Genomic DNA, 576,716 nt, shown 5'->3' on the forward strand with positions numbered 1-576,716 from the left:
CATTTCCACAGCATCCCCTTTGGTACCACCCCCTTCTCCACCTCCTTGCCATTCTCCATGCTCTACTCCTGACACTTTCCTCCTCCAGCCCTGCTCTGCCCATTGAGCTCCTTCAAGATACTCTCCCATGGCTTTTTCCCTAGTAAATCCATTCATTAACTGATCACTAATTGTCATAAAAGGAGCATTTCTTAGTGATTCTATACTCAGCCATATATAATTGAGATTATCAACTAGTGTTCTTCAAAAATAATTTATTAAACAAGTGTTCTATGTCATATGCCATGTTGTGCTTGCATTCAGATATAAGTAACAGTAATAACAACCCCAAAAACCAAACAATGATTTTTTAAAAATAAAGATTAAGTCTTTCCCACACATAGGAATCCCAATGCAGAAATGATATGATGGTTCAACATTATAAAGAATTTAGGCTCTAGGACGCCTGGGTGGCTCAGTTGGATAAATGTCTGCCTTTGGCTCAGGTTAGCATCCCAGGATCCTGGGATCAAGCCCTGCATCAGGGTCCCTGCTCAGCAGGGGTCTGCTTCTCCCTCTCCCTCTGTGCTCTCTCTCTCTTTCTCAAGTAAATAAATAAAATCTTTAGAAAAAAGAGTTTCAGCTCTATTTATAGTCCTGTTCCACTGTCCTTACTGTGGGACTGTCATGTTCATGGTAACGAGATTCTGCTCCAACTCCACATATGTCTTCGGCTTTCCTGTTAAGAAGAACGGAGAGAAGGGGAGGCAACACTCAAAATAGTGAAGTAAGAAAAACCTATGTTAATAAGAACCAATTATATTAAAATATGCTCCCCATAAAAGCAACCACAACACCAGCAAAAATGGCAGATCAACATTTTTAGAACTCTGGAAATTAAACAAAGGCTTGCAACAGTCCAAGGAGAATTTATTCCAAAGAAACAACATAGCTTCAGTAAAGGCAGGGGGGTTTTGGTGTTTAAATTGCCCTGTTGCTGTGTTCCTCACCGTACCTTTGTAGGAGCCTTGAAAACCAGCAACCTCAAGACTGCAGATCTGGAAACCAGCAGCCTGGGAAGGGAAGGAAATGGATTGGAGCCCCCCAGCCTCCATTCTCGGTGAATTGTCAGTATTCAACGGTATTCTACAAACTCTCTGGAAACCCCACTTTCGGAGCCTTTCTTTATTTGACCTTACTCAGAAGTAACATGCTCAGAGCTGCTTTCCTCCAGAGAGTTATTGAAAATAATCAGTGGTGATTATTTAACATTACAGCTGCCTGAAGAGGGGATAACAGTTATAAAACAAGAGGCTCACAATAAAAATGTTAAAAAGAAAATCTGAGGAATGAGACATCCATAGAAATCTTGGAAAATTCCAACATACTCCGGGATATCTAGAAACCCACATGTACGTGCAAAGCTACGTGCATTCCCAGCAAACAACTTGAAGGTCCGAAACACTCTCATCTTGTAAACCTTGAGGCCTCATGCAAGCATGAGCTGAAGACAAGGCAGAGCTGGAAACGATGGAAGCACAGAAAGTGGGCCCCCAGCTCACACCCAGAGCCGTTCGCAGGCACTGGAGACTTTGCAGTTTGAAGTATTTAGAGAAATTTCTGTCTAGCCATAGCTGACCACCAAGGTAAATGAGGCAGAAGCTCCAGTGGTTTTACATAATAAACTTTACAAAATCAGTTCAGGCAAGTCATTAAAGGGAAAAAAAAAAAAAAACAGCAACAACAACAACAAAAAGCACCAATAACAAATTCTGAAGAGGGACAGGTGAAGAATCAGATTTCCAGAGCTGTCACATGGTATTCTGGCATGTTGGACTTACCGAGGATGTTTAATCAGCTATTATAAATACATTCAAAAATAAAATAAGCCATGTCTAAAGAACTAGAGGACAATATGAGAAAAATGTCTCACCAAATAGAAAATATCAAAAAGAGAAAATTTTGAAAGGTACGAATAGAAATTCTGGAGTCAAAAATACTTGACTGAAAAGTTCACTGGAGCAGTTTAACATAGATTTGAGCTGGCAGAAGAAAAAGTCAGTAAACTTTAAAATCAGTCAATTGATACTATCCAGCCTGAAGCACAGAAATAAAAAATAATGAAAAAAAATAACAGAGCCTCAGAGACCTATGGGACCATCAACTGGGCCAACATATACATAATGGGAGTCCCAGAAAGAGAAGGGAGAAAGAAATGGGCAAACAGAATATTTAAATAATGTCCGAAAACTTCCCAAATTTGACTTGTTAAAAATGTTAATCTACACATTCAAGAAGCTTAATCAACTCCAAGTTGGAAAAATTCAAAGAGGTCTAGACCAAAATACATCATAAAACTTCAAAGACAAAGAGACTTCAATCAGCAAGAAAGAAACAAGTTGTCACTTATCCTCAAAAATATTAACATCTGAGTTCTCCTAGGTGGCTCAGTCGGTTAAGTGTCTGCCTTTGGCTCAGGTCATGATCCCAGGGTCCTGGGATTGAGTCCCACATCAGGTTCCCTGCTCAGCAGGGAGTCTGCCTCTCCCTCTCCCTCTGCCCCTCCCATGCTTGTATTCCCTCTCTCTCTCTCAAATAAGTAAATAAAAATCTTTAAAATACCTATATATTAACATCTAATTTCTCATGGTGACCAGAAAGCAGTGGAATAACATATTCAAATGCTGAAAGGAAAAGAATGTCAAACAAGAATTCTATATCCAACAGAACTACCCTTCAAAAATGAAGGAGAAACGAAGATCCCCCCAGAAGGATAAAAACAAAACAAAACTGAGAACATTTGTCAGTAGCAGGCATCCCCAAGAAGAAGTACTAAAGAGTCCTTAAGGCTGAAATGCAAGGACAACGGACAGTAACTCAATCCACGTGGTGAAAGAGAGAGTGCTGGTACAGGTGACTATGTAGGTAAATGTAAAAACAGCATAAACAGTCCTTGTTTGTAATTATTTCATCCTCCTAGCTGAACAAAAACTGCATAAAGCAATACTAGGAGAATCGTGCTGATGGATTATGCGTGTGTAAAGCTGTGATTTGTACAATAATAACACAGTGGAAGGGAGAAAGTAAAGCTGAAAAGGAGCAGAACTTTTGTGTACTACTGAGATTAAACTGATACTAATACAAACCAGATGGTTATAAATTAAAGTATTAATTGTGATTCCAGGGAAACTGATAAAGTTAGTTCATGAAATATAGTAGAAGAAATAAGGGAAATAAAATGGTACACCAGAAAATAATGAACGCAAAAAAGACCTTAAAAGATTCTCTTCCCCTGTTATATAGCTATTCATATTTTTTCTTCCTTCAAGACCCCTTTTGATAGTCCATATCTTTCTGGAAATGACACTGTCATCTAGGTTTTATAATTCCTTGGCACACAATTGTTCATAGTATTTCCTACAGTCCTTTTTACTTCTGTAAAGTTGGTAGTGATGTCCCCTTTTTCATTCCTTTTTTTTTTTTTTTTAAGATTTTATTTATTCGACAGAGATAGAGACAGCCAGCGAGAGAGGGAGCACAAGCAGGGGGAGCGGGAGAGGAAGAAGCAGGCTCATAGTGGAGGAGCCTGATGTAGGGCTCGATCCCATAACACCGGGATCACTCCCTGAGCCGAAGGCAGACGCTTAACCGCTGTGCCACCCAGGCGCCCCCCCTTTTTCATTCCTGATTTTAGTAATTTGAGTACTGTCTCTCTTTTCCCCTTGGTCAGTCTAGCTAAAGGTTTGTCAAAGAACAAAATTTTGTTTAGTTGATTTTTCTCTATTGCTTTCTATTCCTTATTTCACTATTTCCACACTAATCTTTGCTATATTCTTCCTACTGCTTGCTTTTTTTTTTTTTTTTTACTTTTCTCATATTTTTCTAGTTTCTTCAGGTGGAAGGCTAGGTTAGTGATATGAGATCTTTCTTCCTTTTATTTATTTTTTATTTTTAAAAAATATTTATTTATTTGAGAGAAAGAAAAAAGTTAGAGCAAGGGGAGAGGCAGAGAGAGAGAGAGAGAGAATCCCCAAGCAGACTTCCTGCTGAGCACAGAGGCTGACATGGGGCTCAATCCCAGGACCCTGAGATCATGATCTGAGCCCAAGGCAGACACTTAAGCAACTGAGCCACCCAGGTGCCCCTAGATGTTAATATTTTTGAGAATAGGCGACAACTTGCTTTTTTCTTGCTGCTTTAAGTTTCTCTTTGTCTTTGATGGTTTATGATGTGTCTTGGTCTAGATATCTTTGATTCAAAGATGGGGGTCATGTTTGCTTTTACCATCATTTTATCCGCAGTGCCCAGACCAAGAACTTGTCACAAAACAATCAGTAAATAAATACATGTTGAAAGAATCCTAAATTAATGAACCTTGAGAATATTTTGATTGTCAGTAAAGGAGAGATTTTAAATAACCCCAGGGATGAAATTAAGAAAATGGAGAATCTATGATAGAAATAGCATTATACACTTCGAAATAGATTCTGTTGTTGACTTTTTAATTCTCTATTCTCAGAGTCCAAACAAGGGAACTATTGTACCAAAATTAAGTTTGAATAGAGAAAAATAGCAACCGTATTAAGTGCCCGTGAAGCTAAGCAGAGATTGTTTCTGTGGGGGGTGTGGCTGGGATAGGGGTCTCCTTGTGAGAAGAGCAGTCAGGTGTGTGCCCATTAAGGGAAGCGTGGGTCCACCTGCAGTGCCTGCCAGCACACACAGCCCCACTAGATGCCAGGATCTGCAGTAAAAACCAGTAAGGGAAGCCTTGCCAGCCCTTTTAATCCATGAATATTTTGCTCTTAAAGTCATAACTTCAATACATCTTGGTATGTTTTCAAAGTATTCTTTTTATGCCTAAGAAGAGCAAATTTACAGTATATTTTTACAGTTCTTATATATCTAAACATGATTTAAATGCCTTTTTGCATAAAAGACAACTTCTCTGGGCACACATTTTTTGGGTAACAGGCATTTAGCTCAAAACTGGTTGACTATGGCACAACTGTCTTCGAAACTGGGTACAGAGAGGATGATGGAGGGCAAGTTAAGTTTTTTCACCTTTGAATGTCAACTATTCATACTTCAATACTTCCAGAATCTTTTCAAGCTCTTGTAACTGAAAAGAAAAATAGCATAGTGGGAAAGCTGGGCACGTGTGGGGGCAGGGAACATGCAGGACCTCTTGGCACTTTCTGCACAATTTTGCTATGAACCTAAAACTGCTCTAAGAAATAAAGTCTATTTTTTAAAGGAAAGAAAAACACCTGTGTGGATTGAGGAATGAATCTCTTCTCACTTCTAACTCCAAAATACAGTCATCATTTTATAGACGAATCTTTCACATTGACTTAAGTATACTATTCTGCTTTTTAAATTTCACTACAGTCCTTTCTTCCCTCATGCATCTCTATATTTATTCTACCCTGTTGAGTTTTTATCCTCTCTCTTCTCTTCTTATGTGTTTCTTAGAGTTCATTCTGCCTTACAACCTATTAAGGATGTCAGGCAGTTTTCTACATTTTTCTTTTTTTTCCTGTAATAAAGAAATTGAAAGTTATGTTAAATTCTCTCTATGACTCAAGATGTTATTCACATTCCCTTTTGGTATTCCACAGAATACTTTGTTTATTTGTTGTTAAAATAAGTCAAGCTCTAAGCAGAAACTTTTGTTTTTTTTTAACCAATAGGCAGGGTATGTATGTGCCTTGCTTTGGACCCATTCCCCATCCACTTGGATGACAATCAAAATTCCTCCTTGGATGTTCTGTTGCGGGACAACTTGATGGACCTAATTTCTATCCCACTGTCCTAGTGTTCAGTAGACATTCATCCAGTTGGGCTCTGTTGGGTCTTCTACAGTGGGTTCTCCTAATAGTCCCAACCAATGAAGCACAAGACCGACCACAAATCCCAGCATGCACTGCCACAGAGTCTTCCCGATTCTCTCCCTCCCTGTGGCCCTTGACTTGTGAAGTCCGTGTGTTGCTATCAATTCTCCTCCTCCACCCCACCTACCTTCTGCCTTGTTCTTTTCTACCAGTGTAAAGAAATACAAATGTCTGATAAAAATACAGACAGCAACCTCTTCGACCTCGGCCACAGCAACTTCTTACCAGACACATCGCCAAAGGTGAGGGAAACAAAGGCAAAAATGAACTATTGGGACTTCATCTAGATAAAAAGCTTTAACACGGCAGAGGAAACAGTCAACAAAACCAAAAGACAACCGACAGAATGGGAGAAGATATTTGCAAATGACATCAGATAAAGGGCTAGTATCAAAGATCTATAAAGAATTTATCAAACTCAATAGCCAGAAAATAAATAATCCAGTCAAGAAATGGGCAGAAGACATGAACAGACATTTCTCCAAAGAAGACATACAAATGGCCAACAGACACATGAAAAAGTGCTCAACATCACTCAGCATCAGGGAGATACAAATCAAAACCACAATGAAATATCTCATCACACCTGTCAGAATGGCTAAAATTAACAAGTCAGAAAATGACAGATGTTGGCGAGGATGCAGAGAAAGGGGAACCCTCCTACATGGTTGGTGGGAATGAAAGCTGGTGAGGCCACTCTGGAAAACTGTATGGAGGTTCCACAAAAAGTTGAAAATAGAGCTACCCTACAGTGAACCAGGGGCTAAAACTCAAATATCTTGTCTTGGTACTGCCACTGACTATGCTGTGCCCTTGAAAAATTACTTATTTTTCTAAGGCTTAAATTTTCTAATCTTTTTTTTTTTTTTTTTAATGATGACCTATGGTCCCACAGCAGTAGGTTGCAAACATTTTTTACTGTGATCTACAGTAAGAAATTTATTTTAAGTCAGCACTCAATATTCACACATATACATACTCAGAAAAAATTTCAAAAAGCAATGCTTATCCTATGTGATATTTTCTATTCGGTTCCAATTCCCCCCCCACACACACAGTGCTGCCTGAGACCTACACCAAATTGGTTTCATGACCCACTAGCAGTCACAATTGCACTACTGGGTATTTACGCCAAAAATACAAATGTAGTGATCCGAAGGGGCACCTGCACCCCAAAGTTTATAGCAGCAGTGTCCACAACAGCAAAACTATGGAAAGAGCCCAGATGTCCATCAACAGATGAATGGATAAAGAGGGTGTGATTTATATTTACAATGGAATATTTTTGAGCCATCAAAACAAATGAAAGCTTGCCATTTGCAATGACATGGATGGAACCAAAAGGTATTATGCTAACCGAAATAAGTCAATCAGAGAAAGACAATAATCATTTGATCTCACTGATATGTGGAATTTAAGAAACAAGGCAGAGGATTACAGAGGAAGAGAGGAAAAAATGAAACAAGACAAAACCAGACAGGGAGACAAATCATAAGAGACTCTTAATCTCAGGAAACAAACTGAGAGTTGCTGGAGTGGAGGGGGTTGGAGGGATGGGGTGGCTGGGTGATGGACATTGGGGAGGGTATGTGTCATGGTGAGCACCGTGTATTGTGTAAGACTGATGAATCACAGACCTGAAACAAATAATACATCATATGTTAATAATTTTAAAAAGGAAATCTATTACTATAGATAGGACCCAAATATACTCGTATGCTTGTAAATGCATAAAACATCTCAAAGATAATACATAAAAACTAATAAGAGTAGTTACTTCTGGAAAGAAGAACTGAATGGCTGAGGGACAAGTGTGAAAGGAAAACTAACTTTCCACTATTATTTTCTTTTAAATTATGTAGTGTGTACATTTATTTCCTCTTCACAAACAAAATAAAAAGTAGTATAATTTTTAAAAATATAGGAAAATTCCATCTTATCAGAAATTATAGAACTACAACTTGAAACAATGATACATTACAGTATATTTATCTCTAATCTTAGTAAAGATTTTAAGGCAGCTGCTTTGGGAATATGCATTATTGGTGAGAATGTAAATCAGTGCAGGTTTTTTAAAAAGATTGTACTCTTTAAATCAGTAATTCTACTTCCAGAAATGTGTTACAAAGAAACTATAATAATATGTATCATTCACAGCATTATTTCTAACAGAAAACCAAAGCCCCAGTAATGGGAGAATGGTGAAAATACAAATCTACGCTGAGATTTTAGGCAGTTCTTTTAGGTTATTTTTAAAAATATATTTACTAACAGGGGTGCCTGGCTGGCTCAGTGGGTTAAGCATCTGCCTTCGGCTCAGGTCATGATGCCAGGGTCCTGGGATCAAGCCCCGCATCAGACTCCCTGCTTGGCGGGGAGCCTGCTTCTCCCCCTGCCCCTGCCTCTCTCTCTCTCTCTCTCTCTCTCATGAATAAATAAATAAAATCTTTAAATATATATATATAATATAAATCTTTAAATATATATATTTACTAAGATCTAAAAATGCTCATTGTATCATGTTAAGTCAAAAATATTTCATAACTCTGTCACACAATGTATCACATAGAGGGGTACCCCAATTTTGCTCTCTACATCCATATTTATATAAGCAAATCCTTTCAGCATATAAACAGTTTATATATGTGTATTTGCATAGAAGAAAACTGTTAGAAACAAATATAAATATATATCAGTAATTATTTTTAGGTAACAATTTATAAAGTTTTCCTCAATTTTTCCTATTTCTAATAGATTCTACTATGAGACTAAATTCCTTTTAAAATTATTATAGAAACAAGTAATATCATAAAAATATTTGTATTACTGTGAAAGAAAGTGATGAGTTAATGTCCTGATACAAAATTAGTATTTCTGGCTTGCATTTAATTGCTACTCAGACCTCAAAACATTATTGGGTGCATGGCACAGAATTAGACATAACCATGTTACCACAATAACAGAATGGCCGCCCAAATAATGATAAGAAAAGAGGTTCAACAATTGATTTTCTCCAACAGTGAGACATATTTAGACACTGCTCAAAGCAAACTGTACTCAATGTGCTGTGAACAAACTTACAGAAGACTTTCTGGAACCATCTATAGTGCCAAAAGCAGCACTTTATGAAGCAGTACCCATTCGCACGTTAGAAATGATGAGTGCTTCCCAACATTTACTAAAACAAAAGATGATAGATGATTGATTGAGAGAGAGAGAGAAAGAGAAAGAGAGAGAGACATAAAAACAATACAAACTAGAAAGGGAACAAAATACAGTTCCAGGTGGAAGTCTTACTTACTTGATTTGTCCTTTTGTCACTATTATGCTCTCTCTTCTGGGAAGAGAACCAAGAATCAGAGTTTCTGAAAATGCATTCTCTGCTGGTCGATGGGCACATATCATGAAAGGCATCCAGAAAAAACAGCACATTGTTGAGTACTAGATTCTCAGCCTCAAACCTCCATAAACACTCCTAATGTGCTACCAGCAGGAAGTTCGGTTTCTCCTCCAGTGAAGCTCAGACAAAATGAGAGCTCCCATAGCCTATTCCAGGCTTACTCCCTCCTGGGTCCCCTGGGTTGACACCAGCTGGCTTTGTAACTCAGAGCTGGTAGAAGGTGGGTTGGAAGAAGTACTGTCTCCCATTTTGGAGGAAATCTTGGCCCACACCTCATCATCATCTCAACAGAAGAGGGATGCCGTAAAAGATGATTCTAAGTGGTAAAGAAATCGAGAAGGAACGTGGAAAAAATCTCTTCTAACCACTCAGGGTTTCCATCCAGAAGCTCTACTTACTGTATTTATGAAACGGTAAAAGTCTTCCTTGCTGGAAGACCACTTTCCCCATATTCACTGGCCTGACTCATCCCTGTGGGTGAAGGGGTTTGGGAAACTTCACGCCCCATAGACGTTATGCCGTAGCCACAACCACCCACTCCTTGGACCTTTCTTTAAAAATGAATAAAGTAGCGATTACTGTGTATTATGTTATATCCTAGGCACTCTGCTTATGCTGTCCATATATTATTGTACCTATTCCTATCAAACCTGTACAAAATCAGTCGTGTGATTGCTGCATTTTAAAGATGGGGAACTAGACACTCCAAGAGGGTCTCCCAGCTGGAGAGGCAGATCTGGGATTCTCACCCAAATGTGCCTGAAGCCAGAGCCTCCATTCTTCCCATCTCACCAGAACGCCTGGAGAACTGATCAACCTAACTAAATCAGCTTACTTTATATGGCGTAGAGATAGTTTTAATGGGCTCATGCTCTACTTCATCCCACATGTTCACTGTAGACGTTAAGATCAGAGATATTCTAGGTAATTAGATGTCACCTGCTCTCTGCTTTTCTTTGTGAGACCAATGGAACTTGGGCATTTGTTTCTTATAGCAATCGGCCTACAGTAACCAATACAGAAATTGTCATCTTGAAGTGGGGTGCTGCCCTAATTAAACCCTAAGATACATGGCACTGTTTTAGCGGCAGGCAGCAGGCAGCCAGGAGTAGTGGAGAGTCTGTTCGTGCCACGGCAAAACATTTGGTGAAACTGTGTCCTGAGCTAACGTGGTCGGCAGAGCACCGTGGGTCAGGAGGGAGTCACTGAGTTTGGGGTGTTTTGGTCTGCCCTCAGCAAGGTAGGATATTAGCTTGGGCAACACATTGATGGTTTTCAAGAAGAAATTAAAGGAAACACAGAACATTTGAACCAAAGGAAGTTTGGTTAGAAAAGCCAAGTGCTTCCGGACTGAAACGGAAGAGAATAAAACCAACTAGAGCTTTGGGCAACAAAGGCTAATAAGACTCGTTGGTTGACCAGTGACCTGGACGATCATTCAACACCAGACTTCACCCCTGAGCCTCTTGTTTAAGGCAGCTTTGAAATGGCCACCAGGAAGCACGGCCAGAGGAAGCAAGGATAAAAGGCATGTCCCAGAATGAACTGGGGTATGGTCATTCCCCCACACAGCCGACCAAAAATAAACAGGTCAGAAGCCTAGTTTCCGAGGGAAGAGTGCTGCCCAAGAAACCATGATCCTGGCCTAAAAAATCCATGATTATTAGGTAGGGCTTGAAAAAGTTTTCAGGAGCCAAACTTTGCATAAGCAGGAAGTAAAATGCATGTTATTCGGTCATAGTCCACACACCCTACTTCAACTGTAGCCAGGAAAAGGAAAGCAAGCTCCCAAACAGGAATCCATTTGGTATTAGTGTATAACAAGTTACCCCCAAAACTTAGCAGCTCAAAGAAATAAACTTAGTATTGCACACAATGTCTGTGGGGCAGGAATCCGGGGTCAGGAGTTTGCAGCCAAGATGCCGCAGGGGCTGCAATCATCTGGTCTCGACTGGGGCTGGGAGGTCTGCTTCAGGGGGGTCTGTCCTCAGATCCAGCAAGTCTGTGCTGGTGGTCACTGAGGCTGCACGAACCTCTCCACCGGGCTGTGTATGTGTCCTCAGACACAGCGGACAGCTTTCCCCAGAGAGCAGCATGCATGAGATAGCAAGATGGGAGCCATGTGTGGTCATTCCAGCAGTGTCCCCTTGGTCAGGCAGGCCAGCCCTGTCCAGCATGAGAGAAGACTGCACAGCACAAGTCAGGTGGCTTAAAACAACATTTTATCTCTGCTCTGGAGGCAAGAAGTCCAAAATCAAGATGTCAGTAGGGTTGCTTCCTCTTGGAAGGGAGAATCTCTTCCTCGCCTCTCTCCTAGCTTCTGGTGGTTGTTGTCAATTCTTGGCCATCACTGGTCTGTAGACACATTGTCCAATCTCTGAACCCATCTTCACATGGCCTTCTATGCTCTGCGTCTACAAACCTCCCTCTCCTAACATGGAGACCCACCCAATCCAGTATGACCTCATCTCAACTCAATTACATCTGCCAAACCCTATCTCCAAAAAACTCACATTCTGTGATACTGATGGACATGATTGGAGGGGGTGGGGAGACACTATTCAACCCAGCATAGACATGAACGCCAGGGGCTAAGAATCGTTTGGGGCCATGCTAGAAGCTCGCTACCATAGCCATCGATAGTGGGATTGTATTGGTGTTGCTGTTGACGTTGTTATAGCTGTTACTCACCTTACTACTCACCCTCTTCCCTTTCCACCCCACAAATCCTCCCTCGGCGATGTGTCGTACCCTCGTGGCTTCAGGCGCCACCACACTGGTGACGTGCAGACCCCGCCTGCTGCTCTGGCCTATCTGATGTGCTGCAAAACCACATTTGGATTTGTCTGATTAACATCTTGACGTGAGATTTTCCAAACCTTCAAAAACAGCCATAGCTAAGGAGGATTACCACATAGTCCCCACAGACCTATAAAACATGACTCCTATGCAGATATGTCACTAAAGCCCCTCAGACACCGCTCTAAACAATAATGAAGTCCCTTTCCTCACATCCATTCCTATGGGACTGCTGCCCACATTTGCAGCTGAACCAAGAGCCCCTCTCCTACCATCTTGCCTTTTCCAAATCCACGCTATTCACGGTCACGACCATCATGTTTTCATACATACGGAGCAAAGAACAGCACTCCTTTGTTATAAAATCTTCGGTAATTTTCTATTCAAACTTTTCACCCTGGCTTTAAAAGCCCCACAAGTTGATGAAGTTCTATTCCCCTTAACATAATTAGTCCTTTGTCTTTCTTGATGTAAGTTGTTTCTTCTGCATGAAGTATCCTTCTTTTTTTTATAATAATATTTTTATTATATTATGTTATTCACCATACAGTACATCCCTGGTTTTTGATGTCAAGTTTGATGATTCATTAGTTGTGTATGAAGTATCCTTCTTAATTTCATACATCTTCCGAGTGATCTCTTCAATTCCTCTTTCTTCAAGAAGCTATTCCACCAAATAATACACACACACACACACACACACACACACACACACGATAGAGAGAGAGAGATCTCCACAGATAAAACTGGCCTCTCCCTTTCTTGACCTTCCTTCGGATATCTGCATTGGAATAAATGCATTTACAGATGTGCCTGGCTCCCTGATTGGATGTTGAGACTGTAGAGAAGAGGGACAGACACTTGGTCATCTTGTTAATCTGAGGGCCTGACCGGGGGCACCTCCCCAGTTATAGGAGTTTGGTAAGTGCTGGCTGACTGCACGTTCAATAAAGTACTACTGAATTATTTTAGATCCTGAAGTTATATGCACTGAAAACAAGTATTCAATTAAACACAGTTTTGCCACCAAAATCCAATTCAGCCATATTTATCTATCCCTTTCATTGTAAAGAATTTAAATGATCGTCACCTAAGTTGAAAATGTCAACACCCAACTCCATGCTGTGAGAGAGAAAAATAGAAAGAGAGAAGGAGGAGGGGCCGGGGGGAAGAGAAGCCCAGCTGACTTACTGTCCTGTAATCAGAGGAAGACATTGATTCCAAATATTGGTGTTTAAAAAGTGCTATCCCTCAAGAGCAGCTCAGAACACCTGCACAGGTTGGGTCTTCACCAGACTGATCTCTTTTCTTCCAGAACAACAGTTGGGAGGTGCTGTTGTGGCGGTGATGCAAGCGTTTTCATTAGGTCCCTCTCGCAGATTTCGCCCCTTTCAGTCCTCCCTGTCTTTCTTTTCTTTTTTTTTTTTTAAGATTTTATTTATTTATTCAACAGAGATAGAGACAGCCAGCGAGAGAGGGAACACAGGCAGGGGGAGTGGGAGAGGAAGAAGCAGGCTCCCAGAGGAGGAGCCTGATGTGGGGCTCGATCCCATAACGCCGGGATCACGCCCTGAGCCGAAGGCAGACGCTTAACCGCTGTGCCACCCAGGTGCCCCCTCCCTGTCTTTCCCACAGTGCGAGGTGCTCTTCCCTTCAGCCAACGATGGCATCCCAGAAAACACAGCTTCAATGTGTGTCAGACACTTGTCTTGAGCAGATCAGAGAGACTTTATCCAGTTTCCTGCTACATGTCTCCAGAAAAATCTATTTTTGTCCGAGTTAAAAATCACCAGCCTAGATCTGAATGAGCGATTAGAAAGGTGCTGTTTGTAATCCACATAAATGCCTGATGCACTGACGTATTATATGTGCAAACTCTATTTTCTGAAACCAGGAGAAACATTATCAATTCATTAATTCACCCTCTTCCTTGAAGGACAGAACTCATAAAGCACAAGCTCACCGTTAGGAACAAGCAAAAAGAAAGCCCCAGGCATTGGAAGAAGGATTTCCTACAGAAAATGAGAGGGCTCGGCACACAGCTCTAGCGAGAGGCTCGCGGCTGCCTCATCCACGCTTGACTTACGGCCTCAGCTTCCTGTGTGTGATGCTGGTTCTTACTCCTCGTTCTCCCAACACCAGAGCGGCTCTGGGCAAAACAGTGAAGAGGCAGGACGGTGACTATGGTCTTCCGTCCTGCCACGGAACTGACCACGCTGCCCACTTCCCCGGGCTTCCAGGACCCTCACTGTCCCTTGTCTTGGCTTCCCAGCCTGTCCACCACTCCGCACTGTGCTCCACACACTGGGTGCTTAGTCCCAGTACTACAGAAGGCTGTCAGGGTGGGGGTCATGGTCTACACCCTCACTGGTGCATCCCAAGCCCCCGAGGAGTGCCCCAGCCACGACAGGTGCACGAGCACATGCCTCCTTTTGAATGGACGGCACATCAGGAGCCCCAGACATCAGAGTGAGACACAAGAGTGAGGGAAGAGGTTCCCTTCTGGGTTTGCTGAGGAGCAAGAGGCAGCAGCAGCGGCCATAGAAGGGGGCGGAGGCCACAGTGATGGTGGAGGCCCCCGGCCTTCGAGGGCCCGCGCACTTCAGCAGGTCCTGGACACGGCGGCAGAGGGGGCCTGGGCCGCAGCAGACAGCATGCGACTGGGATCCTCTGTGTGGCTTCTTGGCTCCCCGTAGCCTTGGAACCCTGAAGGCTTCCAAGCCCAGAGAAACGCGGTAACCACGTGCCTTCGTAAAACAGAAAGAAGCAAAGATCCTCTTCTGTATAAAAACTACCTAGACAGTCTTCAAAGGAAGGCCCATTAATTTTTATCAACAATGAGTCCAGAAGATTCACCATCAGTGAATGAAAACAGTCCACAGTCTCTGCCAACGTAGAGCATTCGCTCTTTTACTTCTAAAACCTGCCATATGATCGTGGCGTTTTAAAGGCAGTGAGCCATCCGTAAAAAAAAGCTTACACCACTTTCTAAACACGACCTCCCTCCCCTGAACATTTCGAGAGAGGGCTGTCTTTGCTCTGGGAAGTTTTCTTTCTTCCTTCCTCTTTAAAGAAATATGGGTACTATTTTTCTTCTTAAAAAAGAAGGGGTTTGGCGCTTGGAGACCAAAATTGTGGGGAGAGAAAACACACTGTCGAGTGCTATGTTAGAGCTCAAACGCCATCAGAAGGCGCTGAGTGAAACACAGTCCGCCACCTGACATCCCCATTCGAGCAGCTGCTACGTAAAATCACAATGTAGCAGAGAGAACGGCTGACCCCTCCAGCGAGCACAGTTAGACCGGAGCCCCTGTAAGGAACAGCACAGGGAGAAATTCTGAAGCACTGGCCCTAATACTTAAAATCCAGAATATGACGGGCTCCTGGAGGGCACAGTTCTTAAGAAAGTCAATGAATTTCTCAGCACTTCTGAAAAATCTACTGAGGATCACCCAATAGAAATCTATATGCTCTGAATAAGCCCAGCAATAATCCTATTTAATGTGCATGGAAACCCTGTTCTCTCTGAAGAGCTGTATAGTTTCTCGTCTGCAGCTACACCAGCATTCAAATCAGTGGTGCAGTCGATTTTCAGAGAAATTGCTGGACCATGTGCTCCTTACTGTAGGCACAACCCACCCCCATGTCCACAGTGATCGTCACATCCCAGGACAGCAGGTGGTATGTTTATTGAATTAATAAATTGATTTGAAGTTTAATTGGAAATTTGAAATCTTACACCATGGGGTTATGAATTAAGTAGATGATTTTATTAAATATTTTATTCTTTTTTTAATTAATTAGTTTACTTTTTGGACTCTAACTGCCATCTGATCCCACTTCCCAATTGATGGAAAAGTACCCAGTATAAACCAGGGCCAGCCACTTTCAGCAGACACTCCAAGAACACAATAATTTGGTCTCCAACTGTCAGTATGACCACTGGTCGAACAAAGAGACCACCTCCTAAGTCAAAAAGCAGCATTTCAGAATAGGTCGGATATTCCAACAGAGAGGGAGACCAGGGCTGGGATTTCCTGTTTATTTCTCCTTTTCCTTTTCTCTGTGCTGTATAATTTTGTAATTGCTTTTTTGACCTGAAAAAAAATAAAATGTAAAAGTTTCATTTAAAATTCTTTTCTTGGGGCACCTGGGTGGCTCAGTCGGTTGAGCATCTGCCTTCAGCTTGCGTCGTGATCCCTGGGTCCTGGGATCAAGCCCTACATCGGGCTCCCACCTCAGCAGGGAGCCTGCTTCTCCGTCTCCCTCTGCCTGCCACTCCCCCTGCTTGTTCTCTCTCTCTCTCTCTGTCAAATAAATAAATAAATAAAATCTTTTTTAAAAAATAAAATTTTTTTCTTTATAATTCTAAATGTGATCCTTACACAGTGAACTTGAGATGTCAACCCAAGAAAACACGAACATAATGCCTCTCTGCCTATCTATGGAAGAGCGAGCATAAATGAGAGCTGAGCGCATTAGTCGACCGTGCTAGACTGGACCACACCAGGCTTTATGTTCTTTACTCTTTCATGTAATCTGCTTTGCTCAAATACAAGGGGAGATATCAAGTGGCAATAAGAGTAAACTCACTGAGCAGCAAAGCAATCAATCAGTTAATCCATTGTTCCTGAGCTTAAGTCCCTTGGAAGGCAATGTGCTAAAGGTGGGAATGAACAGGCGGAATTGCTCCTCCTCAAGGAGAAACCATCGCTAACAGGGATGGAAGAAAACATACAGAAAAATGCAGAGAAGGAAACAAAGCCATGAAGAGGTGCACGGCCCCTGAGCTGCCTCACCCCACTGGGAGGTCCAGCCAGGCATCCAGGGTACTGCCCACAGCGGCCTCCAAATCCACCCCAACTTCAGCTGTGCTTTCAGCTCCTCTGAAGCCGCCGTCCACCTTCCTTACCAACGGAGAGAATTTTGAGTCTTCTGGTTGGCTAGGACTTAAAGGCAGTGGGGAGACCCCAGAAATTTTCCTAGGGTTTGGCGCCTCCTTCCTTAGCCAATCTGGGGAACTTGGAGCAAGAGGATACAGAGACTATGAGCTCCCCATGCTCCCTGCACTCTTGGAGGGGGTCCTGCTGGGTGTCTCAGGGTCTTCAGGAAGGAGCTGGGCTGCGGGTGGGAGCTGGATGTGAACAGGCAACCAACCACAGTTGTGCTTCGCAGTGACAGGTGTGGTTCAACCTCTCTGAACAGTGCCTGGCACCTCACAAGGACTCGGTAAATGCATACATTATCACGCTGCAAATGTTCGAAGGAGCCTTATGGTCATAACTACGTGGACTTTATAAAAGTGTTTTGATACAAACTTTTCTTTTAGAGAGATCGTACCAATTAAAATTCCAACCAGCAGTGGGTGAGCATAAACTCATACCTGGTCAATGCTGAGTAGGACAGCTTTTCAAAATAGCTTCCAACCTAGTATTTGAAAACATGGTTTTCATTGTCCACGTCCTTGAACACGACTGGGGTGACCTTTATTTTTATCAAATGTTTACTGGTTGATTGCTGTTCTTGTCGTGAATTATTTGTGCTTGTCCTTTGGCAATTTTTCTCTCAAGGAGTCCTTTTCAACCCCGGGGGTAGACGAATCAGAGCGATTTGCAAGAAATGAACAGGAGAGCGAAGAAACAGTCCCATCTTAGGGCTTCTTCAGGAGGAAAAGCTGTTAGAGCTGCCGAGACTGCTGACAGTTATCATTTACTGAGACCACCGTGCTCCAAGCACTGGGCATTGTTTTACCGAACAGCGCGGGTTTGAACTGCACGAGTTCATTGCAACACGGAATATATATTGTACTGTATATATATGTACTGAATATATATATGTACTGTAAATGTGTGTTTTCTTCTGATTTTTGATGAGGGAAACAAAGGCAAGAAAAATGTAGCTTCAATTAAATCTCCTTGCAGCTTGCAGCCCCCTTCATGCTGCCGGAAACACGCCGAGCAGGACCTTCCTCAAGAACTCACGGCCGCCTTCACGCTGGTGTTTTGCTAGAGACTAAAAGTAACCTCAGCTTCACAGTACCGAGCCCCTGAAGGTCCTGAAAGCCTTGCTTCCAAATTCCTTCAAGACTTGAGACTTCCGCTGATTCTAACCACCACTAATGACAAAGTGCATAATGAGTCACTCCTCCAATCCCAGGGCAGCTCTTTCTGCCCACAGGTCCTGTCCCCATGCTATAATAAAATCACCTTTTTGCACCAAAAATGTCTCAAGAATTCTTGGCTGTTTGCTCTCAAACCCAAATTTCAAATCACATCAATGTTAATAACAGTTCCTCTCTAGTTTACTTTATTGTAAGACGACAGTATATGATATAGAAACTCCAGAAAGGTGTTCTCGACTGTTCATGTCATCAGTAAGGCTCCCACTCACAGTACGTTACTAGTAGTTAAGTTTGGGGGATCAAAAATTATATGTGAATATTCAGTTACGTGGGGGCAGGGGGGTTATCACCCCAACCCCGCATTTTTCAAGGGTCAGCTGTATTTTACAAATGGTAAGCTAAGAACCCAAGTCATGCAAGTAAGCTATTTTAAGGTAAGTTAAGGTCACAGCTAATCCACTAGGTCTTTCCTTCCACCTACAGAGCTAAAGCACACAGGTTCTGGGGCCAGATTGCCAAGTGTTGATTTCTGGGTCCACCACTTATTAGCTGTGTGTCCTTGGGCAAGTTACTTAACTACTCTGTGCCCCCAGTTTCCTCCACGGGAGATAAATTCCTATCCACCTCATAGGATTATCATGGGAACTAAAGGATTCAATTTATGCAATGGGCCAATTATCTATCCATTTCTTCTATAAGTTTATTAAAATACCTGCTATGTAGATAGATTTGTCGTGAGTTTAATAATCCACACTTTTCTGTTGCTTAAAATATTTTGAGGCCACAGGGTTAGGTGGGAAAGGACAGGATTTTCATATCTTCTTGACTAATTATTGCATTTATCATTAAGACTTTTTCTTCTTTATCCTTCTTCATGCGTTTCCCCTACCTTTTTTCTGAGGTAGCTAATATAGCTCTCTTTAAAATAATACCTTTGAGAGGCGCCTGGGTGGTGCTGTCGTTAAGCGTCTGCCTTCAGCTCAGGGCGTGATCCCGGCATTCTGGGATCGAGCCCCACATCGGGCTCCTCCGCTAGGAGCCTGCTTCTTCCTCTCCCATTCCCCCTGCTTGTGTTCCCTCTCTCGCTGGCTGTCTCTGTTAAATAAATAAATAAATAAATAAATAAATAAATAAATAAATAAATAAATAAACAAATAAATAAATCTTTAAAAAAAATAAAATAAAATAAAATAATGCCTTTGTGGTTTCTCTTTTGCCCTTTCCGTGTTTTTGACCCTTCTACATCCTCATGTTTTAGGTACATAGCTCTTGTAAATGGCATGTAGCTAGATTTTCTTTATTCTGAGAAAATTTATCTTTTAATAGGTGCATTTAACCCACTTAAATTAGTAAGTTGATTCCTAAACATATTATCTGCTTTGCTCCTGTTATGAATGGTGTTTTCGCCTTCATTATTCTGTAATTAGTTACTTTTCCTATATAGGAGTGTAATTGATTTTTGTGTGTAAAGTTCAGATCCTACCACCCCAATGGATTCTTTTCTGGTTTGAGTCAGTTCTATTATTGCTTCTCCAGGGCATGCCAGGCGTGCTATCATAGCAGCTGTTAGGAATGGTTTCCCTTTTGTTCCATGTTTATGCCCTAATTGTGGTCCCTTGCTTACTCGCATCAGATTTCGTAACCAGCTTAATATCCTTGCCTTGCTCCTGACGGTGAAGACAATGCCTCTCATCTCCCCAGCAAGAGTCCAGCCTTAATGCTGAGGTATTTATATGTCACAGTGTTAAAAATGTATCCATCCATACGTATTTTCTTGGAAGTTGTTAGTAGGACAGATGTTGAAATTTGCCAAAGTGTTTTTAAATTCATTTAGAAACAATCATAAGATTTTTTTTTCTTAGACCCAGTAGCATGGAGAATTATATTTATAGATTTCCTAATGCTAATCAGATTTGATTCATGGTATAAATTCCACTTAGTCATGGTGTCCTTCTTTTCTTAATGTGTTTTTTCAATATTTACTAATACTAGTGTTTTGCATTGGTATTAATAAGCAACAATGATCTATATTTCCTTTTGGTGTATTTGTTTGTATCTAATCTTGATTCATAAAATGAATTAAATTTCTTGATTCATTTTCTATGGTCTGAAACAATGTTTTTAACTTTGAGATTATCTGGTCTTCTAATATTTGGTAGAACTCTTCTGTGACAGCGTTTGAATTTTGTGGGCTGGTGCCTTGATAACTTTCTACTTCTGAAACTCGTGAAAGTTTTTTATTTGTAATGGGATCAACTTGGGTCAGTTTTATTTTTCTAAGAGACTATTAATTTCCCTGAGGTTCTCAAATGCATTTGCACAGTCCTGTAAAAATGGGGTTATTTCAAATTTTCCCCGAATCAGTAGATATTTTGTATATTTGTGTTTTCTCCTTTATCTTGGTGAAACTGGCTAGTGGATTTTCTTTTTTCTTTCTTTTTTAAAAATACTTTCAAAAAATATCTTCAAAGAACCAAGATTTTGAATTATTAATTTGATCTAATATTTTTTCTGTTCTGTACCTCATTAGGGTTTTTTTTTAATTTTTATTATTTTCTTGTGCTTTGCTCTATTCACTTGGTGCTTTGAATAACATTTCAAATTCCTAATTCAATCCATTTATTTTCACTCTTGTGCTTTTATTGCTACAGCTACTTTTTTAAGACTATGAATTTTCCTCTAGTCACTGCTTTAAATGTATTTCATTGATTCTGAGATGTAAATTCTTTTTTCCCAGAAATTCCTAAATTTCAATCCGTATTTCCCTTTTCTTCCTAAAGTTGCTTAATAGAAGGCTTTAATTTTCCAAATGAAAATAATTTGGGGAGTTTTCATTTTTATAATTTTTTTAAGTTTTCGGTTTTTTCATATTTTGATCAGAGTTTGTATTTATTACATGAGATTTACTAATGCTCTTTTGATGATCTAATATATGATCAAGATATAATTTTTGAATGGTTTATATGCAACTGTGAAGGAGGTGTCTTCTTGATTTTCAGGATGTAGTTACATATATACATTATATACTTTATTTCAGATACTTTCTAGATTCTTTATATTCTTACCTATTAATGCACTTGACCTATCTCATACTGAATGTTACAGTTTTCTACTATTTCAACATTAATAGTGGCCATTTGGTGAACAGATATTTGTATCTTCATTATGAGTTTTGACTCGTAGGATTATAAAATAGCCTCCTTTAATGCTCTTTCGCCTGAATTCTCCTTTATCTAAAATCAGAATTATATTGCCGATCTTCTCATTGTTTCCATCTGCCTGGTATACTTTTCTTATCCCTTTACTTTTAGCCTTTTGAATCAATGAATTTTATGTATGTCTTTCTTTACCGCGTAGAGTTGGGTTTTATTTTGTGTGCCATTGTGGAAATAGTTCTGTTTTAATAGGTGAGTTAAGCCCGTTCATCTTGTATTGATATGACTGATTTGTTGGTTTCCAACCTGCCATAAAATTTTCTGTTATAATAATTCTACATATTAGGTCATATTAATTGTGTTTCTTTCTTTACATGGTGAATCTTCTCGGTTAGTATTTTTCAAATTCTTTTAGTACTTTTGGAATTGCTAACCTTTTCCTCTAGTTGTTAAATGTGTATTTATAGCTCTTACAGCAGTTCTAAGTTACTATCTTAGTGAGGTTTAACTAGCAGTGTCGTCTGTCTCACACCTATTTTGTATAGATTAGTTGATGATCTCATTCTACTTTCCCTTCTGTCTCTTTCTTTACTTGCACTTTCTATATGACAACATAGAACGTTCTTGGTTTAATCTTGGGTTAGCAGTTCAAGTATTGAATTACCAACACTCATTGGTCCTTTGATCCTGTCACTGGCTGGAAGTCGGTCACCCTCTAGCCAGCGTCTCCTGTGCTCACACGCACTGTGCTTTCTGAGCTCAACACGTGCACGCTCTGTTCCCAAAGCCTTGCACTTCGAGGACAGCTTGGTCTCGAGCTCCTTCAACCATTTAAGTAAGTTTGTTTTGGAAAGTCTCAGAGTATACTTTGTATAGGCTAGGTCTCAGATTTAACAATTTTGGTTCAGTTTTCCCGGAAAAACAACAGCCCCTCTCACTACATACATTTATGCCTTTTCTCTTTTTTTCCAGAAGATTGCCTTAGAGTAGTATTTTAAATATTCATCCTTTCCTTTTATTTTATTTCTTCAAGAATTCCGATTATATCTATTTCTAGTCTTCCATTTCAACCGCTTTCCCTCTAATCATTTTTACTTTGGTTTATGTAATGTTCATCTTCTTTGTTGTTTTTCTGTCTTCCTTTAATGGTTCTTATTAAATTTTCATTCTAGTTGATTCACCCTAGGACATCCAATACTTTTTTCTTCACTTCTGTGATGGATTTTTGTCTTTTTCTTCCTCTATTTTCCTGATTTCTAGTAACTCTGGTTACACACACACACAGATTATATATGTTCAAATTATACCTATCCAGATTATATGTATACATATGTATATCAAGATTGTATACACACACACACACATATTCAGATTACATACATATATATAATTAGATTATATATTCAGAATTTTGTATATATATTTGTTATCTATATATGTAAAATCTCAAAGGCTTGTTTGGAGGGGTTTTTTTTAGAGATGGGGGAGGTGCAGACGAAGAGGGAGAGCCCTAAGCAGGAACCACACCCAGCACAGAGCTGGAGGCAGGGCTCCTTCTCACCACCTTGAGATCATAACCTGAACCAAAATCAAGAGTCAGACGCTTAACTGACCGTCACCCAGGCGCCCCAGGAGCGTTTGTTTCTGTTTAGAGTGTTCTATCAGTTTTCTTTTGCCTCATGGTTGTTTTGAAGGGGAGACTTTTTACCAGTAGGAAGGTTATGATTTGCATTTTCTCTGTTTTAGAGAAGCTCTCTATGAAGCTGCTCTGAATTTGTTTTTTCCATTTCCAGACATTTATGGCGAGGGTTCATCACCGGAAACTTCCTCCTCCATCAGGTTAGTAAAGCCAAGTTTATTACATGGAGACTTGGGTCTTGGTAGGACAGGGGGTGGTGCATCTTGTTTCTTTGTTTCTGCAAATTCTTTATTTTCCTTCTTTCTCTCTGACACATCTCTGAGAGGCACCCTTCTTACAGATCTCCTTCTCCCCAAGAGGCAGTGTTTCCCTGAAGCTACAAAACCCAGGGCTGCACATTTTCAAATCCCTATCCCTGGAGCAAGTCTCTGGCCAAGGCTGAGCAGTTCAGACTCAGTGTCAGACTTTCTCTGAGAGTGATTGCACCTATATGTCATTTTGGTTCCCACTCTCCTCTCCAATTGTTCACGGGTCTCTGGAGCCTCCCTTCCCCGTGTTCTGCACCTAATGCTTTGTAATTGTGATGGAAACTCTTTTGGAATTTGACATTTACTTCTTTAGGTAATTGGAATTTTTGGCATTCTCTACCTCGCTGCAATTAGGGTGCTGGGGCTTGTGAGTGACTTTACTTACGCTCCCTTATGTTCCTGTTTCTGGGAAGATGCGTGAAGTGCTTCTGATTCAAGTCATTCCCATTATTCACCTAACACGATAGCTCACCCATTTCGTTATTTTATGACATGTATTTCCCCTCAAGAGGAGACATTTCCATTGTCACTCCTTTGTAGACATTCTGTCTTTTCTCTTTGGTAGCTGTCTAGATACTTGTCTCTATATTTGATGGTCCACAGTTTTCCAAATAATGTACCTATGACTGAGTTTGGTTTTATGTGTTACAATTGAGACTTATTGTGTTTTTTCATACTCAAGATTCATCTCTGCTTTCAATTCCAGGAAATTATTTTCGGTGTTACTTTATAATCTCGTTCTAGAGCCCTTCCTTATTTGATACATGTTCAAACTCGATTTCTACCCAGTGTCCATTTTCCTGTCTTGTTATTAACAAAATCTCAAGTTTTTTTGTTTTTTTGTTTTTTTTTTTTTGTATACTGGGACCATAGCCATGTCAGTAAATTCTGGCCAATAAGCAGGGAACTTGAAAAACTTTCATTTCTGTTGCCAGTTTTACTGATTTATTGTGAGGAGTTAATAATGCAGGCTGATTAGATCGTACTTACTTCCGAAATAGTCATTCTGTATATAATTTCAAGTATCAGTAGCAAACATTCTATCAGCATCTCTTCAGATTGTAGCACATATTACCTTCTGTTTTACATGTAGAACAATTAATTGGGATAACATGAATTAGTATGACTGTAATCTAGAGGACAATACCACGCAAAGTCACGGAGCTGGGGAAACAGCTTTGCATCTGGAAAGACAGCAGATCCTAGTTCCATCCCAGCTCTGCCGTTCACTGCTTGCGTGACCTTGGCAAATTCAGTCAAAGTCTCTCTTAGTTTCTTCAGTTGTTAATTGGGGCTGTTTTAAAAGAATCAATAATGAAAATGCTTAGCATAGTTCCTGAAACAATTTTTTTCATCTGAAGAACTGCATCAGGCAAATTAAACATTGGTTCTGTGTGATTCTTCTCGTCCTATAGGTCATCAAGCTTCTAAATTCCCTCCCCACGACAAGATACGCAAACATCTCAGAGCAACGCCAAAGCTCTGAGAGCTTGACGGCATCCAGCGCGACACACTTGGTTTCCCAAGGAACAAATGAGCCGGTTCGTAGCCGAAAAAATAGGCAACACGCCTCGCTCTCCCAACTTCCTTCCCCGTGCTTTCCTTTGCCCTGCACTGGCACAGCTCCCACAGGCTCGGAACATGTACTCACCTATTTCATTTTTTTAAAGATTTATTTATTTATTTATTTATTTGAGAGAGAGGGGAGGGGCAAGGTACAGGGAGAGGAAGAGAGAGATTCCTCAGGCAGACTCCCTGCTGAGTGCAGAGCCCGAAGCAGGGCTCGATCTCACAACCCTGAGATCATGACCTGAACCGAAACCAAGAGTTGGATGCTTAACCGCCTGAGCCACCCAGGCGCCCCTAAAGACCTGGTATTTTAAACATGATTTTCCCACATCTGTTGTATTTTAAATAGCACACGGGTTTCATTCTTCAGTTATCCTGTTGTGCTTTATGAAATCAACATAGGAAACATCTTTAAATGCCTGATGTATATAATTATATATACATCATGATATTTAACATATATACATACGTATACATTAAAGAGTCTCATTCACATCAGCAATGGGTGTTTACATAACTCGCTCCAAGAAAAGAAGGAAGCCAAGGTCTCCATTAACATTAAGGATTGAATATGTTCACATGTTCATTTTATTACATCAAACTCAATGTTGCTGCCCAACTTAGATGTTACTTTGAAACCCCAGCATCCTCCTGTAAACAGCCCAGCTGCCGCGGGGTCTTCAAGAGACACCGCGATACAGACAAGGAGATACAGACAAGGAGACGGGGTGGAAACAGTGAGCGTGGCTGTGCTCTTGTTGGCCAGAGCATCGCAAGTTTTTATCGTTACTCCCCTTCCTGTTTTAGAATCTCTTGGGCAGCTCCCCTCTCATTCCAAAACGGACACATCACAAATGGGAAATTAGGGGGCACCAGATAAGGACTTGCTAATGATGTGACTACTAGGTGGTAAGATGAGGAGCCTGTAATTTAAAGCAATCACTGACGAAGCTTTCCAATTCATAAAGGGCGGAAAAAAGAGTGCATTTGTGCTGATGAAATCGGTTTCTGTCCTCATCTGCAGTTATCCATAGACAACGCAGTTTCCTTTGCACATGTGTCTTGACTATTAAAATGTGCAAATGTATTTGGCTGAGAATTAGTCATTAGTATAAAACTAGAACACAGAGAGAGAGCGTGCACGCAAAACACCACAATTTGATAACATAATTATCTTATTATAAACAGTGTTGCTGTGGAACGTTAGATTTTTCTGACCAGGAATGACCCTGAAAACACCTTAGCTCAACCTTCATCTGCCCCAGCCATAAGTCATTTTGTAGCACCATCTTGCTTCTGACCTATGCTATGAAATGTTCCTTTTATTCTCAATTCTGGAGGATGAAGAGCGTAGAACAAAAGCTCCAGGGAACTGATTTAAACTAACCCAGCCTTCCGGAGGCCAGGCCAGCAGATTACAACACAGAATGCCAATGTATTGGTTTATAAAGATGAGAAAATAGACAACTTTCTGACGACGAGCATACGTGTGCTCCGGTCCAAGAAACGTCCTGTCCCACAAGCAGGCTTAGAAGACAGAATTGAACGCATTCCTCAACAAGCACCAGTGAGAGATGAAGATGATAAATACATTGAAATCTGCATTTTAAGGCATTTTTAATGGCATTCAAAGGGCATTTTTCAGCATGTTATGAAAACAGTCCTGTATAAAAAGAGACACTGTAAAAAACACTGGTGTTAAAGCCCATGATTAGACATGCATTTGGTTTGCATTAAAAAATAAAATATCTAAAAATCAAGTAAAAAGAGATTCCTTAGTAAATTTCATGGACTTCCCACAAAAATTAAAACCAAACAAAAAACATGATATTTTTTCTCTTTGATCTTTGTGTCCTACTTCCCCGACATCTGTGCCACCAGAGTCATGCACGATGGTATAGTTCTGAAAATTTGACAGAAACCTGCAATAATATATTTTTCCTGAAATCTCTGTATTCTTGGCATCTTATTGCAATATTACCATCAGAAGAGTCCCTAAGCTACCAAGAGGTAAAATTAAAGGTCAGTCCTATCATACAATAGAAATGATTGCTCCAAGAAAACAATAAATGCATAGAACATACTGAGATAGAAGTTATTGAACGGTTCATCCCTTCCTCACTGATATGCAGCAGCAATTTTAATATGTATTTCACTCTCGTATTGGTCTAGATCCTCACCAGCCCACGGGGTGTTAAATACTGTAGCTTTAGAGTACGTCTTGGAACCGTGTGAGAGCAGGGCTATCTCAGGGCCGGGCTGGGACATTCCATGCTCACCTCTGGGGACGCTCAGAGTGTTGTCCTGGCCGTTGGCCAAAGGAAGGCTAGGTGGGTTGGCTAACGGTTTGTCATGTGCTGTTTAAGGTTTGAAACTTCCCTGGAGACACCCTGTGTTCGTGTGTTTGTCTTGTTTAGGGGTGTGCAGATTGATGCCGTGCACCTGCCTTACCCGGCTACACATTCTAGCTTTAGCTACGTGCCCCTGGATATGAAAGATGCCTTTAGAGGGGACCCTGGGTGGTTCTGTCAGTTGAGTGTCCAACTCTTGATTTCAGCTCCGGTCATGAGATCGGGCCCCACATCAGGCTCCACGCTCAGCCGGAATCTGCTTGAGGATTCTCTCTCTCTCCGTCTCCCCTCCCTCCACTCATGCATGCACTCGCATGTGTCCACTCTCTCTCTCTCACCCTAAAATAAATAAATAAATCTTAAAAAAAAAAAAAAGACGCCTTCAGTGCACTTCTACCTGGTCTCCTCTGACGTCGGGCGATATTTCTCAGTGGTTCACAAAGCACATCCTGTGAAAGCGGGAACAGGGTGGGGGAAGGAGCGTAGCTGCCCCTGGACAGTCTTCACTGCTCTATGGTTATGCGCACCAGCACTTTCTCTGGTTTGTGGCGTCCTTTATCTTCCCATGTGTGAGTGTACCCCACAGAGTCTGTAGTCCTTCCAGTTATCCTACCCAGGGTAATCAGTGCACAGTCTCATATGGCAAGGGATCCCGTTATTAATTTACGGATACATCTTTATTTGCATGTGTTTCCATATTATGAACTTCAGACAAAGTCTTGTCCAGTTCCAAAAGAAAATACGTTAAAATTTTGGTTGGAGTTTTGTTAAATATACAGGTCTACTTAATGAGTTGGAACCAACAATTTTACAATTTTTCCAACTGTCTTTCCTGCCTTTCAGTACAAGAGGGAGGAACACACACACAACAGTTAAAGATAAAAGAAACACAGCAGGGCATATAAGCAAGCGAGAAAAATGGAGAGGGAAAATATTGGTTTCTATAATGGGCAATTTTAAGGGCACCATAGACAATTTTAAAAGCTAACATCTATTATTTACTAGGCACTATTCTAAGCACTTTGCATGTAATAACTTGTTTAATTCTCACAACAACCTGTGAGGTACAGACGGATGATTGATGACGATAGATAGGTAGATAGACAGATAGGTAATAGATGATAGATAGATGGCAGATATCCACTTTTCAGAGAAGGAAACAGCCATAAAGCAGTTAAGTAAGTCGCTCAAGGTCAAACACGGAGGAGAGACAGTCTTCAGACACAGGGAGTGTGACCCCAGCGCTGGAGTTCTTAACCACTACACTAGACTTGCAGGCAAACAAGCGAAGAGTAGTCTAGGACAGACAGAGTCAGCATGAAGTAGTTACCCCTGCCTCTACAGTGTGTGTGTCTGTGTGCGCACACTTTCTTGCACTAGGAGGAAGCACAAGATTTCCGGAGAGAAGTATTTCACGTGGTTGCAAAGGCCCAGTTTTGCTCGCAGAGTCCCCATCAGGACAGGGCTCCTCTCCACACCCCCTGTGAGGCCCCATGTGGGGGAGAATCCAGAGCATAAACCGGCAGCATTCAGAGAGGGGAACCCGAGGACACTGCCCTAGATGAGTATTCCTGGGGGATATAGAGCCAGGCCGCTCAGCACATACTGGAATATTCAAACCTCGACAGGAACCAGTCCCTAAACCTGCAGAGCCAAGGAAGCTTGAACACGCACCTAAGCAGAGGCTAAGGATTGTCTGCAAGGCTGTAAGGGCCTGAGACACGCAGCCTCCAGCACATCCACATCGGGCAAAACCCCGGGAGGGTGGAGGAAAGTTCGGGAGAACTTGGAATAACTGATCTTAAGAGAGGGGATGATTCCCTGACGATTGTTAAGCATCGGCCTTACGTCAGGTGGGACCTGAAGACCATCAAGACCTCCGCGTGTCACCGTCAGGAGCAGTGGCACTTGAGCGCTCTGCACGTCTGCAAAGAAACACCTGTGCCTTTCTCACCCAGAAAGGGGTTGAACTGTATTCATACACGCTTGCCGCCTTCAGTGTTCTGATGGAAAGTGGCCACATTTGATCTGGACGGTGTGGACCCCGTCTGAACAATTACAGTCCAACCATCGAAATCCTAATGATCTCAGTGGATAAGTCCCAGTGTTTGTAGACGGTTGCTCTGTTCACACTGGATTGAGTATCCTCAGCTAAAACCTTGACCACTTAAGGATTTAAACAAGCACCAGCCACAGGCACACGTAAGCTGCATTGTAATTCAGCAAACTGGTCCAAGTGTTCTCATCTCTGCTTCTGGAATTCAGATCTCTCAGGTTTGGAGGGGTCCTAATTAGCTGAAGTTAATACCATTTACTCAGATCTCCACCGCTGCGTAAGCCTCTTACAGCCTGAGGACAGACATGATCTCACGGAGTCACTAATCCTACCCTGCAAGGCTCTCCGTCTCATCCAATGCATTCGCGTTGGATCGGTCACCTGGCAGAGGCCTGCGGTGCGCCTGGACAGTGGCCAGAGCGGGAAGTATTTAGCCGGTGAAACGGTGTTTTGGGAAAACAACAAAAAGAACAACTCTCACAATATTTTACCCAGACTCACCCACTCAAGTCGATGTCAATTTACTGAAGAGCATGTTTCGGACCCATTTTCTCCTTGGTTTCCTTGTAAATCTTCTAGACAACTCCACGCAAGGGTCTTTCTGTCCACACCCGCCTGGACCCCCTACTTGCTTTGCTTCACCATCTGCACTGTCAGGACTCAGAGTTCAACGCTCCATGACGAGGGTAGTCTCGGCATTACTAGGATTCTGATCTCCTGCTTTGTCTCCGCAAAGGTGTTCCGGTCCTAGCCTCCAGCTTCGAGGGAGACATTCATAGTCCCACCAAGCTCTAGCAGTCCTCATATTCGGGGGGCTATGAGGGCCATAGACAAAGAGGTCCAAGTTTAAAAAATATATTCCATTTCATTATGAGGATTAAAAGGCATTTTGGGCATTGATCATTTATTTACTTCTCCATAAAAAAGAAGTATATTACTGCCTTTCTTACTTCCATTTCATGGAGCCAAAGAGGAAAAGAAGATGGGTCTCATTTTCCAAATACATTCTTTCATCAAATAGTCAGAGGACTAGAAGGATGTTGGTAGCTCTAAGAAGGTCCTGGTAGCTCGAAGGTGGCCCCAGTGAGCTCACCTCCGGTTGTACTGGGCTGGGCCCCTGTGACTAACAGAATACGGCACACGTGATGGTGTGTCACTTCTGAGATGATGGGATGAAAGACACTGCTTCCATCCTGCACATTCATTCTCTCTCTCTATCTGTGCCCTCCCAACACCCCCATCACTCACTCTGTGGGAAGCCAGCTGTCAGTCTGGAGCAGCCCACGTGGAGAGGAGATGAGGCCTCCCACCAGCAGCCATGTGAGGAACATCAGAAGCCGATCTCCCACCCCAGGCTGGCCTTCGGGTGACTGAAGCCCCGGCCAGGAGCTTCGCTGTGACCGCACAAGAACCCTGAGCCAGAAGCATCCCGCTAAGCCGCTCCTGGAACCCTGACCCTCACAAACCGTGAGAGGTAATGTATGCTTGCTGTCTTCATCCGTAGGTTTTAGAGTTATTCGTTATGTGGGAGCACACGTCGGCTACACAAGGTTGCTGGAGACGGTGAGAAGTCACCACAGCTTCCCACTCCACCTTTACCCCTCACTCGTTCCTGGCTGCCCAGGTCCAGAGCTTCTGGGGCTGCCGCATTAACAACCATTACAAATGTGCGTTCTCCAGATGGCTACGATTACTTCAAAAACGTACCGAATTGCTAAGTTAAAATGTTCTTTATAACTTATATGCTTCTCTGAATAGGATACCTTGCATTTCAAAATAACCCTCATTGAGAAGGTTTAGTTAAACACTGAACAAAATCAACAAGAATGGCGTTTGTCATCTAAATAAAATTCCTGATAATAGGAATTCTTGGGTTCACCATGACATGGGCCTCAATCACAGTGAGGACTGCTGCCTCCATCCTGGCCTATCCCGCCTCTGCAGGTCGTACTAGGAAGGGCTTCCCCCAGGGACCTGCCTCGCACCCAAATTACCATGTTTACACTTAACCCTACCTGATATTCTCCTCCCTGAGAACCAAACTGATACGCCAAGATATCCGACAATTTGGGATGAACGATAACCACATTGAGTCTTCGCTCAAGAAATAACGCTCCATCCCTCATTTAAAAACATAAAATCAAACTAAATCCTGCCAAAATGCTTCCAGGCAACCCTGGAACAGAAAATGAGGTCACGTGGGAGGGTGGCGAGGACGACAGTGTAGTACTAGGTGTGGAGCCCCCTCTCTTCGTGTCCATCTGCTTTTCCTCCATTGCTGCTGTCACGCTGTGCCCTAGGAGCGCTCTCATTACCAAGCCTGTCTAGGTCCACATGCACGAAAACCCTCACCCCCCTGGTTCCCCGGGATCTTCATTCTGCCACAGAAGAGAGAGCAGGTTAATGTGATAAAGTTTCCTCTTCACAAAGCCCGTAAGAGTTAAGATTGCTCAGAGCCTCATCAGTGCAATACTCGTGTTTACAGACACAGGAGTTCACCAACTTCGTGACGAATATACAAACTCTAAGACATAGCAAAGATGTTCCTTTCATGCGGCTAATACAGGGACCACGTGATCTCTAAACATTTTCCAGTTTGATGTCTAGGCTAAGAATGAGAGATAATAGATTATTCTAAGGTAAGGTTTTCTTCTCAAAGTATGATGACCTGCATCAGAATCCTATTCTTGAGCCCCATTTCAGCATCTGGGGGGTGTATGTGTTGGGGGGCATCATTTTCCTGGTTCTGGAGCTGTCACGTTTGAAAACATGATACCCAAAGAGGTGACCCACATGGGGCATTGAAGGAAAAACACGTTTTCTACATATTCTGACATGATCTCAAGTTTAAATACGGTGAGTGGAGAAAGTAGCAGGAGATCTACATTGCATATTTTCAGAGCCTCTTAAAAAGAATTAGGATCTCCCCAGCCTTGGGCGTAAGGCTCATCTGTATCCTACTCACCTTGGCGGTCCCCATAGCTCCTAACAGAGCTCCTTGCACATGGCAGGTGTTCAAGATACAGGTGACGTATCAGCCCTTGCAGGAGGGATGCTGGGACCTTCTCCTTGTTCACTTGCCCCAAGTTACACCCAAGAATACCGTAATACCGACAGTATAACTGCAAGACGCAACAGACCAACACAAAAGTCTACAAAGGAAGAAATGCTTTCCCTCAGAAAATGCCACAAAGACCTCACCATCCCCGCCTGCCACCTGGAGAGGGAACTCCCACCCCGACCTCATCTCCAACCTGACCTGCTCTGACACTGGGATAGCACAGCACCCCCTTTCCCACCAATTCGTAATCAAGAGCTAACACTGACTGTTTCATGATCACAAGGTTTATTCAAATTCTGTCCCAAAGCCAGAATCCTCTTTCTCTTTCCAGGAATGAAAAACATATGAAATGGGGAATGGAAAATCGTAATTTCATCTGTCTCACTGTAGCCAGTCTGACACATTTAACCTGCTTAATGAGAAAAGAAAAAAAAAAAAAGAACAACAAGAGCATGTATTTCTGGGCCCCTCTATTTTCCACAGTGACCACTAATTTGGTCCCCAGAGCCTCCACCATGAATTAGCAAGATCTGCATCACATGATGGAAACTCGGCACATATTAACTGGCTTACAGCAACTAAACATTTTGCTGTTTACTGTACAAAACTAGGGTTCCAGACTCAATCTCAGTCCACGTCTCAGGGTTTTTCTCCCAATGCTCTCGATTTAAAATTGGATAATCCCTGTATCCTTCCAGAAATGCATATTTGAATGAATTATGGGATGCTCCTTCATATTAGGACTTTCCTTGTCTCTGAGTCCCTTGTGGTTCCATGTCAACCATACTTTGCAAAGCTCACGTCACCAATCTTTGCTCTGTTTCAGAAATCCACAGAGTCACTGGCATGCATGTCACTTTTGATAAGCAGGTAGGGAAATGGTTTACAAGAAGATAATGCATTTAATGCATAAATTAGAAAATCATCAGATATTACATAAACTTATGACATGACAGCTAGGAAATGAAAAAGTAGTACTTTCACAGAGTTGGGAATTGACAGGATGTATCACGTTACTATTTTCACAATGTAAATGATTTCATATTTTTGGATCCATTGTCAACTAGCTGTGTTATCTTAGAAAAATCACTTCACATCTCTGAAATGCATCTTTCTCATTTTTGCAGTAAGGGGATTTGACTAGATAAACTGCCCCTAAATCATCCCCTACCTAAATCCTGTATGGGGCGAACAGTAGCTGGAGGGCGGCTCTGAGAGCGGACAACGAACAGTTGATAATCTATCTCTTGTCCTTTCATGAACAATAAAAAAAGCAGTGAATTCCCTTTCTTCTCACTTTTAGGGCTCCCCACCCCATGACTGCCGCCTCCGTAAGGTCTGCCTCACTGGCCCTGAAACGAGCTTGGACGGTCACGACACTGTTAACAGCACAGCAGTTCTCTGCGGGTGAGCACAGCCCACTGACAAAGCACACGTGGGGTTGCTCCAAGGCATCACATCAAAAATCCTATTTATGCAAATTGGCAAGCTGCGGATTGACAAGACACTTTGTCTGAAAGAGTCTTTATTCCCGTCTGGGAGCAGCCGGCTGACAGGTTGCATTGTCGGAGCTCCACTGTGAGGCCCCAGGCTCCTAGGCGTGGGCAACTTTTGTTCCTTCAGGAAGCACCACGCACAGATGAGTAATGAGTGATCTTAAGGAAACTAAATGGGGCCGTGTTCACAGCAACCCAGATCGGGCAACTGCTGCTGAACCCACGGACTGCATGTCACCTCCAACCCCAAGCGAAATGGACCGGTCTCTCATTATCGCCCCACCTGGAGTCTTCCAATTAACAGTGAGGGTAGAAGCAGGATGCCACGCTCTGCGTGCAACAGGCTGCAGGTGCAGTATCTCTGAACAGTTTGGAAAATCTTCTACATAAAAACGTAGAAGAGGGGCACCTGGGTGGCACAGCGGCTGAGCGTCTGCCTTCCGCTCAGGGTGTGATCCCGGCGATCTGGGATCAAGCCCCACATCAGGCTCTTCTGCTATGAGCCTGCTTCTTCCTCTCCCGCTCCCCCTGCTTGTGTTCCCTCTCTCGCTGGCTGTCTCTATCTCTGTCGAATAAATAAATAAAATCTTTAAAAAACATAAATAAAAAATAAAAACGTAGAAAATGATATTGGGTATGGTGTGATTAGTGGCATACAAAGGAGGAGACAGAAAATGTGATCCCTCAGTTGGCGATGTCAGGGAACCGTGGATTCGCAAAGTGGAAGAGACCGTCGCTTCCTGAGCTGCTGATTCAATCCAGAGGGAAGCATTGCACACAAGTGACTTCTGGCTCAGAATCTTTGGGACACAACGCAGGGCCAGCTCTTGAGTAAGTGTGGTCTACAGGTTTAGGGAGCAAAGCCTTAGAGGAGCAGAAGCTCGCCAGATGTCCACTGACTTGTCCCAAATCCTTTATCAAGCAATACAGGTTAAACTACAATACAGGTTTCCTAATTCCCAAACGAGTGGCTCTTCTGACGGCTTGCTAGCCAACAAAAGGAACTCAAGGCCATTCAGATCATCCTCTCTTTTCTAGACATTCAAAATAAATTCCTAGATCTAGAAAATCCCACAAAATATGGTACCCAAATTAAGTTTGTACACTGTAGAATTATTTCTACTAAATTTCATTTTCTTTGTATGGCATCAGCTTACATTGATTATCTTTAAAATAAACAACTCTGTCAAAATTATTGCATTTCTAGGGGTCCGTAAGTAGACAACCCTTGGCCATGAAAGCACAGAGCCAATTGAGAAATATGCAAACAAGCAAATAAGTGGAAATCCGATATATCATCCTTTGGCTGATGTACTAATATTAAAGGATCTTCAGGCAATAGGATTACTAGGATTAATTCTCAGAGCCAGGAGATGAGCCCACTGGTCATAAGCAATAATGAACTGGCATCTCTTTCCATCATACTTGGTGACAGTAAGAGTTCCTGCACAAGAGGTAATAGCTTAGAGGAGCAAAGGAAAGCCCATATCCCAGCAGGCACCTCACCCCCGAGGACAGGGAGAAGCAGCTTGCTATGCATGCCAAGTTTTTCTTTCCACCACGTCACAAAGAAAATAAAAGGGTGGAGAGAAGCCAGGAGTGTTTCTTTAATACAGCATCCTCCACATGGAGGGAAATTTCAGGTGTGGGGAAAAGCATCCCCTTGTAACAAAATTACTGCCATAAAGATACAATTAAAGATTTTGTTATATTACATAGAATGTAATTCTTTATTCTGAAGTCTGAATTCTTACCGTATATTAGCCCCAGATTAGTTCCAATTCGAAATATAGAAAATGTACATGTACATATTGTAAATATATAAATAAGTAAGAAATACAAGTAAATATGTTAAAATGTATGAGAGATATACATATAGATTTTTGTCACATGAGCTAGCACAATGTCTTAGGACTCACTCCTAGAGCACAAGCAGGCTTTAACAGGACACGTGGTTACCATTATCCTTGTCTTCAATTTGTTCCCATCTTTCTTCCCTCCCTCTCCTCTCCTCTCATCTTCTTCTTTTTCCTCCTCCTCCTCCTTCTTCACCTCATTGTCATCCAATCACTTAATATTCTCATACATTATCCATCCTTGAAAGCTACCTGAAGTACGTTTAGTAACCAGGTGAGGTACAAAATAAACGGATACTGGGTTTACCCCATAAAGCAGCTCTAGCCTGACAAATGATACATCAAAGTGGCATTTTCTACAACGACAGTGCATTCCATCTTGAGAGTTCTGATTTCCTGTCAAAATCAAAACAAAACACTGTGGTTTTCTTTCCATATTGGAACAACAATTCCACAAAAGCAATCACTCTTCTCTCTCCACTCTCAAGGTACATGAGTCTTAAATATATTTCTCCAGCTCAGATATATTTGGGTGCCAAATATCTATAATATATTTACAGCTGGGTGTCCACAGGCATTTCAAAGACAACATATCCTCAAATGAACTGACTGCCTCCCTTCCAAATCTCTCCCCATAAAATTACCTTTTCAATGATCATGGACACTCCAAAGACACTTGAGCACCATCCCAGAATCTTCCAGATCCTTTACCCTTAAATGCTGTAAGTCAGCATAAGTAAACATGCTTACATCAACATTACCTGAGACTATAGAAGGCTCCCCTTCCTCACACCTCAGCATCACATGACTGAGGTCTTATTTACAGCAGTTCCTTTAGCTAGGCACATCATGTCCAGCTCTGAAGGAAAAGTTACAAAACACAGCAAAAGTCAATTGGAAGAGACAAGCAAGTATCAGAACTAGACATGGCAGGGATATTGGAATTATCAGACCAAAAATTTAAAACAGCCATAATTAATATGGTAAAGGCTCTAGGGGAATATAAGCAGAGGGACAGAAATCCTAAGATAGAACCCAAAAAGATATGCCAGAACAAAAATGAAAAATGCCTCTGATGGGCTCATTAATAGACTTGACACAGTAGAGGAAAGAATCTCTGAGCTAGATGATACATCAACAGAATCTTTAAAAGCTGAAAAGCAAAGAGAATGAAGACTGAAAATAAGACAAACTATTTCTAAGGATTGTGGGACAACAACAAAAGATGGAGCATATGCATAATGGGAAAAACATGAGAAGGAAGAGAGAAACAGGAAAAAATATTTGAAACAAAAATGACTGAGAATTTTCCCCCAAATTCATGTCAGACACTAATCCACAGATCCAGGAAGCTAGAGAATACCAAGCAGTATAAATGCCAAAAACAAAAACACACTACACCCAGGCATATAATTTTCAAGATACAAAAAAACAAAGATAAAGAAAAAGTCCTGAAAGAAGCCAGAGGAAAAACCACTTTCCCTGGAGAGGAGCAAAGGTAAGAATTATATCAACTTTCCCACAGAGACCATGCAAGCAAGAGGAGAAAGGGGTGAAATATTTGGTGTTCAGAGAATAAAATCACCCACCTAGAATTCTGTACCCTGAGAAATTGTACTTTAAAAGTGAAAGGAAGCTGCACCTGCATGGCTCAGTCGGTTAAGCAGCTGCCTTCGGCTCAAGTCATGATCTCAGGGTCCTGAGGTCAAGCTCTGCATCCGGCTCCCTGCTCAGCAGGGAGTCTGCTTCTCTCTTTCCCTCTTCCTGCCACTCCCTCAGCTTGTGCTCTCTCTCTGTCTCTCAAATAAGTAAATACAATCTTTAAAAATAATAATAATAGGGGCGCCTGGGTGGCACAGCGGTTAAGCGTCTGCCTTCGGCTCAGGGCGTGATCCTGGCGTTCTGGGATCGAGCCCCACATCAGGCTCCTCCGCTGGGAGCCTGCTTCTTCCTCTCCCACTCCCCCTGCTTGTGTTCCCTCTCTCGCTGGCTGTCTCTATCTCTGTCGAATAAATAAATAAAATCTTAAAAAAAATAATAATAAATAAATAAATAAATAAATAAGAGAAGTAAAGACTTTCTCAGACAAACAAAAATTGAAGGAATTTGTTGTCAGTAGACCCTTCTTGCAAGAAACATTAAAAGAAGTTCCTTAGAGAGGAGGATAACGCTACAGGTCAGAAAGCCGGATCTACATAGAGTATAAAAGAAGGAGTAAGGGAAGTTAAGATAAAAACTTTTTTTTAACTTTCATTTTTCTTATTCTTAATTGATCTAATCAAACAGCTTGTTCAAAACAATAGTAGCAGTATATTCAATGATGTATGCCCATACATGTGTGTACATATGTACATACGTGTACTTATGTCCCCGTATTCTTATGTATGTTGACATATAAGTGAAATAAATGACAAGAATGATACAAGGGATAGGGGTGGAATGAGGATCATTTTGTTACCATAAGGTACTCACATAACACAGGAAGTGGGATAGTGTTATTTGAAAGTGGACTTGGAATAGTTGTAAATGTATATTGTAACTCTAGGGTAAGCACTTTAAAAAAGTAAAAAAAAAAAAAAGTGATATAACTGATATGCTAAGATAGGAGAGAAAATGAAATCACATAAGAGACTCAGTGGAAACCATAAAAGGCAGAAAAAGAGTGAAAGAGACAAAAATAAGAACAAAGACAATAAAGAGAAAACAGTAACAATATGATAGATATTATTTCAAGTATATCAATAATCACTTTGCATGTCAATGGTCTCAATGCACCAATTAAAAGATTGTCAAAGTGGATGAAAAAATTATATGTTGTCTACCCCAAAAAACCCACTTTCAATATAAAGATACATACAGATTAAAAGTAAATAAAGAAAAGCGTGGCATGCTGACATGCATCAAGAGAAAGCAGAAGTAGCTGTATTGATTTCGGACACGGCGCGGAAGTTATCAGACGAAAGGGGGCATTACATAATGATCGAGGGGTCAATTCTCCAACAAGACATTATAAACGACTTCTAAGAAAAAGAAAAGCAAGCTGAAGGAAAAAGAAAATATTTCCAAAATGTATATCTGAAGAAGGCCTTATCACCAAAATATAAAAAGAAGCCTTAGGATTCCATAATAAAAAAATAAAATACCGGATAAAGAAATAAGCTAAAGATTTGAACAGACCTGTCCCCGAAGAAGAGCTATATGGGGACAGCAAACACGCTGACGTCATCAGTTATGAGGTCGATCTAACCTAACTGCAACCTGGTACCACTACAGAGCTGCAGGAGTGACCCACGCCTTTGAAACGGATGCCACCGAGTGCGGGCGTGGATGTGGGGCGGTCACCGCTGCGGACGGGAGTGCGCAGTGCGGCAGCCGCTTCGGAAAACACACCCCTCTTGGGTATTTACCCGGGAGAAACGAAAACACACGTCTGCACAGAGACCTGTCCGAAATGTTTCTAGTAGCTTGATTCAAATTCACCAAAAATCAAAACAACTCAAATGTCCATCAGCTGGCGAACAGATACACAAATTGTGGCCTATGATACAATGAAATACAATTCGGAGGGAAAAAAAGGAACAGCGCTCAGTACAAGCTACATCACAAATCTCAAATTGATCACGATGAGCGAAATAAGCTCAATGATTAAGAGACAAATAAACCAATTAAGACTTTGAGGAAAGGATTTGAATAGACCTTTCCCCAAAGAAGGTGTATGTGGCCAACAGCCCATGACAAGATGCTCAATATTGTCAGTCGTCAGGGAAATGCAAATCAAAACAGAGATGTCGGTCCAGAGAGCTGTAGGCACATAATGGTATATATTTCTATGCAGATGAAAAAATAAAATTTAAATAATTTTGTTTCCTCTTCACTGTCCTCAGGTTGACATCCATTCTTCACGTTGCGGCATTTGTGCCCCAAAAACTACGTCACCGCTCCACCCATTCAGACGTAGAACTTGGCTCATCTTCAGATTTGCCCTTAAAATGCATCCGTACGAAAGCACTGGTGAACGAGAAAATGTTGCCACAAACTTAGTCAGGAAGCAAGAGGGCAGCATGAATGACAAAAGGAGAAAACAGTAGAAACAAACCCAAAAAAGCCTTAAATATTTCTTTTGATCCACCAATGTCGCTTTCTCCAGAATGTCATGTAAGGGAAAGGGACAAAAATGATGAAGGAACTTCCTGCCTAATCATTCTTCTGCAGAGCTTCCCTAATGTTTTCCCCATTTTTAGACTTTTTCCCTTGAAAAGTTACAGTTTATTATTACTTTGTTTGAAATTCAACTTTCCCGTTCCTTTGGAATCCAGATGACAGGTGACATCTTGACAGTAGGTTCTTTTTTTTTTTTTTAAGATTTTATTTATTTATTTGACAGAGAGAGAGAGACAACCAGCGAGAGAGGGAACACAAGCAGGGGGAGGGGGAGAGGAAGAAGCAGGCTCCCAGCGGAGCAGGGAGCCCGATGCAGGGCTCGATTCCAGAACCCTGGGACCACTCCCTGAGCGGAAGGCAGACTCTTAATGACTGAGCCACCCAGGTGTCCTTGACAGTGGGTTCTTGATTTCATTCTTATTTATCATCACTGTTCTTTAGATGCCAATATATACCAGGAACACTCATTACTTACCATTTATTAACATGGTCCAATAGATCATTAAATGTTCACTGAATGAATAAGTGAATGAGTGGGTGGGTGGGTGGAAGGAAGGACTGTCTAATCTTAAAATCTGTATGAAGTAATCACTCTAGACCGGAGAGGTGAGTAGTAACTAATGCTATATTGCCATTTCTCCTGGGTCAACTGCACTGGACAAGCGGTATCATCACCGGCAGTGAACACGTATGCAGCATGTCTTGGACGTAGGGACCCATTATCACTCCGTTTCTTCAGCACCCACTACAGGGTCTGGCCTACAGCAAGCGCTCCATAAATGCTCTTGAGGACAAGCCAGTGAAACAGTCATCATTTCAGCTTCATTAAAATCACAAAAATATGAGCATTCATATTTTTCATTCATTCGAATGGCTGAGTTATCAATACTTGTTGAGGAAGCTCCAAATGTTGTTGATAAAATGCCCTTTGCTAAGATTTGAATTCTTTCTTGAGAATGACGCAGACGATCTTAGGTCTGAAAGGGGGTAGATAGTTATTTGTTGTCCTATAATAATGTTTACTTGTATTTTTAAAGCATCATACTCCCAACTGATGAAGGTGATTTAGCTAAACATAAGATGGACATTAAACATTTTTTAAAATACAATTTGTAGATTCTGACAGTACTCTCTGTGTAGTGGTTTTCAAGATTGGTGGATCGTATATCAAGAAACTAAAAATGCGTCATTATAGAAAGACAATCCAATGAAAAATGAGCAAAGGATCCGAGTAGATGCTTTCCCAGAAAAGATTCACAAATGCTCAGTAAGCACACGGGAAGATGCTCAGTAATGAGGGAAATGCAAATCCGATGCGCAGTGAAATACTGCTCCCTACCCACTAGGAGAGCTAAAATAAAGGGAGCAGGATGTGGCGGAAGGGGAGCCCTCACGCGTGGCTCGTGCGCCAGTGCACCCACGTGGGGGCGCCACTAAGCCAGCTCTCCTCCCTCTGGCCTCCAAACAGCAGGCGATCGTTCCCACTTCCTGTTGTTTTCCAACTTGCTCATCCTCTGTCACGCTGCTGCGGGATCTTCCAGGACCACTCTGCTTTCCAAAGTGATAGCTAACTTATTGTGTGTGTTAAGAGGTCTTTTGAGGGGGCACCTCAAAAGAGGTCATCAAGGTGATCAGGTCATGATCTCATGGGTCATGGTATAGAGCCCTGCACTGGGCTCCGCAGTCAGCGAGGAGTCTGCTGGACAGTCTCTCCCTTTGCCCCTCCCTTGGCTCTCTCTCAAATAAATGGGGTGGGGGGGGGGGGGAAGAGGTCTTTGGAGAAGGGTAGCCCGTCTGCCATTACGAGATCTAGGTAAACACATTAAGTAGGGGTGATACTTTTAACCAAAGAAACAGTGTGAGCAATAGCGTGAACCACCAGTGATGCCTCGCACTCTCTTAAATCACGTTCCTCCTCCTTCCTTCTGAGCTGGTCCAGTGGCAAAAGGAAAAAAACTAGAGACAGAGAAATACTCTTAAAAGGATTGTCTGATACACTCTTCTTAAATGTTCTCTGGCCCATGCCGTGGTCAATTTCTAATGTTTTGGTTTTTTTTTTTTAAGATTTTATTTATTTATGACAGAGAGACAGCCAGCGAGAGAGGGAACACAGCAGGGGGAGTGGGAGAGGAAGAAGCAGGCTCCCAGCAGAGGAGCCTGATGTGGGACTCGATCCCAGAACGCCGGGATCACGTCCTGAGCCGAAGGCAGACACTTAACGACTGCGCTACCCAGGCGCCCCAATTTCTAATGTTTTACATGGGCCTCAGAGCAGTGGTCACTCTAAGAAACTTTTTAATATATGTCTCGGGCAATAGATATAAAGAAGTTGAATCAAAATTATTATCTGCACTAAAAACCGCCCAGGGTGAGGAGGGTTTTGTAAGCTGGTGCACATGGCAGCTGCTCGAGTGAGCATGTAGGATGGAAAATTCTTTAGAGGCCTCCTGACACACTCTTGTAAGATATGGAGCATTTGTTCTTGTGACCGGGTCGGTTTTCAGTTCACGTCATTATATTTTGTGGACCTCATGATGCCATTTCAATTTTAGAATTTACTCTCGGCATCTTCACCTTGAGCAAAAATCGTAACAGACAGCGGCGTTGTACCGCTGACCCGGCGGGCTTTCTGCTCCGCACCGGCCGTGGCTGACCGCCGTCACTGCAGCCTGCAGACAAGGACACGCGAGCCGCTTTTTTGGTCAGTCGCACACGTGGAAAGTATTAATAATTGTCCCACAATTTGTCTTATTCCTGCGCCTACAATTTTTCTGCGCCTTTATCTTTCAGTGTTAGCGCATCTGTGGGCATTTAATGTTTACTGTACTAAAGCAGACCGGCCCATAGCACGGGGGAAATGAACTAATTGATAGAGATTTCAGCGTGGCTTCCACCATCCTAAAATCTTAACTCATACAGACATTTCATTTTTCTAAACTGGACATTCTGCAGAGATAAATGAAGACAGATGGCATCACCCGGGAGCTGGTTATCCTGATGAAAGATCTCAGGGACTCACAGCTGTAAGCAACTGTGACCTCTGACTTCACGCATGCAGACAGGTTCGGGGAGAGAGACAGCAGCATGTTCGCACAGCTGCTCCTGTGATGGGATCACGGACGGGGCTGCTGGGATTATTTTCTGTTTAAGTTCTGCAAACCATTAGTTCAGATGTGAAAGGCGGATCGTGTGACTCTAATGTATTCACATCTCTCCGAGGCGTCAGCAGAAGCCAGACTCTGGTGCAGCAATGCTAGAATCCAGCACGGTGCAGTCCGAATTGTCTGAGACCTAAGCCCTTATCATGCCATGCCATGTATTTTAAGAACCCAGTCAAGTTTGTTGTGTCAAGAAGTTTATGATCAACAGACAGTAAAGGTAATGAAAATGGGGAGATCTTAAAAAATACAAACCACTTGGCCCCTCTGTCTGTCAGGCTATTCAAGTAGAAAATCAATGTCTGGGGCCATTTTCCTGACACAGGAAAAACATTCCAATGGGCAATGAAAAATTGGAAGGTGAGAACAAAGTCCCTTATCTCTACATAGACTAAGAAGTACTTGACAAGGATGCTTACATTCTCTGTGTGTGTTCAGATAAGGAGAGCGTGACTGGTGTCCCTTGGAACGCTCCGCTGAGTGTTTTTGCTCACTCTGAATGAATATTTGCTCAGAATCCAGATACCACAGATTAACCTCATAGAAACAGATGTACAGAAAGTGCTAGAGTTGACGAGAGTGAGGTCGTGTTAGAAGGGTCTGAGAGAGGAGTGGGAGAAACAGAGCACATTGAGATGTCTGTATGAATTTTTATTTTTTAATGGCCCAGACTGGTAAAAACGTTAAATGCATCAGGATGGGAATTAACTAGAGTGGTCAGTTCCCTTTGATACTGAAAGAATGTATCCATCACCTGGCAGATGAGAATTCAGTGTGAAATGAAACATGAAAGTTAAAACAATTAACACGTGGGACATTAGAGTTAATTGCCATTCTACTCATTTAGAGTGCAGATAATGAACAAAGCAGTGTAGCTAAAATTATTTATCAAATTGAACACAGACAATAAAATACATATTTACTGGGTGATAATATTTTCATCAATGTTACCAACTAAAATATTTGTCCTCTTTTACCTAGAAAACAGTAAAAATAATATAACTGGTGAAGCTTCTGCTTCCTCATCTGTAAAATGAGAATAACAGTATCACAGACCATTGTTGTGAAAATTAGACTAATTATATGTGTTCTGGGCACATACTTGGTGCCCTGTTGTGGGCTTTCTTTGCCTAGCCCCCACCAGCGGACAGCACCCCTCCCACATTCTGAGACATTCTTGTTAGCATGCTGCCTAGCCGTGACATGTTCAGGCCACCCCCTCAACCTCTCCCACCCCTGATTTGCTCGGCAATCAGATCTGAGCTACCCTTCAAGGAACTAAGTTGTTAAATGTTGAATTGGGCCTTTCCAGTCTGAATTTCTGCAAAGTAGTGTAGGTTTTAAGGATCCCCGTGTCCTAAAGAGATATGTTAGCCAAGACAAACAAGTCATGTGCAAGGTGAGAAAGCCCTTTGGAGAGCCTTCCCATCCAGGCAAAGGGTGTATTTCCTCTCACTCGAGCCAGGTAAAGGGGAGCATGACATTTACCCTGTAACCTTTAAGACACACAGAGACTGGGTGCTCAACCTTTATCCAGAAATGTTCTGCAAGCAAGAGGTTGGCTGAAGTTATGCATGATAGATGAGCTTCCTGGAGAGTGGCCTGCCGGGAGCTTTCCATGGGCCAGACTGGTCACCGTGGGTGACCACGGAAGAGCTTGGTGGAGGGGACATCAAAGGAAAGAGTATATGAGGTACACCCCAGGACAAAATTGCTTCATTTTCACAGTAGAAGCATCAACACGGGATTGCAAAGCCACCAGTCAAGCAGACCCTTAACTCTCCCGCCCCTCTCCTCTCTCCACTCACCGCAGAAAAACCAGAGGAAACAGCTAAGAGAAGAAAAAGGGCAAAGAGGAAAAAAGCAAACTATATTTTCTTCCTCACTATAGGCACATGGGTCAGGCCAGAAGATATGTGAAAAAGAGACAAAGTTTCAGTTGCATGAGAAGCTGAAGCTTTGATTTAGTTGGAGTGCATGAAATGCCATCAATGTGTGAAATCGACTAGAAATTTGCCGGAGCTTTTGTTTCCTGGGGGGAAGGGCCATGTGGCAGGAGCCAGGAAGAGCTGCTTCCTTCTTCACTATTCAGAGCCCAGAACATTCAATAAGCCTGTTGTGAGCATTCGTTTTTCATGTTTCCTTAATATATTTCCTCCCCCACTAGGTTCTCAACGCTAAAAACGAATGCTTGGAAGGGTTCTTCAGAAATGCTTTGCCCCTGCCCGGCAGCCCCAAAAGAAGGCTGTTTCTTCTGTATTTCTGCCACGTGTTTGCTTTATACATTCATTTATGCACAATTTCATTTAACACATATTTATTAATATCTTACGATGCATACATAAAGGGAGGGAAATGGCACAGCAGTTAAAAGCATGGGCTCTTGAAATCATCATTTTCCTCGTTTGAGCCCCAGTCCCCACCCCACCCCCCACCTGTGAAAACTCCACAGGGTACTTAACCTTTTGGTACTTGCGTCTATCTATCTGGAAAATGTGAATAATAATGCTGTTAGCATCAAATGAGATAACCCATGCAAAAAATATGTATATATATGGTAAATGTTCTCTCTGATCACGGGAACTCAGAAGCAGTTAAAACCAAAGAGAGCTGAAAGAAAAGTTTTCTAGACAGAGAGAACAGCAAGTTCAACCATCCGGATGAGGGAGCTGATTTGCCTATTAGAGGAACAGGAAGAGGGCTGGTGTTGAGGTCTATCAACCCACCCCAAAATTTGTTAATGTTTTTAAACAGCAACTATTAACGTGGTTTGCCTTTGCTGTGAGTCAACAACTTGAACAATTCGAGATGGACGGTACCTTTCCAGTCTCAGCCAGGCTCACTCTCGCGTCAGGGGTCAACTACCGGGTCTGCCTGGGGCTCCTTGCTCTCGGGCTGGCTCGGTAACCACAGCGTGTCTCTGCTCCACGTGGTGTCCCACCTCCAGCCGGCAGCCCTCGACATCTCTCCCACCACGTTCCTTTATTCAAGCTGGTCACAAGGCCAACCCAGTTTCATGGAGTAGAGAAACAGCCTTCGTCTCTTGATGAAAGAAGCTTCCAAGTCACATTGCAAAGAGTCACAGATCTGGGAAGGTCATATTCGGGGCTCTGGTTGCCATCTGGACCACAGTGGCCAATGCAGTGGGTGCAGAGAGAGAGATGGGCAGCCGCTGGGTGGGTCGGAGCATGCGGGCCATAGTAAAGGAATGGGGTCTTCTACTGAGCGCAGTGTAAGTCACTGGAAGCTCATGTGATGTGTGTTTCTGACGTATTACTTAGGAATCTTGTATAGGTAATAGGCTGCACAGGGTAAGAACACAGCAGAGTGATCATTGACAAGTAATTGCAGTAATACAGACAATATTTGGTGGTATCTTGGATGTGCGGCTGGAGAGCTGGAGAAATTTCAACTAATCTGAAATGCCTTATAAATAGGGCTGCTAGGGCTTGCTGATACGTGGACTGTAGGCATATGGAAGCAGACGGATCAAGCAGGACACCTAGAGCTTTAGGTGCTGGGAGGTCACAGTACTCTTTACAGAGAAGGGGGAAAGTGGAGAAGGGACGAATTCAGTGAAGCAATTCAAATGTCTCTTTGCACTCAGGGAGTTTTACACGGTGACATCAAGGAAGCAATTAGATAGGAGTCTGGAGGTCATCAGGTGTTCGGAGCTGGGGTCATCAGCACACTATGGTATTCTAAACCATGGAAACATATTTGATCATTCTTGGAAGGAATATAGGTAGAGAATGGGGTCCAGGACCAAATCTCATAAAAATCAAATATTTAGAAGTTATCTGGAACGTGAGAAGACAGCAAGTGAGACAGGAGTATCCCAGGCAATCATCAGGTATTTAGAAACAAAAGGTCATCTCAGCACCTTGGCACTTGGTGTTGACATGTTGGGCTGGGTAACTCGTTGTTATGGGGGGTTTGCTGGTCTCTACCTCCTGGACGCCAACAGTACCTCCCCCCATTTGTGACCAAAAAAAATGTCTCTAGACATTACCCAGGAACACCCTGAGGGCAAAAATCACCCCTGCTGAGAACCACTGCTCCAGAAAAACAGACAAAGAAAAGCTGTGAGCCGCATCAGGTCAGACTCAACAGCCCAGGGCACTGCGGAGAGGAGTGAACAGCGGGTTTGTCAAAGGGAGGTCATGGTGACCCTGCTGGCGTGGGTCTGGTCCTGAGGCTGGCAGGCTCGAGACAGGAAGAGCGAATATTTCAGTCTGTGAGATAAACGTAAACTTTGTGTGGTGACAGACAGCAACTGACTACCGTGGTGAGCACTGCGCGATGTAGAGAATGTTCGAATCACTGTGTTGTGCCCCTGAAACTAATATAACATTGTGTGTCAAAAGTACACCGATTTAAAATTTTTATAATTGAATATATATTTAAATATATAATTAATAATTATATATGAATATACTTAATAATTAATTATAATTAATTATTATATATAATATAATAATTAAATATATATATATATGTATACAGGTCTGTGCCTCCAGTTTGTGGCCCAGACCTCCTGAAACCCTTCTAACTTCCTCAGGGATAAGAGCACTGGGAGCATCTTTTGCTCTACTGAGGCGACGCTAGGTGGCCACCTGGACAAGCACTGGGCACCACAAAGAGCAGCCCTGACGTGAAGGCTGGACCGTTTGGCTGCACACACACACACACACACCACACTCCTCCCGAGAGGACGGGGCTGGAAATGGCGTGAATAACTGACCGTGTCTACATGAGGAGGCCTCCGTGAAAGCCCGAGTATGGGGTTGGGTGACGTTCCAGGCCGGCAGCACCCATGCACACGGGGGGGTGCCGCCCCCGCCTCCATGGGGACAGAGCCTCGCGCTCGGCCCCTCCCAGACCTCATCCTGTGTGTCTCTCCGTCCGGCTGTTCCTCTCTACCAACCGGTAAGCACAAGGAGGCATCTCCCTGAGCTCTGTGAGCGGCTCTAGCAAATTAAGCAAACCCGAGGAAGGGCTCCCTGGAACCTCCGTCCTCGAGCCAGTTGGTCAGAAGCTTATGGCTGGAGTCTCAAGTGGGGAGGGGAGCAGTGCTGGGGGGCCGAGCCCTCGCCTGCGGGATCCGATGCTACCTCCGGGTAGACGGAGTCAGAACCGAGCTGAGCTGCGGACGCCAGCTGGGGTCCCAAAGACTTGCTCACTGGGGTGACCAGACTGTCAGTAGGGAAGTGTTTCCTGTGACAAAATCCTGTGAGGACAAAATCCCCTGGTTTTTTTCCATTAGACAGTTCAAGCCTAAAAGCAAGAGAAAAACAATTTCTTACCTGAAGACAGTCAGGCAGGAGGAATTCCCTCTTCTCGGCAGGCCAGTCCATTCTTCTACTGCACTCAGCTCTTCGGCTGATTGGAGGGAGCCCACCCACAGGGTTGGAGGCCACCTGCATTGCTCAGCCTCCAGCGTCAAATACTAATCTCATCCAGAAACCCGCTTGCAGACACACCAGAAGGATGTAGGACCAAAGACCCACATTATGGGGACCGCATTGCCCAGTCATGTTGACACATAAAATTAACCACCACAGGCATCATGGGAGAAAAAAAAAAAAAAGCCCAAGAGCCTCGTCTTTAGTCTCTCCTATTTAGCCATTGGTTCAGCTGGCTGAGAGCTTCACGATATGGGATCCAGGGACAGGACAGTGTGAGGACAGTCACCACTCATCCGACCTTCATTCTTGACTAATTGCTCCAACCCAAATATTCAAGTGACTGGCTATTAGTAATATTATTACAATTACATGAGCTTCTCAGCTGCTGTAATGTCAGACTTACCCAGCAGACACATGCTTCTACTCCGGGACATGTGCCAGTTGGTAACTCTGATATGGACAATTCCCCAAAGTTACAGGCATCTAAAACTATGCCATCCAGAATAAATCAAAGGAGGTGAGAGAGTCTCTCCAGGATCTACTCCACTTGAAGCTTTTACCATTATGCAGTCATCATCTGAGCGTGCATGTGCCCCGCCATTGCTCCCTATCTCTGGGGTTGACCAGATTTCCTTTCTGTCCACTTGCTTCCCTTGCTCTCACTGCCCCTGTGAGAGTTCTTGCCTCTCCCCACTCTGGTTTCACTTAGCAAGCTCAGACTCAGCTTTCCATTGGAAATAGTGCCCCAAGTAATTAATGTCAGCCCACAATAAGCTTATCTCAAATTAAGTATCCCTCCAGGTCATAAATATAAGCCTGAGAGCCAAAAATGTTCCTCCTACCCATCCAGGTCCACTGGGACTTACAACCACCAGGTCAACCTTGCCAGGCTTCCCACCAGGGAGGGAGACTCAGAAAATCAATAATATACTTGTTTCCAGCTGAAGATAGTTTCTCCCACCTTGTCCATACTTTTTGCCCACTTGGTTTTGTAATCAGCTTATAGTTTCAGTAGGTGGATTCAGGCTGCAAACCTTTCTCTGTAAGAAACAAGCTGGCCCATATTAGATGTGGACTGATGGTCATGGCATTGTTAGCCCATGTCTTACCCCCAGAGAGTTCACACCCTAAAAACAGTGCGAAAAATGTGTTTGTTTCACACTGACCTTGCACTGAGTTGTTCATAACCAAACCTACTCACCCTGACTCCTCTTTCTCATTCCCTACATTCTGTCCACCCTACCCTCCTGTTCATGTGTTTCTTCTCATAAGACTTATCGTCTTCTGACAAAGTACAACTTAAATATAGCATGTTCTGTTACTTTCTGTCTTCAAATCCCCACCACCTCCATTAGAATACGAACTCCAGTGGGCGAGAATCTTTGTTGTGTTTCCTGATGAATCCCATGTGCCAAGAACCGTGCCTGGAACACAGCTGGTATTCAGTTTAGGTCACATAAATGAATCAGAATTCTCCCCACAGGCAGTTTGGGGGAAGAGAGGAAAGAAACAGGCCAACCCAGGTTCCTGGATTCTCTTTCCTCTTAGAGAAAAGCAGGAAAGCCAAGGAACTTCTCCTACGCCTTTCCTTCCATCTGACTTCACCTTCACTTCCAATTCTAATTTGATTAACTGGCTTTAATCCAACTTTCTCCCCAAAATCTGTTTGCTGTTTGTTCATACTCGAGTGACAATCAACCATGTTGCATTTTTTAGATTACAGTTTCTATCTTTATACTTTCATTTCTAACTTGTCTCAAATCTCCTTAGCTATGTTACCTTTTTAATTCTCAATTTATGACACTGGGCTCTGATACCCTGTTCACATATGTCTTGATTAGAAGAAATCACACAGGCTGCTCAGGGTAACAGTGGGTTACGTCACTCTACCAGTCAAACCAGAGCCAAACCACAAAGCTGTTTGGATCAATTTCAGAACTTTTTTCTCCAACAGTGGGGGACACCACACTGGTTTTGAGCGTGTCTTTGCCACGCCCACATCACCACCTGATTGCAGTGCCACGAACTCGGTTTGCAGTGACCTTACCACAGGCACACACAAGCACCCCCACCTCTGCGTGTAGACTGTGCTGTACTTTGCAGTCAGAATACTCATTTGAGGGACACCTGGGTGGCTTAGTCGGTTAAGCATCTGCCTTCAGCTCAGGTCATGATCTCAGGGTCCTGGGATCGAGTCCCACCTCAAGCTCCCTGCTCAGTGGAGAGCCTGCTTCTCCCTCTGCCTGCTGCTCCCCAGGCTTGTGCGCGCTCTCTCTCTCTCACAAATAAATAAAATCCTTAAAAAAAAGAGAAAATGAATACTCATTTGAGAACCTCTTTTGATCCAAAACTGGCAACAGTCTGGTTCCCTGACTTCCATTCATTGATTTTCTTGGGTAAGTAGTTTCTCACACTACCTGAGAGATTGTTTTTTTTAAAAAAGTAAGAATTCTTCTCAAAGATGGAGCAGTGAGGATAGATGACACCACTTTCTTGTCTACCATGTTATCCCATATTTGTCCCACCCGCTGAAGTAGAATGCATATCATTTGTTGTTTCAAAATATTCTATTTTTTTTTTTCAACACAGTTCCGGGAAATGTTGGAGCAAAGTAGATACAGATGGGAGAGTCACCGGTACTCACTCACTTGATTCATCTCAATGAAAGTTTGAACACTAAGTAGGTCGGCTTAAGTCTTCCTTTTCAAATCTACCAGTGAATCACTACAGTGCTAAGGAGCTCCAGGAAATGGAAAAGATAGTATACACGGTTTTTGTTGTCAAGACGCCTCATCCAGTGAAAAGCATAAAGCATGTCTTCACGAAAAATTACCTTTTTATTTTTATTTTTATTTTTAAAGATTTTATTTATTTGACACAGAGAGAGACAGCCAGCGAGAGAGGGAACACAAGCAGGGGGAGTGGGAGAGGAAGAAGCAGGCTCATAGCGGAGGAGCCTGACGTGGGGCTCGATCCCATAACGCCGGGATCTCGCCCTGAGCCGAAGGCAGACGCCCAACTGCTGTGCCACCCAGGCGCCCCCGAAAAGTTACCTTTTTCAAAAAGTTAACAGCCAAGGTTAACTATAACTCAGAGAGAAGGGAACAACTGTCGTCTACACAGGTTAGGACTGGGGTCATCTGAATGGAAGGGATGGGGGTCTGTGTCTCAAAAATTAGCTCTGCTTGATCGATGCCACGGAGGAGAGTGAGTGCTCACAGAGTAAGAGCAGAAGAACAGAGGCAGCGGGACTCCACGGACAAAGGTCTGCACAGACGGCTGCCCGGGGTCCTGGGGCTCATTAGCTCAGCCGTTCATTTATGAAGCCGCTAGTTCAGTGAGCGTTTCACTGAATGGTTTAACATGCAAGACCCTGCGTGGAGGGGGTCCACAGAATAAAAGGCCGAGCCAAACAGAGAGAATTGCTGCCCTCAGGGAGCCTGGGTGGCTCAGTTGGTGAAGCGTCCGACTTTGGCTTAAGTCATGATCTCAGGGTGGTGGGATCGAGTCCCACGTTGCGCCCCCGCTCATCGGGAAGTCTTTTTGTCTCTCTCCCTCCTCTCTTCCCCCTGCTTGTGCCGTCTCTGTTTCTCGTTCAAATAAATAAATAAAATCCTTAAAGAAAAAATAAGAAAGAAAGAATTCGTGGCCTCCCGGAGCTTACACTTTAGTGCAGGAGACAGGGCTAAACCAGTCTGCTAGTACGTGCTGTGTGAGTGCGGGAGAGGAGAGAAGCGGGCGATGGGGCAGGGCGCCTCGGGGAGAGCCGGGAGAGCCTTCCAGGGCCAGCGAAGGTGCACGAAGCCTCTGCGGCACGAGGAGCGCACTGTGTTCTGACGACAACGTCGACGGAGTGGCCGCAGGCGGGCGAGCAAGGGTGAAGCAGCACAGAGCCAGGCACGGTGCCCGCAGGGCTTCGCCTTCTGCGGTTGGGGCTTGCCCAACACTGCAAGGAGCGCCAGGAGCGGGACTTTACCCGAGAGTCCTCGGAACCCTGCGGACCGTTCTAAGCCGGAAATGGACGTAATGAACCTATTAGTGCTCATGTGTGGGGAAAGAACGGAGGGGGCCTAAACGGAGGCCAAGAAACCCAGAGGAGAGATGCTGACTCTCCGAAGTGGTTTCCAGGGAAAGGGCCATGATTTTGGTGCTAAGAGGGATCCTTGATGATATTCCAGGAGAATGTTTAGCCATTTTTAGTCTTATGGGAAATATCTATATCTTATGGGAAATATCTTCTCTGTGTTTAAGTCACAGAGAAGGAGCAGAGGGAGGGAGAAAGTTGAGATAAAAGACAAAAGGAAAAATTAAAAGACTAAAATCCAAAAGGACATGTTGATGCCAAGTGGAAGGGTTTGCCTGGAAAGGAGGATTCTTCTTACTCTGAGATGGATGGAAGGGAAGACAGCCAACTGGCTGAGGACAGAAAGCATGAGCTGTGGTGCATGCAGGAAGCAGAACGCAGCGAGTGTCGTGTTCCAGGAAGACCCTCCATCTCTAGCCGGCACTGTGGGCCCTGTGACATGGCAGACAGGCTGGCCACGGTCCCCAAAGACGTGTCCAAATATGCTGAAGGTCAGGGGACCGGAACCATCGGGAATTTGAAGAGGGCAACATAATCAGATGGTGAGGATCTGAAGGGAAGGGACTGTTACGGAATCGTGGTGGGATAACCTTCTAGAAGCACAGAGGAGAGCCGAGAGCCTGACAGCTCGTCTCCTTTCTCAGAGCACCCAGATATGTGGAAAGGAGACACTCGATGAGAGGGATGCTCTAAAGAGTGAGGTCAGCACGGCCTGGCCAGTGTGGGATTGGACTGGAGCCAAGAACTAGCAAGTTCCAGACCTGAGACAAAGTCAGGGCTTCTAAGGCCAAGCCCAGTCTCCTTCCACAAGGAGAAAGCTGAGGCCAGAGTTGATGCCAGTAGCGGGAATTGTATGCGTTGGGACTGAGTGGGTTAGAACATTTGTAAATAAAGTAGTGTTAGCTTGAGGGGGTCACAGGAGGAATAACAACGAATTTACCCTCTGGAGCTCACGGAGTTGACCAATCCTAAATTCCCTTTGCAAAATGGCCATAATGGGCTCCATAGGACTCCAACTTAGACTGTAGTCGGTCTCCCTGGCAAGAAAAAAACGAGCCAAACAAAATAGGGGTTTCCAAATTGTACTCCCCTGTTCATCTTTACCACACCTGGCTTCTTCTGAACCCTCTCTCCCCTGTCTCTCTCTCACCAAATTTTCAAGCCCTGTTTCTTCCATATCTGTCCCCAAATGTGCTACTCCCTAACAATCTGGAACTAGCACATCTCTCTGGAGAGAAGCCAGACGCCCCCCCCCCCCCAAGTGCTCCTTGCTGGACCACTGTCTTAGAAAAAGAGCACCATCTATACTCGACTGAATTTCCTTGCCCCAAAACTACAGTGATGTGGGGAGGAAAGGGGTTTTACTACAGCCTTAGCTGATGATCGCTCTCAATAAGGGGAAATCAGTTGGCTCCATAAAGATTTTTGAGTTAAAATCTTGCTAGGCTGGTTCAGGCTCGACATTAGGACGTAACCCCTCAAGCCACTGTCAGGACACCCTCTTACCCTCCAGCTGGGTTTTACAGGGTCAGAGAACCATTTCAGCCTGGTTTAGACTACGTGTAATTCTTCTGCCACCCTGGGGAGCCTGGGTGGTGGCTCAGTCCATCGGGCGTCTGCCTTCCGCTCGGGTTGTGGTCCCCGAGTCCTGGGGTGGAGCCCTGAGTCCGGCTCTCTGCTCTGTGGCACGTCTGCTTCCTCTCCCTCTGTATTCTCTCTCACTTTCGCTCTCCTTCAAATGAATAAATAAAAATCTTTTAAAAGATAATAAAATCTCTTTAAAAAAATTATTCTGCCATCTCTTTGAAACTCAGTCATTCTTACAACATTGCTATCTCACCTTGGTTCAATCTAAAACTGGGGCTTTCTGGAAACGGTACACGACAGGTACCAATCCGAATGCCACACGGGCGCTGTGGTGGGTCTGGCGGCATGCGCTCTGTGAAGTAGAGTCCACTTAGTGCTGGAACAAGGAAAGGACTAAATTAGAATCGCGGTTGGCAGAAATAGTCCCCCATCTGGCACTGTAATTCCATACTACCTTGACCTGCCACAGTCCTTGCTGTTCCGAGCGCTGATTTAACAGATGTATTATTCAGAATATCTTCTTTACCTTTTTGAGAAACCAACTGTACAAAAATGTGTGTAATATGGCTTTCTCTGTCACGGTGAAGAGAAACTTTCAGTCGCCGATAAACATGATCACTTTACGGCTGGGATCAGCCAACAGGCTCCTTATGCCTATTTTCACCCATGACATCAGACATGATTTCAAGTAGGACACTATTTCAGTACCATCTTCTGTGACCTCGTTCCTGAGCCTTTTTTTTTTTAAGGGTCAGTCTTAGTTGCTGCTGACATGCGGCATTTTCAAAGACTCGAAGTGGTCTTTATTACAACCCTTGACTTCACCTTCTCTGCCAACAGGAAATTTTATACAACTCTCATCTCCCCATTACAGCAGTGCCGGGAAGCCGCGTCCAGGCACGGTTTCATACTGCCACCTACCGGCAAAGAAGGATTCTGTTCCCCTTCTCCTTTCATTTATTTGTTTCTGTTCTAACTGTTCTGTTTCCTTTAAAGCCAAAAAGATTTAGCCTTTAACTTTCTACTTAAAACTACGAATTGGGTTTATAATTCAATTAAAATCACCGTTTCAATCTCAGCTAGTCAAAATCTATAAGATCTTGCCACTGAGGGGCACAAATCAGTGAGGCAAGCCTGGAGCTCTTTTTATTTCAAATGCAACATTGTAGCCATTTTTCAGTGTTTTCTCAGGGCCTGCCCTCCCGTTCATCCAAACCAGCTCCCCCCAGCCTTCCCTCTGTCCTCCTGTCCCAGACCCCACATTGTCCCAGCTGTAACCTAGACCCTGAACCAACCTTTAATTCACCTCAAAGGGCTACTGCACTCACCCGCAACCAAATAATCGGATTGCTCTGAAACAGACATTGACACTGATTGTCACTAAATATAACAAGTGCCTTATGTACATTTCATTGGAACCACAAGCTCAAATTAGCCTGTCAGAATTTCACTATTCCTCATGCCAGTGTGTCAAGTGACACAATTAGCTCAAGAGAATAAAGAAAAGGCTTGTCAGAGCCCTCAGCACATTTCTCTTCTCCGAGATCCTTCCCTTTCCGAGGTGCCTGATTTAATTCAAATTCTTTTCATGCCTGAAGCGTGTGTGTGTGTGTGTGTGTGTGTGTGTGTGTGTGTGTGTCTGTGTTACCCTTCAAACTTCAAAACGATCACACAGTAAAGAGTTGGGGTAAAATGGGTGTGTTTCACAAGGGCCCAAATGCAAGTTCCCCCTCTTACTTACCTTTTGCAAATGAGAATTGATCAAAGGCTGAATCCTAGCCCTTTGTCAGAAAAACAAAGGATGCTGAAAAGAAGGATGTGAACCTGGAAAGATCACAGCTTGAGGAATACCGGCCAACCCTACGTGATTAATACCCAGCAAACCCAAAGGCTTTGGGACCATCAAGAAGCAGCAAGAAAACAGAAATAAGTTTGTATTTAATGCTGACTCAGAAGGGTCCCTTTGGACCGGCCAAGGCAAGCAGAGAGGCAGGTGGTGCGGCTCACTGTGGCTTACACCCAAGAGGTCCCCCCCATCCTCATCCTCAAGGCTTCTCAGAGGACACCTACGGTGGGCTGCAGGGGACTGCCACTAAGACAGAACCCTGTTCCCTGGCCCCCAGCTGGGACGGAGTGTGGTGCCATCGCTCCCGTGTCCATAACCCGTTCACTCGGCAAGTGCTCTTTAAAGGATCAATGGCGTGTGGCTCCAGGACACCAAAATCTAAGAGGTCTTGTGAATGGTCTTCTAGAAGCGGGCCGCCGGAGACAGCAGCAGGTAGGATGTGGTCCCTTCAGCCTAGCGACCGCCGTCCACAGGCCTGTCCAGACACGGCGCGGCGAGGCGGAATACTGCCCCGGGTGACAGGTGTTGCTCAAAGCACTCACAAAACCCCTGAAGTTCGGGATGCAAACGAGTGTGCACACTGGCTGAGGAGAAAGGACGACCGTGCGAGTCACACGTGCCGAAGGAACAGAGAATTCAGAACTTCTGACTTGGCTCAGAGAGCAAAGTAAGACCGGCCGTCGACCCTGACATGAGAATCAGTGTCCACGAACAGTCGGTCAGGAGAGCCAGGCGTCACACCCGGGCAGGACAGCTGGGGGAGCTAAGCCCGGGCAGCCGTGGGCCTAACTTCTAGGAAACAGATCGCTCCAGGTGAGCAAAATAGGGCATCGTGCCATTAAAATTTCTAAAATAGTAATTAGTCTTTGTCAGGTAGCTAGACCATGTTCTCTAGAGTATTTCTGTTTTTACTACTTTTATTTTTGGCCTGTATTTCTAACAGCCTTGTTGAGATATGCTTCATATTAACGTGCAGAGTTGGAGGATTTTCACAAGTGTCTATACCACAGTCAAGCTTATATAAAGCTTGTTTCTGCACCTTTGAAACCCCTTCTTCCTACCCCTCCCGCTTCACCTTCATCCGAAGAACCACTGGTCCACTTTCAATCATTACAGATAAATTTGGATTTTATAGAATTTTACAAAAGTGAAACCATGCAATTTATACCGTTTTCTGTTCTGCTTCTTTTGTCCGGCATCGTTGTTTTGGAATGTAACCATTTGTGGCCTGTATCAATAGTGTATTCCTTTTTTACTATTGGCTAATATCCTCTTTATACAGATAGGCCACATTTTGTTTATTCATTCATCAACTGATGGACATTTGGGTTTTCGTTGTTGTTATTGTTTTCCAGTTTGCAGCTATCGTAACTAAAACAGCCAGGAACATTTGTGTAGAAATCTTTGCACAGACGTGTGTTCTCATTTATCTACAGTGAATGCCAAGAGCAAGATGCTTGAGTCCTGTAAAGGTGTTTGTTTAAGTTGTTGAGAAACTGCCCAACTCTGTCCCTGGTGATGCACCATTCTGCCGTCACGCCCGCGGAAAATGAGAGTTCCAAGCCCTCCACAGCCCGCTCGTTCCTTTCAAAGTAGTAGGTGTGGCCAATGGTGGTTTTAGACTGCATTTCCCTGAAGTCTAGCCAGGTTAAGCATCTTTTCATGTACTTATTTGCCATGGGTTTATTGATTTTTTTCATTGATCGATGTCATCATCAACTATTAATAACATTTCTGGCTTTACTATCACAATTTGTAATTCAATTCGCATAGATGCCCAAGGTGCAATTTCCTTCCGATCTCTATTATTTACTTGTGGACCACACAGCATGACATTAATAGTCCATCAATTGTAAGACAGGTCTTCTAGGTAAAAATGAACCAAAACAGATGCTTAGAGCTTTATACCCAAATCCATCTGAGAGATAAACTTTCCATACATCAATTTATCAAAGAAAAAGATGTACTTTCCTTCAAGAAATGGGTTTATTTTCTTAATTTATATTTAATAAGTATTAGTTTCCAATCATTTGGAGAAGATGGGGAACTCTTATAGCTAACTTGACAACTTATTTTCTTAAGTATACTTTCAAAGTTCAAGGGCTTTTTATACAGATTTTTAGAAATAGTTTTCTGCCAATGTCTATGCTTTATCTCACCACAGTTACTACTTTTACAACATTTAAATACTCCATACTTACTCTTCTTTTTAATCTCGAAGTTTTCCAAAGGAAACAGAGCGTAAACAGAATAAATAAGCAAACTCTGTTGGCTAAATATTTAAATACATGTATCCCTTATATATGTGTTTGAACATGTGAGAGGAAAAAATAAAGAACTTATGCTTCCTTTTAAAAATATCATTAAACAGTATACACATCCAGGGGATGCCTCAGTGGCTGAGTTGGGTAAGCGTCTGCCTTCAGCTCAGGTCATGATCTCAGGGTCCTGGGATCCAGCCCCAAGTCCAGCTCCCTGCTCAGTGGGGAGCCTGCTTCTCCCTCTGCCTGCCGCTCCCCCTGCTTGTGCTCAAGCTCTCTCCCTTTGTGTCAAATAAATAAATAAAATCTTAAAAAACAAAACAAGTTTACACACCCAGTAAATGAGACGTTACCCATGCTGAATTCTCTACTAGTACACTATCCCCCCCCCCCAAAAAAATTCCCAGATATATAAAAGCTCAAGTAAACTTTCATAATTGCAAAACATCTCAGCTACACCAATGATCTATCCAGCAGTGAACGGTCACATTTCTGCAATATGCCTTCCCCTGCTCAGCGATGGGCTGTCCTGTCTCTCATTGCATCACGTGGCTTAAAACAGAGGCGTGCGCTGAGAAGCGCCTGGGATGTCGGCTTGCTGTTGCTTACTGCTTTCACTAGAATAGTGCAAACTTGTCTGGCAAAGAAGAGAAATGAATTGTTCACCAGGGAAATGAAGTCTTGAAGCGGCGAGACATGGTGTGGAGGAAGAGGGAAAATCAGAGAAAACCATCAACAGCGAATAAGGCGTCAGAACGTGAGAAAAGGGTTTAGTTAGTTGAAAATAAGTCTGTGGGAGAGAAACATAAGAAGAAAAGTGTTCAAGTATATTTTGAAAATGAGGCCAACACGGACTATTGAAGAGAATTTCCATCACCCAGCCGTGTGCTGGGGGTCCCCGCCCAGAGCCCGCCCAGCAGCCCCCTACGCAGGGTCCTCTAGAAGCCACCTACGTCCTCACAGACCCCAATCCTTTGGGGACAGCCCAGGAACCCATTTTTTCACTTGAATTACCAAAGGCAAGACAGTTCCCCAAAACAAAAGAAAATGCACTGAGAATACGTCAACCACTAAATGTCTATGATGTGTGAGTGAACCGTGGGAATACAAGAGGAAATGCTACGGGTGACGTCAGCGTGCGTCATTGCACGTGATGAAGTGCGTCATCGACAGGTAGGCCTGGTCTAGTTGAGAAAATAAAGTATTTTATTGCCATGAGCTGAAATAATTAAAAGACATAATTAATATCTTGGTAGAACATACAGAGAATCCTTTCATACACTAATATGCTCTGAAGATCATCCAGGAAGAAAAGCTGGGACTGTCTTTAAGCAGTAAGTGTTAAGCAGCTGGAACCCGTTTTCTTAGCCATATTTAATCTGACCGTGTTTTTGTCTTTTGGAGTCAACTCAGAATTACAGAAAGCTTAAGTCTTGATTTCTTGGCCTTGTACACTAAAGATCAAATTTTGTCTAACAGCACTTGAGATTTTTGCTAAAATCTTATTTTAAAATTGCAGCGAATTTGCAAAATAGAGAAAAGTGGGAAGAAAGAAAAACTCACCTCTTCAGATGCGAGTCTTACTTTTCCAGTTATTACATAGTCTCCAAAAACATGATTTTTAATTGTTTCCCAATAGTGTATTATGTGAAAAATAGGATTTCTTGATACATACCTTTTTATTTATTTTTAAAGATTTTGTTTATTTAGAGAATGAGCAGGGGGAGGGGCGGAGGAAGAGAGAAAATCTCAAGCAGGCTCCCCGTTGACTGCGGAGCCAGACACAGGGCTTGATCTCAAGACGGTGAAATCATGACTTGAGCCAAAATCAGGAGTCGGACCCTTAACTGACTAAGCCACCCAGGTTGCCCCAATACATCTCTTTTAAAAAAAAAAGACTTTTTTTACTTTAACATCATCCTTGCAAGGTAAGTGTGCCCCCTGCAGTCATTTCATCAGAGATACTCCTAGAAGTGAATTTACCAAGTCAAAACCGCACACGCCTTCAAGCTGCGAATCTACACTACAAATTGCTCTCCGGAATATTCGCGCTAATTTACATGGTTACCAGCAATATTTGGGCATGCCCTTTCTCAGCCCCTTACTAGTTTGCTTAATACAGATCATATACACTTATATCTGCTGTAGCTCCGAGCTAAGTGTATTTATAGCATGCTTGCAGTGGCAAAGGCATACCACACGGGCCACTCACCGTCCCACTCCCGCGCTAAGGGAGTCATTTCTAAGAAGCACAAACAAAATTCTTTTGTCCAAGTGGGATTTGCCTTGTAAGCCCCTCCGAGGATAATTCTCCAGGCAGCCCCTGCCAGTGGATGAGAACTGGGGCTCCGGGCACCCTGGGACCTGGTTCTTCTCCAGGACTCCCTGCAATGTGCACTCTCACCACTTCTACCAAAGACAGAGCTGGGAAGTTTCTGAAGCATGAATTGAGCTGTTCTTGTCCCGGAACACACTTTCCAGTGTGTCACCTTTCCTTCCCCTGAAACCTAGACCACCTGTGATTTCAGGTTTTTCATGACGCTGCCCATTTAGACCTGGCCCCCTTGGTCAGCACCCCATGCCTCAGCTCTGTTCCATTAGATGACACATGTCCCCTGACTTGTGACTCTCCCTACAGGTCCTTGTACTTTGATGTGGCCGTCACCTCTGCCACTTCACGCTCGGTATATGAACGACCAATGGCCTCAAGTGTTTATATTTTGGCGGAGGACTCCAAGAGCATATAGAAATAATAATGAATGACCAGTTCTCTAATTTCTGGCCCCTTCGTGTGTGTGGACGCCACATTAGGCCAACGCAGGAGATAGGAATGTGGAACCCAAGGCGTTCTTTGTCTGACTTCAGACCCACCACTGAAATGCCTCCTGCCCACCTGGTCTGTGCGCTCTGGAACTTTCCTGTGATAGTCGGATGTGTTTTCCTGTTTCAGGTGCATCTCCTGGCTCAGGTAGACAGACAGACAGACAAACTGCACTATTTGCATATAAATACACACACATATACACTTAACTTACTGTATGTATTATACAATTATATGTTTCTAATATATTTTCATAATTATATCGATAACTGATGAGGGAGCAGAGGGCTGGCTGAAGACAAAGCATGAGCTACACCTGCAACCCCACCCCCGGGTGGGACATGTGTGACATTCTTCCGGGAAGCCCTCAACCATCTCAATGCTAATGCCTTGTTGGAGGGAAAAACAACCTTCCCTTGACAATGGCAGGGCCTCAGGTATCCTGTGAGTCTTCTTTAACATATGAAAGTACTTTCTCAACCTCCCTGTTTCCTTACCTCCCCCAACCCCATAGCATATAATCAGCCAACCCGCACAACCCCGGGCAGCAGCTCTTTCTGCCCATGGATCCTGTCCCTGTGCTTTCATAAACCACCATTTTGCACCACAGATGCCTCAAGAGTTCTTTCTTGGTCGTCGGCTCCGGACTCCACCCCAATGAACCTCACCTATATTCCAAAACCACATCAACAACCATGGAAGCATAATCACTCCATCATGGAATATTCTGGCATTGCTACTGATGTTTTCCTACACGAATCAAAAGTAAAAGCTAGGGGCGCCTGGGTGGCACAGCGGTTAAGCGTCTGCCTTCGGCTCAGGGAGTGATCCCGGCGTTCTGGGATCGAGCCCCACATCAGGCTCCTCCGCTATAAGCCTGCTTCTTCCTCTCCCACTCCCCCTGCTTGTGTTCCCTCTCTTGCTGGCTGTCTCTATCCTGTCGAATAAATAAATAAAATCTTTAAAAAAAAAAAAAGTAAAAGCTAGAACTCAGAGGCCTGAAGGGTTATGGTTCAGGTTCTCTTTCTGGGTGATGCTTCTGGTTCTAAACCATCCTTTGGTTTTCCATTAGCTCTGACTCCTTTTGGGCTCCTGCCGCCAAACACCGCCCTCTGCTGATCCACACCAGTGCCGGGCAAGTCACTGTCTCATGCTGGTAGGAATAAAACTCTAGAAAGCGTTCAAGCATCCTGTAATTGGCATGCCCGCTCTGTAACCTTGGGGTATATATACACTAACGTTTCTCTCCACTTTTTCACTTCATTTCTCAGGACCATGTTTCTTAACTGCAGGAAGTTTGGAAGCTGCAAGTGCTGGTCCACCTCCAAAGGACAGGGGCGGGAGAGGGGAGATACGGGTTCTTTCTGCACGAGGCTTAGACAAAGTGCTGCTAATACTGTTGCTCCTTGAGTCTTGCCGGTGACGCTGGATTTGGCATAATCCACAACACTCCTCAGTCTGGGATAATCCTGCTTGGCCATGGGATTTCTCAGGGGATGAAGCCCCCATTCCTTAAGACTCTTAACCTCAGATCTCACTAGTTGAGCCCAAGATCACGGCTCTGGAAGTTGCTCTTCCTGGTTGCACGCAGAGAAAGAATTTCTCAAGGTGAAAGCCAGCCCCGGAAGGACTGGCTCAGGGGTTTCCAACACCTCAAAGAGCCCAAGCTGGCTTCCCTTTTCTCTCTGGAAACACCCTCCAAGGGGTACATCATCTTTCCTTTAAGTCCTCAAAAACCAAAGTATTTGGCTGTCCACCTTTCCGCAGACATTAGTTCGCTTACCCTTCCCTTCTAAGAAAATTGTCCTCGTAATTCATGGGCGATTTCATCCAGCCTGCATATCAAAGACCTGGCATTCTCTATGCAGTTAACTCGTGGAAAGGCACCCCTTGTGTCAGCGAGGCCACGACATTAGCATCATGAAAACTGTCTTTCAGATACAAATGTAATTATTTTTACTCCCTATTGCTTTTGCTAATTCACTTCTTCTCTGTTACCCCCACATTTGGAAACTATGGCCCTTCAGGAGGTCTGGGAAAATCTCCAGAGGAAAGGAACGCTGGAGAATTTTTTCTACAAATCACCGTGGCTCTATTTGGAGATGTGTTGCTGTTGTTTAAATGTCTCTGACTCAAAGTGACATCAAGAACAACTTCTTCGCGGAATATTGCAGTTTCTCTTACTGTATGTTATCAATACCTATTTCCCCGGCTGCAAAAGCTAGGGGTATTTTTTGCTTGTTGTTGTGCGTTATTGACGAGGGAACAGAAGGCAAGCTGAGGACAAAGGAGAAACTGACACCCCGCACCCCTCCCCACTCCGGGATGTAGGTGACATTCCTCAGGCACTCCCAGCTGCTCTAAAGGAAAAAGAAATAGTTAACCTATAGAGACCACAATCCTGCAAGACTTGAGTCTCCCTTGGTTTACAAATGTCTTAGCCATCTACAAGAACAAAGCATTTCTATCAATAACCTAGCCTCTAGAAGGAAATGTGGATATAATTCAATGTCCTTATAACCTGCAGCCTCCAGGAAGTTCCCAACTATCTTAATGTTAATGCCTTACTAGAGGGGAAAACAACCTTCACTTGACAAAGGCAAGGCCTCCATACCTGTGAATCTTCTTTAACATATGAAAGTACTTTCTCAACCTCCCTGTTTCCTTACCTCCCCCAACCCCATAGCATACAATCAGCCACCCCTCACAACCCGGGGCAGCCGCTCTTTCTGCCCACGGGTCCTGTCCCCTGCTTTCATAAACCACCAGTTTTGCACCAAAGACATCTCATGAATTCTTTCCTGGTCGTGGGCTCCGGACTCCACCCCACCGAACCTCACCGATATCCCACAGCCTCCTCATTATTGTTGTCGCTGTTTTCTCTTTAAAGATTTCATTCCCTCTTACATATGGGCTGGGGATGACTGACCGACCACCATGCAAAATAACTTCTGGTGCGGCGACAGCAAGGCTCTGTTCCGGTGCCAGAGGAGGAATAAGGCGCTACTATAGTCCCCCCCGGCCCTCCCTTCCGCTGCCCGCCCCCGCCTCCTCCTGGAGGCAGCAGGTGTGAAGGAAGGAGGTTTGGGAACAGCAAGCCAGGGATCGAAGCATTCCAAGATAGAGTTTCGATTGTACCTCAGCCTCTTGACCCGGCTGCGGAAGACCTTGTGGTAACAGCAGCTCAGTGTGTATTGAATCAAGTTATTATTACATGCCTCCCCCAAATTCTGACTTTCTGAACAAGTGAAAGCCTCTGCTAAGCGCGCCCGGCCATGGTAAGGTCTGCGCGTCTCCCCTGTCCATGCCTTCCGAGGCATTTGCTCAGCATTTGCAGGGAATAAAAATACGAGCACGACAGAAAGTCTCTGCGCACAGCTCTTCAAGTGGACGAGGCATGGCCGGAGACCCTGGCTGAATGCAGAGCTCTCTCCCTCAGCCTGCAGCCTGCTAGAGAAGTTTGCCATCCAAAACGTCAAGTAAACAGAATCCTTACCAGTTGTCTAAACACAGCTTTGCTTGGACGGTGGCGCGGTTTAAAATGGCATAAAGCAGGCTACCCTGCCATCTTGTGGCCAATACTAAGAAAAACACTCAATTATATCTGAAACTAATAATATGCTATGTTCATTGAATTGAATTTATATTTAAAAAATTTTTTAAAAAGAAAAGAAAACAGGCTATTTAAAATTGACACTCAAAACTTGATCCTTATCATTTGAAATGATAATGCCCATATTTCATATGGAATGTTCCAGAGAACTGAAATAAGAAAAGGGGCCCAACTTGGCCCAACTTCAATCACCCCTCTGGAGCTCACCGAACACTTATTTGGAACTTTGAATGAAAATTCATGAGTTAACAGTTGCTAATCAAATTTATTGATTCACATATTTTGAATGTATAGTTGAATACATTTTGACAAACATAAACAAAAGTGTTACCACCACTACATATAAAAATTTCAATCCCCCCCAAAATTTTCCTCTAGCCATCTTGCCAAACCACACTCCATACCAGCCTAACCACTGATCTTTTTTCTTCCATGTTATGCCAGTTCTAGAATTCTCAACCGAATAATACAATGTCTTCTCTTGACTTCCTGACTTCTTTTCACTCAACATGATTTCGAAATTTATCCATGTTTGCATGCAGGTAAAAGGAATTCAATCTTTTTTTTTTTTTTTCTGAGTGGCATTTCAGTGGACAGATATATCACAATTTGTTTATTCATTCATTAGCTGGTACATATCAAGGCTGTTCCAGGTTGGGGCAATTACAGATAAATCAGTCTGAACATTTGTACACAAGCCTTGTGTGGACGTACGGTTTTCATTTGTCTTGGTAAACATCTAGGAGTAAATTCTAGTGTTTATGATATGCATCTTTATTTAATCACCATCTACCTTCAAATGATGTCATAGCTCTTCACGCACCTGTAAAATATGTAAAGCAATGTACTTTCATTTCCTCTCCATTCTTTGTAATTGTGTGCTTTTGAACTTCAGCACGCTATAACCTCCACAGTGCATTGTCATTAAGCTTTCAACAATCAAATATCTTTGAAATAGATGAAAAAATGTAAAAAAACAAAGTGTTTTCTATTTGCACAACATTTACCATTTCCAGTGTTCCTCATTCTTTTGCATAAATCCAAGTTTCTGTCTAGTGTCATTTTCTTTGGCCTAAAGAATTCTGTTCAACGTTCCCAGCAGCCAGTGAGTATTCCCAGCTTTTGTTTTTATGCACAAGGCTTCACTTGAAAATATTTTGACTTTATATAGATACTAGAGTGACAGGGGTCTCCTGCTTCCCCCCAACTGTCAACATTTTTAAGAAGCTCCACTATTTTCAGGCTTGCATAGTTTCTATCAAGAAGTCTGTAAAAATTCTTACATTTGGTCTACCATACATAATGTCTTTTTTTTCCTCCAGCTACTTATATTTTCTTAACATTACTTATGTTAAGCAATTAGATTATGAAGTGCCTTTTTAAAAATACTTCTTAGGATATTTTTAGCTTCTTAAATAATGTGTATTTGTATCTTATCATTTTGAACAACTTTTGACCATTATTTCTTCAATAACTACCCTTTCTTCTCCCATTTCTTCTGGTCCTACAATTTCATGTATGTTAGACTACTTGAATTTTCCCACATCAGTGAGATTCTATTAAGTTTTTTCAACCCCTTTTTTTTGTCCCTGTGCTTCAGTTTGAATCTTTCCATTCCAGTGTTTTCAAGTTTACTAGTTTTTATCTGCTATGCTGTCATTCCATCCAGCAAGATGGTATTTTGCACTTTTAGAAGTGACATTCAGTTCATTCCATGTTTCGCTTCTTTCCTCAATGTATTCCTGTTTTCCCTCAATTATATGAACATATTTGTAATATTTACAGTAGCTGTTTTAAGATCCTTGTCATTTCTGGATCTGTTTGTATTGACTGATTTTCTTCCTGATAATAGGTCAAAATTTCCTGTCCCTTTACATGTTGATAATTTTTTTTATAAGAACCTGGATATTTTGGATGTTACATTCTTAAGGGTTTGGATTGTCTTTTGTCCCTTTAAAGAAGTATTGAATTTTTTTTTTCAGACAAACAGTGGTAATCCAGCTGATCCTTTTAAACTTTACGTTCAGGCAAGACCAACTCTAAAGTAGTCTTTCCTCTAAGGCTAATTTAGCCCTACTAGTAAGAAGTGGCCCTTCCATTATCTCTTCTGGTTGCTGCAAGAGCTCAAAATGTCTCTCACTCTGGCTGAGTGAAATTCAAATGTTTCCTGGCCCTATTTGGGGTGAACTCTCTTATAACCCCCAGCTGTTGTTGTTTTCGTAGCTTCATGGAGTTTCACACTACACATGTGCAGATGGGTACCTAGCAAAGGTTCAAAGAATCCATTAAGCAGGTTTCTGGAGTTTGTTCTCTGCGAGGCTCCCAGCTCTTCTGTACTTTGTGAATTTCAGCACCTTTGTCTCTCCACCTACTGTGTCTGCTTCTCCACTCAGTCAGTTCACTCACTGTAACTTCCCTCCTGCTCCAAGGGGCACCTCATCTGTTCTCTTCTCTCGGGGAACACAGTACAGCACTGTTGGTTGTCCAGTATCTGAAAGCAATTGTTTCATTATTTTGTCCAGTTTTCTAATTTTTTATAAGAGGAAGGTCTTTCTAATCCTACACAATCCACCAATTGATAGAATAAGAATTCCCGGGAAGTTTCTTTTGACACCCAGTGAAAACCATGGTGTATTAGCTCCCTGTGGTCACCATAACAAACTGCCACAAACTTAACAGTTTAAAATGACCAAAAGCTATTCTCTCACAGCTCTGGAAGCCAGAATCTGAAACTGGGGTGTTGTCAGGGCTGTATTCCCTACAGAGATGTTAGGAGAAAGTCTGTTCTTTGTTTCTTTCAGCTTCTGATGACTGTTAGCCTTCCCTGACTTGTGTCTACATCACATGGGGAAAGTTGAGAACCAGATTGCAGTCTAATCCCCTGGTTTAAAAATATGGAAACTAGGGGCACCTGGGTGGCACAGTTGAGCGTCTGCCTTCGGCTCAGGGCGTGATCCTGGCGTTCTGGGATCGAGCCCCACATCAGGCTCCTCCGCTGGGAGCCTGCTTCTTCCTCTCCCACTCGCCCTGCTTGTGTTCCCTCTCTCGCTGGCTGTCTCTCTCTCTCTGTCAAATAAATAAATAAATAAAATCTTAAAAAAATTAAAAAAAAATATATGGAAACTGAGGCCCCAAACCATGACATAGATGAAATGCAAGACCCCCAGGCCTCACCCTCAGAGATCCGGAGTTAGTGGATTTGGACTAGGAACAGGGGGCCTAAATTTTCAAAAAAAAAAAAAAAAAAAAAAAATCCTGATGCAGGTGGACAGTGGACCACACTGCGAAACACCATTCAAAGGGCTCTCACCTGACCAGAAATGAAGTAAATAAGAAAGCCCACAAGCCAAAGGAACAGAGTACAACACCAGAGCAGACAGCTGATTAAAGTTGCAACCTCAGAACCAATTCTAGATTGTGCTACTTTTCTTAGGCTCAAAGAGCTAGAGCTGATATTGTATTTTCCATAATAAAAATGATCTCTAGTTTCCCTTGAAACATTATCACTAGACATTTTAACTTGAATTTATGCTGAAACAGATTCCCTTCTTCTCTAAATCTGGACCTCTAACAAGCTGATCATAACAGAAAGGCGTTGCCATATTTGAGGGTGTTTTGCACCTATGAATTCACCAGGGAATGAGAAAACCCTGGAACACAAGTTCCCGATGAGTCCTCTAGAGCAAATTCCCATCTTTAGGCTAAAAAGTTATCCCCCAAAATGAACATGTTCCTACATTCCCTATGAATGACAGCTATAAAGTTGACCCCAGAACATATCCTAACCAGGGACTCCACAGCAAATATTTTCAGCTATTCTAATAGCTTTAAAGAAAAGGCACAAATGAAATTCACAATGGGCTTAATTTAGAAATTTGCCCTTGAAACCATTTCAGTATCCTTAGATCAACAGGAAACAGGGTAAAGATTTTTAAAGTGGTCTGCAATGATGTTTTCAAAGGTTAGAGAATAACGTCTACATGAAAGTTTACATGACTGGCGTGTTTAGCTAAGGATCAGCTTGAAAGTGATTTTTGTCTATGTGTTCTCACCGCCAAACCACCAGTCCATTCAATCCACCCAAATAAATTCAGAAGTCGCACTGGTTAGGAAAACAAAACAAAACAAAACAACCCTAGTGACGACTGAAGTTTCCACTTAAACAAGTTAAATATTATTTTTTTAAAAAGACACTAATGTTATAAGAGTTAGTACACAATGGCATAAGAACTTTTCTTTATATCCATTGAAAGAAATGAATAATTCAGCTTGAACCCTTGGCATTTACATTAGAAGGTAAACCAATAGATGATTTGGGCTGAGCCTCCTTCATCACAGCCTGCAGCATAGAGAAGGGACTTAATAAATACTTGAGCCACTCTATAGGTATTCCTATGGAATAGACATGTTCTTCTGGAATAAAAAGATCTTAAGTTTTAATCAAAGGATTTTATTATTATCATTACAAAATTAAGAATGTAAAAAAATACATGAATTTCAAAATGAGATGCTGAGTGAAATGTAATATTTCTTTCTGCTAAATTCTCGTACTCCTGACCTGACAAATTAAACAGCAATAAATATCCTTTCTCCCTCATACGTCATGTGCACGTGAGACTTAAGCCAATTTAAATAAAATAACATGGCTTTTCAAAGGTAAGCAATTACTTAAGAAAAAACACCTGTAAAATACTTTGAATGTAGTTTACAAACCTTCCAATAACAGCTATAGATATTTGACCTTTTAAAAATCCCCTATTCCATTCCATTCAAACAGTTACCACATAGTTACTGCTATTACCCATTCCCTCCATGGGGGACACTCGAGCAGGTGACCGCAAAGGGATCACACGCCATATTGAATAGAGAAAGTGAGATCTGGGCTGAATATTTCACCCTTTCACTATAAAGATTTCTGTATGTTTTTCAACTGAAGTGTCTCCATTGAAAGTCTTGAGTGAAAAAGGACGTGCAAATGGAATGCAAAACAGAAAATATTTTCAGCCATTTTAAATGACTTACTATGAGACTAAGACCACGCAGCCGGGGGCAAGGGGCAGGCAGCAGGAGGCATGGGGATGGGGATGATCCGTAGTCAAACGGCAGGAGAGTAAGCCCCAGAGTACACGCCAACGTTCTCAACAGCAATGATTTTCAGGAGCACATCGGCCCAGACTATTAGTGGAGATCCCTTGGCTCACTGTTTCCAGGGATAGGGTCTCCCCTCAAGTTCTAGAGGATGTTCCGCCAGCCCAAGGAGGGGGTCTGGAGGCTCGCTGTTCACGGAGGCTTCGCCCTGCAAGTACAACCAAGTTCCAACGAATCAGACATCTGTAAGTGACATAACTCCAAAGCGATGCTTGATAATGTTTAGGCTCTCACATGATTCGAAGGGCCTGTCAAGATTTCTAGATGCTTTAGGATTCGTTTTGCAAAAATGAATTACTCTATTCACAAAGGATATCAGAAGCCATTAGTGCAGGTTCATGGTGGGAGGGGAGTTTCACCTCCACCTAGCACGCGGAACACTGGAAAGAGGATTCCTCCTACCCTAGCCAGAAGAAAAGCCTACAGAACTGCAAAAGCCATGGCTTTTTTTTTAACCCATCAGAGAGCTGAGGTCACAGAGCAAATAAGTGGCCTGAAATCGAGAAAGAGAAGGCACGGTGGGGAAAGGCAGGGGGGCGGTGGCTCACCTGCAGCCGAGCACGGGAGGGAGAGGCGCTGGAAAGCCAGAAGCAGACAGAGGACCTGAGCAAATGAACAGCCTCAAGGCCAGTGTTGGTGAGCCTGTGTCAGCTCTGGGAGCCAGAGACACAGGGGCCTCTCTACACACCTGCCTTAGGTGCTCACGGGAAAGCAGGACGTTGAAAGCCCTGTGCCCGATGCAGCCTGGAGCGGGGTGGCTCGCTCCTGCAGACAAGGCACGAGGTGTCTCCTGGACTCTCCTCTCCCGGGAAAATAAAGCTCTAAGCCACTCGGAGAGGTGCAAACTCCGCCTTTCCCAGTGTGCGTTAGATGTCCCACAGCAGCTGGGGACAGGGTAAACCAGAGAAAGCTCTCTCTCTGCCTTTGGAAAGGCGAAGGAAACTCCTGGAGCCAGGATCCTAAACCACGAGAGTGGGACACTCCATCGCTGGGGGAGGAAAAGACCATCTACTCCACGCAAGACCTCTGAGAATCACCGAGAAAAAAACCCATGAGCCAGATACGTAGGGGCTGCCTAAGACGGAGGCTAATCGGGCACCACAGAGAAATATCCCCTCCCCAGGTCCCACCACAGGCCAGTTGCTTAAGAAACAAATGACAGCAGCTCCCACTGGAAACGCCCTGCTGCGGGCTGAATTGTGCCCCCTCCACAGACACATGTCAGTCTTAACCGCTGGTACCTGTGAATTGTGACCTCATTGGGAAATAGGATCTTTGGAGGTGGAATCAAGTTAATGGAATAATTGCAATCAAATAATTGAAATTGCTCTTGTCTTATATTAGTTGCCCTATATTCCATCTCAAACTTTCCCTTCCTTATTCGATCTTTTCATGAGTATCTAAGCACGTCCTATTTGTGTTCATTTCATTTCCAAACTGAAGTAATCTAAGTTCTCCAGTAAGTTCGTTTTTTAATTAGAAAAGAGTACACAATTTTTTTTAAGTAGTCAAAACTTCAGAAAGATTGACAGCTTTACAAGGAAAATCAGGTCTCACATTTCAATGTATATCATTCAATTCTGGCCTTTTGCATAAGGGGCTTATAATTCAGTTATACTAACCAGCCCCCTCAGAAAATCTTAGCTGAAACTCCTACAATTGGCACAGTCTGGAATCCACATGTCAGAGAAATAGTTGTTGGTAAGTCTGAAAATACTTTTAAAAAATTCGATTTGGTCAAGGTTAGGACTTTTTTTTTTTTTAAGATTTTATTTATTTATTTCAGAGAGAGCGCGCAAGCATGGGGAGGCGAGGGGGGTGCAGAGGGAAAGGGAGACTTCCCACTGAGCGGGGAGCTTGATGCAGGGCTCAATCCCAGGACCCTGGGATCAGGACCTGAGCTGAAAGCAGACATTTCACTGACTGAGCCACCCAGCCGCCCCTAGAAAAGGCCTTTAAATGAAATGTTACTGGAAATAAAGATCAAGCACATTTGACAACTAATTCATTCATTCATTAAATAGTATTAAATGCCCACTATATGCCAGGTATTTTCCAAGGCATTTGAGATACAGCAATGAACAAACAAAACAAAACAAAAATACCCATGCTTTCAAGGAGCTTACATTTTGGCCGAAAGAGACTAAGAGAGAGGTAAGTCAATGATGCAGCATGTTGGAAGGTGGTAAACATTCTGGGGGAAAAAAGCACACAAAAGGGAAAGTAGAAGGAGCAGGTCACATTGCAGGATGAAAACAGAAAAACAGAGCAGAGCAAAGTATGGAATTTGAGGAGGAAACACAATCAACAGATCAAATTAAATAATCCGCATTAACAAATCTGTTAAAATATGGCTATTTCATCTATTTGATTTTTTTAAGTATTATTGACTGTGCTCACACTCGATGCTTATTGAGGCTTCAGCTATCACACTCAATAACCATCTACAATCAAATACTTGCCCTTACACAAAGTTCTACTGTGCATAAAAGTACGGACGAAGATCTTGCCAAGGTGGCAAGAATTTCAACTGCTAGGATATATGGAATCCGGCCGTCTCTTCCTGGAGATCATTAGAGAAAGAGCAAACTGGGGGCTGGGCACAGAAATGTAACAGGGAGCAAATGAAAGCCAGAGTGAAGGCTTTTTACAATGAAGTCCTAGAAATAAAGGATGTTTAGAGGCTATGAGTCCAGGACTTAGAGTTGGGGGTGACCTCTTAGATCCGTCAAGAAGAAGGATGGTAAGAAATGCGTCAGAGGGACACGCACGCGTCTTATTTTAAATGTCTCTACATACATGTGTTTCTGGAGCAAACTCACCCCTGGTGCATGTCCAGCGATGGAGACAGAACCAGACCTGAGCGGCGGACCGAGGCCAGGCCAGACTCCGAGGCTACAAGCCCAGCAGAAGCAGCATGGACTGGACGGCGGGAACTAAGTGGGGAGCCCCACGTCTTGAGGAGGAGTAGGGGGGTTGCGGACGTGCACTCTGCAGCCAGCTGCCTGCCCTGAGTACCAACGCCACGACCTCGGCTCAGCGTGAGGCCCCGCGGGGCTGCTTCAACTCTCTCCTGATAAACGGAGGGTAAGAACCGCACCCGCTGTCACTGCGGCACGAGGAGTGAACGAATGAATGCACGACAGGCGCACAGAGCGTCGAGGTACGTGCTTACAAGTTCGTCCGGCCCATCAGTGGTTTAGGCTGGCGGGGGGGGGGGGGGGGGGGGGGCGGGGGGCGGGGAGTAGACAAAACCAGCTTACACCCTGCGACTCTTGGAGCCGACATTCAGGCTGAGGGCAACAGGCAATAAAACAAATAAGTGAATTAATTCGGATATCACGTAGCATACACGTTTTGGAGAAGAATTCAGCAGAGAAGGGGCAGTTGTAACTTTGAGTAAGGGAGTCATGGAAGGCTGCACCAAGGCACCCTTGAGCAAAGGCTCAGTCCCCGGAGAGGGGCCTGACGATGCCAGGCCGACGGGAGGGTGAACGCCTGCAGGCCTGAGCGTCCCAGGGTGTTCTGGGTGGAATGACCCAGGAGAGGAGCCTGTAGGAGGAGGGGTCATAGAACAAGGGCTGGGAGGAGCCCAGGGGAGGCTGATGGCACCAGCACTAGGAACACTGGCATCCACTCTGAGGGACTGCGGTGTCAGGGAGGTCCCTGTGAGCAGGAGCGCTTGCCTCGGGTTTTAGAAGGACCCCTCTGGCTGTGGAGCTGGGGGCCGGAGTGAGGGAGGGGGGAGACCAAGGGGAGAAGCAAGGGGACCAGTAGGAAGTGCCCACTGTAATGCAGGCAGAATACGCCCTCGGCTGAGCGTAACGTGGTACCCAGGTGGCTTCAGCAGGTGAGAGTCCTGTGACTCCGGGTCTCCTCTGAGGATAAAGCGAGCAGAGTTATTTTTAACAGGGGACGTGACACTCAGTCCCTGTCATCGCTGTCCTGGTGAGTCCTTGTCACAGCAAACGAGCAAAGGTGGTGGGGGCAGAGAGCTAGAAACTGAAACGCTTTTCATCGTGCCTTTAAAATATTTTGCCAACTCAGATGTTCAGTCTCTGATTCTGCAGGTGTAGACGGTCTGCATGTCAAAAGCCCATGATGCTGCGTACACGTGGCAAAAGTAAGTTCAAAGTTTAATTGACATTTTTTATAGAGATCGCAAAGTATTCATATTTGCTACTATTAGGCTGAGGAAAGTGCGGTGAGTCAATAAGATAAAATCTTTGAATGCGAAGGATGGAAACACAGCGGGTGCTGGGTGTCAGTCAATACTGGGCATGTCCCCATCCCAGCCAGCCAGACACTGGGGCAGAGACGAAATCTGCCCGGAAACCGCAACACGTGATTTGGGTGATCGCATCATTAGTCACAGTAGGGAAGGAAAATCACTTCCTCTACCCTTCAAGGTCTTCCAGCTGGACTAAGAATTAAATTTACATGAGACCGATTCACAGGAAAAAAACCCAAAGTCCTATTACCTGCGCACAGAGTCCCAATAATGAAAAGGACCAGGAGAAGCAGTTTTTATACATTTTAGACAAAAACACAATATGTTTCTGAGGAATTGACAGGATAAAGAGAACAGTTGATGGGAAGCTTTAATTAGTAGGGAATACTAAGGGGATTTGGGGCTGAGGTAATAGACTAGGAAAAAAAGGAACAAAGCTTGTTTTTAGGGCTTTTTCAGCTTTGAAGTCCAGATCTCTGATAATAACGATGTCTTTTAACTTCTTAGTAAAAAGAAAATACTTTTCATGAGTTATTTGTTTCCTGTTTTCCTGCTCAGGGGACGGAGGAGGCTCTGAGTGTCCTTGTAACAGCTGCTGCCCAAGTAACTTTTATTTAAAACGATCGCTATGCCAAAGTGGCACCTTTTGGGGCAGCCTGTTCTTGGCCCCTACACAGGGGTGTAGCATTTGTCTCCCATTCTAGGCTCATCCTTTCACTGAAATATACAGAAATGGGAGCGGCTCCAAAGTTAGCAATACTATCAGAATTGCTAGACAGCTTTCTGCTGTCAACATCCACAGAGACTATTAAAAACAGAAATTCACATCAACTGCAGTATATGTGCTTTAGGTTAGATACTCAAAACAAGGTTTCTTTGGAGAGAGAATTATATCTACAAAAAGAAAGTCATCTTTCTCTGTGAAATTTAAGGATTTCTGGGCGCATGGTGCGGGGAGAGACGAAAGTACCAAAAGCAGAACAGTTTTTGGAGAGTTTCAGGGCGGACCCACCAGGATACAGAAGAGGCACCAAGAACCCCCCCCCCCCATGGAGTGCCGGAGACAGCGCCCAAGCCCAGCCCGTAGCAAGCATGTGACAAGGCCAAGCCGAACCACACCAAGGAGCTCCCCTCAATCTCAGTTACCGGTGTTGTGCTTTGTTGAGCAATAGATACATTTTTCTCCAGATGTGCTCCTTTTCAAGGAGCTGAATATATAAATCTGAATTCCAAGCATATATTAAAACTCTTCTTTGTATATTAGCATCTCCTAGTCCTTTTTTCAGGAATAATAACCAGTTTCAGTTTAAACAGCTCTGCAAGGTGTAAGTGACTCCGGACAATGTTATTAAGCTGTGTTTCCGCAGCGCTGGCCAGCACAGACTCAGGACTCAGTCAAGGGTTAGGAATAAATGCTTGGATGCATGAAATCATAAGGACTCCCTGACCCGAGCTCTGTAGGGAAGAGAAATGTAGTCGAGCTGGCAAAGGAGAGGTTTTATGAGGCTGCCGCAGCCCAGAACTCAGACGCACAAGGCCAGCATTCCTGGAGGAAGCAGGGAGCAGCTCTCAGCCCCCCGGGGCCACATCTGATCTCAGCCTCTGTGTGCATGTTACAGGATTTTCATTCCCCTAGTGCCCGAGGTTCTTGGTCACGCGGCTCCGAAGAATGAAGACGTAGACCAGATGAAGAGTGGTGGGCAGCAAAGCGAAGTTTACTGAGCGACAGTATAAAGCTCCCGGAGAGGCAGGGCACCAGAGAGGGAGGCCGCGCTGGCATTCAAATCTACGGGTTTTTATAGCTCTTTCGCGGAACTCTCATGAGCATCCTGAGTGTGGGCCCCCGTGGACTGGCCGCTAAGATGTGCAGTCAGGGCTCTGATCGTGCCCCCGTCTACCTAGCCGGTTACTGTTCACGTCTTGCTGGTCTTTTGGGCTGACATCTGGACACTAACTGCCTCGGCCTGTGCTAGTGACCGATGTTTTGGGGTTCACTGTTGTGTGAGGGATGTTCTGCAAAAGTCACTTCTGCAGAGCCTGCCAGACAGGATGCTCTGCGGTCTTGTCTAAGCTGTCAAACAGGATGCTAGTGCGGTTTCATCTTAGCTGTCCCAGCTCCCGTTTCCTTGCTGGGGACCCTGGCCCTGATGACCTAAGTGTCCAGTTAACTCCTAACGTGTCTCATGGGACTTGATTATCTCAATAGTTATCATGGATTGTGATCACCTCTCATTTTGAAAGAGGGAAACCAGAGGAAGTCAAGGCACTAAACAACTTCCACGACCCTCCGATCCCTGCCTGGTGCCGCCAGGACGCACAGCAGGGACCGAAAGATCACCTGTCTCAACTTCCCCTTCAGCGACTGGACACTCCCAGTGGCAAATACTTGGGGTTCTTTGAAATATTGTGGATAATGCGCCAATGAGAGCTCCCAAAGTCATGGTTCTGTACACACTAAGGGGACTGAAAGTGCACGATTTAGACGAGGGGGAGCTGAAAAGCCATGCTCTACACTTTCCACACGAAAAGGAAGCACAGTAGCCCCTAGACTTCCCACAGTGTGGACAGGGGTGCCCTCAGACAGAATAAGCTAATAGTTCCGTTGCTGAAACAATTAGATTAATAAATGTTCAGCCATTTTACAAGAGCATAAACCAATTTTATTTGTGTGCAAAGTCCTTGAGATTAGAAAAATCAATAGAGGCTGTTTCACTTTACTACGTCAAGAGAATTTTAGCACATTTTGTCATTTCTGCCAAGAATTGTGAGTTCCGTATGTATTGAACGTATAGGAAAATGTGTAGCAAAGCATTGTCCGGAGAGAGGGAAAATCTGAATTACTTTCAATGAACCAAGAGGATTTGAAATGGAAAATACAGTGAAGCAAATAATTACTTTGAAACAGGTCTTAAATATGCAATCACTTATGAGAGTAATCACTTAAAAGAGCAGACAATAAGAAATCCAGGTGATGTGGTTCAAAGATAATTTTCTTAACTAAAAATGAAGGGTCTGAATTCACATATAAAAAAACCAGAGCCAGGGCGCCTGGGTGGCAAAGTCGGCTGAGCGTCCAACTCTTGGTTTTGACCCAAGTTGTGATCTCAGCGTCGTGGGATCAAGCCCCGAGTCAGGCTATGCACTCGGTATGGACTCTGCTTGAGTTTCTCCCTCTCCCTCTGCCCCCCTCCCAGCCCTGATCACTCTGTCTCGCAAATAAATTAGAAAAAAAAATGTTACCCAATATTTATGCTATTTTGAGCAAGAGGGGCCTAGATTTGAACCCCCCACATAGTCCTCCCTGAAGCATGCTGCCCCTGCCCTTCGAGTGTCCCTGGCACTGGGGCTGGAGCTCACTGCCGTGGTTAAGGTAACTGCAGCAGACACACAGGGAGTCCTCGCTGCATTTCCCTAGGACGGCTGCCATAGCAACACAGACCGGCTTACACAGCAGAACCTTACCGCCTCGGGTCCTGGAGGCTGTAGGTCCGGGATGTGGGCATCACTGGGCCGGTGCATCCTCTGACGGAGCTGGGAAGATCCCAGCCTCCCTCCCAGCTCCCGGCGGTTCCCTGGCTTGTAGCAGCAGAACTCGCGTCTCCCACGGTGCTCTCCCTGTGCCCATCTGTGTCCACAGTCTCCTTCTCTAAGGACACCAGCTGCAGCGGGTTGGGGCCCACAACTCCAGTATGATCTCAGCTTCATCAGCTACAAAGACCTGATGTCCAAGGAAGGTCACTTCTGAGATCCTGGCCCTTAGAATGCCAACATCTTTTGGGAGGACACAGTTCTACCCATAACAGTCATTAAAACACATCAAGCATTATGAAGATTTTGAAGGTGCTGCAATGGTACTTGCCCTCAAGAATCAAACCCCTCTTCTGGGGGACACTGACCCATAAACAGCACATTACCGTATCTGTGATGCTATATGCCCAGGAGGGGCTACAAGCCCACTCTGTGACGGCAAAGGACAGCTTCCTGGACACCGTGAACATCTGAGCTGGTTCTTAAAAATGAATCCTACTTAATGCAGCAAGAAGGAAGGGCAGGTGCTCTAGGCTGGGAAACCCTTCCCTGTCGTCCCTGGAGACGGCATGATGCTGGGGAGGGCCAGGGCCGTGGGTGCTCGCGAAGGCGGCAGTCACGTAGGATGGACGGGGGTTAATCGGAAAGGATCGCCCACTCTAGCAACGACAGCGCCTGCCGAGTGCCAGGGCAGAGGCCCAAGAGCAGCCCCTCTGGCTGGAAGTAGGAAGGCGGAAGGAAGGCAATGACAGTAAACTCCTTTTTCACGGAAGTTTGGAAGCGAGGAGAAAAGCAGCAAATGAAGGAGGCTCCAGCACAAGACAACCTGGCGCCGTGGCTCTGATGTGGCCTCTTCCAGGTGGAGGAGAGCCTTGGGGCAGGACCGGGGCGGCAGCACGGGGCGCATCCCCCGGGACGGCTCCTCCCTGGGCCACGGGTGGGTCCGCCTTGTCTCTCAGCGCCCCTTCTCAGCGCTGTCCCCGTGGGCCTCCAGAAGCTGCAGGAGCCTGCTCCCAACTGCCCAGGAACATCCGTCCCTGTCATCTGGGCGGCGGTACGTTTCAGTCCTGATCCCACCCCAGGCCAGTAAGAGCCCCTGAGTTCCTAACCAAGCAGCACCAGCTCCCAGAGTCGAACAACTCCGGGAACTCATTAAAATGTCAATTGCGCAGGTGCCACTAATCTCTGACTTAATTGGTCTCAGCTGAAGCTCAGGCACCCAGTTTTTTAAAAATTTCTCCCAGTGGCACCTGAGAAGCATCTGCCTTCGACTCAGGTCACGATCCCAGGGTCCTGGGATTTAGTCCCACATGGGGCTCCCTGCTCAGTGGGGAGTCTGCTTCTGCCTGCCACTCCCCCCTGCTTCTGCGCCCTCTCCCTCTCTCTCTCAAATAAATAAAATCTTAAAAAAAAAAAAGAATTTCCCCCATATGAGTTAATCTGCAGACAACATTGATTTAGACAAATTTGGGATCCACTCTTGGAGCTTGAAGGAAGGTCGGGGCTGTGGCGTTACAAAAGCTACCATGCAGGAGAGGTGGGTGTTATGAAAAAAATAAAGAATGGAACACAATTTTAAAAACCCATTCTTCTGGAAGGCAGAAGTGGGTAATGGTTGCTGTGTCGGCAGCCAACACAGTAGAAGAATAAAACCAAGGGAGGTCTTCTGTTTTGTCTCCCCCATGTTTGGAATGTGGCTCCCTTGGCATGTTCACAAGTTAAGGGAAAAGACCCATGGGGCACCTGGGGGGCTCAGTCCGTTAAGTGTCTTGCTCTTGGTTTCCATTCAGGTCATGATTTCGGGGTCATGATATCAAGCCCCGAGTTGGGCTCCCAGTGGGTCTCTATGCTGGGCATGAAGTCTGCTTGAGATCTTCTCCCTCTCCCTCCACCCCTCCTCTAATCCCCCTTCCGTCACTCTGTCTCTCTCTCTCTCAAAAAAAAGACCAGGAAAAAGGTGGGATTGAAGATAAAGGATAGAGGGCATACTCATAATGAAGTGAGGTCAGGGAAGGCTATGTCTGCAGACTCAGGGTTCGCAACAAGTTAAATGGGCATAGAAGTTAGTGACGTACCTTGGGGCCCCCGCTCCTAAGAGTAGAGTCTGAGATGCAGAACAAGCTTCTCCTTAGCAACAGGAAGTCATGAGACAAGGTGGACAGGAGGTAGTGAGTCTCAGAGAGCAGTTCTGTGAGGCCCTGCAAACCAGTGGTTACCTCCATGGCCTTGGAGAGGGCAGCGCCCTTAACCCGATGACCTCTGCCCACTCGGGAACACGCTCAACTATTCAGAGTGCCCCGACTCCCTCACTGTTCCCAGCAGGAAGGAGACAAGAGCGAATCTACAACACATCTGACGGCAGAGTCTGCAAACTCCTCCTGGAATTTAAAATTCTCCTCCTAAACTTTGCCAGCAGAAAACATGGGAGAAACGACACGTCCATGGAGCAGATCCAATAGTTCTTGAGGTAATTCACATTTTAAATGAATTAGATCCTAGGGATTTATACACACTTGAACATAAAACCTAATACTCATTTAAATATAATAACTGAAGCTGAGCAAACTCGGTTGATAAAGTAGTAATTTTAGAGCCGGTCTCTACAATAACAATAAATGGAGACTATGAAAAATTATAGCTTAGTCTTGCAAAAATATTCCTCTTCAGAATTTATTTTTACATTTATGAATGAATCTAAAGCCAATTAGAATATGGGACCAAATCCAAGTTAAGATATTCAGCATTCTGAAGATAAAGACATTTTCTAAATAAGTTTAAATGTGCTCACTAACTACCCAAAAAAATGTGCTCATTAACTACAAGTTCAAGTTAATTAAGATTATAAAAATAGTTCACAAAAAAAGCCAGTGGTGTTTGATTAAAGTTATTGCTGTTTCACTCCTTCTGTTGATTTCGTCAGTGTCCTTTATTAGTGTTATGAATAGGGATATATGTGTGTGTGTGTATATATATATATATATATATATATATATATATATATAAATCAATGATTATCTTTCACAATTCTTTAATAGAAATACATAGTAACTGGGTACATTTGATTTAGTGGCAAATTATCCTTTGTGATAAAACATTATTGTAATCTTCTGAGATTCCATGCAACTTTAAATGTCATCTAGAATTATTTTGGTGTTAAGACATTTCTATTCTGCTACTATTGATGCCTTATCCTTGAACATTTTCCCAGTTTCTTCCACTGCTGATTTCTCCTGTTCTTTTCATGTTTCCCACATCACAGAGACAGGAGAGAAACCCTCAGGCCAGGGCTTCACTATGTCTATATACACACCACAAGACCCACTAGATGCTCAAAAAAAGAAAATGAGTTATTTTTGGAAACTGCTGCTCGGTACACTCCTTCCTAGAGACGGACAGTCTGCTGAAAGAATGGTCTAGAAGATGAGGTGATCTCAGACTTAGTTCTAATCTTGGACAAATCCCTTCATCTAATTGCTTTTTCATTCTTAATCTGTAAATTAGGGCCTGGATTTAGAACTCACAGATGTGTAGAATTGGAAGGGAAGTTGAAAGTCATCTGGTCTGATCAAACACGTATTTCTATTTTATATGTGTGCATGTAATGTTATGAAAAGCTATATTTTTATTCTTATAAAAGGATTATCTAATAAATGGTGCTAAAAAGTTGCCCACTATGGGAAAGCGGTAGCATGAGAAGACATTAAGCAATAATGTCAGTGAAAAAGGCTGCATAATTTATTTTTGTAAAAGAATGTGTAAAAAAACTAGGAAAAATAAACAGTGGCAGGAACAAGTAAATATGCCCAAAGTATGAACATGGATAGCCTCTGGGTATACAGAATTATAGACAGTTTCCTACTTTTTTCCATTGTTGAGTATTGTCCAAAATTCCTAAGAGGTCAACATTACATTTAGAAGAGCAATACACCATTCTCAGAAAATACTATATACTGAAGTTTTACCCTTCTGCCCCCAGAGAAGCTCAACTTCCTAATTTCCAAACTAGGGGAATGTGGAGTAAGTGAAAATTATGTTAGTTGTTGAATCCATTTTTCGAACATTTTCAAGATAGTTTAATTTTATATGAAAAGCGAATGAGTGTCAAGAGAAGGAGAAGGATGGGGCGCCTGGGTGGCACAGCGGTTAAGCGCCTGCCTTCGGCTCAGGGCGTGATCCCGGCGTTCTGGGATCAAGCCCCACATCAGGCTTCTCCACTATGAGCCTGCTTCTTCCTCTCCCACTCCCCCTGCTTGTGTTCCCTCTCTCGCTGGCTGTCTCTGTCTCTGTCGAATAAATAAAATCTTTAAAAAAAAGAGAGAGAGAGAGAGAGAAGGAGAAGGCAAGCCGCTGAGACAGAATTTTTGCAAAAGACGTAACTGATGAAGGACTGTTATCCAAAATATACAAAGAGCTCTTAAAACACAACAATGACGACATGAACAATCCAATTTAGAAAATGGGCCAAAGATCTAAACAGACGCCTCCCCAGAGAAGTCATACAGATGGCAATAGCAGGTGAAAAGACGCTCCACGTCACGCGCCGTGAGGGACATGCGGTGAAACAGTGAGGTAGCCGCAGCGCTGTCAGCACGAGCAAACGCCAGAGCTCGGAGCACAGCAAAGGCGAGGGTGTGGAGCAACAGGAACGCCCGCTGACTGTTGGTGCGAACGCACGTGGAGACATGGTGTGACCACGTTGGAAGATAGTCTGGCAGTTCCCTACAAAAAGAAATACACTCTTACCAAATGATCCAGCCACTGCGCTCTTTAGTATTTGCCGATGAGCTGAATACTTGCGCCCACACGAACCCCTGCATAGCAATGTTGATACAGCAGCTTTGCTCACGATTGCCAGAACTGTGGTACCCCCAACAATGCAATGTTATTCAGCACTGAAAAGAAACGAGCTATCAGTTCAAGAAAAGACATCCAGGAAACTTAAATGTGTATGACTGAGTGAAAGAAGTCAGTCTGTAAAAGCTACAGACAGTATGATCCCAACTATATGACATTTTGGAAAAGATGAAACATGGAGACGGTGAGAAGACCCGTGGTTGCTGGAGGTGGCTGGGGCAGGGATGGCTATGCGGAGCACAGAAGATTTTTAGGGCAGTGAATCTATTCTGTTTGATATTAAAATGGTGACATGTCCTTATACTCTTGTGGGGGCAGGGGTTACATGGGGAATCTCTGTACTTTCCGCTCAATTTTGGTGTAACCTAAAGCTGCTCTCAAAAACAAAGTCTATTAAAAAACTGAAAAGTCTATTTATAAATATAAATAAACTGCCTCTGCCCTTGGGATTTTAAATCATTGCTTTTAATGCAAAGAATAATGTGGAGATAGAGGAGAAGCTTGGGGAATAATCTTGAGGATCTATAAAGAGAACATTGCTGAAGCCATTGGATCCCCAACCCCCCCAACCATCCCCACCCCCCACCCCCCACCCCCCACCGGATGCCTCACCCACCACTCCTGCCAGCATCCCGGGGGCCAAATACCTGCCTGGATTTATCTCTAAAACAGGCCAATAAGAGATCCTTTTTTTTTTTTTTTAACGATACTAATTTAAGTTGCTTGCTGTCCCTGGAAAAGAGGTCTGTACTTTAAAGAGTCCTAATGGGTTATTCTCACAAACACAAATTATCATAAAAGCCAAGTAACCTAGCAACTGAAACTAAGCTCATTGGTAGATGGGCTTTCAGCCCTTATATAAACTTAGTGCTCGCTCCAGGTCCACCATGTGGACACGGGGGAGACGGGGCTGCACCTGTGTTTGGGACAGACGAAACATTTCTTTTATGAGCTTGAAATGCCTAGAAAACAGGCCCTTGCAATACTTACGATATTTTTATTTATAATTAGAGTTTGCATTTTATGTAAGTTGATCCGTAAACTTTGTTCTAATGTAAATCAAAAATTCACTGACTTCCTTAGAAAATCCATTCTCCCCTTTTCCTCGGGCAGGGCGCAGGCGGTGCTCTTGCACAGACGGCTGGGGGGGGGGGGGAGCAGGTTTAGTTCCCAACCTCGGCACCCCTCCTTCACTTCCAGAACAAAAAACCAAGAGAGGTCAAGTCGGATGATGTCTTAACGGAATACACTGCAACGTGGACTAGGAACATCGTTCTCCAGGGGCACTCCCGGCTTTGAGCCACCGCTTCCGCGACGCCTCCACGCACCGGGTGAGGGTGCCGGCATCCCGGTGACACCTGCCCTCCTGTGTGGACACGTCCCGCCTCCTCACACTTTCTCCCAGGGACTCTGGGACTTTGGGGGAGTTCCTCTCCCCCAGTAGGTTTGGGGCTCCCCAAGGATTTTTGGCTGTGTCCCCGAGTCTGATTTCATCCCAGCACCCCTGTCACCACATACAGGGAACATGCCTTCTACAGTTGAGCTACGTTCGGAACATCGAAGCCCCCCCCCCCGCCCCCCAGTGTCACCTCTGCCTGAGGCCGGCCACCTCTTGCTGTGCCTGGGGAGCACGCCTGGAGAGTCAGACACAGGCTTCTTCAGGGCTTATGAACGCACACCATGGGGCCCCATCCCCGATTCCATAGGTTGGAACCCAGAATGTGAATTCCCAACAAGTTCCCAGTGATGCCCATGCGGCTGGTCCAGAACCCCCGGTACAGGTTGCTGGCACATCCCAAGGCAATGAGGATGCCAAGCTGAGGGCACAGAAATGGGGAATGGGTTAGCAAGGAGACATAAAAAATAGTAATGCTGACACTAGCTGACACTGTTTAGTCCAGGCAGTATGTTAAGGGTTTAACCTTTATTTTCCCATTTAATCCCCAATGATTAGATGAAGGGGGGATTAGCATCGTTGCCGGTTCACAGATGGAGACACACAGGGAGATGGAGAGCCCCTCGTGCAGGCTGTGGCTGGGACCCTGCTTGCCTGTGGGGCACCTGCTGCCCGCTGGCGCTCCCCAGCTCCCGTGTCTGGGCTAGAAATGCCAGATTCTCAGTTTCCCAGTTGTGCCCCATACCCTCCTGTGGGCCCTTTCCGACCCACTCACCTTCCTTCTCTGCCTTGCCCTGGAAAGACGGAGAAGCCCTGCCTGTGTTCTTCCTGCGGGCATCTGCTGCCGACCGCCGGCCGTGCTGGCGAGCCCAGCATGAGCGCAGGGCCGCAGCGTCCGCTGACCCTTCTCCTCAGAGATCAGCCTGGGCTGCCTGTACCTCTGCTCCTCGCTAGGTCGTCTCTACTACATGACCCCTCCTCGGGGTCCAGTAACTGCTCTTTCCCCTCATCCCTTTGGCCTGGGTGTGCTGGCTCTCCAGAAGTACCAGCTGTGGGTACTGCCCTATGTGGGTCCCCACCCCAGCACCTCGGGAAACAGTTCTCTGTAAATACACTGCTCTGAGATGACCCTAATTTGAGAGTGCCTCCCTCCTGTAAGGACCCTGACTGTTGCACGAGGCTGTCTTGCTGTTTGGCCATCTACCACTCTGTTCTATGAGATCTGCTAGGAAGTCTGAGGATGGCTCCTGGGAAAGTTCTCTCCCTGATAAGAGCAAGGAATTACACAAAATGCCTCTCTTCTCTGGCCATGTACCATGAGAGAATAAATCTAAATATCAAGCCAAAATACGAGGAGGATAGCAGAACCAGGGAAGGAGCCTGGATACCTGACGCCGCTGGTCAACTCTGGAACTGCCTACCTCCGGGCTTCTTGACCTCTGTGGCTAAGGACACAGAGAAGGTCTTCCTTTTGAGTCACTGGCCCACGTCGAGGTCTTTTGTCTGTGAAAGGCACAGCGCTGAACTTCACGGTGATGCCTGTTGCTTGATTTCCAGTAGTAGGTTAAGGACATGGATTCCTCTAGTGCACCACTTTTTTCCCCCTAAGTTTTTTACTTTAATTCCAGTGTACTGAACATGCAGTGCTGTCTTACTTTCAGGAGTACAATACAGCGAGTCAACAATCCTATACACCACTCGGTGCTCGTGGTAAGTGTGCTCTTTATAGTGCATCACTCTTGACACCTGGGCCCTTAGCTCAGGCTGAGCCTCAGTAGTCTTACCAGTAAAATGGGGACAAATCATGATTTTCTTGAAAGAGGGGCTCACCAGATGCTTTCATGAAGATCTAATCAGGGGCACCTGGGTGGTTCAGTCAGTTGAGTGTCCAACTCTTGATTTCAGCTCAGGTCACGATCTCTGGGTCGTGAGATCGAGCCCCCCGTTGGGCTTTATGCTGAGCGTGGAGCCTGCTTGAGATTTTCTCTCTCTCTCTCCCTCTGACCCTCCCTAGCCCCACTCGCACATGCTCTCTCTCTCTCTCTAAACAAATAGATTAATCTTTAAAAAACAAAGACGTTCTAATCAGCTCTGAGAATAATGACAGGTTGACACGCTCATTCCTCCTTCAGAGTCGGGCACCTATTTACAAGTTGGCGGTCCCCAAATTAAAGATTCAATCAATCGTCATTCAACAACTAATTTGGACAAAAGGACTGATTTCTTGTGGTAAAAACCAGCACATCCAGACATACCTCATAACCCTACTCAAGCAGGCACGTGCCTTAGAAAAAACTAGGACCTTCTTTTTATTACAAATAACACAACTTCGACTTTCTTGTTGTTTTAATTAAAGAAACAAAGTAGCACGAATAGTATACAACTTGTATATTATTGACAGGTGAATAGATTCGTGATTACTTAGAACCTTGAATCCAATTGTCTCAATTGCTCTAATCCAAACAGAAATCAATGCTTTGTTTTGACGAATGCAACACAAGGTAGCAACTGCACAGAATTAAGATGAAAAACCCATAAAACAAACAGGTGTGATACAAATGGATAGTCAATATGCTATTAAAAATAGTTACTGAATATTTACTACATGCCAGAAAACACACAGAAGGGGGGAAAGAAAAGAGCTAATAAGTATATTTTAAGATGCTCGATCTTGTTAATAAGCAAAGAAATTAAAATGTTTTTAAAAGCATGAGTAAGAATCTTAACAAACAGAAGCTCATTATTCTCTCCCGCCCCCACTTTCATTTTTTTATTTGTTGTATTGAAGCCCAAGTTAGGGCAGCTGCCAGGATACACGATCTTCACAAAGAAGAGAGTGCTCCAGGGAAGGAACATTTGGGGCAGGATTATACACATTTTTTTACATTAAAAAGTTACAAATCAAAACAAAGGACGTTTCAGAAAGTGGCAGACCTTATCTTAAGCCTCCTAGTATATGCAGGGCTGTATGACTTTAATCTTATGGGAACCAGGGAGGTTTCTTCCTTTTTCTTATCTTGTATGTTCAGAATGCTCCTTTTTGTTGTTTTCTTTAACAAAGCAGACATGTAATGTATGCCCTGGGGCAGAAATAGAGCCCGGCTTTGAGGTTTTGCCAAGTCATTCTGACCTTGGTAAACATTGAAGAACAGCTTCCCTGGGAGCCCAGGAGCAGGATCCACAGACATGAAAAGCTGAAAAGTTCCTTTATCAGCTACAAAACTATAATCAAACAGTATGATACTGGCATCAAAATAGACACAGAGACCAATGGAAAGAATCAAGATCCCAGAAATAAATCCCCGCATACTCAGTAGTCAACTAATACTTGACAAGGCAGCCACGAAGACTCAATAGAGAAAGGATAGTCTCCTCAATAAACGGTGTCAGGAAAATGGATAACCACATGCAGAAGAATGAGATTGGATCCTATCTTACATAACTCAAAAGAATTAGCTCAACATGGTCTAAAGACTTAAAGAACTGATACCATAAAACTCCTGGAAGAAAACAGGGGAAAAGCAACTTGACTTCGGTGTTGGCAGTGATTTTTTTTGGATAAGACATCAAAAGCATAAGCCACAGAAGTAAAAATTAATAAGTGGGATTACATCAAACTAAGAAACTTCTGCACAGTAAAAGAAACCATCAACACAAAGAAAAGGCAACCTGAATGAGAAAAAATACCCTCAAATCATATATCAGATAAGGGTTGATATCAAAAATACATAAAGAACTCAATAGCAAAATAACGAACAATCCAATTAAAAAATGGGCAGAGTTCTGAATGCTGCAGGAGGCATAGAAGTGCATCCATATTTTCAAATTACTGTTTCTGTTTTGAACACCATATGATTTTACTCACATGTGAAATCTAAGAAACAAAAGAAAAAAGCAGATGGAAAACCAGAAACACACTCATAAATACAGATAACAAACTGGTGGCTGCGAGAAGGAAAGGGGGTGCGTATGGGCAAAATAAGTGAAGGGCTTCAAAATGTACAAACTTTTCATTATAAAATAAATGAGTCACAGAAATGAAAAGTACAGCATAGGGCATAGAGTCAATAATATTGTCATAACATTGTCTGGTGACTACACTTAACCTGGTGAGCGTTGAGTAATATATAGAATTGTCCAATCACTGTGTTGCACACCTGAAACTAATATAACATTGAATGTCAATTACACTCCAAAGGCGGGGGGAGACATAAGTGTTGGCAAGAAAGTGGAAAAACTGTTGGTAGGAATGTAAATTGGTACAGAAATGGAATGTAGGGGCACCTGGGTGGCTCGGTCGGTTAAGCGTCTGCCTTCCGCTCAGGTCATAGCCTCAGGGTCCTGGGATCGAGCCCCACATTGGGCTCTCTGCTCGGTGAGGAGCCTGCTTCTCCCCCTGCTTGTGCTTTCTCTCTCGCTCTCTCTCTCAAATAAATAAAATAAGATAGAATAAAATAAAATAAAATAAAATAAAATAAAATAAAATAAAATAAAATAAAATAAAATAATAGTGCAGAAATGGAATGTAAATTGGTATACAAAACAGTATGGACGTTCCTCAAAAAAATTAAACACTGGGGGCGCCCGGCTGGCTCAGTCAGTGGACTGTGTGACTCTTGATCTTGGGGTTGTGAGTTTGAGCCCCACATTAGGCATAGAGATTACTTAAAAATAAAATCTTAAAAAAACAAACATTGAACTACCATATGATCCAGAAATTCCACTTCTGGGTATAAATCCAAAAAATTTGAAATTAGTATGTCTAAGAGATATCTGTACTCCCATGTCATTGAAGCATTATTCAAAATAGCTAAGAAAGGGAAACAAACTGTCAGTCAACAAATGAGTGGAATGAATGGAGATCTATATATATATGTATATATATGTATATATCACATCTTCTTATGTATATGTATATGTATAATACATACAAAATAAAAATATATATAAAATACACATTTTCTTTATATATTCCATTATATATAATATACACATGTTTACATAATATATATCATATATAAATATATATACATACATAATATATATATTTTATGTTCCATATGTGTGTGTGTGTGTATGTGTATATATACATATATATATCCCACAGTGGAATATTGTTAACCACGAGAAAGAAGGAAATCCTGCCATTTGCAACAACATGGATGGACCTTAAGGGCATATGCTAAGTAAAACAAGTCAGGTAGAGAAAGACAAATACTTCACGATCTCTCTTATATGTGGAATCTAGAAAAGCTGAACTCATACAGAGAACAGAATGATGGCTACCATCGTGGGGGTGGGGTGACGGAAGAGGGGAGATGTTGGTCTAAGGGTACAAACTTCTAGTTATAAAATGAGTAAGCTCCGGGTATAACGCACAACACGATGCTTACAGTTAATAATACTGTATTATATACTTGAAAGCAGCGGCAAGTGAACCTCACATGGGCTCGCCCCACAAGGATGGCAGTCACGTGGTGTGTGAGTCACAGCCGACTCCGTGGTGGGGATCATTTCCCAGGACCACATGTTGGACACTTTAAAGTTACACAATGTTATATGTCAAATGCAGGCATAAAATCTCAGCTCCCAAGTGTGTTGCCTGTGGCTCACTTAAACTCGTGCCCACCTCCACCTGCCCTCCTGCATGCACGGGCATGGGAGTCTGTCCTCTTCTCACTCGTCCCCCCTCCCTTGGTCCTGACTCTCAGGGCTCAAGGCTCTGGGCTCTAGCCCTGTTCGCCTGCTCTTCCCTCTAGAGACCCTCCACAGTGATTTCCCTCCTCCCCCGGTTTTCGCTCCCACCCGGTGCTGCTGACTCCCAAATGTCTCTTTCCAGCACCAGTCCACAGACTCAGCTCCACCAGACACCTCCCTATGGATGTAACTCCCTAGAGACATTAAGCTTCAGAATGTCCCCAAATGAACTAATCTTTGCCCTCAAAATCTACTCCTCTTCTGTGTTCCCTATTTTAGTGAATAACTACACGATCTGAGCTGTCATCCAAGCCAGAAACTGGGGAGTCAACCTAGACTCCCGCACCCCTTATATCTTCATCCAGCCCCTCACGCTGACTTAGACTCCCTTGCATTTGGTCCTTCTTGCTTCCTTACTGAGTTCCCCATAGCTCAAACATCACCTCCAGCCCGGTCACCCACAGCAGTCTCTTACTTGGCATTCCTCTCTCCAGTCTCACAATACTTTTTTTTTTTTTTAACAATGATGTTAGAGTGAGTTTTCTAAATATTAAATTCGATCCCTTTACTGCTTAAAAACCTTCAACCTTATCTGACTCCATCCTTTCATTTTCCAGCACCACCAGCATCTGAAGACACACACACACACACACACACACCAACACCACCATCATCACCATTATCACCACCATCACTATCATCACCATTACCACCACCACCAGCACCATCACCACCGCCATCATCATTACCATCACCACTACCACCATCACCACCATCACTATCATAACCATCACTGCCACCACCGTCACCACTGCCATTACCACCATCATCACCATCACTACCACCATCACCACCATCACCACCATCACTATCATAACCATCACCACCACCACCATCACCATTGCCATTACCACCATCATCATCACTACCACCATCACCGCCATCACCAACACCAGCACCACCACCATCATGACCACCATCATCACCATCACTATCACCACCACCACCACCATCACCAATGTCTGAACCAATGCCAGTCTACTTGTTCTTTCACTCACATGGTTCCCTCTACTTCGAATCACCACTCCCCTCATGGGAATGTAATGGTAAAGAATAACTCACAAATTTATTTGGCTTTTCTGTCCTTTCTCCCCCACAGATAGTATTGAGTTCTGTGAGCTCATCTTTGTACTTTCCTTATACCATTTACAAATACTTACACCACATCTCCATGGTAAATTATTGCATTCATTACTTCTTAAAATATATTTACATTGAAATTAAATTTTTTTATTAAATGTTTAATTTTATGTTTATATTAATAATACTACCATGTATGTACTCTCCTGAAACTTACTTTTTTCACCCAACATACGTTTTTGATATTTACTCATGTGGACATATTTTGGTCTATTTCTTTTATCTGCTTTATAGTGTTCCATTTAAAGACTTGATTCCCAGGACCGTTACTACCCTACTCAGAAACAGTTATGCTGCTTCTATTTTCTAGTATCAGAGTTATTCAGTGAACATCAATAGATTAAATTGAAAGAAAGAAAGAAAGAAAGAAAGAAAGAAAGAAAGAAAGAAGAAAGAACAAAAGAAAGAAAGAAAGAAAGAAAGAAAGAAAGGAAGAAAGAGAAGAAAGAAAGAAAGAAAGAGAGAGAGAGAGAGAGAGAAAGAAAGAAAGAAAGAAAGAAAGAAAGAAAGAAAGAAAGAAAGAAAGAAAGAAAAATGGATGATGGATGATAGATGATAGATAGATGATAGATGATAGATGATAGATGATAGATAGATAGATAATAGACACACAGACAGGACAAGATAGAGAACAAAAGAAAATGAGAAAGAGGAATCTCCTTAGGTTCCTGAACATGAGTTTCTTTATGGTAAACAGAGTAAATCAACATAGAATAGTTTATGCTGCAATAGCAAGTTAACCCTAACATCCACTGGCCTGATCCGACAGTTTGTCTTACACATGTCCTGTGTCCAAAATGGTGGGCTCTGCTTAAGAACTAGGTACACAGAAGATCCAGGGTCCCCATAGCCTGGAAGGAATACAAGCCTTCACAACTTCTACAACAAAGAAATATCTCTTTCACAGTCCACACTCTAACAATTCTCTTTGCTCACTTATTTCTTTGCATAAAACACAGTGCCATCCTCTCTAAGGGTGACAAATCCCACACAGTCACCAAGATCCCTAAAGGATACACAGCGCTTTCTCCATCTGTTGAGAACCAGGATAATTGCAATAAATTTATGAATGGATATCGTACAAAGGGTGAGGACACACACAGAGCTGTCCATGGTCTACAGCATTTCTGAAGCCTACAGAGAAGAGCAAGGAGCAGGGTGAAGTCTGCATTGGGACAGAGCTCTCATTATTGTCCTTGTCACTGGTTTGGCCCTCCTTTGTCCTCCTCGGGCACATCAGAAGTGGGCTTTGGGGAATATGTTCTCTTAGGGGGTAGACGGTTTCCTCAGCTTCCTTCTTGCTCCCCTCCATGGTTGTTCAGGGGACCCAGGGCTGCTAATGCTTTTGAGCAGCAATGGACTTACTGACCTTGGGTTCCTGATTGCCTGTAATAGCCAAACTCTCTCAAAAACTCAGTGCACATCCAATCCATTTGCTTCCAGTCAGTTCCATGTGCCCATGGTTTGCTCAGAGTTTCTCTCAGATCTCTTTCCTTCCTCCTCCACATGGCTCATCCCTAATTGTCCACTCAGACAGGAGGCTGTGGGCCACACCCATAATATAGTCTTTACTTTCAGACGTATAATCTGGTTGTAGATTTTTAAAAATCTCGAATCTGTAAACTGAAATCAGTCAGCATTTCCCACACTGAAAAATCACATTTCTGATTCTCTATATTCCCCTTTACTTTTTACAAATAAGCTGATCTTTCCAGAGCGCACCCTTCTTGACATATGTTATCACAACCATCTCACATCGGCTCAAACAAGTTACATGGCCCTCATGCCAGTAGGCATGATTCTGCAGGATTCTGGGAACACATGGGTATTTGGTGAGCTTGTTGCCAAGTTACAGCCCAAACTGTTCACGTTGCATTACCCTTGCTCCAGCAGCGGGTAAGAGTGTGCCTCCCCACATCCTTGTAAGCCTTTAGTTTTATCAGGCTCTCTTTTTTGCTGTTGGTATTCTTTCCACAGGTCTGTACAAACTCTCAACTCCTTGAGGATTGGGGCCATGTCTTCGTTTCCATACTTCCGGCAACTAACAACTGTCTGAAATGTACCTGAAGGTTGATCTAATGAATGTTGCTTGAATACACGAATGAGTGGTAGGATTACTTAAATTGCTTTTTAAATGAAAAATGTACCCGTCCAAAGAATACCCATAACAAAGTGCCTGCTACAAGAATTTGATCTTGACGACGGTTGATTACAAGCGATGTCATATCTCTTCAAAAACAGTGCTTTTGTGACACCAGAATAAAGACCAAACAACCAAAGGACCTTCCAGCCCCCATCCCGCTCCCCAGAAAATCCACTCAGTCCTTAATGTCTGAAGTCCTCTTAAACAGAACAGGACACCCTTTTGCCTCTATATCAGGCCACCTCTGCTTTCTAATTGGGTCATCCCTGCATCTTGCCTCTTGAGTGAGTGGCTGTCCCTTGCTTGGCAAGCAAGTAAATTCAGCTTTGATTGTTGGTCTGTTTCTCCTTACTTCTAATGGTCTTTATGTCACGGACAATGTATAAAAGTGTTTCCCTCTATCTTGACCAGTGATATATATACAAATGCCACAGCATAATGCAGTGGTAAGAGTTTAGGAATTGAGCAAACCAAATCTGGAATTGGATCCCGGCTCTATTTTTCACAGTGTAGTTTAAACAAATCAATTCATCGCTTCACATTTTCATTCTCTCCCCTGTATAATGGGAAATAATGGTGCCTACTTAATAAGATTCTAGTGAACACAAATAACCAACAGAAGGCAACTTGAATGTAGAGAATTCAACAAACATTAATAAAGCCCAATTTATTTCTATATATGGTGAACATTTGCAGTTTCAGCTGCCACTATTTTATCTCTAAAAGCAGAATGAATCACGCCCCAGGAAGAGCTACTGAATTTAAACAGAGCTGTCACGAACACACCGCCCTGACATTGACCTCCTGGTCCATTGGGAGCAAACCCTGCTCATCTCTCTCTCCCTCTCTCTCTCTTTCCCCGACCTCAAACTCTACTCTTTCAGGTTAGGATCAAATCCCTCATGTCTTCACCCTTACATTTGATCCTCACCACAGCCGCACACACAGCTGTCCAAAGAAGCTGGACTCGTATTACTCTAAGTGCTCAGACCAGATTACAGGCAAAGCGGGCATTAAAAAAATCCAAGTCACAATGCTGTCATGAAGCTCACAGTCAAGACACAAGTGTTGCCCAGCACCGTGGCAGTGCTGTAACATTTCAGAGCACTGCATCAGTACAATCGGTAAAGTTTACTTAATTAGGTGAATGTTAATTATATGATTACTACATTTTAGTAAATGTTTATAAACTTGCACTGGCAAATAAGAAACATATTTGATCTGTGTTGTAGCAGTGCTGAATTTCTCATTTCTATCAAATAATTGAAAGTATTTCTCCTTGGAGAAAATTACTGAAGGAAAGCAGAAGATACTCTAAGAGCGGCTACTGTTACGGATATGTATACAAAAGTACAACTAATCACACGCATACATGTATTTATTCCAATATTTTGAGTAGAACACATATACTGCATTAACTTTATTAGCGACTAAAACCGACAAAAAGAGATGTATCTTCATGAATTTATACATCTGTAAACGTTCGTGCTATGCACATGGCGGCTGTGAATTTTCATGGGTCATTTTCCAGTCACTTGAGTTACTGTCTGTTTCCTTCCAGTTTACAAATTCTTTAATAAAATCCCAAAGGTTCCTTAAACGCAACAAATGAACACAATGGATTAGAAAAAAGTGCCTTAAGCACACGAGAAAATTTTAAAACAAGCATTTATTTTAGGACAGATTTACTCAAAAACATAAAATGAGACTTTGTAATCTTCCACTTCCATTTTAAAGGATTTCTAGTAGCATTTTGGCCTTGAATGCAGCAAAGACTCTCCCCGTATGTGGACACAGTCCAGACTAAGTAGAGTGTGGCCGCAGACACAGATTCACCCCGGAGATAATGATGTTTACCCTTTAGGTCCATTCGCTCTCTTGCCGAAACTATGGAAGGAACCTTCCCAATCTTGTATTGCTAATTCTATAAGCTTTTCTTTGAGGACACCCAACATAATGTCATCTACCTGTGGTTCACTCAGCCATTCTAACACCTTTCTCCGGAGACTTTCTCCACCATGTGAGCTGGAAAGTAGAAGGTGCTATTTCCTAGACTCCTTCATGGCTAAGGATGGTCTTGGGACACGGTGCTGGGCAATGAGATATGAGTGTAAGTCCCTGGAAGCACTTCCTCTTCTAAATAAAGCAGAAAAGCCTCCTGAGAAGCTCTTCGTCTTTTGTCCTTTCCTTCCCCCTTTATTCCCCTATGGGATGTGGACCCATGCCTGGAGATAGCCACATTTCGGCCTCCAGGAGGAAAACCATACTCAAGGAAAAGAGAGAAGAAAGATAAAAGAACATTGGTTCCTTGATATTATCATTGAACTGAGACCACCTACAACTAAATGTCTTTTTACTGTTGTTACAAATTAGCACTATCCATACTTAAATCAGCAATGGTTTTCTGCTGCTCCTAGTCTTAACAAATCCTGAAATTTGAACTGTAGTACCAATTCTAAGAAAATTAACTACATAAAGCTAAATTTATGTAATCGATAATATAAATCAGCCATTTCATTTTTAAATTAAAATTGTCAGAGTAATACACGCACAGCATTCTTCAAAAATTTAAAATCACTAAAAGCCATATAATTTGAGAAAAGAAAGCCACCACAGTCACCTGTCTCCCCACCTTCCTGATCCCTGCCATGAGAATTTACCCTCAATCCTTCAGTTCTTTCCAAAGAATTTATTTCTACATTGCTAAGTAATATACATGGACTGAGATGTAAATCTTGGTCTAAGTATTCTTGAGCACAGGAAGGGATGTAACATATATTTAAAGTTAACACTCATGAATATAAACATTCCAGAAGCACCGTCTCATCGAATGTAGATTTGAGTGGATGGTTTTGAGAAGAGCATGAGATTATCCCACTGTTTTATCACATCATCAATACTCACTGCTGCTCTTCCTCACTCCTCTTGCTCTTCTCCACGATCTGCTTCACCTGGTTTTCAATAACCTACAAGAATAAAAAATCCTTTGGTCATGTATAATGGCATGAGACTGATCTTATAGGATAAGAAGACTGAATCAAAATGGAATGCCATTTCTAGAATCAGGCGTAACATACTAATGTATACTGTATATAATACAGAGGGATATATATCTAGATAGATAGATATAGATATAGATATAGATATAGATATAGATATAGATATAGATAGATATCTAATTGAAGCAGAATTACAATCTGTTAAGCAGCAAATTGTTAGTATGTATTCTGGAAGGATATCCTGAAAGTCATGAGAGGAACCAGTTCATTATAGTCCTTGTCACCAAATAAACTCATTACAATGCATTGTTACATATGCAAGGGTTAGAGAAATCAATTCTGATTGGCCACTCAACTATTAAAAAAGGATGTTTATTTTTTTTACTAATACATTAGCTTACACCTGTCCAGTTTTAAGCTAATGTCTGCATACTGAGATATTCTCAGCATTACAGAAAGTTATCGTTTAGAAAGATAATGCATATATTCTTATTTTGTTTAGGACACGGTACGAGAAGCACACCTTTCTCTAAAGGAAATATTTCTATTGAAAAACACGGAATCACAGAAACTTACATGCATTTTCTTCTTTAAAATTCTATTTGCTGTTTCCAACTTTATAGCTTCAGTCTGAAGAAGAAATGGTTTTAAAAGTCAGATGCTTGGTTAAGAATATTTGTTGAATACTTTTCCCCATTTATGGAACAAAAAGTATTATGTAAATGACGTTATCTAATTTCAAAACTACCCAATAGCACGCCATTTAAAAACAGATGAGTAAACAAAGCATGATTTGAAGGACATGGGGTAAAGACAGAAAGATCAATAGTCTCCTAGGTCAAAAACTAGAGGCAATAAGGGTCGATATTAGAAAAACCCAGAGAATTTTAGGGAAATTCTAGAGCAGTTCCTCAATTTTCATAATTAATAACAATTTGTTAAGGTGGCTGGATACAATATAAAATACCAATAATGGGGGAACCTGGGCTCAGTCAGTGAAGCGTCCAACTCTTGATTTCAGCTCAGGTCGTGATCTCAGGGTCATGGGATCGAGCCTCAGGTCGGGCTCCGGGCTCAGCGGGGAGTCAGCCTGAGATTTTCTCTCCCTCTGCCCCTCCCACCATGCTGGCTCGCATGCTCTCTCTCTAATAAATAAATCTAAAACCCCCCACATATCAGTGTTACATATATACCAGCAATAACTGATTATAAACTATAATATAAAATGTTTTAAAAGTTTCTATTAACAATAGTAACAGATGCCATAAAGTCACAATAACAAACATAAAAAATTAAGACCAGTGCATACAAATAAATTAAATAAACATAAAATGATCCTTGATGGGAGTGTTAATATTGTAAAGCTGTAACTTCTTCCCAAATTTATCTATAAATTCATTGTAAACACAATCAAAATATTAAGAATATTATTACTGAAACTTGAAAAGTTATTTAATGTGAACGAGAATATCCAAGATAATTGTGAGCAAAATAATGATGGGCAGGGGGTATAAAGATTTCCTCTTCCAGATATTCAACATATTGAAAATTATTAGCAATTATATCAGTGAAGCTGGATAATGCATAATTAAGAACCAAATGGAATTTTAATCTCACTTCTACTGCCTTCTCACTGTGACCTTAATCAAATTATTTAGCATAACTGTGCTGTGGTTTCCTTATCAGAAAAAGAGGGTTAATTATATATAATAATAGCTATTATATATATCATATATATTATAAATATATAACATTATAATAACCATTTCTTAGGGTTGTTGGGAATTATATGTGCTGGGGTTAACGTAGAGCATGAAATCAGCCATAATACCCGGCTTGCTACAATGTAACACGTCCAAATTAGCATAACGTATCTTTCCCGTAAACAGATCCTCCCAGGGTCAGTAAGACCCCTTGTCACACATCATGTGCTTGGGGAACAGTGACAAGGATTTGTGGTTATCTTGAAGGACTAATAAAAGCGGCAGCAAAGAAGAGCAAAGGGTCTTCCTCTCTGAGCGCGTTGACCCCCTTGCCCTTTTCCTCTCTCATGGCAAAGTTTGGAGTAATCCTTCATCCATCGGTACAGGGATTGCTGGCCATGCCCGGCAATATGGAATAGTATTTTTTAACTGTTCACAGTAGTATCTGGCATATTATAAATCCTTGATACATTTAGTTATTTTTTATTCTGGTTAGAAGTCACATACTTCAAATCCAAAACCAGAAATCAATTACTTAATAGGATAATAAATGCAATTCAGTTGTACCTTCTAGTATTTGATTCCAGGAGCAAATAACAAATAATAAAGTAATATAAATTAGTGATACCGAACCCTTACAGGGATCTTCTATTTCCTAGATTCAGTCCACTTAAAGAAGTTTTAATTATGAAAGAAGTTTACATGGTTTTACATTAATATCATGCTCACAAGATTTAAAGCTACAACATGTTATTTTCAATGTTTAAAAATTCGACTGCAAATTAGTGTTCATTCTCGGGTCATTATCTCATTTAAAAAGGAACAGACTGGGGGTGCCTGGGTGGCTCAGTCAGGTTAAGCATCTGCCTTCAGCTCAGGTCATGATTGCAGGGTCCTGGGATCGAGTCCCACTGTGTCGTCAGGCTCCCCGCTCAGTGGGGAGTCTGCTTCTCCTTCTCCCTCCGCCCCTCCCCGCTGCTTGTGCACCCGCACACTCTCTCTCAAATAAAATCTTAAAATAAATACGAACAGACTGTAAACAAAAACACAGAAGGAAATCTGACATATTATTTTAAAAAGAGAAGTCAAAACAAGTTTAAACCACCACCACCATCCTATACGCTGTATAATTCTGCTTTAAAAAAAAAAAGATTTTAGGGGCGCGTGGGTAGCGCAGTCATTAAGCGTCTGCCTTCGGCTCAGGGCGTGATCCTGGCGGCGTTCCGGGATCAAGTCCCACATCGGGCTCCTCTGCCGGGAGCCTGCTTCTTCCTCTCCCACTCCCCCTGCTTGTGTTCCCTCTCTCGCTGGCTGTCTGTCACATAAATAAATAAAATCTTTAAAAAAAAAAAGATTTTAAAAAGGTAGTGCTGGGAAAGTATACGTAACTAACCATGAGAAAAAGAACAATTGCACATCACTTATAAACTCTAACTAAGTGGTAACATTGAGTCAGATTCTGCACAAATAAAAATCAGTTTATAACATATAAAAAGTAGGGCAGCATAACATTTCAAAACACAGATTACAATCTACATTATATTGGTCATCAAAAAATGGGGTAGTAATAATTGTTAAAGACAATATAGCGGACTCTCCTTTCAATGGCAGTAACTAATTTCTATCTTCTAACATAATTGTACAACTCCCTGAAAATCTAACTGGAGTTCCAATGTGACACAATGAAAATAATGAGGGCTTTGGAGCCCAAAAGAATTAAGCTTGAATCCCAGCTTTGCTACCTGCAAACTGTGTCAAATTGGGCGGGTTACTCAAACCGTCTGAGCTTCAGCTCAAGCTAATTAGTACATATTGGATACTAAACATTGGCTGTCACTACTTTTATGACAAGCATTTTCTGTACAAAATTGTTAAACTGAGACATCAACTGACCTGAAAGAGATCCAATTTGAACCTTTACAGAGCTCGACAGAATTTTTATCACCTTTATTTTTGTTGTTTTAACTAGATCTCTTAATTATTCTACCATTTGCTACAAATGCTTTGTAATGAAAATATATTTGGACCAATTTTTCCATTATTGTTTACCCAGCTGCAAAATGAAATTGCTTCTTGTGTTTGCCAACATCTTCAAGCAAAAGAACAATGTAAACACTCATACAAATAAATTATATACCTCTATGCTTTTAATCCTATTTTCAGTGATTTGTGAAATTCCAGTATGAATCAAAGTTGTCTTAATTTCTCTTTCGAGAGCTTGAATTTCATCCCATTTATTAAGTATTTCACACCTCTTCTTTTCAACTTTCTCAATAAGAGTAAGGTGATCCTCGTCCATTACATCTTTCTTAGATAATTCTGGAAATATTTTTAAAAGCAAAGTATTACTGTTTAATATGCCATCTCTTATTAACGGTATCATGCATGACTAACAGTATTACGTATGACATATATAGCTACAAGATATAATGTAACTCAAGCTCCAAGCACATCAATAAAAAATTATCCGATCCAAGAATGGGGATATTCCTCCCCTATTTTATTTCTATAATCAAGTATTTATTGAGTTCCCAATCTGAGCACCTAACACAGTGTGGGGAAGGTACAAGGAGGACTTTGCAGAAGTGTGGTGAAGTTGACACCCGAAGGATGAAAAGGAGTTAGACAAGCGGGAGGGAGTAATGAAGGGGCAGAAGAGCAGAACTTGGCACATTTGGGTAAAAAAGTTATACTGTAGGGTGAGAACATTGAGGGCCGGGGAGTGACATCACTGAATACTAGAGAGGAAGCAGGGGGAAGGTCTGGAAAGGTCTTATAACCTACGTTAGGAAATCAAAGCTGTTGAAGGCTTTTATTTTTTTTATTTTTTTATAATAATTTTTTATTATGTTAGTCATTGAAGAAGACACAAAAAGATGGAAAAACATTCCATCCTCATGGATCAGAAGAATAAACATAGTTAAAATGTCTATGCTACCCAGAGCAGTCTACACTTTCAATGCCATCCCGATCAAAACACCAATGACATTTTTCAAAGAACTGGAACAAACAGCCCTTAAATTTGTGTGGAACCAGAAAAGGCCACAAATCGCCAAGGAATTGTTGAAAAGGAAAAACAAAGCTGGGGGCATCACAATGCCGGATTTCGAGCTGTACTACAAAGCTGTGATCACAAAGACAGCATGGTACTGGCACAAAAACAGACACATAGACCAATGGAACAGAATGGAGAACCCAGAAATGGACCCTCGGCTCTGTGGGCAACTAATACTTGACAAAGCAGGAAAAAACATCCAGTGTTGAAGGCTTGTAGGCTGGGATCAGCACACACAATGGGCACTCTGTCTACAGTACCAAAAGTGGATGAGAAAGTGTGACGCTGGAACAGGATGACCAGTCAGAAAGCTACTACAATCATTCAAACAAGATCAGATCAGGATAGTACTGTGGCATAAAGAGAAGTGGGGAAATACAAAAACGATTTCGGGAACAGAAACAAGGAGGGCTTGGTAACTGACTGGATTTGGATGTAGAAGACAGGCAGGTATCAAAATAACCCCTAGGCTTCAGCTTTGCTACACCCGGGAACAGGTGCAGCAGGAAGGAAGGGAGTTCACGGCAGCAGAGAGGTAAGAGAGCTGGGGTCGAATCCCACCTGGGCCACTACCTACAAGCTGTGTTGAAGTGACTGATAGGGCGGGGAGGGAAAGATTTCTGCCACAGGCTTTCTGACTCGACTTCGATGTGTTTGGTGATGCCGTTCATTGAAACCGTTTAATCTTGGATGTGTTGAGTTGGGGCACCTATGGGATACTCAAGTGCCCTTATCCAGGAGACAGTTGGGCATAGGGATCTCAAGCCTAAAAAAGAGATGTGGGCAGGAAAGAGATTTGGAATCAAAGATGAGTGCATTGAACCAAAGACATGCTGGTCTCCAACGAACGTCAATATTTAAGGATTCGGAAAGGAGATGGAGACACCGAGAGTAACTCGCTGCTGAAGGAACTTGATCATCAAACAGCACAGTTAGAGTCTGACTACAGTAGTAGGACAATTTTTTGAGAAAGAATGACTAATCCTTTTTGATAGGAAAGCAATTCAAAAGAGTCTCATACTACCCGTACCTGGTGAACGACACAGAAACCATTGCCAGCATTCGAACTTCCAAATTTGGAAGAAGGGAAAACTTCTGAAGATGACTTTTGAAATTTGGGGGAATTAGCTAAGCAGATACACAATGAATTAACCGAGGAGGCAGAAACAGCCAGATTAAGCTTCTACACAAACAGAAACTATGAAGTCTGATCCCCACCTGAACCGAAGCTGAAGGTTTCAACCTACGACAATTAACTGGGGATGCAGAAGCCAAAAGGAGTGTAAGGACACTCCAATGAGCCAACTGTTGTTGCCTCTTTTCTACCTGAAGAGGAAGACTGAAGGGGCACCTGGGTGGCTCAGTCAATTAAGCATCTGCCTTTGGCTCAGGCCATGATCCCAGGGTCCTGGGATCAAGCCCCGCATCAGGTTCCCTGCTCAGCAGGGAGTCTGCTTCTCCTCCTCCCTTTCCTACCACTTGTGCTAACTGTCAAATAAATGAAATCTTAAAGAGAGTGTGAAAAAGACTGAGATACCAGACAGGAGAAATTCCCCAGAAAATACATATGTTTGGCGGAGAGGCTCCTGAATGGGAAAGTTTTAGGAAAAGAACAGAGGAGGATAAACACAAGCCCCCAGATTTCTTCGATAGCACTGGAAAAGTGTCAGAAACAGCTAGAATCAACTATTAAGAAACGTTTACTACAGTTCTAGAAATTGGTAATATCCCCTTGTTTAGTTTTTCATCCCTGGTGTTTTATTCTATTAGCATTTAGCAACGAAGCCCTTAAAGAAAAGTGGGATAAACACCATATGATTCCACTCATAAACGGAACCTTAAGAACAAAAAGAATCACCTATGACTACAGAGAACAAATTGATGGTTGCCAGCGGAAGGGGGGGTCGAGAGAGGGGGAAAATGAGTGAATAGGAGACGAAGACTCAGGCCTCCAGTTACAGAACGAGTAAGTCCCAGGAGTAAAGAGCAGAGCATAAGGAACACAGTCAATGATACTGTAACAGCGATTTACGGGGACAGGTGGTAGCTACACTTGTGACGAGCGTCCCATAATGCGCAAATGTGTCAAATCACCGCGTCATACACCTGAAATTAATGTAACGTTGTGTGTCCATTATACTCAAATTTAAAAAAAGAAAAAGAAAAAATGGTGGGCCTGCCTTCGGAAACAGCAAGGGAACAGGAAACAGTGAACCGGAGTCCCATCCATGACTTTCCTATAAGAGGAACCCAAGAATACACAAAGTGGATGCAGGAGAAGGATGGACCCAACCTCCCTGTAAGTCCTGACATGGGGTCAGAAGACAAGCACTGGGCCAGCCTGGGACAAAAGAGAGGCCAGGACTCAGGCCACAAGAACCCCTTGGAAGATACCCAGCAGGTAAATCACACAGGGGTTGCTCGCAAGGAGGAAAGAAGGAGCAGAAGGAAGCAAAAGACCCTAGTAAGAACTTTTGAAGCCAAGTTCCGCTAAGGAGTTAAAATAGGTTAGATCTGTGAGTATACCCTAAAGGCTGCTGGGAGGGGAGGGGTGATTCCAGTATGAGTTAGTATTTTAACAAACTTGGAGGAAAAATGGCATTTGGTTGAATCATTGCATTAACAGTATAGAACTTATTTTGATTACTTAATCATATTCTAAATTGTGTATCTAATTATAAAATAATTTGAATATTTAATGCATAAGTATTCATAAATGTATTAGATTCCCATAAACTGTATATTCTTCCTCACAAGCAGCCATGAGGAGGAGGAGGAATGGGCCGGGCCACTCCCCTGAGCCAGGCTCCCTGCTCCTACTTCCGTGGATTCTCACATTTAATCTCTCAGTGCACCTGAGAGGGAAGTACCATCATTATCCCCACTTAACAGGCAGGCAGCTGAGACTAATGGAGTCTGGGTGAACCACCAGCCCCGTGGCCTGCCAGGGAGAAGCGTCCAGCCCTGGCAGCCCTCCACCACCCGCACACCATGGGAGTGGGGCTGAACCCAACAGAGAATGCGTCTGTAAGACAGAGGACATCACAAACTCGGACACCCTGGGAAATGCTGACTTCTTTGAGCTGGGAAAGGAGATGCAGGGGTTCTAGAATCCAGAATGGACTGTCTTCATCGCTGTTACCCTGGAAACCACAAGAGGCCACAGCCCTGCGTCCTCTGGTTCAGGCCCATGTGGGGCGCAGCCCTCTCTAAAGCCTGTAAGGTACTATTAGTCCTTCAGCACCCAGCACTACAGAACTGTTCCATATTTATATCACTTGCTCAATTTCTTAGGATCTATTCCAAATGTCTTGGTCAAAACTTGACATAATTCTTTCTACATGAGGTCTTGACTTAATTCACTATTCCGCTAAAAACCACAAAGATCTTAGAGAGGAATAACGTGGTGTACATGTATCGGGTTCCAGAGAAACTGAAAAACCAAAGGTGCCCGAAGCAACAGACACTGGAGTAGTAATCTCCACCCCGACAGGATCTATTAAGGAGATGAACTGTTTCCTGCACATTTAAGGTATTTCATTTAAACCACTTCAGAGCAAATGAAAACCTGCTGTATTTCTAAAGAACTTGATGGAAAAAATGTAAATGAATAAAACTGAATAAGCTCCCTGAAAAAAAACAAAACCCTTTCAAACAAATAATAACAGGAGGCCATAAATCATAATCATAGACGAGGACATGGAGATTCTTCACCCAAAGGTCAGAAGAACAACATGATGCAATCACTCGCCTGACTTCTCCTTGGCGGACTGCAGCAGCACGTGCTCCATGTCTAGCTCACTTCTGAGTCTACGGGTTTGGTGATAAAAAACAGTAAAGTGTCAGAACTCCATGCATACCTTTCTTCTTTTGTCTATTTTATGCCTTAAGTCTTTCTTAAAAATTGAGAAATAGTGATCTCAGTTCTATCAAGAAAGGTAATTTGAAACTCTATATAAAATGAAAGCCTAAGTCAGTCAAATTAAATAAACTCTAGAATACTTTCTTCCCGAGATTGCATAAACCACTACTTGAAAAAGCTGGTTCACATAAAATAAATGATTTCCTATAGAGTTTATGGATATTATTTTGTTACTTGAAATTCTACAAGGGAGGCAAAGAAACTAGCATTTACACTCAGAGATAAACAACAGATGAGGGGCAGTGGAGGCCCATTACTGCAGCTAGAATGGCACTGTGTGTTCCCTGGGCCTCGTGATTTCCTCCCACAGATGCAATTCACAAATCCCACTAGGTTTACACTAAAAATAAAATACGAGACGTTTTAAAAGAAGGAAATGAAAACATCTATCTCTTTGTATCCTCTCCCTGGTTAAAAAACAACAACTAAATCAACTGTCTTATTTCTAATACATTGGGGGGGGGAAGGGAGTCTAATGCGTATCGCTTGTACAGAGAAATCCTGTGATTTGGTTAAAAACATGAGCACCACAAATGCGTCTATGTTGCTTGTCCACAGGGGCGTAATGGTTAAATAGCTTCACATACATTAGCTTATTTTATCAGAGATGAAAAGAAACAAAAGTATTCTGACTACCAATTTTAAGAAATTGAGATTAAATGAATTAATAATAACAATAACAGCCTTGTCAGTGTGCAGATTCAGGGCATTTAGTTTCCAGAAATGTTAAATGTGTTTAGTTTCAAATATTATGTTCTGTTCCATTGCTTTTTCTTCTTCTTCTGAGATTTTAATTATATGTAAATTGGATCTTCTTTGCCTGTCTTCCACTTCAACCAGTTTTTTTCTGTCTTTTATTTCTTTTGTTATATCATTTTCATTCTCTGGCTTGTTGTTTTTCTCCAGTGCTCCTTATTGTGCCATCACTCAAGACTATCCCTCCTTGGGTGTGTCATAATTTTGTCTGGAACTATGACATAATTTTGACTTTTTCAACTATCTTTCCTTAGTGGTCAAATCTTGCTTCACATCTTCCTTTTTATCCCTGTTGATTGCTGGGCTTAGTGTTTACATTTCTAACTCAAGGTCATTTCCATAGCTAGAAATGCTCTTTTTAGAATATTTAATTAAGTTTGGAGTGCTGTGGTATAGTTTTCTTCTCCAACTTTTTGTCGTTGTTAGATGGCAGGGATTTTCATCAGCTAAATTGTTTGGGTCCTCATTTTATGAAGAGAGACAGTCGTTTGTGCAGAGATCATTTGCACCTCTGCATTTTTGTGGGTAGGGATAGCAGCTAGGGTAATGTGAGGTTCCTAATTCAAGAGGACACGTTTTTGTCAGAATAGCAAAGTATGCTTTTGTTGTTGTTTTAGGGTATTTTTTTTTTTTTTTTTTTTTTTTACTGGATAACTTTTTTTTTTTTTTTTTTTTGGAGGAAAGAAAGATCAGTAGTGAAAAGGTCATGTGCCCTTCAATTTTCTCTTTTATGGGATTCTAAACTCCCCTCCCTTGCTTCTTTTTCTCTTCAATGCACAGTTCTAAAGGATGCTGATAACTTCCTTTCAAAGCTCTTCCCACCATATCATTATCATTTCAGCACTGGTTCCTTGCTTCCATGCTCACTTCAAGTCCTTTTCCTTCTAAGTCAGTGCTCTGATAGACCAGTAAACTCTGTGGTATTATTTGGGGAAGCTGCTCTTTCTCCCTCCCTCCCTTCCCCCACCTTCCACCCTCCCTTCCTTTCTCTCTCTCCTTCTCCCCTCCCTTCCCACGTCTCCCTCCCTCCCTCTCACTACTTCCTCCTCTCTCCCTCCCTCATCTCTCTCTTTCCATCCCCCCTCTTCCTCTCTCTCTCTCTCTCTCTGTGGCACTGGTTTTAGAACATGATAGGCCTTCTACCAGCTCCATTCTTCTCTCTCCCCCCACTGCCTTTGCTCTCACCAAGATTTGCAGAAGGAGAGTAGATAATGATTCACTGGCATTTGGTGTGTATTCTTCTATTTTCAAGTATTTTGAAGTTTTGATGTTTTTGCCTTGTACTTATACTGAAGGCATGGTTTTGTTTTTTGTTTTGTTTTCTTGGTCTTCTTTAAATTCTCTACAAAACATATGCCCTATCCAACTGTGATTTCATCTGAAAGACTACACAGAAAAGTTAAGAGATTTTTTTAAGTTAAAAACACAACAAGACCATTCACAAAAGGTGTCTTGACTTTGCAGCAGTGTCACCTATCCGTAGGTCCCCAGGGGACCACTAAAGAAGATGAGATGCCTTCAGAAACCATCCCAAGCCACCCCCAGATTTGGTTGAATTTCCCAGTCACAGACGTGATGGCTTGTGAGAGGCCACACAGAAGGGTATTAGTAAAGGCAGCGTGCCTCACCCAACAGTGCAGAATAAATATAAATATATATGCTTGTCACATGGTTTTAAAATATTATCCCAACATATCAAATCAGACTGTTAACTCTCACTTGTCATTATGCTCCAGGGCTGCTTTGGTGGCCGTCACCATCTCCCTGAGCTCCTCCCTGGCCTGCTTGACATCTGCAGTCTTCACAGACCTCTTCTCCAGCCCCTTGGCATTAGCCAGCAAAGTCTAGGAAGGACAAGGCAGGCTATAATGGGTAAGACACACACAGGAAGGGTGAACATTTTCTTTTTTTGTTATTACAGTGTATTCAAGATATCCTGAGTCAAAACAGAAATTCTAGGTAAAATAGGTAAATAAAGAGGATAAAAGGGAGGAGAAAATATTGGAGAAGGGATAACTAGTCATGTAAAGACCTGGGTAAATATCATTTTTAAAATTTTAAGGTTTTATTTTCTTAAGAAAGTTAAAAAGTGGTAGGGGTTTCACTGTGGGTTTGTGTGGGAAAAAGAAATGCTGAATTAAATGCCCCAAGTACATTATCATGAGCACCAGAATTACTTCCAAAGTGGTGAGAAACCATTTGACCATTCTACATGGATATAAAGCAATGCTGAACTCAAACGTGGAGACAAAGATCTCTGCCTCATTAGGTGACAGGCTGCCACATTTCCAGAAACAGAAAGAAGGAAATGATGCCCTGTTGGCTCGGGAAACTTTCATGCCAATATTTGTTTGGGATAAAGGTACATATGTTCCTTTTGGACTCAACCTCAAAAACTAAGGAACAGGGTAGACCCCCAACTAGAGCCTTTGTTTATTCCTGTCCAAAAAAAAGCTTATTTTTCTGCAGCATGAAAAGCTCAAAACAAGGAAAACTTTGCACACATCCAAGTTTGAATTAAGCAGTAAGTCAGAGATAGGGAAGATGGCAATGGAGTAGGACAACACCAGGCTCACCTCATCCCTCAAATACAACTACCTAACTATCAAATCCCTAAACACCCCCCAGAAATCGACCTGAACACTGGCAGAACAAACTCCACAACTAAAGGGAGACAAAAGCCCACATCAAAGAAGGTAGGAAGTGTGGAGACATGGTTTGGGAGAGAAACAGTTGGTGGCCAATGTGGTGGGGAGAGAGCTGTAGTCACAAAGAAGGGTGAGAGACAGACTAGCACATAGGGGAGCCCACACGGGGAACACGAATCCCCGTAACAACTGGCTTAGAAAACAAGAGGGGCTGAATTCCGTGAGTTCTGGCAACTAGTGGGGCTTAAAGCCTAGAGTTTTAAAGGTCAGCGTGCCAGGTTCAGAGAGAGCCCTGAGGGCTTTGGGGCTACAGCAGGAGAGAAGGTGGGGCAGGCAGACTGCAGACATACAGCACGGAAACAGCAATCTGAAGAGCACCTGGTGCACACAGTGGGGAGGTTATCTGCTCATCGTGGAGTGTGTCCTAGAGAGGAAGTGTTCACAAAGACCCCCCCCCTGGGAATGAAGGAACAGGCAGGCACCATTTCCTTTGCCAACCCTCAACACAAGCACGGGCCACATGTAGGAACCAGTGCCACTTGTCCAAATGGAACCCACTCTCTCGGCCACGTTTGCCTCGGTCCCAACACAGTGGGTCCTCTCCCCCAGAAGAATGGCCCAAACTGCACCAACACCACATCTCCCAACCTGGGAGTTTTCCAGGGCCTCAGTTCCAGTGGTGGTGGTGACTGGTCTCATTTCAAAAGCAGAGCACACCTAGTTAAAGTGCCCCACATTCAGGCGAGGGACCAAACACTGCCTGCAACGGCAAAGAAAGCCTCTGCAGACAACTGTCCTGAAGGATATAGTGGCCAGGATAAAACAGCAGAGTGCATGCAGCACACATTGGAGACACTCCCTGAAGTGCCAGGCCCTGCGGAACAGGGGGCACTACACTGCAGGGCACTACAGGACCTCTTCTTCATAAGGCCATTACCCTCAAGAACAGGAGACATAGCTGACTTTCTAAACACACAGAGAAACAGGCACTCTTAGATAAAATGAGAAGACAGATGAATTTGTCCCAAATGACAGAACAGGACAAGACCACAGCCAGAGATCTAAGTGAAACAGATATAAGTAACATTCCTGATGGATGATTTAAAGTAATGATCATAAAGAGACTCACTGGACTTAAGAGTAGAAGACACCAGTGAGACCTTTAACTCAGAGATAAGGAATAAAACATAGCAGAGATAAAGGGTTCAATGAATGAAATGAGAAACATGCTTGATGGAATGAACAGCAGGCTGGAGAAGCAGAGGAATGAATTACTGATCTAGAAACCAGAGTGATGGGAAGTAATCAAGCTGGACAGAAGAGAGTAAAAGGAATTATGCAAAATGAGAACAGACCTAGGGAACTCAGTGACTCCATCAAACGTAATAACATTCATATTATAGGGATCCCAGAAGAGAGAGAGAAAAGGGGGCAGAAAATTTATTTGAAGAAATCATAGCTGAAAAGTTCCCTAATCTGGGGAAGGAAACAGATACCCAAATCCAGTAGGCACAGAGAACTTCCAACAAAATTTTTTTAAAAAAGCAGATCCACACCAAGACATATTGTAACAAAAATGGGCAAAATGTAGTGATAAAGAAAAAAAGTTTAAAGCACCAAGACAAAAGTAAACAGTTACAGGGGAAACCCCATAATGCTATCAGCAGATTTTTCAGTAGAGACTGTGTAAGCCAAAAAGGGGTGGCATAGGGGCGCCTGGGTGGCACAGCGGTTAAGCGTCTGCCTTCGGCTCAGGGCGTGATCCCGGCGTTATGGGATCGAGCCCCACGTCAGGCTCCTCCACTATGAGCCTGCTTCTTCCTCTCCCACTCCTCCTGCTTGTGTTCCCTCTCTCTCTGGCTGTCTCTATCTCTGTCTAAAAAAAAAAAAAAAAAAAAATCTTAAAAAAAAAAAAGGGGGTGGCATAAAATATTCAAAGTGCTGAATGGGGAACATCTGTAACCAAGAATACTCTATCCAGCAAGGCTATTATTCAGAATAGAAGGAGAGATAAAGAGTTTCCCAGAAAAAAACTAAAGGAGTTCATGACCACTAAACCAGCCCTACAAGAAATATTAAAGGGGAAACTCTGAGTGGAAAGAAAAGACCAAAAGTGACAATATGAAGGTAGAAAACAGAAAAGCAGTAAAAATGAATATTTCCATAAAAAATCAATCAAGGAATTCACAAAATAAAAGGATGTAAATTATGATACCATATACCTAAAATGTGGGGAGGAGAGGACTAAAAAAAGGGTTCAAACTTAAAGGGCCATCAACTTAATATAGACTGCTATACGTAGATGTTATATACAAACCCAATCGTAACCACAAATTGAAAACCAGTAATAGATACACAAAGAATAATAAAATCCAAATATATCACCAAGAAAACCAACAAACCATGAAAGAAGAATCAGAAAAAAACTTCAGAAACAAAGACAAAATAAGAAACAAAATGGCAATAAATACATATCTATCAATAATTACTTTGAATATAAGTGGACTAAATACTCCAATCAAAGACATAGGATAACAGCATGGATAAAAAATAAGACCCATCTATATGCTGCTTACAGGAGAATCATTTCAGACCAAGAGACACCTGCAGATTGAAAGTGAGGGGATGGAGGAACTTTATCATGCAAATGAATGTCAGAATAAAGCTGGAGTAGCAATACTTGCATCAGACAAAATAGATTTTAAAACAAAGACAGGAACAAGAGACAAAGGACAATATATAGTAATGAAGGGGACAATCCAATAAGAAGATATAACAACTGTAAATATTTATGCACCCAACATGGGAGCATGCAAATACATAAAACAGTTAATAACAAACATAAAGGAACTAATTAATAGTAATACAATAATAATAGGGAACTTTAACACCCCACTTACATCAATGGACAGATCATCCAAACAGACGATCAACAAGGAAACAATGGCAGTGAATGACACATTGGTCCAGGTGGATTTAACGGATATATTTAGAACATTCTATCCTAAAACATCAGAATACACATTCTTCTTGGGTATGCATGGAACATTCTCCAGAATAGATCACATATTGGGCCACAAAACGAGTATCAAGAATTCAAAAAGATCAAAGTCATACTATTTGACTTTTCCGACCACATTGGTATGAAACCAGAAATCAACCACAAGAAAAAATCTGGAAAGACCACAAATACATGGAGGTTAAATAACATGTTACTAAACAATGAATGGGTTAATTAAGAAATCAAAGAAGTCCAAAAGTACATGGAAACAAGTGAAAATGAAAACACACAGTCCAAAACCTCTGGGATGCAGCAAAAGCTGTTCTAAGAGGCCAGTTTATAGCAATGCAGGCCCACCTCAAGAGGCAAAAATAATAATAATAAAAATAAAAACCCTCAAATAAACAACCTAACCTTATACCTAAAGGAGCTAGAAAAAGAACAACAAACAAAACCAAAAACCAGCAGAAGGAAGGAAATAATAAAGATTAGAGCAGAAATAAATGATACAGAAACTAAAAAAAAAAAAAAAAAAAAAAAAAAAAAGAACAGATCAATGAAATCAGCCTCCAGCTCTTTTTTTTTTTTTTTAACAAAATACCCATTTATTTGAGAAAGAGTGAGAGACCGAGAGAGTGATTAAGAGAACAAATTGGGGGGAGGGGCAGAGGGAGAAGCAGACTCCCCACACAGTAGGGAGCCCAACATGGGATTCCATCCCAGGACCATGGGATCATGACCTGAGCCAATGGCAGATGCTTAACTGACTGAGCCACCCAGGCGCCCCCTTTTCCTTTTTCTCTTTCTTTTTCTTTCTTTTTTTTTTTTTTTAGACTCCAACTCTTGATTTTGGCTTGGGTCATGATCTCAGGATCTTGAGATTGAGCCCCACGTCAGGCTCTGTGCTCAGTGGGGAGTCTGCTCTAGATTCTCTCTTTCCCTCTCTCTCTCAAAACAAATAAATAAATCTTAAATAAATAAATAACAAATGAAAGAGGAGGAAGAACCACCAACATCACAGAAATACAAACAATTATAAACAACAAGAATATTATGAAAAACTATATGCCAAAAATTGGACAACCTAAAAGAAATGGTTAAATTCCTAGAAACATATAACCTACCAAAACCGAAGCAGGAAGACATAGAAAATTTGAACAGACTAAGTACCAGAAAGGAACTCTCCACAAACAAAAGAACAGGATTGGTTGGCTTCACGGCTGAATTCTACCAAACTTTTAAAGAAGAGTTAATACTATTTTCTCAAACTATTCCAAAAAATAGAAGAGGAGGGAAATTTTCCAAATTTATTCTATGAGGCCAGCATTACACTGATACCCAAAGCAGGTAAAGACACCATCAAAAAAAACCAACCAAACAAACAAAAAACAAACAAACAAACAAAAACGCAAAACAAAAAAAACTACAGGTCAGTATCTTTGATGAACATAGGTGTAAAAATCCTCAACAGGGACGCCTACGTGGCTCAGTTTGTTAGGCGTCTGCCTTCAGCTCAGGTCATGATCCCAGGGTCCTGGGATCAAGTCCCACATGGGGCTCCCACTGAGGGAGACTGCTTCTCCCTCTGCTCCTCCCCCACCCCTGCTCGTTCTCTCCCTCTCTGACAAATAAATAAATAAATTCTTAAAAAAGAAATCCTCAACAAAATGCTAGCAAACCAAATCCAACAGTACATTTAAAAAAACCATTCACCACAATCAAGAGGGATTTATTCCCAGGATGCAAGAGTAGGGGCGCCTGGGTGGCGCAGTCGTTAAGCGTCTGCCTTCGGCTCAGGGCGTGATCCCAGCGTTCTGGGATCGAGCCCCACATCAGGCTCCTCCGCTAGGAGCCTGCTTCTTCCTCTCCCACTTCCCCTGCTTGTGTTCCCTCTCTCGCTGGCTGTCTCTCTGTGTCAAATTAATAAATAAAAAAATCTTTAAAAAAAAAAAAAAAGAGTGGTTCCATATTTGCAAATCAATCAATCTGGCACATTACATTGATAAAAGAAAGGATAAAAACCGTAAGATTATTTCAATAGATGCAGAGAAAGCATTTGACAAAGTATAACATCCATTCATGATAAAAGGCCCTCAAGTAGGTTTATAGGGAACATATCTCAACATAATAAAGGCCATATACAAAAATATATATAGTGAACATCATACTCAATGGGAAAAAACTAGAGCTTCCCCTCTAACATCAGGAGCAAGACAAAAATGTCCACTCTCACCACTTCTATTCAAAATAGTACTAGAATCCCTAGCCACAGCAATGAGACAACAAAAAAATAAAGGCATCCAAACTGGAGAAGTAAAACTCCCACTATTTGTAGACGCCATGATACTCTATGTAGAAAACCCTAAAGACCACCAAAGAACTGCTAGAACAGATAAAGGAATTCAATAAAGTTGCAGGATACAAAATCAATGTGCAGAAATCTATTGCATTTCTATATACTAATAATGAAGCAGCAGAAAAAGAAATTAAGAAGACAATCCCATTTACAATTGCACCAAAAACAATAAGACACCTAGAACAAACCTAACCAAAGAGGTAAAAGACCTGTACTTTGAAAACGACAATACTGATGAAAGAAATTGAAGATGACATAAAGAAATGGAAAGACACTTCAGGCTCATAGATTGGAAGAACAAATATTGTTAAAATGTCTATACTACCCAAAGCAATCTACAGATTTAATGCAATCCTTATCAAAATACCAATAACATTTTCCACAGACCTAGAATTTTTTAAATCCTAAAATTTATACGGAACCACAAAGAAAACCAAATTGCCAAATCAATCTTAAAAAAGAAAAGCAAAGCTGGAGGCATCATAATTCCAGACTTCAAGTTACATTACAAAGCTGTAGTGATCAGAACAGTCTGGTACTGGCACAAAAATAGACACATAGATTAATGGAACAAATTAGAAAGCCCAGAAATCAACCCACAATTACATGGTCAATTAATCTTTCACAAAGCAGGAAAAAATATCCAATGGGAAAAGGACAGTCTCTTCAACAAATGATGTTGGGAAAACTGGACAGCTACATTGAAAAGAAGGAAACTGGACCACATTCTTACACCATATACAAAAATAAACTCAAAATATATTAAAGACCTAAATATGAGACCTGAAGTCATAAAAGTCCTAGAAGAGAGCACAGGCAGTAAGGTCTCTGACATCAGCCCTAGCAATATTTTTCTAAATACGTTTCCTGAGGCAAGGGAAATAAAAGCAAAAATAAACTATTGGCACTATATCAAAGTAAAGCTTCTGTATAGTGAAGGAAACAATCAACAAAAATAAAGACAATCTACAGAATGGGAGAAGATACTTGCAAATGACATATCCAACAAGGGGTTAGTATCCAAAATATATAAAGAACTTATACAACACAACACTAAAAAAAAATTGAATAGTCCAATTAAAAATGGGCAGAAGGGGAGTGCCTGGGTGGGGCAGTCAGTTAGGCATCAGACTCTTGGTTTCACCTTAGGTCGTGATGTCAGGGTCGTGGGATCGAGGCTTCGCACGCGGCGTGGAGAATGCTTGAGATTCTCTCTCTCTCTCCCTCTGCCCCTCCCGCTCATGCTCTCTCTCTCTACAATAAATAAATAAATCTTTTTTAAAAATGGGCAGAAGAAATGAATGACATTTCTCCAAAGAAGCCATCCAGACGGCCAACAGACACGAAAAGATACTCAACATCATTCAGCATCAGGGAAATGCAAAGTCAGAAGTACAATGAGATGTCACCTCACACCTGTCACAACAGCTAAAATCAACAACACAAGAAACAACAGATTTTGGGGGGGTTGTGGAGAAAGGGGAACCCTGCTACACTGTTGGTAGGAAGGCCAACTGGTGCAGCCACTCTGGAGAACAGTACGGCCGTTCCTTCAAAAAGTTAAAAATAGAACTACCCTACAATTCAGTAATCGAGATACTGGGTATTTACGCAAAGAACACAACACATTAATTTAAAGAGATACATGTACCCTGATGTTTATAGCAGCATTATTTACGATAGCCAAATTCTGGAAGTAGCCCAAGTGTCCGTAGACTTATTAAGGGATAAAGAAGATACGCGCACACACACACACACACACACACACACACACACACACACACACACAATGGAGTATTATTCAGCCACAAAAAAGAATGAAATCTTGCCATTTGCAACAACATGGGTGGAGCTAGAGTGTTATGCTAAGTGAAATAAGTCAGAGAAAGACAAATACCATATGATTTCACTCATATGTGGAACTTAACAAACAAAACAAACAAGCAAAGGGGGCAAAAGAGAGAGATAAGCCAAGAAACAGACTCTTACTACAGAGAACAAACCGACAGTTACCAGAGGGGACGGGGGTGGGGGGCTGGGAGAAATAGGGGATGATGGGGATGAAGGAGCACACTTGTCCTGAGGACCACCGCGTGTTGTATGGAAGTGACATAATCACTCTATTGTACGCCTGACACTAGTATTACACTGTATTTTAACTAACTGGAATTAAAATAAAAAATAAAATAATTCAAGATAAAAAGAAAAGAATTAAGGAGTAAATCAGAACTGACCTTGTAATGCTGTAAGTTTTTTCAAATACAAAGAAACTATACTTTCCAATTTATAAGATAGGATTTTTAAACTTCATCGAATTCAGAAAGTCAGAAGTAGTTTTAGCAGTGTTACATTCACTTAGTTTTCGGGACTACTACAGTTAATCCCGCAGGCTATTTTCCTTACTAGAACCTAGTGACCTACGCCCGGAGGGACTGCTGGGGGCTGTCAGTCAGGTGAGGATACGCTTCATGCTCTCCCTGAGGGTAACGACGCTCCTGCTCTCTGGCAGTCCCTGACCAAGCACCATTTACGTTCCCAAACTGTTTCTACGCGGTTACGTCAGTGCTTTGGGAATACAGTCAGCATGTCAGTCTGTGCCCCACTCCCATCTCTGCCTCCCACTTCTGTGTCTGGGACCAAATTCCCCTTTTCTTATAAGGACACCAGACACTGGATCAGGAAATCCCCCCAACGACCTCATCCTCATTTGATCATATTTGCACTGACTCTATTTCCCAGGAAGGTCACACTCACAGCTTCCAAGTGGACATAATGTTCTGGGGGACACTATTCCGCCCAGCACAGCTGCCTCATGGGGCAAATGCAGGCAAGGTGGTGATCCAGGCCACCGTGGGGCACCGGTGAGACGAGGACCTCACACACACACTAAGTAGCCAAAGTTCAATGAAGGACAGACTAAAAACAGCGTTGGAAACTCTATTTTGAGATATTAACAGGGCATTTTCTGAGTTTTATATTGTCATCATAACAAATTAACAACGACTTTGTGGCTTAACACAAACTTATCATCTCTGTTCTTTGGGACACCAGTCTGGGTTCACTCTGCGGGGCCCTGCCAGGGTCTCACTGGGCTGAAATCAGGGTGCCAGCTGGCTACCTTCTTTTCCCAAGGCTCTGGGGCAGAATCTCCTCCAGGATCACTCAGGTCGTTGGCAGGACCCGTTTCTTTGCAGCTGTAGGATGACTGAGGTCCCGTCCTTGCTGGCCGTCAGCTTCTGGACGCCTCTCTCTAGTCCCTGTACGTGGGTCCTCCAACCCAGAGCCCCCAACGGCCATGGAATCCTCCTCTCACTCAGAATCTCTCTGACTCCCCTTCCACCACTTCTCCCTTCTGACCCCAGCCAGAGAAGTTTCTCTTCTGTGAGGGACCCATGCGATCACATTGGGCCCACCCAGGTAATTCAGGATAATCTCCCTATTTGTAGGTCTGTAACCTGCCTGCCCTGGACACCGAAGTGTCCATGTCCAGCAGGAAGCCGGAAACAGGTACAATCTGGAACTCCCAGGAAATATCTGGGTGACATATACAGAGCTGGGGGTCATCGATGGAGGAGTCTGCAAGTGTATCTCACAACCAAGGGAGAGAGGGAGAAAAGAGACGGCCAAGGCTGAGGAAAACAGGAGAGGACTGGATTACACAGGGATGAGCCAGAGAGATCACTGACAGTGGGCGGCCAGAGACAAATGGGGCTTCTTGGATTCAGGATGCTTTCTCCTGCTCATGAAATAAGAAAATGAAGAAATAGGCTTTATTTACACATCTGGAGGATCAGCTGTTACCTTATACTGTGACGGGGACTGGGGGTGCAGAAGTATTGCCACGTAGAGTTCATATGCATCCTGCACAAAAAAAATCCATTGAAAATGTGTTGTATCACTACAATGTAAGTTTCTTTGCAGGGATAAATAATATGGAAGCTGAGGATGTCAGTTTAGATCATTTCTAAATGATATAGCTATAACATGTTCCTTCAGTATATAAACCAGTAATACAATGAAGTGTATAAAATCTCACCAACTTTAAAGCACATTTGAGTGTTAACTGTTGGTCACCTCAGAACAGCATCCTAAAATACCCTGACACACATACAACGTATGATCTCCTGCCATACAGATGCTCTGCGGGGCCCGCTGACCTGCCAGGGATGAGCTCCCTCGGGATGGGGACATCCTCTGGAGAACAGGCCACTCTGCGGCTGCTCTTAAGTACTCCTTGTCTTTAGGACTTAGGCAAGAGCAAGATCTGGAAGCAACCTCATTTCAACTCAGCTTTGATATGAAGGTCACTCTCATCACAAAACCACAGCAAACTTATAATTCCATAAGAATGTAAATAAAATAATTATGCATAATTATAAACATTTATATGTTACATATGTACAATTTAGAAAAGCCTATAAATAACTGGGAAGCTTAAGTGGGGGAAATGGCCTTCAGGAGTGAGCTAGCTGGCTGTTTATTCCCACGGCCCATGTGTGATTTATGCGGCTCTGTGCACGTTACTTTGCGTCTGCGAGTGATTTTCGTCATCTCTAGGAGGGAGGCCATGATACTGGCAGAATTTCTGCGAGAACTGCGATCCTGTGTGCAGAACATCATGTGTGGCTTTCAGTGGTTGTGTGGGAAATAAACATTTTTTATTACCTTAACTTCCTTCAAGATATCACCAAATATCAGAGAACTATTGCAAATATCGTCAAAGACTTCTCTCAAGACGTGGAGCCTATTGAACTGCTGAGGGTCACATACGCACACTTTCTGGAGCTCCTGGTGGAAAAAAAGAACGAGCTATTTCAGGGTGTCTTCATTTTCCTTTCCAAACAGCTTCTCGGGTAGAGGAATGAGAATTGCCACGGGGCTTTCTATCAGAGGGTCCAGCTCCCCCCGAGTTGGGTCTAGGCAGAGCCAGGCAGCAAACCAAGGTGCACCTGATTCCCTCCAAGCAGTGTGAGGAGGTCAGATTGCACGGTTGTCAAAGGTGTTGGTCTATGTTCTCTTTATTCACTCCCTTCCACCCTGTCCTCGAGGATTCACTGCGTCCACAGTGTCCCCCAGGGTCTTCCTCTTTCCATTAGTCCTCTCAGCCAAAACCCTCATCAGGTTTGGTTCTTTCTCAGGTACGCTGCTATTTCTTCCCTTCCTGCATTCTCACCCTTGCATCACATCCAAGTCCCTATGCACGGCTCACAGCTCCTCCCATCACGCTAACCACCTTCCACAGACAGGGATGACTCCAGGCAGATTGTACCTACGTTACCTAACTGTCTACTCCCGCCTCACTCTCCCCGCACATGCTTCCATGGTGAGTTAGGCAAACCTTTTCTCAGATGTGTCTGCTATCCATGAACATAGTATGTACCACAGCCGCCAGGCAGCATCTGACGCTCTGCCTATGAAGTCACCTCCAACTGACCTGGTTCCAGACTTAGCCTTCCTTTACTTCTCCCTGTTATCATCTACATCATGTCAGATGTTCTCAGCAACTGGTAGGTACACTACTCTCTACCTGGAAATGTAAAGGAGGTGCCTGAATGTGGGTCTCCACCCAGCATTTAGACACCTGGAACTACAGCAGTGGGCCCACAGCACTGCAAAATTACCCTCCTTACCTGCTCCAACTTCTTTTCATGGTTTATCGCTGCCTTGCTCCCCGTGAAATCGTGCTTCATGAGATCTTGCTTTGCAAGAACTTCTTTTTGGAAACACAGGAACTTCTTATACTTGTCTGCCTTCGTTATGCCAGCTAAGTAGGAGCTGACGTACCGGTACTCATCCTTGGGTCGGGGAGACATCACACACCGACGGCTCGACTCCACTGTTCTGTACTTGAGAACCTTCATCTCTGGCAATCTCAGCTCTTCTCTCCTCCGTAGTTCTGGAGACGCCTCTTTTCCCGGAGCCTTCCTTGGAATGAAGTCCTCTTCTGAAGTCCGGGAAATATGCTCCAGAGGGTTCAAATACCTGAATAGTGGTGTGGTCTGGGCATCTTTTGGACTCAGAGCTGTATTGATGGTAAAATAAGCCAAAGCATCTTTCATCTTTGCAATCTTCTTATCAGGTGGTTTTTCTACTTTGAAGATTTTTTCCCCTTTTGGTCTGTTGGCATTGGGCCAGTGATAGAGGACTGTCTCAGGAGGCCTGTAGAGCTTATTGGAATTCAAGTGCCCAGAGGTGTAGAGACAGATGTCATCTCTGTGATCTTTCTGAAGTTTGTTCAGAAGTTTTGTTAGATTGCATAAATTCCTATCACCTTGCACCTCGCAGTGCTTCCACCTCACGTAAACTGGTCAGAAAAGATAACCAGATTATTGAATATTAGTTCCATAATAAGACAATAAGACAGCTATGTGCATTTGCTGAGCTGACATAGCCCATTCCCAGAGGAGGAGCCGACAGACACAGACGGAAAACAGCGCACAGCCCATGCCTGGCTGCAAACGGGGGGCTGCTAGATATGCATGGTGTGCAGCTCTGGTCGGGAAGCCCAGGGCCCTGCAGGCATGCCTGGCCTGCTCGGGCCACAGAGCATGCAACTCTTGATCTTGGGGTTATAGGTTCAAACCCCATGTTGGGTGTGGAGATTACTTAAAAATAAAATCTGGAAGGGAGGAAAAGAGGGAGGGAGGGAGGGAGGGAGGGAGGGAGGGAGGGAGGGAGGGAGTGAGTCCAGGGCCCTTCAAAGCCAGGAAGGAGGAGGAAGAGATTTTTGATTTAACACAGGTTTCTTACCATAGTAGCAAAGGTTCTGAAAGGAAAGCTTAACTGTGTAATTACGATTCGTAACGATGGCGCTTACAGCCATTCACCCCTAGGAAGTAAAGACAGGTGTTTTTCTTTCTCTCTTAGTACTGACATGTCCCAGAGTCCCTGACCAAAGTCCTCAGTGACTGCTGAGCCAGTCACCCCTTCTCCTCCCATGCCCACTTGTAGGAAGATAAGGAGCCACAGAGTAAAACTTGTGGGTACGCTGATGGGGAACCCAGCTCCTTCCACAAAGAGCCCTGCTTCTCATATGTCCTGGTGGTAGGGCTCCACTTGGGCACATGGTCCAGGACATAAAACTGTAAAAACCTGGCTTTTTGAGTCTGTGTCCTAACCATGTGCTCTCAAAGAGCTTACATAATCTCTCCGAATCATCGTTTCTTCCTCTGCAAGATCAGGATAACCACCCTACTCAAAAGGATTGATTGACAGCTAAATGGAATCACATTTGGCAAAGGAGCCCTTGGCCTGGAACAGAGACTCCATAAATGGCATCTATTTTCAGGAAAGGACTCTAGGACAGGTAACTCCTTATGAAATGCTTCTGGTAGAACGTGAGTTGTCCCTGACTTCAACATGAGGAGGCCACAGAGTAGCTAGCCCACAGCATCACCGTCCCAGAGAACCCTGGAGGAATGAATAAGCAGATCTTCTGTCCCCATGTGTCACGTGAGCTGGGAAGGGCACTGGCAGAAGAGTGGTAAAGCAGGCCCATTGGAGCCCTCGAGGGCCCATTCTTTTTTTTTTTTTTTTTAATGATTTTTTATTATATTATGTTAGTCACCTTACAGTACATCCCCGGTTTCCAATGTAAAGTTCGATGATTCATTAGTTGCGTATAACACCCAGTGCACCATGCAATACGTGCCCTCCTTACTACCCATCACCAGTCTATCCCATTCCCCCACCCCCTCGAGGGCCATTCTGAACTCCCACAGACCGGGCATTACCCAGGCCCATAGCCCTGTCACACCTGCTGGTCCTCACAATGATTCCACCTATAACCAGTTTTGTCCCCATTTTGTAAAAGGGAAGCCGAGAAGGAGTTATGGGGACCCGCTCAAGTCCAGACACCTCACAAGTGGCAGAATTGGTTCCTAAATACAACATTTTTACCCAAACTGCTGGATCATCTCTCTCATTTCATTAGCAGGGAAGCACTTTCTGGGACCCATGCCACATCCAAACCCATTTCCCTGACCAATCCATGTCTGAAGTAATGACAATAAATCAGGACACGTGATTTCCTCTGTTTTCACCTAAGAAAAGAAAGAAAGGCCCAGAGAATATGAAGACGTAAAACAGCTTCTATTTCTGTGTAACAAATTATCACAAACTAAGTAGCTTCAAACCCATGTATTAGCTCACTGTTCTATGGGTCCAAACCCCAGCATGAAGGGGTTGGGTTCTCCACTCAGGATATTATAGCATGGATACCAAAAGGTGGGCCTGGTGAGGTCTTGGAAGCTGTGGGAGAAAACCTGCTTCCAGGCTTATTTCTGTGGTTGACATACTCCAACTCCCTGTGGTTGTAGGACTGAGGTCCCCACTTCCTGGTTGGCTGTTGGTAGGGGTCACTCTAAGCTCCCAGTGGCTGTCCTCATCCCTGAACACACGCACCCCATTATCCCTGAGTCCCCTTCACATACTTCTCGTGCCCCCAACCTCTGACCCTCCTCTATGACCAGCTTCATGTGATTAGGTCAGGCCCACCCAACATGCTACCTGTCTTGAAGTCACTGGTGCCGTGGGACACAGCACAATCACAGAGCACTCTCTTCATGTTCAAAGTCTCGGGGACTATGCCAAGTATACACCAGAGGTCAGGGGAACTTGGGCCATCCCAGAGTTCTCTCCATCTCAGGGAGGTTGCCAAGCCCAGAGCACAGTCTCTCCTTGCATGGTCCCATGAAGAGACAAATCATCCTTTCCCATCTGTGTGGTCAGATATTAGAGAAAATACTTCCAGCAGTGGGATTCTTGAGAATTTGTCCCTATTGATCAGCTTACTGCTTCAAAGAAACCACTTATAAAATGTTAATATATTAATGGAACCATTTTTCAAGACAGTTAATCATTATAATTCATCAAAGGCACAAACACTTAACAAAGGGACTAAATACACTCTGTATTTGTTGGGCTTCTCCAAAGGAAAGAACCAATAGGGTATATATAGAGAGAATATATAAAGAAATTTGTTATAAGGAATTGGCTCACATGGTTATGACCTCTGGCAAGTCCAAAATAGGCACGGTAGGCCAGCATGCTGGATACCCACTTTCTGCCCAAGGCTTTCTGCTACAGAATGCCCTCTTGCTCTGGGGAGGCCAGTTTTAGTCTACCAAGGCCTTCAACTGATTAGATGAGGTCCACCCACCTTGCAGAGAGCAATCTGCTTTACTCAAAAAGTCTATTGACATAAATGTTAATTTCGCCCAACAAACATCCTCAACAGAAATATCCAGAATGAAATGTGACCAAATATCTGGGCACTGTGGCCTGGCTAAGGTGACACCTAAAATTCACTATCACATGCATTATTCCAACTCTCTTTGAAACGTGGGAGGAGACAGCTCATTTATTGTGTTATCTTTTGTTTATTTTATTTATAAAAAAGATTTGAAACCATCAGAAAATTAGCAAAATAATTTTCCTACTTAGAATACTTTTCCTTAAATTGCAACAAGACTTGTTTCACTAGATTTAGAGAATCTGGATTCCATTTCTCTCTGCCAAGTTCTTACAATATGTATCAGGGATCCCATACTGGCAATAAGTAATTTAATTTTTTTTCTACCTGAAAACATTGTTTGTTATCTGCATATCCCACCATCTCAAGCAGAAAAAGAACAGAAAAGTTCAAAATAATTCATTGGAAAATGTGATTCTTTATCAAATAATTGGGAAACAAATTTGTTTTAAGTTGAATTAAACCAATGTTGAATAGATATTGATAAGACATAGTAACAAGTTTTTTGGACTAGGTTTAAATTAACAAAAATTTCAAACATCAGCATTTGACATTTTTAAACACAGGGTATTGTTTTTAGTGGCTCATCTTTTCCGGGACAGAAGCAGTAGGTCTTTAATGAATTATTACAAGTCACTCTCCCATGTTATGTGATCTCAGGGAACCTTGGAATCCCACGGACATTTTCTTGGGCTGTCTCCCTCACCTCCGGACTTCCGTCAGCAAACAACCCTGTGGCATGTGTTAGAGGCAAGAAAAGAGCAGGATAATCCCCGGCCCCACAGACTCCTTGCCCTGTGGGGCAGGTGTGGCCACAGGAGAGCCCCAGAGCCTTGGGGAGCAGGGCAGCCAGGCTGGGTGCTTGAATTCCTAATAGAATCCACACGGGGTGCCTTCTGTCTGTGCAGATCCTCTGGCTGCTTGGCCCTCCCCCATGTTAATCACCTGTAGGATGCTGAAAACTCTTCTCAAGATTGTAAGCTCTCTTTCCTGAACTCTGCAGATGGCCTTGTACTGGCTACCAACTGTAATACTCTTCCCCTGTGATTTCTACTTTTTCTCAAGGGAAGAAACAGTGTTTTATTAACATCAGCATCTTCAAAAAAAGACCAAGAGTAACTGTTTTGTTTCATGAATAAATGTGGAAAAGAAGTCATATTTTTAGAATTTTAAATAATAAGGGAAATTTTTACTCTGTACCACACTGCTGTCTCCCTCAGAGGATTCCCCAGTAGCAATGTGAAAGTCCAGTAGGGAATGAGCTACGTGATAGAGAGAACGTAGGAGCCGTGGGAGAAGCACACATCTATGATGCTCTTTGAGAAGGGAAAACACACCTTACCTTAATTATCTTAAAGTGGCTGGACATGGAAAGCAGATTAATGGGTCCACCTAATTCTATGTTCCTGGCAAAGGGACTTTGCAGATTTCATTAAAGTTATGACCTTAGAATAAAGAGATTTTGCAGAATTACCTGGGTGGGCCCAATCTAATCACATGGATCCCCCACAGCAGAGAAACTTCTCTGGCTGGGGTCAGAAGGGAGAAGTGGCAGAAGGGGAGTCAGAGAGATTCTGAGTGAGAGGAGGATTCCATGGCCATTAGGGGCTCTGGGATAGAGGACCCACGTACAGGGACTAGAGAGAGGCATCCAGAAGCTGACAGCCACAAGGACAGGACCTCAGTCCTATAGCTGCAAGGAAATGGGTCCTGCCAACGACCTGAGTGATCCTGGAGGAGATTTTGTCCCAGAGGCTTGGGAAAGGAAGGTTGCCAGCTGGCACCCTGATTTCAGCCCAGTGAGACCCTGGCAGGGCCCCGCAGAGTGAACCCAGACTCTTGCCCTACAGAACGGCAATGATAAGTTTGGTTTGCTTTGAGTCACTAAATCCGTGGTCATCTGCGATAGCAGCAGAAGAAAACAAATACAGCGTGTGGAACTAGGCGCGGTGCTTCCCAGGACTGGAAGGGCGGGCGATGATGACAGTGAGGGGAGGGCTCGCGGTCCGCAGAAGAGGCAGGAAACCGGCTAAGTAGACTTAACTCAGGGAGAGCCAGCCCTGCAGCGAGGGCGGGGTGGGGGGACACAGCACACTACGACCCCCTCCCCCAGGGATCCCACATGGAAGAATGCAGTGATACCTCCCAACATCACAGACCAGAGGCTCATTTCTTTACTTGCATATTAAAGAAAGAGCAACCTCCCAAGGCTGGAAGACTGTAAAAGTATTCCGCCGACCGCTGCATAGCTGGGGTGCGGGTGCGTGGGCCCCGCGGCTGCGCGGTGCTTACCTTCGCACTGCACCCGATGTACTTGTTAGGGATTTATTCGGCAACTGAGGTTTCCTCCTGCTTTTTAATTTACAGAATATGTACTTATTACGAAATAGCAAAAGAAGACGAGACCCTTTTCTGTTTTCCAACCACCCTGTTGCACTCTGGGCCTAGGGCGCGCAGTCACCTCAGTTCTGGAGAGCTGAGTACCACGAACACAGACGTCGCAAGGCAGAAATGGGCCGAGCTGTTCTGTGCACACAGGACCAGGTCTGTGAGCGCCCCCCGCTCACCTCCCGCTACCCAAACGCCACTCGGCACAGAGAGAAACAAGTGTTCTGCGCAACACTGAGGAATGGATGACATGCACGGCCCGAGAAAGACCTCACCGCGCAGGGGAAGCCACCGGGAGCCGAGAGGAACTTCGAAAGCGCTAGAACAGCATGATTGGAAAATCAATTAGACCACATGCCCGGAGACCAGACAGACGTGAGCATTCAGAGCCTTTGCAGAAAAGGGGTTTCCATACACACCGGCAGCAAGTGGAGTCACTGCAGGAGGAACAGGAGCCATGGTTGAGAAGTCACGGGAGAGGAGTGCCCTCAGCACCCTCACTTCACCGAGGGGGGACTGAGTCAGGGCTCCGGGGTCAGTCTAGGCCGGGCTCTCACCTGCCCAGTAAGCAAGGCGCGCAGGACAGTGCGCGATGCACTCGCAGGTAATGGAATTTCTTTCAAAATATGTTATAATTCAGACTATATTGCTTAATCCAATAAGCCTCTCAACTCAAAATTCCTCTGCACCAACAATCCCGTTTGCAGGCCACGGAGTGGTGGGAAAGTGACGGCTTCGGGGTCAAAAGAGCCGGGTGAAGTCCCCCTGCCTCGGGTTCGCCTTCGCGGGCCGGAAGCTAAATAAAGGCGACAGCTCTCCTGTGGCTGGCGGCTCCGGGAGGACTGCGGGGTGGCGGCGTGCCAGCGAGCGAGCCCCCCAGTAGGCGGCGTTTTAGAAAGAACACTCGCAACAGCGTCTGGAAAGCTCCCCTTCATCCCTCCTCCTCCCAGAGGACATACACGCATGCCCGCGCTCACGCACGCGTGCACACACACACACGTGCGTACACACGTGTGAACACGCGACCTGGTTCCTTTGAGTGTGACTAGTAGGTTTTCATAGGCGGCACCGCATCCCCAGACCTAGACCCTGGTAACCCGAGGCTGAGGTGCAGCCCCCAGAAAGGTTTTCCTTATCCACACTGGGTTCGGAGCCACTGGGGTTCTGCGCAATCGCACATCCAACAGACCTCAGACGGCAAACACAGAGCGCTCAGCGCGCACTTACGCTCGGGCTCCGAGCACCCCGCCATCGCCTCCGGGCCGCGGCGCAGAGTGAGGCCGCAGTTACCGGGGAGACCGACAAACATTCGAGGCCCCTCCCCCGCTGGGGCGGGGTCCTCCGCTGCTGGGCAACCCCCACCCGGCCCCGCCCTCCGCCCCGCCCCCTCCGGCGCGCCTTCCTGAATGGGGACTACCAGGTTTCCTGGCTTATTTTATTTATTTATTTATTTATTTATTTATTTATTTATTTATTTATTTAAAATCTTCCTAGTTTTTTTTTTTAAGATTTTTTAAATTTATTTATTCGACAGAGATAGAGACAGCCAGCGAGAGAGGGAACACAAGCAGGGGGAGTGGGAGAGGAAGAAGCAGGCTCATAGTGGAGGAGCCTGATGTGGGGCTTGATCCCAGAACGCCGGGATCACGCCCTGAGCCTAAGGCAGGCGCTTAACCGCTGTGCCACCCAGGCGCCCCTATTTTACTTTTTAAATTAAAACACTTTCTGTCATTTGAGAAACATCAAAATACCCTCATACTCGAATACTTTGCCAAAGCCTGGGGAGCAAAAAAGGCAACTGGTCTTTGGCTGGGCATCTTCTAGAGACATTCAGGTTGTACTCTGAACGCCTCGCGCGTTCTAGCGCATAGTAGGTGCCAGTCACTAAATTATCGTTTAGTTATTTTCCTTGTAGGGAGATGAGATCACGTGAGGTAAAATAACTTGGCCATGATCAGTTAGCAGAGTAGAAGAATGTAAATGCATATCCGTTTGCAGTCTGTGCTCTTTCCTCAGGCTATGCCATGTGTCAAGGGAAGAAAAGCTAAAAATCTCTAAGTTTCCTATCTTTGAAAACTGTAATTCTATTTAAATTTCTTCCAGCCAGGGAGGATTTGAGTGTCCTGGCATGGTGGCTGCGATTCTCAGACGCGACTTCAGACAGCCCCTCACTGTTGCCCAGCTCAGGGATGAAGTGATAATAAGGCTAGACAGTGTGTGGGAGAAATTTGAGCACACAACCTTTCATGTCCACTGATGCTGGTCAGACACTTTGTAGGGCGAATGCTTTGGAAAGCATGAAGTTGCCCTGACTCCAGCATTGTTCAGGTGGGTCTGTAAATAGAAGCATTTGGATTTGACCTGGAAAAAAAATAACAAATGTTCCCTGGTTTTCTCTCTCCAACATTCACAGTATTTAGGCATCTGACCATAACTAGAAATATTGACATGAAAATGCCCACACTGCCTAAGGATATCAAAGCATTGACCCAGGACTGGAAAAGCATTCCCCACATTCCCTTAATTATAAATTAGAGGCAGATGTGTGGCAATCCAGGTTTTGGTATTACCAACTATTAGAGATGAAGCAACAAGCCCTTCTGCTCCAAAGTGTTTAGTGATTGGGTGGCAGGCAGACAGGTGACAGAGGTATTCTCCTCTCTCCTTCCACAGATGGGCTTAGGGGACAGGGCTCCCTGGCCCTGGGAGAGATGACCAGGGGAACTGTGGGCCCCCAGGACCAGTGGGGCACCTCCTCGGGTTCAGCCAATGCCGTCCTCACACTGCTGAATTGGCAGGAGAATGGATCTCATTCTACATGGAATTACAGATCAGAAAGAAAATAATGTATTTTTTCCCAAGACCTAAGTTTCTCCCAAGTCATCCCTTATGGTAGGACACATATACAGCTAAATTCAACCATCTCATACACTAAAGATCAGGAAGTCAAAGGTCAAATCACTTCCAAACATTAAAACCCACTGCAGCTCTCCCCAGCTGCTAAATATTTCCACAAATTGAGGCAGAAAGACATTATTATCAGTGAAATGAACTGATCTGCTAAAAACAGGAGATGCTCCTTGAGGCCAGATTTCTATGCAGGAATCCCCAAGAACTGCTCACCCTACGCGGGAGCAGATATTTGAATTCGTATTATGCTATTTTGTTTTTCAGCTCTAGGTGGCGCTGTAACACACCTTAAAACACTTGACAGAGTTCACGAAAGCTGCCCAAGGATGAGAGGCGCTCATCCCAGCGAATTCACTCGTCTGCACACATCCTTTCACCCTGCTAGCATTCAAAGAGGAAACAAGAAGTGTTGTGCTCTTTGCCACTTTGCTAAGAAGCAGAAACGCACGATTTATTCCCCGCTCTAAAGATGCTCAGTGGAGACACACCACTTTAGGGCAAGACGCGGGGGGAGGAAGCAGGGGGAGACAGGTGCAAACTAGCGCAGAGGTGGGGGTGGCTGGGGGCGGTGCTCCGGGAGGACCCCACGTTCGCGGTGCCCACGACCGGCCAGCAGCGGGAGGGGAGAGCCTCCCGTGCGCTCACAACAACCAAAGCATTGGAACCGTAACTGGACAAAAATAAACATTTAGTTACCTCCTTCCAGCCGTTAGAATGTGTGTAAAAATAGACAAAGTGAGGACAACTTTTAAAGCACCGTTGTGCTTTCTAAGCTCTAGAGTGACACCGAGTGACGCGTTTAAGGAAGTCCAGGTAGACTATAGACTGAAATCATTCGCCAGCCCGACAGGGAGACGCGGGACGTGACGGGAGTCGGCAGCTGCGAATGCGCACGGGGCCGAGTCCGGAGGGAACGTCGGGTCGGTCCTGCAGACGGCAAGGAGTTCATGAGGAACTCTAAACACACACACAGACCGCAAGTTCCCATTTTAGAAAGATAACCCTGTGGTTCACACCGTAGACGGTGAACGCGGGCGGTGATGAGAGGGAAGAATTGTATTTCGAGCTCTACACGCAGTTACACCCCAAACCCTCCTCCCTGCGTCCTGACGCGGTGGAAGCAAAGTCTCCCTCCACCGAAGGCCCGGAGTGCCGAGGTCCCCACCCCGTGTCCTCCTGCTCCCGGAGGTCCGCACCCACTGGGAAGCGTCTGCCCCAGGCTCCCCCTTCCCTCCCGCTCTTCTTTCTCCCTCCACCTGACGGCACATTTCCCTGGCAACGAACGTGCTCTTGTTTTTCCAACCTTAAAAATGCATAAAAACCCAACCTTTGCTTTGACTCTGCGTCTCTCTAAGGCAAAGGCACCCTCACATTTACGTGACACCGCAGATCCTAGTCCGAGACCCGCGGAGTGCACGCGGCGGGTCTGCGCAGGTGGGCAACTTCCCGCAGCTTTGCCGGCGCCCCCGAGGCTGGCGGAGGGTCTCCCGCCACGCCCGCGTCTGCCGCAAGGGGCGCTGCCTCCGCTGGTCTCTAACCCCGGGCGCAGCCTCGATCTTGCCCGAAAGGTGCTATTCTGCCATTAACTTTCGTTTTAAGCGGCATTTGAGGACAAAATAACTACAAGGCGCAAGAAGGTTGAAAATGGGATGAAGAAAATGGTGTAGAAAGAACACAACTTCCCCCAGAAGGGCCCTCACGGCTCTCCCCACCCGTGTCCTCCCCGAGCCCCCTCTTCCTCCTTCCGAAAGTAAAATAAACCTTCATCCCCTCACAATTGTAGGTAAAACCGCATTTCTTTACCTCCAAACTGCCATTTACTACTTGTCTAAAACATTTCAACTGTGAAAATTGCTATCAGGTCAGGGTCAGGATGTTTCATTAAAAACAATGAAAATATCTTTGATGTAATGGCTTCTGGAAAACCGGAAGAATTTAAGCCATTAAATGAGGGATAAGTGGGTAATGAAAACTCCTCTTGCTAACCCCCCTCCCCAAAGCCTCTAGCTTCACTCCCCAAAAACAAACCACATCTGGTTTCTTAGCCTCCAAGAGGCAGGCCACCCACAGACAGGGGTCCCTAACCCACCCCCCATGCCCTCATGCAGCCATGCCTTCCCTTGCACAGAGCATGGCCCACCACTCACCAGTTCCTGCACCCGGATTCTTTCTCTTAAAAAAACATCTTGGGAATCATTCCACACCAGTACCTAAAGAGCCTGGCTTTTATTTATTTTTTTTAGATTTTTATTTGTTTATTTGAGAGAGACTGTGCGTGCTAGAGAGGATGAAGGGCGGAGCGAGAAGCACCTCCCTGCGGGGCAGGGAGCCCAGCGCTGGGCTGGATCCTGGGACTCCCAGAGCCGAAGGCAGACGCTTAACCCAGGTGCCCCAGCCTGATTTTTTAAATAAATGTATTGCATTTCATTTTTATGTATAATCAACAGACAACTGACCAACATTTATTCTTTCCCAATCTTTTGTATTAAACTCCTGTGCTGACAGGTCACTTCTCAGGTGTGAGAGGAGCCAGGTGGCACCTGAGAAGCCAGATGAGCTCAAAGCGTTTGTGACCGGCGGCTGTGCTGATTCACCCAGTACCCGCCGCAGTGAGGGACACGTGGGGCTGGGAGTGGACAGTCCAGGAAGATCTCTTGAGATGTTTTGGGTGCAGAAAAGGTGTTTTTATTGAAGCACAGGGATGGGACCCACAGGCAGGTAGAGGTGCACTGGGACTGTGAGGAGAGACTGATTATATACTTGAGTTTAGGGGCGCCTGGGTGGCTCAGTCGTTAAGCGTCTGCCTTCACGCTCAGGGAGTGATCCCCGCATTCTGGGATCGAGTCCCACATAGGGCTCTTCTCCCGGTTCTTCCTCTCCCACTTCCCCTGCCTGTGTTCCCTCTCTCGCTGGCTGTCTCTCTGTCAAATAAATAAATAAAATCTTATATATATATATATATATATATATATATATATATATATATACTTGAGTTTATAAACTATATCATTTATCCTTATATAAATATATAAGTAAATAAATTTAAATACATAAACTTATGTATATGTTTGCATATACTTGCGTACATTTATAATTTAGTTAGTGGGTTAGGAGGGCGCAAGCAGCAGAGGAACTGGGAAGCAAGGCTTCCAGGGCCTTGAGGCTCGGGCTACTGTGACAATGAGGTCATTTACTACCGGCCAGGAAAACCCAGGTCTTGAGAGCCATCACGTGTAGGCACCATAGGTTTGAAAGACGATTGCTAACAGATGCCTGGGGGGCGGGCTGGTGTTTACAGTGGTCAGAGGGAAGCAACACTATCAGGAGCAAAGCTCTAGTGGTAAAACATTAAAGAAAGGCCTTTCGGGGAGCGGGGAGCGGGGAGCGGTAGGAGTGTGAAGTGCGCAGGCCTCGAGAATCCTGCCTGGAGACCTTGAGCCACAGCGAAGCCCGGCCCGTGCTCATTTCCCTCCCATCAGGGGTGCCTGTCCCCACTTCCTCAGCAGCAAACGTGTGGCACCCATCAATACGTTACCATACCCCTGATCTTGCCAAATATGAAGTTGCAAACTCTTTGGTGAGAGAGGGAAAATCCATAATTAAACAGTGGAAATAAATAGGATGTGATAATGTTTAAAGCAGTGGCAGGATTACTGTTTTAGGTGGACGGTCAGAGAGGCCTCTCCGTGTTTCCTGCGGCTGCTATAACAACCACAGATTTAGTAGCTTAAAACAATACGAATGTGTTATCCGAGAGTTCCATAGTTCAGAAGTTCCGAACAGACCTCACTGGGTAAAGTCCAGGTGTCCGCAGGACCGCATACCCTCTGAAGGCTGTGGGGAGAGTCTGCTCCTTGCCTGTCCCAGGTCTGGAGGCGCCTGCACACCGGGGCTCCGGGCCCCTTCCTCCACCTTAGGAGCGAGTGATGAGCCAAGGCTGCTCTTTCCATGTCACAGACGCTCTTGAGCCTCTCTCTCCCACGTGTGAAGACCCTGGGGACTGTGCTGGGCCCGCCCGGACAATGAAGGCCGCTCTCCTGACCCTAAAGTCAGCTGAGCCGCAGCCTCTGTCCACCTGCTGCCTCGGTTTCCCTCTCTCTCGCTTAAGCTGATATATCTACCTGCTCTGGGCATCAGGCCATGGACCTTTTTGGGGACCACTATTCTGCCAACTGCAGTCCCCCCCCCCCCAAGAGGGAGACACTTAGGCTGCAGTCTGACATGCGGCGCCCAGAGCCCAGGAGGAGACTGCTGGCTTCCAGGAGGCGCTGAGCTGGAGCTGACGTAGGGACCCACTGCCCCCAAACTTGTCGCTGACAGGATAGGAGACGTCAGGACTCTCTCCAGCAGCGGACCATGGATTATCGCAGACTTGGCTGGTTGAGTTTTGTTTGATTTGTTATGATTGGAGAGGTCTGATCATGTTGAAGGAACCAGGCCAGGGGAGTAGGGAGGGCTGAGGATCCACAAAACAGGGGCACGGGTTTCTAGACCGGGGCACCTCAAAAACATGCAGGCAACCAAATTCTCTGTCCCCGCAGGAAACAGAACTAAAATCAGACTTGTACTGGGCCTAGTTTGCCAGGCATTTCCCAGCCATTCTGATGTTCACGCAATTCTTGGGAAAAGTACAAATAAAAGTGAGCTGCACTCTCGTCGCACGTGGGATTATGTGGACGCAGTAACTTTAAGGCACAAAACCCTTTCCAGGATGACTTTTTGCAGCAACTGGAGACCCTGGCATTATGGCCTTTTAATTTCCCCAGGGTAAGGCACTGAGCCAGCCAAGGTCACAGAGATCACAGCATGAACCCTGCACCAGCCCAGCCCCCCACTGCAAATGAGGGGGGGTCGCGCCAGAGGACGTGTGATTTTCCCCCGCTTGTTTAAAACCTACTCGGCGTTGCTTTGCGTTGCTTGTATTTTCATTGGAAACAGTTGCTCACATTACTACTACTACTACTAATAATAATAGTGGCCTATTCGTCCCTGAAAGCAAGAGCAGGCAGGCGTGATCCCGCTCGCTGGAGCTGTAGGTGTCATCGTCCCACTCCGCCAGCCCCGCAACGAAGGCGGCTTTCCTCCCGTCCCCGCGAGCTGATGCTTCCTTGGGGGCAGATGTGGCGGCCGCGCAGGGAGACGCGTGAAGAGAAGGGGAGTTCTCGTGTTGTCTTTCCAGGGGGTATTTTCCTGGCAATGTGGCAGCGAAAGGATGATTTTCCTGAGGTGGGGGGAACACTGTTACTGCGATAAGAAAGCAAGCCAGAGTTTAAGTCCCTGTAAGAAGGAAAGGCGTGTAAGGGAGGCAGAGGGAAGCCAGGTCCGCGGTGCGGGGCCCTGCCGCCGAGCCTTGTAGTGGAGGCGGAGCCGCGGGGGGGGGGGGGCGGCGCTGAGAACCGTGCCCTGCTGGGCGCTCTGCACCACCCCCCTCCCCGCTAACCGCCCCCCCCCCGTGCAGGGCCCCCTCTGCCCTCACCGCTAAACACCCCCCCCCCCCGCGCTGGACACCCCCGCTGGGCGTCTGCTGCACCCCCCCCCCCCACGATGGCACGCACCTGCCCTCCGGTTGCCGCCCCGCCCCGCAGAGGCGAGAGAGAGGGACGCGTTACACCTGTTCTCCGAACACGCTAAGAAGAGTTCACACTCAGCACCGGGAAGATGTTGAGAATCTTAATAATTCTTTCTAGCGGCCCCAAACTTATTTGATGGCAGGGATTTCTTGTCTTCTTTTTCAAGGTACAACTCTGATGGGGCAACATGCTTTAAGAAGAGCTGAATTCGTTTGAGTCCCCTTCTAAGCCTCTTTGTCCTTAAAGGACACCAGCATGGTTGCTTTTGGGGGGATTCCAGGGTAAGGTAAAGCCATGTGATGTTTGCTCTGTCTTCTGGAGACTTCCCTTGCCCTCTCCCACTTCTGGGGAGAGTCGTGCTGCAGGCAGGGGACAGACGTAGTTTGCAATGACTCTCTTCTCTGGAGCTTGGCTTTTGTTTTGGAAAACAATGGCTTGGGAGGAAGTACGCTTGGGTGAAGGAAAGAGCCTCCGCAGGGGAGAAGCAGAACAGGAGAGAAAGCTGGGAAGAAACTTGAGACCAGATGGGGGTCGTGGGCTCTCCCAGACCCAGAGCCGAGCAGGAGATCCGAGCGGACACCGAATATCCAGGGGGCCCCCTCAGAATGCCCCGCATGGTTCCCTCTCCTGGCTGTCCTGGACATGGGGCACATCGTGGGGAACCCGGCTGGAGCCAAGCAGAGAGGCCTGCCCTGCCCTCACACCAGCTCGGAGTCCCTGCTGATACATGAGAGGAAGCTGCCCACCAGCCAGCGGGAAGGGACTTACAGTGTGATCTGAGCTGTGAACGTTTACCATTTTTATCTTCCTGTGTTATAGAGTAAAACTCGCACCCGGCACATGCCGCTCTTTCCAACAAGAGCAGGAGAACGAACAAGCAACCACCCAGATTCGAAACCTCACATTCTGACGTATTTGCTCTATCGCTCTGTCCATCCTTTTGCGGAAACTCTGGAGTCAGTACGGGACATCGTGAGCCTGTGTCGCTGCCTGCTCGAGCGCACATCTGAAATAAAGTCCTTCTCCAGAACCACGGGCCGTTCTTACCCCTAAAATCAAGTCCTTACCCATTGTCTGCTAATACCCAGTCCAATACTCAAAGTTCCCAAATCATCCACAAAATATTGATGACAGCTCTATTTTCAAACAAAAATCCATACATTTAGCTGTCACGTCTTTAAACAGCTCTAAAGACACACAGTTTACACACCACACAGCTCACCCATCTAATCGTACGGCTCGGCGGATCTTAGTAGCACCACAGTCGTGCTCTTTTCATCGACAACAGCCCCACTTCTTCATCTTTTTTAAGGACACTAACATCTGGAGACCAGGCCATTTGTCTTGTCAACCACCCACTTTGGGGGTTTGTCTGGCTATTTCCTTTGTGCTGTGGTTGAACTTGCCCGCTGGCCGGGGCCGTCTGTAACGGGGAGGTTGGGCGTCTGTTTAGTGGGCCGCGATGGGCCGCGATCTGTACCTCCCGTTATCAGGAATGTGAGATGGGCTCCCTTCATCACAGGAGGGGGGTTCCCACAGGTCTTATGCCACGAGGGTAGCTTCTTCCCTTTGCGACTGGGGAGTCCGCTGTGAGGTGACACTCGGTGCCCCAGGAACGTCCCCTCCGCGGGCACTGGCTGCCTGGGTCGGCTCCCGCGCCTTTCACGGCGATGAGATCATCCCGTGGAAAGAGCTTTCCCGCACCCATTTGGGACTCATCTCCCAAGGAGGGACCTACTTTATTTTTTCCCCTTTCGTTGGTGTGGGAGTCCCCTCCAAAACTACCTAATGAATTCAGTCCTTTGTACTTCGATCTCATTACGGACATGGAGTTTTATCTCTGAACGTCATCAGCGGCGCTCGCTGCGCCCTTCATGAGACAGAACCAGTTAACATCCGCGAGACGCTCTTAGAGTGTGTCTCCAGGGGTCGATGGCACATTCACAATCGAACGGCTTGGGAGACGCTCACACAGGCGCCCATCACCACTCTGCCCGGGGACGACGTCGTTCTGGAACGCAGCCCCACGCAGGAGCAGTGATCTCTGCCCCCCCCCACCCCCCCAGCCCTGGCGGCCGCTGACCTGTTCTTCTGTCTCTGGTTTTGCCGGCTCCAGACATTTCGTGTAAAGGGAATCATGGAATATGCCATCTTGTGTGACGTTTCAGGGCTTCCTTCCTTTTTATGACCGAGTGATGGTCCATGGCGGGGACAGAACGCTCTGGAGTATCCGTTCGCCACGGACGGATGCTTGGGGTGTGTCTGCTTTCTGGATATTACGAGTACTGCTGCTATGAATGTGCACAACTTTTTCGTAAATACAGGCTTTCGTGTCTCTCGGACGTGGAACCGGGGGCGGAATGCTGGTTATAGGCGGACTTCCTGGGCAACACGTTGAGGAGCTGCCGAACTTTCCCCAAGTGGCCGCACTGTCTCCCGGTCCCGCGAGAAGCTCGTGCTGGTCGCGGTCTCTCCGCACCTTCCCCCACGCCTGCTATGCTCTTTTTTGTTTTAGTCGTTCCCGCGGATGCGAACGCGGTACGGCATCGTGGTTTGGGTTTGCATTTCCCTAATAACTACTGATGTTGAAGACCTTTTCCTGTGCTTATTGGCCATTTATATGTCTTCTTTGGAGAAATGTCTTTTCAAATCCTTTGTCTATTTTTAATTGGGTTATTTGTCTTTTTATTGCCTTTTTTTAAAAAAAGATTTTATGTATTTGAAAGAGAGCACACAGGAGCAGGGGAGAGGGGCAGAGCAGGCAGAAGGGGCAGACAGAGGGGAAAAGCAGGCTCCCCAATGAGCAGGGAGCCCAACTGAGGGCAGGGAGGGTGGGCGCTGGATCCCAGGACCCCGGGATCATGTCCTGAACTGAAGGCAAATGCTTAACCTACTGAGCCACCCAGACTCCCCTGTTGTTGAGTTTTAAAAATTCTTTAGCTATGTTGGGTCATATCATATATACGATTTGCAAATATTTTCTTCCATTTTGTGCATTGAATTTTTACTCTTTTGATGGTGTCCTCTGAAGCAAAAATGTGTTTATTGTAGTGAAGTCTGATTTCTTTGTTTCTTCCGTTGTCGGTAGTTTTGGTGTCATATCTAAGACGCTGTTGCCTACCCCGAGGTCACTTTGATGCTAGGCCACCTCCTGAGCCTTGTTCACCTCTGTCCGTCACTCTCTCCTGTTTTCCGTCCCTGCAGCTGTCCCTGTCTGACACACCATGTACGTATCAACTGGCCTGCTCGTCGCTTGTCTTCCCACACAGTAGACTGTACTTTCCTTGAAAGTAGAACTTCTCGTTTTTATTTAGGGCTGGATGCCCGGTGTCTGGAGCAGAGCCAGGCTGGCGGTGGGAAGTCACACAGCCGAGGAAATGACGGCCAGGCAGAGGACCAGGCCACTGGCCCCATGCCAGGGTCAGCACCGCCGGCCAAAGGCTTCAGAGCAAAGCCCCTGGGCAGCTGGAATTCTGCAGAGCCCTATTGGAGGGAGGCAAAGGAGCCAAACCAAACCAAACCAAAAAATCACGAACACAGTTAAAGAGCAGAGAATATCTGGGAGGACCCTATGAGTTGGAGAACGTTGTACGAACAACAGTAAGTACCCTGGTGGGGAGAGCAACATCCTGGCGTGACTGTTGCTCCTACGGGTCAGCTGGCCAGGGGTCTGGCCGAGCCGTCGTCTGGGGGTGGCTGTGGGGTGCTGCCGGGTGATACCAGCATTCGAATCGCTGCGCTGGGCGAGGCCCACTGCCCTCCCATCCAGTCTGTTGGAGGCCTGACTAGAACAAAAGGTGGAGTAAGGGGACCTCACGCTTTCTCCTGTGTTGTTGTCCCTCCTAGGTCTAGGTGTGGCCACAGAAAGGTTGGGTCAGCTGGGGTGGGTGTCCTAACGTGAGCAGGGCGCTAGTCAGGTCCCTCATGGTGCTGCCCTGCCCAGTTGGGCTCACTAACTCTTGACGTTGGCCACCTGACCTCAGTGATGTTCCTGAACTGCGCTTCTGTGAGTTGGGTCTCACGGAGGCAGCGTGACCCCATTTGCCCCCAGCCACATAGCAGTGTTGCCATCCATCCATCGGCAGAGCAGAGGTGCGGGCTTAGACGACCTGGTCACCTTGGGCGGCCCATGCTCATTTTTGTCTCCTTGTCATGCCAGATGTGGCTTGAGACTTCCTGAGGGGTGCGCCACTCTCTCCAAGCTCCGGGAAGCAGAAGGCACGAGGACCCTCTTGATCAGATTCCCAAAACTGACCGGGGGCTTCCTCCCCTGCCCACCTCCTGCCCACCAAGGCTCTCCCCTCGTGGACAGCACGCGGCCCCTCCGGGGAGCGCACATTCACACCTCAACTGCTTTCTTTTCTGCATTCCTGCCTTCCCCAGCCCAGGCCACCCTTGTGCTGGGCACGGAAACCTGAAAACATCGTGTTTCACTAGACCGTCGGCTTATAAATAGCCTTAAAAGCTTCTTTTTCTCCCTCAAGATTTCATCTGCTACGAGTTTCTGAATCTCACTGTGAAACGACGTACCTGTGTTGGTCAAGATGCACCCGTTGTGAACAGATCCTGGAGAAGGTGCATTTCAGGGCAGCATGAGGCTTATGCAGGAGTCTCCGGACGCTGGCTGGCCTTTCTTATGTACCAGCTACTTCACCTGATTTTCGTGGTCCTCATCTGAAAATGGGGGTGATAACGTGCATCATTCAGAGAGTCGTTGGGAGCACTGAATTGGTAGGAGGGCCAGGCAAACCTAGATGCCCAATGCCTGCTAACGCCGGTCATCTTGATTTGGGCGTGGCTCGGCGTTGCAGCCCGGTTCCCAGAGTAGGGGATCAGAGGGAACCCATTCGGGAGGGAGCAGATTACTGACTGAGAGGAATGAGATTCTCAAACACAGGAGGTAACATCTGAGCTTCCAAGGATGAGCTGATGAAGCAGAGAACAGAGTACGAGGTTAGGGACGTGGGCGCTCAAAGGACAGATGTACGTTCATGTGACTGAGCCACAGGAGATGGGGACACTGTAGGAGACATGCCCACCCTGCCAACTGAGGAACTTAATTTAACAATTTATTCTCAACTAAGTAAGGGCCCAGCAGAAGGTCACTGGCAAATTTCTAGGGGAGAATTGTTAAGAATAACTAGGCTCCAAAGCCAGTTTACATTTTTAGAAACTCAAAAAAGACTTGGTTGGGCATAAGGACTAAGGATAGCTTTCTTCAAAAAATTGAGTTTGTCAGATAAAAGAGGGAGCGGACTTACCCATGTGCTATAAGCCAGTATCTTGGAATAGAAATTATAAACCTACAGATTTCAGGACAACTTCAGATAGAAGCTTCTGGCAACCAGAGCTGTCAAACAGTAGTCTGGTTTGCTCACTGGCATGTCCTCCACCCCGGACCATGACGGCAGAGGACCGTCTATCAGAAATGGCAAGTAAAAGATCTCATGTTGCAGCTACCAGGTTGAACCAACGCCCCAACAGTGAAACCAATGATTTTACATGGACAAAACTCAGAAACCCAGAAGGCTTAGCAAATGGGGTGTTTTGATGCATGCTTTTTTTTTTTTTTTTTAGTTAATGCAAGGGTAATCAGGTAAATATTATTTCCTTTTTTTTAAAAAAAGGATTCTATTTATTTATTTGAGACAGAGAGAGAATGTGAGGGAGAGAGTGCACAAGCTGGGGAGAGGGGCAGAAGGAGAAGCAGATGCCTTACTGACCAGGGAGCCCGACGTGGGGCTCGATCCCAGGATCCTGGGCTCATGACCTGAGCTGAAGGCAGATGTTGAACTGACGGAGCCACCCAGGTGCCCCAGCAAATGTTATTTTCTTAATGTATATTAATTGTATTCACATGTCTTAGTTTTTCCGTATGCTTAAATGTTTGAATCGTTTTTTCCCTAATGACTTAGCATTCACTGTCCACTAAGAGCATTGTTCTGAGCAAGACTTCTACCTAATTAGTGATAATGAGTGAAACAGACATCAGAAAGACTAGACATTATCTGATCATGTATAATTACCAACTAAAAATTTGGAAGCTTATGTTTCAAATATGTTCCTGATTTTCTTTTCTGGTCAGTTTCCTTTTTCTCCACAACGTCAATCAAGGAAAAGTCTAAATCTGTGTGCAATGGGTGGGAGGCTTCTTTTTTATTTCCGACGGTGGGAGAAGGGTGTGGGGAGAGGAGGAAAGCAGAGTTCACAGAACAGCCCTTCTGTGTGGTTTCTGTTGCATCAGGCTTTGGTATTCTTATGAGAACGACAGCAAGTGTGTATTACTCGGAAAATGTTTAAGAATCGTCTTGTTAAACGTGTGAGACTTTCAGGTCTGCAAGTGTGTAGTTGCATCTGTCTGGGAGCCGTGACGGGGCAGCAGCAATCGCAGAGCAGGTGCTCGACAGCAACGGCAAAGCGGCAGAGGCTTCGGGGAGATGAAGCAGACGATTCCAAGCCCACGGAAGCGCCGTGTCCTGCCTTCTGCTCCCAGTTCCCTCCTTCCGCCTTCCACGCAGGAAGTGCCCGATAGGTACACTGAATGCATGTTTGCTTGGTAAGTGTTGCTTTTCAGGGTTCCTTTTGCTTCAGGACATAGACACGATGGAGAAATACGCCTTCTCCTCAAAGCTCTCGAGTCACAGGTTGATGGAAAAATCAGATGTGTGCATAAATAAGGGTTCGAATTAAGATTAAGTCTACAGAGTACCAATCTGCAACTCGAGTTACCAGGTAAGTTTACGGATATATTAATTCATGAAATTCATTTTAACACAGTCAACATTTTATTCGGTTTCACAGGAAATGAATATTTTAACAAAAATCCTGTCTCTAATACATACAGTGCTATGCAGTTTGAGGGCGTTCCATTAGTGAGAGTTGGTGGTGCAGAATTCCATTTTAGGGGCTGACTATACTTTTGTCTAATGAACAAGGCTGTGGACTCTCATATTTAACAATGTAACAGGTCTTTATTTTAGGAAACATTTATCTTGCTTACTCCCAAATTTAGTTCTAATACTTTTTTTGGTGAAGGAAGATCTGTGGATACAAATGAACTTCTAACTTTTTGGTCTTAAATATTTATCATTTGCCTGCCCACCTAGTGGTAAATAGGGATAGAGAAATAAACACCATTTCTTTAAGCTGAGTTGTCAAGATAAAGCCATGAGTATACTTGTCACGGTACACAGATGATGTGAGGTTTAACCCAGAACGTTTTCTTTACTACAACAGAGAGAATCCCAACACTTAGACACGTAAGCATGCATACAACGGGAGTCCTTCCTGCTCTTGGCCGGGTGAATCTGGACGGTGCCGGGGCCCCTGGTGGCCACGGGAGCTATTTCAGGAGTCTTAGAGTCAGCACTTCGGGCCACCAGCTTCGGAATCTGAAGCACTCGTTCTAAAAGACCAGTTTCTCCCAAATAGTCTTCGAACCTTTAAAATTAGACAATGGAGTTAATAAATCACGTGACACAATGTAACATCTCAGGTCGTCTCATCCTTTCTGCTAGGAAGTGGCTGACGCAGACACACCGCATCGCGCCACCGTGAACGAGGGGTCTTCTACGCAGACGGGGTCTGCAGTGTCAGCAGACACACTTGGATGGAGCCGCCGACCGCCTCCTCTACAGACAGAACATCTCTCACCTTCCCCGCAAACGAGAGCAAATGATAAACGTGAAAAATGATATTTTAAAAACTCTGTATTCAATTATTCACACCAAAGGATATGCATTAAAATTATGAACATCTCTACATATATTTCATGTATCATACATATATATATACTTTGTATGTATAGTTACATATCAACAACAAATTCCTTGCTGCCCTAAGCATCTAAGTAGAACGAAGCTCGAGTTCGCAGTGTAACACCCACATATGCATATATACTGGCAGTCTGAATTATGACCTTATTTACAACTTGCCTCGGTTATAATAAATGATTGCTGTTCTATTATACAAACAACGGTAAAGGTTTCTTTTAAATACAAAGACTGCAAATGAATACATGAAAAATTACACACATGTACAATATTTATAATTTATAAATGCAGTTAAGACCTCTTTAAATTATTGCACTTGTGCATTTTACGAAGATTTTTATATGTCATACGTATAAAATAATTGTTTTAAGTTTGCTAACTCATCAACTATAAAGAAGTCGGATATTATTAACTTGGAAATTCCTTCTCCTTCCAAAAGAGAGCCCACTTAGACTTTGGATACAGATCCATCAACTTTACAAATTGGTCTATTAAGCGCATTGTATTTTGGACAGCTTATAACCCATCTTATGCCCTAGCAGTCTGGGGTCAGCAAGATCACAGCTGGCGAACTCGTGGCTACCTTATCTAGGTAGGGATACAGGATCTTTTTTGTTCCTACGGACTTGTAAAGAAAGCCACCTTTTCTTTCCAGAAAGATTCAAGATGCTGCATATCTATAAATTTCGGTAACTTTCACAGTGTTTGGGCAAGCACATTATTTCACGTGGGTCACTGGGTTGGGTCTGGCAAATAGGTCGGGGCGTTGTAGAGAAACACTTTCTCCAGATCAATCTGTTGAACTTTCAACGTGCCCACCAACAGTGTGCGTGGAACATACACCACACGACAGATGGAGTGGGAAATGACACTCCCCTGCGGCATTTACATTACATCTCTGTTGGCGAGATGGCCAGGACTGGGTATGACTCAAGTGGCTAAAGGAAAACAAAGGTTGCAACACCCATGGTCTAACAATATTCCAGGTGAGCCGGACGACCAGATGATACACTTTGCAACTTTCACTTGCAGAAGGGTTAGAAACTTTCCATTTACATGTCTGTAAATACACAGGACCTCAAGATTATCACTGACACCAGACATGCATAGACTGACTTGTCACATGGATTCAGCTCTTAACTTGCAGGCTAGGTCCTCGGATGACACCGACCCACACCCAGCAGAGGCACACCTGCGTCTGCACGCATTCAGTTACCGATCGCTCACACTTGCTGTGAAGCGAGGTCCAACTATGCACGAGGCAAACAGCACTGCTGTCCACTGTGGGGTCGGAGAGGGGAAAGCTTAGCAGGTTAGTGAAGATAGTAATGCTTCTTTGAATTTGAAATATTGTGTCTTGGGAAACATTAATGTCTTTCTCTTCATCCCACCCCTTTCACTTAGGACCAGACCACCACTGAAACTTCTTTCTTTTTCGCTATTTTTACTATCACAGAAATGCATCTAGTGCTTCAGACAACCAAAATATCCAGGACAGAAAGAGACAAAAACCAGAAAAGGTAGAGTACTGCATTGGGAATCACTAACTTGAACTTAAGATTAAGTGCTGAAAGAAATGGGCGGAATGTGTATCAGGGTAGATGCCTGTGCAAAGGTAAATTAGAACAGCCATGCACTGGCGACAAGCAGGGGATGGGGAGGGGGGGACAGGAACTGACAGCATACTCGGCTAGTTTACATTTATAGAGATTTTAAAGTCAGGCAATAAAAGGGATACATTAACGTGACTGAGTCTTTAAAGAATTAAACCCTAAATAAAATCAGCGAAGTGTAGAAAGCAAACACATGTCTGAAATAGATAAAGGTTAGAAGCGATTTTCAAAATCTAAATCATGCATATGCACCTGAAACCCAACAAGATCACACCCACCATAACTGTGTCACAGTTCTCGGAAGTTCTTGCAGAAAAGACCGCATCTGAACAGCTCGCTGGCTATAGTCATAAGGGTGTGTGCGAATGACATCAAAGAAAGGATAGAAGTGTGATGAGGAGAGAATGGTCCTATCCATTCAATTTGATCCAATTAACCATGGATATATCCCTTTAAATGTTTTTAATTCTAGTTAAGCAAGAAAGGCAAAATAATAAATATATGAACAAAGAACTAAAATTACAGTATTTAAAATAAAGGCACAGGCCAAGGCATGGTGAATAATTTAGTCCTATTAAAGCTCAAACCTTAATTTTGAGTTAAAAGACCAGAAACATAATATTCAAACCAAATCTATTAAAAAATCCGGTAGCTAAGGATTTATGCATCTATGTGTATCCTGTACGAACATATCTAGTGTGCCCGAACATACCGATAAAGCAAAGTCACTGAGATTGACTGTACAAAATTAAAAAAGTCTCAAGCTACCTAGAACGCATGCTAAGAAGAGGAAACCTACACTGAACAGACCCAGTTTCAAAGAAGTTCTGTTTGTGTCGCTGTGAGAACAAGTCACCCCCGGTGGCACCGTGTCATCTGCACAGATGCCTTCCCACGGTGGGAGGAGCTCAGCGCGAGCACGGCCTGGCCTGGCCGTGCTAGGTAACCCCGCCCGGTCTCCCTTTTGTGACCAGTTTCTGATGAGCCCCGCAGACATCAGGAGAGCCGGGAAGTGGCTCTCAACCCTGCCCCAGGGAAAGGGCCGTTTCGAGAATTACTTTCCACGTCCATTTTATTTAAGTTTTCCTAATTAATTAAATCGAAGTCAAGTATTAATAAGATGCTTGCAATTTTTAGAGTTTTATTCTGCTGCCTAAGTTCAGTATTTCATGTTATTGGCATGCATTTCCAAGAAAATTTCTAGTTAAAAAATATATTCACTACCTCTGGGAGGATAATGGAATAACTGCATTTGACAATAACACTGTGTCCATTATAAATCAGCACAACCAGTAAAAACTTCCACAAACTGAACAGCCTACATATACTCACAGCTGGCTACCAAATTTATACCAGACAGGGTAATCTTGGCTCAATGTAAAATACCGCCATAATGAGAAACTCGTCAAAACTTTCGATAATAAAAACCACCTGCCCTTTCAAGAAAAGATCTGGGAGAAAGATGAGAACAGAACTCAAAAGTCTGTCTGCTAAGTATATCTGCCCCAAGATAAAAATACTCCTAATGCATTTTTTCCCAAAGCAGATTATTGACTAAATATCACTGCATCTTGGGCCCATTTTAGGTAAATGTATGATTCCTAAGTAGATCTTAAGAATATGAACAGTTTACAGGAGAATACAGTCCTTCCTTTGTTCAAACTGTGCTTTATGACAATATTTTAAGAGAAATCGACCAACCAATAAACCCATGTACGTTTCTTTGGAAAACTGTTCAAAGTACAACGTCAATAATATAAGACATCTGGCTCTATCAAAAGAAGAGAATTTTCTGTAGTAATCTTAGAAAAGCAATCTTAAAAAGCAAAAATAGCCATAAGATTCCCTCCCCTCAGCACTGTTTTCTATATCAAAAAGCAAAATTCATGCATTCTTTTAAGATCTTTTTAATTAAGCAATCCCCAGTGGTATTTCCTCCCCACCGCCTTGCGATTCAGTGGAACTCCATCACATGACTATACTAACTCCTGGGACTGAGGTTTGATTTGATGGGTCCAGTTTCATAAATCTGGGTGCAGAAAAACATGCAACATTTTAGAATTCAATTCTATAAATGCACTAACATGAAAAAGGACATTTTCTGCTCACATTCTTCCAACACACAAAAAATCAGGTTTTGAAGAATGGAGCCGATTTTTCTTTCTATAGATGTGTTTGCATCTCGATTCCTTATATGTATGTCCTTTTGTTCCGTGTCTATCTAGCCACACTGGTGTTTCTCTCTTTAGATACTTCCTTTCACCTCATATTGTATAATTACAAGAGCAAATGGAGCGCCAGGGAGGGAAGATGGCAACTTTCAGAAGCCCATAGGGAAATTGAACACATAGTGTTAATTTTAAAAGAACAACAATGTTTATATATAGCTAACTCTGCTACAACTTAAATCATGTTGTAGGAACATCTGATTTCTTTTTGCAAAAACCATATGAATAACAATGTGTACAGTATTGAATATGTAAAAGAATATTTTAAAAAATTTATTTTATCAAAAGTAATATTCCAGCTTCCTGCCAAGTGCTTAGCAGATAAGCTGTTTGTTAGGGATCCGCCGATCACTTCTTGAGACTCTAGTTCTCTCATTCTTTCAGGTCAGGACTAACCACAGCTCTGGGGGTGACCTCGCCATCATGCTAAGAATCTCGACAGCTTTAATGTGCACCAGAAGTGACTGGCTTGTAATCCTTGTAGGAAGGGGTCCAGACTACGACTTTTGTGTATTGTTTTCAAAACACTTACATTGTAGAGTAGTACTAGTCTACCAAAAATTGTACAGACGACTGTCCAAACCACAGGTTTGGATGCAGACACGTGACATCGGAGCAGAGGAGAGAGAACAGAAGTGCGCCCCGCTGCACTCTCCTACTTCCCGTCATGGGCAGAGCGCTTAGGAAATGTGACCGGGGAACACAAAGCAGGGGGCAAACCGGGGGATGGGTGCAGCAGAGCAAAGTAAAAATTACACAAGACTTAAATTTTATGGTTTAATTTGATTTTAAAAGAAATGTATGGTATTTTAATTAAATAATTCATAGAATAAACCTCTCATTTTGAATGTGAGTCTAAAATTTTGCAATGACACCAAGTGAAAATATAAAGAAATCATTATTAAAATTCACATTTGACATCCCGTAAGACCTGTCTGTTAAGAAAAATTCATATGCCTTGCTTTTGTTTTGCTCTTTATGCAAAGGGTTTAGAAAATTTGCCTACAATGAAGAAAAAAAATAAAAACTAATCTTTGACATTTTTTGAATCGACGCTTGGAGTTCTCAGATTTATTCTGAGTATATCTGCATCTCTTCTCAAGAGGATAGAAAGTCTACCTCCTTTAGTGTTAAATCTATTCATCCAAGCCCTTTAGTATAAACTTAAAGAATACACTTTTGGTCCACCCGACTTTTAATTCATGAGGCTCTGAGACAAGAATCTAATTTTCCATCACTGATTGCAGAAAGACACTTCTTACTGTCACCTCAATGACACCTGTCCTGAGGCTGTCTGCTACAATTCACTCTAATTACGAGCAGGTCACACACGAACATTCACAATAGCAATGTGTAAAAATGCCTATTTATAACCAACAACATCAAAGCAACATCGGTGTTAAAGCCAAAGTACAATATCATCATAGTACCATTTTAACCCCTCACTAGAAAGATACAACGGAAAAGTACCCCCTTCTGAATAATTCTTGTCCATTCCCACTAAGGCCTCAGCAATGGGAGCCTGTTAGAAAGGCCAGTTCACAAGTCACACGGAGTCCCTTGGACGGCTGATTTCTGGTCACGGGGTGGTCCTGGTTGATCACTGTCTCTGACGCGTCCCAGAGGAGACTGGCGGGGAGTTATCAGCTTAACATGCTTCCTTGATGTCACCTTCTTCGAGAGGCTTGCGTCCTAGTTACCAGGTGTAGGTTTCCCCCCACGAAAATAAAAGGAAGAAAAGTCAAAGAAGCAGGACGAGCACGTTTAGGTGGGACAGCTCATCGAGTTGCCATCAGTCATCGATCTTCACAGGCAGCTTCTCGGAGGGCCCGTGGGCCCCTGGCTGGGATGAGATCCACACCGCGCTCTCCTCCCCTCGGATCACCTTCTCCCACTGGCTGAGGTTATTCCTAAGGATAAAAGATGCAGGGATAAGGGTGTTTAAAAAAGGATTTCTGGGACCTCCACACGGTTTTCCAGAGTGGCTGTACCAACTTGCATTCCCACCAACAATGTAGTTAAAAATTGAGCTACCCTATGATCCAGCCATTGCACTACTGGGTGTTTACCCCAAAGATACAGACGTAGTGAAGAGAAGGGCCATATGCACCCCAATGTTCATAGCAGCAATGTCCACAATAGCTAAATCGTGGAAGGAGCCGAGATGCCCTGCAACAGATGACTGGATTAAGAAGTTGTGGTCCATATATACAATGGAATATTACTCAGCAATCAGAAAGAATGAGTTCTCAACATTTGCTACAACATGGACAGCACTGGAGGAGATAATGCTTAGTGAAATAAGTCAAGCAGAGAAAGACAACTATCATATGATTTCTCTCATCTATGGAACATAAGAACTAGGAAGATCGGTAGGGGAAGAAAGGGATAAAGAAAGGGGGGGTAATCAGAAGGGGGAATGAAACATGAGAGACTATGGACTATGAGAAACAAACTGAGGGCTACAGAGGGGAGGGGGGTGGGGGAATGGGATAGACCGGTGATGGGTAGTAAGGAGGGCACATATTGCATGGTGCACTGGGTGTTATACACAACTAATGAATCATCGAGCCTTACATCGAAAACCGGGGATGTACTGTATGGTGACTAACATAATATAATAAAAAATCATTATTAATAAAAAAAAAAAAAAAAAAAGGATTTCTGGGCTCGGTCTCAAACATTAACCACACCCCCCTAAGGCGTAGCCGAGCACGATGGCCCTTTCTGGTACCCTTCTGATGCCGACAATGACCAGCCCATTGTGGCTGGGCAGGGTCCTGCAGCTCATTTCTGCAGCAGAGCCTGCGGCCAGCAAGTCTCCAGGGGGCACCTTGTCCCAGGAGCTCCAGGCGACAGGGGTGACAGGAGAACTCAGCTCAGGACATACCATCCTGTAATCAGTGAGAAAGGAGGACCTGGAAAGGGGCACAAGCCACATGATGTCCTCCCCAGGAGCACGGAGGTACATGGAGAGGAAGGGAGGCCTGGGCGGCAAGAACGTTCGGCCACAGCCCCGATAGCCAGGAGCTCCCGCTCTGTGGGTGGAGACAGTGTGCCACTTGGGGTCCCTGCCACTGGGGAGCAGCCTTCTACTGAACACTGTCCTATATAAACAGTCACCTAAGTTACACAAGGTACCAGTGTTGGAAACTTCTTTGTTACGGTAAAGCTGTCTTTGTGTTCTGGCAACCTGTGGTCTCAGATGCAGGCTGCTCGTCCCCGCTCCACGGGCCTCTCTCTCTCCAAATCTGCACTTCAAATGCTGCGGGCATCGGGCATCCCCATCTCCTTGACCAGTGTGACCACCACCTCGCCCCACGTGGCTGACCAGGCAGAGATCTTATCAACACTTGCCACCTTGCACCTTACTGTCTTAGCTACAAAGCCAAACTCGGAAGGGAACCTTGCACCAGCAAACACAAAATTCACACGAAGCCCACACAGTGCAGACGCCTCTGGACAAAGGAATCTCTAAGATGTTACAACCTGAAACTGACACTTTTAGCTTCTGTGCCATATGACCACATATTATTTGCCCAGAACCTAAACAGATTTTTGATATATTGGAAAAAAGACCTACGCTAATTTTGCCATGTTTCCTTGGACACCAATGATAACAAATTTTTGTTAAGTGTTCCTAAGATTAAAATGGCCTTGAGGAGATGGTGTGGTTTAGCCAAGTCCAATGAAGCAAGAGTGCGTCAAAGCCGCTGAGACCGAGGAATCCCTATCCCCGTGCTCGATAATGACGGCAAGCGCTCATTCTTCTGGGTCCAGATAGTTAACAGAAAATACAGATAATTTTTGGATAGGAAAGGACTTTTGACTGTTACCTAGGATTTTTTTTTTTTTTTTGTAATGACATGGATTTTGATTGATATTGCCATTTCTCTTCGGTGGGGCACTGACTTTTCCAACCCGATTCTGTCAGGAATGAGTCCCAGCTCATACTCCATATTGTCCACATGGCTTAGCCCTTATGTAATAAGATAATGTTTTAATGAACTAACTGCTGATTAAGGTCAGTGATGGTGCAACAAAATCAGCTGAGATGTTATGTTCACCTCCCCAAGAGCAGAGAAGAAAGAGAAACCATCACTTACGTAGGAAAAAACAGGACCTTTTCTTCCCCATCTCCCTCCTTGTTGGTTTTCTTTGTTTTCCTTACAAAAATTCATTCATGAAATGAGTTTCAACAGCAGAGGGTGGGAGTATACCAAAGGCTCTGGTTTTGTTTAAAACCCTGTGTCTGTCCTCTGTCCCCCACAGTGTGCCCGCCCAACCCCCAAGGGTGCTCCATAGCTAAATAGAAAAACCAGCGGGACACCAGTTCTCCTGCAGAAAATCAACATATATGGCTGCTCTGCTCATTGTCCTTTGACTTCCCCAGAGGGAACTTCTTTCCAAAGTAACACGAAAATCTTTAAAAAATGGCAATGTTCTTAGCTGAGGACATCCCTCAAAAGCAATGAGAAAAGGGTGCAGAGGAGTCTGAAGCTGGGACGGATGACAGAGGGACAGAGGGCTCGGATCTCTTTTGGGAAGAAACTGAAACTCACAGAGAAAGAAGATCGCAGTCAAGTCTCCCCCTCCTCATTTACACAATGAACTGTGGAGTTAAGCTGAGCCCCTAGCAGTCTCAAATATACTTTCCGGTCCTGCCTTTCTAAAAACAGTCCTGCCTTTTTAAAAAAGCACTGGGCGTGGATCCCTGGGTCCTAACAAAACCCAAACCCACGCCAGATAACTTCTTGCTCCTTTTTGGTGAATGAAGGACTTTATGAATACTCTTAACATATACTTGTTACCTAGGCAGACACATGGCCCATAAAATGACATTTGCTGTAAACTGTAATAAGACACAGCACACGCATTGACAGAGAGGAGAATCCCACCCGGAGTCTTCACCTTTTCGTGCCATCACAGCCGGCCCGGGCTGCGGTACGTACCTGCACGCTTGGAGGAGAGGCTCTGTGGGCGGGAAGATCTGGGTGAGGGTGGTGTAGCAGGGGATGGCCACGGCGTTGTAGAAGCCCAGCTGCCCCGTGCAGAGCCGCGCACAGCGAGACACAAAAGTGCACGTTAGCAACAACCTCTCGGCTGGGTGCCTACTTCTCAAGCCCAACTATAAAAGTAAATGTCCTGATTTGCTCCCTGATATGTGGGCTCAATGAATACGGCCGCAGAGTGCGTTTAAAAATGCCTTAAAATACGTCCTTGAACGAACACACATAAAAAGAAGTTCATCCCAAACCCAAGTTCAACATTCAGTGAACTCCATTTATAGATCAGTCAAGTCATAATTCAGGCACTGCTCTTGCTGCTGGTCAAAGTTCGTTTTCTACCACAGACATTTCAAAGTGGACCCTGCTATTCTACAAGCGGCCTCTTCTCCAACTTAGTATTCGGGATTCGGGGCAGGTGTTTCGTGGGCTTGCTACCCTTGGGTGTTGGTGCCTTGTTTGGTCTCCTGAGACTTTCTCCCGCTGCCTCCCTTTTTTTGACCTACAACAAATCTCACAGACCGTATTCTAGTTCTTTCACATTACAGTTCTCTTAATATGCCTCATTTCACAGTTTTTCATCTATAGCACTTAAAAAAAATTAAATGGCATTTTATTAGGAATTTCAGGCTACAGTACAAATAAATGCTGCTGGCCCAGACTGGCCTAGGGAAGGCTGGAAGGCAGATGGCCTAGCTACAGACAACTGCCCGAGTGGCTGACACCGCGGACAAGAGAGGACGGGCTCTCTGGATGAGGGGACCCCCAAACCAGGGCTTACCAACTTCTCTAAAAAACTGAACTTCAGTGAGATGCACCAAAGGATACAGAAGAATGGAATCTACTTGGTCCCTTTCTGCTTTCTCCTGATGCGCTGTCTATTGTCACAGTGGCCTTATTAGAGTAGTGCCTACGCACTCCTATCTTTGACTCTGTGAGTCAACACAGAGACTTCCCTTATCTTAATATCTTAGCGGGTGTCATGGAGCAGAAGATCTCGAGAAAGAAATCTTGGAAAGAAGAGCATTTTATTATTATGGCCAAGAATAATTTAATGGTAATCACAATTCAGAAGCAATAAAGTTGATAAAATATCAGCCGATCACAGAGATATTTTATTTAAAACTCTCTCATACTATAAACGGATCTGCAATTTTGGCAAAAACCCAAACTCTTCTCTTAATTAAATGGCGCTACAACAGAGCGCGTTCTCCGATGGCACTTTCAGCTCTCCTATGCACTGTGTTGGGATGACAGCTTAACTATCTAGAAAGAACTGTGTTAGATCCCTATCTTAAGCCATATGGCAAGATAAGTTTCAAAGGAATTAACAAATCAAATATAAAGTGATGAAAGAAAGTAACTAAGGAAAAGAGGGGTGAACGTTTATATTAAATCACACAGTGAGACAGGACCTTTACAACAGGACGTGAAAAGCAGACGCCAGACAGGGAAGCTAGATCCCTGTGAGCTCACATACGGGAAAGTTCCCTAAACTGTATCACAAGGGGATGAAACTGCAGGAACCACATGCAACAGGCCCGTGGGGCCAGGCACGTCGGCGCGTGCTCAGCAGGGAGCAGTGAGCGCCCGTCAGACACAGTGGGGGCGCACACGAACGCACCGAACCGAGGACCACAAGGACGAGAAAACCACGTGGCTCTTCTCTATGCCGACGTTTCCGAAAAACTGCGGACTCGCCTCAACTTTGGTTTGAATAGTAATAAATTAACTTTAAGTGAAATAGGAACACTTGACCAAAACCATCATCCTGAGTTTTCTGAAATGTTTTCTAAACAAAATTCTATATTATAATTATTTGTCCATAACTCACTTCCCTGTTACGGTGTTAGAAGATTGGTAGTTTAAGAAGACTACAGTCTGAGAAATAGATTGCACCACACGTGCAAAACTGACAGGCATAACAGCTGTCAGAACATCAAAACATTGACATAAATCATGTGGGAAGGCCTGAAAAAGTAATAATTAATGTCAACTGATGGTAAGACGAAACTCAAAATACACTAAAATACTATGCACTATTTGTTAGGAAAAGTGGGCCTGATCAAAATCTATAATGTTACTCTCTAAAAATTACCTTTGCACATTCGATGACAAAAGTTTTCTGCTTGCTAAAAATATTAACAACTCAAACTCATCTATCCCTCCATTTCAAGCCATTGGTTACCGTGATTCCATCCGTGGAAGCAGCTGACGGCACGGGTAGTCGTGGCTTCTTTAAACCCAACTACGATTTCCTAATCCTGGCCTTCCCGCCCCGAAGCCCACCTAGGTGCAGGAGGTTTCAAGCAGTGCTGGGTTCTACAAGATGGCATATACCTCTAATGCACGGGTGACTTCATGACTACCTTAAACTTTTCGACCTTTCAACAGAATTCATACCTGGCCTTGCGGGACCTCATCCTTCTTGTCTCTGTCCATCATGGGAATAGGCTGTATTCCCAACTTCTTCATCTCATCGCCCTAAGAGAAACAGGAAAAACCAAGCATTCTCAACTTAAAAGGTTATAAAGTCTTGTTATTAACGAGTTATTCCCTTTAGTCACTAATTTTCTTCACAATGGATAACGCCTCAGGCCACTGAGTCAAACAAGTGTCACAACAATAAAAACTTAACGTATCGTTGTTTGGCTCTTGTCCTGATGTTCTTCTCGGCTGAATGACCAGGAATGCAGCCATCTCTCCCGGTCTCACTTGCAGAATTTAGTGAAAGTTATAACAAGAGGAGACCCAGATCACAGTGAGGAGGAATGACAAAAACAGGGCATGGAATAACTTCACGGCCTTTTTCTCACTTAGTTTTCAAATGAATTTTTCCATGTGCTGAACGGATGAAGCGAGGCCTCAGAGAAAAATACTGTGTATCAGGAATGGTCTGCTAAAATGTGTTAGTAAGATACAGTACAATTGGCTACACATCACCATAAAGGTTAGCGTCACAGATATTTACTAAAGATTTTCTATTTTGTAGGCTCTGAGAAAGTAACATGTAAATATTATTTCATTTAATCTTCATGAAATACTAGGAGTTAGATATTCCTGTCCCCATTTTATAGATTTTAAAAATTATCTTCCCCTTTATAGTTATTTGTTAAAGATTGTTATAATCTTCTTTCTTAACATACCCCAACTTTTTCCTACTGCCCCACTATTCCCTCACCATCTTCTTCATTATTCCATTATTTTAATTATTCTGCAATCATGCTTATTTTCAGAAATCAGAAGTGCAGAACTAGAAACATCATAGATTTGCTAAGGTTGGTCTAAGAACAAATGACGAGAGCCCCACGAAGGGTCTACTGCAGGACACAGGCCAAGCACAAATGACAAGAGCCCCACGAAGGGTTCCATGTGCCAGACAGAGGCCAAGCACAAATGATTAGAGCCCCATGAAGGGTTCCATGTGCCAGACAGAGGCCAAGCACAAATGACGAGAGCCCCACGAAGGGTTCCATGTACAGGACAGAGGCCAAGCACAAATGATTAGAGCCCCACAAAGGGTCTACTGGAGGACAGAGGCCAAGCACAAATGACGAGAACCCCACAAAGGGTCTACAGCAGGACAGAGGCCAAGCACAAATGACGAGAGCCCCACGAAGGGTTCCATGTACAGGACAGAGGCCAAGCACAAATGACAAGAGCCCCACAAAGGGTTCCACGTGCAGGAGAGAGGCCAAGCACAAATAACGAGAGCCCCACGAAGGGTCCAAGGCAGGACAGAGGCCAAGCACAAATGATGAGAGCCCCACAAAGGGTTCCATGTGCAGGACAGAGGCCGAGCATGAATGACGAGAGCCCCACGAAGGGTCTACGGCAGGACAGAGGCCAAGCACAAATGATGAGAGCCCCGTGAAGGGTCTACGGCAGGTCAGAGCCACTTGAGCACAGCTTCTGCTCCAGTGTTACCATTTTAAATATTAATTCAGTGGTTTTCAAACTTTTTCCTTTCATGTTCTGCGTGAGTGAAACTAACCAGGCCCCTTGCTCAAGGACATTACAAGTCTAGTAAGTAAAAAGACAGTGAGTAAACAATGATTTGACTATGTACAGTACTCACAAATAAGGATCAATGCTACACAGGAAAACAACAGAGTACTGCAGAGTATGTGTCCCAGGGAGAACTGGCCCAGCGTCGGGCTTGCAGAGGAAGCTACAGAGGGCGGGTTGGGGGAAGCGAAGCTGACCTAGATGGCTGTGAGAAGGACTTGAGTCAGGGAATCCAGAGGAGCTGAGGCATGTAATCACTGGCGAGGCAGTGGCCTCTGGAGATCCAGTTTGTGATTTCTGACTTTATCACAACAGCATGGAGAGACAGACTGGGAACAGTATTAGAGTCATCCCTAGCCTGCAGATGTCACAACTAAGGCACAGAGGAGAGTCACAAAGTTGGCCTGAGGTTTGATCCCACGTGCTACGGCAGGATGCCCGTCTCCAGCACCAGGACTCAAACACCTCACTTCATGTGACTGTTACGCTGACTCTTAAGGAAAAGGCAGGACCTTGGTCAGAACGCTGCAGTGATTCAGGCACCAGGTGGCCAAGTCCTACCGCAGGGAGAGGGGGTGGGTGGTGGAAAGAGATGGGACCTAGCGAACATCTGGGAGGTGAGCCAGCAAGACACAGTGATGACCACTGCTTCCCCCCATGGACTGCGAGGCCCCTGAAGACAGCATCCATAAGCACTTTGGGAGCTTAATCAATCTTGGTGGGCTGTTTAATCAGTACAGAATAGAGAGGGGAAAAAATCTACCTACCTGTCACATTTTCATTCGTATTTTAGAATACAAATACAGTTATGAAAGTATGAATTACATCAGTTAAATAAAATTATTTGCAAAACAGTAAGCTAGCTTCAGACCAGTTTTCCTTATGTGATCTTTACAGAATGTGCTTCAGCTTACTACTTTTAGACACGTATGCAAATTAAGCTAACGGATAATAAAGTCAGGGATACAGTTCAGACATGTATATCTAAACAACCTTCTTGAGTCTGATAGAAACTAGATTCTGGGATACACACTATAATACAAAAAACCATGGAAGAGTTTGCATGCACAACGTGTAGGCACTCTGGAGAAATAACACTGCGGGTACAATCAACTCCAGGCCTGTGATTCTCACCCAACAAACATTTACGGCTTCGCCATTGTGAACAAATTCAACGTTATAAATTATTTCTACTGAAATATCAACTGAATGATGGCTGGTGTTTACTTTTTACCTCCATTGTTTAATACAGGTGAGGCTGAATGGTCTGAATCAGCCACGACCAGGCTCTCCGCCCTCCCAATGTACTTCTACTTCTTCAAACCGAATGAGGTACACAAACATCTTATTTCACTTGTTTCCCTGAAGTACTCTTCGACCACGCAGGGGGCCGGGTATTTGTGGGTTCATCGGAACAAGAGAGTGCTCTACTGCGTCACAGACAATTCGGAAATCAAACTGAGAGATAAAACACGCATTTCTGATAATTCAGATAATTCAGTCAAGAAACGTTATTAATGAAAGTAAGTTCCATGGTTGCCTCACATGTCAGGAGTATCACGAGTGAAAAGCCCACACATTCTGTGGAACTCATAATTTGCAGTTGAACTATCTGGAATAGTTACAGAATCTTGTAGGTCTGTGGTACAAGGTAATTATGTCCCCAATTTCCAGCTGCAGAAGTATACAGCCCATGACAATGAGGGACCCACAATATCACGGGCTGTATGTCTGTATAAATGTCCTTACATCTGTGTAGAAATGCTAATTCTTCTATTACAAGGGACTGACGGTAGTTTTTTGAAGTAACTAGCAACCTGAGCTACTAAGACATTGTTGCCCACACATTTACTTTCTCATCAGACTTTCTCATTTTTAATGTTCATATAAAAATCAAAAACATACCTCAGCCCAGAACTCTGCATATATATCATTTGCCGTCAATTTTGTAACAGGCCATAGTTTTGTTACAGAACAAAGATCACAGGCAGTCATCATCAAACCAATGACACGATCTCTAGAACACAACAACACAAAATGGGTCAGTGTGGCATTTGCACTCTTGCAATAAACGCTAGAAAGACTCGTGCATTTTCAGGAATAAGGTTTAAATAGTAGGCATTACGTGGCAACCGGGAGGAGAGTAGGCAGGGAAGTAAGTGGAACGAAAGAGCAGTGTTGCTTCACCTGGAAAGACAGGGGTCGCCTCTGTCACTGCCCCCTGAAGGGTTACCGGGCGCCCCTGCTGCCTGGTTTTACTGCTATCATCAAAACAGTGTGGGCACGGCTCTGCGGGCACCTAAATCCTCAGGGAGTTCTGCCAACGTACAGGGTGAAGAAACCTTGAAGAAACAATCTGCCCCATCCTTTTGTTTATGTAAGAAAAATGCGAGGGGCAGAGAAATGAATGACCTCCCCAAGGCAAAAGCAGCTGGAGACAAGGCCAGGGCAGACACAGGTTTTCCGCGCGCTCTCCCCTCCAAGCGCGGAGGACGGGTGTCGGGAGCTGCCTCCACTCCCTCTGCAAACTCTAACCCCCAAATGGAATGAGTTCTCTTTTTCAGTTGCTTTGCATTCACATTTTGACTTCTTTCTTCTAAATGTGGTTTGGTTTAATTTTTCCTCTTGAAGAAAAAGATAAAACTGCTTGAAGACTTCAAACGGACATACCCCTACAATTTTAATGGATTTGGTCTAGTGACATGTGGTTGCCCTAATGAAATCCATGCTTAATGGTGGCACGAACTGCTAATTAGTAAGGAATTATAATATACTGACTTAGACTTTTATGAAGCAAATTACATACTTTAAAAGGCAAATTATCAAGACAGATACAAAACCATGTAACGAATGAGATGTGACCATTTCCAGCTCATATGTACATTCCAACAAGTCTCAGGAATCCGCCGCTGCTAAAGGCTGCCTCACTGCTTGTAGCCCCACAGATGGTCCCCATCTGGGGGCACGGTCCTGCCCTGGGTCCTGAGCCTCTCCCCACCAAGGCAGACGGCGTATTAAGAACGCCTATCATCGCTTTGGCAGTTTCGGATATAGTGGCACTCCTGCACACCAATTCCTGTGTATCGCGGGGACCCTGCTTGGTCTGTTACCGTGTCTTGGATGCTGATCACTTGCAAGGCTCTTTGATTTCCCATGCGCCCACTTCCTTTAGGCCGTTTCCCTGATTAAGGGTCACTTCCACAACCTTGCTCTTCTTAAGAGCATGTCTCTATTGGGGCAGACTAAGCAGCTGATGAGAGCCCCGAACAGACGCCGTGTGAAGACCCAAATCACTTGACGCGAGCAGGAAATTCCGTATCTTTTTGATGAGGGAGTTTCCTAAGCACTTTGTGGTTTAAAGGAAGAATATTTCTGGATTTGGGCTTCTAAAAGAACAAGTTTGTTATCTGTTTTTCAACAGGTGAATTCATTAAACAGAAACAACATGAAATAAAACTATGACTCTGTTTCATAAGATTCATAATTATTTCATTGAAATAATTCAATCTCGTTTAATCTATATTCACATCTATATCTCAACATTTACTTCTGTTGGCTAAACATTCTAACAAGCTTTACCTCAAAAAAACTTCTTAATCTCGTAAATCCACAAAACAAGAAATGTTAACAGAACTGGGCACTGTAGGACACAAGGAACCAATTTTCTCCCTGGATGGGACTTCACAGGTAGCATGGTTACAATTAGGGTTAAAAAGATTATGACCCGGTTGTCGTTCAAACTTCAGTGTCAAAATTTCTTAGACAAAACAATTCAACAGTAATTATTTTACTGGTAACCAAAACAGTAGGAATAAATAGGTAAGAAGGTTTTTATTAAATGCCTTTAATAAGTTACTTATCTTTTACTCTTAATGACAAATCAGGTAGGTGGTCATGGTTGTCTGGAAATAGTAATGTAAATTGGAATCATTTTATTTCTTTCCATGAATGCAATGCAGGTCTAACTGGGATAGACGCTTAATTCATCTTGCGTTCTAATAACCAACAGTGAAAGGGACGGCGTGTATGCTAACTAAACTCTAGGTCCGATCTTGTATAACCTAGTCAGCAAAAACAGCACAGAGCCCAAGGCAATGCCTATGTCATAGATGATTCTCTGGTAAGTAATTTCAGGGAGTTTGACCACATCCATTTATTCCAGAGGTTTCTGAATACCTCCATGTATCAGGCACAGCTACAGTAAGGCATCAAGTAACCCTGCTCTTACAGAACTGACATTCTAATATGGACACGCAGAAAATAAAGGTAAAAAATTTCATTGAACAAGCTTGTAAAAATTATTGTAGGAGGGTCAGAACCATGATCGGTGAGAGTCCCAGGAGAGATGAGCAGGTGTGGAAGTCCTAATGTGTCAATAAGAAGCATGGGGTGCTTGAGGACAGCGGCCGGCCTGGCTCCCATGCAGGGGGGAGGCACAGCATGGGGTGCTGCCCGGTCTGGAGACGAGGCGGGAGTCTGCCATTCCAAGTCAGACGGTCAGACAGCGGAGGCTGTGAGCAGAGGAGTGACATGCTCCACGTTGTAGAGAGATCTTGGTGGAGAACGACTTGTGCAATTGTAGGGGCAAGGGAGGATGGGGAGAGGTCACTTAGGAGACCACGGTAGTGCAATGAGAGAGGACAGCAGCATGATTCAGATGGCAGCAGGGGAGACAGGGGCAGGAGGAGGGTGTCAGGTAGAGCCAAAGTGAAGCACAGTGACATCTGCAGGAGTTAAGGTGACAAAGCCCCTCCCCCCTGCTCCCCCTTCTTCTCCCTTCTCCTCAAACCCCATGCATAATCCCAGACCAGGTGGCGGAACTAAAGACTCGGGATCTATCAGGGTGTGCAGACATTCTGACTTCTCACCAGGGCCGTCCTATCTTACAACTCTCCGCCCACATCAGGGATCACAGAATCACAGAACTTTACCAAACGAGAGGAAACCACACAGCATACAGGATTTCAGGTGGGTTAACTCCCATTATGCACCCCCCCACAAAAGTTCATCAGCCACGGATACGATGTCCTATTGAAAGAAAAGCAGAAACATGCAGCTGGACCAGATGACATGTAAGTAACTTTACAAAAGATTGGAGGTAGAGATATGAAGATTATATATTATATATTTACATATGTGTATACACACACACACATAAGGAATGAATTCTCATATGATTATTATTACAAGTCCTCATTTGTGTCATCATCTGGAATTCAAAAAGACTGAATGACAGGCTAATTCCCACAGTGAGCTCAAAAAGGAAGATTTCTCTACCCTCACTGTTCACTAGGCTCTGACCTCATTCCAGCCTCCCAAATAATGTGGCCCAGTTTTAAAACACAGTAACGTTACCTACTTCAATCCAAGGTTATCAGCCAGGGTCCTAATGTGAAAGAGACAGCATACCCAGGGGGATGGGAGGATCGACTGATGGGCTGAAGGGAGGCCAAGGACGGAGAGGCACCGAGGGTCGGTGGCAGCAGGCAGGCTCCACCCTGGGCCCGAAGGGGCAAGGATACATAGGTTTCCCCAGAAGCGCTGTGAAGCCAGGGGCCCAGCGGGTGAAGCCAGGGGAGCAAACGTACCAACCCTTTCTCCTCCCACCCTCTCTTGTCAATGCCACCAGTCTCTGAATCTAGACAGAAGCTGGAGGGAGGGAAAGGAAGCTGGGTGACCCAGCCTCTACAGGTCAAAGTGGAAAAATGGTCAGTGGACCTGGAGGCCAAACAGAGGCTACTCAGATGACAGGAGTACCCCAGAGGGGAGAGCGAGAAAGCTGTCATTCACACTGAAAAATATATATGAAACTCAACTTAAATATCAAATTACACCTCTTCATTCATGTATCAATAGAAAAATGGGTTTAAAGTCAAACTTTCTACTAACCTAACAACATCTGTTCCATTAGCGTTTGGGGACCCAGGTTAAAGTGTCTGGACAGTCCAGCACAAAACTGTCACAGAAAACAGAAAAAAGAAAAAGGAAAAGGAAAATAAATCCAGGCCTGCTCATCTTAGAACGCTTGTCCACAAAGAGCTAATTGAAGACCAGGTTTCTATTACGAGGTGGTCTTCATTACAATTGTGGCGGAGATGGGTAAACTAGGGCCAGTGGTTAAGTAAAGAGCAAGCTTTTGGGGTATGTATTAGCGGATGCTTTGTTTAGAAACTACTATCTAGCCTTATTTTAAATCTTCTGTTTCACTACAAAATCCCATCATGCATAATATTTGAAAAGAGACTAGGTTAAATCATTTCCCCCCTTAAATTATCATTTCAATGATCTTGTTTTTAAACTCATCTTCAAAGAATTTTAAATCACAGTATTAAGTAACTTTAAAAAATCATGTTTATGATAACTACTTCTCTGATAATACAAACCACTGTGGCTATTTTTGAAACATTAAGCCAGACTCAGGATTCTCTGAAAATATTTGAACAGCTGCAGAGCCCAAACCATAGAAGAGATGTTAGACTCCCACTGTTGCAAATGACACAAATAATAACAAATAACTCTTTGACATAAGCATAAGCATGGTACAGTGATGAGCTCATAAAGTAAACTTGAAATTCAAGTTCTCAATTTTACAGAATCCTATGTTGTTGTTCTTCACAAAATATCAAGAGAAAAATGATTACATGTCAAAGGGGAATCACTCTTGAGCAAATGTGTGTCACAGAGGGATTTGCTAGTAAAAATCAAAATCATTGTATTAGGTTCTAGAATTGGGAGCCCTTACATAGCAACATGCGCTACCGTGTGTAACTTTAAATCAAGTGAGGACATTAGCAATTTCACGTTAGAACTTAGTTTCCCTACATTTCCAGTTCTTCAGATGAAACATAAAACCTACCTAGCAGAATGAGGCCCTCATGCATTTACTGCGGCAGGTAGACAGAAATTCTTAATTTAAATAAAGGATGCACTTCTCTAGACATTAGGTAACTTTATTCTTGCCAAAGTCTGCCACTGATCTCCTCAGATGAGTATCATCTTTTCATGATTTAGTATTAATTCTAGGTATAAAGAGAGAAGCCACTGTCTGTCGTTTATCAACTATGCAACAGAGTAATTATAATTGATAACTACAAAAATTATCACCTAATTTTATCATATATTTAAGTACAGACATTGCAGCAATATCAGATAAATTGATGTATTAGAAGTAAAAAAGAGGTTCTCTAAAAGAGAACAATTCATAATCAAAAAAAGATACTACACTGATAAGCAAAGGTAAAAAGTAAAATAACAGAAACAACAAAATTTATTTAAAAATATATTTCCAGGGGCGCCTGGGTGGCACAGCGGTTAAGCGTCTGCCTTCGGCTCAGGGCGTGATCCTGGCGTTATGGGATCGAGCCCCACATCAGGCTCCTCTGCTATGAGCCTGCCTCTTCCTCTCCCACTCCCCCTGCTTCTGTTCCCTCTCTCGCTGGCTGTCTCTATCTCTGTCGAATAAATAAAAATAAAAATCTTTAATATATATATATAGATATATATATATATAGATATATATATATAGATATATATATATATAGATATATATATATATTTCCAGCTTATAGACTACCCATTAACTAATAGAAAAAAATAGCTTTGGAGAAGCACCCTTTTGTAAGCAGTCTGCAGAGAGCCCCTGGCTGCTGTGAATACGCACCGGCTAGCAAGGGAGAAACGTGCCCCTTGCACGGCAGCAGTGCTAATGGCCAGGGGAATCAGGGAAGGAGGCAGTTGCTCATGTTTCTTTTGGACAGAGAACTACGTGAGCAAGACAACTAGGAGTGAGACACAAAAGCTAGCGACATTTGGAGTTGAGAGCTGTCCCTTCTGTACAGTGCCCAGCGGAGCTATCTTCTACCACCGAGGTGAACTGTGTCCACAAACTGCAGGCCTTCCGGAGAAACAGGTGATGCCCTCCGGGGAGTGTCAGGAGCAAACGCACGTCCAAGACAAGGATGGCGGGTGGAACATACACCTAGTCATAGGGAAATGACGTCTGAGTAAACGCGAGCGTAAGAAGGGGCTCTAGAAGATGGAGAGAAGGGTTTGCAACAACAGCCACGAGGGCAGCTCTGAACCTGCAGAAAGTCACCTGAACAACGCCTGCCATCTTGAAGGACAGCATGAAACGGCTCCAAATGTGCGATTTCTTACATACATCGATACAGAGTCCCCACAGAGACGTCTACGGAAGGCCACCAAAGACACGTCGAATGTGCGACTATTTCATGCACTAATAATTCTAAACTGGGTGAAAAGCTTACTCATCACTACGCATATTCTATGGGCTGTTCTATGAGCTCATCAACTCCTAATTCCCTCAGAAAGGAGATGTGATTTCATCTGGTGAGTTAAAGACCATTCTATTTATTTTTTTAATGATTTCATCTAAAGACTTACTGATAGAATGGACATACTCTATCTTGTTTAAGGACAAAACACATGAAAAAAAGATGGTTATCACATAATCATATTTCTGGATGGTATATTTTTGTTTCTCATACTTAAGGTGTAATTTATATAGAATAAAATGCATACATTTGAAGGATAAAGTTCAAGGAGTATGAAATGTATACAGTCTCAAACTACCACACCAGCGAAGACAAGGAGCGTCTTCATCACCCAGAAACCCCTCCTACGCATTTCCCAATCAGTGTCCCTCCGCCGATGCCCACAGCTGCCAGTTCTATCACCATCACTAGAACCATGAACTCATCTGGCCTATTCTAGGGCATCACAGACATGTTTCCATGTACTACGCTATTTTACTCAGCGAAATGTCTGTGTGACCATCCATGTTGTTGCATGAGTCAGCAGTTCCTAACTTTTTAAATAGCAGAACAGAACAGTATTCCATTGAAGAAAAGCCAGAGCCTGTCTATCCAGGCACCTGCTGTTGGACATTTGGGTTCCATCCAGTTTAGATATGCTATGAATGAGGCTGCATTAACACTGTGTCCGAGTTTTTGTATGAACAATATGCTTTTACTTCTCTTGAGTAACCTGAGAATGGAGTCACGAAGCAAGCATATCTTTAGCTAGGTAAGAAACTTCCAAAGTTCTTTCCAAAGCAGTTGTACGTTTCATCCTCCCACCAGCAGTATGTTAATATTTTAGTAGCTTCACATCCTCGCCATCACCTGGGTATTGTTGGTCTTTTAAAGTCCAGCCATTCTACTGAACATGTAGTGGTATATTATGGTTTTAATTTGGTTTTCCTTACATCTAAGTATGTTGAGCAAAACTTCATGTTCTTTTTGGCTTTAGGATCTGAAAAAAATCTTTCATTCTAGGGCAACCATTAAAAGAAAGTAAAAAAAAAAAAGAAATATAGATGATATGTTAAGAAAGGAGAGAAAATGGAATCATAAAATAATCAATTAAAGCTACAAAAGGTGGAAAAAGAGTGGAAGGCAAAAATAGGAACAAAAACAACTGCGAAGAATAGAAAAGAGTAACGAGCATGGCATATATTAATGCAACTATATCAATAATCACGTCAAATGTTAGTAGTCTAAATAGACCAATTTAAAAAGGTCATCAGAATGGACCAAAGAACAAGACCCAACCCAAATATATGTTGTCTACAAGAAACCCAGTTTAAATATAGAGACACATAGAGATCAAAAGTCAATGAATGGAGAAAGATATCAGGATAACATTATTCACAAGCAAATGGGAACAGCTATATTAATTTCAGACAGGACAGACTTCAGAGCAAAATTATCAGCAGTAAAGAAAACCATTTCATAATAATGAAGGGCTCAGTTCTCCAAGAAGATGTAACAATCCTCAACTTGTCTGTGCCTAACAGTAGAACATCAAAATACATGAGGCAAAAACTGACAGAACTGCCAAGGAGAAATAGATAAATCCACAATTATAGTTGGAGATTTCAACACCATTCTATCAGAAATGGGCAGATCCAGACAGCAGAAAATCAGTGAGGACATGTTTGAATTCAATAAGTCCATCAAACTATTGTATATAATTGACATCTGTAGATGACTTAAACTGTCAAAAACACATTCTTTTCAAGCACACGTGGAACATTCACCAAGACAGACCATGTTCCAGGCCACAAAATACACCTTAACAAATTTAAAAGAATAGAAATCATACAGTGCATGCTTTTTAGACAACAATGGAATTAACTAGATAGCAATAACAGAAAGATAGCTGGGAAATCTCCCAAATACCTGTTGATTAAACAAAGCACTTCCAAGTAACATACAGGTCATAGAAGAAATCAAGAAAAATTTAAAAATATTTATGACTAAGTGAAAATGAAAACACAACACAACTTGTGGGAGGTAAGGAAAGCAGTGTTTAGAGGGAAATTTATAACATTAAATGTATACAATAGAAAAGAATAAAGATATAAACTAAAAAATCTAAGCTTCTATTTCAGGAAACTAGAAAAAAAAAAAAAGAGCAAATTAAATCCAAATGGAGAAGAAAAAGAAATAATAAGAATTACAGCAGGGGCGCCCAGGTGGCTCAGTTGGTTAAGCACCTGCCTTCGGCTCAGGTCATGATCCAAGGGTCATGGGATTGAGTCCGTGAGAAGCCTGCTTCTCACTCTCCCTCTGCCTGCCACTCCCCCTGCTTGTGTGCTCTCTCTCTGTCAAAGAAATATGTAAAATCTTAAAAAAAAAAAAAAAAAGAATTAGAGCAGAAATCAATGAACTTGAAAACAGGAAATCGATAGAGAAAATCTAAATCAAAAGCTGGTTCTCTGAAAAGATCAATAAAAACAATAAGCCTCTCTAGCCTGTCTAACTAAGAAAAAAAGAGAATACAAACAACTAGCATCAGAAGTGAGAGAGAGAATGTCACTACAGATGCCAAGGACATTGAACGGATAATGAAGGAATACTCTTAACAATCCTATGCCCACAAATTTGATAACCTCCATGAAACAGACCAATTTCTTGAATGATACAATCTGTTGAAACAAACAAAAAGAAACAGATAATCCAAATTGGCCTATATCTGTTAATAAGTTGAATCAATAATTAATAATCTTCAGGGGGCACCTGTGTGGCTCAGTCGTTAAGCATCTGCCTTTGGCTAGTCATGATCCCAGGGCCCTGGGATCGAGCCCCGCATTGGGCTCCTTGCTCAGCGGGAAGCCTGCTTCTCCCTCTCCCACTCTCCCTGCTTGTGTTTCCTCTCTCACTGTCTCACTCTCTGTCAAATAAATAAATAAAATATTAAAAAAAATAAAAATTAAAAAGAAATAATTATCTTCCCAAACAGAAAGTACCAGGCCCAGATGTGTTCAGATGGTGAATCCTACCAAACATTTAAGGAAGAAATTATACCAATTCTCTATAATCTCTTTTAGAGGACAGAAGCAGAGGAAACACTTCCTCTCATCCCACGAGGCCAGCATTACCCTGATACCAAAACTGTGCAAAGACATTCCAAGAAAACTACAGACTCATACCTCTCATAGCATAAATGCAAAAATCTTCAATAAAATATTAGCAAATCTAATATAAAACTGTATAAAAAGAATTATACATGTCCAATTATGATTTATTCCAGGTATATAAGTCAAGTTCAGTACTAAGAAGTCAGTTAGTGTAACCCATCGTATCAAGAGACTAAAAAAAAATCACATTATCCTGTCAGTAGATGCAATAAAAGCATTTGACAAAATCCAACAGTCACTATATGATAAAAGCTTTCAGTGAACTAGGCATGGGGGAGCGTCCTCAACTTGATAAATATCTACAAAACCCTATTGCTAACACCATACTTAATGATGGGAAACTCAGAGCTTTCCCACTAAGATTAGGAAAAAGGCAAGGATGTTCTCCTTCATCACTCCTTTTCAACACTACTTACTGGAAGTCCTCGTTAATGCAATAAGACAAGAAAAAGAAATAAATGGTATACTGATTTCAAAAGAAGAAATAAAACTGTTCACACATAGCATGACTGTCAATGTAGACAGTTTGAAAGAACCAATAAAAATGCTTCTGGAACTAATAAATTTTTATAGCAAGGTCACAGATACAAAGTCAACATACTAAAGGCAGTCATTTCCTATATACCAGCAATGAACAAGTGAAATTTGAAATTAAAAACAAATTACTATTTACATGAGAATCCCCCCTCCCCAGAATGAAATATGTGTTTATAGGAAGAGGCAAAAGACCCAGCATAGCCAACAGAATACTGAAGGAGAAGAATGAAGTTGGAGGACTGACACTACCTGACTCCAAGATTTACTATAAAGTTACAGTAATCAAGATAGTGAGGTAGTGTAGAAAGAATAGACAGACATATCAATGGAACAGAACAGAGCCCAAAATAGACCCACATAAATATAGGTGAATCAACTGTGACAGAGGCAAAAGCAATACAATGGAACAAAGATGGGTCTTTTCAACAAAGGGTGCTGGAACAACTGGACATCCACATATTAAAAAAAAAAAAAAGAATCTATACACAGACCTTAAACTCTTCCCCCAAAATTGACTCAAAATGGATCACAGACCTAAATGTAAAATACCAACTTAAAATACTCCTGCATATGGATAACAAAGAATAATCTGTTACTATCCTGAAGCTCTCCTCATCTGCTGGCATTACACTTTATAAACACTCGGTACTCAGTGTTAGCATACAGATGGAAAGGCTGATGTGCCTGAAAGTACTGAATGCTTGGCCCGTAAGCACAGGGTGATGGTTGAGTTCTCCCAGCTTCTGACTCTTGGTATGATGCATAAGCCCCTGGCCAAGCCTCAACCCTCCACGAGGCATCAATTGACCTCCTGAAGTCTATGGTAGAGCCTGTTTTCCTTCTTGCCGTCCCCTCCCCTCATTGGTCTGGGACTTCCTAAATGCCACCTGTCCCTTTCTGCTGCAAAAGGTGTTTGCTCCAGCCTATAAAGAGTGGGAGTGGAAAAGTATTCAGTTCTAGGCATGTCTACAAATTCTTCACCTTCCCAATAGCCTGGCCGGTTTCTTCTTACCAGGACACAGTGAGTCTCATTCTCAGAATCTTTGAGTCTGGCTAGCTGAAGGGGCACAGGCCAGCTCTGATGATGTCCTCACTGAAAAGGCAGACAACTATGGGATTGCAAGGGTCCAAGAAATGGAAAAGAAGGATGATGGCCTTTTCTGGTGAAGCTCAAAGGCTCCCACCCTGTATACAGGCCTATATGCCTACATGTGCCCAGCTTGAGTCAGGACACAGAGCTCACCCTGTCCTGCTGGTTTGGGTATTAGTTCATGGCAGCTCTGATTACAAACAGGATCAAATCATGCAGAGTTTCTGGTTTTATGTAATGCTATTGTGAAAATAAGCTGGACTCTCTTAACTTCCCTTCTCCATGATACCTTGCATAAGTCATGGCTGGAGAATATCACTATACCCCACCATACTGAGAAGCTAAAAGGTGAGATTCCTGGGGTTTGTTTTCCCAGCAATGAACCCAAGTCCTTCCTGCAGGACTGTTATTCCTGATCCAAGGTTAGAAGATCAGGAGACCATGACCTGGTAGATGTCTCCTTACCTAATCACTCCCCATTCAAGAGGGAAGACAGGTGTCTGTGCAAATTTACCTGGATGGGGATGAGAGAGGACAAGGAGGCCAAACAGGCACAGAGTGGGGCTGCCCCCTACCCAGGAAGGCCCAGTGAAGTCTTTAGGCCTGGCCAGGATCTTCCATCCCCAAAGTCAAGTCTATCTGCCTCCAGGGGCAAAAGTCAAGTCTATCTGCCTCCAGGGGCAGTTGCGCAATTTTGATTGCAGAAGACACAAAATCACGTAGGCCTCTGTATTAGTTTGCTAGCGCTGCTGTAACAAAGTACCACAAGTTTCGTGGCTTAAACAGAAATTTATTGTCTCACGGTTCTGGAGGCCGGAAGGCTGAAATCAAGGTGTCGGCAAGGTTGGTTCCTACCGAACACCATGAGGCCTCGCTTCTTGGCTTGCAGATGGCCATCTTCTCCCTGTGTCTTCACACGGTCTTCCACCTGTCATGCTGCATCTAAATTTCTTCTTCTAAAGATATCAGTCATACAGGATTAGGACCCACCCATATAGTCTCATTTTATCTAATTACTCTTTCAAGTCTATCTCTCCAAAAACTGGGAAGTAGGATTTCAACACAGGAATTTTTTAGGGGATGCAATTCAAACCATAACAGTTCCTAGAACACAATTTTATTTTGAGGATATTCACGGCCCAGAGCTAAGCTGGGCCAATGCAGATAGCTGTTCCTTTCCCAATCTCTCTCCACAACCTTTCCACTCCGTCAGATGAAGTCAAACACCCCTTTGCGTCCTTACAGAACTTGCCACCGCTATAATTAAACTGTGCGTTGTGAAGTTATTTCACTGACGTGTCAATCTCCCCATTAGACTGGAAGCATCGGGCGGTAGCAGGGCAAGTGGCTGTCTTGTACTTTGTTGCACATCCCACACCTGGCCCAGGCTCGGCTTGTAACAATCCGTAGTCGTGGAGCTGTGGGTCTCTGTGTGCTTCTGCTCACTTCTCTGACTCCTCGCTGGCCAATCCCTCAGGAGCCTCTGGTCCAAAGTACTCACATTTCAGAGAGACATTCCATACACTGTATTTCACTTTATATCATTTGTATTAACATTTAACCTCCTTTAAGGTCATTCACATTTTAATTTAAAATGTAAAAGGTAAATCCTTCATGTAATTTTTACTGTCTTATTATTGAGTTGTTAAGAGTTATGGAAGACCTAAATACAGAGAATATTTTTCACATTGCGTGGTTTTTCACTTCCTTAAAGGTTGAAGATTATAAGTTCTTAATGTGATATGGTCCAATCTATTATTTGTTTGTTTGAAGGTTAGTGCTTACATTTTGCTTCTGCCAGCTTCACTAAGACTGATAAACGAGACTTGTACATATTTAGGTGGTACGATGTGATGATTTCATACACATATACACTGTGAAATGATTACGACAACCAAATTAACACATCCATCAGATCATATAGTTACTTTTTGTATGTGTGTATGATAAGAACACTTACGATCTAGTCCCTTAGCAAACTGCAAGGATAATATACACTATAATTAACTATAATTGTCATGCTATCCACTAGATTCCCAGACCTTATTCATCTTACAACTGAATTCATGTAGCCTTTGACCAACATCTCTGAAAGTTAGTGCTTTCTGTGTGCTACGGAATCTCTGCCTACCCAAGATCATGAAGACTGTATCCTATGTTTTACTCTAGAAATTTTTACAATTTTACCTTTTACATTTAGGTCTATCATCCAACGGAAACCTCAGTAATTCAAGGAGCCATGTGTTGAAAAGACTATCCTATCCATTCCTCCATTGAGTTTTCTTGACACCTTGGTTGAAAATCAACAGGCTACATAGTGTGTCTCCTGCAATCTGTTCACCCTCACACCAATACACACTGTCTTAATTACTGGTACTTTATAGTAAACCTTGAAATCAGGTAGTGTTAAGTCCTCCAATTGGGCTTTTGTTTGACAGAATTATTTTGACTATTTTATTTTTAAAATTTTATTTATTTAAGAGAGTGAGCGAGGGAGCACAAGCAGGGGGAGCAGAAGAAGGAGAGGGAGAAGCAGGCTCCCTGCTAAGCAGGGAGACCAATGTGGGGCTTGATCCTAGGACCCCAAGATCATGACCCTAGCTGAAGGCTGACACCCAACTGACTGAGCCACCTAGGCGCCCCTTGTTTTGACTGTTTTAGATCTCTTTTATCTCTATATAACTCTGAGGTTAGCTTGTCAATGTCTACAAAGAAGCCTGCTAAGGTTTCAATTGGGATTACACATTTGGAGGAATATTTGCGGAGAATCGATATCTTAGCAATGCTGATTTTTGCCATTCATAATCATGACATATCACTCTATTCATATGTTTCACATTTTTAGTACAGAGACTTATATATCATGTTAAATATCATGTTAAACTTATATATCATATTCAAGTATGTTTTAAAAAATGACACAGCAAGTAAAATTGCTTTATTCAATTTCAAAGTTATTCATATATGAAAATAAATGATTTTTTAAAATATTGATCACGTATCCTATAAATTTGCTAAATTCACTTTTTAAGTCTAGCAGACTTTTTGGAGATTTCTTAGGATTTTTTTTTAGTAGATGGCACGTCATTTAAAAATAAGGACAGATTTACTTTTTCAACTCTTATGCTTTTTCCTTCTTTCTCAATGTGATGCACTGGCTAGGGCTTCCAGCTCAAAGTAGATTAGAAGTGGTCATTGTGGGCATCCTTCATTTGCTTCTAGACTTGGAGGGGAAGATCTTAATATATCACCTATCATCATAATGGCTACAGAGTTTTCAAAGATGCTCTCTAAGAAATTAAAGAAGTCTTGTATTCCTAGTTTGCTCAGATATCTTCCCCCATCAAGAGACGTTTTCGTCAAAAGCTTTTTCTGTATCTTTTGAAATGATCACATAGTGTTCCTTCTTTATTCTATTCCTGTGAATTAATTAGCAAATGCTATTCCTGAGATAAAATCCACTTGTTATGCTTTATTATGTTTTTTATATGTGATTGAATTTGTTATACTTAGTTATAATTAATTTTGCATCTATGTCCATGAGGAATATTGATTGATCTTTAATTTACTACTTTTGTAAGGTATCTGTCAGATGCTGGTATCAAGATTATGCAGGCTTCATGAAATAAGGTGGTAAGTGGTTCCGATTCCCATTTTCAGAAACATTTTGTGTAAGATCGATAGTATTTCTTCTATAAATGTTTGATAGAATTCACAAGTGAAACCAAGAGAGAGCCACAGTGATGGTGGTCCCCAAATCTATATTCATATTCCCCTCACACCCTTGGTGACCCAAGGACCAAGGTCAAAACAGAAACAGAACCACCCTAAAAATGCTTAGAGGCACATATTCCCTTATGTGCAGGGTGATCCATGAGAAATTTAACAGGCCACCAGGATAAAGGTCAGTTAGTTATTTTTAGAGAAAGGTAACATAATCCAGAAAGATGACAGAGCATATTATCCACAATGTAATATATAAATAAAATAAAGAAATAGAAAAATGTATTCCATGATCCAGAGGAAAAAACACTCAACTAAACAGATTCACAGAAAACTCAGATGGTGGAAATGTGGACAAGAATTTTTAAATAACTGATGTGTCAAAGAATCTTCAGAAAAAATATATATTTGAATACAAAGAGTGAAGCGATAGAGAATTTTAAGAGAGTCATAAAAGCTATAAAAATGAACCAAAAATAAATCTCAGAACTGAAAAACACACTACATAAAATAAAATACATCACTGGATGGAGTTAACAACAGACTGGGAAGAACACTGGGATTAAAGACACAGGATAGCCACTTGCCCAAACTGAGGTACAGGGAAGAAAAAGACTGAAAAAAACAATACAGAGCTTTCACAGCCGATAGGCGGCATTAAGTAATCTATCACGTTTGTGTAGCTGGAGCTGAAGAAGAAGAGTAACAAGTGAGACAGAAAAAAATATTTGAAGAAAAATAATGGTGGCAACTGTTCTACATTTCACTGAAATCAGCAGCCCATAGTCCCAGAAACCTCAGAGGAAGGACCTCAAGCAGGATCCACAACCAGAAGACCACTCTTAGGCACATTACAGACAAAGAGCTAGAAACCAAAGAGAGAGAGAAAATATTCAGAGCAGCCAGAATAAAAAGACATGTTATATACAGAATAACAATAGGAATGACCACTGACTCCGGAACTGCTCGAATGAATGTGAAGCACTGGAATGGTATATATGTGAGAAAATACAAGAGATTATTTTTCTCTTAAAAAAATTCTTTGGTAACCAATTGACTATTTAATTTTTAAATATTCACAACCTATAGGATATAGAACAAATTTATCGGTATCATACTTAACAAGAGCATAAAAGACAAAAAGGGGTATAAATGGACTGGTTTTTAAGGTTTTTACATTGTATGGAAATAGAATGATATTAACTCAAAGCAACTGATAAACGTGAAGACTGTAAACTCAAGAGCAACCACCTAAAATAGAAAGAGGTGTAACAATGGAAGACAGTAGGAGATACAGAACAAAGTGCTGAAGGAAACACCCAATTACCTCAGATGAAGGCAGGAAAGGAGGGACAAAGAACAAGGGGTCAAGAGAACACAAGTAAGATAATGAGACAACCAATCAAATATAGTAACATTAAAAGGGAACAGACTGAACAGTCCATTAGGAAGTTAGTGATTTCAGGTTTCAACTACTGCTGGTTACAAGACCCACTCTAAATATAAAGACACAGAATGACAGTAAAGGACTGGAAACAATGTGACATGTCACTAGTGAGCATAAAGAACCTGGTGTGGCTATTAACACAGAAAACTTTAAAGACAGAAGTATTACAGACAAAAAAAGAGGATTAATTTCACATTGATAAGATGGTAAATCATGGAGAAGATATAACAAATATAAATGTGTAAGCATCTAATAAAGTTTCTAAACACATCAAGAAAATTAAAAAAATATTTATACTGGAAACTGTATTTCCATTTAAAAATGGAGAAAAATATACTCACAAGTGATAAAATCTGTAAAACGACTATATACTTTTACCAAGAAAGCGACAGGACCTGTGTAGACAAACTATAAAATCTTGTCAGGATTAAAGACTCATGCCAATGCCTTTGAAGACAATATACTTCCATTTTCAAGTGAAGAAATAAGCAGAGCTACAATCAAAGTGCCAGTGTGGCTATGTTTAACTGACAGCAGAGTATTTTTTTCTTTTTTAAGTATTCATGATGAGGGGCAGAAAAGTCATGATGTCTACAATTTACATTCAAGTGGCACACTGAAAAAAGAAAGGCAGAAATACATGGTAAGATGTTAACAATTCTTGAGAGCAGGTAGTGGTGTAAGTTGTACATCTCAATATGTAAGTTCTAAAATTGTTGTAAGTTTGAAAATTTTTTAATAAAAAATATTTTAAAATGCATTTATTAAGTAACAATTTCCATAAAATTTTTGAAAGGTAAATGAAAGATGAAGGTTATCTTACCAGGTATGTATGATAAATTTCAACACAGTTACAGTAATCAAAACAGTATGACCACAGTCGAGGATTAGTTAATTAGCATTTAAATGGCTTAAGGAACCCAAACAATTATCCAAGTTTATATGAAAACTTCAAGCAGTGGAAAAAATGGATTATTAATTAAATGGCATTGATTCAACCCACCAGGAATAAATTAAAGACGTAACTCCAGAAGAACTAAGATCTAACTATGAAAATCAAAACTATAAAAATACACAGAATGAATATGAAGTACTATTTATATTACTGTGAGGACAGGGGAGGTCATCTTAAGCAAGACAGCCAGATTTGATAAAAACAAGTAAGAGATCTGACCTCATGAAATTAAATTTCTTTATAGTCAAAAGAAAATCTGAATAAAGTTTTGCAAATCACCTGAAGAAAATATTTGTAACACATAACAGAGAAACTTTTAGTACTCTTAATAAAATATACAATACAAACTGATTTATAAAAAAAAGTAAACAATTCAACAAAAAATATGCGAAAGCTCTGAACAGGCATATACCTAGAAGTCGGAACAATGACTAGTTAACAAACATGAAGCCGTCCGTAAAGCGGGCAGCTATCAGAAAACGGCACATTTAACGAGCAACAGTTTTCACCTGCATGTCAGGAGGAGTGTGAATTTCCACAATCCTTTTAGAAAATTTACTGTGTTTATATGTTTATAAATTTCTAGCATCATGCAGTACACAGTATATATTTTTAGAGGACCAGTAGGTAAGGCTAAATAAGCAAAGTTATTGCAGCTTTATTTATACTGCAAAATTCTAGAAGTATCTTACCATCAGGGGAGAGCTTTAACAAGCTTTTATATAGTATGGGGTATATACTACTCCATACTACAAGATGTTATATAACTCTTAGAAAAAAGGAATGCATCTGGTATAATCACATTTTTATTTAAAAAAGAGGACACTATATTTGTGTATATATATTGTGTACACACACACACACACAGACACACACCCCAACACAGAGCTTTGAATAAACACAGAAAAGTGTATAGGATGATAGTATACTCAACAGATTGCTGGCATGGAGTGCAGAACAGAATATTCTTCTTCTTGTATACACTTCTGCATTCTTTGAATTAAGACAAACATGCATTATCTTTAAAATTATTAACTGTCCAAAAATTAATTAATCACCCATAATGAAGACAGTATATACCACTAATACACACACATATATGCATTAAGCACCACATACACTATTTGAAATTAGATTCTTAAATTTTCTATTTTAAAATTATTATTATTGTAATCATTTTGCTAAAAAATATATGCAAGAAACATGATACTAATTACATGACTCTTACTTAAAACCTACCATATATATATATATATATATATATATATATATAGGCACATGGGTTTCAGCAAGCCAAAGGCTACTTTCATCCAGGGTATATTTTCTCAATCTTATAACTGCCATAAGAAAGAGAACTGTAAGCAAACACCTGTTTCTACAAGAACTACACACAAAACCTGCTGCAGGCACAGACATATGACGATTGTAAGTCATGGGCATCCCATGGGCTACAGAAAGAGGAAGGTGTGCTAGGAAGAACCCTTGTGGCCCTTCACGACACTGACCCGTTCCATGATCCTGGGAGGCCCTGGCAATGTGTTCAGACCACCCTAGGTGAAAATAAGGTAGCTCTGTTTTCCTTAAACAGGGTTTCCAAAATTGTATAAGTTTCAGGCTCTGCAAAATCTGGACCTGCCCCTGTTTGAATATAAACTGAATCACACACAACAGTAGCTTAATCAAAGGAACGGATACCATTATATTATATGTATGTAATGTTCTTCAAGAGGCAAACTTTATTACATATCTGTAGTCATTTGTAATCCTAAGGTTTTGTGTTTGTGGTACCTGAGTGAATCGCTTCTAAAAACTTGAAAACAGACTCTTCTAAAAAGAAATGTTATGATCTGTACTTAATGGATCATGGAGGAAGAATGCAAAGCACCTGAACAAGAGAGTATCGCCCCAAGTTCAGCAAGACTAGAAGAGGCCAGTAAACGAATGTTCACAAATCTAAAGATAAAGATGGCATCACTTAAGACGGGCTTGGTCAGATGTGGAAACAGCAAAGGGAAAGTCCTAGTAAAAGCTGGTGGTCACACCTACAAACTGACAAAAGGAATAGGCAGGTTAGCCAATGGACTGAGCTCTAATACATAGATGGCGGACAGATTCACAGTGAACACACCTGATATATTTCTTTTTTTTTTTTTTTTAAAGATTTTATTTATTTATTTGACAGGGAGAGACAGACAGAGAGGGAACACAAGCAGGGGGAGTGGGAGAGGAGGAAGTAGGCTCCCAGCGGAAGAGCCTGATGTGGGGCTCGATCCCAGAACACCGGGATCACACCCTGAGCCGAAGGCAGATGCTCAGCGACTGAGCCACCCAGGCACCCCACACCTGATATAGACATGCCTTCCCAGAAAAGATAAAGCGATGATGCATTGGAACACCTACGTAATCTAATTCTCCTTGTTCTGACTCCATGTCCATGAAACAAACTTTTGGTTGTCACTTGTTTTCCTAAATGATCTGACCACACTGAATGTCAATACTCTGACGCTTGTAACTAGAATCTACGTTTGTAGGTGAATAAAATGGAATTCAGTTTTATCCATCTATCATGTTAGCTTGGTCAATAAGATCTGGATTCTGAAAAATGAACTGATCTTCATCTGCTTTTGATTCTGTGGAGCCAATTACCAAATCCTGGCCTGAAATGAACTCAAGGACGGGCTTCTCGGAAAATGACATCTCCTTAAAAGTACCCATTCCTGGGGCACCAGGTGGCTCAGACAGTTAAGGGTCCACCTTCGGCTCAGGTCATGATCTCCAGGTCCTAGGATCGAGTCCCATGTCGGGCTCCCAGCTCAGTGGGGAGTCTGTTTCTCCCTCTGCCCCTTCCCCTCCTTGTGCTCTGTCTCTCTCTCTCTCAAAAGGATAAATAAAATCTTAAAAAAAAAAAGTACCCATTCCTGTGTGAGCAGTTTAAATTGCAATTCATATTTTAATTAATATATACCCATAATTGACTCTCAGTAATTTTGTCAAATAAGGAAATATGCAAAGCAAATATAAATACAGTACACGTAAACCAAAAAGAAAACACAAATATTTTTACATTTTTTCTTTCAAATATAAATTTATGCTAAATTACATTTCTGTTTGTAAGTATAAGTTTATTCCAGATAATATTTCCTAAGCTTCTAGACTTTTAAAAATGATTTTTACCTATGTGATTGATTATTAAGGTTTAGCGATCCAGTCTGGTACATCTCTTCCAACTGTTTCCTGTTTCCAAAGTATAAAGCAAGGTCTGTGGCAATGATGGCTTTGCGGATGATCTCAAGCACCTGTTCGTACTCACTGGAGCTCAGGGTGGAGAAGATATTGTGCCCTTCCAACTACAGAAAAAACACAAATAAACACCACCAATAACAAGCACAAGCTCTAATCTTATGACATTTGCAGGTACCTGAAACAATACAGTCAGTCAGTGGCATTTGGCACACAAATGACAGGTTTGGGGGAAACAAAAGAATCGTTTGTAACGATTAATGGAAATTAACGTCCCAGTTTCTCTTTAAGCTACAACAGTGAAGCTACCACTTAAATGATCTATCTCCTACGGTGGCATCATTTGCTACCACAAAATCCCAGGTATTTAAATACATAGCTAATTTTTGGATATTTCCAGGAAGCAATTGAAGGACTAGAAAATGTAAAATATTTAAGACATTTCTTCTTAAACTAATTTAAAACTTTGGTAATTTTTATATTAGACTGGATATTAATGGGTTAAAAAATCATGGATATCTTTGTCCACTTCAACAAGTCTAATGAATGAAACTACTTTCTCCATGTCATAGAAGAAAATGTCCCACAACCTCAAAATAAAATTTAGTCAGGCATATTACAATTGCCCCCTACAGGTAACAACCCTTTTCCATAAAACGCAAATCGCTGAGGTGCAAACACCGTAGGGCCATACTCTCTCCTTCTGTCCTCATGGGACGGGGGACAGCAGACCATCACCCTGGACAAGACCAGAGCACTGGGCATTTGAACTCTGTTACCTCAGAATTATTCTTCTGCATATGAATCTGTTAAATCTTTTTACAATAACTGAGACTCTAAGTCTTTATTTGTAACCGAGATAAAAATGGGTCATTCTTGTTCAAACAAAAAAGACTGATATAATAAAAACGTATTCAATTTGTGGGCTCATGAATTATTGTAAAATTATTCATTATTAGTCAACACAGTCCTACTGTAATTGATTGTTTTCACTTGCTCTAATCTATATTTACTGGCTGATAAAATACATTAAAAACCTGAAATTATTAAAATATACTTTTTTTTTAAACAAAATCAGACCTCTCGCTAAGACACTGCCTCCTTCCTAGTACTCTGAAATAAGGCTGTACACACACATTTGTTTTCAATCACCAGAATCTTTATTACCGACTCTTAAACCTTTATAAATATTTAAATTATCCTATGATAAACTCAGCAAATGGAGTTAGTTCTAGTTGGTTATTTTCCTGACAATAGTAACAGGAAGGCCTTATATTTGTAGGACGCTCTAAATTCACAAAACATTTTCCAAACACCTGATTTCACTTCCGAATTATAAAATTTGAATAACTCTTTGATGTCTAATTGAAATGAAGTTACTTGCTGAAGCATCAACAAGATTTTTCTTTGAAGAGCAAGCGCAGAGCTGATAGAAACTGGTCATTTCGGTCATTTTTAGTAATGCAAGCTCATTTGAAGCAGCTTTCATGAATACAATAGGGCCAAAGGGTAGACGTGATGACAGACTTGAACTCAACACAAGGAAGAACCCCCTGAAGTTCAGCTACCATGGCGACAGAATGGGGACGACGCAGGAGCTGCTGTTCTGGGGGGGAGGTGTCAAGCACAGGCCGGTTAGTAACTGAGGGGACAAGGGGAGGGGATTCAAGCTCTGGGAAGGTGGCTGAACTCAAACTCTCCAAAATTTTAGTGCAGGAAGATAAAAGAACTCTTTTTCTCTGACTCCTGCTACGAAATCCTAACTCAAGTAAAGCAGCAGCATCCGTTTCAACACTTAATGCCTTGTCACCTACGCTCCCAAATCATAAACACGTTTCACACGGTAGGTCCGCTGGTACTCACACACATCGGCCATCGGCACATCGTCTGGAGAGCAATCGCATGTCATACACATTCATATGCTTTATCCTATTACCAAGAAACCAGCAAGTTTTAGTGTATAAAAACATTCTATCATACTGTTGAGAAAATTTTTTAATCTCTCTAAAATGGGAACTTCTTGGCCTGGGTTCTAGAAATTCCCTCTGGGACCACAGAGTTATAAACTCACTGCATCTATCTATCTATAAAATATGTGTTGAGTGTGTCATCCATAAGCACATTATTTTATCAATTCTCGGAAGTGTCCATGATCTCTGGCAATGGAGACCCGTTTTAGAGGATCTCTATATTCTGTTGGCTACTTTGGATTTATTATTTCTTTTATTACTTTTCTTTCTTTAAAATTTTTATTTAAATTCTAGTTAGTTAACATAAAGTGCAATATTGGTTTCAGGTACTTTTCGATAGTAAAGGCAACTAGGTGGAGAAGTTCAGCAGAGGACCTTCATAAGGGGAAGTTGTAACCAGAACCCTTTTACCGCCTCCTGCAATACTCTGCAAGAGCAAAGGAACAGATGAATACTGAAACAGTATCCCTTCAAGAGGACCAAGTATGTATTTTTTAGCACTTTGCTCCTACCAAAGGAAAAGAAAATAAGGGAGATACAGCAACCAAACACAGCAGATAAATAGCTTAAAATCTTTTAAAAGCTCCAATTTCGCATTAGTTAACATCAAAATCTCATAGTATAATACTTTTATATACCAACTGGTGAGTTTATTATAGTTAATGTCCCAGGTTATAGTGGTCGAAGTTTATGTCAATTCAAGACAGTTCATCCCATTTTGTATCAATCAGGCATAAAATAACCTGCATTTTATATCAGGAAATGTTCCTAAAATCCAGAGATGGCTGATCTGCATACAGCCCCAGGCCTGGGACAGCACTCTTGGGCTCTGTTGCAGGTGCTCTGAGCAGCCGAGGTCTGGGAGCTACTGCAGAACACTGCGATGCTGGGATCAGCCCTGCGCTGGATGTGCTGGAAGCCCCCCACGACCCACTCCCTGGGTAGGTGATCTCTCGGGCCCTCCAGCTCTCAAACACGGTGAGCCTGCGGACCCTCAGCTGTCTACTGCACTGCTGGGGCGCTTCCGCCTCTGTCCTTCCCATAAGATGAAGAACGTATGCCTTTGCTGACCTGGCAGATATTGTCTGTGCCATGTTTTACTTTGTGTAAGGGTGTTCGTAGGACAGTAGCTATTCTGCCCACCGCCCCCAAAAACGTGAGTTCATCTGTGAGGGGTTCACAGCTTAGTGGGAGAGAAGCGAATAAGCACACAATAAAACGGATGGAGCGGTCTCCGTGACAGTGAAGTGAAGGGCTCCAGAAGAGCACGGGCAGGGCCATGGATTCTGCAGGACAAGGAGGGGCCGCAAGAGACCACATGTGTTCAGTGGGAGCCACACAATTTCAGTATGGCTCAAGCACATCGTCTGCATGGAAAAACGGTGACACCGTGACAGAGTTCATCAAAGGCCTTGTGTCAGAACAGAAATGATCACTGGAAGGTAACAAGGAGGGTCATGAGACATGAGACCCGTTTTTAGACAATCACTCCAGCAACTATGTGGGATGCGGGGAGGTTAGAACCGAAGTGGAAGGACACACTGATCCATCCATCTTTCCTTAGCAAGCTTTTAAAATATTATTATTAACCATAAATAATTCTTTCCAAAACCCTAGCTCTATGAATGAGATTCTTGAGGAAGGCTTTGGAGCTCAGATTTCAATACCTGCCTGCCAGCTAGCCCAAGCTTCCCCAGGTGGGTGTAAGTCACCACCACAGGAAGCCACAGGCATGGGCTGAATCATTCAGGGGATCTGAGATGACAAAAGTCAGTTGCATTGAGCATTCACAACAGCAATGGCTTGGTATTTATTTAATACTTAATCGCCTTCTGCATCAAACCACAGGCTAGGACGCATGGTAGTACTGTAATTAAGAACTCAGGGCTTGGAGTCAAACAATTCTAGTTTTTAATCCTGTTCTATCACTTACTAGCTGTATGACAATGGACAAGTTACTTAACCTCTTTGATGCACATTACTCTTATTCGTAAAATGGAAATAAACTGATACCTATCTCACAGAATATTATAAAAATGAATGTGTTACTATGTGCAAAATTCTTTTTTTTTTTAAAGATTTTATTTATTTATTTGACAGAGATAGAGACAGCCAGCGAGAGAGGGAACACAAGCAGGGGGAGTGGGAGAGGAAGAAGCAGGCTCACAGCGGAGGAGCCTGATGTGGGGCTCGATCCCAGAACGCCGGGATCACGCCCTGAGCCGAAGGCAGATGCCCAACCGCTGTGCCACCCAGGCGCCCCTATGTGCAAAATTCTTAAGTTTCTGATTTATTTATAGTATTAACTCATAAGTACTACAATATTTATAATGAGTACCTAACAAATGATGAAATGATTACTATGATGATGGTGGTGACGAAGAGGCCAAAATCTACCAGTATAACTTCTGCAGCCGGAGCTAAGAGACAGAAAGGAGAATCAAACAAACAAATACCACACATATGCCCAGAAAGAAATATGGTAGCCAAAGATCACCTCTATCCATTCAGAATACATCTGCAGAAAAGGACAGGTTTAACCTAAAAGAAGTAATGAAAATGTCACAGGATCCCAAAATGTTGGGTATAAAGACAATTCTCTTAACAGCTAAACATATTTCAAAAGCACCACTCAATTCAAGATTAATGGAATATTGAGAAAATTTTCTTAATAACAAAAAAGATTATTCCTAATTGGTCTTTTTTTAAATTTTGATGTGTTAGCACTTAACATGGGATATTCACAGAAGGTAAAATACAGAAAAAGGGTGGCTTCAATAGTTAAAGTAATCACTGACACCTCATTAGGAAAGAGAATAAGTAGATTTAATATTCCAACACTAATGGTTCTACCACAATTACTAAAATATGTGGGTAAGCTGTGGGTAAGCAAACAAAGCTTCCCTGCTTCCCTGGGTGTCACTGTCCACATAAATTGTCTCCTTACTTGAAGGCATTCCACTTTTTGTTTCAGTACCAAGCCACCCTTTGTCCTAAGGAGACTCACTGACTCACTCTCCCTTAAATAAAACTCGGCGGTTTTCAGTCTCCAACTTTGCACTCACTGTTTTGCGTCCCCGGAACTCTCTTGCATCTACATTCCACACCTTCACATGACCGCTGCCAGCCATGTCAGGAGACCCAGTGATGGGTGGGCAGGGACAGGGATGAGGTGCAGTCACTGTCCTCATTGGGCTTATAAGCTGAGCTCGCCAACAGAGAATTTCAATGCAATGTGAAAAAAACTAAGATACGTGTCTGTTTGCGGGCTCAGGGGCCAAGTAAAGGGGCACATGGCTGTGCTCCAGCTGTGTGGGGAAGTCATGGGATAATTCCACTGGAGGAGGTAACACCTAAGCTGAGCCTTGAAGATAAGTAGTTGGCCAAAAAGGCAGTGGGAGAATTACAAGTAGGAAGGATGCAGGCAATGACACAGAAGTAAGAAATAATCTGCAATGAAGAAGTACAGTAGACACAACAGTCCTAGAACACCCATAGGCCATTCACGAAAGACCTGAATATCAGTTTAGAAATGGAATTTATTCGGGCGCCTGGGTGGCTCAGTCGGTTAAGCAGCTGCCTTCGACTCAGGTCATGATCCCAGGGTCCTGGGATGGAGCCCCGCATCGGGCTCCCTGCTCAGTGGGGAGTCTGCTTCTCCCTCTGCCTGCTGCTCCCCCTGCTTGTGCTTTCCCTCTCTCTCTTGAATAAATAAAATCTTAAAAAAAAAAAAAGAAATTGACACCACAGGACCCATAGATGACTTTTAAACAGGAGAATAACATGTTCAGACATGTGTTTGGAAGACGGACTTGAGAGAGGCAAGCTTGGAGAAACGGTGGTCAATGAGGGAAAAAAGGTAGCTAACAGATGATGAAGGCTGAATGCGGGCTGTCAAAGAAGCAAGGTCACTGAGGTATTCACGTGCTATAACCATATATTGCTGTCTCTTATTTTAGTGACCGGAAGTTGGAATTTTTACTATTACTCTAGACTATCACCTTAAATTGGTCAAGTCTGGAGTTGTCATCATAATGGCAGGCCCTGGCACCTGGATGTGGGGTCGGGGTGGGGCATAATGACTCTAAGGTGATCCCCATGTGGTGGTTGGGAGATGGAGGCCACTGCCAGGAGATGTACAATAACAGGCACAATTTTGGTGACACCGAATGCTGAGTTCAGGTGTCTGGAAGCGGAAGTCCCCCTGTGCCCCAGGCTGAGACACAGGTGTGAGAGCCACAGCCGATGGTGACAGGAGGACTCCAGGGAGCAGCCTGGTGGAGCACTAAGACAAGGAGCATGATGGCAGGGATTGGGCTCTGCTGTTATTACACCCCCTGAACCTAAAGTGGGTGTTGGCAGCTGGGAGGAGCTCAAGAAATGTTTGCTATTAAAATGAAATTCAAGGGGCAGTTAGAAATGGATCTGAGAAGAAATATTCCGAGAAGTATCATGAGCATAAATGTCAAATCAGCAGAGAGTACAGATATTTCCAGAAAAAGGAGGAAACCTTTCCTGAATGCTCCTGCCCACAGTGATGGGCCATCTGTTTATGATCCTGATACATTTCTCCCTGTTCCAACTCACACAGGAGGCTTTAGGTCAGCTCAGCATAGGGATTCGGTTTTTAAAATGGTGGGTTTTTCTCCTGGATATATGGCAATGCCCAGTGCTTCTTTCTGGCTTCTTGTTCTTGGGATCTTGAGGAAGACTGTAAGCACGCCGAGTAACTGATCTTCTCTAGAAATGGAGAACAGATGTGCCCTTCTATGGCCTCCTCACTGACTGAAACCCCATCTCCAATACTTGGAATCTAACAATTCTTTGACTACCTTCTTGCCAAGAGCTTGCCTGAGCTGAATTTGCTGCGCTGGGGGCTGCCTTCTATGTTCTGATCGTTCTAGGAACACTGCACTGTGTCACGTGGAGCCCCCACACTGCTGAGGGCTTGCTCAAAATGAGACAGACCATTCTGAACCCCCATTGTTGATGGCAGCAAATGGGGCAAGTCTCCCAGCACTGGGGGGGTCCAGGCCTCTCCATCCCTACACGGTTGGAATCACTGCTATGTCACAGGGTTTAATTTTTTATTCTACCCACCAGCAGTGTACTTTGTGCACTCACTATTTCAAAATGAATCCGATTATATTTAAAATAGGTTTTCCAAAGAAACCTTATAAAGGCTATTACAATTATTGGCAGATTACATTACTAAACTATCGTCATAGTCAAATGTATGAATTAGGACATGGGACGCTAACGCAGTGAATCTGAATTATCTCTAAATGAAGGCATCCTGATGTCATTTCAGGCGTTTACCCTTCTTCCTATACAAATAGCCTCGTACCGTGAGTAAGATCAGAGTACATACAAAAACTGTCATGACGTTCTATGTCTGTCATTTACAGAAAGTGCATTTCTGTGCACATGCACAGGTACGTACATACCCACACACAACTTCTATCCTGCTTAAATTACTCGGTGTGTTTGTATCTACCTACCCATACATACATATATCATTTTAAAAATAAAGAAAGGATTGGTGCCATGAGAACATCAGGAGTGTGATTTCCTACTGCTTTCAGGGACCAGCTGCAAACAAGTGGAGTAATCCGCTACCCGCCGGATATGGCTTGCAAGTGCCTGAAGGAGCCCCTCTCTGAAAGCCCTCCAAGTTACCAGCAGGTAGTCGAATGACACATCAGTGAGGTCATCACTTACCTTCGCGGTCCTGAGGAAAAAGGAGCCATTCGGGTACATTCTGCCGGGTTTGGAAAAGGCCTGGGCATGTAAAACTACCTACCGACCCCTGGGACGACGAGCACGGCCTGTTAGGAGCAGCCGAAGGGAGAGAACCGAAGCCCAGGTGCTCGGGGAGAGGCCCGGGCCGCACAAGGGCAGGAGACTGCAGCAGGCAGCAAAGAGCCCCCGCTCTGCAGCTCGCCCCGCCAGTCCGGCCGGAGTTGCCGCTGGGCTTTACCGCGCAGCCCTGCGGAGCCCACGTCCTTCCTTAGACGCAGCACCGGAAGACCGAATGGGATTTCTCTTCCTACGCTGGCGCTGACAACGAGAGGAAAACCCAGAGTCCACTCCTCTGAAGTCGAAGCACATGAAGAAATTGTCTAGGAGGGGAATCAAACCATCATGAGGTAGTAGCTACCTTGTGAAGGTGAATTTGAGGACGAACGTTTAAAGTGAAGACAGAGCCTATGTATCAGACGGTGAAGTGAGGTCTGCCCGTGTCTAGATCAAGCACCAAGAACATCTTAAAGGCAATAAAATACGAAATAGAACACACACAAGAAAACTAAAAGGACTTTAGTGCACTTAAAACCTTGATTTGCCTAACTCTCAAGATTTATTGTTCAATACGTTTGGGTTTAAGAAGATGGTAATCCATGTAAATATGCGAAAGACCTTGCGGATCACGTACTTACAAATCAAAGCAAAATATATATATATTAAAATCTTCACCAAGGAGCCATCATCCAAAACCCCACGACTATCTAATGATGACCACACACAGTGTTCTACAACGGAAGGCGGCCGCTCTTGTCAGGAAGTCACACCGACATCTCTCGTTTACGTATAAACCCTTGGAACCTCTCCGGGGCGGGGGCGGGGGCCGTGGTGCGGGGCTCACCTGGAGGATGGACACGGTCTGAGAGAAGTGATGCTGCTCCATGGTCGAAGTGGAGTAGAGAGCTGCCAGAGGGTGATCGAATTTCTGCAGGTAGCTGTTACTGAAGCCCCGGTGGTCCAGGTCGTGACACAGACACGCGATTAGCAGTCCTTTGCGCTTCAAAAAAATAACACAGTGCACAGATGTTCAAAACAAAGAAATGGGTATGAAGAGAGTCACAGCTTATCACTCCTACCATAGGGATAGGCTCCTGCCATTGCAACAGCCCACATCCTTAGGAATTGTTGAAATTCCAGATAATCTACCTTCTTTTTTATCCTCTTTCTTTGTTTTTCTGTTTATGAACATGACAATCGAATTATTCTTGAGTTTTCTGGCTCAACTCTGGGGAAAAGTGTAGGTGGTATCAGATTAATGCAAATGTTCCCAAGAATTACAGATAAAACAAATCTGCACAAGGAGAGGACAGTTTCAGTCCTTCATTCAAAAATCATTCAACGTTAAATTTCCAATGCTATTGCTACTACAGATAAATAAAGACTACAACAGGTAAATCATAGAGCTGTGACAAAATGGCAAATTGTACAGAGAAAGAGAAAAAGCAGAGCAGGCGGCAGCAGGTGAAGTGTTCAAGCAAAGAGGGCCACAGAGAGTCCACGTGAGCAGACCGGAAGGTGAAGGAGAGAAGCCGAGGAGGCTGGGGGGGGGGGAGGGGAGAGGCAGCACTAGCCCCTGCAGGTGAGCCTGGCCCAACTGGCAGGGGATCAGAGGGTGGCGGGGGCTGTGGGTCGAGGACGGGTCACAATGGCAGAAATGGGAGCTGACGATCTTCGAGGCCTTATTTTCTGTGGGAACCGGGGAAGGACTACAACAGGGTTTTAGCAGAGCAGTGATACCTTCTAACTTACATTTTTAAACAAGATTAGCACGCACCCAATTGTACTGAGAACAGACTCCAGGAGGGAAGAGAGAGTGGTGAGGAGGCTTTTGCAGTAATTCAGGCAAAAGCTTAGACCAGAGGCAGCCCTGGAGGCTCAGAAGACTTGATTAAATCTGGCTGAGTTTTACAGGCAGGGTCAACAGGATTTTCTGACAGTCTGGGTATGAGCCAAAGGGAGACCAAGGAAGGGAGGGAAGGGAAGACAGGAGTCAAGCATGGCTACAAGGTGTTTTGCCTTGGAAAGTGTAGGACCGTCATCAACTGAGATGGGGACAGTTGTAGGTGAAAGAGGTTGAAGGAAAGGGGTCAAGAGTTCAGTTTTAGATTGAGGGGTTCAGGGGAGATCCTGAGGTAATGGTTGTCTATTTTAGCCTAACCTTCTTGGGGGGGGCAGGTCTCAGCTGAAGAAAGAGAGGTGTCTGTGTATATGGCATTTTGGGCCACAAGACTGAGCCCACTAAAGTTGTTGGTTGAGGTTGGAGGAGGCCAAAGGTCTGAGCCCTGAAGTATTCCAACTTTTAGAAGTCTGAGGGAAGAGGAACAGCAACTCCCCCCCCCCCCAATAACAACCCCCAAACCTGTGTGACCAGAAGAAACCAACAGTGTTGGGTGTCCTGGAGCCACGTGGAGACAGTGACTAAAAGAGCTGAAATGCAAGCACTGACCCTCAGTGGGCAAGGTGCAGGGCACTGGCGACCTGGCCCAGGGCATTTTTGGGAGGTGGGGGAGGAGACTGATCCAAGTTGGTTGCAGAGAAAAAGAGAGGAGAGGAATTGGAGCCAGCCAGTAGGGCAGCTCTTCCTTGGGTTTGTGGCAAGGGACGGCTGAGAAGTCAGGAGAGAGCTGAGTGGAGAGGCAGATCAAGGGGGTGTGTTATGATGGGGGGAACAACAGGACCCTCCATGCAGACAAGACAGTCCAGCAGAGAACATGTTGATGGAGGAGAGGGAGGGGAGACCTGCTAGGGCAGGTCCTCTGAGGGGTGGAGGCAGTGCACAAGGTCAGCTGAGAGGTCAGCTCTTGGGGGGAGCCTGGTGAATGTTCTGGTGAGTGTGTGAGGGCAGAGCCCACAGAGGGAGATGCTGACAGGCAGGACAGGCTCTGCAGAAACCTCACAAGTTTAACTGGATGCTGTGCCCTGAACCTTTCCGATCCTCACTGAGCAGAATCCGTTTCTCCTGCAAACCTAATGGGCAGGGAGGCCTCCCAGGCCACCAGCACCCGTTGGCTGCTGGTGTTTGCACGGGAACTGTCCTGCAGGCTTGGTGGACTGAGGATAACTGAATTAGCTACGTTCTGAGTATTCTTTTGGTTTGGGTTGTTCCCATATTTTCTGCTGTTGTGTTAACCATGATGAATCTCGTAAGAAATTTCAAGGTTTTAAAATCTTGCACAATAGGTAAAAGCTATTATGTACATATCTTTCCAATCTTTTTTACCTATTTTATTTTTATTGACATGATGTTCAATTGTTTTATTAAAAGTATGCCAGAATCAAGCATGTGAAAATAATTTACGATGTGAAGAATTATCTTTGTTAATATACCCCTTTAGCAAGATCAAATCATAATTTTTTTTCAAAAAAATATTTTATTCATTTATTTGAAAGAGAGAGAGAGACAGAGAGAGACAGAGAGAGCACGAGTGGGGGGGAGCGACAGAGAGAGAGGAAGAACCAGACTCCCTGCTGAGCAGGGAGTCCAACATGGGGCTGGAGCCCAGGACCCTGGGACCATGACCTGAGCCGAAAACAGATGCTTAACCGACTGAGCCACCCAGGTGCCCCTCAAATGATAATTTCTAATAGCTCTCTCAGAGATTCAATATCCTGTTTAAAAATTTTATTTTAAATTTTTACACATATTATTTTGGGATTATTTTTAGCCAAAAGGACCTGAGTTTTTGTGAAAACACCATGATATAATTCTAAAGATGACTTAGGAACTTAAATGAGAGTTAATTTGTAGCCACAAAATTTTCTCACTTATCTTAAAAATTTCCATTTTTGAATGTATATTTCAATGTAATTTGAAAGTATGATTTCCATAGCTGTCAAAGTCACACACTATCCTATGGCAAATAAGACAATGAAATTGCTTTCTTAAAAGGAACTAAATGGAAAAAATGCTGAATGTCTCAAAAATATGGGATTCAATGGAATGGAAAATCAGAATAATTTATATGAAAAAAGAACACACTTCATCTTTTTTTGGTAATAAATAAGAAGTTGTTAGGCTAACTCAGCCCTACCAAGAGACTATTCATAAAAGAAGGAAAAATTTCGACTTTTTAAAATAGTACTTTTGTTTTTCCTACAATGCACCTTCCGAGTTTCCTGCCCAAATTGTGAATTTGGTCTGATGGGATGGAAGAGGCACAAGACTGGCCCTGAGGAGCGCTGGGTTCTAGTGCAAACACGCCCTTAAGAGAAGCACAGCTTCCTCATCTCGGTGATGAGGAAGCCCCTTCTCTGCACGGTCAACACGTCCTCTGAAGCAGTATACCAGATGTAGGGAGGAGAAGAGGGGGGATTCAGGTCGGCTTTTTGGGAGGCATCGCTGGGACCATGTGGGGAGAAGACACGCTTGGCGGTGGGCATCACTGAGTGCTGGGCTGGACATGGTGGGCCCAAATCTCTGAGTGTGTTACCAGCTCTGGGCACATCAAGGCGGAGAAGTCAGGGAAGCCTCAGAGCCCACTTGCTCATGGGACAAGAGATCAAATACACATATATGTCTTAACTGTACTTAATGATTCAATGCTGTGGTTTCTCAAATCAGCAGGATATGTCTACATTACCCAGGGCACAGAGCAAGGAGAAAAGTAGATTTTGTTTACCTAACAAAGACTTTCAGAAGGCAAAAGTTTTCACAGGGAAAAGACACTATTAAACTAGTGTTTCCTTGGGGGAATATTTTGGTGAAGTTGGGATTTCTGTATCGATGTTTCTTATACAGAATGATACGACAAATACACGGGCACAGCAACTTTAAACGTGTGCTTGTACTAAATGTCTGACCTGTCCTGGAATCACACGTCACGTATCTGCATCGGGAAGGTGCTGCAGACACAGAGCATTTCAATCCACTCAGCTTATTTGAAATGGACAAAAAAAAGTGTGTGCATACCCACCTCAAGGTCGGTGAAGAGCCCGTGGTTGTTCTGGAGAATGGCGTACATGCAGTGTGCCACAGTGACGGCGTGTTTCCAGTTGTGATAAGGAACCCGCCGATAGTTCTTCTTCACAGACATAATGAAACGACACAACTTTTCAAGATCAAAGCTGTGTGGAAAAGAACGTGTTATGACAGAAACTGGTAAAGGCTCCAAACGTTCTAGCTAGCGCTCTGGTCTAAACGCATGCGTCTGTACCCACACACACGTGTGCAGAGACAGAGTCTTGCAGCGCTGGGCCCACTCACCACTTCCCTTCTATTCCTCTAGCCCGTGCAGAGAGGAAGGCTCTCGCGGAGCTTCAGATCTGAGGTGCTAACTGGCCTCCCAGGGGGCACACACCACAATCGGCGTGCGGTTGCCCGTCACTAAACTCCATCACCGTCCGCACCTTTCAAGCATTCCCCACATCCCACCACGCTCAACAGACAACAACACTTCATCACCCTGTTCAAGGGTGTTTTGAGCTTAGGTTTTCCCAAAAGCACACTGAGATTCACGAGCTGCAGATACGTATACCACAAGAATTTCCTGGATGAGTGACTATCCTTTCAAAATGGATCCGAAGTACTGTGACACACTCAAAATATGAAGTGGCAAATGGCCACACCACGATCCTGACACGTATGTGAAACAGCAGGACACGTCCGTACTACGCAACATTGGCACTGTGTTTTATTTTTATATTATCCTGTATTTCCACTCATTTAAGGCCCCAGCAACTCTCTCAGGGAACTTAAGGCTGCTTAAAACAAAAGTACATCAGTATAAAACAGGGCTCTTTGAAATACCAAGGAGATGAGAGCTCATAGAACTTCTAAAGATAAAGAATCTTTTTTTCTCCCACTGAAAATTTTCAAATGTCCTTGAAATATAAGGTATGTCATTTTAAGAGTTCCAACTGGTCAAACTCGTAACTGGTATCTAGGAAATAAGTGGAGTTAATCATCCTGTGTACATCCTTTCGAAGGAGCAATTCATAAAAGTCGCCGATAGAAGTAAGAGAAGACACAGAACTCAACAGCAAAGAGCGACAATTTAGTTCCAGAGCAACTAAGAGCCTCTACAAGCCACTTAATGATTCAATGAGTGAAAAAGGGAAAAAGAAAATTATTCCTTGCATTTTCAGTATGTGTGCTGAAGCTGTAAAAGGTTCAGCGGAAAGTCCTGAGAGGCCCCTAGGGCAGGCCACAGAAGGGAAGGCCCCACAGGGGAAGGGAGCTTCAGTGGAGCCACTAGTAGGAGGCCGTTTCCTTCACACCTGTCCTAACAGATACACAATGTAGGCTGAAAGCTGATGCTAAATTCAACGCATGTTTTCCAAAATGCACTTTCGGATGGTATGTAATTATGTGGAGCAGTAAGCCCTGCCTCTTTCTATTACACAGCCTAAGGTAATTTCCACCTGTGTTTTTGCCATCACCTGGTAGACACATGGTTGTTCACCAAGGGACAGCCACCCTGGCAAAAAGCTCGGCAGGCTGGAAGGGAAATCCAAGAAGGCTATCAATCTGTCCAATAATCTCAGCCTTTTTTTATTTAAATATTTTGAAAAAATTATTTATATATGGCATATTTCCAGATAATTATCAAACAAGAAAGTGACAAGGCATTTAGGCAGGGGGAGGAAGAGGTCATCTCACTCAACAGCTTCAGAAGGAACTTTTTAGGTCATTCATACCAGGATGTCCCACAGGACCGATGGACCATGTACACAAAAATTCCAGGCCACATGTTTTCAAAAGGACCAATGTCAAAGTGGAATCTGAAATGAAAAGAACACAAGGTTGAATAGTAAATACAATTAGCACAAACATAAAAACAAAGTAATTAAACTTTTTGTTGATTAAGACACTAAAAAAACACTGGGAGTTCAGCCATCCCTTTCCCTGTCTTCTCAGTCACATCTTTGTTGTATTTAAATGTTTCCAGGAGGAAATTCCACACATTCCCTTAGGAACTTAGCCCTTGCTTAATTTTCTATTAAACAATCTGTAAAAAATGATGTTGCGGTTGTTATCAGAGCAATGAAAGGGTACAAAATAACTTTCTTATGAATACTACACGTTTTACACGACTCATAGATGGGGTGGGGAGACAGAATCTTTTTAGAGTTGAAAATTATTCTATCTACTATTTAAGTCCAGAGGAAAAACTTCAAAAATACAATCATCCAAAGTTATTACCTATTCTTCATTTGCTAATTTAATTACTAACACTTAACCCAAATTAACACAATGGTAAAATATTAAAAGAAACCATGTTCCAGGGCGCCTGGGTGGCTCAGTCAGTGAAGTGTCTGCCTTCAACTCGGGTCATGATCCCAGGGTCCTGGGATCGAGCCCTGCACTGGGCCCGCTGCTTGGCACAGGAGCCTGCTTCTCCCTCCTCTCCCACTCCCCCTGCTTGTGTGCTCTCACACACTCTCTCTCTCTCCTCTCTGTCAAATAAATAATAAAATCTTGAAAGAAAGAAAGAAAGAAAGAAAGAAAGAAAGAAAGAAAGAAAGAAAGAAAGAAAGAAAGAAAGAGAAACCATGTTTCTCTAGTCATACTTCAGAGACCAAATGTGTGAGCTTCCACACCAAGCAATTCTCCAACCCTCTGCAGACTCCAACAGATGCCCTACAGTTCAGTTTACTTCTGACACTACCTGCAGCCAGTGCAGACCACATAGGTTAAGGGCTCTGTCCCACGAGATGCTCCCCTGACCCTCAATTTTAGATGCCAATAGCAAGTCCTGGCCACCCATGCTTCTGACCCTCGGCTATAAGTCAGAGGTTTCCACAAAGCCCACCTCTGGGTTTATGACGCACTGGAATAGCTCAGAACTCCGGGCACACTTTACTTACTACCTGCCAGTTTATCATTAGGGCTACAACTCAAGAGGCAAATGCAGGAGATGCAGAGGGCGAGCCGTGTGGGAAGAAGGGTGAAGGAGCTTTCATGCCTCTGTAGGGCAACCACCCTCCCAGCAGTGAATGTGCTCACCAACCTAAAAGCTCTCTGAACCCCTTGTTTAGGGTTTTTGGAGGTTCCACTGCATAGGAACATTTGATTAAATCACTGGTCACTGGTGATTAACTCAACCCCCAGTCCCTGTCCCCTCCCAGGAGGTCTGAGGGTGGCTGAAAATTACAACCCCCAAACCACACAGTTGGTTCCTTGGGCAACCAGCCCCCATCCTCCTACAGTCCTTCAATAGCATAACTCAAGTGTGGTTGAAAGAGGTTTGTGATGAATGAGAAAAGACACCTCCATCGCTCCAATCACTCAGGAAATTCAAGGGTTTTAGGAGCTGTGAGCCAGAAACTAGTTACAAAGACCAAATATTTATATTTCTTATTATATGACGATATGTACTATATATAAACAATCTGAAGATAAACTGAAGCAAATAAAAAAAGTCTTAAGCGTTTATTTGAGCAAAAATCCATTCGAATAGGGCAGTAACAAAGCATTAGTGTTTAGGAGCTCTGCTGAAGGAGAGAGCCTTGCACAGAGAGGGGGCAAGGGCACGGATGGGCAATCACTGACCGACTGAGGCTTCCAGGCCGGCCGGCTGTCTGTGCCCGCCTGGCTCTAGTGCTTCCGTGACATAACCTGCGGCATTCAGCCTCAGGTTTTGGTTTGCTCACGGGGGCTGCTCCAGCATCAGAGTCGCCTCCGTCTGACTGCCTCCTTGGTTAATTAATACTTCCAATTATAAGGCAGATATCAGCTCTGGGTTATTCCTGCAGAGCTGTAGTATGGAGTTAAATAGCGTTGGCTCGAACTTATAATGAACACGCAACCATCACAGGTCCCACCACCAGGAACTCACATATACGAGCACGGGATTTGAAAACAAAGTATGAAAGCTGCACTCATTATTACTCAATTCTAAAATTCAGTCTGTAAATTTAAGATTACATGGAAATGAAAACTTTCAGATCTCGGATATTCAACGCCACTTTCAGCATTAAGTGCCATATCCATGGTGTAAAGTACGCAGACTAACGAGGAAAGCTAACATTTAACTCATTTCAAAATGGTGTTGAGATTTTTTTTCTGATGATGGAGAAATGTGGCCTTCCCGTCCATGATCTCTCAGGAGATGTGGCGTTACCCGGGAAGGGACAATGGCAACAATGGAACCACACATGTGATATGGTGCTTGCAATTCTACTTCTGTACCCATGTCACTTAGGCTCAATCAAATGAAAGATCTGTTCCTGGAGAGATAGACAGGACAAGATCCTCACAATTCGATTTCCTTGCAGAGGCGCACGGGGAGGTTGAAGTGCATGAGGCCCTGCCACTCCTCCGCCGTACAAATGCTATGGTAGGACAGCTTCTCCATCGTCACCCGGTAAATGCACTCAGAATGACGGATTCTGTGATACATCTGGAAGGCAAATCCAAAAAACAAAACGTAAAATGAAATGAGTGTTTAAAGTAGTTAGGTCACTAAGAATCAGAACTAGAACTGAAAGCACTGCTCGGATCCATTAACTACTAGTACTATGATTTCCATATACGCAGAGGATGTTCACACATGTGCCTTTGAAGACACAAAATACGTAAGTTAAAAAAAATTGTATCTCCATTAAAAAAGACTTATTGACTTCTGCACCCAGACTCTGTCTCTGGATCATGAGATTCCTTGGTATTTATCCACTAGTCCCTTCTTCTTAGACTCGCAACCTCCAGAACCGTGAGAAATCGGTGTCTGCTGTTTCTAGGCCACGCAGTCTGTGGCACCCTGTTCCCACAGCCCAAACACATGGAGAGAGACTCCATCAGTCAGGAGTTAAGTTTTTTTCTATGTCTCCTTTTAAAAATATTTATCTTAATTCTTGGTGATGTCAGAGTCCTTTAGTCCACAGAGTCTCAGCAATGCTTGACCATGAAGTCCTTTATCAGTAAAAGAACTTTTGAGGCATGCCCGATAAATGTACAGTCCTTTAGCAATTACATGCACATGCACTGTGCGGATATGCTGCTTATATTAAAATAGAAACAGAAAAAGATAAAAATACGAAGTACTTTTAATATTTTCTTACTGAGCAAGATTCTTTATTCTTATTAGACAATTACCTATTTTATAATGAAAGCGCTAATTAAATGTATGTTATCAGCTGTCAGGTTTTTTCTTTAATAATTTGTGGGATGGTGATGTTAAGGTCTGGGTTCAGTTTGATTTATTTCAAGACTTAGAGATTCTCAGTTACACTATTTGAGAAAAGATACGACAAAAACTATGTGGATCCAAACGGAATAAAGGACTGGCTATTCTTAAACATCACGCTTATAGTTTTGTTCCCTAGCCACTAATGTTTTTGGCTTAAATTCACATAACTTTCCATTTCCCCTGATGCCAGTTAATCCTGCAAATGAATTAGCTGCATCTTTATATATTATCCACCAGGTTCAAAACCAATGAAACTTAATGAAACTCTTCATGAGGAAGATTTTAGTAAGTTAAAAGCTGTTCCACAAAGTCAAGTCATAACAAAGATTCCTTTTTAAAGGAAGAAAGAGGTAAAAGGGAATAAAGAACAGATTTTAAAGCAAAGACTATTACCAGGGATAAAGAAGGATTATTTCAAATGATAAAGGGATGCATATGTCAAGGGGACATAATGTTCCTAAACATCAGTTGGTTTTCAACAGGTGTGCAGAGGCAAGATGGTGGAGAAAGGATAGCAAATGTAACAAACAGTGTTGGACCAACTGGATACTCACATGCAAATAAACAAACGCATGATGACCCTTACCTTGAACCATATGCAAAAATTTACTCACAATGGATCACAGACCTACATGTAAAACCTAAACTTCTAGAAGAAAACACAGGAGAAAATCTTCGTAACCTCAGGTTAGGCAAACATATATTTGATACAATGCTAACAGCATGATCATAAGAAGAAAAAAACTAATAAACTGGACTTCTTCAAGATTAATAACTGCTCTTAGAAAGAAACCATTAAGAAAATGACAAGACAAGACAAACACTGGGAGCAAATATTTGCAAATAACTTCTCTGATAAATGTCTCATATCTAGAATACACGAAGAACTATCAAAACTCAGTAAGAAAACAAACAATTGCAAACAAAAATGAGCAATTTGAGAAGACACTTTACCAAAGAAGACACAGAGACAGCAAATGCAGGGGAACTGGAACACACATAGGGATGCTGGGAATGTACAGGGTTCAGTCACTTTGCAAAACAGTTTGGCAGTTTTCTAAACATCCCCCTAGCACCTGACCCAGCCACTCCATGTCTAGTTATTTACTCTATGGAAATGAAAGCATACACCATACAAAGACTTGTGCACAGATGCTCACTGCAGCTTTATTTGTAATAGCCAAAACCTAAAAACAGCTCAAATGCCCAACAACAGGTGACTAAATAGTTTATAGTATATCCGTTCAAGGGAATATACAATAATAAAAGGGAATGAACTATTTACCCATGCGATGCTAGGGATGAATCTCAAAATAACTGCGCTGAGTGAAAGAACCCAGACGAAAAGGAATACAGATTTTATGATTCCATTTATATAAGATTATTCTAGAAAATGCAAAGTAATTTATTATGGTGATGCAAAGCAGATCAGTGGTTCCCTCAGACTGGGGGGTAAAGATGAGGAGGGTCAGGAGGGAGGTATCTGAGGGGCAGCCTGGAACCCGTGACACAGGGGATGCATCGTGTCTCGATGGCAGTGATGGTTTCCTGGGCTGTGTGTACATGCACTTGTCCAACTGTAGACTCTAGACACACGTCGTGTACCATGTATTTCTAAACCTCAGGAAAGCTGCTTAGACATGTTCTGCTCCCAGTCTCTTAAAGGCCTGTGATAATGTGTATATGGGATCACGTGACAACGTGACAGCGACAAGGAGAATACTTGCAGACATCTGTTTTCCACGTGCTCTCTTCACAGGACGAGTTTATTTGGAAAAGCAGCTGTTTTCTTATTCAGTGTGAATGTCACTTGTGATTCCAAAATCAGATTAAATACTGTTTATTTGAATATATCTTCCAAATAATGAAATATTGACTGTACTTTGTCATCAGAAAAGACTGGCACACTTGGAACATTTACCTTTTTTGTGAAAGATGAAATGTGTAACAATGTATGAATTCAACAACTATTCCGAGTACTTTGCCACAAGCAGCAAATGCGTGGGCAGCACAATGTAAACAGAAACCCATTTCAAAGCTACCTTCGTAACTGTGAATTGTGTGGACCAACTGGTACACAATCCCTCTTCTCATATGGTTGAAGAACACCTGGATCAGGTTAAAAATGTCAAGACGGAATTCCTGTTAACTTATTCATGACTTTTCAGGGGTGTTATTTTTCTTGTTTAAATTTGGGTTTCGTTTGGTACAAACATTTAATCTAGTTTGCATCCAGGTTCTGTGATGTGACACTCAGCAGGTTAGAAGAGTTTTGGACCCACGGAGCCAGCTCCTCTGAGCCAGACTGAGTTAACTCAAGAGTGTCTACACTGACAGTTATGCATTCTTCAAGGGACACATGGAGACCTAGATGGATTTTAAGAGGACCGATTTCTACCTCCTTAACTTTCACACATACTCGGACCTAAAAAATGACTTTTGTCCCCCTCCCATTTCAACATAAACCCTTCCTCAAATTGCTCTAGAACAAAAACCTCTTGAAACAAAGGGAAATATAAAATATGGTATCAATGAGGTTTAACAGTGGATTCTAAAGTTTTGATAAAATATTGAAGGTGATGAATCTAAATAAATCTTCAGCTGGCAGATCATTTAAAATAACTTTTGATGACAGACTTATCAATACTTTCTGGCATCTTAGCTCAGGTGGAGTTTGAATTAAGAGAAATTGTTATAATAAAATTCTTTCGGCTATTTACTCATTAATGAAAGCAATTTTTAGGGCTTCCTCAAAAATCACTCAATGAGTAGGAATAACATTGTTGCTGACAGTGGGAATCCAATTCCTCAATGTCAAAGAACAAAGTTCCAAGGATGGAAAGGAGATGGCCAGAAGGAGTTCAGTGGTGTGAGACAGGGGGTGTCAGTATATATCTCCAGGAGAGAGAGAAAAGAATGATGGCAGAGGCGTACAGACAAACTTTCTTCCAAAATAGTGAAAAAAAGAGGGAAAGCACTTCAGAGGAGAAACCTGGCAGACACCGCCTTAACCAAGTGATGAAGCTAACGTCACCAGTGAAAGGATGTGTGCCTGCTAACGGGACATGATGGGATACACCACTCTGCCATTTTCCTGTCAAAAATTATAACCTCAATATAATCATGTGGAAATACCAGACAAGTCGAAATTAAGAAGCATTCTACAAAACAACTGGTCTATACAGTTCAAAAATACTCAGGTCATGCAAGGCAAAGAGTAAGGAATGCTTCCAAATTAAAGGACACTAAAGAACTTCTCAGTTTAGCTAACAGTACCTGGTACCTGTTCGGGGCTGAATTATGTTCCCCACAATTCGTATGTTGAAACCTTAAAGCCCCAGCACCTCAGAATGTGACACATCTGCACACAGGGCCTTGAAGGAAGAGATTAAGGTAAAATGAGGTCACCAAGGTGGGCCCGCATTGAATATGACCAGTGTCCTTACAAGAAAAGGAGATTAGGATGCAGACAGGCACAGAGGGAAGACAATATGAAGACACAGGGAGCCGAAGGCCATCTACAGACCAAGGAGAGAGGCCTCAGAAGAAACCAAACCTACTGACATCTTGGACTTCGGGTTGCCAGAACTGTGGCAAAATAGCTTTCCGTTCTTCAAGCCACCCAGTCTGGGGTGCTGCTGATGGCAGTCCTCACACACTAATACAGTAGCAATGTGAATTTCTGGACTCTTAAGTTATGCAGTGGAGAATAAGATGATGTACCTGTCTTGAGAAAGTACAAGGTGAAGTATTTAGGGGTTATGAGACATCTTGTCTAAAACCTACTCTCAAACGGATCAGAGAAATATGACATCTATGAATGAGACAGGGAGAGAGAAGAAAGAAAGAATATCAAAGTAAAAAGGGTAACATATCAATACTGGGGAGCATGGGGAAAGCTATAAGGGAATCTTCATATTACTTTTGCAACTTTGCTTTCTGTCCGAAGTTATTTCAAAACGGAGAGTGTAAAAAACTTACACTAAACTTAGTTTCATTCTAAAGTAGGTAAAACATACGCACGGGTATATTAACCATTTTTATTTTAAGCCACAGACATCTCATTAGGACATAATAATTTCCAATAATTTGTATTTATTTTTGATAATTACTCATCAAAATTTCCTAACATGGTTGCTTTGACCACATGTATCCTAATAGTGACATATAATATACCACCACAAGCCAAAATTAGTTTTTAACACTTATTATACATGCTTTAGATTATCTTAATTAATAAAACACACTTAAGAATAAAATACATTAGATCAAACTTTTGTGGGGTAACAGAAATACACATTCCGAGAGAGAAAAGAGCCTGCTGCTGTGTTCTTAGATGGACTGTCCTCAAGGGCACTCAAGCTGCTTCAGTAGTTAGATTCCACTGGACACACTTAAAACTCGATGAAAATCAATATTCAGGATATATCTGAAGTTACGTTCTCTGCAACTTTTAAACTAAACAAATGTAAGCTGTCAATATTTTTATTTATGAGCGAGAAACACAGGTATGGAAAATGTTTGAAGGAGAAAGTATGTGACAGCTGCATGAAGTAACAAGAAAGGTGTGTATGTGAGGGCACGCCGTGACACGGCGGGGGGGGGGGGGTTCCTACGGAGCAGCACCAGCCCAGCTGTGCACCGTTACCCCCAGTCATCAGAGCATTATTTTTTGCCATTTTTCTTCTGATCCTCTCTCAGCTGTTTCCATTAGCTACGTGGTTGCTCCTACGTAACTGGAGGTTCTGTTTCCAAAAAGGCCGTTTTTCTACATTAGGAAGGTGTTAACTCCCATTTACGTTGGTTTAGCTTTAAAAAAAAGGTGAATAAAATTTTCCCTGAGTTCAGAATACCAGTAATATCACTACAGGATTACTAGAGTTTATAGAATACTAGATGTTTTACTCAACTCTCTGAAAGTGCGGCTTCATAAGACAGATGGAACTTCACGTATGAGGCGGTGACCAGGGCAGACGTGCCGCCAGTCCAGCGAGCGGACACCTAGAGCGCGTCCGACCCGCGTGCCGAGCGGCTGCCTGGCTCGGGCTCACCCGGGAGGCCGTCCTGGGCGGTGTTCACACAGGAGTCACTGCTCCCTTTGTACAAGGCTCTCAAACGCACTGATATGACAAACAATAAGGGTTTAGGTCACGTTTTCCTTACTCATTCCAGCAGACACCATGAGACACAAACCTTCTGTTCCAACATTTTACCTTTATATTAACCTCATTCTTCTTTTTAACAAATTCACACCTTGAAACAAATGCTAGTATATTAGAAGATATTTTTCCCCCAAGCATTTTAAGACATTTCCTAAAATACGTACCACCAGGAATCACTATTTCTGGTGTATGAGGAAAAAATGAAAACAAACAAACAAAACCCACCCTTTCAACTACTTTATTTAAAAAGTTTCAAAGCTGATACTGAGTATTAAAAAAGATATTTAAAAAAGCATCACTTACATTGGCACAGTGTAAGGCGAGAGCACAAAAGACGGCGAACATTTTGAAGTTGTTTTCGTCCGTTTTCGAGAAGGCACTGCCGCTTATTTTGTTAACCATCTGCACCACCCCGATCACGCTGCCTCGGCTCACGATGGGCATGCACAGGATATTCCGGGTGGTGTAGCCCGTGTACAAGTCCACCTCTCTGTGGCCACGTGCAGGACACACACACACACACACACACACACACAAGAAAATAAACGATACATTCTACCAGAAATCTCAACTTAGTTTTGGCATTTACATGCTTCTATTACCAATAACTGTAAGGGAACTGTTGAGCTTCTAAATTCAAGGACAATGTGACATTTGAAAGTGTTTCATCAAAATTTCTTCAAAAATATTCTAACTAATTTGTTCTTTTATTTGCAAGAGTTTTTCAGAACAGTCTCTTGGAGGCTTTCAGCTTCTCATTCGGGTTTTATGTATCCACAGCATTATTAAGTAAACACAAACTGGATGCGGAGGAAAAATATAATAAATTCGATAAAGTAACATGTTCCTTTGAACTTGGTCATATGTTATGAGAGATGTAACTTGTTAATAAACACATTTAACAGGAGTTGTCACTTTGGGAATTTAGAGCAGGGGTCAGCACAGGACAGCCTCTGGGCCAAACCAGCCCTCTCCTGTTTTGTAAACAGTTTTAACGGAATACAAGGGCACCATGCTTGAATTGACTGTCGCCACCCTACAACACAGCGAGGACTTGTGACAGAGACGTTATGGCCCCAAATACTTACTATCTGATCCTTAATAGAAAATCGTGCTGACTCCTGATTTAGAGAAAATATTTTTTGCAAATAGGACTCAGTTCCATAGCCACAGCTATGTACCTAAAGGCAGCTGGTGAGACGGTGGTCATTTCTGCCTGGTCTTGAAGTGTTTTGAGACCATCCATCCTGTAGCAGGTATCAGCGGTTCAGCCCTTTCCACTGTAGAGTGGATTCTGGGGTATGCACAGACCACATTTTATTTATCCACTCACCAGTTAATAGATATTATTGTTTTGTTAATAGCCAGTTTTTGGCAACTGTCAATAATGCTGTTTTGAAGATCTGCATACAGATTTTTGTGTGGACAGATGTTGTTTTTCTTGATACCAGGAGTGGGGCTGACTGAGTACAGTAAGGATATGCTTAGCTTTACAAGAAATTGGGCAACCCTGTTTTCCAAAGTGGTTGTACCATTACACACTTCCATCAGCGAAGTGTGTGAGTCCAAGTTTCTCCACATCCTTGCCAACACTTGTTAATGCCACTTTTTGTTTTTTTTAAATTTATTTATCTGTTTGGGGAGTGGGGAGCGGCAGAGGGAGAGGGAGTGGGAGAGAATCCCAAGCAGACTTCATACTCAATGAGAAGCCTGACGTGGGGCTCGATCCTACGACCCTGAGCCACCCAGGCGCCCTGCTAATGCCACTTTTTAAAAACTGTATCCATTCAAATTACTGTGTAGTGAGATCTCATTGTCAACTTTCTGTCTCCCCCCACATCAAACATCTGTTTGTGTGTTTAATGGCCATTCATGTATCTTCTTCTGTGAAATGTCTGCTAAAATGTTGGGTCCTATTTATTAAATTAGGTTATCTCATTATGTTAGGAGAGTTGTTTACATCTTCTGGATCCAAGTATTTTGTCAGACACATGTTTTGCAAATACTTTCTCACAATCTGTTGCTTGCCTTTTCATGTTCTTAAAAGTTGACCCATAAAATTTTTACATTAGAGTTTTAAATGATATATAATAGTTTCAATATTTAAGCACTAAAATAACAAGTTTGTTTTTTGGGAAAAGAAACCTGAGACCTTCTGCATACTCTTAATTTACTGATAAGGTGTATCACTGGGATATGTGTTTACATACAAGTTGCACATATTTGACACTAATCAAATTTCTGAAAAAACTTCTTATTGTTTATGCTATTTAACTGCGTCTTAAAGTAAACCAAATGTTTGAATTAATGGAACAGAACTGTCACAATATCTGAACTACTACTCCCTACCAGTCACAGCATCAGTCTTGAGACTTCCAATTTCTAGAGATTTATTAAGATCAGATTATATAATTCGGTTCCTAGTTCTCCAAAGAAACTCAAAACAAAATAAAAAATCTTTATAAGCCATCTAATATGCAACTTTAATAATATCCAGTAAAAGCAGCAACTTCATGTCAGATAAAGTTGCCAGATCTCTTATGAGTATTTTCTCTAATCTTATCAAAACAAAAACAAAAACAAACAAAACAAAAAGCACCCTAGGCATTATTGTACCATTTTAAAGATGAGGAGACAGCAGCTCAGTGAGACTAAGTAACTCACTCCAGGTCACTCTAGGCTAACAAATGACAGAACTGGAATTCACAAGTAGGTACTTTCATCAGGAGGTGTTACTGCTTGGTGGGGTAAGTCTGATGGAGAACGTGCCCAGGACAGAATGATTAACAATATAACCAAAACAAAAGCAGCCTTGCAAACTTAAACTCTTCCTGTATAGATGTTTTTATAACATTTAATGTCTTATAGCTGGATACCATTAATGGTTTAGAGCCTATCATTTTAGAAATAGCTCGAAACACCGAGTACTGATAATAGATTTGGTTCAAGGACAGTGTAAGCGAGCGCCCAGGAGGAAGGTGCTAACGGACCTGGCACGTGTGCAGCTGGGGCTCCAGCACAGAGCCTGCAGCCAGACGGGACATGACGTCAGTCTCTACTGATGGGGGCACAAACGATTTCTTACCTGTTAAAGCGTGGGTCTGCATAGGCATCTGGAATGTTCAGGACTTCCCCTGTTCTTGCTACCTGACCGGCGATTCCTTTCTCAATTGAAAATCTGCAGATATAAAAGACAGGGACATGCTGATTAAAATACAGATGTTGTAAAATTACTTGAAACATTTCATTACAACTTAATATTAAAGAAAAAAGCTTTGTTTTGTTTTAAATACTTGAATATTATTCGAAATCCTCTTATTACTATATAACATGTAAAGGTAAAACAGAGAAACACTGCACGGTAATCACTGGAGAAGCTTGTTTTAAGATATAATCCACAATACATTAAGTTATACTGGATCACAAACTGAAATTGAGAAATTAACTAGCACTCTCCTCTACTGACTAATGATAATCCTTTGTATTTGCAAAGTACCTTATAATTTACAATATGCTTCAACATAAATTTTTATTATTTATTTTTATATTTTTATTATTTATTTATTTCTCCACGCCCAACATGGGGCTTGAACTCATGACCCTGAGATCAAGAGTCCCATGCTCTAACGACTAAGCCAGACAGGTGCCTCTCAACATAAATTTTCTTAATTAACTCTCATTGTGGTGGGAACAGAAGCCCATACGGGTTCAGTAACCTGCCAACATTCCTAAAAAGTTAGTGGCACAATAAAAACAAGGATGCAGGTCTACACTAGTGTATTTTCCACCACACATATAACCAAACTTACAGGTTATGTCTGATCTGAGATACTAGGCAGGACTGGGACTTTAAGTCTTTGGCAACACAAGCACTATATAAAAATAACATAATTTACAACTTCTAGTATCTTTGCCTTCTCTAATTCATTAAATTTAGAAACAGTCAAAATATGAGCATTATTTGATTATACTTAATTATACTTTGATATCTGATATCAGCACTTTCTTTTATAAATATATTCTCATTTTGTAAATAGTTTTCTCATTACAGCATCATCATAGTACACGCACTCATTACAAAATTAGTTAAGAAAGAGGTCTACAGTCCACAATATCTACAGTTTTCAATAGCTTGAAAATGATTTCCAAAATATTACATTTTCAACATTATAGGAAATAACTATTATTGAAATAAAGCTCAACTTTAAAGAAAAAAAACCAAAAGATGGTTGACACAAAAAGAATTAACTTTCCTAAAACGCCAGAAAGTGAACCCAACATTGCATAAAAAGCAAGCTTGTTTCGTCCTGTTTTTCTTGTGCTTTGAACAACATGAAGAGAACAAATTAGACTGCTGTAAGCAAGGAGTAACAGAAAGCATTTCAGGGTTTATGCTTGATCTTCTTGGTCTGCTACCTCCAGTCAAGAGATAATGAAGAGGCAGGCCCTTACAGAAGCGGCTGACTTCAACTGGACAATTGTGAGAGCTGCAGTCAACTATGACCCCCTCACTGTTTCTCCCACACTTGTCAACACAAACTTCAAGTTACTGTCTCCAAACGAGATCAATACCAGCACTGGTAAGGAACACCTGAACCTTCAGCAAGAGAAATTACTTTACCTAATGACTATATCCAGACTGATTTACTGAGGTCTAAAAAACAAACGAACCAAAAATAAAACAAGTAAAAAAAAAAAGAAAAGTAAGTAGTGCCTCTAATTCAGAGATCTGTGAGTGTGAAACACAGGATCCGTCACCCTAGGGCCACAGAATGGGGAGTCCTCCGTGGCAGGCAGGGGTGAGGCTAGGCTCAGGGACTCACTCCTGTTTCTTGGACGCCTGCTTAGCTCTCTTATGTGACAGGCCAATGAACAGCAATTCGTAATTAATAAGGAATAGTGTTTTACTACAATGTTGTAACTACCAAAGGAAAAATAGTTAAACAAGATACGTAAGCAAAATGGATGCAAATGTCTAAAAACAAGGTCAATTTCTGAATGTTAAGCTTGCTTCTCAGTGAGAGTGCTCCTTGTAGATGTTCAGATTGTGATATGGTTGAACAAGCAAGCCTCTACCAGTCAAACTCCACTCTGTTCATTAAGTGACAGAAGCTGCCATTTAAAGAACAAAGATGGCTTTAGTTTCTAGATGCAACAAAAGTGTGCTGTGTGACTGACTAAACCAACTTGTCACTTATAGAATAATGTGTTTAAGTTATTAAATATACCAGGTCAATTTCCACTATGGTCTGGACTTTGAGACAGCCCCGTAGTATGGGAAGGGGTAGGGGCAATAGTTTTTAAGTATACCCTGCTCCAAGACATAAGGAAAACCTGCAGACTCCAGGTGGGATGCACCTTTACCTACCTGGGAGCACTAGTAAGTTTTTCCAACATGATTTCCAAAAGGACCGCCTCCGGAAGACGGCATTTCCAGGAGTGACGCTAAAGCTTCCTAGGCGCGGTTTCGCTGGCACTGCAATGTCATTCCCAGAAGTACTACCTTCAGGAGGCGGGTCCTGGTGGGAATGATATCACAGTATGACAAGTACTGTCAGCACACCTGTGAATAGGCACAGAAAAGTGGGTAATAGGACACCTGCACAGAGGCAGTCACAGCGTATGGATATTCTACTTCCAGCTGTACCTTATTTCTTTGGTCTTCTTGAAGATAGGTTTTCCTTCCTTTTCCTCTCCAATATCAAAAAGGTCTGAATATAACTCCTTATTCTTATGGTCTACCTGGAAAAGTGCACAACGATCGGCATTCACCAGATTTTTTGCATATATCTAAAGACAAACAATAAAACAAGAGTAATAAGCCAATGAGAAATTCAGAGTTTAAAGGCAAACTTTATCAGAAATAAATATACATTTCAGCTGCTCTATATCTAACCGCATGGAAAATTAGCACTATAACTCAATAAATATAGGTATACGAATACAAAACTCTCTATGTCCCTGTTAATGTGCTGACACTTGGCAGACCCAACACGAACACACGAACAGCTGCTCTGCACACAGGCCATGGGGCTGGGTGCTGAAATACTAGAGAACTTTCATATGGGCTGGAAAGCAGCTGCTGCCTCACTCCTTCAGAGCCCTGTATCACCCTGGCCCCTCTTCCAGAACCTCTAGGGCTTTGCCCTCATGCCCCGTGCCAGCCTCTGTCAGCTCTAAGGCCAGTGTCCATTCTGACTGGCTGGCCTTTGTGATATGGCAGTCGTGAAAAAAAAATGAAATACAACTTCTAATGAGGTTCATAGTCACATTTGTTGCGTTTTACTTGCTGCACTATTAATAATGTGTAACAATTATTAAGTGTTTACTAGGAGATGACACTCTCACACCCTTTAGGTGTCTTCCTTCACTTAATCCCCACAATCACAATATTAAGTCAGGGAATATTGTTACCTGCACTTTACATGTCAGGATAATTGAGGCAGAGAGGTAACTGGACTTGTCCACTACCATCTACTACGGCTAGTAGATGGCAGACTGGGTATTTGAACCTACGCTAGCTGTTCTCATGGCCTGTGCTCTTACGACAAACAGGCTTTTCCATTTCTAATCGGAAAACTGTGTATTCATTTTGTCATTCACTTGTTCATCAACTTCCTTCCACAATTATTTCTTTAATGCCTAAAACATCCCATTGTCCCTTGTGGGTTGAGACCACAGTTACGATGCAATTAGCATATTTACCTCAACTGAGAATTCTTGCAACCGCAACGCTCCAGATTTTAGACATGAAATTATTCGTCAGAGTAAAAGAGTTGATTCTCAGAGAAAAACACAAATCTATGTGATTTCTCAGAGGAATCACAGTCTATGCAAGAGGGACATGGGCCACCTTGTGGCCAGAGGAAAATATAAAATCTCATGAAAAACTACTTTACTACTTCCCAGCACGCGTTAGGTGCCCTGGCTCATCCTCACAGTACATACTGGTCTTTCTAAACTGTACTCGCTCACTCAAGAAATACTGGCTATGCCGGAGACTGAGTATATTGGGTATTATCAGTATAAGAACTTAGATTTTGTCTCTTTCCATTATCCTGTGAGTTCTGTGACAGCAGTAACTGCTTCTTTTTCCCCCCACAGTATTCCAAATACCCAGCACAACGCCTAGAGTACAAGTCAGCTAACTAAAGTCCATCTGCCAAATCTAGTCCATTGTCTGTTTTTATAAATAAAGTTTTATTGGGAAAGAACTATGCTCATTCCTTTACGTCTTGTTTGAGGCTGCTACAACAGCAGAGTTGAGTGATGCAATAGAGTATGGCTCATGAAACATAAAACTTTACCATCTGACCCTTAACAAAAAATGTTTGCCAACCCTTAGTTTAGAACATGTAAGATCTCCATAACCTAAGAACCCTCAATAAATATTTGAGGAAGGATGAATGACGTCAAGTTAGGGAGACAGTAATGGGACTACGCTGTTGGCCAACAGAAGAATCACCCATCTATTCTGCAAACTCATGGGATCTTGAATTATTAAATAACAATAATGATCCTACGCTATTAGAGATTATAGCATGAAAAGAGGAATTTGCATCCCTAGTGCCTAGGTCATGTTAATTGTCTAATACTTTGGCACATATTTATGTTAATATTTATAAAGATCTGAATGCAATGGACAATTTTCTAGAAAAAGGAAATGAATCGAGAAGGAGTTGGAAAATCTGAATAGAACAGAATCATAAAGACAACTGTACAACTGTCAGAGAGTTGAGTTGCCCACAGTTGAGAACTGATGTCATAAATAATGATAAAAAGCTGAAAGCTTTTCCTCTAAGATCAGGAATAAGACAAGGATACCCACTCTCACCACTTCTGTTCAACACAGTATTGGAAGTTCTAGCCAGAGCAGTGAGGCAAGAAAAAGAAATAAAAGGCATCCAAATTTGATAAAAAGAAGTAAAACTAACATGATTTTACATATAGAAAACCTTAAAAACTCCACCAAAAAAACTGTTCGAATTAATGAACAAATTCAGTACAAAGTTGCAGGGTACAAAATGAAATACAAAAACCTGTTACATTTCTTCCTTCTTAAAAAAGATTTTATTTACTTATTTTGGGGGGGGATGGGCAAAGGGAGAGGATCTTTAAGCAGACCCCCTGCTGAGTGTGGAGCCCAAGGCTTCCGGGCTTGATCTCACGACCACCCATGAGATCATGCCCTGAGCTGAAACCAAAAGTAGGATGCTCAAGCTGACTGAGCCACCCAGGCGCTCCCTGCTGCATTTCTATACACCAACAGCGAACTATCAGAAAGAGAAATTAAGAAAACAATCCCATTACAATTGTATCAAAAGAATAAAATACCTAGGAATAAATTTAATCAAGGAAGTGAAAGACCTGCACACTGAAAATTTTAAGACACTGATAAAAAAAAATGGAAGACACAAATAAATGGAAAGACTCCATGCCCATGGATCAGAAGAATTAATATTGTTAAATGTCCTTATTACCCAAAGCAATCTACAGATTTGATGCAATCTCTATCAAAATCCCAATGGAATTTTTCACAGAACTAGAATAAAGAATCCTAAAATTAGTATGTAACCACAAAATACCTCAAACAGGCAAAGCGATTTTGAGAAAGAACAAAGGTAGAAGTATCATGTCCCCTGATTTCAAACTATATTACAAAGCTATAGAAATCAAAACAGAATGTTTTGGGATAAAAACAGAAATGCGAAATGTAGATCGCCTGAACAGAACAGAGGGTCAGCACATATATGGTCAATTGCTTTATGACAAAGGAGGCAAGAATATAAACGGAGAAAGGACAGTCTCTTCAAACAATGGTGCCAGGAAAACTAGACAGCCACAATGGAAAAGAATGAAACTGGACTAGTATTTTATAACATACAAAAAATTAACTCAAGATGGATTAAAGACTTGAATGGAAGACCTGAAGCCATAAAACTCCAAGAACAAAACATAAGCAGTAAGCTCTTTGACACTGGTCTTGGCAATGTTTTTGTTGGTTTGTTTTTGTTTTTGGATCTGATTCCAAAAGCAACGGCAACAAAAGCAAAAATAAGTGGGACTACTCAAACTAGAAAAGCTTCTGCACAGCAAAGGAAACCGTCAACAAAATGAGGAGGTAACCTACCGAATGAGAGAAAATATTTACAAATCATATATCCAGTAAGGGGCTAATATCCAAAATATATTAAAAAATGCACACAACTCAGTAGCAAAAAATAAACAATCCAATTAATAAATGGGCAGAGGATCTCTGAACATTTTTCCAAAGACTTGCAGATGGCCAACAGGTACATGGAAAGATGTTCAGCATCACTCATGATCAGGGAAATGCAAATGCAAACCACAATGAGGTACCACCTAGAACCTGTTACAAGGACCAGTATCAAAAAGATAAGAAATACCAAGTGCAGGAAAGGATGTGGAAAAATGGGAATTCTTGTGCACTGTCGGTGGGAATGTAAATTAGCGTAGCTACTATGGAAAACAGTACAGAGGTACATTAAAAACAGACCTACCATATGACCCAGGAATTCCACTTTCAGGTATTTATCCTAAGAAAACGAAAACCCTAACTCGAAAAGATACCCCTGCACCGCCACGTTCTTTGCAGCATTATTCACAATAGTCAACCTAAGTGTCCACCAATGGATGAATGGATACTACTCAGCCATAGAAAAGAATGAAATCTTGCCTTTTGTGACAACACAGATGGATCTGAAGGCTATCATGCTAAGTAAAATAAGTCAGACAGAGAAAGACAAATACTATTTGGTCTCACTCACATCTGGCACCTAAAAGACAAACAAACAAAACAAAACACAGTTCACGGATAGAGAACAGAGTGGTGGTTGCCAGTGGGGAGGGGGATGGAGGTGGACAAAATGGATGATGAGTGTGGAAGAGGGTGGAAGATACAGACTTCCGGCTGTGCAAAGAACAGGTCACGCAGGTGTGGTGTGCAGCATGATGACGACACGCAGTGGTATTGCAGCACATATTTGAAGGATGCTGGCAGAGTAGATCTTGGAAGTTCTTATCACAAGACAAGAAATTTGGGGGAGTAACACTTTATGGTGACTAGACTTATTATGGTGATCATTTTGCCACATACACAAGTGTCGAATCGTTATGTTGTACACTTGAAGCTAATACAATACTGTTTGTCAATTACACCTCAATTAAAAAAAACACAATTAGGTAAGAAAAAGATGAGTATACATATTTGATAAGACAACATTTTACTGTTCAGTGAAAATGTTATTATGTCGAAAAATCAACTGAAGAACAATTACAGGTAGTAATATAGGCTTCTGTTTGAAGATCTGTGATTCTGAACATATGTTTACATTTTCATTCTCTCCAAATATTAGGCTTTCAGTTTGAAACAGTGCTCTTACATGCACAAAAAGGAGTAGAGAAATCCTAGACACATTTTGGGAGTATTTATGAACTCCAAGCATCTGAAGGTCATTCTAAAAGCCACCCACCTCTCCCATATAGGCACGCACATGCATACATACGCCCATGTGCGCACAGATGTACACACAGAGGTTAACTTGTAAGTGGAAAACAATTTTGGATAACAAGAATGGATTTAAAGTTCAGTGAAAACAAGAACACTGTTGGATGGGAGCAGTGAGAGTAACAAATTTTCCTCAGTGTGTACACTTCTTCTCTCTAATTGTTAGGTATGTCTGTTGTAGGTCCCCAGCAGATACTATTTAACTTTTCCTTCTATTCCTAATTTGCTGTGAGTTTGCATCTATTGGGTGTTGAGCATTATTAAATTTTTGTATGCCATTATTAAAATGATGTACTTTTTCTTCCTTTACTTAATTAGAATAAGGAATTGTATTACTTTATTACTTACTGTTGAACCATTCTTGCATTCCTGGGGTGAATGCTGTTTAGCTTTACTCCTGGATTTGTCGTTATTACATACTTCTGACTTTTGCATCGCTATTTTGCTCAATGGCTTTCCTTTTTTCTATCCTTTGATATACTGGCATTAGGTTGAAAAGCCAGATGGTAGCCAGCGTTGGTGAGAACGTGGGGAAACCAGAACCTATGTGCAGTGCTGATGGGAATGTAACATGGTACAACTGCACAGAAGACAGTCTGGCAGTTCCTCAAAAACAATTTCCATACGACCCAGCAATTCCACTCTTAAGTATATACCCAAAACAATTGAAAACAGGTATTCAAATTAAAAAAAATGTATATACATATTCAAAGCAGCACTTTTCACATTAGCCAAAATGTGGAAACAATCCAAATGTTTATCAGCCGACGAAAGGATAAAAAATGTAGTACGTCTGCCCACACAACGGAAGATCACTCAGCCATGAAAAGGCACGAAGTTTTCGTACTTGCTACAGCCTGGGTGGACTTTGAAAACAGTATGCTAAGTGAGAAAAGCCAGGCACAAAAGGCCACACATTACACGATCTCTTTTACGCGAGATGTCTAGAATAGGTAAATCCATAGAATAAGAAGGCAGATTAGTGGTTGCTTAGGACTGGGAGGGGGCGGAGGGAGGGAGGAGGATGGGGGCATAAGTAGGTGAAGCTAAAATGATATGGAGTGTCATTTTAAGGTAATGAAAATGTTCCTAATTGACTGATGATGGTTGCACATATCTTTGAATATACTAAAAACTACTGAATTGAACACTTTAAATGGATGAACAGTGTGGCATGATTATCAATAAAACTGTTTTTTAAAAAGATAATACTAGTAATACAAGTCAATGACTGTTTTTGATATTCCCAGTCAAGCTATGTCAATCCATATATTTATATTTTTATAGTTTTCTTTATATTTTTCACTTCTTTACAAACTCCTTAAATTTTATCATTACCCAAATTATTTTTTACTATGCAATTAAGTACTCTTTTTTCATCCAAATAAAACCATCAATATAACTAATTATGTAAGGATTGGGTTGAAAGAAATAACCCCTAATGTTACTAATTCCCTTCATAAACTTTCTGTCTCTACAAGATACTGAGCATATCACACTCCATACTCACCTGCCATGATATCAAAGAGAAACCTATCAGTGTGTATCATGAAGCCTGGAAATAAGCCTATAAGCCTAATAACTTACTACACAGGAAAAGACCAGGAAAATGGGAAGGAGAAAGAACCCCTATCAAAATACAGAACAGAGCAAGAATGGTACCAAGCAAGCCTGACTACCGGTGCTGTGCACATACGGGTCACTCTGGCCGGAAGCCACTTCTCTAAAGGAGTCTCTCCAGAGGCCTAAAGCAGCAACACAAGAAAGTACGGATAAATCTCTACTTCCTATGGCTTTCAGCTCCAAGTGTATTAGTCTTCCAAATAGAGAGGAATAATTAAGATTAAAACTAAATAGAATGGACCTTAAGATCAAGAAGAGTCAGTTGGGAATTCCTAATGTAGTTTATGCAAAAGGTATTCTGGAGAGTATAAAAAGGAACTAAATGTGTTTTCAAAGTATAGCTCCCCACTAAATAATGAAAAACTCAGATTTTTCCAAAAGTTATTCAAAATGCCTCCAAAATTAATCAAAAGTGACAAATAAATCAAAGCAATACCTCCACTAAGCACCATCTTTTCATGGTATTTAAAACAGCTTATTATACACCTAATACGTGAAAATATTCCACCACGCACTAGGACCTGAGTGTAAGGGTTAAATACAATCGTTTCCAAAATAAAAAGCAACCTACCATTATGTGTTCAAGTAGAGAGTCTATTGCAACTATGTTATCGAAATATGTCCTGAAAAAAAGGAACATAAAACTGGTAATTAATCTAAATAACAACATAGAACATATTAAACTGAATACATTTCCCATTTTTGTGAACATTTAAGCAAAAAACGTAAAGATACATGTTGATTTCTGTCCTTTTGTGAAAGCAACTAATAACATTACTTTAGAGAGATAAATGAAACCTTATCATTAACTTTGGAATGAAGTCTCTAATTTCAGAGGATGAATTAAGTAATTATTTTATAGCTAAGTACCTATTTTGAGAGAAAGTTTGTAGCATCTACCTAAAACCAAGAAGGGATAAAATTGAGCTCACCATGTTTAGTATTTTCATGAATATCTGAAATAAAAATATTTACAATTGCTAAATCTCATTAATATAGATAACATGTAAATTATCGGTGAAAAACTGGAAAGTTAAAATGTTAGTTTAACTGTACTGAGAAAGCAATGGAATTCATTTGAGAAGAACTATCAGAATACAAGAAATGATAAGAGCCTAGTGACTTTGCACAAGTAAATTATCTATTCATTATTACAAACACAAGTAAATTTTTTGGAGATGTACAGCACCTACATTAAAATGCCAACCTGATGAACAGATGAATCTGCAGGCATGTAATTCAGGGAATATGTTAATCTAGGATCTACTGGCAAGGTACTGCTTCCACTTTAGGTTCCTGTGAATTCAGCAATACACTCAGAATTAAGCTAACTTAATAGTGATGAAAAATGCCTTTTGTTGAAAAGACAAATCATTCAGCTTGGAGCCGGCAAGACTTAGCACACGCTTGATCACGCTGTGCACCGAGGAACCTACAGCAGGGAAGATGGTGAAGTCAAATGGGTTTCCCCTAGGGGAGAGACTTACAGAGACCTAACCGGACCGTGGAAGCCTCGCGAGAGATTCAAGTACACTAGCAGAGGAAGGCACACAGCTTCCCTCTCTGTGTTCTCACGTGTCCCAGAGACACTGTGTAATTCTCTCTCAGAGACATGGCGGGCCCACGGATCACATGAGAGCACTCTCACTCCCATGCTTCTCTAATGTCATATTTCAAGAAGTACATGTAACACAAAGCAGCAACTCCAGACTGACTAGCGTGGGGATTACAACACTTGTGAATGAGTGAGCTCTTCTGGGCTGCCAAAGTGATCTACGAGAGAGAGCAGGCTCAGAGCTGCTGCCGGTGGAAGAGCAGGTATGTTATTCCTCTATCAACTTGCCAGAGGACGTGAGCCCGAAGTGACCACAACCTGGGGCATTATTTTAGATTTCAGCAATTCAGTAGATAGGTCAGATCTATAGACAGTCTTCCCCGTAGCAGGAAAAACCAGTTATGAACCTCGAATGTAATAAATATCTATAACTGCTTCCACTGCCAGCCCGAGGAGGTTTTTCTAGGTCAGACTTTAGGCAAATGGGACATTTTCTCTAAAATGATATCTGAACTATGATACACGGGAAAATTAAAATAATAATGTTGGTAATATGGTTTAATTTACTGACATTTGTAGAAAATGCCAGAGAGAACTTTTTGGAAAGTAATAAACTAAAGCATTTTCTCTTCTACTGCTCTTAGTTTTCTCCTACAAAAATAGAGATACTTAGCGTCTTTAACATGTTCTAGTGAGTCTATTTGCAAATTAACATGATCACATATACATCCGCAGTCCTTCACTTGGAAAGTGAAGACGGATGAGCATGTCTCTCTACAGTCTGAACGATGAGCCCTTCTTACCAGACTACTTCCTGACTGCAGTGGACAGCAGTCTGTCACTGTGTGAGCCTGCACTTAACTTAAACCACTGATCAAGAAGACCCACCGCAACCCTAGAAACGAACACTTACTTTGATACATCAAGTAGGAAGTCATTCAATTCAGTCTGTTTAGCAAGGCCTCTGCATACCTGCCATAGAGAATAATGGCTTATTTAAAGAGAGATTTCTGCTTATTTAAAATAACAATTCCTGAATACTATTTACCTTATTTTATCTTAAAAGACATAACACAATCACTGTTTACAAGGCAGTAATACTATTAGTAACAAGTCATATTTATTGAATGCTTAAATGTGCTAAGCTTGGTTCTAGGCACTTTAGAGTTACTGTCTCATTTAATCATCACAAAACACCACAGATTTGGGATTTACTTCTACAACTGAAGCATAAAGAAGTTCAGAACCAAGTTCCTGCTCCAGAGTTACTAAGTGATGGAGTCAGCATTCAGATCTATGCAGTCTACCTCCAGAGCTGCTCTTTAAAACTACTTTACGCTTTGAAAAATGACACTTGGGCACATATTCCACTTATACTTGATATGGTCTGACCTGAGAGGTCCTTGCCGCTCATACTATTATCCTGTAACTATATACTTTATCTCCTCCCATCACACAACCTGAGTGTGCTGAAACGGATTTAAAAAACAAAACAACAACGAAAAGAAGTGGAGGATACAAAGCAGAATTATATTGCTATTGTGTCCCTGAACCTTGAAGTCTAGTTGCCAGGAAACTCAATAAAGTTTGTGATCTTTTAAATTAGACCATATTTTCAAGAGAACCAGTTATCTTAAATTTGAGATGAAAGTTTTTGTATACCATTTAGTTTAAAGGATGCTTTAATTTAGGAAATGGAGTCATAAAAATATAGTATCAATGTTACTGCCAGTAGGAGTCCATTCCTTTGCTTTCAGTGGAAAACAAAAACCATAATAGAACATATACCATTTATGGCATATATGATTTACAATTTCATATAAATATATAAAAATAACTGCAAGATATTTAAGGCAGGGAATAAGTAAATAAAGTGAACAGAGACAAAATTTTAGAAATAACAAAATACCTAATATCCAAAAATAACACATTAGGGTCACTTATTAACCCCCACCCCGTCCCCCAGTGGCTGCACTTTAAACAACTCTTCTCTCTAAGGGAGCCCCCGTAAAAACACCCCAAAGGCACACCTGCACCTGATGTATTGCTACTGAAGCCCAGGCAAGATTTGCTGTTGCAACCTGAAGAAAGAGGATGAAACACGTTTTGATTAGTCACATGCAGACGTCCGTTGTAACAAAGGACTCCAGCACACATGTAGATGAAGAATTTCCTGAGGCCCCTGAGTATTTGACTATTTTGCCAAACACAGAGAATCAAATATGTACAAGAATTTTCTTTTACATTTCCCGCTCCTTTATAACTGAGTTTAGTTTCTTGTTCTTCTTGACTTTGCGTAAAAAGCAAGATGAATAGCTTAAGAGACTTATCATCCAATGATTTTCACATAAAATAATTATTTTTCAGTTTAACAAAGATACTATTAAAATGGCCTCAACCACCACTATACAATGATGAGATATTTCTAAAATTTGCTGACAAGTTCTCCAATTACTAGCTATTCTACTTCTTTTATTAATCATTCACTTCCCAACAGTCACTGGTGCCTCGTGGGTACCAGGCAGTACTCTAGGTGCTGGAGATACGGCACCACCACCACCCACCAGCACAGCCTACACTGGCCTGGGGGAGAGAGAAGACAAGAAAGAGTAAGAGAAGTGCACGGGGTCTTAGCTGGTGACAAAGGGCTACAGAGAAACAGAGGCACAACATGGAGATCCATGCAGTGTTCAGGAAAGGCCTCCTTCCTGACACGGCAACATGTGCGGACACTCCTGAAGGAGGTGGCTGAGGTGGGGACAAGGAGGACACGCACAAGCCGGGCAGAGGGACAGCAGACACAGAGCTCTGAAGTAGGAGCCGCTCAGCCTTGCTCAAGGGCCCAGCGTGGCTGGAGGGAGAGGGCAGGAGAGGAGGACAGGCACAGGCAGAGATGGAGGCGTCTGGGTACTGGGAGTGACAGGTCACTGCAGTATCTGGTTTAGGATTAATGAGCCAATTCTGATTCAGGGAACAGTGCATGAAACTCAGTCTTTCCAAATGTGATGCTGGAATCTTTGTTCAGGATATCCTCTAGGAAGAGGACATTTTTAAGAAAATATAGACAACCAGAATGTGAAAACTCTCCAAAGTCATCCTCCTACTTCATTTGATTCACAATATGGCATACTTCTATTTTTATTGTTAGAACGGATTCTTACTAAAATAAGTTACTATATTTCTAATTTAATCAGTTTTCTCTCCAAGTAACTACAAAACAAAGGTTTTTAAAAACCATCAAAACATTGTTAAGCAAACTGCAGTTTTAAATATTCATTCATTTATTAACGGAACAATATTAATGAGTACCCTCAACGGGCCAGCCTCACCTCCTGATGACTCATACAGAAGGCTTCTTTGCCCCAGTGCCGATACAGCTCGAGGATACCAATCAAATCACCAATTGCAGTGACGATCGGTAAACAAAGAACAGACTGGATGCGAGTCCCTGACTCCAGTCCAGTACCTCTTGGAAATCGTTCATCCTGAAAAATCAAAGGAAAAAAGATATAAACTCAGTAAAAGAAATGGAATCATTACGGTAAGATTCTTATTTCGGTCAGAAATTGCCTAACACTTGTAATAAAACATAGGCAGTCCTTTTCAAAGGAAAACCAAATGATGATGGACACTAAAAACTATATTTAAGAAAATGCTTATCTTTAGCAGCACGTCACCTATTCACAGATATGGCTTTAATGTTTCTTTATCCCTGTGCAGTAGAATTTAGTTAATCAATGAATATATATTAATTTCATGCAATAATAAAAATACCTATGATGGCTGACACATATTTAAGCATGACCTTCTATGTGCCGGAACTCTTCCAAGGGCTTTATTGGCATATAAATAACACATGAAGGGAAGTACATATAAAAAATTGTTTCTCTTCTATTTTGAAGGTTAGAATAACACAGGAGTGTAGGTTAATGACAGTCATTTTGAGTGAATCGCAAAGGCTCACATTAAGTATTCAAATCACCCAATAATTACCAATTACTTGTGAAAAATGCAATTGGTTCTTTGACTTTAATAACTTTCTAGCTTAGCAAATCACTCAAAGGAATACAGGGAAATCGAATGAATTGATACCAAAGCATCAATTCCATTTATTCAATTTCTGCTGTCTGTAGGAAGCTTTTCATAAATCAAGAACAGGACAAATATGTATTTGTAATTTACAGATCTTTTGAAAGCCTGCACATACAACAGAACATTTTCAAATAACAACTTGTATAGTATCTACTTTTAACACTTTTTAAAACTGAAATATATTTGACATATGACATTATGTAAGTTTAAAGTATAAAACTGCTGATCTGATATATTTATATATTGTAATATGACTGCCATTGTAGTGGTAGTTAGCACCTCTATCATGTCACATAATTATCTTTTTTAAAAAAATTATTTACTTATTTTAGAGAGAGACAGAGAGAGAGTGCACACAAGTGGGGGGCAGAGAGAGAGGGAGAGAATCTCAAGCAGACTCCAGGCTGAGCGTAGAGCCCGACATGGGGCTCAATGTCACGACCCTGAGATCATGGCCTGAGGTGAAGCCAGGAGTCAGAGGCTTAACTGACTGAGCCACCCAAGTGCCCCACATAATTATCTTATAATGATGATCTAGTCTTTCAGCAACTTTATCTGTATCTCTATCTATACAGATAATTAGTGGCAAAAACAGAATTAAAACCCAGATCTCATGACTCCAACTTAGCATTTTTTCAGAGCAATTTCATTACACTTCTATAGTTGTTTGCATACTTGTCAATTTTAAAGTCTAAGCTCATGTAGTGCCATTTTATCACAATGTTCACATACAGTGTGGAAGACTGCACCAAGGGCTCCCTTTTGTGACATTCCCCACACCCGTATCCTTCTGTCAATATCTTCCAATACTGATCTGGTCTTGCTTATGTGATTTACTTTAGCTAACGTAACGGTAGTAAATTTGATGAAAGCAGAGGCTTGAAAACTCACTTGAATGTTTCACTTATTCTCTGGAACCTCTACACCATCATGAGAACATTCCAGGCCAGCTTTACTTAGGGGTGCAGTGGGGAGGTGGGGGAGTGACAAACACAGAGAACTGAGGCCCTCTGAAGCCAGCCAGCTGCTAAGTGACAGCCGGTTGATCTCAGATGCATAAGCAAGCCCAGCTGAATACAGCCCAATCAGCAAAATGGCCCAATCCACAGACTCCTGAGAAGTCACAGGTGGTTGTCGTAGGACGTCACTAAAACCTGCGGTAGCATGGTACACAGCATTAGCTAACTCATTCATATCCATCTTGCTAGGATATACAACACAGAACACTGATCATTTAGTTTACATAAATGTAAACATACATTTTATGCTTAACTATACCAGTATGTATTGAAATAAGAACTATTTAAATCTAGCTCTCAGTGGGTATATAAGATACGATTTTCTGAGGATAAATTTTAGTTTACATACAAATTCATTTATTGATCGTATCTTGCTCTAATGCTTTTATAAAATGGTTTGAATCATGACATCAAAATGATAAGTCATCTTTATGAAATAAACACTTCACGTTACAAATGTCACAAAGTAAAAAGCCATTTACCCCAAGGATGTCTTCCACTAGCAACGTTTTTCTGGACTTGGCCACGTAGGCAGAGATGGTGGTGCCCTGAGCAATGGGCCCAGCAGGGATGAGCCGGGGTTTTCCTTCCTTGATTCCAGGTGGAGTGAACACGCACAAACTCTAGCAAGAGGAAAGAACATGTTTTATAGACCTCCCTGTACTTCGGCACTACAGAAAGACTCCAAGATACTACTTATCGGTCATGAGGAATCTGTGAGCCAACTAAGAGAGACAGAAAATGAGGAAAAGCGCTTTGGTCAAACTGGGGTATGTGAGGTGAAATTCTCTCTCGTATTCCCGATAGGACACAAAATACAGGACTAGATATAGGACTTCAATGTATGCCTAGGCAGGAAATAACTCTTAAAATAGCTTCCTATTTTGATATATAGAAAACAATAAAATGGAAAAAAAAAAAAAAGGTGTCCTTGGGGTCAAGGTACTGTCGAGAAACAGACAGACATCAGGCCCAACCTCCAGAGAGTGGACTTACAGATCTGGAGACAGGATCAGGGACTACAAGGCAAATTGATTTGTAATCATTGATTTGGTTGTATTTTTTCATTTTCATTAAAAATCCTTTTAAGATTAGATAATCCTCTTAAGCTACACACGTTCCTACTAATACTTGCAATTACTAAGCAAATTCTAGTTGAAGATATGGAGTTGGATGTAATTATACACTGACTAGGTACGTGATTTTCAAGCTCTGTCATGTCAGAGAACACTTTCTTCCTATAACATCTTACTATCACACGAGAACAAAGCCTATAAACGAGCTCCTTCAATCAACTGGGAGGGGGGAGGGAAGCAGAGCATAGGTGCACCCCCAGCTGCTTTAAGTAAATCATCACTACCTACAGATTAGAAGCTAAGTTCAAAGTATTTTATTCACATATGTATCTATATCAGGACAGTGCTTACATAGGATTTGTAATTAAGTACAATCAACGCCTGTGAGAAATACATTTTAAATGATTCTTTTTAAGAGATTAAGTTAAAAATGTTTATTATGCTTTAAAAAAACTTTTAAAATTTACGTATAAGACAGCAAACGACAATTCCACATTATTGATTTTTAAAGAGGCTGGAATTCGTGTCACCAGTTTAAAGGTCACTGGTTGTACTACACACCAGTATGCGTACGGCACAGCTGAGGACTTCAATTAGACTCAGTAGCTACCACTGCCGTAGTGAGTCAGGTGCCACCCTCTCTGTGACTGAGAGAAGAGTAGAGGAATTATCCAAGAACAGGAAGAAGGGATGACTATAAGAAAAAATTGTAAAGGACGTGGGGTATTTAGCCTGAAGAACAATCAGAACTGATAATGATTTTTCTCAAACTGTGAGAAAGTTAATCACAAAAAGGATGCTGAGCAACGTTCTCTTTCTTTACCAAAGACAGAACGCAGGAAGTGAACCTGAACGGAACTGAGGGGTTTGCCTCACTCCTATAGAACTTCCCGGGGCTGTGACAGAAGGTAAACTCTGGAGCAAGCTCCCAACAGTAGCTTTGGATTTTTTTTTTTTTTAAAGATTTTGTTTATTTGACAGAGTGAGCACAAGCAGGGGGAGCAGCAGGCAGAGGGAGAATCAGACTCCCCGCTGAGTGGGGAGCCTGATGCGGGACTCGATCCCAGGACCCTGGGATCATGACCTGAACCGAAAGCAGACGCTTAACAGACTGAGCCACCCAGGTGCCCTGGATGTTTTTTTTATTTTTAAATAGTCTTTGGCTTTTTTTGTTGTTTGAAGATCTACAACAGACATCTTTTTTGCATGACTTTGCTATATGCTTTTTAAGGCTAGATTTAATAATGTTACAAGTTATAATTAACCTTCAAAAATCAATAATGAAAGAATAGCTTATACAATCCTATATTATTAGGAGGTCATTTATGTAATGTTACAAAATACTTATTCCCTGTATGTACAGTTTCTATGAGGCACGAAAAACGGATAAGCAAATACTGCACCAAGGGTGTATGGAAAGCTATTCTATGTATTAGGCTTGCTGACAATAAGAGGTTTGGAAATCTTTCAACTACTTGACAGAATCTGAAAAACTTGTGGATAGTAAACAGCTACCAAAATATTAAATAATTCTTTACCATGGAAACTTTATCTTTGTTTTACCAATTACCTTATAATTTTTGTTCATATTTATCAAATAGAAATGTCTCCAAATGCGAGCTGGAGGCGAGTGCTAACAGTACGAATAAATCGTCAGATGAAGGCCAAACGCTCAGGCAGGCAGGGAAAATGAGGACCAACCCAGGACTGACAGCTCTTTCTGACATGGTTTCCCCTTCTTCCCTCTGCATTAGTGCCTTCCCATTCTTTTTTGTTTCTGCGTTTTATTCCACACGATTCCCTGTGCAAAGGTTCCCCTCATAGCATCCGTTTCTGACGGAAGATCAACCACTGGTTTGAATTCTGTGTTCAGTAACAGCACGTTCTTTACGTTCTTCGTGATCTTTGCAGTTGAACACACTAAGCGGCAGCTATGATTGCAAGCAGAAGACATCAGTAACAAACCTCTAAATCAGCGGCTGACCTTTACATGTACTCAAGGGACGCGGAAGATCCATTAAGCCGACCTTTACATACTCTCCAGAAAGAATCGAACGGACAGCTGTGTACTGAACAGTCACTCCCCAGCGGTGAAGCTGCCACCTCCACCAAATACTCAGCCTCCGAGAGTCCTTGGTCTATGTGATTCCCAGTTCCTTATCGGGCGGCTGATCGGTCCACCGCACTGCCTGAATGACTATCAACCTGTCGTACATTTGGTGACCTGACAAGGCAAGTCTTGCTTCAGGTCTTAGTGTTTCAAAAGTAACCACAGTTTATTTGATAAGATAGTCTTTGCATCTTTCATTGGCAAAGGGGCTGCATTACTGAATTAACCAATAATGGGTGTAAGTAAGTTCTAGGGACACTTATAAAGGAAATAGTAACTTTATTTTTATTTTTTTTAATTTATTTAAATTCAAGTAATTAACATATAGTGTATTATGAGTTTCTGAGCTAGAGTTCAGTGATTCATCAGAGTAGCTTTATTTAAAAAATCATTATGATTTTTGACATAAGGGTTTGACTGGGATGTTCAGATTATTAAGATAAAAATATACTATTTTACAGGAGGGTGAATGGGAACTGCTCTTTATCAAACATCACCACACAGTATATAGAGTGTATTACGACATAGAGTGTACTATGCATGTACATACAATGTACCATCGATGTATAAAATCCAATGAACTGAGTCTCTAAAATTAATTCCTGCTCTAACACTGTATCTATGAAAACTTGTATTAGCATAACATATTTTAGGGGCTAGAGATAAAAACTAAAAACAAGGAAAATGTGCCAAGTTGCAAGCCTCAACCACCTCTACTCTTTCCAGAGAAGAAATGACCTGCCCTCAGAACAAGCAACTTGACAAATCCTGCTGTTGGTCTTCCTTTCCTTCGATGACTCTCACACGGGCCGACTGTTAGTCCTCCTCCCAGGACCATCAGAGACTGGCCATGTGGTGGGAGGGGACAAATTAACTTCCCCAATTTTCCAAAGAAACCCACTACGAGCTAATATTTCTGGAATAACAGCAATTTTTAATACTTATTTCTACGGTTAGGTAGTTGAAAGTAGATTAAGATTGGTAACAGTAGTCATGACCAATAGGTTGACCCAATGAAGCCATAAAAAAGCATTCAAATTATAAAAAAGCAAATTAGGAAAAACAGATTTGGTGGAAAATGAGCAATAGAAAAGACTATCACAATTTATTGAAAAAAAAGCATGGTTTTTTGACGAAATGGGAAAATTTGGTTCATTGACATCAGTTAAATAGATATGTCAGGTGGTAGACATTGTTCTCATCTTCTCTCCCATACACAATTCAAAGACCACTTTACTCATGAAATTCATTTTTTATATGTTAAAGTTTCAACTCACAATCAGTTAAATTTTAGAGATACTTTCAAAGCATATTATTCAGGCTTACCATTGAGTTATTTTTCTCACAAGACACTAGATGGCAGTGGACAGTAAATGAATTTAGATCTATGCAGATGGCCGGAGCAACTGGCCCCCACGTTCACCTGGAACTTTAAAGAGAGAACTAACTCTGCATAATTCTTAAAATTAACCTACTGAAGATCATTGTGCAGTTGAAGAAAGTCATGCAATTACTTTAAAATACTTGCTATAAACTCTTTTTAAACACTAATATATGAAAAGCTATCTATGAACTTATTTTAGGAGTCAAAAAATTTGAGTTCAAAACATTTTCAGCTTTTACAAACAACTCTTATAGGTAACACAAGAAAAACTGTAATGATAATATTATAAAGTATGCTATGTACCAGAGTAAAAGACCAGGTATGAAAGAGAAAAACTGTAAAAACAGTAGAAGTTTAATTAACAACAACAACAACAAAGTTTCCTTCCAACAAATATTTCAAGAGGACCCTATACACACCATTATGTCAGTCTCTGCTACGGGTCAGGACATACAAATACACTACTTCCTAACTCCGGATTTCTCACAGACTGCTGCGTCTGCCTAAGAAAGCCCTTTATTTCCCCTTCTTATCTACTAGATGAGAGGTCTTCCAAGCCCTGCTTCAACAGAGCTAATCATCCGAGTTGCCTGTAATGCGATCCACCCCAGCACCCCCACCGAATTTAGTACCCCAGAACACCGTGGCTTCCTCTCTGTTTGCACTGGAGACCTTATGTCACACTTAACTGTGGATTTCTCCATTTCCTCTGCTGGTTGTACATTTGTTGATGACAGGAATGGTGGTTTGTTTTGTTTTTTATTATCTTTGTATGCTCAGCAATTTAGCATAGATTGTTGGTACACAGCAGGTATTTTAAGTGGTTTGCTGAATGAATAACCTTCATGACATAACATTTAACCAATGGAAGTTAAACTAAGATTTAGAAAGTTTAAACATCTTGTCAAAGTCACAAAGTGGTGAGCTGGAACTCACATGGGCCAACTCCAGAACCATGATTTTTTTGGGAAGCTGTCCTTCTTCCAAGCTCTGAAACAATGTGTATAGCACAGGAATTCTCTCTCCTGAAGGACCATCCCAGGGGACCCGGTGTAGCGTGAACAAGAAAAGCACAGGGAAGGTATAATGATGGAAGCTATCCTGGTTCGTCACTGTTCCCAGGGGCAGCAAACGGCCTGACCAAGGTTTGTACTCATAAGACAGTCTGGAATTTATGTCCTAGTGGCTTTAGAAAAGCTGTATTTTAACACTGTTTTTAGTCTCTTCCACTTACTGGATCTATTAGGTTCTTATCATCATTTGCATTAAATGGGACAATTTCTATTTTCCTCAGAAACTGTCCATTTTGTCTAGATTTCCATATTTATTAGTGCAAGCATCTTCTCATAATTAATCATTTTCATTCTATCTATTGTTGTATCTTCTAAATTTTTAAAGAAAACAATTGTGTTTTCTTTTTATTAATTAGGTTAGCAAATAGCTTATATCTGTATAGTCTTTTTTAAAAAAAAGATTTAATTTATTTAAGAGAGAGAGGGGGTGGGGGAGAGCGGGGTGGAAGGGCAGAGGGAGAGAGAGAATCCTCAAGCAGACATGGGGCTTGATCCCATGACCTGAGCCAAAAGTCAGACACTCAACTGACTGCACCACGCAGATGCCCCTAGATCTGTATAGTCTTTAGATTCTATTGTTTGTACGGGTTTTCTTTTTCTAAGTTCATAGGTTAAGTTGGCAAATCCCAAGAGGACAGAGATTTTTTCTACTACCGTGTCTCTAGTACCTGGAACACTACCATGCAGTTGTACCCAGTAAGAATGTGTTGAATTAATGAATTTTCTTTTGTCTCTTATTTATTAATGCCTCAAAAATGTATACAAGATGTTTAATACTTCAAAGGACATGGATCTTCCACTGCGAACAACTTTGCCCAGAACTTTAGCAATACTACAATTCATTTTCGTAAATATTGTACTCTATCAATATCCCAATAACTGTATTTTCCCCCCAAAGAGTCATATTACACATTATTTATAATTTCCTTGTTTTTAGCCATTATGGGGATCTGAATTCTTAAATGGGGGCTAAGTGCATCAAAGTAGGGTCTAACCCAAAGAAGAAAGGGAAACCCACGTTGGTAAATCCTAAAATTATATATATATATATATATATTTTGATAAACCTACTTATTGATACTACAAACATTCTCTAAATTGTATTTCTGATCTATCAATCACTAAAAACACTATTGTATTCTTGTTTTTTTTGCGTGTGTGTTTTGCTTTACAAATTTTGATGCATCAAATATTTATAGCGTAACCTTCATAACAGCTCTGCCTTCCCTGCAGACTAAACCCTTCAGAAATCCCAAGTGACCTCCTGTTCCAATTTAATGCTTTTATTCCCCAAACTCAACTTCATCATTGATCCTGCGGCACTTGCTCTCCTTTTGTTTTCATTTTTCTGGAATAGGTTTGCTCCATCTAAAATTACCTTTTTATTTATTTATTTGAGAGAGAGAGAACACAGGATGGGGTGAGGAAGGGGCAGAGGGAGAGGGAGAAGCAGACTCCCCCTGAGCAGGGAGCCTGATGCGGGACTCGATCCCCGGACCCTGAGAGCATGACCTGAGCCGAAGGCAGACACTTCACCGACTGATCCACCCAGGCGCCCCTAAAATTACCTTTTTATTTGCAACCACTCCTGAGTCCTTTGTTTATACGCATCTCTATAAAACAGAAGACAGTTGTGGCATTTTTCAATCTAATCTGAGACTTTTTTCTTTTGATAGCTGGGCCCATTCTACTTACAACTTTGTTGTGACATGTTTTTGTAAGGAGTTCCATGATCTATTTTATGTTTTATTTTTTGTGTTTTAATACTACTTACTTTGTCTTCTATCTTTTCCTTAACTTCCCATGTTTTCTTTGAATGTTTTCCTCTCTGGTAATATTGATGTGAGTTTTTGATTCTACTAGTGGAACTTTTGATATATTTAAATATTATTTAAATTATATTTCTTAATGTATCAATTTTGGAAATTATTTCTGCTGATTCTTATTTATGAAAAAAGAAATTAATACTTTTATAAGAATTTTATAATTCCTCCCATCTCTATCTTAATCCTTGGTATTTTTGATATAGACTAAAAATTTTATCTCAGTCTATTTGGGTTACATTATTATAATTTTTTCACTAAATCATATACATTCTAAGTGTGAGTTATTTAAGGCTTTATAACTATGATTCAAAATCCTGAGGGAATTTTTAAAAAAAGATTTATAAATACCTATAAAATGCTACCTTGTATTAAGAAAATACACGTGTCTGCTCACCCAAGGCGGGGGGGGGGGCGGAGAAAGCTTTATTTTATTTAATATGGTTAGCTTACATTTTAGAAGTATGTCAACATCTGTTCAAGCAATAGGGCAGATTAGATAATATGATACTCCTGAGAAAACAATTTTAAAATTATTTAAGGCTGGATAAAGTACATTTTACAATCCTTTCCAATGCATTGCTGGACTGAGAAGAACGGAAGAAATCCACGGGAATCTAAAAAGAAGTCAACAAAGGAACCTTCAGGGCAAGCAAATCCTGAGCTGGATTGTTCTTGAGAGCAACAAAGCCTAGGCATACTGACCTCCCCTCAGGAAGTCACTGTGGCAAGCAGGAGAACCCCTACAAGGAGCCAGGACCCGCAAAGGGCTAACGCCTCATTTTAGCTGGAAGGGTAAATACACTTAGAGCTGCAAGGAGATTACTAGGACCCCAGATTATCTTGAATTTACTGTTAGAGGGAAAATCAAAATCTCTTCTGAGAAATCGTAACTGTGTATCACGTGGGTGTGAGGCTTGAATCCATACTAGTTTGTAGTCTGAAAAAAGTCTCATGAGAGAATTTAAAATAGTCCTGGATTAGTAGTGCCTTAGGTGACTGGCAAAAACAAATACGTTTCCTGTCTCCAGGAAAGGAACTTAAACACAGCCCTTAAGAACAGCCACTTGAAAAGGCCCAAGGAAGAATATGATTCACAGTTAAAACGTAAAAGAAAATAAAACACACAAGCAAATAAGTGACCATCCATCAGAGATGGATGGAACAAAAGCCAAGAAATGTAAATTCAGAAAGAATATAAAACAATATTAAAGAGGTATAGCTAATGTTATATATAGTTATGTCCCAAGAAATAAATAAGTTTATCTACTTAAAAAATATCCAGGGAATGAAAAACTATACTGAGGAACTGAGAAAAATAAAAAAAGAACCCAAAAGTAACTATGTTCAAGTCAATATACAGAGAGATAATTTTTATCAGTCTGAACGCTCTATCCAGCAAAGGTATATTTTTTCAAGAAAATGATGATATAAAGACATACTCAGATAGACAAAAACTGAGAGTTTCCCACCAGCACACTCTCACTAAGGGAAATTCTACAGGTCAGAAGAAAAGTGATTCCAAATGGAAGACTTGAGATGCAAGAAAAATGACAAGCAAAGAAAGCGGTAATGACGTAGATACATCTGAAGGAACACTTCGGGGGCACCTGGGAGGCTCAGTTGGTTAAGTGTCTGAGTCTTGATCAGCTTAGGTCTTGAACTCAGGGTCGTGAGTTCAAGGCCCATGTTGGGCTCCATGCTGGGTGTAGAGCCTACTTAAAAAAAAAAAAAAAAAAAGACAGAAAGAAAAAAACACTTCAGTAAATTTAAGACTTCACAGGCAGTGTCTTCTTCCTACCCACAGAAATCCCCAGGGCAGGGAAATATTAAGGGTGTAGCTGCCTGTGCCGAACACATACAAAGAAAAATGTGGTGAACAAAATGCAGTAATTATCTCCTCAAAGTATCCTCCCGGCAAAACAAAGTCTCTGCCTTCATGAAGATTACATTCTAGTGAGAAAGCCAGATAAACAATCACACAAATCACAGATAAATACATAATTACAGAATCGGCTAAATTCTCTGAAGGAGAAGCACATGACATGAACACACAAGAGAGTGAGATGGACTTCGGAAGGTCAGAAGAGGCTACAATTTTCGTGAGGTACTCTGCTGTTCCTAGGGACATGCTGTTGAGCAAGACAGGACCCAGGAAGCAGGGACCCCAGAGAGAGCCAGGCAGAGTGAAATCAAATGATGTCAGGAGCATATAGGATCAAGAGCTGACCAAAGCCTGCCAGGGATATAGTGTCATCCCCTCAATTAAGTTACAAAAGTGAAAGAATTAGAACTGATATACATAGAATACAGTTTGCACATTGTGGACACAAAAGGTTTTTCTAAATCACATATTCCAGGAACCTACTTCATGAAGGTCAACGTATAAACAAGCTTGCAAAAATAAAGCAAAAAACAACAACAGAACAAAACAAAACAGCCAAATGACTAAGAATATGGGATTTGGGATCTAAATCCAGGCCCTAAAAGTTGAGCACTTCCTGAGCCTCACACACCCTGCAGACCCCTGGCCTCTTGTTGCCTGCCCTTCCTGACCTCTGCAAACCACTTCCCCCCATTCTCTTTCACACAGAGCAGAAGAGGGTCATCCCATGGGGCCGTCTCAGTTCCAGGGTTCACTCACTTCTATTCATATAAACAGCTAGAAATGCTGAGTCCAGGATCCAGGCTTCAGCAGAGAACTGGACTGGTCTGAGTTTGGGTCACAAATAGCTGTGATTGACGGGAAAGGGTCACATGGTATATACTCAGCTGCCAAGGCCAAGCCCTGTGAGTTGTTTGCAGATCCCAGGGATGTCATAAGGAGATGTGCACTCGCAGGATCACCCTGAGCTAACATACACACCAGGACATTTTAAATATCATTGCAAATTATATACTAGTTTTTTGAAAGGCAAAATTTTAGAAATAAATATTTAGAATGAACAGGAAAGAATGAGATTTGTTATTTTAGTAGCTTAGCCATTAGCCTGAAATATCATTTAAAGTTTTTAGAAGTAGTAGTGATAGCTGAATAATTCAATTTAATAAACATTCTTGTTCTGTACATGGAAGGCACTAGGAGAGATGCTGGGTGAATGCGAAGATGAGTAAGAAAAGGTCCTTGCCCTAAAGAGCTTTTAATCCTGTAACATAAATTTTTACTGTGCAAGCAAAAAGAAGGGCTGCAGAAACGAAGATGATCAATCATGTGTTCAGTAAATCAGCCAAGAAATATTTTTGTGCAACTAACTGTTCGTCCGTTGCACTGCTGTATTATTCAAGAGTACTATCAAACACCTCAGAACACTTGCATCTCCACTCCTATTAACATTTTATATAATATAAATAGCACACATTTTGATTACTCACGAATACAAGTATTACATTGCAAAAATACTTTCCAAATATCAATTAACGATGCCTAACACATAAGAAATACATAGTAAAAATTTTCCAAATATATTTATAAGTGATTTCTATATATTTTAACTATGAATATAATTCTTACTTGCTCAGAATATTATTCTAAAATGTTATATATGTGGTTTTAATATCATAACAAAAATCAAATGCCAGTAGTTGAACATCTTGAAGTACTTTTGACAGTGCTTTCTATACACTGCATTTGATGGTGGGCTGTGCTTTGAGTAAGTTAAACCAGAAACACAGGGTCCAGCCTGTTGCACAGAAGACTGGAGCAGGTGCCCAAGAAGCCCTGTGCCGTGGATAGTCTGAGCTATGGCCACCAGAGCTCAGGGACCCCCACTTAGTAACTCTGTCCCAGCACTGCTGGAGTTGCCTTAAAGAAATCTAAAAAATCTCATAAAAATGCTAAACTTTTGTTCTCACTCTACCCTACTGCAGACTGTGTAGACTGTGTGTTGCAAGGGCATGCACCGTCCACGATGCCCCAGCCCACAGTGCTGAAAGAGCGTCTGTACAAAACAGTAAGTCTAGAAATGCCATTCCTAAGATAGGATACCATAAACCAAAACTAAAACAATAAATAAATTGTAAGATTTTATGCCCAAATGTTGCCACACTGGTAAACTTTACAGCTGGCAATAACTGTATATGGGAACGGAACACAAAAATGAGTTTCAAGTACCTAATTCCCATGCATCTGTTAAGTTGTTTGTAACACAGTGTATCTTTTTAAAAAAGCTTATGACATTTTCTTATCTAGAGCACCAAAATCTAAATTTAGATACTTACATTATTGCACTCTCCAAGGAAATACAGTGCAAATCCATCAGCTTTTGTGGCTGCCAAAGTAATAAAAAAGGGAAGAAACTAATCTCAATGGAAGAATAGACCACGAATAGACCACGTACGAACTCTTTAAGGTGAGACCTCAGATAGGAGTCTTTGTGAAAGGACTGTTAACATAATTAATGGTCATGCAGTCAACTGAGCAGATTAACTTATGGCTTTACTCAATCACATAATTAGAGCATTTTCATTCATTATTTATCAGCTATTGCAAATTTTAAGATGTGACATCCTCAAATGCATATAGCAACCAATGTACTATGTAATAATATCTCTGTGAAACTTTAAATATCATACTTATTGGAAATATTAAGAACTGCACTTAATTTTTAAAGTATGAAACATACCAGATGTGATATCCATAACAATGAATAATCAATATTAGCATCAACCAAAAAGGATGATATATATATATATCCACATATCATCACTGTAGAGAACAGAATTTAACTTTCCTAAAACTGCTTCAGGGCCATCATAGCAGATAACAGACATTATCATCAGAGGATTGCCCGACTGCAGACTACTGCTTCACTCCTTTTTACTCGGGTGGCCTTGGGTAAAATACGTGGCCTGTCTTTGCCACAGCTTCCTCATCAGTAAAATGGCGATAACAGTATATAAATCTGTGATCTCCCCAAATAAATTAAAGATGGCTTTTTTTCCTTAAAAACTAATGATTTCCTTCACAAAGATGTGATTTAATTCAATAAAAGTATATTTTCCAAAGAAAACTAGGTTTTATTTAGAAAGCATAGTACATTCCATTTATGTATCTGGCAGATAGATACTTTTTTTGGATTAGATAATTATGGAACTTTTAGGTTTGACTCATTCTGGTAGTTTCATAATAAAATATTTTCATTCCAAATTTAGCCCAAGAATAGAAGTAAATAAATGACTTGCATTTGCCTTGTAGTAAGTATATTACTTTTTCCATTTTCTGCAACCGAATAAAAGAAACTTCGGTTCAAATTTTCTACCAGGAGGAATACAAAACATTTCTTACCTATTTTAATGATGCTACTCAATTCATAGAGGAGTAGCTGGTTGTCTCCTCCTGTATCCAACCGCTGTTCTATGTAGCTGTTTAGTTCATATACAACTCCCTGCATATTTGTGTCTTGGTACTTTTTAATTACAAAAAAAAAGGAAGAAAGAAAGAAAAGACATAATTAAATATAATAAAATAAAAATCCCTTAGTTTATAAAATATACTATTAACATATAATTTTATATACTTCCTTTTATGTTTTTACATATTATGCTTGTAAAGAGCATTATTTAAATATTAAAATCTACTATAAAATAGACTGACAATTAAAATTGCTAGGACTTAGAATGATAGATTCCACATATACTTATTTATATTAAAATATTAAATTTTACAAATTACCTCTTTATTTCTTAAGTTTTATATATAACCAGTAAAAGTAGTACAAAAGTTTGCTAACAGAATGAAACACTGTAAGATGCTAGAAAAGTGAACTGATATGCATTGCACTGAGGGAAGCAGAGTTGATTACTCTCCATTCATATGCACCAATGGGGCCCCCACCCTGGTTGGATCTCAACTCTTCCCTAGACAGGAGGCAGCGGCTCTCACGGTTGCTGTCACGGCAGTCCCAGCTGCCCCACTGCAAGTCCAAAGCCCTGGGCTTCACTGTGGTAGCAGGGTCAACAGCAGGTGGACGGGGTTTGGGAAAAAGGTGGAAGCTAAATCGTAGCTACTTCGGCACAAGCTAGCACCGCGTCTTCTCTAAAAGTACTGAAAAACTGCTTCCCTTCGTAAGCCTATTCTCCAAACAATAGCCATGGTAAATTTTATAAACAAAATAAAATTCTGTCATTCCCTGGCTTAAAATACTCCTGAGCCTTCCCACTGGACTTAGAATAACAGACTCCTCACAGGACTGCCTTCCACATTCTACAAAATGCGGTCACTGTCGCCTACAACACTGTCTCAAGCCACCTTTCTCTTCCTTGACCATTTGGATATCTTTCACTCCTAAAGGTTTATTACTTGCCATTATTCTTTTTTCAAAATTCCAATATAGTTAACATACAGTGCTATATTAGTGTCAGGTGTACAAGATAGTGATTCCTCACTTCCATGCATCACCTGGTGCTCATCACAAGTGCCCTCCTTCGTCCCTGTCACCTGTTTCCCCTATCTCCCCACCCACCTCCCCTCTGTAACCAGCATGTGTTCTCTAGAGTCAAGAGTCTGCTTCTTGGTTTGTTTCTTTCCTCTCTCCCTTGTCTTTCCATTTGTTTTGTTTCTTAAGTTCCACATAGGAGTGAAAGCATACGGTATTTGTCCTTCTCTGACTTATTTTGTTTAGCGTTATACTCTCCAGCTGCATCCACATCGTTGCAAACACTTGCCATTATTCTTGACCACTGTTCTCAATGAATGTCTGGGGAATGAGTGAATGTGAATAAATACATGAAAGAATGCATGAATCAATCATTCCACACATAGGCACTGGCAATCCTGACAATCCACTACACATAGGCACTCTTCTACACAGAAGAGATGCTAAGGAATTCACAGAATAAAGTTCCAGCCTTCAAGGAACTTACATTCTAGGTCGAAGAAAATAAATAAGTGAATATTATAGTGTGATAGGTGGTGATAGGTGCTATGCAGAAAAGGGAGCAGGCAAGGCTAACAGCCAAGACCTTTGGCAGGAGAAAGTTAGCTGAGATGCCCTTCAACAGACGAATGGATAAAGAAGCTGTGGCCCATATATAGAACGGAATATTACTCAGCCATCAGAAAGAACGATTACCCAACATTTGCAGCAACATGGATGGGACTGGAGGAGATTATGCTAAGTGAAATAAGTCAAGCAGAGAAAGACAATTATCATATGATTTCACTCATTTATGGAACATAAGGAATAGCAGGAAGATCAGTAGGAGAAGGAAGGGAAGAATGAAGGGGGGGTAAACAGAAGGGGGAATGAACCATGAGAGACTGTGGACTCTGGGAAACAAACTGAAGGCTTCAGAGGGGAGGAGGGTGGGGGAACGGGATAGGCCGGTGATGGGTATTAAGGAGGGCACATATTGCATGGAGCACTGGGTGTTATACGCAAACAATGAATCATGGAACACTATATCAAAAACTAAGGATGTACTGTATGGTGACTAACATAACATAATAAAAAAAGAAAAGAAAAGAAAGTTACCCTTTTAAATAGGAGGGACAGGGAGGGAAGGCTTCACTGGCATGAGACATCTGAACAGACACCATCGGAGCCTAATACCTTTTCCCCTGGAATCAGCCTACCCTCCCCTACCTTCCATATCGGGGACTGCTGATTATCCACCACCTCTCTCTGCTTCTGACCTATAAGCAGACTCTAGTTCACACAGGCCCCAGAAAATGAAGTTTGAAGGATGACTTGTCTCAAGATGCAATACATACCAAAAAAAATAAGACACTACTTTTTAGAGATCCAAACACCATTATGGGTCCCAGTGAGAGGGCAGTGGACATCAGGTGAGCAATGGAGCTGGAGCTCAGGTCTGACTCAGAAGTGAGCCCCAGTGGGTTTTCAAACACCTGTGGTAACTACAGTTTTAGAATGCACTTTTGGAAAGGCATCCTCAGAAACTGACAGAATTCCACCCTGAAGGATCCCCACTGAACAGGAATGAAGATGTGAGACTTCCAGAAATCTAGAGCAAGAGCTTCCCCAGCGGAGAGAACAACAGAAATAAACTAACGAACATGGCCCCAAAGTGTCAAAATAGACACCTACCAAGCATTCTTATGCTCTAGCACCAAGTTTGAGAAAGACCATATCCTTAGACTCTTACCTACTGCTGCCTCTCCCTGCATCCTCTCCAAAATCAGCTTCTCTGCTGTGTGCTCTGCTCCCACATCTGCTGACCCTGAGGAGCCTGGGGTCGGCCCCTGGAACCTGTGCATCCTACCTGCTTTGCTGTACACTCCACCATGGTAAACCACTGGCCTCCTAATCAGGCTTTGTGACTCTTTTTGCTAAAAGTTTATCTGGTTAGCAGTTAGTCATAACTTCCCAGTTACTCTCTAGCTGCAGATATTCTCCAGGTCCTACTCTTATGCAGATACCACTGTGGGAGCGAAAGCCTACACAAGGAAATCCCAAACACTCTGAAATTCTAATGCCTACCAAGCACAATAGCATTGTATGGGGCCACAAAAGCTCATGCTGCTCCTTTATCATCTGTAAACAAGATCCTGTTTGATGACTGCCAGTTTTGAAGAACTCCAGAGAAAAGATTCTACTCTAACATACCCTCTCTCTCCCTCACCACTAATTAGAACCATTCGTTTTGTATTTTTTCCCCAAAGTCCTGGGAAAGTGCTTATCTGAGACTGAAGCTAACCCAAAGAAAAGCTAGGCTAAGAGAAATAAAAAGACTGTCATAATGACAGAGTTTGAACCCCTAGATCCAGACACACAGAAACCATCACGCCCAAAACCCTATCCCTAGACACAGACTGTTCACGAACCAATACATCTCTGAACACGTCCTTCTCTTCTGGGGAGGGGCACGTTAGCTAGCCTCGGGTGGGCTCCTAGTCACCCCCTGGAGGAGGCCCTATAAAAATGACACACAGGCAGACGCCTTCCTCTGACAATGCGATCCTGAGAGTCCACCCTCATGGGACCCGTGCGCAGTGCTGAGAGTGAAAAACAGCTGCTCACCGTCTCCTCTGGAAGGACTGGGTTGTCACGTAAGTGAGAATGAGAGGGCATGCCTCAATATGGGCAGTTCATTCCGGGGTTTCCTTTCTCAGTGCCTCTGAGCTTTCCTTTTCTCATTTGTAGAACAAGGAGGCTGAAGCACACTGCCTTTAAAATACCTTTCAACACTCACTGTCTATGATAATCTATGACCTAGGATTTTCATTTTGTCATTAAGCTTCAAATTCTAATAGATGGGTTAGTACACCCTGCTTCCTTTGATTGCCAATGACAACCGCAACATAAGAGCAAAATGTTTTATTATGGTTACTATTACATATTAATGTACTATTAACTCTCAAATATTAAAGCCTTATCTATACAGTGAATCATTCAAACCATAATATACTGTAAAACTTAAAATAGTAAATAAATGTGAAGTAGTGAGCATAAGGATTGTTGGATTGTTGGCCTCCGGCCATCTTGCTCCTCAGGACCAGCATCACATAAGGAAAGGCAGAGGAAACCCGTGGAGGTGAACATCAAATCACACCCTTCCAAGGCGCTCTTTGGAAACACTGTGATGAAGGAGGCTTACTAAGGGATTAGTTCAATTCAATGAAATCAACTTTCAAGATTCTAGCTTCACTGAAAGAAACTCACAAGAGTATATTAATGAAGTTGCTCAGAACTGGTATTTATACAGCCTTTTAACTTCACAAAGTCATTTCATCGCCTTTATTCTACGTAAGAACCCATCCAAAGCATATACTGAGTATCACTGAGACTTTCATAATCCAGGAAGTTAGAATTCTCAGGTAGAATGAGCTCAGCAATGTGTAACCTCTCCAACCTTAGAATCCAACTGGATCCTGTCACCCTCCTTTTCTATTCCACATTGATTTTCATGTAGAGCTTGCTTTCCATTAGAGCAACTTCTGAAAACATGGGTTTGCAAAGATGTGACTTCACTGAAAGGATTGCAGTGACCTAACACCGAAACTGTGTACTCTGTCAAGCTCTGTCTGACAGACATCGTTGTGTTTCTCACAGAACTTTAACAGGCCCTGAACCACTGCTGTGAGTCTGCTGTGATGGCTAAGAGCACTTGGAACAGTTTGGGAACTAGGGGAATAGCCACTCCAGCACCTGCAGGGAAATGACGTTTTATGAGATATGATGAGAACGAGTGGAGCAGTATTGATCCTTGGTGACAGCTGGTTTAGTCCAGAGAACAACTGCTCCCAGACTTGCTAACGTGAATTAGGTGTTTAAACACAGATGGGAAAACAACTTCACCAGGAGAGGTTAGAGGCAATTCAAGAATGAAATGAGAGCTTGAACGGTGTGAGGTCTGTGATCCCTGCTGGCCTGAGAGCCCATGAGTCTATGAGGGATCACGGGCCTGTCCTGAAGGGCTAGGACCATTCACTAGAAAACATGATGAGACAGGTGTTAGATAAACACTAAAGAAGGTGCAAAAACAGCTTTTAGTTTTTAGCATAATCCTCAATAACTGAATAATATCTTCTCATTCTCTAATTTTTTCTGATTTCTTTTTTATCTTTTTTATAACTTATTTTTGACATAATTTCAAACTTATAAAAAACTGCAAGAATACAAAAAACTCCTTGATACCACTGATATTGACATTTTGTCCTATTTGCTTTCTCATTCTCAGTTAATTCTGCTTCCTTCCTTCCTTCTTTCCTTCCTATTTACCTATTATCTATTATTCTATCTACATACACACACACCATAGTCATTTTGTTTTATTTTTTTCTATGTGAGATCGTATTGGTGTGCTCCTTTACCCCACAACTTCACTGTCTATTTCCTAAGAAATAGAATATTGTCCTACATAGTTATAACACAGTTACAATGATCAGAAATTGTAACATTGCCACAGCAATATTAGCTAATTAAACTCCACATTCAAATGCCATACGGTGTCCCAATAATACCCTTATAGTTCTCCATCCCGCTGGGCCAGGGCCAAATCCCAGATCACATGTGGCATTTGGTTTCATGCCTATTTGGTATACTTTAATGTCGAACAATTCCACATTCTTTCTCTTGTGTTTCTTGAACTTGATGCTCTGTACAATGTGGGCCAATTGTTTTCTCAAGATTAGAATCCGGTTTTGCATTTTTGGCAACCGTACAGTGAAGTGCTGGGGCCAGAACTCTATCGCCCCTCCCGTAGGTGGTATCTGGCATCCTACTGGGAAGAAGAGCTTTCCATTCTCCTCATTCATTCACTGATATGAGTCTGGACTCAAAGATTCTTCTTTCATTCCATCGGTTGCCATCTATTACTATTGTCATATATGCATTTTGATTCTCCAATTATCCCAGATTTGACCAACAGGAATCCCCTCAAGATAGCTCCTAGATCGCTCTGACATTCTTCAGGAGTCTTTCAACACTTTCTTACTTTCTCATCACATATGTTGCCAGCCCTGGTATTAGCCATTTCTGTTTCTCAAAGAAATACAAGTTTCTTTTAATGGAGAAGGTATTTACAATTTAAGCATGGCACTTATATGTGCCACTGCCATCAATTTATGTGAATAATGTATGGATGAGAGGGCCTCATAAAAATATACATACATATATACAAATGTGTAACTCTGCATTTATCTACTTACATATACATACAGGGATATTAAAAACTATGAATTCATACTAATACCTCCCGTTCCAGCAGCTAAACAATTCAGTGTGCATTCCAACACTCCCCATTTCCACATTTGTAATTCCCTCATGCAACCGTGAGAAGTCTTACTGACAATAGCCTTAATATATTTATATAGTTTCTGAGGCCTAGAATATACAGAAGCAGTTTCAGAAATGCTAAGCCGTACCAGTGAAAACAGCAAACCTAAGGTGTCAATACTTTTTTAGATTATTAGGTAAATTTAAGAAACACTGAAATGTACAATTCATTAAAATCTGACAACTAGATAAATCCTTATACCATATATACTTATTAAGACATACAAAATCAACATACATAAATCAATGCCATTTCTATGCACTAACAACAAGCTATTTACAACAGCATCAAAAAAGAATAAAATATTTATGAATAAATTTAACCAAGGAGATGTAAGATATGTAGACTGAAACTTATAAAAAATTGAAAAATGAAATAGAGGAAGACACAAAATAAATGGTAAGAAATTCCATGTTCAGGGATTGGAAGAATTAATATAGTTAAAATGTCAATAATATTCAGGGGCGCCTGGGTGGCACAGCGGTTAAGCGTCTGCCTTCGGCTCAGGGCGTGATCCCAGCGTTCTGGGATCGAGCCCCACACTGGGCTCCTCCCCTGGGAGCCTGCTTCTTCCTCTCCCACTCCCCCTGCTTGTGTTCCCTCTCTCGCTGGCTGTCTCTCTATATCAAATAAACAAATAAAATCTCTAAAAAAAATGTCAATAATATTCAAAGTGATCTACTCATTCAATGCAATCCCTATCAAAATTCCAAGTTTTTTTTTCACAGAAAGAAAAAACAACCCTTAGATTTGTATGGAACCACAAAAGACCCTGAAAAATCAAAGCAATCTTGAGAAAGAAGACCAAAGCTAGAAGCATCACTATTCTTGATTTCAAACTATATCTTTATAAGGCTTTAATAATCAAAATAATACAGTACTGGTATAAAAAGAGGCACACAGATGAATGGAATAGAACACAGAACTCAGAAATATACCCATAAGTACACAGTCCACTTATCTTTAATAAGGACACCAAGATTAAACAATGTGGAAAGGACAGTCTCTTCAACAAATGGTGCTGGAAAAACTGGATATCCACATGCGGAAGAATGAAACTGGAGGACCCTTATCTTTCAGCATACACAAAATCAACTCAAATGAATTAAAAACTTACATTTAAGACCTGAAACTGTAAAACTCCTAGAGGAAATCACAAGGAAAACATAGTTCTTTGACACTGGTTTTGGCAATAATTTTTTGGATATGATGTCAAAAGCACAGGCAACAAAGGCAGAAATAAACAAGTGCGACTACATCAAACTAAAAAGCTTCTGCACAGCAAAGGAAACCATCACCAAAATGAAAAGGCAAACCATGGAATGGGAGAAAATATTTGCAAACCATTTATCTGATAAAGAAGTAATATCTAAGATATAAAAAAAAACAATTCATACAACTAAATAGCAAAATAATCCCAAATAACTCAACTAAAAAATGGGCAGAGGAGCTGAACATTTTCTAAAGACATACAAATGGCCAAAAGGTGCAGGAAAAGGTGTTTAATATCACTAATCATCAGGGAAATGCAAATCAAAATTACAATGAGATACCACCTCACACCTGTTAGGATGGCTATCATCAAAAAGATGAGAGATAACAAGTGTCCGTGAGGGTGTGGAGAAAAGGGAGCGCTTCCGCACCAGGGGCGGGAATGCAAACTGGTGCTGTTACTATGGAAAACAGTACGGAGGTTTCTCAAAAAATTAAGACCAGAACTATCAAATGATCCAACAATCTTTTTTCTGGGTATATATTTGAGGGAAATGAAATCACCGTCTCAAAGAGATATCTATCTGCACCTATGTTCACTGCAGCATTTTTCACAATAGCCAAGATATGGAAATAACTTAAGTGTCTGTCAACAGATGAATGTATAAAGAAAATGTCACACACACACACACGCACACAGAATGTGTATGTGTGTGTGTATATATATATATATAGAGAGAGAGAGAGAGAGAGAGCATTAGAATATTATTCAGCCCTAAAAAAGGAGGAAATCCTGCTATTCGTGGTAACAAGGATGGACCTAGAGGGCATTATGCTAAGTAAAATAATCTAGACACAGAAAGACAAACACTGTATTATCTCACTTACATGTGGAATCTAAAAAGCCAGACTTACAGAAGTATACATTAGATTGGCAGGTAGCAGGGGCTGGGGTGTGGAGAAAATGGGGAGAAGTCGGTCAAAGGTTACAAACCTTTCTGGTGGGAATGCAAACTGGTGCAGCTACTGTGGAAAACAATATGGAGGTTTCTCAAAAATTTAAAAATACAATTACATATAATCCAGTAATTCCATTACTGAGTATTTACCTAAAGGTTATGAAAACACTAATTTGAAAAGCTATATGCATCCTTCTATTTACTGCAGCATTATTTACAACAGCCAAACCATGGAAGCAGCCCAAGTGTCCATGAATAGATGAATGGACAAAGAAAGTGTGTGTGTGTGTGTGTGTGTGTGTGTGTGTGTGTGTGTAATATTGCTCAACCATGAAAATGAATGAAATCTTGCCATTTGCAACAATATGGATGGATCTAGAGGGTATTAGGCTAAGTGAAATAAGTCAGAGAAAGACAAATACCCTATGATTTCACCCATATGTGGAACTTAAGAAACAAAACAAACAAGCAAAGAAAACAGGAGACTCTTACATACAGAGAACAAACTGATGGTTACCAGAGGAAAGGTGGGTGGGGGAGGATGGGTGAAATAGATGATGGAGATTAAAGAGGACACTTACTGTGATGAGTACAAGGTGATGTACAGAACTGCTGGATTACTATACTCTACACCTGAAACTAACATAACACTGTATGATAATTATACTGGAATTAAAATTTTTTAAAAAGATTACCAGTTAAAAAAAGAGAGAGGACCTTAGAAATTAAAACAGACATAGAGACATACTAATCCAAATGCCACATGTACCCTTTCAAGGATCCTAATTCGAACAAAACAATTGTAAAAAGAATCTTTTCAGAGAGTTGAGGAAAACTAGATCTGGCCCAAGTATTAAGATATTGTTAAGTGTGATTATTGTCAGGCATGAAAACGGCCCGTAATCGAGGTTTGTTTGTTTTTAATGTCATTTCCTATTAGAAATCTATACCAAAGTCTTTATGGGTAAAATTACATGAGGACTGAGATTTGCTTTGAACCATACCAGCAAGCTAAAAAAGGGTGGGGGAGGGGAGCGTAGCTGTAATAGGAACAGCAAAATGACCATCACCGAAGCTTGGTGACAGGTACATGGTAGTCAACATGCAATTCTCTCTACTTGGATGCAGAGAACATGTCTATGTACAAAAGTTAAAATGGAAAGAAAGGAAGAAAGCAATAAGAGGCTCATTTACTGAGCAGCTTTTCTGTGTCCAATAATGACTGAAACGATCTACCCTGTGTGGGTTTAAGAAAGCAAAGCACTCAAAGGCTGCAAGGACATTCAGTGGTTAAGTGACAATACCAGACAATGACAGGAGGTCACTTCATATTTGTGATTAACTTCTACACGAATAACTGTGGAATAACAAATATATATATTGGGGAAAAAAGCTTACAAACTTTCAGTTGTAAGATGAAAAAGTTCTAAGACCTGATATACAACTAAAAATACCATAGTGTATACCCGAAAACCGCTGAGCTAGATCTTCAATGTTCTGACCACACGCACACCCCCAACACACACACCCCAACCGTGTGAGGGGACGATGTGTTCATTAATGTGATTGCGGTAATCACTTCACAGTGCACACCTATATCACATGGTGTACCCTAAAATGGACACTTTACTATATACAATTATTATTTGTCAAAAAAAAATAATTTTTAAAAGAAATTTTTAATAAACATCTCAGTAATAATAATAATAAAGGACACAGAACATTTAATCTCTTTATAAAATCTCTCCCATGATCCTTCTTAATCAATCCCTGCCCCCAAGGCAACCAACCATCTGACTCGTTTCCACCACAGATTAGCCTTGCTTTTGTTTTGAGAATTCTATGGAAATGGACTCATATAATATATCCTGTTTTGAGCCCTGCTTTATTTGCCTGACAGTATCACCGATACTCATGCACGCTGCGGCGCGCTCCAGCAGTTTGCTCCGTTCTACTGCTAGCTGCATTCTGGTGCATGAATAAAGACAAATGATAGGTTTATCTATTCTACCACTGTTAATCATTTGGGATGTTTATGTTTTCCAGCTCTGGGCTATTAAGAATAAAGCTACTATGAACATCTTTCTGTTTTCTGTAAAAACACAGGTTTTCAGTTATCTCAGGCAAATACGTAAGAGTAAAATTCGTGGGTCAAAAAGTAAATGTACGCTTAACTGCCAAACTTTTTACAATGCTACATATTAAGGACAACATTACCAAAATGATTTAGATATTTTAGATTAAAATAAATTATAAATAGAGGTCATTTATGTTATACAAACACCACTGGTGGAAAAATTCTAACTACTCTAAGAATGAGCGATCACAAGGAAGAGTTATGGAAGGCTGTGAACCTCAAAGACAGACAAAGAGAATGGGGGTATGTAGCAAAAAGAGTGCCGCTGACCCTTTTACAAATGCTTATTTTAAAAAGTTTTAAAATCCTAAATATCAGCCAAGGGACTGGTACACTCATCCTGAGCTTATCCTAACACTGGGGGGTGGCAGGGGGAAGAACAAAGAAAAGCAGTAGCTGCCTTTACTTGTCCTGCTATGTAACTGAGCAGATACGAAATGCTACACATAGAGTTGTTTCAAAGTGTGGTACACGGTAGGAAGGCAGGTGCACCAGCAGCTCAGGGTGGAACCATCTCACAGAAAGCTAGAAAGGATACAGAGCCCTGGAGACCACGGGAGAGCAACACAGCAGGATACAAGTGAGCCCACGAATCCCAGTTACAAGTGGTGGAGGCGAGCAGGCTGGGATTCTGAAAGTGAGATACTCTTAAAAACAGGTTAGCTCAACACAAGGAAACAGAAATAATAAAAACTTAATATTCCTAAAGAACATTATTGTAAGTTTTCAAAGGGCTTTCTGTAATGATAACTAATATTAACTAATTTAATTTAGGATGAAAAAGGTCCATGAGACGCAAGGGCTTTTCTTGATAATAACTTAATTCAGGAAAATGGAGCCCATGAGATAAAACACTTTTAAATCACTGAAGGAAACAGCAAGCATTTCTAGTAAGTTTAAGGCTGCTAGCAGAAAAGGATTCACTTATCAGGGCAGATGAATAATAAAGATGTATCTAAGTGCTTAACCCAACAGATACATTTCTGAATGTCAGTATGTAATTAAGTCGTTTTTAAGCAAATATTTCCTCAGCAGTGTGTCAAGCGCTATTACAGGTATCAGATAAAGCTCCTACTCTCAGGGAGTTTAAATGCTAGTTGGGGAAAACAGGTAAAAAGGTACCAGCTCGTGATAACATCTATGACAAAATTAAAACATTTTTACGACTTTGTTGCCATTTTAATTTAATAAACTGTAATCCAGGAGTAACTGAATTTTATCTGCAGCAACTCTATGACTAGACCATTAGTATATTCTTTTTCATACAATAAAGAAACGTGCCTTTAACCAGCCTTTGATTCTGTGGACTAAGACCAGCTATGTGTTCGGGCTTGATACAGTCCCTCTGTAGTTAGTACTTCTCAAAGTCTATCCTCTAAAACAGAGCTGTGGTTGCCAAGAACTGTCTGACAACATAGGTACTAATTTAACATCTTGCAAAAGAGGAATGTGTTTAGTTTCCACTTAAAATTCTTTTTTTCGTAACGATTTGATAACTGCTTTTTTAGATGAAACATCACCTTGCCTACTGCCATACTGATTAATAGGCTGGGTCAGCAAAAGCTTTCACAGGCAGATGATCCATACGTTTACTCTATTGTTAAGATTATCGCTTCATCTTAAGTACAAGCAAACAAAACTCACTGTCTTTAAATGGTCAGTATGAAATATTTCCATATAGCAGAATGATGTACTTCGGTTATATACATTAGTATTTTGCAACTAAGATGCTTAGAACTGATATTCCACACAGGTTTCTGAGGTTTCTGTGGCTACTGTTAATAACCAACAGCAAAATCTCTGAAATGAAATTTAGGGTAAAACTAACCATACCACGCTTTTTAAGAAAACTTCTTTTGGGTTTCCACCAAACTCAGGTTGGCTAAATTGTTTTGGCCTGTGTAATAAGGAAAACATGGACTTTGCTTGTAGGCACCCCATATTCCTCACTAAGGTGGGATGATTTTCCAATGGAATAAGAAATACTTGGGCTCTATGATACTCAAAATTCAAAGCACCAAAATTTCATTTTACCTGATGGGAACATTACATCTATTGTCTGTTCCTCTGGTTTCTCACTCTTGCTGATTTGCTGATAATCAATAGGGACAGGTTACCTGCCTGCCCTCCAGGTCCCTGTTCATAAGTATCATTGTTCACTGTCCAAAGCCCACCTCTTTGCCAAAGTCTGATTAAAGGTAATTACACTTAGGAAGATTTTAAAGACATGCTTTCTGTCTGCTTCTCCACATGTTCTAACTTCTATCCTTGGGCCACAGCACCTTAGCCTGAGATTATCTACAAAGGGAGGATATAGGTAACATGAGAAGTTACTCCAGAAAATTGTAACATGTGTCTACCCTACTCCAGCCACCTGTATATCACTTCATTTACTTAACATTGAACCACATTTTAATATTACACCTTTGAAACTAATGATTGATGTAAAATCAGATCTATAAACAGATTGGCATTTTTATGAACTTCAATAATAATAATAATAATACAAACTTTGTCCTGAAAAAAAGTGGATTGGCACTCTTCTCCTAGAGAATAAGTGAAGTGACTTCCCTTGGGTCATGCTTCACGTGCCCGGAAGTTGAAAGCCACGTCTTCTGCTTATTCAGAGAAAAGTACTGACTACTCAAAAATGTTTTCTACTTCTTCCACTGTTTTTTTGTTGTTATACTCATTTTTCTGATAACCAATTTAAAGTCTTTTATACATGATACGGTATGAAAAGAAATGGAAAATGAGTAAATGGGGCTCAGTTCTAAAGGAAAAGACTGATCTGCCACAAGGAGGCTCCAAAGGTGGGCAAGGCACTGTCCTTCCAGTGTTCCTCCCTCCCTGTCCTGCATCAGCACATTTCCTCTCTCTTGGATCACTCCCAGAAATACATATACATGTTGTCATTCCCCCCCACCTTTTTTTTTTAAAGAAAAAAACCTTTAAAAACCAAACATCCGAGGAATTGAGGGGTGGGCAAAATGAACAAAGAAGGTCAGAAGGTACACATGTCTACTTATAAAATAAGCAAATCCTGAGATGTCACGTACAGCATGGCAACTACAGTTAACAGTACAGTTAACTTTATCATGTGTTTGAAAGCTGATAGAGAGTAGATCTTAAAGGGCCTCATCACAAGAAAAGAATGTGACTGTGTGGTGATGGACGTTCACTAGACTCACGGGGGTGGTCACTTCGCAGCATTACAGATATCAAATCGCTGTGCGTTGTGTTGTATACTTGGAACTAATAAAATGTCACATGTTGATTACAGCTCAGTAAAAAGAATCTCTATTCCCTTCCTATCTAGCTCCCCCACCTCCCTTTCTCCTCTCCCTTTTAAGGTAAGACTCCGTAAAACGACGTCTATATTTGCCGTCTTCAATTTCTCTTTTCTCTTTCTCAAACTCACTCTAATCATTCCAATGAAGCAGCTCTTATTAAGATCACCCACGACTTCCACACTGCCAAATCCACAGGGTAACTCAGCTCCCCTGAAATATGGGCAGCACTTTACGCAGTTGACTACCGTCTTTTACTTGACAGAATGTCTCCAGCACTGCTGCACACATGCCCCCGTGGTTCTCCCCTGCCTCCTGGATACTTCTTTTCAGTCTTTGTAAGCCTTCCTCCTATCTCAGACTCCTAAATGTCCTGGCCCTGGGTTGGTCTTTACATTTCCTTCTCTACTCAAACCACACTCACTTCCTAGGTGATCTCATCCAGCCTTGGATCATTACTTCCCATTATATACTGGTGGTTCTTATATCACCCATATTACTAAATATCAAACTCGTATCTTTAATTCACTTCATTCACCTAAACTCCAGACTCATATATCCAACTACCGCCTCCTTAACATCTCTATTTAGAAATCAGTTAGGTATCTCAAATAGCACATCCAAGCCTGAGCACCTGATGACCTCCCTACCCTACGCTGACTTCCTGCAAACACTCCCATCCACGTAATGGCAACCCATCTTCTCATTTGCTCAGGCAACACCGAAATGCCATCATTTCTCCTTTCTTGTTTTATACCACGTATCTGAATTAATCAGCAACTCTTGTTAGCTCTACCTTCCAAATGTATCTAGAACTGCATCACTCAATCCAAGCACTGCCCCCCACCTCCATTACCCACTATCGGGGTCCAAATCATCTTCATCTCTTACAGGATTACTATACTAACCTACTTGCCACCACCTGGCAATGAAAACTATTAAAGAGCTGCTGAATTTATTTACTTAGGATTTCCACACTTATGTTGGCACTAGTAAAAATGGTTGGTAGTTTTTTCTGTTTTGTATAATGCTCTAACTTTTGTGTCAGGAATAAACTTCCCTCCTAGAATGAGCTCTTTCCCTAACTTCTGAAATACATACTTTATGTTATGTAGGAGTTATCTCCTCTTTAATGTTTGGTAGAATTATCTAGTAAAGTTTTTGGACATCATGCCATTTCAGGTGGTTTTCACTACTTTTTCAGATTTTTCATTCGTTAATAGTATGTTTAGGTTTCTTAACTCTTCTTCAGCTTTGGTAATTTAGAATTTCCTCAAAATTGGCCATTATATTCAAATTTTCAAATGTATTAGTATACAGTATTCCCTTTTAAATTATTCATAATCTCCATGTTTATAGTTATATTCCCTTTCTCATTCCTTAACATCTGTATTTTACTTCTTCAACAGGTTGCCAGTAATAGTCTATTTTACTGATCCATTTAAGAAATGGATCTATATTTTAAAGTGTGGATCATTAATTTCTTCTCTTATTAATTCCTCCCCCCTCTGCTTTTTTAAAGTTTATTTTTGGTGTTCTAATTAATGAATATAAGAACACAGATTTTCATCCTGTTTTAGCTGCATCCTGTTAAGTTTGGTAGATTTTATCTCCATTTTACATTTGAGGCTTTGAAAAGTTATTTTATTAAAAGGTCACCCAGGTAAATAGTGGCAAAGTAGGATTTCAAATCTAAGTGCAATTTACACTGTATCAGACAAGCTCTTTTAAATGTATTATAATAAAAGGCACAAAGATGCAATTCACACAAGAGGAAATACACCTATTTACGCATGGCAAGATTCTTATTTGCTTCTTTTTTTTTTTTTTTAAGATTTTTACTGGGGCTCTTGGGTGGCTCAGATGGTTAAGTGTCTGCTTTCTGCTCAAGTCATGATCCCAGAGCCCTGGGATCCAGTACCGCATCAGCTCCCTGCTCAGGGGGGAGTCTGCTTCTCCCTCTGCCACTCCCTGCGGCTTGTGCTCTCTCTCTCTGTCAAATAAATATTATTTATTTGACAGAGAGAGAGAGTGTATGTGCGCGCGGGCGTACACAAACAGGGGGAGGTGCAGAGGGAGAGGGAGAAGGACTCCCCGCTGAGCAGGGAGCGTGGAGGGGGTGGGGAGAGTGTGTGTGGCTCACCCCCCAACCCCAGGACCCTGAGATCATGACCTGAGCCGAAGTCAGACGCTTAACCAACTGAGCCACCCAGGCGTGCTGCTTATTTGCTTTAAATAAAAATATTAAAACAACGTCACTGCTATTTATACACAGGAAGATGTATAATTGCTAATTTAGTCTGATTAAAATGAAAGTATAAACTACAACAGTAAGTTGATAAATGTGTATTAAATGCCATAAAATATTTATGTCCTTGGGCCTATTAACCTCGGATCCTAATATTTTCTTTAGGAAATATTTCACAAGAATAAAATTGCCATATTCATAAAGATAATCAGTCTATGAAAAACAAAAACAATCTAATGATCCAAAAATCCAACCAAGAGAAAGTAAAATACCACCACAGAGAAATTTAATGAAATATTTTCGTCATTGAAGATAGTATTAGATGGCATAACAACATGAACTACTTATGGCATAATGCAAACTAAAAATACCCGGAAATCAAACTTGCACATGCACTGTAATGACTACTATGCAAATATGTGCATGCGAAGAAAACACCAGAAGGAAATATCTAACAGCTATCACTGGCTGCATTACGGTGATCTTAATATTGTTTCAGATGCACAGTTCTGATTTAAAAAAATATATACAAGTATAAATAATTTTAAGTGAATGAAAGAAGGTCTGGGTAAAGTGGATGGGAACAGAATCAAAAGCACAGCTGTGGGAAGAGCCTTTGCAAAGAAAGTGAAAGCATGATATTCAACCTCAAATACGGAATAAGAGACGTACTGGAGAGACATTTTGACACACAAACTAGCAAAGAAAAGGGGCTCATATCAGACAGCCTCAGTCTTCTCATAAATACAGAGTTAGCTATAATTTAAGAATGATGGCAGGGCACCTGGGTGGCTCAGCCAGTTAAATGTCAGACTCATGGTTTCCACTCAGGTCATGATCTCAGGGTCATTGAGATTGAGCCCTAAATTTGGGCTCTGTGCTCAGCTCAGAGTCTGCTTGAGATTCTCTTTCTCTCTTCCTCTGCCCCCCACCCCAAATAAATAAATCTCAAAAAAAAAAAAAAATGATGGAGACATTCAGAGGAAAGGAAAAATCGTGAACCCCTGCCACATAAAAGAGACTGCATCAAGTTTACATTACCAAACCAAGCGAAGCGAAGGCAAACAGTACACCCAATTAGCAAAAGCAGCTCATACTTAACAGAAACAAATAACACAAATAACCAAACAGAAATGGAGACATTCAGAACTATGTATCCGCAGTGTTTTTTCTGATACTACCGCCTCTACCCCGCCACACTAACTGAAATACTGTGATGGGAGAAGCTCTGTCTAGTGTCTTCCTTGATGAGCCTAGAGGAGTGGGGATCAACCACTATGTGGGGACTGAATGATGATGTGTAATCAGAAAAATATCGCATACTGCTCAGATATGCTGCTTTGTTTTGTTTTGTTCTGTTTTGTTTTGCTTTGAGTAGATTCCACGCCCAGTGTGGAGCTCAAAGAGGGGCTTGAACTCATGACGTTGAGATCAAGACCTGAGCTGAGATCATGAGTTGGATGCTTAACCGACTGAGCCACACAGGCGTCCCAGGATATGCTGCTTTTAACAAGGCATTTCTTATATATATATACACACACACAGAATCTCACATTATGATAATAGGTGAAATTTCCACGTGTAGCACTGTTCTATTTATTTAATAAACTGAAAACGGGCATAGTCAAAGAACTTGGAAAAATCACTCAAATCTGTAGCTTCAAAAAGAAACAGAATGTTAGGTAACAGAAGTTAAGACTGAGGCTTTCCTTAAAGTGTTGGGATGGTTTGAAACAAGATAAAGTGGAGCTTCAATACATAATTTATTTTAAATTATGTTAAATTTATTTTAAAAAATCTGTTTACAAAGGAGTTTTCTTGGTTTTCCTCGCGTTACTGACTTTTCCTTCTGAATGTCCTCTGTGAACTTTTCCATGCCTTCAGGAAAGCAACTGGTGTGTCCAGAGCTCAGCGCTCAGAACTCTTCTCTCCATACACGAACGCCCTACATGATGCTGTTCCTTCCCGTGGCACTGTGTATATGCCACAGACCCCAAATATATCTACATCTCTAGCTACGGCCTTTCCTCTTGGCTCGACAGTATAAGCGCTAGCTTTCTAAATATCTCCAATTTGACGTCTGATAACTCCAATTTCACTTGTTCAAGACTAATGTACTGAGTTCCCAGCCTCACTCCCCCACGTTCATCCTGCTGTCTCCCCATAGTAGTAAAGAGAAACTTCATTCTGCCAGGTGCTCAGACCAAACAACCTGGGAGTCATGACTGATCCCTGTCCTCTCACACACCACAGACAACCCAGTGTGAGCTCTTCCTTCTTAGTACGCCCGACTTCCGATCACACTTCACCATTACAGCCCTCACTCTGGCCATCGCCATCCCCTGCCTGCACACCCCAGACTACCACTGGGTCCTGAGCCCATGCTTACCTCCCTGTGTATCCTCTCAGTCCAGCAGCTACAGTGACTTGTCTAACATTCAAGTTAGACTGTGACCTAATGGTTTCCAGTTGTTCTCAGAATTCAACGCACAGCCCGTGCAGTGAATTACTAGGCCTTGGGCTCCCCTCTTCTACTCCAGCCCCATCCCTTGCCGCTCCCCATTACTCAGTCTGCTCCAGGCACACTGGTCTACCTCAGGGCCTTTGTAGCAGCTGTCTCCTCCTTCTGGATGGTTTTCTTATTCCCTTAGGTCCTTGCTTAAATGTCAACTTATCAAATAAATTCCCCTGACCACCCTATGTGTACAATAATCCAGTAAGTCCACTCTACACCCAACACCACTCTCTAGACCCTTATCTAGCTTGACTTTTCTATACATTTATCATAGAATGTAGCATTGCCTGATATGTATAAATCAAAAGGGTCTCCACCACCCCCTTGCATACTGTGAGAACCAGCATACTATTTTGCTCACCACTATATCCCCAGCACAAAGGACAATGTCTGGCACACAAATGCTCAGTTAATATCTGTTGACTGAATGGCAGGTAAGTAAGTAGATAGGGAGAGAGAAAGGGACAGAAGAGAAGAAGAGGAAGAGAGGGGAAAGGTATAAGACTTGACAGAGTTGACTTCACGTTAAAAAAAAAAAAGAATCTTGCTTAGTAAAAGATTAGTAACCAAAAATGTTGTATAATTTCTTGAAAAAGTTAATTCTCCCTTAAAACTGTATTATGGATATATTGTTTCCAAGGAGGTATCTGTCCTCCCTCATGTTATTAGGGTCAGGCCACAATGGGTCTGTAATATCATGTCACAGCTGCCACCTGCTAAAAACATACTGATATGTACACTTGGTCCAGAGAATGTCAATATAGATGCTAAGGAGGCATTTTGGGGAAAATGTTTTAAAAGTAGGTACGCTTCACTGGGAAAAAGAGAACATACGTTATTCTTCTATTCAGAGAGTTCTCATATGGAGTATGGTGTACAGCTTTTTTTTTTTTTTTTTTGAGTTGCTACAAGAGTCAAAAACCATACTAACTGAAGGAAAAAAAAAGGAAAAACCCATACTAATAGGTGACAATTAAGGAGAGGTGGTTTGGCTTTAAATGAGAAAGTATCTCATAAAACTTGGAACTGTCCGTGCATACAACAATCACCCTCATGAGGAATAGGATTTTTGACAACGGATGTTCCCAAACAAGCCCTGTGGCCAATCACTATCTATCAAAAGGCTGCACTATGCATTTTTAAACCCTTTTTTTTTTTTTAAGATTTTATTTATTTGACAGAGAGAGAGAGAGCACAAGCAAGGGTAGAAGCAGAAAGAGAGGGAGAAGCAGACTCCCTGCCAAGCAGGGAGCCCGATGTGGGATTTGATTCCATCACGATCTGAGCCAAAGGCAGATGCTCAACTGACTGAGCCACCCAGGCACCTGCATTTCTAAACCTTAACTTTAATTTAAAACAATGGTGTACTATTATAGAAAGCAAATTCTGAGCATCAGTCATAAACCCTGACCTGATGAGATGGGTTATATTCAGGAAAAAAAAAATAAAGATCTTGGCAACTGATACTATCCCATTATCTATCTGTTCTATTATTATCTATTATCCATCTATTCTATTCTATTCTATTCTATTCTATTCTATTCTATTCTATTCTATTCTATTCTATTATCAGCTCATATATTTAGTATTTTCAACTAGAGATAAGCTTTCTCAAAATGTGGCATAAAATAAGAGAACCTTAGAAAATAACAGCAAAGAATAATCTCTGTATAGTTTTGTCATCATTTCTAATGGCCTTAAAAATAGTCCATGGTGCTGTCTGGACACACAACATCTCTTCTCTCTTCAGCCAGAAAGAAGGTGCTGGCATACTGAGCATGATGTGACAATGTCGTTACCCAAATCCAAGATGTCTTGCAGCAATATTTTGTATAACTACAATACACAGAAACGTAGTGTAAAAAAGTCCACTCTTCATCTATACAACTGTTCTACCCGAATACAACCTAGTTTATATTTAAAGCAGAGCAATGCAATCACAAAATGTTGTAACACTGTGGTACAAAATCTTTGTATATGGAGACACTGGAGGCAAAGAAAGTGCTCTGCAAACAGGTGAACAGAACGAACACACTGACATAAGCAAGGTGTCAGAGGTACAATTCTAATCTTTGTTGTCAACAGAACAGAATGTCAGGAAAACATACGGATTGTTTAAAACCAACCTCTTGGGGCATTCCTTTTCCATCTCCCTCAAAAACAACAACAAAATCTAAAATTTCTTCAGAATTGTCAGTGTTAATTTGAGGTTAGGCATTTCTTACCGTTTGGGTTACAAAACCAAAGGGACTATTGACGAGCAAATCGCAGGTTCTCCCCACCACCCGTGATTTATAAAGTGCACGGTGCTACTTCAGAGATCTGAGACGGCAGTTTTGCTGATATCAACATCCCAATATCTTGTGACTCTGCCTGTGTTTGCTTGTCAGAATACCCTCTTTACCCTCAAACATATCTTTTTAGCCTTTGCTCCTGCTCCCAGTGGCTGCAAAAATACCAGGCTGACCCCTCGAGCCCCTGATATACCCTAAAGCACCCAGCTGTGAGCTTTGTTAATAGTGAAGGTCTCCAGTAAAACCCTGAGATTTATAGAAACCTTAAGAGTCGGTAAAGGTTGCTACGGACAGAGGGAATTCTGCCCAGCCTCCAGCAATGAGAGAAATTCCTTTTCTTCAGATAGTCAAAAATAAAGGAATATACCTGTATATGTGATCCTATGAAAAACACTTCAGTTTATATTTTATAATAGTGATGTCTTACCTAACACTGTGTCCGATGCAATTCAAACTGATTATTTTCAATATTTAATCCACATTTATGATCTTTATGGTATATGGAATATATAATTAAAATATTTTTCATATGTAATTAATTATAACTTTGTAGTACTAAGCACAGTTTGCTAAATGCTTTCAGTACTCATGCCTCATAAGCTTTTCAGTTTGGTACGTCTCTTATTAACACTAAGTAATTCCTCTGGACATGAAAGCAGTGCGTTTAATATTTCCAAAAGTACTGAGGAATGCCATGTCTTGAAACGCATTCGCCCACAAATGTTCACCCACAAACGAGGTGCAGGAACTAATGGCAGAGTAAAGATGCCCACTGGGGGAGCGTGAGGCAGAGGCTTCCGATCCTCGGCTGTAGCAGCCTGCCGCCACGGTGGGAAGGCTTGTGTCGGTGTTGGCTTCTCTTATGGTTTTTCAGGAGAAGCCAGAAATCCAGTCTTTACATGCAGTCTCTCCATTTCTAATGTTGGCAACTCATTCAGAAAACCCCATAAGCATGTGCAGGCCAGACAAAACGCAGCTGTGAGCTGTACTCACTTTGGGGGCCTCCAATTTGCAACTGCTCTCCCGACTGACTTTACCCCATATTAATGAGTGATGCTCTGGTTTTGCCATTATTTTTCTAATACTTTAACATGTGGAGCACTGAGAAAATGTATGAAAGTTATTTATTTCCTATACTGTGGTGGGAGAAATTATATTCACATTACTCACCCTGCTGACTTCCTTAGGAGCCGATTCATCTGGTGGAAGGAAAAGGAAGAGAAGAACACAATTAGAAACTCTGAGTAGGTTCTGAAATACAGAATATGTCATTCACTCTCCATAAACTAGAAGGCTGTTTCGCTATGTTTTCTCTTACAAAATCTAAGAGTCTAAACATGTATCAACTAAAGGTTAAACATAACAGAGTTGGACGTACAAATAAAGTGTGGAGGGAAATGAAATACCACAATTCACAGGCCATTTTCCAGATCGCCTTGTTCGATGTTCTGAAATGGAAGCATCCGCAAATCATATCCTAAATGACACAACCACATGACTATCACAGTGGCCGTGAACATCTGTGCTGCTGGGTTAATGACAGCATTTCTTATTTGTTGGTCAGACACGACCCTGCAGAGTGCCCGGGCCAAGGCATAAGAACACCTGTCTGTCCACAGGGCAGCTTTGTCCCGTGGGTCCTGGGCGTTGGGGGTGCCCTCTGTACTGGCTTGTCAGCAGTGCTTCCCATAAAGAGAGACCGACGGAGGGATGGCACGTGTAGGTGCGACCCTCTGAGGGGATCTCCCCGTGGGGCTGGCCATAGGACAACAGCATGCCCATGTGACCAACAGGGTACAAGAAACAAATTGGCTAAGACTCCATTCTAGGTCACTGGTTCTGACCCAAAGTATGTTTGTGTGACCCTTACAGACAGCGGCTGGGCTGGGCCTCTCCAGAGCCCTCACTGGGAGGCAGCCTTTAATTTAATGCCACCACCATCTTGTGTCTTCCTCCTCAATCAAATTCTGTCTGACTACCATCCTTAGTGCACAGTTAACACACCTCAAACATCCTGGATTCTATGTTACTCCAAAGCACAGTCTCATTTATCTCGACACTGACAAAAACATGTCTGTCTCACAAGTTCAAACAGAGTTGGGATTCTCCTTCCTCCTTCAATATTTCCTAAGTAAACTGCTGAGGCCTGTTGTTTTGTTTTTCCCAATCTTTCTCCAATTTGCTGTTGGCCACCACAGATAATACCAAGTCTAGTGCCAAATCAACCAGCAGCCTCCTAACTGGTCGCCGAATCCAGTATCTGTTCTGGCAACCACGCCACACACATGTGCACACACACATGTGCACACAGGCGTGCACACACACGTGCACACGCACACATCTACCCCATCCCTCGGATGCTCCAGAATGTAAAGGAAACTAGATTTCAATGCTGGCTGCATCAGTGACTTTACCTGGAGACTTTCAGAAATTACCAAGCTTGGGACTATTGGAGAATAGACGTTCAGTCCCTATTTTGGGGCATTATTGTATTAATACACGCTCGCTTAGATATTTTCTTCTAATTGTTCCTAGTGACTCGAGGACTGCATCTGATTCCCAGGAACGTCCCTGAGCATGCTGGAGGAGAAGCACCGAACTTTGCCCTCCACACTGGAGTGCATCGGAGCAGAATTTCATCCACTCCTCAATTCCCAACCCCTAACCTCTCCCAAACTGCCCCCAGAGATGGGACTATCAACAGATTCTAAACTCGCAGAGGCTTATATGTTTTTAACTTTTATCTAGAAATGCAGTGAGCATGGTCACATGTCCCAGTGGATTAAGCAGCACGTGATGAGAAGCAGTTGTACAAAGAGGTTTACTCTCAGGACTGAATGGCGCTCAGGACTGTGGCACTTTGGGACCTCCCCCTCTCCACAGCCATCCTCAGATCCGAATGCTGGCTCAAGGGAAGAAGAATGTGAATGTCCAGGCATCTATAAACACATGTAACCTTGGCATTCTCCTTTCGTTTTGCTTGATACTTCTCAAACTTGTGCGTCCGTCCGCTACTCCACCACCACATACTTATACATACGGACGGTGTACTTACTATGTAATCCTCCGAGGGGTCTTTCCCCCATAGAGCTGTCCTTCCTAAGGCTTTTAAAAATCATTAAAATGATGTTGAGATTAAAGATGCTCTCTTTTTTTTCCTCTTCTTTTAAATAAATTTCTCTTTAACAGGCATAGATATTCTCTCTCTGAAATTAGTTTCTGTTTTCTTGTTTATTCATCCCACTGGCTTCTTGAGAACAGGGATACATGCCTGGCATATAATGATCCCGTAGTACGTATGTGTTGAATAAACAAATGTTAATTGAACCCCTAAAGCTGCATAAAAATTAGCGTCTGCTGTTGTGAACATTTTTGTTACTAATTTGATGCTCATGAATTATTCAAAATCTTGCATCCATGGCAATTTCTTACTTTGCCATGATCCCTAACACCTTTCATTTTAAAGCAAGGTTTATTGCTGAGCTGTGTGAAATGTGGTTGCAACAATTCAGTCCTGAGTGTGTGCGGGAAGCATGGAGACCTTCCAGTCATACGTTCTTAGAAGGAGACATTCTAAGCCCTGGGTGCTTAACTTGGAATTGCTAGATGATTGGAAGGAGTTATGAACTGCATGAGGAGGATGGGATGATCTTTCTGCTTTGTTATTTTGAAAATGTTTTTGTGGAAAAAACATTTTCAAAATCAAATTATATTGTCAGGATATTCTTTAAGTGAAAATTAACATACATTTGTGGAAAAAAACATTTTCAAAATCAAATTATATTGTCAGGATATTCTTTAAGTGAAAATTAACATACATTTGTGGAAAAAAACATTTTCAAAATCAAATTATATTGTCGGGATATTCTTTAAGTGAAAATTAAGTGCTTATAAATCTTTAAAACCGTGCATGCATTTGTACTTTTACTTTTGGGATCACTTTTGACAGTTCTTTGATATGAAATGGGATTTCAGGAATGAATCCAAATGTAATCAGACATAAAGGAATTTATCCTCTGACGGCTGATTTGAAGTTCCGTGGCTGCTTATCATGTTCGTCTTTACTCTGTGTTTAGCTCTGTGGCTTTATTACTCTATGTCCCCAGAATGTGTTTTGAACCATTTCTACTTTTTAAATTGATCACAATCATTTCCTTAAGTTTAATATACATTTTTACCACATCTTCCATGGACAAGTTTAATTTCAGTGCTTGTTCCGTAGGATAAGAAGAGAAGTTCAAGATTTTGAATTTGAAGATACTGATACTATGCATACAAAGAAAAAAACACAGTGATCAGAAGTGACAGGAATTGGTGGTATCTGGAAGGACTTCACTGTGCCTCTGTCTGGTAAGCCTGTCCACTCACTTCATCTTGTAGGCTTTGCAGGGATTCTAATATTCCTAAATAGAACATATCTGTCTTCTCATTATAGAAAATACTTATTTTCCATAAAAATTAACATATACAACTGATTGTTGAACAACATGGGTTTGAACTGAACGGGTCCACTTACACATGGATTTTTTGGACAAATATACTACAGTGCTATAAATGTATTTTCTCTTATGATTTTCTTAATATTCTCTGATCTCTAGTTTAGTTTATTCTAAGACATTACATACAAAATGTGTTAATCTACTGTTTATGTTATTAGTAAGGTTTCTTCTGGTCAACAGTAGGCTATTAGTAGCTAAGTTTTGGGGAGTCAAAAGTTACATGCAGATTTTCAACTGTGGTGGGGGGGTGGTCAGCACCCCGAAGCTCCACGTTGTTCAAGGGCCAACTGTGCTTCCAGCTCCTGGGAGCTGGTGCAGCTCCAGTCAGCCTCCTCCAGCCATTCCTGCATTCTGCTGGAGCTGTGGAGCTTGTCTGAGGACAGCTGTCTTCTTACAACAATGCACTCTTAATGGTTCAATCCCTAAATCTTTATCAAACATGTAATACGTGCCAGACACTGAGTAAATATCTCAGTTGGCCCAATCAGACTGAAGGGAAGGACTTCTATTTCATGGCTTTGAGAGAACCACAAGCAAAATGACTGGCCCAAGTGGGTGCAATCGTGAGGGGAGTCAACCTGAAATCAGCTGACCTTTAAGCCTGTTTTACCTAGGGGCTCCTACGTACATGACAGCTAATTCCCCTATTTACTCAAGCCAATTTTACGAGGTAAAACTCAAAACACTTCAAAAAAGCATGAAGGAAAGGTAACAATATGTTACTAGGGTATTACTTTTATATCACTGAATTAATACCGTGTTACTTAAAAGCTCCAGAAGGCTCTTCTATTTCTACAAAAAAAAATAAATTCCTTTGTTTAGGATTTAAGTCCTCACAGTTTGGTTCTGTTTCTTCCAACTGGAATATGCAACACATGGGATTCCTTTGCCACTCAGTAAAACCGGTCTTTCTAGAGCCTCCAACATGTTTTGCTAACTCTTAACTCAAAATCTTTATATCTTCAAACAATAATTATAGAGTACCTACTAAGTGCCTACAATACATCTCAAACAAAAGAAAAAGACAGTAATCCGTGTCTTCGGGAAGCTTTATTCTAAAGACAGAAGGGGGTCCATAAACATGATAAAACACTAAATTGTATAGCAAGTTCCCGGTGGTAAGTGCCTTAAAGTGGGAAACAAAGTGGCGCGGGTAGGGAGCCTCAGAGAGCGGTGGTGGAAGGGGTGGTCAGAGGGGGTCTGTTCCAGGTGCTGAGCTACCAAAGCAGCTCCCTGAGGGCAGTGCATTCCAGCAGAAGGATTAGCCTGAGCAAAGACCCTGAGACTTGAGTGTCCCTGCTGTTTCTTGCCAAAGTTGATTCCTCCTCCTTTTCAGGAATTAGCTCAACTTCCATTTTGCCCGTGAGGCCCTCTCAAAGGCACCCCCGGCACACTTAGAAGTCTCATACGCCACTCTCCCGTTGGGAAAGCAGAGCGCTATAGAAAAAAGAAGGTAAGCGTGGAGTCCAAACAGATCTATTCTCAAATCTCAGCTTCACTGACAAGCCATACCTGGGTTCCTTGACCTTTCCAGACCTGGAAACATCATACTTACAAGCAGCGGTCAGGTGGGACGAGTAAATGGGGTAATGTACATAAGGTTCTTGCACACAGTGAGCTGTCAGCAAACCGCAGTTTTGATCCTCCCCATTCAATCTGGCATGAATTACATTCTGCCTTCTGCTGATAGCTAGATACATGCGGGTGACTTAACTTCCTGACGAAGAGAAGTTCTTGAAGACAAGAGACAACATCTAATATTTCTTTTCCATTACTTAACAAAAACGCATTCCAAAAAAGATTCTTGAATGATTAAGATACAGATAAGGATGCTCTTTCACGCAGAGTATTTTCCTTCAGACATCAACAGAGCGGTAAAACACTGAAAGACTGTCACTTTTGCCAGTGGTCTAAAACTTCTTAGTGTAACTTGTAAATAGCAATCACTTTGTTTTGTTCTCTCTCTTAATTTTTTAACATTAAAACCAGGCACAAATGGGAGAACATAAGCCACGTAATCAAGACCTTAAGCACCTGGTTAGTTGGTTGGTGCCAGTAAACCCTTTACTTTGCAGAGTCGCTAATGGGGAAAAATGAAATAAACTATAAATTGCTAGGTAACTGAAAGGTATAAAGAACTATATACTTGTGATATTCGTGGTCAGAAAAAAAGGGGGAGAGGATATAGATAAGTTCACAAGCTACATCATAAAACAGGTAAAGCTATTATTTTTTCCCTGAAGGACTATCATGATTTTTAATAACCTGGAGAATCACATTTTCTAGCATATGCTATTGTAGTCTCTTCTTTTGTACTTAATTCTATGTAAACAGAACAAGACCATTCTTAGTGAGAGTTAGTTCATGAAGCTTTCCAAATCTATACATGAAAAGTGATGGCTTAAAATGGTGTAGTGAGAACTACAGGTCTTTTTCTGTACATATGAAATGTAACAATTTACCAAGTAGTTCCCTTATATTTTGTAGATATGAGGGCTAGGAATATATATGGTAGATAAGTGCTGTATATATAATATGATACAGTTTCTCTCTCGTAGTTAACAGAAAACTCTCTCTCTCTATATATATATACACACACATAATGTTGGATTTCACTTATCAAGGCCACAGAAGCAAAGCTGAAAAAAGGCATCATGACGCAATCACGTTTTTTTTCTTCCCCTTTGTACATACTGTGGAAATCACTGGTTATCTGTAAGTGGCCTAGACCTGTGTTGAGTCTATAGTTGAACTGTATGTATCCTAATCATTATCTGGATTGGCATCATGCCTGTGAGCAAAGGTGACTAACTTTAAAGCTCACCATGAGAAAAACCCGAGCAAACCCATGCCAGACAGGCTCATACAGAGAAACACTTTAAGATGATTTTGATTTCCCAATTGATACTGTATGAGCTATTAAAGTATCTTAATGATCTATCGCCCGGACAGGAGACTGGAGTTATTAAATGTAAACTCTGTTAACACTTGGGAAATTATGCAGTCTTAACATGGAAAATTCTGTATTTAATAATGCCTTCTGAAATTCATAGTTGCAAGTGGCAATTTGGAAACTGCTAAGAAATTTTAGGAATTATAAATAAAAAATTATTGAGCTTTCCTAAAACTCTTACACTGTTTATGCATTTTAGGAATGCTCTTTATTATGTTGCTTCAATACTGAGGATGTGGGAAAATGAGAAATCCAAAGCTTACCTGTCTTATTCATAAAAGTGATAAACAAGGAAGGGCTTAGTATCAAAGTCTATATGGTTTGAAAGTTTTCTGAGGATGGAAATTGTCCTGAATGTACCGTTCATCTCCCGATTCCCAAGATTCTCTGGAGTACATGAGATTCCATGAAATTTGCCTAATCACACACTACTATGTTAGCAGAGATCTTAACTGAAAACTGATCCTGGCACTAAATAGATTATAAACCTTAAGAACTCAGAAAAAGGTTTAAATCTTACTGACCCAATCATATTTTGAATTGCAGTAACAATAATATTAATAAGTAAGTTGTGAAGTGTTGCCCAAGTTTTTAGTTGTCTGCAAAACTTCACTTTTAAAATTGTGGTTATGTTACTCTTGGGTCTGCGGTAGCCCACTTACTACTAACTTCATTTTCACATATTTGGACTTCTCAAAAGCTGTTCAAAGGAAAAAATAAAGTAAGGCCTTTATTATGTTTCTACCAAGTTGCTTTGTGTTCACTCCACCTACCCAGCAAAACGTCAAGCATGCATGAGATGGAGGGAGTTTAGAATTCTGCCTTTCTTTTTAGTTTTCATATGCAAGGAAAACAGCAAGACTTTTAGTCTCACATTAAAAAAAAAAATTCTCAAGGTCTGAAGAAAGGTGAGGATTGTGACCAGCTGAATGGGCAGCACAGGAACCCCGTTCGGGGACAAAGTCTGCTCAGGCCAATGGGAGCAAAGCGGTCTCAGCGGAGAGAGGGCAGCAGGCCGCCCGGGAGTGAGGGTAGCCCTGTGTGCGGTGCTCTCTCACCAGAGAGTTGCTTATCCTCTAGGAATATGTTCACTTACACTGGACATGTTTTATTTAGTATCGATGTCCTCCAAAGGAATAAATCAAACCAGGCAGATGCTTAGTGTTCCTGAGACACTAACACAAAATACTAGAACTGAAAAAAGAATTTAGTTGTCCGCAACTTTCAGCAAATCGGCTCTTTCTTGTTACCACAATTCTGTTCCTTCCACATTTCTGATATCAGTTAAGAAATTATGACTTCTAGATAATTCTGTATTAAAAGACTTTTTAGTTTAAAAGTAACAGCAGTTTACAACAATGAATCATTGAATGCTTCTTTCTCTTTGTCTGAGGTTTGATATGGGTAACATTCCCTACGGTATGAAAATAATATGCCACTTTTGCTCAGAAAGGATTAACTGCTACAGAAACTGTCTTCCAGTCATAAACAAGTAGAAAACCAGACAAAATACATGAAACAAAAGCTTTTAGACACTGGTCACCAGGCAGTTCAACACTGTAATCCCGGAGATAAAACATTTGAAAAGAACTTCGACACTCATTCAGGATAAAAGCTCACAGAAAATTAGGAATTTAAGGGGATTTCACTACCCCGATAAAGGGCATCTATGAGAAACCTACAGGTGCCAGCACACCCGAGGGTGAAAGATGAAACGCTTCCCCCTAAGACGTGGAGCGAGATAAGAATATTTACTCTCACCGCTCCTACGGAACATTGTACTAGAGGTTCCAGCCAGCAAAGCAAGACAAAAAATTGTGTCCGGTATGTGTGTGTGTATCTATCTAGCTATACACACATTAAACTTACAAGTTAAATAAAATTATATTACATATAATATAAATATTATGTATGTGGTGTAGACTGGATTGGAAAGAAAAAAATAACACTCTTTATTCACAGATGACATGATTACTCAGGTAGGAAGTCCTAAGGAATTTACCAAAAAACCCACTAGAATGAGTAAGTGAATTCAGTAAGGTTGTAAGATGCATGATCAGAAAAATCCAAGTACCACATAGAGAAGTATACTGTTATATGATACAGCAAATGTCCCAGAAAAGTCAAGTCAATTCTGAAAACTACAGAAATTGTAGAAGTTACGCTAAATTATACCAAGAGTCTCTACAGTGACATCAATCAAAGCTGGTGGAACTTTTCTCCACACCCTCAGCAGCACTAGTCCCTTGTCTATCTGATGACAGGCATTCTGACAGGTGTGAGGTCACACCACACTGTAGTTCCTGTTCACACTTCCCTGGTGGTGAGTGACATTAATGTTCTATACTTTATACTCGATTTTATTTGTCAATTATACGTCAATAGAGCTGAAACAAAAATAAAATACCTTGATGGCACCAATACAAGGACAGATACACAGTTCCATGAGCCCAAAGAGAGAATCCAAAAATAGACATACACACACATGTGATTTTTCAACAATGGTACCAAAGTTAGTTCACGGAGGTAGGGGTTATCTTTCTAACAAACAGTGTTGGAAAAAAATGGATATTCATACAGGAAAAAAAACCCCAAAATTCAACCCTTACGTCACACCACATATAAAAGTTTACTTGAAATGAATCATAGGCTTATATAAAAGGGTGAAAACTATAAAACATAAGAGAAAATCTTGAGTTAAGCATATTTTTTGGATTAAAGTAGAAAACTATAAAGGAAAAAATGATAAAACAGAGTATCAAAATTAAGTAAACTGGCTCTTCAAAAGACACTGTTAAGGAAACAAAAAGAAACACCATAAACTGAGAACTATAGAGTATTACATATCTTATAGAAAACTTGTATCCAAAATCTATAAAGTAATTTTACAACTCACTATTAAAATAACAAATATCTCCAATTTTAAAATGGGCAAAATATTTGACTAGATGCCTCACAAAAGAAAATCTAGGAATGGCAAACAAATTCTTTAAAAAATGGTCAACCTCCTCAGATATGTGGGAAATGTAAACTGCAGCCACAATGAGCTACAACCCACACCCATTAGAATGTAAAGGGAAAAGGGGAAAAAGTGAAGCAACTGGCTCTGTATGAATTGCTGAAGTATGCTCTATCCAAATGACAAAACATTCCCGAGAAACAGAAATGAACAAAGCACAACATAGGTGAACCTGAGAAGTGTTCTGCTAAGTGAGAGAAACCAGACACACTGTATAGATTCCATTTACATGAAATTGTATAAGCAGGACGAAAGGCAGATCGGAGGTTGCCAGGGACTAGAGGCGGGTGATAGAGGGGAGATTAGCTGCGAAGAGGCATATGAGAATATTCTAGAATGGCAGAAATGTTGATGTGATAGTGGTTACTTGACAGTATGCATTCATGAAAACTCACTGACTATATACTTAAAATTGCTCAGATTTATTATACATAAATTATGCCTAATAACCTGATTAAACAAAAAGCTTTGTCTTGCTCAATGTGAAGAAAGCACCAGCACTTCTTCACTCCATTCTTGGTTTGTGTTTCCATTCAAGATACCATCTTGACTAGAGTGTGCTCTTGGCCCCACACTCCAATGCCAGCTAGGGGCACTGGCGAGAAGTGGGGTTAACATGTCCTGCACCCCCCTCCATTCTTCCTACTATCACCAACCTTGAAGTCATTCCTCCATATTTACTAAGAACCTTACAACCTGGGACACCTGGGTGGCTCTGTCAGTTAAGCATCTGCCTTTGGTTCAGGTCCTGATCCAGGGGTCCTGGGATCGAGTCCCACATCCAGCTCCTTGCTCAGCGGGGGTCCTGCTTCTCCCTCTGCCTGCCACTCTGCCTGCTCTCTCTCTCTCTCTCTCTCACTCTCTAACAAATGGAAAACAAAACAAAACAAAACAAAACCCCCAAAACCTACAACCTGACCAATTTCATTCCTTCCCCTCAGAACTGCCTCAAATCAGGGCTTTAGTGTCCACATGGAAGACCACCTGGAGCAGAAGGCAAGCAAACTAAAGGAATTTCACAGGGAAAGGTGAAGCTGCCCTAGCAACAGGCTATCTGGGATTTAAGAGAGTTTCAGGTAAGACAGTAAGGGATGGCAGCACCAGCAAGAGTCCACATGGAGACCTGGTAGACAGATGAGAGCCCCCGTCCCCCCCCATCACAAATTAAAAGGCTTTGAGTCATGTTAGCCTTAGAAGCCTGAGCAGTGGGTTCAACAGATTCCAGAGGGCAGTGTTAAAAGGCCAAAGGCTACCTACCATCACTACCAGAACATTTTCTAACTAAGTGTTCCTATGTGACCAATTATCTGATGGAAGAAAGGAACTAGGAAGAAGCTGTCCAAGACTAGAACTCTTATATAAACACTTTGGAAAACAGTTTGGCACCTTCTGGGAAGCCAGTCCTAGGTATTGATCTAAGTATGCAAAACACCAAGTGTCCAAGAAACACCAAGTTAATGCAAAAAAAAAAAAAAAAAAAGTAGGTTTTAAAGTAGAAGTAACTGAGACCTTTAATTGCCAAGATCATATGTTTTCTACTATCACTAGAAAATGCAATCCAGGAGTAAGAGGAGATCAGAGAAATAAAATCATGTTCTTTTACATATCCAAGTCAATCTTACTGCTGTATTTAGACAAAGAAGACTAAAGAATCATTATGAAATTCATTATTCTTTAGCATCTCTTCATTATAATCAATTATAAAAGTGAATTAAATGTTCATTTTCAGAAAAGTGTGTTGACTTAAAAAACACTGTGACTGTGTTTTCCTGGAAACTAGTAAAAGAACTAATAATGGAATAATTCCAGAACTGTACCAAGTAGAGAGATTGGTAGAATAAGTATAGCTCAGAATGAAACAATTTTTTAGAACGTTATTTTGGAAAATTTGAGAAAATTACCACTGAACAGAGACAAAAAGTTATATTCTTAAGTTAAAATGTATTAAAGACCAATATTATGATGTCTTTCTACTAACACTATAAAAGTTAACCAAACATAGCTATAGTATTAAGTATCTAGAATTTAAAAATAAATTACAGCATTATCTGAGATAAATGATTACATATTCTTCATCTCCACTAAGACCCTGGGCCAATAAACCTGAGGTCTCTAATCAAACTGGCAATGGTTCTGAAGCACAGGCAGAATGATGACCAGTTTGTTGGGGCTTCAAATCCAGCAGAGCTATTCCCTTGTTACCAGAAGATCTGCAATTTTTTGGGGGGGGGGGGTTTGTTTTAAGTAGGCTCCATCGAGCCACGCAGGCAGCCCAGATCTATGGTTTTTGGTACTGAGTACCATGATCTAAATTTTGGAGCTTCCAGTACTTTCCAGACTTTTTCTAACAGGGCAAGTTTTTATTTTCAAATAAAATCTCATACGGAATAAACCAATAGATTAAATAGGTTAAAAGAAATACAGTGGCAGTGGCTTAATATCAATTCCAACCACCTGTAAGATCTCCTTCCTGTCCTGGAAATTAAAAATGACATTGTCCAATCTCCTGATCAGATGCACCTGACCAGATATGCTAGTCATGTGAGACTGAGTCCAGAACCGAGTTAAGTGGGAAGACAGAGGTGTGAGGCCCCCCCCCCCCCCGCCCCGTTTCTGGGAGGATCAAAGCAGAGACAATGTGGATCTACAGGATTCCTGCCTCCCTGGGCTTCCTGGAGCCAAGGGAGCAGCTCTGCCAATCCCAGAGGAGGAGCTGAAATTCTGCAGCATGGAAGTTTCCTCCATCACTCTGCCTACAGTTGACCCTCCAGCCCTTCTAATAATTTTTAAGTGGCCCAATACATTTCTCTTTGTTTAAACTAGCTTAGATTGGTTTCTATTATCTATAACCAAATCCCAATGTGTTTTATGAGTAAAAATTTACTCTCAAAGTTAAAAATCATTACCTATCTCATTATAAAGTCAACAAATGAGAACAAAGAAGCTGTTCTGATTTACATAAAATTTTGAAACAGGTGTTACGGAAGACATCTGTAGTCTTACATCAGTCTCAGACTTGGATTCATTTCTGGGTTTTTCTTTCAGAGATCCATAATGGTTCACACAGATATCAAGATACAAAAGATAAAACATTGTTTTGCAAGGTTTGTTGCTTGTTTGTTTTATAGACTTCCTTATAAATTCAAAGCCTCTTGATTAAAATGACTCAGAAACTTAAAAGAGACATATCTCCAAATTTTTCTTTCAAAGGTAATCACTAAATATACAACAAATGCAAATACAAATTTCTTATAACAAGAAACACCCAAACACACAGTAAACCAACTCTTGCATATGTTCTTGTGATCAAATATGTTCTGAATTAACCTTTTTGAAAAAAATTAGGACAGAGCCAAAACTTTTACTAGTATGACACATTTATGAGAAGTTCAAACAAATGCACAGATAGGTTACTCTAAGTTTTAGCTGAGTTTTGCATAAAAATGAATGACACCAACAACACAAAATCAATCTCCAGGCAGTCTCTAAGATTAAAACTTGGTACACTTCAATACTCCTGTTATTTTAATATAGTTTTAAATAGTTACAACAAATTTAAATCAAACATTCCTGGAACCCCTGAAGCACGTCTGGAGAAGGATGGAATTCTAACGAACGCAGCAGCCAAAAACCACTACTACATGATACCATTTCCTGTAACTTTCCTTTTTGTTTTATGCCACAATTAAAAAGAAAAGAGAACACTGCCAATCGCAGGTCTGTGAATGACTTATAATATATTCAAATACGATGAGCACAGGTGGTTCAGGTGTGAGGCACCTGGCCTAGATAATCATGTGTTAAATCCAACTCCAAGTACATCAAGATTTACATAAGTTCAGGGTGAATAAGCTTGAACTCCCCAAATATTTCCCTTGGATAGAAATTTTAGCATTTTATTTTTTCCATTTATTACTGCATAAACACTTAAATGTGTTTCTCTTTTAGTTCTAAAATAACGTTCGTTGGGACTCCCTGCTGTACGGAGCTATCATCTGAGCAGTCCCACCTACCTAGGGAATAAGGCAAGCCCTACGCCTGTGCGCCCCTACCAGAAAGCACAGCACCCCTCCCCACACTTCCCTGTCCCTGCACTGGCTTTTTGCTTTCTCCATGATATTTAGGACCTCAGACAGAATACATAATGTGCTAATTTATTATTTTATTGCTTGTTTTCCCTCCACCCCTCCTTTGTTCAAAGAGGGCAATTCTATCTGTTCAGTGCCTAGAACTGTGTGTGACACAAAGTAGATGATTCAGTAAATCTCTGTTAAATGAATGGCCATACATATATAATAACTACTTGATCATATTTATCTGTGGGTATAAATAAGGTAAATAAATTTACTGATGATAATTATGAATATTCATTCAATGCCTACTATGTTCTTAGCTTGAAATATCAAAAGATATATCATTTTCTAGCAATGAACTGACTTGCTTTAATTTAATAATGGCATATATCCCACAGCACCAAAAGCACAGAGGAAATAACATCAATAACATATAATAGACCTGAAGCCATTATACTGGATAGAAAATTCTATACAACCGTCTGATACAGGTCAAAGAATTAATCCATATATGACATTATAAACACTTCTAATCTACTAGAAAATATTTGCAAAAAATGCTGATAAAATAATGATTTAAAATCAGCAGACAACTCAAATGAAATTTTAAAATATAAAACCATAAAACCATGCATTTCAGAGGGTTCAATGCTGCAGAAATGGGAGCAGAGATCTTAATATAAAAATAACCCAGAGGTTTAGGATAAAATGACACCTAATATTATGATAATCTTCTTATCACAACCTTAGAAAGAAAACATAATGTTCACTAATGTTATAGGAAGAAGAAAAAAGTGACAAGGGGCTTTGATGGGTGGTTTTATTTTAATACTGTGAAACAGAATACTAAGTCCTGATATTTGTAGACAAACAAATCTGATACATATAAAAGAACATCTCCCCAGGACTGTATACGGAAGTGAAAGGATTTTATTTCCTGTTAGATGATTATAGTTCTTTTATCCCATGGCTATCCTCCACAGGTGAATGAGAACAGTGAGTAGCACCACTGTTTCTCTAAAACCTTCTGGTCATCTTAAATCCTTAAACAAATAAGGAGAAATTAAATACAGATCAGTGGACCAAACTATGCTCTCAACAAAACAAAAATACTTCATATTTGTAAATTTGCTTAGAGTGGCAATGTAAACAGTTTTAGTCTAGCTTCTTTTACTTTAGTGTAATCTAGGCTTCTTACATGATAAAGCGAGGCATGACCTTCCCTGGGCCATCACCCCATCTCCCATGTCACAGAGAATCTTCAGAAACAACTATGGACTGAGTGCAGGAAAATCAGGCTATCGCCAGCACAGGTGTGGAGGACCACGGGGCACGGAGAAAACATACAGGTGAATAGACTGTGGCAGCAGGAAGTCTTGTGAACAGAGACCATCATCACGGCGTCAACAGCACTGGGGAATCCAGGAACAATGGTTGACAAGACCCTTTAAACACATGTGAGATAAGAAACCAGAAATTCTGCCAACGCAATTGTTCCTCCCATTATATACTCCCAGGTTTTGCACGTACTCTCCAGAGTAACAAATGCTCTCCGCCCCAGACATAGCCTTTCTGTAATCATTTCTAATATGTGTTGGGTAAAAATTTTCAAAAATTGTTTAAACTATTCTACCTTCTATGATCCTTGTAAAAATAAATTCTATTTCCTAATAGATCTGTCATAATAATGTTGAGATTCAGTGACCTGAATGTTCACAGCAAAAAGGTCCATGTACATAAATTATTTCTAAAAATAAGAAAAATCAAAAGAAAACAACATAAAGAAAAAGTTAATGGGGAAAATTATGTTTCTGTAGTCTAGTAAGTTAACATCTATTTGGAATGGTTCAAACAACCCTTCCTAGGCATATCTATTCTTTTTATATGTATAACATTGTGATGAGTACACTGCAAATACCTGAAGAAATCAAATAATAATAATCTAAAGATTTCAGTCATGTTCATAAATGTGAACTCTCATTATTTCGTTCTTATTATATATGTTAAAGGTAGAAAAACTAGAAAATACAAATAAATGAAGACAAAATTTATATCAGTAAATATAATATAAAAATCAGAGTTATACATCATAAAAATTTTAGGTGTCTCCTATACTTTTGCTGTGTCTCAATATGCATGTAAATACAATTTGCATTTCATAAAATAGTGTCATTCTATTTTTTTATTTTATTTAAATTCAAGTTAGTTAACATATAGTGTATTATTAGTTTCAGGGATAGAATTGAGCGATTCATCAGTTGCATATAACACCCAGTGCTCATTACTATCAAGTGCCCTCCTGAATGCCCATCACCTAGTTATTCCCTCCCTCCTAACCCCCTCTCCTCCGGCAACCCCCAGTTTGTTCCCTATAGTTTAGTGTCATTCTATATTAAGCTATATTTGCTTTTTAAAAACTAAAAATACCGACATCTTTAGATGTAAGCAAATACAGGTACAACAGTCCTTCTGTGATTATGCTACGGCTACGCTACATAGACAATGCTGCATATACACGTACAAGGGAGCATTCCATGGGCCAAATTATATTAATTGATTTGACTAATCTCTCTCTCACACATGTACACACGCGCGCACACACACACACACACACACACACACACACTTGCAGGTGCACCTGGAAAGATTCCCATTGTCATACATAATGCTAAAAGAAAGCAATCTTGCCTGCACACCTATGTGTATGTGTGTATATTTTTCATGCTAATAAATTTAAGTATTAAATCTTTGATTCCAATTGACATCATTGTTGCTTTTGTAAGTGTTTAAAAAGCATAGCTTTTTCTCAATAGGATATTTGACTTAAATTAATAATATTTTACTACCTAGCTAGAAATCTTGCATTTAAACATTTTTAATACACAAAAGGTAAAATTTAGGGCTAAACGACACCTCAGAGAGTGTGTAGTCTGATCTCATGACACCAGAGCCTTACAACCTACTGAAAGACTACCTGACCTCTGTGCCCCACCCCCTTCCACAACACTCCCAATTATTCCACCTGTCTCAAGTTAAACAATCTTTTTCCTTGCTAAAATGAACTAAGTTACACAAGACAAATGGCTATCTCTATTTTGTTCAGTGCTGTATCTCCTGTGCCTTGCTTCCTTCCTGTGACATCCTTATCTATTTGTTGAATAAAATTAATCAGTCAATACTAGAGTCTCCCCCATTATTGCTGGTCAAAATGCTCACCTGGGTCACCATTCTTCCTGGCTATGTGTTCCTACTGCTACATAAAGGCTTGCTCCTGGCAAGTGACTAGGATATTGCATACATCTGCACTTATCACTTGGTATATGGGAACAGCAACTTCCCAGGGCTGTGGGGAGACCAGGTCACGACCTGGTTAATCACAAAAAATGCTAGAGTCAGTCCATTTCACAGAGAGTACTCAGGAACCAAAGAAAGGTCATCATCAGGGAAATTCTGGAGGGGGCTCAAGTTTCAAAGGGCAAAGATGGGACTTCCAGATAAAAGGCAAAGTTATTTCAAAGATTCCACCATGCAAGGGGACAGGTAGTCACAAGCCCTGAAGACACAGAGCTCTGGCAGAACTGCCAGCCGTGGGCAGTTGAGTTGGGAAGTACAAGACTGGAAAACATCTTTGAAGGAGTCAAAGAAGCCAGCAGTTTAAGTGAGGGGACAGTAAAAGAGAACCAAGGATGGAGCCAGATGGGGGGGGAGGCTGGTCAGATTGACCCAGGCAGGGTGCAGCCAGCCCTCCTTTATTCCCTATCATATCTGAAGTGCTTATGCTTTAAACCTAAGTCTTAGCATGGAGGTTTGTGGGAGGATTTAGCTCACATTTTCTCTAAGAAATGTTTTCAACTAATTGGCAGGCCTAAACTCCTTTGAGGAAAACCACAGATCTTCTATCAGAAAATTAAATGTACATTAACAAATTCTGCATATGATGTCAGCGGAGCTATAGGAACTCCAGGTTGATTTTGTAATTGTGTAGCAAAAAATTGGTTGCATTCAAAAGTTGATCCAAAACCATTTTAAATTATGAATTCTAAAAAATTTTTTATAAAGTTGTTTAAATATTCTCTTTTTAAAAAAATATTTTATTTATTCGAGACAGAGAGAGAGAGCATGAGCGGCGCAGGGGGAGGCAGAGGAGGAGAGAAAAGCAGACTCCCTACTGAGCCCAACGTGGGGAGACCCATCCCAGGACCTGGAGATCATGACCTGAGCCAAAGGCAGATGCTTAACCATATGAGCCAGCAAACATCCCAAGTTGTTTAAATATTCTGAAGGTAGCCCACATTCACACGATATGGGTACAACAAATAAAATGATACCAAAATACAGAGTGAAAACAGGCATAATCTTACTGCTCCCAATTTCCAATTCCACACCCTCCCTCATGGGGACCAATGTGGACTCTCTGGGAGGCACCCCTTCCCACCTTTGTCCTTTCTCATATAAGCACAGCCGTGTAATAAAAGCACTTTGGGTTTTCTCACTAACATGCCATTGATGTGTACACGTTACACTGCAGCTTACTTCTGTCCCTTAGAATTTCGTGGATATTCTCTAGACAAGAGACCTTTCAATATGTGCACAACCAACGTTTCATAAAGTAACTACATCACAATATACTCACTATTCCCTAATGACGGTCAATGAGGTTGATTTCAGTCTTTTGCATCTACAGTAATGCTGTGATAAATACTCCGGTATACACATCTTCAACATCCTCCCTACTTTAGAAATACTGAATGTTCCTTCAAAGCAGAAAGTTCCTGTACTCTGGAGTCTCTGTGGTGGAAACAGCCTCTATTCTGGTTTTTTTCTAACCAGTGATCATCTGCTCAGCAGGTGTTTATCAGCAGCCTCAGTCCCATAGGCCTCAGTTGGGGTCTAGAACGTATGCTGCTGACAACACCATTTGATGACCCTGGAATGAGTTCTGGCTGAAACTGCCTTGTCTATTTCCCTATCTAGCACTTCTGTTTCACGCTGGGGCTAAAATGTCATTCTGTATCTGCAACATGTGTGGGTGAGCACCACCCAGGCAGGCTGAGCAGTTAATCCCGCAACACTCCTGATTTGGGCAGGAGCTTTGTGGAGAGGAACTGCTCCTGCAGCCCAGGAGAGCCGCAGCTCTCGGAGCAGACTGATTTCCCTGCACTCCAGCGCTCCGTGTCCTTGAACTGAGAAGGCACAGTACTACAGTGGGAAAAGGAAGTTGGAAACCAACAGATAAGGCTCGCTGACTTCCTATCCCTTACAAATATTGAAGATTAAATAACACAGTATTTGTTGACTAATGTTCACCGCTTATACGCAGGTGTCATTACACTTTTCATATTATGCTCCACCTAAAAAACAGACATACAGGCATCAACGTCCGTCTACACTGAGTCCACATTCAGCAAGTCCTCTGGGACATTCTGCATTCTGCATTTTGCAGGATTTCAGTCCATCTCCTCCCAGATTCGTCCAGATCCCTGCGCCTGGATGTGAACTGCTAAGGCCTCCGCAGGCCACCTGTCAACCCAGCCAATGTGGAACAGGAATGCTCCCGCTCAAATCTCTGTGTGGGGTCATCTCACTGCCTAAGTGGATTTCTGACTATTAGTCTTCCAATCCTATAATGAAAGCAAAACATAACAAAAATAGCAGACATTGTTCACAGAACAACATTTCTGTGGGGAACGGTCATCCTTGAGAAAGCTCTGGATTAAGATAAAACACACCATGGAAAAGAAAATGATGTTCACGAAGCATAAAATCACAGCTGAATGGTTCTCAGCCGCTTGTTTTCTTTATCCTTCCTACTTCGCTTTTCAATTAAACATTTTAACAACACACTTCTTGAGAACAAGTTCTATTAAAAGCTCCTATTATCTGGGTGTCTTCTAGGGTAATAAAAACATTTGTAAACATTTTCTGAGTACAGGTGACACACCATGCACGTGACATTAGTTTCAGGTGTACGACACTGTGATTCAGCTCCTTCATCCAGTATGCTGCACTCACTACCACTGTAGCTACCATCTGTCACCACACAGCACTACCACGGTAGCACCAACTCTACTCCCGATTCTGTGCATTTTATCCCTGTGACTTATTCATTCCATAGCTGGAAGTCTGAGTCCCCCACTCCCCTTCGCCCATTTTGCTGATCCCTCCACCTCCCTTCCCTCTGGCGACCATCACTTTGTCTCTGTATTTATAGGCCTGATTGTCCTTCTTGTTTATTCATTTTTATTAGGTTCCACATATGAATGAAACCATATAGTATTTGATTTTTCCCAGTCTAACTTACCTCACGTAGCATAATACCCTCTAGGTCCGTCCATGTTGGCAAGATGGCAAGTCTCATCTCGGCTTAATATTCCACTGCGTGTGTGTGTGTCTGTGTGTGCGCCCACACATGCTTATTTATGTAAGTATCAAATCTTCCTTATCCATTCATGTATCCATGGACACTTAGGTTGCTTCCATGTCTTGACAGTGTAAATAATGCCGTCATAAACACATGGGTGCATGTATCTTTTTAAATTAGTGTTTTCATTTTCTTTGGGTAAACATGAAGGAAACCATTAACAAAATAAAAAGGCAACCTACTGAATGGGAGAAGATATTTGCAAATGATATATTCAATAAAGAGTTAGTATCAAAAACATATAAAGAATTTATACAACTCAACATCAAAACACCCAAATAATCCAATTAAAAAATGAGCAGAAGACCTGAATTGACACTTATTCAAAAAAGACATACAGATGGCCAACAGACGTGTAAAGATGCTCAATATCCCTAATTATCAAGGAAATGCAGATCAAAACCACAATGATGTAACACTTTCTACCTGTCAGAATGTCTACAATCAAAAAGATAAGAAATAACAAGTGCCGGAGAAGACGTGGAGAAGAGGAACCCTCATACACTGTTGATGGGAATGGCAAATTGGTAACTCACTGTGGGAAAACAGTATGGCAGCTCCTCAGAAAATTAAAAATAGTAATACCATTTGATCCATATTTAAAATTTATTTGGTCCCTTAAAAGCGCTTTGAAAATCAAGGGGCCTCTGAGTGGCTCAGTCGGTTGAGTGTCCAACTCTTAGTTTTGGCTCAGGTCATGATCTCAGGGTCCTGGGATTGAGCCCTGCATTGGGCTCCCCGCTCTGCAGGGATCTTGCTTGGGATTCTCTCTCAACCTCTTCCTCTGACCCTCTGCTCCTCCCCCGACTCACGCTCGTGCTCTCTCTCTCTCATATAAATAAATCTTTAAAAATGCTTTGAAAATCTTACACAGATTTTTAAACTGTCTTATCAACAAATTCTGTGCTACTCACAAAATGTCATCTAAGATGAAACAATGTCATGTCAAAAAACCACATCAAAAACAATACACACACACACACACACACTTAAAAAAAAACAAACACTTAAGCAACTGTTTCAAAGATGACATCTAAATAGCTACCAGAAGTAAGGAAGAGACTTTTCTCAAATTGGAAAGTAGCATTTTAAAAAGTCATTACTTACATATTTTTTAAGTTTTATTAATGTATAATTGACATACAATAAACTGCCCACATTGAAAGTGAAAAAATGGGTAAGTCTGGACATATGTATACAGACACGAAGCCATCACCACCACTAAAACAATTACACATAAATCACTTCCACAGACCTTTATAGTCCCTCCCAACCCCCATCTCCAAGTGACCACTGATCTGCTGTTGGCTCCACAGACAGCTTTGCTCTCCCAGAGTTCCACGTAAGTGGAACAGTGTAGTGCGCAGTCCTGGCTTGTGTCCGGCCTCTTTCACTCAGCGTAACTGGTTTGGGATTTATCCACATTGCTGTCTGTATAAATAACGTAGTCCTTTTATTGAAGAAACATTATTACCACAATGTGTTTATGCACTCACTTACTGATCTGAGGCCATTACAGATGAAGATCTGAGTATCTGTGTGTAAGTTTTTGCATGGACAAAGGCTTTCATTTGCCTTTGGTAAACAGCCAGGAAGGGAAGGGCTGGCTCATATGGTAGGTGTACGTTTAACTTTTAAGCAACTGCCAAACCGTATCCAAGGTGGTTTTACCCTTTCACATTCCCTCAGGCAGAGTGGGGGAGATCCAGTTCCTCCACATCCTCCAAAGCAGCTCGTACGGTCAGCACGTTTAATTTTAGCCACTCTGAGAAGCGGGCAGTGATACTGTTTTCTCATTAGCACGTTTGCAATATTATATTCCGTTAACTGAAGTCTAACTTACACGCCATTAAATTCACCCATGATGAGTATACAATTCAGTGATTTCAGCAAATTTGTACAGGTGTGAAACCATTACAACAATCCAGTTTAGAATGCTTCTATCACCCCAACAAGTTCCCTTATGCCCATTTCCATTGAATCCCTGCTCCCACCCACAGTCCAGCCACATCAGGCATGCTATGTGCTCTGATTTTTACAGATGTGCCTTTTCTGGGCATTTCATATAAATGGAATCACAGGACACACTGCTGATTGCATCTGGCTTCTCTTGCTTATTAGTACAGTGTTACTGAGGTCCATCCACATTAGAAAATGTTATCACTACTTCATTCCTTTGCACGGTCAAACATGTTTTAAACATTTACCAGCTGATGGACATTTTGTTTCCAGTTTAGAGTTATTCTAAATAATGCTCCTATGAATACTTGAATACATGTCTTGTGTGGGCATATTGTCCTTTCCTAAGAGTGGATTGGAGAATATGGTAAGTTTAACCTTTTAAGGAACTGGCAAATTGTTTTCCAAAATACTTATACCATTTTATTTTCCCAAAAGCAAATCAGAAGGATTCCAGTTTATCCACATTTTCAGCAATACTTGATACTATATTTGTTTTATTATACTTCCTTTAATGTGAGCGTAGAATAGTATCTCACTGCATTTCCCTAATAATTAACAATGTTGAGTAGGCTTTACTGGTCACTTGTGTATCTTCCTTAGGATAATCATATTTGAATCTATTGCCTATTTTAAATTAAGGTATTTTCTTATAAAGTTTAAGAATTCTTTATACATTCTAGCTACAAGTCTTTAATGAAGTCCAGTTTACCTTTGTTTTTAAATTTTATGAATCATGCTTTAGGTGTTGTATGAAATAACTCTTTGCTCCACCCAAGGTCATGAATATTTTTTTCCAATTTTTTCCTAAATATTTCAGAATTTTAGCTCTTACGTTAGGTATGTGATCCATATTAAATTTAGTTTATGATGTGAGAAAAGGATATACTGTTTTTGTTTTGCTTTGGCATGTGGATATCCAATTGTTCCTTAACAACCATCCTTTCTCAAAATGAAATGCTGTCGCATCTTTGTGAACAATCAGTTGACCACGTACGGACTTACTTCTGGACTCAGAAATCTGCTGCGCTGATCTACATACTTGTATTTGTGTCGGTAATGCAGGGTCTGAAGTATTTCATTTGTATAGTAAGTTTGGAAATCAAGTAATTTGAGTCCTTAATATTTACCTTCATTTTCAGAATTATGGCTTTTCCAGGTCCTTTGCATTTTACAATCAGGTACTCAATTTCTGCAAAAAGGTCTCAAGAATCCTGACAGGGATCGCACTGAATTTATAGCTCAGTTTGGGGAGCGCTATTATTCTGACAGGACGGAATCCTCCAATCCATGAACATGGAACCTGTCTCCATTTATTCAGATGCTCTTTAATCTCTCTCAGCATGCTTCCTAGATCTCAGTGTACCAAGTTTGCCTGTCTTTTGGTAGATTTATTCCTCAGCTTATTTTTTGCTCCTACATGAATGGAATGATTTTCTTAATTTCTTTCAAATTGTTCCTTTCTAGTATATACAAATGGAATTTATTTTATATTTTATATATTATATATTTTATATATTGATTTTTATTTTTTGGTATACTGATCCTTATATTCTGAGACCTTGCTAACTCATTCATTGGTTTTAGAAGTTTTTTTGTGCCATATTTGGAATTTTCTACATATAAGACCATGTCATCTTTGAGAAAAAGAGAATTTAGTTCTTCCATTCAAATCTGGATACTTTTTGTTCCTTATTGCTCAAGTTAACAAGTTCTATTCTCCTGCTTAGAGTTTTTATTATGAATGGATATCAGATTCTGTCAAATGCTTTTTCTGTATTCATTGAGATAATCGTGTGTGTTTTCAACTTTAATAGATTAATTTAAATAACTGATTTACTGATATTAAACCAACCCGATATTACCATATGGTCCTACTGTATCATCTTTTCATATGCTACTGGATATGGCTCCCTAATTTTGTTTAAAGATTATTCATCTATACTCCTCTGCAGTTTTCTTGTGATGTCTTATGTGGCCTTCACAGGGTAACACAGGACTCAGAACAAGCTGGAAGTTTTCCTCCTCCTCTATTTTCTGAGAGAGTGTGTAAAGGATTGGTATTATTCCATTTTAAAGATCTGAAACAATTTCCCATTATAGTCATCAGGGAACAAGTTTTTTGTTGTGTTGAGGTGTTTAATTATTATAGGCCTGTTCAGATTTTCTATTTGTTGTTGAGTCAGTTTTGGTGATTTGCACCTTTCCAGGAATCTGTCTCATTCAAGTTGTCTAAATTTGGGCATAAGGTCATTCATCCTCCATCCACTGTTGATGGGTCTGTCCATCAGAAGGGGAGCACATCTAAAATTTAGATCATTTTCAGGTCTGCTCGAATTTTACGTAGCACCCAGGAGTTTCCCAAGAGTTGACCAGCAGAAGCTGGGAAGATTTCTCCACCACAGGAACAGGTTTGCCTCAATCTTGACTGAAATCTCAGGCTGGAGCAACTAGGTCACTGGCAAACCCCTCCTCACTCACCAGCCCCCAAACTGCCAGTGAGTGCGAGGAAAAGGAGGTTGTCCAACACACCAAGTTGAGTAAACCCCTTTAACTACAGCAGAGAAGCTGTCAGCACCTCTGCACCAGCCCACAAGGGGACCAGGGGTAAAGGAAGCAACTACCGGACATAACACAACAAACGCCCATAAGTTCTTACCTGAAGGTCACGGTTTTCAAATCATAAACGCCTCTCTCATTGTTGTATGCCTTTGATTGATATCTAGAGACTAAAATGACTGTTTTTGTTCATTACCATTTCGGGGGAAAAGGACTGGCTGCTTTCTTGACTTAGTCATAGCTAGAAGTCCAACTTTGCATTCAAACTCATTGTTTTTACTACTTAGCAGCAATTATCAGTGTGTGGTTCCAAGACTTCTGGGCCCCCAGAGACTATTTCAGATGGCTTGCAGGTAAAAACTATTTTTATAATAATATTAAAACATTTTTTGCCTATTTCTCATTTTCTCACAAGTGTACATTGTACTTTCAGAAGCTACATGACACACTTATAATTCATGGGCTGCATCCTTTCTTTTCTAATATTTTCTAAGATGTTTTAAGGCCATAGGTTTAGGATATAAATTTGTGAGTTTTCAGAGATTAACTCATGTTCTCAGTTCTTCCACAATGGTTTTATTTAGTATCTTCGGTTATACCTGCTATAGTCTCTGCAACTTTCATTAATATCCAACAACAGTTAATCCCAAGTTTTCTTTGCACCTACACAGAAACATAAAAAGTACTAAGAGGTAAACACTTGCCACTTTATATAAAATAAACAAGTCATGGGAATGAAAAGTACAGAATAGGGAATATGGTCAAAATTAATGTAATAACTTTGTAGGGTGACAGATGGTAACTACACTTGTCATGGTGAACATTGCATGCTGTATAGACTTGCTGAATAACCACTGTACACCTAAAACTAATACAGCATTGTATGTCAACTATAATTCAATTAGAAAGTATACTTTATCTAGAACTACTATTATTTAGAATTTAATGTTTTAATTATTTTATCCTAAAATAAAATATATTTAGGGATGCCTGATGGGCTCAGTCCATTAAGCGTCTACCTTTGGCTCAGGTCATGATCCCAGGGGTCCTGGGATCGAGTCCCGCATCAGGCTCCTTGCTCTGCAGGGAGCCTGCTTCTCCCTCTGCCTGCCTCTCCCCCCTGCTTGTGTTCTCTCTCTCTCTCTTTCTCTGTCTGACAAATAAATAAAATCTTTTAAAAATCTTAAAAATACAATACATTCATAGTATATTTTTTTGTCTTTAGTGATAGATCATGGGCTTTAAAAAGGGAATCTCAGTAAACTCATTTTCTCAACCTTCAGCTGCGCTAGTTCCGTTTAACGACACTTAAAAAGATTAAACTGAACTATCAGAAGACTGGCTCATGGAAGGGAGGGATCTACTCCAAAGAAACAGGGTGAAACTGTAAATAACAAACAAAAGTATGATAAAATGTCACTCTCTTGGGCTGTAATAATTCACCTTATCCTGTCTTATACAACAGAACATTTTCAAATTGTATTGTGCTACCAGTTAAGGTGCAAGTTTATTTTGAGACCAATCATTCAGTGTATCAAGAAAAAGGAACCGAATATTTTAAACGTAGACATCATGCACTCTTTACAAGCCCTAAAAATTGTTTGTTACAGCTTTTCAAACCAGAAATGTCAAAACCACTGTCTTCAGGGTAAGTTTATGATTTTGTATTGACTAGAGAAACACACACAACAGCTAAGAAAGTAATAAAGTGTTGTACAGCTGGCACTGCTGAATGCCTGCTGCATGAAACGTCAGCGAAGAATTCACAATGTTGTCACTTTTCCACTGATACAGTAACTCATTGAAGAGTTAGCTGCAACATAAAGATTGGATTAATGACTGCAACTCTGTAATTTTGCCTTATAATGAATGAATCTATTGATTGGTTCCACTACATTTGTCTGAAGTCAGCTCAGAACAATCATTGAAGAGCTTTGATTTGGTGATTGGACGACAAATACAAGAGGTGCTGAAATATTCAAAGTGCTGAACAACTTTTTCAAGTATTCCAGTTTATCCGGGAACAACTGTGCTGACATCTGTTTTGGTAAAACTGCTGGAGGCTAGCACAAATCATGGTAATGATGTCAGGCAGTGCCAGCAGTCACTATATTTTTCTATGCCACACACTAGCAAAAATTATAAATATCTTATATAAATATTAGGCAACAACCATACACAGTAACGAAATATTCTAAGGTTGTCTAACTTTTTTGATCTCTCACACACTTGTAGAAAAAGCAATTCCAGTTTCATTTGAGGACGTCCTTGAAGTAGGAGGCCATTACCGCTGAACTGGCCCACTTACCGGTCAATGGAAGGTGGGAGTCACCAACAGGCACCCAAGTGGCTCACGTCAGGGCCAGCATCTCCTCCCTGACCCTCTGGGTAGCACAGTTGTCTTGTCTACCACAGGTGTGTGGAGTCATACGGCACCAGGGGCAGAGTCACTTGCACTGCAGCCTGGATGTGCTGCCGGTGGCCTGCTTGTTCTGAGGCCCAGTCAAAGCCCAGCCTTTTGAGTTATTCAGTATATAGGACAGAAAATGTTTTCAAGTATGGAATATGCCTCCAGAGCCTGAACAGGCTACCAGGAGTATGCTAACTGCTTTGCAGTAAAAGGTTCAAGATGCAGTAATTTACTCTGCAGGCAATGACCCAGGACCACCAAAGACCTAAAAAAATTGCTGATTTTAAGAGGACTTCCTAATCAAGGTAGGGTTTCACAATGACTGATTTTAAGCTACCAACTGGAAGATCAACTGGATCATAAAATTCCAGAAAACTTACCAGCTGTCTGAGGTTAATACAAGCCATTCCAGCACACCACTATGTATAACTGTCATTAATTTACAGTCATCGGTTAACTGTAAAATTTTTATTTTCAACATATTATGTGAAGGTTCACTAAGTTATTACAGTAATTTGTGTGGACCTACAGCTACATCTTTGATAAACTCTTCACAGTTATTTAAAAAAAAAAAACATTTGTTTCGCAGATTCACTTTGAAGAGACTGGGAAAGTGGTGATGGAGTTTGTGAAGGTCCAAACCTCAGAACTTTAAAATGTGGAGAAGAGTTCACTTTATGGGAGAAATAAGCACTACTTTTATCTTTTTAAAATTGATATATGTAAGAATGGATTCAGATTAGGTAGCAAAATATTAAAAATCTAGTTTTGTTGTAAACAGTCTTTCAAAACAATAAAAATTATCAGTATGGATAAAATTCAGAATATACAATACAACCGATGTTCTTTTTTTTTTTTTTTATTGTGTAAAAGGATGTTTAATGAATGAGGAGTTTTGGTTCTATATCTTATAAGACAAGGAAATACAATCTAATGGGAGAAAATAGATTACAAGATTGTGTAAGGCGGAGAAAGAATTCTGAGAAGATGGCAGAGTAGGAAGCACCAGGAATTGGTCTCCCCATCTAGACAACAATTGCACTGGCAGAAACTGTATAATACAACTATTTTGGAACTCAAGTCTATTAAAGGCTTGAAACTTTCAGGGAAAACTAGGATGGTAAATTACAGTTAAGTTTGGTTAATTTCAGCTCTTAGGACAGTAGCAGCTCCCCACCGTCACCCCCATGGCAGGGAGCTGTGCACAGTATTCCTGGAGTAGCCTGCATACTGCCTATGGGAGTCAGACTGGGCAAAAAGGGCCCTGTCCTCCAAATCTCAAGCATCTCTGCTCTGATCATTGATTGCAACTTCTGATGTCAGAGGTGCAAAGAGACAAGCAACCATTATTACTGCACTTCCCCCAATTATTGCAAAGTCCTCCCTTCCGGCTAAAGAGACTTTGGGGGGATTTACGGGGCTGGTCGTCTTTTTACGCACCCTTCATTTCTTCATTTTCCCCTCTGGAAGCCAGGAATTAAAGCCACTAAGGACATTCAAAAGTAACTGCACAGACCATGCAGACCTAAGGAAAGACAGAGACTCAGAAAAGATCTGAAAACACTTGAAGCTCACATCTTAGGCTGATCCTCAGCAAGAAATAGCCCCCAGGAACTGAAAAACCAAAAGCAAAAAAAATCACAAACCCTATAGGAGGGGTGAACCTGATTTCCAGAATTATGTTACATTCAAATATCTAATTCTAAATAACAACAACAAAATCAAAGGCACACAAAGAGTATAGCTCATTCAAAGGAAAAAATAAATCAACACAAACAGTCCCTAAAGAAGAATTAATGGCAGATCTATAAACAAAGACTTTTATTTTTTTAAAGAATTATTTGAGAGCGTGAGATTTATTTTTACATATTATATATACACAATATATGCCTATTTATATATTATATATATATATTACTTAAGATTTTATTTATTTATTTGAGAGAGAATAAGTGAGAGGTATCACAGGCGGAGGGGAAGAGGGAGAAGCAGACTCACCACTGAGCAGGGAGCCTAACATGGGACTCGATCCCAGAACCTTGAGATCATGACCTGAACCAAAGGCAGACTGAGCCACTGAGGTGCCCCTATAAACAAAGACTTTTAAAAGACTGTTTTAAACATGCTCAAGGTGAAGAGAATCTAAAGGACCTATGGGACACTACCAAGTGGATCAATATACACATTGTGGGAGTTCCAGAAAAAGAGAAAATATTTAAAGAAATAATGTCTGAAAACTTCCCAAATTTGATGAAAGACATGAATGTAAACATCCGAGAAACTTAACACTTAGAGACCCACACAACACGTATTATAATCAAACTTTCAAAAGACAAAGAGAGAATCTTAAAAGCAGAAAGAGACATGATTCATCACACACAAGGGATCCTCAGTAAGATTATGAGCAGATTTCTCATCAGAAAAATTGGAGGCTAGAAGGCTTTGGGCCACCATAGTTAAAGTACTGAAAGAAAAAAAAAAACCTATCAACAAAGAATCCAATATCCAGTAAAACTATCCTTCACAAGTGAAAGAAAAATTAAGACATTCTCAGACAATCAAAAGCTCAGGGAATGAATTCATTGCCATTAACCCTGCCCTCCAAGAAATGTTAAAGGGAATCCTGCAAGTTGAAATGAAAGGATATCAGATAGCAACCCAAAGCCATATGAAGAAATAAAGATCTCAATAAAAGCAAACAGAACGGCATTTATAAAAAACTAGTATTATTTCAACAGTTTGTAATTCTAGTTTTTGTTTTTTACATCATTTAAGAGACGAATGCATTTAAAAAAATTATTAGTCTACAAGTTAGTATTACTGTAACTTTGGTTTGTAACCCCACATACTGTTCCCAACATAATTTAAGAAACTAGTGAATTTAAAATAATTATAGTTTATGTTTTGGAGCATACAATGTATAAAGATGTAATTTTGTGACACAAATGACTGAAAAGGGTTGGGAGAGAACTTAAAGGAGTAGAGTTTTTGTACGTTATTGAAGTTAAACCAACAGACCAACAAAGGAATCACTTCTCCCTTTACCTATTCACATGCTTTTTAGATTTGCTTCCAGTATGTCAAATCCAAATATGTCAGTCAAGATGGAATGTTAATGAATTTGAGCAAATAAAAATATCACTAATAGAGTAAACTGGTTTTTAATTAACAAAAAAGCCCTAGCTATTAGTAAGACAAACACACCATATTTTATATGTCCAACTATATCAGAAAACAAATGTTAGTATATTATAAATTATATTACAAAATTAAAGAAATTAAATGAATGTATATATTATGAACAAGTCTACTGATATTGTACTTAAATAGAGCATGCAGAATTCTGCATTTAATTTCTTGTGATCTGTTATTTTGGTTGAACTATATGAAGAAAATCGGACCTCACAAACATACATAGTTGGGAGAAAGGAGGAGTATTTTTAAAGGCTTCTCAAAATTGTACATATTCTTCTTGGAAATGAACCCCAAATTTAGATTGGCTGAAATGTGAATTCTGACCATGCTGACCTTTTTACTAGGTTTGTATAGTGGATGCTGTGATTTATCATCCAGATCCCTGCTTGGAACACTGTTGGCAAAAAACCTCATTCTCTGCCAGGATTGCCTCAGCTGAAGAAAGCCAGCTCACTCAAGGTCACGCCCACTGCAAGGTCAGCCTACCCAGCACCTGGGCCAAGTGGTCCATTCAGGCCACCGAGCTTCGGAACTACATGTAGGGCCGGCTGCTGTCTGTAGAGAACCTACCCACTGTCCAACTCCTCGCTCGGCCAGACCGTTTCCTTTCTTTCCTATTTTCATCTTCTTCCCAATCTCTCCTCTATAGGTGTGGATCTCACAAAAATTCTGACAAACTTCCTCCACACGGAAACTCCACTTCAGAGTCAGCTTCCCAAGAAAACCACCTGTGACAAGAGGCCCAGATGTGCCTCGGGCGTTGAGGTGATAGGGGAGCACAGTGTGAGTGCAGACGAGCCAGTTGTTCAAAAATATTTCAATTATTCAAATACTCAGGAGGAGCACAGCTGTGTCAGTGAGGTGAGTAACAGGCCTACCTAGAGTCCACAAATCCAGTCACTTTCTCACTGGCTCCTTCTGTCTGAATGCCCTCCCTTCCTAATTTATACAGCTTAAATTCCACATTATAACCCTTCCCTCACCTACACTCTACTCTACATTCACGAGGCAAAACCACAATCCTGATCACGTTCAACTCTTTGTCTACTTGGCAGCCGAACACATGCAACTGAACTTGGCTGGAGAAAGCCCCACATCAAGCTGACTGCCACCCATTTCAGTTTATGAAATTCAGTCCTCAGGGGGGTCCTTAATGCTTCCATATCATAACACAGATATGGGACATTCATGGCCCTACCTGGCCAGCTCTCCACCTTCTGCTCTGTTCTCAAACTTCCTATGCCTCTTCCCCCATCTCACCATTTTAAATTGACAACTTGGAAGGCATCTAGGAAAACTCCCATCTTCCACCACCATGTGTGTCTACCCATCACCATCTGTATCAATACCTTCAGCTTTCTCTCCTGTGATGAGGAGTGCATTGTCTGTCCTTGTTCCTTGGCCTGTGTGCTATATCCTGTCCTCTCATCTAGTAGGACATGGCTCCAGTGATCTCCTCCCCCCCTCCCCAGCATTAACAGTTTTTTCTCCCTAGTGAAACATTCTCCATCACCATAGGATCTCCTTATTTTACCCGGTTTAAAAAAAAAAGAAAGAAAGAAAAAGGAAAGGCATCACCCTCCAGATACCACTCCCCTTTCTCCTCTCCTTTACAATGAACCTTAAGACTTGCACACATGCTTCATCTCCGAACCCTCTCCTCCATTCTCTCTTAAACCCATCCCAATCAACTCCACCACTTCACCAAAACCACTTCACAAAATCACTAATACATCCACAGTTCTGAAGTTAGTGCTCAGTTCTGCGTCCTCATCTCATTCGACTGGCAAGCAGCCCGACACAACTGCTCACACTCTGCTACAGGTTTTTTGCCCTTGGCTCCCACGACACCATGTTCTCTTGGTTATCTTCCTAGCTCATTGGACACTCCCCTTCTGTTTCCACTGTTAGTTTCTTTCCCCCAAAACCCTATGTTGAAGTGTTACAAGGCCCCGTCTTTGGACTCTATCTACACTTATTCCCTTGGGGATCTCAACTAATCTCATTGCTCTAAATACCATTTATATGCTCATGATTCTCAAATTTGTATCTTCATTCTAACCACACTCAGAACTTCAGACTCAAATATTCAACTGCCTACCTGACTCTACGTGTGTGTCTAAGAAACAGCTCACACTTACTATGTCCAAAACCAAACTCCTGATACCTTCCCAGATATGCTCTTCTCATATTCCTCCTGCCTTCAAATTTATATTTTTTTTAAGACTTTATTCATTCATTTGAGAGAGAGAGAGAGAGAGAGAGAGAGTGAGTGAGCAGGGGGAGAGCAGAGGTAGAGGGACAAGAAGACTCCCCACTGTGCAGGGAGCCCAATACGGGGCTTGATCCCAGGACTCAGAGAACGCAACCTGAACTGGAGTCTGGTGCCCAACCAACTGGGCCACCCAGGTGCACCCCAAATTGCTATTTCTAAAATCAAGATCAAAGAGATGCTTTCAAGTTAAAAACTGGTATTAAAATAGGTTCAGTATATCTGTCACTATGAAGTAATTACATGTCTATTAAGTCATGAATTACTTATGGGTGTAAATTCAAACATGGAGAAATGGGAATCTTCAACATCAGTTTAAGCCACCCTTATAAATGTAAAAAATACTGTCCTGCTTTTTTAAATTTTTAAATTTTCTAAATTATCTTGCAGAAAAAACCATGTTGCTGTTAGGCAAAGCTAACTTAACCTATATTAAATAACGGATATATCCCAGGACTCAAATTTTTTAAATTTAATTTAATTTAATTCAACTCAATTTTATTTTATTTTATTTTATTTTATTTTATTTTATTTTATTTTATTTTATTTTATTTTAAGTAGGCTCCACACCCAATGTGGGCTTGAATTCATGACCCTGAGATCAAGAGTTGCCTGCTCTACCGACTGAGCCAGCCAGGCGCCCCCCAGGACTCAAATCTTATTTGATAATTAAGCATAATACAATCTCAACTGGATCAGGCAAAAGGAGAGGATAATACAAAATTTCAGCACTGGCTTTATAGGTTAGTAGGTTGAAATGAAAAAAGCATTTGCTTTCTCTACACAATTTAATTTCTTTAGCAAATACACATTTCCAAATTTGGTTGCATTAGAACATCTACTAAAATTGCAATGTGAAGAATCTGACTGCGTAGTTTTGTTTCCTAAGAAAGTAAGGAAAGAATAAACGTGTTTTAAATGACAATAAATTACAAAAGGTGACATACTTCAACTTTTCATCTAACACTGATGGACTGACAGACCAGACGGCCTGATCATACATCCCACGGCTTCATTTGGTTAGAACCGGTTTGACCAGCGTGTAGTAAATGAATGAAGAGAAGAAACACACCAACCATACGAGTGTATACACTGAGTGTCAACCTATCAGTTAAGCTACACACTCTGAAGACGGTGTGACCAATTCTAATGAAAGTCCACTGTGCTGTGGCAGGAAATAACAGCCTAGCCTCTTTGGGCCTGAAAACTGAGTCCACCTATGTGCTATTATTAAGAAATAAGACTATAATCAATTACAATAATACTGAAATTAAGTATAAATCTTTGTAACTCCATAAATTTTTCAGAAATAATTTTTAGAGTTAACAAATAATATCCCAATTGATTTCTTTAAAAATATACTTCCAGGGGCACCTGGGTGGCTCAGTTGGTTAAGCATCTGCCTTCAGCTCAGGTCACGATCCCAGGGCCTTGGGATCTAGCCCCACACTGGGCTCCCTGCTCTGTGGGGAGCCTGCTTCTCCCTCTGCCTGCCGCTCCCCGTGCTTGTGCTCACTCTGTCAAATAAAAAAAAAATATTAAAAAAAAAAAGAGATAAAGTACAAAGTTTAAAAAAATAAAATAAAATATATTTCCAATAATACCACAGACATACAAGTGCAGTCAAATTAACAATTTCCAACTAAGTTACTATCTCAAAAAGCATGAAAGCATAGTAGGAATAAAAGGTGAATATGTAATCATTCTAATGTTACAACAATCTTAAGAGCAGAATTGCAGCAAATTGCCTGAATACTGTAATTTTAATTATATTTTCTGACTGCAATTACCTATAACCATACTGCTTTCCTAGTCTAACCCTGATATTCAAAAGTATCATATAAAACTCCTGAAAAGATTCACATTAATGATTACCTAATTTTGAGTTACATTATTCTCAAAAATCTACACGCATCAAGAAGAAATTCTTTTTCTACTTTTATTGACCTAGATCAAAGAATCTTCTACGACCATCATACATAAAACCTTCCTTGATGGCAGTGTTTCTGATGACAATGTAAAATCACTTAGCAGCCTAACACCACTTCACATTTTAAGAATGCAAGGACAAATTATAAGCAACTTTTACATTTCCAAAGTAATTTCTCATCTTCCAAGAGTGAGGTTAATATGAGAGCTTCTCGGAATTTACATGCTTCTAGGCTTTCATTTATCAAAATAAATCGTTAAGGAAAAACTTTAAAAATTGAAAAAATATTTAAAATAATCATAAATATCATATTCACTTTGAATTACATAATTATTCCCTTAGCCATGTTCAAAAGCAACAGGGCCATAGGAGAATAAAATAATAGCTACCTTTAGATAGCTGTTTGTATCCAACTTCATTCATTCAATCTTTTATTCATTAAATGAGTATTTAATATACCTCCATTCTATCAAACATTGCATAAGATACTAGAAGCCTGGTCAATGCATGGAGAGCTCTGCCATGATATGATTCCTCCTTATAACTGAAAACTAGTAAAGAAAATATATCTCTATGAAATTTAAGCTAGTAGGGTAAGTATGAAGTGGATGACATCCTTCACATATTTAAACACACCTTATGATAGGTCTTAAACGGACTCAGAAGACTCACAGATCTCTCCTATCAAAGAAATGAGATTCAAATCTCATCAAAGAGACAAAAACATAAGATTAGTCAACACATAAAAACACTCCAGTAAAAGCATAATGACCCAGCATTTCCCATGAGATCTCTCATTCTAATGAATTATTTATTTTTTTAGCATTAAAATTACCCACAATTCCCCCAAACTGGAAATAATTAAATGTGCTTTAGCGGATGAATGGATAAGCAAACTGTGGTCCGTCTACACAACAGAACATTACTCAGCAATAACAAGCAACAAACAAGTGATCTGTGCAATGATGTGGATGAGCCCCAAGGCCGTAATGCTGAGTGACAGAAGACACTGTATGACTCCCTTCACAGGACATTCAGAAAAAGACACAACTACAGTGACAGTGAACAGAGAAGTTGTTGCCAGGGTTGGGTGGACAGAGGGTATGATTATGAGGGGATAACATGAGGCAGCTCTTTGGGGTGATGGAACTTCTGCATCTTGAGTGCGGCAGTGGTTACACAAATCTACACATTGTTTTATAATTCACAGAATAAGCACCAGAAAAATAAAAAGTCAATTTTTCTAAAAAAGCACTGACATATACAGCTATCATTTTGTGACTAATTAGCATGTATCAGGTGAGGATCTCTACATCTGCTCTGGGAGGTAAGCTTTACCTCATTTTATTTTTTATTTCTGTTTATTGAGGTATAATTGACATACAACATTATATTAACTTCAGATGTACAGTATAATGGTTCAATATGTGCATATTTTGCAAAATCATCACCATTAATAAGTCAGGTTAATATCTGTCACCATACATAGTTAGAATTTCTTTAATCTCATTTTAGAGATGAGGAAACAACTTGGTAAAGTTGAAGTACAGAAATTGAATGAGGTCAGTCAGCTAAATATTAAGTGACGGACCCCCAACTGAAACTCAGAGTTGTCTGATTCCAAAGCCTATATGAAATATGTTTGCTGAATGCTATGATGTTGCTGGAAAACACTGTCTTCTAAAAATCACAGCTTTATACATCCACAAATTATGAAAGGAGAGTAAATTACTGACAGTAAATACAGGACACAAATTAACAGCAGCTGGGTCAAATGAAGAAAAATCTTTTCTTATTGGAAAAAATTTAAAAATTAGAGACAGTATTTAGTAAATTTCTGCAATTTATCATGAGGCCATAATTTCACCTGATGTTATGTGAAAATTTAGAGAATATAACATTTTTACGTTGGCATCCGTGTCACTTAAGAACTAGAATAGGCAGCAAGAATTTCTTCATTCAATGGGTGAAAATGGATCCTTAGCTTCAGTGAAGGCATTCAATAGATAATAATGAAAGCTAGAACTTAAGATACAGCACTGACTACCCATAAGGAAAAAGAAGTCGATTCACGGACACTACAGTTTTGGACAAAGGAGTTCTCTAGCACTGGCTATGGCATCTGTTGGAAGTTATTACTACCTACGGCTCTTCCTCGGAAGCAGTTGCAACTACAGAAGTGACTAAAATGTTTATTCACAATGATTAAAATAACAAAAATTAATTTTTTTGAAATAAAGTAATATTTTAACACGTGCTTACTATATTTAAAGCTCTAGTAAAACTCAAGAGGCTAGCGAGAAAACTACTTTAAATGAGTAAAATAAAATTCAGACATCATTAAAGCAAGATGTAAAATAAAGTCAAGAATATGAAACTAGAAAGCAGTTATATGAATTATAATTTCTTTCATTTTTTTAAAGATGTATTTTTTTGACAGAGAGTGCACAAGCAGGGGGAGCAGCAGAAGCAGAAGGAAAGGGAGAAGCAGACTCCCCACTGAGCATGGAGCCCGACATGGGACTCCATCCCAGGACCCTGAGATCATGACCTGAGCCGATGGCAGACGCTTCACCGACTGAGCCACCCAGGCACCCCTGGAAATTATAATTTCTAACACTAAAGACATCGTTCTGTTTAAACAGACAAACAAATGCGAGAACATCTGTATCACGGAGGCTAATACCTGAGACACCCCAGGGGAGTCTGGAACCTCAGGGCAGAGGGACAGGACCAAGCTCTTATCCCCCTGTTCCAGCCTGGCACCACCAGACTTGGCTTCCTGCTGCTCAACTGAATTGCTATCCACCTGCTTCACAGAAATCATGTCTGGTTTCATGTTAAAGGTATCCCTGGATGTAAGAAGAGTTGAATGGAAAATAGGGAAAAAAGAACTCTGTCCTCAGCTTTCTTATAACCTGCAGAACTGATGGATTTCTAAGAACTCCTGAGGTGCTTATGTTACAGCTGTGACTGTTGTTAAAAATATTATTTTCCTTCAAGTTAAGGGTAGAAAATTCTGTGACACGGCTTTTCCCCCTTTTTCTTTTTAATACTCTCACCACTGGCTGGCTGGGTTAGGGACCAAGTACTATCACGGAAACCTTTTTCAAAATGTTCATTTACTTCTTATATTTTGGGCTCTGTAGCAGTATCACATGGTCCTGGAAAAGTTTTAAGTCTATTTCACAAAATCAAAAAAGGGACAGGATCTCAGTGGTCCTCACTTTGTCTCATAACTAAACCACGTGAGCGCTGTGCTGCTTTTGGAGTTATAGAAGTCTACGCAGAATGAAAATCTGAGGTTCCCCTGAGCCCAGATCAGTGATGAATGATAATTTCTGTCAAGTTCTTTCTGAAGAATAACTAAATTACCTCCTTCTTCAAATGTAATTTTTTTTCTTTCTCACAGGAGGTGAACAGATTCAGTTTGAAGCATATTCTACCAAAAAACCTCAACAGACTTACTGTGATCTGAATTTTTTATAACTTCCAAGATGTAAGTCACATGATCAACTTAATATGCCCCCTTTACTTCTCAAAAGACCCCTAATTCTATCACCTAGAATCACAGAGGGTCATTTGATAGATCCCGAGAAAACAATTCTTCAGATTAGCGGTATGCACATGAAATGAGCAGCAGGACGTGGCTCAGCTCACTACTTTATGGACAAGCACTAAGAGCCCCCTATTCTCTGGACTCAGACCCAGTCACCGGATCACAGTGCAAGGAGACACATGTACGGTCCTTTACTTAGAGCAGTCGTCAGTCAGCCACCGGATTCATTCATTTAGTAGACTTGCACTGAGTGGGCTAGGGATTAAGAAAGAACGTGACAGGACACACACGCACCCAGGAGCCTGCGGGTCACAGAGAACTGGACAAGAGGCTCGGCCAAGTCATCGTCAGCGGGAGGGCCCAGGAGGAAAATGAGCTGACTTCAAAACCTCTCAGGCTCTACAACACCATTGTTTGTGTGGTTGTTTATAAAATTTGCAAAAATCAGGCATTTTCACCACAGCTGGTGAACACTACTGTCTTTTTAATCTGACCTCTCTGTCACATTTGGGGCATGCTGCAAGGCTGTGGACAGGTACAGCCTTTTTAGGATCCTCCTAAAGGGAAACTGAGTTGGGGGCATATTTAACTTGGTTTTAGTGGGATATATTTATGAGCTTCCTGGTCACTTCCATGATGGTTAAAAATTACTTATCCTCCCAGGAATACCCCTAACATGCCCTGTGCCACCTAACTAGCGTAGGAACACTGGGTACCAGTGACAAACTGGTTAGCGTGTGCTGTCAATCCAAAGAAAACATTCCAAACAAAAACTTGAAAAGACCTAAAATATTATAGCTTACATATGAAACAAGTTTGAGGCAGATTTTCCCAAATTTGTCAACAATCCTAAAAATACTGACACAACATTATCAATAATGAGTCATAAAGCTAAAAGAAAATTTTCTAAATTAGCAAAATAATTTTTAATTCTCTCAATCATAACAGCAGAAGACTGCATTATTTTTCTATCCTATGTAAAATGAATTTACAAAACTGTCATACAGAGATCCAAGAGTATATAGCAAAAAAAAAAAAAGTACTATAGGGATGTTTGAAGGAATAAATTAATATCATGTTATATTAATTTTCTACATTTGTGTGATATTTGTGATATTTTTTAACTTTTCCAAATTCGTAACTTAGGATATTCCTTTCCTCAATCCAAAGAAATATTCAATTTTATGCCAAATTTTAGGAAGGTCTCTCTCTCCAGTTTCAAAAACATGAATCTACTCCCTATGTACAGTGTCACTGAAGATATGAAAGCAAGCCGGGGATGCTGTGGGCCGCATATGGGCACATCCAAGTCAATCTGGGAATATCCTCTATAGACTCCCAGGAAGATGTGATACTTGAATTAAAAATTTTTTAATTTAAAAAAATTTTAAATTGTATAAAATATACATAATATAAAATTACCATTTTATCCATTTCTAAGTTTATAGTTCAGTGATATTTAATATTTCACATTATTGTACCATCTCCAGAGATTTTTCATCTTGCAAAACTGAAAGTCTGTATCCATTAAACACTAACTCCCCATCCTCCCGCCCCCAGCTCCTGACGCCCATCATTTCACTTCTGTCTTTAAGAATCTGACTACTCTAGTCACCTCATGTAAGTGGAAACATACAGTATTTGTCCTTTCCTAAGTGGTTTATTTCATTCGGCGTAATTCCTCGAGGTTCACCCATGTTGCAGCGTGTGCCAGGATCCCCTCCCTTTTCAAGGCTGAGTAACATTGCACTGCACACCACATTTGGTATCCATCCATCCATCAGTGCACTCTCGGGCTGCTTACACCATCTGGCTGTTGCAAAGAATGTGACTACGCACATCGACGCATAAATACCTCTTCCAGTACCTTCTTTCAACTCTTTTGGGGATAGACCCAAGAAGTGGAACTGCTGAATCACATGGTAATGTTATCTTTAATCTTCTGAGAAACCACAGCACTGTTTGCATTGCAGCTGCTCTATGTTGCATTCCTACCAGCAGGGCGTAAGGGTTCCAACTGCTCCACGGCCTTGCCAACACTTGCTACTTTCTGGGTTTTGTTCATTTTTTTTTATGGCCATCCTAATGGGTATGAGGTAGTTTCTCACTGTGGTTTTGATTTGCATTTCCCTATTAGTGATGTTGAACATCTTTTCATGTACTAACCTGGCAATCTGTAACTTCCTTGGAGAAACATCTATTCAAGTCCTTTGTTCATTTTAAAATCCAGGGTTTTTTGTTGTTAAGTAGTATGACTTTTTTTAGATATTCTTACCAGATGCATGTTTTACAGATATTTTCTTTTCCATGGGTTGCCTTTTCACTCTGTTGACTAACTCCTGAGATGCATAAATTGAATTTTCAGGACAAATATGGATAATTAAAACAAGGGGGGAAAGGGCATCATTAGTTGTGCTAGTATGGGAGCATAAAACAAAAACCTTGCTGGTATTCTGTGGAGATTAAGTGAAGGGTTTGTGTGGAGAAACACAAATGTAGATGAAAGGTCAGCTTCTAAGCTGGACGGACTGAGCTTCAGCCCACAGTTCTGCACCAAGGCGGGATTTCAGTCATGGGATTAATATGGGAAGATAGTAAGGACGAATGCACCCGCTTTGACATCAGTACAGAAGACTGATTTCAGAAGGGTTTCTTTGCAAAGACCCCATTTACACCTTAGCCAGGCCCGCGCCTGAAACTAGGTGAACTGGTTATCCCGCCCCTCCTCTACGAAAGCTCCGAGCCAGAGCCACAACCGGAGCACATCCGCCCCGCCACTTCTTTGCTGTTAGTTATCTTTGGGAAAACCCATCTCATAAAACTAATGAAATAAAGACATCAACATCCAGGAACACTTTAACATGTAAAACCTCTAAGACGTATCGGCAGTTTGAAAACTGACTAGCTGGATAAGAAAATGTCTTAAATCAATGGTGAGCTCCTTTTCCCTCAGATAGCTAAAACAAAAATAATTTTAAACATATATAAAGTCCTAGGGCGCCTGAGTGGCTCAGTCGGTTGAGCCTCTGCCTAAGGCTCAGGTCATGATCCCAGGGTCCTGGGATTGAGCCCCATGTTGTCGGGCTCCCTGCTCAGTGGGGAGTCTGCTTCTCCTTCTCTTGCTGCATACCCCCGCCCCGACTTGAGCACATGTGCTCTCTTTCTCTGTCTCTCAAATAAATAAAATCTTCAAAAATATTTTAAATGAATAAATTAATGCTATTCTACACAAATATACTTGTGGAAATACTAGGGGAAATATTTTTACTATAAATCTTAGGGAAGAAGGATTTATCATAAATATAAACTATTAAAGTCACTTTTAAAATATTAAAAATATACATAGATCTATAAAGCCTTCATTTTATTGCAAAATGAAAAAACCTTTAATGTGATTATAGAAATACTTCTTCATGAGAACACTGGCTCTACTTTGCAGGCCTCAAAATATTAATATCTTGGCATATTTGTATAGTAGCCAGATGAAGGTATCTCTTTATATCTTTGTCTTGAGACGAGATCATGAAACAAGTGGCAGACTTTGTTGCCTTACCAATAACCATTTCTTCTTCCTCACCAAAAGGTGTCACAAGTTATCAAAATGATTTTCTTCTGGTAGCTCTGTGCTCAGGGAAGGAGTAATTTTCCCAACCTAGTCAAGGGAATTTTAATCGTTAAGCCAATCATGAGAATTCTGTTTTCCTGGTGAGTGACGTGACAGACAGACGGTGCAAATCAGGCAGGTGGCGTACATAAAGATGCCCTTCTTCCCACTTTCCGTACCTGCAACTGCCTGCATGTGATGGAATGTCAGGAGCATTCTGAGTAAATACGTCATAGGACAACATATACAGGCCAGCTCTTCACCCAGTCAAAGCAGCTATTTGCTTGATTCCAAAAGCTTTGTAAGGTCATACCATACAACCAAATGAACAGTGTGAGCTCCATTCCTGTGATGCTTAACCTACACATTTCAAATAAAGAATCTGGGCGGCATTAGGGAAAGGACATTTTCCTTTCTACGTTCAAGCAGATACTAGGCCAGACCAGGCAAGAAGGGAGTAAAACTGTTATCATACCCATTTTCCCCACAGATGACCTAACTAATCAAAGATGACATCACTCTTTCCTACTGAATACAGACATAGCCTCTGAGTCCTAATCTCTCCCCTACCTACTACTGCCAATCACTAAGCAGCTGTCAATTTATTACCTACTTGCTATCCTGCACCTTGAGAACGCTCGCCAGATACCAAGCATGGAGACTCAGGGTTACAGGACTGTCACAAAGGAATGACCTCTTTAGAGTATCACTTGCATAGCAAATGTCTCTATATCCTTGTAAAAGGCCCCTAAGGGTGACTCTGGAAATAGGGAATACACCAGACCTTTCAGAGGAAATGTCTAGAGCACACAGGTACAGAGCTGGTCTCGTTACTGTAAAGTCCAGCTCACATTCTGCCATGTGTTGACCTAAGAAAGGGAAAATAGTGTGATGGTTAAGAGTGCAGCTTCTAGAATAAAAACACTGTGTTCATATCCCAGCTCTGACGCTTAACAGCCCTATTTCAGTTTCCTCATCTGTAAAATGGGGATGATAACGATATCCTTCTCCTAACACTGTTGTAAGGATTACCTGAATTATTACAAGCACTTAGAATAGTAGTTCACATATATGCATGTATTTGCTATTATATTTTGAAAATTTAAACTTTTATACAAATTTATAACTCTTTACTGAGATCTTTGTGGGTTTTTTCCTTTAAACTATTCGAGTAGGTTAATACAGTGTTTTTTTTAATCCATAGACATAAAAGCTCCTTTACCTGCTCTTTCCTGTTAAATTCTTGTTTTTTTCCCTCTTAAAAGCATAAAAATAATTTTTTAAAACTTCTTTTTATGGGGCGCCTGGGTGGCACAGCGGTTAAGCGTCTGCCTTTGGCTCAGGGCATGATCCCAGTGTTCTGGGATCGAGCCCTGCATCGGGCTCCTCCGCTGGGACCTGCTTCTTCCTCTCCCACTCTCCCTGCTTCTGTTCCCTCTCTCGCTGGCTGTCTCTGTCAAATAAATAAATAAAATCTTCAAAAAAAAAAAACTTTTTATAAAAAAAAATTTTTTTAAACTTTTTATAAAAAGTATGGTGAGTTTCTGCAATCTTATGGGCTTTGCTACATTCACTCATTCTTTCTATAAATGCTTACTTGTCAGGAATTAATTTCATCTCATAATGCTTTAGTTTTATTAGTAATCTCCAGTTCTACTTAAACTCTGCATGCCCATATATAACTTCAGTGTATCCCTTCATTCAATAAATATTTAGAGCAAGAATTCTACCTAATGGGACACTGTTGCAGGCAATGGATTTGCAATTCTTTTTTTTTTTTTTTTAAGATTTTATTTATTTATTCAACAGAGATAGAGACAGCCAGCGAGAGAGCGAACACAAGCAGGGGGAGTGGGAGAGGAAGAAGCAGGCTCATAGTGGAAGAGCCTGATGTGGGGCTCGATCCCAGAACGCCGGGATCACGCCCTGAGCCGAAGGCAGACGCTTAACCGCTGTGCCACCCAGGCGCCCCTGGATTTGCAATTCTTAAAGCAAAAATTAAATATATGCTGCATGTTACGTTTTAAAATGTGTAAGGGAAATATAATAAGTATTTTAATGTGAAAAAATATTAAAAAATATTTTGCATCAAAAATCGCTTCCCCTTCTAACCTCCTCTTTAAAGCATCACACACACCATAAAAACTAAAGTTATATATCTTAGAAATTGCCAATAATTTAACATATTCTAAGTATCTTACATATTAGAATTTCATGTAAATAGTTTCTGAAGAAAGTTTTAATAGGACTTACTCTAGAACTTAATTTTCTCAGCCCCACTGTAAAATGACGTACAAAAAGCTGAACAGGTAATACAGTATGAGGATAATCAGAGGCCAAACTGAAATCTGAGTACCTCCACTGACAGTTAAAGAAATATTTCAAGGCTGTGAGAAATATTATTAAATTCATCTCCAATAATTCTTATACATATGTAACTATGAAATAAATTTGGTTAATTTACATGTTTTAGATAAAATCTTCAAGCAAAAAATATATAAATTCCAAAGTAAGGAGTTTTGACTATGGCTGATCTAAGGACCCTTGACTTTTTTTCTTTTTTTTTAAGATTTTATTTATTTGACAGCAAGAGACAGTGAGAGAGGGAACACAAGCAGGGGGGAGTTGGAGAGGGAGAAGCAGGCTCCTGGCCGAGCAGGGAGCCCGAGGCAGGGCTGGATCCCAGGATGCTGGGATCCTGATCTGAGCCAAAGGCAGATGCTTAATGACTGCGCCACCCAGTGCCTCAGGACCCTTGACTTTTAAAACCCTTAGCCTGAGATCAATTTTTCAAACATCCCTAGAATTAATGGTTCCTTAATGATTATAAGCTTTTGGTGTTTATAATCGGTCAAGATAAAGCATTCCTTTTGTCATTTTTATCATTTCCTTTTCAATTTGTTTTGGAAGTGTGAGAACTGTCCTGACTTTTTTGGGTCTCTGCTCAACGTTCTGTGCTTTATGAGTCATTCTTGATAATGTTTCATGTTTTACACAGATGAGATAGATGAACGCTTTCCCTGCTCCTGAAGCTGGGCGTGAAACCTACTTAATAAACAAACAAAAAACAAAACAAACAAAAACAGTAGAAAATGTAAAAGTTGTGCAAGGTTCTATAAAAAGTTTCCAGCAAACTTTATTCCTTGATGTTTCACAAACATACAGATACACTTTTTGCTTCAATTTCAAAAGACTGAGCCACTGCATTAAGGAATCTACAAGTGACTGGTACTGACATGACAAACCACAAACAAGTGCACAACTGATCAGAGACTGAAACTTCACTGCATTGGTTTTTTTCATACTGAACAAGATACTACAGACTGTGAAAACCCACTGAAAAAATACCTTATCAAGTTTTCTTCAAACCTTTACACAAGTTCACATTGCTCTTAAGATAAACTCCAAAGCCCTTACATACAGCCTCAAAGGTCCTGCACAGCTGATCTCTGCTCACATCTGCATCCACTCCCCCCAGATGCTACACAGAGCTCTTCCCCCGTTACGCACTCCCGACGCATGCTCCCTCTTTTCTAACCAGCAAACTCACACTCTACTGTCCCACAGAACCCTTTCCTGGTTCCAACAAAGTAAGGTCCTCTTGTTACATTAACCCATTAAAAAACGACCTTCTTTTTAGCAGGTTCTTCCTAATTTTGTCCAGTTTTCTTGAAATATAATTGACATACTGCACCATACAAGTTTAGGGTGTACAGCATGATTTGACAATAGGTCAGGAAATGATGACTATAATAAGTTAACATCCATCATCCACACAGATACAAAAAATATATATATTTTCTTGTGATGAAAATGTCCAGGAGCTACTCTTAACGACTCTCCTCTATATCCTACTTCAGCATTAGCTACAGTCCTCATGCTGTACATTATGTCCCTAGTACATATTTATCTTACAAACAGAAGTTTGTCCCTTTTGTCCACCTTCCTCCAATTCCCCCTCAAACCAACGTCACCTCTTGTAACCACAAATTCGATCCCTTTTGCTGAGGCTTTTTTTTTTTAATTCCACAAAAAAGTGAGATCAAACAGTATTTGCCTTTTTCTGTCTCACTTGTAGCACTTAGCGTAATGTCCATCCATGTTGCCACAAGTGGCAGGATTTCTCCCCTTTTTATGGCTGAATAGTATTCCATTGCATACACATGTATACCAATTCTTCTTTATCCGTTCATATGTTAATGGACACTTAGGTTGTATCCATATCTGGGCTGTTGTGAATAATGCTGCAGTGAAGATAAAGGAGCAGACATTTCTTCAACATAGTATTGTCTTTTCCCTCAGATATATTCTCAGCAGTGCAACTGCTGGGTCGTAGGGTGGTTCTATTTTTAAGTTTTTGAGGAGCCTCCATATTGTTTTTCACAGTGGCTGCACCAGTTTGCATTCCCACCAACAGCTCATGGGGGTTCCCTTTTCTCCACATCCTAGCCAACAAATTGTTATCTCATCTTTTTAAAAATTTTATTATTTTAATTCCAGGATAGTGAACATACAATGTTACATTAATCTAAGTTGTACAATATAGTGACTTAACACTTTCATGCATCACTGTGTGCTCATCTAGACAAGTGCTGTCCTTCATCCCCATCACTTATTTCCCCATCTCCCACCCACCTCCCCTCTGGTAACCATCAGTTTGTTCTCTATAGCTCAGAGTTTGTTTCTTTCTTTTTTTCTTCCCTTTGTTTCTTAAATTCCATATATGAGTGAGATCATACGGTATGTCTTTCTCTGACTTATTTTGCTTAGTATATAAAACTCCATTATATATACGTACACACACATACACACACACACATATATATACGCGACATCTTTATCCATTCATCTATCGATGGACACTTGGGCTGCTTCCACAATTTCGCTATTTTGATAATGCTGCGATAAACATACGGGTGCATGTATCCCTTTGAAATTTTTTTTTGTATTATTTGGGTAAATACTCAGTAATGCAATTACTGGATCGTAGTATAGTTCTACTTTTAAGTTTTTGATGAACCTCCATACTGTTTTCCACCGTGGCTGCATCAGTTTGCATTCCCCCCAACAGAACAAAAGGGTTCCTCTTTCTCCACATCTTTGCCAACATTTGTTTCTTTGTTGTTGACTTTAGCCATTCTGACAGATGTGAGGTGGTATCTCACTGTAGTTTTGATTTGTATTTCCCTGATCATCAGTGGTGTTGAACATCCTTTCAAGTGTCTGTTGGCCATCTGTATGTCTTCTTTGGGAAAATCTCTGTTCATCTCTTCTGCCCATTTTTTAAATTGGATTATTTGTTTCAAAAGCGTTGAATTCTGTAAGTTTTTAAAATATATTTTGGATACTATCCCTTTATTGGATATGTCATTTGCAAATATCTTCCCCCACTCAGGTAGGTTGCCTTTTAGTTATTTCCTTTGCTGTGCAAAAGGTTTTTATTTTGATATAGTCCCAATAGTTTATTTTTGCTTTATTTCCCTTGCCTCAGGAGGCATATCTAGAAAAATGTTGCTACAGCCGATGTTAAACCTTACTGCCTATGTTCTCTTCTAGGATTTTTATGGTTTCTGGTCTCCCATTTAGGTCTTTAATCCATTTTGAGTTTATTCTTTGTGTATGGTGTAAGAAAGTGGTTCAATTTTCCCAACGCCATTTGTTAAGAGACTTTTCCCATTGGATATTGTTTCCTACTTTGTCAAAGATTAACTGACCATACAGCTGTGGGTTCATTTCTGAGCTCTATCTTGTTCTATTGATATATTGTCTATTTTTGTGCCAGTACCATACATACTGTTTAGGTTACTACAGCTTTGCAATATGACTTGAAGTCTGGAATTGTGATACCTCTGGCTTTTTCTTTTTCAAGATTGTTTTGGCAATTTGGGGTTTTCTGTGGTTCCATATAAATTTTTAGATATTTTTATTCTAGTTATGTGGAAAACGCTATTGGTTATTTTGGGAGGGATTGCGTTGAATCTGTAGGTTGCTTTTAACATTATCTTAACAATATTTGTTCTTTGTGTCATCTTCATTTTCTTTCATCAATGCTTTCGTTTTCAGAGTATAGGTCTTTCACCTCTTTGGTCAGGTTTATTCCTAAGTGTCTTGTTATTTTTGGTGCAATTGTAAAGGGGATTCTTTTTTTAATCTCTTTTTCTGATGCTTCATTATTAATATATAGAAATGCAACAGATTTCTGCGCATAGATTTTGCATCCTGCAACTTTACTGAATTTCTTTATCAGTTCTAGTAGTTTTTTGGTGGTGTCTTTCATGTCATTGGCAAATAGTAAAAGTTTTACTTCTTCCTTACCAATCTGGATGCCTTTTATTTCTTTTTGTTGTCTCACTGCTGTGGCTAGGGCTTCCAGTATTATGTTGAATAAAAGTGGTGAGAGTGGACATACTTGTCCTGTTCCTGATTAGAGGGTAAGCTCTCAGTTTTTCACTACTGAGTATGAAGTCAAGTTGTGGGGTTTTTATATATGGCCTTTATTACATTGAGGCATATTCCCCTCTAAATCTACTTTGTTGAGGGTTTTTATCATGAATGGATGGTGTGGGGCGCCTGGGTGGCTCAGTCGTTAAGCGTCTGCCTTCGGCTCAGGGTGTGATCCCAGAGTCCTGGGATCAAGCTCCGCATCAGGCTCCCTGCTCCGCTGGGAGCCTGCTTCTTCCTCTCCCACTCCCCTGCTTGTGTTCCCTCTCTCGCTGGCTGTCTCTCTGTGTCAAATAAATAAATAAAATCTTTAAAAAAAAAAAACCCAAAAAACACGAATGGATGGTGTACTTTGTCAAATGCTTTTTCTGCGTCTACTGAAATGTTTATTTTTTTTTGTCCTTTCTCTTATTGATGTGATGTATGATGTTGTTTGATTCGCAAATATTGAACCATCCTTGCATCCTGGCAATAAAGCCCACTTGATATTTTTAATGTATTGTTGGATTCAGTTTGCTAATATTTGTTGAGGATTTTTGCATCTATGCTCATCAGAAATATTGGCCTTTAGTTCTTTTTCGTGGTGTCTTTTTCTGGCTTTGATATCAGGGTAATACAGGTCTTGTAGAATGAATTCGGAAGTTTTTCCTCCTCTTCCAGTTTTAGGAATAGTTTCGGAAGAACAGATACTACTCTTTACATGCTTGGTAGAATTTACCATTTCGTCCTGAACTTTTGTTTGCTGGCAGTTTTTTGATTACTGATTTAATTTCATTGCTGGTAATTGGTCTGCTCAAGTTTTCTGTTTCTTCCTGATTCAATTTTGGAAAGTTATAGGTTTCTAGAACTTTATCCACTTCTTCTAGGTTGTCCAAATTGTTGCATATAATTTTTCATAATATCCTCCTATAATCCTTTGTATTTCTGTGGTGTCAGTTATTTCTCCTCTTTCATTTCTGATTTTGTTTATTTGAGCCCTCATTTTTCTTTGATGAGTGGCTAAAAATTTATCAATTTTGTTGATCTTTTCAAGAACCAGCTCCTGGTTTCACTGATCTGTTTTTTTTTTTGTTTTTTGGTTTTTTTTTAGTTTCTATTTGTTTATTTCTGCTCTAATCTTTATTATTTTCTTCTTTCTACTAGGTTTGGGGCTTGGTTTGTTCTTTTTCTAGCTCCATTAGGTGTGAGGTTGTTTGAGATTTTTCTTGCTTCTTGAGGTAGGCCTATACTGTTATAAATTTCCCTCTTAGACCTGTTTTTGTTGCATACCAAAGATTTTGTTGCATCCTTATCTCTTGTCTTTTTTGATGCTAGCCATTCTAATAGGCAAGATATGATACCTTAATGTTGTTTATTTTCATTTCCCTAATTGGTGACGTTGAGTATCTTTTCATGTACCCGTTGGCCTTTCCTATATATTCATTGTAAAAATGTCTACTTAGGTTCTTTTGCCCATTTTTAATTGAATTATTGTTTAATGTTCTTGTTTTAGGTTTTGGTTTTTTGGGTTTTTGTTGCTGTTGTTATTGTTGTTGTTGTTGTTGTTTTGTTATTGGGTTATATGAATTCCTTATATATTTTGGATATTAACCCCATATCAGATAGATGGTTTTCCCATTCCATAGGTTGTCTTTTCACTGTAGAGTTTTTCTTTTGAAGTGCAAAAGCTTTCCTAGCTTAATGTAGTCCCACTTATTTATGTTTGCTTTCGTTGCTGTGGGTTAGGCGTCCCATCCAATAAACTGCTGCCAAGATCCATGTCAAGGAGCTTTTATCCTATGTTTTCTTCTAGAAGTATTATGGTTTCAGGTCTTACATTTAAATCTTTGACCCATTTTGAGTTAATTTTTGTGAATCGTAAAAGACAGAGGTCGAATTTCATTCCTTTACATGTCAATGTCCAATTTTCTCAGCACCATTTAATGAAAAGACTGTCTTTTCTCCATTGAGTATAAGTGACTCCAATGTCAAATATCAGTTGACCGTATACGCTTATTTATTTCTGGGCTCTCAATTCTGTTCCTCTGGCCTATTTGTCTGTTTTTATGCCAGTATCATACTGCTTTGTTTAATAGATCCTGAAACAGAAAGTGCGATTCCTCCTGCTCTGTTCTTTTTCAGGATTGCTTTGGCTATTCACAGCCTTTTGTGGTTCCATATAAATTTTAGGATCGTGTTTTCTACTTCTGTGAAAACATGCCATGGGAATCTTTATAGAAATTGCACTGAATCTATAGATGGCTTTTGGTAGTATTGACATTTTAACAATATTAATTCTTCCAACCTGTGAATATAGGATACCTCTCCATTTACTTGTGCTTTCTTCAATTTCTTTCATCCTTGTCCTGTACTTTTCCGACTAGCGATCTTTCACCTCCTTGAGTAAATGTATTCCTAAGTATTGTATTCCTAATGTATTCCTAATTTTATTGTTTTTGATACTACTCTAAATGAAACCACTTTATTTCTTTATAATTTATTGTTTGTGTATAGAAACAGTACTGATTTTTGTATGTTAATTTTGTATCCTGCAACTATACTGAATTCACTGATAAGACCTAACAATTTTTTGGTGGAGGTCTTTAGCATCTTTTGTATGTAAAATTATGTCATCTGCAAATAGAGACATTTTACTTCTTTGTTTCCAATTCTGATGCCTTTTATTTCTTTTTCTTCCCTGATTGCTCAGGCTAGGACTTTCAGTACCATGTCAAATAGGAGTGGTGAGAGTGGGCACCCTTGTCTTCTTCCTGATCTTAGAGGAAATGCTTTCAACCTTAGCATATTATATAATTTATTTAGGGTGGGGAGACTGGGTAAAGCCGGTCAAAAGTTATAAACTTCACATTATAAGACAAGTACGTACCGAGGATATAATGTACAACATGGTGACTATAGTTAACATTGCTATATGGTATAACTGAAAGTCAGTAAGAGAATAAATCTTAAAACTTCTTACTCTTTTTTGCCACCTTTAGAAACACTAAGTTCCATTACAACTGAATTCATGTCCAATACTTAACATATGTTAAACACATAGTAGATAGCTGGCAAATTTTAGTAAAATGAATTAACTTTAAACCTAAAATGATGACTCTGGGTCAGAAATTGAGCTGCATACTTTTCTAGACCCCATTTCAGCCACCAACTTCCTATGTTACAATATAAATGAACAACAATAAGATATTATGAGGGGAGAAGCAAAATGCAGAAAAAAGCCAATAAGGGATTAGTGAATATACATTGTTTATTACCTCTTGCAATGGAAAAGTAGCCAAACAAGCAGAGGATAATGGTTGAAACTGAATTGGAATTACGGAAACCTGGGGAAAATGTTCCATTCAAGAAAAACTCCAGAAGTTTCTTTAAATGTTTACTCTATTTTTTTTAATTAAAAAAGCAACATATATAAGAATATAAACTTCCCTATAAATCCCCCAAATCCAGAAACAACCACAATGATACACATTTTACTAGCTCTTTGTTGACACAATTATAAATGATTATTATCTTGTAAAAGATGGTAATATATCCTGTTCTGCAAATCACCATACTTTAATGAAGCTATCAATTAAAACACCTATTTTGGAAAGGGTTCCAAAATCTAGTTTCCCCCCCACTTTTCCTGTTACAGTCAATGCAGAACATGAATAACCAGTTAAAATGAGAGAAGACAGAAAAAAATTTAATACTATCTTCTCCCATTCTTAAAACAAGAAAAATATTTTCTAGATGTAAAATCCATAGCAGAACTATTCTCCAGTATATCAAAATTGCCAGCACATCAAAAGCAAACAAAAAAATCTGAAAACTTAAAAAAAGGTGGGGGGTGTGACTGCGCACATTCATCTTAACCAACTGCTGCTTGCATTGACCTGTTGTGTTCGCCCCTTGCTTTCAACCACCCTGCCCTCTATCAAATTGTTTCTATGCAGAATTTCCCGTGCCAAACTCTCCCTCCTCTCCAGGCTATCCCAGAAATAATTCACAGCAAGCCCTGCGGCTCTGCTTTTGATCCTATTGCTCTCCCAGCCAACACCAGCTTCGCATTTGCTCTTCCATAGGCCTCCAATGCCCAGGACAGTGGTTCTCAAAGGTGAGTTTGTACTAGAATTCCCTGGGAGGGCTTGTCAAAACAGACAGTAGGCCCCACTGGAGGAGTTTCTGATTCCACGGGTCTTAAGTGAGATAAGGCCTTCAGCATTTCTGACTAGTTCCCAAGTGATGTCCATGTTGGTATGGGGAATCAGACTTTGAGAATCAGTGGCCTAGATGAAGAACCAATTCCTACAAAAAGCTGTCTCAATTTTCATACCTCTTAGTGTCCTCAGTTCTCCCAGCATTGTCTTGAAAACCCACACTGCACCACCCAATATTGGATTATATAGCCTCGCATGCTGTACTCTCACTTCTCACCTTCTTTCCACAAGAAATACAGCTCCTGTGACTCACAAGGAGCCCAGGACACAGCAAATAGACAGGCATATGTGCTTAATACTGAGGCCCCAACGTGAATCTTAAAATCTCAAGCCAATTTAATTCTACTAAAATTTCAGTTTGCTACGTTATGGTAGATGTTTTCAAATATACCAGCAACAAATCCTGAAATAACCTTATTCCTTGATAATGTGTTTATTATCTGTCTTCTCCTAACAGAAAGTGGACTTCAAGGGAACAAGTTTATACTCCTTGTTCTCCAATTATATTCTCGGAGTAGGGGGACTCAAGATATATTTGTTAATCAGCATACTGAATGACTAGCTAGAGAAATGAGTAGTATCTGCTCATATTCCAGCTACAACTTGGCCACTCAACTGGATGTTCCTAGAAATTATTATTCAGTCTTTAATCAAATAATCTGGATCACTGTTAAACCTTCAGAAGCTTTTATGAAGTAGATTTAAAAAAAAAACAGAAATGGTTATACCACTCATCTTATAGGTTTTCATTTCAGTTTTAAAATCTGTGTTAAGTGAAACAAAATTTTAAATGCTGAAAAGAATTCTATTAAATAGATTCAATGATTTTAAACATCTTTTTCTACTACATGTGCAATTAGAAAATACAACTTGTATAAAAAGAAACACCAATGAAAACAAAGTATTTTTAAAAATCCATTAGCTCATAACATGTTCATTCATTAGAATCCCTTATAAACAAAAATTTTACTAGGAAATGTAGTTATGACGTTGAATGTACAAATAATAGCTACCACTGATAGGAAATTTATAGATACTACAAAAACTGCTTCAGAAATCAATCTAGCTTGTAACAAAGCTATTAAAATTCTTTGGATTAGTTTCATAATCACTAACAACATTTGTGATGATCTAAATTAATCTTTAAAGTTATCAAAATCCCAATCAACTTGATTAGATTGCTACAGAGCCCAAACACTCTCAAGAAAGAATATATTATGATACACCTTTGCAATAATATGAACAATTAACAGAATTAACAGAATACATCAAGTAACTCTTTGCAAATAAACTTTATTCCCCTTCTAGTTACCGGATTGAGAACTTAACGTTTATTTATAATTCAAACAAGGCATTCAACACATTTTGTTTCCATTCCAAAAAAACCAAAAAAAACAAAACAAAAAAACAAAACAAAAAAATGAAAGAAAAGAGAGAGATATGAACTTTCTATGTGAAAATGTAATTTCCATATTTGAGACAAAGCAATTTCAAGAAAAAGAAAGTGCCCAAAATGAAGTTCCAGTAAACCATTTCAATGATATGGGTTTTTTTTTGCTTATTCATGATAAATATTAATAGTTAACACATAATTTATTAGTGTCCTACTAACTAAAATCTTCTAACACTGCATGCATTGGCAAAATAATTCATGCCCCATTATTTAAAATCTCACCACATTATAAATACAAGCACAGAAACCATCTGTTGTATACTAAGGAGACAAATGCTATTTAATCTGCATTTCAGGCTACATACAGTAGGTTTAGGGGGCATGATTTAAATCTCACTAATTCTAGGTATGAAATATTTAGTAGTTTTATATGATGAAAATTGTTCCATCTCTATAATCATGGAGAGGTGAAAAATACGTAGTAACTACATTCTTTGAGTAAAAAAAATAATTCATGTATTTGTTGAAAATATTTAAGGCTGTAGCACCATTAGTTTCATTATTCATTATCTGGCATTTAAAAGTACACTGATAGTGATATGATCTGCTATTTAATATTTTAGACATATAAACACAATAATAATAGAAATCATTAGACATAAAAGTCTACACTGCTACTCATAATTTTTAAATGATCTGAGTTCAATCAATCACCCTTGAATACCAAACAGCTTCCCTTTAGAATATGAGTACCACAGTTACATTTTGGGCATTTTGAAAAAAAATCCATGTATTTTAAATATTCTAATACCAGAAGATGCCAAATATAGTCATACTGACTTCCAATGTTCTCACTCCTTTATGCACCCGTTCCTATATCACCAGCATTGTCAACTAATAGTTTCTTACATTAGAAGCCGAAAGGGGACATTGCTCATAGTCAAGGTGATTTGTGACTCTTCCTGAACATAACTGAAGTACTGAAATGTCATTAGGGATGCAAAACTATATTCCATCTTAGAATGTTACCACAAGATTCATCACCTCCTAATATTTATTTATTAATTTTATATTTATACCTTGATACTTGTATAGATGTTACTTTAGTAATCTAAGTCTTGACGCGTACCAGCTGGGCCTGTCAAATGTAACTTGCATAAAAATCAACATAAAATATAAAACTTAGTAGAACAATTCATGACCTAGATCATTTTTTTCTTCCTGAGGTTTTTCCCAAATGGAAGTACGGCCGTGAGTGTGTACAGACCTCAATACTTCCAGGGAATATTTATACATTCTCTAAATGAGAACATCAGATTATAAAAGAAACAAACGCTACCTCCAATTCCCAAACATCACTTGAAAATCAATTGTTTAGAATTCAGGATCAGAGGTCCACCTTCAAAAGGCAATCTGCCTCACAACTACAGCTAGAACTTTATGCATTTAAAATGCAAGTGGTATAAAGGCAATAAAATTAAACCTAAAACACTAACAGTAAAGACTTCGGAAATTTACATCTCTGAAGACATGTGGTGGTTCGCCTTTCCCAACCCCCTTTCTCTTTAACACAAAGCAGAGTGATCCACTGTGGTGTGGATCCCCACAGCCCACTCTGGCTCACACACTCCAGCCTGGACTGCGCTCGACCTCACCGTCAGACTAACCAGAAGGAGGCAGAAACTTACTACTCTCTTCTGTTTGTCTGACTGCGAGCTCCTCAGAACGTCATCACCCAGTACCTCAACCGTGCTTCGCACATAGTTTGCTGAATAAATGAAAAGACAAGGTACCTTGATGGATTTAAGAATATGTACTATATAATCCCTCCCGTCAAGAAGCTTTAAATGAGTAGTGGGGAGATTAGAAGAGCATACGAATAGTTCCGATATCAGGCACAATCGGAAAACCAAGTGTAGTGACAAACAGAGGCTCACCTGGAGGTTGATAATCTAACCTTCCTTCCATTTATTTATTCGTTCACTCAAAAACGTTACAGAACCCCTCCACCAGGCATCAGGCGTGTTGTTGGTAAGGGATGCAAACACGACCACGACCCCCACAGACTATGCCCTCAAGCAGCTCACAGAGTTACTGTCTGGAGACTACAAGAACTAGACGCTGGACCTCCAGCGATCCTTCAGCTCCCCTTGGCGCAGTTTCAAAATCTGCCAGATGAACACGACTGCCTAATCTTCACTCGGTGTAATCAGATGTAAAGGGTCAATATATGTGAAATTCCTTGGAAATTACACTGCTCTATGGTCACACACTATCGATGCATTGCAAACACTGCGACAGTTTAACTACAACAGGCCATGCATTCTCCATCTCTTCAGCATTTTGCCTCTGTGCACTAAGCGAGTAGGTGCTCAATAAAATACTAAATGAATGAAGAAAAACCAGCGTTTTTGACAGTATGAAGTCATCATTAAAAAAACACTTGCAAGCAGTATGAAAGCTGGCGATTTTAAGAGCAAACATAATTTTGTAATGTAACTAATCATCCCATTATTCATTTGCTTTAAAAATCTGAATTTTCAAACACGATCTTTCTCTAAACAGAATATACCTTTACACAATTTCCTCCACAGTGAAGGTCATTTCCACAGGAGGCTGGTTTTTCAGTGGTTAAAAAATAAAATAAACGTTTCGTGAGTATTTATAGCATATAAAGCATTGTGCAAGTTATTTACTCCAGCACAGTTTTCCTTCGTTCATTTTCTTTTACTAAACTGACGCAAAATGAAATAATCTTCATAGGCCTGTTCCACTCATTTTCAACAAACTATTCTCCCAGAACCTCTAGCTGTCACACTTTGTTCCTGGGTCCGCCATGGAAACGGAAGCACTCCTTAAAAACCCTGTCCTCAAAAATGCCCTTCCTCAAAACATTTTCAATGAAGCAATTTGGAAGGAGAATAAGGCCTAGTTGAGGAGAACATAAAATTTTTAAAAATACTGAGGAGGGAGCAAGGGAAAAGAAACAAATTACTTCGACTGATCACTATGTTAATCCATAATTACATAGATGAAATAAAGATATTTAGCTGGCTTTCTGTACTTCAAAAACTGGGTGATGCCATTCACACATGATCCGTGCTGCACTGGCTCCCACGCCATCGGCAAGGCTGCGCTACGGAATCGCACTGGACATGAAGTGGACGGCCTGAGATGCATTCTCGCGATAAACTCCCTGGGAGGAAGGGGCGCAAGGTCCCACCAGGCCGCAGTGGTAGAATGAAAGTCTCCCGTTTGCACTTCCACTGCAAGGGGTCTGCTTGCATTCCGCTGTGTCCCCACCACTAGATGGGAAGCCCCGAGTCACACCTCATTCAACCTCTTTTTGTTCCTGATCCCCGCAATAGTCTGCAGCCCCCACAGGGGCCACCAGCAAGATCCTCTCCACCCAATGACAAGTTTTTCTTCAGTTATAACTGAGCATTGCTTCAGTGACACTTGGCTGTTCTTAATCATCATTTAACTCTGGAGTATATGTACTCAACAGTTTACAGTATTATTTGATTAACTAATATAGAAAACAGATTCGAAATATAAGGAATGCCACATTCTAATACTTAGAAAAATCTAAGAGTTAACTATCATTGTAACCCTAAAAATTACGCAAAATTTTCATTTTCTAGGACCTATCCTTAGTTTCCTATCTCACGAATATCATTTATTCTTACACTACATTATTACCCACCATATACTGTATGATGTGCCTAAAGCACAACTCAGTCATACTTTTGAAAGCGTCAAACATCTCAAATTGTTTTCATATGTTTGAGGTTTATAATAGCTGAGATATGCCATGTCCAGCTTTGCTTTTAATATTAAACGTTATAGTTGTTTTGAAAAGAATACATCCGTCTGGCATATTTATATTTCTCTCTCCCTCTCCCTGAACCTTCCCTCTCAATCCACACACACACACACAGACACACACACACACACACACACACAGACACACACACACACACACTCACGCACGTGTACTCTATTTTAGTGGACGCGTAGAGCCCAACATGGGACTCAAATGCACGACTCTGAGATCAAGACCTGAGCTGAGATCAAGAGTTGGATGTTTAAACACGGCGCCCCTACATGTACTTTAAAATCTATTTTGTGCCAAAAGCTCTCTTCTGGAAAGGTTTATCTCTTTAATATAAAAATTATGTTAGAAAACCACAGACACTTTGAAAACTGGAGGAAAGTCAGCTCCAAGGAGCATATTAGTACCACAGTTCTAACAGCATAACATTTTAATAGTGATCATTTTTAAACTACTGGCATTTTTAAACTTTATAGCATTTTGTTACACTAAATAAATTTCCAGAAAAATAGCATGTATTTTTGTTTTTAACATAAAAGTTCTTCATATAGTTAAAATCATGTAACATAAATTTCTACTATAAGAAGAATATTCACAGAAATAAGAAGTCCTATTTAGCCAAATATAAATTCATTTAAAATTGAAATTATACTACAATATTCAAATCCAATCAAATCCAATACATTAATACATATTCAACTTGGGGGGAAATTTATTTCACTTCTCATCCCCTTCAAGCCCACATTTCTTTTTTTATAAATATAACAGCATCTTAAGTTCATGAGTGTGAACAAAACATCTAATGCAAAGTCAAGAGTTCTTTTCCTACTGCGTCCATAGAAAAATTGTTTAAAGAAATGTAATAATACAAATATATTTTTGCAATATAAAGAACATTTATATAATCATTAATAACAATCATTGAATAAAATCAAGTCTATTATTGATCTCTGCATTTTTCAATATGGTCGGGTCTAAATAAATTTGCCAGAGTTCTTTGCAAGCTTTTTTGAGTCAAGGATCTTATTTATTTCCCCTCATTCTAATTCATTTTATCTTTTTAAACAGAATAAAACTTACAGAATTAAAATGCTAATTTTGTCTACTTTATATGTTACTTTCCAGCAGTTTTCCTGTCACCACAAACTAGAAAATAATCCGTACTCAATCTGAATGAGATCTTACCTTCTGGTTTGTTGTTTTTCCTCTTCAGCCATTTTTCTACAGTCTCTGCACTAACACTTTCAGATACAAACTCGTCTAACACCTGGGGATGAAGAGAAAGATATGCCTTCACTTTTTCATCTGTCAAACCTGTAAAAGAATTAGAAAGAATAAAATTAACCTAGATGACACCTTCGTAAGCATCAAAAATATAGAAAAACGACACATTATGCTAAGATTGATTTAAGATACAAAATGAATGTAAAGATGTAAACACATACAATGGAATATTATTCATCCATGAAGAGGATTTAAATTTGGATACATGTTACAACATGGAGGAACCTTGAAAACAATATGGTAAGCAAAAAAAGGCAGACACAAAGGATGATTATTGTGTGATTCCACTTACATGAAATATCTAGAATAGGCAACTTCATAGAGACAGAGTAGATTAGGATTTACGAAGAGCTGAAGCGGGGGAGCATGGGAAATTATGACTTAATAAGTACAGAATTCTGTTTTGGGTGAAGGCAAGTTTTAGAAGTGGACAGAGGTAATGGTTACAGTACATGTTGTGAGTATAATTACTGCCACTGAATAATATACTTGAATCGGTTAAAATGGCAAATTTTATGTTATGTATATTTTGCCACTATGAAAAAACATAGTAAAAAAGACAAAGGTTAAAACTTTAGCAATTTTAAACTATAGACATTATATCATGTGACACAGGTATTTTCCAAGAGCAAATCCCAGTGTTGTCCCGGAGCCAATGGTGCACTCCAGTGCTGTAGAGGTAAGCCTCACAGAGTTCTTAGATCTTCCTGTAAGGAGTTAGCATAGCTTGAATTCGCAAGGTAAGTGAAACTCTAGCCAGAGAAGCAAACAGGAGAATATAGTACTGGTACATTTTAGGTACTAAAACAATGTTTACTGAATAGATTCTTATCTTTCGTTGTTTACAGCACAAATTCTCCTTTCTCTCAGGGGCACTGAATCCAATGATATAACTAGGAATCAGCTCAGAGCAATCGACATTTGTTCATTGGTATTCCATGTATGTAGTCAGCTTCACTGAAATAATTTTTCAGTCTAATAACAACTGTTGAATATACATAGGATTTTCAAACAAAGTACTTTTTTTTACATATTTTCATGTTGAACATATAAAATTATATGTTTTGAAATTGGCACTTCCTGTTGGTATGCCAGTCATTAAACAACTCCAAATCACGAAGAGGCGATCAATAATTATTACTCTGTGATGGCAATTATTTTTACTGTTACATCCTCTCTGTGAATTATTCAGTAAATTACTACCATCTTTAGGGATAGTCAGGTAAAAAAGGAAGTAGAAAATTGTCCTTTCCGAGGTAGAAAAGAAGAAAAGAAAGCATAGCTTTATGACTCCAGGGAGCAAGCTTCACGCTCCCACCACCAGACAAGCCACAGAATTAACACGTGTTAATTAATTCTGCTCGGGACTAAAGTCATAACTGCTCTGATTCTTCAACAGAATGGTACAGATGGGAAGGCAAATATTTTTTTCAATGAATTTAGTACTTCCACAGTCAATTCAAACTATAGATAGACAGATATGGATAATTATGTAGTTGTATTAGATAAAAGAAAAATAAGATCCTGTCTGTGCTCATGTGGCAAAAGAGCTCCAGTGATGTAAAATTCAATTTGAGAAATTCTACAAGGTGCTAAAGATAAAAGCCTGAACAAAGTAAGAGTTCTCCTGACAGAGTAAATTACAGTCCTTAGATACAAAAGGCACAGGATATTGAAGTAAACTAATAGCTGATTTGACCTTCAAGACAGACAATGCAAATTTCACATTCTCTCCAATCATGTCCTTCAGTCTTTCGAAACAGTTCATGGTTGACATTTGATTCCTTCCTAAAACTTCTGTGACACAACACTGCACTGTTCTTATCCTAACTTCCAATTTGCTCTTTACCTCTGCTTTCTCTTCAATAATCTATAATGATGACAGCAAAATCTGAATCAGGAATAGTAATATATTTTTGATCTCCAGTCCTTGGATATCCTTCCATCTTGACCCAAAACTAAATGAGTCATCTCTATCTCACTTACACCCAAAGTGATTTCAAGTCTCAGCTTTACTCCCTCTGTTATCAGTACTCTCCATTTTCCCAGAGACCCAGGCCAGAAACAAAAAGTCATAATTGGCTCATCCCCCTTGTCATCTCATTTCATCTTAGTGTACAATTACACAAGCCCTAGTTGCCATATTACATATCAGATTAAAGGACTTGTGTCTAAAATATACAAAGAACACTTAAAACTCAACAAGAAGATAACCCAATTAAAAGTGAGTCAAAGATCTGAACAGACATTTCATCAAAGAAGATACAGATATGATAAATAAGCATACAAAAAGATGTTCATCTGTCATCAGTGAACTGAAGTTAAAACAAAAATAAGACTCCACTACATACCTATTAGAATGGCTAAAATTCAAAAACGGTCAATTTTGGCAAGGATATGGAGCACCAAAAATTCTCATTCACTGCTAATAAGAATGCAAAATGGCAGTCACTTTGGAAGACTGTTTGGCAGTTTCTAATAAAGCTAACTATAATCTTATGATACGACCTAAAAATCACACTACTAAGCATTTACTCAACTGACTTAAAGACTTATGTCCACACAAAAACCTGCATGTCAATGTTTACAGTGGCTTTATTCCTTACCATCCAAAACTGAAAGTACCAAAAATGTCCTGCAATAGGCAAGTGGATACATAAGTTGTGGGATAACCATACAATTAAATATTAATTAGCAATAAAGAGAAATAAGCTAATGATGGGCACCTGGGCAGCTCAGTCTGTTAAACATCTGCCTTAGGCTCAGGTCATGATCCCGGGGTCCTTGGGATAGAGCCCCACATTGGGCTCCCTGCTCAGCGGAGAGCCTGTTTCTCCCTCTTCCTTTGCCCTCCCCGCCCCCGCTCGTGCACGCTCTCTCTCTGATAAATAAATAAAAATCTTTTTTAAAAAAAGAGAAATGAGCTAACAAGCCATGAAAAACATGGATTAGGCTTAAATGCATATTGCTAAGTGCAAAGAGCGAGTATGAAAAGGCTGTATATTGTGTAATTGTAATTACACAACATTCTGGAAAAGGCAAAACTATAGCAAGAGAGAGTAAAAAGATCATTGGTTGCTAGGTATTCGAGGGGAAGGGAGAAAGACTGAATGGGTGAAGCACAGCACATCTTTTAGGGTGGTCAAACTATTCCATATGATACTATAATGGTGAATAAATGACATTATATATTTTTCAAAACCCACAGATGCTGTAAAATTTTAAGAAATCATTTAGAAAGTCAGGCTATCCCAGAATGGAAGGCAGGATATGGCAAAAGAATCTGAATGCATTATAAATGTATAAAACAACCCCACTGAGGGAGGCGGGGGATAAGGTGCTGACCCGAGTAACTTTAGAAATGAGTGGAATCTATAAGACTAAAAACGAAAGAAACTCCGCGGAATCACTGTACTCTGGTTGATAAAGTTATCTCACAGCAGGGAGAGTTTAACAATTCTCACACGACTGTTCATTTATACTGAAACTGAACAATTAAATAAGTAGATGGTGGGAATGAGGCTTCTCTATGGTAGAGCGGGATGTTCTAGATAAGCAAAAGGAGTCTAGAATAGTCTTTAGGGTAACGGATTAGAGCTTGACAAGTCAGTATGAACTCGTATTTATTTTAATACAGATACAGGTGGCTACACACTGAAATACTGGTAGAGACACTCTGTACATGCTCAGGTCAGTACACACACATACACTTCCGCGCTCTGTTAGCTGAGAGAACCGATAAGCAACAATACACCAGTACCAACAAGTAAACCTAGCACCCAAATTTTGGTTTCTAATACCACCCTCCAATAAAAGGAACCATAGCTACTTGGAGAAATGGCTGAGTGTAGGACAAGTACACAAAATATGTAAGATGAGCTTGGAGCATCTTGTTTCCACAAAGTAAGGAAATGCCAAGCGTGTGTACATGTGAAACACACAAAATGATGGGGTATGTCAAAAAGATACAGAAGTTGATTGACAGAGCTCCCAATGATTTGCACATGGAATCATTTGAGTAACAAAAGAAAGCAGCACTGGATTATAATCGAAAGAATAAAACAATATCCATGCTATGGTCTGAATGTTTGTGTCCTGCCCCTCCCAATTCAGATGTTAAATCCTAATTTCCAAAAGTGATGGCATTAGTAGGAAGAACCTCTGGGAAATGCTTAAATCATGAGGGTGGAACTCTTATCAAGGGCTTTATAAAAGAGCGTCTAGATATCCCTAGACCCTTTCTGCCACGCGAGGATACGAACAGTCTGTGACCTAAAAGAAGGCGCTCACCCAATCAAGCAAGTGCCATGACCTTAGACCTCCCATCCTCAGCAATATGAGAAATAAATGTCTGTTGTTTACGAGCCCCCAGCCTGTGGTGTTTTGTTACAGCAGCCTGAGCGGACTAAAATAATCCAGGGGTCCGCACTTACATAAATAAAGGACTGAATAAAGAAACAGAGAAGACAAATATCCCACTCAGGAGAATTCCAAATAATGTATACAGATACTCTGCCCTCCGGAAGGCAGAGCATAACTCCCCACTCCTTGACACTTACATTGTATCAATTACTCAAAACTAAATTTTTAAAGATCAATTGAGTCATAAATGACTTATGATGTCTAAGTAAACTTCTAGACTAAAAAAATTTAATTAAATCCTCGATATAAGTATGTAGAAGAGAATGAAATGCCAAACACACCACTTTGGTTGTAAACTCCATTTAGAATTCCAAAGAGTATCACATAGCTTTGTATCTCAAATGTCTCAAAAGATCTAAGTATAAATTTCTTCCCAAATTACCACTTATATTTCAAGAAAGTCACTACCCTCTTCAACAAGAGAATGGTAGAGGGGCATTCTGGTCTGGTGATTAAAAGTGCAGGCAAAAGTGAGTTTCCTCATCTTACCTACTGACCTGGGCATGAACCTGGGCAAAGCACCTCATCTCTCTCAGCTGGCTTCTTATTTGTATGGGAATGAGACCTGAATAGGAATGTGAACAGTAACATTATCTACCACAGAGTCATTAGAATAATTCAATAAGGTAATCCATAGACAGCATTTTTGCCTGGTACTTTTAATAATAGTACCAAAATGCCATTTTTTACCTGTATGAAGCCAATACTTGAATTTGTCTAGAGGCTCAAATCATAGGTTTGTAACTTTCATTTCTTTAAATCTCCAAATTTTCTAACTTCCATTTTTGAAACCTTTCTTAAAAGGTTTAATTTTTAAGTAATCTCTATACCCAACATGGGGCTCAAACTCACAACCCCAAGATCAAGAGCTGCTCGCTCCACCAACTGAGCCAGACAGGCATCCCTAAAACTTCCATTTTTATTTCAGCATTTAATGTATGCGCAGTGTCCTCAGCCATCAAAAGCAATCCCTCTCACTTTTTTTCTAGCATGTCATCCACTTTTACTTCTCATTAACATCCAGTTTTGCAAAGAACCTTTGTGCCAATACAGGATCAACCCAGAATAAGATAATGAAATAACAATCATCCACACTCTTGGAAAATGGTACATGCATGGATGATGAAACATGCGTCTTTTGTTTTTGTCTGACTTTGGTTTAATGCTTCCATCGCTTCCCATGGCCTATACATCTTGTTTATGTCAAAAAAACACAAAACACAAGAAACAAAAATAAAAACTTAGCAGTTTTTTTGAGAATAAAACCAATGAAAGCAGTAAGGTCAGACCAGACTTGTCATTAGCACACACTAGCATCCAATGATGAAAAATTTGCCACTAAAAATCCATACAATGAATCATACAGATTCCAAGGTAACATGTACTTTTGAAACAATGTATTTTAAAATACTTCATTTCTACTAATAAGCTACATTCTCTCATCTATGTAACATCTATTTATCTCATTTTCCCACATCTGGCAGGGATGCTGAGGAGCAGGGGCTAGGTCAAAGTCGCAGATGACAGAAGGGACGCACAGGCTACCGACAGACTGAACGAGCAGACGGAGTTAGAGACAGTTGGATGAATTTCATTATTTTCACAATGCCCACTGAAAACGCCATGAAGGATTACAGTCTAAACAAAACCAAAGCAAAAACAGCAGAGCGGCACACGTCATGGATAGATTTAGCACTGGAGCTGAAGGCATATAACAAAGGGCAAAATAAAGACTGATGAGTATTTTTGTAAAGACAGTTGTGTGTCTAGTAACTAAGTTGACACCCTGCGGAACAGATAAGGAACAGCTCATGTTGATGCTGAGTAACTCTCTTCAAGAAACAGACAAATAGATAAAAGCCACAGCAATATCTCCTACTTCAATATCTTATTACTGGACCATAATGAAAAGGATTAGCTCCATTTGTGTTTCAATCCATGGTAATGCAAAATATCAGCGACAAAGTACTACTATCAATGATCATTCACTTTTCATCTTTTGTGTAACCTAGGAACATAAGGCTATTTTCTCCCAACTCAGCAGAAAGCTCGCAAGCTTCTGATAACGTAACACAAACATTCAGTTTTTTCCGATGGAGACTGTGTGTGTGTGTGTGTGTGTGTACACATACACATATATATGTATATAAATTTAAACTTTTTGTAAAACCACACAAACATAATGAGCTCCATGTCCTCTACACCCAGCTTCAACAATAATCAACTCATAGCCAACATTTTCCATTTGTACCCCCCACCCCATCCACTCTCCTCTAATTTTGAAACAATTTCATACATCATTTCAATACATTCATATATGTTAATGTTTATCTCTAAAAAACAAGAACTATCCTAACCACAAATGTCAGTATTACATCCACAAAGAAACTAATCATTAGTTTTAATACTATCAACATCCAAATGTTGAAATTTCTATTATTCAATGTATTTTTAATAGGTTAAATGAACCTGGACGCAGCTAAGTTCTATATGCTGCAGTTGGAGTTGTGTAGCATTTTTCCTAGGTCTCTTTTATCCTATAAGTTCCCCTCCATCTCTTTTGTTTTCCCCATTATTATTTATTATTGAAGAAAACACATCTTTTGTTCTATGCTTTTCTACAGTCTGTATTTTTCTGACTGAATCCCTGTGGTGGTGTTTACCATGTTTATCTGCTCTTTGCATTTCCTGAAGACTGAAATTAGATCTAGAGACCTGAACAAATTGAGGTTGAATCTGGAGGTGGGTAGGCAAGGTTTAAAGCGGTACTGTGTTCTTCAGTCAAAAGGTTTATACCATCTGGCTGTCTCTCTGTTTGTGACATTAGCAGCATCTGTGATCCAACAGTTACTAATTCATTAGGGCTTGAACAGAGTGGTTTCCTAATTCTGTAATGCCACCTGCATTTATTAGCTGAAATATTACAAAGAGAAACTTTGCTTCAGACTATTTAGTCACATAAACGAGACAGAATAAGTGCTTAATTTGTTTCCCTTTATTTACCAGTTTTCACAGTTAGTTGGTTCAGCAGCATTCCCCTGTAGGTGAGCAACTAAAAATAATTAGTATCATTCTGAAATCACAGATTTGGAAAAAAATTGATCTGTTTCTTTAATTGTAATTACAGGCCTAAGTTGGAGATATCGTGGGTTTGGTTCCAGACCATCACAACAAAGCAAATACCGCAATAAAGAGAATCAAATGAATTTTTTTTACTTCCCAGTACATGTAAAAGTTATGTTTACACTTTACATAACCTACAGTTATGTTACACGATACTGTAGGCTATTAGAGTGCAATTAGCATTATGTCTAAAAACATAACGTATGTGCCTTAATTAAAAAATGCTTTATTGCTAAAAAATGCTAACCATTATCTGGGCTTTCAGTGAGTCAATCTTTTTCCTGGCAGAGGGTCTTCTTGCCTCGACGTTGATGGCTACTGACTGATCGGAATGGCTGCTGAAGGCTAGGGCAGTTGTGTCATTTTTAAAAAAATAAGACAATGAAGTTTGCTGCACTGACTGACTCTTCCTTTCACAGATGATTTTCCGCAGTACACAGTTCTGTATAATAGCAACCTACCCACAGAAGGACTTCTTTCAAAACTCGAGCCAATCCTCTCGAACCCTCCTGGTGCTTTATCAACCAAGTTGATATCATATTCTAAGTAAGTTCTTTGTTGTCATTTCAACAATCTTCACAGCATCTTCACCAGAACAGATCTTGTCTTCAGAAACCCCATTCTTTGCTCATTCATAAGAAGCAATTCCTCATCCATTAAAGTTTTATTATGACATCGCAGCAATTCACCCCCATCTTCAGGCTTCTCTTCTAGTCCTCGTTTTCTTCCTGTTTTCACCACATCCGTGGTTACTTCCTCCACTGAAGTCTTGAACTTCTCAAAGTCATCCAAGAGGGTTTGAATCTACTTCTTCCAAACTCCCATTAATGTTGGTATTTTGGCCTCTTCTCGTGAATCACAAATATTCTTAATGGCACCTAGAACGGTGACCCTTTACATAAGGTTTTCAATTCACGTCGTCCACATCCATCAGAGGAATCACACATCCATGGCAGCTGTAGCCTTAGGGAATGGTTTTCTTAAATAGTGACTTGAAAGTCAAAATCACTCCTTGATCCATGGGCTGCAGAATGGATGCTGTGTTAGCCGCATGTAAGCAACAGTAATCTTGTAATACATCTCCAGCAGAGCCCTTGGGTGACCAGCTACATTATCAATGAGTAGTAGTATTTTTTTAAAAAATCTTTTTTCTCTGAGCAGGAGGTCTCACCAGTGGGCTTAAAATACTTAGTAAACCATGTTGTAAACAGATTTGCTGTCATCCGGGTTTTGCTTTTCCCTTTACAGAACACAGGCAAAGTAGATTTAGCACAATTCTGAAGGGCCACATTGATGGGGGAATAAAAAGCAGAAAAATGTCCACCTACAGCCTAGAAGGCTGACCTGTAGCCTGCACAGTTCCAAGCAACCCGCTGGTCGCTACATTCTTAAAGGGTCTCCTGACTGCCTGTAAATCTCACCAAGAGTTAATATTGAAATGAATGATAAATACCAGAGAAATCTTATGAGAGAAGTTTTATAAGTAGAAATTCAAGAAAACATTAATGAGCTACTGCTCCCTGCACATCCCCGCCCCCTTGAGCACTAAGCACATAACCACCAGCTTCCTACAGCAGAAGTGCAGCTCTTTCTGCCCACAGGTCCTGTCCTCCTGCTGCTCAAATAAACTTACTCATTTGCACTGTAAAACGTCTCAAGAATTCTTTCCTGACCGTCACGTTCAAGAATACCACAACACTATGATTTGGGAACAGCACTTCAACTTAAAATCATCAGCTTCATCAGCCCCTAACAAGAGAGCCCGCCTTCCCTTTGAAGCTTTGAAGCCAGGCACTGACTTCCCTCAGCTACGACAATCCAAGATGGCTTCTTCTTTCAGGCTGTTTCATTTACACTGAAAGTCTGTTGCTTAATGTAGCCACCTTCATTAATCACCCCAGCTAGGTCTTCTAGAGAACGTGATGCAGTTTCTACGTCAGCCCCTGCTGCTTTGATGTTAGGAAGATGGCTTCTGTCCTTAAACCTCCAGAACCCACCTCTGCCAGCTTTAGACTCTTCCCCTGCAGCTTCCTCACCTCTCTCAGCCTTCACAGAAGTGAAGAGAATTAAGGCCTTGCTCTGGACTGGCTTTGGCCCAAGGGAATGCTGTGACTAACTGGATCTGTACAGACTACTAGAACTTTTCTCCGTTTCAGCAACAAGGCTGTTTCACTTTCTTATCATTTGCATGTTTACTGGAATAGCACTTTTAATTTCATTCAAGAACTTTTCTATTGATTTCACAACTTGGCTAACTGGTGCAAAAGGCCTAGCTTTTGACCCGTGTTGGCTTTCAACATGCTTTGCTCAGGAAGCTTAATCACTTCTACCTTTTTTGATTTCAAGTGAGAGACATGTGGCTCTTTCTTTCACTTGAGCACTTAGAGGCCATTGTAGGATTATTAATTGGCCTGATTTCAGTATTGCTATGTCTCAGGGAATAGGGAGGCCCAAAGACAGGGAAAGAGAAAGGCAATGGCTGGCCGGTGAAGCAGTCAGAAAACACACATTTATCAAGTAAGTTTGCCATTTCATATGGGCACAGTTCATGATCCCCCAAAACAATTACAATAGTAACATCACAGGTCACCATAACAAATATATTAATAAACAAAAAGTCTGAAATACTCCAAGAATTACCAAAATGTGACACAGGGACACAAAGTGAGCAAATGCTGTTGGAAAAATGGTGCCAGTAAAACTTGCTTGATGCGGGGTTGCCGCAAACCTTCAATTTGTAAAACAAACAAATGCATTATCTGTGAAGAGCAATGAAGTGAAGGACAATAAAACAAGGTGTGCCTGAAAATAAATTATAATCCTCAGACTCTAAAAAGGAAAATGAGCAGAGACAAGTTATTGGCTTAGTTTTCTACTGGCCACAGAAGCAATAATTAAGGTGGGAACAAAGATACAAGCCTAAACACTCACTTCTTAAAGCCAAATTACCCTTCCTTCTGACCCTTTCTCCTGTCTGATCTTAGTATTCTTTAACGGGATCACCACCGACTAGTGTCACCTCCCAATTGGGAACTGTACTATACATTTTAACTCAAATTATAAATTGAAAAACCTGAATGCTCAATCTGAGACTATGACAAGAAGGTGGGAAGACATCTTTGGAGCAGAAATGGCCTGAGTCATGTGCTAGCCCTGAAAAGAAGTGTAATTTGAGACTCCACTCCCCCCCATGCTTCCGTCCTTCATTTCCTCAAATGTGCCAAGCCCAATCCCCATCCATGGACTTTGCTGCTGTTTTCCCTGACTCTTCCCCACTCTTCCCTTGGCTGAGTGAGACATTCAGCCAATTTAAAAACACCTGGCCCACTAAGCACGTTCTATATTCACTGCCCTGTCCCATCATGCTCTCATTATAGTCGACTCTGACTCTCCAAATCCCACGGTGACATCTTCCACTCAGTCAGTGTCACCTTATTAAACTTCAGCCTCCCCGAGGAGACTACAAGTTCCATGAGGGCAATAACTGATCTTTCACCTCTGTCCATGTAGCACAAGCCGTGGCTCCGTGCAGAAAAGACCTCCCACAGGGGCCTGAGGCTGCTCTCCTCTGAGAGGCTGCTTGCTTGCAAGGCTGGCCCTTGGCTGGCACCTGGGAACTCAGCTCTGAAGTAGTCCAGTGGGCCCCTGTGCTAGGCTGCTTGTGCAGACAGTGTGGTTTATGCCAAACACCTGCTTTCCTTCTAGAAGTCTGCAGTTTGGGACAGTGACAGGCAGAGGGTGCCTATGTAACCAGCCGCAGTAAAAGCACGGAATATGAAGTCTCTAATGAGTTTTCCTGGTAGACAGCACTTCACACGTGTTGTCACAATTGTTGCTGGAGGAATTAAGAGCTTCCTGTGTGGCTTCACTGAAAGAGGACTACCGGATGTATGCGCCAGGTTCCCCTAGTCTTTGCCTCATGTGCCTTTCCCTTTGCCGATTTTGCATTGCCTCCTCTTTTGCTGTAAGAAATCTTAACCGAGAGTATGACTATATGCTGTGTCCTGGAGTCATCCTAGCGAATCACCAAACTTTAAAATAGTGTTGCGAACCCCCAACACAGGACCATCATTAGATGAATTAATCAATGAGTCAGTCTTTGTCTTAATATGATTTCACAGATATCTAGATGTGTCTGCTGGAAACTGCACAGTCCTGCATGATTGCAGATGCATCCAAGCTGGAAAAGTGTCTAATCAAAAGACTCTTCCTCTCAGTAGCCCACTGCTCCTACTCAAATTCCCAATCTTCCTTGAGATCAGATGGGATTTATTTCTTTTTCTAACACTAAACATGGGATTTATTTCTTTCTCTGACCTTCAGGTTTCTTTTTCTATCCAAACCTTTTAATGTCTATATTGTTTCCTGAAAAATTAGAATTTCTTTACATTTTGAATATGCTTTCCTAATTCTGACATCCTTCAATCCACCCACAATATAGCACCAGTTCCAGAAATATATCCTTGTGTGTAGTATAATATGGAACACTTTTTATCAAAGTTTTTCTCCTAATGTGCTGGTAGACATGAGTTTGGGAACATAAGGCTTCATATAGCAGCTTCTTCTAATCACTTATCAAAAACAGGGAAGGGATTAATGGGCTCTAAAGGTAGTTTCTTTTTTGGATCCTTTATGTAAAAAGGCAAAATCTTTTCTATGCAATAAACGGAGGTTATCACATGACAGATATAAATGGTTTCCAACATCATTAAAATGCCTCCAAAGTTGTAACAAAAACAAAGAGATAAGATGCTTCTTTGGATTTTGTCAAGCCCACAGCCAATGACAGCACTATTTTCAATCAAGGAGGAAAAACAGAGATGAAATTAAGAACAAATACTTTATTATTTTTCACAGAAACAGAAAAACAATCCTAAAATTCATGTGAACCCACAAAAGACCCCGACAAGGATAAGGGAATCCTGAGAAAGTACAACGGTGACTGATTTCAAACTTTACTGCAAAGCTACAGTAATCAAAACAGTATGGTACTGGTATTAAAACAGATACGCAGACCAATGGAACAGAACTGAGAGCCCAGAAATAAATACTCACATATAGACCTCAGTGAAGAATTGACAAGGGAGCCTTATATTAAGACCCAATGACAAGACAGTCTCTTCAATAAACAGTGCTGGGAAAACTGAAGAACCACATACAGAAGAATAAAACTAGACCCTTACTTTACACCACTAACAAAAATTAACTCAAAATGGATTAAAGAGTTAAGACCTGAAACCATAAAACTCCTAGAAGAAAACACATGGAAAAAGCTCCTTGACGTTGGTCCTGGCAATGATTTTTTTTGGATAGTACACTAACAGCACAAGCAACAAAAGCAAAAATAAACAAGCGGGACTACGTCAAACCAAAAAGCTTCTGCATATCAAAAGAAGCAATCAGCAAAATAAAAAGACAACCTATGGAAAAAGGGAAAATATTTACCAACTAGTTGATAAGGGATTAATATCCAAAATATGTAAGGAATTCATATAACTCAAAAGCAAAAAAAATAAATAAATAAACAATCCAATTAAAAAATGAGTAAAGGACCTGAATAGATATTTTTCCAAAGAACATATAAAATTGGTAGTCAGATACATGAAAAGAGGTTCAGAGAAAGACAAATACCATAGGATTTCAGTCATATGTGGAATTTAAGTAACAAACAAAGAAAAAAAAAAGACAAACAAAAAACAGACTCCTAAATACAGAGAACAAACTGGTGGTCTGGGGGTGGGGGAGGGTGGGGAATTAAGGGGAGTAAGAGAACACTTATGGTGATGAGCACTGAGAAACATATAGAATTGTTCAATCACTGTACTGTACACCTGACACTAATACAACACCGTGTATTAATTATACTTGAATTAAAAAAAAAAAAAAGGATGCTCAGGGGCGCCTGGGTGGCTCAGTCGTTAAGGGTTTGTTTTCAGCCCAGGGTGATCCCAGAGTCCTGGGATCGAGCCCCACATCAGGCTCCTCCACTGGAAGCCTGCTTCTTCCTCTCCCACTCCCCCTGCTTGTGCTCTCTCTTGCTGGCTGTCTCTCTCTCTGTCAAATAAATAAATAAAATCTTTAGAAAAAAAAAAAAAAAGGACACTCAAACATCACTAAATCATCAGGGAAATGCAAATCAAAATCATATGAGATGTCACCTCATACATGTTAGAATGACTATCATCATAACAAGAAGTAACAAGTGTTGGCATTTTTGTAGAAAGAAAGGAAGCCGCATGCACTGTTGGGAACGTACACTGATGCAGCCACTATGAAAAACACTATGGAGTTCTTAGCATGATCCAGCAATCCTACCTCTGGGTATATATCCAAAGGAAATTAAATCACTACCTTGAAGAGATATTTGCATCCCCTATTTTCACTGCAGCATTATTCACAACAGCCAAGACATGGAAACAACCTAAGTGTCCATCGAGAAGGAGGGATGAAGGAATCGAGATGTATTGTATATGGGCATGTGCATACACACACATACACACAGGAATATTATTCAGCCATTAAAAAAAAAAGAAGGATCTTGCCTTTTGTGACAACACAGATGGACCTTGAGGACATTATGCTAACTTAAATAAGTTAGAGGAAGACAAATACTATATGATGTCATTTATATGCAGAATCTTAAAAAGCCAAGCTCAAAGAAATAGAGAACAGAATGGTGGTTGCCAGAAGTTGGGGGGAGGGGAGTAATGGGAGATGTTAGTTGGAGTACGAACTTCTAGTTATAAGATGAATAAGCTCTGGGAATCTAATGTACAGCCTGGTGAGTATAATTAACAATACTGTATTATATACCTATAAGTTGTTAAGAGTATAAGATCTTAAAAGTTATCACCACACACAAAAAAGGTGGGGGTAATCATTTCTCAATATATGCATGTATGAAATCATCAAGTTGTACACTCACAATTACACATAAGTCAATATCTCAATAAAGTTGAAAAAATTGTAATGCCTTATAATTATCCCTGCCTTCTATCTCACCTAAATAATTTCTTCCCATCCAAGTACATTCCCACTAAAAGAAGATTTGTCTATGACTTAAAAAGAGGTCATTTAATGAAACTTGATTGAATATACTGCCAGGATTCTGACCTACATAAATGATTATTCCACATGAATTAGCAGCTGAGGGGTGCTTTGGTTGCAAAGAAGACATTGTTTCTAACATCCGTAATTTGCATTTATCAGAAGGCAAATCCCGCAGTGCTATATTTCTAATCCAAAATAAAATTAAGTATGTGTTTTCCCTTGGCTGAGAACATCAGTGGAAGTTTAACTGAGAAAGCCAAATAAAAACCTAAGCTGCTCAAAGTGATAAGGATGAGAACAACGATTTTTCAAGTAGAACTGAAAGAATTAGCTTAAGTGCACCACAGTTCACCCTTTCCATGACTTAGAAAACTATACCTCCACAGTAAAGTCTAAGATGGAAAGTTATGCAGTATAAAGGATTGGACACTCTCACATCTTTAACTCAAATTCAGTTGTAAACCCAAGGTAACCTGTTGGGAGACAGTACGTCCTGGTTCTCCAGGCTCCAGGTTAGCAGACACAAGCTCAAATACTGGCTATGTTCCTTAAGAAAGTCACTTACCCCTCCAAGACTCCTTGTCCTCACAAACAAAAGATGGGGCCAATAATAGTACTACTCCGTAGGAGACAGTAGGGATATAGGGATAGTTACAGGAATACATGCAAACATACACATACTAAGTGATTGGCGAATTAATTATTTAATAACATCCATCCAAAATAGTAAGCACTTTCATATCAAGAAATGCTAGGATTTAGGGGCGCCTGGGTGGCACAGCGGTTAAGCGTCTGCCTTCGGCTCAGGGCGTGATCCCGGCGTTATGGGATCGAGTCCCACATCGGGCTCCTCAGCTATGAGCCTGCTTCTTCCTCTCCCACTCCCCCTGCTTGTGTTCCCTCTCTCGCTGGCTGTCTCTATCTCTGTCAAATAAATAAATAAAATCTTAAAAAAAAAAAAAAAAGAAATGCTAGGATTTAAAACTTTGACAGAAATCCAATCATGCTGTTTTAATGTAATCTGACTTTACAAAACCTATATTGAGCAAATATTTCATCTGGTGTTATTTCAGAAATAGTAATATTTTAGATATACCCATGAGTGTTTAAATTGAGAATAACAAGCTGCCTAGCTAACCACCATATTAACAAGAATGTGTACTTGGCCACTCACTGCACAGGAACCCAGGCAGGTCTAAATTCAGTAGCTTGCAGGCAGGACCACAAAGGGATGGGCACCAAAGGCTGGATGAAGGCAGTTACTACTGGAAAGAGCCAGAGGAATGTGGTGCTCAAAGGCACATACATAAGGCCACTCCGGAGTGCAGAGGGTGAAGTCAGCTGAAGGCAAATCTGCAAGTGAACTCGAGAGCTGTCTCGAAGAAGTAATCAGTGAATGAGAAGATGGGTAAAAACAGGAAAGGAGTAAGCAGCTTAGAGGTAAAGACGGAAGTAATCCAAGACAGTTCAAGGTTTTGGCCTTGAAGACAGTTGGGATGGATGAAACTCCCGTTTTTGGATGATGGTGACATGGCTGAAATGGTTCGAGAGTTGGGATGGTTGATTAAAGCACAAGGACTGAGTAGCCATCAACTTTGAAAAGTGGGAAGTAGATTCAGTGTTATTAACGTGATCCACAGGGTAACGTTAACCAAACGACTGAGTTCAAACTCCGTCCCCTGAAAGTGAAAGTGGTTTCTCAAATGTTGGACAACAGCCACTAAATACAGATGAGACTAATGCTAAACAAATATACTCTGCACCTCAGCCACAAAATATACAATGAATCCATGGACAGACACTTCAGCTGCCAAAGGGTAAGTACAAGCTACATATTTAAAGTAATAACAACCAGAAAAAATTTAAATCTAGTAAAGCATTTCATAAAATGCTAAAAAAAAAAAACTAATGATAAATACTGCCATAGAAATAAACCTTCTAATAGTATACAGTGTTTTAAGAAGGCTTTTTAAAAATACTTTATAAAAGGGGCGCCTGGGTGGCACAGCTGTTAAGCGTCTGCCTTCGGCTCAGGGCGTGATCCCGGCGATCTGGGATCCCAGATCGCCGGGATCACGCCCCACATCAGGCTCTTCTGCTATGAGCCTGCTTCTTCCTCTCACACTCCCCGTGCTTGTGTTCGCTCTCTCGCTGGCTGTCTCTATCTCTGTCAAATAAATAAATTAAATATTAAAAAAAAAAATCTGTTTAAAAAAAAATACTTTATAAAGGAAAGAAAATAGGTTTCATATGATGCAATTTAGTACGGTGAAATAGAACAGAAAAATGGAGAAAAGAGAAACACACAAAAAGAGACTAATGTACAAAATACACAGACAGACTTTCAATCACTAAGCTCAGTGTTCACTGTTTCACAACCAGGACTGAGATCACACAAGCAGGAAAACAGCAGTCATTTCTTATGGCCATTTAATACCCTGGTGGTATGTTCTTTTAGTATTCACATCAGCATTTTTACTTACCGAAGTTTAAAAGAATCATACCCTAAAAGTGAAAGTATACAAGTCCCATATGTTAGGCATTTCTATAAACCATTCCTTTTCACTTGTCAAAAGGAATTTAAAAAGTCATGTACTCATACACAAATTTGAAATGAAGAAAATGATAGGATAGACATTTTCTCAAAATGACTAAAAGTCATATTGTCCTTCTTTACTAGAAAATATACCTTCTTAAAAATTTTTATTATAACTTGATCCAGAAACTGTATTTTTCTAGAATTCCTCTATAAAAGTATATTGATTACTATTTTACACTTCTGCATTCAATGTAATTCGTTTAAAAATATTATCGAAGTCTTACTATATCAGGTATGAAACTGTGTTTTAGGATGAATCAGGGAACTTAAAAAACAGCAGGAAGATGAGCAGTCGGACAGATAACCACGCTCCAAGGTTGATAAAGTACATCAACTGAATACAAAATGTGTCTGACACAATCAATTCTAAACACTGAGCTTCATTTATTCACTCAGGAAATGTTTATTGAATGCCTTCTAAGAACAAAGCATATCTACGTGCTTGACATACAATAAATAATATCCTTAAGCTTATAGAGTTTTAAAGTTGTCTTTAATACTGATAAGGCTAGCCAACAAGAATGAGTGACAAATTTAAAAAGACAATGAAGGAGTAGGAAACATCAAAGGTGACTCTCCCATTTCCAGCTTAGGTAACTGACAGTGACATGAACCACAGGAGGTAATGAGCAATTCATGGAAAAGAAAGTGGTTTTGGTTTGAGATCTGTGGAACTGCAGTTGCCTACAAGATTATCTATATGGTGATTTCTTGTGAGCAGTAGGAAATACAAATCTGTAGCCCAGAAGAAAGCAGGGACTAAGAGGTATATACTGGGAAGTCATCATACTGCTAACAGGTTTACAGATGAATTAGATTTCCCAGGAATACTGCACTGCATCCTAGATGGCAAAAGAAAATGTTAATTTCCATCTTTGCCCTATGCTATTTTTTTAAATCATTTAAAAATTGTAGTATACCCTGTCTCATTAAAAAGATTATGCCATTCTACATGAACAGACATTTCTCCAAAGACACCCAGGTGGCCAAGAGACACATGAAAAGATACTCGACATCACTCATCTTTAGGAAAATGCAAATCAAAACCACAATGAGATATCACCTCACACCTGTCAGAAAGACTAACATCAAAAACACAAGAGGGGCGCCTAGGTGGCTCAGTAGGTTAAGTGTCCGACTCTTGGTTTCAGCTCAGGTCATAATCTCATAGTCCTGGGATGGAGCCCTGTGTTAGGCTCCATGCTCGGTGGGGAGTCTGCTTGAGGATTCTCTCTCCTCTGTTCCTCTGCCCCTCCTGCCCCGCTCTCTTGTCTGGCTAAAACATAAAACACACACACAAGAAACAATAAGTGTTGGCAAAAATGTGGAGAAAAAGGAATCCTCATGTACTGTTGGTGGGAATACAAACTGGTGCAGTCACTGTGGAAAACAGTACGGAGGTTCCTCAAAAAATTAAAAATAGAATTACCATATAATCCAGTAATTCCACTACTGGGTATTTACCCAAAGATGATGAAAACACTAATTTGAAGGGAGATGTGCACCCCTATGTTTATTGTAGCATTATTCACAACAGCCAAATTATGGAAGCAGCCCAAGTGTCCGACAGATGAACGGATAAAGAAGAGGTGGGGGGCACCTGAGTGGCTCGCTTGGTTAAGTGCCTGCCTTCTCAGGGTTCTGGGACTGAGTCCTACTTCGGACTCCCTGCTCAGCAGGGAGCCTGCTTCTCCCCCTCCCTCTGATGCTCCCCCGCTCATGCTCTCTCTCTCTCTCACACACACACATTGTTTCTCTCAAATAAAATAAAAAATTAAAAATAAAATTAAAAGAAGATGTGGTATACACACACACACACACACACACACACACACACAGGAATATTACTAAACCACAAAAAAGAATGAGATCTTGCCATTTGTAATGACATGAATGGATCTAGAGAGTATAATGCTAAGTGAGGTAAGTCAGAGAAAGACAAGTACCATTATGATTTCACTCATATGTGCAATTTAAGAAACAAACAAGCAAAGGGGGGAAAAGAGAGAAATAAGGCAAGAAACAGACTCCTAACTACAGAGCACAAACTGGTGGTCCCAGACGGGAGGTGGGTGAGGGGAGGGGTAAAACAGGTGGTGGGGATTAGGGCGTGCACTATCGCCACGAGCACTGAGTAATGTATAGAATTGTTGACTCACAATACTGTACACTTGAAACTAAATATAACACCGTATTGCTAACTATATTGGAATTAAAAATTTTAATAATGATAGTAAAAATTATAACATCATTCTAGAAAAATGCAAAGTACACATTTTTTCAGTTGGACTGTATAGTAAATCTTTTGCTCAATCCCCTCTTTATCCAAATCATCCAGACTCAAAACCACAGTCACTTACACAAAAGCGTTTTGTGACAAGCAGTACCCTAAGATGTCCCCAGCATTTTCTTCTGGTGTACACACCTTGCGTAAGATGCAGGACTGTGAATATGATGGGTTTTGCTCTCATCATTAGGTTATGTTACATTGTAAACTGGCCTTAAAATAAGGAGATTATCCAGTTGGGTCTGACCTAATCCCATGAGCCACTTTAAGAACAAATAATTTTCTCCTGCTGGTGGCAGAAGAGGAAGGCCAAGATTCAAAGCACAAGGAGATTCAAAGCGCCCCTACTGACTGGAACATGGAGAGCCCTGTGTCCAGGAATGCAGACAGCTGCTGGGAGCTGAGAGAGGCCCCAAGCTAACAGCTGGCAAGGAAATGGAGACCCCAGTGCCACAATCACAAGGAACTGAATTCTGTCAATGACAAGAACGAGTTTGGAGGCAGAGGTTTCCCCAGAGCCTTCCCCAGAACCTCTAGATGAGAATTTAGTATGGTAAACACCTTCATGCTAGTCTTGTGATAATGTGAACAAAAGAAGAAGTCACACAGTGCCAAACTATACTAGTCTACAGAACTGTGAGCTAATCAATGGGCATTGTTTTAAGCCACTAAATTTGTGGTTATTTGTTATGCAAAAATAGAAAACTTATATACTTTTGGAAGTTGGATTATTTTTATTTTTATTCCAGCTAAGTAAATAGAAATTTTTAATACAATTCCCAAACTATGTTACCCATAACCAATTTAACAAATCGTATCACTGCCAGCAGTTGTTAAAAATGTAGACATTTTGTTCCTTAATGTAAGTACAAACTCAGAAGAGTGTACCTCTCTACTTTCCCAATCTCATATTAGCACCAAGAGGCTGAGCGATACAAGCACAAAAGTTCTGCAGGAGTATGTGCATGGCTATGAGGGAACACACCAACTGGTAGTGAAACATTCCTGAAAGGTTATAATTTGTGGAAACAAGTATTTATTAAACCAGCTACTGTAGCACTCTCAGCAAAGCAAAGCAAGCATCCAATCCAGGATTCCCTGAAGAGCAGAGGCAAAAGACCCTTTTAGGTTCTCAGTTATGTGACAGCACGATTAGGAAAACACATTCCAAAGAGAACAGCATAAAGGAGATGTATTAGTCAGCTTGCAATGTCACAACAAAATACCACAGACTGGGAGACCTAAAGAACAGGAATTTGTTTTCTCATGGTTCTGGAGGCTGGGAAGTCCAAGATCAAGGTTCTACCAGGGTTTGATTCCTGGAGAGGCCTCTCTCCTGGCTGTCCTGACACAGTGGGGAGAGCAGTGGTTCTCTGCTATCTCTTCTTAGCAGGACACTAATCTCATGGGATTAGGAGCCCACTCATATGATATTATTTAGCCTTAATTACTTCCTTACTCCAAATACGGTCACACTGGAGGCTAAAGCTTCAACATATGAATTTGGGGGGAACACAGGTCAGTCCATAGCAGCAGAGATTTCTAATCTAAGTATCTTATATCATTTCAGTTGGTGATATAATATTCTCAAAAAAGGTATTTTAAATTTGCTTAAATTTTAAAATAGCAATGAATGCAAAGAAGTGGGCAGATGTCATAAATTTAAGGGTTAGAGTGTTAAATAAATACCTCGCTGAGTGAGAGTAAGTGGTTAAAAGATATTAACATCAAAGACTCACTTAACAGACACAGCAGGTACATAGATGAACAGCCCAAGAAGGGGATGAAGAATAAGCCTATGAAAACTTAGAGTCAGCAATATTACTGAAAATCAGCTTTTTAAAAAAAGCATATGGTTTCACTAGTGAATTATCTCAAATATTTGATTAGAAAATAACACCAATTCCACAGAGTTGAGAGGGTAGATGTCCCTACTTTCACTATGAGGCATTTTACCCTGATATCAAACACCGATACATGTGAACATGAGCAAGAATCCTTAGCAAAATATTAGCAAATTAAATCTAACAACATAGATAATAAGGAATAAGCAGCACAGTCGAGAGGGTCTTATCTTAGGAATCTGAGGTTTAAGATCCAAAAAGCAATTAACATGATACATCCAGTTAATAAAGGACAAAAGCCATATCATCATGTAAGTGGACACAAGGAAAGTTATATGACAAAATCTAATATCTATTCATGACATAAACTCCCAACAAAAACAGAGACTTTCCGAACCAAATAAAAGGCATCTATGAAAAATCTATAGCCAACATCAAAGTTCATCGTGAAAAACCGAACGCTTTTCTCAGACAGGAGATAAGGCAAAGACGCCTGCTCTCACCTGTTTCCATTACACATTGTACTAGGGGCTCTAGCCCCATAATGACACCAGAAAACAAAGAAAGGAAGCAAAAGCATACAGATTAGAAAGGAAGAAGTAAAGCAGTGTTTATTTACAAATCACATACATAATCTTGTGGGAAGAAAATCCTAAAGAATCTATAAAAAATTATTTGAATAAGCATACTTAGCGAGGTCACAGGATACAAGTAAATATTTAAAAATTTTATTTTTCTAAATACCAGTAATAGTAAAAAATGAACATAAACGATAGCATCAAAGACAATAAAATATGTAGAAATAGTAACTAACAAAATACGTTTATCCACTCCCTGAAAACTAAAAACACTGCAAATACAAACTAAAGAAGATTTACATGGGGAGATATACCATGTGCATGGATTAGAAAACTCAGCATCAATAAGATGCCTATCCTCTCCAGAATGATCTGTAGCTTTTTACAAAAAATCAATAAGCTGATCCAAAAACTCACCTGGATTCAGAAGACCTAACGTAACCAGAACAATTTTGAGAAAGAGAGAGAGAAGACTTACATATCTGACATTGACACCGACTATAAAGTAGGTTAGGACATCTTACAAACAAATAAATTAATCACATACTTTTATGGTATGACACTCTACCTAAAGTGGTTTAATCATGCATTTCCAAACTAAAACTCCAAACCTTCTCCTTAATAGTCTCTGTCATCTCTATAAATGACAAAACCTCTTGAGTCATCCTTGACCCTCTGTCTCATTCACTAGGTCCAACTGGTTCTAAATTGAGAATCCAACCAGTCAAAACCTTGACTCCTACTCACTAGGTTCTATTCACATCCTGGCTCACCTATACATTTCAGTACTTTTCCGAATCTTAAATAGTTTCTGCGCTAACACCTTTACCCTCCTTCATTCTATTCTTTACACAGCAACAGAGGGATCCTGTGAAAATTTAAGTCAGACCACGTCACCCCACAGCCCAAATGGCTTCCCATACCATCAGAGTAATAGCCCCAAATGACCCCTTTGGCCCTCACTTCTCTATTTTCCCTCTTGCTCCCTTCACTCCAGCCACCTTAGTCAAACACCCCAGAAGTACTGCCTCAGGGCATTTGCATGTGGGTGTCCTTGCCTGGGAAGCTCTTGGCCCAGTTGTCCCAAGGACCCACTCTCTCACCTCCTTCAGGTCTCGACCCACAGTCATTTTCTCATCCAGGGCTACCTGGCTGCCTTTTCCAAAACTGCCAATGATTCCACTTGAAACAAATGAATGCACAAAAAGTCTCTTCTCTGCTTTACTTCTTCCTTTGGTATATACAGCCAACATACCAGTTTTAATTTTCTTCACTACTTCATTCCCAGCCTAGAACAGTGTCTCGCATATAATAAATACCTAACACATTATCTACTGAATGAATGAACGTGTATATCTTTTGACAACTCCTAATTTTAAAAGTCAGCAAGCTAACTTCTTAAATAAATAAGTGTATGGCTCAAAAAAAGACTTGGTTAAATCATGTAATAAGACTGGAATTCGGACAGAAGAGTGTGAAAGAAAACACCAGAAAACAGAATACAGAAATTGCTACAAAAGTAGCGTTACTTATTTTCTAGTGTAACAAATTAAGGTGTTTCAGATGTTTTGGAAATAAATCTTTGAGAAGAATCATGACACCTACCTTTCACTGTAAATTGAAATAACTGAAATTACTGGCAGATTGTCAAAATTCATTTAACTCAGGCATGTTATCCATAAAAAAATTACGGAATCTAAAAAACCATAGGGGCACCTGGGTGGTGTAGTCAGTTAAGTCCAATTCTTGGTTTTGGCTCAGGTTGTGATCTTGAGGATGTGAGATCCAGCCCTACACCCGGCTCAGTGCTCAGGGTGGAGTCTGCTTGGGATTCTCTCTCCCTCTCCCTCTGCCCCTGTGTGCGTGTGCACACTCTCTTTCTCTCTCTCTCTCTAACAAAGAAATAAATCTTTAAAAAAAAAAAAAACTGAAAAACCATAGTCACAGAATTTGGGCATTATTTTTAATTGCCATCAAATTATAACCATTATTTACTAAATGCTGCTCCAGAAAAATGCTGTAGGAGAAGCATTTTTTAAGTCAGTGAATTTTTACTGCATAAATAACTAATAGTTCTGGGGATAAAAATGAAATCTAATAAAAGTTAACAAGCTGGTCTTTGACAATTAAAATAGAAATATGCATTTGGGAAAAAATATTAAAAATATACCTTACACTGCTGCACAATATGATCTTTATAATGTCTCTTAAAATAGGGAGAGAGAGAAATAGATTCCTATCCCCCACAGGGGGAGAAATTGTGAGCAACTGTTCTTGCAGAAAAGTAAAAGAAAAAAACTTCTCTAACAAATAAAAGGTCTCAGTTTTAGTCTTCTAAAAGGATCATTTAAAAAAATCTAAGAGGCATCATTCATCAAGGAGATCACCAAAGACTACCACTCTGACAAGATGATGTCTTTATCCTGCTCTCCAAATCCTGACTTTGCTGCTCATCAAGTTTGGACTCCATCAACACAGCATCAAGCCCATCTGTGCGCCCAGGACACCAGGGCCCTCTGCTCCACAGGATGCTTCCACATTTCAGAACCTTCCCCGTCTGCAGGAACAGAGCAAGCTGCCCATGAGCTGTAACACTGTGATGTCTGCAAATTCAGCAGAAAATCAATACAAAAAATCACTAGGTCCACTCAGGGTAAGTAAGGTCAAGATGCCTCTGACTTCAATGCTGAAAGAGCTTCCAATATTTACAAATAGCATGGTCCTAACTCTTCTCAGATACAGTTGACAACTGATACATAAAATTAGGCCAATAATCATGAATATGAAGTCATAGAAGACCAACCATATTAACTTCAATTCTATATTTAAGCCCAGGAAATCCCTCCCTCAACATACAAAATTCCATCAAGTATTAAAATTAGTTTCAGGGTGCCTGGGTGACTCAGTCAGTTAAGCGTCCAATTCTTCACTTCAGCTCAGGTCATGATCTCAGCATCATGAAACTGAGCCCGTCAGGCTCTGTGCTGGGCATGGAGTCTGCTTGAGATTCTCTCTCTCCCTCTGCCCCGTCCCAACTTGTGCTCTCAAAAAAAAGAAAAAAAAAAGTTCCTATGAGTCACATCTGAAGTTTTTTCATTACTTGTCATTTTATTTGTTTCAAAATTCTGTTAGAAATTTAAACAACTTAAACATTATAATGCAATTCAATTATATCAGATAAAAAGATTTACAAAAATAAAACATATTTTCTAATGTAATTGCAGTAAAAAATAAACTAACACTGATATGATCTCTTTGAGGCTCCTGTCAGAAAAAGCAACTATATTCTCTCAAATCTGTTCCTCAGCAACAGAACTAAATAACTAAAGCAGCATGGCAATCATTAATTTACTAGACACACAATAGCTGTTTATTTCAATAAAAACAATTACAATGCTTAAAATATTTCAAAAGCTAGAAATCAAATGTATATTCACATTCAAATGTGGGGTGTAGTACCATGAAGAAATACAGTGTGTTATTAAATCTATATTCATGAAGAAAAATAATGAATCTGACCTTTTCAAATCAACACATGAAAGGTCTGGATTCTCCCAACTATTTTGTATTGAAACGGATGCTAGTATTAGCTCTTCTTCAAGATAACTTTCAGATAAATATTTTTAAAACTACAATTTAAAACGAAGATGAAAGAAATCTAGAGAATATAAAAGAAAATTCCTTGTCATTCTTAACCATTAAGAATGTGACCAGTTTCAGTAACCTGAGTCACGTGACAACAAGAGTTTGCCACAGTCAAATGCTCGGATTCCCCATTACCTGGCCTGGCACAGGGTAAGTTTAAGTCAGTTGTTCTCAATCAGGGCTGATCTTGTTCCCAGGAGGACATGGGGCAGTGTCTGGAGATACTCTGTATTGTAAAGGCAGTACAGGAGCGCTGGGGGGATGGGCACCAGTATCTAGCTGGTATAAGCCAGGGACGCCGCTACGCATCCTACCATGCTCAGGATGGCCCCACAACAAAGAGCTGGCCACACAAAGTGCCAATGGTGTTGAGGTTGGTTTCAGTAACTTTTGCTGATAGAACTGATACTATAGCTTCCCCTCATGTAGAGGTTTTAGAAGAACATAAACAGATGAGAAAGAAATGGGGGGGGCAGTTGAGGGACAGGGAGGGGGAAAGTAAAGAGGAAGACAGTCAGATGTTAAAAGAGCAGCCTAGTGACTCCTGTGAAGATGTGTTACAAGAAATGTAACTGAGGGGCACCTGGATGGCTCAGTCGTTAACCCCCTGCCTTTGGCCCAGGGTGTGATCCCAGGGTCCTGGGATCGAGCCCCACATAGGGCTCCCTGCCTCGCTGGGAGCCTGCTTCTTCCTCTCCCACTCCGCCTGCTTGTGTCCCCTCTCTCGCTGGCTGTCTCTCTATCGAATAAATAAATAAAATCTTCTTTAAAAATGTAACTGAAGACATCAATATAATGCTGATTTCAATGTCTTGGCATCTGTAATTTACTACTCTTAGTAATCATCTCAAACAGAAGGGCCTATGAAATTATGGCAATTAAAAATCACTTAGGGGAGGTTATAGATTGAATTGTATCCCCCCAAATTCAAATATTCAAGTTCTAGCCCCAGGGTTAGGGGAGATGGAATTAGTTTAAATGAGGTCCTGCTGGAATCGCGTGGGCCCTAATCCAGTATGACTTGTGTCCTCATACAAATAATGCCACACACACAAGGGAACACTACGTGAAAACAGAAGCAGGGATCAGGGTGATGGTACTACAAGCCCAGGAACACCAAACGTGGCCAGCAACCCGCCAGAAGCTAGGAGAGCAGCCTGGAACAGACTCTCCCTCACATCCTCAGCAGAAACCCACCCCGCCAATAGTCTGCTCTCGGCTCCTGTCGTCCAGAACAGTGAGAATGAATTTCTGTTGTTCAGCCACACACAGTTTGCGGTACTGTGCATGTCAAAACAGAACAAAGACAGGTCTCTAGGACCTGCACAGTCCCCTATGGGCCTCACTTCAGCTTCCTGACTCCTTCAGTCGCGGCTTCGGCAGTGGGCACAGCAGTGGACACTCCCCCTTCTCACAGCAGGGAGCACCGAGGGCACGAGAAGACTAATCATGATTTCTTTGTTGCTAAACTAATTTATTTAACACTCTGGTAATAAACTCATGATTATTTGCCTAAAACAGAGATACGAAATATCCTAGTTCAAAATACCATTTGGAGTTTATTAGGCTTTCTTGAGAGTATTTTCCACTTCAAGTAGACAAAGTATTATTTATAATTAAAAAAACAAAAACAAAAACAGAAAGAAAAAAAAAAAAAAGCACCGGGAAGTGATCTACATTGAGAAGTGCTGCCAGAGTTTTCCAGAAACCTAGAGTAGTTTCTCAGCCTGGGGTCCATCAACTCTGTGTAGATGAGCTCCATGGGCCCCAGGAGGTGTCCATGGATTTTGCATTCTTGAACAAATGCACATTTTCCTGGGGAAGGGTCAACATGCTTATCTCAGACTCTCAAAGAATTCTACGGTCCCATCAACTAAACTAGAACCTACTCGTTTGGCTTAAGTAATGTCCTAAAGTTCATATACCATATATGCTTACTCTACTGAGGTGAGACTTTGGGTTGATTTTCTTTTTTTAAGATTTTATTTATTCATTTGACAGAGAGAGAGAGAGCACAAGTAGGCAGAGTGGCAGGCAGAGGGAGAAACAGGTTCCCCACTGAGCAGGGAGCCTGACGCAGGGCTTGATCCTGGGACTCTGGGATCATGACCTGAGCCGAAGGCAGAGGCTTAACTGACTGAGCCACCCAGGCGCCCCTTGGATTGATTTTTTTAACCAAGTAAACCATTTCTGTGCAAAGGTCACCAAATCTGATAAACTGTATCACATTCTCACAGAAGACTGATCTTTTTTTTTTTTTTTTTGCTTTAACATTTGAAACATTGTATTAACTGGAAGTTCCCTGAAAGGGGTCTATTTTCTTTCACTGTATGATAATGGTATACTATCTCCAACTCTCTACAGCTGTAAATTACACATTGGGAAAAGAAGTCAACTTGAAATGCAAGTTAAATTATGTTTCAGAAATTCAGGATTTTTTTTTAATTCATCCAAATATGGAGTTTCTCCTCCTGTAATATGGACTTCAAAAAGACAAGTGTGTAAAATATTACTGTCAAAATAATTTCAGTACTGACTATAAAGAATGGTATTTAGAAATTAAATATCCCAAACCAAAATACAACAAGAACTTCTTCATAAGATACATGTGTATTCAGCAATGAGGTCTAGATGTTAATTTCCTACAGCACTGTAGGTAAACAAACATAAGCGATGTGCTTCTAAATCCTAAATATATTAGGAACAATGGCACAAAGAAGTATCAATGCTCAGTACCAACAGGGCAGAGTCAGTACAGACATCCTCGTGCAGCCGGCTGAGCAGCAGGTAACCTGTTAGAAGCCCAGCCGGGATCTGCTGCTCCTCAGGGAGCCCCCACATCCCCTTGAAGCCTGAACCCAAAAGAAAAAAAAATCCTCTCACTACACCCAGATACGAAGGGGATGCCCCACCACCACAGCAGAGAGACAGAGAGAAAATGAATGAGAGGAACAGTTCATTCAGAAAGTACTGCTGTAGAGAAAAGGCTGTGTAAGGAATTACAGAGAAAGTTATTAGGGTCCCAAGTTGAGTAACACTCAATAAAGCTGATTTAATCCCGAATGGAGTTTTAACAAATAGGGAGGAGGAGAAGAAGAAACAAAATGAAAAGGGAGGTGAGGAGCAGGATAAGTATCTAAGAGAAGGAGAGTGAGCAGGACAACTCAAAGCCCACGAGCAGACAATTTGAGCGTCAGCTGTCCTGTATACTGAAGTTATAATTACAAACTTTCATTGAATGTTTCAGTGTGATGGCATGGAATTCTGCACTTCAGGCAATCGTTACAAACACAACTACTTCCATTTATGCCCATTCTAGAGATGGGAATACTAAGGCAAAGAGAAGTCATGTCACACAGTGGGTAGGCAGTTTAGCCTGATTCCAGTGTTTGGTTCTTAATCGCTGTGCTATATAATATAACAGATCTTTGTGTGTTGCCTAGGTACCTAAAAACTATATTTTCTATAGGAAAATTTGTATTTTCAGCTCCAAATATCATGATTAATTAAAGGTTCAATACCTACTGTATGCAGAGCTCTCACAAGAGGGAAAAAAGTTATTAAATAAGGCTTTTGTACCAAACAACCAATAATATATTTATGTAAAATTCTTATCATCCAGGCCGTTTTTAAATTATAATCTTTATTTATGATCACTACATTCATCAAACATTTCCTTTCAAATCTGAAGAAGCTAAAAAGTACGTAAGAAAGCATTTTTATTTTTTTTAAAAAAGGCATTTTCATTACATCTTTATTCATGCTAGAGTATTCCTACAAGCCCTCCCACACTGGCCTGCCGACCTCTCCACCTTCCTCTTCCAGTCTTGCTCTTCTGTGGCCGTGAGCACATTCCTGCCTGGGCAGTTCCCTTTGACTTCTCTGTTCTCTTTTCCTTCCTTCCTCTTCCTCTAGATTTAACAAGACTTCTTCCTTCCCATTCCTCAGCTCTTAGCTGTCAGCTCACACTTGGCCTCTACAGAGGTCTGCCCTGCCGGCCCCGCCGAGGCTGGCCCCACCACACCCCACAGCCATTCTCAACCCCACAGCTGGTGCTGACTGGAAATTGTCTGAATCACTTATAAGATTATCTGCTCTCTGTCGACCCCAACTACAACATAAGCTTCACAAAAACAGGTATTTTACGTGTTTGACTCTTTTCTATACAACACCTGGAACAGTGTATGGTGCCTAAGGGATGCTCAAATATTTGTTGAATGAATGAACTTTTCCACAGTTCAGCTAGAAGACCTTACAAACTGATTACATTTCACGTTAAGAATAAAGCGCAGCAGTAAGACTAGGTCCAACCCTATCTTCAACAAGTGAATTTCACATTTAGAAACTGGAATAGTCTGTGATTCTTAAAACAGAATACAAAAACCTCACAGGGGACACAAAGAGGTATTCTGGTGGGTATATGAAAATCAAAAGATAAAGATGAGGTATTCTTAGAATGTCAACATCTATTTGGGGTTGGGAGTTGGGCAAGAATTAAACCCTGGAAGCAGAACGCAAGCACACTTTGACCCTCCATCTGACATCAGGAGTGCTTGGGACGCTCATCACAACCACCCGGGCCACAGGAAAGACAGGGTTATAGAGGAGACTACTGTTCCTCTGCACCTTGGGTAAACAGTACCATTAATGCATAGTCCTCATTTCTCAGCTGTACCACTGGTAAGTACTAGTTAGGGCCAAGTCTCTTCCTAAATTGGGCCAGTTTATCTTCAATTCAACCCAAGATCTGGGAGATAGTCTACATGTGCAAGCCATTTAAAAAATGAATACTTTACAAATTCAGTGCAAATCCATTATTACAGGAAATACAACCCTAAATATACAGCTCGCTGCCCAGAAGTCAAACGCATCAGTTCAAATACGAAGTACAGGATATACATACTGTTTTTGACAAAAAGTAACTCTATCTTACTACGGTGGGTATAATAAATATATACATACATACATATAAAATAAGATGGGTATGTGCATGTTTTTCAGAGAGAAAAATAATTTCAGATCTCGGTTCTGCCATAAACAGAGTATTCTGGCAAGTTAGGTAGACTTTCTAACGTGTTTTCTGATCTATAAAGTAATTATATAGCCATCTCATGGCTTTGACGAGAATTTCCTTTTATGTACATGTTAACTTTTAAAAAATAAATCTTTTAAAACCTAAAAATAAGTAAATAAATAAAAATAACATATGTAAAGGATGTAAAACTTGGCTCAAAAAATGGGAGCTACAATGAAGACACACATGCATGTGGATACACAAACTTACTCCCCCCCTCACCTTCCCTCCCCCTCGACCACACAGGTTCGCAGTTGTACTCTCTTCTGGAAACTCTTGACTATTCAAATAGAAGGGAGTATTTTTTGTGATTTTGTAAAAGAAACTAAAACTTAAAACCTCTTAGCCATAAAACACTGTCTGAAATTTTTCTCCCCCAAAAATCCTTGAAAAAAAAAATCCTCAACTCAAATCCTTACCCTTCAGAATAAGTATTTACAGTCAAGACTTACACGGTCGACTTTCAAGCAAAGGTTTCCTGAGAAGCCCGACTGTTTTCCAAAGCAGGGCTGCTGAAAGAGCCAAGAGACACGAAAGCAGGTGCCTACTCCCTGCGGCACGAAGGACTGGCAGCTGAGCCACAAGGCAGCTCGGCTCTTCTCAGGTCCTGCTTCTGTTCAGCCCACATACAGTCAAGAGTGAGAACGCGACTGACGAGACTCCCTGACACTCCTGATTAGACAAGGAAAGGTTTTGACTAGAAATGTCTTTCTGATAACAGAGGTTAGACAGAAATGAATTTATTTTAACAATCTTTTCTCAACTAAGTCAGACTTGATAGTTAGAAATATCACCAGTGGCCGCCCACCTTGGACTCTTCCAGGCCTGTATGAGCTAGATGTGTGCACCGCAGTGGGATTATCACCTTGTCCAGTCAGCTCAGGAGGTGAGCCACTGCCCCAGAAAGCCTTCTATCCTGCACTCTCGTCGTACACTGAACACTTCCAGTGTGTTCAGTCATTACCTTTTTATTTAACGAACACCAAGATTAAATTCCATACAAGCTGTCCCTCATTTTCTCATGTACCCTTATAGGTTACTCTTAAGTAACTGCCTGACTAGGAGCTTCTCTGACACCTAATAGGTCTTACTTTAATCTAAACATTTTATCTTCCACTTACCAAATAGAAATGCAATAGATAAATCAGGGTTTCTTCACGGGAGAGAAAAACTAACTATTCCTCCCCAACAATCTTAACTAAAGAGCAGAAGCAAAGGACTAAACTGGGCTTATACTAAAAATTTTCTTCAAAGTATGTAAAAAATTATGACATTATCATTGTAGTACGTCACAGCAACAGGAGAGTTTATACTGTGGTATATATACACTGAGAAGTTAGGGATTTCCTTTAAGAAATAAAATGGATAACATTTCAGAAGAAATATGTAAAACTATGTATTAAAGGCATATAAGATTACAGACAAAAATATTCCTTGACAAGAATCATTTTATTGACTCAATCCTATTTCCAAGTTTTAAAAAGCAATGTATCTAAAATTTCTGAGAATATTTTATCAATGTATGACTTTACTTCTCAACAAGACATACAAAATTAGGATTGTTAAGAATCAGCATGGAATATAAAACCAAGGTCTCAGAAACAGAAGCAATCTGGAAGTCACCAAACGCCTCATTTTATGAATGAAGCAGCCAAGGCCAAGCTAAGTGGCCAAACAGGTGTGCTAGAGAAGTAAACCCCAGATGCCCCACACCATACTGAAACATCATTTCACCTAAAGAATTCTGAATGTTCGGATTTTTTCACTAAAAAAACAAAAACAAAAACAAAAACAAAAACAAAAACAAAAAAAGGCATTCCTCCTGGCCCTTTTTTAAGTCTCTGGGCGGCTTTCAGATGGCATGCTGAGCTGCAAACTGTTGCTGGTGACACAGACATTGCCTGTCTCTGACGCTGCAACATACTGCCTAGTTCTTACTAACTTCTTAGTTCAAAAGACTGCAAAGGAAATACTTTTAACAGGGCCAAGGGTATCTTTAAAAATAATGAACTGTTCACATCCCTCCAATAATATATAGGTACTGAGGGGGAAAATGATAGTGATTCTCACTGAAATACATTCAAGTCTCACAGAATAGGCGCCAAGCATTCAACTCTATTTTTTACAGAATTTTTTTTTTTTGGAGCAGTTTTAGGTTTCACTATAAAACTGAGAGGAAGTTCAAAGAATTTCCATACACCCACCCCCGTCTCACCCCATCCCACACATGCCTCCCCCACTATCAACTGTCCCCCACCAGAGCGGTACCTAAGGGACAATCAAGGAGCTTACTCTGACACAGCCTTCCCACTCAAAAGTCCATAGCGGACATCAGGGCTCACGTGTACATTCCATGGGTTTGGACAAACGTATAATGATACGCATCCAGCATTATGGGATCACACACAGTATTCTCACTGACCTAAACATCCTCCGTGCTCCATCTATTTACCCCTCTCCACAGGGCCAACCCCCCATCTTTTTGCTGACTCCATAGTTTTGTCTCTTCCAGAATGTCATATAGTTAGAATCATATGGTACGTGATCTTTACAGATTTTCTCTCTTTTAGTAATAATATGCATTTAAAGTTCTTCCGTTTCTCATCATGGCTTGATAGCTCTTTTTAGCACTGAATAGTAGTCCACTGCCTTGCCGTGCCACAGTTTATGTATCCATTCACCTACTGGAAGACAATTTGATTGCTTCCAAAGTTTGGAAATTATAAATAAACCTGCTATAAACACCCATTTTTATATGGACATAACGTCCACTCATTGGGGTAAATACCAAGGAGTGTGGCTGCTAGACTGTATGGTAAGTATATCCAGTATTGGGAGAAACTACTTAACTGTCTTCCAAAGAGGCTGTGCCATTCTGCATTCCCACAAGCAATGAACGAGCGTTCCCGCCGCTCCACATCCTCGCCGGCACGTGGTGCTCTCGGTGTTCCGGATTTGGTCATTCTCATCGGTGTGAAGTGCTATTTCACTGTTGCTTACATTTGCATTTCCCTGATGACATGTGCTGTGGAGCAGGTTTCCATCTGCTTATTTGCCATCCACATATCTTCTTCGGTGAGGTGTCTCTTAAGGTCTCAGGCCCATTTTTTAATCAGGTTGTTTGTTTTCTTACTGTTGAGCTTTACGAGCCTTTTGTATATTTTAGATAATAGTCCCGCACCAGATGTGTCTTCTGCAAATATTTTCAACCAGTCCATAGTTTGTCTTCTCACTCTCTTTGACACTGTCTTTCACAGAAGTTTTTAATTTAATTATATCTACCTTACCAATTTTTCTTCATGGATCAATTTTTCTTTCAGGCTTTGGGGTGGTAACTAAAGAGCCACTGCTCAAAAACAAAGTCACGTAGCTTTTCTGCTGTGTTATCTTCTAGGTTTCCATTCCACGTTTAGGTCTGTGATCCATTTTGAGTTAATTGGTTGGTGAAGGGTTAAGATCTGTGTCTAGATTCTTTTTGGTTGTTGTTGTTTTGTTTGCATGTGAATGTCCAGTTGTTCCAGCAAGTCAAGATGTTGGGTAGAATCAGTCCTCCAACTCTGTATTCCTTCCAAACTGTGTTGGCTACTCTGGGTCTTTGTCTCTCCATATAAACTTTAAAATCAGTTTGTTAATATCCACAGAACAACTTGTGGGATTTTGATTGGGATTGCATTTAATAAATAGATCAAGTTGGAAAGAACTGACATCTTGACGACAGTGAATCTGTTCTTCCTATGCATGAACATGGAATATCTTTCCATTTATTTAGATCTTTGGTTTCACTCATCAGAGTTTTGTGGTTCCCCTCAGATTTTACATATATTTTCTCAGGTTTTTTCCTAAGTATTTTATTCTTGGGGGTGCTAATGCAAACGCTATCAGATTTTTAATTTAAAATCCCCTTGCTCATTGCTGGTACACAGGAAAGCAACTGATTTTCACATATTAACTTTATATTCTGCAACCTTGCTACGATAGCTTATTCATTCCAGGAGTAGTTTTGTTGATTCTTTCAAGTTTTCTACATAGACATTCATGACATCTGTGACAGAAGACTTTTATTTCTTCCTTCCTAATCTGTGTACCTTTATTTCTCTTTCCTGTCTTATTGCATTAGCTAGAACTTCTAGTACTATGTTGAAAAGGAGTAGTGAGAGGGAACATCCTTATCTTGTATCTGATCTTAGCGAGAAAACAATCAACTTTCTCATCATTAAGTATGATGTTAGCTGTAGGGTTTTTGTAGATAGTGACATTAGCAAAAATGGCAGAGCAGGGAGTTCAAAGAGCCTGTCCCTCCACAGAAATTCCAAAAAATGATGAAAAACTGTCCAAATCAACTTTGTCAGAACTCTGAAAAATAGTCAAATGTTTACAGCAATGAGAGCTACTGAGAAATTCAACTTAACAAGAAGAGTTTTGCACATTTTTACTTGCTTTTGCCCTGTCACCTCCCTTGCTCAGCAATGGTCTTGAGGATGGCAGCCCATTCCCAGTGTTGGACCCTGGTCCCTGGTTCCAGAGAAAGTAAAGCAGACCTAACTGCCAAGAATTTTGGTGGTCCGTTTTGACCTGTCTGGGGGCTAGCCAGAGGACTCACTTGAGGTATGTGCCTTTGTTTCACCTAAGTCAGAATTCTCTCAGGCAGAAAGTGGCTACTCAGAACACATTCCTGAAAACCACCGAAAAGCAAAGGAATCACCCACTGCTGGGGAGAGGGGATGGCAGGGAGGATGGCAAAACACAACAGCTGAAACGAACAACAGACACACTGAAAGCCTAGGAGGAAAAGCTCGGGAGAGAGATTCTTTGGCGAAGTAGAACACTGAAAGTTTCCACTTACACCAGGGAATTAGAGAGCCACACATGTCCAGGACGGGACACATGCTGAGAAAAGAGCTGAGAAGACTCTAAAATGTCAAATTCTGACCTCTGACTGGTGTTCAGGCTCAATGCAAACAGAAAGCAAAGGCTAAGGCGAAGTTGTTAAACACAAGGCTAAGCGTCAAAAAGTGCCCCAATACAGAGCCGATATTCAAAGATAGGGAAAGGGACACCTGGGTGGCTCAGTTGGTGACTGAGAGACACTGGGCAGCTCAGCAGAAAGCATCTGCCTTGGGCTCAGGTTGTGATCCCAGGGTCCTGGGATCGAGTCTGGCTTCGGGCTCCTTGCTCAGCGGGGAGCCTGTTTCTGCCTCTGCCTGCCGGTCCCCCTGTTGTGCACTTGCTCGCTCGCTCGCTCTCTCTCTGACAAATAAATAAAATCTTAAAAAAAAAATAGGGAGAGTTTTTCTTTTTTCTTATCTTTTTGGTTCTAGACACTCACTGAGATCTCTATCGACACACCAGCTGACCACATTTAAAGGAAAGGAGACTTCAGGGACTACACATGATAAATAGTAGTTTAGAAAAATAGTTTTCCCCCATTGCATCAAGAACTGGGGATGTACTATATGGTGACTAATAAAACAAAATAAATATTATTTTAAAAAAAGGGGAAAAAAAGAAAAATAGTTTCCCCTAAAGCAATAAAAATTCTTTTATGTTCATGCAAAAAATCTGCACATTAATGTTGAGTTAGCTGTATTCAAAATTTCCAAAAACTGGAAACAACCCACATGCCCTTCAATGGGTGAGTGGTTAAACTGTGGTACAACCATGCACAGAATTCTACTTGGTGATAAAAACATTAAAACAACCCCCCCCCCCCGCAAAAAAAAAAACAAAAACAAAATGAAACAAAAAACCCAGAAAACCTACTGATTACACGCAACAACTTGGGAAGCCTCTCCAGGGCTTTATACTGAGTGAATGGTATAGAATCCCATATACGTGACATTCTGGAAAAGACAACACTATAGTGATGGAGAATAGACTGGGAGTCGCCATGGGTTAAGAATGGGAGAAAGGTTCCTCTCTAAAGAGGCAGCACAAGGGGTTTCATTGCAATGCTGGAATTGTGTATCATGACTGCAGTGGTGGTTCCATGAATCTATTTATGCTAAATTCGTGGAACACATGCACACAGAAAAACTCAAGTGTAGTCTCAGTCCTCCTCATGATCAAGAAACAAGAAAGTCTGAGTAACTCACATTTAATAAGCGGCGCTAACAGAAAGAGAAATAACTCTATGATAGATACGCTGGTCTCTTTTGAGGTATTCTTAGATGGTCAGGTATTATTCCCTGGATTTAGATAGGTCTACCTGAGCTATCTTACCCAACTCTTCATAGCTTTTAGTTCTCAACTTTTAAAAAAAAAAGATTTATTTATTTTGAGAGAGAGAGAGCATGCATGTGCAAGCAGGGGGCGGGGGGGGGGGGGCGCAGGAGCAGAGGGGAAGAGAGAATCTCAAGCAGACTCCCTGCTGAGCGTGGAGTCCAACATGGGGCTCCATCCCAGGACCCTGAGATCAGGACCTGAACCAAATCAACAGATGCTTAACCTCCTAAGCCACCCAGGTGCCCCTCGTTTGTAACTTCTCATTACCAAGCATTCTATCACCTGGTCTGTCACCAGGTAGGATTACTCGGTTTAGTAAACTTGAGCACCTGAGTAACTAGAGAGTTGTCTCTTCAAACTCAAATTAATCGATGAGCATTATCAGTAATGAACTGGGAGTCTTCTATAACTGAACAGGATCAACATGAATGAGAAACCTGGAAGCTCCATCAAGTCGTGGCCACACCTGTACGACAGCCAGATGTACACAGAAGCTTGAGCTAATCTAAATCTAACTAAATATAATGACCAATAAAGGGCCAAGACTAGTGAAATAGAAATGATAAACTAAATTTATTTCATAAAAGAAAGAATGCAGGGCGCCTGGGTGGCTCCACTGGTAAAGTGTCTGCCTTTGGCTCAGGTCATGATCCTGGGGTCCTGGGATCGAGCCCCGCATCGGGCTCCCTGTTCAGCGGGGGGTCTGCTTCTCCCTCTGCCTCTACCACTCACCACTGCTTGTGTGTGCATGCTCTCTCTCTCTCTCAAATAAATTTAAAAAGTCTTTAGAAAAAAAGAATTACAGAATATTCTAAAAAGTTACCTATGAAGTGAGTAACTGTAAATCAAGTTCATTTTCCTAACCATTTCTATGATAAAAATAGATCCATGTTTTCCTGGAAATATTCTACAAACAAAAAAAATGTAAAGCCACATATTTAAAGTGATTATGATTTTGTCATAAAATAATAACTATAATAAAGTCACACACAGTAGAAGTGCTAAGTAAACACTGACATTATTTTTAATTCTAGAGTCTACATCTTAAAAGGAAAATGCCAGTTTAACTGATCTATGAACTGAGAAAAATCACACGCGTACTCTCTAACAACTTCCCCAGCCCTCTCTAGTTGCACACATCTTCTCGATGATGTTTTGCAGATGTTTTATAAACATTACGTGTACTAATGTGAACTAAAAGGTAGGAAAAAGAAAGGTAAAAGTAGTGTTAACTCAAAACGTAGCAGCACTTCTGCCCATGAAAGGGCGCATTTACTGAAGCAGCACAGGAGGAGAAGAGCAAGCAGCGAAGACGCGAGCACTTGTGTGTGTCCAGCACTCCGCTAGGCACGGCAAACAAGATTAACGATACTGCCTCTGCTCCCAATTCAAAAATACAAGACAGAAACCATTAAATGCTAAATTCTATATTAGCAAGTAAAAGTGTAAAAGCCTTTCCGTGCTAACAAACTGGAACAGTTACTATTCATACAGCGCTTAGAAGATGCCAGGTTCTACGTGCTGTTCCATGTACTAATCTTCCCCACATCCAATCCTCTCTCCCCTCTTGCCCCTCCTGTTCTTCTTCCTCTTTCTTTCCGTTTCCTTCATTTTATAAACAAAACAACTGAGGGTCAGATAGATCAAAAGATTTGTCCAAAGTCAAACAATTAGTAAACAGCAAAGGCAGAATTAAAACCCAGTGAGTTTGGCTTAAAGTAAAACAATAATATGGTCTTGTCTTTTCCTTTCCCACTCAGGATTTCCAAATCTAGTGAGAGAGTCACAAACACCTGTGGGAAGTGTACTGACAGGGAAGTCACACAGGGCTTCCAGGGAGAGGTGGTGTCTCAACTGGGTACTGAAGGACTAAGGGGAGTGGCCAGAAGGGACAGGGAAGGCCTCAGGCGAAGGAAACAGCACCTGTCAAAGTCTGGCTGAGTGCCAGGCATACTGCAAGTTAACACAATCACACCTGTAAAAAAAAAACACCATCTTTAGCATGCAAAATACAGCAAAATGAGCAAGTCAAAATCCCATTCACATTCTCATCTACTGCTGGTGGGAGTGTAATTCAGTACAATCATGTTGGAAAAGTGAAGGTGAACATATGCACACCCGGTGATCCAACAATTCCACCCGACCACCAACACACACTACCAGAATACGCAAGGGAGCACTACTTCCGACAGCCAAAACTGAAAACAGCAAACACCCACTAACAGTAGAATCAAAAAGTAAGTTGATGTATTACACACTGGAACACCACAGACAATGAGAACAAATAAGCTTGCAATAAAATGGGCGAAGTGTACAAACACAATGTTGAACCAAAGAAACAAGAGACCAAAGCGTAAGTACTGCGCAATTCTCCTACAAAAAGTTTCTATTTTTTAAATTACTATCTGTTAAAAGTCAGAAAAGTGGTCATCCTTAGGGGTAGAAACTGGAAGGGGACACAAGAGGAGCTTTGGGGTATTATTATTGCCCCCATTTTCAGTCAAAGATCCAGAGGTTACGTTACTTACAATCAGTGAAGAGGTAGAATTGGCATTCGAATCCAGGTTTACGAATTTTTTAAAAATATACAGCCAAGGGTTAAAAGCTTTTTCCCTTCCATGCAAACATTCATTACTTCTATGAAACCACTCCCAATCCCTCCCTACACTCTCAAGACTCAGGAACTAGCTTGTCTTAAAATTACTTTTAAAATACTTCTTCTTAATCATCATTTATTGAGGGCCTACTAAGTGCCAGGCATTTCATCAGCCTTTTCTCAATAAGGCTATAGGGGGTTCAAGAGATAAATAATTCAGGATCACACAGCTAAAAAGTACTAAAACTCGGATCCAAACCCAAGACTTTCTGAATCCAAATCCAAAGCTCCACATACTATATTGTGTTCCCATCTTTCCGTTGATCTTATCGCCAGTGATCTATTTATCTGTTTTCACCCCAAGATTCTGGTTTCTTTGAAAGTCAGGATTCTCTAACTTATTCATGTTTGCATCATGTGCTCTAAATAAAGGGCCTAGCACACAACAGGCACTCAATGAAGGTTTTTAAAAGAACTAAGGAGTTAACGGGTATAATTTCCTCCGAAGATAAAAAATAAAGGTTCTATTATACTATGTAGGTGCTTATTAGATCCCTCGACAAATATTCACCAACTGCCTCCTGTGCCCTCAGAAACCTTGACATTTTCAGGGGAAAGAACTAAAACACACTATTCTCTTACAAACTTTATAGGGCTATGCTTGTCCAAAAGGGTAGCTATTAGTGACATGTGGTTCCTGAGCCCTTGGAAAGTTGCTACTCCAAAGTGAGATACGCTGTCACTGTAAAATACACACTGGCTTTCAAAAACAACAGCACAAACGAAAGAACGTAAAAGATCTTATTAAATGCTCTTTCTACTGATTACACGTTAAAATTCATATATTTTGAATATATTAAGTTACATTAAGTGTATCACTGAAATTAATTTCAGCTATTTACTTTTTTCGTAAATTTGAACTTACATATATGGTTCACAATCTATTTCCACTGGACAGCACTGCCCTGAGGACCAACTTTTTTTCCTGCTTATTCAAGATCTTTCCCTTAACTTAGACTATTAAAATATACAGTGAGACTACCTGACAGCCCACGTACCCGCCATCCTTGGTCCTGGGCTCCACATGGAGCAGTGAACTATTTTTTCTTTTCTTGCAAAAGTGTTATTAGACTATGTGAGTATTCAAAGGACATGTCCCAATTTTGCCAAACTTAAAAACTAATTTTGACTTTACTATTTTTAAGTGACTAAATATCACATGTAAAACAAATAACACTCTTGATTTATATACAGTGAGTGGTATCAATATGATATTTCTTTAATATTTTTAATATCAGTACATTATCTCATGTGACTATACTGAAAGCCTTGAGGTAGAAGGCCTGTTATTCTTATCATCTTTTCTGAGAAAAAAAACCTGAGACAAAGGTAGGTGATTTGCCCAAGAATATAAGGCTTGTCATTGGCCGAGTGCAGACATCAGCCAGATTTTTCAGACCCAACTTAGTGCTTCAGAGTAAGTGATTACTCTGTATCAGTGTCCTGGAGCCGCCATAACACACCGCCACAAACCCTGGGCCTCCAACAACAGAACTTCATTCTCTCACAGATGTGGAGGCCAGAACTCAGAACCAGGCAGGGCCGCACGCGCTCCCTCAGAGGGCCCTCCGGGGGAATGCTTCTAGCTGCCTCACTGCCGGCATCTCCTGCCCAGAGCCTCATCGCTTTCCTCTCTGCCTTTCCTGACACCCTCTCCCCATCCCACTGCCAACACCTCGTCTCTAGGCTGTGTCATCTCCCCCTGCCTCTCTCTTACAGAGACACTTGTCACTGGATTTAGTGCTCCTCCAAGTAATCCAGAAAGAACTCATCTCAAGATCCTTAACTTGATTACATCCACAAAGACTCTTTTTCTGAATAAGGTCACAGCCGCAGGTTCTGGGTTCAGGACACGGATGCATTGGGGGTGGGAGGCAGAAATACCATTCAACCCACTACACCTACCTTTAGCCACCGGGGCCTCTGGTCTGAACAGCAGCTTCGCTCTATCCTCTAGTTCAAAAATCCTGGCTTTTGTTCCCAGGAATGGTAAAAACAAAACACTCTGATGACTGACGAGGGAAAAAGTAAGAATTTAGAGTCAGGCAGACCTGGACCCAAAAAGTTGCCTCAACATTTGGTAATTGTGTGACTTTGAATAAACTATTTAATCTCCCGGGATCTCAGTTTTATCTTCTGTTTGATAAAATAACACCTGCCTGATGGGGTTTTATGATCATTAAATTAAAAAAAAAAAAAAAAAGGAAACCACCAGCATTGTACAGTATCACCTTGGCTTCCCTGCCCCAACTTCTTTCTCAGATTTATGCTTTCAGTCAATTGATATCTGGGGTTACATCACAGAGTAAATGATATTTAGAAAGCCCAACACACATCTGTTATGTACAGCCTTAAGCAAATCTCTGGTGTAAAAATCTGAATTTACTAAAAGGACCGGTTATCATATGCTTTACAAAAGGCTCCTTTGCTTTACAAAAGAATTTAACATTTAGGTTTACCTTTAATACCAAATCAAATCTGCAAACTTCTGTTAAAGATTGACTTGCTCTGCAAATAGCTTATGCCCAATAAATATTTTATTTAAAAAAGTACACCTGCAGGGCACCTGGGTGGCACAGTCGGTTAAGTGCCCCACTCTTGGTTTCAGCTCAGGTCCTGATCCATGATTGCAGGGTTGTGAGACTGAGCCCCGCCCGGCTCCATGCGGGGGTGAGGGAGGAGCCTGCTTAAGATTCTCTCTCTCCCTCTCCCATGCTCACGCACTGTCTCGCTCTCTCTTTAAAAAAAGAATACACCTGTGTAAAAGACAAATTTGTGGTTTCTTACTAATCAAACCCTTTCTCCTACTATTAGTTGGTGCCACAAGTAAGAAGGAATACAGTTTGACTTGCCAAGCTGGAATCACAAACTTACAATATGGAAGAAAGTAGTTTTCTTCAAAGAAAACTGAACCAGACATAGCTTATGTGTGGGTGAACTTTATTTGCTGATGTAAATTAATTAGTTTTTCAAGATACTATTGGTCTTAAGATATTTTTCACCCACATATTCTGAAAATATTAAAGTGAAGTAGGGTGGAGAAAGGTGCCATCAGGAGAATATTTTTAAATGCAGTTTGGCTCAAGAAATAACACTGACAGCGACTCAGGACTACATTCTACATGCTGAGACCACTGAAAAGTAATAGGAGGTAATGTTAAAGGGTGTACAGTCCAAGGTGACTGTGTCCTATGGGACACAAAGTAATAAACTCTCCTTTCTGAACACCTTATACTTAGTTATAATTTTTTTAAAAGCAGAGTCTTTTTAATTACTGCATAAATGTATTGCTTAAAAAATGAACATGGAAAAATAGGACTATTAATCTGATCTGACATCTAAAACATGTGCATGTATGACTACACTCTTCCTAATGTTTAATCGTAGTTGCACCCACTAGAGGAACAATCAAGATAAATGGGAAAGTCCCTGGTATAAATTAATGTAATACATATAATGTGTATTACCATCCTCTTTTAAAAATACCTGCATGAAATTACAACTCCCATTATTTTGTTATTTTACTACCAGGAAAATAGCATACCTTATCTAAGATGAGTGATGTTTTCAGAATCAAAATCAATGTTCTCTCAAGTACTACTTAATTTTAAAATAGGAATAACTTAATTTTCTTTAATAAAAGTCATAAGCTGCCCTCTCAACCCAAAAGAGTCTTTAGAGTTTTTGCTGAAAGACCTAAGCTATGTGGGATCTTCAGTACATCAATTTTCCAAACACCGACTTCAGTCCCTCTCCACAATTAGCATGATCTTTGAAGGCAGAAACTACATCGTATTCATCTTCTTATCCCCAGAGCCTGTAATTACTGCTGATTCTTGTTAGTATAAAGTCAACACAAACAGTAAATTAGCGAATACTGAACCATTCATCACCCCGAAGGCGAAATACAGGGTTAGGTTCCTCTGAACTTCTAGTCACAACACTTTCATCAACTGATCAACACACAACCTTGTTTCATGTGTGGGTCTACTTAAAGGCACCTTATTTAATATATGTTGTTGATTCGTTAACATTGAGCTCACTGCCAACAGCATTCTAACATTTGCATTTTCTCCGTAAGGCGCATCGCAGCCTTTCTGTGCTTAATTGAGAATACCACATAGCACTTCAGGACTAGGCTCGGGGGCCATTTTAAACAGCCAAATCACAAATAAAAAGCAGCGAGAAAAACATGGCATCACATATACTGCAAAAAGGACTTGTTTACAGTCGAACTGAAACAAGAAGGCAGAGTGCTGCATTGTTGGACCTCAGCTTGGAATGTGCACGTAGGGTGAGTCGTATTTTCTGCTACTCTGCATATCCACATGTCTACGATTGACAGCAAAAGTATGAATACTGATTCTGGGGTCACAAATAAATTTTAGTCAGTAGACATCTGCAAATACAGACCCCACAAATAATGAGGATTGACTCTCTTCACACAGTAGGCATTTGACGAAGGTTTCAGAATTGAATGAGTAAATGCTCTGTTACTTCCAGTAACTTCATTACTAATAATAGTTATTATTAAAACAATGCTCTTCTTTTGATCCCATCTAGGACATGCCTGTTTTACACTGAACCCACTGGAGCAGAAAGCTACATACATCATGACCCAGGATTGTTGGCAGTCAAGCTAACACTCTGAGTCAGTGGGAACCAAGTCCTCTACGAACAGGTTACTTTCTCTGTTGCTTCTACTAGCTCTTCGCTGATAAATATGAAAACACTGAACAGCACATGCCATAAAATTCTGTTGGGAAATGAAGGGATCATGTCCTGCCAGTAGACTGGAACAAGAAAGTACACACCACTGAGATATTAAAAACATTCACTCCTATGCTTAAGCGTCAATCTCACTGCTATGAATAAAGTTATTACTGAGGGGAAAGTAAGGTCAGAATGCTGACAGAACATAAGTCCTTTTCACACTCTGTCCTTGGAAAGACAGTTCTCTAATTGGTGACTACAGCCATTTTTTAAACACTGAGATACCCCTGAGAAGCATGATACTTCATCTCTTAGACAAATTGATCTTACTGTTGATACAAGTTCTCATACACAAGTGTTCAGTACCAGCTGATGTGCCTACTACATTTGTCTCAAAATCCAGCCATACTACACAGAGCAGCAAATGCAAGAGTTTTCAATCACGTGCTCCCAGCACAGCTTTTCCACTTCAGCTCATGTACATGCCCCTCAACTTTTTACCTCACTGTCAAAGTCCTGCCCCCTCAACAAAACAGCTGTGAGTTTTTAACAACCAGGGAGCCACCTTCTGCCTGGTGAGTAAGGAATGCCGGGATGAAGAATACGGCATCGAACTCTTCGCACTACTCACGCAAGCCCACTGTGCAGAAGCAGTAAATCACACTAGACCTGGCTGCTTCATCTTTTTATCACAGAAAGATTTAAATACAAACACAGCACATTGGATTTCTTGAAAGTCTCATGATTGTCACCTCTTAGTTCAAAAACTCTAATTCCTGCTTCATTTACAGGATAAAATGTCAACCATTAAAGACACCTGCCAGAGTTTGTCTCTGAGCTCTGCCACTTCCTGAGCTACTGAGAGAATTATTTAACCTTTCCACATCTCAATTTCTCATCTGTAAAAGGGAGATGACAATAGTATCTATACCTATATCTGCTTTAAGGATTAAATAAGAATAACAGATGAAAACTGCTTATAACAGCACTCGGTAAATGTCAGCTATCACTAACACATAAATATAAAACATTAATTTATACAACAGTTAAAAGACAAAATACTGTGTTGCTGTTAAAGTGGATTCTGTAGAATATCAAAGCTTAAGAACGGAGGTGTAGAAATTCAGTGGCATTTCTAAATTCCCAAAACACTTTTTCAACTTCCTTGGTGACAAAAATATAGATGTTAGACGGATACTCATGGTTCTGATTGGTAGTACATGCCGATTATTGTGGTCTATAATTCTCATTGCCAACTTTATTCGGTTGGTGTGTATTTAGAAATGTAAGTTTAGGTGATAACGCAAAACTTGAATTTCACTAATCTGATCTCAGAATTAGTAATGAATAATTTTTGATATAAAACGAGCTAGGCTAATTAGGTTTACATATCTTTCATTTTGATATGAGCACCTTGGGCTCCCATTTTTAATAAGGCAAGCATAAAATTACAGCTTTGAATGTTATCTTTCCTCCTTAGGATTTCATAATGAGCCATCTGCATAGTTAAGCAGACATTTCACCGTATGACACACTGCTCAGACTTTAGCACTGTAACGACAATTTGGCTCTAGAACATGTTCTGTCTGGATTTTTTTTTTTTAATCAGTAGAAAGAATATGTTTGGCATATGCACCAATAGATTATCACCAGTCTTGAACAGTTAAATCTCATGAATCTAATATTTCTCCATATTTCAGTATCAACGCCAGTATGTTGAGACAAATGGCCTGCCAGATGTTAAGCGTTGCTGAATTGATCCCTATCCATGGCCAGTCTTTCCCCCTTCCCTATAGGTTCATAAAGATAGGGTGATATTGATGGCAGTGTATATAAGAGCTTTTTTATAAAAGACCACTGAACTACCCCATTCATCAAATTTGCCACACTTATTTTTTCACAAAAAAATACCAAGTGTGAAGCCCTGTAAGGGGTAACAAACATATCACAGAATATCATGCACAATGAATTAAACATTTTCACTAACAAACATTCACTTCTGCCAAACAATTCAGAAATAATGCTAAACTGTTTAAACAGACAGGAATCTGGCCTACAGTCAAGAAAAGCAATGATATACTTAAAAAAGAAATACATCAGTAGAGCTGCTTTTTTAGACAAAGAGCCTTTTCCCGCTCTGGCACAAAATGTGGGAAAGGAGCCAAGGTGCTACTTATCAGCTGTTTGACATCAGAGGAGGATTGTGTGCGTCAGCGGGCCCAGTAGGGACCCCTGGTTTATGGCAATGGCCCATGTGCTTCTTATCTTATCAGTTTATAGTGTCTGGCACTTCAACCACTGCTGTGTGAACCTAAGAGAAAGGGAGGTGTGTAATTGTGAGGGTAGGGTGTAGACTAAAGTTGTGAGCTAAGCAGGTTTGAGCCACTTATTAACATAAACAGTCCAACATATTACATTAATTATAATAAAAGTTTTGCCCTCAAACTCAACCTTTAAGGAAATTTTTTTTAGAGATTTTATTTATTTATTTATTTGAGAGAGAGAGAGAGACAGGGCACAAGCAGGGGTGGGGGTGGGGGACCGACCAGACAGAGAAGCAGACTCCCCACTGAGCAGAGAGACGGACACAGGGCTGGATCCCAGGACCCCAAGATCCTGACCTAAGCAGAATGCAGATGCTTTACTGACTGAGCCACTCAGGCGCCCCAAGAAAGTGAGTACTTTTTTTTAAAAAAGCTGCCCCAGCTCTACATGACAACTTCCTCTACTTATGCAACTATATCTCATAGTGATAGCTCCGGAGAGTAATTCCATCATATTCCACTTAGAAGAGTTAAAGAGAGAGCAATTTTTTAGAAAATGTACACGTAACACATTAGCTCCATTAAAACGTGTTTGGGGGCCGAGAATGAGACTAAAACTGCTTTCAAGAGTTCATCAATGTTTTATCTCTAAAAACAAGATCTGAAAGGTGGGCAGAGGTCTACTCAATGTCCAGGTGGGGCTCAAACAGTCACATCACTCAAACCAGGATTGAGAAATTCCTGAAGAGAAACACTTCCTTATAAAAACTACCCACAGTTAATTTTTAAAAAGAGTTGATTTAAAAATTACCTTAAATTTTAAATATTTAAAGAAACATCATATTTGCTAATTAAAAATTTTGTCAATGTAATAAACTTGTATTTGGAATATCCAAGACAAAGCATGTTTATTTACTAGTTTCAATTCAGCTTGTATGTTAAATAGTTCTGTATTAAAAAATTATGATGCATTTATACCTGATTTACAGCTATCTCAAAATACTGTACTTCATAAACTACACCATCATCCTGGTTACACAGCTGAGAAAACAGACTTACAAAATTACATGAAACGTAATGTTTATTATTCCTTCAAGCTTGCCTGTTAAATTAAAATAAATATAATTAATTTGTACCCAGATACTCCTCTGTATGGGTTGGAAGTGACAATGTTATCAGCCATGAAGAAAACTTGCTCTCTCCTTCCAGAACAAAAATTCCTTCACTGACCACACCTTCTGCTATAGGCTGAAAGGTACCCCACAAAATTCAGGTTGAAGCCCTAAACTCTCCATATGATGCTATTTGGAGAAGGGAGGCTCTTGGGAAGTGATTAGGTCATGGGAGTGGGGCCCTCATGGTGGGATCAGTGGCCTTCTGAGAGGAGATGCCATGTGACGATGCAGCATGAAAAGGGCCATCTGCAAGCCAGGAAGAGAACTCTCACCAGGACCGGAAACAGCCAGGACTGTGAGAAATGAACATCTGTTGTTTCAGGCCCCCAGTCTAGGGCACTTTGTCACACCAGCCCAGCACACTAACACACCTTGTCCTATCCTCTCATTCCTACCGAGTCTGCTCTCTGCTCCCACTGGACACATCCATCCTGCTCACCTGCCTTCTCAGCCACCTGAACTGACGTCGGCCTCCCCACTGAGTTTGAAAACCTTTGCCAACTATTGCAACGATGCCTTAGCTACTACCACAGAATCCCTTGCTTATCCCTGCACGAGGTAAACCCAATCATCCAATTCCTTCCACAGGCCTTTCCAATTGTTTGGACTAAAATGCAGAGCTGTGCCGATTCCTTTATTTCTCCCTAGATGACTCCCGGTCCCAGACATCCACACATATCATCATCTCCCTGAGACACAGCTTGACCTTTGCTTTCCTGAGAGCCTCCTTCACTTTTCCTCTCTGACATCTCTCTGAACCTTTACCCACTTTCTACGTTCTTCCTCGTTCTCCCTCGCCTCCGCCAGCTCTGCCCACGAGGTCAGGGGATCCGCATGCCCCTCCCACTCTCCGGTCTTCAAACTCTCTTTATCCCCTTCTCACAGACCACTAAGATGCTAGGCTGCCCTCCATCCTGTAACAACAGCAACACAACCTCCTGCAAGCGTGGTAAACTCATCACACATTCTAGTTTTCCTTCTTTCACCATCAAAGTGGAGCTAGCAGTCCAGTGCTTACTGTGGTGTCCTTCACTCTGATTCAGCCTTCATCACCACGCTGTGACATCAGTCCCCCAGCACGGCGCGGAAACTGCTTTGGGAAATACAAGCCAAACTTCCCTGGACAGTTAAATATCAGGAGCTCTGCCTTCATCTCCTTGGACTCGGCAATTTCAGGTCTTACTAACCCGTCCCTTGTTTTCTGGATACTTCCTCCTACGTAACACAGCAGAGAAGGTCAGTTAGCCAACAATCAACTTGCCTAAAGCAAACAAAGCATTAAATAGACCAACCATCCTAAGATAAGTCAAATGAAAAACAGCCAACTCCAACTTCATAGAAACCTTTAAAAGCTGTTAAAACTAACCTGTCCGATATTAATCACTGTAACCCTGACAACCATGCTGTGGGGAGTTGACAGAGGGCTGATGTCCAACAATTTCAGGGTATGAATGAAACAAGTTTTAATCAACTGATAATTTTGTGATAAACTGGTAGATTAACACTTAGCGCTGCAAAGTACTAGTTTGCTATCTATCCTAAATGGCCCTTCCAAGTTTCTTTTGCTGACTTAGAAACTCTACTCACCTGTTAAAATGTTGGATTTCCTCTCTTCTATCCTCATTCTACATTCTTTTCCTTCAAAGTCTTCTCTACCCCCATGTCTTCAACTGTAACATCTCTGTGGATGACTTCTATATCTATACTCTTAGCTTCTAAACAAAAAACAAAAAAAATCAAATAACTATCAGATAATTGATACCTTCTTGAATCTCGTCCCTCTTGGGGACCCCATCTCTAAGTGAAGTCCCCCCACCCAGCTGTCTAAGCTCCACATCCAGCCATCCTGCAATCCGCTTTCTCCCTCCATGCTCGCTCGGGTCCATACAAACTGCTGACTCCTGCTCAGACGACTTCCATATCACTCCTGCATCCTTCCGGCCTCTCCCCTTCCCTCGGTCACTGCCTCTGATCAGGACCCCGGGAGATATCACCTGCCTCTCTTCACATCAGGGAAGGTCTCTGTGGCCACTTAGGGACACACCCTGCCTGGACAAATCAGTCAAGACAGTAATCTCATCCCCTGCCCGTGGTCTGGCGAGCCACTGCCGGGGGAAACGCCGCTCTCCTTCCCACGTGCTTACTGGGCGCCAGCGGAAGCATCTACCTCACCTCCCTCAGAGCAAAAGAGTGGCAAGAGCAAACAAGGGAATCCTTAAGAATGTCATGGAGCCGCTACATTCATCACACCCGGAGCTGCCCCACCTCCGAGCTTCCAGGTCTAGGACACACGTCTGCCTTACTGTTGAAGCAATTTGGGTTGCAGCCACAGGGTACCCCAAACAGACGCGGTCCTGTGAGGCAGCCCTGGTCTGGTCTTTCTGACTCCAGGTCAGTCTCTCTTCACATCACATTGCTGGGGACGGGGAAACAAACCCCACCGTCTGTGGCTGTGGGCCCCTGGGGCTGCGCACCAACCCTCGGGTAGGCAGGCCATTGCACCGCACGCTCCACGCGCCAGTGCCTCGGGGCATTCCTGCACGGCATCGAGCCACTAGGGAGCTGGGAGCCCGGCAGCACAGGTGTCCCCAGGCCAGCCAGCAACCCACGCAGGGGCTCCTCGTCCCGCTCTCTGGGGGGCTGTGACAACCGGCCCGGCCGCCCCCCAAAACGAGGCCCCCCCAGACCCTGCTGAGGTGCCCTTCACCACCCACCAGTCACCACGCTCCCGGGCCACGCAGGTGGCTGAGAGGCACTTCCGGTGACGTCACACGCACGCCAGAAGTGCAGCCATGCTGTCCGCGTGGACATGGACCTCACTGTCTGGGACTAAGATATGACACGGAGGAGTCTTCCTCCGACCGAAGTGGGCACGACGCCTCGAATCCGCCACCCTCAGCTAGAGAATGGGCTAAAGAAACAAAACCACCTATAAGACTATTTAAGGGTGCAACCCCCACAGCTCCTTGCACCTGCCAGCCTCCTCCCACCTCTTCTGGCTTCTCTCCGCTCACCCAGGCTGCGGAAAGCGTCCACAAGAACCTGCTTTGGGAAGCATGGGGGTTCCACTCCAAGGGCCGCGAATTGAGGGTGGAACGCGGGCGGTAATTCCGCTGGACCTAGTACTAACTGCTGGGTTCCCCCAAAGTGGCCGAGTCGCTGCGGGGCCGACAGCCCCAGGCCCCGCGGAAGCCCCCACCAAGGTCGTTTTTAAAGGGGGGTCTCCTGGCTCCTCCCCAAGCCCCTCTCGTCCCCGCAAGGATCCAGGAGTATCGCCAACTTTATGGAAGATTCTCTTTTGTAAATGCCACACCCCAGTTAAACAACTACCGTATTGTAGGATAGGCGCAAAGTGCGTTTTAAGCCAAAGGACAATAATCTGTTTCAGATTTGTATTTAAAAATACAGCACTTAATCAGTTTTTTCACGGTATCAAAACAAAATGAAAAACTCTTGAGGTACGGAAGCACCTCCATGACCTGTGGCAAACACACCCTTGTCTCTGCTAACCTGGCCTCTGCTCTCTCAGGACTTCATGAAAACCGCACTTAGACCCCAGCTCTCTCCGACCCAATGCGCCTGCCCTTCACAGACAATGAACTTTTTCTGCTTTTGTTCTTAGATGCGTGATATAAAGTCACTGTCTCCAACTGACTTCAATCTACTTCTGCCTTAAAGTCAACCATGTTTGCGCATCGCGCTGTGCTGGATCATGTAAGATACTAGTACCACTCTGGCCTCAAGGTGTTCGTGGCAGTGTCAGAGACCACAAAGAGCAGAGTATTAGAACTGTGGAAGAGGCAAAAAGGTAAAAGGGGAAAAAGTGGCAGACTTAATAACTGACTAAAGAGAATGAAGATGAGCCCTAGTTTTCAAGCTTGAGAAGCTATGTGTATGGCATAACCACCTAATGAGAAAGAAAATGGTAAGTTCAAATTTGGAGGTGTTAAATTTTACAAAGTTTACTAAGTTAGAAAAATAAATTATGAAAATAAATTATTAATTTCCTTTTTAGATCCATTATGGGACAGTAAGGGAAGAAAACCAGGGGGAAAAGGCCTGTCAGCTATCCAGTTCTAACCTTCCATATCTCTTAGCACTCATAAAAATAGAAACATTGAGTTGTCTATTGAAGCCTTAGGATTGAGAAGAACAGCTTAGACCATTTAATACTAATTTGAGTTATCACCACTTTGACAAAGGGGCAGTGCTTTGGGCTCTCCAAAATTCATATACTTAAGTCCTAATCTCCAGTGTTGTAGTACTTGGAGGTAAGGCCCTTGGAGGTCATGAGGTCGCAGAGGCCTCATGATGGGGTCAGTGACCCAGAAGAGATAAGGAAGACTATCCTTCTCTCTGCCAGGTGAAGATAATGGAGGAAGGTGCTTTCATTAGGAACCCAATCAGCCTCCACCTCCAGAGCAGTGAAACATAAATGTCTGTTGTTTAGGCTGCCCAGCCTGTGGTATTTGTTACAGCAGCCAAAACTGACTAAGAAAGAGAGGAATAAGCATATCACTTAAAATTTATGATGAACAGAATAAACAAAACTGAATTTCTCATAATGTGCTGCTAAGTCATTCAAGCTTTGAAAATTTTCCTTTGATTATTTTGATGAGCAAAAGTGCTAAAATCCTACTTGGGCTCGGGATTAATTTATTCAATTTGGCACAAAGGATTTGAATAGCCCCAAGCTGATCTCATTTTTAAAGCAGAAAAAAGAATCAATCAGTCATTTTGAGAGGAGAAATGACTAGAAGTCCATGGACAAGGAATTTTGTTCTGTAATTTCATTTATTTGCCACATAAGCCTAGAAAAATCACTAACGGTAATTTTAGCGATTTTTCTTATTTCTTCCCCCAACTATACATTTATTTGTACGTTCAACAACTATTTTTGATCACCAACAATATGCTAGACACTAGAAATCTAGAGATGATAAAAACACCGTCCTTGCCTCTTACTCAAGCTAAGGAGACAAGCAAACAATAACACACAAAGATAAAAGACGATAGCTATGCCTAACCCACCTACTCCCTGGGGCTACTGTAAAACCTTAATAAACTAACTGGAAATTGTGTTCAAAACAAAAAGCGCCACACAAAGTAAGGTGCCAATATTTTAAGGCATATATACGTTCACAGCAAACAGATATCTTCATGCAGGCTGTCTGAGTTGTCATTACTGATCTTAATAAGGTATCTAGAGGTACAATAAAAAGTAAGTGAACTGCAGCAAAAGTGTTCATTTAAATTTAATGCAAAGTTAAAAAAAACAAAACCAATGGAAAAATAAAAACTTTATGATGAGATCTTCGTAAGTACACAGAAGCCTATGTTTTAAATTATTATACTTCATAATTCTCTGTCAGTTTAATAAGTTAAAGATCTGTATTTCAAATTAAGTATGTTTTTCTAAGGTGAGCTTAGATCTAATTAGATCAAATAATCTAACTATCAAGTCTTAATAAATCTACCTATGTTTAAAAGCACAATAAAAATATGAAATTAAACAAAAGGTTGTTGAGAAAGTATACTGAATATAAAAACTGGACTCAAGAGTGAAAATCACCATATATACCAAAGAAAACAACATGGATTCATGAATCATAGGAACAGCCACCAAAAAAACTCTAAGTGTTATTCTTTGGGGATTTTTATTAGCTATATAATCAAGTATAGATGATCCTCTCTGAACTTTCATTTCTTGAACTTCCTTTAGTTGGTCTTTTCAAATTGTTGTACATTCAAAAATTAAAACAATATAAAAAAGGTATACACATTGAGAAGTCTCATTCCCAACAGAACCCCCCCCCCAACCAAAAGACACACAACTGTTTTCCTAGGTATCTTCCCACTGTCCCTTCATGTAGCAAATGAACTTTCATAAATACAAGCAAAGCACATCAAATGTATCCACCACCAAGTACCAGCCTTCACAGCTGCTTCGTTTATGCAAAACTTTTCTGAGCCAACTGCTTGTGATAATCGTCAGAATTTTTTATGTGCCTACCATGTACCAGGCACTATTCTAATGATTTTCCATCTATTAAATCATTTAATCTTCAAAATAATCCTATGATACATTTGCTATTATGTCTACATTTTACAGAAGAGGAAAAGAGGACTAAGAGATTAACTTGCTAGAGTTTACACAGCAAATAAGTAACTGAGCCATTTTCAAATGAGCCTTCAGATTCCATACTTTCTAATTACCACTCTCTTACTACCTCTCAAACCTTACTACTTTCAATAGTTTATAGGTAAAAACTCAAATACTGTGGTAGACCCAAAAATGACCTGCCAAAAGATAGCCATATCTAATCCCTGGAACCTGTGAATGTCACTTTATGTGGCAAAACATGAAATTAAAGATTTTGAGAGAAAGAGCTTAGCCTGGATTATTCAGGTAGGCCCCAAATCTTATCACTGTCACAGTATTGCACATGGCACTACACCTGCTCCAGTAATTCGCTTCACAGGAAAATGGGAAGAAAAAGACAAGAGTACAAATTGTTTTTAAGTATATATGGGGAGAAAGCAATTAGAACAATTCAACATAGCAAACACTTGGCTCTCAAATTTTAGTTTAATAGTTAAATTGCTCGTCCTTAGCAGCAATTTAAGGAAAACAAAAGGAGGAATTTCGTTAGGCTCTCAGGTTTTATATTGGGATAAGTTGTTTTTGCTATAAACTTTTAGCATTTATTCCCTAAGATGATGAAGAAATTTCTCATTTAACTCACTACTTCATTTTATTAACACTAGCAGGACTGATGGAAAATTTAATCATTGCATGTTTCATCAAGTAAAAACTAGAGAAAACCTTCCTTCAAAAAGCCTTTCTCGTCCCAGTTTGTCAGATTATCATGTATGACCTTGGATGAGTCGACTTTAAATCCATCAACAAGTGTTGGAGGTTTCCCCAAATTTAACATATAAATTATTTATTTATTCTCCTCTTTACCGATACATATGACAGAAGAACTAAGGCATAAGTACTTTGGAAAAGTGCTGTTTAAAAACAAAACAAGGGGTGCCTGGGTGGCACAGCGGTTAAGCACCTGCCTTCGGCTCAGGGCGTGATCCCGGCGTTATGGGATCGAGTCCCACATCAGGCTCCTCCGCTATGAGCCTGCTTCTTCCTCTCCCACTCCCCCTGCTTGTGTTCCCTCTCTCGCTGGCTGTCTCTATCTCTGTCGAATAAATAAATAAAATCTTTTTAAAAAAAATAAATAAATAATAAATAAATAAAAACAAAACAAGACATAATTTTCACATGTCTTCCGGGAAAGAGGGACGATTATTTCTGCCTCTTTAGAATTCCAGTTCGAACAACAAAGGTTACATGAAGGGAAGCACATCATAAAGGCCTCCGCACACAGAAACACCCAGAAGACATTGCTGCCAGATAACTGTCAGAGCCATGTAGGTCTCAGAGATCCAGCAACCAAAACAGAGTTTCATTACTCCAAATACAATGCTTTCTTTATATTTTGGTTTTGTTGCCACTCCTATAAAACTAAGTGACTCTATTCTATTTTAACTAATATTATTAGCCTTTATATTTTTCATATTATCAACCAGAAATGTATCTTCTGTTCTTAAGATAATTTATGAAGTTGCTAAATACTGCTGTAAAAACTAGATGGCTTCATTTGTTACATTTTTTTAAAACTATACATTTCACACTAGGAGAAAAGACCTCCCCCATCCCCTCAACCTTGGCTTAATATTAGAGAAAGATCTTGGTGGTATTAAACTACTGCGGGGTGAGGAAAATAAAGTTAGCTTTATAATTTTACTGACTCCCCTGCCATCAAGTCAAATATATTCCAAGATAAATATGAAGTAAAATGCCTTCATTTAAGCTACGTTGGGGTATTTGCACAGACACTAAAAATGACTTAAAGCATTGTTTTTTTAAGAAAGTACAGACATTTAACTCAATTACAATAACCATGATGAAATCATAGATTTTTACAGTTATTTCCCCTCAATTAACAAAGTGTTCAAATAAAAATAAATTAGAAAATGAGACAGAATTGCTTTGCACAGATACTTTCTCACTGCATCGTATTAGTCATCTGGATTATAAAAGCAGTAAAGCAAGAAAAGAGGTATTTTTATTGGGAAGAGAAGGAGGAGCAGAGGGTGGAGTGAAAGAGGGGAAAACTGAAAAACTGCATAATTCATTATAAATTAGCATGGTCAAACAGAGAATTGCACTGCAACCTTCTTGTCTATAAATCTTAATAGCCAGCACAAAGGGGGCTTTTCTTTCCAAGCCCAAGAAATAGCTGAATACATTTCAAGCATTTTGCCTGACAAGTATTTTCAGCACGCCTTTGCTATTTTTTCAAGGCAGAACTTGGAATGAGATTTAAGTTTTATACTTGACATAAAAGTGGTGCAATTGTAGTCAGTGTCAATGTAGAAATTATTTGTTTATTGTTTTTGTTTTGCTTTGCTCTACTATAGTAAACCTGTCAGTCCTGGCTGCTGTCTCTCATTCAAAGCCCAAGGTTTCCAATAACAAGAACCACAGCTGTACAGAATGGGTTGCCAGAGATCTGAACCACCACAAGCATTACTCATCTGGTCCTGCCCTGCTCTGCAATGTTGGCCAAAAGGCAACGTCAAGTTCACCTCACACTTGGGACACACAGAAAGAAGAGCTTTAAACAGCTCTTCAAAAGATATTTTAAAATGTTAAAAGCAGCTGCTGAACATAAAGTAGCCTAACATAAATGAAGAATATTACCTACCTGAGATTGCTTTCAAGGGGTTTTATGCTGTTTGCCAGAAGAAAGGACTTAATCCACAAAGCTGACCCATTCATTCATCAGTCTTTTTATGTAAAAGACTATATTATGTGTTCATAACAAAAAGATCTCAAATACCTATTTTAAAATACAAATAGACAAAAATGCTACTATCATAAAAAAACATTCATTATAGCCTAATCGGTTTTAATTGAAATCCTCACATATAAATGATAAAGTTCAAAAATGCCCTAATTAGGGAAGTTGATATGATTCAATATTCTAAAATGAGAAAAACCAGCATGAATGAGGTACCACAATAAAATAAAACATTTTAATAAGAAAACAATGCACGTATTGACTGTTGCATCAGCAAAATCTACAGCTAATATGAAGACATTACATTAGTTACATTCAGCATCTTTAAAGCCTTATTAGTAACTATTTGTTTTAATAGATTTTCATTATAACTAAAGAAATTTTAAAATGGCAAATGTACTCCTAAACTATTCATTTGTAAGGACACTAATATTATGAGTCATGCAGGTCATTCTGAGTAAGTTAAGGATGCAAAGAGTATCAAGTCAAAATTCCAGACACAATGAAAACCTTCCTCAGATTTCTTGCACTATTGTAGCTCACAAAACAAATTATTCTAAGGGAGCTAAATCTCCAGTAGTACTTGTAGTGTAAGATGAGATCCTTACCAAATTATACTAGGCTGTAATACATAAGCTTTCCATTAATTGCTTTCTACGCTGATTACTTGATACAATTTTTTTTCAATTCCTGGTATGGAAGAACCCTATGGCATTGGATTTCATTTGCAGATAGCATTGTTTAATAAATAATAAACTTATCGTGTACATATATATGTTTTTAGCTAATACACTAAAAACCCCTCAAAGAAATAACACCCGAGCTGCAGTGAGTACACCTAGTGCTCAAGTTTTGGACACCAAATACCATCATCACTAAACAGGACCAGGGCTCCTTGGAGAAACGGCTGATTCCCAGTCTGAGATAGGAAAGCACAAAGGAAATATGGAAAAATCTGCGCTAGAAGGGCAAGAAATATCTAAGGCTAATGGGAGATATGTGAAATGGACTAAGGAAAGGATTTGAAAGGATTCATACTGGCCAAATCTGGGGCAGTTTGAGGATCAGAAATAATATGTACAGCAATGGATTCTAACACATTAATAAATATAAAAAGAAAAAGGATAACTATGATAACGTGTTATTATACATTGAATATAAAAGGAATTCATGAGTCCATATTAATACCCAAAGCAAGGACTGGGATGGAGGGGGTAGCTCTTATTTATAGGATAATTGAAAACATAAATGAGGAAGGAAGAGAATTTTTCAAAAATCATTCTGTAAACCTCAAAGTAATAATTCAAGCAAAGATAATCAATGAATGCTAAAACCACTTGAATGACTGAGTGTTGAGAAATATGATATTCACACCATTACAAAGGAGAAAAGATACCTTTACAGTGGAGACATCTGGCGGACACCTACTGAACCTAATGAGCAAATTTAGCATCACTAAAAATAGAACTGACATTATGTGACACAGTGAAAATCTGTGCTAAGCTGGAGAACCATACACTAAAAGAAAAGTAGCACATGAAGGGGTGGCAGGAGATAAGGCCGGAGCAGTAAACAAAATACAGATCATGAAGTTAGGATTATCCTCAATCTACGGATGAAGAAATTGAAATTCCGAGAAGTTAGATAACTTCCTCAAAATCAATCCAGTATCTTGTGATTGGCAAAGCTGAAATTTGAACGAAGTCCATCTAATTCTAAAAACCCAGATTCTTTTGACTACAGGAGCCTGGCAACCCCAACCTGATCCTCCATTCTCCCAAACTTTGCAAAGAAACTTGGCCAAAACTTTGATGCCATCATTCACAACTTTCTCTCCAACTCCACACCCAATCTGTCAGGAAATCCTGTTGGCTGTACCTTTAAACTATACTCACAATCCCACCATTGCTCATCCAGTCTACTGCCTCCACTGCGGCCCAGGCCACCATAATTTCTTGCCTGGCTTGGTCACTGGCCTCCTATCTTGTCTCCCTGTGTCAGCTTCTCAATGCAGAAGCCAGGGTGATTTTAGTAAGTCAGCAGGTCATTTCTCTCCTTAAAACTCTTTAATGGCTTTCTATCTTACCTAGAGAACAGACAAAGCTTTTGATGGAGCTCTGAACACCCTATAAAGTCTTTGCTTTTCTCCCTATTCTCACACTGGCCTCTTTGCATTGTCTCCAAATAGTCCAGCCTTGCTCTCAGATCAGTCTTTTGCACTTGCTGTTTATTCTCCCTGAAAACCTTGTCACCAGCCATCTATCTGCATGGCTCACCTGCTTGTATCCCTGGCTCAGATTTTACCTTCTTGGTGTAGCCTTCAATTAAAAGTATAACTACACTCCATATCCCCCTTCACTGTTGCATTTTTCTCCATAGCACTCCAACCTGATACACTATTTACTTACTTATTTCTATCTATCTCCCTCCTTAATGTAGGTATCCAGGAAAAAAAAGATTTTTAAAAAAGATTTGTTCACTGCTATATTCCAAATTCCTAAAACAATAGGTATCTAATAGCTGTTTCATAAATGAATATATGACAAACCCATACATAGAGATAATGGATTAAGAAAATTATCCTTGGGGATTTTTTTTTTTTAAAGCCACTTTCTTCTAATATAGAGTACTGAATCCAAAGCAGGTTTTAGTGTTGACCTGGTAATGAAGGTATCTCAATTCTTAAAGTAAACTGTACATAGAAAAGTAAGCCAATGAATGAGTCTTTCATTGTATTTGTACCAAAGCATTTTCCTATACAGAACTCAGGTTTTAGCCACAAAAATATTTTTTCCCTTTAGGATGTCTGTGTTGATTACAAAATAGTGTTAAGGTAACTTATGTATGATATTAAGTATAACCAAATAATCATAGGAAAAAGTCCCTCAAGTAAGTGTGAAGGTAGCACAGAAACAAAGACAGGAAAATTTTGTAGGACAGAAACAAGTGCACTTTAGAAAAAGAATGCCTACATTACGTGTTCCAGTTAATTCTTTTTTTTTTTTTTTAAGATTTTATTTATTTATTTGACAGAGAGAGACAGCGAGAGAGAGAACACAAGCAGGGGAAGCGGGAGAGGGAAAAGCAGGTTCCCTCCGGAGCAGTGAGCCCGACATGGGGCTTGATCCCAGGTCCTTGGGATCATGACCGGAGCCGAAGGCAGATGCTTAATGACTGAGCCACCCAGGCGCCCCCGTGTTCCAGTTAATTCTTTTCCAGACAGCTGAATGGATGTGGGCAAGATCTTAGACTGTCAGACTGCAGAAGAGAAGGGAAAACATGGATGATATTAGGTTTACTTCTGATTATGTCCCTTGTACACCTTTAAGCCCCACCTATCTCCTTTATTCCATTATAACGGAATGTAATCAGAAGCTAACAGAAAGAAGACTGGGAGGCTAGGTTCGTGGTAAAGAAAAGGCAGCTGAGATCTGCTGTGTGGGATCCATCTGTAACAGTGATGCTGAGATCTGCTGTGTGGGGTCCATCTGTAACAGTGATGCTGAGATCTGCTGTGTGGGGTCCATCTGTAACAGTGATGCTGAGATCTGCTGTGTGGGGTCCATCTGTAACAGTGATGCTGAGATCTGCTGTGTGGGGTCCATCTGTAACAGTGATGCTGAGATCTGCTGTGTGGGATCCATCTGTAACAGTGATGCTGAGATCTGCTGTGTGGGATCCATCTGTAACAGTGATGCTGAGATCTGCTGTGTGGGGTCCATCTGTAACAGTGATGCTGAGATCTGCTGTGTGGGATCCATCTGTAACAGTGATGCTGAGATCTGCTGTGTGGGATCCATCTGTAACAGTGATGCTGAGATCTGCTGTGTGGGGTCCATCTGTAACAGTGATGCTGAGATCTGCTGTGTGGGGTCCATCTGTAACAGTGATGCTGAGATCTGCTGTGTGGGATCCATCTGTAACAGTGATGCTGATATCTGCTGTGTGGGATCCATCTGTAACAGTGATGCAGAGATCTGCTGTGTGGGATCCATCTGTAACAGTGATGCTGAGATCTGCTGTGTGGGATCCATCTGTAACAGTGATGCTGAGATCTGCTGTGTGGGGTCCATCTGTAACAGTGATGCAGAGATCTGCTGTGTGGGATCCATCTGTAACAGTGATGCTGAGATCTGCTGTGTGGGGTCCATCTGTAACAGTGATGCTGAGATCTGCTGTGTGGGGTCCATCTGTAACAGTGATGCTGAGATCTGCTGTGTGGGATCCATCTGTAACAGTGATGCAGAGATCTGCTGTGTGGGATCCATCTGTAACAGTGATGCTGAGATCTGCTGTGTGGGATCCATCTGTAACAGTGATGCTGAGATCTGCTGTGTGGGATCCATCTGTAACAGTGATGCTGAGATCTGCTGTGTGGGATCCATCTGTAACAGTGATGCTGAGATCTGCTGTGTGGGGTCCATCTGTAACAGTGATGCTGAGATCTGCTGTGTGGGGTCCATCTGTAACAGTGATGCTGAGATCTGCTGTGTGGGGTCCATCTGTAACAGTGATGCAGATGTTCCCTCCTGAACCACACACCACAACACGCTACACTCTCACAAGTAACATCTTGGTCCCTGGCCTCTTGGCCTCTTGGAGGTCATGACTCAGACCAACAAACCACTCACATGCCTAATTTAAAAAGACATTTTCCACTTACAATTTCTTGAGGAAAAACCCCCAAACCTGTCAATTCACTGGTTATATCTAAAATACCAATACATATTTTGGCAATTCTGTAATTGCATCTGAGAATGGTAAAATTTAGTTTTGCACAATTTTGGAAGCAAACTCTACTACTCATATTGAATTTCTGTTCTTACTTCCACATTTTGGAGAGAGATCGCCCCATAAGACTAGCAATATCAAAGAGACTTTAAAAATTGAACTTTTAAGAGTTACAGGCAAATGTATTGGCAACTTATTATCAAAGTATCAAACAGGAAAAACAAGTGACAAAATAATTTTTAGCAAAACTGTACTTAAAATTTTCCAAACTTAAAACATTTGTTCAGGAGTTGTTCTAGATGAGGAAGAACAAAGTTCTTCCCCTGACGTGTATGTAATCGGGGGACAGATGGTATGACCCCCTACTGTGTGACCTTGGGCAATGGACTCATCCTAAGGTTTAGATCCGTAAAAAATGGTGGTAATAAGAGTAGCAATCTCGGGCGGCTGGATGGCTCAGTGGGTTAAGGTATGCCTTTGGCTCAGATCATGATCCCAAGGTCCTGGGGCTCCCCGCTCAGTAGGGAGTCTGCCTAACCCTCTCCCTGTTTCTCTCCTCCCCCACGTTCGTGCTCTCTTTCTCTCTCAAATAAGTAAAATAAAATAAAGTCTTTTTTAAAAAAAAAGAGTAGCATCTTATAAGGATTATTATAAAGATTAATAAAGATAATGGATGTAAAATTCTTAATATGCTGTCTAGAACGTGATAATTGTTCAATAAATTGTTCCTTGGGTTCTTCTATTTTCTGTTAAGCTCATACAACGGGTAGAATCACAAATCCATTTTCAAAGGAAAAAAGTTCCATTATCTCTATACTCTTTTCAAATAAACTGGGAAAACTCTACTAATCCTGGACGAGGGGTTAGAAATTTGCTTTGCTATCAGCTAGGAGCATGGCTATGAACCTTAAAGACAAATCTATCATGACTACCTTTGCGTCCTCTCTCCTCTCTGGAAGAGATCTCCAGTTGTCTTTCTGGAATCCTTTCCTTCCATCCGCCATCCCCACCCAGGTGCGCCCCTCCAACCTTTCAGGGGTGAGATACAAGCCTTCCCCAAAGAACTTCCAGATCAGCCTGGACTCTAACCCAGTCAGCCTAACATATTCTAATGTCTTCTTCCCTCGGGTCGTTTCAGAACTGCTATATTATAAGACAATTAGGGATGAATTTAAAGGATACATAATGAATTGTATGCCGACCCTCCCCTACTGTGACCACCAAGGATTCTGACATGTAACACATGTTCTCCCGAAAGCAAAGGCAAGCGAGACCAGGTGCACACAGAGGAGCGGCCATGGCAGCACCATAGCTCCCTCCTTCAGACGGCAACCGGACCTCTGTGTGCAGCCCTGCTCAGATGACCTCCCTCCCTTGCAGCTGGGCTGGATGGTTCTCCGCTGCACAAACGCACGGTGGCCCTGCAGTCCCACCTTCTCCAGCACTACCCTTCCTGCGCGGCTGTCAGAGGGGCTGCGTTACCATCAGTCCTGGGTTTGTTCCCGTTGGTCCGTCTCATGACCTCCGGCAATAATGAAAAGTCAGAGGAAACCTTTTAAAGTGACTGCATGTATCATTTAACCCACATTAATTAGGAAGATATTAGATGCGCCTCTGTTTCATTGTGGTATCATCAAAGAGCTACTCAGAGAGCCCCAGAGTCTTTCAAGGCTTAGCAGAACACCTGGTACACAGTAAGTGCTTAAAAAGCATTCATTTGAACAGGCCCCCTCCTCACCATATAATCTCGCCATACCACAGTTAGGCACTAACCGCCAGGGCCCAAAGGCAGGAGCAGGAACGCTTCTCAGGCCACCAGCTCAGAGCCTCTAAGCAGGCCTCCCTGGCCTCTTCGGCAGCCGGACTCCTAGGGTCGGCATCAGGCATGCGACTGTCCTGGGAACAGACACTTGCACAAGCCCTTAGATTACTTCCTCTCTACCTGGAGTCAAAGCTGACACCAGTGGGGTCTTCCATGGTCACATGTCATAGGCCAACGATTGACCAACCGCCCTCCAACAGATTCCAACTGCCGGACGCTGAGTACAAGCTTGTTCCCTTTGGTGCCGCTGACATCACAATCCAACTGTGGAATCTTCGCCTCACCACACTTCACACACCCCTCCCCAGCCAGAGGCTTTCGTCTCTCTCAATAAACACTTCCCACCCAAATGAGAATTTGACACCTTACAATCAATCACCTTCACTCCTCAGGGATTCTAGGGAGGACTCCTGGGTTTTCAGCACTACGTGGGGACACGCTGCCCAGAGGGTCTGCAGCCTTTCCAACGCGCTAACCACCTCGTTGAGCGAGAGTGGCCAGCCAGTGCACAGTTCTACAGCACGACTGTCCATGAAAATGGCAGTGAATGAGTTCTCCGTAAGGTGAGGTTTTAAGATCAGGGTAAAACTTAATCCGATGAGAAAGTGTGTTGTCTTTTGAGGGTCTCTGCTTCTATTTAAAAAACCAAATTGTGTGTGTGTGTCCTAATGTATCCTTCAGTTTAGAGCATAGCAAATAGTTCTTGCTGGGCTCAATGTTACAAAAGCAGAGCTCCCTCTCTCCTCTCTTCCCCTCCAGGAGGATCCTGCCAGCCTCCCCGCTCTTCACTTGCTCACTCTGCCTTTCTCTCTGGATCCCACTGGGCTTCCCACTGGCAGACTTGCATCCATGTACTTCCTCATCACACCTTTCGCTCACACAACACATACTCGATAAAGGTCCTGAGACCACTTAATCAAGGACACGGAAGAGTACGTGCCCACAGAGGTAGCCACAGGGCCTACTACGCTGCCTCCAGCCACTCTGACAGGGTTGTATCATGCATAATCACACACTGGTATTTCAAATATTGCTCCTAGTCTCTTCCCTCCACTTTTGCCCCATAATAAGGAATTAATTTTTTAAACATACCTGATGCAGAGAGCAATAGTAGCCAAACCTAGCGTTCAAAGATTTATAGTAAGTATGATTTCCGTATTTCTTCCTCCGGCTACTCAAATGCAATAGCATTAACATTTTGTTTTGCAAACAGTTCTGTATTACACGTAATTTGTTAACTTTACTGAGTGTTTGCTATGTGCTATGCAGCGTTTAATGTCACTTAGTGGCATTATAATACGTAATGCTTACAACTGCCCTAGGTGATGGAAAGGAGGAAGCCAATGCACAGAAACTGGTAGACTCCAGGGGCGCCTGGGTGGCTCAGTCAGTTAAGCCTCTGCCTTCTGCTCAGGTCATGATCCCAGTGTCGAGCTCTCTGCTCAGCAGAGAGTCTGCTTCTCCCTCTGCCTGCCACTCCCCCTGCTAGCCCCCGCCCCCCGTCAAATAAATAAATAAAATCTTTTAAAAAAATTGGTTGACTCCAATACTTTAAGATCCCGTTGCCCTCTCCTTCAAATTCATTTAAGAAGAGTTATTACTTTTAAGATATCCTCATCTCCAGATGCCCCACTCCCTGACATTTTTACACTAAGAACTTGCTAATAGACAACTTCTTAGTCCTTCAAAGAATTTACATCAATTAGGCTGGCTCTTCTCCAGTGTTTTTATTTGCCCTCCCATGCATAAATAACTAGTACAGTCTCTCATGCCTGCCTAATATATTAATACTACTTTATGATGATACTGTTTCTTCTCAGTCTCTATAAATATAAAGAGTTCTATACTAAAGAGCCTTACCTACTTCTGCAGTATGGAATCCAACTTCATCCTGGGTGCAATAATTACTGTTATATGGTAGATGTCCAAAAATGAAGGAGAGAATTGCTTTTATAATCCATGTTTTTTGAAGTGGACACTAAGATTAGGATATACTGAGCAAAGCACATCCACGAGACCAGTCTGTACTTTTCTTGCTGCCTTTTCTCTCTGCACAACTTGTCTGGCCCAGCAGTCTCTATAGGCTTTTACAGGGACAGGAAAATAAATCAAGGAAGCAACTCTAGCTCAGGCGTCAGGCGGTGATGACACAGACATTAAACCAGTCGCGGACCCACCCATCACTCCAACCGTGTCACACTCTTTCTCAACCAAACACTCAGAGATTCAGCTGCCACCCACAGGAGTTGTCCCAGGACAATAACCCTGCTGGCCTCTGTGGCCTAATGAATGAATGTACCACTGGAGTGTCCTTCCAAACATGCAATTTGGTCACTGAGGAAAGTATCTGGGAACAATATTCTGGAGTAGGGGAAGATTTACCAAGAAGCGAAGTTTCAAGGCCTAGCACTCGGACAGGCCCCTTCCAATGTCCTGGGAAAGACCTGAGTAAGGAGTTTTGGTGATATTTGCAAAAGTGAGATATTTTTATGTTCTTTTTCATAAAGAAGACATCCTTATGATATAAAGTTCAACCCCACAAAAATCCAGTGCTCCTGAATTGTACTTTATAAAATGCAAGGCTCTCACTGAAAGACAGATGGCTAAGTCTAAGGTAGTCTGTATTATATTTATTTATGTGAAATCAGAAGTTATTTTTCCTCCAATATGAAAATGAAATTAACTTTCAGAAGGGAGATAAATAAAAAACAAATTTCATGTTAAGAAGAACAAAATAATTATGTAATATGACATGCGTCCTTTTCAGATATATCTTGAAACACCTTTGATCATTTTTTTAAAAATGTATTGTCTGACGAGTCAGCATGAGTAAGTCTGGGACAGTGATCAAAGCTCTCCCACAGGATCCTGTTGTGAAGCCATGTTGAGGAAAAAGACACGTACCAAAAGGTTTATGGGCTTACATCCCATGGCAACTCCTTAAAAACTCACTGATACTTATTATAAACTAGTACCATACTTAAGGACCAAGGAAACTGTAACCCGCACTGTTATCAAGAAACAATTAAAACCTAAAATCAGAGAAATAAAAATTAAGTAGCAGAAATGACAGTTCTAACACCCCATGTTGTAGCTGAAAGGATTTTAGCGAAAACGGTGAATACCCGAAAGTGGGAAGGCTTTTGCGTAAGAAAGGGAAATCCTGGGGCGCCTGGGTGGCACAGCAGTTAAGCATCTGCCTTCGGCTCAGGGTGTGATCCTGGCATTATGGGATCGAGCCCCACATCAGGCTCCTCCACTATGAGCCTGCTTCTTCCTCTCCCACTCCCCCTGCTTGTGTTCCCTCTCTCGCTGGCTGTCTCTATCTCTGTCGAATAAATAAATAAAATCTTAAAAAAAAAAAAAAAAGAAAGGGAAATCCTCCTGCAGGCACTCAGTGCTCAGCGTTCCCTCCTAAGGCATTAGGATTTTAAGCCCCTCCCACACTGTTCAGATGATAGGCATTTGCAGGTCAGGGAGGGACTGTACACCTGCAGAGATGGGGGGTGCTCTCCAAGGAGCGACTTGGTGGCAGCCTTTGGCTCACTGACAACTGGAAACAGAAGCAGTACTAGAATGTAGAGAAAGAGGCAAGTCCGATTTTTGTTTGTGAAGTAGTAGTTCTTACCTCAATGTTTATCCACTGGGAAATGAATAAGTACAAAGTTGTATAAGCAAACAATGGAACACACTCCCCCAACTAGATGAAGCAGGCAATAAAACCACACCAATTACCATCCAAACTGGAAATACTGCTATTTGTTGAAGCCAATTCTTACAGAGCTGGCTCCTTCTGGGATACATGCAAAGTACAACTGTCAAGACATGTACATGAAGAAAAGAGTATTTAGGATTAGCAAAGAACATGTGACAAACAGGGAGGCTTTGCCCTAACACTGAATTAAAAATTAGGTTCCCTCCTAGCACCCAGTTCTTCTCTTTTGTAGCCTTTATCACAATTTTTAACATAAATTTACCACGTAACTATTCATATAATTGCCTTCTTCCTCACTCTGCAGTAAAGCTCGGTGAGGGCAGTGGTCATTATATCCCAAAGATAACACAGTACCTGATAAATACTAGGCACCAAATAACTATTTTCAGTAAGTAAATCATTATCTGTAGCTTCCAGCGCTGTTGACACTTTGACATCTTACACATACTTGACAGCAGTTCAGCTCTCTCCTAGATATCAGCCCCTTCTGACCCAACTGATGAGTTGACATATGCACCTGAACGCCCGTTACCTGGCTACCGCAGAAGCTGCATTGCAAAACTGAACTTACCATAGAAAAAAATGGTTTCTGTACTGTCAAAAGCACGCAAAGATAGATACGCAGAGTGTCCTCTGTAGCATTACTTGCAAGTGCAAACATAAAGAAATGAATGGAAGCATCCTAATGGAATGGGAGACTACTTACCTTCTTACAGTAACGAAATGAAGGAGATCCGTGTCTGTGCACTTAAGTAGAACAAGCTGGAAAGCTGCTTGTCGTGGGTTATTAAATGACAAAAGAATGTTGGAAAGGTACCATTTCTGTTTGAGGTGATCATTACACATGTATGTGGTTGAAAACATGCAGGGAAAAAACTACCAGGTCATGCAGGGGACTGGAATTTCTCCTTTTACTTTGTACACTGTTCACATCATTGAGTTTTCTAAGTGAATCATCCCGACACACAAAAAATTCAACAGTTAAAAAGCATTCAGAAAACAACCCTTTTCTGCATTCCTCATCTTTAGTACAAATTTCTTGCTGAAGTCCACCAAATCCAAAACTCGCTAGCTCTCCCGGGCTTCTCCTTTCCCTCACTTCTGAAACTTTATGAACATACACATCTTTATCAATTTTAATCCCTTAGCATTGCTTCTATCTATCCTCTCCATCCCATCCCCTCTGCCTTAATTTGAGCCTTCATTATCTCTGTAGCAGTCTACTAACTGGCTTCCTTTCCTTCATCTGTCACTCCCCCTCCACTCCACCTTTGACAATGCTTCCACGCTTCTAGAACCCACACTAAGAGGAGGAAACAAGCAAGCAGGCCACAGCACAGACTTACCCCTCCCAGTGGTTCCTTGCGGCCTACGCAATAGAGTTCACTCAACTTAGTCTGCCCAGGACACCTGCCAAAGTATCATCTCCCACCATTTCCCCCATTGAGCTCCATATTTTTCTAATAATAAACTTCTTGCAGTTCCCTAAATCTTCCATAATTTTGTTCATGCTATTTCCCTCAGTCTGGGATGTACTTCCATTTCCTACCCCTGGTGAGAGTAAGATGACTTTTGCTTAAGAACTCAAGCCAAGCATCATCTCCTCCATTAAACTCTCTGCTCCTTCTCCCTCAAATGGAATGCTCCTTCCTTTGTGCTCTCCCTACATCTTCCACTGAATAAAATCAAGTGGGAACTACTGTGTGTTGTCCACTGCTGAGGGCCAGGAACTTTAAAGGCTTCCTGCATTCCATGCTAATGCTAATTTGAGGCAGGTAGCCTTCTGCATTTTATAGCTTATAAAATGTTGAAACTTTTCCCATTTTAGGAATGACAAAATAGAAGTCAGAAGGGTCAGGTGGGCAGGCAGGGAGGGAGAACTTGTCCAGAACCTTACAGTAAAAGAGAGAGATTTTGATTCTAAATATTTCCAGCACCCACTACGCTGCATCACTTTTATTGACATTTCATTGTACTTACTTGCTGAAATGTCTCCTTTCCTGTGGACAGGGACTATTTCTGATTCATGCTTTGATCCTCAGACCTAGTACAGAGCCGGGCACACATCAGGAGCTCATAGATATACGCTGGACAGTGCAGCCAGAGAGAGCGCGGTCATTCCAGGCACAGGATTTAGTCACACAGCACGACCTTGAACAAACTATTACATCTCCAAACCTCAGTTTCCCTAAAAGTGTAATAGTGATGAAAAGAACTTTGTATGGGGCTACTAAAAAGATTTAACAAGATGACACAAATATTTTTTTTTAACTTATTTGAGACAGAAAGAAGGAGTATGGGGAAGGGGGAGAGGGAGAAGCAGGCTCCCTGCTGAGAAGGGAGCCCTACTCAGGGCTCCATCCCAGGACCCTGAGATCATGACCTGAGCCAAAGGCAGATGCTTAGCCAATTGAGCCACCCAGGTGTCCCACAAGATGACACAAATAAAGCACCTTCCACACAGCCTGGAACACAGTAAATTCTCAAAAATGCTGTCAATAGTTACAATATCAATGAGGAAAAAGAAATTCATTATAGGGGCAGGCATCAGCCTGTAAGGGCTAAGTTTTGTTGAAGTAAGAAACTATCTCAGAATCTCAGTAACTTAAAACACTAAGGGGGCACCTGAGTGGCTCGGTTGGTTGGTGACTGCCTTCGGCTCAGGTCATGATCCCAGGTCCTGATCAAGCCCCACACTGGGCTCCCTGCTCAGCGGGGAGCCTGCTTCTCCCTCTTCCTCTGTCCCTCCCCTTGCCTGTGCTCTCCTGCTCTCTCTCTGTCAAATAAATAAATAAAATCTTAAAAAAAAAAAAAAAAAAAAAACAACAAGGATTTATTTGCACTCACTATACTCACCCACTGAAGTTCTCATGATTTACTTCTACTTTTTTCTCACTCAAGAATTCAAAATACAACTTCATCTGGAACATCACTGCCTACCCGAGCGGGGAAGGAACATGGGAAACTGTGGCTCTTAAAGACTTCCACTGTTGGGGCACCTGGGTGGCTCAGTAGGTTAAGCATCTGCCTTTGGCTCATGATCCCAGGGTCTTGGGATCAAACCCCACGTCAGGCTCTCTGCTCAGTGGGGAGCCTGCTTTTCCCTCTGCCTCCTGCTCCCCCTTCTTATGCTTTCTCTGTCAGATAAATAAATAAAATCTTAAAAAAAAAAAAAAAGACTTCCACTGTAGCAGTTAGGAAAGAAAATGAAATAAAAGGCATCCAAATTGGAAGGAAGAAATGGGGCACCTGGCTGACTCAGTCAGTGGAGTATATGGCTCTTCATCTCAGTGCTATGGGTTCAAGCCCCACATTGTAGAGATTAGTTAAAAATAAAATTGGGGCACTGGGGTGGTAGAGTATGTTGGGCATCTGTCTCTTGCTTTTGGCACAGGTCGTGATCTCGGGGTCATGAGACTGAGTCCCGCATTAGGCTCTGTGCTCTGTGTGGAGTCAGCTTGGGTTTCTCTCTCCCTTTCCCTCTGCCCCTTGCCACCACCCAACCTCCCCCCCCAACCACCACTCACGCCCTCTCTCTCTAATAAATAAACCTTTTAAAAAGTTAAATAAAATCTTTAAAATAATTAAAAAATAAAAATAAATTTTTAAAAAGGAAAGGAAGAAGTAAAACTCACTATTTGCAGATGACATACTGTTATAAATAGAAAATCCTAAAGACTCTACCAAAAAACTGTTAGAACCAAGAAATGAATTCAGTAAAGTTGCAGGATACAAAATCAATATACGAAAATCAGCTGTGTTTCTGTACACTAATAACAAACTATCAGAGAGATTAAGAAAATGATCCCATTTACCACTGCATCAAAAAGAATAAAATACCTAATAAAGTTAACCAAGGAGGCAAAAGACCTGCATATTGATACTACAAGACATCAGTGAAAGGAACTGAAGAGAACACAGACGGAAAGATACTCTGTGTTCACAGGTTAGAAAAATTAGTTTTGTTAAACTGTCCACACTACCCAAAGCAATATACAGAGTGGATGCAATCTCCTTCAATATTCCAATGGTATTTTTTCACAAAAATAAAACAATCCTGAAATGTGTATGGAACCACAAAAGACCCTGACTAGCCAAAGCAATCTTGAGGACAAAGAACAAAGCTGGAGTCGTCAAACTCCCTATATTGCAAACTATATTACAAAGCTGTAGTAATTAAAACAGTATGGTATTGGTGTAAAGACAGACACATACATCAATGGAACAGACTAGAGAGGCCATACATAAACCCATGCATACAAAGTCAACTGATTTGTGACAAAGGAGTCAAGAATATACAATGGGGAAAAGATAGTCTCTTCGATAAACGGTGCTAGGAAAATTGGACACCCACACGTATGCAAAAGAATGAAACTGGGCTATTATCTTACATCATACACAAAACGTAACTCAAGATGGAATAAAGACTTGAACATATAAGACCTGAAACCGTAAAACTCCTAGAAGAAAACAAGGCCCTAAGCTCCTTGACATCAGTCTCACTGAGGATTTTTTTAATCTGACACCAAAAGCAAGACAACAAAAGCAAAAATAAACAAGAGGGACTACATCGACTAAAATGGCTTCTGCACTGCAAGGAAACCATCAACAAAATGAAAAGGCAACCTACTGAGTGGGAGAAAATATCTGTAAATCATATATCCTATAAGGGGTTAATATCACAAATATATAAAGACCTACTACAACTGAAGAGCAGAAAACAATCTGATCAATAAATGGGCAGAAGAACAGGGTCACCCGGGTGACTCAGTCAGTTAAGTGACCAACTCTTGATTCCAGCTCAGCTCATGATATCAGGGTCATGAGATCGAGCCCTGCATCAGGCTCTGTGCTCAGCATGGGTCTGCCTGAGATTCTCTCTCCCTCCTTCTCCCCCGCCCATGTGCTCTCTTTCTCTGTCTAAATAGATAAAAGAATCTTTTAAAAATAAATAAATAGGCAGAAGATCTGAATAGACATTTTTCCAAAGAAGATGTATGGATGACCAGCAGGTATGTGAAAGATGCTCAACATCACTAGTCATCAGGGAAATGCAAATCAAACCACAATGAGATGTTACCTCACACACGTTAGAAGAGCTATTGTCAAAAAGACAAGAAATAACAACTGTTGGTGGGGACGCAGAGCGAAAGAAACCCTTGTGGGAATGTAAACTGGTGCAACCACTATGGAATACAGTATGGAAATTCCTCAACAAATTAAAAATAGAACCACCAGAGGATCCAGAAATTCTACTTGTGGGTTTTTATCCAAAGAAAATGAAAAATATAATCTGCACCCCCATGTTCACAGCAGCATTATTTACAACAGCCAAGATATGGAAACAACCTCAGTGTCCACTGATGGATGAATGGATCAAGAAATTGTGGTACATATACACAAGAGCCTTAAAAAAATGAAACCTTACCATTTGCAGTAACATGGATATTATACTGAGAGAATTAAATCAGACAGAAAAAGAGAAATACTCTATGGTCTCTCTTATACGTAGAATCTTAAAAACAAACAAACTCATAGATACAGAGAACAGATTAGAGGTTGCAAGAGGCAAGGTGTAGGGGTTAGAAATGCATGACCTGTTTTTTGTAGGTTTTTTAGCTTAAATAAATTGAATAAAAATTAAAAAAAATAAAGTGCATCTCTGATACATACAAAAATAAATAAATGATAATATGGTTTCTAAAATTCTGATCCCAAATCCCCTCTTCAGCTTCACCTCCCACCACTCAACTCCCTACTATAACTCCAAGCACATGGAGCTCCATGGACAGGTCATACGTGCGTCTCCATTCGTGCATCTCATGCCTGGCCTTGACCCTTGCAGGACACCCTCCCTCCCAACCTAACTCCATCCCAACCTGGGTAATGACTACTGATCTTCTAAGCCTCACTTGCAAGCCTCACTGCGACTGATTCTAGTAGGTTTTCCCCCAACAGACCAAGCCTGGGCCAGATGTTCTCTGAATTTCTCTCTGGAACACACACTAGTTTTATTTTGTTCTCTGTTGTGTTCCCCTCCCTGACAGGAGGCATTCAGTAAATATCTGAATGAAATGAACTGGAAATGGAGAAAAGATGTTAAAATCCCTGATTTAGTGAGTCTCCTGACCAAACAGAAATAAGAAATGCTAAGTGTGGGAACTGTTCACTGTAAAGAATGGGATAAAATAGGAATCTAAGCCAAGTGTTAAATTCATTGCACAGAATTTGCAAATACACATAAAATAAATAGTGTAATTCCATTATTTTAAGAAAAAGCAAATTTGATAAGGTAGCTAATTGTCATAACAATTATGTGAAACCTACCATTTTAAATGTCAGTTTCTAAAAACATGCTTTATTCAGATATTCTCAACAAATTCTGTTGAATATTTCTGATACCAAAGTGATGAAGGTAAGTTTAGATATTTTCCATCTGTGACAAACAGAAGCAAAAGACAGATTATCAGGCTCTGATAAAAGCAATGAGATAGTACCACTTTATTGGATTTTTAAAATTTTAAAAATGATAAAGCATTAGATCTGTGAGTCTGATATTCTTTTAAATATGATAGGTATCAAAATACTTAAAGTTTTAGCTTAAAACTCCTTTTAGCAAAGTACTATTTTACGCATAATAATGAGCTTTAATTCAGCTTAAGTTAATTTTATTAGGTGACTGCTCCGTTTATTTTACTACAATTCAAGTGTCTTTTCATCCACCACTGTGAGCTTACACCATTTCCCTGTTTGTGGTCACTTTCATTTTCTGGTTCCTGTGATCTAACCCCATGTTCTTGTCGGGTTTGCAGCATTGCAGGGGAATGTATGAATCACACCCTCAAGACCAAAACGGAGGGAAATAAAGCAAACCGATTTCCATTGATTCACATTAGATACTTTAAAATCCTGCTTTTTGCCCACAAACTTCAATTTTCTTCCTTGAGTTTTATGCCTGATTTGCAGTTTGGAAATACTGGCTTTCTAGTAAGTTGCTTGGACTGAATGTCCTGTTTTTCTTTCCAACTACACACAAGGCATTTTCCAGGTCAGCTGTGCGCTATCTATCCCTATCCACACGACACAGGATGCAAGTTAACAGAACTAAATGTAAGCAGTGGCTTACTCAAAACCCTATCAGAAACCAATTTAGAAAATTATTCTGAAAATAAGTGCTGTCTTTAGCACAAAGCCCGGTTTCGAAGGGGCAAAACTTCCCTAACAGTATTTAGCAAGGAAGCAGCCTGAGGTCCCAGGGAACAGCCTTTGACAGACACAGCGTGACCTCAGGACACAGCTGCTCCTTGGCAGCTGTGGTAAACACTTTTTAAAAAATAATTCCATTTCTTCCCCAAGTGGCTTTCACTCATTTAAAGAAGCATTTTCTTTAGGCAGACAGCCGAAAGGAGGTGGATCTTTTGTAGGGTTTTCTAAAGTTTCTTTGTGTTAACAACTATTACAATATACAGGTAATGCATGCAGAAGAGCCAATGTCATTGCTACGTGCACTTGGCTTGGGTGCCAAATTAATGCCCTACTAGCAAATTATTACACAGCCACTGAATGTCAAAGACTAGCTTCCTTCCAGCACAAATGAATTTCGTTAATAGACAACTTATTACAATGTTTCTTCTGAGTCCAACAATTCAAAATACACTACAGTTTCCTCCACAAATAAAAGAAAAACAGCTGATCTCTAAACAACAAAGAAAAAGGCACGCATGATATTGTGCACCACCAGCATGTAAAAATACACAACTCTTTATACAAATATTTCAGAACAGATCATTTTTCAGTGTATTTTATTGAAAAGGAGTCTTTTATTTTTTTAATTGTACTAGCAGACATCTCTTGAATGTATGGTAGAATGGGCCAATGCTATTTTAGTATTAGATGCCTAGAATCAAGACTAGGGGCGTGACCTCAAGAAAACGTATCAAGGAAGGAAGGAAGGAAGGAAGGAAGGAAGGAAGGAAGGAAGGAAGAAAGGAAGAAAAAGACAGACAGACAATGTATCTTAGTACTAGAAGTACTTGTAATGACAAAAGATTGACATTTTCTCAAAAGCACTGGCAATCCTTTCTCAAGTGTGGTTACACTTCCATCAAACTGAAACACTGGGGACAAGCACAGAAGCCCAAAAGGGTAAAGCTTCCTACAGAAGAAACAGTTCCTTCCCGTCATCTGACTCCGTAAGACAAGCGGACGCCCTGCAAAGGCAAAACACTCCAGGAAGCGGTTCCTTGAGATCAGGAAGGGGTCAGCTTTAGAACGACAGAATCTAATGCAGCGCCACACCTCTTCAATTCAATAGGAACAATTTAAAAGGAGCTTTTACATCTGTACTACAGTGGGGGGAGGACAGGAACAGGGAGTCCAGAGCCCTGCTTCTCGGAACTTCTGGTACCAGGAAACAGCCCTCCCGCTTGCTAGGAAGGAGGCTTTCTCAGGACACGGGATGAGCTGAGCTAAAACTGGCAAAGTCCCAGGTCAGCCAGGACCGATTGATCAGCTTTCCTAGTACAGATATGACGAGGGTATGTGATTTAGCCAAGATAAGGGTCAGCCAAACACAAAATCAATATTTTTTTATTAGTTAACAGACAGCGTTAAATATCAGGTGGACAATCTAGTAATTCAACAATTCATACATTACTCAGCTCATCAGGATAAGTGTCCTCTTAATCCCCTTCACCTACTTCACCCATCCCCCCACCCCCCTCTAACAACCACTAGTTGGTTCTCTATACTTAAAAGTCTGCTTTTTGGTTTGTCTCTCTTTACCCTTTGCTTATTTGTCTTGTTTCTTAAATTCCACATATAGTGAAATCACATGGTATTTGTCTTTCTCTGACTGACTTCACTTAGCCTTATATGCTCTAGTTCTACCCATCAGATTGCAAATGGCAAGATTTCATTCTTTTTTATGGCTGAATAAAACTCCATTGAGATGTGTATACACACACACACACACACACACACACACGCACGCACACACGCACACCACCTCTTCCTTGTCCATTCATCAGTCAACGGACACACTCTCTCGGCTGTTGTGAATAATGCTGCTGTACACATAGGGGTGCACATACCCCTTTGATTGTTTTCATATTCTTTGGGTAAATACCCAGTAATGCAGTCACTAGATTGTATGGTAATTCTACTTTGAACATTTTGAGAAGCCTCCCTACCGTTTTCCACAACATCTGCACCAGTTTGCATTCCCACCAACAGTCCAGGAGGGATCCTTTTTCTCCACATCCTCGCCAACACCTGTTGTTTCCTGTGTTTTTGAGTTTAGCCATTCTGACAGGTGCTAGGTGACATCTCATTGTGGTCTGGATTTGCATTTCTCCGATGATGAGCGGTGCTGAACATCTGTTCATGTGTCTGTTGGCCATCTGGATGTCTTCTTTGGAAAAATATCTCTGTTCATGTCTTCTGCCCATTTTTAAATTGGACACTTTGTTTTGGAGCTATTGAGTAATTCCTTATATATTTTAGATATTAACCCTTTATTGGAATTGTCATTTGCAAATATCTTCTCCCATTCAATAGTTTCCCTTTTAGTTTTGTTGATTGTTTCCTTCGCTGCGCAGAACATTTTCATTTTGATGAGTCCCAATAGTTTATTTTTGCTTTTAATTCCCTTGCCTCAAAAGACACATCTAGAAAAGTTTTGCTATAGCCAATGTCAAAGACATTACTGCCAGTGGTCTCTTCTAGGACTTTTACGGTTTCAGTTCTCACATTTAGGTCTTTAATCCATTTTGAGTTTCTTTTTTGTGTATGGTGTAAGAAAGTGGTCCAGTTTCATTCTTCTGCATGTGGCTGTCCCATTTTCCCCATACCATTTGTTGAACAGACTGTCTTTTTGCCATTGGATATTCTTCCCTGCTTTGCTGAAGATTAATTGACCATATAATTGTGCGTTTATTTCTGGGTTTTCTATTCTGTTCCATTCATCTATGTGTCTATTTAGTACCACACTGTTTAGATTACTACCTCTTTGTAATATACCTTGAAGTCTGGAATTGTGATACCTCTGGCTTGGCTTTGCTTTTTCAAAATTGCTTACGAAATCAACCTTAAAAGCAGAATAAAGCCCACTGCCCTTCTGCCTTAAGGATCCACATGTATTTGCACAAATTCTCAGTACTGAAAAAAAGTGTCAACAGTGGAATGATCACACAGAAATTAAGACTCCTTCTCCCTAAAATAAATTATACACATAAATTAAATGTTAGAAAAGTGGCCAATAAAATAATCAGAGAATAATATAGTGACCTTGATTTTCTGATAGCAAAAATAATATATAGATACATAGGTACACATTGTATGTGTGTTGTTAAATGTGTACTTGCTACATTGGTAGATCCAGTACAAAAAAAACCCCACCTGGACCAATATAACTGTGTCGTCATTTGGAGGTTTTCTTACTCTCTGATAGCGTAACAAAAATGTACCTTACAAGTTACATGGGAAAGAAATGTGCAGAATTCACACTGGTAGCAAATCTTGAGTCTAAAACCCAGATGCTGCATTGTGCCCAAAACCTGCCCTTCCCACAAAAATAGAAAAGGAGTTTGAGGATTCTCCAGAGGCGGTCCTGTGTTGCCAGTCTGTACCAACCTCTGTCTTCTCACACCAAATCACAGCTCACCTATGTCAGACATAAAAGCAGCTGTAATTCACGTGCGCAAAGCCTGCCATCTTGGAGGAGAGAACAGTCTACGTGGAGGAAGGAAGGAAGGGACACACAGGGAAGAAAGTCACTTGAGCCGGAAGATCCAAGAAGTACATGCTTGTTTTCCACATGGAGAGTCACAAAGAGAGCTCAAACATTTTTTAGGTCTCCTGCAAGGGCAGTTCTTACTGTTGTATATGCAACTAAGTTGGGCCCCCTTGACCATCCCCTCCCTGGGGCAAGATTGAGGTGATTTGTACTGGCTTCCCTCCTCTTGCAATAGCCTTGTTCATGTGAGCTTCACAGCTAGAAGTGCAAATCCTCCACTGAAACATGGAAGATGCAACGGGTTGGGTATCATTAACGAACAAGGAGTAGAAGCGCGGTGCCACGTGACTCACCATAGGAGCCCTCGGAGCCCAGCCCAGCCCAGCCATGGGCTCTTCCCCCGGTTAGCTCGAGAGAGGCATGCAGTGTACTGATCAAGTATAGAACCACCTCAAGAATCAGATGCGTGAGTTCCAGCCCCTGGAGTCCCCTGGACGAATTCCGGAAACTCTGGCATATTGTAGCATCTGTAAACCCTAGATTACAGGGAGGTTGTAGAGATGACATGAGTGGATATATTTAATAAGCACCCAATCAATCTGACCTGTACTAACTTTCAAGGCCTCAACATACAATTCTACATACAAGCTACAATTCTAAAATGAAGAATCTGTTTCAAAGAAACTAAGATCACATTTCGATTTTTCTCTATTCATATCACTCCACTCCTCTCCGTTGTGTTATCTTCCTATTAATTCCTTTTCTCTAATTTAAAAACTTGATATAAAACTCAGTATTCTGGGCCATACTTTCCTTTTTTTAATACCATGGGCCAGTCTCTGTTCCCATGCAATAAAGACACCAAAAAAAACCAGCTTTCTGTTGTCTTTTTTGTTTCCTCTCCGACCCCCGCGCCACCCCAGCAGCATCTGAATACAGGGAGGTGCTGACAGGTAGTAGAAATGGAAGAGGAGATACATCTTGTAGATTTTCAAATGAAATGTCTCATGATACTTCAACCTAGAGCACCTGCCTGCTAGCCGTGCACTTACTGACGTCAGAAAGCTTGCCCGAGAGCCCTAATCAGGTAGTGGTGAGAACTTGGCTGTCCCGTCAGGAGCAGCCCGGGAACTGGTCAAGTGCTGAGCAGAGCTATTTAAGGCCAAAGAAGAGGGAACATGTCTAAATAAAAGAATGGATACAGTTTAAGGTGGGCTGGTCGAAGGCAGAGGATGAGGAAGGCAGGACATTGCTTCATATGGTGGCGAGTTTCACAGAAGCGTCCAGACCACTCTGGACTCAATTTTTGGTTCAGAACAGATGTCCTATCAGAACAAAAAAAGATGGAGTAAGATACAATTGCTCACACTTTTATTCTTACCTCCAAATTTTATTCTACAGAGTGTACTAAATATTTGAGGGGAAAAAAAAACTTTTTAAAAGACCTTAATCAAATTTATCTGTTGCTGATGGAAATTACACTGTGAAGCAAACTACGTATTTTCAAGATACATCATAACATTGACAGAACTAAAAAATGAAAAACCAGAACTGATATTCACCAAACTTAAGCTTAAAAAATGACTAAGCTTCTTAAAGTATGAACTGCCTATAATGCTCGCAATGTAAAATTTAGAAGGTCAAAACTGATTCTTCTGGCACTGAAGAGACCTTTTCCCTTTCAGATTTGGCAGGCTGCGTATGATCGTCATCGGCAAAGGAATATGGCAGCTGATAAAGAAGGGCAAACCCCAGACACAGAGAGGCCTCTCCTTCATTTTCTGTCATACCCATTGTTGCTAACTGATGGGTTCTTCTCCTGAACTGTTTTCCTTTCTTCCTGTGCGAGCTAAGCCATGGTGCCCAGCTGTTCGGCCAAACGTTAGTCTAGACATTACTGTGAAGGTATTTTTTAGATGTGATTAGCATTGAAATCAGTCAACCTTCCATAATGTGGTAGGCCTGGTCCAATCGGTCCAAGGTCTCAAGAGCAATGACTGAGGTTTCCCCCAAGAAGGACTTCTCCTCAGGACTGCAACACAGAAACCCTGCCCCAGTTTCCGGCCTGCTGCCCTGCAAAATTTGGACTCAAGACTGCAAACACCAATTCCCGCCTGAACTTCCAGCCTGCCATACAAATTTCAGATTTGCCAGCCCCTACGATCACATGAGCCAACTCCTCAAATCAATCTCTCTCTGTTTCTCTTTCTCTCTGTACCCACACACTCATAATTGGTTCTGGTTGGGATTGATTCTGCTTCCCTGGACAACCTGAACTAACCCACTTCCTCTCCATCCCAAAATACCTGATAAAATCTGGTAAAACATGCACGCCTATGCACACACACGCACACATACACTGGAGCCATCAGAAAGCACCTGCTGCTGAGAAGTTCATGCCAGAAAGAAACCCTGTAAAGAAAGAAATTTCTTCATAATCACCTAGGATGCCAGGGGACTCAGTCCTGCTCTATGCCTTTGAGCCTTTGACAGAGGAACTGTGGAGAGAGGGAAGGGGAGGGAGAGAGGGAACCAGAGAAACCCAAACACTGGCAAAAAGCAAATGCCAGAAATGTTATCAAAAAAAGCACATTTGAAACATAAGCTTTTAAAAATGGCATCAAATTATTAAAATATTTTAGGGGCGCCTGGGTGGCTCAGTCGTTAAGCGTCTGCCTTTGGCTCAGGGCGTGATCCCAGCGTGCTGGGATCGAGCCCCACATCAGGCTTCTCCGCTGGGAGCCTGCTTCTTCCTCTCCCACTCCCCCTGCTTGTGTTCCCTCTCTCACTGTCTGTCTCTCTGTAAATAAATAAATATTTTTTAAAAATTATTAAAATATTTTAAATTTACTTAAAGAAAGGAGTGGTAGCTGGGAAAACATCACAGAAGATAAACGCTCCAGAGCCCAGTGACTGAAATTAATAAGGTTGCCTGCCTCTCAATCTTCCCCTTGTAAGTGGCTTACTCTCCTTGCTGTAGACCTAGTGCCAAACCCTGCTCATCTGGATCGTAAACCGACGCCACGGCACATCAACACAGCAAACAAACATGGCTGAAATTATAAAACTCTTCAACCACCAGAAATTAGGAGAATAGTACCACTCCGGGATCCACTCTGCCCAGGTATTTGAAACGCCCTGTGCTCACAGGCCAGGTGAGTATCTCTCTGGCACTGGTTTCCTTCCATATTCACGGAGGATAATCACCAGCACCTCCCAGGGACGCCCTGAGGCTTCAGTACGACCACCAGGGGAAACCGTTAGCACAGCGCCTGACAGAGTAAGGGCGCACGGACGTCCACTTATTCTAGCCGGGAAATGTGAAGTGATCTTTGTGTGCCCCGATTTGGAAGTCACAGTAGCGCACATCAGTTTTAAGCAAAATTTAAAAAGCTTCTATAAAAAATGAAGTGGTGAAATTCACTAACCCACGAAGCTGGTCTAAACCTGCAGAACTACAGACTACAGAGGTTTTGCGATTGCATGTTCCTCACCGTAACAAGAAGTGCCATGCTCTGAATACCCAAAGTGTTGGCCTTTAAAAAAAAAACCCAGATATTGAAAAGACCCCTTACTTAACTGAGGGCAACACACCGATGGGTTTAAAAGACCCAGACTTTTGTCTCAGTTATCAGAACCCCTGATACCACGATTTTCATGCCATATGTGTTTTTTGTAATCCAGAGATAAATGACTTTACACTATTTCAGGACTTCTGATGTGCAAGTGGGTAGACAGTGTGGGAAGACGTGATGAGTAAGCCTTGAGAGAACTCTTGCAGAGCTCCTGAGAGTGGATAAGTTAGTCTGTACAGTGTGTGAGAGACACAGGACCAAATCAGCTGGAACACAGAGAAACTTAATTACCAAGGGCCCACTGCATAGCATGTATTCTTTGCTCTCCTTAGATAACAAGGTGAAAACAGAATTAGGAGGAAAGAATTCCAGAAACCTGCATGCTACCCGAGGTGTGACCTCAACAGCTATAGTTGAGGTTTGACCTCAACCCAAAAGCGCTTCCCCTAACCCAGGTGTAAATGTCACGACCTTGCATTTGGAAAGCCAGGAAACAAGCCATCTGAATGACGCGTTCAAATTGAAACTTTTTATTTTCTTAATTAGATATAAATTAATTTATAAACTGCCCAAGTAAAGCACGAAGAAATATTAAAAACTACTCTCAATTAGCCTAGTTTGAGTTATGAGGTTTCTCTTAATTCAAGCACACTTGAGAATTTTAATCAGCTGAGAAGCAGCAATTGCTTTCAATTTAAAAACTAACAAGAATAAATTGTTATCATATTAAATCATTTTTACTGTACTAGTTTCATTTTGGTTTCAATTAAACCCCTTTGTCTATATAAAGAACTCATTCGCAATTAGGAAAAATTGTACGTGAAACACTCATTATCTGAAACCACTTCACGTTTCTTGAAACCTTCATAACTTCAGTACAAAAGCAGAGAATCCAAGCATGGCTATTTCGACATTGCTGTGAATGTACTTTAAACTGTAATTATGTAGAGAACGGATTTTAGTAATTCCATACAATTTAACGTATAATGACTAGCAGGAATCATACAGACTTGCTCTCCTCTTTCTCCCTCCCCCTGCCCTCTACGGAATAAACGATTAAGGGACGTGTGTGTGAATGGGATCGACACTTCAGGTAGCTCTCTGAAGCCACTTATGTAACTGGATGAACACTGAGCAAGAGCTTCCCACCACCTGTACTGCCCAGGAAGCAAGGCTGAGTGGGGAAGAGTACAAGTAGGGTCGGCGACATTTATGACAGACATAAGCACATGATCATAAAATCAACTAGGTTGAAGGTCATAAAATCAACTAGGTCCATTGAAATATTCATATTATTTGGGCTTTTAAAAATCGCTATATTGAAATATAATTCACTGCCATATAACTAACTCATTTAAAGTGTACAATTCAATGGTTTGTGGTCCATTTTTTCAATTGTGGTAAAAAATATGTAACATAAAATTTGCCATTTTAACCATTTTTTAAGTGTATAATTCAATGGCAGTAATTACAGGTCACAGTGTTGTGCCTTTGTTTCAAAACTTTTTCAGGATCCCCAAACAGAAACTCTAGCCATTAAATAATCCTCTCCCATTCTCCCCTCCCCATCTGCCCCAGGATGGTAACCTCTTCTACTTTCTGTCTCTGCTGGATAATCTGTCTAAGTGGAATCACACAATATTTATCCCTTTGCATCTGGCACGCTGTCTTCAAGAATGGATGACCATGCTGTAGCATGTGTCAGAATTTCTTTTCTTTTTAAGGCTGAATAATATTCAATTGCATATATATACCATATTTTGTTTACCCCTTCCTCTGCTGATGCACCCCTGGGTTGTTTCCACCCTTGGCTGCTGTGAGTAAGGCTACAGTGGTCATTAGCATACAAGTGTTCGTTCTAATCCCTGGTTATGGTTCCTCTGGGCACACGCCTATGAGTGGAATTGTTGACTCACGTAGTAACTCTATGTTCCGCTTTTTGAAGACCCCCAAACTATTTTCCCTTATGGCTGCACTGTTTTACATCCCCACCAGCAGTGGGCGAGGGTCCTAACTTTTCCACATCCTCACCAACACGCATTTTCCCTTTTTTTTTTTAACCTATAGCAAACGTAGCAGGTGGGAGATGCTGTCTATTGCCCTGATCTCCATTTTCCTGACTAATGACGAGCATCTTTTCAGGTCCTTACTGGCAATTTGTGCATCTTCTTTGAAGAAATATCTATTCAATTCGTTTGGTCATTTTTTAATTGAGTTGCCTGTCTTTTTGTTTTGGAGTTACAGAAGTTCTTTATATTTTCTGGATACTAAATCTTATCAGATATATGATTTCCAAATATGTTCTCCCACTCAGTAGGTCGTCTTTTCACTTCCTCGATAGTGTTCCCTTTGTACACAAAAGATCTGAATTTTGAAGAGGTATGATTTACCTATTTTTTTCTTTTGTTGCATGTGCTTTTGGTGTCCTATCTAGAACCGCTACCCACATGATTTATGAGGGAAGTCCCTCCTTTTCATTCTTTGTTCTCGTTCTTATTCTGCTTCACTCTGAGAACACTCCCATTCTGACCGCCATGACTAACCCCAGCAGCAGACACTTACAGAGCATATTTGGAAAAAAAAATTGTACTGTAGAAAAATTCAGAGAAATGTATACTTGACAACCCTGTTATTTTAGATACAGACAAGGAGAAGGTGAAGTAATCTCACAAAAAGCATGATGCCTACAGCCTACAAAAAGATCTAAGGTGTAGGACCTTTCTACTTACTGAGAGTGAGTCTTCTCAGTGGAAAGGGTAAAGAATAAAAGAAATCTTGGAGAAACAGAACAAAAAGGACAGCTCTTCCAGAAGCAGCTGGATGGAGTCCTCACTTGCTCCAAGTCTAAAGCTCTGTCCAGCTCTCTTGCAGATCAGTCCAGTGTAACAAATTTTATTTTAACAATAAAATAAGTATCGGTATCAAAATAACTGGATTTATTGTTTTCCTGTGCAATGTATAAGAGGCCACTATTTTCTTCTGATCAGACAGAGGAAGGTTAATCTCAGCTCAACCACTTGGCATTTCATAAATGCACGCATCCTCCTTAACACCTACCTGGGTGTAGGGGCGGAGGCGTAAAAAGTCCATCTTAGCATTGGTTAAGGGAGACGATTTGAACAGTAATAAACTGTCATCGGTCACATCCTTCCCAACACAGATGCTGCCTTATGTACATCACTCCAGATTTACTCGCTGCAGCATGTCTGAATTAAATAATCTCCTATATCTTTATTACATGATTAAGTTTACTGTTACAGAATCACAGATAAATAATATTATATACATAATTAAAATCTCTTAGTAATTACCAAAAGTAAAAAGGGGAGAAAGGAGACCACCCCCCCAAAGCAGTGTGTGTGGTCTATGAAGTATCTGACAATGTCTGTCACATATTATATCTTATCTACAACCTGAGTTTAACAAAAGTAACCTCAGCCACGCAGAACTGGGATACAGGCAACCACCACCAAGAGACAGTGCCTAATAGTCAAGGTGACACTGACACAACTAATTTTTTTTTTAAAAAGGACATGAAGAGGCTGAGCTAACGAGGCCGGGGAGGAATGCCATCCCTCAGCAAGCAGGGAGCCACAGAAGACCTGCAGCTTCCCAATAAAGGAAATGGAATTCCAGCTTGAGTAGAAAGCTCAGGTGGGAGACGAGAGGTCAAATGTCAGGTGAACAGCTAGTCTGAATGCCTTGCGACAAAAGACAGTGGGACCTCTCTCCCTAGAAAGAGCTTTCCACCGTGATTTTCACAACGTCTCCCACTTCAGAGAATTACTGTTTTGAGGATAAGAACTCAAAAGAAAATACAACTGTGCTCTCAACCTTGCCATCCCCTGTGAGGAGAGGGCTATCTCCATCACCGGATTTCCAAAATAACTTTGTGATTTCAAATTCAGAGCAAAAAAAAGAGGGATGCCTGGGTGGCTCAGTCAGTGAAGCATCTGCCTTCGGCCCAGGTCATGATGCCCGGGTCATGGGATGGAGTCTGGCATCGGTCTCCCTGCTCAGCGGGGAGCCGGCTTCTCCCTCTGCCCCTCCCCCTGCTTGTGCGTGTGCGCTCTCTAACAAATAAATAAAATCTTTAAAAAAAAAAAAAAAGAGCAAAAAAAGATGGACTCGGTCTGATGTTGATCCAAGAACCCTGGTAAATCCCACTCAGAGAACTTCCGCCCAGATGACGCAGGCCTTTGAGGGAAGCAGCGGCGGCCACAGCTGTCCTTGCCCTGGCCGGACACACGGGAGCACACACACGCGGGAGCACCGGCACGCGGTAGCACATGCACGCTGGAGCACACGCACGCCGGAGCCCCGGCACGAGGGAGCACGCGCACGCCGGAGCACACGCACGCCGGAGCACACATACACCGGCGGACTCCAATACCGTCAGTCACTTGGGTGGGAATGAGTGTCCCATCAGGCACATAAGTTCGAAATCCAAGGAGACCTCGGGGCTCGCGGAAGACCAGCTCCAGGACGTCCCAACCGATACGCTTCTGTCAAACATGCTCTGCTCCTCAGCGCTCTCCACCCAGGAGTCGCTGGGCTTTGCCCGGATGGGATCACAGTTCTGGCTGAAAGACACGGGGCGTCCTCCCATCTGAGGTCTGCAGGGGGACGGTCACAGCATCACCACCCCTTGTGTGACTGTCAGTCGGCCCATGGGCCACAAGAGACTCACAACCTCTGCCAAGAGCTGACCAGACTCATTCCTGAGAATGAAGACAGTCACCGTGTAGCAAACACAGCCTTGATCTCGGTCTAACACTCCAGAAGAAAGCAAATGCCTTTGGTTTCCACGTCTATACATTTATGAGCCACACCCTCACCACCCTAACTTCTCAAGGCCAAGCCGCTACAGAGACCGCACATGGGTGAAGCCTCCAAGCACCAGGAAGAAATTAAAGAATTAACGGTAAACTCCACAAGCTGACATTCTCCAATAGCTTCATGTTCCGGACACGTGGCTCGGAAGTGGCCTCTCCACACCGTGTGCTGCCACAGAACGGACGCCCGGAGACCTCAGCAGCCCCGTGGCTTCTGTGCAGAGGAGGGTCAGGAGGGAGGGGAGGAGGAGACAGTGGCAGGGCCCCTCGTGGGCGCGGAAGGAGCATTGCAAATGAAGAGGCTCTGCCTCGGTATCTTCCGAGGGTAGGATCTCCTTAGGAAAGATACTATAAAATCTTTACTTACAGGCCAATTCTTTCTTTGTAGTTACAGAAATTGCAGGCTGGAAAAAAAACGGAAAAGTCCCCTTGGAAGAAAGAAAGAATGCAATAATTAACGGAAGTAACCAACAAACATTTTAAAACCCAGCATTTATATCTCCAAAGGAAACAGGGAATGGTAGTTTGAAGTATTGGAGAATAGGAATAATTTAGATCATTTTTATTTTTAAATTCCTTTTCCCAGAAGAGATATTTTCCTGTAGCTATGTATAAAAACTGAATCCTTATCAATTGAATTCAAATGTAAACAGACATGGTCTGTTATTTTAAAAAATTCTATCAGTAAAACAATTTTTTTTCTTTTTTTTTTTTAAAGATTTATTTATTTGACAGAGTGAGAGCGCGAGCACAAGCAGGGGGAACAGCAGGCTTAGGCAGAGAGAAGCAGACTCCCGGCTGAGGAGGGAGCCTGATGCGGAACTCGATCCCAGGACCCTGAGATCCTGACCTGAGCCGAAGGCAGAGGCTTCGCCGGCTGAACCACCCAGGTGTCCCTTGTTTTTTTCTAAAATGAATATCCTGAGTGGTTCTCAAAGTAAAGACGGCATGAGCAGGTGCTGGGCCCCACTCTCCGAGTTCCTGATTCAGCAGCTCTGGGGGCGGGGGGGGGGGGGGGGGACCCAGTGCACTTCCACAACCTCTCAGGATCAGCTTTGCAAATCAGGATGTGTTTTTCGCTTGTGGTACGGATGGGTCTGCAGCAACCCCAGTGAGGTTCATTTGTGTTTGTGGAGTATCATGAGTTGTTACATTGCAGTTGTGGTACTCTTGATAAAGAACACGGGATGGGTGGTATAATGAGCCTGGGTTTTTTCAGAGAGAGACCTACAGCTGAACCTCAACCCTGCGTCCTTCGTGACCTTGAAACTGCTCATTCCTCTCATGTAGAGCGGGATAATACGCTCCACTGTCTTGGGGCTGTAGTGAGTAGTGAACAAATGAAGATTATTTCCCTTGCCTCGTTCCAGAGAGTATGCATTGCAAGTACACACTAAGTACAGGGAGAAAACAAGAAAACACACATTAAACTGGAATGAGAAAGAAAGCGAAAAGAATAAAGAAATAACATAGCGAAAAGAGGGAAAAGACAAAACATACAGCACAGAAAGTGACACACGCGCTACAGACAAGCCAGAAATTTGACTGTAAACTTTCAGCAGTTATGGCAAAAATGCAAACTGCTCGTTTACACGACTGTGTGTCCAGAGAAGAAAAGCAGACAGCTCATTCTGGAAAAACAGAACAACATGCCTGCTATTGGGGGAATGAGCACGTTGACAGGGTCCAGGTGAGTCCACGGGACTCCAGCCTGTCTTAACTCAAGCCTGTATGTGGCCATCACTGCTCTGTGGTACCTTCTGAAAGTGGGGGACTACAGCTCCCCCAGCTGCTAAGCAAGACCCACCTGCCTTCATCAAGAGTGCGGGGGGGGGGGGTGGCTGGGTAGCCAAGTCACTTGCCCAGTAGAGCCAGGCACCACGGCTGAGAAGCAGCCAGAGGCTTCTCCTGGGTGCGGGGGGCAGTCTTCTCCTTGGAAAGGTGTTTGGATTCACTCTAGTGGAGAGATGAACAGGCAAGTGAGATCCAAAATAGTGTCCTGGGTACACACCTAGCCTAGAGAATGGATTTATAAAAGGCATCGGAAGAAGGTAAGCTCCCCAAAGGGGTCTTCCTTGTTCCAATCTTTGCGAGAAGTGGTGCTTCTTAGTTCTCATCTCATGAGGCTGAATGCAGGCACCAATTTAGTCTTGGCATAAATACAGCATCACAGATTGGCTTTGTCTCCACAGCACAAAGTCAAGTGGCGTGTGTGTGTGTGTGTGTGTGTGTTCACTGTTGTTAGGAAGGAAGGCGAGTTCAATAATATACTGCTTCTTACTCCATGTGCACTCAGAGACAACCCATTACATCGGTGATCAGTTAAGGAAACTTGCAAAAATTCTTAGGTTCATATTTGTAGAAAATCAACTTAGGAAACGTCCTGGCCACAGAAAGCATCACACACCAGATGAGTAAGTACACCACGCAGTAAAACAAGCGGATGCTTTAGTTCTAGTATATTTACATCTATTTCAATTTACTCCAAAAGGGATTTGTGACAAATCTAAACATTTTCTTACCTGTGCATTTTGTAAACGTTTCTCAGAGATTTGGGACTACTTCTTAGAACAGTTTCGTTTGTATCCAAATAAATGAATAGATCTGATCAAATGAAAAATTCTAAAGATCATAATCTTTGGTGAGATATATAATCCGGGACATTCAAGAAAAGAAGATATCTTTAATAACCACCTGAGGAATAATTATAAACAAAAAATAAAGAGACAGAAATATCATATTCTAATTTAATAACCACAGATTCTGTTTTCTTAACTGAAAAATGTTACTGTACAATTACAGTAAGCTACCTGGATGCAATGTTCCAAAGAGTAAACATTCAGAATAACTGCAAATATCACAAGCTAAGTGTTATCATTATGTAAGCATCTCAATGTAATGCGAGCCATTCCCATGACCTCCAGGATGTCCCTTAGCATTTGTTCTTTATTTTTCTACAAATTCCAAATGCCTAATTCTATCTGTAGGCAGGCATTTACATTCGTGTGGTAAAGAAAAATCTCTTGTTCACCTAGGTCATACGATGCATCTTATGAAAAGAATCCCATCATTCTTCTCTTTGGGTTAGAATGCATCCTGGAAACCAGATCCCGTATGTTCTCCCCACACATTTTATCATACTAGCAAACATACAAGGGAGCACACTGGCTACTCGCAAAGAAAATCTTGACACACAACATACATATGCCTTCAAATACGCACCTCAAAACGAAATTATGGCAATTATTCTGAGGAGCAAAACTGAGGGTGAAAATATGGAAACATAATTTGATTAGTAATATTTATGAAATCCACAGTCCTTCCACCTACAGAGTTATGAGGATTAAACATCAATCATGAAAAAGCACTCTAATCTTATTACAATTTACAGGTCTTTGGAAAATCTTCACAAGGAAGAATGCAGGCAAAAGCAGGCCTTACAGGAAACCTCACATTCCAGACGTTCCAGGGCAAGGCTCGAAGTGAATCCCAGGAACAGCAGCTGTCTGTTCCCTGTTTACTTCCCACAATAAATGCAATACTCACTATTCACACTGGGAAATTTGCTACACAGGGAATAATTCTGCAAAAACTGGACAGTTTATGCACCACACGAACACATTTGTGAAAAATTAACCAGAGGTACAGAAATGAGCCTCCTTCCGACACTGTGTGTGCTTAATCAGGCATCGTTCTATCTACTGTACAAACTTCCTGCCTCCCAGACCAGCCCCAGTCCTGGGCCCCTCACCTCAGAAGACAAGGCGGTCTGTGGAGAGGTCTATGGAGAGCGCAGGGCAGCCAGCCAGAACCTTCAGGGGGCTTAGTGACCATCACCAGGTCACTCGACACCTCAAAGCCAATTTTATGTAAAACAACAGCCTCCCTGAAGCAAGATGGCTATGACCACACTTGAGATGATTAATGTGGAAGTCCTCAATTAAAAAAAAAAAAGTAACAGCCGATTAAGTATTTGGTGCATTGTCCTACGCACCTATTATTTAACTAATTTAATCCTCTGAACAAGGTACTATTCATTCTATTTTATAGATGAGGTTAAGTGGGGCAAAACGAAGTTATGCAACTGATTTCTCGCAGACAGGAGGTGACAGGCCAGGGGTGGGGCCACAGGTGTGGTCCCACTCATTCAACCACCTTGCGCACTATGCCGCAAAGAAGGGGGGCAAAGAAGAGGGATGTAGCCTAAGCAAAAAAAGAGCCTTGCAAAGCACAGCCACCTGCCTCCAGCCCAGGCCTCCACAGCCTTGATGTCCTCAGTCGCTGCCCACTCAGGCCTGCCCAGCTGAGATGGCCACAGATCGTACCTGACTGTGAATGACTGAGTGCAACCTGCCCCATCTCCAAAAATTGAGCTTCATGGCGGACAGCGGTAACATACACAGATGTCGGAATTACCCACGTCTGCCACGAGAATCCAGTCAATACTCATTAAATACTTTTTGGCACACCTGTGCGTCAGGCAGCGCAACAGCATCAGAAAGACAAAGGCATCATTTTTAATGGCAGGTAAAAGGCTTCGTACCGATAGTACAAATTTCTTCTTATCCAAGGGTGGGGAAATGATGAGCCAGGACCGAGGCACCCTCAGATCCCGAGCGTGTGTTTCCCTGGCACGGGCAGGAGATCCTCCCAGATTTGTGCTAAAGCCTTTCGTGAGTTATCACTGAATTCTCCGGGGAATGATATTTACAACAAAGGCAGGGTGCCAAAGCAGAAGGCAAAATCTGGCTCGAATTGCCCTACAGCCGAAAGATAATTTCTAAAAATGTGCCTTGTCTCTACCTCTTGAAGTAAGAAAATGCTTTTTAGCAATTATTCTCCATAGTCCTATTTTCCCGTAAGGTTTTTACTCCAGTCTGCATCTCCTCATTTCTTCTGTCTAGTGCTCGCTATTTGTAAATACGGTAACATCTCTCCTAAAAATGGATTAGAATTTCCTTATGCTGGCTGAAAGGGTCCAACTCAAAATGGGTATCTAATCAGACCAAGACTGCATCTTATGTGAAATGCCTCAGTGTAAAGCCTCCTACTTCTTGAACCTCCCCCCCCCCCAAAAAAAGAAAACTATTTTAACCTTTTCTATTTGGAAACAATTTTAATAATGCAGCACATCCACCCTTCCCTTTCATTTATAACCACATCACTGATTACTTAGGAGTCAAAACCAAATGCGAACAGAAGGAAGGAAGGAAGGAAGGAAGGAAGGAAGGAAGGAAGGAAGGAAGGAAGGAAGGGCTCAAGTCATTTTTGTATCAAAGAAAATCTAGCTTTATTTTTTTTTTTAAGATTTTATTTATTTGACAGAGAGCACAAGCAGGGGCAGAGGGAGAGGGAGAAGCAGACTCCCCGCAGAGCAGGGAGCCCAACTTGGGGCTCCATCCCAGGACCCTGGGATTATGACCCATGATCATGATACCTGAGCCGAAGGCAGACACTTAGTTGACTGAGCCACCCAGGTGCCAAAAATCTAGCTTTAAAAGAAACATAATCTCCTTACACCAATTATTGCCACTGTTGCATTGCATTCTGAAAGAATGCTCATAAGCCTTATTCTTGTGCTCAGATCAGCTAATCTGCACCAGTATCGGGATAGAACACTTACACTGTATTTTCTGCTGTTAACATAACTGCAAGATAAATGCAAAAATAAAACAAAAAAATTTTAAAGATATACTATGAAATCTTAAAACTTGATCATTTAAATATATACTAGTCAAAACTGGTAAAAGTTAAGTTCGTCATCCCAAGGTTAATTCACCCACACAACTCCCACACTGTATAATAAGGTATGTATTTAGTTGCCTACCTAGCAATCTAAAATAGAATATGTGAACAACAATGGCAAATTAAGTACTATGCTAAGGGAGAACTAGAGTCTCTGAGTACCCAGAACACACAATTGCCACTCAAACATTATATAACAATGAGAATTATTAACTTTTATGTTCCGTGTCCCCCAGATTTTGTAACAATGCCTTAACAGTGCATCACATTTGTGCTGAATTTTACAGCTTACAAAGCACTTTCACATTCATTATATCATCTTTATCCTGGCAAAAAAGTAAGGGAGGGGGAGAGGGAAAGAAGAGAGAAGGAAGCCTCAGGATAGTAAGAATCCCATTTTACAGAGTAGGGAAAGCATTCAGAAATGCAGCGCCTTGCCGGCACCCACGGCCCGTAGATAGAGGAGCTGACATCCACACTACTCAACATTCAGACTCCAGTCATTCGATTCCAAGTCTTATGTTCTTTACATGAAGCTCTAACATCATTATAGCTCGGACTTGCTGCTATATGACTTTTCATTCATGACCTTCGTTTGTACAACTGAAAACTCAGGGACTAATTTTATTTGTATAGGAAGCAGCACTCATGATAGTTCTCAACTGTAGTTAATGAGACAAAAACAAAGGGAGACATAAAGAACAATTTGTGCAGCATCAAACGAATCAAAGTCTTTAAAATGCATGCCTGTCCCTATTTTCCATTAGGGTACAAGAAATGCAGACTTAATGTGAAATTTTTAGATCTTGCAAATGTTTTTAAATTGCCAAGAGATTTTCCAAATCACAAAAATGCTGATGGCTTTTATTTACCAGGGCTTTTTAATCCTTTAAAAAGCGTATGCCTTTCTGTTTCTGTATTATTATACATGTAATATTAAAGTTTTACGCTGTTTTCAAACCACCAATCATAATACCTTACTTACTCAGTAAACATATATCAAACAAGTACATCTGTATTATTCTTGGTCTATAAAGGTGGTAGGAAAGTAAATTCTACCACTCCAAGATAAGCCTCTTTGGCTTACTGATCATTCTAAACTGGTTATTTTTAAGAAACTGCAACACAAGAAAAGCTCTGAAAACCAAGGAAAAGTTACCTTATTGTAAGAGGTATTTACATGTATAAGGGAAATCTCCATTTGTAAGGGGGTCTCCCTCAGCACCAGGAAGAGGAAGATGACTTTAAATCTCTAGAAGGCAATGACTTAAATCTGTATAACAATCACACCCTTGTTTACTGTGTTTTTCCTGGTCATCTCCAGTACTGACTCCCCACCCCAACATCTCTTGTCTTTACCTGGAAGTGGTATTTTAGGTGACAGCTTTGACCATTTTGGGGAGTACTTCAGTCTTCCTGGGTCTCTCCCATATAGACAGAAGGTATACATGTTACTAACTTTTCATTTTCTCCCCTTAATCTGTCTGTCAATTTGATTCTTAGACCATCTAGAAAAATCTTGAAGGGCAGAGGAAAATTTTTTCCTCCCCAACAAGGTTTACAAGTAAAACTTCCATGTTACTGTATTAACTAATCGGATTGCCAAATTTAGACAAGCTGACTCCTGTAACCCCAAAATGGTAAGAAGAGCAGTTCATTACTTTACGACAAAGAAAATGTAAAGAACACAAAAACAAAGTAAAAACTGCGGAGAACTTTCATGTAATCATCTGCATCTTCTCTTGACTGCTAGGAACTGCTGTGGCTTTCCTCCACTGCCTGCCTTCTAAACCTTCTTGTTCAGAAGAGCTGAAACTAGACCATATACTTCTGTCTGGAAGGCAGGCATGTACAATAAAGTTTTGATAAACTATGCAAGGGTTTGCCTAAGCTACAGATTTAGATCACACACAGCTTGTGTAAATGATAGTTTACACATTTGTTTATAAAAGTGACTGATGGGAGTGTCCGGGTGGCTCAGTTAAGCGTCTACCTTCCACTCTGGTAACAATCTCGGGTATCTGGAATGGGTCCTGGGATTGAGCCCGCATCAGGCTCTCTGCTCAGCAAGGAGCCTGCTTCTCCCTCTCCCTCTGCCTGCCTCTTCCCCTTCCTGTGTGCACGCTCTCTCTGTCAAATAAACAAAATCTTTAAAAATATAGTGATTAAAAGTAGTCTATAAGTTTGCCAGAGAATGTAATTCCCGCAGTAAGAACACTAACTTTTTATTGGCTGTTACTTTGCCCTGCACCCTCCCAGGAAATACTGAGAACACACACACGAAATGACGATCACCCATCCGAGGTTCTGCGCACGCGGTCAGAAGGGGCGTCAGCAAGCAGGCTGTACTTCATCCGGAGGCGCGCCTGCGGTTCCCACGTGCAGGGCTCACAGCTTCCCCACAAATGTGGTCACCTGCTTTACATGACCAGAGGAGATGGGGGCCAACAAGCTGCCTAGGGGACAGAGGAGAGGTGGCTTTTGTGAGCAGCATGTGGGCACCTGACACAGGGTGACTGATGCCTATGGACCCAGAGAGAGAGGGGAAAAAAAAAAAAACCCTTAAAAGTGGGAAGATAAGCAAAACTGCATAATTGTCTTAATTATGATTCGTGAAGTATTAACTACAGCAGCAAAGAGAACTATAAGCCTCAAGAGTTCTTTAAAAGGCATCTCCACACTATAAAACAATAATCAATGCTCAAAGACAGGAAAAATGTAAGGTACCACACGTTTTTGAGAGGTTTCTATGTAAAATAAAATCATTAAAAGTGAGTGCTTTAAAAGTTACACTTGAGTAATCTGGAAAGCACTCTGGCCCCAGCAAAGCCAGATCAAGAGGCAAAGGGCGTCCACCACAGGGGATAATGCGTAAGGGCAGCGTCCGTTCTCTCCCTCAGCCCACATCTCCTAGGGCACAGGCAAGGCCCCAGGACTGCACGGTGTGGGGCCGAGGTCTTAGGTTCTGGGCCTTACTTTGCTTATGATTTGTCTTCTTTGGGCTTTCTTAAGAACCAAATGAGATCATAAGTATAAAACAATTTAGAAAATCGATGTCAATATGACTATCCACAGGACTGTCCAGCTCGCTGTGCCACCTGCCCAGCAGCCCAGCGGTACCTGCCTCCTGGAGCCCACCCCCCATCTCTGGGGCGTGCCTTCCTGTGAACTGGGTTTCCTTCCTTGTCTGTCAGGGAAGCCATCATAAACGCACATGTGCTTCCTCTGCTCCCTGTGTGGGTAACGCAACATGTTGCTTTGACCCTGGGAAGGCAGCAAACCATGACACCACTGGCCCAAGACTTGGGTTCAGGTCCCCACACCCTCTGCTCCTGTGCCAGAATACCTTCCCACCCACAACCCACTCTCCACCAAGTGGCTACACTGGTTGACCAGTCTTTCCCTCTTCTGACTCGTCCTCAGGAAGCCCATCCCAAATTCCCAGACTGGTTCAGCCACCAGGTATACTCGGGTCTAGCAGACTATATGTGCGTAGGTGGCTTTGCCTGCCAGACCACAGGCTCCCGGGGGCCTTGAATGCCGCTGGCCATACTCCACCACTGCATCAACAACAATAGCCCCTCCAAAGCTTATTCACTGGAGTGAAGTGTGTTCTAATAGGGGAGAAAACTGCATAAACACAGAATTCTAAATAATAAATATAAACCACTACAGATCTAACCAAGGAGAGTGCTCTGCAAAGTGATGGACAGATGGATAGACAGGTGGATGGATGGACGGGTGATGGACGGATGGATGGATGGACGGGTGATGGACGGATGGATGGATGGATGGATGGGTGGAGGGGTGGAGGGATGGACAATGGCCGGATGGATGGGTGGATGGATGGATGGACAGATGGACGGATGGATGGATGGATGGATTGATGGACAGATGGGTGGATGGATGGATGGATGGACGGATGGATGGACAGACAGACGGACGGATGGGTGGATGGATGGATGGACGGACGGGTGGACAGGTGGATGGACGGACGGATGGATGGACAGACGGATAGATGGGTGGACGGGTGGGTGGATGGATGGACGGATGGATGGTTGGATGGATGGACAGGTGGGTGGGTGGATGGATGGATAGACAGACGGATGGACGGACAGACGGATGGATGGGTGGATGGATGGACGGGTGGACGGATGGATGGATGGATGGTTGGATGGATGGATGGTTGGATGGATGGACAGGTGGATGGGTGGGTGGATGGATGGATGGATGGATAGACAGATGGACGGATGGATGGACACACAGGAGCTCTGCAGTCTGTAAACCTGGTGAAATAGTCTGCCTCATCCACAGAAGCTCTCCTTGCTTTGCTCTGCCTAGATTCGTCCCCAGAGCAGAACCTTCTCCGATTGTGCCCTGGTTTAGTACCCCACATTTACAACAAACCATGGTGAGATTCTGGGTAGGAAAGAGGGAAGGCTTTCTTCTTCTGGAAATGGGAGAAGAGCATGCGTGAAAGGGAAAGCAGACAAGCAGCACTAGCAGACTGCTGTCGGGCAGGCAGATGTTCTCAGGCAAATTCAGGTTTATAAGAGTCGATATGAACACTGAGGGCATAGAAATTGATTTCTCTAAAGTAATCTTTGCCCAATATGTTCTTGAAAGTGGGCACAGCAGTTTGAAGAGAGCTGTTAAGGAATTCTCATTTCAAGAAATCCTGTAAACCTGGAGTCTCCACATCATCGCCCCTGAGCGGAGGGCATTCCCAGTCACCCTGCCTGCTGAGGTTATCCCTGGCATCACACCCATGAAGAGAGACCCCCGTGTTTCCCATCAGGCTTCTCCTTTAATGTAACCACATTATTCATTCATTACTCCACGGCATCACTATATGAAGACGCACTGTACCATGACGTAATACGTGATCATAAATCATACATACAGCACACCACACACGCTTGGTACAGGGACCCTGCTGAGGTCTTCCTAACATACCTAAATACTAAGTAAGGCTGCATCACCCGTCTTCACTAGGATCAACAGTCAAAACTTCGGGAAAAAGGAAAGACAGACGTATGCATGTGACACAGAGATTTCTTGAGAAATTGGCCATTCTGAGCACTATGCATCAACCTCTGTATAAATTAATCTACTTATCCACAAATAAGGACACAGCAATAGACATCAGTAGCATCTCTCCGAGCCAGCTCAACATACATACAGAGTTTAAAGCGTTCTGCCAAAAGAAAGTCCGCACACACCCTCTGGTTCTCAGAGATGAGTGCATATTTATGTGTGTGTCTCTTAATTTCTGCCTCATTCTTTGCAGTGACTTAGGACTACAAGATACTAAAAAAATGAAAATCACTGATACAAATTCTAGGTGGAAAGCCCCCAAATTCCTTTTTCATGAAAATGCTGCCCTTACAACTTCCCCCAGAAGTGAAATTACTGGAAGCAGAGTGTCCTGCCCCATATAAAAAGGGCCAAAGCAGAAAAGAGCCAGCAAGTCACACTGGTTTGGGGTGGGTGTCCAAGTTCCCAAACTATGAACATGACCTTGGTGACAGGATACTCTTTCTATTGAAATACAGTGCCTTTCTAGGGACCCAAAAGGAGAAATTCGTGTTCATCACAAATAATATTCTTCTAACACAAGGAGGGGCCAGCAAGCTGGAGCCCACTGCCAGTTTTTATAAATAAAATGTATTGAAATACAACAGTGCAGCTCATTCACATGGGCACTGTCTGTGTTCTTCTGCTCCAAGGGCAGAGATGAGCAACTACCATACAGCCAAGAGTCTGAAACACGCACTACGTGGGCCTTTCCAGAAAAAGTCTGCCCTGGTCTAAGACAGTGGTTCCCTACAGACATTTTCATAGACTATGACTTAGTATTTATTTTAAAGTAGTCTCTTTATCATGAGGCTTATGCTCTCACCATATGGTGAATAATTAACAGCACTGATTAATAATTTAATCAGTTATTGTATATAATCTTCTAATTCAGAAAAATGCAATAATAAAGATACTCTTTTACTAAACTAAATCTCATCTGTGCCAAATTTATAAATAAAACTACATTCCCTACATAGTTTTAAAATACTATCTAGAACAATCACTTTTAAAAACCAAGGACTAGGAACATGAAAATGTGGAAACTTGATAATCCGAATGCTCTCTGAATCAAATGTTCTGGTTTATTTAACCTTTTCTTTGAGTGTTCATTAGAAAACCTTTTCTGTTCTCAAATATTTTGCTAAAACCCTTTCCAAAACATGTTCTGTCCACACCCCTGCCTTCCCATATAGCACACAAGAATATAAGTTAGCCGTTCTTTGACAATGAAACACTTCACCTCTGGATAAGCGTAATTTCACCTTGAGACAGAATATACATGTAGGACCAGCACAACTGTTTGAAATTCTACTGATCTGAAGAAAAATCTCAGAACTTATATAAATTAATACTTTTTAAAAAGTCAAAACACCTCCGACCAGAAATGGAATGAAGACAATAAATGTTGTCTACTCTGAGTGTTCTCTTGGCAGCAAAGGCCTCTGGGGTACCTGTCACATCCTCCCAGCTGCTTCTGGGTTCTGGCCCAGCAGGGGGCTTGCTCCCGGGAGGACACACTCACCTGAAGTGTCCACAGCCCAGCCTAACTCCTTTCAGGAGACATTTTCCAGCAAGAAAAGTCTGGAAGCGCTGGGCTAGCACTCCCCAAAACAGCCCTGCCCAGTGAGAGAGGAGGCCAGGGGTAGAAGCTACTGCCCCCCAGCCCCACCAGAGTCTGAGAGGGAGTCCCTGTGGGGATCAAGCCCTTTCTGCCCATACCTCAATGTGAATAACTCATCTTCTCCCTCCAGTTGGCTTTAACTCCTTGCCTGTGACCCTCACTTCACTGCCCCACTCCCTCCTACCCGAATCACCCCTCAAGCTCTGCTTTCAGGGGAGACCAAACCAGGAAACTGGAATTCTCCAAATCTCACTTCAGGGAAACTGAGAAACGAAGAGAAGCACTGAAGCCAGAGGTTTAACCTTCGAGTGATTTCGCAGACACACAACCACACTCAAATCTGGCGAAATCCATCGGCGTCATCAACTGAGAGCTCGCGAACAGTCCGCTGACTTCAGGCCACCATGAATCTCCACCCAAAACAACTATGAAACACGCTGACAAGGTTTCACTGATGCTTCCATTCAAGGACATGCCTTACATAAGTTAGGAGAGCAAAGGAAAGCACAATCACCCAGCAAGCTAAGCAGCAGGTCAAATCCTAAAATAGGAGCCTGCTGGAGTCTTCTCCAGAAAACAGGCCAGGAGGGCACAGGCCAGGGAGCAGTTCTGCAGCAGTGCCAGGAGCGGGGCCTGGAGTACAGGAGCCCAGGAGCAGGACCTGGAAGGCCGGGCTGCGGCCACCCCGGGGCCACAAGCATGTTCACTGCAGACCCTCTCATGGAATCAGTTTCCTTTAAAAATAGAAAGCAGTATTCTGAGGATTTCTGAAAACTGCTTTATATTTTCTTTTGTCTTTTTTAAAATTTTTATTTATTTATTTATTTATTTGACAGAGAGTGAGAGAGAACATACAGCAGGCAGAGGGAGAGGGAGAAGCAGGCTCCCCACTGAGCAGGGAGCCTGATGCGGGACTCCATCCCAGGACCCCGGGATCATGACCTGAGCCGAAGGCAGACGCTTCACCGACTGAGCCACCCAGCTGCCCTGACTTTTTATAGTAAAAACCTAAGCTGAGCTTCTCATCCTTAATGCAGAATCAAAACCAAAATATTACAATGTAAAATTTTTGCAATTCAAGGAAATCCCAAAGTATTATGACTTAAAAGAGATCTGCTACTTCTTCTTTGGAGGAAAATTATTGAAGGGAAACTAACATCTACCGAGCACCGGTTTTACAGAGCAGGAAACTGGTATTCTCAGAAATTAGGCAGAGTTGAGATATGAGCCCAAACTTGACTCCCAAATCCATGTTTCCAGGGCACCACACTGCTTCTTGGGACCGACCCTTCACTCCGTGTGTGACACGCTCCATGAGTGATTCCTATTGAACACTCTGTTAGTCGTCGGAGATGCACAGATAGCAAACCTCAAGCTTACGATGTCGAGAGCAGACAGAAGAACTGGCCGTCAGTTCTGGTGTCAGGACACACTCACCCTCAACAAGTGTGCCGTACAAAGGACACAAGGAAGGAGCGCTCACCACCGAGGCACTGTTGAATGCCTGTCTGCAATTTCTTTAATGTTTATGAACCTACTGAAAAGCAGAAGCCAATTCAAAAAATTTTTTTAAAACATGTACATGTTTGGGTGGCTCAGTCAGTGAAGTGTCTGCCCTCAGCTCCGGTCACGATCCCAGGGTCCTGGGATGGAGCCCTGCAGTCCCTCTGCCTCTCCCCCCTGCTTAAGTGCATGCATGCACACGCTCTCTCTCTCTCAAAAATAAATAAATAAAATCTTTAAAAAAAAAATGTCCCCTATATAGTATTAAAGAATTCCAAAATATCGTAACAGATAAAAGTGCAATTCCTCAAATTATTTGTGACGTTTTAAATTAAAATAACATAACTCACTAATAGTTTTGTTTCAGATAAATGCAAACCAGATGTAGAGTGTTTTTTAAAGGCATTTAAAATGGAGACTCACGGGGGTGCCTGGCTGGCTCGGTCGGTAGAGCATGTGACTCTTGGTATCGGGGTTGTGAGCTTGGGCCCCAGGTTGGGTGTAGAGATTACTGAAAAATAAAAATCTTTAAAAAATAATAAAATAAGATGTAGACTCAAAACTCACCCTTAAGGAGATAATTGCTAATGGGTACATTCTTACCTTTCCTCAAGTGAGACTGAATTAAGTTACAGAAGAAAAATGGAATACATGTATAGGCCTAAGACCACTCATGTAGTTAGTTAGGAATACAGACCAACAGTGGGGAGCCTGCTTCTCCCTCTCCCTCTGCCTGCTGCTCTGCCTGCTTGTGCTCTCTCTCTCTCTCTGTCAAATAAATAAAATCTTTGAAAAAATTTAAAATAAAGAACACAGACCAACAATCTACAGAATTCTACAGTGAATTAATAACCAGTTGCAAAGAAAAAAGCTAAACATACAAACCAAATCTGAGCTACAGTGTCCTCTGGACAACGGCCCAGAGACGGGCGCTGCGTCCTGGGGAGTCACACAGCTCACCTGAGTCCTTCCAGGGCCGCAGGAGGCTCCCACCCCACTCCAAGCAGCCGGGAGGCCCACCAGAAGCATTCCTCCTTAGTCAGGCCGAGTGAATGCAAACAATTCAGAGACACAAGAGAAGAGAGGTCACATCTGCTGGAGGTGCTGAGGATCCATAAATGGGGAAATGCTTATAACAGCCACTCCAAAAACAGATTCCCCTAAATGGAAGAATTCTAATGACAATTGCTTTTTTTTTTTTTTTTTTTTTAGCTCTTTCTCTTTCCAAAAATTCTTCCCTTTTATTTTCAACACATTGTCCTTTAATTCCTTGCCAAGAAAGTGGAATTGCTCTAAGACTCCAGCCATTTCCTGGTATCAGTGTTTCCAGAAGCTGCACTTCCTGTAACTATAAAGAAACACCTCTACCAGCCAAAGGGATGCTTCTGGCGGTCTCATCCTTCATCTCCCGCCACCTGTGAAGTCCTCTCGGGGCCGCCATGCTGCCCTTCCAGGGGGCTCACTCGGAGTCCACGGTAGTGATGACGGCAAACGTGCCCTGGCACTTTGTTCAAGGCTCTCCTGTCCACACTCGACACACCCTATTTCGTGTCATCCTCATGGCAATCCTGCGGCTGCCAAAGAAACACCCCCAACACAGGCCTGCCTTACTCACCGACCACCATGTTAGCCTGTGTACCTAGGAGACACATACCCATTTCTCAACACATCAGACCACCTGCTTTTTCCTTCCAACAAGCTGCCAATCCCAGGGCACAAGGGAATGAATACAGAGAAGAGCCAACACTGTGTCAATAAGAACAAAATGAACAAGAGTCATGTGCTGGCACCTCCTTCCACACACATAGCTCTCTCAGAGGCTTATCTCCATCTAGTAATGGCATCCGTAAACAGTTTAGGTCATCCCAAACCCCGGGACCGAATCCCTCACCGTACTGGCAATACGAGGTACTTCCCAGCAGACTGCGCCCCGGACAGGAGAAGTCATGATACTTCTGACTCTCGAAGATTTGGCGAGGACACCTTTAATAATATTCCAAGGCAAAACAAAAAGAATTAAAAAGTCACTTAGAAAAAAAATGACAGATTCCCTCACGATGGCCCATTTGATCAAAAGAACAGGACAGTTACAAAACACAGAACTGTACAGCTACGGCAGAAATCTCCCGAGAAACTTCGTTCATCTGGAGCGCTCATACGAATCAGGAGCACCTTTAACATTCAGACGTCCCCAGTGACCTGACAAGGCCCCGACGGCATCTGCGGGGCTCAACCTCCCACTCCCCTTCCCCATCCGCATGGTGGGCAGGGGACAGCAGGAGTCATCAGGGATTTCCTTGAACACCCCAGGCTACTACGGGAAAATAGTTCCTTCAAGAAAGGGGCCCAAAGAAGTGCAAGCCGACACCTTGTACGTCCCCAAGGCCCAGGGTGTGAGACGGGTGAAGACCCGAGAAGCACGACTCTAGGGGTCAAAGAAGTTTGTTAGGGTGGAAGGCTGACATTTGAGGTTAGGAAAGGGTTTTCACAAAATCCAGTAACTAGGAAGGAAGTAGCAGCTAAAATAAAACCAATGGCTGGACTAGGAGGAAATAATATTAAGTGATAAGACAAAGAAAATGTCAGCGGTATAAAGCAGAACACAGGAAAATAGGCAGGGCTGATACCCAAACCAGGGAGGAAGGAAGAAACCCACTTAGATACTTAGCGAAACAGTGACTATTAACATTAAACCTGAAATAAAATCAGGGAAGAGATCAAATACGAGGATCTGAGGAATTCAGTGCTACCACCAAAGCCCAGCCAGAGGAGAGGTCTCGAGGTCAAGGACCGCCTTGCATCTGGTTGGCCCAGAGCAGCTCCCACAGCAGCTCTGCGAATGTCTGCCCAGGGATGAATGAATGCCTAAGTTCCCACTGTCCCGGCCCTAAATGAAAAGTCACAGCATTGCAACTCGGGAGTAAATTATAATAAGCCGTCATGGCCCCTGCAGACGGTGCTGACAAGACCGCTTGAGGCTCCGTTTCCATTCAGCTGGGGAGTGCTAGAATGTAAAGCCCACGTTTTCACAGGGAAGACACTCCGTTTCTTGCCAAAATGTAGTGATTTCTACCAGCTGAAGCTGGCTGGGCAGCTCTCCAACGGTTTCAACAATACTTCATATCTCACATGTGAACCATAGGCTGTTTCAGAGTCAGAAATCACATTAAAATAGAAGTGGGTTTTTCCCCCTTTCAAATTGGTTGGTGACGTTGAAAATGAGCCGATAAGATAAGCACGAGGGGTACTGATGCATGCGATTTTTTTTTTTTTTTAATATTCATGGTTTGACATTTTGGAATCTTGTGTAGAAGTAAGTGGGAGGCTAGAGGAAGACAGAAGCGAACAAACCTCAGGTCTGAAAAATGAAACTATGATCTCAATAGGAAGATGATAAAAAGCCCAACAACATGGGGCACCCGGGGGGCTCAGTCGGTGAAGCATCTGCCTTTGGCTCAGGTCATGATCCTGGGGTCCCCGGGATCGAGCCCCATGTCTGGCTCTCTGCTCAGCGGGGAGTCAGCTTCTCTCTCCCTCTCACTCTGCCTGCCACTCTGCCTGCCTGTGCTCCCTCTGTCAAATAAATGAATAAAATCTAAAACAGAAAAAAAGCAACAACAAGGAAAGATCTCCTCAACCATAGAGCAGATGACGAATAGTTAAATGGCATTTCCGTAAATTGTTGTTTGGAAATTTAATTTTCAAATAGGTAAATTATGTTATTCAAAACTCAACACATACAAAAAGGATATACCGGGAGTCTCTCTACAACTCTTGCTCCCCGCCCCCCCCACCCCCGTGCCACCGAGCAGGACTGGTCAACGCGCAGTTTCCACATGCAAGTAGGAATACGGGTATTCGCGTCCGTTGTCCTTTCTAGCGCAAGAATGTGTACACACTGCTTTACGTTTTCCTTTCTTCACGCAGCAAGGTACCTGGAAGACCGGTCGTGCACTTGTATCACTGCTGCGAAGCTTATTTAGCCAGGCCCCTGCGGATAGACCTTTGCATGGTTTTCAGTGCTCTCTTTCAAACGATGCTGCAGTATTTTAACCCCTCGCTAAGCCACTTTGCCCATGTGTGGGTGTATCTGAGTGATAAATTCCCAGAAGGAGAATTACCGCTTCACTGGGTACACGCATTTTTAACAGTGATCAATACTGCCAAATTGTCTGCCTCAAAGGCTGTACCAATTGCTACTCTCACCAGGAATGTAAGGGAGTACCTTTTTCCTCACAGACTTGCCAATGGTGTGTTAGCAAGACTGTTAATCTTTGTAAATCCGACAGGTGAAAATGCTACCTTGGTGTTATTTTAAATTGCATTTATTTTATCATGAATGAGGCTGAGAATCTTTTCATCTTTTTACATAGCCATTCACTTCCTTTTCTAGGAACTATCTGTTCATTTCGTTTGACTATTTTTTATTAGGTTCTTTTACTTAACCATTTCCAGGAGCTCTGTCAGTATCAGGAAGGTGAGCCCTATGCTGTGATAGGAGCAGTCAGTGCTTCCTTCTAGGGCGGATGGTCAAGAACTACAAGAAATTGATGCTGTGGGAGCTCAGAGGTGCCACCAGAAGCTAAAGGCCACGGGCAGAGTCCAGGGGCTCATGCGCAGCAGCTTTCCAGGAATCCAGTAGGACTTACTTATGGTACTGAGGGTTGTAAAAAGTCTCTGTAGATTCATGAATCAATCTTATCTTCGACTATTTTGGAATTCTGGGAATGAGTCCTATTGAAGGGGTCTCCCCCCATTCCAAGGCTAGGAAGGAATCACCTCGTTTTTTTGTCTTTTTATGTTTCCTTTAAAAAAAAAAAAAAAACTATTTGACCATATGATCCATTTGGAATTTCTCCTGGAGGTGCAGTAAGAGGTATGACCTAATCTTGTTTTTGTCTACATGACTTCCTAGTTGTCCCAAAATCATTTTACTCAATAGTCTATTTTTACCCCTAGAAAAGACAACACTTTTAAAATATTCTAAATTCCTTCATGTGTCTGGGTCTGTTTTAAGACTTTTCTATCCTGTTGCATTGGTTTATCTACTCACATGCCAGGACCACACTGTTTTAATTGTTGAAGTTTTTCCTTAATCTGCCTTAAAATAACTGGATATGTTTAATCATGAGACACAAAGAGTTATTATCCTAAAAAGGCATGATGACCGATGAGACAAGAATGCTTGAAGAGTGAACTTCTGGTGTTGGGACAAAAAGAAAATCTGAAAATGGATATAACCCTGACAGCAATGATAAAATACATAATTACCAAATCTACGAAGCCATAGTAATCAAGCCTGTGGACATCATTTTAAATGTTTATTCTGGAAGCCGCTAAAACTACAACGCAGAAACACGTAATTACGTCATGTACGAATGGAGTCCAGGGGCTCATGCGCAGCAGCTTTCCACATACTCATGATAGTGGACCTGCTCTTCATGCAAAACTGCTTCTTCCTTACCAACTTTTAAAAGTCCAAATATGCTCGCATTTTTATAAATAATTCATGATGTCCACACACATGGCACTGTTTCAATACCTTCATAAGCAACGCTTTCTCTTTGCTACTGTAGAAAATGTTTTTGTCAAAGTTAAAAGCTTTTTATCACTGCCTCAGGACACAAAACAGAGGCACCCAGAACGCTCTAAACACATATCTCCCTCCTTCCCATCAGCTCGTGGAGCTTGCCCCATGCTGAGCTCAGCACCCCGGAGTGGGGCATACTGACACACTGCGTTCTCGGTAACTCAGAAGCCCTGGTCATTGGTGTCAAGCAGTGTTTCTGGAGTACATGGAAACAAAAAAAAGTGAACCAAGGGATGTTTCAAGTTATGCTAAAATTCACCACGATGTTATTTATTTCATTACTGCCTTCCTCTTGGGAAAGCTAATATTCTTAAAGGACCATGTTGATCATATTCTCCCACCTAAACACCTTTGCTTACTTATTCGTTAGACTTCTTGTCTAATTGCTTGGCGATGTGCTAGGCATTGAGGTTAAGAAAATGAATAAAACATGCTTCCTGCCCACGGGAAGGAAGGGAGACACACACTAAGTGGAAAAGTACCAGCTCCAGGCACTGGGGGGATACAGATGAGGGGACAGGGAGCAAGCCCAGGGAGAAGGAGGGAATTCCCAGAGGCCAGCGGATGGCAACTGGGAGGAAAGGGCCCCCATCACAAGGCACACGGCGACAGCGGCAGAAGTTCTCCAACTGTAAGCAGTTTGGCACTGGAGCAAGTGGAGGGGAGACGGCAGCAGGCGGAGGGTGAATCACTGTGCAGAGAGCTTCCTCCGGGGGGCAATGGTGCCATTAAAGAGTGTTCTCTCCCCTCTGCACCCCTCTTCAACGGCCACGGCTAAAAGGTGTCATAATTGCCCTTGATCTTGTCTTGAAGGAGGACGTTTGTGTGGACATAGCTGTTGCCAATGAGTGGGTCAGCAACAAGAACACAGATGCTGGGTGCACATGTGCCTGTCACATGACCCGCCCCTCCCCAGTATACACATGGAATGACCTCCCTATGAAGACTCCACAGTCTTTCCTTGCTGCTCACACCGCCTTTATCTGCCGCGTGAAGCGCTCGCGCCGGACCCGTCTGCTCTCTCTCCGACGTTCTCCCCACAGCTCCTCCTCTCAGGCCCCCCGCCAGCTCTGCACACCCCACACCCTGCCTCCTTCAAGATAGCACTCCAGTTTCATCCTGCTGGGCCACTTCATCAACATGTGTACTGAGAGCTTCCAAGTGTCCACACCGGCCACAGGTGTCCATGTGGCGAGCCGCACGTCTACACCGGCACCGCTCTCTGCCCGCAGCTGGCAGGTGAGTCTTCCCAGGACTCGCCTTCTGCACAGCCCTCGCGCACTCCCATCACCAGCCACACTGCACAGGCCAGTGACTGACCCCCTGCGCCGGGCAGGACCCCTGTGGCCTGGCCCCTCGCCCCGCGCCACCACCCTGACTCTGCTCACGGCTGGCTACAGCGGCCTGCAGAAAGGGGCACGCGGTGGGGGCTCTCATGTCAGCCCCCCACTTTCCCACTGCGCCCCTCCCTGCACCTGAAGCCCCCCAGCACCCACAGGGGCTTCCACAGCTATTCCTGCAGAGAGGGCTCCCTTCCAGTGTCCCTGGCTTCCTTTCTCCACCTTCTCCAAGGCTTGCTCTGTTCTTTTGCTCCTCTTTCTTCAAATTCCTGCCCAGCGAGTAACAGTCTCAGGTCCGCCCCGCCTGCAGAAAAGCTAGCTCTCACCTCCCTGCAGCGGGAGGCCATGGGCCTCTCTCTCTCACCTCTCCTGCCCTGAGGACTACACCTGCCCTGTGCATCGGTCTCCAAGGAGCCTTTGCTCCACGGAAAGGGGGTCTGCATGTCTGCCACCACACCCAGAATCCCTGGACGGGGCCCTGCCGGCTCGCTGGCTCTGCAAACTTACTTGATCTCCGGGGCGTCTGGCTCCTTCCGTGCTGAGGTGCCCCGTCCCGATTCCAGGGCATGTTCTGTTCCATTTCCCCTCCTCTCTGCTCTCGGGCTCATTCTTCCTCCAGGTTCTCCATGGTTCTTCCTTTGGCTCCTGTCACACAGTCTTCTGTCTCTCCTGCTCCCATGGGTCACGGCAGGGTTCCATCCAGAACCGCGGCTTCTACTGCTACCGAGGAGTTGCAGAGCCTCATCTCCCACCCCGTTCCCTCTGCGGCTGCCCAGAGAGCCACCCTGTCATTCCACAGCCACAGCGGGGGAAGCCACCGCAGGGCACAGCGGTCCGGTAGCGACTCTATCAGGCTGCGCTTCGAGCCTCCCGGTGCACAGGGGCCCTGGACACACTCACACTGGGGGCCCAACCCCGTGACTGTGAACACCGCGAGTACTCTTGGTTCCCCAGCCTCGCTCTATGCACCCTCCGACTGCCAGATGTGACTTAGCCACCCGCCTTTTGAACACCTCCACTAAGCTGTGCAGACCTCACGCTACCAAACACAACACCGGATTCCTGCCCACTCCCGGTAGGCCCCTTCCTTCCCAGGCTTCCCCCTCACACAGTCCGGCGCAGGCCCAAATGCTCCACTGAAAGCTGGGCACTGCTCTTGCCTCCTCCCCCCTTTATCCACATACCCAATCCACCTGCACGTGTTGCACTCTCTGCCTCCAAACTCCTCCTGAAGCCTCAGGTCATCACCACGCCGGTCACCCCTATCTCTTGTCCTGCCTACTACAGCAGCCCCCATATACTCCATCTCAACAGCCCCTACATTCACTCACCGAACTGCAGCCAGAATGAGGTTCTTGGATCACAAAGCACATAATCCCCACTAGTCTGAAACCTTCCAGTAGCTTCCCCTTGCTCACGCAGTAGCACACAATTTTCCCCCAACTGACAAAGCCCCAACCTGGCCCGTTTACTCTGTGGGCATCACTCCACGCCACTGCTCTGGTCCACACCCAGGCTGCAGCAAAAGGGGACCGCATTCTGTCCCCTAACCTGAGACTCCCTCTGCCTGGGGCACTCTGCACTATGGGCTGCATGGGCCATTCAGACCCCAGGCGAACTTCCACTACACAGAGAGACCCTCACAGGCCCGTCAACTCTTGGATTTTAACTCCATGCATAGCTCTTATGGCATTTGGTACTTCTGATTCTTGATGGGTTTTTTCCCTTTGTATGCTCGATTGGTTCACATCTACCCCACAGAGTGCAGGCACCATACAATCAGAAATCCCCATTCGAACAACACTGCTGACCAAAGAGGTGTCAATTCCAGTATTTCCTGTTCTTTTACCCTTTTCTCTAGACAAGGAACCACGCCAGCCATGAACACAGGTTCGCACATGCGCGCGCACACACACACACACATACCCCCCTCTCCAATCCAGAAACCAGTCATCGGACCCCTGCCTTATCTAGTCACCCAGTCCTATTAATATTACCTGCTCCCTATGGCTCTGTCTCCCCTGCCTCTCAGGTGCATGCTCCCCGTCTCGGTTCAGCCTCCCACCTGTCCTCACCTGGCCCGACTGCTGCCCCTGATCACACAGCAGCCCAACTCCACGGCCGGAGGCAGTGGTCTTCCCGCCTCTCTACCTTACCTCTCTGTGTGTAGTCCCTCAGAGGGGTTCACACTAACGGATAACCAGGAAATCCTACGTGTTAGCCCAAGAGAATCCTCTCTCCTCACCACCCCTCACCCCAGCTAGCTTCCCACACAGCCTCTGGCTGTGCCCTCAGCCTCTTGAGCCCTCCGCTGGCCAGCAGGGCTTCCCCGAGGCTTCACTGGCCCGTGCTTGGACAGGAAGAAGCCCTCCACCTCAAGACTCCAACTGGCTCCTCTGTGAAATCCTTTCAGGGCCCTCCAATCAGATGGTGCTCAGTTTCCTGTCCCAGGAGCGCCCTGCACTGCCTCTGCCAGGCAGGGACCACGTGTGCAAGCTGCACCTGCCGTTCCCGCCAGCTGTGTGCCCCTGAGAGCTCGGACTCCGGCTCCCACGTGGCTGGACCCCGGCACACCGAGGCTGAGGCCGAGTCAGCTCCAGATGAGTGGCCTTCAATTTCTACGTTCCTTTTCCACAAGCACCACGTTGTTGTTTTTTGTTTCTTTTCACCTTTGATTTTCCGAAACAAATAAGAGAGCACCTTAGATACATACGTCAGCCACTGTAAGCAGGCCAGTAAATGAGCAAGAGAATTCCAGAAAGTGGTAAATGCTACAAATAAACTCCCAATGCTAGGCATCTTCTGTTGCCTTTGTAACATCCTGAGCTACCTCATCATCGTGGAGTTGTCCCTCAGACCCATTTAGACCAGCGGGAGGAGCTTGATTTACATTTTAAAAAAGAAATTAAAATGTTTTGAATTACAACTAAGAGCTTTCCTTTTAAGGGAGAAATATTCCTTTTTCATGAAAATTATTTTTTCTTTCCTTCTCAGACTGCCTGAGCTGTTTTTAAACAAACAAAAATTAACAATATATTAATTGATGACATGTTCATCACACCAGGTTTAACCCACTTTACAGTAAACAAAATCCTAACATTTACTTAGTTATCTAGTGCAGTGCATTTTTTTCCCTTGTGATGAGAAAGGACTTTTAAGATCCACATTCTTAGCAAGTTTCAAATATGCAACAGTATTACCAGCCATAGTCACCACGTTGTACATTATATCCCCATGGCTTACTTATCTTACTGCGATGCATTTCTTTTCCCAAGGGATAGAAAAAGTTTTACGTGCCAAATTATCCAAGGATAAGACATTAGATTGACATGAGAGAAGGCACTGTCCTCTGTTTCCACTGCCTCTGATTTAGATTTTTAGGGATTATCTTTGTTCATGCAGTTTTGAAAAAGAGGAGTTTTGTGAAATTTAAATTAACACACCTAAACAGTTCCAGCCAGTTTAAACAGCGTGGTCTGTGGATTTCAGCCCTTCTGACTACCCCAGTCAAAACAGACATGGACATCTCCATGGACACCGGTCTACCACAACCTGCACCCTGGCCCGGCAGGGAAAATTCACAACTCTGCTTTGCTGGGTATCTCAGTAGGTATCCAGATCCATATTTCAGGTCCTTTGAAGGGAACAGTCATCATTATTTTCATCTACCACAAACAATTTGCACTGAGTAGGGACTCAGTAATTACCTGTTGGTTGGCTGTTAATTGACTTGACCTCCATCTCTGCGGTCGTGCTTCTCGTCCCACACCCTCAGCAAACCCTGTCCCACCAACACCGTAAGAAGAAGCTACGTGTGAAGTGTAGTGTACCTTTCCTGTGTTACACACATTTGCTCTTAAAAGGAATCCTATTTATCTCAGTGTTCAAGTGCTGGCCACATAGTATCTTAAGTCTCAAGAAAAGACCAACAGTGGTTAGGGGTTGATGCTGAGCATATTTCCAACCTACCATTCCTGGAAACATACATGTTTCTGTTGCAAACATCTGAAAAAGACACAATCCACTGTAGTCTGAAGCAGCGTCTGTGTGGCGCATTCACAAATCTTTGCCACGTCCTTTTCCTTGCTCCCTCTGTCTCCTTTGTCCTGACCAACCAGCGCTTTCCTTTTTCTACAGCTCTGCCCCTTCGGAGTGGGCATCAATGCTAAACCTGGTTCCAGGAGGCTCTCTCCTACCATCTGGTGAAGTCCTCTTGGACCATGGCCAGGCCAGGCCAACACCTGGCAACCAGCAGTAACTTTTAATAAGTGTCTGCTCTGTGCATTACTGAGCGAACCAGTAAATCAGTGTGAACCAAAATGCAAAACCAAAATGGACAGGAATGGAACCAGGATATCCAACTTCCAACCCATGATTTGCTTTATGTGATGACAAAAATAAAACCAGCGTTTCTAGAAACAGGAATCGGACACAGCAGCCTTTATGTGATAACTTGATTGTTCAACCCAGGAAAGACCAAATGGAAACATAAAAAAGCGAATAAACATGCAACAATTAAGACACATCTGTATACATTTGGGCATTTTTACATTCTTACAGAATCCGGAAGTCATTTTTACTGACAAATATCAAAAAGTCTGCCAAGATTCTGGTACTTCACCAATTCAGACAGATGTGGCTTATCACGCAGTGAGACCGGAACAAAGACCCTAAAAGTGTCAGAGCAGAAACTTGGTACTGTCCTTTGAGCATCCATTCAGCCCTTTCCCACCTTTCCCTGATAACACATTGTGCTTAAGAGTACTTTCATACTCAGCACCTTAGTAATGTCCCAAAGAAGACCTTGTAGTCTCTTGTTCCTATTCAAACCCCAGGCTACTACTTGCTGACTTGGTTCAAGGGAAGAAAACACACACAAAGACAAAAACCTGCAATTCTTGAGTGTGATTATCACTGGGCTTCTCCCAGCCAGAACTTTCTGCAGAGTGGGTCCCTTCTGACGGCTTTCTTCTCTAGGTCTTCTGTCCTTCCAAAGGGAAAGCCTGCTGGGTACTCCCTAGCTCAGCCTCATTCAACCTGGACTGTTCATCTTTATCCTGTCCCACAACATCCCTGGCAAGGTGCCCCCACCCCAAACTAACAAACCCCACTAACAGCAACATACAAACAGAAACCTCATCATTTTAGGAAACCCTGTTCCACCCAAATGCCCACACCCCTGTCTCCTTGCCACTGTCCCCTCCCCGAAATAGTGCTCCTCACTGGCAAGGCGTGGCACCCTTCCATCCCCACACACACCCCAGCTGCCAAATGTGAAATGTAGATGCTTATTTAGAACGCACAAATGCACATAGAAGGGGACAGGCAGGAACCCCAGTTCTAGGCCCAAGTCTTCACCAACACACTTCAGAACTCCTTGGGAGCTCCATGCTCTCACTCCACCTTCAATTCGTGGCAAATCCGTGTCCGTTTCAGTAAATAAAAATGACCCCATCTAAGGACAGCAGGTGTGTGGCCCCTCATGCCCAGACCACATCCCTCCCGAAATGCAGCACCTAAAAATCAACCAACACCTGCACGTGGGGTCCTGAAGAAGCAGATAACTGGGAGCTGCGTCTGACTAGGAGAGACTACAGGATGGAGGGGTGGGGGTGGGGGGGGAGTCCGGGGACCATGCCTGGCGGTCCTATCAGATCCCCCGGCAAGTAGGGGCAGAAACAGCCGCGGGAAGCCGGGGTGCCTGCGGTGCGAGAGGCCTCTGGGCCACCCGGCCCCCGTGTATCCCCGCGCCCGGGAGGCGGGATCGCTGGGGGTTGTAGGGCCCGCACAGGACGCGCTCGCAGGCCCAGGGGCTGCAACCCAGCGGCGCTCAGGCGGGCAGCGTGCCCAGACAAGTATTAGCATCGAGGTAGGGCTGGACCCCAAGTGCCCAGAGGCAAAGACTGGCCAGGGCTTGGGAGCGAGCGGCAGATGGGAGCAGGAAGCCAAAACGCGACCCTGGAGAGTCAGCCGAGAGAAGGCGCCGCGGAAACGCGGTTCCCTAGCGAGCAGCAGACAAAGGCTCGGGTGCGCACGCGGTGGACGGTGGCGCCCGGGCTCCGCGCTTAGGGCCGGGAAGAACCGTGCCCAACCCGGCTGGCGCCGGAGTCGCCCGGTGCCCGGAGGATGCGACCTTCGCCACTCCCCACCCCTGGGTCTCCGTCCTCACCTTGCTCGCCCTCCATCCACAACAACGGCGATCCCCTCTTCTGCGCATCGGGCGCCTCTTCCCTTAACATCTCCCGCCTCCTGCCTTCTAGCAAACCTCTGCCTTGACTATTCTGCTCAGCCTTGCCCCCCTCCCCCGCGACACGCCTTCTAACACCCCTGCTCCAGCGCGCTCTCAGCCCCGCACCCGGGACTGGGGAGGCGGGGCGGCCTTAGTCGGCCCGGGGGCCCGAACCCGCGGCGCCTTCCTCCTCCACCCTAACGCCCCATTGTCCTTCCCTTTACCAGCCCAAGCACCAGCTAAACCCCGAGATCTAGAGAAAGTGGACTCTTCGTGGAGGCGCACCCGTTTCACTCCGCTAGTCCACGCTCTGGAACAGGGTCACTACAGCGGGGGCAGGGGGGAAGCAGCCCGGACACCGACACCGAACCCGGGAGACCGCGAGTGCCTGCACCTTTGGGAGCACGGAGCTCCGGTGTCCTGGTCTGCCTCACCCGGCCAGGGGACCAGCGGGCGGGAGCCCCAAGTGGAAGGAAGTGCATTTCTTCCAGCCTCACTGGTCCCAGGCTAAGGGGAGAGGAGCCTGGCGTGAGGGGGTCACAGAGTAGAGACTGCAAACACGGACCGGGCAAGTGTGGCCACGAACAGCACCAGGGAATCCGAGGCGGGCAGCGGGTCCGGTTCTCACCTCGCGGCGCCCGCCACCCTCCCGGGTCACCCTTCCCCCGCACGCACGCGGAGCCTGGGAAACCCCGGTGTCCCGGCGCTGACGGACGCTCCCGCGCGCCACCAATGTGCCTCGAGCCTCCCGTTCTTCAGGGAAGCCCACTGGGCGCCAAAAGCCCCGGCACAAGCACCCTGCGCGCCCCCGACCGCGGGGAATGAGGAGCTCGGCACTTACTGGGGCTTAGGAAACACTCCGTCAACCTTCGGAAGCAGCTCGCATTATTAGAAGGTCCATCTTCCATGTCGGAGCCGAAGAGCAGGGGGGACGCGGCGGCGAGGGCGAAGCCGGCGCCTCTGGGCCGCCGCGGAGTTCGGCCGCCGCCGCCTGGGCTGGGGCCGGGGCAGCCCCCGCCGGCACCCGGGAAGCCGGGGGAGCCCGCGCGGCGGGCGGCCGGGCCGAGCGGGAGCCGGAGCCCGGCGCGGGCTGGGAGCAGCAAACCCTGGAGCGCAGAGCAGAAGAAGAGCCGCCGCCGCCCGCCGCCGCTGCCACCGCCGCCGCGGGGACTACTGCTGGGAGGGACGCTCAAGGGAGCTGCCTCTTGTCCTCCTCCGCCGCCGCCGCCAGCATCGCCGCCGCCTCCTCGAGGCGCCGCCGCAGCCGCTGCGCCCTCCCTTCCTGGGAGACGCACGGGGAGGTGAAAGGCAGATGAGGAGGGGAGAAGAGAAGGAGGGGGCGGGGGGGGCGGCGGCCAGAAGTAAAAGGAAGATGGAGAGGAGGAGGGGACAGAGGAGAAGAGGGCGAGCGCGAAGGGAGCGCGGACCGAACCCCAGCCGCCGCTGCCGCGCGCACACTGGGCGCCCGGGCCCCCCGCGGGGCTGGCGCGGTCTGCGGGGGAGGGGGGCGGGCTCGGGGGCGCGGCGCGCTCGGCCCGGCCGCGGCCAGGCCGCTCGGGGGCCGGACCCGGGCCCACCGCGCTCCCCCCGCCGGCAGCGCCGCCCCAGGGCTCCGGGCGGAGTTTGCCGAGACCGGATCCGAGCTCGTCCCCGGCCGCTGGCAGGGGGGCCTGGGGGCGGGGAGCGAGCGGCTCTACGGGGCTGGCCATGGCCCTCCTCCCTGGGCCGCGGTGGGGCAGGCCGCCGGCGGGAGGGGCGCGCCGCGGGCCCGGACTCGGCGGGCTCCGCCCCCGCAGGACCTGCCTTCCCCGGCCGTTCGGCCCGAGCGCGGGGCTGGTTCTCCTCTCCGGTCTTCCGCGCCCCTCCCGGCCCAATCTTCACATCGCGTCCCGCTCTGGGTGCGGGAGGACGTGGGGCCCGGCGCGAGTCCCCGGCGGCGGCGCCTGGCTGCCGGCTGGCGCGCACAATCGGCGTGCTCCCGGCCGGGGCGAGGGGCTGCGGAGACGCTGCCTGCAAGCGTGGCGTGGTTTGTGCGCGCTCCGGTGGCTGAGCCTCGGCGACTGCTTGAAAGCAGCGGAGAAAAGCGCCGCAGTGCCGCTGCCCGTGGAGGAGGTGGCGGCGGCGGCTGCAGAAGACGCCCACTGGCGGAGCGGGCGCTCCCCACGCTGCCGCCGCCCTCGCCCACGTAGCGCGCCCCGCCGCCACTGGGCCCGGGGGCGCCAGGGCCCCGCACCCCCGCGGCCCTGTGGGGACGCTGGGCGCCCGGGCCCGGGGCGTGGGGGAGGGGCAGGGGAGCTCCTGCGCCTCTGCGGGGCGTCGTCACATCTAGGTCTGGTGTTCCGGATTCTAAATCCGCCGCCCAGCAGCTGCTCCAGCTGTGCGCTGCTGGGCAAGCCACGTCGGCCTGTCCCTTGCCCGAGCCAGGGAACCCTCCCGGTGGCTGGCCAGCAGTTCCAATCGCGCTGTGCTCAGAGCTCCCGGGAGAGGAGTTCAAACTCGGACGTTTGGTTGGAGTTTAAATCAACCCACAGTGTTTCCAATAAACCAAGATTTAGAAAGCCTATTCATCCCCAGGACTCCCTTTGCGAAACACACTTCAATACGAACTTCGTGCGCGCAGCCCAGTTTGCCCCGGTAAGGATGGAAAGGGCAACTATGGCTCAAAAAAGAAAAGCGGCGAGATCATCACCCCAAAGTCCTGAGGACCACCTCCTCACTTGCGGCTTTTTGGGACATCCTCCTCCCCATGCTCCCTCCTTCCCAGCCCTGAATCCAAACAGTTGCTACTGAACTGAAGAGAAATGTGCCGCCCAATGGGCGCCCAGAACAAGGAGCCTCCAGAAGTTTGGGAACTTGAAACGCCAGAGCGCACAGACGCGCAAATGCGTGCGTCCAGACCCGCGCGCTGCGCGGGGTCACTACCGCACTCCGGGTCCGAGTCGGGGGCCGCAGTCCTGCTGCCACGCGGTGGGACGAGCTGTCCAGACTCCCTCAACTAGGTCACCTTTCCAGGACTGGAGCACGCGCACCAAAGCCCAACTTCCACGAGGGGCAAGGCGGTCACCTGAGCGCGAGGCGTGCGCGGCGGTGCAGCCGCTTGGCTGACACTGGGCTGGGGGCCCGGCGTGCGTCTGGCCCCGGGGCAGTTTCTCGCTTTCCACTCGCTTCGGTCCGTCCAGTTGTTAAGTGTTTTTATTTTGAAGCGTGCTCCAGATTCCTCCCTCACCTCCGTTTTTCCCTACTCCCATCTAAACAGCCCATAGTGGAAAAGAGCATATTTGTATTTGCACCAAACTGGGGAAGTTGGGCCCCTGGGACTTGGTGCGACTCCGCTCTCCTAGTAAAGCTGAGCGCGTTTCTGCAATTGCCGGGCGCACGCCGAGCGTCGCGCGTAAAGGGCGCCAGCCCTGGCTCTCACTAGGTCGTAATCCCTAAATTTGCGAAACAGGAAAAAATTCCGGTGATTCTTACCTTACAGAGTGGGTATTTTGCCGTTGCCTTTGCATTTTTTCGACGAAGGAAAAACTGGACCGATCAGCCCCCCGGGCGACGCGTCTGAGAGGCGCAGACTCGGTCGTTGGGTACCTTCCCGGGCGTCGGGAGTTTGCACTGGCTGAGGACCTGGCCATGCGGGGAGGGTCTCGGGAGCTGCCCACGGGGCTAGAGGGCACCTGCTTCTCCTCGGACAGTTTGCTACTCATTATTTTACACGCAAAATGTTTCTCCTTGTCGTTTACGTCTCCTTTGTTGCCTTTTGGAGTGACTAAAGTGGCTTTCCAATTACAAGAAAATGTACATGTAATTCGAATATAAGTCTCCACATGGGCGCGGGAAGTGGGGCGGGAACCATCAAATATTTGTTCTCTGAGTCTGGGCTAAATCAGAAGGCAAACTTTAGATTCTCTCTCTTTTCTGGAATAAAACTTCTAGTTTTTCGTCCTTCTTTTCCCCAAACGCTTGCTGGAAGATACACGTTTCCTGGACAAATTAAAAATGACAAAGCATGACAACGGAAAAGGAGCACGTCGCGGAGGTGTTTACTGATTATCGATTACATTGGTTATGCGACTGCCTACTTCATCCTGGAGTTCACCTCTGTTAACATCAGCGGAGTAGGCATCCGGCCACTTTTCCTTTCTTGATGAAATACTGTTTAGTCAAAGATTTAAATTACAAACACACGGACGCAGAGGCTCCGTCACTCACCCCTGTGCTCAGGTGTTGTAACACCCGCAGAATGTGTCTCTTGTGGGTTCTTTTCCTTCTCTTTGAGCTTCTCTAGTGACATCAGAAGAGGGAGAAGATTGTCACTAAATGTTTGTTACTCCAAACCTCTTATGAATAAACACACTGGCGCATAATTCAGGAAGCTGGCTTTCTGATCGTGCCCATAAAGTCTGCCCTGCAGTTATATGTCAGAATGTTATCAGATTGCAGTACAGTTTGCACACAACTGAAATTATTAGTTGTAACTCCAGGAGCACGGGACGAGCAGTGGCGGGAAGTCACAGCAGTACAGTGCTCTCTGTGAAACAAACGGTGCTCCACACTCTCAGCTGAGAAAATGCCAGCCTACTGCAAAGGATAAAAACTAAAATAACGTCGAGAGGGCAGTGATCACTAGTAAAGCTGACAAAATTATGATGATCAATGTTAAATATAAAGGCATTTGTCTCTGCCCTTTCCCAAGAAAAATGATCAGGAAGGAAGTTTATCTGGGTAATGAAAACATGCTTCAGCGCCTACCTGATTATGCTCTCATTTGAATTATTTGTTCTTAAAAGCATTTTAAAACATGGGTGAAGGTAGAGTCTAAGATATTTTTAAATGATTTCCTCATAAATTTATGAAATTTCTTTACAATACTTTAACCATCCACCCTTTTAATAGCCTCAAGTTAAGTTTACAATAAATATGGTTAAATTTTATGAAATTTTGGTCAACATGCAGGCCTGTGTCTTAACTGATTTTGCAACTTTTGTTACTAGTGCTGACAGCTGTCCATTTCACATTGCTGACTGAGTCTTGATAATCTGTTTTCTCCTTTCAAATACTCTTAACCTTTCTTTATAAATATAGGAAACAAGTGTTGATTAACTATTAAACTCATCTACTCATACAGGTAAAGTCTGTTAAAAAGACACATTGTCTTTACCTTGACTTTAAATTTTGTGACTTGGAGAAATCTATAGCTAGCTGAGCAAAATAATTCATAAGCAAGTGGCTCTTGCTCCCAAGCTTCATAGAAATACGTGATTTTACATGCCCGATTTTCAATTTAATTGCTAGTAAATTATCAACTTAAATGTCACTCAGGTGTAAGATATCTTATCACACAGACCCTCTGCGTTCTAATGAAATAATTGATTAGTGATTATCCGGCACGCTGAAAATGGAGTCAGGTGCCGGCACTTACTCACACCCTCCCCAGGCCCCCAGATCCCTCCCTCCTGGTTCCAAGTCTGTCATTCCAGGAAGCCTCTTTCAATTTTTCTTATCCCTAGCCCATTATAGCTTCGTTGTCTAGCCTCCTGGAATTGATGGGTTTTAATCTGCACATATGAATATTTTGTATTAAATCTCCTGAGAAATGTAATGCAGGTGTAATTTGTGTTGACAATTCTATTTTAAACAGTTTGCTATCAGGGTCTTGCTACTCTTACCATTAATAAAGGCCAGCATACAATAGGCATTTAATGATTGCTCCCCTACCTGTCGCCTGCATGCCCACTGCTGACAAATTTCTATTAGTGTTGATGTTAATAAATCTTGACTAAAGTGAGGGATGCATTCCTACAGTATTGTAGTCAAGCCTAAAAAACAAAGGTCATTATAATTTAGTAAGAAAAGATTATAAAGTCAACACACTGTATGGCACAGTCTTGAAAAAGACTAATATGATTAAAAAAGCAATTCAATTTCTTCAGCTACCCTTAATATTCCTAGATCTTCAGATTAAATTATTTTTATGAATTCAAACCAATTAACTATAAAACAAACTACAATTTTTATTGCTTTATGCTATAAAACATAAAAACCAGGTTATTTTTCATTTTAAAAAATCAAAATAGTATTTAATTTTCAATGAGAATATTTTTGATAACAGGCAGATTATTAAAACATTAATATTCCAAATAATTCTTCTTAAGAATCCATAGTTTCTGAAAAGGGGGTTCAGTGTGTTTCTTGATAAATAATAAGATTCAAGTGAAATTTTTCATTAATTGAAAGCAAAACATTTAATTCCCTCCTAAAAATAAGCTCTGTTCAATGTGTAATGAGTATGCAGCCCTGAGGACACTGGTGTTAGAAAGTACTTCTGTGGTTATATACTCAATACTAAGTTCCTGTGATAACCATGTGAGCATTAACTCTTATATAACACTGTGTGTTATGACACAGAACTAAATTTTGAAGATGTTGCCATCACAAAAATATCAAATCACTTAGAGACCCATTGATTTGTAGAATGAAGTGCCTTTCATTTCTCCAAAACATACAAATCAGAGTATAACCATGTTGTGTTTAAATAACACACAGTGTTGTTTAAATAATCAACACTTTCACCAAACTTTTACAGGACAGAGATATCAATCACATTTGAGACTGTTTAAGAGCCCAATAGAAACAGTATGAGAGAATTATTTATATATACATGTATATGTATATATGTGTGTGTATATGTATACTTTAAATACTTTATATATATATACACACACATATATATATATATATATATATATTTTTTTTTTTTTAAAGAAATATAAGAAATACTTTAAGAGAGCCACAGCCCAATCAAAGCATTTAAGTAGGAAGTGACCACAGGGGGCATTCAGGATAAAAAGTGTGTACCAGGGAATGGATTAAATTCCTCCAGATGGTATGGCTTAGGAACCACAGGAACACCTTAGGGACAAATGAGCATAGAGTTTCATGAAAGGTCACCAAAATTCCTACTGAGTCTGTCCCACCACAATGAGATCCTTAGTGCCAACACAAATTACTGTGTGGATTGTTACGTTTAAAATAAGCACGTCTTCATCTATGGCATGGGAATCCTTTTCTTGTAAACATTATTTTATTTTAATACCCATATTTTTACAAGGAGCCTTGCTACGTATACGAGGAGTCTGATGCGATTATGAGAAAAAGAAAAATTGTTGGCTCTTACAGATTTGTCTCAAAAATGAAGACCCAAATGGCTCATTCAATCCAGAGACTGTATTCCTTTCTGTTCACCTCAAAAAAAAAAATTAAATAAAAGAAGCCAGGTATGGCCCGGAGCACAAGAGTTGTGTTCCAGTGTAGACCAGGATTGGATCGGTATTTAAGGGCATGCACAGGAGGCCAAGTGCATTCACCTGGGTGAATTGTTCTAACGTCAGGCCCTGACTTGTTAAGACCAGTTTCTCCCTGAGCGTCTCTTATTAAAGTGCTCACGGAAGAAGGAGAGTGTGAGAGTTTCACGCAGTGGTCAAAGCCCCGGGCTGCCCTCGTACATTACACAATGTTAGACATGCGGTTCCCAGGCCACTCTTTCAAGGACTTGGATTGACAAAGGCCCTCGTCTACACAGTGACTGCCGACTTGCTGGTCAGGCACGTCCAGTATCCGTAAAAGCATCACTTTACATGGGAACTGCACCTAGAACATTGTCTATTCCATCTTTTGAAGTGGACCCTTATGAAAAAATAAATAAATAAATAACCGCAGAAGCGAAAAGATAAGCAGCGCTGGTTTTCAGCCGCATGTCTTATCTATACGACTTGACCGAGAGCCAGAGAAATCTGCCAGCATCTATCAGATGGGTAATTGAAGAAAGAAGCTGAGAAAATGCATCTTCCATAATCTCTGTACACATTCATTTCCTTTGGTTCAGAAATTGGGGTTTAATAACTTTGTGTTCATGTGTCGAAGGTAAAGTCAAAAAGGCGGGATGTCTTCTCCAGGCAGCTCCTCTGCACACACACGAGACTCCCACGCGAAGCAGTTGTCTGACAGGGCGTCGCTGTTTCAAACAGAACAGCCAATGAATACAGGCACAAGTCAAGCGCGAGCTGTCCTGAATTCACAGCTGTCTTTCCGCTAATTTCAGGTCTCCAGTCAGTATTGCAACCCAGCGGTGTGCATGAAAGTTCACTGCTCTTCTTCCCCCTTCTAGCACTGCATTCTGGTAGAAATTTCCGCTAGAAGTTTCCAGAAATCTCTACCCAGGAGTCTTGCACCCTTGGCATATTATCCTGCACTATGACTGCTGGCGTTCAAAATAATCCTACATAAGGACATTTACCCCAAATAACTCCCCATCATGGCTATCAGTAATAAACAACAAGTACTTAGCTTATCAACCCAAGTTGAGAAAATATACCAAAAAGCCAAACATATCCTCCTGATGTGAAATCTCCATAATTCTCCGTTTCACTTTCTGCTTCTGCGATGTTTGTCGGTGGTACACTGACAGCCTTGGGCTGAGGGACATGACCATGGCAAAGAGGCAAGTGCTGAGTCCACGGAAGAACACACCAAGGGTAAGTAGCACTGGACAGTTTGCTGGTTATTTGTGAAAGGACTCAGCTGGCCCAAGCCCAAGTCTGCACGCTTGTGGTTGAACAGGGCGGGAAGGGAACATGGGAGAGGCTGCTTTTGCACAAGTGTGCCACCTGGCAGGGGGCCAGGAAGAATAATCCCGCCACACGTGGAAGGGTAGCGTGGCTTGTGTGGAATCAGAGAGAAAACGCTGCAGACGGGCAAGCTATTCGCAAGTTCTGTGTAGACTGTGTCCATCCCGTCCTTCCAAAGGGTCTGAGGGCGGGCTTCTGGTCCTGAAATGAGCACGCTGATCCAAGGCCATGTGTCTTGTGCTGTACAGACGGACATACCCTGCATCCACTTCCTAACATGGGCCATCAGAAAATGCAGTTGAGTGAAATACAGAGGACGAGCGGCTGGAATGCACCTCTGTCGTGGCCGCCGTTCAGCCGCTGCTCTCCCACCCGAGGCGCCCAGGAGTCACCGCAAGCGCCCTGAGAGCTCTGGTGGACCGCCACGCACCCACATTCAACTCACTTGATGACGAAAACTTAGAAATGTTAACACGCTCATTCTGAAAGATTCTCCCACTTGGATAAAACAAAAAATGGGATTGAACAATTAAAACCAAGTTACAAATGATTGTGGTTTTATTGGATAATCTCATATAATTGAAAAATCCTGACATAATCGCCTTAATTTAAATGTGAATATTTCCTATGAAGTTCTTTTCCTTGTTTCTGGAGTCACCCAAAGCAGAGGCATTGTTTACGGGAAGCTGCTCGGGTTAGAGGCAGCAGAGAAGGCTGATACTTCCCCGGGCCCAAGAAGAGCCCACAAACGCCAGCATCACACGCTTTAGGTGAGGAGCAAGGATGGGAATACATGTGTTCAAACAAAACCAGAAGTGACAGTGGCATGGGCACCCTTTAGATGGGTTACGGCAGAGTCTCCACATACGGGAGGGAGACGTGGATCATATGATCTTATGGCTGCAAGGTGTCTATGGACCATATTCCAATGCCTTCTCGAGAGCTCCTGGCAACTGAAGAAAAGACGTTGTATGCATCCATGGCCTAGTTATCTGATCCACCTTTAAGAATAGGCTACACTGGTGAAGAGATGAATTTCATTAACGTTCAATGTGTCAATGAGAAGTCACCATTTTTGAAGAATAAAGAGTGAAGGATCCTTGGTATAAATTCCCAAAGTCTACTTGTTTTTGTGAATATCATAACCCAGGGATAGGTGAGAGTGAAACTCTCTTCTGTTTTTAAAACGATTTTGATCAAATTGTCCTAATCCTCTTTCCCCAAGACTGGTAAACTTGGTAATTTTATTCTTTCAGGGATGCACTGAACACAGTAGCCCACGAGTGATCACAGAGTTAACCATAACCCCTGATGAGCATAAATACAGCCCAGGTACTTTTGCCCACTTAGTCTCGAGAGCTGAGCACTTGCACCGTTACACAGCCACTTGTGAGTTAAGTCAACCCAGGAGGAGGAAATAAATTGGTCATTCTGCCATCTTCACACTATTTTGTGCCTCTCTCTGTGAATGTGTTCATTATGACTGCGCTCAAAAGACTCAATTAATTTATTCCCATAACTGCTCATAACAGCACTTAGACGTAGCTTTTATAGCGAGGATTTAGGCCCATTTTGTAGATTTTGCACACATGGCATAAACCTGATGAAAAACGGGTATAGTGAGCCAATCAGCACTCTTGATTACCCCTCAGTTACACACTGTGTGCTTTATGCTCCAAGGCAAGATGTTAGCATTCGTATTTCCAGATTTCTCTTTATTAAGGTGAGATCATTTTAAACAGGGTTCAGTAAAAATGCTCTTCCCATATAAAAGCAAGCCTGCACATTAAATCACTCTAGTTTATAGCTGGGTTAGCACATATACTATGAAAGTCTATTCATCTGTTTCCTGCCAAATTCTATTTCTTAAGTAGCTCTAAAATACAGGTGAAGTCTGATTTTATTGTTTGAACTCTGATTTCAACAAGTCCAATACAAATTAGTTTTCAAAAGAGAGATCAATACAAGGAGATCACTAAAATATCCCTTTGAATCTTGCATTTAGAAACTGATTCTAGTTTAAAGAAAAAAGATTTCCACAAAGTTTATCAGAAAACCCATTAACTGCATCAAGGTATGCCCTACTCACATATATCTAACTGGTCAATGGTATAAAGCAGCGTCCTCCAGCTCGACCACAGCTTTTAAAAGAATTCTGACAATTTACTGTGGCCCACGGCAGAGGTGAGTTTTTACTGGATATAAAAGAGTGCTTCCCCCCACCCTTTACGATAGATTAAAATAAGGTGGCAGCCGTGGGCCCAGCCCGCTCCTAGCAATTAAACGTGAAACAAACCAGTTAACGTGTCCCACAGCTGTCACTTCTACCTGAAGTCTCCCAGAAGACAACAGTCTCCGAGCACCCTGTCACTCTGAAGAAAATATAATTACTGAATTTTTAAAAGAATTTCTCACATCTCTTACTTGGCTTGTAAAATTCACACTTTATGGGAAAACACTGCAGGGTAGAAGAATGACAACGACAACCCCTTGGCACCGTGACCGCATTAACGTGTGGTACGGGCAGGACAAAGGGACGGGCGTGGACTCCATCCGGTGGGGGTTGATCTTCAGGGTATAGTAAAGGTGTAGGCTCACAATCACAAAATACAAATGGAAAGTTTTGTAACAGCAGAAGAGCCCAAAATTTATGTAAATGGTTTTAAACAAGAGTGCAAGCTAAATGGAGGGAGTTCTACTGCTATCGCAGAAGCTTCCAGAAAGCCTACCTTGGTGAAGATACATGAGTTTGGAACAGCAAAAAATTTAAAGGGGACAAAATCATGGTTTATTTGTTGAATAAGCAGTCACCAGGCACGGCATAGCTCTGAAGAAAACATAAGTAGTGAAAATTTGAGCTCTTCAACAGATAGACAAGATCGACGGAGCAGAAAAGGGCAGTGGCCAGGACAAGTGAGCTTCACACCAATTCCCCGTGAGTGTGCAAACCCAAAAGTTTGCTAGCGCAAGTACTCAGAACTGGATTTACGAAGTCAGCATCACATATCAGGGTCTGTAACTCCACTGTGATGCAGAAAGTTCTATTCCAAAAACAAGAAAAGCATAGCAGTTAAATATTATTTACCTATCTATCTTTATTTATGCATGTATTTAATCAATGTAGCTTCTCCAGGTCGCCTGGGGGGCTCACTCGTTAAGCGTCTGCCTTCAGCTCAGGTCATGATCCCAGGGTCCTGGGATTGAGTTCCACCCACATTGGGCTCCTTGCTCAGCAGAGAGCCTGCTTCTCCCTTTGCCTGCCCCTCCACCTGCTTGTGTTCTCTCTCTTTCTCTGACAAATAAATAAATAAATCTTTTTTTAAAAAAAAGTAGCTTCTCTGTTGGCTTTGGAAAGATGAGGGTTAAAACCTGGTTCCTCAGAGGGCCGGAGTGCCTGCCCTGGGGTGGCCAGACACACCGCTCCAAGATCCTGGGACCCTCCACCCACAGCTCAGGCCTCTGCAGCCTCTTCTGGTTTCAAAGAATCCGCTTATGTATTTGCCTTTAGATTCTCTTATTTTACATATTAGCTTCAGTTGTTTAGGATTCTCTTTTTGTACTTTCATCTGTTTGTTTCCTAATTATTTATAATGTGTACGTGGTTCCTTTATTTCTAGCCTTTCCTCTTTCATATTGGAGGTATTTCTGTTCATACATTTTCCCTAAATCGAGCGTCTGAAGACCCCATACTCTTCAAAATAAAATATTCCCCCTTTCATATGTTTCTAGATGGTTCTTAGTTTCAGTTTTAATTCCTCCCTGATGCACACGTGATACAGAAGTCTGATTATCAATTTCCACGTAGTAAAGAGTATTTTCAGCTACATTATTATTTTATTTTATTTTGGATTATAGTTGAAGAATATGGCCTATAAACCTCTAATTTCAAACTTCAATTAAAGTGCTCTTGGTGTCCCCTTGAGTGTGGCAGACTCACACAGAAGCCGCCTCGGGTCTTCTGAAGGCACTGCCCAGGTTCACATCTTGTCTTTACCTCCTTCCAGCTCCGTGTCTCTTCAGAACACAGAATTTCTCTGGGCTTCATTTTCCATCTTAAAGTGGGAACAATGACGATACCCATCTCCTGGTGTTGTCATGAGAATGAGAGAAGGTTATTTGTATAAACATGCCTAGAACAGGGCCTGGCATGTCGTAAGCACTCAATAGATAGAAACATTACTGGGAAAAGAAACTGGTCTCTGGAGTCAGAACAGACTTGGTTTTGAGTCCTAGATCGGCCACACACTCGCAGCCCCCTGGCAAGTAATTTTAGATGTAACTGTGTGGATTCAGAGAGAAAACACATGGAAACCACTAGACCAATCCCTGGCACAGGGCCAATGCCCAGTGACTGGGACTTGGTACTTGCATTAGAGCTTGTCTGATGGACAACTTAAACTGGTTTGTGTTTTACCTGATGAGCTCTTAGCCTAACTGATGATTCTTGAGGCCAAAGTAAAGCCGGTGCCCTTGTCATCAAAGGACAGATGCCACCAGCAGTCAAAACACCCAAGAGGTTACTCTTCCAAACAAGACCCCAGAGCAGAGTGTAGCCTCCCATCTACAAACACTGGCACACTAACTTTCAAGACCAACGTTCAGTTGGGGATTATTTATGTGTTGTGTGCATATCCCTCATCCCAATTCTCAAAGCTTCCAAGAGGCAGCTTCATTCTGAGTGCCTCTTCCTCGTTCCCGTGTAGACCTCTCTCTCCTCCCGGAGGCCCTCTTCCTCCGTTCTGATGCCCACAGCGTGCACCAACCAGCCACCACCAGATCTTTCCTTTTGGGAAAAAAGATAAACATTTTTAAGGTTGAGCTTTTAGTATGAGTCATCTCATTGATGAGAATACAGTGAAGACATCAAAATAGTTTGGTTTTCTTTTTTTTAAGAATTTTACTTACTTTTTTGAGAGACAGACAGAGAGACAGCATGAGCTGGGGTAAGGGGCAGAGAGAGACGGAGAAGCAAGCTCCCCACTAAGCTGGGAGCCCCACGCTCCGCAGGGCCCGATCTCAGGATCTCAAGATACCAGGACCCCGAGATTGTGACCCGAACTGAAGTCAGACGCTTAATCTACTGAGCCACCAAGGCGCCCCCAAAATAATTTGGTTTTAGAACATCAATGGTTTTCTCTATTCCTGTGTCTGCCCTTCAAATATGGCTAAATTTTTGTTCTTCTGCCAAGAAGCAACTCTTGATATGCTTTTAAGAGCCTGACATTTAAGTATCTGCTTTGTTCGCTTGTTTTTGTTTTGGACAACAAAACCCTAAACCTTCACATTTCATCCTTGGAAAGTGTAAGTAAAATACGACCGCATGCTGGCAAGTCATTCACACTCACATATGTATGCTTATATACATGTGTGGGTCTAAAATAAGGGTTTATTTTTATTTGATAAGAGTGAAGTATATTATTCTCTAAGTAGATGCTATATATTGAAAAAAGGAAAGAAGCCTTTAAAATATTTAATTCAAATTTTTCTTGGATGATCTGCATTCTATGTTTAGTCAAAACAGGATAATTTTAAATCAGATGTGCAAAACTCTCAGGGGTGCCCACACGTGTGGACGCCCCCAGAGGAGACTGGCAAACTGAAAAGGAATCCCTTCTCTTCCCTGATTTACCCCAGTCTGGCCTGTGAGGAAAACCCAGCGTGCTGCGTGAGGATTCGGGCGCAGCCGCCTGCCGACCCTTGTAGCTGATGAGGAAATCAGCCGTGTGTCCATGCAACAGACATCAACCGGGTGTCTTCTCCATGCCAGACGTTGTTCTGGGCATTTGGGATACGTGCGTGAACCAAACAGACAAACCCCCCTGCCCTCGGGAAGCTTGTATTCTAGAATGGAAAAGAAGAAGCTATCGACATCATAAACGAGTCGCTTATGGAAGGTGGTGATGTGGTAAGCGCCGCGGACCGGCAGTAGAGAACGGGATTTGCAGAGTGTGGCCGGCGGGGCTCACTGACAAGCTGGTAGGCGAGGGTGAACCTGTGGGTATGTAGGGAAGAGGGCTCGGGGAGAGGGGCCAGCCTGCGTGAAGGGCATGAGGAGGGCACGTGAGACTTCCCAAGGAAGAACAGGGACACCAGGGTGCCTGGAGCAGATGAGAAGGGAGAGGGTCAGGAGTGGCCCGGAGTCAGGCAGGTGATGGAGACTAGCTCATGCGAGCTGTTTGGGCACTGACTTTCACTTCCCTTCTTCGTGAAATGGGGAAACATTGGTGGACTCACATGATCTGATTTTTGTTTTTTCAAAAAATCCTCTAAGGACACCAGAGTGGCTCAGTCGGTTGAACGACCAACTCTTGGTTTCTGATCTGGTCATGATCTTACAGTAGTGGGATCAAGCCCTATGTTGGGCTCCACTTTCTGAGCAGAGCCTGCTTGGGATTCTCTCTCTTCTTCTCTCTTTGCCCCTCCCCCCATGTTCTCTCTTTCTCTCTCTTTCAAATAAATAAATCTTAAAAAATGAAAAAAAAAGGGGGGGGGGGCGCCTGGGTGTCTCAGTCGGTTAAGCATCTGCCCTGGGCTCAGGTCATGATTCTGGAGTCCTGGGATGGAGTCCCGCATCAGGCTATCAGGCTCCTTGCTCAGCAGGGAGTCTGCTCCTCCCTTTGTCTGCTGCTCCCCTGCTTGTGCTCTTTCTGTCAAATAAATAAATAAAATCTTAAAAAAAAATCATCTACATTGTATGTATACATATTTTTCCTGAATTGCTCTATAGAAGGATGGGGTGCTACGAGATCCCACAAAGTCCACATTTGTTCCTCCCTTCCCGGGTGTCAGCGTGGCGTGTCCAGAGGGAGTGGAGGCTGGAGGGGACTAGGAGACATCAGAGCCACCTCCTTTGGCAGGACGGGCACTAACTCATTCCCCCAAAATGGAACTGTTCTGAGAACAACTTTCAAAGAAAAACTACAGAATCTTCCTTACATTATCAGCTGTCTTCAGTTCTGCGATGGTTCCTGTCGTGTGGCAGCTGGGCTGGGCTGCGCGCCCAAATGTTTGGTCAGTTACTGGTCTGGATGGTGCTGTGAAGGCACCGCTTAGATGAGATTAGCGTTTAAAGCAGTAGACTTTGAGTCTCTGTCCCTCTCTCTCTCTCCCCCGCTCTGCTCTGTTGGCTCTGTTGTTCGGCAGAACCTGACTAACACTCCTCCCTACAATTCCTTCCCTGCACCTTTGCATTCAGACCCTTCTCTCCTGCATTTCTGGGGGTGGGGGAGGGTTTCCTGTTTTCTCTTAAGAAACAATAACCTTGGTGCATTTTTTTTTTAATTTAAACCAGAAGTGTGAAAGCTTGATTCTCATCACCATTTCATTTGGACTACAGAATAAAGTTATTAAAAAAAAAACCCTCCCTGCCTTGTGGACGCAGTGGCTCTCTTGCGCTGGGTGTTCCCAGCCACCCCAGCCCCCGCCCCCGTGGCTGCAGCACCCATCTGAAACCCTCTCCCAGCACCACATCCCAACCCTCCTCCACCCACACTCGGCTTCTCCCTCTCATTCTGTCTTTGTACTAACAGGTTTTGTGCATTAGCTCCTACCAAAAAGGAAAAACAATCCCTTTGAATGATAAATTAGCATGCACGTTCTTTGTTACGCGGGGTGGAAATCCTATCCTAGCAACAGCCACCGGATCACCGTCATCCACAAGGATCTGGTCTGTTTTCTTCTAGAACGATTTAAAGCAGTCAGCCAGACTTTTCTAGATTCTTTTATGTTGAGGAGAGCATTATGAGATGAAAAAAATGGGAGACGCTATCTGGGAAAAAAAATCATGCCGAAAGGATCCATTTGGAGAGTCTGAATTTTCCTAAACGTATTTGATCATATATTACGTGTGAAAGACGCGTGAAGTACGCAGCCTGTGGGCAGCTCAGGTAAGTGTCCAGGTGGCTAGTGTGAGGGGCTGTTTGTTTACAGCCCAGTACCCAAGGTGTACATAGCGATACCCAGCAGCGCCCAGCAGCACCCACCACAGGAGCCCACAGTCCTCAGGGTGTCCAGTGTGAGGGGCTGGCCTGTGGATCGTATCGGCTTATCTTCAGAACAACCTCACGGCTGGGGGGGGGGGGTACAGCTAGATGCGTGCATGCCAGGTGAAGGGATGCTAAAAAAGGGGTCAGGAATTTAGCTCTAGTTAAAAACTAATGTAGGCAGGTGGATCTTGGTTTATGCCCAGATGACCTGATCCTTACCTTGAAGTTCTTTTTTTTTTTTTTTAACGATTTTATTTATTTCTCAGAGAAACCTAGAGAGAGAGTGGGGGGGAGCAGCAGGCAGAGGGAGAAGCAGACTCTGCTGAGCAAGGAGCCAGATGCAGGACTCAATCCCAGGACCCCGGGATCTTGACCTGAGCTGAAAGCAGACACTTAATGGACTGAGACACCAAGGCATCCCCTTAACGTTCTTTATGCCATAGGTACTGGCAGAAAAAAACATGGCGCATCAAAGTTGATTCAGAAAAGTTGTAGAGAACCTTCTACCAAGCTTCCTACCCAGCCTAGAGAAGGATACAGACAGGAGAGTCTATTTGGACAGGGTAAGTTCAGGTTCCGATGCTTTCTTTCCCCACCAACCTTTGTGGGGCTGGGAGTCCACTTCCTTCTGCTCCTCCTTCCTCCAGAGATGCCATCGACAGAGCAAGGCTGGGCTCCCAAAGCTGTCGAAGTACTGAATGCTCAGGAAACCCTTCATAGTCTCCTTAAGGATTAAGGCTATTTTATTTCACAGTTTGGGAAAATGAATATAGTGATGTTAGACCAACAAAATTGCTGGTGTTCAATTGTTTTTGACCTACAGAAGTGGTATTTCTATATGGCTCAGCCTCATACATAACTATGCCCACTGTCACTTTCCTTTTAGGACACAGAACCACAGGATTTCAGGTGTTCAGTTCAGGGTGCAGTGAGAAAACTTTCTTACTGGCACTCCAGAGTTGTCTCCATCTGTGGGCTGATGGGTAATGCTGGGTACCCATGGTAGGCACTTCGGGTACTCTTTGGATGCTGTTGGGGATTGAGTACTATTGGATACTCATCGTGGATACTATCGACTACTATTTGGTACACATGGTGGGTACTGTTGGGTGCTTTGGCGTACCTATAGTGGGCACTGTGGGGCATTCTTATATACACCATTGGTACTGGGATGTAAACAAAAACAATCATGGATCTTGTTACTTGGTTTTTCTCCTAAGGAGTGTAACATATAATTGGGAGAAGTGAAAAAACTCCATCATGAAATTTCTTCTCTAAGGTTTTGTGAGTAACATGGTAACGAGAGATTTAATGCCTACTATAAAATTTCGCAGGTCCTAAAATTTAAGTGAGTTACTGCCAAAAAAGCACAAAGGGTTAAAGTTCAGCTGTAGCAACTCCACCGAGCAAACAAGGTGAAAAATTACACTTCTCCATTCCAAAGACAAACTTCCAGCTATAATTTGAGATGCCTTCCCTAGAGATAGATGCCTTTCAAGAACAACAAGAAAAAGAGGAAAATGGAGTTTTGCTTACATAAATTGATCTTGAACTTGTCATAATCTGTGGCCAATCTTTAGATAAAGATATAAGAACCTTGAGAAATTTCTACCACAATGCAATACACAGACCCCAAAATGTTTCCTTTCAAAAATACTCATTACCATATGCCTAAAAACATCTATTTCCTCCTCTGTATTTCCGGGTGGTCAACCTGAAGACAATGCTTTTATGTGCTAATATCTTTTCACACTGTGGAGCCTGTAATTCTGAAGGCTCTCAAGTTACTCTGTACATTGCATATGAAAGCGCCCACACAGGACATGGGACTGTCCATGTGAGGGTAGCAGGGACCGCCTGCGAACCTCTGTTATTAGAACAACATCTGTATTGACCGGACACTACAAGGACTTAGTTTACCTCGTCCAACAGGCCCATGTGAGGCTCTATGATTAAATCAGTTTCCAAATGGAGAACAGAGACATTGGCTACACACAAAGGAATACAAAGCCGGTTTCCCAACACTTAGGTCCATGTGGCTATGGACAGAGAGACAATTTTAAAAGAAAATTTCAAAATCACATATTTTAGGCATCAAAACTAATATCAATAATTGCTCTGGGAAGATGTGTGTGTGTGTGTGTGTGTGTGTGTGTGTGTGTGCGCGCGCGCGCGTGTGTGTGTTCCCTTAAAGTAGTGGCTCAGAATCATCTGGAGGATCTCAGAAAAACAGATTGCCACACCCCAGAGTTCCTGATTTACTCAAGGGTGGGGCTGAGGATGTGCATTTTTAACAGTTCCCAAGGGACACTGATGCTACTTCCTTAAAACTGTAAGGAAATCTCTAGTTACTTTATAGATTTCCCTCCTTCTAAGAAGAACAAATTGCATCCAGGATGTAGCCAGGATCTCTGAGTACGTGCTCTGAAATGCACTTGTGCTCACCCAGCCCTGGCTGAGCTGTGTCATCTTACACAAGGCATGGCCTTGCAGCCACGACTGTAGACAGAATGGGTCAGTCTCACAAAGGCCTTGGTCACCGCTGCTCATTCTGCCCCAGCAGAGCTGCTAGAGGACGATGAGAAGCTTAGAGAGGGTCACTGAGGTCCTAAAGCAACTTGATGATACTCAGGCCATTAATGGTCATGAGTTGAATTTTTCTGAAATCATTGCTCATCATCAAAGGAGAGTTTAACAGCTCACAGAACAGTGGGTGGAATTCCAGAAAATCTATTTCATGTAGCCGTGATGAAAGTGCTCTAAATTGTCCTCGATCCAGTTTTTGACTTGCTTATTTGCCACCAAACGATGAAAGTAGCCAAATTTATCTAACTACCGTATTTACCATCACCTGGAAATTAGATCAATAGCTATGGTCTGAAATCCAGCTGCCAGCTGGTGTGTCCCTGCTTCCAGAAAGCTGTAACTACACTTCAGGCCTGGGTTAGGTGCCCCTCCAATGTGTTCCAGTAGACACCTAAATTTCCCCCATTGTAGCACTTGTGTTAAAATTGTCTGCTTACTTGTCTGTTTCCGCCTTCACCCCTCACCCACCATCCAAAGGCACATGAGGGGCAGAGACCAGGTCCGCTTAGACCATCGTGTCTGACACGTCGCACAGCTGCTCGCATCCAGCGTGTATTCACAGAACATTTTTTGCATGATGGCCCAGCGGGCAGGAAGACGGAAGCCGTAGACAATGACTCACAGGGAGAGGTCTCTGAGGGACTGAGTGTCATCAGAGCACCGACACAGATTTCCAATGGCAGGCGGAAGGATGCAGCCTGGTCCAAAAGAACGTGACTTAGGACAATGAAGACCTTTGGGTGGGCAACACCCACACAGACTTCTAGAAAACAGTCCAATCAACTGGTATCCAGAGGGAAAAGTCAGACAAGGACTTGTTCAACAGCAACCAGAAGTGTGCACACGCACAACCCTACAAAGACTGCAGTAAACCAGCTTTCCAGTCACATTTGTCCACCCTTGCTCTGGATGCGTGCAAGACAGAAGGATTCATCTGAGCTGTGCTTAATTTGAGGCCCTGGTTAAATAATTTGAGGTGATTTGTATTCCAGATAGCTGAAGATTAAGCATCATCTTTTAATATAAATTTTCAAACAGGACACCTTCCCCAGTTGGTCACAGGCCTCCCTGATCGTGTGACTGAACACACCCAACATGTCCCCCTCTTCTCGGGGACACTAGGCTGCCAGGTGAGCCTGGTGCAGTGAGGTGCTGTGGGGCAGAACGGAGTGGGGATTGAGGACAGAGAAAATAGATCTGTCGAGCTTTTTGTGGTATTTCTGTCTCTAATTGTTCAGCATCTTTCCCCAAACCTCTTCTGCCCCATGCATGTCCCCGTGTTCGGTCTGTTCCAGCCATGCCGGCTTCCTTGTTGCTTCTCAAGCCAGTTGTCCAGACAGGGGCTCTGGGGCCCTCGCCCCTGCTGTCCCCTCTGTCTGAACTGCTCTTCGCCTACACATCCATGCTCTCTCCATCTCCTTCAGATTGTTCGCAAAGGTCACTTTCTCTGTTAGGCCTTCCCTGATCACTCTACTTAAAATTACAAGTCTCTCCCTCACCACGCTCCCCAACCCCTCTCCCACTTTGTCTCCTGATATACTCCATGCTTACTTAGTTCCTCACTGAGTCCCTCTCACGAGGGTCATCCGGGGCTGGGAGGTTTGCTCACAGCTGTGCCCCAGAACACAGGGCCACCTGGTACATGTGGGTGTTCAAGAAATAGTTGTTTCATGAGTGGGTACCCGCAACATGGATGGCCCCCAACCCTGCCACATACCAATCTGTCAATAAATATTTGCTGGAAGAAGTGAATGAATTAATGACTTCTCCTAGATTCACTGCTGAAGCAGCCCCTCCAGGGCAAGTCATCATCACCATTGCTGAGTTATGGCATGCCCTAGCAACACCATCTATTGTTTCCAAATCAGGCACCGTACTCACTCCCACATGCCTGTGCTACTGTACTGAGTTTTCCAGATGCATGAGAAGAACCTTCAAGAACCCATGTCTGGGCATCGTAGTGATGTTTTCCAGAGGCCACATTTGAAGGTTAAACAAATACAATGAATCATTGAGGTTTGATTTTTAGCAGAACTTAATTTGATGTTAGCATTACATTCAAAGTTCCATATACCCTTTGGTCATTTTAACTTCCTTTCAGGTCAATTTTGTCATAGTATGTCTTTGGAATAACCCTGGGATCAGCTGAATCAATGAAGTGATTGTGGAACTCAGACCACAATTTAACCTCCTTGAAGTTAAATCTGTGGCCATCTAGGAACAGAACACCTTTGTTAGCTCTAGGGAATGCATCTGCGATTTTTGAAATTATTTTTTTAGCTTAGGGCACTGACCAGTATCAGAAATAGGCTAAGAAAGTGCCCTATGTAACTATTACTTTGCTCTTTGAAATCCATAAGCACCTTTGAGAATCTCAAAACAGTTAATTTCCACTTCAGCAAAGGTTTATAATTGTATGGAAGCCTGAAGCACAGCCCATGAAAGCATAGAGTAAACAATCTTGCTTCTGTTTAAATCTTACAGCAACTGACTCAACGACACCTGCTAACTTAGAATTTGGAAACTTCACCAAACGAGAACCACGTCACCGGTACCAGAAAACAGATCAAAACGACGGCCTTTCGCTTGCAGATAAGTCAAAGGATCCTTCTTCGAGGTAGCTTAGAGTGTGCTTTCTGTCTTCTTCTAAGGCTATATTTCAGTTGATAATTCCAAAGCTAACCAGGAGAAACTCAGAAGCAAGTGTTAACTGCAATTGCAAATTAAATTAGAAGGGCCTGCCTGTTCATCAGCATTGGTCAGATACAGACAACCTCTGCCTTTTCTTTGGAGAAAATGTATTATGTTCCTTCCCAAAAAGCTTCTCCACCAGTGCTACTGTTCTCTGCACCGTGCCTAACCATTCAAGGAGCAGCTCCCTCCTATGGGTGAGTATGCTCCGACAGAGGGTGAGCCCAGCACGCCTGGTGTGGGGGTTGGGCAGGTGGGGAGAAAGCAGGGCTTCATCCAGACACCGACTAATGCATTGACAGTCTTGGAGGACGACGGAGCTAGCAGAATGCTTCTCCAACGCATTCAGTGGGCAGAGCACCTGAAGGACACAGTGCACTTTGTGAACACTCCTAAGTTCTGATAATAAAGTGTAAAAGCAGAATTTATAATATGATATACTTGACTCACTGTAACAAAAGCCATTAAGAAAAAAAATAATAAGGGGATAATATGAAAATGAGGAAATATAATCTATGAGCCTAATTGTTTTTGTAAACAGGAGAAGAGGCAGCCATTCCTCAGTTTTAATAGCGGCTCATTAGAGGACTGGTTGGAAATGATTGCAGCAGGATTCAGAGCTGCCTCTTCACACTCTAAATGCGCAGGGACACGCTCACACACACAGGGACAGGCTGGCTGTGTCTTTAGCACTAAGTTGGGCATATCCACGAACACACTAACATGCGAATAAATGTGAGGCCTCTTTCCTTATCATTCCATGGGCGAGCCCTCTGAGATCCTGCAATATTATGTGTTTGCACTCTCAGCCGGCAGAACTCTTGAGTCCTTTGTGCTGGGCCCGTGCCTGATGACCAAATATTTCCTTATTTGATTTCCCTGCGAGTGTGACTCTCCTTAGATGGCTGCTGCTTTCAATCTCCCTGCTTCTCATCTTGGCAGCCATATTTGTAGTTTGAGGCCTCTTCGCCTTCAGGTGTGTGCAGCCCGTGGTGCTGCTCAGGGGGAACCTGTGGTCGCCCCCCTGGAGTCAGGCTTATTGGTTTTGTTTTGAACATGAGGGTGAGACCTGAATTCTTGGCAGTGGCAACATCAAACCTTACACAGAAAGAAGGCGAATGTAGCACCTTCCCAAATGGAAGACTGGAATATGGAAATCCTGCAGTGGGAGGAGAAGTAGCAGTTTTTTCAATCAAATCATCAACTATATTTGTCTTTGTTCTTTTTTTCATGTTTTGGTAAGTGCTTTTTAGAAAACTCTTAGAGAGTGCAATAGATGTCAGCAGTCTGGAGGAGAGCACAAATGTAAGCATACACGTAATCGACTCATTTGCTGGTTTTAATGGGCATTAGCACCTTCACACCACGGGATCTCCGCAGCTCATCACGGACATCAGCTCTGACCGAAACGCGTGTGGCCGCAGAATAACCGCCGTTAAGTGCTATTATGTATGCCTCAGGAAGGTTGGGGAAATGTAAAATAGTTTGATGTTAGCAGAGGGACATGAATAACGCGAGAACTAAAACAATGGTTCTTTTAATTGAATTTAAAAATTTTCTCTATTCAAAGTTTTAGCACACCAAAAATAACTCAGACTAGGGCTAATGCCCCCTTTCCTTTCTGTGCTCCCAAACCCCACATCCGCCTACACCTCCCTCCATCCTGCTGCTCTCATGAGCCTCTCCCCACCCCGCCCAGCTCCCCAGCATCCCCCAGAGGCAGGATGCCGGGGCTGGAGGCAGGTCTTCCGTGCGGAAGTTATACAGCCACAATACCTAGAAAGATTTCTTCAGGGCGGAATCAAAGTACCAAACCAAGGGGCCCTGAAAGTGCTTCTTTAAAGATAAACAATCATGACTTAGCATTTCACTCTGATACGAGAGAAGAACTGCAAAACTGAGAAGTTCAGGAAATAAAAGGTTTCTGCTCTGATCGATCATCCCATATCGTGAGACTAACTCGAAACACTGTGTTGTCTGACCAATCTGATTCTCCCATGGATTCCATCAACAAAGTGTAATTCTCAGCACTGACGTTCAGTAGTTGGGTAGTGATGGCAAGGGACTGACTTTAAAACAATTCTTTCCGTAAGTATAAAATGCAGAGACTAACCTTGCATAATGCATCAGGCTTTACCTTTTCTACCTCGCTCCTGTGGACTTCACCTACGATGCTCCTGGGAAGTGTGGTTACTGGCTCCACACCCTAGGGGTGCAGCCGGAGATCCAAAGAGGAAGGTTACCAGAAAGTCATTATTTTTTAAATAAACGCTATGTGATGCTTATTCTTTGCCAGACATGATTTGAAGTGTTTCCCAAATATTCGTTCATTTAATCCTTCGACAGCCTTGCGAGGTAGGGACTAGAACACGGAGCCACGCAAAGGCAAGGAGCTGGCTGCGGGCACCGCTGGTGAGGGCAAGCTGGGATGTGAGCCGGGACTGTCTGCCTCCACAGTTCCTGCCCTAAACCACGGCCATGGCTCAGCCTGTGGACCCCACACACGTGACTGCGGGCTGGGCTTCACCCGAGACACTGAAAACACAGGACAGGCACCAAGTATGCGTAGGCATCTCACAAGAGCCGGACGTCAAGGAATGACACCTAGCTCATGTGTCCTCCTCCAGGGACGCACTTTAAACACCTAAAGAGACTGCTTTGTGAGCCTTTGAAAAGGTGGCTCAGTCGGTGAAGTGCCTGCCTTCAGCTCAGGTCCTGATCTCAGGGTCCTGGGATGGAGCCCTGTGTGGGGCTCCCTGCTTGGTGGGGAGTCTGCTTCTCCCTCTGCCTGCCCCCTGCTCATGCTCGCTCTCTCGCTCTCTTTCTCTCTGTCTCTCAAGATAGTCAAGAGACTATCTCTCCCTCAAATGAATAAATGAAATCTTAAAAAAAAAAGAAGTTAAGGGAAAGAAAATGCAAACTGAAGAATTAGCTTTAGCATAATATCAACGGGTTCTCACACCCTTGGGTTCATCCCAACCCCTTCTGATTTGGAGCAGGACTTGAGTGGTTTAGTGGCGTGACTGCCGAAGCCGCAGACTCTGCCGCTGACAACTCAGGGCATTTCCCTGGGCTGGAAGCTGAGGCAGGAGGCCCGGCTCAGAGCCGTCTCAGTGGTGCCAGTGGGCACTAGTTCAATTGCTCCTAAGTGCTGAATTCCAGTCTGATAACCGGACTGCAGCCAAGCAGTGGAATGGAATATTTACTGGTCTAGAAAGATCTCCAGGACATATTGCTATTTAGAGAAAGCAGGATGAAGATCAGTAAATGTAGAATGCTACCTTTGTGTAAGAAAAGAGAACAAATAACATGTAATCATATTTGATTACATAAAGAAACTCTGTAAAGCTATCCAAGAAATGAACAGACGTGGTGCTTGCTCTCTCCCTCCTTTGCTGTGTGCTAGTGCATGTGTGTGTGCGTGTGTGTGCACATGCACAGGTGAGTGAGTGTGAGCGTGTGCACAGGTATGCGAGTGTACGTGTGCACAGGTGTGTGCGTAGATTGGAAGAGTCAAAGGTGGTGGTGATAGGAGACTTCCCAAAGTATCTTTTTTAATACTGTTTTCATTTCAAATCATATGATTTTAAATTTAAAAATTTTTAAGTTATATGTTAAGCAAAAAACCAGAAACAAAGACCAAAACAACACCCCTCATGGGCAGTGTTTATGCAGGATACATACGGATGTGTGTAGAATTGAAGAAAATTTATGTGTGGAATTCATGCAGGATTAATCTAAGCACTAAAACCTCTCAGACCTGGTTTTAAATGTGGGCTTTGCCACCTCCTCGCTGTGTGACTCTTTTTTTTTTTTTTTAAAGATTGCATTCATTTATTTGTGAGAGAGACAGAGAGCACAAGTGAAGTGAGGGACAGAGGGAGAAGCAGGCTCCCCACTGAGCAGGAAGCCTGATGTGGGACTTGATCCCAGGACCCTGGGATCATGACCTGAGCTGAAGGCAGACGCTTCACCAACTGAGCCACCCAGGTGCCCCTGTGTGACTGTCTTCAGTGGAGCCCGTCACCTGCGTGGCAGTCCCTCTTGGGCACCCCGACAGACCCCTGTCCCCAGTGTTGTGGCAGGAGGGGGCACGGCGCGCCCAGCACTTGGGGTCCTTGGCACGTGGTAACCACATGGCAGACAGGGCTCACCCTTGGGCAGATCTCAGCTCTGCCGACGTAGAGGCAGGCATTGGTCAGGCATCCATGAGGCCATCCTGTCTTCCCTTAGTATGTAACAGGGCTCACCCTCGGGCAGATCTCAGCTCTGCCGACGTAGAGGCAGGCATTGGTCAGGCATCCATGAGGCCATCCTGTCTTCCCTTAGTATGTAACGTGGCTTACTTTGCCTTTCTTTTTCTGGCCACTTTTATATGCCCTGCGTGACTATATTTGCTGGGTGTGTGAACTATGGCGTGTGGAGCACCTCCTCTTCTCGGGACCCTAGCGTTTTCCCTCGGTCATGGCAGAACCGGCAGAGACCAGCTCTGACAACAGGTCTGGTTCATGCCAAAGCTCATGAGTCTCCCACCACATGCCACCATCCCACTCCAGCCCCAAGCCCCCCTCTGCTGCTCCGCAGGGACCAATACTCACGTCCTCCTGGCTCTCTGCCCTCATCATATAACCTCCTGACTGGACAGGGTCTCACCCCCGGGGCAAAGGAACAGTCTCGGGCTTTGGGCTGTTCCGTGCCTTTCTCCTGGCACGTTTCTCCACCAGTTCTCCCATGAGATGTGTTTTGCAGATCACTGCCATTGCAACCTGCCTGGCTTCGGGTCTCCCAGCCCTCAGCCCGGCTCCTCTTCGATTCATTTCCTCTGTGAAGCTGGGGAGCTCCGCAAATGCCAAAATCTGATTGGGCCACCTGCTTGGCTCTTGGGGGTCTGTCCAAACTTGTAGGTGTGCCTGGAGGGTCTTCATGAGGCTTTCCAGCCTCACGTCCCACCACCTACAGGCTCCTGCAAGCGAAGAACTGCGTCTGGTTTCCTGAGCGCCTGCCCCTCCCGGGCACCTGCACAAGCTCTTCCGGTCTCCTCCATACCGTCCTGTCCTCCTCCGATGGCTCACGCCTGCTCGCTTCAGCCTGGGTGTCCTCAGCAGGCCTCCCCTGAGCCTCCAACCTCTATCAGGAGCCCGGCAGGGGCAGTTTCCACCTTCACCTCCCGGCTCAGCTCCCCACATGGCCTGAAGCACCTGGCTACTCGTCCTGTGTCCCTGCTGGGTTATTAGCTCTGAGTCAATCCTGTTTACCATTTAATCTTATGCTTTTAAAACAACCACTCAATAAGTACCTACTGGATTAATGGATTTTAATTATATCCTTGACACTTTTTGAACGCACACCAAATGAATTGATAAGCAGGCAGCTTATGTCATCCCTTGAAGTCTTTACAATGAATCATCCCTTGCATAGGTCCTTCTTTGCTCCCTAATTTTAGGTTAAAATATGTGACTTTTTAAAGTACCTAATTAGTGGCAAGACTAACTGTCAAATATGGATCCAGCTCCCAGCCCAGTGAGAGCTCTGTTCACCAGAGTCCACTAATGCATAAGTGTGGGGTCGGGGGCAATGCTGTGAGGCAAGGAGGGGGTTTAGGTGCAGGAGGAGCAGACTCCCATCCGCCCGGCTCCAGATCTGCCTGCCCCGGGGGGACGCTGGTAGATCCCAGCCTCATGGAGCACTGTGAGCCCACAGGGGAGCCTGAGGCTGGGACAGCACCTGCTATGCTCCTGTGACAGTCACATCTGCATTCTGCTAAGAGCGGGATGGAAGGCACGTAGCTGTACTTTGGGCCTAATTTCATAGCGACCACTGTGCTGTGAAGAGGGACAGGTAGTCCCACATCTTTCAGACACCCACCCGGGGAAAGCGGACAGGACTCTCTGGGAGGTGTCTTGTGGGTCTGCTGTCATGATATTTGGCCATCCCGAAGACGTGTGCTCCCTCTGACAGCCATGGGCACCAGCTTCTGGGTCACTGGCCCAGGAAACCTGTCTGCCCCCTCTGGGCACACTTCCTGACACAGGCCCAGGAGTCCACATCCCTCCCCCCTCTGCCGGTCTTTCTACCTGCCTTGCAGCTGTTGTACACCTGGAGAAACGCTCCTCCTCGAACCCTTAGTCCAGAAAGTATTTTCTGGGCAGTAATACATACTGCCACAAGCAAGCCCTGCTAACCTTAGACAGATTTTGTCTTTAGGAGAAAATTCCCATCTAACAATTATGTAGGCATTTTTAGCACATAGTATCAATCCTTCCTTCTTTCTTGATAGAATTAAAACTCTCATAGGAAGTCAAAGTATTGTCTAACATAACCAGAAGTGGAATATGGCATTTTATTTCCAAATCCCAGCCCAGTCTGTAGCTGCAGAGATGTGCTGCAGCCTGTTTATATCTTGTAGGAAACCAGTCCTTCTCTTGTTAACATCCTGGAGAGGATAGACTAGGCCTAGATACCTATGGATAATCTGAAAAAGATAGTACTTCCAGGTGTCACACTGTAATTTACAAAAATCATTACGTCTTCTAATTTAAGTGTTGACTCTTCGGATCAGTGATTTCTTACTGGCTTTGGTGGATTCCAGTTTCGCTGTGGATCCCTACTCAGTGGTTAGTTCAGATTTTTATTGTTTCGGGGGAAGAGCATGTGAATTTACGAAGTAAGTGAAACACTTAAAACTGCAGTGAATTTTTTAGGAAACAAATAGCAGCCACGTCTACTCCTCCATATTACCATCATGGTTTCTCCTTACACTGTTACTTAAAAACCTGTACCTATTGTAAAAGTCATTTAGTGATCGGTTCTGAAGACCTGATTTGTTGGAACAATGCTCCTTGATTGAAAAGAACAGCTTTGTAATCTCCACATCTCTGCTGCGTTAACTAAATTCATTCTCAGGGTTAATTTTTTTCTGGGGCCAATTAACTTCAGGCAAGAAGGTAAACCAACACATCTACAGGGCCTTAGTTAAACAGTTTTCAGACTTCAAATAATGCCTGCTGTTCTCATAACACTCATAAAAGTTTTCAGAATTTTTTTCCCCCAGTTAACACACAATTATATGAAATAAGTTATTATATGATTTTTTCACAATGTACTCTGAATCTGATAAATCTAGTTTGAAGTCAATATTTTACTTTTAATGGATACAAGTTGAAACATTTCATAAAACCACACAACACTAGGTGCGATAATGGTAGATAATACATAACTCAAGGCACTATAATGTAATATAAACCAGAAAAAAGGTGACTCATGATACAATAGGCCTCCTGCCTTTGGGGGCAGTGCACAGGTACACCTCGCTGTAAGTTCGTTCAATACAGAGACAGACTTACAAAATCAGAGAGGTACAGAATCCTTTTCTTTTTTTTAAACATTACCCTCAACCTCATAACTAACCAATTGCCAGGCCACAGGCACCATGTCGAACGACAGCAGCCACAGGTAACGTGAGCCAGGGCGGGAGGCCAGCGCACTCCGTTGAGCATGCTGGGAAAGGGAGGAGGAGGGCGGGTCAGGCAGTGTGAAGGGGCCAGCAGTCATGTGCCACCGATGAAGCGGAAGGCAGGTCCATAAACAACAGTGTTGAGTCAAGCGGTGCCCGAGGTTAGAATTCACCGTCCTCAACCCCACACTGAGAAGTGTCTTGTAACAGCAGCAGGTGGAGAGGAGAGCGGAGGGCAGCCCAGGGGGCAGGAGAGCAGGACACTCAGCCGGGCCCTGACCGACCGTCCATCTTCATTTACAAGAAAGGAGGAGGCTGCACTCCACATCTCTAAGCTGCCGTCCAGCTACATGCTTCTCTGAGTCAAAGATGCGCCCAGGGCGGTCTCATTTGGTTTGTTGTTAAAATACTGGGGACAGGATGGATGAGAACATAATACTGACTGTAAAGAGAAGATGTAAAATCAAGCTCCAGAACCAAACCAAACCAAACCAAACCGACTCACGGAGAATGTGAGCTCCCTAAAAGCACAATTTTAACAAATTGTGTTAAAGTTGGCAGCTTCTCCCTGCATTTGCCACAGCCTTCAATACGATCAATTATGGGATTTTCCCCCCAGGAATAAATCTCTTATTTGAAAATGAAGTCAATGAAAAATGATGTTTATTTTACAGCCCCATTTCTGTAACACATTTTCCCTTGCAGTGAACAGTGTTTCTGTATAGAGACATAAACAAGGGTTTTACCCACAAGAAAAACAATACGCATAAGACAGCGTGTCACTGAGGGTGCACGTCCAGCATGCCAGTGTGAGGAGCTCTGTGGCCTCCTTCCCAGTAAAACTGGTGAGGACTCTTACAAAACCCCAAACACTTCAAGCCTCTAGCAAAGGGCCTAAGGGCACACAGCAGATGAAGGAACATCTATTCAAGAAAATCTATGGAAATTCGTTAGGAAGGCCAGTGTCTGCGGTATTTGAGCAGAGGTAGCTTCTCAGTCCGGAGCTCAGCAGAGGGGAGAATTCACTCCAGGCAGCTCCTGCAGGAGCACAGGGCTCCCCTCCACCCCAGCTTCCAGTCACACCGCTTCTGTCCCCAGGGGTGGACTTCAGGGTTTCTCATTCTGCACCCAGCTGCCTGTGTCCCAGGTGAGTGCAGCTAAGATGTGGTCTCCCTCCTTCTGTCCACACCCTCCCATGGGACAGAGGCGTTGCCTTGCCCGTGGCAGGCTGAGAGCACTGGGCCCAGTTGCCCTCCCCTAGCTGGGAAAGGGCAGGAATCCACGCTAAGAAAGGCAAGCAAGGAGGATCCCTGCCTGCCCTCCCCCCCTCCTCTCCCACAAGCACTCAGCTGCTAGAGCTTCTTCTTGACAGAAGCTCATCACCATCCCACCCTCAGTCCCAGAGCCCTGGCTCAGAGATTTGACCTGGGGGGAGAAGCAGGCCTACCCCTCATAGCTCCTATTTCTGCGCCAGGCACTGACTTCATCTGCAGCAGAGCCTGGAGAAGTGTAAGCCTGGGGGCACTCTCAGGAACAGTGGGGGTTGTGGTGAGAGGTAACTGGGGGGACAGTCACGATTTTAATGACGACACAGCCTAGACTACAGCCGGCTAGCCTGCAGGAGGGAACCAGGAAATAAGGCAGCTGGCAGGAGCCCTCCTAGGGTCAGAATATCAAACATGACCTCAGAAACTTTTCCTTTAAAGGAGCCAGAATTTGATTGGATTAGTTTGTGAAGCAATTTATGCCCCAGGGCATTGTTGAAAACAACTGAGTAATCAGCCAGCAAGGCATTAGTGTAGTCGAACAGCTACGTGTGGACAGGAAAAGCAGGAAAAGGGCCCCACCAGCACCACTGCCCCCCAGGGTGACTGCACACCCAGAACCTTGCCGAGCCGTCTCTCCCTAAGGAGCCTTATCAGAGGCTTGTGCTATGTGTGTGTGTGTGTGTGTGTGTGTGTGTGTGTGTGTGTGTGAGAGAGAGAGAGAGAGAGAGAGAGAGAGAGAGAGTAGGTGTCACTAAAATAATCCAGACAATAACAGAACAAGAACAAATAAACAAACCAATATGATAACAAGCCCTGGGCAGAGGGAGGATCAGTATAGAATTACTATAATATATTATCTGAAATATCCAGTTCCCAACAAACAATTATGAGACATGTAGGAAAACAGGAAAGTATAACCCATATCCTGGGGGGTGGAGAAGGGGAAGGAAAGCAAAAAATATACAGGCAACAGAAACTGCTTGTAAGAATAATCAGATGTCAGATTTAATAAGATATTTCAAAGTACCCATAAGTATGTTCACAGAACTATAGGAAACCATGATTGAAGAAGTAGAGGAAGGTGTGATGATGTTGCATCACATAGAGCATCAATAAAGAAAGAGAAATTATGGAAAAGAAACAGGTGGAAATTATGAAGTTGAAAAGCACAATAAAAACTTGGCTAGGGGCTCAACAGTACATACGAACTAGCAGGAGGAAGAATTAGCAAACTCGAAATAGGCTGACAGAGATTTTGCAGGCTGAAGAACAGAGAGGGGAAAAAAGAATAAAGAAAAATGAACAAAACCTCGAAAAAAGTGAGATATCATTAAGCGCACCAACACACTTATAAAAGGAAGTACAGAACGAAAGAAAAGTGAAGAAAAAATATTCAAATTAATAGTGGTTAAAACTTCCCCAATATATTGAAAAACAATAACCAATTATCTACACACCTAGAAAGCTCAATGAATTCCAAATCTGATAAACTCAGAGACTCACAAATAGACATATCATAGTAAAAATGCTAAATGGCAAAGACAAGGAGAAAATCTTGAAAAGAAGGAAAAACAATGCACATTCAAGGGAACTCCAACAAGTTAACAGCTGACTTGCCAGGAGAAATAATGGAGGCCAGAAGACAGTGGCTTGAAGGAAAAAGAAACTGTCAACAAAATTCTATTACCAGCAAAGGTATACTTCAAAAATAAAGGGGAAATAGAGACTTTTCCCAAGGCAAAAACTGAGATATTTGTTGCTACCAGACTCATTTAGTGAAAAATACTAAAGAAAGTTCTTGAGGCAGAATACTATAATTCTAATCCACATGAGCAAAGACCACTGGTAAAAGTCATCATATAATTGTAAAAGACACTTTAATGAATATTTTTCTTCTGTCTTGGCTCACCTAAAAAGCAGCTGCATAAATAACTTATAAAATAATTTTATAAAATAAAATTTATAAAAAACTTATAAAATAACAATGTAACTTTAAAAATAAATATTTATAAAATATATAAAATGCAAAATAAAAAATAAAGTAGTATAAAATAATACAATGTGTTGTTGGACCTATAACATACAGAAATACAAAAGAACCATAATATATTTGCCAACAGCACAAAGGAAATGAGTTGGGACAGAGCTATAATTGCTAAGGAAATGATGACAGTAAAGTAATAGTTATAAGCATGTATGTTTGGGTTTGTAATACAATAGATGTAATACGTATAACAATACCATAAAAAAGGTGGAAAGGGAACAGAGCTCTATAGGAGTAACAGTCCTATATAACACTGGAGTTAAGCTAGCATAAATTTGAAGCTGCTCTGATCAGATGTATATGGTAAGCAGTAGAGCAACTATTAAAAAGTAACTCAAAAATAGAGAGTGACCATTTTTAACTAGTTAGGATGGCTATTATCAAACAAAACAAACAAAAACAACAAAAACAAAAACAAAACACAGAAGACAGTAACTGTTGACAAGGATGTGGAGAAATTGGAGCCTCTGGTCATGACTGGTGGAAATGTAAAATGATGCAACTACGCTGGAAAATGACATGGCAATTTCTCAAGACTTTAAACAGTCCTGCTTCCGCGTATATGTCCAAAAGAAACAGATGTATGGATTTAAACAGATAATTGTGCACCTATGCCTATAGCAGCATTCTCACTAGCCAAACGGTGGAAGCAACCCAAATGTCTGCAGATGGACGGATAAACAAATTGCAATGTACACTTACAATGGAACACTATTCAGAGTGGTTGAAATGGTCAATTTTATATTATGTACATTTTACCACAAAAAAAGAACTGTATCTACAGGGGAAAAGATCAAAAGAAAACATGCCAGTCTTACTCAAATCACCATTCCTGCTGAAAGCATTCAGTATTGGTTCCTACCAGTCCTTTGGAATAAGCACCTAAGAGAATTATTTTATTCTTCAGGTGTGGCTTTATATAATTAATCCCATGAAGTGAATCCCTCTTTTCCCCCTCAACCCTCCAACTTCCTATTTTTTTTTAAAGATTTTATTTATTTATTTGACAGAGAGAGAGACAGCCAACGAGAGAGGGAACACAAGCAGGGGGAGTGAGAGAGGAAGAAGCAGGCTCCCACCGAGGAGCCTGATGTGGGGCTCGATCCCAGAACGCCAGGATCACGCCCTGAGCCGAAGGCAGACGCTTAATGACTGAGCCACCCAGGCGCCCCCCAACTTCCTATTCTTAACCCCCCCACCCATGTTTCCTTATTATCTCACTGAATTTTAAGTGCTATGCGTGCCTCTCCTAAACACCAAGGAGATTATTTGATAATAACACTAGGTACTCAAGGCTCCTTTGGTTGAGCAGCCATAGGAGAATCAGGGGACTCCTTGGATCTAATCAGCAATCTCCTCTGTAGGCAGAAACACTATGTTAAGCCTTCAATTCTGGTTGCTTTCCCGGTGTTCAAAAAAATGAAAACTGGAATAAATAACCTAATAATGGCTACTACCTAAGCAGAAGGCTGGCAATCTAGACTGGGGCCATATAGAAAGAATACTACTTGTAATCATAAATGAGAGACAGAGCCTGATATAGTAGAAAAAGCAATAGGTTTGAAATCATAAAAACAAAAAATAGGGTAAAAATAATGATTAAAGAAATTAAAATTCTACATTAGAAAATATTCACTCAGAAGTGCCTAGGTGGCTCAGTCAGTTCAGCATCTGACTTCGGCTCAGGTCATGATCTCAGGGTCTTGGGTTCAAGTTCAGTGTCCAGCTCCCTGCTCAGTGGGGAGTCTGCTTCTCCTTCTCTCTCTGCCCCTCCCCTCCACTTGTGCTTTCTCTCTATAATAAATAAAATCATTAAAAAGAAAGAAAATATTCACTCAATGTCAAAGAGTATAGAAAAAGAGAAATAGACAAAAGAGACATGAGATATATGAAAACAAAAAGGAAAACGGTAGGCATAAATCCAACTATATTAATAATCACATTAAATGTAAATGGATTAAACAATCCAACCAAGTCAGAGATTATTAGAGTAGACAAAACAAACAAAACATGACCCAACTATTCACTGTCTACAGAAGACACACTTTAGATTCAGATACAAACAGGTTTAAAGTGTAAAACTAAAAAAGATGCATCAGGCAAACAGCAACCACAGGAGAGCAGAAGGGACTAGAATAATACCAGACAAAATATACTTTAAAACAGCAACAAAAAAATGTTCCTAAAGAGGGACATTTTATGATGGAAAGGTCAATCCATCAGAGAGCTGTAACAATTACAAAGACATATGCGCCAAACAACAGAGCTCCAAAATACATGAAGCAAAAACTGACAGAATTGAAGACAAAATGGAAAATTCAACAATAATAGTTAGAAACTTTGATACCCCAATTTCAGTAATGGATAGAACAAAGAGACAGAAGATCAACAAGGAAATAGAAGCATAACAATATAAACCAACTAGCTCTAACAAATATGCACCGACACTCCACGTAACAGCAGCAGAGTACGGTCTTCTCAAGGACACTCAGACACTCTGCAGGATAAACCAACTGCTAGGCCATAAAACAACCCCCGTAAGTTCAAAAGAATAAAAATGATGGAAAGTATTTTCTTTGGCCACAATGGAATAAAATTAGAAATCAACAACATGGAGAAATTCTGAAAACCCACAAATAGGAGAAAAGTAAACAACACACTTCCAAACAACCAAGGAGTCAAAGAAGAAATAAAAGGGAAATCATAAAATACTTCCAGATGAGTGAAAATAAAGATACAACATATCAAAACTTATGGGTGCAGCTAATGCAGTGCTTGGAGGGAAATTTATGGCTCAAATGCCTAGATCAATAAAGCGGAAAGGTCTCAAATTAATAACCTAAGATACAAGAGAAAGAAGACCAACTGCACTTGAAGAAGGAAGGGGATCACAAGGATTCAAGCAGAGATTACTAAAATGGAGAACGGAAAGACAATACAGGAAATCAGTGAAGCCAAATACTGGAACATAAAGGTTCATAACAGCATTATTCACAATAGCCAAAAGGTGGAAATAACCCAAATGTCCCTCAGTTGTTGAATGGACAGACAAAACACGACATATCCATAAAATGGGGAATTACTCATCCATAAAAGGGAGTGAAATGCTGCTACAGCATGGAAAACTGTGAAAGAAGCCAGACATAAAAGGCACACACAATGTCTTCCCAGTCACACGAAATTCCAGGACAGGAAAATCCATGGAGACAAAGCTGATTCATGGTTGTTCAGGGATGTGGGAGGGAGAGGGGCAGGGGGGCACGATATGGAACAAAAGAGAATCAACAGAGGGTTCTAAAGCATCGCTCTGCTCCAGGCAGACACGAGGAGTGGTATTTTGTTCAGACAAAGGTGCTGACTTCAGAAGCCTGGGACTGAATGCCTAGGAATACAGGGAAGCCACCTCAGTCCTGGGTGGCCCCCTGCTTTCTGCAGGTGTGTCTCCTTTGTCCTCTGAGGGTGTGCAGAACCAAAAAGCCAAAAACACAACAAGTCACTGTCACTGGTCTTTGCACTTTTTCTGGAGACTGCTGGGACTACTGGCCACTGGGCAGGTCTGCACCAATCCAAGCTTGGATGACGCAGTTTTCTTTGATTCTCCAAAGACCGTTTTGTTGAATTTCTAATATGTGTTGACACTATGCGTGGCAGTGGGGATATGGAAGTAAACAAGATAGTTTCTGCCATCAGGAAAGTCATGGTCTGGAGAAGGGGGGAGACATAAATAGTTGCCGAATGCCGAGAGATGTACGGACGAAGTATCTGGTCAGGAGTGGAGAATGACCTCTTCCTGCATGTGTGTGCACTTGTGTGTGTGTGTGTGCATGTGCGTGTGGGGACATGTGTGTGCATGTGCACACATGTGTGCGCCTATACGTGCGTGTGTGTATAGAGTGAGATTTGGGAAGACTTCATGGACTGGAGGTGGGTCTTGAAGAGTGACTGCCAGAGAAACTACGGGAGAGAGACTGTACGGTGGAGGGTCCTCACCTGCCGTAAAGAAGATGCTGTGCGGGGGGGCCTGCGAGCAGCCAGGCCGCAGGTCCTGTAGCCCAGGGCCGAGGGGGACGGCTGCAGGATGTGGCTGGGCGGCAGACCGGGCCAGATCAGCTGTGTCAGGAGAATACGTATACTTTCTATCGAGTGGCGAACGGTATCTGAGCCCTGATGGGCGGAGCTACCTCAGGCCAGGGTCAGGTTGGGTGAATTCAGAACACGCCCTGAGGCAGAGTCAGCTTTGGGATAAGATCCCTGTGCAATTAAGTGCAAAGAAAAGCCATGCAAAGCAAAAAACAGGTACATTTTTAAAATGCAATTTTCCATGAACACCCTGCCCTTTCCCCATTTCCTTGTGACAGTGACCACGTTTCACTTACAATGAAGCCAGACCATGTTCCCAGGGTGCTGACGTCAATGGGCTTTTTGCCTGAGTAAGGACCTCACAGCCCACCCTAAGGGATTGATTCTAATCTCTGGCACGTGGGCTGGCAGCATCCCTCCACAACCTGGACGACTAGCAAGCACACACTTACGTGGAACAATGCTGTCCTTCTGGGGACACATGCACACACAAGCCGGGCAAAGAAGGGGGACCTTTTCAGGAACATTTTAGAAATCTATTCGAGCGTCAAGACATGGACTGTTAAGATCCTCTAATTCGCCGTGGGAGAGTGACAGCATGAGGCACGCTCGTGAATGTGCTAAGCTGACAAGCATTACAAAATTCAAAGGAGCGAAAAGCGAAACAAGACAAAGGCACCCATCAGTCATGCACTGGGAAACCGGAGCTGGCAGCCAGCCTCTCCCCCTCGAGATAGCTGCAGCCTCCACGTCATCCGGGGAAGGAGCACTGCCTCTCCTGCTCGCTGCAGTAACGCGCTCTCTTTATCTAATCTGTGCTAGAAACCCGTGAACCTAGGGACTCTGATATCCTCACTCCACAAGATCTAACTCCCAGGACCGGGACTTGCTCTGGGAAAGGTCAGACACGGAAAATAAACAGATTGATGATAACCCCCTGCGATGATCTTTGCTAACTCATAAACGCTGGGAAGCCCACTGCTCTTCAACGTGGCCACAGGACCTGAAATACTTCAGACAAATCCGGGGGAGTCTTTTAGAAGTGAAGTGCCCATCCTTCACTTACTCACAAAACGCCAACTCACTTTGGAGAAGGGAAGATTGTGTTGTGCTGGAAAGGCCAAGTTCTTGGGTGGTTTGCAACCTTGCAGATAATGATTTCTAACCAGACAAAACTGCAACCCCTCCCCAAGTGTAACAGTGTAGCTCCAGCTTGCAGTCACGTTGTCTTACACCTGATGCGGGGTCCAGGACAACAGCGCCACGCACCCTTCTGTGGAAGGGCCATGCGGGTTCTGCACTTGGAATGTGGGGCTGTTGCAACTGTTGCTTTTGCTTCCTGCGGGCATGGCAGGCATGGTAAGTGGGACAAAACCACGCATGTCGTGACACCAAGTCTGAGAGCCATAAAAAGGCTGCGTGGGTAAAGCCATAAGAACACAAAGGTCGCACACACCTAGGTTGCCTTTTGTCACATCCTTGCTGTTCGTTCGTTGTTTCCCCTTCGTGAGTTCCAAAGAAAGAAAATGCATAGTAGAGATTGTGTATCAGCTCAAAGCTTTCAAAAATGAGTTCAAGAGTTGTTGCAGACAAGAAGTTAAAGCCATACGGATGCTCTTTTGGGAACACAGACACAAAATATTACACATTTGAACACTCAGAAACCGTCCAATTAGCTGTTACTCCCAAGATCAGCCTGTACCTTGCTCTTTGCTCTGTAAATCTCGGGCTTAGGCCAAAAGCAATAAAATGTGATTTGACCTTCCATGGGACCTCCCAGCTCCCTCTTCTGCACCTCCTGACCATCACTGCTTCCAGCAGCTGCCCCTCACTTCTGCTGAAGCCCTTTCCCGGACCCTTGTGCATGGCCATGTGATGGCGCGGGACTTGAGAAGCCAACTGGGGCCCATTCAGCCCATCTCTCCTTGTTTTCAAATCCCTTGAGATTCTCTAAGGAGTGTCGGTGGCTAGTCCCACAGCAGTGAGGATGTGATTTCTCACACCGCAAAATGAGACCATCTAGAATGGATGGAGCCATCAGCTACAGGAGTAATCAAGTCACGGAAAACGCAGCTTCCAGCATTTTCTCTTACACCCAAACATACTCTAACACGCGCACCAAGGAGGGAGTAAACTCAGCTGCAGCAGTGTCACACACAACAATATGTTGTCCCTAACAGACAAATTCCGTGTATGTTTGGGAACGGACTCAAGTCTGCAGGCTTTGGGCCAGCAAACACTGTGGGTGTTGTTGGCTCTGGTCCTTGAGCAACACCCACTGCCAAATGAACAGACGCACACAATAGCAACAGCTTTGGAGGGACCTGCTTTGCTCCTTCAGAGAAAGGGGGAGTAGCATGGTGATCAGGAAAGGGGGGGGAGCCCAGGGGCAACCCTTCCGTTGTAAGCCAACCAACACCACCATTGCCCAGGTCAAAAAGGGAGCGGGTGTGTGTGGCCAGGGTAACTTTAAGGAAAGCTGGCAGCAAAAACAATAGGGATGGAAACTTCCCTGAAACCTTGGCTTTCCCTGAATGGGGTCCTTTCCAAGAAGAGTTCACATAGAGTTTACGCGCAGTACCCTATTTGTCACAACTAAAACCCCTCAGAGGCCTCTGTGTCCTCACCATCACACCTGCAAATTCACCAACGTGTTGACTGTTGAAGAGGGGAAGGAAATCAATATGATTTGATCAACAGCAAAAAACCTGTTGATTAGATTTTGTGAACAGGTTTCACAGAACAGGAAATACCCCTGTTTTCAGTCTCTACGAGAAGAGTCTGAGATTAGATAAATACACAAAGAGGTGCAAAACCAAGCAGATAAATAGAAACATCTTTCCTCATTATGTGCTTGACCATCCCATACTTGAGGTCAAGGAAGACGAACAGGCACACTGCAGAAAAATATAGCCAATTAGCCCCATCCCCCATTGCAGGAAATCCATAGCCAAATACACGATTATGGTGTCTGTCCGCGGTCCCCTCGCTCTCCAGGTTAACCTGATTCTGTCTCTGGCCGTTAAATCCTCTCCTTTTAAAGGGCATCCCCGTTCTCCCGCAGACCTGTGTCCTCATGGCCACGTCTCAAGGGCAAACCTCCATCTCGAGGCGGGTAGCTGGCCCTGCATTCCCCAGCGCCCAGCACTACCCCAGCCCTGAGATGGTGCCCATGGGGACAGGACTTGGGATTCTTGTAAAGCTTTTGCAGACAAAACCTTCTAAATCAGGGATGCTGTTTTAGACTTCATTATGTTCCCCATAGCACTAGCGTGGCCACAAATGCAGTCTAGGTCTTCCAAAAATACTTCTTGCGGGGGGGGGGGTTATGACAAACTCCATGAATCCAAGGGATTGTTCAAATAATTTTATACAAAATAATTATGTTATGTCAAATATAACCAACAGTAACTGGACCTTTAGCTGGAAAAGTATTCATATACAGCTCCTGGGTGTAATTCTTCTGAAATATAAGATGGCTATTATCACATAGGATATAGATAATTTTGATGAAAGGCAAGATTAGAGTCTATTTTTTAAAAGATTCCCTAACTTAAAAAATATGACCATTGCCTGTGCACAATTAATAACTAAAGCAATCACTTGCTAAATGATGAAAGCTTCATTTAAAGATTGCAAATTTTATTTATTTGGATTCAAACTGAGATTGCTTATAATAACACAGATAGTGATGAGAGAGAAGGAAGAGCAACAGGGCCATGCCCCTCCAAGAACCTGGAGGTAAAGGAAATGTTCCTGGTACAGAACCCTAATAACATCAGTGACGGAAACACATCCCAGGAAAATTCAGAGAGGGGGCTGATATGGTGTAGTGGTTTCAGAAAAGCACATTTTAGCAATGTGTGGCTCTGCAGAGAGGGTAAGAGATAGAGTTTGGGAAGCAAAAGCATTTCTATCACCAGAAAAATGGTCTCAACTGGGCAACAAGAGGATCTCAGTGATGTTAGCTGTGGTCTGCAAGAAACACCCTTTAGACAACTATTTCCCTTTGCCTTCATTCTGTGCCCCCCAAGCAACCTTCTGATGACGGTGTTGGCTTCTGAGAGGTCTCAGTATCAGGAAAGAATTTTCCATGGGTCCCAGGCAGGAGCATTCTGGCTCCTAGATGGGGCTTACTGTCCTTCTAAGTCAATAAATTAGTGTTCTAATAAGTATTTAAGGTCGCAGTCTGATGTCATGTAAGGTAATTGATAATTGATAAAGTATAGTTTCTGATCCTGTTCAGCTAAATATAGAGCTTGAACCAGAGTCAAAGTCACTGTCCCATCCCCTCTATCCTGTCTCCCATCCTAATGATTCTCTTCGTCCTCAGTGTTAACATTCCTCCCCATTAAAACTTCAAACTATAATTAAATCAATGCATTTGCTAGGAGCTTCCTAGCAGCCAAGATAAAAAGGGAAATATTGGAGGGTAATTAATTCTCATTATCTAATAACAGAATCCTTTGGGAACTAGTATTAGAGATATTAAAATCCTATCTTCATTTACCATCTAGACTTTAGGGGGCGAAAGACTTGTGAATAACAGTTTTACATGGTTTAATTCAAGGAAAAGCAGATTTTTCACAAGAGTTTTTATAAGATGACACATTCTTCTTAGACTTAACTCCAGGGCTCTTCCTATCAGAGCAGGTGATTTAGAATTTACTTAAGTCTTTGAAAAATGTTAACCCTGTCACCCTCTCTAGGGATGCTAGCATACAAAAGTTGTGATCTGAAAGCCAGTCGTTTAAAACACAGAAAATATTTCCCCATGGAAACAGCAGTTTTAAAATTATGGGAATTCCTGGGGGAAAGTCCAGAAAATCCTATTTGATCCTGAATGTGGCGGAATCGGTGCTGACGGTAACCATGATCACCACCACGTTCGGGTTCCTGGACCTGAGCCAGGTATCTCCAGGCTGCTGCAGCGGCTCCCCTAGCCCTGTCCTGGTCCTGCTCCCAGATGGGGTTGGCACGGACCCCTCCTCTCTGCTCAGAACTAAGTCTCCAGGTGCTCAGACCCTAGTTAGCACCCCCCCCAGGAGGTCCCAAGAGCAATGAACTGGGACTCAATGGACTTCCATGGCGTAGGAACCTAGCTTCCCTGAGCCTCAGAATTCACACCTCGAGGTGCTAATAGGGCAACTGTCCGAGGATGCTGTGGGGGGTGCACAGCTCCTCTGTAAATTACCAAACAGTCTTACTTTGAAGGGAATCCTGTTCAGGGCTGCAAAGAATTGAATTACAAAATTTTTAAATGAAATTCTTGGAGCCGCCTCTACTGTATTTTTACTGATTCCTTCCTTCCTCCCTTCCTCCCTCCCTCCCCCCCTTTCTTTTTTGCTCTTACATGAAATCCTGGTTAGCAGTGGTCAGTTTGGTGTTCACCTCTTCCAGGTTCATGGGTGACCTAGGTTTAATGTTTCCTAATTCTTCAAATGCATGATCTTGCTTTCACCATGTTTCTGTTACAGTTCATTCAGGATTTTAGTCCGATCTCTTGCCAGTCTACTCTGTTCCCTTCTCCCATAAATACCTCCTCCTTGCCCACGCTAATCTTTCTTTAAAAACACCCTTTCCCTTAGGATGTGGAGCGGTGCTGCCCAGCGGAACGCGGTGGAAATCACCCACGTCTGTGCTCTCCCGTGAGTAGCCACTCGCCACATGTGGCTGCCCAATAATGTAAGGACATTTGTATGGTTTCCACACCGGAATTAAGTGTGACATTGGAATTGACGTGTGTGTGTGTGTGTGTGTGTGTGTGTGCGCGTGTGTGCGCGCGCGCGCGCCTCCAGCCCCTGCACTGAAGGGCTCTTGTCAAGGTGACCAGTCCCCGCGGGATCCACACCCCCAAGTCCTGCCACCAGCTCTCCTGTGTGTTTGCCAGTTGTCGGCTTTCTCCTTGAAACACTTCCCCCTCTTGGTTTCTGGGCCACCTGACCCCCAGCCTCCCTCCTCCTCTCAGCCGATATTGGCAGCACCTTGCTCCCCCAGTGGGCCCATTTCTCAGGGGTCCCCTGGCAGTGCTCCCAAGGGGGTCTCAAGGAGCACACCGATTTCAAATGCCACACCCATTTCTGATCCCAAAGTATCTGCAGCCGCACGTGTCCCCCCGGGCACCGCAACCACGCATTCCACCAGCTCCTCAGCGGCTTTGGGGGAGCTACCCGGCTTCTCACTCTTAGCACATCCAAAACAAAGTCCCCAGTTTCTCCCACTGCTCACACTGCATCTTGCCTGCCCTGCCCATTAGGACAAACGGACCTAGGATGGAAAACCAAACCCAAACACAGTAGTCAACCAGGACCATTCCTTCTCTCTCTCTCTCCTTATACTTTCCTCCAATTGGCCAGCTAGACTTGCCAACGGTGCCTTCCAAATGGCAGCCCCCACCACTTCCCCGTTCTAATGCTGTCCCCCTGCCCCAAGTCGTGCCAGCTGTGTGCCCTCATTCAGGCTCTGCCTCCCCACCTGCTCGTGGGTAGGCTCCTTCACGGAAGACCCAGCCGTCTTCCTAATTACAAATTGGATCATATCACTCTTCTGCTTCAAATTCTCTAATGCTTTCCCAACATGTGGGGACCCAACCTGTGGCCTCTGACCTTGTTCCTCTCTGCCCCTGCACCCTGCTCTTCCCCACATTGCCCTACCTTGTGCATTGGCCACCTTTGTGGATCAGACTTGCCTCTCCCTTCCCATGCCTGCTTCCTCCCAGTCCTCACGGGAGAGCAACACACGCTCACATGTCTCCGAGGTCACATGTCGTCTCCGAGAGGCCCTTCCAGCTGCTCCCATGGCAGCCAGCCCCTGCCTGCTTCACTCTTCCCCTCACCTGACTTCAGTGCATTCGCTTCCGGAAACGACAGCATTTGCTTGCTTACTGTCTGTTCTCCAACTAGAACAGGAGCCTGGGCAGATGGATTCCCGGGACCAGGAACCAAACTTGCACCCAGCAGGGGCTATAGAATATTTACAGAAGAAGGAATGGACATGGCCACTTGAGCCACACTTGCAGTGGAATGGAGTTCTCTATGGGCCTGATGCAAAGTCCTTTTGGTTTTATAAATATACAAAACCAGACAGCTAAGAAGTTATGAGGTTCCATGTTATAAACATGCCTAAACATACCAACTCATCTCTTTTCAAGATAGCCACCACCTTCTCTGCATTAGAAACAGAAAAAAGCATATTTGTTTTGTACTGAAGGAACTTTACCTCCAAGGTTCTCATAGTCCCATTTCATGAAAAATACCAAGTAAATTAGGAACTTTTTGCTGAATATTTTGTCTTGCTATAAAAACCATCAGATAAAAGTAATGTGAATGATTTTTGCATTGAAAATGCCTGTGCTTGATAGTGATTAGGGACGTTCTTCTTCATTGTAATATTAAAGTATTAACATGACAGTGGTATTAATCAACAAGGCGCCTGACTTAACTTCAAAAAATAAAAGAGCTAAAAAGCAAGTCAAAAGAAAACATCCTCAAAACAGAAAAAAGAAATAAAACAGAAAAAAGCCATGCAGGTGTCTGAGAAAACTCTGTAAGCCTGCTATTCCCAAGCACTAATCTAACTTCGAGAACCCCCATATCTTTCCCAGTCCTGGACCTGGACACTTCTCGTGGGCACTTTGTCGGGGAGACACCCTCCCCTCAGGGAGGAGGAGAGGATACAGAGGAAGGGTGAGAAGAGCCCTGAGGGCTGGTGCGTTGCTGCCAGGCGCCCTCCCCCCCAAACCCCGTACCTGCTGCGTTGCAGGACTCCTCGCTGCCTTCTGCCGGGTCATTGCTCATCTGTTCCCAGGGGTCTGCACTGCTTCTCAGAGTCAGCAAAGCCGGTCCTCTGCTCCCACTTCTAAGTGTGAAGGGACGGCAGCTGGCTGGAAGGGACAACAGGATATGATATTGTCAACTACCCTTAAAACGTACCATTATAATCTGGAGCAGAGCTCCCCTTGGAAGTCTCCAGTAACAGGGCATTTGCGAGATAGGCGTGGTGTGACCAGGGCTTAAGCGATTGCCATCATGGTTCACAAGGTTTGAGAACCACTCTTCTAGATCCATACCCTCAGGGGATCGGCCTGGCAGTAAAACAATGAAGGAGCCCATCAAGAGTGCCCTTTGCACCAGATTCTGGGAAACCACACCTTCCTGGTAGACATCTGGCCCGAGGCACCCAGGATGTGAATTCACACTAACAATGCGGATCTCCGCTGAACAATGGAGAGCATCTTCCCAGTTATTTACCATAAATCAGGAGCATCTTGTTCCCAGAGGGAGAAACCACAGCAGGCTGAGGTTTTGTAATTCTGACCAGAAGGAAAAAAAATCTTCAGGGATGATAGAGGTTTAATTCAGAAATGTGTGAAGCGGAGATGTGTGGCTTAGCCAGCCCCTTTTCACAAAGGTCATGGAGGTTTGCTCTCGTTAAGGAGAATGATTAGACCGGGGACCACTGAACATCGAAGGCGGAGGAGCCAGGGGAAGTGCAAGGGGCAAAGGCAGGGATTCGGGACCCAACAGAAGGTGGCTGAAAGATGGGGCTGGAAGGCAGAGATCACTGCAGCAAAGGAGACCAGAACCAAGGCAAACACTGGTGCTTTAAACTTTCAATCCAGTCATCCCTGGGCCATGAACAGCAGGATGGAGAGGCAGGGAAGGACAGGGTATGGGTATTTGTGGGGGTACAGGTATGAGCTAGTGTCTGTGGGCCTCTGTCGTGGTCCGCACTTTTTATGCACGACTAACAGAAGCCAGATGAGGTCCCAGGTGAAGTGAACGTTCTCATGACAATCGATGGCAAGTCCTATGTACAGATGTCAGAATGCTTTATTGGTGGGAGGATGACTTTTGATATGTAATAAATATTTTGGACTGAAATGTCCCTTACCATAATGAGATATTTTCAGACAGCTTTACCAAAGTATGATTGACACATTAGTGGTTTGCGTCTAACCAGAGCACGTGGACAGACTGTGACACCCATGAAACCATCACCAGCACATTTTGAGTAATTACAGTTGTATGGAAACAAACATGCAGAAACAAAAGCAAAAGGAGTCGGACGCCTCATGTCTTCGTATTGGTTTCCGTCCGCTCCCCACCAAGCACGGGACCAACTGCTGCATGGGCCACTCATGTCGGAGTCAAGCAGGCTCTAGGTGGAGGGACCTGATGATTTCCTACTCAGGCAGAGATCTGCGTGGAGCCTGCAGGATGGAGCGCTGGTCAGCTCAGCCTGGCTGCTATGGGGGGGGGGGGGGGGCGGGGGGCAGTCATTGTAATATTAAGGCTTGCTGCTCCTGAGTCCCTGGCTGCCAGTCCTGGGAGTCAGATCTCCTGCATTCCTTTCAGACTGTGGGATGATGCTCTGACAGCCTCTGGGGCTAAAACACAGAGCCCAAGTTTCTTCCTAAAATAAGAGGAATAGATAGTGACTGAAAATCAACCATGAACACTGCAGATAAAGTAAATAAAAGGTCAGTCGGAGGTGTAGCTCGCCATGAAATCTGGGGCAGGTGGGGGACAATAGCTCCCTACTCTGACCCACAGAGCCTGAACAGTGGTCAGGTTCTGGAGTTCAGGCATTGACAGGCCTGTTGTCAGACCAGGGGAAACAGGAATTTCATCTCACAGGGGATCTTTGCGGTCCTTGAGAGAAATCCATTACCTCCCCCGTTAATGAAATGGGAGTCTCTGGGACTAGCTGGAGGCAGGTCAGCAGCTAAAGCTGGGGGCAGTTCTCGTTCTGCAAACAAAGTGATGGCCCAGGCACACAACAGAATGTGTGTTGTGTGTGTGTGAACACAAAAGGTTCTGCTCAGGGGCTCCAGGGATTCCCCTGGCAGCAACTTGGCAAGAAGAAGGTCCAAGACGGGTTGTTCTTCCCATTCCACAGAGCTCTGACCACAGACAGACCCAGAGCTGAGAGCTCCGAGCAGGACGGCTGGAGGAGAGCAGCGGCTGCTCGTGGAGGAGGCCGGCAGCCCAGGCTGGGGAGCTGAGAGAGAACGGACACGGATGGAGCCAAGCGGCACCCCCCATGAGCCTGTGGTGCTGGGAGCCGCTGACCCTCGCGTGGTCTCTGGGACTGTGCCCTTACTCATACTCAAAACTGGCAAGGTTTAGGGACGTACGGATTACTAAAGTTTTCAAGATAAGCAACCACATTTTTATACAGATGAAAATTAGAATCAAAAAGTTTTAAATAAGATGAAAAACACCCATGCTGGAACGGCGCTCTGCCCCTGCACTCAAACTCAGACAACAGAGGCTGCGCGTGCATCAGATGCGCACCATCCAAATTCGCGCCAATGTTGTATCTAGACATTTCCCCCAAATCAACCATTCAGCAGATTCCAGGGATGCTGCATCCTGGGCCACTGAAAAGGCCAAGTTTCCCTGAAGGAAAAGAAACCTGTAGGAAAGTAATAGATTCCATGAGTGTGAAAGGGAGAAGCAGGGGAGGGAGGAGCAGTGGAGAGAGGAGACACACACACACACACACACACACACACACACACAGAAGGTGCCTACACAGGTGCACACGCACACACAGGTACACATGCAGGTGCGCACGCACACATGGTGCCTACACAGGTGCACACACAGGTACACACGCGGGTGCACACACACACACATGCACACACATAACACATGCTAAGCCTCTTTCAGTGTGTGAGGGGTTGGGAGGCATGAGAGACTAATCGGATGAATCAAGGCCCGGGAAAAGACGGCAGTATAAACCTGCCCGACAGGGAGGGAGGATTATGAAATCCTCGACAGTGGGGAGTCTCCTTCCTCTTTGCGGCTGTGCACTGTGTTTGGGAAGGTGTGGGGCTCCATCCTAATTTCCCAGTCATCGATGTCCTCCACTGGGGCTCCACACAATTCCTATTGCAAATCGCTTTCTCCCTGAGCCGCAGTCTATTCTACCAGAGCAGGTAGGTTTCCCTTTCTGCTGTACAGGGGACTGGGATTGAATGTAACATTAAATGCAGGCTCATTTACGGCGGAAGTCCTCCCCATTAGAGCCTGGCTCGCAGAGCAGCGTCACAGGCTGAGGGCAAATAATGGGAACAGAAGCCTCGCAGAAAGACCACTGAGTCATTCTCTCATCCAGACTAAGGAAGCCGAGACAGAGCCCTGCATTCCCGCCTGAGTGCTATATGCACCAAGAGTCAGGGAGTCCTACTGACATTTGGGGCCTGGGTTGTAAATTTCCACAACTGTGAAATTCACAGATTACTTAGAAGGGATTTGGTTTGTGAAATTCACAGTGGGGATCTCTTTATATAGATAGCAGCGCCTTCCTTTTCTTTTGTTCTCTGAATCTGCTCTTGCATATTGTAGGGCAAGGCAGAGGGGGAGCTTCAGGGTGGGACACAAGCCCCCTGGAGTCCCAGAGATGGGGGTTCTGAGGTGGGGTGAGCACCTGGCCTTTTAGAAAGAAGGTAGAGGCAATGCTATGGTTTGTTACAAGCAGGTTTCAGAGGATTAGGTCTGAGAACAAGATAGTGGGTTTGGAGACCAACACATTAGTGACCTTTGAGAACAGTTGTATGGGGAGGGGGCAAGCTGGTCTGAGAAGAGTGGATAGGACATGGTGACATTTGCAGGGAGATAGAGAGCAGTGGAGCCTGGATGGTGGCCCATGTGGAGAGCACACAGAGGAGTTTCTCCTTAAGCTGGTGGAGGCCCACCCCAGCTTTAATACTGGGGGCAGGAGCTGATGGTGAAGGGGACTCACGTTCACAGACAAGACCACCCAGGACTCGGAGCCTGGCCACAGTGTGAGGGGGCTGCTGGAAGGATTAAGAGTGGTTAGTTAGTTCTAGGGAAGGATGGGAGAGTGACTTTCCTTTGCATTTAGGAAAAACGAAGAGACAGGTGAAGACAAGAGGATTCTGTCCCAAAGAAAAGTAAGAGCAAGGAGGTGCTCAAGATGGTTTTGGACATCTGAGTGAGATGAGTATCTGTGAACCAAAGTCTTTTTCATGATGATGCTTTATTTACATTTTTTTAAATTGTGGTAAATAGACATAACTTTTTCAGCCATTTTAAAGGGTTTGGGTCTATGGCATTAATCACATTGGCCTTGTGTAGACATCACCACCAATCGTCTCCAAGATGCCTTTCATTTTCTCCCACTGAACCTCTGTGCCCATGAAACCCTGATCCCCGCATGTCCTCCCCCCGCCTATGGAAACCACCACTACTTTCTGTTTCTACAGGTTTGCCTACTGCAGGAATTTCACAGAAATGGAATCATGCAATATTCCTTTGTCCTTCTGTGACTGGCTTCTTTCACTTAACAAAATGTCCAGGGTTCATCCATGTTAGAGCAAGTGCCAGAATCTCCCTTCTTTGCAAGGCGGAGTAGTATTCCATTGTATGGAGAGACCCCAATGTGTTTATCCATCTGTCAGTGGACCCTTGGGTTGCTCCCACCTTTTGGCTTTGTGAATAAGGCTGCTGTGAACATGTGTGTACGACTATCTCTTCCAACTCCCACGTTCACGTCTTCTGGGTGTACATCCCAAAGCCAAATTGCTGGATCAGATGATAATTCCATGCTTAAGGTTTTGAGGAGCTTCCACGCTGTTTTCCACAATCGCTGCACCACCTTACATCCCCATCGGCAATGCACAGTGTTCTCAGTTTTCCACATCTCATCAACACTGGTTATTTTATTTCTTCCTCCTAAAAAAATGATAACCATCCCAGTGGGTGTGAGGTGGTATCTCAGTGTGGTTTTGCTTTGCATTTCCCGAATGCTTACTCTTTGTGGAGCCTCCTTTCACATGCTCATTGCTCATGTGTCTGCCTTCTTTGGAGGGACGTCTATTCAAGTCCTCTGTCCCAACCAATTTTTCAATTGGGTTGTTGGTGTTTAGTTGATTGTAGGAGTTCTTTATATACTCTGGATATCGATCCCTAATCCGATACACGATTTGCAAATATTCTCTCCCATTCCATGAATTGCCTTTTCACTCTGTTAATTGTGTCCTTTGATGCACACAAATTTTTCATTTTGATGAAGGCCAATGTATCTCTTCTTTCTTTTGTTGCCTGTGTGTTAGGTGTCATATACCCAAGAAGTTCTCAGCAGATACAAGGTCATAAAGCTTTCCTCTGACATTTTCTCCTAAGAGATTTATAGTTTTAGTTCTTACATTTAGGTTTTTGGCCAACTTGGAGTTAATTCTTTTAAAATTGTGAAACATAGTGTGCATTTACTTGTTATTCCTGCACAGTCTCCTCTGTATAGTTGCAATTTTAGTGCACATCCTGCCAAAGCAAGTAATGAAACACAGTCTTTGGAAAAAATACATTACCATAAGCATGTGAAAATAAAACTGTTTATGACACACTTATAATAAGTGTTGTCAATTCCTAACTGGGGCATTCATTTCCTTATCCTGGACCCACCAGATGCGCTGATTATTTAGGCATTTGTCGGCCGCCTTATGCCCCGTGAAGCCTTTCCTTAAGGTTCTGACCCTGACTCTCACACAGTTCTCTCCATGTCGGCCGATGTCTTTCCCGCTCTCAGTGCTGAACCAGGGGGAGCACAGCAAGATTTTTAGGTCATCTTGTCAATTTTCCACAATCTGCAGATGGACGCTGTGATGTGGATGTATTTCAAAGAGTTTGGATACTGATTTAAAACAAGGGGATTGGTTTGAAACCTGTACACGGAGATTCTAGATGCCCAGATACTTTCTCCCACCCCCAGAAGAAACAAAGGATTCATTCTTTGGAGAAACTAAACCAGGGAGTCTCTGGACTCAGACACACTGTGGAGGGATGAGGCTCTGGATGAGCAGGAACTCCATGAGAGTCAGCAGATCAGATTTTGAGGTGCCCCTACCACTGCTCCCACTTCCTCCCATTCTGCTCCAGAGTACCTGCCTCTAGGCATACACCCTCCCCCACCCTTTCCCCTGACAAGAACCAGGAGGGCTTTACCCTGGAAAGACTGAACTCTACCAAAGAAAAGACCTACAGGTACTGACATTGGGGGGCGGGGTCTCCCCATGCAATCACACTCTATCCAGTTCAATCGGCAACAATCCCTGACCAGAGTTTCCAACCCTTTCCCCAGATTCCAATCTGCTTTCTCATGCCTCACCCTTAAATAGGAAAGGGCGGTGAATGATATACAAACATATTTGAGGAAGGCTTCCAACACAGAAAACAGGCTAAAATAATACACAGTTAAAAGAACCTGAGATAGACGCGTCTGGGTGGCTCAGTCAAAGCATCTGCCTTTAGCTCGGGTCATGATCTCAGGGTCCTGGGATCGAGCCCTGCATCAGGCTCTCTGCTCAGCAAGGAGTCTGCTTCTCTCCCTCACTGTCCTCTGTGCTCTGTCTCTCTCCCTTTCAAATAAATAAATAAGTTCTTAAAAAAAAAAAAAAAAAAAAAAAAAGAACCTGGGATGGAGACTACACAGGGAGGGAAAATGTTCTTAACATTGTAGTATTCTCAGAAAGAGGAGAAAAGATACTGCATCGATAGTAAAAAGAATGCTATAAAAGGAACACCTGGAGAACAGTAAAGAGTTTATGGGAATTAAAATAAAATATTAAAAATTATAAAAGTCAATGGGGAATTTGAAGAATAAAATTTTAAAAATCTCCCAGAAAGTAGAACAAAAATATCAATATATCAAAAGGAGAGAAAAGATAAGAAAATATGAGGATTAATTTAGCACAGAATTTTTAAAAAGCTGAGGATAAGAAATTATCAAAGAAATAATACAGAAAAATAACCCAGAACCGAAACACATAAGTCCGCATGCTCAGTGGCACACCACATCTGGGACAATGAAGTTGAAGAGACCAAGGCACAGCACAATGAAATGTATTATCAGGGCAGATCCAGCAAAGAGCCCAAGAGTTCCCAGAGAAGAAAAAAGGCCACAAAGCAAAGATGAGAAGAGAGCTTCATCGGACATTAGAAGATAGCAGAGTGGAGTGTCCAAAAGTCAGATGAAAAATGATTTTCAACCTGGAATTCTGTACTCATCGCAAATATTATGGAGGGAGGAACAAAGACATTTTTAGACATATGCAATCTCAAGACATGTACCTCCCAGGTGCCCTTTGTCAGGAAGCTACTAGGGTGTGCTCTGCTGAAATGAAGGAGTAAACCAGGAAAAAGTGAAGCCTGAGACAGTAGGGGCCATGAAAGTACATCCCAGGACAGTGATAGGACCCAGGACATCAAGCACACAACAGGTGTAGCCCATCCAGGAGGAGCAGAGCTAAGCATGGTGGGACAGAGGGCTCAGATGGACAAGACACAGGTGGAGTGGACAGACTGCTTTCAAACACATTTTGAATAAATTTGGAAACTGTGTTGTCAGCTCTGTGACAGATCTGTTAGGGCATCTGGCAAAAAAAATGTAAGGGACAGACAATAAACGAAGGTACAACTAAGGTATAAGCACATGATAAAACAAGGCTAGTATTAATTACAAGGAAAATAAAAGTTGTACGAGGGAACAAAAAATGGAATCCAGATACACTGGGTCAGGACCAAATAACACAAATGGCAGTGTTTCCACTGATAACTGCAATCTCAACACGCTGAGCTGGCAGGGTGTGCAGAGCATGTATATGGCAGCAAGTGCCTGTCAACATCAGCCCTCAGCTCTGTAAGAGGAACTCAGTAGATGATGTCTAAAAAACAATGAGATTATCAAGAAATAGCTGTATATTATTTAGTAAAAGAGAAATAAATAGCTAAAAAGCAGAAATAAGAGGCTTGGAAATGGAAGTAAGACATTTTGTTCCAAGCATTTCAGTTTTGCTTGATCTTTAAAAAATGATAGTATACAGTTTGGGGTGATTTTTTGACTTATCTATACTTTTCAGTACTTCAATGTGCTCACATTCAGTGTCCCTGCTAACTTATAAAATCCCCAATGTGTACAGTAGGAAAAGGTGCCCCTTTGGGGCAGAGCAGCCCCAGGCCACACGGGGCAGAATGGGGTGGATTTCAGCCCTATCTGCCACCTTACCAGGAGCAACTTACACAGAACAAACTGGAAACCACACAGCAGCCCTGCTCTAAAAACTATGCACTGCTATGAAAACCGTGTAAAGAAACAAAAAGGCATAAAAAATGGGACCAAAAAAAGTCCCTATCTGAAATTCTCCTAAAATCAAGCCTTGTATCCTAAATGTCCTATTATTTCTAAACTTCTCGTTTGAATGTGAATGCCAATAATAAACAAGACACAATGACTGAAATTAACACCAATCAATCTAACACTCTGCAAAATGCTCTTGAATAATATGGAATTTGGCTGACCTGTATAGTCGTCCTCATGAAGGAAGACCTGGCTAGGCTTTTTAGGGGCTTTTTAGCTCATTGAACCAATGACTAGATGTGATTGCTAAGATGTCAGGCATTGTCAGGGTTAAGTAAAATACAAGTTGAGTCTCAAGAATCGGCAGATGGTCCCAACCACCATCTCTCTGGCTGGGCCACTTACTCAGTAGTGTTCTCAGTTCCAAGGTCTAGGGAGGGCACTGACTGCTCACGTGCTATTTTGAAAAGGGCAAAGAACCCACATGGAGCGTATGTATGGTTGTCCATAAATAGTCTTAAAAAGTAAGAGTCCATAAATAGTCTTAAAAAGTAAGAGTGTCATGTAAAACAGTAATATCTTAGTTTTTTTTTTCCAAAGTAGAGGGTTAAAAAGAGTTAAATGGACAGAGATTGACCAGATGAAAAGAAGGACTCCTGAATTCCAACCGTGCTATTTAGACATAAAATGTATGTTGCCTTGCATGGCTGGGATGAGAACCTGGTCCCTGTGGGGTGGGTCAGGACGGCCAGGTTGAAGGGCTTTCTCGCTCTGACGGAGACCAGCTTCCAGGGTGAAGTGTTTTTGACTTACTGCCTTTCATCACTTCCCCCGAACCTTGAGCCAGGAAAGTACACTTCAAAAATATTTGATCTGGGTGTTTGGTAAGGAATGATTTCACCCCCAATCCAATCATTACTTCTTAACATGAACACACTGTGTTGCTTTTTATTCACTTCAAGGTAAATGACACTTGGGGTATGAATGAAGACCCGGGAGAGTTTCCTCAGAAGAACGCTGGGCTTGAACTGCCCAACCGCCAGGAGAGAGAGCCCATTGTCATCTGGACTTCCTGTCCACGCTCTAAGTGCCACTTACAGATTCTGACATCATAAGTGCTTCCAGATTCCATCAGTGGTCCACAATGAATTAAAAAGCAATAGAATCCAGATGCTTTTTCTGGTAAACAGTTCCTTCGTAGGAAAAGTAAACGGAACAAGGATATTCATTGACTTCCCTGTGACATTCATTCATATCTGAGAGAGCTCTCTACGCCTTTGTGTCCGGCAGGCAAGCTCTGTCCGCTGCACACCCACTGGTTTGCACATATCCCCCATCTCGTGTCACTGTGCTCCCTGTTTTTTAAAAATTAAGTCATTCATTATAATGTTTCAAATGGTATAAAGTGAAGACAGCCTATACAAAAGACGCCAATATATAAATTAAGGGAAGCTAAGTCTCTGATTAAACTCCCAAAGCTGCTGAAAATTTCCTCTGAGAACTACTTCCTACAATCTTGCCTCAGCTAGCTATAAATCCTTGGTGCTGAAATTACACATTTCATGGCCTTTCACTATTTTCTAGACCTAGGGGTTCCAAAGTAATTTCTTAGATGAGCACTAAACCACAAATTTGTGTATGTGATCAGATACATTTTCCCCCCAATTTTTCAAGTGGTAGAGAATTAGTTACATGATTATGTCAGGTAATTTCCTCTGATTAATCTCATCTTGACATTAGATAAACTTCATGGAAATCTATTTCTGAGGCATGCCGAGTGCCGTCATATAACGTAAACACGATGGGTTTCCTTTGCTACGTTCACCATTATCAGTGGAAAGCAGAAGGTGGTTCTCTTTAACCTAATGCTGCTCCTTTTGCTTATAACGATGACACTAGTGCTAATATTAACTCATATTCATCCCAGGACAATACCAGGCAAAGTGAAGTCTACTATATATAAAGTTCAGAGTATCTACTTCTACTGAGCACCTTGAACGCTCAGAGCTAACAGCATGCTGTACCTTTGCAGGTCCCGAGACATGGGATAAATAAACTTGTTCCAAAATAAATACATTGTTTGCACTCAGAAGCTTACTTTGAACTGCATTTTTGTTTGAATTCAACATAATTCCTCTTGATTCAATATAACGCAAGTGTGAACACACTCTGATTAAAGAACACACCCTCTGCTTTAGAGAATAAAGCGAATGATTATCCCTTGCCCCCAAACCTCTGGTTACCCCCAGTCCATCTGGAGCCTGAGACCAACACACAGTTAACCACTTCAAAGCCGGCAGCGAAAGCCCGGGTCTGAGATAACCAGCCCTGATTCAGAGGAGGTCAGTGTCCCCCACCGAGGACGTGGAACTCTGACCTGGGTCGCAATTACAATTCTGAGATCTACTGTAGAGAATCCCTAATTACTTCCTGTGTCTCCTGTGACCGCTTCTGCCCCTGCCTTCCCCGCCCTTGCTTGTTTTCTTAGGAGACATGGAGGGTGCTTGCTACCTGGCGTACAGACATCTCTGAGTCCCTGAAATTTAACACATGACCTAGCCTACAAAAATAGTGACCTAGCCTACAAAAATAGTGCGGTTTCATTGTCATTTTTCCCATGAATGTCCAGTCACTCGCTCCCAGTGCAGGGACTTGCTCCTCGCTCCGGATGGCAGGGACAGGAAGCAGTAACCGGGAACACCAGCTCCTGGCTGTCCCGCTTCGAGGTCCCCATGGGGCCACGGGAATTCTGAACCCCGCAGAGTTCAAAGAAGAGCATATTTTGCTGCAGTTGCTAACAATCCTATACTTTAAATTCCATACTTCAGAAACAGCAGAGAGATGAATAACCTCCGCCTTCTCCGGAGAAGGAAGGTAGGACAAGAGTGTGAACTGTCTCATTTTGAGCTTTGTTTACGACATGAACGCCGTTTCTGATTAGCTGCCTCTGACTGGTTACCTAAACATTTTTTTTTTAAACATTTTTAAACCAATTTTGAGGGTGTGGGAACAACCAAGGAATAAAATAAAGGTTTGATTATTTCTTTATTTTCCCTTGGAGGTCAGTCTATGAATTTTATTCAAATAATAAAATCTCTCTGTGAGATGCTGAAAAAAAAAAAAAAGAAAGAAAGAAAAGGAACTATTTCAGTGAGGACTGCAGGCCATGAATTATGCAAGCGACTGGAGAAGAAAGGCCATTCGTGTTTTCCAGTATACGCCGCAGGCTTCAAGTACAAGCATGGAGCCCATCAAAATTAGGAAGAAAGCACTGCTGAGTGTTGGTCAGTGCGCCACGACGGTAAGGGACCTTCATCTGTGTGCAGACAGGGCTTCCCACCGGGAAGGGGAAGGCTGGGAAGCTGCCATACACTCACGATGCAAAATTGGAGACTTTATTTAAAATTGCAAAATTATAGTAAGACAGTAAATATCACCTAGTCTAATCTCCCAGGGGCTCAGAATTCACATGTATACAATGAGGTTATAAAGTCTTTCCTGTTCTCCTCAAGGCCGTTTTTGAGATGGAGTGTCACACATGTGAGAGGTGGCAGGGGAAGGTACAGGGACAGAGAGATGCGCAACCCACGATCACTCCCGTTACCACCACTCCCTCCGCGGTAGACAGCAAGACTGCTGGCAAAGACCGGCGAAAGCTCCAGCCTGCCGTCTTGCCATCTTGCCTGGGCTAGCCTGGGAGTAGAAGCGCTCCTCTCTGATGTCCCTGGGAGACCCTCGGAGTGCTAGGCTTTGCATACGCCAAGTGCAATGTCAACGTTGCTTTTATCGTGCCCAGCCGGTCCTCATTGTTCTTCTAAGATAGGTTACAAGGGTAATTACCAGAACTTTGCTCACGTTTCCACACATGAGGTTGACTTGTACCACCAATACTCAGGAAATGCAGGTGCAGTCACAGGGCGCCGGGCGGCAGGTTAACCACCTGGAAGGTGGGGGGCTGCCGATCATCACGCAGACAACACCGCATCGGGCCACCTTTCCCACCAAAGCAGGTGAAGGTTCACTCTCCAGGGACACAGAGGACCAAGACGTGGGGGGCTGTTCGTGCAAGACGATTTCCTTGTGGTGAGTCATTTTCAGAATTCATGAGGCTTGGGCAGTCAGACGTGAGGCCTCAGTTAGTGTCCCTGAAAGTACACGGCTGTTTCTTGGCTCTTGTTCTTCATAAAGTAGTCGTTGCCTTTTGGATTCACTAGAAAAATCGACCATTTTCATTTTTCACTTATCCCTTCTTACTGCTGCATGGCGAGGCCTCCCCTGCGCCCACTGCCTCTGCCCCCTGCCCACCTGACACACGCTGCGAGAGCTGAGTCAGACCAGCACGAGCCACCCTCCTCAGAGACGTCCACTCACTGCTGAGAGAACATGGTCTTAGCAGTAACAGCTGTTTCTAGTTGATTGGACACAGATGCGTGTACGACGTACGCACTACTGGGCACGTGCAAGGCAGCGCAGGAAGAGCTAAGGAGCCACACAGTTTATAGGATAGGTTTCCGGGGTTTCAAAGAGCAGGGACAACTCACCCCACCAGAATGGTCGCACTCTGCGACATCCCAGCTCTTGGAGGAAGAGAGGGACTCCAGCCACTCTCTATTCTCTGACACAATCACATACACAAATTGAGAAATATTTTAGGGAACTGTAAAACACTGTCATGTCAGGAAAAATGAACATTTTTTTTTCCTGGGGAAAAGAATTATCCTCCACAGTTAGAAAGAAATCTTCAAAATTTTATGTTAGTAATAAGCATAGCTGGTCTCATAAGTGAGCAAAATAAAGGACTACCCAGATGATGTAATTCAAGCAGTGTCAGCAAAAACTCATAGGGATGAACACAGGGCTGAGTATGAGGGGAAAGAGGGTGGGAGGAGGGTGGCAAATAGTCAGTGGTTCCAAGTTAGAAAAAGATTTGGGCCAGTAACCTTTGCTGGTTCCTTTGTAAGAGCAGGGCGGTGGGGGGTCCTGTGGTCAGACCCACCCAGCCCTGAGAATCAGCTTCTTGGGGCAGACCCATCCCTCCCACCATCAGGGTGTAGAGTAACACAGGAAGTCCCTCGCTGAGCTAAGCATGGAGTACGGTATTTTACGAGAAGAGTTACCTACCAAAGGCAAACAAGCTGACATTTCCCTTTGGGGAAAACATTCTCCAGTTCACTTGTGACCCAACTGGAGATTACAGAGAAGCCCAAATGGGTTCCAAACCAACGAAATAAACAATAACCCCAAGGGCAGATGGGCAAGTCTGGGGAGAATAAAATATAACGCACCGTCGTGTGGATGGATAGTCCAAATGGAAAGGATTCTTCTGGAAGCACAGGAGGGGAGAGTGTCTGAAAGCATTTCTGCCCCCCACCCCACCCCCTCAGGGCAGACTCTGTGCTGTGTGCCTGCCCCCACAGGGAACATTTTCCCAGCTGTGATGACTGCACACCAGACCCCACCGCGGAGGAGCTGAGAGCTGACTTCACACAGAAAACTGGCCACACGAGCTCAGTGACTAACACAGAGGGGAGTTCTTGGGAACTGACGCGACTTTCCTTCTCAGAGTCACATACTGCAATTGTAGCCAAATTTTACTGACTCTTGTGTCATGACTCTTACTCAGGAGCCTTCATCAGAAGTCAGTGTGAGGGCTTGTCAGAGAAACCAAACCACCACCCAGTGAATCATGTGGAACCATGCTTGCTGAAGGCCAGGGGCCTTTCCAGGAGCCCAGAGATTTTTTTTTTTTTTAAGAGACCATTCTAGCTGCCTATTTTCTCTTCCAACCTGTCCCTATAAGGGTGCAGGGTCTGGGAAGGACAGGAAGCTGACCCTGAATTGACAGACGGCCATGGGAGTGTCCCAAGAGGGGGCCAACTCCCTGCCTATTTTCCTCAGGCTGAGGCCACGTGGTGCACTCAAGAATCCAAAATGTCTATGGAAATTTGGGGGAAGCAATAGGAGGAAGATGGTCAGAAGATCAAAAATTATAAATGAAATGAATAAATCATTTGCTTTCTTGTCCAATCACTTGATTCACTGCGAGGAAAAGTCCTACTATGTTTGTTTACGTAATGAAACATAACTTGAATAATCCTTGTTTCCAGAGGAAAATGAAGACTTTTTTTTTTTTTTGGTCCAGCTGCTTTTCATCTTATGCTGCTGAAAAGACCAAAATTCAAAGCCGCTTTGTGAGTCTGCAAAAAGGAAGAAGAGAAAGGGCTTTACATTTTTTCTCAGACAGACAACTCGGTCTTGGTCTTTAGCAGTAAACTAGTAAAAAATCCAAGTGCAAGGAACACCTCTTCACCCGACACGCATACGCTTTTCAGAAGGTATGACAGTGACGATGCGGGGTGGACGGCAGGATTGCTGTGTGCCCACGATCTGCCCTGACGCCCGGCACTCAGAGCAAGCGTGTCCCCCGGCAGAGCCTCTGACAGCCCCCGCAGCAGCTGCGGCTCCTTCCTGATGCTTCCCCGCCGGAACCCAGTCGGCACTCTCACGTGGTCAGCTACTCTTCTGTGCACCCTCAGACCAGCGTCTGGTGCGAAGCGAGAAACATGCAGATCTTCAGGGTGCGGGAGAGGAGGACACTGATGCAAGTCAGTTCCGAAGACTGGACCCACCCCTCCCTCTGGGAGTGACACGCAGGTGCCTGGCACTGGATCGGCTTTTCTGCTTCTACTTGGAGCTTCCCAGAAATCATACACATTTTGAGAAATGGGATGGTCCAAAGACAAAGGACCCATTTGCAATTCCAACATGCCGACTTTCCCCATGCACAACCTGCCCCGCAAGGCAGTCATAGGGTAACGTCTGAGAGCGTGGATGGGGTGGGATGTTGCAATGATACCATTTTCAAGCAAAACGCACTTGTAAGCCATCCAGAGTGTAGGTGGGATACATGAGAGCATACAATAGCCTGAATAACAGGACAGGGGATGGCGGCCTTGGCTTCAGACAGACTGCGTACCACATCCAGAGCCACCAACGTCCTCACAGGAAATTCAAACCATTTCTCAGGTCAAAGAGAACACATCTCTAGGCCATGAGTTAGTCCTTGAGCCCTTCATGTTTTCAGGCTCTGCTTTCTTTATTAGCTAATTTATATTATGTAAGAGTTATAGACATTTCATATAAAAGAAAGAATTGTCATTTAGGACAAAGCTGATTAGGGAGAGATTAGGAAAAAATGGATATATTCAAAGCAATGAAAATTCAATTTCAGTGAAATTAAATATCAACCTTCTTCAGATGGAAAATCCCAAAAATATAGCAGAGATATTTTCATCCTGATTTTATTCTCTTGACTCACAGACATGAAAAGATAAAAGGAAACAACAGAATATTTGGATGAATTACTTGAAGTAATCTCAGATACGGAGAGCTGGAAATCTATCCTAAAAAAGGATTAAATTGGAAGACATTTAAAGATAAATAAAGATAATAAAATAATAAACAATCACCACGTGTTTCTACCCTGGGGTGGGTGGTAGTAACAAACAGTTACCTAACTTGGGAACTCAGACAGGTGACCAGGGGCCCAAACACATGGATCCGAAGTCCCTCGGGATCACTGTATTAATCCGATCAGAGTCTTAATAAACCTTTGGCTTAGATGTTTAGAACCACATGGTCAGCAAGGCTCAGCAAGTGATTACTTTAAAAAGGTGAGCCTTGGGGCGCCCGGGTGGCTCAGTCGGTGAAGCATCTGCTTTTCGTTCAGGTCATGATCCCGGGGTCCTGGGATCCGGCGCTGTGTCCTGCTCTCTGCTCAGCGGGGAGTCTGCTTCTCCCTCTGGTCCCCCCCACACACCCTTCCCCTACTTGTGCTCTCTCTCTCTCAAATAAATAAATAAATAAAATCTTTAAAAAGAAAAAGATGAGCCTTTAAAAACAATTATAAAGGGTAGATCAAGTATTGACAGTTCTTTTTTTTTTTTTTTTAAAGATTTTATTTATTTATTCGACAGAGATAGAGACAGCCAGCAAGAGAGGGAACACAAGCAGGGGGAGTGGGAGAGGAAGAAGCAGGCTCATAGTGGAGGAGCCTGATGTGGGGCTCGATCCCATAATGCCAGGATCACGCCCTGAGCTGAAGGCAGGCGCTTAACCGCTGTGCCACCCAGGCGCCCCAAGTATTGACAGTTCTTGTAAGTCCTCCTATTTATTCTCAAATAACCATACCTACTGTGGACCTATTAGACAAAAAAAGAAGAAAAAAAACCTTTCCAGCTTACTTTAAAGGGCAAATGAGACTAGCTTCAGACTTCCGGGTAAAACCACAAGCCAGAAGATGGTGGGCACATTTCTGTTGTGATAGAAGAATGATTTATGCAGCCACGCTGTCTTTTGAAGGCAACTAATAGACTTTTATACATAATTAGAATCCTATATATGTAAATGTAAATGCATATATGAAAGTCATATATGTATGCATGTTTTCAATAAATGTGCCACCTGTATTTCCTGAAAAAAATTACTACAAGATGCATTCCAATTACGAGATGACAAAAAAAAAAAAGCAAGCCCACCCAGAAATCAAGACTGGGTGAAAAAAACGAGGCAGGAAATCCTGAGACAAGTGAACAGAGCCACAGGGGTGTCTGAACAGAGCCGTGCAGGGAATGAGGGAGCGTTGATGAGTTTCTGAGGCAGAGGGCTGGGGCAGAGGCATCAGGAATAAAGTTCCTGAGGCAAGAGTGTGCCTGGTGTGGTGGGCAAAGCACGAAGGCAAGTGCGGCTGGAGGGGAATTTGCAGAGAAGAAGGACTCCGGGGTTTTGCATTAGTAACAGCAGGCGGGGAAAACGAACGTGCTGCCATCAATATGTATTAACCTGATGGAAAGGAAACCTAATGGCCACTTTGAAACAGTAACAGCTAACCAATAAAAATGTCATGTGGTATCAAAACTGGAGTGTGTCTTACAGTTAATTCTTTGAACTCTGTTAAGCTTTATTGATCCAGAAAACACTGCAGAGCCCTGAAGTGCCCACGCTCTGAAGCAAAACTTCCAGCTTGAACCCTGGCTCTGCCCCTGTTTATCGTGTAGTCATGGGTGACTTCCCCAACCTTCCTGTGCCTCAGTTTCCCAATGCACCACGTGCAGAAACCGTGTGATGTCACTGTGAGATGGTACACGTGCAGGCATGAACACGTAGCACCATGTGCGCAAGAAGCCTCAGTTCTCGTCTTCACGGAAAGGGAGACACACAGAGAACTCACTGTTTTTTTTTTTTTAAAGATTTTATTTATTTATTTGACAGAGATAGACACAGTCAGCGAGAGAGGGAACACAAGCAGGGGGAGTGGGAGAGGAAGAAGCAGGCTCATAGCGGAGGAGCCTGATGTGGGGCTCGATCCCATAACACCGGGATCACGCCCTGAGCCGAAGGCAGATGCTCAACCGCTATGCCACCCAGGCGCCCCGAGAACTCACTGTTTTATATGAAGTTTTTACCTGGCATCAAGAGTCGGGGTGAGAAGTAGCCAGAAAGCATGTCTCTGTATTCTTTGCAAATCTGCTATTGAAGACGTGACCGTGGTTTTTAGATCTCTTTATGTAAAACTTACAAAATTAACCTTCCTGGTTTTAGTTTTGGCGTGGAATATCACTGTTCTTTTATCACAAAATTACAGCGCACCCCGCCCTCGTGCAGTATGGACTACATAGTGAATACCCCTCCGTTGTGGATGAATTAACTCATCCTGTTCTCCTGCTTGCTGTGAGTATCCGTGAATGTGAAGGAGACTAGTTCACTCCCCTGAAGCAACTAGACATGGCTTTCTGAGAAGAACTACCTTGTCTCTTCTGCTATTTCATGCTCCCCACCCCCCTCCCCGGCTTTACTATATAGGTTTTTCATGGTTTAAGCCAACCCAAAATGACACTCTGGCAGTCTTCCGTATTTTGACAACTCTCTCTTTCTTTTCTTTAGAGAGAGCACGCACGGGTTTGAGGGTGTGAGGAGGGGCAGAGGCAGAGAGAGAATCTCAAGCAGACTACGCACCCACTGCAGAGCCGGATACAGGGTTTGATCTCATGACCCTGAGATCACAACCAGAGCTGAAATCAAAAGTCGGACACTCAACCGACTGAGCCTCCCAGGTGCCCCGTGACAGCTCTCTTAAGGAGTCTGTTGGCATCTTGGTTCTCAGGTCCCTGTTTCCCACTGAGAGTTCTCTGGGATGCCAGTTCCTTGTCTGGATAATTAACTACCACCTGCTCCAAATTCCAAAGGCTCCCTTTGCCCACGAAGGCTGCATTGTTCCAGAAATGGCATGCCCCCACATGCCCAACACATGTCATTCTGTGCTACAGATGCTCTGGTTTCTTTCCCATTACAAGGATCCTCGTGAGCCCTGTTCTCGTCCTGCAGAAAACCTCCCCAGCCATGCCCCATCAACACCTGGGATATAAAACAGAATCAAGCAAGACGCTATCATATGAAACCTCTTCCTTGAAGAATAGCCAGGATCATGATTTATTTTGTTATATATCATTAGGTTAAAAACAGCTTCCTTGGGCTGGGATGAAGGGGAGCGTTTCTTTCGATTTGTTTGATTGGACTTGTGTGCACTCATTCATGGTATAATCTCATATTCTCTTTTCAACATGGTAGCATTGGGCTAGCTGGTCCTCATTTCCCACTAAACAGACTTTTCTATGAACAAACTAGCTTCCACAGTGTGCAAAGGTGTTGTCAGGATAAATGGCAATGTCTATAAAGTGCTTGGAGTTCTCTGAATAAAAAGCACAGAAGAATAAAGCATTAGCACGCTATTATTCTCATAAAGAGTGGGAGGAATTGCAAAGAGAAATCATGTCAAAGATGTAAGGAAACTTAAAAGTCTGAGACTTTAAAAGGCTGGGATTATTAAAACACCCAGTTGTTTGACAGGAGAAAATTAAACTGTTCTCCTGCCTCAAAAACTATAATGCCACTTTCTCATTACTTACTGTACCCCACCACCTCTTCCTCCTGCATCAAGCTTTCATGGAAGTCAAGAACACTCCATATATGAAAAATTAGTCTACAGCTCTACCATACAATGACAATCTGGTCTAGGAGGGAGGAAACTATGCCCTTTTGTCAACAGCAGCACCCACAGTTAGAGTTACATGTAGGATCCCAAATGCAACACCCATGTGCCCGGGCAATTTTAAATTTCTGTTCATGGATATGGCATGAGGTTGTGGGTCCATACAAGGTGAGGAGCTGGAGCTGAGCTATCAGCTTAAAACCAGGGCTCTTCATGGGCTACATCTCCATGGAGGAAGCAAACTAGAAGGATCGATCTGCTGGAAAAGAGAATGTAAGGACCACCTCTCTCCTGGTCTCTTGGTGAAAAGAAAGGTCCCTGAGAAATAAAACGTGATACATGCACACAGCATGAATTGTCATCTAAGATTATACGGTGTCTGTGTGCTGTGGGAACCCACATGCCGGGGAAGAGGCCCGAGGCTGGGTCTTTGAGAGAAGAGACTACTGGGATACCTTCCAGAAACAAAAGCAATTCCCTCTGGAAGGACATCGCCACCACCCAAGCCACACTCGCTTCCAGCAGAAATAGGTGTCAGAGTACAAACAACAGAAGAGGTGAGGGGGGGAAATTCGCACGGCAGGGACTCTGCACAACCAACACAGAGACCAGCACTCCCCCGTGTTTCAGAAGCTAGAACAAGAAAAAAGCTGTATGGCTATTTGAAATTCTTAGAAAAGGATTCAAAACCACAATAAAAAAATTAATTATTATGAGGAAAAGGTGAGGCAGATTTGGGAAAGAACCAAATAATAGTTTCTAGAAATGAAAATATAGTCACTGAACATAAACAGAGGAACACGCCGCCTACTGGCTAAGTGTATGGGAGCAAACGTGTGAAGCAGCAGGTAGAGTGGAGGGTTCCCTAGAATGCAGCAAGCCCACGAGCTAGGAAAGAGGAGAGGGGCGGGACGGGATGCGAAGCACAGAAGGGGAACGTCCAGCATGTCCTGCATCAGAGCACTGGAAGGAAAAAACAAAGAGGATGCCAGAGAAGATGTTTCAGAGGTAACAGCAGAGAATTCTCAAGACTGTTGAAAGCAGGAATTCTCAGAGGAGCAAAGCATGACAGTTCTAAGCAGGATAAATATCCACGCGAGGGAGTTCTGTGTCAGTCAGAGTTCTCCAGAGAAACCGAGTCAACAGGAGATACATACGGACACACAGAGCGAGGTCTAGCATAGGAAACTTGTCCATCTGATTATGGAAGCTGGCAAGTCCCAAATCGGCAGAAATGACATCCCAGTTGGAGCGCAGGCTAGAAGCTGCCATAGAACCATGAGGAGAGTGGGTGGGCCGGCTTGAAGGCCACCCAGCAGGAGAACTCTCTCTCACTCAGAGGAGGGTCAGTCTCTTATTCCAGTCAAGTCTTCCAGAGACGGGATGATGAGGCCAACCCACATTGTGGAGGACAATCTGATTTGCTCAGTCTACCAACTTAGTGTCACTCTCATCCCAAAATACCCTTACAGACACACCTGGGATCATCTTTGAGTACCTGGGGACCCAGTGGACCCATCAGATCATCACATAAAACTAACCATCATGGGTTTCTCAGTAGTGAAGTTACAGAGCACCAAAGACAAAAGAAGAAATTCACAATAACCAGAGAAGGAAGATACTTGACCTACGAAGGAATGAGGCCCTTATAGGACCTTCCTCACAGATCAGAAGGTATTCACATAATGTCTTCAGAGTGATGAGGAAAAGTAAGTGTTGGCGGAGAATTTCTTAGTCTCATTCAAGAGCAAAGGACAAAATGAAGATTATCACAGGAAGACAAGGATTAAGCATGGGGACATCCTGTAGGTCAGGATGCTGGAACCCTAACTCAGCAACAAGTGGCTGGTCAGGGTAACAGCAACTGACACGCGAGCAAATCCAAGGGAAATGCAGCTGTGGTGTGTCTGAAAAAGAATGACTGAAACATAATGATTACTCCTGCTTTGTCATTATAGCTGGCATCATTATTATAATATGGTTAGCTAAACCCAAACCAAGACAGTATTCTCTTCATTAGGTGGATACAAATTCAAAAGTCTGACAAACCTGAACGTTGAGAAAGATCAGGTCATCAGAAACTGTTGGTGGAAGTTTGAATTGATAACAATGAATTTCAAGAGTACTTGGCAGGAAGTAGTAAAGTTCATATAAGCATATCCTATTACTAGCAGTTTCACTCCACGGATGGTACTTTTTTTTTAAAAAAAGGTGTCATCTTACAACATGTAAAAGCATGTGCAGCAATATTACACAGTACACAGAAATATATACATACATAGTAAAAGTTTTTACGAGTTTTTAAATCATTGTAAAAGCATGTGACTAAAAGCTGCTAAATTTAGGTTACTGATTTCTTATGGAAAGGGAGGGAAGGAAATGGAATTGGTGACAGGTACACAGAAAGATTTATTTATACCTGTAATGATTCACTTTTTGAAAAAAATTCTGCAGAGCATGACTTCTAACTTTACAAGATCAAAAACCACAGACCAAGGGGTTTTCCTAGAGATTTTATTTCAATTTTTCTGTTATGTCATTTGCAAAGATGACCTACTGAGACCATACAATGCAGAATGCAGGTGGGGGGTGGCAGCAAGGTGTGGAAGAACAGCGGATGTAAACGAAGTCACCTATGTTTTGCTACAGGTCATGACAATCATCACAGCAAATGCCACTTGTGTGATGCCCGGTCTTAATTATGACACTCGCCCTGGGAGTGTCATTATCTCCATTTTAGAGAAGAAAGAACCGAGACTCAGAGAATTAATTAGCTGACAGACCTGAATGCCTTCAAGCTCGGAGCGACTTGTAACTGCTCCGTGGCAGCCTGGCTCAGACGTGCGAGCCGCCCCCTTGCAGTCCTAGGACTGTGATGGTTAACGTCTTTCAAGTGCCTCTCTGTTCCAGGTCCTTCTCTGTCCGATGTCACTTAATATTACGATGGCAATCGCACAAATGGGGCTTTAGTCGTTACTCCTTTCATGGATAAAGAATGAATCACAAGGTTAAGCAATTTGCCCTTGAGCAGTGGCATCCCAATCCAAACCCAGACCACCTGATGCCAGAACCCACTCCCCACCCCTTAGCTATGTCTGTAGGGTCAGAGCCAGGGGGCCTCAAACAGCAGCAAGACCTGTGACTTGCCTCCGGCTCCCAACTGTTACCTTTAAGCTTACTGACAAGTGTCAGTAACTGGAATCGAGCGTGTATCTAACCGTGACAGCCAGCACAGACCTGACTTAAATCTCGGGCTACTGGCTGGCACTGGGGTGAGCACGACCCTTCTCAGGACGGGTCCCCTTGTGCACATGGCCAGGTCCTAGCTACCTGCTTCTATCTCTGCCTGTGCCATCCCACCTGCTGACTCGCGCACCATGACCCCCTGTGGAAGCAGGGCTGGCCCTCCTGGGTCACGGACGGGGGACAGACTCGGCTACCACCTGTTTGCGCTGACCGAGAATAAGTTAATCTACTGTGAGCGTCCAGCATGTGCGGGCAGGTGTTCACTTCACACCTGCCCTGACGTCTCCTTGTCTTCTTACAGAGGAAGAACAGGTGTTGCGAGTAACTTGTTGCGGAGCCCGGGGACCACCAGTCTGTGTTTTAGCTGGTATTTGTTATTAGCGGAATGAGTCACTCAGTCATTTCATAGGTAGTTACTGTGTATCTGTTCTGTGCTTGTGACTAGTCTAGGCACTTCCCATGAAGTACCTTATAGTCAAGTGGACCTACTGTATAAGAGTTTCCAGATCTGTCACTTTTTAAACCTTCTTTACTTTGCAGTAATTTAAGATGTACAGAAAAGTTGCCGAAATAGTGGCCAGTGTCCCCCGTGCTGTCACCTGTTTCTCTACTGTTAACATCTCAGGAAGCCACAGCACTCTGACGAACATGAAGAAACGAGCATTGGTGCAAGACTCACTACACCCCGGATTCTATTTGGACTCGGCACTGCTGCACTTCTACTTGGAGGACGATGTGGAAAGTATTTCTTATGGTTGTCCCTGATTTATTGGACAAAGGCTGCCTGCGTGTCCCCTCTCTGTCTGTGGAATCGAAGCACAAGCCCTAGGAGAGTTCAGAGTTATCGGTTTAGTTGATGTTTGCAAGCCTCCACTTCTTGCTCCATACACTGGATTGATGTGTTTCTGCGGGTGGCACGGAGACACACGTGCTGCAGACCCGACGTTAGCCCTGCTCTCTCCTGCCCTTCCCCTGAGCTAATACAGTAAACAACTAACCTCCTAATGCAGACTCATTGACTAAATGGGCCTCAATCACAGCCAATTAAGTGAAAAGTCAGGATTCAAATCAAGATGTTCTGACTCCCTCTTTAATCTTCAACAGGAATGTTAGTAAATGGCATTATCTTCATTTTATAGATGAAAGAATGGAGACGGTCTGTGATTTCACCCACTTTATTTTTATTTAAATGAGTATTCCATCGAGAACATTGAACAGGCTGCTTTACCTGTGTTTATCGACACAGGCAGATGGGATGCGTGGGGAATACGTAACCCGAGAGGTGACTGTGACCTCTGGATAGTGATTTATCACCTCCAGATATTGCCTTTGGGGTAAAATCGAAAGTTCCCAGGTAATCTATTTGAAAGGGCTAGCTTTTACAATGGTTTCAAACACTCTAAGACATTAATCCATTACATATTTCTAAAATAATCTCATGTTTATGGTAGTGATACCTACAGGAAGAAGATTTTTTTAAAAAAGATCTTATTTATTTATTTGAGAGAGAGAGACGGAGAGAGCATGAGCAGGGGGAGGGGCAGAGGGAGAGGGAGACGCAGACTCCCTGCTGAGCAGGGGGCCTGGTGCGGGACTCGATCCCAGGACCCTGTGATCAGGACCTGGCCAAAGGCAGACGTTCAACTGACTGAGCCACCCAGATGCCCCGACACCCCAGGAAAAAGATTTCTAAATTTGTCCAATTCTTACGGAACGCATAAGCCAAGAATGCTTGCATTTTGGTATCTACAATAATTAAGAATTGCGTAGTAAAGACTGAGCCAGTTTTTAAACATTTAAAAAACATTTTTACACATCGATACCTAATTACCTTAATTTTAATTTTAGTCCTCCTAGTTTTTCACTGAGCTGATCCATCATCATTTGCTTAAGACTTTCTATAATTATTTCCACTTTCTATCAATATATTTCCTTCCATAAATATTTAATTTAAAATTGTTTTATAGTTTGTTTATATTATTTGTGACATAAATAATGCTTTTAATAATCTATTTAAGGCAATGTGTTATTCACATTTATGAAATAAAAAAGCACTAAGCCTAAATTTTTCCCAAGTTTAAAAGCAAAACTAAATATTTTTCTTAAATTTGAACTCAAAATTCATTGAGTCATTATCTTGCTTCAGGTAGACACTGACATGCCCTACAGGAGAGAGGTCAATGTGTTTGAAGTTAGGTGTTGACTTAGACCCTCGGGGATGTTATGTGACATATAGTCGATGCACCATATCATCTTTTTATTTTTATTTTTATTTTTTTAAAAGATTTTATTTATTTATTTGACAGAGAGAGAGACAGCCAGGGAGAGAGAGAACACAAGCAGGGGGAGTGGGAGACGAAGAAGCAGGCTCTCAGCGGAGGAGCCTGACGCGGGGCTCCATCCTAGAGCTCTGGGATCACGCCCTGAGCCAAAGGCAGACGCTTAACGACTGCGCCACCCAGGCGCCCCACCATATCATCTTTTTAAAGAATAATAAAATTCCTGAATTCTGAGACACATCAGGCCCGGGGCTTGGATCAGAGACTGTGGACCAATAAGAAGCCTTTTTAATATTTCAAGTTACTTATTTTTGTTAAATTTCCAGTCCTGAGACTTCCGGCTAACAGATACAATTATTTTTATTTAAAGGTGATATCCTGATTTACAGTATCGTTAGTCATTTTTCAGGATACCTCTTTCTGTGCAAACTCTCTGGCCCTCATTTTATTTTTAAAATAATGTTTGTGAGTTTTAGCAGGATTGAAATGATAGCCCATTGATGTTTTAATTCAATTTTATACAGATGCTAGCTAATTTAATTTCTCTAAATGAGCGATAAAAGTTATCTCTTGACATCAAGCACTCAGAGTTGTGGGGAAGTTCATACCACAGTTTCTTTATGTAAAGTGTCTCTGAGGTTTCTTTACACATTTACACACAGTCTTTAATTATTTTTAGCACTCGGATATGTGCTACCTATATTCACCCTTGCCCATCGTATTTATCACAAATATTTCTCCATGGTTTTAAATATTTCTAGTTGTATTTTAGTTATACTGGTTTTCACGGCACAAAATGCAGTTCTTTCAGCTTTTACTCTGTAATCCCTAAATTGCTTCAATTATTAGAACACTGTCATTTTTGAATAGTTAACTAATATCCTTTCAAAACTAATAAAAATAATATCTTTACTATTTTCCTGACTTAAAAACAGATCAACTCCTGGTTCAGATATGATTAGAAAAGTTAGTTCGTTCCCTATAAACAACTACTTCACTATAGATACGTTTAATTCATCATAACAAATTTAGTCAAACAAGGTCAAAACTCCAATCTGGGTTACTGACTACACCAACACATAGCTTAGCTTTCTCTCACTGTTTTCATAGAGACTTCCACAGCGTTGAGCAGACTGCCTGACTGCACGCAGTCCTCTCTGCAATCTCTTTCAGCACAGTCTAGCATAAGGTCAAGGACGTTCTCGGTCACATAATGCTTCTTAACTTAGTGACTGTTGTGTGCACACCTCTTGGCTCCAAGTGGGTGGGAAGGCTGTATTAGGACTGATCCTCGCCCTCGAGTATGTTACAATTCACTGAGGAGGCCGGGAGACATTGCGAGTCAGGGCAGAAGGTCGTAAGCACCCGATGCGTGATCCAAACGCTAAACGTCTAGTTCAGAAAGACACAGCAGGGTGGATGCACGGATTAGGTGACTTGCCTCAGATTAGCTCTCCAAATATTATTTTTTCAACATGATTTTAAAAAACAACCAGTAAGACAGGCCAGGATAAATTAACACAAGAAGAAACTGGGATCTTAGGAGGTAAATTTGAGAATATTAAAGCCAGGGCCCATAACACAGATTATTTGCTATACTTTCTAGGAAATTGGCTGGAGGACCAGCACACATTTGAGCTTCCCAACAAATGAGGTCATGAGGGACATGTATACTAAACTCAAGTGTGCACATGATTAAAAATGACCATTTGCTAGAAGAAACCAGATGGGCCTGGTTGCTTGTGTTCCAAACCCAAACTTACGCTCGATAATTTCCTGAAGTACATAAAGCTCCTCTCACAGCGAGGCAGTCAAACAACTCAAGAGGACAACTCATCAAAGAGATTTTATGAGGAACAAAGTTAAGTGAAGGCCAGAAAGCCAAATTTCTGGTCATTTAGCTTAACTGCAGAACAATATTCAGAGTAGCTCATGTGTTGAGGGTGACTGCAAGAACCAAGGCATGATCATGACTGCTGGAAGCTGCCAGAGGGGATGGTGGGGAGGGATGGGTGAGACAGGTGATGGGGATGAAGAGGCACCAACTTCCGGTTATAGAATAAGCAAGTCCCAGGGATGAAGAGTACAGCATAGGGAATAGAGTCAGTGATGTTGTAATAATGTATGGTGACAGACGGGGACTAGGCTTATGAGCTGTGCATGTGTAAAACTAAGGCAGTCCACAGAATGGGAGAAGATATTTGCAAATGACACTACAGATAAAAGACTGGTATCCAAGATCTACAAAGAACTTCTCAAACTCAATACACAAGAAACAAACAAATCAAAAAATGGGCAGATGGGGGGCCTGGGTGGCACAGCGGTTGAGCGTCTGCCTTCGGCTCAGAGTGTGATCCCGGCGTTATGGGATTGAGCCCCACATCAGGCTCCTCTGCTATGAGCCTGCTTCTTCCTCTCCCCCTCCCCCTGCTTGTGTTCCCTCTCTCGCTGGCTGTCTCTATCTCTGTCAAATAAATAAATAAAATCTTTAAAAAAAATGGGCAGAAAATATGAACAGACACTTTTCCAATGAAGACATACAAATGGCTAACAGACACATGAAAAAATGTTCAAAATCATTAGCCATCAGGGAAATTCAAATCAAAACCACATTGAGATACCACCTTACGCCAATTAGAATGGCAAAAATTGACAAGGCAAGAAACAACAAATGCTGGAGAGGATGTGGAGAAAGGGGATCCCTCTTACACTCTTGGTGGGAATGCAAGTTGGTACAGCCACTCTGGAAAACAGTGTGGAGGTCCCTTAAAAAGTTAAAAATTGAGCTGCCCTATGATCCAGCCATTGTACACTGGGTATTTACCCCAAAGATACAGACGTAGTGAAGAGAAGGGCCATATGCACCCCAACGTTCATAGCAGCATTGTCCACAATAGTTAAATCATGGAAGGAGCCGAGATGCCCTTCAACAGATGACTGGATTAAGAAGATGTGGTCCATATATACCATGGAATATTACTCAGTCATCAAAAAGAACGATTTCTCATTTGTTGCAACATGGACGGGACTGGAGGAGATAATGGTAAGTGAAATAAGTCAAGCAGAGAAAGACAATTATCATATGGTTTCACTCACTTATGGAACATAAGAGGAAGATCGGTAGGAGAAGAAAGGGGGAGTAAACAGAAGGGGGAAGGAACCATGAGAGACTATGGACTCTGGGAAACAAACTGAGGGCTTCGGGGGCGGGATGGGATAGGCTGGTGATGGGTATTAAGGAGGGCACATATTGCATGGTGCACTGGGTGTTATATGCAAATAATAAATCATGGAACTTTACATCAAAAACTAGGTATGTACTGTATGGTGACTAACATAATAAAAAATATTATTATTAAAAAAAAAGTTGAATCATTATGTTGCACACCTGAAACTAATATAACTTGTATGCCAACTACACTACAATTAAAAAATTAGATTTTCTAAGGTTTAAAAAAAATAAGCAGTAAATAAAATGGACTGAATACTTTCTTGCATCCATTAAGATAATCATAGGGCTTTGATCTCTAATAGGTCGATGTGGTAGATTATACTGACAACTAGTCTAATGGGAAACTGTCCATGCAACTTGGTCGTAATTTTTAAGAAATTCAGTCAAATTCAATTTGCTCATTTATTCAGAATTATTGCTGATATATTCATGAGGGACTGGCTTATAATTTATTTCCCTATGTCTTTGTCTGGCATATCATACGATACCAGAAATGTCACACAGATGTCCCCCAGCACTGTCCATATGCAGTACAGTATTGGAGACAAGCGAAAGAAATCATGCGAATTATTGGGAAGGAAGATATAAAATTGTCACATTTACAGATAATATTGCTAAGTACATAGAACCCCAGGAAGCCTGAGGACAGATTGTTACAATTAATTCTAATTTGTTGGATAAAAGACCAAGTGCCTCCCTACAGCTAGTAACAACTATTTAGAAAATGTAGTTCAAATAACATGCTGCTTTGATAGCATCTACCAGTACAGACTAACTAGTGTTAAATCTAATAAAAGGTGTTAATTATCTTTAAGCAAAAAATTATAATCACATCACAGAAAAACATTTTTAAAAGATCTAAATATATGAAGCGATATCATAATCATAAGATGAGAAGGCTCATTATGATAGAGTCATCAGTTCTCCCCAGATTAGTCTTTCAAGTTCTACCCAATTCCAACATGATTCTCAACGGGGTGTTTCTGATAAGATGACTCTAAAATCACCGTGGAAGAGCAAAGGGCCCAAACTAGCCAAGGTCATTTTGAGGAGGAAATAGTTGGGGGGCACTTGCTTACCGGATATCAAGGCATTCTCATCTATGGTGACCAGACAAGGGGGATATTGTGCAGGAATGACAGACAGATGGGATAAAAGAACCTAGACGGCTCAGATATGTGTCAATGGAAATTAAAAATATGACAAATGTATGTTTTATTTTTTAAAATGATTTATTATTTAAGATTTAATTTATTTATTTGACAGAGAGAGAGAGAGAGAACAAGCAGGGGGAGCAGCAGAGGGAGAGCGGGGAGCAGACACCCTGCTGAGCAGGGAGCCCCAAGACACGAGGCTCAATCCCAGGACCCTGAGATCCTGACCTGAGCTGAAGGCAGACACTTCACCGACTAAGCCACCCAGGCATCCCTGTACAATACATTTTAAAGTAAAGTGCTCGGACAATTGGTTTTCATATTGAACAAAATAGTAAAATTGGCTCTCTACTTTGTATTGTATACTGAAATCAACTCAGGTGGGAAAAGACCTTTAATATAAAACAAAAACTTCAACATGCTTAGAAGAAAATGTGGAAAAGTGTTGTTAGGCTGCAGGAGCATAAATCATACAAATAATGGTTGACCAAAGCGAGAACTTTAAAAATAAAAAACTTCTGTTCATCAAAAGGAACAACAAATAATGAAAATAAAACAAGACACAAACAGCAAGAAGATGCTTGTGAGTATAAACATAAATAGAAAAGGACAAGTATCTAGACTATTAAAGAACAACAAATCCATTAGAAAGGATGTCCAAAACCCAGTGGAAAATAAGCAGAAGAAATGAAAAAAAAAAAAAAAAAAAAGCAAATACTTAACAAACATGAAAATATGCTTAAATCCACTAGTAACAAAAATCATCATTAGGACCACCATGCACTATTTCTCATGAAGCAAAGTGGTAAAAAACTAAAACCTACAAGGACTAGAGAGAATGTGGATCCATTTCTAATCGGTTTAACGACTTTGGGGGGCAACTTGACAAGAGCTGGTAAAGGTGAAGCTGCATCTGCTCCATGACCAATTAATCACACTCCTAGATAACTTGTCTCCAAACACGCCTCACACACACACACAAGGAGGTATGTACCAAACACAGAAGCATTTTATAATAAAAAACAAAACAAAGCAAGAAGCAACTCAAACATTCTTCAAAAGAAAAACAAATCACATCAAAGCGTATCTGTACGACGGAATCTCACATGACATTGGAAAAATAAATGCACTTGAGCTATATATCAACGTCTGACAAGAGCAAGGTGCAGAAGGACTAATACAAAACTTCTTCTATGGGGCGCCTGGGTGGCACAGCGGTTAAGCGTCTGCCTTCGGCTCAGGGCGTGATCCCGGCGTTATGGGATTGAGCCCCACATCAGGCTCCTCTGCTGTGAGCCTGCTTCTTCCTCTCCCACTCCCCCTGCTTGTGTTCCTTCTCTCGCTGGCTGTCTCTCTCTCTGTCAAATAAATAAATAAAATCTTTAAAAAACAAAAACAAAAACAAAACAAAACAAAACTTCTTGTATATAGTCTATAAATTGGCAGAATTTTACCAAACATTCTGTAGATATATGTGCACATTTCCGAAGCATGAAAGCATGCCAGAGAGTGACAAATGCCCAGTTTAGGACAAGGACTGACTGCCCGTGCTGCAGAAGGACAGCAATGAGACTAGGGAGAACATCATGTACTGGGGGTGGAGGGAAGGGAGAAGGAAAGTTTTTTACATGTTTAACTTGGTGGAGTGACGTGGTCGTTCGTTACACTGTTCTTTGCATCTTTCTGAATGCCTGAGATAATTGGCAATACATTCACAGTGATAATATAAATGCATGTGCACAGGTGAGCGTGTATTTTGTTTGGCCAAATATATTCTATATATTCACCCAATATATTCTATAAGCAGAGGCTGGGAATCTGCAGTTTTTAAAACATTTTTATTTATTTATTTGAGAGAGAGAGAGAGTGCACACGGGGAGGGGCTGAGGGAGAGGAAGAGAATCTCAAGCAGACTTCATGTGGAGTGTGCAGCCCAACCTGGTGCTCGATTCCACAACCCCAAGATCATGGCCTGAGTGGAAACCAAGAGTCAGAGGCTTAACTGACTGAGCCACTCAGGCACCCCAGGAATCTGCAGTTTTGAAAAGCACCGCAGAAGCCAGAGCAAGGAGCAACTTGAAAGTAACAAACACAGCACATGTCCTTGAAGACTTTTTAGCCTGATATGCATATATTAATAATGATCAGAGAGATTTAAGTGGCATAACAAAGATACCAAAAACAACAGAGACAGTAGTATGTATGTGGGTCAAGGCCAGGGACAGTTTTAGACTTGTGTGGGGTAAATTTATTCATTCAAGATTCTGTCAAAGGTTATTTTGCCCTAGGTGTTACACGGAATTCTGGGAACGGCGCATGGAACACAATGGGCAAAACTGCTGCCCACTATGGTTTCTATGCTTATGTGAACAAATGCTCAAGTAGGTAAGACACAGAGGAGCTGGTTCCCTCAAACTCCACCACGGGGGAGGGCTTTTCTAGCGAGACACGTGCATTTCTTCACTCTTTCAACAAACGGTCATTAAAGCAAACAAAGGGTGTGTGTCAGGATTGCCAGATGCAGCAAAGAGCAGCATCCTCGGACCCTGGGGTTTCGAGCACGGGCAAGGAGGTGCAGGCCAGCGGACACGGGGCCGAAGCAGAATGGCTGCTCGGGGCAGGCAGGTACCAGGCTGACTCCCAGATCGGCCAAGCTCACCCTCCACTTGATGTAAGAATACTTAGGCACTTGCCAAGGTACCCACCTACCTGATGGCCATCTTTCAGAGTAAGGACATACATACATACAGCTAAGACATTGCAAGAGATTGTTAAGTCTCTGACATATCGGTAACACTGTGAACTCTGAAAACTCCGGATGATGCTAGGATATATTAATAACTTGCTGAAAGAACTGACTTTTAAGAATGCTTCTGTAAAATTCAGTGTTTTTTTAAAAAAAGGTTAAATGTAAAAAAATTTTTTTTCAAAACCTTATTACAAATCTTGCTTCAAACATTTTCTGTTTTTTCTTCCTGATGAGAATACGGTATGTATTAATTACATAAGGTTTAGAAAATTTACAAAATCAAAAATCACCACAAATATACCACCTAGAGAAAGTGGTTGATTCTCCACTATTTCCTCAGTATCTTTTGCTTTAAAATAAATATTAAAAATTAAAAAAATCATCTAATCAAATACATTTTAAAATAAAAATGCTTAGAAATTAATATTTTTATTTTTATATATTTATTTTTATTTTTATTTTTTATTCTTTTTTAAAGATTTTATTTATTTATTTGACAGAGAGAGAGACAGCCAGCGAGAGAGGGAACACAGCAGGGGGAGTGGGAGAGGAAGAAGCAGGCTCCCAGCAGGGGAGCCTGATGTGGGGCTCGATCCCAGAACGCCAGGATTACGCCCTGAGCTGAAGGGAGATGCTTAACCACTGAGCCACCCAGGCGCCCCTATATATTTATTTTTAAAGATCATTTATTTGAGAGAGAGGGAGAGAGCATGACTGTGCACCTGTGTGCACACCAATAAGGGGAGGGGCAGAGGGAGAGGATCTTCAAGCAGACTCCCCGCTGAGTGTGGAGTGGGTTCAGGGCTCCATCTCACGACCCCAAGTTCAGGACCCAAGCCGAAACCAAGAGCTGGATGCTTAACTGACTTTGCCTCCCAGGCACCCCTGTCCTTTTTAAATTATAAGAGAAACATAGGCTCTCATTCGAAGACGTCAGGCTAAGCACATGTATTCATCTCCACTCCCTCATGACACTGCATTAAATTTGCAAGCAGGGCACACTGTGTGTCAGATACTGTTCAAAATGTCTTGTCTACATTCACTCCATCTTCACATCAACCCTGTGAAGTGAGCAGTGATGCTACACCCATTTTACAGACAGGGAAACTGAGTTAAGATTACATTGTTAGTCAGTGTAGGAGCTGATCTTTGAACTCAGGTAATCCGCCTCAAGCCTGAGTGCCCTGAGTGCTCAAAATGATAAAAAGTAAAGTAATATTTTTTAATGTATGGGGTAAATGAATCCACAACAGCACAAAGAATGGAAGGAACAATTAACCAAGAGATGAGAGAGTTTGACAAATTTCCCAAAGGCAGAAAGAGATGAGACTGTTGGTAGATAAAACCCGAGAGGATGTGGCCGGTGGGCACAGGCAGGAGTTCTGCAGCCTGATATCCCTGTGACCCAGGCTGCGAGCCCAGGCAGGACTGGGGAAGGGGGGTTTGACAGACTGGCTCCTTCACCCCCGTCTGCTCTCTCCACTCCAGTAAAATAACACTGAGCTTGTGCGGCTCGGCATTTATCACGGGCGGAGAAGAGGAGAACATTTCCGTAAGGAAACAAAACTACCCACAGGGAGCCTGTGAGGCCGGCTGGAACATCCCAGCACTCAGGGCAATCCCTCTCACATTGGCCCCTCCGGCTACCTGCCCACTTACCCCCGGGTGGGCCTCCGTCGTTCCACCCTCCACAGAACCTTCCACGGAGCCATCCTGCTCCCAGGAGAGACCCAGGGGGGAAACAGACCTACTCATCTCCTATTAGAGCAACAACGCCAGACACTCAGAGAAAACGTCCTATTCCTGCTTTCTTATATATGAATATTTTGTCTCCCAAAAAGTCCATTAGCATTTACTTGTCAATTTCACTTTTTATTATTTATGCTGATTGGGTACTTGGAACATGGAAGTGTATAGATGGGTCTTGTCCTGCACATGGATACACAAACCATTAGAAAATATTAAGTGCTAAGTTACCTAAGGTTCTAGGAGAGAGGGAGACATGTAGTCTGGCTTCTGTACTTGCATTTTGTTGTGTGGTTTCTAACAGTGTAACGTGAGTGCGCCCAAGTGCTCTCCTTGCACGAGCTCCGTAAGGTTTGCACTCCCCCCCCACCCCATTTGAAATATTTGCCTTCCAATGTACTTCAAAGTCGCTGGTTCCACTAACACCACCACTGTCATTTCAATGTTAAAGACATGATAGAAATATTTATGTTTTCTTGTCTGTGCCATAAAGTTTAATATATGGGCTGTTATCTGGCAAGGGGCAAAACTCACAACAGAAAATAGGTGTAGAGAAATGACACGATGCACAGAGGTTCAAGAAGCCCAGCGTTGAAACCTGAGCACCCACTTCACTTGTGTGTGTGTGACCTGACCCACCAGGGAAGAGGCACCATGATTAGGAAATAGAATTACATCATCCTGAGGGAGCAGCTGGAGAAGCAGCAGAGTGTGGCTCTATTCATGGACGCTGGTTTGGTCTTCTAATGTCTGCCATTGCCACTGGTGCAATGTAGGCAAGTTACTTATCTCCTCTCCGCCTCAGTTTTCTCATAGGTGAAGCGAGGATGATAATAGTACCAATCTTGTAGAGCTGCGATGAATAAATGAGTTAATGCACCTTAGAGCTAGTACACATGAGAACTGAATTTGGTACATACAAATCCTCACTAAAGACATAACTGTCACCATCGTTACCACCATCACCATCATCATCACCACCATTATCACCATTACCACCACCATCATCACCACCACTATCATCATCACCATCACCACCATCACATCATCACCTTCATCATCATCACCATTATCTTCATTGCTGTTATCATCATCACCATCATCACCACTACCACCATCATCCTCATCACCATTATCTTCACCATTATCGTCATCGTCATCATCATCATCATCATCATCCATGGACTATTTCTTTAAGTGAAGTTATTAAGAAACAATAAGTACAAAATGAACAACTGTAAAAGCTCCTAAAACCTTGGTCACACCCCAAATATTTCCTATTGGATGCACCTATGTATGCACATCCCTCCTGGTATACTTACAAATTCTGGCCACCACCCAAATCTAGTTTTTTAAAACTTTTATTGGTATATGAAAAAATTTCCTCTTCTAAATTCCTGCCTTTCAGTATTGACCATTTCTAATACTCAATGGCAAAGAGAAATAGCACTATTGAATCGGAACTACCTCCCATTTCCAACTCCAGTACAGGCTCATTCTTTCCTTAGCATTTTATTAGCCATTTCCGGAAGCTACCTGGACAAACTCGTGTCTGGTGTTCAGGAGCAGAATCTCACTTGGAGTTACTGGTCCTTATGGACCCATTTAGGGCTAAGTGTGATCTGAGTGGGGAGCCAGTGGGACTGAGGGATGGGAAATGCTGAAGGTGGGGCAGGCGGGGGGTGGCATGGTGTGGGGCCAGAGGAGGAAGGCGCTGGACAAGCCCTGTTCTAGAGGAGGGAGAAATGTTGGTGAAGGAGGCAGATGACCTGGTTTCCGTGGGAAACACAGAATGACCCTAAACAGAGTAGTCAAACATGGCAAGTGAAAAGTGAGGGGATTTTTGTCCCCAGGAACTTTCCTGGAATCTCTCAGAAGCAGCCTTTGAGGGAGAAGGAGGCTGGTGGGGGAGGGGGGGGAGGGGGCAGGGGGCAGGGGGCGGCTCTGGTGTCTGCATGTCTGGGCTGGGGGTGGCCTCATGGGTGAGCAGGGGTGCCCGCTGGCCTGGGTCTGGGCTTGGCTGGGGGGCTCACTGTCCTCACACAGGGAGCAGGTGCTCAAGTCACCCCCAGCCCCACCATCACTGTAGGCATTCACAGGAACACCTCCGCGACAGAGCGGAGCGGACACCATCCACCCTCCCCCATCCCAGCTTCCACTTCCACTGAGGCCCTTGCCCCATCTGGAGGGTTTTTCTTTTCCTGAGGCAGTTCCCTTTGGCCTTCTTTCCTTCTGTCGGTTCCATTTCACATACTATCATCCTGAGACGGACACATTTCACCACTAGGATTTGGGGTCACTTGTTACACAGCACAAGATAGCCAATATAATTGGTTCTGTTATTTACGCCCAAAACGGTCTTAATAAATAGGCACTGCAGGCATATCTAAAATTAGCATATACTCATTCTTTAGACACTAAAGGGACCCGAGCAAGAGGAAACATCATTGTCCAATGGCCATGTCTGTAAGGAACTAACCTTTTAACAGATGCTACTTAACATAGGAGCTATATTACCTAGAGACTATGTGTTCTCAGATGCTTTTCTTTCATTCTTATGGGAAAGTCAATGCCGATTTATACCACATTAGGAGACGTTATGATCATTTCTTTGCTATATACACATATTAAAATATATGTATCCATGTGCAAATGTAAACTATTTTTACCAAAAAAAAAAAAGACTTGTTATTAGCATTTGGGAGGAATTTTAATTACATTTGAGTTGATTATCAGTGAAATGCTTTTTGAACAATATGGGAAACTAAATTACCTGCATTTTAGGTCACCCTAACAAATCAGGATCGTTAGAAGCTTGACCAGTAAGTTGATGCCATTTTGGATTGACTTGGTAGCAAGTTAAATAATGTACTTCAAACATCAATCCAATTTAAAAAAAAAGAAAAAGAAAAAAAAATCTAAACATCAACCCGCAGGGAGTTTGTAGGTTAGGTGGACGGACTACGCTTCCCCAGAGCCTAGGGTACCTCAAATGGAGACAGTACCACACTCTTGATGGGAGGGCACCTGATGGGACAGTCTTATCAGACACATTATAGGAAGGAATTTTACTTCACGTTGTGGAAGCCTCATGTAAACAACTTTCCTTTACCTAAGCCATGTGCAGAATTTTGTTTTTGTTTTCAGTAAAACTAGAAGAGCTCTCAGGTTTCACTTCTTAAAGAATAGATCTGATTTTATTTTAGTGTTTAGTTTTTTTCTACCACAGATGCTAACTTGCTTAAATTTCAACTACATGAATTTCAACAATGTGTTATAGGCACATGAAACTTTTGGATAACTTCCTTTAAGTGACAAAATCCCATCTAATCCACAGTGTTCCTTGGGGTGTACAATCCTGCTGTACTGAGAAATGAAGAAATACTAATGGTCACGTACAACTTCCTCATATCGGGATAAGCATGGTAACAATTAACTAGAAATAAGAAAGCACAGACAATAATTCTTCTACAATAATTTACTTCATTTTCTTAAATTAGGCAAACCCCCAAATGTGAAACTAGTAAGGTACATAATTTAAATAGGCAGCCCCCAGTGGAGAGCCTGCTTCTCTCTCTCCCTCTGCCCACCATCCACCCTACTCGTGTCTGTGCTCTTTCTTGCTCTCTTTATCTCAAATAAATAAAAATTTGTAAAAAAATAAAATAAATAGGAAGCCGTTTTGTCAAATATGTCACATATGATGTTTATCATTAAGTCTCCCTCTTTTTCTCACAACTACTATGAAATTTCCAGAACGGTCCATAGTGCATAAGATAGAGGTTCTAACGTGGTGCTGCTGTGAGAGAAAGCACGCCTGAGAACCATTTCCTGCATGGTTATGGACTGTGTGTAGGACCCCCCCCCCCCCCCGCCGCACCTGCCTCCCTCCATCCCCCCCCCCCCCCCCCGCCGCAGCTGGCTGTCCCAGCCACCAGCCAACGCCATCCTCCTCTGGGTACTCCTAACTGGTCTCCCTCTCTGGGCTTCTGAAGGTGCCGCAGGTTGCTCACGTTTGTAACCCGGTGTCTGGTACACGGTGCTTACTAAGGGACTGTGGAACTAAGCCTCCAGTGCGTCTGAAACACAGTGAAAACATCTTCCCAGAAAACAAACCAGAACAGAACACTTTCCTGCTATAAAGAGAAGAGCTAGTATTCCTGAAACAAATACCAGCGTTAATCAGTATGCTGTTGGAGGCACACGTTGCTCTAGAAGTCGTTTTAGAGAAAAGTAAACTTAAATGTTAACACAACAGTTCTTATAGATGTCGGGCAACCAAAACCCACTTGAAATAAATATATATATATAATTCTTACAATAACTCTTATAATAAAATAAATAAATATATATATATAAAATAAATAAATAAACAAATATATATATATATATATATATAACTCTTATTTTGGTGGCTAAGCAGGTGGATTTTGGATGCAGAGCTCCACAGCCCCCGTCCACCTACCATGTGAGTGCGGGCAGGCCACTTGTCCTAGGCAAGCCCCAGTTGGCTCACCCGTGGAGCGGCCATAGGAACGGTACTTTATTCATCCTCTTGGTTCAAGAATGAATTAAATGAAATATGTAAAGCACTTTACTGATCACTCTTTTGGGGTCAAGAATACAGATATTTTACTCCCATTTGAACATCTGCCTTACCTCAAATCATTTGATCAATCTAGAATTAGGATTTCTGGGCACAGTGAATAAGCTTCTCTCAGATGGCCTATGTCTTGAATTTTTTTTACTGAAATTATAAAAAGTAAATAAACAAAAGTTTATTTTTAAAATTGAACAGAAGCCCCGGGTAGTAAAATAGAGTTTTCTGTAGACAGAAATGCTTAGTTAATACACAGTATTTAAAGTTCCATAAAGACTGTGCTTTAACAAAACCACTGGGCAGTTTGTAACAAGTATAATTGACAATAAAAATTCACAGCTGTCGCAGAAGACTTGCTTCCTTGGAGCCATTATTAATGAGAATCAGCTCCAGGAGTGAGTGAGAAAAAAGTGATGTGAATTATATATCCAAGCTGCATTATGGCAATAAAGCAATTACTATCCATATCTTTGTTAACTAGGAACAGTGGGTAATCAAGGCTGATTTTTTAACTCGGTGAGGTATGAGGGAGCTATACTATGTTGCCTTAATAAAACAATATGTATTAATGATCACTTAACAGAAAAATCCTCTATTTTCTTACAAATCACTTTTTAATTTAAATATTATACAATTTTATAGTTAATTATACCTTAATAAAACTGGAAATAAAAATAAAGATCCCCATGCCCTGTCAAAAAATAAAATCTAGGGGCGCCTGGGTGGCACAGCAGTTAAGCGTCTGCCTTCGGCTCAGGGCGTGATCCCGGCGTTCTGGGATCGAGCCCCGCATCAGGCTCTTCTGCTATGAGCCTGCTTCTTCCTCTCCCACTCCCCCTGCTTGTGTTCCCTCTCTTGCTGGCTGTCTCTCTCTCTGTCAAATAAATAAATAAAATCTTTAAAAAAATAAAATAAAATAAAATAAAATCTAACTGAAAATTTTTGTATGATTTTTGTTGGTTTTAATGTGAACCCATAAGCTAGGAGCAGTAGAAGAAAAAGACCAGATCCATGTCTTGGGAATGTTCCTCCTCTACCTTAGATGAGAAAGAACGTAAGGAAAAAGACATGGCCAGCTCCTGTTACCTTCACTCACCACTCTGGATGTGACAGGGCAAAACAGAAATAAATCCCTATAAGTATTTTTCTTTTTCTATGAAGCTTCTCTTAATATGTCCTCATGCCCGCCATTCACAGAAACCCAGATGAGGCTGGCGTGCAGTGCCCCCCACCCAAGGACCTGTGATCAGAAAGACCAAGCCCTGAGTCCTTCTGTGTTTGCTCATGAAAAGCTGTACTTTTCATGAAATCTCTTAGTAGCAATTATTATTTCATGCTAATGGGGTCCTGACTCTCACCATATTATAAAATAATAATTACAAGTTATCACCTTTCGAGTGCTTAATTAAGCTTGTAAGACTTGTAAAATAAACACCTGCCCTGGGGAAATAGGTCTTTAAAGTGACCACATAGCTGGGCATCTCAGCGACAAGCTCTGTGTGTTTAAACATGTCTTTCTTAGAAGACTTCTCTCCACAAATGTCATTCTACCATCCCTCGAAGACATTGCTGTTAGAATCACTCTTTCCTTGAAAATACAGCACAAAAAGCAGGGTGTCTAGTCTTCATTATCAAACAAGCTTCAAAGCTGTTCTTTACCTAGTAATTTGGAAGAATGGCTGAGAAATCACGGTTTAGACTCCGGAATGTGGGTAAAGGGAAACAATGGAGCGACCACAGGAGGGAAGAAGTGTCCCAAATCCCGAAGAGGGAGGAGGACAGAGACTGGGGGTCTCCAGAGTGCCACCCCTTAACGACCCCACTTATTTAGCACTTCGGGAGGGCACGGCAGAAGCAGAAACACGTGCACAGAGATGCTGGACCCTATTTTCCAACTACCCTCTTCGTGCTACTCCATCGCTGTGCACACGCAGGACTGACTTCGCGGTGTCGTCGGAGCTCTTGTCCTGAGGCAAATTCCAGAGAGGAACACAAGCCCCACATCCTAGAGAAATCAAGCCCTGGAGGGAACCCCAATGACTCAATGCCAGATGAACTAGCTCTGGGGGAAAACCTGAAAATACTCTTTGACAAGAAGGTAATGCTAGTAATGTCAGGAAAATTATTTTTAAATTTCAACATCAAAAAGACTGGGAAAGTTCTTTTGGGAAGAGAGAGGTGTCCAGAAGCACTTTTCTCTGGCAGATATCCTACTTCAAAAATGTTTGCTTAGTTTTTGAGAAAGCTATGCATTCACAACGTTCAAAGGTAAAAAAACAAAGCAAAGCAAAGCAAAACAAAACAAAACAAAACCTATAAAGAGTCATATATGAACAGCTCATCTCCTGTCCATTCACCATACTGGCCACCATCCCCGAACAGCCGAGCACAGCTACTGTTTTCCTTTTGCACCTTTCCAGATTTGTATGCAGATCTAAGCAAATGTGAATATGGGCTTCCCTGTATTTGAATACAAAGTTGTGCACTGTATATTTTTCTTTTAATAACATATCTTTGAGACCCTTCCAATTCAGTAGGTAGACTTCATTCTTTTTATAACAGCACAGAAGGCTAGGTGGATGGAAATAGCAAACTTTATTTCAGCATTTCCACACTGGTGGGCACTTAGGTTGCTTCTTGACTTTGCATCTGGGGACAATGCCAGAGGGAGTCGGCACACTGGCAGGCTGTTTAAAGCTATGCAGAGCGTATGTCTTTCTACTTCCGATGGATTTTACTAGACTGCTCTTTGTCAGCAATGTACGACTGTGCCTGTTTCCTTAAAATCTTGTTGTTTTCAAGTCTTACAGGAAAAATGGTACCTCAGTGGGTGAGAGTATTGTTCATGTGTGTATGGGTCACTATTATTTCCTTTTCTGTGAATTCAGTGTCCGTCCTTTGTGGCCACCTCCCTTCTTCTATGAAGGTATTAGTCTTTTTTCTGGTTGATTTGTGGGAGCTGCAGATTTCTTCTCCATACTTTTTCCCTTGCTGTTTTACTTTGTTTATAGCATGTTGCAGAAGTTTTGTTTTTAAGCAAAGTTAAATGAATCAATCTTATCTTTTACAGCTTCTGAATTTTGAAATAGAATTAGGCCATTACTTCGCTGGGTTTATACGAGAATTCTTACATTTCTTCTAGTATTTTTATGACTTCATTTTGAAAAAATTTAAATCTTTTATTCATTTGGAATTTATCCTGGGCTACAGCATGAAATATTGATCCAGCTTTTTCTAAATGGCAACAATATTTCCTGACACCATTTATTAACTAGTCCTTTCAGGGGATACAAAATTCTCGCCTGTCTTTGGGCCTATTTCTGGTCTTTCTACGCTCTTGCATTGATTTAGGTATATCATATGCCTTTATCATTGTTTTAATTGCTGAAGTTTTGTAATATGTTTTAATATCTGGTAGGTCAATTTTTAATGTATTTATTTGGCCATGTGACCTTTAGAATCACCTTATCTCATTAAAAACAATTTTCATCTCTTTATTGGAATACTGATTTATAAAATAATTTAGAGGGAAGTAACAACTTTACAAAGTTGATTTTTTTCCCCTGGGAAAAGGATATGTTCATTTTGATTTCTAATAATTTTCAGGCTCATTTGTAGTTCTCTAAAACATGGCAGGAAATTGAACTATTATATGCATTTTTTCTTTGCTAAGAATATGTTTGTCACCCAAATCATCATCAGGAACAATAACTGGAAGGTTATGACGGATGCCAAATTATCTTGAAATTAAACACTTAAGTTAGGTTTTTATGTTTTCCTGACTTAATTTTTTAAATTACAAAAATGCCCATATATTAATAAGGCAACATTGTTGCAGTCTGGTTTGTTCAAAGTCTTCAGTTGTTTACTCTAGCGAGGCATGTTATTCGTTGCCTTGAAGTCTGATTCGACTTCTCATTAGCATGTCATGAAATTTTGAAAAACATTCATTTACTTATAGAAAAATAAAACGGTATCAGATAGGCTTAAATTACTGTAAATGCAGACATCTGAGGACACAACGTGATCTGATGCCCACAGGCTGTCAGCTGCTGGTGATCGTAAGGGGCGCTAGGAGCCCGGTGTCCTCCTCTCAAGGCCGTGAACACCCCCGGGGGGACACCCACAGCAGAATCCAACAGCAGTTGTGAGACCTTGACATTAGAACAGATCTGTCCAGGTGAAGGAGAGAAACTTTGCTGGGACATGTGCAAAAATACATTTTAAAAAGATGAGGGGCACCTGAGTGGCTCAGCTGGTTGAACATCCAACTCTTGGCTTCAGCTCAGGTCATGATCTCAGGGTCCTGTGTTCTAGCCTGACGTTGGGCTCTGCACTCAGTGGGGAGTCTGCTGGAGATTGTCTCTCTCCCTCTGCCTCTCCCCTGGCTCTCTCTCAAATAAATAAATAAATCTTTAATAACCTCAGATGGTATTCGTTTCCCAGGCTATCTCCTGACAGAGTTGAGCTTCATGACACATGAAAAACACAACGCCAAGGACAGCAGTGTGGCGACATCCTAAATCTCTTGGTCGATTCTCACTTGGCATGAGACGGGATCAGCGCAAGTGAGGACCTGCCTGCTTTTCAGGGCCAAACCATCACTTGCTGGGGTCCAGTACGTGGTGCTTTGCTTTTCTCTCCAGGAGCGAAAGGACGGCTAAGACCTTGGTTTCTTTGCTTCCACTCTGTGACAACATGGCCCCAAAGGCACAAACCCGCTCCTGATGTGAAGACAAGAATATTAAGGTTAGCGTGCCACAGTGCACAGCCTCGTTCATGGTCTCTGAAGACAGTTTCCAGCTGGCAGTGTTTTTCATCTATCAGACCAATCATGAAACAGCAATGTTTGGAAAGACTTTCCCTCAAGGGGAGCTCGTCCAATCTCCTCATTGAAAATGTGGAGAAAATTAGATCCAGAGCAGTGTGTGGCACGCCCAGGTCATGTAGGTCCCTGGCCCACACTTTGGGTTTAGTTATTTTCCTACTCTCACCTTTTTCACTTTTATTAAACTATACTTGATGTGGGTTGAAAAGTGAGTTCTAAACCACATCTGGGAAGTAGCATTGTCTTTGTTTCTCTTCTACTTCATCTCATGTACAATTATTTTGTGCTAAATTGCATGTATTGGTAAAAATGTGTTGAGCCAAGGCTAATATTAGTTTTTTAATTTTGCACGTAAAGTGATTCTGATTCTAGAATAAGGCATATACGATTTAATCCCGTGACTCTTTTCCAGAAATATTTTCTTTTCTTTTTTAAAAAAAAATATTTAAATTCAATTTAGTTCCCATATAGTGTATTATTAGTTTCGGGGGTAGAGTTTAGCGACTCATCAGTTGCATACGACACCCATTCCATCAAGTGCCCTCTTCAATGTTCATCACCCAATTACCCCAACCCCCATCCACTTTCCTTCCAGCAACCCCCAGTTTGTTCCCTAGAGTTAAGAGTTGCCTACGGTTTGCAGAAATGTTTTCCTTTTAAAGAGCAAGATCTCTCCTAAATTATTTCATGTTCTTCTCTTTCCGTGTTCACGTACTGCATCTAGAGTGCCCCGTCACAAAGACTTCTCATCTCGAATTGGAGCTTAATTGTGATTTTTAAAAATGCCTAATGGCCATAGGTTTATGCTGAGGGAGAGCAGAGTTTGGGGCTCTCGAAAGGCACCAGAGAAGCCTGAAAGTATGAGCAGCATGAGACGATTGGCAGACAATACACCAGGCAGCCCACGCCCCGCCTTCCCCCAGGGTCACAGAGGAGCCTCTGCCAGATGGGGAAACCAAGTCCTAATGTCACACTGTGGAAGAAGGGTAAGCAGGTGGTCTGCTTTTTTCCTCCACTAGTTTTGCTCCCTCTGGCCACCTTTTAAGTCTGGCATCTATGACTGGAGGCACAGGGTCCATCCCCTTCTCTCCCAGCAGGTGTGCCAACAACTCCAGAGCCCAACAGCATGTTGGTTTGGCCATCCTGATGGGCCACGGTGAGGGGCACCACAAAGGCCCCATATTCACAGGCTGCCTCAGTGGTGTCCTTGAGCTTGTTCTTCATCTTTGATGTTGAGATCTTTTCCAGAAGAGTCTGGGCTTGTTCCAGAAACAGGCCAGTCTTCTCTGCAGGGGCCAGGATGGTCTGGGGCTCCAAGATGTCTTCATCCCATGACCAGACACACATCCATAGTTCCCTGGACACTTTCTCCAGCATCTCCAGGTCCACAGGGGTGAGGAATCGCATGGCTGATAAGCTTCCTTTTTCAAGGATCACAGAGAAGAAGTCTTCAGGGAACTGGATGGGAACCTGGACATGCTGTCCCAGGGCTCTGTGGAGAAGCAGAGATGGCGGCTTGTTTCTGTCTTCCATGACAGCTGCAGCGAGGCTCGGGTGCGGCTTCAGGCTGATGTTCCAGAAGTTCCTAGATCAGCACAGGACCTGGAGCCCAGCCAGGAGTGGGGGCAGCACATGGCAGGAGAGAGCCCGGGTGCGCAGGGGATCCCCAAGCTGCTGCACCACACGGTTCCTTTCCTGGGCCTAGAGTTTCATGGTGATTTAATTGATTCTTCCTCCACTACTGTCTCACAGCCTAGAACACTGTGAATTGAAGGCCAGCCGCTCTCCCACCACTCCCAGTTGGTTCAGTGCAGCCGCCAGAAAACGTGCACCTCCGCGTACTGGGCGTTACTTAAAACTCACTTCCAAGCTGATTTTTCCCAAACATGGAATTGGCTGCTCCGTCAATGCCGACATTAAAGAAAAAACATGCGTGATCAATGCATTTTCCCCTGGATATTCACATCATCCTTCAGTTTCTGATTACTCTTCCAGATCTGCTACTTACTCTACAAGATTTTCACCTATTTCTGTGCTATTTTGGTAGCTATTTTTATTTTAAAGATTTTATTTATTTATTCAACAGAGACAGAGACAGCCAGCGAGAGAGGGCACACAAGCAGGGGGAGTGGGAGAGGAAGAAGCAGGCTCATAGTGGAGTAGCCTGATGTGGGGCTCGATCCCATAACGCCAGGATCACGCCCTGAGCCAAAGGCAGATGCTTAACCGCTGTGCCACCCAGGCGCCCCTGGTAGCCATTTTTAATCTAATTCTCCACTGAAGTTGGAGTGAAGTTCTAAGTTTCCTACAAATATTGTTCTCTAATCAAACTTTATTTCCAGAAGGCATCTTATTACATGTAAAGGGGTAATTTACAATGTGTTGTGTATTTATTTAACAGCAGAATGATAGCATTAGTGTATCCTAGCCAATGATGCTAATAATAACTGATATTATAGTTATTAATATTGTTGTCGGAATGGACATTTTGTGAGCACTTGCAACATGCTGGATGCATTTCCCGGCTCAGGCCTGCTGTGAGCACAGTCAGCCTCATCTGTGGCTTTGCTCTCGTGCTGGACACGGCCACCGGACTTCCAAAGGGCATTGGTTTGAACCATTTTGACTGTTCCCTTTAGAAAAATGTGTTCTGAATTGTCTTTCCTTTATTTTGAAAGATGAAACTTAACTTAGAAGCACATGGTTCTCCTCTGTGGTCACACATTCTGGATCAGAAAAACAATTGGCTTTTGTCCTATCAGAACTCACAGTTCACAGAAAGCATTTCTTTCAAGCTTGGTGTTGTTGCCTTCCCTCCTCCTCTCTGTTCTTCCCTTTGTTCTTCCTTTCCAGCATCCCTCCCTTCCTACTTCAAACAATTATTCATTCAACTACCCCACTTTAAAGATGAGAAAGTCGAGGCCTCAGCAAGTGGCTCCTATACCCCATGGCTGCTCAGTGGCCTGGCCCAGGTTTGCTGAGGTCCTCCCCAGGCTTTTCCCATGATACCAGCTCGTGGGTTTTCAGTAAATATTGTTGAATGAAGGGCTGGGTGAAGTATGTGTGCTAAGCATTTTACTGGATGCGTTCAAAAGACTTAAGCAGAGGGGTCCTTCCTCCTGGAGTGGAGGGAGACTAAGGGCATGACATGTGTTGTGCCCTCACATCACCCCTCGTTTTATCTAAGCCTTTAATACAGGCACTCTCATGATCATTTTAGTGAGAACATCGAATTCACAGAAATTTAGGGACTTGTCCCAGGGCCCCCAGCTGGCAAGTGGCAGAGAGGCAACCAGGCTGTGGGCTTGGGATCTGCACAGTTCCAACTGGCTTCACAGCCCCCTCCTGCTCTGCCCCTAAAAGAGGTTATGCTCAAGCTGGTCAAGACAATGAAGAGGCAAGAAGGGAATATGAAATGAAATTACGTTTCCCACTACAGCGAGAGGATGTAAAAGCGACAGGAATCTGCATGCGTGAAGGAAGTCAAGTGTGCCCTCAGGAAGCCGGGGCACCTAGGTCTGTGCTCGACAACAGGAATTCCTCGTTCCGCTCATTTTCTTTACAGCTGGTCACCTGCAACATCTCTACTGCGTCCATCATAATTCTATAAGCATGTTTTTCATTTCCCCAACAGTTTTGCTGGATATATGAGCCTGGCTTTTTCTTTAAATTTGAAATGATCAACATGAGGTTAAGACATCAGGTCACAACGAGATTGAAAAAGCAGGTTCAGTTATTATAGATATAAAAAGCTTAGTGTTTCGATGCAAATAATTAATATGTATTAGAAACTAAATGCATATTTATTATATCTGCTATAATTAATACAGCAGTTAGAGAAACACCACTTTTCAAAGAAAAACGAGATATATATTACAATATAATTATTTTAAAAATACATCCCCCGTGTGGCTAGAACTACCTTCTGTGATAAGAAGTAACTGTGTGCCTAGTGAATGACCACTGATGCAGTGACTCCTCATGGAAATCCATTGCATGGCCTTTCTAAGTAAAGCCTTTTTAGAGCTTCGTTACAACTTACTATCAGTGCTCACCAGATCTTTAGATTTCAGGAACACTTTAAAGAAAAGATGGTGGGGGTAGAGGAGACACAAGGAACCAATTTCCAGTTTTGTAGGCCTGTTCTGTAATTATATTTTACAATCACGTCATACGGTGGATCTTGACAAATTCAGTGAATGAGAACACAAATATGGAATGACTGCAAGTCAGTACATATAAGACTACAAAAATTTTACTACACCTTTTTTTTTCTTGTGTCACTTAGACAGGGAAAAACCTTGTCACTCACACATAATTGTTCTCAGACAAGTACTTAGCACCCCTTTCTGCGTGGCATATATTCAGCTTTCTCAGCCAGCTCTGGGACAGTGTCTGTCCCTCTCCACCCAAACAGCAGGTGTCCCTCAGTACTGCTGCTAGCATGTCAAGCATGCAGACTCCCCAAACACACACATACCACATGAAAGAGAGTAAGAAGGAAAGAGGGAAAAGAAGAAAGAAAAGGGGGGAGGGAGGAAGGAAAACCAAAGAAAAATAAAAAAGAAACCTAATCCGGCAACGACAAAAACTTGTAAAGTCTGGGAATGAGAAAAAAGGAAATTGTTTATGCCAAGAATTGGCCACAGACTAATGGAAGGCTTGGTCCAAACACTGGTGACTCACTGACCCATATGTGATTAGGACTTGTAAGACACAGTCAGTGCTCATTAGCTGCTGGAAAGTTTCCACAGTTCCTGGAGGAGTGCCTGAAGCGCCCCCAGACCTCCGCGTTGGTGGACATGCACCCCCTCCCCCAACACTCTCCCAACTGCCATCAGCTCACCTAAATTTCTTCGCTCCTCAAAGATGTCTTCATCTTGTTTTCTCCCCGACAATCCTGCCATGCTATTTCTTTCGTTTGGGGGGTATTGTTTAAATCACTTTATAATCGTTTTATATCATTTGTCATTTCATATGTTTCTGCCCTGTCTAGCCAGCTAACAAGGTTCCAAACAGCAGCACCCAGCCATACTCGCGTGCTGTGTGTTACTCAGACTACTTGCACGACACAACTGTTTCAATATCTGCGCGTTCTACTCCGTCTGGCCATGAGCTGTAGGCACAGAAAACCTTTTGTACGCAGTAACAGCTGTCTCTTAATGAAGGCTTCCTATAATCCAAGTGCTGTTTGAGCCATGCACTGGTGGCAATTCATTTAATCTTAACAGCAGTCATAAGGTAGAATTAATCATTTCCATTTCATTATTCCGCATTCTATACGCGAGAAAGCTGAGGCCCAAGCTCCCTCAGCTAGTGAGCGGTGGGGTGAGTAGCATGTTTGCTACACTTGCGGCACGAAATGCTGCCTTTACATAACAAAATTCAATTCAGCATAGATTTAGGAAAAAATCCAGGAGAACTGCGAGGAGCTGCGAGGAACTGTGAGGTTTGCTTGTGGCCAGAGCATGCCTGACACGCAGAGGGTTTAAATGTTTGGGCTCTGCCACAGAAAGACCTGGGTCTCAATCCTTGCTCTGACACTTCGCTGCTGCCTTTGGGCATTTTACTTATTGTTTTGGATCTCAGTCCTACCACCTGGAAAATAAGGAATATTAGTACTTTCCTCATATGCACTCGAGAAATGAGAAATATGGTAAACCAATTTAGGAAAATCACCTTGGTTTTAATATGTTCTAGTGTTAAAAATCTGTTTGGGAAAAAATACCAAATGCTGTAGATGGGGTGAGGTTACTATGATTATTATTGTTTTTGGAAAAATCTGCAGTTTAGATATAGCCTTTGTTATATTCTGTAGCAATTAATTTAAACAGTGAAGTAATTTGTTGAAAACTTTCCATTTCTGGTTTTAAAAATCTAGTTTATTTTTCTAAAACATCTCCTCTGAAACTGCAAGAAAAATTTTTTTAAGGGCAGAGTCGGTAAAATATCAGTAGGGAAACAACGAACCTTTCTTAGTTCCTAACTGTGGAGCCTGTCCCTCCACCTTACTTACTGTCAGTCCCCGTCCCCTTGTCCCCTCCGTTGCCCTGTCCACAGTCATCCCTGGTGAGAAGCATAAGGGAACGTGTGTGTACAAGAAAGCACAGTCTCCGTCATTGATGGGTTAGGATGACTGGTACCATGAGAAAAGGGATTATTTCTAGCTGCTTTTGCATATCCTGTGCATGGTATGATAGCCACTAATATTTACCTGAAATAAAATGTTTAGCCCAGAAAGAGCATGCTTGCCTTGATAGCTTTGTCCTTATCTATGCTCACGTCACCTAGTTACACCCTGCTTACAAGGCCTTAGAAGAGTTTTGTTGGAAGTTTGATTTGTCTTGACCGCATTCTTAATTTGGCACTAAACTAAGGCAGAGTGCCCGGCTGCAAAGCCCCATGTGCAGTGTTGACCGTGGTCTGGAGACCCTAGCAGATAATCCTCAAGTGTTGGGCAATTAAGGTCAATTCTGCATGCTGCCGTTTTGTTTTGCAATCTAGTCAAGTTGTTTCTTTCTTATACCTGCATTTTTATTGTTTATTCGTCACATGGACAACACTTCCTGCCGGCAGTCTGTCCAGGCGGGGATTTTCTCTAACCCAGGAAATGAAGTCACCCGACGACGGATGGACGTGCTCTCCCTGCAGTGACTCCACCTCTCCTTCCCGAGAGAAGCAGGCACTTGGGGAGTATTTCAAGACGATGCAAAGATGGTGACAAACAAATGGAAATAAATGTGCTTAATAGTGTGCCGGGGCATGCAGAATCATTCCATTCCTGCAGAACTTTGGAGACGTGTGAGAACGCAATGTGATTCAGGGCTCTTTTTATATAGCCATGGAAAGATTATATAACATGCAATTTTGACTAAAAAGGATGCTAACTACTTGAGTCTTTCAAACTTTTCATTGTTTTATAATTGATTTTCTGGCTCACAAACAACACGCTCTACTTCTAATTTATACTTAAAGCTAAAGTGAAAAGAGATGCCCTCTCATGTTTCTACATAAAAACACAGACTTGATCTTGCAATCATTTCATTCTGTACTTGCCCTTAGAGGCTTTTCCCTCTCAGTTTCCCTAGAAGACTGGGTCAGATGGCACTGAAAACAAATGACATATTCTTAGGGGCACCTGGCTGGCTCAGTGAGTTAAGAGTTTGCCTCTGGCTCAGGTCATGATCCCAGGGTTCTGGGACTGGTTTCCTGCTCAGTGAGGAATCTGCTTCTACCCCTCTCCCTGCTTCTCCCTCTCCCTGTGTCCCCCCTTCTGTTTCCCCATGCTCCTGCACTCTCTCTTTCTTTCTCTCAAATGAATAAACAAAAAAATCTTTTAAAAAAAAGACTTATTCTTAGATTAAGGGATTAAAAAGAGAAACCAAAAATTATGTTTATATAAATATATATTTATTTTTAAATATTTGATTGAGATATAATATACACCTACATACCATAAGATGCACCCTTTATTTTCTGTTTTTATTTTTTGAAGATTTTGTTTATTTTAGAGAGACAGAGAGAGAGTGGGAGGAGGGGCAGGGGGAGAGGGAGTGAATCCCAAGAAGACTCTGTGCTGAGTATGGAGCCTGACAGGGGGCTCAATCTTATGACCCTGAGGTCATGACCTGAGCCAAAACCAGGAGTCGGTCACTTAACTGACTGAGCCACCCCGGTAGCCCATGATGCATCCTTCAGAAGTATACAGTGCAGTGGCGTTTGTACACTCACAAGGTTGTGTGACCATCACCACCGTCTACTTCCGGAAATGCATCACCCCCAAGGGAAACGACACACCTGTGAGAATTTACTGTCCTACCTTCTGTCCCCAGCTCCCGACAACCACTCATCTACTTTCTGTGTCTGTGGATTCGTCTATTCTGGACACTTCATGTAAGTGGAGTCGTACAACAGGTTGTCATGGTGACTGGCTTCCTCCCCTTGGCATAGAGTTCCTAAGGTTCATCCATGTTTTAACTTGTATCAGAACTTTATTCTTTTTTATGGCTGAGTAATATTCCACATTGTTTATGTGTCTATCAGTTTGGGTTGTCTTCGCTTTGGGGCTATTACTATATTGCTCCTATCGACACTCAGGAACACAAGTTTTTTTGTGACTATCCACTTTCAATTATCTTGGGTATAGATTTACTAGTGGCTTTCGTAGATCATGGGGTATCTCTATGTTTAATTTTCGAGAAACTGCCAAACCGTGTTCCGCAGTGGCTACACCATTTCTACTTTCCCACCAGCAATGCACAAGAATTTTCACTTCTCCACGTCCTTGCTGACATCTGATGTCTGCATGTTTTACGTGAACCATCCTAACAGGTGTGAAGGAGCATCTCATTGTGATTTTGGTTTGCATTTACCTAATGACTAATGAGGTTGCGCATCTTTTCACGTGCCTGTTGGCCATTTATATGTTTTCTTCGGAGAAATATCTATTCACTTATAACTACCAATTGTTTGTCTTTTTATTGTTGACTTGAGGAGCTCTTTATATATTCTGGACAGTAGATCCTTATCATGTGTGATTTGCAAACATGTTCTTCCACCTGTGGGTTGGTCTTTTCACTTTGAGAGTGTCCTTTGAAGCACATGCATCTTTAATTTTGGTGACAGCTGGCTTATCTGTGTGTTCTCTTGTTGTCTGTGCTTTCAGCATCATAAGTAAGAAATTGTTGCTTATTCTAAGGCCACAGAGTTTACATCGATGTCCCTTCTAAGGGTTTTATAGTTTTAGCTCTTACGTTAAGGCCTTTGACCTATTTTGGGTTAATGTTGGTATGTGGTGTAAGGTAGTAATTCGTTCTAAGTGTGCCTCACTTAGCTCTCCAATGTTTCCGTACTTATAAGGAAGTGAAGATTATGCATTAATAGTATTAGAACATCTATGGAAAGAATCTTATCATGTAGGATTTCTAAACGCTTCTGAAGCTCAACATGCCATGAATAATTGATAAATATATAAATAATGGCATTGCAGGAAGTCAAGACCCATCTCTGAAATCACTTTTCCTTGAGTGTCAGTGAACAGCAGTGGACGTGCAAACTCTACCCCAAGCCATGCTGCATCCACGTCTAACCCAGATCTCTCGATATTAAACCAGAGAAACACTGTGACTGTCATCATTTGTGTTATTCTCACACTTTCCTCCCTTTGTCTAAAGGAAAGCCAAGCAAAACACACCAGACACGGACTTCCACAAAGTCAAATACGTCCCACTCTAAGTGAAAACAGTACAAAGAAAACTGTAAAGTTTTTATGTGTATTTTATGTTGCGGTCTACAAAGAACCTGCATGAAACCACATCTTTTTCTTCACTACACTTTAAAAATTATTATAGAACCATTTCCATTCCCGCTGTGGATGACAATATCTGTTCTAGACCCATGCTGCCCAGGAGAACCTTCCATGATGATGGGATCTTGTAGCTCTGGTTGTCTATACAGTGGCCATCACTCGTAGGGGGCTACAGAGTGCTTGAAACGTGGCTCGTCCAGCTACGGAATCAAAATTTTAATGTTATTTAATTTTAACTAAGTTATATTTAAATAACCACAGGTCGCTGGTGGCTGCTCTAGTCTGCCCAAAAAACCCACCCACATGAATTTTAGAGTAGCCGGGATGGTCTATTGAGATTGTAACCTATTTCAAAAAAAAGGAGAAAGTCAAGATACAGCTCTTGTGGTAATATGTATTGGTTACTTTAAACAGTGATGCATATTGCTAGAATCACTTCCTTTTTCTCTGCCAAAGGAAAGAATATATGCAGACTTCTGGCTGGATATAGCCTATATGCTGCCAAGCATGTAACTAAAATTAAGCAAAAGTTTAATTGCTAATAGTTTTTTTTATACCGTGTGGAAATCTTGGAAAGCACATAATCATAGAAATCACAGTGAGTTAGAAATGTGAAACATTAGTGAGTTTGTCTGTGAGCAGACAGTGTCCGGTATCCAAACAAAGATTATAAAGCATTTTCTAATATGGACTAGAGAAGAGGAAGGGGCCTTCGTGTTCTACTCTAAGGACTATCTGGCCCACTTGTTAGCGAGTTTGTGTGTGCAACGGAAATATAACAAATTATTCACGCAACATGCTATCTTAAGAATTGTCAGGGAGTCTACAGACACCAACTCCTTGTAGCTAAAAAGATCATCCCCAATCTATTATGTGATTGAATTTTTCTTATAATGGAATTCCAGAAAATATTGACACATATATTAACATCTAAGAAAACAGTTTCTCTGCTCAAAAAGGAGTCGTAGCTATTGAATCATCATGTTGTACGCCTGAAACTAATATAATGCCATATGTCAATTAAGTCTTATAAAAATAAAAAGGTGTCCTGGCAAGATCCTAGTTTCAATCCCTACTCCTGAGCAAGCCACAGAAATGCAAACATTACAATAGAAATATTACCAAATAAAACCAAACAAAAGCAAAGCTAAATGCAGAAGTACAAAAAAAAAAAAAGTAGGCTTTTCTTCTCAGGGCTAGAAAAGAGTTCTAGGAGGGCCCACTGACAGTGAATCGAGGGCCAGATCTACTGGTCATATTTCTGAGTGCTCAGGGACATAGGAATGGTAAAGTCACATCCACTCTGTTAAAAAAGAAAGCAAACATCCAGAAGGTGTTTCATGTAAAATGGGAGTCTCCCTACCAACACCCAATCTCCATATCCACTGCCTAGATAAAACGTTTTCTCTTGTATCCTTCCAGAATGTTCTCTGTGTAGATATTTATATGTAATAGGCAGCCTTCTATTTCAAGAAGTTATGTAAGTTTTAAGAGCTTGAAGATATGCTCTGAATTTCTGCCCCAGAAACAATGGAGTCACTTTGGACTCCTGTCCACACCACACACAGCCTGTCCTCCCAGGAGGGTGTCATGGTCAGGGCTCTGGATTCATCATCTCTGCTCTGAAGATGTTTACCAGCCTTGCAACTGTGCTCCACGCCGTCTTCCATGTCCCCCAACACAGGGATGTCACTTGGTTCTCTAACCACATGATGTCATGACTTCAGCACAAGGGAGGGGGGACAGTAAGGAGCAGACTCTGCCAGCCGAGCCGCCCCACTGCAGCACACACATCCCACGGGGCACGCATCCCTGCATGCCCCACTCACCCTGCCCATGTCCCTGTGGGCCCCTGTCCCCGTTCCCTGTCCCTCACTACTCACCCAAAGTCCACGGTCCCTGCGCGACAGAGCTCAGGGCGCAGAATCTGATTTACAGACTGAGGTTTCCGGGGCAGGGCTCGTGTTTTCATATTTCCATCTGTTGTGCCCAGTATAATCAATCTATGGTTGAAAGACACGCCCCCAGATATTTGCTGCCTCTGAATTGATGAAACTGTAGGGAGCCCCAGAGAGCCCAGAGCGGCCTGCTCTGGAATTACAGAGTCAAACCGGCCTCTTTCTGCGCACTTGCAGAGCCCGGGGGACGGGTCTGGCATCTAACCATACATGTACCAGCCGCCCAACCGGGGGGCCTCACAGCTGCTGGGGTCACCCCAACCCCCATGTCCTTTGGGCCTGCAGATGCCCATGGCCAGGTTCATGGGCACATCCTGGACCTCCCAGGCCCGACTGCCACCTTCTGATGTGGGGGGTGGCCTGACTCAGATCTCTGCTTACTCCTACGAAGTAAGAACATCCCACTCATTTCCTCCCAGCTTACGTTTGTTAACAATTCTGTAAATGAAACAAGTAACGGGTTTATGAAAGCGGCAAAAAATGTAATTTCAAGATCATGATCTCGCTCTGTCAAATCTCCAGTGTAAAAGGAAAGAAAAAAAAGCCAACAAAGCAAAAAGAAAATGCGGACAGCCCTGCTTCCCTCCCCTGCCTCATTTAGGCTCCAGGTCAGAAGCTGGTGGCAGCTTTGGGGGGTTTGTGGACCATTCAACCATGTCTACACTAGAGCACCATGGGGGCCTGACCTCAGCCACGCCTGGGTCACCTGTCGTGTCTGCTGGTGGTGGACTGCGCCTGTGGGACCTGTGTGGGGCTGGGGCGGGGCGGACAGGCCCACAGAGCAGGCAGGTGGGTTCTGACCACAGCAGTATAAATATATGCATGGTTGTGTTTGAAATACTTCCTTAAAAGATCCACCTTAAATATTCCTATTTCTGTGAAACTAAAATAATGTTTAACCCTGATAATATCTTATTTAAACAATGCAAAATGCTTTTCGGCCCACTGACAAGGCGAACAATAAAGCATTGTATGGTCTTAAGCAAGTCTGACAAGGAAACGACACACGTTGCAAGGATTATGTTCAGAGTTCCAATGCGACACACTTCCTTTATTAAACGCAGTGTAGTTAGGCTACATGCCCCTTTTGCGGTCCGTAACAACCTGATGTCTGGTCTAGCAAAGCCCTAGAACACAGGGGGAGGAGCCCAGCAGGCTAACCTCTCGTCCAAACCCTCTGCTTCCCAGTGCTGAGCGCCCCCATTGCAGCCGAAGTTCTCGTGATGGCCCCCCACCCCTCAGCCTCTATGCTTTTCCCGTCCTTCTGCGCAGCCCAGCCTTGCCTGCACCCAGAAGCTGCTCCTCCCCTGGGGGGACTCTTTTCCCTCTCCAGGTCTCTGTGTCTCCACCTTCCTTCTCCAGCTTCTAATAATGATCCTCATTTCTTCATACATATTTTAACAGGAACTTCACCTTCCAAATGAATCTAGCTGGGAGAAGACCTTTGGTGGGGGGAGGCTCTGACTCTTTCTTTAGCATAGCAAGTGGGGCAGGCTCGTGCTCCATCTTGCTGGGGAGCAAGAATATGGGACAGAGTGAAAATCCGAAGGACAGGGTATTTCAGAAGAAGAAACATTCCAGTGTTTGGAGGTGCACAGCATGAAATGGGCCGACACCTTCCAGCCCCACCACGTGCAGACGCTCCGGGAGCACACCGGGGCCACAAAGCAGCCTTTTCACAGACATCAGTGCACTGAGTTCTTTATCCTCAGATGCACGATTCTGTCAACAAACTCATTCTTGTCATTTCCCTTGGTCAAATCCCTGTTTACAGACTGGCAAAACGATCTGTGAAAGCATGTATCCAAACTCTGAATTTTCATTTTAAATTACTTCAGGTTCGAATTAGTGAGCTTTCACTTATTTCTCCTCGAACGGCACAAATGATTGTTTTCAAATATGCTCAGGCATATCGGGTCTCTTTCTTCTCTGGCTGAAGAAATAACTGTTTTTTTTTTCTTGAAAACATCATTTCTCCTGCTTATTTGAGCAATGCATGTCGACATCACGCATCCACTTTGAAGTTTCCACATCTGAAATCATGTCCAGCAGAAAGTTTGCCTCTTGTTGGTATGAGAGAAATGTTTGAAAAGTTGTTCTTATATTCTGTGATGACAACTTGTTCCCTATTGCTTATTTTTTCCATATTCTCAACAGTATAAATTTTAAAAATTAGAAAATATTTCTAATTTCCAAATGTTTAATTTTTCTTTCTACAAATCAAATTCCAGAAAAGTTCAGATCTTCAAGTTTAGTTATTTTTGACCAGGACACAGCCAGGAACCAAGAATAAGAAAGAAAAAGGACTTCTGCACTAAGTGAGTCCCCCACTGATAAAAGGCGAGTGTGCTTAATTAGTTTATTTTCAAAATTCCCAGGTGACAGTGTATTAAGAAGCAGGTAAGAGAAGGAAGGAGAGGCTTTCCAGAATTGTAACCACGGGTGAGAGCAAAAGTAACTGTCAGTGTGACAGTAAGTAAAACCCAGAACATCCAGATGTAAGAAGTCAGAACCACACAGGGCCATCTGCAACAGGGAAAAACCACAGAAAATCTTTAAAGAGATATTGTACTGCAACCAATCAAGTGATTCAATAAGCATGTTTAACATCTTTGGGTTTTTTCTTTTTTATTAAGGTTGAGATGTGTTTTTTTAACTTTAATTAACATATACTGTATTACTAGTTTCAGAGGTAGAATTTAATGATTCATCAGAGATGTGTGGTTTTTTTAAAGATTTACTTATTTGAGAGAGAGGGAGAGGGCGTGTGCATGAGCATGGGAGGGGAGGGCAGAGGGAGAGGGAAATTCAAGCCGACTCCAAGCTGAGCATAGAGCCTGACGCAGAGCTTGATCTCATGACCCTGAGATCATGACCTGAGCCGAAACCGAGAGTGGGATGCTCAACCGACTGCGCCCCCCAGGTGCTGCCCTGAGGCTGAGATATGTTTACCAGATCATTTCAGGAAGACTTCCTTCAAAACTTTTCAATTAAAAAAAGATCTGGCAATTGTCTAAGAAATTCACTTGTGTATAACACCAGTGTCTTTAAGAATCTCCAGTGAGAGGCTTTTCAGACTTGAACGCTGTCTCCCTCTGAAAGCCAAAGAGAAAAACAGACACCACCACCACTAAAGTACAGTGTCAGTGTAAAGTGACGGAACTTCTAAAAGTGTAAATGTAGAATGCATGTGACTTGGACGTGACTATCTTTAACTTTTTTAAAAGATTTTATTTATCTACTTGTTAGAGTGAGAGAGAGAGAGAGAGAGCACAAGCAGGGGGAGTGGCAGGCAGAGGGAGAAGCAGGCTCCCCACTGAGCAGGGAGCCCGATGCGGGGCTCAATCCCAGGACCCTGGGATCATGACCTGAGCAGAAGGCAGACGCTCAACTGAGTGAGCCACCCAGGTAACCCTTCTTTAACTTTTATACGTTGCATTTCAATTCCACTTTGAAAGCAACTAGTAAATAGCAAGACTTTTAGGAATAGTCTTGCAATAATAGAAATTAGAAATACATATCTTTCAAGAGAATGTTAAGTGGAAAAAGCAAATTGTAGGGACATATAGCAATAATCATGTGTTTTTATGTGTATTTTAAAAGCGCACACGGAGACTCCATATTGCTCTTGAATATAAAAAAGTCAAATGAATGGCCTGGAGATGAACACACCAGGTTCCTGAGTGCCGTTGCTTCTGGGGGATCAGGAGGAGGCTGGGACTCAGGGTCAGGAAGAGATGCGATGTCACTGAAAATCTTTCCTTCTCGAGACTTGAAAGCTAATGTGACAAAATAGTAACTCTCCATTCTGGATGGTTGGAATACAGCTCTATGTTTTACTATTTATTTTTATTATTTTTTTTGTTTTCTTTGTTGTTATTGTTGTTGCTTCTTTAATAATTCTATTTAGAAAAAAGATTTCCCCGAGAGCTCAGCGGCGTGAAAGTGCTAGCTTGGGGCGGTGATTTTAAGGACTTTCAGGGGCCGGTAACTTTACATGGGGCATCTTTCTGAATCACCGCTTAGGAAAGAGCCGTGAAGACAAACACAAGCATCCTGTGGAATGCTGTTAGACTGAGCGACAGCAACTTGGATGGTTCTCATTGGTGCTCTTGTAAAACAATCCACATCCTATCAAACAGCAGGTCTTTCCAGCGAGCCAAGTGAATTTCCAGCCTTCTAGTTTATCTCCGTAATTTTATCACGTCAGTGGGGAACACAAAAGCAAACCCTTCAGAAACATGTCACAGGGATGGCTTGTTGCTACAACAAGAAGTCGGTGTGGTCGTCTCCGTGGGCAGCGGACGCCAGGTAGCGCCAGCCTCCCCAGAACAAGTGCGTCTGTCTTCCTACCGCCTCCAAAGGCCGAAGCTGCACTCTGTCTACACAATGGCATCCACCATAACACTTCCTTAGCAACCCGTTTCACACCCTAACTTTGAAATCATCCGCTATTTTGGCAACAGGATGAATATTTGCTGTTCATAAACTTTTAAAAGGTCATCGGCTGAAAACAAGCCTGTTTCCTTTGACTCACCCCCTCCTCTATTCGTGAAACCTACCCACCACGCTGCAGACAAAACCTAATTTGTTGAGGAAAAAGAACACAGTTTCTGCATTTTAAAAATGGGAATGTAAACCTTTATTTGAGGGATATTAGGAAAAAATGTCCTAGTGTTGACTGCCCACATTTTAGGACTCCACTGCTGATCAGCAGAAAGAATAAATCACTGAAAGCAAATCATTCTGTTGAAACGATTTTAAACTTTTGTGATTTATCTTTTCATGCCAATTATTAAAGTATACTTGTAAATCTCATAGTTTGCAAAAATACAACAGTAATTAACACTTACCTTTAAACTAGTATTAGAATTTAAGATTTATACTTGATTTTCAGCAAGAAAAAAATGACCAATGACTGTTTAACTTCCAGAAAGGTGCTGTTTCATATTCTTTCCTTTCCTTTCCTTTTCTTTCTTCCCCCTCCCCTCCCCTCCCCTCTCCTTTCTTCCTTCCTCCTCCCCTCTCCTCTCCTTTCTTGTTTTTTTTGTTTTTTTTTTTTTTAGTAGGCTCCACGCTCAACAAAGAGCCCAACCCAGGTCCTGAACCCACGACCTGAGATCAAGACCTAAGCTGAGACCAAGAGTCAGACCCCCAGCCAACTGAGCCACCCAGGCACCCCAGGATTGTTTCACATTCTTGAAAAACTCATTTAGTAACAAATTTAATCAGCTTCCACACTGCCAAAGTCTTCAAACAATTTTACCAGGTATATTTGAGAAGAAATAGGAGAAATTTGCTGAAAGTATTGAGCTGTTTTTCTTAATTATTTTCAAGACATCCTATGTGATGAGAAAAAAAAATACCAAAACTGTTTCTTGTCAAAGATTTTTAGCTGGGAAATTTACACTAATTAAAATAAACTTATTTTTAGATTGATCCTTGTTAATTCTATTAACCAAATAGCTTTTTCTTACTAACTATGTATATGTATAATACACATTTAAATTTTTCTAAAGTATAAAAAGGCTACAAAAATAAGAAAACTTAATGGGGCACCTAGTGGGCAACTGGGTGGCTCCGTTGGTGAAGTGTCTGCCTTCTGCTCAGGTCATGATCCCAAGGTCCTGGGATCGAGTCCTGCATCAGGCTCCCCACTCAGTGGGGAGCCTGTTTCTCCCTCTCTCTCTGCAGCTCCCCCTGCTTATGTTCTCTCTGTCTAATAAATAAATATTTTTTAAAAAATAAGAAAACCTGAGAACTCCTGTAAAATGTCTGTCTGCTAGTAAATTATAGTAATGTCCAAATAGACCCAAGAAGTTCAGAAGTTGAGGGGCGCCTGGTTGGTTCAGTCGGAAAAGCATGTGACTCTTGACCTTGGGGTCGTGAGTTCAAGCCCTATGTTGGGTGTAGACATTATTTAAATGAGTAAAACTTAAAAAAAAAAAAAAACGGAAGTTCAGAAGTTGATAAAATTGTGGGTCATTTTTGCACATTTCCATGAAAGCATCCTACTGCAGTAAAACACAGCAGGCAAATGAATGTTTTATAAATGCTTTCACTCTAACCTTTCATTTTTCTGGAGTGTGCATTTATTTGAGGTGGCTTCGAGGGAGCACAGAGAAAGGTCGTGGGTTTCAGGGGATGCCGTGCACTGGGTTTTCTCCTGAGGCAGAAGGCTCCTATAGCTGCGGTTTTCCTGGTTTTCCCCAGGGGAGAATACAGCCAGGATCTCATCTTTGCAATTGGCGGCCGTCTGTTTCTAGGAAGGATGGACGGGGATTCTGAGCTACCCTAAGCAAGCCGGTGAAGCCAGGGGGACTTTCCACTGGACAGAGGCACGGGCTCTCCTGCTCCCTCCAAGGAGAAAGTGTCAGATGTGTGAAACTACTCTGAAGCCAATGAGATAAGATGGAGTGGGTTACCACCTCCCCCCGGGGCATTTAATACACACAAGAGAATATAGGTGTGAAGCACAGAGCTCGGTTACAAAGCAGGATGCTAACCCAGCGGCCGAGAACCAATCCTCAAGCACAGGAGAGGACGGGAATGTTTGCAGGGTCGATGCAGCGTCCCTGCTCCTCCGGCCTCTCTGCCTCCTTCCTGCCAGAGCAGGCTCCTAAATTCGTATTATTACCTCCTTAAAAAAGTCAGTGAAAGGAAAGTGTTACCACATATGCATGCATCTCTTGAACGCTGCGTTGTTTAGCTTCGCTTGGTTCGGGGTCTAAAGAAAAATGTCACCATACGGAAAGCGATCTTTTGCAATATGCTTGTTTTCACTCAGAATCGTGTTTCTAGGATTCCTCCACGTTACAGCACGTAGAAGATGCGGCCCTTTCCGCTCCGTGTAACGTTCTGTGAACAGTTTTCACTCAGCCGTGCTTCTGCTGATCAACTTGCCGGGCTGTCTCCAAATCTGCTCCGGTGCAGGTGCTGGGGTTTCCCGAATGAACACGCCCAGCAGGCAGGTGCACCCCTCCATGTGGATGAGCCACTTCAGGACGAGTGTCGAGCTGTTCTCCAGAGCTCGCGGCCAAGTGACGTTCCCACCAGAAATGTATCAGAATTTCCACTGATCCATACCCTTGCCAACACTAGAAAATCTTTGTCTAACTAGCAGATATAAAGCACATCTCATTCACATTTGTTTGATTACTGATGAGGCTGAGCCTCTTTTTCTGTATTTATTGATCATTTGGGTTTCTTCTATGAATTTCTTGATTATATCTTTCACCCCTCAATGGGATTGTCAATTCTTAAAATTGATTTTAAGAGTCCTTTGTATACTCTCGATACTAATCTTCTGTGGATCGCTGGTGTTGCAAGTGTCTTGTCCCAATGTGTGCCTTGCACCTTCTCTTCCAGGCCATTTTCTGGGAGTACATGTTCCCAGTTCTAACGTAGCCAAGCCTTATCTACACTTTCTTTCGTGGGTAATGCTTTTAGTTTTTGTGGAAAATAGCCTCCCTTCCCAGAGTCAGAAAGATACTTTCATATCTTTTTGAAGTTTTAAAATCTTGCCTTTTACATGTAACCCTTAAACCATCAGAAACTCATGGTGTGAGGGTGTGAGGTAAGGATTGGGTTTTTACTTTTTCCCCATCCATAACAAAGTTCCCAAACCATCTCTTAAATGGCTTCTCCTTTTTCAAGTGATATGCAAGGATCCTTTTCACTGTAACAGGAAAAGACTGTCATGTTTGGCTCACAACAACAGAAAGAAATTCTGTAGTGATGAGTGTGTGTGTGTGTGTGTGTGTGTGTGTGTAAATAAAGGTCATTTTTTTTCAGGGTAAAGGGGAACTCCTCTTATTCCCAAAGTCACATCATTTTAGAGGTTTCTTACTAGATCTCCTTCAAGTCAAGTGCTAAGTGTGGTATTTGTTTTTGATTGCAGTAGTACACTGACTCAATTAATTTCTTCCCCAACAACTATACTGTAACAGTGAGTAAAAGAGACACAGGATTTGCTCTCTAAATATTGCTTGACTGCTGGGGATGGTGGCTATGAAGTTAATTCATTTTATTTTTTTGTTTGCATTTTCTGGAGCTTACTGTACAGATGCTGACATCGGGTAAGCTGGCAGACAAAACTCTGGGCCCCTAGCCGACCTGAGCTCATGTTCAACCATCAGGGTGCAGTCTGGGCACAGAGCCCACAGGTGTCCCTTTCACCCCCTGCCTCCTGCCTCCCCACCTTCCCATGTGGCCGCAGCAAGCTCCTTTACTAAGAAAGGAGCATTTGCTACCCTGCAATTCACTGCTGCCTCTCCACTCCACAGGGCACATTCACAGAGCACCTGCTGTGTGCTGTGCCCTGCCGGTCTCCTCGAGGACACAAAGCTTAATGAAGCTGTTTTCTGCTGCCTTCACTCCTATAACCTCCTCTTCGAGAGCTGACATCACTGATATTCACTACCCCTCTCCCACCGTCGCCAGCACAGTGGGACACGCCCCCCCCAGTGCCCTGCCTATTCTCCAGCCACCTCCAGGATGAGGTCAGGGCCTTCCTTGGAGTTTTCCACTCTGCCCTTCTTACTGACATCTTCCTGACCCTCAGCATCATTTCACTCACTCACTGATGAGTCAACACTCCAGCAGTGAATCACTGATTTTTCACAACTCATAGGACCTTCATCTTGATAATCCAATTATACTGCCTTGGAGGACTTTATAAGCACCTGGGCCAGCACCAAGCCCAGCACTCAGAACATGGCACATTCTTGATTCACCTGCTTCCTATGGTGTCATGTCTACCAAACTGCCCTTGCGTTCCATCGACAAATAGATATATTTTAAGTGATGGTGACACACCACCGAATAAGATGCACGTCTTGTCCACGAGGGGCTCAGAGATGAGTGGGGCGCCTGGGAACATGGACGGGGAATTATGGACAGTCTGGTGATGGCCGAGACAGAGAAACAGATAAAGTGACTGCTATCCATAAGTCATTGTACATGGTCTCGGGTAAAGATCAATTCAAAGTCTAAGTTGACAAAGATGAAACCTACAATCAATATAAGAGTAGTAGAAAGGGCACTGCTTTTAAGTCCTGAGAGTTTCCACTTCCAGGTAAGGAGGAACAAACACAACTCCCCTTTTCTCTTTTGCTAAATGCAGTTATAAAACGTGGACAGACAATGGATAAACTATTTGAGGTCTCTGAAAATTATACCATAGCAGGTGGATTGGGAGAAAAGACCAGGATTTGAAGTACCTCTGAAGAGGCGGTGAGCTTACCCTTCCCCCCACCTGTACTCCCTATTTGAATACAACACACTAGATACCTAGACGAAGGTATCTGATGCCTGGTACGTGAAGAGTTTCACAGAGGGAGCACCAGGATTCCCTCGCTCTTGCTACGGGTTGGGAAAGCCTAACACACAGGGAGACTGTGGCGATGACATTGTTTTTTTCTCCTCTCTGTTCCCCACGCCCCAGACCCCCGGCGATCTAATGGTGTTGGTGTTGGTGGCAGCAGAGTTACAAGGCATTGAGAGCCCCCAGGAGTCAAAACTCTGAAGGCTGAGATTTCCCCTGCAATCAGTATAGTCGTGATCCCATGAGAGGGGGCAAACTTCCCCTGCCTTTTCTCTCTTCATCCCTTCACTGCTTGGCCCACCTGAGAAGCAATGTGCAGGATACAATCCAAAATTACTCGGCACACAAAACCCAGGAAAATCTCAACTTGCACGCGAAAAGACAGCCAACCAACGCCAAAGCAGGAATGACACAGATATTGCTATTCAAAGATGTCAGATGATCCAGAGAGACATCTGCTACATAGTAGTAACAGAGGATCTGGAAGACCATAGGGAATGTTTAATTTACCCTGTACAAGAGGTTCCACACTGGCTGGAATACATTTCCTTCCTTGGGACGGATGCCCATTCTTGACTCAAGTCTGAATGTTCTATTGTCTTTTCCATCCTCTCCCCATATTCCATTACTCCCTTCTCAGGTTATTCACATCTGCACGTCTAAGCAGCGCAAGTCTGCATTCAAGTGAAGTGCCTTGAGTTCTCCTAAGAAAACTAAAATTTAACAAATAGTAAAAATAACCATGTCTCGTAATTTTTTTTGCCTAAACATTTGGCATGAAAATGCAATAAAATACAGTAGTCTTTAATATTCAAAAAGGCCAGTCACTTTTTTTCAAAATGTAATTGAAAATTTTCATACTTAATGAATCCCAATATGTAAAATAATTAATAGAGATGCTGAATCTGGTAAAATGGCAAAAATGAGTTTATAACAATTATCTCCACAACAAACCAAAATGAGTATATCATACGAGAACAGTTATCAATCTCTAATGTGATTAGTTTGTAATGCTGTGCTTTCCGGGTGATACATCAAAGCCTGTGTTATCAAAACAAGAATACATGTAAAAGCAGTAAAGGAAAATGGTAAAGTAAAGAAGTATAGTCATATGGATGACTGGCAAATGCCCCATCGGACTTTGGATTCCCAGAACTACTGAAAGTAAACTTGAGAGCTACTTGGCAAGTTGGGTGTTTAACAACGCCATGCTAAAAAAAAGCATTATCTATGAGAATTTATTTGGACCATTTTTGTGCTCTTTCTAGTTACCAAATCCTCACAATGAATAACTATTGAGCTCATATTGTGTGCAAAGTACAGCGCTGGGCTTTGTCTTCCTGATGGTTGGATTTGCCTGAAGTCTTGGACTCTCTTCTCTTGTACTTGATATAATTTCTCACTGTGACTGTGTCTATACTCAGCGTTCGTCTCATGATTATTTAACTTTCTTTCTTTCTTTCTCTTTCTTTCTTTCTTTCTTTCTTTTTCTTTCTTTCTTTCTTTCTTTCTTTCTTTCTTTCTCTCTCTCTCTCTCTCTCTCTCTCTCTCTCTCTTTCTTTCTTTTTCTTTCAGAGAGAATGGAGGGGAGGGGCAGAGGGAGAGAGAGAGAATCTTAAGAAGGCTCCACACCCAGTGCAGAGCCTGACGTGGGGTATGGTCTCACAACCCTGAGATCATGACCTGAGCTGAAATCAAGAGTCAGCTATGCTTAACCAACTGAGCCACCCAGGGGCCCTGATTGTTTAATTTTCTGTATCCATTTGGCATCTGACCACTGGCTGGTTCAACTCTAGTTTAAGTTTGCTACTCCTTATTTGGTATATTCAGCCTGAATTCTGGGTGTTGATAAATGAACCAAAGGGCAAAGAGATATAAAGGCAAGAAATGATATCCATTCAGGGATTGATGTGGTAGAAGAAATAAAGTATACACACACTAACCATCCCATTATGGTGAGAGCCTGTGGTTGGCGGAATAATACCTCTCTGCCAAGATGGCCATGTTCTAATCTCTGGAACCTATGAATGTTTCTTTCCTTGCTACAGGAAATGTGAAGATGTGATTAAGTTAAGGACCTTGATATGGGGAGATTATCATGGATTATCCAGGTGGGTCCAATGTAATCACAAGACTCCTCAAAAGTGAAAGGTGATGTCAGAAAAGGAAGCAGAGGGAGATTTGACTCCAGAAGAGGAGGTCAGGGTGATTTTATGGAGGGAAGACCCGACAGGACATCTCTGGCTTTGAAGATGAAGGAGCCACAAGACAAGGAACACTAGTGGTCTTTAGAAACTCAAAAAGTCAAGGAAACCAATTTTCCTCCAGAGGCTCTAGAAGGAACACAACCCACTAACGCCCTAATTTTAACCCAGTAAAATTATGTAAAATGTTTGGACTTTTAATCTACAAAACTGTAAGATAATATATGTATGTTGTCTTAGACCACTGAATTTTTGGTTATTTGTTACATCAGCCATAAAAAAATAATAGAATGCCCCAAATATTAAGGGCAAAAAAGTTCAGACAGGGTAGAATGACTCCAGATTATGGAGTGAAGGTAGTTGATTTGTTGCCTAACCTAAATTTAATCCAAAATTTCTTTTTTTTAAATCTGAAAGTTCTAATTAAAGTATGTTCACTTTGAATTCTTTAAATCAAAGTTTCTTAATAATTCAAAATCTAATCACAAAGTTAGCATATAGCTCAGTAAAAGGACTAAGTCATGTGAATTGCTGACAAGTTAATTGTCCTCTGGGATTTTACTGTCATCCTCCTCATGAATTTGATTTATTGCTTCGGCAAAATCATATTACTAATTTAAGACTGCCTCACAGGCATTGCCATAGACATCCCACCTTACTTCAATTTATAGAAATTTATTTGGCCCTCCTAACTGAAAATCACTCTATAACCCAGTCAGAGGGTCCAAAGCAGGGCCAAGGTATGGGAAATCTGATTAAGTGTATTACAAGCTGCCTAAAAAAGGTTGAGCCCAAGGGCAGATCCGATGTGTAGAAGTTTTGCACTCCAAGTTGGAGATCAATATGGTTTCCCTATTTTTCACTTGACCTTCAGAGATGAACACTGGACTCAATTATCCAACCCTCCCTTGACATTTCCTGTGGAACTTGGACCTCTGCTAACCCAATTCATCATATTTCCCCTGGGTCCACATATAACGCAGTATCCATCATAAATGAATTTCGAAACTAACACGCCTATTCAGAAGAACATCAAGAACTACATCTTGCTGTGTGCCCAGTGACGCACTTACTGGTTCAACAGACCAGCTCTTGCAGATGCATCGTGACTTAATTGACACACTTCATGTGGAACAGGAAATCACACACTCACATTCCAAAAGTCAAGTTCAATTTCTTTGTAGGGATTACGTACAATTTTTGAAATGCTCTTGAATACAAAGAGAAGAAGAAAATGATCCATACAAGTATAGACTTTTATGCTGTTTTCATACCACTGCAGCTCCGTAACACTAACTTTGTAGCATTCTCCGATGTTCCACACATAATTTCTTGCCTTATAAATTAATCAGTATATGACTTACATACTCTACAAAAGTATGTAGTCCTCCAAGGCAGTGACCATTTTACAGCTGCCTGGTGATCTGAAATCATGTTTGAAATATTTTATTCAGTTAGCATGTGTTTGTTGAGTTGATGCTCTGACTGAAACCCATTACTGAAGAGATTAAAGTCATCAAAGAAAGGGTCTTATCCCATTGGTCCAGCTGCACGTACCCAGGGAGCTGTTACAGAATATAATGGAAATTACTGGCACAGCCATAATTTTAGTCATGATTTCTTAATATATGTCTCATTAGCCTCGGATGCATCCTCTTTAAAGGTTGGGACCAGGTCTTTTAGGTTTTTATCCTCCACCACAGCACATAGCATGCCTCGCTTTTACTCATCCACACCATTTCTACAGAATGAATGAACAAAGTAAAAAACAGAAACGTATGCATTCAAAAGGAGGCCACTTCCTCAGGATGAGGATTTTTAGTAGTTTGGTGATTCTGTTTCAAGCATAGTTTCTAGAGTACCGATGGGCATGGATCACAGAAGAGAAGATTCTTTTCAAGAAGGAATGTTTCCTTCCCAGAAGCACAGAAGGAAATAAAGTGTGGTAGGATTTTTGGTTTAGAGAAATCTCACATTCAGAACTAAAAAGAATGTATGCTGTACAAAGCCTTGGCTGGCTGTAGATAGGCCAAGTATCTACCTGAGGACACAAAGGTGGAGAGCCAGGCGGGATGGAAAAACCCATCTAGCTCAACCCCATTCATGTTAGAACAGAGGTAACTGGAGTAAAGGAGGTTAAATGACTTGCAATTTCAGACTGCTAGTTAACGTAAACGCCAGGAGCAGCCCGGGTTGGATGATATGAGATGGGTGGGCTGGTGTCAGGAGAAAGTGAGAAGAGGCCATGCAAGTGGGCAGGTGTGTCTTCATTTGACTCATGACGCTCCATTCCAGTGTTCAATAAAACTCTGTCTATTGGCCCTCTTGGCTATTTATCAAGAACCTACCTTGAATGTCCACCTTCTTGGAATTTACCTTCTCCTTTCTACTTTTCTACATTAACTTCGTGCTTGATCACTTATTAGTCTTTCTTTTGACAAGTAAATCCTTTCTTTTTGTTTCTAATTTTAGCCCTTTCCACAAAGGAAAGGAAGTTAGGACAATTGAAGACATTTAAATAATTCAAACTTCAAACTTTGAATACGATAGAATACAAAATAATAGACAAAACCACTCAATATTGTTCTTATTTTTAATGTATACAATAGCAAATAATGCCAAATTGCTTTCTTAAATGTGCATTTGAAAATCACCATTCAAACAGCAATCTGCTCAAATGTCTCCAATAATTTTGCTCTCTCCTATATAGGCAACGTTAGCTGGCTAGAGGGCAGGGATAACAGCGGATACAGGGAAAGCCAGAGGTATTGGGACAAGGTAGATTAAGTTTGAGGTGGGAAACTGTGTAGAGAGGAGATAGGATGAAGGCAAGTAAAGGGGACTGCTAGGATAAGATTGCCTTCCTCAGTCAGGTCCCATTAACAACAGATCAAACAAGATAAAGCAGAGCTGGGCTGAGACTTTTCAGTACCAGGGAGAGTTCCTGGTGGACTGGTAACTGTGGGGAAGACCTTAAGTAAATGTGACCTTTTACCCCCAAAAGTCTCAAAGGCCCTCTTCCAATACAACGAGTCCTAATGCCAAAAGAGGGAAGATAAATCATCCAAACATCAAAATTTAAAACTTGGTGGGAGAATTCAGCCCTCTTGTAAATTTTAAAGAGACTAATTCCTTCATCTCTGCCTTAACTTTCATAAGTTACATGGCATTGGACAATTTATGCAACTGTGAGACCCCAGTCTCCTAATCTGTATGATACTTGCTTCCTAGAGTTGCCGTGAGAATGGAGGGAGGTCATTTACATTTAATGACTACCACACTGTTGACCATATATTTGCTCCTCAGTAAACAGTAATAATCACTCTCCCTCTCCCTCCCTTCCTCTTTCTCTTTGCCATCCACTTCTTTTCTAATTCAGAGGTAGAAATTCTGATAAAGCAGAGACTTTAAAATTAGCTTGCTCACTGGTTCAATGTTTACATCTAGTTGATAAAACAAAGTGTATATTCTAACTCAAGAGACTTCTTGATTAGTATCATAAATACCATCACAAAGACAACTAGACTTAATTTAAAAAGTCTTAGTAATTAAAAAAAGCATTATTGTCATTGTTATGCCATTATTTATTAAACCAAATTCTCATCTGCTTGGCATTACCAAAATTAAACAGCCTCTAAATCCATTGCCTATAAGAAAATAATCCTTTGTCAAATTTCTGCACATTGTAAAAGAAGATTCATTTTAAATGAAAATACTTCCAACATCTTTCAAGAACAGACCTACTTATTAGAGGAAGAAAAAGAGAATTAAGGATGAAGCGAGACTTCTGGTCAGTGCTTCCCAAATACAGCTGCAATTAGCATCACCTGAGGGATTTCCAAAATACATATGCTAACACACCTATACACCTCCAGAGCTGATATTCTGGCACGGCGATCATGATGTGCAAACCATGTGAAGCCACACATAGAGCTCAGGATAAGCACCTGTTCTCAAACCTGCTTCAGTAACTTTAACTAGTGGTCGCCATATTCCTCATACGAAGGGCATTCCTCAACATTCACAATGAATTGCAACCTCCTACGATACAGACTGGAAAGATATTCCAGAATAATGGTTTAGCCAAGTAACCAATGTACTGAGAATTTGCTACATGGAAGGAAGTAATTTAAGACATAATCCCGGACCCTAAGATAGTGCACATCTAGTTGCCGAGATAATTCCACGTGTCATTAAGTCTGAGTTGTGTGGTGAACTCTGTGGTGGTGCCCAGGGGTTCCCAGGAGGATGGCCCCAGGCGGGCAGAGATCTTCACCATGAGCGGCGACTGCACTTCCAAACCCTAGACTCGGGGGGAAAAGAATAATCGTGAAACCCAAGCCCAGTGTCTGTGCACAGCAGTGTCATTTTCCAAAACACGACTAATTCATTCTGAAGATAAACACTCAATCAAGTGAGCGTCCAAGTAATTTAAATTTGTATGTAAAGAATAAAGAAGCATTTTCCCCTCATATAAAGAAGACTTATTTTCCATGTGATTGTTTATTTTCCAGCAGCTTTTATTAAAAAAAATGAGGGCTATGAACCTCACCCGTAGCGCTTTCAGTTTTTGTTCCCAGACTTTAGTGACAGCCTATGGGCCAATATCGGGTTTCTCTTCATCCGAAAAAAGAGACAGAGGAACGCTTCTACATCTGACCTTAGAAGACCCAGACAACTCCAAATGGAAGTGCCTAGTGAGTCATAAAAGCTTGATTATAAAACTGGACATCTATAGATGTCTTTCTTTTTGAATACTTTTGATATCTGCTAATATTTCTCTATTTTAAACTAGGTTCCTCATTTCACATCTTCACATATAATAATAATAATGATGAGAATATTAGTAACTATTCCAAAGCTTGAATTAGTATATACTCACATTTTCTTGCTTCATCTTAGAAAATGTGTCTGAGTAATTAAATACATTATTCCTTCTTCTGCAAATTACTCTGAATGGATATATTTAATTGAATGAATAAGGCCTTAGAATTGATGTCATAAAAATACAAACATGAATAAAACATAAGCTGTATCCTAAAGAGGTAAGATTTAATAAATGCCCCCAACAGAAGTATCGGCAAAATGCTATGACCAGTAACGTACTGATAAAGAGCCATTAAAACTCATATGAAAACAAGAGAGTTTCTAAAACTAAAAGACCCAAACAGGGGTGGGGGGTGGGGGAATGGGACAGGCTGGTGATGGGTAGTAAGGAGGGCACGTATTGCATGGTGCACTGGGTGTTATACGCAACTAATGAATCATCGAGCCTTACATCGGAAACCAGGGATGTACTGTATGGTGACTAACATAATATAATAAAAAAATATGATTATTAAAAAAATAAATAAAAAACCCAAATGGTTTTGAGTATTAATAAATATTAAATTTCAAAAAGAAAGAAAATGAAACGATAATGTATGCTAGCATTAAGAACTGAAGACTAGGGATGACTGATGATAGCATTCCAGACAAAATGTGAGCCTGACCTGCCCAAGTGAGTTGCCCTCAACCTATCTCTGTGCCCCAGGCTAGCAGGGTACAGAGGAAATGCTCCGAAATTACCAAAAACAAGAAGAAATGAAATCATCGAAGATAAAGGGAGGGGCATCCTGTTTACCATTTCTCCATGACACTGACAGTTGGAAAACCTCCAGGATGAAGTAGAAAAGTAGCTCTCCGCACTGGTATGCGGGGTTGTGCAGAATTACACAGCACTCCTCAGATGGCTCCATCATAAGAGTAAGTCCCCAGCAAAGCTCATTTCAAGTTCCCTGTCTCCAGCCACTGTTACTGTCACTCTTCAGTCATTTAAACCCAGTCAATAAAAGCTGTTGCACGTACACGGCGCACCAGGTGACTTGCAGATGCGCGGCTCCGAGACGTGTGTGTGCCTCAGAAGACGCGCTAAGCCCTCCCCTCCACCTCAGTCAGGGTCCTGCTCTACACCCAGGGAACAAATATGCTACGAGTCATTCAGCACTCCTGACCAAGCAGTTGCAAATTTTGAATTTGTCCACTTAAGGTGCACAGTGAAGCAAATGAGAGACCACCTCTGCGCTCCTCAGGAAGTGATCAACTTACATCCACCCAAGATGACCATTTAGATGTGTGTGCATCAGTTATGTGACCTACCTTCACTAAGATGCAAAAATACCCTTGCCGTATTAACAGAAAATGCAGGTATGGCTGTATGGATTACTCCACTTTGGGTAGGAACATAAAACATATATACTATGATACCATGTGTCCACATACATAACATGTGGAAGGAAATATAGTAAAATGTTGGATTGGCTAGATTAATTTTGTTCTAAGTCCTTTTCTGACATTTTTGGAATGACTGTGATTATATGCATATCATGCAATCAGAAAAAGAGCTATTTGTTTTATTTTGAAAAGCAGAAGAATTAGAATACCCAATTTAACGTATAACTTAACAATCATATTTTGCTTGGCTGATCGAATGTTACATATTCCTTTTTGGAATGTGCCTCTTTCCTAAGCTTTCAGAGTATATTTTATCCAACAGTTCTCAAATTCATATCCTTGTGGGGCTTAAACTCTTCCCTCATATTTGAAGAAATAATTCAGGAATATTGCTGACTGATTCTAGAGGAAACAACTCAGTTTGGGGAATTAACATAAAGATGGTTATTTAAACACTATATTTAAAATTTTTAATCTCTAATTTAAACTGTCATTTACACGCAATGATCATTCTAGGTCTGAGACTCACATAGAGTCACTCGTATTCAGGGGACACAAAGGGGACAAATGGAAGCCTAGTTCCAGTGACACGCTCATGGAGACAAGGCAGGGAAAGGTTGCAGAGACAGGTTTATTTAGGGTTTTTTTGTGTGTATACTTAAAATACATACATAAATGGTTTTTTTTTTTTTAAACATTCACCAAAACCAAAAGAGCATTTTATAACCATGGATAAGCCCATGTTTCCGGGATGCTATCATTTTTAGCAAGTTAAGAAATAAATTACTTAAACTGAAGTTTTTCCTGAAGACTTAACCTTTCAAATTTTGTAATCAATTGGGCAATTTAAATATAATGTAAACAATTTAAATTGGACAATTTAAAAGTAGCCATATCAGAATCTATATCCATATCTACAGTCACATAAAGGCAAGTTTATTTGCAAGATTCCCGAAAGAAAACCTCCCCACCCAAATGACAAAACTAAACAAGTCCTGGTGTGTTTTAATTAGTTAAGCCAAACTTAGTTAAATGGACATTTAAAGGCTCCTTCTAGTGAACCATTCCTTTCCAAGAAGTTGAAATCTCTGTACTGTTGACTAAAAGATCACGATTCACGGAATGTCTGAGACTTCACTCCAGATGGTTAGAAATGTTGGCAATTTACCACCTGCTGGAATAAATGGGTGGATGGACTTCTGTAATCTAAATTCTTAACCTGCATGTTTTTTCTTTCCCCCAACTCATTCCTGACATGTAGGCTCAATCTTCTCAGTATTCGAATTACTGGTCCAGCAGAAACCAGGAAAAACAATAACTTTGTAGTCAAAATGTTACCCAAGCGTATACTGTTTACTTTATTGTAAATACTGGTAAACAGTGGTCAATAGTTTTATATTCCTTTATAAACAAACAAATAAATAAATAAACAAACAGGACCCTGCTTAGCAGTGGTCACACAGCTACTATTCCTGTCCAGTAGGGAAGAGGTGAGAGGGGGAGGGCAGAGCATCTTCTGCAGAATTCAGGGGTCAGAGAGCCAGTGCAGACTCACTTCCCATAGGAATGGCGAAGCTGTAGGGTCTGGGGTTCAGAATGGGGCCGAAGCTGTAGGGTCTGGGGTTCAGAATGGGGCCGTGTCTGAGTATGTGTGTTGTCGTTTAAAACTCGTATCGAAACAAGAGAATTTCTGAAGCTAAAAGCCTCTAATATATAAAAACGCAATCCTATTTGTGCAAATGTCCTAGAACTTCACCAGTCTTGTACTTCACCGCAGACAACCAAGCTCACCAAACACTTTAATATGGAAGCACCTTTGGTCAATTCACAAAGCATGATTTAAATTCACATTTAGCCTTTGCAACCAATTCAGAAACGTACACATTCATACATTTGTTCATTGTGCCCCGGGGCCTTGATGTACAATGGAAAAGTTTATCATTCGAACACCCTATTCTTTTATTCTTGACCAATAATGATTTTAATCAAGATGCATTCCTTTAATCAAACCAAGTCATTACATTAGAAACTGGCCAATAGGAATCATCCTATTGTCTGAAACACATTCACCCAGATAGGCCAACAAGTGTGTTTTCTCCCACATTCCAGAACTGCACTATGTGACGAGTTTGCTTTACTTCCACTCTGAAAAAATGAACAACTTGTATCTTTGTTATTTGCCACAGACTCCTGTTCTTCAGATCCACAGTTCGTTTGCATATATGAACATACCTGTGTATGCGTATATGCTTTATTCTCACCACCACTAGAAGACTGATAACTTGACACTGGTAATTTAAGCCAATAATCAAATTGTGCGTTTCTGTGTATGAGAGACAGGGAGGGAGGGAGAGAAGGATGGGGAGCAGAGAGAGGAGGGAGGGGGGAGAGAGAGGGAGTGAAGAGGGAGGAGAGGGAGTGAAGGGAGGGAGGGGGAAAGGGACAGGGGAGAGGAAGGGGGCAGAGGTGGGGAGGGAGAGGGGGATGGGGAAGAGAGAGGAACGAAAGAGAAGGAAAGAGACGGAGGGGTTGGGGGGAGAATAGGAGAGAGAGGGCAGTGAGTTGGGGAGGGAGAGAAAGGCCACTCTGGGGCACTGTCAATGTGGAACCCGTGTGAGCTGCCGGCAAGGAGGGAGGAGAGAACTCTGCAGATGTGCGAACTCTGCAAACCAGTCTCTCTTGCCACTTCTGCCATCACAGGATTAAAATGTAGCTCTTAGCATGTTTTTATAAATACCCAGAAAGATCTTCTAACACCAAGTAAAATTGTTCTGTGGCTTAACATTTGTCTTTCTTCAATGGGAAGAAGGTAAGGATGACTGTTTTGGATGGAATGTTTGTGCCCCCCCCCCACAATTCTTATGCTGAAACCTGCCCCCCGGTGTGGTGGCATTAGGAGGTGTTAAGGGGGGGGAGCCTCTGCCCCTGTCACTCAGATAGAAGACCAGTGTCGGGACCCAGAAGCAGGGCTCCCCAGACACGACTCGGCTAGCCCCTTGGTCTCAGACTTCCGGCCTCCAGAATTGTGACAAATAAAGATGTTCTGTTTAAGTCCCCAAGTTATGATACCCTGTTACCGCAGCCCAAACGGACTCAGACAATGGCAAACATTGGGAGCACAACATGTATTTTCATCATCATATTGGTACATTTTTTTTCTACTTAGATGCTCAAGAAGATTCAGGAGAAAGGAGGTGGAAAGAAAATACAAATTTGAAAAGATTTTCTAACTACTACATGGAACATTGCTATGAAAACATCAGCACTCAGTTTAAATACTTGTCTGGGGAAGGAAGCACATTTTTAGGTTTTTTTTCTTCTCCTTTAATCTAGGCAAGTTTGAAAAAATATGAAATTATAATAATTAGCCATGAAGCATCCATAGCACTTTCGGCATTACACTGATGGCAAGGGGGGCGCCTGGGTAGCTCGGTGGGTTGAGCGTCAGACTCGGTTTCAGCTCAGGTCGTGACCTCAGGGTCCTGCGATGGAGCCCAGAGTCAGGCTATGGGGGTTGTCCTATTATGCGTCCCACGCAGCCGGGATGTGTGACCAGCCAATTGTCCTGACACCGTTTTCCACCCTCCCTGCTTCCTGTCCACCCTTGCTAGGGCTGGCACCTCCGATGACGCCCTCTGTTTTGTCCCGATTCCCCACTGGTGTTTGGGAGAAGGTCAGAGCAAGGACGTGCAGGGTTTCCTGGTTCCTTAGGGGCGTGTCCCCCGCCCCTAGCTTTGCTCTGTCCCCTGCCAGGATGCCGAGGTTCTGGGGCTGTAACAGCACAGGCTGTAACAGCTCAGTACAGCTGAGCTCCCTGTCCACCCTCAGAGACTGGGAAAAGCACTGTTTTGCTTGGGCTTCGGCAGCTCGCAGGGACAGAGGGAGCAGCATCTCTGGGACTCCAGAGAAACATGAGCTTCCAGGGACGTCGTATTTGGGATCACCGTGTACGTGTTACTCTTCACTTCCCTAGGGTCCCTAGTCAGCCCCATGGGACAGAGGTCAAATGCTCCCATCCTGTGCTACAAACACCTCACTGACTTTCCAAGTGCCTCTTCCTGACACCGCTGCCCCCGCGCCTGGAGCTGGCCTGTGTGCCAGAGGCGGGCTCCTCCCCTGCACTCACGCACCGCACGTCAGGGCCACAGAAGAGCCACCTTCATCCACGTGCCCATCCCTGGCATGTGCGGATTCTCAGGCCTGGAATGCTGTCCCACTTGCCCCACATGCCTTAATCCAAGAAGGCAAATGTGACCTCTCAGCCAGCATCTGCCAGGCAGCCCAGGGTTTCAACCTCTGAGAAGAATCCATGAGTGAGACAGAAAGGTATCATCGAAGAACAGGAGACAGTGCCTCTGCTCAAAGGGCATGGGAGAGGAAGCAAGCGTTTGTGAGCCCTGCCCCCACCCCAGTGAAAGTGCCCTCGCGCAGGTGAGCCCCCTTGTAGCCACGTCTGAGACCCCATCAGTGGCCCTCACCTGGCTCCTCCCCTGGGGCTCACTCTCCTCAAAATGTTTATTTGTTTGCCTCCAGGGGGGACCCTCCCTGGCTTTTTTTTAGAAACTGGCACCTTTTCCCAGTCTTCAGTGCTGGATTCCTCACATGACCCCACGTTCCACAGGGTCAGTCCTGGGGCCACTGCTCGTCTCTGATTCTCCACCTCAGGGACACCCCCCACCCCGACCCCGGCCCGAAATGCTGCCTCTCTGCCGACCACACCCGCGTCTATGTCTCAGTCCAGACCCCTCCCTGAACTCCAGGGCCGAGGACCCAGCTGCCTATTCCATTTCCACATGGATGTAACACTCGTATCAGATTTAACACAGTCCAAAACTGACCTCTTGACAATCCCAGGACACCTCCTCCTCCCTCATCAGCGCCATCTACCTCCAGTGGCTCAGGCCAGAATCTGCAAGTCCACCTTGACATTTCTTCCTTCCACCAATATCTAATCTAGCAACAGATCTGACTGGCTCTGCCTGCAAAGTGGATTAAAAATGCATCATCTCCCCCGAGAACCTATTATCTGTTATGCTTGAATCCTGCAGTGGCTTTGCTCCAATACCCAGAATCCAAGCCAGCCGCCTGCCTGCCTTCCTTCCTTCCTTCCTTCCTTCCTTCCTTCCTTCCTTCCTTCCTTCTTTCCTTCCTTCCAGAGCCAACAAGGGTCTGTACAAGCTGGTTGCCTGCTGCCCATCCACTCCTCCTTGCTCCCTCCTCTCCAACCCCACTGTCCTCCGTGCTCATCCCCAAACACTCAGCACATTCCCGCTTCTGAGCTCTGATACTTTTTGCTCCTTCTGCCTGGAGTACTTGTCCCAGATTTCCACTTGGCTTAGTTCTTCTTTGCGTCTGAGCTTCTTTTAAATGTTGGCTTATCAGAGATGCTTTTCCTGACTCCTCTGTGTACAGAGGCAAAGCCCTTCCACAGTAGTTTTGCTTCTTGATACTCACTATTTCTGATGCATAATGGTAGGTTGTTTACTGACTGCCATCCCTAGCTGCACTGTTGGTTCCTTAAGTCCAGGGGTCTTGCCTTTGTTCACAGACACAGACTGAGGAGTAGAATCAACTGAAACACATTGCCCCCAGACAATGGAGACCCACCTATGTGCAAAGGTACCTGCAGAGTAGGGGAGAACAATGTTAATGGAAAAAGAATATCGTTGGAACCAGAAGAGACGTATTCAGGCACACCAGGGAAGGGATTGGCTTTGGGCAGGAAGCGCAGTATTCCTTATTTATTAGGGGTTGGACTAAGGCTAAGCCAAACAGAGAGGTGGAACTAAGAATCCAGGAAGACTAGAGTTGCATAAGAGTTAAAAGTCTAAGTACCCACACAATACTGAAGAGCAACAAAGTCAATGAACTAATACTACACAACTTCAAGGTTTACTATAAAGCTGCAGTAATCAAGACAGTAAGGTATTGGCAAAAGAACAGACAGAGAGATCAATGGAGCAGAATAGAGAGCCCAGAAATAGACCCGTATAAATACAGTCGACGGATCTTTAACAAAGGAGTAAAGGCAATTCAACGGAGAGAGGAAGTCTTTTCAACACAAGATGATGGAACAAGTGGAAATTCACGTGTAAAATTATGAATCTGGACACCAACCTTATACGGCTCACAAAGATTAACTCAAAATGGATCATCTGACCTGAAGGTAAAATGCAAAACTATAAACCTTCTAGAAGATAACATAAGAGAAAATCTACATGACCTCGGATTTGGTGATGATTTTGTAGACACTACAACAAAGACACAATCCCTGAAACAAAGAATTGGTAAACTGGACTACATTAAAGTTAAAGTTTTCTGCTCTATGATAGATACTGTCTATAGAATGAGAAGATAAGCCACAGACTGGGAGAAAATATTTGCAAAACACACATCTGAAAAAGAACTTTATCTCAAATAGACAAAGAACATTTGAAACCCAACAACAAAAAGACACAACCCAAATAAAAACTGGCTAAAGAACTGAACAGACACCTCATCAAAGAAGATAACAAAGACTGAAAATATGCATGTGAAAAGATGTTCAATATCATACGTCATTAGTGAGATGTAAAAGAAAACAGTAATGAGATAAGTCACTACTCACTTAACAGAATGGAACAAAATTTGGAACACTAGAACACCAAATGCTGCTGCGGATGTGGGGCAATAGGAATGCTCATTCATTGCCAGGGGGTGCAGAATGGTGCTACCACTTTGGAACACAGTTTTGTGGTTTCTTACAAAACTAAACAGATCTTATTATATGATCCAGCAATCGCATTCCTTAGTGTTTACCAAGTGAGTTGAAAACTTATGTCCACACAAAAATCTCCTCAGAGATGTTTATAGCAGCTTTATTCATAATTGCCAAAACTTAGAAGCAACCAAGATGTCCTTTGGTAGATGAATGGATAAATAGTCCATCTAGACAATGGAATATCATTCACTGATAAAAAGAAATGCGATATCAAGTCACAAAATGACATGGAGGAACCTTAAATGCATATTACTACATGAAAGAAGTCAGTCTGAAAGGCTACGTACTGCATGATTCCAACTCTATGACATTCTGGAAAAGGCAGCATAGTCAAAAACTATGAAGACAGTAAAAAGATCATAGTTTCTACGGACTGGGGGGAGGGAGGGATGAGTAGGTGGAGCACAAAGGATTTTTAGGACAGCGAACATATTTTGAATGATAGTATAAGGAGACGCATTTGCAAAACCCATGGAATGTACCAAGTCAAGAATGAAACTTACTGCCAACTGTATAGGCTTTACTTAGTAATATGTATCAATATTGGTTCATCAATTGTTACAAATATGTCACACTAATGCAAGATGTTACAAGTACGGGAAACTGGGTGGGGATTTATGGGAATACTCTGTACTTCCTGCTCAATTTTTCTGTAACCCTAAGACTGCTCTAAAAAAATAAAATCTATCAAAAAAAGAAAAAAAAACATGGGCGCTGACAGGAATATTTTATTTTAGGGCCAACAGTTCAAAAACTGACGTCATCCTTCTACAATCACTTAATGACTAAGAACTATGGCAGCGGGGTCACAGAGGAAGAAGGTGGCCATGGCATGTCTTCTTCCCATTTGGAGAAGTTGGATAAGCAAACACACCAAATGGGGGTGTGCGTGTGCCACTTTTAGGGAATTCTTGTGGCATCAAGCATTAACTCAGTCAAAGTATTTTACTGACAAACACATATTTAAAGGACTTAAGAATTTCTTTCTTTTCTAATTAACAGAAGTCGCATCGAAGGAAAATGTCTGCAAGTGTTTCCCATTTGGGAAGAAAGACCCCAGCAGGGACAGCGGAGGAAGGATGGCCGCCCTCAGTACCTGTCTGTCAAGAGTTATACCCAACTAATGAATCAGGAACACTACATCAAAAATTAATGATGTATTATATATTGGCTAATTGAACATAATAAAAAAAGAATTAGGTCTTAATTTCAGTGCAAATGTAAATGCTCAAAAATAACTATTAGAATATATGAAAAGACAACAGCAAAATGCTGGAGTTATTTTATACAAATAAGCCTACAGACTTTCTTGGGCCAAACATTAAAAATGGGCTTTCCATGGAAGTAATGAGTCCCATAAGACACTGAAGACCCCACTAAGAACTGGATGTCACCAAATCAGTGAGCACGTCACCATACCCTTTCTCTACCCTTCCCCCCCCCCCACCATGTTCACTGTACGAACTCAGGACCTGATAAGAAAAGTAAGAAGTCACTCCGTAGAGGATAAAATTCCATTCTGAAAACTCAGAATTCCTGTCATCAGAAATAAAACACGCAATGCAAGTCTTCTTAGAAGTCGTTTTGCCAGCAGGCAACGCTCCCCTTGAAATTCCCTGTCGGCTACAGCACACGACAGGGCAGGAGTACCCCCAGACCGCGCGACAGCTCCTCCGTTAGCTAGGTGGGTCCCCAGCAATCCTGTCTGAGCAGCTCGACCAGGGAGGAGCCTGAGCCCCTCAGACAGCTATAAATCACTTGTCCCATCAGGCCTCTGGCCAACCTCTCCTTGGGCATCCCTGCGTCCCACCCCAGCGTGACACACACATCCCGTTATGCGTGATTCTAGGGGAAGCGGCGGCCACTTCTGCACCGTCCCACTCAGTTGCAAACAGGGCCAACAGACGCACGCAGACCAATGGGCCAAAGGCTGGCATTCTGCATTTTTGCTTCTGTATAGGGCTCTCTGCTATCAAAAGAGAATAAAGACCATGTTTTAAAGATTTCTACATCAAAATACCACTAAGGAAAAAGAGACGTGCACAGAATAACAGTAACTGGCAAGTTTTTAGGCATTATTACGGGTCAGGCACTGGAATCGGGATTTTACTCACATTAGGCCATTTTATCTTCACAAAGATGGTTTACAATAGGTATGAGTTTTATTTTACAGATCCAAACACAGAGTCTCACAAAAATTAAAACCGGCCCAACCTCTCAAGACTGGAAGCAGACAGAATTCAAAACTCTCGCTGACTCCACATCCCAGGGTGGCTTAGGATTACACAGCTCCACTCTATACACTCACACACACACTCACACACTCACTTGTACACACACACACACACGCATTCACGTACTCAGTCAGGCATGCACACACAACACAGTGCTCGTGCACACTCACACCCACACACTCAATGCACATTCACACAAGCATACACACGCACTCACATGCACATTCATATAAACTCACACATACTCACACACGCACTTCCACACATGCTCATACCTCACATGCACGCCTGCATGTATTCGCACGCAAGCACTCACACCAACACACTAACATGCATATTCACACATACATGCACTCACACACAGCACACTCACATGCATGCTCACACTTCTCATCACTTACATGCACACTCACATCCGCACACAAACACTCACACCCACACACATACACTCACACACTTGCACACACAGTCCCGTTCACTCACCCTCAGACACGTACATGGACGGTTTTCTCATTTAACGAAATGGTAACATAATACCGAAACAATAGATTCCCTGAGAACTGATCTCTCCCAGACACCACCATACTTCAGAGAGCAGTTCTAAAATGAAGTGATGATTTTATCATTGAATTTTATAAATAATTGGGAGTAAGTGAAACTTTCTAGAATAAGGAACTTACCGCACTGATGAAAAAGATCTACAAAATTATTAATGAATAAACATAAATGAGCCTATTGTTTTATGCAGCACGCAATCCCATAATAGAAAAAAATTAAAATTATATAGATACAGTATTATAAAAGAAAACCTCATGTGACACGGGCTTATTGTAGAGCTCTGTCAAAACAGAACTGTCATTTCACTGTCAAAAAGGGAGTTAATTTTTCTGCATCTACATACCCCACTCTTGCCAGCAATTGTTCCTGTCATCTCCCAGCACCTGAACTGAATTTTCTGGAGGTGGTTCTGAAGAGGCTGAGACAAGGCACCACCTCTGGAGGGTAACCTGCCAACGCCTTCGTCTTGCTCTGTTCTCTTCTCTACTGTTCTCTTGTTCTTCCTCCTGCAAGCTCTTCTGTCCTTTGCATGTCCCATTGCCATCAAGGGGTCTGAGGAGACGTACTTCCAGCAGTGACGACCGCAAACGACCCTCGTCAGCTGTCACACTGCAGCACCTGCTGTGGGCTGGGCTGCCTGCTCAAGGGTCTTCATGAAACGTCACTGGCCGGCGCCCTCGGCCGAGCTCAGTGACCTGCACCGATTCCTTGCTCTCCTGCCTGGAAATGGCACTGACCGTGACCCGGGTACACACACAAGGACAAAAAGAATGCCCCTTAGGGTCCTTTCCTCCCCCGCACCCATTCCGATTGGCCTTTGGATCAGGCCCTCATCTGTGATACACATTTTGGATTTTGTTTTTTGTTGACTTCCAGTTTTTATTTTCTCAGCGTTCATCCAAAGGCTTTGCTCTTACAAAGTTGCTGACTTCAGCACAGTCACAACAGAGCTCTTGACCAAGGAAATCCTACAACTAGAATGTACCTGCACGCCTCTCTTCAATTCACCTCAAATTTGGAAAAAAGATTTCCTCACATCTTGTTGCCCATTTCCCTACATATCGGCCAACAGAGCTTTTCCTCCAAATGCTAGAGTCAAGACCTACCCAGTAGTCCTGACCAGGTGTACGTGTAAACCCACATGGTTATGTGTGTGAATCAATTAAAATTGTGTAATATCATTTAGAATCAAATATCCCCAATTATTCCTTCATGCCTTCTATTATGGGGCTTATTTTTTGTTATCCCAAACCAAGATCGCTTCTTTCCCCTCGTGCTCCTGACTCTGAAGCTGTGAATAAACCAAGCCAACTCCTCTGTAGAGCGCTTCGCTTTCTGGACTTCACGCATGGTGCCATTCCATCTCCTAGTCCCTGAGATTCCTGCCTACTGGAAGTTAGGTATAAATAGGGTGGCCGAATACCTTGTCACCCACACTGCAGTACTTTTGTGAGTGAACAAGGGCTTTATTACTACCTGGACCTGGATAACAAGCATGAAATAGGAAATGGATGCAAATAGCAAATAAGCATATGGTGACCCTTGGTCTAAAGGCTTGAGATTGTCTGGGTGAACCCTGAGGAAACGCTTCTAAGGTGACACTGTGTACCTCACATTATCACAGCACTGAGTTTGATTACCTGGTGACATGGTGATCTTTGGATCCTCTAGTATGCCTGCCTGGTTTTCCTACCTACAGTGAATACCTAATTTGTGGGCTGATTATTTTATAAGTTAGCTGGAAGATACCTTGTCTCCAGCACCTTTCATGTAATTGTTTTAGGATCCACTGATGAGCCTTATTATCAATGCTATTATTTCCTTGGGGGTCGTGAAATGGCTTTTTCTAAGTCTGTCCTTTATCCTGGACTTACTGGAGTTTGCATCTTTTTCATAAAGAAGACCTTTCTCTCATTATCCAGGATAAACTACAGTCCCTTTTACAGAAACATGGTAAATTCTTCCCCTTTAGCTTCCCATGTTCAGAATGAGGACTGGGGTGACAGTGACCTCAAATGGGGGTGTATTTCTAATATGACCATAAGATATATCACAGGCTAAAAATGTAGCAAATGACTAAAACGTTGTAGTCAGTTTCAAAATGAAAATAGATGGTATTTAGAATATACTCCTCATATTTGCTCTTGAAATAATGAAAGCCAAACGCTATGTTCACACACCAAAGGTGTCTTGTTTCTGAGCAGAGAGCAGAATCGTGTACGCATTTGCTATGGTCTTCTGTGACTGTTCCTTCTACTCCGTTTGGTAGGATATAATCTAATTATTCTGAGCGTGTAGCAGAGAAAGTAGGTGAGGGCATCGGTAAATTCAGGCCACATTCTATTATCGGGAAACCTTGAAGTTAAAGATTTATAGAGTTAGTAATTTTCTCCTGTTTCCATTCAATTGAAGAAATAGTTATTGAAGTCCTGCAGTGTGCCAGACGTATGCAACTCTTTAGTCCATATTTGAAGATATATAATTAAAAAGGTCCATGCTTAGTTGGAAAATCTGGTTGCTCTCAAAGTTCACAATTTTGTTAACATATGTATCAAAAATATTCTAATTATTGAGACTGATTTTAAAAACATCGTAAAGCTCCCAATTATATTCTGCCTGTTTGTTTCAAGGAGAAGTGAGGAGGGTATAGTTTGTGAAGTCGGGTCATTCTGGAAGAAAATTCAAGGTGAAACTGTGACAGAGACAGTGTGGGGGAGACCAGGTACGGACTCAGTAGAGCCTTTTGAAGGTTTGGTGTTTCTGCTGCCTGGGCGGCCCAGGGGGTCCCCAAGTTAAGGCCTTCTGTCCTGTGTGTGGCAGGCTGTGGCCATTTGGATCCCTTGCAGACCTTGCAAGGAGACAGAATCCAAACATTCATGTGTTTGCAGAACCCACAACCATTGTTCAAAGTTTCAAAACAGCAGTCATCTCTTTAGATGGTGGCCAAAGGAGGGCATGGGGGTGGGGGTGGGGGAGAATCTAGAATCCGCCACAAAATGTGCCACTGCTTCAACATGGAGAGGAGCACTTGGAAACCTCCATATAAAAATATGGTATTTTAATGCTGTTAGTCATCAAAGTTAAATCTAAACTAGTAGCACATTAAGAGATGTTTGATTTGCTAGAACGAGGATGTGATTATTAACGACAAAATAATGACAACAGATTCCGTGGGAACATTAGCCATTTCAGTTCGAATTTTGGCAATATGAGACAAAACCAAAAAACAAACTAACAACAAAACCCAAAAAACCCAAAAAACTCCAAAGCTGGAATTTCCGCAGCAGCTGACGAAGCCCACCTCTGATTCGGAGCTGCGATGCGGCTTCTGCAGTGAAGAGGAAAGGGAAAGAAAAAAGCCAGTGGCTGGACAGCCAGACGGAGAGAGTGGATCTGGGTCTCTGCCAATTGTTACCACTGCCTCCTGCTAGCTGCCAGGCGGGTCTGTCAGTCAGTCTGTGCGCGTGTGTTTGTCTTGGTGGGAGGCTTACAATCCCACCAAACGAATGACTCTGTGTAAAATCTCTAAGCTGCAGAGAGGACCAGAGGTCAGAGGTAACCATTTCTTTTAACAACTTTTTTAAATACGTGCTTAGGAGCAATTTTTTTTTGTCCTGCTTCTTGTTGACTTACTTCATCTCATTTCTGCCTCCCCACTTAAAAAGCACGTAACAGGAAGGTTTTTTCCACCAGGGAGGGGCTTCCCTAGAAGAGGCTTGTCTACTGTATGGAATGTATCGCATCTCTGTCCACAAGGCAATGTTTCGCCCATCTGCCAATGAAGTCATCCACTCAAAAATGCACTGAGCATCCATGTGCATTATGCCATGCCCGATTTTAACAGAGTCCCCCCACACTGTCCCCTTATGTAGGAGATAACCCACTTCGTCATCAGCCATCTTCAGAAACGGATGGGGATTTTCTTTTAGACTTGTGACAAGTGAAATCAGTACTCGTCTGAGCCAGAACACCTCCTTCGCTCTTTTAGATATTAATATTCTTCTCAATAGATCCTAACCCTGGGGAATGTCAGCACTAAAACCCTTTATGTGTGGACCGTACAAGACAGCTTGTGTTTGTTACTGCTCTTTGGCCCACGCTTTACATTGTTAACCGGGTCATCTGGACGGTGCGGCAGCTCCCCGGGGTGTCCGTCAGGCTAGTCCTGTTTTGTTCTTGTGAGCACATACTGAAGACAAATGCCAATGGCAGAGGTCCTGGAATTCTACATTTCCCCAGGAGTAGACTTCAGCCACTCCTTGTGTGAGAGTGAGAACCTCGGCACTTTCTTTCCGAGGAGATGTGCTCAGAATCCAGGATTAATGGTTCCCTAAAACGAGGCTAGGGAATTTTCAAAAAGCAAGGATCCTCGCATGGTTCCTCAAGCAGGGAGGTAGGATGCTGTGAGTTCTGAACTAGAGCAGGAGAGAAGAAGCCTATACTGTCATTTCTGGTATTTGCTAGGGGAAAAGGGATGCACAAAGCAGGCTCCTTCTTCTCGCGATGGACTGTATTATGTCACGGGAGCCTGGGGACCGTCTGCCTGTACAAGTGCAATGAAATTCGGAAATCGTACCCTGTGAGTCAGAACACAACCGTGGGAGGTGCGCACATCAGTGGGTGGGTATCAGAGGGCTGGGGTCATCAACAGGAACCAGCTGCCCTGCCCGCGGGATTCTGGCCAAGAATCCCTCTGGTCTTAGTACAACAGCCTCAGCCCCAAAAGGAACTCGACAAGGTGTGGCCGGCTAAGCCTCAGAGCCCTTCCCAGAATCCAGTGGTGGCACTGACTGACCGACGTAGCTAGAGGGCCCTTGGAAGTCCCCACTTCCACTCCACCATTTTCAGGTTGCGATTTATGCTCTAATTACCATGCTGTCTAGCTTAATGTAATTCAGGGAAATGAAGTGACTTGCCCGTGGTTGTGCTGTCAATGATTGGCCAAGGTACAACTAAAGTTATGCCCCGTTTGGGACCCCTGGAGCAATAGATTAGAAGTGGTTAGTAATGATGATTTCCCACAACTGTACACTGTGTCACCATTTTAAATCCATTTGTAAAGCACCATCCAGCGTGAGAGGGCACAGGGGAGCCCCCACTGGTCCTATGGAAATGCTGAGATAACAGGCCGCTGAGAGGTGAAGTTACTCTTGGACTAGAGCTGGGCTTAGGGTCTCCATTTCCTGGATCCCGCTCTAGAACGGCAGCCACCACACCAGACCGGACGTTCACTATACAGACATTTCTAGCAGTCTGCTGCCTGCTTAGATCTTAGAAGCTACTTTGTACCATCAGTGCTTCCTGAATTGTTCTCTGAAATTCTTTAAACAGGTGCCTCTTTCTACAGAGAACTTAACTCATGTAAGGGTCCACAGTGGAGCCCCGACCACATCAGCACCAAGGAAATGGACAGCATTTCTAAAGCATCCCCTTCTTTTTCCATTCACTGGTTCCCTTTGACGTGGCTACGGAACTCAAAGACAACATTTTGTGTTGAGATAAAGGAACTGCTAAATTATTAGGACATAGTCATCATATTCTTTTGAAGATGCAAGCACCCACAAGTTTAGACACATTTTCAAGCCAAATCAACACTATATTCCTAGTTAATTCTGTTACATACTTTGTTACAGGGCTATGGGGACAACTGTATGGTTGAAATTTCAAGCTTTTCATGTTTTCTCCCATTAAAGATCAAACTAAGAGCATGTCTGGGTTAGGACAGGAGATAGGAGAACGTTATTTCTGGTTTGGGTGGTCTGTCAGTGGTCACTTTGGGTCATGAATGAGATGGCCTCTCTCCCAAGGAACCAAATCAGTACTCAGGGTGGGTGGTCATGATACCAACACTGGAGAAGGGCACGCAGAGAAGGACTGGGTGAAGGGGATTCTTTTGGCTACTGATAATCACGTTGAGCAAAAAGACTTGTGCCATTCAAGTATGATCCAGGTGATAATGACTGCCACCCTTCAGCATGAGTCTCCCCTCTCCTCTCCCCTCCTTAGTCTCTCCTCCTGTAATCCATCTGCATCCTGCTGTGAGGTTCATTTTCCTCCCACAGAACTTCCACTCCACACGTAGCAATTCCAAGTGGCCACCTGCCTGCTCCGTCAGACCCAGTCTGCAACTCAAGGTCGAACTAACATCCATCATCATTTTCAACACTTTGCAACAGGGACCTGGCTCTGTGATCATCTGGACTTAAATTCCTATTGACTCATCTCTTTCCCCGTGCCCGTGCGGGGACACTTAGATGATGAAGTGGAAACCTCTGCTCTCTGGGAGACACAGGCGTGCAAACACAGAAATGATGATTCAGCTTGGGAGGGAGGGGTGTCCCCTTTGTGGTAGCTCCAGCTTATTGTCAAGTGCAGTCATTCCTTCCATGAGCTTATACAATCATAGGGACCCTCTTTAAGAAAAATATTACAGATTTATGACTACAAAATCAGGTACTGGGACTTGGAAGGGGACTGTGCACACGAGGGGTCCTAACGCTTAGGCTTTATTAACTTCCTAGACGTCTGCCTTCAGGAACAATTCATGTGTCCAGAGACTGCTAGGCAGGTCCGTACCATCCCCCGCCAGCTCTTCATGCTCACTCAAGAGTCTGATCCAGTATGTTCTACCTGCAAGCTCCTCTCCTTATCCAAATTCTACCAACGGGACCTGACCCCACTCATCCCACTTTCTCCATAAAGACACTCCTGATTGCATAATTTTCACTTAATTCTCTCTTCAATGCATTGTCCTGGTGCTTATGGTCTTATACCTACAGACAACATCTCATACAATGTTTGAATTGTTTCGGGTTAGACTTATTTGGCAAATAAACGATGTGTTCCAAGAGGGCAGGGCTTTGTTTGATGGACCAGGTGCCATGGTGGCTGGCATAACGTCAAACATAGGATGGGTGTTTATGACTTGCTTGCATCATAGATGGAAGGAATGATTGAACCTGACAATTCCCCCATCAAAATAAAAGCTTAGTGGCATCCAGAGGCATGTTTTCTATAGTACCAGTCTTACCAAATGATTCAACTCTGAATATAAACTGGTATCCTCCCAAAATTCAGCTCTCATACAGTTAGTTCTCTGTGATTACATCTTTCCCCTGTTCTCTTGTCTTGTCATTCTACATACTTTCCCGGAGGGGGGGGGAATCTCCATGAACCCCATGATTTCAATTGTCTTGTATGTGTGAGGACCCCATATCTATATTTCTAGGCCAGAACTTGCCCCCTGAGCTCCCAACCCATTTATCTGACCATGCCTTCATGTCTCTGTAGCCCTAAGGAAACTTTACTGATGGAATCTATAATTAAATACAGGAATGCAGCTTTGAAAAAAAAAAACTAAAAAATACGTTTGAACCGTGTTGATGTCTATGCCCCTGTGCTGGATGATGAACTCCTTGAAGGCAGAGAGGAGACCGCTCATCTGTAAATGCTTAACACGTCACCTAATCTGGAACAAAGTAGGAAATAAGGGGTGGGAATATGAGATAGTTCCTATTGTAAATTGCTAAAAATGGCATTACATTTAAAATGCTCGCATGGTCATATGCTCTACCATGTTCCATGTCTTTGGATGGGGGGCCTATCACTCCCACCACCATCTCCAAGATATACTTTTCCATACATACAGGTATGGTCATTAGAATTGACAGACTCTTTCATTTTCCCACCTGGAAAATGTGCAGGCAGGAGGAGGCATGCTTCAATTTGGCTTCTGGCACCCCCTCCCTTGCCTCTTCCTGAGCTGGGTTGTCTCACTGCACCCCGTATAAATCACTTGTAAAAAATCTCCACTTATCTCTCCTTCCTAAATGAAGGAACCATTGTTTTTGACACCAAGAATGCAAAGGTAGATGTTTTTGAAGAAGGAACTAAAAAATGAAAGGGAGTAACGAACCTATGTTTAACCAAGAACGATTCTTCATTTTGATTTCACTTTATGAGTGAAAACACTGGTTTAACAAGTTAAATACAAAACCCCAGGAATGGATGTGCTTGGAGGGTGGGCTGGTGGGGCAGATTGATAGGAAAGATTTAATGGGAAATATTTTATCAAAACAATGACTCATCCTATATTCAAAGGTCCTCAAATTGTAATATTTTCTTCCAAATCCATGTTAAAGTGTTGACAGCTGCTACAGGAATGTGTTTCGAATTCCATCCTGATGTTATAATTTTCTGACTTTCAATCATTTATTTGTTTTCATTTTTTTGTTTTGTTTTTTGGTCCCTATGCTGACCAAGAAAACACAAATGTTCACCCTGTGTTATCAAGAGGTGTGGGGGAGGGTGACCCACCCTCAGAACGGGGATCCGTGACTGGGCCCCCCGCCAAGGAACAAGGGGCCTTGGGTCAAGTGGTCAAGGTCCATTTCCTCTGAGGTCAAGAAGCTATGGAAAACCTGGGGTGCCAGCAGGTGGGGTGCCCAATGAGGGGTGCAGAGGTGAAGCAGAAGGGCAAGGGTCACACTGCAGGGCACATGGGGAAGGGGCTGGGGGCACAGCCCGGGGGCGGGGGGACAGCCTGGCAGAGTGAGCATGGGGCCGGGTGTGGAAACCTGTCCTACCTTTTGAAGTGGGAGTGAACTTTGGACCTCAGGGCATCTCCGGGGTACCCAAGACGAAAAGGACCCCTCTGTCCTGGAGAAGGTTCCAAAAGGAAACACGTAACACAGCGATGGAGAGGGCCTGGGCCACCTTTGCCCAGCGCAGGCTTCCAGGGGATGAGACCCAGCCGGAGCCCCCCTCCCCACAGGCAGCCCTTGCAGACCAGCGTTTGGAGCTCCAGCAGCTCAGAAGCCAGAGGCCAGTGGGAGAGGGCCAAGGGGCCAGGGAGGAGAGACAAACAAAAGAACAAAAGGAAGTGAATGTTTAAAAGTGGGAAAAGCTCCAGTGGGGGGAGAAAGGAGCCGTTCCTCCAGCCATGGATCAGAGCAGGGAGTCCGCCTTTCTTCAGGGTCACCCTCCCTTCAAAGGGCTTTCTCCCCATTTACAACCTCAACTCCTTACCTCACCAGCACTCCCCCTGCCACCTCCCCAGCCCGGAATCTCTTTCAGCTCTATCTACAAGCATACTTAAAGAATGTTTTAAAGGTGTCAGGAGTGAAAAGGAGGGGTCCTGAAACGGCCTGACATGGACATTGCTCGAGGGCCTTCCCCTTCGGATCTCCCTCCGCACTTCATGCTTCCTTCGGTTCATCAACACGGCCTCTCAGGGCAAGCGAACGTGCGTCTTGCATTGTTCGCATTGGGTTAGGTAATATTTGGCAAAGCGAATTCAGTCCTCTTGGGACTTCTTTATCACACTTCAACGTTTCAATAATTTATTTAAATGAGAGACTGTGAAGCAACACAGGAGGTGAGGAATAGGGTCAGGCTTGCAATCCATCACTCTGGGTCTGACCCTGACCCTGTTCCTGAGTTCTGCATATACCGCTCACATGACTTAATCTGTCCACCCGTTCCCTCCCCCAAAGGAAGAAATTAATCTTGTCCCTCTCAGGCTTCTTCAGAGTCAGATGAAAAGCCTCTTTCCAGCATTCAGCATGGAATTCAATACGTATCATGATCAATAGCGTTAGCTCTTCCCCGTGTGCTTCTTCCCCAAGGCGTGCTATGAGCGCCCGGGGGAAGGTCTGTCCCTTCGACAGCACGAAATCTGAAACATCCACATCTGGTTGAACTCTTCTGGAAAACATGCAGCAACCAGTCCCATAAGCTTACAATCCAAACTATGAGTGAAACTATTTCCAACTTCAGAGGTTTTAGCTTTTTTACAGAATTCTGAGGTCTGATGTAAAATAAAATCCATGATTTACCTGTGAGAGCCTGGATGGGATCGCTCCTGTCTCCAGAGCGGGGCACTACCTGCCCTCGTCTGACCCAGAGGAGGCCCTCCATCCTTCTTGATCACGTGACTTGTTCTTTTCCATCTGATGGAAACGTCACATCAACACATTGAAGGATCTGTGAAAACGTAAGCCAGTCCTGGCCTAACTGCTCTGAGATCGCCTCCTGAAGTTGGTAGGATCCCTTCCCAGGGTCACATCGCCCAAAAGGGGACAATATGTTTAATGTTCATGTCCTCAGTGACCTGCTCTTCTTAGATGTCCATACCGAGTGCACCTGCTATTTCCGTGCCCACATGAATCTTGGGGTGTTACCCTTCACTGTACTCACATGTTGGGGGTTAGCATGTGCTGACATCAGCTTGTCCATTCTCAAGCCAGTGTCCTAGTGACCCTTCTCATCCGGAGCCACTGAATATGGAAACCATGTTTATTAAGCTTGGAAATTTAGTCAACATATTTGTGTGTATTCTTTTGGTCCAAAAATAAATTTCAGGGTTTTTTTAGGTCTTCAAATCCCTTCAGTGGTCTGCAAACACTAGTATAATAAACACTCCTAGTTTTAGAATATAAACGTCAATGTGGGCCTAATTAATTAGTTGATTTTTGCCAGATTACACTTTACACATTATCTACAGAGGGCCATCCCTCAGCAACCCCAGGGGTTACGTTCTTGAAATGTTCCTTGACTGGCAAAACCCTGGGTCAGAGGAAAATAATAAAAATAACACCAAACATATTTTTATAAAAAGCAAATCATATTTCCAGAGGCACCCATTTCCAAAATAAAACAGATTCTTTAGTGATAAAAACTCAGGAGGTGCCCTTTCTACTGAAACACGTTGGAGGTTTATAATAAATTGTCTATGGAACAGGGGATACTTGATTCCTCCCTTATTGGACTGAAATGGGATGCCTTCTCCTTTTCCATTATCCCCCATTAAAAAGTTAAAGACTTGGCAAAATGATTGTGTAACTGCTTGGCCTTAAAGAAAAGGATCAAACGAGTAAGAATAGCCTCTTCTGGGCTTGTCTTCTCTCTGTGTATTCTAGTGCCAGAGTGTAAACAGGCAATTTCCGAAACCAGCTCGTGTCTGCCGGACTCAGGAGCAATACGTGCTGTGCTCTTTTGTACAAGGCGAATTTTTAATCTGGGGTGTAAAATGAAGGCAAAACCACAAAGGATGAGGGATTTCTGCCTGAGATCTATGTGTCATTTTATATTAATTGAGAACCTTTGTTCAAGGGACCCCCAGTCACGTGGTCCAGCTGAGTCCCCAGGACCTTCCTGAGACCTGGCGAGGCTCTTCCTCATCGGGGCCTCTGTGAGCTGTGGCCCCTGCCTTCTGGACCTGTCCTTAAATACTTAAACAGCCTTCCAGGACCCTGCACACTTAATAACAAAGGTACCAACTGCTTTAGATACTGGGTTTTGTTTAGTAAATTTAAAAGGCAGTTTGATCATAAAACAACAAGAATCCCTATAGTTGAAGTGCCTGAACTGTCCGCTTGTAATCTTATTTCTCTGCACGTCGCAAGGCCACCTGCATGGATATCATATGTTGTCGCAATGCCCATTTTCCAACAACTAGACACAATCTATTATATTTTGCAAGTTCCCAGTCTTTCCAGCACAGAGAGTGCTTTGGGACAGGGCGAGTCACTACCCCATCCAAATGTAAGAGGCGGCTTGAGATGAAGAGCTGGGGACACCGTTCCTTCAGTTGACTACTGATCCTCTGAACTTGAGCACTGGAATCTCTCTCAGAGTGAAACACATCCACAGTGTGCCTCAGTCAGAGATACAGGAGCGGGCACGCCTGTCCACTGCGCCATACCCCAGCCGTGCTCGTTGACAGGACGGGAAGCTGACACCCCTCGGGATCTTCCCCGAGTCACTCCAGGAGGTCACTTTCCTCCTCCCGTCCGGCCACTCCCAGTTTACAGGGGTGATGCGCGGGCTCCTGGGTCGGCAGGCTGCGCTCTGCACAGTGTCACGCCTTCCTGCCCCGCCTGCTGTGTAGTCCCGGTTAGATGACAACTGGTTTTCTTGGCAGGAGAGCAGGGAGGACCGCAGATCTGACACACAGTAGAAAGGGAAATTTTGGAGAGGGGCCTTGGGGCCAGGGCTTGTGGGAGCCTGGGGACCGTGATGGCATGAGGTCAAGTCAGAGCTGTGGCTCATGGAAATGTTGACTGTAAATTGGAAAGAGGAAAAGGGCAAGTTCAGCGTCAGCTTCCCGCTTATTTAGAGCTTTACAAACATGTGAAAAGAACATGCTTTAACTCCCCAAAGTCCTCTTAGAGATTCGGATTCAAGCCGAAGGCATGAAAGGGCCGCGGCGCTAGCAGGGATGGTCTGTGACTCGGGAAGGTCACCCCGGGGCCGTGGAAGCCAGCGGTTCCACATTCCCGTGTGGCCTGTGCTCCGTGGTTTCTTGAGTAAGGTGTGCCTCGTGCCTGGCTCCCTATGGCTCTGTGAGGCCACACACCTCCCCCCCCTTTCTGGGAGCGGAGGATGGCTGCAGGTGGCAGAGAGGAAGGTCCCGTGTAAAGAGAGGGGTTCCTGGATCAGAAGCCTCTTGTGAAGTGGAGGTGGAGGGGCCTCGCTGGGCACAGCCAACTTTCTGCGTCCTCGGTCAGCACTGCCTGTGGTTCCTTCCCCCTCTTGCTCTGAAGCTGTGCTGCTTCCCTTTCTAGCTCCCAGTCCTAGGAAAGCTCTGGGAAGCGGCCTGTCAGGTGCCCCTGGCAGGGTGCGGGGGCCACCCCGGAGGGTGCACACGCGGAGCCATCCCCTTTGCCGTGATGGAGGAGTCTTCATGAGCCGCCAGTAACTCGGGCACTACTGTAGGAGCTGTGTGACTCTGTGAAATGGGCCTCTGTTCTCCTGGTTCTACAAGCCATTGAGTAAAGCCAGTGCGCGAGGGAAGTGCTGGGCTCAGACCGCAGGTGGTGTGGAGGACTGAGGGGGCGGCTGGGGAAGGGTGGGGATCGGTCAGCCCTTGTTCTACCACCACCCACAGCCTTCAGAGAGGTCTTTGCCCTGTCCTGGGCCCCCACTGTCCTCTCTGGAACCTGGAAACATTGCATTAGTTCACCTATCTTTTCCAGCCTGTGATTCTATCTCAGTTTTTCTCCTGCTAGGATTATGCTTGATAGGGGGTAAAGAATTACCGGTATGAGCTCTCATAGCTTACATGTTTCAGAACTTGCTATCGGGCACAACTCCAGATAAATGCAGGTACCCCAATGCCCTGGCAAAGCAGAGCTGCCTGTCATATTTACTTGTCTAAAGCAATCACAACACGAGACCCTTGTTTATGTCAATTGATTTGCCCTCTGGTTTCTGCGTGGGTCACCATGGAAAGTACTCTCTGAATCCGTTGGAAAACACTGTTCTCCGCTGAAAACCATGAAGACTGCGTATTAAAATGGCAGGCTGCAATTTTTCTTTCATGTGAAGTACAAGACATCATTGCTTGCTAATCGTCTTTGACATAATACTGGTGACATGGACGTTAAATATAATTAGAGCATTCTGCATCAAACATGTTGCCAACGCCAGGCTCAGTTAAGGAGGTAAATAACTCCTGTCAGTAAGTCATCCTGAGTTTTGGCAACTACAGACTTTGAAACAAATTATTTCTCTGCTAAGTATTGTTTGCTACAGGACTGAAACGTAAGCGTGCACAGCTCACGTAGCAGAGAACCACTGCCCCGAGCTAGAAGGCCCACAGACCTGCCTCTGTGTGAGAAAACAAAGCTCTGTTCTTCTGGGGGGGGGGGGCAGCCGAGACGTTGGCCAGCCCCGGGTTCTGTGCCCCGGGGGGCTGGCTGAGCAGGCCTGCATGCCTCTGACTCTCCTGTTCCTGCCACCAAGCCATCCTCCACCTCGCTGCTCTCTGGCTTGGTGCCTTCGCAATTCCCCTGGCTTTCACGGTCAAGGTCAGGTCCCAGCGTTCAGAAAGAGTGACCCTGCTCCCGCTGGCCTCCGCATCTCTACAGCACTTCCTTGGCACCCTGCACTCCTCACACCTGCTCCCCCCCAGGCCCACCGCAGAGGCCGGCTCAGCCACCAGCCGCCCTCCCAATTTCCCCCACCTCAGCTCCAGGGCCACCCCCTTCTGAGTGTCCCTGGCACCCACACGTAGGGCAGGGGCGGCCTGATCACTCATTCCATGTCCACCACCAGCAGCTCTCTCAGTGAGTGGCGCTGTGAGTTTTCCGACAGGCACATGCAGGGCCCAGCACCGCTCTGGCTCCCAGCAAGCCTGCTGGGTGCTTAATGGACAAAGTGAACAAAAATGATGCTTCGGGTCCACATTTTAACTTGTAGGAATCAAGGCCGCGTGGCTTGTTCCTGGCTGGCTCTACCATCTGGTGAAATGCACAACCACCGCACATGGGGATCCACACTGTAAAGGGGGGCCCAGGGCCTCCACATACAGAATTAATGAAGCAAGCCATGAAACGAACTCCCGGGGGCAGCTGAAAGCACAGATTTGCTCTTTTCCCCCCCAGACGATAAGTAGATTGACTCTGCGTGCAATGTGATGGAATATGTTGGCGGGCCCGTGGAAGGCGCTTGGCAGGCCGGCCTCCCGATGGGCTCCCAGAAGGCTCCTCTCCGGACCAGGGGCGCGTCTGTCACCCCGCCCTGAGGACAAGGATTTGTACATCAACATTTTCTGGCCTCCGACTTGGCAAGGCAGGTGGTTCAGGAGAGGTGAATGAGAATGATTCCCCCTTGACCTAGCTGTTTTGAAAACATAATCTGAACACAAGCAGAGAGAACACAGACTTGCTCTGGAATCAACATGTAACTGTTCCAAGGCTCTTCTCTGCTGATATTCCCTCTTTCATCTTTGTGCAAACAAGGTGTCCAAAGTCTATGCTGATCTGATTAAGGAGTTTGACAAGTGATAACCGGCTAAATATTTTATGAGCGGTGCTTCTCTTCTCCCTGAGGACGTGGGAGTAGAAGCTTCACTGCCCGCACTGGCATCCTCTTGTCATGGTCCTGATCACTGTCCAGGCTCCAAAGTCTGCTGTTTGCTCCTTAGTCACTTCCTCAGGGTGCAAAAACGTCACTGGCCGCTGTCATCCCCATTACCACAGTCCCTAAAACAGTATCGCTGACCGTAGCCCCGAATGGCCACGTTCCATCTCCACTTGATGGACTGGACTGTTGACCAGCTTCCCAAGACACTTGCTTCTCTGCCCATAACCACCCCCAGCAGCCTATGCCCTCAGAACAAACACCTCTCTTGACCCACCCTCCTCCCTTCTCTCGGGTGGGCCTTTCCTGCTGCAATGGGCACTGGGCTTCTGCTCAAATCACCTCCCTTGATGCCATCTTGGCAGCTGTTACTAGATTAATCTTTTAAATATAGTTTTTCCATTTAACATTTTGCTGGTTAAAAGAAAACAAAAACAAGACAGACAAATGGTCTAGGAGCTAAAAGCCCGAAGTGCTTAGATGGAGTGAAAGACCACTAACAATCACACTCAGATGGTCATTCCAACCTTCCCTCCCCGTCCTTGTCACAAATCTTCGCTCAGGCCTAGCAGGCCTTGAGAGAGCCATATGCCTTCACCTAGTCTGTGCTGACCGTCCCCCACCATTCAGGAAGGCCTGCTGGAATCCCCCACCCCTCCTATTCATTCCCTGGGCCACCCACCTCTGAGGCCACTGTCCACTTGGCCATTACTTGTCCTATCTGTGTGCTGCAGGCTGGGGCCCACATCCTCTGACAGAAACAGGGAGATAGCAGGTTCACTAACCCACTGTGCTGGCAATCTGTTCCCACCACTGGGAGCTCCAGAACCAGAGTGTGCGCTCAGCTGCAGACTGTGCTCTGAACTGAGATGTCCCTCTTACCACCTCCATTTATTCAGTCACTTTTAATTTTGTCTTACACTAATGGTTTTCAGTCATTAACAGGCCAGAGCTTTCATTGTAAAACACCCCAAGTTCTCTGGGGACGTAGGAAAGGTAGAAACATATCCTGCTTCTGTCATTGACTTATTTGCTCTCCACTCAGACGTTGTGTTACTAATGCTGTAGGTACCTGATACATATTTTCCAGAGGATAATAATACATTGTCCAGACAACATGTTTTATTTCTAATCTCCAAGTTCAGTGTTTTAAAGGGAAAGAGATTTTTTTGATAACGTCCGCAAAATTGATTAGTGTTCAATCAAGGAACACTGAAGATCCTGAAAGGAGATAAAAGTGTCCTCTCCCTGCGTGAATATCCTACAACTCTAGCGATAGAAGAAAGCTGACTTGTTCTCCCCACACTGACTAGCCCTGCTCATGGAGTACAAGATTGTAGCTGATCAATCAGTGGAGATATTTTTAAAATGAGTAGCAGCTTTTTCAAGAGTTTCAAGTTGCTTTAGTAAAGTTTAAGGTAACAGTATCATAATCAATGATTAGTGAAATGTAAGTAGGAAATCTAGAACTGAAAAAAAAGACATTTTTGAAATTAAACATGTTCTCCAAATTGTTATACAATTTATTGATCACCTAGAGATTCTTTATATTCCTTTCTACTCTCTACACAACTACCTGCAAAGAAGGTAAAATGATTTTTATTTTGCAAAGAGGAAGTTGAGTCTAAGAGAGGTTACATAACTTTTTACCAAGAATTATCCTTACTCTACAAGGGCCACCTTGGCATAATGATATGCTATATAAATGAAATTTTAAAATGACGTGAAATCAAAAACTTAACAATAAATCTAACAAAATGTGCACATGATCTGTATGAGGGAAACAACAAAACTCGAACAAAATCAAAGAAGCACTAAATAAGTGAAGAGACCATGTTCATGGATAGGCAGACTCAACATTTCCAAGATGTCAGTAACTTGCAACTTGATCTACAGATTCAATGCAATCCTAATCAAAATCTTTGTGGATACTGGCAAGCTTATCCTAAAGTTTATATAGAAAGCAAAAGACCCAGAATAGTCCACACAATATTGAAGAAGAACAAAATTGGAAAACTGACACTACCTGACTTTAAGACTTACTATAAAGACACAGTGATCAAGACCATGTGGTACTGGCAGAACAGACAAATAAATCTGTGGAATGGAACAGAGAGCTCAGAACTAGACCCCATGGATACAGTCAACTGATCTTTGGCAAAGGAGCAAAGACCATACGATGGAGCAAAGAGTCTTTTTAGCAAAAGGTGCTGGAACAACTGGATATCCATGTGCAAAAAAATGAATCCAGACACAGATGTTACACCCTGCACAAAAATTAATTCAAAATGGATCAGAGACTTACATGAAAATGCAAACCCTAAAACTCCTAGAAGACAACCAAGGAGAAAACCTAAATGAACTGGAGTATGGTGATGACTTTTTAGATACAGAACCAAAGGCATGATCCCTGAAAAAAAAAAAAAAAGTTGATAAGCTGGACCTCATTAAAATGAAAAACTTCTGCTCTGCAAAAGTCAGTGTCAAAAAATGAGAAGACAAGCCACAGACTGGGAGAATATATTTACAAATGACACATCTGCTAAAGCATGGCTATCTAAAATATACACAGACCTCTTAAAACTCAATCATAAGAAAACAAACAACCTGATTAAAAGACCTTAACAGATACTTCACCAAAAGACATGCAGATGGAAAACAGGCAAATGAAAAGATGCTCCGCACCATACATCATCAGGGAAATACAAATTAAAAAAAAAAAATGAGATACCACACAGACATATTAGAATGACCAAAATCCAGAACTCTGATGACACTAAATGCTCGTGAGGATGGGAAGCAACAGGAACCCTCATTCATTGCTGGTGGGGTGCAAAGTGCATAGCGCAGCCACTATGGCAGTCTCTTAGAAAACTAAGCATAACCTTACCATATAACCCAGCAATCACGCTATTTGGTATTTACCCAAAGGACTTGAAAATTCATGTCGACACAAAAACCTGCATGTTGATGTTTATAACAGCTTTATTCATAATTGACAAAACCTGGAAGCAATCAAGATATTCTTTAGTAGGTGAATGGATAAATAAACTGATATATCCGACAATGGAGTATTGTTCAGCACAAAAAAGAAATGAGCTAGCAAGCCATGAAAAGATATGGGGGAAACTTAAATGCCTACACTACATGAAAGAGGCCACTCTGAAAAGATTATATACTTTCTGGGGAGGGGTGGAGGTAGCAAACTGATTTGGATTTATATAAGGGTACTGATGGTGTTATAAAATGCACGATATATTTTTTGCCTTTTAAAAATTCAACAAATTCTCAGTTTGGCAGGACACTGAGCCCCGAGGGTTTTGGGTATGGGATTGTGGGCTTGCTCAAAGGGGAATTTGATCCACAGCTGGAAAGAACAGGACATGGGTGGTCAGGCTCCCTGGGTTCTCACTGTACCACTTGCTACACATGGCGTCTCCTCACCCAGCCTCTTTAAACCTCCTTCTATTGGCCATAAACAGAATGGAATGATTCCAGCCTTGCCTTCCACCCAGGATTATTATGAATGTCAAATTAAATAACAGATAAAAGCCTATAAAATGATTCATGTGTTTTTGAAAAGATTTCATTCTAAAGTTAAATTACTGGACCAGCGGAGAAAAACAAGGAGGCATATTTATTTCTGATAAATTCCTTCCTGGCCATTTCCACCATGATTTCCATATTCTTGAAATTTTGATTCATTAAATATAATTTAAAAGTTCTTAATTTCTTTACATAGGAATAGAATAGAGGAGAAATCAAAATCTAAAATTTATAAAAACCTGTCCATATAGTCAATTCCTCAGTTTGGTGTTCTTATAATTGCTAAAACCAAACCAAACCAAAGCAAAACAAAACAAAAAGGAAAGCCAAACCCATCTGGATAATGATTGTAGTAGGATGAACAAAAGCCAGCCCATGACGAATAGAGAGTAGACAATGGTCTTTCATATTTCCTGCTGCGCATGCAAGGCTAGCGGTGGCATTAGCTCTGTTCCTCTGCTTGTGCCCCAATAAATCTGGCATTATATGGTAACTGACAGATCAAATACCAAGGCTCACTGCACTATTTCTGCAGATGATCCTTGGCCCCAGAAAGATGAATAAATCACACGATAAAAATGGACTCTGTGTATCTATGTTTCTCTAAGGAGAGTTTACAAAAACGCATATGATTCTATCTCTGGTTGCCTGTTCAAACAAAAGAATAAACACTGTCAGGGTCAACATTACATGCAGAAGTAGATAAAATAAGCAGGGAATGAATCTCTTCTGTCATCGCATGCCCAGTGCCATGCTCCTTAAACACTGAACATGGTCAATAAATATCTGATGGCTGAGTGAGTCAACCAGATGACAACAGCAAAATCATCATTACCATCACCATCATCATCACCGTCACCATCATCATCACCATCATCATCACCGTCACCATCATCACCACCACCACCATCATCGTCACTGTCACCATCATCATCACCATCACCATCATCACCATCACCATCATCATCACCATCATCATCATCATCATCATCTCTTCCCTGCTGTTCTGCCCCAAATGATGGAATTCAGGGCATTTTTATTCTTAAGGTGACAGGCAATTTAACTGTTTTGGAATCTTGTTATGGAAATCAGACTTGGCAGAGGTCAAGGAGAACAAGTTAGTAACCAACTGGTGCATCACTGACACTGTTGTACAGGAAAATTACCCAGAGGAGAGAGTGCAAGATCAATCACGTGTGATGGGGGAGGGCCGGGTGGGGGGAGCGTTAGGAGCCCTGAGTCACCCAGCCTGGGGCTTGCACATCATGAAAGTTTCAACTTGAGTGAAGGGGCAGAACTGCATGGAGTGGGGGAGGGGCAAAGCAAAGAGCAGGTGCCGAGGTCCTGGCTGTGTGATGTCATCTAGAGACCGGTATGTTTGGCTTTCCAACTTAACATTCTATTTCTTTTGATCACATTCTGATAGAAGTACTGTACTTTAGGAAAAAAATATGTAGTTGTTTCTACTAGCTTGTTTTATTCCCTGTCATACTGTAGCTAGCAAGTAGCTGTGGTCATGGGGTGTGAGGGGTGGTGCAGCTGGGGTGTCTGACACCCCGTTTGTGGTCAGAGCTCATTCAGCTGACTTGCTTCGTTCCATCACAGCCCCCCTTTCCCTCCTCATACCTCCAGGCTCATCCCCCCTCCAAAGCTGCCTGTCTCCAGGGGAGCCCAGCTCCCAATGAAGAAACTTGGGCAGCCTTTCAGTTTAATATTTATTGCTTATTATGTCTTCAGTTGGCTAGTTCCCATAGAGGATTTTTTATTTACAGGGCTGATATTGTCTCAGGGTTTACGAAGCTTTCCGTCTGTTGAGAGCGAGGCAGCCAGAGCAGGAGCTGAGGGCATGGGCTCTGGAGCTGCCTGCCTGGGTTTGAAACATATCACCTCCAATGACTGGGGAGTGTGGAGCTTGCTTATTGCTGGATGTGTGCCGGGCATGGGGTGTATGAAGCAGAGCGCTGATGAGGAAGCCCTCGGAGGGGCGGAGACCACGCCAGGCTAAAGGACAGTGATGTGCTGGAGAGAAGTGGTGCTGGAGTAGTTGTGACGGTCCTGGCTGCGAATGGTAGGGACCCAACACCAGCCAATGTCAGGGGAAAAAGTGAAAGACAAAAAACCTAGAGGGAAAATTCAATGTCCAACCTATAGGAAGGGCAGAATAATTGGAATTAGAAACTCAAAAGCTCTTAGGATGCCTTCCCCAACTCTTGCTTCTGCTTCTCTGCTTGATGGCTACCTCCTTCTCTCCAGAGTATGCCAGAGCATTCCTTGGAGAAGAGAACAGATCGCTAGTAGGTCCAGAGCTCAGTTCGAGCACCGCAGCCACTAACGAGGCAATCTCAGGGATCTAAATCCCGAGAAGATATTCGTCAGCCCAGTAGGATCAAAGGCTCACCCTGCACAGCACTGTGAACAGGAGGCTCCTGCTTCCACTGGAGCTGCTGGTTTGCAATGGGGGGAAAACAGAAGGATGGGGGGGACACCTCCCAGAAGAAGACACATCTGAGGGCAGCCAGTCTAGAGACAGCCCCCTCCCCATCCACATACACCACAGATGGGATCAGCTAGAGATACTGCTGGATAGTAAGATGAGGTCAGTTGGGGACGGTCTTGAATGTCAGGTGGAGCAGCAGACATACAGTATGAAGCAGGGGAGGCCACGTGTCTTTCTCACCTAGTACAATTGAACAACTGTCCTTGTACCAGAACGCCACCCTGCCACCTCCCACGAACTGAACAACACTGGGTTGCAAAGAGGAGAACTGGACTCAAGTTTGACTCTGGAAAAAGAGTTTCAATTCTGAATTTCAGTTTCCTGATGTGTAAAATAATACATGCTCTGCTCTTCGTCACAGGGATTTGGTGGTGAATGGGATTGCACACGTGGAATTTAAACGTGCCACAGAATTTTCGTATTTGGAAGATAAAGAGTAGAACCAGCCTATCTGACCCTATCTGTTCGCACATCTTAGTGATAACACATCCCTGCCATCGATCATTTGCCAGGTACTGACACACACACACCACGGGATAGCATCCTTCACTTCTTACGCCCACTCTCAGAGCCAGCCATGCTCCGTCCCATTTTACAGGAGTGACCTCTGCTGTGTCAAGGCGCTCACTGGCTGAAGAAGGGATGAGCATCCTGCTTTTGGTGCTCTCTGTTGCTTCCTGTGACCTTTCACGTGTTCGTCCTGCTTTACCACTGCCCCAACTCCACTCCCCTTCCCCGGTACAACCAGGTTTTTCCCCAGACTCCCCTCTGAATCAGAAGTCAAAGTGGAAAATGAGGAAGAACGACAAAAGGAAGAAAGATACTGAATTTAAAATAACGTTACATGTTTGTAAATCTGGTTACCTAGGTTTGTTTCCTTTGTGCTAGTTGGGCCATAGCAATAATGAAATGAAATGCATCAGGCAGATCCAGCTCCTCTTCCTGTCCCCCCCCCCCCCCCCCCCCGCAAGCTCCTGCTAGACTGCATTTCAGTGACTTTGCATTGCGTGCTTTCCGCCCTGCTGAGGGCTCTCCAGGTAAGGCTCTAAAACGTGTCGCTCCCACATGTCCAGTGTCCCATACAGACCCGGCTCCAGGGCGGGGTTCAAGAAGGGTTCCTGCAGAGGGCACCTGGCTGTCTCAGTGGGTGGAGCATGTGTGACTCTTGATCACCATGTTGGGTGCAGAGATTACTTAAAAATAAAATCTAAAAAAAAAAAAAAAAAAGGAAAAGGGTTTCTTTAAATGAATAGATGGATGAATGGTAGGCTGAAATAATATTAAATGTTTACTAGGTCATCTGATGTTATTCATCTCTGTTTATATTTACTTATCTGCGGTTAATACTGTATTCAGAAACACAGAGGCACTGTTTTTAAAAATCTTTTTTTAAACCCCCCCCAAACACAAGCTACTAATATAAAATTCAGAAAGGAACTTGTTAAATGAAATATTTTTTAAATGCAACAAATCATATTTGGCAAAAGTATATGTTTATTACTACAGATACAATTAATGATTGAAAAGACGAGGTAGAAAAATGTTTCTGATATATTAAGTAAAAGTTAGATAATAAGTGTATGTATGATTTGAATTCATTTTTGTTAGAAAAAAAATGTATGAAGGAGCCACGAAGATCTATAGCAAAAGGTTCCTTTTCTTCAGAGATTTATTTATTTATTTTAGAGAGAGAGAGCATGGGCGGGGAGAGAAAGAGAGTCTTAAGCAGACTCTGCATGGAGTGGGATGTGGGGCTCAATCTCATGACCCTGAGATTATGACCTGAGCCAAAATCATGAGTCCGTTGCTTAACCAACTGAACCACTCAGGTGACCCTATAGCAAAGGGTTCTAACAGGATTACTATTATTGATGTAAGATTAAGGATGCTTTTTAATTTTTACTTATTTATATTTCAAAAATGTCTTATAATGAACAGATATTGAATTTTATAGAAAAGAACAGTGGGAATCCTTCATAAACCTCTGCCACAAATCACCAGTTCGAAAGTTCATCATAATCATTTGTTTCCTCTCCTTTCTGCCCATATTTTCTGACTTCTTGATTTCTCTTTGGTGTTTCCTACCAATGAATGTTATCAGCTCCGTAATTAGATTTAAACTTTGAGTTTCTCTGGTTTATTTAAACTTGCACATGAGGGCATGGGAAAACCTGTCCCGGGGCTCAGCGTATCCCTGCAGAAAGAAAGTGCTGGGCAGGTGCATGGTTACAGAGCTCCCAGGGCTCTCTCCCTGCTGTACCTAGCGTTTCACTGGTGCAACAGATCAGTTTAGCGAAAGCAAGAGATAAATAACTAGTTACCACAAAGGAAGCTAAATGACATAGTCACAAATCCAGTACTTTCATTCCTTAATGACGTCTTCAAGTGGGCTCTCCCTGAAACATTCTCTCATAATCGTGCTACATTTTGTTTAAAGCAATCCTTCAGAACTCATAATATTCCTATTCACTGAAGTGATATGCAATAGTCTTAAAATATAGGTAAATATTAAGATCTGATGAGTGGATAAAATAAATTTAAGGCAGCCTATTTCATAATTTAGAATCAATACACATTATAATCTTATCCCATTAGACTTAAATTAATCATGCCATCAACATTTTAACCTCAGAGACTGCTCAAAGATGGCTAAAAGCCATTTATTAAGTGCTAATTGCCTGGATTAACACCAAATGTTTACCATACATGGCATTTTAAATCTATTCACTTTCGACAATTGAAAAGGTAGTTAAGACTATACAGTGTCCGCAGATAGCAGTACATGCAAAACTTGTAGCTCAAAAAACTACTGAATGGATTTTGTACAGAACAGAATCTTAGAGCCAGCTTTTTTTTTTTTTTAAGATTTTATTTATGTGACAGAGAGACAGCCAGCGAGAGAGGGAACACAGTAGGGGAGTGGGAGAGGAGGAAGCAGGCTCCCAGCGGAGGAGCCCAATGTGGGACTCGATCCCGGAACGCCGGGATCACTCCCTGAGCCGAAGGCAGATGCTTAACGACTGCGCTACCCAGGCGACCTAGAGCCAGCTTTTTAAAGGGGAAAATTACTTTAGTGTTGGAGGGAAAAATAATCAGTTTATAATTATGCATGCTAGAAATCAACACTCAGAAGACAAATCTCAGCCTTACAGAAATTCCTAAAACTTTCAGCCAACTTCTAGGACGTTTATTAAATCACTGTTTTTTACAATAACGCCAGCTGCCACATGATTATAAACATAACCCATATGAAACACAAACGTTTGACCACTTTAGTAAAACTATAATGGGATAATTTGAAGAGAGACTTCTTGTTCCACTGACTGTAATGAACTTGAATTAATAACCTAGATGACGCCAGAGAGATGCCCTGTGATATTCTCCCTTTTGATTAGTCCTTTTCTATTCATCCTGCACCCCACCCCCCAGACTGTAATCCTCCTCAGGAAGAGTCTGGGTCTTACACAGCATTATATAAGAAGTGGATTGCAAAGTGCAAGGCAAAGAGTAGATGGCCAATAAATTTTATGCATGCATGCATGTATGTACGTAAGTTTTTATTTAAGTTCCAGTTAGTTAACATTCAGTGTAATATTAGTTTCAGGCATATGATATAGAAATTCAACACTTCCTTACATCACCTGGTGCCATCACAAGTGCCCTCCTTCATCCCCGTCACCTGTTTCCCCCATCCCCCCACCCACCTCCCCTCTGGTAACCATCAATTTGTTCTCTAGAGTCAAGAGTCTGTTTCTTGGTTTACCTGTCTCTCTCTCTCATTTTCCCCCTTTGCTCATTTGTTTTGTTAAATTCCACATATGAGTGAAACCATACAGTATTTGTCTTTCTCTGACTTATTTCGTTTAGCATAATACTTTCTAGCTCCATCCATGTTGTTGCAAAAGCAAGATTTCATTCTTTTTTTATGCTAAATAATACTCCATTATATATACACCACATTTTCTTTATCCACTCATCAGTTGATGGACACATGGGCTGCTTCCATATCTTGGCTATTGTAAATAATGCTACTATAAACATAGGGGTGCACATCTCCCTTCAAATTAGTGTTTTCGTATTTTTTGGGTCAATACCTAGTAGTGCGATTGCTGAATCATAGGGTAGTTCTATTTTTAATTTTTTGAGGAACCTCCATACTGTTCTCCACAGTGGCTGCCCCAGTTTGCATTCCCACCAATGGTGCACAAGAGCTCTTTCCCCACATCCTCCCCATCATCTGTTGTTTCTTGGGTTGTTGATTTTAGCCATTCTGACAGGTGTGAGGTGGTATCTCATTGTAGTTTTGATTTGCGTTTCCCTGATGGTCAGCTGATGCTGAGCATCTTTCATGTGTCTGTCCACCGTCTGGATGTCTTCTTTGGAAAAGTGTCCATTCATGTCTTCTGCCCATTTTTAATTGGATTATTCTTTTTTTTTTTAAGTGTTGAGTTTTTTAAGTTCTTTATACATTTTTTTTAAAGATTTTATTTATTTGACAGAGAGATAGAGAGCACCAAGTAGGCAGAGCGGCAGGGAAAGGGAGAGGGAGAAGCAGGCTCTCTGCTGAGCAGGAAGCCCGATGTGACACTCGATCCCAGGACCCTGAGATCATGACCTGAGCCGAAGGCAGACACTTAACCGACTGAGCCACCCAGGCGCCCCTCTTCTGCTCCCATTCTGAAGGTTGCTTTTGAGTTTTGTGGATTGTTTCCTCGCC

The 576,716-nt window shown here is 42.4% G+C and overlaps 2 protein-coding genes and 1 pseudogene across 2 annotated transcripts; all 3 read right to left on the reverse strand.

Moving 5' to 3' along the window:
* Positions 1-94,305: 94,305 nt before the first annotated feature.
* On the reverse strand, positions 94,306-126,150 carry C11H6orf118 (chromosome 11 C6orf118 homolog). Its single transcript, XM_045805488.2, has 10 exons — positions 126,126-126,150; positions 118,888-119,561; positions 117,923-118,045; positions 117,059-117,118; positions 106,972-107,096; positions 104,326-104,384; positions 99,657-99,838; positions 96,393-96,446; positions 95,722-95,783; positions 94,306-94,411 (listed from the first exon to the last, which is right to left on the reverse strand). The coding sequence occupies exons 1-10, from the start codon at positions 126,148-126,150 to the stop codon at positions 94,306-94,308; spliced, it is 1,470 nt and encodes a 489-aa protein (XP_045661444.2).
* A 14,919-nt stretch (positions 126,151-141,069) lies between these two features.
* Positions 141,070-426,528, reverse strand: PDE10A (phosphodiesterase 10A). The gene is made up of 22 exons (XM_045805465.2): positions 425,661-426,528; positions 311,685-311,813; positions 253,349-253,377; positions 231,069-231,189; positions 230,003-230,052; positions 218,801-218,941; positions 216,537-216,692; positions 215,238-215,288; positions 214,121-214,179; positions 212,224-212,275; positions 205,149-205,291; positions 202,587-202,679; positions 199,805-199,991; positions 193,411-193,553; positions 190,849-190,932; positions 189,126-189,276; positions 185,054-185,209; positions 176,375-176,547; positions 155,911-156,022; positions 152,401-152,481; positions 149,944-150,032; positions 141,070-146,901 (listed from the first exon to the last, which is right to left on the reverse strand). Exons 1-22 carry the CDS (start codon positions 426,526-426,528, stop codon positions 146,784-146,786), a joined length of 3,186 nt encoding a protein of 1,061 aa, XP_045661421.2. The 3' UTR covers positions 141,070-146,783.
* An 85,836-nt stretch (positions 426,529-512,364) lies between these two features.
* LOC148109297 (glutathione S-transferase kappa 1-like) lies at positions 512,365-515,153 on the reverse strand (annotated as a pseudogene).
* Positions 515,154-576,716: the final 61,563 nt, after the last annotated feature.

Source organism: Ursus americanus, chromosome 11 (genome assembly GCF_024610735.1).
Source record: "Ursus americanus isolate L20-20 chromosome 11, mUrsAme1.1.p, whole genome shotgun sequence".
Taxonomy (NCBI): domain Eukaryota; kingdom Metazoa; phylum Chordata; class Mammalia; order Carnivora; family Ursidae; genus Ursus; species Ursus americanus.

Coding starts and splice junctions, on each gene's coding strand:
- PDE10A (XM_045805465.2), bottom strand. CDS start 426,528: ATGGCCAGCCCCGTAGAGCCGCTCGCTCCCCGCCCCCAGGCCCCCCTG. Junction 231,190..253,348: donor CTCCTAAGGAAGTCAGCAGG/GTGAGTAATGTG, acceptor GTAATTAAAAAG/TACCAAGACACAAATATGCA. Junction 218,942..230,002: donor TCCTTGGAGAGTGCAATAAT/GTAAGTATCTAA, acceptor TCCTCTTGCTAG/AGTTTGTGCGTGTTCACTCC.
- C11H6orf118 (XM_045805488.2), bottom strand. CDS start 126,150: ATGGCGGGGTGCTCGGAGCCCGAGC. Junction 117,119..117,922: donor ATATCTTGAAGGAAGTTAAG/GTAATAAAAAAT, acceptor TTTTTTGTGCAG/GATGCATATGAACTCTACGT. Junction 96,447..99,656: donor ATAGGATTAAAAGCATAGAG/GTATATAATTTA, acceptor TTTCTTCTTCAG/ACTGAAGCTATAAAGTTGGA.